We start from the raw sequence: 550696 nt of genomic DNA, 5'->3' as shown, positions 1-550696 counted from the left end.
TGAAAAAAGGTTTTCCAAGCCCATCAGCACTTGTGAACTGCAAGAGAAAATGATCAAATGACAACATATGCTCAGGAAAACAGCTGCTCTTGCTATAGCCATGAGTCAAAATAGGTTTTACTGTAAAATTTCATTGGCGTCAACTGGAATTTTGCCTGAGTAAGGTGCTCGAGATTTTTCTTCAAGTAACTTTACAGTTACTCAACATGGAGAATTGGGGATCACGTGACATTCCTGACACAATATTATGTTTCCATTCTTGCTGCATGAACATACTTATCTGAAGAGCAAGTAGATTTTGCACTTTAAAAAGTGCATGCTCATACTGAAGGCAGACAAAGACCTTGGAGCTGTTGTGCTATTGGAACTTCATCTATTTATTCAACTGTCCACCATGGCAGGAATTTTTCTGTTAAATATGTAATTCCCCACTTTTTTTTCTTAAACAAGAGAACCAGAGGGTGAAAGGGTTGAAGATTAAAATGTAAACAGCAAAATTTATTATAATTACAAGAGTGTTTCAAATTATTTCCTTAAACTGCAACATAATTTACCTCTAGTCAAGGTCTCTATTGGTGGTGAAAGAGGAAACTGCTTGACCTTGGGGTGACCTCTGGCCCCCGGGGGTCAGCGCCCGAGGAATGTGCAGATGTCACGGTTCATAAGCAAGGACAGAAACTCTCAGGTTTCCCAGGCAGAGAGGCGCCAGTTCGGGGATGGGGCCAACATGTGCACCTCCCTTTGAACCAGCCACTCATACCTGCAACCCCATGGAAAGCAAGCATGCACAGGGCTGGAGATGGGAAAGGTCCAGGGCTGCCCTGGATGGAGGCTCGTGCCAGCAATGGGCAGAAGCAGCTGAACATAATGGAGGGAAAGATAAAATTTCCCTAAAGAGGATCAGCATCTGCACCTCTCTTTAGCTGTACTCGAGGAATACTGCAGGCAAATGTGACCTACAGTGCAGATCCATGTGCACATCCTGGCAAGGAGCATTTAGAGGAGCTTTGGCTGCAACCAAATGCAGCTCATTGCTGTTGTAGAAACAAGTGTCCTAAACTCTTAAAAATACAAAGCAAGGAGAGAGAAATAGAAGGATTTACTGCCCATATAGTACATTAACAAAAACTGTATGGGCTGAATTGGTGCAGTGCAAATTGTGGCTGGGACTTTTGCAAAGCCTGCAGAGATCCTCTCAGTAACCCTGTCTGAGTCAGCCAAGTGCTGCTGGGTACCTCCTCTCTGCCCCAGAGAAAGCCATTTGTGCTGCCAACCCCTGTTCTGTGAGCAGCAGCACACACACACACACAAAAAAAGCCTAAAAGAAAAAGTTTCACAGTTAAAAAGAAAACAAACCCCCAAAACAAAACCACAACACCTTTATAAAATTATTCTTAATAAAACAAATTAACAAGGAGAGCAGATTTAAGCTAAAACAAATTGTGTGGTAAATATTAAGCTCAGGGAGAGAAAATTATACCAGCAATAATATTCAAAGAAGAAATGGGATGAGGGAGAAAACAAACATAAACTTTATTTTAATATTTAAATCATACCTTATATATCAAAATAAAATTTATATTCAAGGAAATTGTGAACCCAAGAGTTCCTTTCAACTATTTGCAGCCTACAAACCGCAAGTTGTGCTAAGCATGATCAAAGTACTTCACAATTAGTTAGGGTTTAAATCACTATAATTGTCAGCCTAGGTTGTAATCAGAGAAACATTGTTTTGAAGCAGCAGCAAGCTTGCCCTGGTTGTAATCTGGGGAAAATTCAAGAAAAACCTTAGGATCTGGTTGGTTAACTGTAGCCCAGTGCTTGGGGACAGAGCTGTGTTAAACATGTGGGACATGAGAGAGGCTGTGCTGGCATCGTGAGGAGCCACCCTGCACCCGCTGCTGCTGCAGAGCCCTCTCTGCTCTGCTCTGCTCTGCTCCGCTCTGCTCTGCTCAGCTCCCTGGGGAGCAGCGGGCAGCACATCACAGAAAATTTGTGAAAATGCAGAAATGCAGTTCGTGAGGTGCTGTAAAAATCACGTGCTGCAGGTGATGCTGGGAGGTGCTTGGCACGTTGGTTGTGGGGATGGTGGGAAGAGGCAGCCAGTGGAATGAGCGGTGCAGAATTCTTGGATGGAGGAGGCTGCAGGAGTGCCAAGAATGACTGCAATGCGAGTGCAAGCCTGTCGAGCATTGCTCTTTTAATAAAGCTGGCAGCATGTTATCTGGAAGCTGTGATGGGTTTCCTAACAGATTCCTTGGATGTTTCAGGTTGGAGAACTCTTCCCGAGGCTCTGCCAACACAACTGAATAGAGGATGAGCTCAAATGCTTTTGTAGTTAGGAAGAGAGTATTTCTTGCTATTAAAGAGGTCTTCCAGGATATAAAGGCTGTCTGAAGAAATCATGCTTTCTAGACCTTAAAAGGGTAAAGGTAGCTTTAATCTGGACTCTGCTATGGAGAAACTGGAGGAAATTTCCCCACTGGAAGCCTCGAAAAGAGAATTTGCTCAGCAGTACAAATGAATAAAACAACAAGGCTTTGTGCTTGAGGATCTCAAAGCGTTTTCTGCTCTGCACCAGGAAATGTAATACCTCCTGGGAGCTGTGCTAAATTGGAAACAGGGACTTTCTCAAAGGCTGCTCAACTCTGCTCTGGCTCAGCACAGCCATGCTTCCACCAGCGTTGGTGGAAAAGACAAGTGATGTTTTGACAACTTGAGTCTTCAGTCGTGACTTTTCTACAGGGATGCAGGAGATTAGCAGGCAGCATAGATTTAGTGAAGAAGCAGTTAAGAGAAGAGAATTAAATTTGCCACCTTACATGCAGCCAAGCCAGAGACTTTCTTTGGGCTCAGAATGACAGAAAAATCACCACCTTCTTTACAATGACTCCTATGGCTTGCAGAAAAATGGGGGTAACATTGGGGTGGCAGTGAGGGGATGGACTGGTTGAGGATGCTCTGCTGGCAGTTTGCTCTCTTTCAGAAAAAAACCCACAACTGAACCAAGTCAATCCCCCATTTAGTTTGTATGAATCATCTCCTCTGCTTCTGTTCTCTTCCAGTCACCAAAGAGGTATTAGGGAAGTGATGACTAAAAAGGAGCAACAGGCAGGCGAAAGTGAGGGCAATAATTAGTGGAAGAAATGAGGTTTGTAAGAAGCAGTCAGTACCTCAGGCATTCATCTGGGGAAGGGAAACCATTGCCCAAGAGCCCATTTGGGTTCAGATGGTGCTGGACAGAGAGAGCCCTGGACATGACTGCTGGGAAGGAGGGGATTGTAACAAAGCAGAGAAGCTCATGGAGAAAAGTGTTGTGCTCCCCTAGTTGAGTATAAATGGATTGTAGCTGTCTTTTTGGTCTACTTTCACAAAATAACTGACTGAAGAAGTCACAATTAGAGTAAGTAAAGGTCAATAACTCAGGAATCATCAGGCACTGCCAGACTCTGGGCATGGCCACATGGCTGTGGTCCCACTGAATTCCACAGAGCACCCAGCAGACACTTTGCTGGCTTTGCACACCTGGCATGGCACCAAGGAAAGGGCACAGACAGGTGATACCTGATCTGGTGTAAAGTCTCTCCACATGAGCACTGCCCTAGCAAATTGTTATCAATTAAGAATTCATAGATTAGATTTATATGCAAGCAGTATTTTTATCAGATTATGGCTTTCTGAATCAATGATTAAAACCTCCCAACTAGTTTTCTCTTTATTACTAATTTATGTGAGGACAGAGTAGCCCTTTTGGCTTGGTTTCTGTGTCCAGAGGTATCACACATCATCTCAGTTCTCTGTCACAGAGAGGGTACAAGGGTGTGCCAGCTAAGGTGGGCTATCATGGCTCATTACCTCAGAGCTTTTGTTTATTTTAGTGTGAAGAGCCTTTATGCTCTTGCCCGGTTTTGACTATGTACATCAACCAGTGCAACTGTGAACAGTCCCAGTAAGGTGTCAGTGATGCACGTGTTTGTCTTCAGCCCCTGATCATGCACTTTTTGTGACACGTGGAGTGTCTAATGCATCCCTGCAAATTTGTCCTTACATGACTCAGCCCACACTGCTCGCTAAAAGATTGTCCATGAAACTATCTTGGGTGGGAGTAAAAAAGAATGAAGTGACTAAGACTGATTCTGTGATTTTTTTTTTTTTGTTGTTGTTTTTGTTTGCTTTTTTTTCCCCTTTTCATGAGTGGGTGAGCGTCAGTCTTTGGGAATTGGTGATGGAAATATTCTCCCATTGACTGGCTTGACTCAACAAACAAAATCTGCATGGATCCATGGAAAGCAGAGGATACAGAGGGAGAGAAGCGAGAGTGAAGCTGCACCCAGACTTCTAGCAGCAGCAAAAGCCAGATGTGGAAATTGTTCCCTGAGCAGACAGGATCCAGAGTTGTTTCTTTAGATTTCCTTTGGCTCTTCTAAGATTTTCTTACTGTTGAGAGGAACTGGGTGAAAAGGGTGGGTAAAGGGGGGGGCTCTGTGCCATTCTTCCACTTGAGTGCAGAGAACAGAGAGCAGGAGGTGCGGTGAGAAGCCCTTTAAAGCACTAGTAGATGTGTGAGGTCTGAGTCTGTTTTCAAAAACGTATCTGTTAGATGTAAGTGCATGGGAGGTCATTAGAGCTCTGCTGCCTTCCAGGGGGTGAGGCAGGAGGGAGCTGGGCTGCCGGCAGCGAGAGCCACCGTGCGATCAGCGGGCTCCGGCAGCGCGGAGCGGGGGAAGAGGCTGGATTCCCTCTCCTCAGCTGAAGGCATTGCTGGCCACAGCCAGCTTGTGTTTAAATCACACCAGCTTGTGATTGTGCCAGGAGTTACTCTGGAAAGGAGCATGGCTAGCTGGCAGGGTTTGAAACAGAGCAGTGCCTGTCTTTGGGGGTCACCCAACATCTTGTTATTTACTAGATCTAAAAATAAATTCTGTTTTCTCAGAGCAGAGAATCCAGCATGCAGGAAAAGGCAGATATTTCCAAATTGCTTTCCATGTGGTAGGCACCTCTGGTTCATCTAACAACCCTTGCTATTCCTCTAATCCTTCTCAAATCCTTGCTTACCTTCCATGGTTGAGACTGGGGGCTTGCCATGTAGCTTTTTATTCAATAAGGAAAAAAGTTAGTTCTTGTATGTACAGTTATTTCTGAGGGAGAGACAGATGCAGCAGACTGTGTGATAATTTTCTGAGCTTATGGAAATACGTATCCTCTCAGAAGAAAAGGAATGGTCTGATATTCACCCTGCACAGACACAGTGTGTTTCCAATAATGATGCTACTCACTGATATTGAGATTCTTGTTGCATCTGAACTAATCCACAATATGTCTGTGATGGGTCACAAGTGGAAGACATAAAGGCACAGATATGAGAGATGTGATAGGGTCTCAGTTTAAGGTTTGCCATGGGCTGCATGTGACATTCTTGTAAGTAAACTGACAGTGTCCAGGTTTATAATAGCTAAACTCCTCAGTTTCCTTTATGTAAACATTTCACTCTAATGGAACATTATACCCAGGACCATGCCTCAGCAGATGTACATGTATATGAATTGCATAAAGATAGAGCAATAGATAAATAGATATCTGGACTTAATAAACACTCACATTCTAACACTAATAGGCTGGTGGAATCTTACAGAGAGGGAGAGAGAGACTGAAGGAAAATACAAAACACTGCCGAGAGTTTACAGACTGGCACAACTGGAAGCACTCAGCATCAAAAGAATGAGGAGAGGGAAAGGCCAAGATGGATCAGGCATATTCTATGCTTGTTAGTGTTCTCCCACCTTTTAGCAAGGGATGGTGAACAAATCAGTGGGGTACCTGCCTGCTGTTTCTTCAGAGGGGGAATCATCCTCATCCAAAACAAAGAGTTTCATTTGTGAACTATGGAAGCTTCAGACACATTTTAACAAAGCCAGAGGATCTCTAGGAGTTTGTATTCCTGGATAGTCAGGTAAGCGCCTTTCAGAATTTTACTTTGACTTCTCTTGGTAGCAAAAATGTTTTTTCTGGTAGGAACAGACTTCTTCAGATTGATTATTTTCCTTGTACACTTCTTGACACTTTCTCTGTTGTCTTTCACCAAAAAGGAAGAGGGGGGGAAAAGTGACAAAAAAATTCCTCCATTCCCTATTCCCTCCCAGGCAAATCTGTCTTCCAATTCTTGGTCTGGGAACCAAAATCCTGCAACAATGGCAGCTCTCTCCTGAACTTGTTGAAACTGTGCCACTTGACAGGACATGGTCCTGATGGCCAGCATGGAAATAGAAGAATTCTGCATCCCAGAGCCTGGGAGGGCTCAAATAATCCCCTTCAGTTATTCCCCACGACTTCAGAATTCAAGGTAACTAAGCGAGAAGAAGGAATAATTTTATGACAGTAAATGAGCAACAAATCAAACAAAAAAGAGGGGAAAATAATTTCTAAGTTCCTGATTGCCCACTTGGGTCCTTTAAACGAGCATTGTCTGTTACCCAAGTAAGGTCAATGCAACTACTGCCCCAGCCCAGACACTCTTTTTCCTTTGTTTTCAGAGTGCTTGGGTTTATTTTACTTCCCTCTATTTGGCTCTGTGCCATTTTCTTGGCTGACATTCACCTTGGCTGCTTATTCCAGGGAAGGGCTGCTCACTGCTCTCTCCATGGTGTGCCCAGTGAAGCCCACTCTTCCCAAATGGCTCGGGCTGTTGATTCCTCCTGCCACCTGCGTTTTGGGGAGCCAGCAGCTCCAGCAGCAAGCCCCCTTTTTAGCTGGCTTTAATTACCAAAGAATAAATTTGTCTCCTTTGCAAAGAGGAAGCAGTGGAGCAAGGGGGCTGCCCAGCACAGGGAGGTGGAGGGCAGCGCCAGCAGAGCCCCCACACGTGCGCGGGCACCGCGTACTCTCTCACCAGGGATCTGGCAATCTTGCATGCATGGATTGCCTTGCAATGGCCACTCGGCTGTCATTCTGTCAGGCCCATTTACAAATCGCATAACAAGTTTAATTTTGAAATCTCTCTCTTCTCCCCCCCTCCCCTCCTTACTTTTGCTGAAATGGATTTACAATGAAAAGGAATAATTATCTATATGAGCAACAGCAGCACAATGCCTGCAGCGGTGGGGTGGGCTATGATCAGAGGAAATGAGCTCTAAGTCTGAAATCTGCTTTTACACATGTGTACCTACTTACAAAGAGCCAGGTATCTACAAATAACTATAAAATATTTGATGGCTATGGATGTGACAAGATTTTTAAATTCTGTGGGTAGAGATCAGACATGCAAAGTCTGATTTCAGCTCTTGTTGTGCTAAATGCCACATTTTGAAATAAGTCTCCAACCATACCACTGTGTGCATTTTATATCTGAAGTGATGTTCATCAAGAATTTGGTTACCAAAACCTTAGAAATGCTTTCCAAAGCATTCCAGCCCAATTTATGCTTTTAAAAGGACAGCCAGCTCACACTCTCAAAGTGCGGGAGAGCCCGTTTTATGCAGTAGTGGACATGAAGCTGAAGCTTTTTCTATAGTCTCTGTCCATTTCTCTCAGTGAATTGAATCCAGTCAAAGGTCAAACTGGCCAGAGGCACTTTTATTGTCATGGTAACCATGACTTAATCAAACAATCCTGAGATTCCAGGTTTGTGGGAACAGGCAAAGATCTGAAGAGACTGGAATGAATCAATCAAAGGGGGCAGGGAAGAAAATCCTAAGATATATGACTTATCCTTCCCAATCTATTACTCTGTCCTTAAACACACAAGAATTATGCCTTGGACAAAGCCTCTTTTCAGACCAAATACCTCTGATTTTTGTTTTCTTGTCCTTTGCATCAAATTTCCTAACATACCTCTGTCCTACAGCAATCAACCTCAGCCCAGATTTAACCAACAAGAGAAAAAGAGGGGAAACAAGAATTACAAGAATTTAGGAAAGATGCAGTTTATTTTGTAAAAAACTACCAAAAAAAAAAAAAAATGGGAGGGAAGAGGAAAACCAAGGCAAAATGTGATCAACCACCTTTGGATTGAAAACCTATTTAGGTTTGTTAGCAGTGATCTCATGCAACTCTACAGGCAGTTAATGCATTTTTAAGGTTTTTCTCCTTTCTGGGCAGCTGCTCTGTCTTCTTGTCATGCCAACGCTGTGGTGCTTGCTTGTGTCTCAAGCACTGGAGCACCCAGGGGTGTGAGTTCAGGCAGCCTCTGCTCTTTGCTGAGAGCCTGGAGACTCCAGGGCTGTCTAGAGGCATCTGGGTAGTGCTGGGGGCTGGTTAACCTGGCTGGGGCCAAGGCTGCTCTGTTTGTGCCTCTTTGTTTTTATTCCAGAAACAATTTGCATATGTCTTAACTCCTGCATCTGCTTGTGAATGCTGGCTGCATTTGTTGGTTGGAGGAACAGGCAGACATGTGGTCCCTGCTCCACCGCCTTACCAATGGGGGAATGTCCTATGGGTTTTTGGAACCTGACTGCAGTCTATGTCCACATGCTATAAAGCCCCTCCTAATAATTCCTGCTTTAGTTTCTGATATAGCTAATCTCTTGCTTTGCCTTCCTCTACCCTGAGAAGTCATAAATAGTAAAACCATGGGGGTATGAGAGGAGTAGGAGACATTTTACTGAAGTGTTGGTGGCAGTATGTTTAACTTGTTATACCTGGTTAAATGGAAATATCACATGTTCTTTTCCAGTCCTGGAGAGGAATTAGCTAAGAACCTGAAATATATTTGCTCTTGGAGGCTTTCCTGAAATTGGGTGTGTGGGACTGGGGCTGGAGGTGCAGTGTGTGTGCTCACAATTTTGATACACAGTCATGGAAACATGGGGAAGCTGTTGGCTGCTGTGCCATACTGGAAAACTGGTTTGTAATGTCACAGAGATGTTCACCCAGCCTGCCCTCTTGTGCAACTGGATGACTGGGGTGTCACCTACAGAGATAGATGTTGGTAGGTAAAATATGCAGGAAAAAATTGCATGATAGAGCTCAGCAGATGGACAGAATTCCATGGGTATTGCCAGGATACTGACAGCACAGAAGATAAATTACTCAAGTCTGAGCATCAGGCAAGGAAATGAGTAGTTGAGGAGGTCTGGAAAAAAGGAACATTGACCTGTGTCCAGGAGAATGTGATTTCCAAGTATAAGAAAAAAAAGGTCCCCTTTTAGCTTGGCTGTGAAGGCCACTGCTACCTCTGATAGTGGTTGTGGAAAGGAGACATTTCAAGCCACATGGGAGGAATGGAAAAGTAATTCAATGTAGAAAAATAGCAAAGTTTAGAAAACAACAGGAAGGAAGAGGCAGAAGGCTGATTATGTCAAGAGAGCCTTTTCTGAGGTCTGTACATGTAGAGGCAAACAAAGGAAACAGAAAATAATAGCAGAGATGAAATGAGACAGAAGTACAGGGAGATCAAAAATGGGAATTAGAGGACTGGATGAACGACTACATGAGCAAAGAGAAAGTGACACATCTGATGTGGGCTTTCTTCATAGCAGCAGAAGAAGAAAGTTTAAGAGGAAGAAAGGCTGTGCAGGGCCTGAGAATGGAGAGGTGTGTGGTTAGAGATACTGGGATCAACAAAATTGAGGAGAGTTCTGATGGGTTTTGATAGGGAAAGGCTTTTTTTCATTTCTTGTCCAGTGTCTCAAATAATCTTCAAGACCAGGGCAAAGAGCAGCACAGAGAGAGATGAATTGCTACTGAACACCCTTTCTATCAGGACTGTGAGGAACAGCAGGCACTCAGCACCACTGGGAAAGAAGCCTCAAATCGTCTATGCACTTAATCTGTTGATCTCCTTGGGACAAGCCTGAGGAAATTGGTGAGATGAGGGACCATGGGCAGGTTATATACAGGGCCAGCACTGCACATGACCTGTGCTGTAATGAAATGCAAGTCTGGTAGGTGAAAGCCCCTGTAAAACTCCTTCCCCTCTGCAAAAATACCCTCCAAGTTAGCTTTAACACTTAAGTACCATGGTTCCTGAATGCTACCTTTAAAGGTTAAAGCATTTAAACTGTAGGAACAGCCAGGGGCAAAAAGAGGCCCATTTCAATTTGATATGTTGAGGTCCTGCAAAAAGCCAGACTGGGGGGTCTCTGAGCTCTTTGTCCTTTCCTTTCCTCCTGAACCTGAGATGGCCTCGAGGCCCAGGCTGGGCTGTGTTTCTCTGTCCTTCTTCCTTTCTCTCCCTGTGTTGTAGTAAATTAGCCATTTCCAAAGGGCTCAAGCAGGGGAGGAAGTTCTCCATCCTTGACTTGCCTGCTGCACAGGGCAGCTTTGCAGGAAGGAACTGAAAGTAGATCAGGAAAGACTGGTGCATGAAGAGAAGAGCTGCACTTCTCCCAAGGGCTCAAAGCTTGGTTGAGACAAACAACATCCCTCTGCCACCATGAGCACTGCCAGGGATGGGTGGAACTGGTCCCAGTCACCATCACTGGGGGGCCCATCTGCCTTTCTTGGTGGGTCACAGGACACCTGCCTTCCCTGGAGGGATCAGGATCACTCTCAGCACACTTTGATGAACAAAAAGGGATGTCTTTTTTCCCATTTCCTGTCCTTTATCTTGTCCCTGTGCTTTGAGGTAGGCACAGCCTGGCTCTTGCTGTTTTACACCAGGGCAGGGCAGTGCAGCCTGTCGGTGTCACTGCAGCACCAGCTGCAGGGTGGTTTGGCTTGCAGAGACAGGAGAACACCCTGTGGACTTTACCCCACCCTGTAATCCAGAGAGCTCCTCAGTTTACTCTAACCAAAGCCTTCCTGCAGGCTGCTGCCTTTTACTTTGTTATCTGCTGTGATAGCCGTGGTATTAATAGCAGGACCCTTCCCTGCAAGGAGCTGACTGCAGCTCCAGCACGGCTCCCACTGAGCTCCTTGCCTGCTCTGCTATCTCTGTGCAAGGAAACACTTCCAGCTTTACTCCACTGGCTACAATTAATGGAGATCTCCATCCATTTATCCTGCCTGAGCATAAACAGTCCTATCTGGAGGTGCTGTGTGCTGTCAGCTCCCACCCTTTACAACAGTGCTGGAACTTCCTTGTGCTCAGAGATGTGAGCAAAGGTCTCCAGCACTTTCTAGGCAAGAGCAGGGCTGAGGGTGACTACTGGGGAATACAAGTGTAAAATCTTCTTTCTGCTACAGATAGGTCTTCTACTGTTGTGTTTTCCTCTTTTAAAACATCTCTTGAAAAACCCCTGTGAAAATAGGGAGGGATTTGCAAGCAATCATTTAATAGATCAGAAAAGCCCCAGCTACTTGATAAAGTTCTTTTACCTCTAGTAAAGCATGTTGGTACTGGAAGGCTGCCATGTGCTCTCCAGGGTTGTCCTTACAGTGAGATATTTTAGAATAGCTGCTGTTCAGGAAAGAAGAATAGGTGTATCTGACCAGAAAAGCTTTCTGAGGGTCTCTCCCAAAGCTTGCTCTTCTCATGGGAGCAGAGAAAGGTCCAAGAGTCACTTCTCTGTTACCATGACAGAGCTCACTCCTGTTGTGTCTGTGCCCAGCTGCATGGACAGGCAGTCTCAGGTGGGGAGAACTCTGAATAATGCTGATTATTGAATGCTTAACCACAGAGATTCTGAAATACAATTTTTTGGGAGAAATGTTACCTGCACCAAGCAAAGCCTGTAAATTGTGTGTATACCATAAGAAATTTAGTGCCCAGGTCCTTTGCAGAGACCTTCTCTATCAGATATTTGTTATCTCCATCCTGCCCTCAGTGCAGTTGGGGACTGTAGCTTTGCCAGGGAACTCTGAATTCCACAAGTTTCTGCTTCTGCTAATCTCTAGTCTGACACTTCCTAATATACCATAATTCAGGACAAAATTGTACTGAGATACACTAATTTCTTTGACAATCTTTCTTTGATTTGGAAAATACTTCTAAATCATCACAAAGTCTGATCTATAGCGCTGAGCTATCTCTCCAAGAAGATCCCATGAAAATATATTATAGACTTCTCACCAGATGTATTAAAGCATAGAAGCAACATGCAAAGATGATTGGAAAACTTAGATATGGAGGCATTTTTTTCCTGATGATGGACAGCTAACTCAAAGGAAGATGTCTGATATCGAAATATAAATCAATTCCTAAAAAAAAAAAAAATTACATTCATTCATTTTTTAGAGAAGAAACCTGATTCTGTTTCCTTGCATTTTTATTTCAAAAAGCCCAACAACCCACACACACACAAAAAAAGAACAACCCACCCAACTAAACAAAACAAAAAAAATCAAACCCCAAAACAAAGAAACCCCTACAACCCTTCTAAGCACATGAAACTAGAATTGCACTTCTGTATGAAGTGTGCAGTCTTATTCTGACCTCACTTCACAGCAGTGTGTGGTTATGAAGTTCAGCAGAAGTTGATGAATTTACACCCCTTAGTGTCCACTTGCAGCGTGTGCAAGTCCTGAATCAGAGCCCCAGGAGTGAGAGCTGTGCAGGCAGGAAGCTGCACCAAGCTGCTTTTGAGGAAATCACACTTTTTGGATAAATATCAGTCAGCTGCAAACATTTTTCTCTTCAGGATGTGTGTGCTTTTCTAATGTTTAAAATAAAAATGTGGTGCTAGGAATTGGGAATATAGTTTTCATGTATTTGATTACTCCAGCATTAAAGCAGCATGATAATGTTAGTGGTAGCCTTTAACATGAACTTTGTTCTGCAACTTCCAGGCTTCAAAAACTAATGAGGAGTAAAATTGGGGGAAAAAATGTCTTCCGACAGGCTGGTCTTCAGCACCTTTTTAATGGATAACAGACCTGCCATCATCACACATCACTTGGAATATATTATGACAAGACACACAGGCTAATATAATGCATTGTCTACACAAGGCTACTATGTATTAGTGAATTGCTCTTTAACTTGATACAGGAGAGTTCAGTTCCAGTTACAGAAGCTTTCAAATAATTTTTGTGGAAGAACCTAAACCCAGTGCAGGTATTCGATGTAACCAAACAACATCAGATGCTTTGTTACAGGAGTTGCAAAAGGGTTTCTTTGCTTCCCTGAAATTCAGAAGGAAAAGCATGAAAACAGTTTTTGACTTCAGAACTTAGTAACAAGCTTTTAGGGAACCCCAGGACACAGACAGACAGGCAGTCAGAAATATCAGATTTCTCTGTACTGGGTTCTGTTCCAAGAGATCCAAGGAGCTGACTGCACCCTGAGCCAGGCTCATTTTCATTTCCAGTACTCAGATGTGAATCTTGGGGTAGGTGTTTTCGAATCCTCCAGCTGTCTGAGTGCTGGGTGCTTGCTGTTGTCTCAGGTTTGGCTACTGGGGGAATGCATAGAAAGTGTAAATGCATCGAAATTTCCTTCCCAGGGAAAGCAAGGCGATGGAAGAGATGTAGCTTAAAAGCAAATATCTTGTCTTATTAAAAGACCAGTACATGCATACCTTTATATATGTCTATATATATCTATATATATAAATTTTTGATCAATACAGCAAGATTGGCAGATGTGAGAGCACACTTATTGCAGCAGGCACAGCCATCTCCACCAGCCACAGCCAAGACCTCCTCTGTTTTTTCCCTGGCTGTAAATGGCAGATCTAGAAGTCTGTCTCTTGTCCTGGTATGGCCTTTTCAGTCAAGAAAGTATAGGACAGAATTAAAACACTTTTAGAAGTGTTCTTCAAACTTCCCCAGGCAGGTCGATGGATAGCTGGAACTGGAATGACTCAGGAGCATTGAGTCATCTGCTGGCATTTCCCCCTCTTCTCCACTTCTACAGGCAATGATTTGTTTTCTTCCTTCCTCTTGATTAGCTCTATAATATACTCAGATTATAAAGCGAACTCGATTTTGTGTCTCTTGTATTATCTGTAGTGTCTCATTAGCCTCAGTACCATCATAACCCTTCTCTGAATCATCATTTGTATATGGATGTTTGACATATCAGCTGATTGTCCCTTTTTCTCTTTCCTTCCCCATCTCTTCTGAAAGCCAATGAAGCTATTTCTGTTGATACTTAAATATCACAATTTCTCCCACTATCACTAACAGCATAATGGCATTATGAAGAACCTTTCTGCAGTGCATTTTTGTGTGACGTAATGCAAACAAGATTGAATTCAACAAAAACACCATTAAATGTTGCCCTCTTAAATCTCATTTAAGAATGAACAGGAAGTTTGGACATAGCATATACTGTTTTTCAAGGTCTAAGCATTGAAACAAAGTCTTTTCAGGACAGTTTCAGTCGGGGTAGATTTAACATGGAGAAGGCAAGAATGTTTATATGGATATGACCATAAAAAAGGCCTGAGTGCACAGAAAATAGGTGTCTACGTGCCACTGAGACCCTTGTGCCATAGAATTTGTCCTGGTTTTCCCCTTTTTGTAGGGTGAGGTGAGAATAATTTTCCTAGGGCTTATAAACATTTCTCCAGATATATGCTAAAGTGGGGTTCAGTATCTCCTGCTTCTATATATTGAACAGTCAAAGTAACACTCCCTGTGAGCATTCTGCTCTGTGTGATGTAGTGTGAGATTCTTGCACACATATCGCTTTTTTAATGTTTTCTTGGCACCCATAGTCACAAACTGTTTTTCTCTTCTTCTGGAGACCTTTGTCCAGAGAGCTACTACTTTTAAAAAATCGAGTAATTAAAGCCATTGTACCTTTTTTTTTTCTTTTTCTTTTTTTTTAAATTTAACTAAACTCAGAATAACAAATTCTGGCAGGTTTTTAGTACTTGGTATCCACAGGAACTAGCACTGCTTTGCAAACATCCTCAGATTTTCAAGATCTTGTTCCACCAAATACAACCTGCATTTTTCTAATATTTTCCTTTGTTCAGCTTCACTGTTGTCTCATTTCATGTGGTCTCACTTGAGGCTTGTTTTAACTATGATAAGTTCTTTTGTTTTCCTGTTCTATCTTATCTTCACAGCCACATTTATTTTTCCTATGTAAAGCCAGGCAAAATGTCTTGGTGTTACAGTGCTGATGTAGGGGTGCCCAGAAAGTCAGAAAATGCTCCTCAAGAAACATGGCTTAAAGACACCAGTGAGGCTGCATGCACACACAGCACAGCTGGCTTGGGGCTTTTCCTTGCTGTAATTTTGCAATGCATTTGAGCAATTATTTTGCTGAAACAACAGGACACTGAGTTGTCAGGCTTTGCTCATTCTGTGATCTCCTGAAAAGGCACAGAATTAGGAGCCATCTTAGGAGATTATAGTTCTTTGCCCTACAGCATAGGGAACAGTGAATTCAATTGGTATCCTTGATGGATTTGACTTCTGCAGGATTTCGTTCTTCCTGGCAAAAAAAACCCTATCCCTAGTATTTTGCATTAATTTAGCAGCTTAACTTGAGAGAAATAGTGCTTGGTGATGTCACCCTGCCCGGGGGTACTGCAGAAAGAGCTGCTGCTGCAGAGCTGCTGCAAAGGTGCTGTGCTGGCCCTGCCTGGGCTCTGCCTGGTGCTGGCAGGCAGTGCTGAGGCAGGAGAGCAGTGCCTGCAGTGCCAATGCTTGGGGAAGCAAGGGGCACCTCCACAGAAAAATTCCCTGCCCAGCACCTGCCGTGCTCCATTATCCTCTCTGTATGCCCTGGGAAAAGGAAAAGCTTTGGCAAGCAGGGCAGTGAAAGGTGGACACGAGCTTGTCCTTCCTTGCAGGGGGGTGCAAGCAGGTGCAGGCTGGAGGCTGTGCTTTTCCAAATGCAATAGTTTTGTTTGTGCATCCCCTGGCAAGTCACTCACTGGGAACACCTCTGTTCTTACTTTTCTAATTAAGCATTAACATGTGGGTGTTACCTTGCACAGAAATTAGAAGTCTCCCTTTCCATCACTTGCTTTATTTTAGCTTTTAGAATGGGTGAAGATTTGTTTTCCTTTCTGGAGTAGTCATGCTGTTATGATGGAGAAGCTGAAGGGTCCAATTACCTTCCCCTTGATGTTGTTTGTAAAGCAATTAGAACTGGCAGCATGTGATTAAAACCAAGAAGTTATCACTCCTTTCTTGAGGCTGGAGGGGTGACTGTTTGCAGATGAATATGCACCAAATCTACATCAGAAATAATTTCCTCACCCAGTATGTGACCCCCTCTCCTCTTTCTCTGGCTGCAGGTATACGGCTGTAGAGGCTTTTGCGCATGAATTAACACTTGTAGCTAATAGCAGTAAACTCACAAATGGACTATTACTTTTTATAGCCTTTTAGCAGAGCCAGCCTAGTGGAGCAAAACTGTTAACAAATTAAGATACGTTTGACAGGGCTTCAAGCAGGAATCATAACCCAGGAGTCACTGGTTGGGACATAATTTTAAAGTCATCTGTAGAACATAGCTGTATCTCAGCTGTTGTGTGGTGGCAAGTGCTAAACCACAAAATAAGAATTAAGACCAAGAGTTAATCTTGGAGAGATTTTCAGAGCAAGGAACTGACTTCCTGTAAAGGTTGTAAAGAGCTTGTCATGTCTGTAGTACTACAGGATATAAAATAACAACAGTCACTGAAAAAATAAGTTGTATTTGTCTACTTGTGACACTACATATTTTAGACATTGTATGATGATGAGGAAATCTGGTCTTCTGAGGGGAATGTCTTGAAACCACGGACAGAATTTATTTGACAGTTCAGATGCAGGGCTTTTGTGGGGTTTGCTACTTGAGCATAAACCAAACTGGAGTAAGAATGGCTGCAGAAACTATCAAATATGTTTTTAAAAAGTCACCTTTTCCAGCAGACACCTGCCACAGCCTAACAGGGTGTGGGTTTCTAGTATGTGGCTTCAGCTCCATTGTTTTGTTGGTTCTTCTTTTTAATTGAGGAGATGGAGGTGGCTGCACAGAGGCTGTTTTTGCAGAACATCTGGATGAGCGCTGACTCCTCTGGTGCGTGAGATTTAACAGAGAGTAGCTGCCCACCTCAGAGCTTCCTGCCTCTCCTCATGTGTGGCTTTTTATTTGAACTTTCATAGAGTATCTAATATCTTTTACCCCATCAAATTCCATCTCAAGGACAATCTTTCAGTCAGCTTCAAGTTTTCCCTTATTTTGGAGCTGCTGATGGAGCTCTTGCATCTGGCATTTTCTGCGTCGTTTCCACTACTCAACACTGCATTTTATAAGGCAGAGATGCAACATATGGCTTGAAGCCCCAGCATAAGCTGTACCCTACAGGGGGCTTTTCTCTGTGCATTTTTATTTGTGGGGTTTGTTGTCTCTGCAGCATCACATCATGCACCTGTGTATGCTCCTGTTAAGGTGTTCAGGAGAGTTGTCTGCCACTGCTCCCCAATGCCTATGCTTATTAGTAACTTAAAGCCCAAACTTAGAGACATTCAGGCTGATTTTACTCGTCTTTCTCTATCTTGAACCTTCACTCCCCACTAGGTTTGCTAAAACTTCATTCAACATAACTGAAGACTCATTCTCCTCTTAATACCTTGTGATATTCTGCTAAGAACATCCAACTTACAGTCCCAGTATAATTATATTTTCCCATAGGTGTAAAATGTGTCTGCATCAATAGCTTATTAAAAGAGTGTAATAAAAATTATGACCCCACAATTCTGCTATTAATATAACAATTCTGAGCCAAGAAAGCTCCTTGATCCTTCTTATGCGTCTGCTGTAACATGGTACAAGAGCAGAACACTGTAAGCCAGTTTAATCCCTTCTTTTCTCCCCCTAGCAATATACATTGGCCCAAGAGAGTAACACGAATTGAAAGTTTAATTTATTAATATGCAATAGTGATAATGTCAAAAGAACAATATATAAAGCCCACACAGAACAGGATTACACGGTACATAGGGGAAAGCCTAGAGCTAATATTTAATATAGCAAAACACAGCCAAAAATAACTCCTTATCCAAGGAGCAAAAGAGGGAGAGCTCTGCAGGTGCTGGAGCAGAGGAGCTGTGCAAGCAGCCTCTGCCTTTAAATGCACAGCTGGACCCAGCCATGCATCCTCTGGCTGAGCTTCCTCTCTGCTGGGAGCCACAGAGATCATGGTGCTTTCCACGAGTGCCAACTCCTGGGCAGTGACTGCAGTTCCCAGCTATCATTTTGTCTACTTTAAAGTCTCTCACTGCTCCAGTTTAACAGTGCACACCAGAATCAGAGCAGCTGACACAAGCAACACAGGTGGAGAGCAAGCCACAGCAAAAGGGAAGCCTCAGAACTCAGGGCACTTCTGCAAGAGAAGCATGTAACCAGCTGTTCATTTCAGTTGAATTGTTCACCTAAGCTTGGATGAGCAAAGTTTCACCAGTAGGCAAAGTACCCTGCAGCCTTAGCAGAGATACAGCCACATTAACATGTCACTGGCTTTGCCAGAAATGAACAATTTTCCTTAGAATCTCAAATCAGTAACTGTCGTGTGAGTGGAAAGCTTTTCAGCCTCTCAGGGACTGGCAGCTTTCACACACTTCCTAGAAAATGCTTTCCTGCCCCTTCCCTAAAATGAACAACGAAGGAAAGGAGAAATGTGAAGGGATGAAGCTCAGTACTCCTTCAGTATTACTGAGGGTTCAGTGTACAGCCATGAGAGCAGAACTCACTCTTGGAGGACAGGTTGAGAGAGGGGGTGAGGTGGGGGCTCCCTGGCTTCCCTGCAGGTTTCCCCCTCTGCCATGCATTTCTTAAGTGGTGGGATGAGGTCCAAGCTGACCATCTATCCTGCTGCTGCTGCTGCTTGGCACTGTCACCTTCCCATACACAAACCAAAGAAACTACAAAAGCAAATAAGTACCTGGTCAAATATGGGACCTAATTGTCTCTGTTGATTGAAGAGTCCAGGTCCGGCAGCCAGGGCTCTCTTAGCTGTTGTAGATTCATCCTGTCTGATTCCTCTTCCAGCCTTCCTGAGCTCTAATCTGCCTGCTGTCCTTCCCTTTGCTGGAGTTGATTGCTCCCTTCATAGCACAGTCTGATTTAGAAGAGCCAGGTCAGCTAAGCAAAGCTCTGCTGCTTGAAACTATCTCATCTCCTCTTGAATGCCACACAAGATGCTCAGCTCTCATATAGCAATAATCTCTCAAAGTCAGGAGGAGGCTGTGGAGATGAGAAATGAGGATAAACCAGGAAACCTACCTGTCAGCTGAAACCCCAGCAGCTGGGAAAGGAAAGGCTGTGTGCCCACAGCCTGGCTCTGCTGCATGTTGTACATCAGAGTCCACAAGCACAGCAGGAGAAGAAAAGCAGTTGGGGTTGCCCTGCCAGCACCTTCCTGAGGAGGGATATATAGAGGAGGATGTTTGTAGCAGTGGTTCCTCTGAGTTTGTTGTCTCTAAAGTTTTCTCACTGCTGTTTTTCAAGTGCCAGAGCCTGGGCAGGTTAACACAGGTCACAGCTGCCCTGTGCAGAGGTGTCACGTCACGCTGCCTGGTTTTTATACTTGGGGCTTCTGTGATTTATTTGCTGCTTCTTTCAAAAGCTTTATTTCTCTCTAGTTGGCTAAATTAATGTATTTGTAGTAGTTCAAAATGGGTGACTAACAGCAGGCTGGGCCCCTGGCTGAGCGGAGGAGGAGTTTTCCCCCTTCTGCCAGGAGAGAGGGGTCAGGAAGAGCCATGTGTCTGTCTGGCCTCTGCAGACTTTCAGGGCCTTGTGCTTATTCTCCTGCTTTCCTCCTGTGGTTGCCATTGCTCTGTAATTTCCTGTACTGTCTTTTTTTTTCTTTTCTTTTAGCTTCATTTTGATACTCATTAAATCTATGGCTATATTTTATTGTGCTCAAAGCTTTATGTGGTGTGTGCCAGGGTTTCGTCAGCAATAGTTAGTGCTTTGGACTGACATTTACCCAACGGAAAACTGAGGCTTGCCCAGGGATTTACATGTAATATGTGAGGAAAGGGCCAGGGAAGCTGTGGGGCAGCACAGGACCAAGTCACTTGGAAGGGGGGCTGTGAATGCTCTGTTCATAGTAACACCAGGGCAAGGGGTCAGGCAGCTGAGTTTGCCCAACTTCAGGCTTCTGTACTGGGTGTAGCTGCTGCTGAACAGAAAGTAGAGTGGTTGTACCTGCTCCAGTGACCAGAGGAACATGAGGCTGGGACAGGTGAGTCTTACAGACAGTGAGTTTTATGTCAGTGGGTCCCCAGTTGGTTTCCTTCCTCCATCATTAGGTAAGAGGAAAAAAATGGTTTGCATAGTTTCTGTGGTTTTTAAATCTCTTATAGTATTGCATCAGTCAGATGTGGGGATATGATAGATGGGGTGAAAAAGAAATGTTTGAGACAGAAAATGGAGAAAAGTGCTATCCTGTTAATACAAATGATTCTGCCCTGGGCTGAAGGAGGCAGGAGAGAATGACAGACAAGGGCCCAAACAGAGGTGAAAGGCAAATCTGAACTAGAGGAAAAAAGAGGGACTGATTCTTCAGTAAAGGAAAAAAAGATTAGGATCTGACCTAGATACAAAGATCATTCCCATCCTGCCCCCCATTTGCTAGGTCAGGGAGGTAATGAGAACAAGACATCCCTAGGACTGCTACAAAATTCCTCCAAGGTTTTGAGCCCATGTAAGGAGGCTCACCAGGAAACAGAAGATAGCTGTGCTGCACCACGTGTGAGCTGGAGTCTGCCTGGGTGCTGGGTCAGGTTCAGGGGATCTAACGCTGTTCACTATGTGTCCCCATTCCTCAGCTCCTCACAACATCAGCTAAAAGCCAACAGGCAGAGGATGGTGTGTGTGGAACCACAGGTGACTGTTCTGTCAGCCTGCAAGTGAGAGGCTTTTACTCAATGCTGGTTTAACAGCGGCACCTCAGCCCCCACCGTGCTCAGGATCTGACCTCCCCAGCTCCTTTCATGTGCTTTTCCCCTGCCCTGGGAAGGGTCAGGCTCTTGCTGTTGCCCATTTCAAATAAGGGTGTGTAGCTCAGCTGAACAATGTACCCTAATGACAGACTGCCAGTAGGTGATGAGTTTAAAAATATCGGGAGATATGATGAGAAACAGCAAAAGAATAGAACGAGGAGTAATAAAATGAGGTTGATAGAGGAAGAGTCACCTGAAAAGTCTCCTGGGAGGTCTGCTATGCTGAGGCATGGCCTCTTGGATAAATGTGAGCCTTCCTATGAAACCATTTATAAATTATGTGAACTGTTTGCTTTTAAAAGCCTCATAGCAGAAACTGCCACCCATATCAAGTCACCTGTTAACTCTTGATATTTCCAGCCTCTTTTCTTTGCTGTTGCCAGTACCCTGATTACAAGGCTTTCTTACACTCAAGAGTTATCTAGTCTTATCTGACCCAGAAAAGCTTGCTCTGTATGGAGCTTATCCAAAGAAATTGAAAAACATATTTGTTGCTCAAAATTCAAACCATTCTACTTGGCCTTTGCTATTATGTTTGTATCCTGGACTTGAGGGAAAATTTTAAATGTGCTCAAAGTGACAGCTAAATTCCAGCTTAATTTTTAAAAGTGACTTGGATGCCTCATTCATGGTGAATTCAGCCCATTTGAATTTGGGTCCATTTAAATTCTGGGCAAGGTTTGGACCATATACACTTCCAGGCTTGGGTCTCTGATTGTAATTGAATCCAAGCCTTTGTGCTTAAACTCTCTGGTGTGAACTGTGAAGGAAAAACATGCACATGGACACTGTTGATAAAACCTTTGAGTACTTGGGGGAGATCTCTTTCAGTAATGTTAGAGTTTTTTCATGGAAAAACATTTTACATTTATTTTTCACTGGTCTTTAGAGACTGACAGTGAACACATATAACAGGAAAAGAAACATTTTATCTGCTGGGGTTTTTTTCAACATGACACACAACACTCTTTACCAATCCAGAATTAGAGAAAGTATTAATTCAATCAATTTAAGTGATGAATGCCCACAAAATGAAACTTTTTTTTTCCTGGAATTATGACAGATTATGGGCAGATTAGAGCAGCTAGGTAAGAAATCCAGCAAGTATTTATCAAAGGCTTCTAAGACAGTGCAAACTCTAGTGAGTTCAAAAGCAAGAGACTTTCAGTCTTCATACAACTGACAGGGTCATAACGTTTCAAGAATGCCAGGAATCCATGTGGCTGTTCCATTAAACACCCCTGATTAGTGAACGTGCTGATAAACTCAGAGAGTCAGAGGTCAACATTTCGGAGCCCAAGGTACCCCAGGTATCTGAAAAAGCCTCCAAATTCCTGTCCCTCTTGCCCAGTTAACCCCTTCCATCACAGCACCCATGGAGGCTTAAAAATGGGAAGAGAGTGTCTCACACACAGCATTTTCCAGACAATTCTGCAGAGATGTTGAGTTATACTGAAAACTACAGAAAAATTACCTCAGACACCTCCCATGGAAGTGTTCCCCACAGCTGGCTGCTTTTTGATTTCAGCTGGAGCTCAGAGTCAGTGAATGTGTAAAACCCCACATTGCACTGGCTCATCTGGCCTCTCTCCCCTGAACTCCACGATGGCAGCAGGCTGTGCTCTGAAATGAGCACCTCAGAGCTATCACACTGCAAACACCACAGTGCTTTCAAAATACTCAGGACTAGTCACACCACCCTGTCACCATACTGAACTCTCTGATCTGCTCAGGTTTTGTTGCAAGAGCTACAGCTCTTACTCCTGCCAAGTGCCTGTGGCAGGCAATTGGGAAATCTGTGAAAATATGGGCTGTGTGCCTAAGCATTGCTTTTGCAGGGCATTGGTTTACTGTAGCACAGTCAGGAGGGTCCCAGGAAGGCTGAATTATCCCAGCAGCTCCCCTGGGTGTTAGCCCATTTTCCAGGCAATTGCCCTAACTGGCAAGGCCCCTCCATGGACATTGCTTCTGCCTCAGTCTCACAGGCAGAGATGCAGAGTTTAACTGTCCTGAGACACATGGCTTTTCGTTCCACACGCTGATTGTGAGCTGCTGGAGGCACTAAGCACTGGTATCTGCTGAGGGCCACAGCGTGACCCCATCAGTTTCTTTGAAAATCAATAGGAAAAATGCTGGAGAATGCAAAGGAAGCAGGAACAGTCAAAGTAAAGACAAGTGATATCCTGTAATGGCTGTAATGATTCTGAAACACGCAAGGTCACAGATAATCAGGAATCTAATTCTCCTTTGAAAGAATCTGTCAAGTTACTTCCCTACCTCAAAAACAACTGCTGATTGATGTTATTTATGGGCTAACAAACTCATTGCAGGCAGTCTGAATGGAGGTTGTACAGCCTTTACTATCCAGGTGGAGTTAGGTAGCCTCTGCTGTACGAAAAAAAAACAGGTAAAGAGATTTTCATTGTTGTAGTAAAAAACATGATAGGATGTGTTTCAAAAAGTGCCAGAGCCACAATGCAGCAGTTCTGTTAATCAGACTCTCAACAGTTTAGGCTTGAGTGATCTCCCCATTTAGCTGTTTCACTGTGCTGCAGTTGTTCAAAGTTGTGAAGTGGGGAGAAAAGACCCAGGAAGGATGGAGGTGCCTTGGAACTGGGCAGAAGTGTGCAGAGAGGTCAGAGCTGGGCAGGCACTGACATGAGCCTTACAGAAGGAATCAATGTTTGGGGCTCTTTCTCAGGGTCCATTGCTCAGTGTGGGTTGCAGGTAACACCTCAGGAGGAGGATGTTGAGCTCTGCAGGCTGTATCCAGAAGGATTTTGAAGCCAGATTGTACCAACACACACCCCAACGTGCTGGTTAGAGCTGCAAAGCAGGACAGTCTGTATCTAACACCAAATGTCAGATCCCTTCCTCTCTACCACAGTTCTACCCAGCTGTTTTTTGGTTTTCCTTCAAATTGTAAAGAGCAAGGGCAGAGCTTGTTCCTGTAGGAGTGAAGTAAAAGTTTTTACAACAAGCAACTGGGTTGGTCGACAAGAGGGGCTCTTTTCCCTGGACTGTGTGTGTGCTTGGAGCTGGCAGTGAGGGAGCTATGGCATGGATCCAGATCCACAGCAACCTCCAAACAGTAGAGATGCAAGGCAAATTTGGACTTCAGCACAAGTGTGGGTGTCAGCTCAAAATGTATAATGCAAAATCAACTCACAGCACAAAGGCCAGGGCCACAAGCAGGGAGGTAGCAACCCCACAACTCACAAATCTTGAGATTAGTCTAGATGGCAAAGTCAGTCAGCAGAAGGAAAAGGGCATATGAACCTCTCATGTAGGTATAATTTAAAATACATTGCAATTGTGAACTGCATTCTGGAAGGTTTCTTGTAATGAGGGGTCTTAGAGTTTGTTGGGTTGGTTTTTTTAAAGTTGGTCCTTAGGTTTTTTTCACAGACACTTCAACCTCAGCAAGGTCCTAGACCTGAGGGGAGATGGGTGGTCCTTTCCAAGGAAAGAGCAGTGTAGCTACATTAGTTTCGATTATTTAAACTTCAAAGATGTGGGGTAGAGAAAGACCATAAGAAAATGTGGTTTCAACAAGAAGGAGAGAACATATGAAAATATGTGATGAGTGAGAAGTGAAACTTGGGCAAAGATGAGATTTTGGCTGGCTCCAGCTGTGTTCAGCTGGCCCTTAGCACTGAGAATTCAATGTTATTCAAAGAAGAAATTCCAAATTCCAAGCACAATAAAAACTGTTGTTCAAAATGAAGTTATTTCTGCAAAGTGACAGGCAAGAATTTACCTCACCCCTAATTTACACAACTTGGACGTTTAGAAAGCAGAGACATGAATAGTGAGATAGACAGTAAACATTGCAATGTCTAAACCTCCCTGTATGGTTAGGAATTACAAATTATGTATTTGCTCACATCCAGATATTAGTTTTTGGCAGTGAGGTTGTTCATGGCATCTTTTTGTTATCTAGCTTTTTCTATCACTTGAACAAGAACTTTGAAACTGCAAATATGGTCAATACCCAGTGCAGGCACAGCATGGCCAGAGCATGAGAGTCTGTTCTGCCAGAGCAGTGCTGGGGTTCTGACAGGACAACTGTCAACAGCCGAGATCCAATGATGTGTTGTGTGTCACGTGTGTGCGTGTCCCAGCAAGATCCTGTTTCATCAGCACTCACCTTTTCTATCCCTCCTATTATTCAAAGGCTTTTCTTTTTTTTTTTTTAGAGTTCTTAGAAGGATACAAACATAACTTTCACTCCAGCACAAAATACTTCAAGTGCTGGTGTTGCTCTGTATGTAGTGGACTCTGTCTCCTTCCCAGCACTGAAGTATCTGGAGCCCAGATTGGTCGTCAAGATTTCAGGCACATTTTTGTGGCCTCATAGTTCTTATTTAGTTTTTTAAAAGAAGGAAAAAAAAAAGCTATTTTAATAATCTGACCTGCATTTTAATGATTTCTAATGTCTGTGGTATCCATCCAGATGTGGTTTGCCTGCCTGACCCTCCTGTCAATACTTATTAATTTCATTACAATCTTTTCGAGTGTGTTTGGAAACAAACAGGGAAAAGTTACTCTAAGGTCAAGAATGAGCCCAGGGAGGTGAAACAGGAATGATCATGCTCACTACAATAGAGAGCATGATATTTCTGCAGCTTTTTCTATCTTGCTCTTAAAGTGAGCTCAATGCATAGGTTAGTAAAGCATCCCTGAAGAGGGAAGCTGCTGCTCGAGTCCTGGAGCTGAGAGGAAGAACCAAGGCATGTTACTGAAGCAAATCAGTGACTCAGTGGCAGAAAAAGGAGGTCCAGAGCTTTAATCCTTCACAAACTCTTCTGATGGATAAGTGAAACATGAATGTCTCAGTCAGGGTGAGGGCTTTGACTGCTTAAATAACTGTGCACTGGAATAACGTGGGGGATAATTGGTGTTAAAAAACTTGGGAGTCAAAAAGGCAGCGGGACTGGTGAGGCTGAAGTGTCCACATTGTGCAAAGTGCTTAATCAGAACCATCACGTTTTTGATTCGATACCAAGTTGATGTAAACCAAAATCTTGCTAATTATTTAAACCTAGAAATGAACTTCATTTTCTATGAGAAAACCACAGGAGATGCTGCTTACTTTGGGGTTTCATTGTTCTATCCTGCTGGTCCAGCTGGAGAGACTTTAGAACTTCAAAGGAAAAGTGGAGGAACACCAGCCAGAGCTGGATGAAGCAAAGGATGGGGTGTCAGTAGTCCCAGATGAAGCCTGCCCCAGCTCTGAGGACACTGCTGTGTTGGCAAACACAGACTGTTCTCCCTGGAGTTTCTCCTGTGGAAATGAGGATGCTTTCCATGGGGTTGGTGGGGTCTTTTGAAGCTTTCTCAGTATGGTGAGAAGCACTTCTGAGGACAGGGTGGCCAAGGCTGAGCTGGCAGTAGCACACAGCGAGGAGAAGGAAACCTCTGCGAGGAGGTGGCGCTGCGAGCGGGGCTCCACGGGCTGGCACACGGAAAACACGAGAGCTCGGAGCGGAGCGGAGCAGCACTGGAGCCGGGAGCGGCGGGACGGGCGGGGAGGCGGGACGGGGGCAGAGATGGGATGGGTGGCAGAGACGGGGTGGGTGGCAGAGGTGACAGCGGTGGGATGAGAGGCAGAAGTGGAATGGATGGCGGAGGTGGCAGAGGTGGCAGCGGTGAATGGGTGGCGGAGGTGGCAGAGGTGACAGCGGTGAATGGGTGGCGGAGGTGGCAGTGGTGACAGCGGTGAATGGGTGGCGGAGGTGGCAGTGGTGACAGCGGTGAATGGGTGGCGGAGGTGGCAGAGGTGGCAGCGGTGAATGGGTGGCGGAGGTGGCAGAGGTGACAGCGGTGAATGGGTGGCGGAGGTGGCAGTGGTGACAGCGGTGAATGGGTGGCGGAGGTGGCAGAGGTGACAGCGGTGAATGGGCGGCGGAGGTGGCAGTGCCGGTCCCCGCCCGTCCCCGCCGAGCGCGGCCGCGCCCCGGGGCCCACGGGCGGCTCCTGCGGCGGCAGCGCCCCCCAGCGGCCAGCCTGGCCCGTTCCCAGTCCCGCTCTGTCCCGGTCCCGGTTTCCGCTCTGTCCCGGTCCTGGTCCCCGCTCTGTCCCGGTCCCCGGCTCTGTCCCGGTTCTCGCTCTGTCCCGATCCCAGTCTCCGCTCTGTCCCGTCCCCGGTCCCGCTCTGTCCCAGTCCTGGTCCCAGCTCTGTCCCAGTCCCGGTTCCCGCTCTGTCTCGGTCCTGGTCCCCTCTCTGTCCCGGTTGTCGCTCTGTCCCGGTCCCTTCCGCGCTGGACTGGGAATGGGGTGAGGCTTTCCGGACAATTTTCAAAGCGCTTCCATTGACTGTGTGACCTGGTGGCCCCGCAGGGTTCGTGGGTGTCCGGCAGCGGGATCCCCGGGGGCCGGGGGGGCTCCGTGCGGCCCCAGGAGCAGCCACACACAGCCTGTAGCAGCCCAGGGGCACACGGGGACTCAGAGTGGCCGGAGTGCCCCGGCCATGTGGGGGAGAGTCCCGACTGTGCTGTCCCGGGTGAACGCAAGTTGAAATTTCATGTTTCGTTGAGCATTCAAAGAGAAAAGGAAGGTTGGATTTTGTAGAGGGGTTTTACCAGAGGAAATTAAAAAATATGTATCTGACATATCTGAAGACTTGGTTTTAACTTGCATCCTGATTGTTCCAGATGTTCCCCAGATGTCAAAGGGAACCAGGCATTGAAAGAGCAGAACACATTTGTTTTAATATGTTCTAACTTCAGTATTGCCAAAGAATTGAACGGCCTGGGTTTGTTTTGATTTTTCCTTTCACTAGTAACTTCAATGTCTATTAATTTTGTACTAATCAAATTGAAGGTGAATTAGTTCCTTTTTATTTCAGGCAGCATTGATATACATCCTGATCCTGGCTGCTTCCCAATCTCTTCTCTTTGGGTTTGTATGGTACTGAGCAGCTCTGGGAAAAGTGCTATAAACATTGGCAACGATCGATGCACAACCACAGGGGTAAAAATAGAGAGCTGAGCTCTTCCACAAAGTGCTTATAAAATCCATCAACTTGGGGCTTCCCCCTTTAGCTCTTCCCCTGACAGATTTCAGGATGTGTGGAAGAGTTGAAAGCTGCAGGAAAGGTTGGAAACAGCTTCAGTCTAAATCTACTTAACAGTGTCCAGCATCCCCGGGAAGCAACAGAGGGCAAAGAGCCCCTCCACGATTTGGGGGAAGGAGCTGCAGCTCCCAGGGGCAAAACCCCTGGGGCAGCCCTTGCCTTCTCCCTGGGGAAAAGTGGGATGAGGGAAGGATGTGCTTCTGCCTGGCCCGAGTCTTCTCTTCCCACCGTCTTTTCTCTTCTTTGTAGAAGAACGTTCAGCTAAAATTTAATGTTCAAAAAATGCATTTTTTCAAGAATCATTCAATATTGATTCCATTATTTCATTGAGGTGCACGGGAACCAGGTGTTCCTAAGACTCCTAAGGCAAATTTATTTGCATTGAAGGAGATGTCGTCAGTGTCTGACACTGTTTGTAGTGTTTCAGGTCCACAGAAACTGGAACCTGAGTGACAGACTGGTCACAGGCACAGAGATCCGTGTCGCTCGAACAGAGCAGACACAATTTGTGTGCGCGTTCTCTTAGAGGAGTTGGGTGATACACGTTCTGTGCACCTGCGTAGGTGAAGGAGGGGGCATCTGTGCGCCCTAGGGCACGGGACCAGCACGGGACCAGCACGGGACCAGCACGGTACCGCTTCGCACACGGGCTCCGGCAGCAAAGGGTAGCGATGCGTGCTGCCCGTGTCCTTGTGTGTGCACCGAGTGTGACCCGGGCTGTGCCCTGTGCCGGACACCGCGTGTGACCCGAGCTGTGCCGGACACCGCGTGTGACCCGAGCCGTGCCGGACACCGCGTGTGTCCCGAGCTGCGCCGGACACCGCGTGTGTCCCGAGCTGTGCTGGATACCCCGTGTGACCCGAGCTGTGCCGGACACCGCGTGTGACCCGAGCCGTGCCGGACACCGCGTGTGTCCCGAGCTGTGCCGGACACCGCGTGTGACCCGAGCTGTGCCGGACACCGCGTGTGACCCGAGCTGTGCCGTGCCCGGCCCGGCCGCTCCGCCGGGAGCACAGCGCGGCCGCGCCGCCAGGGGGCGCTGGAGCGGGCGGGCGCCAGCCCCGACAGGGGTCTGAATGTGAGAGTGCGTGTGTAAATATATATATAAACATATAAATATATAAATGTGTGTGTGTGTGCGCGTGTGTGTGTGTAAGTATATATATGTATGTATGAATACATATACACAAAAATACACATATATGTCCGTGTATGTGTATGTGTGTATATATATGTGTGTGGGTGTATATGTGTAAATGTGTGTCCGTCAGTGTGTCTGCACACAGATGCACACACATTTATATACACGCTCACACACGTGTGTCCGCACGTCTGTGTGTCCACAAGTGTATGTATGTCCGCACACATGTCTTTGTGTATGTCCGCGTGTGTGTATGCCCGTGTGTATGTTTGTGTGTACGCCCGTGTGTGTGTGTCCGTGTGTCCGTGTGCGTGTCCGTGTGTGTGTCCACGTGTCCGTGTGTCCGTGTGTGTGTCCGTGTTGTGTGTCCGTGTGTCCGTGTGCGTGTCCGTGTGTGTGTCCACGTGTCCGTGTGTGTGTCCGTGTGTGTGTCCGTGTTGTGTGTCCGTGTGTGTGTCCGTGTGTCCGTGTGTGTCCGTGTTGTGTGTCCGTGTGTGTGTCCGTGTGTGTCCGTGTGTGTGTCCGTGTTGTGTGTCCGTGTGTGTGTCCGTGTGTCTGTGTGTCCGTGTTGTGTGTCCGTGTTGTGTGTCCGCGTTGTGTGTCCGTGTGCGTATCTGTGTCCGTGTGTCCGTGCGTGTCCGTGTGTGTGTCCGTGTTGTGTGTCCGCGTTGTGTGTCCGTGTGCGTGTCCGTGCGCCCCGCGCCCGCCCGCGCCGCCGCCGCCCTGTGGAGCCGCCCGCGCCTTCCGGCGCCGTGACCCGGCAGTGACGCGGCCATGGCCGCCCGCTGAGGCGCGGAGCGCGGCCGAGCCCGGCGGGGCGGAGCGGGGCGGAGCGGGGCGGGCGGCGGCTCCCGGCGGCCGCGCTGTGTGCTTGGCGCTCGGGTGGGAGCGGGCCCGGCCGTGCCCCTGGGCCGCGGGGCTGCGGGTGCCGCCGTGCCCCGGAGCGGGCGGGCTGAGCCGCGCTCTGTCCCCTCAGGCGTGCGAGCCGCAGCGCCCCAGCTCCGCCGGGCCGGCCCCGCGGCTCCGCGCCGCAGCGGCCGAAGATGAGGACCGTGCTGATGGTGGCGGAGAAGCCGTCCCTGGCGCAGTCCATCGCCAAGATCCTCTCCAGAGGTACGGGAGGGGAGGCGGGGCGGGTGCCGCTGCCGCCGCGGAGCCGGGAGCGCGGTGCAGGCGCGGGGATGTGCGCGGTGCCGGGGGCTCTGCCCGGGCTGCTGTCAGTGCCCGAGGCTCAGAAACGCCCTGGGCAGTGCCCTGCGTCTCTTGGCAGCCTCCTGGCAGCGGTGGCTTTGGACAGGCTCAGAAAACAACGGGATGTCCCATCTAGTTCTGATGCTTTCTATGGGCCGATGCCTGTTTAATCCAAGAATGAAGGAATCTGGTTTCGATATTTTGTGTAGCTCTTAGTGTGCCTTAGAGCATACGGTGTCTGGAAATACCAATCAAGTAGCAAGCTGATGTTCTAAGATTTTGAAGTTAAAGTTTCATAAATCTGGAAAATAAAATAAATTGATTGTAACTGTGTCTTCTAGAAAACTAGCTGTATTTTGCTAAGGTTTCATGGTGAGAGGGAAAGGCTGGTAGAGATAATGGATAGTTTAATTTGAAGATGAAATATACTTTAGGAAAGCCCTGAATTGATACTTAATGGAATAAAAGTTTGATTAATGAGTACAATTTTTTGATCAAGAAGACCCTACCTGTAAGATCTAAAGAAAGTGGGATGTAATTTCACACAAAATAAGTTGTTTCAATAGCTGGGGGTTTTTTACCTCATTAATATTTATGATCCTGTTTTCACAGGGAACATGTCCTCTCGCAAGGGACTCAACGGTGCGTGCTCCGTGCACGAGTACAGCGGCTCCTTCATGGGACAGGGCGCCCACTTCAAGATGACATCGGTGTGTGGCCACGTCATGACTTTGGATTTCATAGGTATTTGCCTGCTCCTCAGATGTTTTAGCTAATACAGCTTGTAGAGCTGCCAGGTCTTTCAGAAAAAGCTAACAAGTCCCTTGGTATACAGTAAAGCAGGATGTGTTAGCGTGGAAAATTTTCCATTCAAATTTTGAAAACCAAGTGTTTTGCGAAGTAAAGCTGTTTGTTTTATAAATATTTCTTCAGAGGTCCACTTAATATAATTTTGCTTTTCAGGAAAATATAACAGCTGGGATAAAGTGGATCCAGCAGAACTTTTTAGCAAAGCTCCCACAGAAAAGAAAGAAGCTAATCCCAAACTGACCATGGTGAAGTTTTTACAGGTATTCTTTCTTATGAATGGTGTTTAGAGTTATCATTTTCTACGTTGCTAAATAAGAATTCCTCCAGGGACTAGCTTTTTGTCACAGTTAAATCTGTTTTGTTAACATAGTAGAAACAATATTTTATTTTTGCTGGTTCTTACGCTGTCTGAAATCTTTGTTAAATTCACTTTTGTGATTGCCTTCTGAGTTTTTTGACAGTTGATATCCTGCTTCTCAGAATTGGAGCATTGGATCCAAATTTAGCTTTAACAGCGAGTGCAAGGCACAGCTTATAAATGCCTTCTTTAAAATAAGTCTGTGTCGGTTCACACTTCACACACCCTGCTGAAACCAGAAAAATGAATGTATAGGTAGGGAGGGGAGAGGTGGTTTTATGAGTTGCTGAAAAACTGTGCTCTAATTTTTCTCACAGGTGGAGGGAAGAGGCTGTGATTGTATTGTCTTGTGGTTGGATTGTGATAAGGAAGGAGAAAACATCTGTTTTGAAGTAAGATTTCTCTTTTTAAGACTCATAATACCATAATATATGTCTGACAAGACTGTCAATGCATTGTTTTATGAGTATACAGTAAAATTCAAACTAAAGTTGAATAAAGTTTTAAAAGCCTAGAGGGCCTTGGTGGAAAAATTCTCATGCTTTGAACTCTGTAAGATGTAAGTTAAAGAATATAAATAAATTTCAGAGGTGTTGCTCATCTCAGATGAATAATCAGGGCTCTTAAACGTTAGAACATTTCAATGCTTCAAGAATTGGTCTGTATTCCACAGCTGGAGTAGTTCTTTTTATGTCCTTATAAAACTTCATCTCTGTTGTCTTTTATTTATTAAGCTACCTGATGCTTTAGAGGACAGAAGCTGCTTATAAGTATAGGCTTACTGCAGAAATGTGGCCTCTGCACATAAAAAGCATAGAACTAAAATTTTGCTAAGATTTATTTTTTAATAAATAAATAGAAGTCTACATGAAGAGTATTTGTTTGGGGATTTTCTTCAGTTTAAAGAAAGATGTTTTATCAAGTGATAGTTTTAAGTTTTTTACATACCCCTGTATCATTACTTGTGTCTTAGCAATGAATAGAATAAACCCAGACAGGCACTGGTACATGTTCACCAAAAGGTGCTGCAGCTGCACTGGTGAATGTCCTTGTTCTTAGTCAGAAAGACTAATTTGCTCCCAGCAGTTGCTGTACAGTAAATAAACCCTTCAGTTTTGTTACTTCTTTATGTGCTTTTGAGTGGAATGACAAATACTGCTCTGCCTTATCAGTTCATGCATTGGCATGACATCTTGCTGAATTAAGAAAGCAATGACACAGAAACAAATATTTTGTGGAGAGTGTTTTTTTATCGTTAGAGAGAAACCCTTTCTCTTTCAAATCCTCTTTAACTACGCTTCTGATTTTGCTTAGGTTCTTGATGCAGTTCTCCCTGTCATGAACAAACCTCGTGGCACGGAGAGGACGATTTACAGAGCTAAATTCAGTTCCATCACCGACACAGACATCTGCAATGCCATGAATCACTTGGGAGAGCCCAATCGCAACGAAGCTCTGTCCGTGGATGCCCGCCAGGAGCTGGATCTCAGGATTGGCTGTGCCTTCACAAGGTGACAGCACAGCCTGCACATGATGTTGTGAAGTGTTCAGGAGTGGCTCTGTGCCCCTGTGGTTTAAACCCAGCCAAGCCCCACACAGCCACTCACTGCCTCCCTCCATCAGTACTGAGGAGTACTGGATGGGTAGAAGTGGGAAAACTCATGGCTTGAGATAAAGACAGTTTAATAGGTAAACAAAAGCTACAACCACACAAGCAAAGCAAAATAAGGAATTCATTCACCACTTCCCAGGGGCAGGCAGATGTTCAGCCATCCCCAGGAAAGCTGGGCTCCCTCACCCATTATGTTTACTTGGAAAAGCAAGTACCATCACCCCAAGTGTTCCCCCCTTCCTCCTTATTCCCCCAGCTTTATATGCTGAGCATGATGTCACATGATCTGGAATATCCCTTTGATCAGCTGGGATCAGCTGTCCTGGCTGTGTCCCCTCCCAGCTCCTTGTGAGGCAAAATGATTATGTCTTAATTAACTGTAAGAAATGGTGTTTGTCAGAGTTCTCTTTTCCTAGTGCCTAAATAATTGTATAGATTATTCATATTTTGTGTGTGTATGATAACAAAAACATCTGCTTTTCATGGGAATGAGGATATTAACATATACTTTCCTCTTTTGTTTTTTTCCCCTGCCCTTCTCTTAGGTTCCAGACTAAATATTTTCAGGGGAAATACGGGAATTTAGACAGCTCCCTCATCTCCTTTGGGCCATGTCAGACCCCAACACTTGGATTCTGTGTTGAGAGGCATGACAAAATCCAGTCATTTAAGCCTGAGACTTACTGGGTGTTGCAAGCTAAAGTAAGTTTTACAGTATTTGATTTTACAAAAGAAATGCATTTATATTTTGTTCATTCATAAATTCATAGCTGCTGACAGGAATTCACAATGCCTATAGTTTACTCATGTGTTCTCATTCTGTTCACATGTGTGTCACCACTCTCAAGAACAGATTCCAGGATGTCAGTTTTGTGTTAAAGTGCTTATTGTCTGCTCCTTATAAGAATTCTTCAGTGCTAATCGTCTAAGCTTAGATTCTGCCAAAAAGACTACTTAAAATGGTTCTCTTTTGTTCCCTGGGGTCCTTGGACTGACTGTTGTTAATTTGAACCCAGGAATTAATTAGCCTGCCAACAAACATTGGCATTGCTGAGTATTGGAATTTTAAAGCAAATAAAATGCTCATTGTGTTAATTGGCAATTGAGTCCTCAGAGTACTTTGGCAGCTTAGAGTAGTTTTACAGCCTCGCTGCTGTCCAAGCTCTGAGAACAAACCAACAGAGTTTTATGGCTTGTGATCACAAGGATATTTTAAGCAAATAAGGGATTCGTGGTGAAAAGTTACCATTTTTGTATTTTAAAAGCAAAAAAAGGTGAAATCTGGCATCTGCTGTCATCTGTTTTGATGTTCTTGTGTGTCATGCTGGAATACTTGGTGCTGTTTACAGAGGGGTTTGTGCTCTCTCGTGTTTGTCACTTTGCCTGATTTTTGTACATGGGGCTGAAAATGTGACCTAGTGACAGTTTGTTACAAATGATTGATTCTGCTAAATCAAAATGGTAAACTTGGAATTTCTACCTATTTCAGTCTTTACTGTTTCCAGCACTAAACAAGGACAGTATTTCAGTGCAGTCAGGAATAGTTCTGGTCATTCCCCAGACCCCAGAGCTCCAAGTGCTCCAGCCTTTTCAAAAGCCACCCCAAAAAAAGCACAACTGCATGTTTGACCCTGGTGTCCTTGTGTGGGTTTGTCCTAACAAATCATGTCTGTCCTAGGATTTGCTTGCTGGACTCCTTCTGGGAATATGCATTCTCACACTTCTAGGAGTAGAGTTGGTGGGAATTAATTTTTTTTTTTTTGTCCAATAGGTGAATCCTGAAAAAGAAAGTTCTCTCACTTTGGATTGGGATAGAGTGAGGGTGTTTGATCGTGAGGTTGCTCAGATGTTCCTGAATATAACAAAGATGGCAAAAGAAGCAAAGGTAAGAATATTTACTAAGTGCCAGTAGGTCCATGTTTCATATGAAGGAAATACAATTTCGTATTTCATTTGTTGCATATTGAGGCTTTTGGTTGTTTTTGTTAAAGAGTGCAGAATATCTCTGGTTTGGTTTTTACTTCATTCAGCTTTGTGTAAATGAGAATAAAAGGCAAGAGATTTTTTTATTGTAGATTGTACTCTGCTGGTGTGGTCATCTCAGCAGAGGCCTCTTAGTATTGACTTTGGAAATGCTCATCACTCATGATAGGAACTCTTCATTACTAAACCTGCTAGGAAATACTGTTCAGATGTCTCCAAGCAGACCTCTTATTTCCCATGAGACACTGAATAAATCGGAATTTAATTATGTGTAGGGCAATATTCCTGCAGCTAAATATTTAATCATGTGTATATCTTTATAGCCAATTAACTTGTAACTCTGCTCTGTTCAATACTTGTTTGACAGTTGGATTTAAGTGCTTATAGACATCAAGGTTCAAAGACTGCTTGAAGCTTTAAAACATCTGCATTCTTCTAGTTAGGAATGTTGCTTGGAATGAGCACTAAATCTTTGTAGCACTGAAAGTTGGTGCTGCTGAGGTAAGTGGGAAGTAAAGACAGCAATAAACTGCCTTGCTGTGTTCCCAGTTAGTTATAGATCTGATCTAATCCTGGCACAAAGGGACTTTCAGACTTTAATTTTAGAACTTGATAAAATTATCTCCAGTCAGATTTTCTAAAGTAAAAATATATTGGTGGTTACTGTTTTAAGAGAACAAAGCAGATATGATAAAAATAGAAATGGTAGGTATGATACATATTTATAGACATGATTAAAATTATGCATTTACCAAATGTCAGAACTTTTACTGTGAAAATGCTGTTTTCTAGGTAGAATCTGTGAGTAAAAAAGAGAAGGTGAAACAGAGACCACTGGCTCTGAACACAGTAGAAATGCTCCGAGTAGCCAGTGCTGCTTTAGGTGGGTACAAAAGTTCAAATTTTCACACTGTTTTGAAGCAAAATATTTTGACCTCTCCAACAAAACAAATAATGCATAATTTTGGGCAAAGGAAAGTTTAGAAAGCTGCTTGTCAGAAGTGAAATGTTTGGCAAGTTCAAAGTGACAAAAGTCTTATGGAAAGGACAAAACATAATTTATTTAAATACTTTCATAAGGTGTACTCCAGATGCAGCAAACCATAATCACATAATGTGTATATGATCTTTGTTTTCTCCTGTCCCCTCTCAGGAATGGGTCCCCAGCATGCCATGCAAATAGCAGAGCGTCTTTACACTCAGGGCTATATCAGCTACCCTCGAACAGAAACTACCCATTATCCAGAAAACTTTGACCTGAAAGGATGTTTGAGACAACAAGCCAATAATCCTTACTGGGCAGAAACTGTGAGTACATGAAGCAAAAGCTATGCTGTTTATTCTCTAGTCTATTTTAGGATAGATCTTGCAGGCTGTAGTATGACCTGTAGTCATTCAGAAAATTTAAATATCTGTAGTTTCTTTTATTTATGTTATGAATTTGATCTGAGTAAGCTGTTTCTTTCTTCACCCAGGTAAAAACATTGCTATCAGAAGGCATCAATCGTCCAAGGAAAGGCCATGATGCAGGAGACCATCCTCCCATCACCCCAATGAGAGCTGCAACAGAAGCAGAATTAGGTATGGGCAAGTTCAGTAGTGTTGGGACACTGTGTGAGGAAATCAGTCCCTCAAGGTGTAAGGTGCCTGTTTCACTGAGTTGCAACAGAAAATAAAATTATATAAATATAAAATCACTGAGTTGCAACCGAAAATAAAATTATTTGGGTGTCAAAGAGTGAGGAGAGAGCAAAGTTGATCCTCACTGAAACTCTGGTGGCAGTGAAGTTCAGAGCTGCTTCAGCAATTGATGCTTGGGACTATAGTACTGCCAAGAAAAAGAAAAAATGCCTACATTTCTAGGAGAAATTTGTCCCAGAATAGTATCTTCCAAGTAGTGAAATTTGATTCTGTTTTGTGGCTGAGGTGTTGTTTCTCCCCAGGGGGAGATGGGTGGCGGCTGTACGAGTACATAACCCGGCACTTCATTGCCACTGTCAGTGCTGACTGCAAGTACCTACAAACCACCATTTCCTTCAGTATTGGCCCTGAAAGATTTACCTGTGTGGGAAAGGTGGTAACTTCACCAGGTAAGACAAATTGGGAGTAAGTATTAGCTGCAGATTGATTTTTTTTCGCATTAATACACTGGATGGGTGTGAAAGTTTAGCTTTGGGGACAAGTGCAATTGTGAAGACCTTTTCGAGCTCTCAAGACCAGAGCTCTAATCTTGTCCTAATTTTCATACTTCAGTTATGATAGAAAAAGTGTTGTTTTTCATGTAGTAGTTTCAAAGATTTAATGCCACATTTACCAGTATGAAGACAAGTATTTTTAAAGCAGTAAATGCCTTTTGGGGGATAAATTGCGCAAGAACTTTTTTCTTAGGCCTCTGTAAAAAGAATGTAGCAGCACTACTGAGACTTTTATGGTAAACTGCCAAGTTGTTTGTTTCTTTACCTACAGGGTTCACAGAAATTATGCCTTGGCACAGCATCCCCTTAGAAGAGAGCCTTCCCCACTGTGAGAAAGGAGATCTTTTTCCCATTGGTGAAATAAAATTGCTGGAAAAGCAAACCAGCCCTCCTGATTACCTGACAGAAGCAGAACTGATCACTCTGATGGAAAAGCATGGCATTGGTATGAACTTACTTAACTTACATTGCTCTGCAGTACATCCACCAAGAGTGCAGAGAGTCTGAGTCACTCCTCTGCACTGTCTCTGTCAGTAATGAGCTCTCAGTATTCATTTGGATATGTACAGTGATCATCTCTTCCCCTTCAAACCACCATGCCCATAGCTCCCTTCAGCAGATGGTAGATTGTTTCTTCTCCCACATTCCTTTCCCTTTCTAACCCTTATTTTTAGTATTTAGTTTCTGGCCAAACACTTCTGGCAAAAGCAGTATCCTTTCATAACACATCCCTGTCATTTCTCTGTCAGAAAGAGCTGATGTGTGGAAGGAAGCACCTCCCCATTCTTAGGAATGATTCCTTGTCTTTGCAGCTTGCTTTAGCTTTGCTCTCTCCAGTAATCCCCTATATCTTACACAATTTACCACAATTCTACTTTCCTTATCAATCTGAGTCTGACTTGTTTCTTTTAATGTATTTTCATGAATTTGCCCTGTCAGAGCAAACACAGTCGCTTACTCTACTGTGTTTTTCCAGAGTAAATAACTGTGAGAATAGGTGTCTTCTCAATAGTAAGTCCTTGGAAGAGATGAAGGGATCAATGTTAAACCATATGCTTGAGACTTACCAGAATTCCAAAGGACCATCAGAGTTACTAGAGAGTGAGAAGTTATGCCCTGGGAAGTTGGGTAGCAGTAAGAAGGTATCTGAATTCAAGCAATCTCAGGAGCCCTGTAATTTGACATTAAATCAGAGAAGCCAGAAGGGAGACATTTGATGAAAACTCTGTTTTGTTCAGGTGGATATATTGTTTTCCTTTGTGTGACAGGAACTGATGCCAGTATTCCAGTCCACATTAACAACATTTGCCAGCGAAACTACGTCACAGTGGAGAGTGGTCGAAGACTTAAACCTACAAACCTTGGCATTGTTCTGGTTCATGGTTATTACAAAATAGGTCAGTTAAATGCTCTTCCCTTTCCATCCTTTTACCTTCCTTTCCCTTTACTATATCAAAGGCTGATGTCAATGTGTAATTAAATTTCTGTCTCAAATAATGCCTATTTTGATGTCAGTTTGTGTATGAATTGTTTCCTACCTCCATTTTTGACCTTTCATTGCTGCTGTCTCTGGTTTCCTGTTAGATGCAGAATTGGTTCTTCCTACAATCCGCAGTGCTGTAGAGAAACAACTCAACTTAATAGCTCTGGGTAAAGCAAATTATCATCAGGTCCTGGAGCACACCCTGGACATTTTCAAAAGGAAGTTTCACTATTTTGTGGATTCTATTGCAGGTAAAACTTTCTACATGTGAAGTTCCCTACAATTACTTGGTTGTTGCATAGAAAATATTTATATATTAGGCTCCTTTCAGAAGCTTAGGCTTTCTGAAAAGTTGTGCCAGGACTGAAGTTTCCAGTCAAATTAATTTGCTCTCCAGAGGGAGATGGACTGAATCATGTCTCCAAAACTCTACTTCAAGTTTATTTTGTACCTGTGCAGTGGTGAGTTTTTGAAAATTTGAGATTAGTTGAACCAGTGTGTTTGTGCATGCTCAGTGCAACATGCTGTGTGTTTGTAGACAAGGAAGAGCATTGTGAGTAAAATATTTTAATTCTCACTTCTTCACAGGTCTGTAGGTGATTTTGTGCCAAGTTTCCTCGTAAGAACATTCTAACATAAGTGTGATTATTCCTTTTGCAGGTATGGATGAACTGATGGAAGTGTCTTTTTCACCCTTGGCTGCCACAGGCAAACCCCTTTCGCGCTGTGGTAAATGCCATCGTTTCATGAAGTATATTCAGGTCAGTTTACCTCATACTTGAAATTTGAGTTTCACTTGCTTGGGGGCATTGAGTATAAACTTATTTTCTATTACTAAACTTGGGTTCAAATGTCATCATGAGTGCCTTTCTAAAGCAAAAAGGCTGATAGGGTCTTGCCTTGGGGAACAGACCAGGGAACTCCAGCTGAGTTTACCACAAGCTTTAAACTCTGTTGACCTTGCAGGTGATCAGGAGATTTGTGTTCTGTTTCCAGGCCAAGCCAAGTCGCCTGCACTGCTCTCACTGTGATGACACCTACAGCCTCCCCCAGAACGGTACCATCAAACTCTACAAGGAGTTGCGTTGTCCCCTGGATGACTTTGAGCTGGTGCTGTGGTCATCTGGATCCAGAGGAAAGAGCTATCCACTGTGTCCGTACTGTTACAACCATCCTCCCTTCAGGGACATGAAAAAAGGTAGGAGCTCTGCAAACATGCAGGTGTCATCCTCACTTAAAGTAAATTAGTCTGTACAATGGGCTTTTTAGGAGTTTTAAAATCAGTGTTGCTTAGTATAAAATGCTATTCAAATTAGACTCTAGATACCTAAAACTTCATGTTAAACTTACCAAAATTTATTAGTTAACAAATAATATTTTTTTAATAGAAGAAGTAAGAAAATAACTTACCTGCATGCACTGTAGGTGACATTCACAACACTCAGCATGCAGTGAAAGACACCAAGATACTGATGCCTTGCAAATTTGAGTAGGCTTGGATAGGAGTATAAACAAAGACCAGGTCTTGGGAATGTTTTGATAGAGATAAATAGTGTGTCAAAAGCTGTTGAAGGGCATAAGAAGAGGTAGAAGTTGCAGTTAGTTTAGTAAGTGTGGGACTGAAACTTACTTAAAGTAGTGCACTGAAGCTTTTCAGCATCTTTTTATTACCATCTTTTAATTAAAAATATCTTGGACTAACAGTGAATAGTTCAAGTATGAAATGACAGTTAGGCAGGAGCCATACATTTAATTGAGAATGTAATGAGTTTTCATCACTAATCTGTCTAAACTGCCTGTACTGTACAGTGGCAGTATATGGCAATTCTGAAAACCGTTATAGAAAAATTTTTCAGTAGGGGATTATTCTGAAACTGTGAAGAGGCAAGTTGCCATTTTGGGAGCAGTTCCATCTTTAGTGATTTAGAAAATCTGCAGTACACTCGAGTGTTTCTGGCTTCTGTGTCTCACTTCCTTCAAACTGGGTAGTGTGAGTAGTGAGATAAAGGGTGGTGTGGTTTCACTCTTCTTCCCCAGGCATGGGCTGTAATGAGTGCACCCACCCCACGTGCCAGCACTCCCTTAGCATGCTTGGAATTGGGCAGTGTGTGGAGTGTGAGAACGGGGTGCTGGTGCTGGACCCGACGTCGGGTCCCAAGTGGAAGATGGCGTGCAACAAATGCAACGTGGTCGTGCACTTCTTCGAGAACGCCCACAAGGTGCGCGTGTCGCCCGAGACCTGCGAGATGTGCGAGGCGGCGCTCGTGGACGTGGATTTTAACAAAGCCAAATCGCCCTTGCCTGGCGATGAGACCCAGCATTCAGGCTGTGTGTTCTGTGACCCCGTGTTTCAGGATCTGGTGGAGCTGAAACACGCGGCCATGAGGCACCCCATGCACCGTGGGGGACAAGGGAAGCGGCAGGGGCGGGGAAGGGGCAAAGGCCGGAGACCTGGAGGAAGACTCAACCCAAAGAAACCCAAGGACAAAATGGCAGCTCTGGCTGCTTACTTTGTATAATGGCCACACAACAGGAAAATAAACTTCTTATAAAAATGTTTCTCTTTGAGTTAATTTGTAAGTATCTTTGATGTTTCACCGCTTTCCTGTTCTCAGAACAGTTAAAACACCTTAGGTTGCTCCCAAAACAAACTCTTCTGGATGATCCATCAGCAACTGAGTAAGCCTTTAAACTTTTAATTGGGATTTATTGATACAATTAGAGGTCACAAACAGTATGGAGACTCAAGAAGTCTACTTGGACTGCTAATAGGAAGGAAATGGAATTTGTCTCTTCTGACATTTCTTTGTCAACAATGCAAGTGCCAGGAATACAAGAACTGTTTAAGATCAGTGCTATGTTGCCATAGTCTTTAAGTGTGGCATGACACTTGCTTCATCTGACTTTGAATCTTCAAAAATAAGAAATTATTAGTAGCTGTCAGATTTTTAAATTACATCTGCAATAGCAAGAGCACTGCTTGAAGTCTGTCATTCTGCTGCATAAGTCAATAATGCCAACAGACATACAAAATGGAAATTATAAATGTGAAGGGGAATTATGCCTTGAGCATGATTCCCAAATTATGGCCTGTGCAGGCAAGTTAGTGTCTCACAGTCAATGGGGCCCAGTTTAATGAGACCTCCTCCTGCTGCTGGAAGACAGATTGAGTGTCCATGCTGCTTTATTCCTCTGTGGTCACACAGCAGATCATATATGACAAAATACAGTTTGTCCTGTCTGTTCCCTAAATTGTCATTTCAGTGTTGGCTGGTTTTGCTGTCAAAAGGAGGGTGTCCTCATGCTTTTGTGTGGAGCTGTATCTAACCACTGCAGCACTGGGTGCCACATTGCAAAATCTTGTACAAATATTTAATACTCTCTCCTTTCCTTCCATGTGCTCATGGCTGAGCAGGTCTGGTCAGCTGGTCAAGTACAGTTTGTGTCATCTATAGCCCCAAAACAGTTTCTGCACTAGTTGTAGTCAGATGGGAGCTGCTGCCTTTCAGCACAGAATGTGTAGAGAGTGACCTGGCATGGGATGCACTGGCAACAGAGAGGAAAGGCAAGTCCCTACAAGGGCAATTTACACCTCTGCTGTTTTAGCTGGCACAGTGTGTGCATTTACTGAACCAGAGAACACAGCCCAAATACCACAGCGCCAAGCCTGCTCTCTGATCAAATGTTTGTTTATACATTTGAGTTACAGCTCAAACATGAACTATGTTTTAACAGTACTGCTTAGAAGATCCAGCCATAGGTAGAAGGTTTTTTTTTTCTGTAGTTCTTTCTGGTAAAGGCAGGCTGAAGCAAATAGCTTCTTTTCATGAGGAGCCATGACATCGTTTTGAAAATCAAGTTGATGTGGTGCCTTGAAGTTGTGGGTCTTGATATAAACTACGATGGCTTCAGGGTGTTTGTACTCACTCAGTTGTTCAAGTGCTCTCTTACCCACAGCCTGGTTTGTACACCAGGAGCTGCTCTGAACTGTGTGCCCAGCTGGCTGCTGCTGGCTGGGGTTTCTGTGATGCTTGGAGATGGTCCTGGAAGTGTGGGAAACCTGTCATCGGTCCATGGCTTCTGAGTTGAGTCGGAATGCTTTCCTCTTCCTCCAAGCATGGCTAAATTTGGTCATTTGCAGACAAACTTTTGCTTGTGAAATCTCTTTGCACCCTTCCCATTTGCATGTATCTCTGTGTATGATTTGTCAGTGTGTGTAATTCTTCATAAACTAATGCAGAGGAAGTATTTTTGGATGGAAAAGCCACCCACCTGGGTCAGTACTCCCTTTGAGTACTCTGTGCAGTTTTGGGCATCACAGTGTAAAAAGTACTTTAAGCTATTAGAAAACATCCAAAGGAGAGCCATGAGGATGGGGAGGAGTCTGGAGGGGAAGCCAGAGGAGGGGTGGACAATGCTGTCAGCACATGGTGAGATTTTTGGGGTGATCCTCATGGTCCCTTCCAACTGAGGTTATTCTAGGGTTCCGTGAATGCTGAGCGCGGGGAGGACTCAGTGAAGAGACATCCCTGGGAAACACCTTCCAGCTGCTTTCCGCCATTCTGTGCCGGGCAGAGGGTGAGGAAGGGGAGCAGCGGTGCTGTGCCGGACAGCGAGCGGAGCTGTGCCGGGCAGAGGGTGTGAGGGAGGGCAGAGAGCGGAGCTGTGCCGGGCAGAGGGTGAGGAAGGGGAGCAGCGGTGCTGTGCCGGGCAGCGAGCGGAGCTGTGCCGGGCAGAGGGTGTGAGGAAGGGCAGAGAGCTGCTGCTGTGCCGGGCAGAGCGGCGCGGCCGCGGGCGCTCCCCCCGCATTCCAGGCATTGCTCGCGGCCCCGCCCCGCCCGCAGGCCCCGCCCCCGAGGCCCCGCCCCCTCGGCCCTTAAAGGGGCCGGCATCGCCCCCTCGGCCGCCGGCCCCGCCCCACCCGCCCCTCCCGGCCGGGCAGCGCCGCCATGGCGCTGGAATTGGAGCCGTCCGCGGCTCCCTTGAGCTCTTTCCTGAGGGACTTCCCGGCGCCGCTGGGCCCGGGGGAGCCGCTGCCGTGGAGCTCCGCGGGGAGCGGCGCCCTGAGCAGGGCCGAGGTGCCGGGCGCGCTGGCCGAGCGAGCGAGGAGCCTCCTGGGCAGCAGGTGAGGGGGCGGCGGGGCAGCGCGGCCGGCCGGGCTCCGCGGGGGCGCCGCTGCGGCCGCAGTGAGGGAGCGGGGCCGCCCCGGCAGCGGGGCCGCGGCAGGTGCAGGCGCGGGAGGCGCTTCCTCCTGGCGGGGAGGCCGGGGCGGGGGAGAGCCCTCCGCGACTCCGGGGAGCTGGGGGTTTGCAGATTTGTTTGTTGGTAGTCCCGCTTCTAAGTTACTTCTGGTCACTGTTAATGGGATGCTTCTAATCAGGCCTTAGGCCTTCGGCCCCGTGCCTTCATGGTACTGTTTGTGTGTGCTTTTCAAAAGCGCTCCTCTCCCACTCTCGCTGCGGATTCGGTTACATGCCGCAATTAGCGGGATCGGCGATCCCTGTGGTGGAGAGCCAAGAGCGTGAATTCAGGGCCCTCAGGGCCCCTCTGTGGGTCAGCTGGGAAGTCTGACAGGGAAGGAGCCCGTGAGGAGCTGCCAGGATGCTCAGCTCCCCAGCCCTCCCCAGGGGGACAGGCTTGTGTGGGTTTCTCAAGCTGGTGTTTTAAGAAAACTTCAGGAGTGTGGTCACACCACTGCTGGAACACACAGTGCTCGTCTGGGATGCTTCTGTCACCCCCTGACTGCATCCTTCTTACAACCTTCATCCTGAATAGTTTAGACTTCCCAAGAACAGGTTATTTCCCACCAGTTTCTTTCTCCTGATACTCCACTCTCTTACTGCACTTCGGCTGTAGGGCCTGTGCACTCCAGCTGTTACAAAGTTCCTACCACAATCTGCTTCACTGGCCTGCTTTTAAGGGTCAAGAACAGGAATTGTGGATGGCCTAAAATAACAGGGGTAGTGATCAGACTGTGCTGTGGTACCGGGGTTCTGGTTTGCTGTATGCTGAATGTCAGCTGGTTACTAGAGGAATTTGGTAGATAGTAAATATGGTTTGGATTACTTCCCTTTTTAACTGCCATCTTTGTGAACACCCAATAGATTTTGTTGTTGTTGTTGAAAGTGTATAGGTGATTTTTAGATATTTAAATTGTCTGGGAAATTTGCCTTAAAAATCATGTTTCTCCTACATATTACAGAGATGATTATGGACGTAGTATCATGCACTCAAATGGTGTGCCTAAATCTGAAGATGAGAAATGCATACCAAAGAAATACAATTTCTTAGTCTGTAGTTTAAAAAGGCCCAGATAATCATTGCATTATTTAGTTGTTTTGACTAAACTGCTCTTGAACAAAACACAGCTGTTGCATTCCACAGTGAGATTGCAAATTCATCACGTGCATTGAATCTTTGAACTCTGTGGAGCAAGAGTGGTTCTGGGTGAATGCTTTAAAGAACAGAGTAATGCCAGTCTTGAACAAATACTTATCACATGGCACCCACTCTGCCACGTGGGCCAGGCTGATGTTCTCTACAAATGGTTTAGAGAGGAAGGTATGAGGCTGTAGAGTTATGGCATGTGTTACTCAAACTTCAGTGCTTTAAAAATCAATATTGCTGAGCTGCATATTTGCTGACTTTCTGTTGTTTGTATTGGGCACGGTAACAAGTGGAAACAGAAGAGGAATGGTGGTTTTGCAATGCTTTCACCTCACCTGTCACTCCTGGTGTTTACACGGAGAGGAGCCTGCCAGTGTCTGAAGCTTCATTTTTCACATACCTGCCCTGCAGCCAGTTCTGGCTCCACAGCCTCTCTTGTGGAGCTGCCCAAGTCCTGAGCTGGCAATTAAAAAAAAAAAAAAAAAGAAAGGGAAAGAGAGCTAAAGAAAGTAAAGCAGAATTGAAGTGCAGCAATCTACTTACTAATTTTTCTTTTCACAAAATGTTTGTGAAAAACAGAAATAGATAAGAAAAGTGTTTTTATGAGTTCTCATGGCTGGCTGCAAGCAGCTCTGTGTTTGGATGTAATGTAGTGTACTTGAAGTGTGAAATGTAGGGATCCCTGCAGAATTATAGCTCAGTTTTGGGCTCCTATGACAAAGAGAAACCTCATCTTGCAATTGCAAAAAAGCTGCATTTTCCTGTTGGGTAAGCTAAGTTCTTGCATGTGGGGAAAAAGACTGAGACAGCCCAAGGCCAAGACAGGAATCTTGTGTTTTGAAATTGCAGGCCTTCTTCTTATAATCCCTGTAATTAGGAACTAAAACTGAAGTCTCTGATTGTGTGAGAAATTGCCAACATTACATTTTTTTCTCCATGTTTGTTACTGTGGATCAATTAAAAATGCAGCTTTGAAGGCTAAATAAATTTTCCTGTTGATGTGAATCCTCAATAAAATAGATGAGGCAACAGTAAGGAAATAAGAGAAAGAAGGATGTTAAAGACTTTAAATGGGAAAATAAAGCTGAGGACCAACATTAGAAGACACTTAAATGTTTGTGTAAAAGTTGTTGAAGATACAGAAGGGTGCCAGATTAGTGATTGTGCAGGAGGTCACTGGAGCTGAGTTCCAGTGATCTGCAGGCTCAGTGAAAAACACACCCCCTCAAATACCACTCTGCTGTTCTACACAGGTTTAACACTATGAAGGTGTTGTTGGATGTACCTTGCTGACTTCTGGCATTGTTGCTTGATCTCTATTTCCAGAGTGTGAGTTTTCTCTAACACTCCAGCATCACAATGTGTTTTACATGGTGATAGTACTGCTGAAGGATTTCTCTGTAGATTGAAGTGTTATAGGGACTCAAGTTTGATGCTCAGTTCTGCTTTTCATTTCTGTGTTGTCAGGTACTTCATTCACACGTGCACAGATGTTTGGGTCATGCCCAGAAGGGCCCAAGCCCATCAAGGTCCATAGCAAATAAAGACCCAGCAATATCCTTGGCTCATGAGACACCATATGGTGATGTTTAGCTTGTTCTTCCAGTTGCTTGGAGGCCCAAACCTTTGTGCCTTTGCAATGAAGAACGTTCTTCCTCCACCACTGATCAGGATTTCTATTGAGAAGTGAATGGGACAAGAAATAAGTTTGGTTTGGTCCAACAAGGAGTTTTTGACTGCTGTTGTTTCTCCAAGGCTGCATACATCCTTTTACATGGAAGCAGCTGGATACATCAGGTTAATCCCTGAATGACCTAATCTACAATGAATTATTTTAATAAATTTCTGCAAATGCAGCTACTGTAAGGAAATACCAGCTAAAACAGCAAATCATTTTGCTCTCTGGCAGGCCTTGCCCCTGAATCATTAATCTGGTGAAGCTCTGCAGATATTTCTACTTTGAATAGTTCATTTAAATCAATTGAACTGCCTGCTGCTAACTGCAGCTAAATACATATATAACATTCTGAAGAATCAGAGCCGGCTTAAGTAGTCTTGTTTTGCAGAATTTTAATTAACATACACTTTTGGGTAACAGCAGTGCTCTCATAGCCTATGAAAATAGGGGAATGTGAATGAAGTGGCCATTAGTTACTTCCCAAGCTTTAAAAATTAACCTGAAATATTCCTGACTTTCACTGCAACAGAACATGGGATGAAATCAGACCCCTAAATATAGAAATTTCGTCTTCCCCTTGATAGGAGCTGAAACTTGTATGGCCATCCTGTGACATATCCAGAGAACAATGTGAAATTCCTGCAGCCTTCCTGTTGGAGGAGATTTACTACAATAACAGTTGAGAGACTTGGATTTCCTGTTTTGTCCCCCCCAAGTGATCTGCTGTTGCCTCAGCATCCTGTTTTGTGTCTTTGTGCTTTACACTGTAGTGATCACACCAAGGTGTGGCCCTGGTATCTTTATTTCCAGTATTCCCTTCTTGTAGAGTAGTTAATTCAACAACTCTCTATTTTGATGTTTTAATGTGATTTAAGTATGAGGAGAGGGAAAAGAAAATCTTACCTTACTTCAGAGTTCCCACTCTGTTCTTAAAACGTTCTTGTCTCTTCCTCTGTGTAAACTACTTTCTACTGTGACCTCTGCTTTTAATAAATTCTCTTATTCCTAATTTGAACAATTTGATGTAATGCATTGGTACTTCTCCTTGCTTGGGAACGTATTTTGCATATTTTGCTCTCATAACCTGTGTGAAACACCCTTTCTGTTGTTGTTTCAGGCTAAGTGCTCAATTTTGAAACATGTTTAGGGTTTAATTGAAAAGTGGCTTTTGTGGAATTAAGCCTCTCCTGTTCTGCTGTGGGCTTTTTCTTCCTGCTGAGAATGAAATGGAAGTAGCAGGTGACTCTTCATTGCATGTTTTGTATAGAAACTGTTCAGTAATGACTGAAGGACCTGAACAGATGGATTCTGCATTTTAAAGCTGCTGCTTCTGGTAGTTTCATAAGAAAAGCTGGAAAAAAACAGCTTCATGTAACCATAAGAAATGCAAAATCTATGTGTGGTATTGTTTATGTATTTGTTTTGATTCCCTCTTGTTCATCTCATTTAATGACCTGATGTCATTAGCACAAGGAACAGCTTCCTGTGCATTGTAGAATGTCAGATGTTCTCTCCTTAATGGATATATATTTGTACTTTGCTGGCCACCATCACCCTGGGAACTCTGGGTACTGTTCTATTAAAAGCTAATGCTTAAAGCTGCTTGAGTGGAAACATTCTGTAGTTGATTATAAGAATAAAAAGAGAAAGGGAAATAAAAGTAGCAGATTGGGGAGAAAATACTGAATACAAACAGCTTTTGTTTATGAGGAAACTTGTGACCTGCTATTATTTTGGCAGTGTGAGAGGATCTTTCACTTGCTGGAGAACTGCTGGCATTTGCAGATCTGCACTAAACCCACTGCTGATAGAGCCGTAACATGCTAGAAACACACCCTGAGCCTGCAGTGGCAGAGTGTGATCTGCTGCTGCTGCAGAGCCCATGGAGCAAAAAAGGGCACATCTTCCCTCAGACGTGAGGAAGCTGCAGCTGACTTCTCCTAGAGCTTGTGCTTTCACATGTAGCACTTCTCTCTCCCCAGCATGTGTGTATGCACAGCCTGAAAGGAAAAGAGGATTATACCCTGGTGCTCTGGCCTGCAGTACAGCTGCTGCCTTGTTGCCATGACTTTGGTAATATCTAGAAACAAAATCATGTCACTTTTTTTTTGATCTGGACAATAAGTGATCAATACTTGGCCAAGACAGTTGGTAATCTGTTGTGCTTTATTTCCTGACAGTGCTCAGGGAGAATGTGTGTATTTGGCGTGAGGAGAATATGAACTCTTTTGCTTGCAAAATAGGTAAATAAAAATGCAGAAGGCTTTGTGTTTGGCATGTCCTGGAGAGGCTGTGTACCACCCTCCAAGGTGACACAGAACTCATTCTTCTGCTCCCAGTGCTGAGCAGCAGCTTTTTGGGTCTGCTCTCTACTGTACTGCTTGGAGTCCTCAAAGCCACTGTAAGCTGGGCATGGGCCACTGCAGGAGGTCTGTCAGCTGTTTTCAGCTTTTTGTAAAAAGTGTAGTTGTAGCTCAGGCTCTGCCCAAGGTGTAGTAGTCTAACCTTTGATGCTCTGGATGCTTCCCTCTCACTCAAAAAACTGCTGGAGACTTCTGAATGTACCCTCTCAAACGGGAGGGGGAGAGATGGGAACATCTTTGAGCTGGTGACTCGTTTGCAACACTTGCTGCAAGTGTACTGGGGATTTAATGACTTAAATAATAACAAGTAAGAAGTTACCGTACTGGGTTTCTGCTTCCCAAAAGAACATGTATGTATTTTGGTTTTTTTCTTTCTGAAGTCTGGTACTAAAAGGGTCAGTAATAATCTTAGAATTGACCTGCTATATGTAATTACACTGTGGCTGTGGTGGTGTGACAGCTGGTCTTTTGAAATGAAATAAAATAGATAACTAAATTGTATTGCAGAAGAGAAACAAGGTGAACAAGAGAAGTAAGTTCTGTTCTGTAATTTATGCCAAATGTAAAGTATGCAAAATATCAGAATTGCATTCTACTTCCATGTGTAACTTTATTTTGGCCCACAGGTGTGTGTATCAGCAGGAACTTTGCATAGCTCCTTTTACCAGTACTGTGTGTGTCCAGTCGTCCAGAATCTTTCAAGGAGGAGGAGGGTGTATAAATTTAAGTGTCATCTTTATTAGCAGAAGTGTTGCTTTACTCTTTAACTTCCCTCTTTTATCTGTACTCAGGTTTTTGAAAGGAGTTTTGTATTTTACTGTGAGTGGCTGGAGGACACGAGCTCCATGCTCCAGCCACTGCTGATCTGACTTCAGCTGCTGGTGAAGCTACGATGTCTCGTCTGCACTGTTACAACATGCTTTAATTCTTTTAAAATATTTTTATTGTGGTCAAAACACACCTTTTACGTTAGCAAAGAAATAGCCTGCAGCAAAGAAATTCAAAGTCTGTTTACTACTAGCCTGTGTGTGCTGAGGCTGAGTGTTTAATGTTGCGTGTCAGAGAAATAGAGCTGATGTTTCTTCTAAGATTCCCCTAAAGTAGCATCCTGTGCGTGTGACACACCCCACCAGCGTTCCTCTTCTTCCCAATACAGTTGGTTTTCCACTTAGGAAACAGCTATAGTGTTCCTTCTGATTCATGAGATTAAATTATGCTTGGTTCAACTCATCACCAGGGTGTCTTGGGCTTCTTTGAAAGGAAGATTTTAACAATAAGTGACATTCTTCTTTGCTTACAGGGAAGGTTTGGAGTCTGCAATGGTAATTGCAGTGGGTTACTTTTGCACTGGTTGCCATAGGTACTGTGGCTGTTTCCGGATACTCTCCAGCCAAGTGAGACCTTGTAGCTCTCAACTGAAGAAGGAGTTCTTGCTCTTTTTTAATGACACTTTTTGTTAACTCTTAAAGTCTGTGATTTAGAAGGTGAACTTAGAACTAGTAAACATTGAACCTGAATGAAAGATGCCATTCCTTGGAGCTCCATTTACTTGCGCTCAAGTCTTGCCAATACAGTAATGCTATAATAAAGAGTTAATGAAGTAATCACAAATATGTTCTGTTCAGAACTGAGTTTGAACTGCATAGGTTGGGTAATTTTTTATACTTTTATCTTTTTTCAGTGTGTCAGAATCAATTGTTTGATGTTGTTGCTGTCTGCATAACAAAAAAAAATCACCCCACTTTCTTAAATTTGCAGAACTATGGAGGGGGAGGAAATACATAGGAAGCAAAGCTGAATAAAGCATATCAGTACTGAGGAATCACTGAATTTCCCTTTTAGGAACTGGGTGGCAACTGGAAAAAGTTGAAGGAGGTGACATAATTTGTAAATTTTTTTCTTTGTTGCAGGCTTCCTGTAAGTAGAGGTTTGTGTAGAACTTGTGCATTATAACAGTAGATTTCCTTATGTTTAAGCTGCTTTTTTGGTCACAGTTCAGCAATCCTGGACTCTGGAAAGCAGAAATGTGCGAAGTTTAAAATCAAAGTTTTAAGCCCTCTTCTAATGCTGTGCTGGGATCCCTGGCTAGATTTGATTTTTTTCCTCCAACATAGCAGAGAAATTCTGAAGCTGTGGCTCTCACTGTGCAGCTAAACACATTGCTGTTTTCTTAATGTTTCTTGTCTCTGTTCTTGGAGCTGAAACGTGCTTTGACTAAAGTTTCTGACTTTCGGCAGTGTCAACAACACATCTGACATTGTTTGTGGGGCTTATATTTTCATAGCCCTTTCTTTTTTCTTACGTGAGCAACAACAGGAAGAAGGGATTTTGGAGGGCAGGGGGTGCTGTATCTGTTTTGGATGTATTTCTTGCCTGACCTTTTAAAAGGTTGTCTGTCAGTGTCAGAGTCATTATAAGCAGGCATTGTTACTTTAACTGAGCTAGGAAAGGAACTGACTCCCCTAAACATATCAGCCTTAAAAAAGAAATAAAAAGCCACATTCTGTTTTCCCTTGATGTGACATGACTGCAGCTAGCACTGAAAGGGCTGCAAACACATTGCCATCTATTTGAAGTACCGAAATAACTCATTAAATTGGGCCGTCACTGCCACAGAATGTGTGGCATAAAGCAGGCCTGTGTTGGAGCCTGCTGACTGACACAATGCTTTCTGTTTGCTGCCATGGGAGGTACTCATACACGCCTGTGAGGATGTGACAAGGCCCTCTTTCAGGAGCACAATGGCAAAATGCATTTCAGCTTGTTGTCACTGGCATCTAAAACCCCGCGGTCTTCCCCTCCCTGCCCTTCTGTACACACAAACCACTCATTGCTGAGCAACATCACAGACCAGTTGTGTTCCACCATTTCATGCTCCCCAGCAAACCAGTTTTATGCAGAGCTTTCTAAATGTTTCCTGGGAAAACAAAGTCTTGTCCTTGACTTGCTGTAGGTGCCTTAATGTGGTATTTGCTTTGGCTGTGTAATTCAATACCTTGTGGGAATCAAACGCTCCATGAACAATGGATAAAGTGGCTTTTTATGGATGTTGATGCTTATTCTTCATTGTGCTCATAGAAAATGGCTGGAGCATGTGCACTGTAGCTGTTAGTGCTTGCCATGAGACTATAGTGAATATAGGAGTTATTTTATAATAGCCTGCTATTGGAATTGGATGGGACTTATTTGTTTACAATTCAGAAACATTGTAACAAGTGTGTGCTTCTTATAACTCATGTGGTTTGAATGAAGCATTACATGAGGAGACAGTGAGCAGATCATGTAGCATTGTTGTCTTCTGGATGCCTACCTAAAAGCTTCAACTAAATCACAAGTCTTGGAGTCTCTTCTCATCCTAGTCCCCAGTCTCAACTCTCTGCATCTTTTACCTGGGTGGTTTCTTTTGAAAACTTGCAGTCAGAATAAACTGAATGATAAGGCCTATAGGTTAGCATTAAGCATGACTTTTCTTGTGAAGAGAAGCAGAGTTCCAAGTAACTTTTTTAGAGATTTGCATCTACCACAATGCTGAGATCTTGGTACTGGCTGTGGTGAGATTGTTGACTGTAAGCAAGAAATACTGTGTAGTGAGTAGAAACAAAATGTGTATGTTCAGAGGCTGGAATTGAAGGTAGCAGTTCCCATCTGAGAGCTCAAGAGAAAGAGGTACCATCTGCGACTGGGGTGTGAGGCAACAGTTTGAAAATATGATTCATACGCTTCTTCCTCTTTACATTCTTGAGAAAGCAGTTGTCTAACTGAGGATCTTACTAAAGATTTGTGTGAATAAATATTGAACATATGGTTTGCTCTACTCGTTTACTAATGAAGTTTGTATTATTGTGTGTAATGGTTTCTAAGTCTGAGGTCACCAACCATACACTGAGAGGTTGTAGCTCAGTTTAAACTAATGCAGTCTGTTTTGCTTTCCCTTCCTTTTCTTACCAGCAGAGATATTTCACCACTTCTTGCAGCATCATTGATCCATGCTGCAGTTGATGAAGTTCTCCAAACAGACTTGACTGAATTTAAGCTGCAAAATGTGGAAACAGAGGGAGAAGGAGATGAGGAAAGGTTCACCTGTAAGTATACATCTTCCGTCTGTGGTTTTCCCAGAGGCTGTTTTTCAGAAGACTTCAGCATTTTGAAATGTTTCCCAGATTTATTTGGTTAGGCTGCCTGGCAAGCAGCAGTGCAAGGAACTTCATTTGCTTTTGCTGTGCATCTGTAGGATGAAAGGAAGCTGTGCTAGTTTTGTGGGCAACATGCAAACACAGTGTCTGGAGCCCTGACTGATCCTGTGGATTGCCTTTCTGAAAGGGAAGAGTGTGTCTTTTCCCTTCAGTAGAGTGACCTCAGCTAATTACTCCTGTGTTTTAACTTTGACATCACCACAGTTGTTGTACAGCCAGACCAACATCTTCATCCATATAAACCGTCTTGCTTTTGTCTTGGCAACCAGCTTCTGGCTCCTCCACATCTTGAACATCCTAAAACTCCCGATCTTTCTATTGGAGAAGTTGTTCTATGGTCGTGATCTTTATCGATGATTTTTCTTCCCATTGTCCCCTATAAAGGTGGGATGCTGAGAGAAGAACAGCCTTGCATGAGTCTTTACCTGATGCCTGTGTTTTCTCCTGAGTGAGCTGGAGAGAGAACAAACCTTGGTGACTGAGTACTGGGTTTGTGCCTTGTGTAACAGATGGTCCTGCTGCATTTACGTGCTGAAGTGTTTAACATTAGACTTCACCAAACCTTCAGTCCCAGTGCCAAGAATTTAAATGGAGCAGGATGCAGGGAGAGTAGAAGATAAAAATGAAGAACCAGTCTATGCTGTAAGAGGATGGCTTGAAAGACAGTTCAGTGTGTCCTGAACAGGGCAGTGCAATGGCCAGGATATGACACTTCCCAGAAGCCTCTTTCAGCATTCATGTCCAAGTCTGAAACAGCAGGAGGGGGAACTCAGTTAATTAAGTCATGCTGCACCCTGGTTATGTCATCCCTCTCCTTAATGCCTGTGGCCTTCACTCACTGCAGCTAACGTGGCCTAGGGCAGGATTCTGCATGGAGGGGGAGCTGGCAAATATGAGTTCAGTGTGCCCAGGTCACTGCAGCCTCTCCAGGAAAGTCAGAAGCAGCATATTGTAACTCACCTGGGATAATTACGTGGGTTTGTACAAAGCAGCTGGAAACTGTTATCAGAGCATCCTGCAGTGACTGTGCTGCAGACTCTTCATTGACTCACAAGTAATTATCTTGGAGGTGAACTATAGCAGTAATACAAGACATGAACTGCTATACATCTGTGAGCCTAGGATTTTAACCTGTAATTCTGTGTCTTATGTAAATCTTGGACCCACGAACCAAAATGAACCTTATCTGAATAATAAAGAAGTAATGTTTAGAAACAAGAAGTAATGAACAACTTGATAGGACATGGTGTTTTCTTGGTTACAAGCACCTGATGTCTCTGGTTACTGTATATTGGGGACATTTGTGGAATATTCATGCTGCTGTTTTACTCTGATAGGCCATAAAGGTAGGACTGGCATCTACTTTTAAGATAGTGCAGGAAAAGTTGGAAAATGCTTGGATGAGTTTAGTGTTGAACTAGTTCACATTGTCTCTCACTATTCCTTGTTGACAAATGCCCCAGAGCCCTCCCTTTTCTGATGGTTGAAACCCTCTTTAATTTCTGTTTTACATATTCCTGTCTGTTTTTTGTTTGTTCTTGTGCCACCATTGCTGTTTAGATCAAATCTCTGTTGGCAATTAATTCCTCTATCAAACAGCATGGAAATCTGCTCATTGTTCAGGTACTTGTGTTGCCTGACCTCAGCAAGGAACAGCTACTTTAAAGGTGTTCATTTTTCTGCACCCTTGGACTGTATTTGTTTTCCTCTATCTTGTAATTGCTCTTTCATCACTTTAACTGTACAACTAAAAGGAAAGCTGTTCCTCGTGCTTCAGCACAGCATGGACTCTCTTCCTGCACTGCAGTAATAAATCTGCCAAAAAAAGCATTCTTGGAATGAAAGAGAAGTGATTATATAAAAGCACTGGGGGGGTGCACGTGTGAGTGTCACTGTTTGTGGTACACTGCAGAAGCATTTCTGCTCTTAAGATACTAAATTCTTTGTCAGATTTCACAAGCTTAATATTTAAACAGCAATATGTGTCTTCTGGTCAGTATTAGTGTAGACATTTACAAATATGTAAATTAACAGCTGTAGGCAAGGCTGTCTGAGATACTGTCCTATTTAGTTATTTTGTGTATGGGATGATTTAATATTTAAAGGTTTTTACAGCTTACCCATTAACACCTACATATTAAGCAAATCAAAATTGGTTAGTATGTAGTGGCTCATAATCAACGATGTATGTTTAAATTTAAGCTTTCAGTTCTCCAGATACGTCTCTCCAGAGATGCATCTGAAGCTGACCATCCACTGTTGCTGAGGAAAAACAAAAACAAAACGCTTCAGGAGTTATAAAAAGGAATTCTGAGGAAGCTTTTAGTGTTAGCAGGATAAAATAGATATAGGAAAGCTAGTTCATGCACTGCAGTTCTTTAGAATATATGCTAGTGACCAGCAAATTATTTTTGCTCTATAAATGTTCCTTTCAGTGCATTTTGAAGTTAGTTGATTTATCATTGAAGCAGGTTTCTTACTCAAATAACAAAACTTTCAGTTGTTACTTGTTTGGAGGGACACTGTGTTGCAAAGCTAGACACAATGACAAGCACCAAGCCATTCAGTCTGATGAACAATTTTGGATTAATTGATCTTTGGGATCTATCCAGAAAAGGATTTGAGTGTCTGGCTGGAGCTTTTCACGCTATGCCCAATGGGTGTTTACAGTTCTGCTCTGTAATGACAAAGCTGGAGAGCAGCGGAAGTGTTCTGTCCCTACAGCTCCTACAACCACGAGTGTTTAAAAAGATAAAGATAACAGCTTAAAATTCTAATCTGTTCAGCTCAACTATGAGTTGAGCCATTGACCTCAGCAAACACTTTCAGACTTCCTTGTTATTTCAGTGGAAATGGTTCAGTAGGACATAACCTGACCCAAAGCCAGGCCACTGCCTTTTCAACCCTTGTGTCCAAAACAACAACAGTCTCATCTTGAAGGTTTTCCTGCCCACTTGATGATTCCCTTTTATTTTTCAGTATGTACAAACTCCTACCACTATATCTCACTAATTTTACTTCTATAATAATAATATTGGCTAATATACTAGACTGATTTTTTTTGGTCTTTGTTAGGATTTTTGTAATGTAATCACGTTCTTCATAAACCTCTATTTTGAAAAAGAGCTAGCAAATAAAGAAGCTCCTGTTATCCTCAATGTTACACTGTTTTCCGTTGCAACTTTCTCTCCACGTTATTCTCAGGACCTCATTTTAATTCTTGCGGAGCCTGTAAAGGCAGGTGCTGGATGTGTGTATGCAGCTGTAGGGGAAGAGACTTGAAGGAAAGACAGGCCAAAAGATGGGCTAGTAGGGAAGTGGGACACAGCAGTGACTGTTTTGTCTCTGTGCTGGCAGTGCTGGATGCAGAGTCGTTGCAGCGCTGCTTTTTTAACAAGCTGTGGGACGTGTGCTCCGAGTGGCAGAAGCAGCTGCCGCCGCTGCGGCCCCTGGCGCGTTTCCTGCTGGTGTCCATCCACGCCATCCGCAACGCGCGGCGCAAGATGGAGGATCGCCACGTGCTGCTCCCCGAGTTCAACCAGCTCTTCGGGCTCTCTGTAAGTGTGCACACAGCAGGGGAGGCTGCCTGGGCAGCTGTGCAACACTGCTGTAAGCGCAGGGCCCTGCTGATGGATAATCTGTGAATTTGTTGCCATAAGTTATTTATCATGTCTGCGCTGGAGCAAGGATGTAGTGACTCAGATTGCTGGGGGCCAGTTACTGCCCTGATGGAGTAATGCAGGGAGGATCTTGTGACTTTGGGATTCATGTCATAAGTTATTATATGGGAAGATGGGAAGTTCACCTAGTGTTATGTTGCTGGAGCTACAATTCTTTTGTGATTGACACAACTTATATACGGATTGAGAGCAGCCCTGAGGAGCAGGACTTGGGGGTGTTTGTTGATGAGAAGCTCAATGTGACCCAGTGATGTGTGCCTGAAGCCCAGAAAGCCAAACATGCCCTGGGCCGAATCAAAAGCAGTGAGGGCAGCAGGGTGAGGGAGGGGAACCTGCCCCTCTGCCCTGCTCTGGTGAGACTCCACCTGTAGAGCTGTGTCCAGCTCTGGGACTCGCTACATAAAAATGAGATGAACCTGCTGGAGCAAGTCCAGAGGAGGCCACAAAGATAATGAGAGGACTGGAGCACCTCTGTTGTGAAGACAGGCTGAGAGCTGAAGTTGTTCAGCCTGGAGAAGAGAAGGCTCTTGGGACACCTTATAGCAGCTTTCAGTGCTTAAAGGGGCCACAAGAGAGGGGCTTGGAGCAACCTGTCTAGTGGAAGGTGTCCCTTCCCATGGCAGAGGGACTGGAATTAGATGGTCTGTGAGGTCCCTTCCAACCCATTACAAACCATTCTGGGATCTGGAGAGCTGCAATTGTACAAGTGCCAGTTCATGAAACTGCCAGAGGACTCCATAACCTGCTGCTTCAATGTCCGGTTATTTTTAAAGACATTAAGTGACTAACAGCAAATAAAGAAAAGCAGTTAGCCTGCCAAGTACCCATTTTATCCATTTTGTATATGTGTAAATGGAATTAAATTGCAATTTATATGGAAGAAAGCTCAGAATAAGGAATTTTTGCTTGTTGGTACCAGTCTGGGAGTTATTTTGGTTTCAAATATGAATGTCTTCCTCTCTCTCCCTCCCTGCAAAAGGATGACGTGGACCGCGCGTACTTTGCGGTGTTCGATGGCCACGGTGGAGTGGATGCTGCCAATTACTCAGCAACCCACTTACATGTAAATGTTGGGTTACATGAAGAGATTGTTACAAATCCAGCTGAGGCCTTGAAATGCTCTTTCCAGAAGACAGATGAAATGTTTCTTTTCAAAGCCAAAAGAGAGGTGAGTGGGTAGAGATTAATTCCATTGTATTTAAATAACACTGAGAACTGTTGGACAACGTGGTATTATCCAGAAAATTCTGACAGTACAGTTTATTTGAATCACTGGCTTATTTATGAAATTATGCTACATTTAAAGGTTTTCTTTGATGAAATTATTTCTTATTTTGAGGCAAGCCAGTGCTTGGGAGTTCAAGATGAGTAATTGAAAAGAAGTGCTAAAGTGATTTAAATGATTCTGACATCTCAATTATTTGAGAGAACACTGGTGCCTCTTTGTCTAAACCAGACAGCCTCTAGATATTCTGTTGTCCTACATCTTACCTGGAAAAGAGATTTCTTTCTTTCTGATAATATGGTCACTATCTTTCTGTTTCTTGTCCTACCATTAGTGTCACTGGTGATTGTAAGTGAAAAATGTGTTCTATGATTTAAATCAGATGCCTCAGTTCATTAAACCTATTGATTATACTTTGAATTAAGTTGGTACAATGGACATTTTTTTTCAAATATACATTACACTGTTTGAGAGCTCTTATAGCAGTACTGTGGAAGTACTCACTGTCAAGGTCTTAATTTCTGTCAATGAGGTATGAAAGAAGGACCAGCATTTCATAAGGTCTGACACTCTTTACAGGGAATCTAGGACAGTTAGATGTTTTTCCTTTGTTGACATTCTCATTTAAATACCCAAGGATAAGGAGATCTGTGAGGAGCAAGATATGCTAGTGGTAGAGTGGAGAATATGAAAGGGATTGGAGGGATGTGTTTGTTTGGTAAATGTTCATTCTACTAAATTCAGATCCTCTTGCTTTTCTGCATGTCTGTTTTAAATAACAGAGCTCTTAGTCTCCTAGATCAATTTTGGAATTAATAACAAGAGAGGGAAGAACATAAGAGACAGTATTAATCATATGTATATTAGAAATGAAGTTTATAAGTAGTTTATTTCAAGTCTCTTCACTATCTTGTACCTTTTTTCAAGTACCTGAATTAGGATTAGCAGGTCTAATCTACTGCATTTAGTGTGATTAAACCTAAATTTTCAGTATTGTCAAATATCCTAGTAAGGCTTGTTGAATATTCACCTGACACACCTTTGGTTTTCCTTCTGTAGAAGCTGCGGAGTGGCACAACAGGTGTGTGTGCACTGATTGTAGGGAACAAACTACACATAGCATGGCTGGGGGACTCTCAGGTGATGCTGGTGCAGCAAGGGAAAGCTGTGACATTAATGGAACCTCACAAGCCAGAAAGAGAAGTAAGTCTGACTTGTTTTTTCCTCTTAAGTGTGTGATGTCAGATTCTCTCCTGAAACGTTTTGGAGTCAAGCCTTTGTAAGTGTTTGTAAACTTTACATAATTGCATATACTATATATTGGGATGCATGGAATTAACAATTTTTGTGGTTTGCATCCACTCCTGTGTCTTGTCAAGGTGATCCTTACACCTTACCTGGTTGGAAGTGCTAGTGAACGGTGCTGATAGTCCTGACTTCAGCTCCTGCTCAGACTATTCAAAATTTGCAGTAATTAAAGACTTTCACAGGATTTTTGTGTGTGAATTTAAATCTTCCTTTTACTAAACTATTTTGTAATTTGAGATTAATAGCAATTTAAAGTGTTAGCATAATGCAAAACTTTAATTATATGCAGTACTGTCATTGAAAAGCTAATGCTAATCTACTGGCCTAACTGGCTTAAAGTGTATTGCATTTCCTATCTATTTTAAATAGCTAGATATTTTATTCCATGAAATTGGATGGGGACTTTGCAAGTTTAGCAGGCATTGCATGACCCTTTGCCTTCACTGCATGAACATTTGTAATAACTGAGTAGTTAAAGGAGTATCAGTGCAAAAACTGTTGTTACTTAGCTTAGTTATCATGTATTTCATTCTGAACATTTATGTATTCACCCAATTGCTGTATGGAATGGGAAGAAGTGGCAGGAAAATTTACTCATCCATATAGGAAAGCATATAACAATACAAAAACTTGAGAATTCTGCTTTTTTTGGACAAGCCATGGCAGGGATGGAAAGCAGTGATTTGTTTTGAGTACTCCTATGTGCATGTTTCTGTGCTAGATTCTGATATGTGTTTGCTATATTTGTTGTAGAAATGCAGAAGCTGGAGGAGCAAACAAAATGTATTGCACTGTTTTTCAGGATGAGAGAGCAAGGATTGAGACTTTAGGTGGCTGTGTAACCTACATGGACTGCTGGAGAGTTAATGGTACCTTGGCTGTTTCCAGAGCAATTGGTGAGATAAACCATCAGAATCAGTTAACTCTGGATGGAATTTGAAACACACCACCTGAGACTCTGTATTTACTGTGAATGGTGGCTTGTTCAGCATCAAACAAATAGTAAACTACTTACTGCCTTTCCCATAAGGCAAGGACTTACATGGCTTGCAGCTTATTGGTTACATCATCTTACATCAGCTTACTGTTTTTACCATGAGCATAAAATGTTGTTTTATATTACATACTAGCCATGATAGTCCTGGTTTTTTTTCTACGACTAAGATTTTGCTTCCTATAAATACCTGAAAGTACTGTAATGTTTTACAGTAGTTGAAGAAATATGCAGCATTTAATTTGTGTAAGTGGTGGAAGCAATAAATGTTTGTCTAGCCTTTTTTATGTGCTTGAATGTCTGAATTGTGAGGGGCTTGTGTCCACTTTAATATGAATTTATCTTTCTCCTGACTGTGGATCTTTCTGCTTAAGGTCAAATCCCTACATTCTCCTTCAATATCCAGCAATTTAGGACATTTTAATTGTAGCATTCTCAGTCTTATTAAACAAGCTCACTTTGCTAACTGCCAGTTAGCAACTGGGCTAAACAGTAGGTAAATGTAATGTATGAGTGGGAGCAGATTAGTATGGAATTTTTATTATGCTATTTGGATCAGTAGTGGCCTATGTTTGGTAAGAATGTCCATACAAAACTGATAAACTATATACAATGAGCAGATTCTTAGGGGATTTTGATGTATATCTGGATAGCTGAGAGAAATCTTATTTTCATGGCATTCTGAAGGCTGTACAGGAGGCACACCTGCAAAATGAAGGCCTGACTATCTCCCTGCACAAATATGTTTCTGAGAGAAAAAACTTCAGAATAAATTCCTTATTTTCCCTGCAAATCTAGGAGAGCATAAATTAAAGCAACTCCTTAGAAGCCCACTGGATTTAGGTAGGTTCCAAGCATCATTAAAGAAACAAGTCTTTTGTGCTTATTCCGTGGCTTTTGATTACTCTCATCCTGCATCAGGAACGTGATCTGGCTGTCCTTGAGGATGGTAAAAGGAAATAGTGGGTAAAGCAATACATGCTTACATCTGAAGTAATAAAGCCTTTGCTTTGTTTGTTTGTCTCAGGTGACATCTGCCAGAAGCCCTACGTCTCTGGTGATGCAGATGGAGATTCCTTTGAGCTGACTGGCTCAGAAGATTACCTGCTCCTTGCCTGTGATGGATTCTTTGATGCCATCAAGCCCCATGAGGTTGTAGACTTGGTCCTGGATCATTTGATGCAGACCAAAGGAGTGGGGCTCAAAGCAGCAGAGAGACTGGTGGCTGCTGCCAAGGAAAATGGATCCAGTGACAACATCACTGTTCTGGTGGTGTTCTTGAGGGATCCTCAGGACATCCTGGCAGACTGCCTCAGAGACTCTAAGAACCCTAGGGCTGATGATGATGTTCAGAGCTCACCTTTTAACTTCCTCAGCTGCGAGGCAGCAGCCACACAGTGACAGAATCTGTTTAGTCCAGAATGTTCGAGTAAGTTGATGTAAGGAACTGTTTTCCACTGAAGAAGCCTCTAATACAGTGGGCAAAATGTGTCAGGAAAAAAGACAAATGGATGAGCATGGAACAGAAAGGCAAGATGCCTTTTACTGAGTTCCCATTTGTCTTTTCCTTCTCCCTTTTTTTCCCCTTCCCCTCAAAAATCCCTGAGCAGACATGGAGATTTGTACAGCTATTTTGTCTCTGGGAGCAGACACTGAAGTGTGTCCCAGGGCTGTTGGTCATTTCCCTCTGTCCTGGAAGTGGTAAGAAACCATAACAGGTATAAGCTAATGGATGACAATATGCATTTCATGAATTCTGAGTGAAAATTTAAATTAGTGCTTAAAAAGAGCACTGTATGTTGTATTAACTGTGATGTTACTTTGGAAGGTGGAGGGGAGAAGCTGTCCCCACTGCAGAAAAGCTTCCAGTGTGTGTTCTGAAGGAACAGGCTCGGAGTGCAGGGACTGGCTGACACCAGGGTGCTGTGTAAGGTGCTTTTGGTTTGTGCCTAAGATACTACAAGAATGATGTGGCCTCTTTATTCAAACAGAAACATTCAGCATTTTTGTGTATGGAGAGGAGAAAATAAAACTGGATGCTCCAGAAAAGCAGGAAAACTAGTTAGAAATATCCCAGGGAGAATGATAGAAAGTCATCTGCTTTCTGGGATGCTCTGGTTTATAAACTGGAATCTGATTTTTAACTGCACTGGATTATTTCTCCCTAACAAACATGCCTATTGGCTATTTGGCAACTTGAAAAGACCCCTCTTGTAGTATTTGAGAGAGATTTTTACAGTTTGTGTGCTTAAGCAGGTAAATGTGCTCTTCCTGCCACTATTTTGTGTACTATAACAAAGGAGAAATTTATTTTTATTGTACGTGTTTATTTGTTAATTTTCTGAACTTTACATTTGGAGGAATGTTTTGCAGTGTTACTTTATTTTGTTGTGGTTTTTATTTAAACTGGAATTTTAAAGTGGCTCTGTCTTTATTATCTGGTGTAAAAAAAAAAAAAAAAAAAACTGACTACCCTCAAGTGCCTTAAATATTTCACCCAAGGATTTCTGGCTGCCTATCACAGTCTGGTGAGCCAGTTCCTAATTTTTAAAATGTGACTTTTTATTTTCATTGATGCACTTAAATGTTTCAGTTTGTGAATTATTGTCCTGGTAACTGGGTTTCAAGAAAACATCTCTTTCATTGTTGCCAAATCTGGTGGTTTGTAGTAAAAGCTTCACTGTGACTTACTCCCCTTTGCAGAAAGCTCTAGAGATTTAATCATAAAGTAACAATCTGAGTAATTATTTCATTTAAAAAGTAACTTCTGACCTTTACCAGAAAAGTTAGTAGCACAAATTAGAAATTGTTTAGTAACAATTTTTTTCGTAATGGAAGGTTAATTTGGCCACACTTCTTGAACCTTTTGGGTCTGGAAAACTTTCTAAGAAACCGTGAAGCTCAGAGGATGAGAGAATTGTAATGTATATGTGAGGATGTTGCTCAACAGCTCCATTCATGACAAGCTAGAGCCTGTGGTTGTTTTGTCTTGCCTGGCTAGCAGGACTCAACAAGATCTGAAGGCTCAATGGTAAATTTGTTATTAATTTCAGTGTCTAAACAAAAAGTGCTTTGCATCTGGCAGCAAGATTGTATGCCACATTTAGAAACACATGTCGTTGCAATATGTCAGTGCTGTTGGTTAAAATATGGTGAGCATTAATGTTGCTTGGGGAGGAAGTTTAGGTAGAAGAGCTGGAATGGCTCAGAGGAAGAACAGAGCACTGTCTATGTCCACAATCTCTGGATCCTTCACTGATGTGGGATGGTGCAGTGGCCCAAGATTTTTGCTGGAATTACTGTGGATGATCCTGCAGTTTTTAATGTAGGAACTCCTCAGTGACCTCCTCTGTCACCACATAGCAGCTCAGACAGCAACTCCCTGGTTTTGCCACAGGAGCTTTTCTGCTGAGAAGGTTGTAAGCAGTTTCCCTCCCTACATTTTGGTGTCTTAAAATATATGGGGGAGGATTTCCCTTGAAGCAGCCTGGTGGGGTGGGCATCAATGTTTGTAGTGAACCTTCTGTTAAGGAAGCCCTTAGGCTTGTTCAGTAATCTCCTTAGATTTATCAACTCCTCTGTCTTTGATTTCTAACCAGATACTCAATTCCATGCTAAATCTTGATAACCACTAGTGCCTCTTGGTGTGTTAGAAATAGTTCTGTTATTAATATAGCAGGAATCATGCAGAATTGTTTGATTTGACTGCAATCTGAGGGTTATCAGGAGAGGGGAAAATAATTGTATTTATGAAGGGAGGTGTGAAATGTTGGTAAATTCATGGCATGGTTCGGTTTCTGAAATTTGCCAAAGTTCCTCAAAGGTGAGGGGGACTGAACAAGCCAGACTTTTGTAATGGTTTTTGTTCTCAGCCTTTTCTGGGCAGATTTGCATTACAGAGGAAAGAAAGTCTTAAGTCTTTTGATGGATGCTTGCAGCTATGTGAGAATATCCCATTTTTGTTTCAAATCTGGTAATTTCTGTTTTATGGGAGCTAAGTGAAGTGGGCCTTTAGATAGGTGTCTGTAGCAATCATAAAATCTAGTTCTCAAGCAATGCTCTAGGGAAGAAATTCTGCATTCTTAGAAGCTGTTCCCTTACATTTACATTCATTCTGACTGACACAGTGCTTCATTTCTTTGAGATGTAAATGGATAGGAACAGTCTTTGAGACCTCCTAGAGATTACAGCCTGGATTAAAAGTATTTCTGTCATTTCCAGAGACTTTTTACTAGCTTTAAAAAGTCTGGTCAGGTCAACAGAAATTGTAATGGGTCAAAAAAGGCAGCTTGTATCCCATCACTAGAATAAGTAAATTCAAATGTATCATCTACAGGAAAATCCCAAATATGGTTTGGGGAAAAGCTGTAGAAAGTAGATGAAGGATTAAAGACAAATGTTCAATAATTTTCATGTCTTACTAGACTCCCAGTGAATGTCTGCTGCTGCATTTTAGCATTCAGCAGAAGAGAAATTGCTCTTTAAAGGAGCCTGAATTTCTAAAACAGAGCACACTTCAATTCTTTTGTTGTTTGACTGGAAACTCGCTTCAGTTGTTCTGCTTAGTAGGTATCCAACATCTCTTTTGCTTATGGATACTTCATGCTTCTACCTTCCCTTCCTTTCCCTTCCAACACCTAAGACAGTGACTATTCTGGGTTTGACAGAGACAAGATTAAAATTTTACAAATAACATTTGCTGGGGGGGCTCATTTTGGCTTTTTTTTTTCTGAGAATACATACGATAGAAATGCAGGAAAAATTTTAGAATAGAGGGAAATTAAGTAAAATCCACCCTCTGAGTGATGGAGGAGTGAAAGAGAGAGACAGGAATGCATTTAAGTATTATTAATGCCTATTTTAAAAAGGAAGTGGGCTGGAAAATAGAGCTACAAATGTCAGTTCTTTAGAGTGAAATACCAGTGCCTGAAAGAATTAGAAACACACCCATTAAAAAGGCAGAGCTCAGCTGTGGTGACTCTGTCTTCAAACAGCCAAAGAAGGAATAGCACTGGAAGTGTCTAAGGTGACTTGATGTGACCCCTGAGCACTACCTTAGGATTTTTCCAAACACCCTCCCATGTAAAGCAGTGCTAAGAGGGAGCCCCCAGCCTCTGCCGTTCCTGGTCACTGTGCCAGTGCTGCCGTGAGTGAGTGTGGAGTGTGTTAATGAGTGGAGGGGATGGTGAGCCCAGGATGAGTAATTGGGCACTGAGTGGTTACAGCAGTGCTGGCAGCAGAGCACTGTTAATCACAGTGATGACTTTAATAGCATTTAATAGACACTTATCTCAATTCAAAGTCAGACATGATGCTGCTCTTTTAAAAAGCATTTCCAGTGCCATTAACCTTCTGTCATGAGAAGCCACTAAAATTTCCACTTTTTGTTGCATATTGGGAAAAGTGCTTCTCTTGCTTTCTAAATTCTGGAGATAAGTTGGCTGTCTGCACTGGAAAACCTGTGTTCAGTTGATAGTTTAAATCAGTTCTTTGGGGTTGAAGCTTCCCTCCCAGGCAAAAAAAAACCTCAAAAAACCAACACCGAAAAACTAACCTGAAGACTTTAAAAACTGACCTAAAAAAGGTGTTTCCAAAATAAGTGGCTAAGAACTTGTGCAATGCCATTTACAAATACCATTTACAAAAAAGGTAACCAGCAAATACCCTCAAATAAAGGGCTTAGGCACTAAAGTCTAAGTTAATACTCCAGCTCTACTCTTAGTGCAAGTTTGAGTCTGTCAGTTAAATTGTGTGTATTCTTGTGGATGCAGGCACTGAATGTGCAGCACCAGCCATTGTCTGTTTCTAGTCTTATAGTACTGAAGGATTGAGCAAATGCTTTAGGGAGAAGGTGGGGGGATGTTAGCCACAACAGAGCAGATTGCAGATGATTCATGTATAATTTAGCTCTGGTTAAGCCTGAATTAAATTTCCTTGCTTAGTTCTATTACTGTCCCTTTTGCAATTGGACCTGTGCCTTCAGACAGATTTATGCTAGAGAAAATGGTCTGTTCCCCCTTTTTTGGGGAACAAACCCTGCTGATGAACAAAATGCCTCCCAGGAAGAATTGGAGAAGGAGAAAAATGGGTTTTCAAATGAATGCAAAACTTCCCAATCTACATGGGGTTATGTACTCTCCCTAAACACAAATTTACAGCAGGTCTGGTTGCACTTGAGTAGTGCTGGAAGACAGGGGGGTTTCTGCCAAGCTCATCACAACCTCTCAGACAGCAGCAAAACCAAGAGGCTGGTCCTCTCTGTGTTACTAAATTGAGCCACTGAACCAGCCAGCCCTGTGGAGTATTTGTTTTGCAGCATTGACAGCTCTTCAGAGCTAAGCCAGACACTTCCTGCATGTGTTTTGGTTGGGCTTAATATATTTCTTGGATTTTATTTAATTTAAAGCTATTTTTATTTATATAAGTCATGTCAGCTGAGAGGTAAACAAATGGAGACTTGAAGGAGTGACTGCACATCTGAACATGTATCTGTCATAGATACTTGTTAAAATAATGCCTTAAAATGACAGATAACCTTATCTCTGCATGGAACAGGAAACCAAAATCTTCCAAAGAATCACTTAAACCTTTATTTTGGTGTGACCCATCAGACCTGAACACTCACAAGCTGTTCAGTGTTCCTGGTTCAATGTGTGCTCCAAGCTGTGCACCCTGCTGCTGGTGCACACAAAAATAAACAAGGGACAGCTGTGTTGGCCACAGAAAATTTAGCAAGATACAGCTTTTGTTAAACAGAAGAGGACAAAATCAATAAGAAAAGAAATGTTTTCAAGCTTCTTGGAATGCAAACAATGGAATAAAAAAAAAGGCAGCCTAGAAGAGTTGGCAGTGTTGGCTAAAAACCACTGTTTCAAGCAAATAAATTTGGCTGCTTCGTAATGTCGGTTTTATTTTGATAACAAACTCCTCTCAGTCAGAGTTTTATGTCTTATTATGTGCTTTTTAGTTGAAGAGACAAGATACATTCAGTTCCTTAGAAAGTTAAATATATCTGGGCTTTGTGACTAGCTGGGTTCTGATCATTGAATTTTCTCTCAACTATTAAGCCTAATTACTAATTTTCATGTATTATATGTATTTCCATATATTGATATATATCAAATACTGAAGTTATTACTGATTACATGATTCTGAATTTCCATGCACAGGAATGTCATTGGTCCTTCCTGATCTGGTGAATCACTCCTTGATGTTATTTATCCCTTTTGAGGCAATATATTATGCAGGTAAAAGGTTTGTTGCTTTGGCAAATGGAGCTGGAATGTGTGTGACCATCATTCCTGCCAGGAACTATTTATCCTTTTATCTAAGCAATGATGCTTCTTTTTGGATGTCCGAGGATAAAGAGATAATAGCTAGGAAACCAGAGTGATCCTATGGGGACTTTCTCAGGGCAATAAAATTACTTCCTTTTTCTTTTTTTTTTTTTTTTTGGTGCCCTTTATAACTTTGTGAAAAGGCATTCAGCTGAATATTGCATGACTAATGCTGCTTCTTGCCTGATTTTTCCACTTTTTTTCCTCTTCTGTGTGTTTAGTAATAGCAAGATACTTGATTTATTTGGGGTCAAAACTTTATACTGACAAAAAAAAAAAGCCAGTATAAAGTTTTTAACTCTAAGTTCATTTAACTTAATGACTTTGATTACTTTTAACTTCCTCTTCTGAAAGTCAGTTCTGCTGTGTCCTCCCTATTTTCTTCCCAATTTTCTTTTTCTCTCTTTTATATCTTTTTACATTGTCACCCTCCCTCTCCCTCCCCAAAATACTGCTTTTTAGGCTGTAAAATCTGTTGGCTTTTAAGTCAGTTTAGTTGCCACTTTGTAATTTTCATTTCATCTGTGTCCATAGTGAATTTGGTCCAATCTTTGGAGGCCTACAACACCAAGAGTATAAAAAGAACCATGTCAGCTAGGAAGAGACTACAATAACTGTTGCTTTGGCATGGACCAGTATTGGATATGTAAGAAGAAAATCCTGTTATTTGTATCTTACTCCATAGGAATGCTTAAGCTTATTTCAGGTAACAATAGCTTTCACCTGATTACAGGACTTCAGAAATGTTCTTGTCTCTGTCTTTCCTTATTCCTGCAGATTGTTTGTGTTTTCAAACATTTGCACTGTGGAGAGTGGGGGAAAAGCTTTCTGCCTTGCTTCCCCTCCCCAGCTCTCTGTCCTGCCCCAGCTGGCTGAGCAGTCAGGGTGGGAGCAGCAGCACAGCCCGAGGCTCAGCGACCTCTCAGTCAGTGCCATTCTTCAGGGTCTGCCCTGTATTGTAACGCCAGTCCCATGCTTGAGGAGTGCTAAGTGGGACCTCTGTAACTACTCCTGCTGACTTAAAAATATATCTTCTTATCAGTATTAAAACAGTACAGGAGCAGAGCTGTTGCTTTAGGCACGTTTCTTGCCACTGTATTGGCTGATGAACCTTGAACGAAACTAAGAGGGCCAGTGACTTTGAAATAGGAGAGTTGTTAGCCAAGTTTGTAGAATTGTAGTCCTTATTTATTTTATATGCTAATCTGCACTTGTGACCCTGAGCAGAAAAGCTGCAGTACAGCAGGTTTTATAAGCTGTGGCTTAACCAGTTATCTAGTCTCTTGAAACTCTCATTTAAGTTAACTGGTTTTAAGCACAGGTCAAAAACCTGTTGTCATTGATCATTAAATGCTATGCATATTGTACATTCATTTACATGGATTGTTCTAATAGTGCTCGTGTGTATTATGCTACATTACCATATTTTTTTATATATGTATGTATTGCATGAGGTTTAATTGTTGGAATTTTTTTGTACTGTCACTTTTGTATTCACACAGTGCCTCATGTATCTATTTGCATATTGCAAGAAGTTGTTTCAAAAAGTGATTGGAAACAGGTGAGGATAAGAACTTGCCACTGTAGGATCTGATGGTTCTGAAGTATTAATAAAGTGATTCAAAGCCCTGTTTGTTTCTTTTCTTAAAGATCTATTTCAATCTAATGTTTCAAGTACTTCATATTGCAATTTTTTCCATAGGTCATGTTGCACATCTTTGAGTGGTTACCCTGTCTCATCATGGTACCTTCTTCCATAGTGCTGTTCTGAGAGGAGAGATCAGTGGAAGCACTAAAAGGAAGCAATCCTTGGGATTACAGTGTGCTTACTTGAGGAGATGAATGTCCCTGAAACTCTTAAGGCTGTGTACCTCTAATTCATTCTTTCTTTTTCCCAGCTGACCACAGTGGCAATGCAGGTTAAGTGGGGTGTACTGCCTGTGTCCTGCAGTAACAGGATAATGATCTGCAAGACCCTGTTGCAGCCAGACATGGTGACAATTTATTTACTTGCATACTTGTTAAAGGAGTGGTGTTTGACCCCTGAAGTAGAAGGCTGGATAATGAATTCTCAGAGTATGTTAGGGCTAGTTTACTGCAGAACTATAGAGAAAGTTCTAGGAGGAATGGTAACTTGAAATACAAGTAAGGCTTGGAAGCTAAATTAACCTGTGTGATTGTTTCTGAAGTGCAGGTGTTCACATGGTCAGGAGAGGAAGACATGAGGAGATCAGGACAGACACAGGAGACCTGACAAAAGGCAAGCTTTAACAAGGAGATCTGAGAGATGCCATCTTTCAGGAAGCTTGTCTAAATGCTTCTGTATTTATCTTAGAGAATACAAGTCTGTAAGAACCCAGAATGCTGCATCATAGGAAAACAGACAAAGTATTTTTTGAAATACAAAAACAAGTATAATCATAATGAATCATCAGGTGTATTCTGGTCAAGATGTGGGCATGCTTGAACCTACTTCAGATCAAACTTTAAGTCTCTTGAAAATATCTTTCATTTCAGGGTTCTAAATGCCTTTTTTTTGGTTTGTTTTTATTTTACTTTTTTAACAGTAAAAATTGCAGGGATGAAACTTCACTTGTAATAATCTCTAAAAAAGCAGCAAATTCCCAGAAAAGTGTAGGCTGGGGATTTGCTTGATTAGGTTTAGCGGCAGTTTTCCAGCCTGTGATTCACTGGGCTCACCAGAGAGCACAAGCAACAGCTGCCTGCCACTGTTCTGTGGTTTTGTGAAGCAGTTGTGGGAATCCATCAGCCAGGTAACTCCACAGTCCAAAGGCAACTACAGCTGATCTTTGCCAATAACAACACAGCTGAACAAAGTCACTCCAGTGTCTCATGGGAATCTCTGCTGCTTCCCAACAAAGGGAAGCCTTCCTCTAGGTCTGAGCCCATTCCAGCTGCAGTTGAGAACAGGACTGGGCATCACTGTTGTTGCTCCTTGCTGATGCCCAACATTGGCTTTGCTGTCTCCTTTTGAATAGCAGGAGATGAAATCCAGGCATTGCTGATTCTTGGCTGTGCTCTCGTACTCGTGACTGTTTTCCTTCTCGTCCAACAGATCCCCACCACCCATGTGTTCAACAGGGGGCTCAGAGCCAACCTTCTGCTCCAGGATTCCAGTCACTGCAGGCTCTGTTGCTGAAGGATTTGAGCAATAAACAATCAATAAGCCTATGGAAGTGAATGTAAAGGAACAGTCCTTTGGCCAGTTTGGGTCAGCTGTTCTGTCAGTGCTGCCTCCCAGCTTCCTGTGCACCTCCTCACTGGCAGAGCCTGGGAGACTGAGATGTCCTTGGTTTAGAGTAAGCACTGCTTAGCAACAACTACAGCATCAGTGTGCTATCAACATTATTCTCACACTGAATCCAAACCATAGCACTGTACCAGCTACTAGGAAGAAAATTAACTCTATCCCAGCCAAAAGCAGGATTCTGCCAACAGCCTGGAAATGCCTGTTCTCTTCACTGGGGAAATGGAGTGAGCAGAAGTGCTTCTTCAGAGATTGGGAGAACTTTGAGAAATATGGGCTCTCCTAGTAATGCAGAGTCCACATCTCTGCCATTTGGTAAGGGATAGATAAAACATTTTCTGCATCTAGATCAAATTTGCTATTCAAGTAGTACTAATGTAGATTACTTACTGTCTCTAACATTTCTTTTTTTAAGAAATCAAGTATAACCTTTAATATGTCATGCAGAAAGTTGTTTGTAAATTATATGTAGAGACTGTAATGGGTATTTACTGTTTCACCAAACTGATACTGCAGTTTTGCTCATGTAACTGTGCAGGTCTTTTATGGTCAATATCTCTTATATTAAAAAAACCCACGAATGAATAACCTTCTTGGATTTCTTCAAAGTGTTAAGCTGTTATTGAAGTCTTCTCGTTTGGATCTCTAACAAAATCTGTTATTGGTTGCACTGCAGCAAATTCTTAATATCTTGTTAGATGCTTTTTCATGCTTGTGTTTTGGTTTTGGTGGTGTTTGGTTGTTTTTTCTTTTTTACTGGAGTCAAAATGTTTTGAAGTTTGGGTTTGCCACATTCTCGTGTTGTTATGTTGAGCTGTTTGGAAAGGATCTTAAGTTCTCATTAGAATAAGAAAATATTTAAATGTTTAAATGTTGCAGCTGTTACCTAGCCTTCAAATAGAAGTTGCTCTTGGAAAGAACTACTTTGAACAAGCCTTGACAAAGATAAACCTGCTCATTTTATACAAGGGCTCACAGAATGCTTGAGGCACATAGTAAGGCAAAACCAAGTCCTTTTTGCATAGCCTAGAAGAAAAAATTCCAGCTATGCTGTGGTGAGCCAGGCTAGCTCCAGAACTGCAGTTTGCACTTTGGTGATGTTCTGTTTTCCCTGAAAGGATTGCACCAACCACAGAAAAGAGACTTCCCACATGTTCTGGGCTGCAGAGTAAGCGCTTCCAGGAAAAAGTCTGGGACTTCCTGTACCCAGCATGATTTTGTGTGGAGACCTTCAGCTGCTGAGCCCTGTGCCAGGGGAGGGCGGGGGGCTCGGCAGGGGAAAAGCGAGTGGCTCAGCAGGTGCCCGGTGTCCCTTCGAGGTCTGGGTGTCACCTCTAGAGGGCTCCCGCCTCCCTTCGGCCCGGGCGGGTGTGCAGTGACCAACATCTGGACAGAACCCTCTGCAGGGCTGCCCTGCCCTCTGCGCTTTTAGCTTGCGGGTGGGCACTGGAAAGCCGAGGGGGGAACGTTTCTTTGCACGGTAACACCTTCCTCCCTCCCCTGTGTCTTTTAAGAAGTTGATATTTTTCTGGCATTAATTGTCTGATTTGCTGTTCGTGGATTCGATGCGAGCAGTTGGTTCGTGCTGGGGCCCAGCTGCCCAGTACCAGATCTCTGATAACAGCAGTAGTTTGGGGAGGGTGCAAAAATCTTTTTAAATGAGAGGCAATAAATAATTTTTTTCCTATAAGGAGTGGGACTAAACAAGTGTAGATTAGACTGATAGTCTTTTTTGCATCTCTTAGTCAAGATTAAAAAATTCTGATGCCTTCTTTCTCTTTATATAGGATATAAAAGGTGTTTCTCTGGGTGTTCTTCTACAAGAGATGCCTCTTTTTTAATCTTTCATTTGACAGCCCAGTTCCTTTGTGAAACCACATTCTGGTGTCAGTGTGGGGAAAGGAAAAAATAATTTTAACAATGGATGAGAAGACACTTCAGGCTTTCTGCATAATTAATTATAGTCATTTAAAATCTTGAGCAAAGTCTATGCTTGGAGAAGTTCTAAGTTATAATTAAGCCAAGCTGCTAACGATGGATCTAATTGTTGGGTTACAGACAGGCACAGGTAACACGAGTTGGGCCACTGACACCAGATATTTTACCCAATTGTTTTCTGTTGATGCAGCTAATTCCACACAACTGTTCCAGCAGCTGGAATGACCATCATGGGATGGGTGTGGATGCATGTCAAGAGTTTTCCCTGACAGACTTTACTGGCCCAAGGTCATTGGTCTTTACAGGTACCATGTCCTCCCTAGTGCTGGCTGTCAGAAAGCTCCCTGGAGCACAGCTGCTTTAACCCTGCTGCTGCTGAACCCCAGCCATGACAGACTGGAGACAGGAGAATGGATCAGCTGTTAAGATGACTCTGCCAATTCCCTCTTTCTATGCCATGTCTTTCTGAAGAATGGAAGTATTGTCATTGAGAGGAAAGTCAAATCCAACAGTGCAGGCAGGCTTTGGTATTGCACTGGTGAGTCTGCTTTTAAAACCAAACAGTAATCTTCTTCCTCTCTGTCCCCCCTCCAAAGGATTTCCATCTCTTCAGAGTGATAGAAGTATCAAATCATGCCTGGACAGACTTTCCTCTTACTATAGATCTAGCGCTGGTTGCCTGTACAGTTTTTCCTGTCCTGAGGGATTAGGACACTGAAGTGAGTATCAAATTCCAGACATTCAGTATTGAGGGTACATTTAAGGTCTAAATACCAGGTGTTTGAGAGTTACCAGCTCAACCACTGAGACAATGTTCGTGCTGCACAGTGCAGTGATAACAGAAAATTGTAAGGAAAGCATTTCAAGTGCTGGATTTTGTACTGACATTAAAACCTTTGGAAAACAGTTTTATCTTCCTCCCCTCACCAATTATGTTCTTCCCCATGGAAAAGTTTATAAGGCTGTTTTTTTCTGAATTGTAGCATTTCATTTGTCTTGGTTTTGTTTGCTTTCTAAGGTAAAGAGATTATAGATCTGTGTTCCCAGTTTTAAGCCTTTGTAATTGTTGGTTTGTACTTTATTTTCTTGGTAATGCTAGCAAGAGATTGGGAAGGGCTGTTTTCTGCAGGGCAAATTGGACATGAAGGGGATCTGAGCAATTTAGTGGTTTTTACTTTTAGGTAGTTTAAGGAAGAGCTAATGAATAAGCCCTAATACAAATACTAATGAAAACTGTTTGTTTCTTCCCCCTACTAATAATCACCATTTGTAATGGAAGACATGTTGCAGAAGCTGCCCCTGCAATTAGAAAATTGTCTTCTAATATTTTCTTGTTAATGACCTTTAAAGTCAGTGAGCTATTCCCACTAGCAGTTGGCCAGGCCAGGATGTGCATTAGCAGGCTAATGGCAGGCATCCTGCCTTGCTGAGGGCTGTGTCTCATGGCAATCCTCTGGAGCTGGCTGCATCACTCAGAGCACTTAATACTGGCTTCAGCTCTGCTAAAGCACTTTCTGTGCTCCCATCCCCTCCTTTGGGAGACTGATCCATTGACTAATAGATCTCACTGTCAGGAAGTCTTTCCTGTTCTTCAGTCTTACTAATCTCAGCTCCAAAATATATAACTGTAACTTCTTGGACTACTCGTCAATGAAAAGTTAAAAAAGGAAAAAAAATAAAGAAAAAGGTTGTCACACTTGTGATAAAGAAAAAATCAAACGGAAATTAACCTGGTTTTCAATCTTCACTTTAAAACTTGTAAAACTTGGGGTTTTAGTTAAATGCTGCCTGCATACATTTTTGGCAGATGGCAGCAGGATCTCAAAGCTGGCTAGCATTAAATCCACTCCTAAATAAAACTACTGCGCCTTTGGGTCTGTCAGGGACCGATGTGTGTGCCTGTGTCATGTACAAAAGCTGGCAGCTAATGAAAGGCACCCGGAGCTGCTCAGGGAAGCTTGTGAGGTTACACAATGCACTAGTTGAGATGTCACAGGAAAATCAAGGGCTGGGGGTGTGGAGGGAGGACCACCGGGGCTGCATTTTGCAGAAAAATGGTGTCAGCACAAGAGCAGCCTGCAAAGCTCCGGCCGGGCAGTGGGAGCTGCCTGCAGCCCTTGCCAGCCCGGGAGAGAGGCTGGTGTGCAGGAAGTAGCTGGAGAGAGGTTTTCACAAGGACCTGTTGTTTGGTTGCTCAGATTATATCAGTGTTCTGGCTATTGAGAGGGATTTGGCCTTTGGGTTTTGCTTTCAGCTTTATTTATTTTTGCCTGTTCTCAATTCTCTTTGTGAATACCAATATTCTGAGTCACCCAGAACGATTTCTGCCTTCATTAAAGATTCCTTCCAGCTCCCCTTCGACTGCCTGTAGGCTGGTGCCTGCCCCTGCCTCCTCCTTTGCACTTTGCTGCACATATTTAGCTCTCAGTATTCCATCACTTCTCAACTCCTGCAGCTCTGGTACCTGAGTGCCTTCAACTATGCTGTACCTTTGGATCTTCACCTGATCTCTTCTGTGTTGTCCCATATGTTTCCCAGTATTTGAGATATGGTATGAGGCCACAGTTTATCCCAGTGCTACAGCAGCTCTGCTTAGAGCTGGTTGAGTGAAATGCTTCAACCTGGAAACTGGGCATCCAGAGCCTTTGGACTGTTTCTGTTACACAGCTCCTTCTGTGTTCCCCCTAGATAAATCCCTTTATTTGCCTCTGTTTCTTTGATATACATTGGTGTTGAAATCATCTATGTTTAAATTAAAAGATGCACTATACAAAAGATATAATTATATAGTGCTTTAAGGGTGTTCCTACATGAATTGCTGAGCTCTGTCACACTCTAAAGCTCATGTGTAAGAAATTCTACAAATCAATAAAGAAAATAATCTGGGAAGGAGGATGGGTCACTGTGTCAATACTGTAGATGCCTTAGTGCTCATTAATGACTGTCCCTAATGGTATTCAAACAATCTACATTTGCTTTAGCTGTTTTCAAAGTCCAGATGAGCTACTCAGAGCTCTCTTAATGATGCGAATTATTTAATGCTCATTTGTATGCAGTATGTTCCTGCTTTGAAAGTACTTCACAGAATTGGAGCCAAATTCAGCCTTGCAGCTCCACTGAAGTCAGTGCTTGTCTGTGCATCTGTTGGTTGCTTCTTTTTGGTTTTGCTTGAAGAGTTAACTTCTTGTTATGCTGATAATATTTTAAGGTAATTTCTGCAAAGTATTTTTCATCACTCTTCTCTCCTCCCAAAAAAGCAGCTGTAAGTACAGAAGCAGTTCTGCTGATTCTTACATCTCCCTCTTAACCCCTGCAAAAGGAGGACAGGCTAAGCAGAATACAATTTTGGTGTTCCTTTCTTTCCTTTGCTTTGCACCTCCTAAGCACAGTTTCAGTGATATCTGGCACTTCTCCTGAAAATCATCCTGCAAAGAATCTCTGTCATCTGATGTATGCAAGATACTCTGTGGCCCATTTCTGGTTTAACACACCATAACTTTGGTGGAGGCCAAAGTCTTGTCCAATTCTGCAGGTTGGTTGTGCTCAGTATAACAATGTCAGAATGTACTTTCTTGTGGCTGAGAGCAGTAGGCACAGGAGCCTACCTGAAATTTTGATTTAAAGTAGCTGTTGAAAGGTGGGTCAGACACTCTTAGTTCAAGCACATACTTATTTTTAGTTAGACTTGATAACTGCAGTGTTCTTGTAATGTAGTTTTTCAGTCATCCCAGCTAGGTTTTTAATACATACATTGAAGAAAATAAAGAATCATTTGCAAAAATATTGTTCACTCCCTCTGGGTAATGAGTAGGGGGTGATTTTCAGATTGCAGCACAGCCATCTACTGCCTGCATGGAGAAAGTGGGAGTAACGGAAAAGCATCCTTTCTAGATGTGCATGTCACTAGAATGGGCAGAGATGTTTCTTGTCAGGTGTTAGAGATCTGTTGGCAGCACATGGATGAGTGCTGAGACGTGGGAATAATGGGTTCATTTCCAAGCTCCACAGCAGATCAATCCAGATGCCCTGTTGCCCTATTTTATATAATGGAGTGTATGACTGCTTCCCCTCTCCCTTTCCTGCAGTACTGCCCTCCAGCTCCTGCCTGGGTTTATTTGGATGTTTATTTAATATTGCTCACTTCTTCTCTGCTCCCCTCAACTTCTCCCTCCCCACTGCTTGCCCATCCCTTTTGGCCTGCATCTCTTCCCTCTCTCCTGCTGGGATGGATGTAATCCCCAGAGGAATGTGGCCCACAGGCCTCTGCAGGACTTGGGTGTGTAACTCTGGAGAGCCACTGATGCTGAATGCAAAGCAGGAAAAAACAATCTCCCATCACCTGGCAGCACAGGGAGGGAAGAGCTGGGTATTTGTGGGCTGTTCAGTGTGCCTGGATGTCCAGACAGCTTATCAGATGAAAAATAGAGGCCAGACTTTTCGGCTTCATGTGCCATTTCCCTATTCATTGTGTCTGGGTGATGTATGCTCTGCCTGTGGTTTGAATAAATATCTTTCATAGCTACTTTCTGCTTCAATCCCCCTTGGGACAGCTCTTTCCAACTCAACTGCATCAGTGTGCTGAAGATGTGAAGACTGAGTGTATGGAACAGAGGAAAGAGGAGAGAGAACTTCATGCAGAACATCTAAGAAGCTTTAGCTTCAATCATATCTCTGTGAAAGCTGCTGCACATAACACAAGCCTCAGAGTAAGTGTTGTACACAACTGTCTTAATCATGACTCTTCCTCCCTTTCCTCTTTGTATTTATATGTCCACAGAGCACACAGAAATAGTTGCAAGGAGGATGCCAAACTAGTGGTAGGACCTGAACTTGTGATGGCTTTGCATTTGGGATATTGCTGTGTTTTAGAGAGTATCCTGGATAAGTAACAGGGATGTAATGGAAAAAGGAATCACAATTCTGTGTGGGGAAATGAAATTTTTTTTAACGTAGTAAGTACCCATCTCAACCCTGCTAGAGCAGAACAAACCCTCTTCTCTCACAGCAACTCGAGTTGTTGTTAATTAACGTCTTGATGAAAACGAAGTCTTTGCCATCTGTTCCTCCACCTCACTACGAATGCTGCTCTCATGGTGATTATGTAAGTAAAAATGAAAATATATTTTGGTAGAGTGCTGCATGGCACTGTGCTGATTCTTCTCCTGTTTCTATTTACCATTCCCTGCCCCCACCCCACAAGGAAAGGAAAAGGCGACAATTGTTTGACTCCTCGCAGCTTTATCCTGGAGCTGCCGTGCTGGCTGCCAAGCCCTGTGCTGTGGGAGCAGCCACCTCACCCCTGCTGCGTTTGAGCCGTGAGCCCTTTGCAAACCCTGATTATTATTAGGTTCATGAAAAAGCCGTGGTGGGAAGATGCCCCTTAAGCTGAAGTTGCTCTAAATTCTTGTGAGGGGTTAACTTGAAATGCAGAAGAAGGAACGTGAAAAGGAAGGCCTGGTTACTCCATAAGTGATAGCCTGACCTCTGGGAGCAGCCTGCTGCTCCTGTTACAAGCGTGGCCTCTATCTGTCCAAGGGTGGAGAAGGAGAGGAGGGGTAGCTTTCCTGTAAGTGGGTTAGAGCAATTACTGAGGTCTCTTACAGCAAATGAAGTTGTCAGTGTGAGTCACATTCCCTTTTTTCTCTCACTGCCAAGTTTTAGGCACTAACCAGACAGCGGGAGAAAAAAAAAAAAAAAGGAAAAGCAACAATGGGGAAAAGTTGAACTGGAACAACCCTTCATTCGTGGTATTGTTTGATGTTTTAGCTCTGATTGTACATAGAGATAAAGGATCTATAAATATCCTGTCTGCTGAAATTCCTTATCACAACATGGCCTGTCAGCTGAACAAATAGGTTAGGCTCTCCAATAATACATAATTACATATGTAAATACAAAATTACCCATTAAATTCCTGCAATGCCACATGCAGTGGAGCCTCATCACTGGAGGACATTAACCTCTTGTGGTGCACTAGAGCTGTCAGCCTCAGGACAGCGAGTGGCACATGCAGCTGTCAGTGCTGAAACAGCAGGAGCTCAGAGACTGGGCTGGAATCAGCAAGGAGATATTTATCTGCATGACTAGACTAGATGAAAGCATCTTCTGACACTTTTTGAAAGTATCTGAGCATTTAGCTCTGTTTAGCAAATGTCTGGAAGCTTTTCTACTCTGCTTTAGAGCTTTTAATGAAGCATTGTGATTCCCATTGTGGTCAATTGTTTGACACTTTTATTATTACTGGTATGCAGAGTGTTTTTTAATGTTTGACAGCTGGAGAAAGAAGTATTTTGTGCATTGAAACTTTTAGCACAAAGCTGCTGTTTTCCATTCTGCCTTTGTCTTTTATTCTTGCTGATGCAAATCAACGAAAGACAGAACTGATTAAATTACATTTGTTTACTTCTTCCTTGATGATAATAAGACACAGCCTGCCTTTTATAAAAGGCAGAAATAGAGGATGTGACTGTTTCTACAGTATTTCTAGAAAGGCTTTTTTTCCCCCCTTACAATATAAAGGCATTTATTTGTTTCTAATGTCTTGATTTACCAGATAATGCGCACTTCCTAATGTGTGTGGAACAAGAATAGAGCTATGAAGGACAGTTAGCAATGGATTCCATTTGGAAAGCTTCTATCTTGTTATTTTTATTAATCCAACAGTATAAATTAGCAGAACACATCACAAAACAAACACAGCAAGATACTTCTGTCCTTCACAGTAGGGCTGCTGATCATTGCACAAAGCAGTGCCCTCCATTGCAGGCTTTGGGTTTATACAGCCACAGTCCTGCTACTGGGTCCTGCCTTCAGGGCACTGCTACCACTGGAGAGAGAGGAGAGGCACAAATAGGATCCCCAGGATTGTTTTGGTGAGTAATGTGCATGTCTTGGAGATTGTGTAATACCTTTTTTTGAACACTTGTCCTGAGAAAGGAAGACTGGGTTTGTCTGTCTTGCTTGTGCAATTTGCAAGGGAAAAGATCCTGCAGCAGGAGGGCATTTCTTGTGGAAAGGCCCTCCTGATCCAGGCAGTTTGTGAGATGGTAGGACAACATTACCAGCAGCACAGAGAATTGCAGCAGGGAGACTTTGGGAAGCATAAATGGCAGAAACATGAGAAGCAGAGGATGAGCAGAAAGGAGGTGGTTATGGAAGTCATTACAAAACTGCCCTCATTGCTTTTTCCTGCATTTTTCAAAAACAGAGAGAAGTGCAGCAAAGGATGGCAAAGGCAAGAGAAGTGTCTGAAGGTTTCTCAGCAGTGCAGTCAAACCTCCTGATTTTACAGCTGAAACTAGTCTTAGGGAGTGATATCACCTGGCAGCTGAGCCAAATCTAAAGGACTGCTGGTATCAAAATGATGCTTCTGCTTCCAGTCCTGCTGTTTTCTTTGTACGGGTCTGGTGCTTGTCTGACTCTTTAATGAGCTCATGCAGTTCAGTAAACTGCAAGAAAATGAATTCAGTAAAAAATACGCCAGTCCAGACAAGAAGAATTGGACACTGTAAGAATGGAGACTGCAACGAATGGGAGAAGCATGAACATCAGAATTTTGCTGCACATTTGGGGTGTTTTAGGGAGTACCTTGCTCCTCGTTGGTGCTTTACCTCCTACTTCACCTCCTAGGTGGGGCTTCCCTCAAAAGGGCACAGGATGAACACGCCTGAGTAGGGAGGCTGACTGGAGAGGTGAAGGAAGGTCCCCCAGCAGCACCAGCTCCTGGGGCAGAGGGAGGACAGAATGAGACTGCAGCAGCAGCCCAGCAGGATGTGGAGAAGAGTGTAGTGCAAGAGGAACCAAGAAGGAAAAGGGACACATACACAGAGTAACCACAGAAGGTTACTGCAGCAAGCACTGGAAAAATGCTTGGGTATAGAGCAATGGTCCCATCTTCCTAATCTAGCTCTTAAGGGGTTTATTCTCATGTATCCATGTAGCTGCCCCTGAAGGTGCTTATGTCCCTTATTTAGCCATACATTTCTCTAAAGAGGGTTTTGATAAGAGGACAGCTGCTGCATTTTTATTATCTATGATAAGCAGCACTAAAATCAGTTTAGAGTTCATGATGGAAATGTATCTATATATTGGCATTTTTCCAGCTGCACTGCACAAAGGTAAATGGGACATGAGATTGGTGCACTGCCCCCTTTTAATCCATTTTCTCTAGACAGGGGCACTTTGCCTCTCTGCAGGAAAGGCCAGCGCAGCTACTGTGCTAATAAACACTCATTCCTCACTGCAGCATCTGCACTTCCCAGACTCATAAATCCAAGCAACTTGTAGTTGAATAGCAATTAAATATCCACGTGCATTTCCATACCACGGTCTGGTGCACAAGGCATAGGCTAAGTGGCTGCACATCTGCTGTCTGCTCCCCCACACGTGCTGCTTGGCAGAGCGTGGTCACTTAACCTTATCCTGCCACCATTAATGGCATATGGAACATTGGATGCAGAGCATCATCCTACAGATATTTTGCCATATCTTTCTAAAAGAATGATGTTCCTTTTTGTGTGTTTTGTTGTTTGTTATTTTTTTAAAGCAGCCTTTATTCTCTCTCTCTCAGGATTTCCAGGCCAGGGATTCAGGTGGGCTGTTAACATCAGTTGGAAATGAGACATCATATTGAAAAGTTAGTTGAGATTCAGGACACTGATACATCCTCACAACAATTTTGTGTCACTTGTACAAAACCCAGAGACTTGGTAATGCAGTAAGATAAATGCAGTGCCTGGTTACAGTGGATGTATTGCACTTATAAAAGGCATCTCTTATCATGAGGCTCTGGTATCTGCAGTAATAACCACCATATGTCAGGTAAGACAAAGATAATGTGAGCCAGATCATTTTTCCCATTGTTAAAACTTCCAAAAACCTAAAAGCTACAAATGTCTTAATTATTAATTCAATTTTGCTACATCTAGTGCTGGTAGCTGGAGGGAACATCTTTCTGAGGTTCAATCTTTCCTCTTGTCTAACTGATATGAGTCTGTGTGGCAGAGTTTTAAATGCTATAGCCATTTACAGTACAGTAATTGCCCATCTTGCATTTCTATGCAGCAGGATTTTACCACATGAAACTGCAGTTCAGATGTTCCCATCTTGAACAAAAGGATAGCCTTGTAGTTTGCTTTGAACTTAGCAGTGAATTTACCAGTGGTGAAGCTGTATGAGGCCCCAGCCTGTCTTGTGTCTGACTGTACAGTGTTGTGGTTGTGCAGTTACCTTTCAAAATGCTTATTCTCTATGGAACTGGCAGAAACCTTGAATTCCCTCCCCAACCCCCACCCCGTGTGTCTGTCAGCTGCAGACCAAGTCCTAGCCAGATCACAAGAACATCCTGAATCAGTCACAATAATTTGCATTTCCTCGCCAAAGATTTTATCTGCTGGGGGTGCAAATTGTGCCATCAAGGTTTCTGGTGTTGAATAATCTGCACCCTTCTGCTCTCCAGCTCTTCCTTTCCCAGCTAGGTTAATTTATCCAGAGGAATTAATTGAGGGAACAAAGCTGACAAGTTAGAAAGGCCACACAGCAAGACAGCACCACTCTGAACATGAGCACAATTTGTGTATTTGATTAGGTACCTCAGCACTGGCAGATTGTTGTTAAAAGCAAATCTTACTTTTGCCATTTCCATACAAGACTCTGCTGCAATTCTGCAGCTGTTTGTTCTCTGTATCCCCACATTGTTTAAAAAAATGAGGAATGATGGTAGTAAAAATTACACTTGCTCATTCAAATATCTTGCTGTTTACATATGAGAAGGATCATGTGCTGGGGTGCAATGATCTAATGAGAGATTCAACGTAGCCTTCAACAAGAGCTGGATGGGACCCTCAAAATCTGCTGCTTTCACACAAATTGTCCTCCAATATATATAATGAAAACCTCCTTTTGTTTATAATGACAAATGCCACAGGGGTTGTATATTTTTATGTTATTTTTTCTCTAGGAGTGTTTATTAACAAATGCTTGCAAGTTTTATGATGTGGTGAAAACTATATCTCTCATGATAAACAGGAAGTGCTCAGAGGTATTGCATTACCCCATAATGCAACACAGATTCCAACAGCTTGGCTCTTTTTCTCAAAATATGGTGATACTGCTTTGTTTAGGAAATCTCTCTTCTCTTCACAGCTTTTATCTGCTATAGATATGCAAAATTGCAAAAGAAATATTTGTTTTTTAAAATGATGATTCATCAGTTTTCGACTGTAGAAACTGAGGTCTGTAATTTATATAAAATCTATGAAAAATAAGCAGTAAAGACCCTTTGGGCTGTCAGATCAGTGGATTTGAACAAAGAGCAAGGAAAGGAGACTGATACCTGCCCTCCCTCCAGCAGCACAGGTGTAGACAGCAAAGATGCAGATTTCCCTGCAGCCATAAACCTGGTGCTGCCTCTTCTGCACTTCCACGTCAGCAAGGTCAGGACCTGCCCAGCAGAGAAGAGGGAATCCTGTTTCCTTGTCACGTGCCCAGGAAGGCTCAGTGTGACAGTTTTTTTTGTGGAACCTTCATCCAGAATTGCTGTGCTACGGCCTCAGCTTGCTCCTAAAGGCTGCCCTGCACTCGTCATGGAATGTACAGCCATCAATGCTGGCTGAATGTTCAACCCTGGTGAAAATCTCAGAATGCCATTAGTATATTGTCCCCTATCACTTGTTTCTGTTCAGCCACTGCCCGTGGTTTAGATTACATCTAATAACAGCAGACAAGTGGGACGTGTACTTGTGCCATCAGTCATCAGCCACGTGCATTTGTGATGAACGTCACCCCTGCAGACGCCGACGTCAGGGAAAGCAAGTCCTGGTGAGCTCTTTTTAGAAGGCCTGGCATCAGTCCCCAAACTGGTTCTCCATGAATAGACTTGTGTGGCTGCCAGGGGCTTCACTTGCACACAGCCAGTGGGGTCTGGATATTACCCCTCCAACCAGACCCTTCTATTCCTACAGCTCAGTCCCACTACCTGTTCATTTTACTTTTAATTTACATTCCTCCCCCCATATTCTCTTTTACTCATTCTTGCACCACTCTTTTTCCTCTGTCCTCACATCAGCCAACCTCTTCATTACAGAAGTTCCCTACATTTTTAGCTATGAGCAAAAAGCCTTAAAAATGCAATATTAGGACAACAAAAAATCCTAATAATCCTGTTTCTACACGCTTTGACTTGTGCCTCTGCTGGAGGCATCACTTGTCCTGCCTACAGCTGAACCAAGAATAAGTGTGGGGGAAACACACTGCATGTTCTAGTATCTGTAAATTATTAGACTTCTGAGGTTATGTAATAATTTTATCTCATTTTTAAAATTATTTTCTTAGCAATCAATGATACCAGAAATGCAGAGATCAAGAGACTGATATTAGGTACTAGCTAAATCTTATTGTAAAAACTTAATAGCCTTCCAGTGTATAAAGCTTCAGCAGCAGAAAACAAGGGTCATACAGCAGGACCTCAGTGAACTCACAAGTCATTGTAATATGCTGAGTAAATAATGAATATATGTATGTTTTGTTTTGTCAGTCCTGTAAAATAACTTTTTATCTGGTGATTCAATTCTCTTATCACCCCCAGCTTGTTTACTGAATTTTAAGTCTTGGGCAAGATGAAGCAAGCTCATGAGGAGTAGCTGGTTTTCAAAAGATACAAGCTCCAGATAACAGAGGACAAGTAAGGCACACAACAATATTGAAATCACTCAGAGTTTTATTGCAGCTGACTGAGACAGAGTGTGCTTTGAGGCTGGGAAATTTCCATTACTGAACTGCAGGACAGTGCCTGGATACTGCTACTACTGCAGTTGAAAAATAAAAGCAACTTAATTTTATACAAACAACAACAAAATGTTAATTAAAATAGCTAGATTTATGTGATAAGCCTTTAAGGTTGCTGTAAAATGGATCTCTTTAAAATATTTAGAGTATGATTGCAAACTGCTTGTTCAAAACTAAGGAACATAAAAATTACTTGAAATTGCAACTGTGTTTTCAAGCCATATTTGTGAACAGCAAATCTAACCAGAACATGATGGATAATACAAGACATCTCCTATAACAGTGACAGGTTCTGACAGTGACAGAATGATACCCAGTGCAGGATCAAGGCTGTTACTGACAGAATCATTCTGCAATTAATAATCTTTTGTGCTCCCCTTGGCATGCACAGAACAACCACAGCAATCTGTTTACTCATCTTAACTCCATGGTGTCTAAGCCACAGTAAGCTCCACGCAAAGTCCATCAGAATGTTGAATGCAGAAAAAAGGAAACACTGGGGGGAAAAGCCAATTTGCTCTGGCACCAAGTGCCTAGCAATTTGGGTGAGAGAGTGTTTTTAACCTCCCAGCAGTGCAAGATTACAGCAAGAGCCTCATTTTCCTTGAGGGGCCTTTACGCTGCCAAAGCAGTGGTCAGCATTCACAAGAAGCTCAAGGGATTTCTGCTGTGTGTCACCCGTTCAGTCAAGCCCAGGTAGGTACTGACTAGAAGTTATCAGCAGCTGATGCTCTTTCTGAGTCTTACAATTGTTCCCTGTGGATCAGAGCTCAGATCTAAGCAATTTCAGGAACCATCACCATGGTTCCTGAGTGTCTTTGAAGTTAAAATATATCTTTATAAAACATTTTAACATGTCTTATTTCTCTCCCTCATCACCCCCGCACAAAGGCTTGAGGTCTTTTAAAATAATTCTGCTAAAATTGTATATATTTAATGCCTGTGTTTTGTTGGGATGATGGGGAGGTTCAGGTTCATGCTGACATACTCAGCATGTTACCAAGAAAGCTATGGCTGCAATGTCCCACGTAAATCACACAGCCAGTATAATTATGATGATTTTAGGAGATGTGGCTTCAGTTTTAAATTAGCACAAAGATCTGAGATGCCTCCCACCCCCACTACGGAGGGGCACTGCAGGGCAGCTCCGTGGTGTTTGTCCTTGGCCTGACCCAGCACTGCTGATCCCAGGGCTCGGGGGCCTTGTGGTACAATGTTCCCTTTTCAAGAGACCTATTTACAGAACAAGAATTAACAGTTAAAGCAGAAACGAGTAACAGTGCAGGGAATTTCTAGACCCTGGTGCAGGATGAATTCATTCATGTGACTCCTGAACTTGACTGAAGATGGAGACAATCCAAACCATGGCATTTTTACACTGAGTTAGCTTATGGCTTAGCTTTTTCTTAATATTCCTGCTTCTGCTTACACAAACTCTTCTCAGCAGTGCTTTGATTTCTGTTTGAAATAAAAAGGTTTTTTTGCTTCTGCTTCTCATTATCTGCTGTCATTTTTTAGTTAGTATCACCTCACCCAACACAGCCCTTTATTTTGATCATGGGATTCATAATTTTCTTAAAACACGTTTATGCGCATCCAGAATTGAAGCTTTAATGTCACCTTGTTAAGACAAAAGACCCAACAATAAGTGCAGGTAGTGGCAGTGTATTTAAGCAGGCTGAAAACCGATTGACACCACTCCCATCTGCTCTGCCTATCTCAGCAGCTGCAGAGCTTCACTGAAGTACTGCACCGAGTTCTGTCACAGGAGGAGTTGTTGGGAAAGCATGCCCTAGCCTCTGACCATTTATTCGGGTTTAATTGGATTAGACATATATTAGAACACAGCACTCAAAGGAGCTGACAGTCCTTCCACAATTTCCTGGCCTGCCTGGCCGGTTTCCTTTTTGATCAGACACATCCCAGTGAAGGTAGAAAATAATCTAGATACACACCAGTTTTTAATTAAATTTGGTATGACAGGCTGTGTTTAAGCTGCATTCTCCATAATAATTTGTTTTGCATTTGCTGATGACAGATTTATTTATGTATGTAATCAGAACTGTAAGCAAATTTTCAGTTTTAGAGTTAAGAGAACCTTTAAAGTAATATTTTACTTGGTTTCAGAAAATTTAAACCCTTACATTTACTGCTGTCTAAAATTTGAGAAAAATAACGCTGTGTTTCCAAAGCACAGAACACATCATGAAACAAAAAGCATTATACACACATAAATATTAATACATCAGAAGCATTATCCCACTCAAATACACAAAATCACGAGCTGTAGAGTTGAATGCCTGTTCAACAAGGAGAGGAGTTTATTAGATTTTGGTGCTCGTCCCTGACAGCTTTCCCTCCACCAGCCTGGGCTGGGTGGCACCCGCAGCCTTGGACACAGCTGGAGCCGGGCCTGCCTGCCCTGCCCTCCCAGCCCCGGGCACAGCCAGAGCCGGGCCTGCCCTCCCAGCCCCGGGCAAGGCTGGCCCGGAGCCCCGGGGAAATGAGGGGAGGCACAATGGGAGCAGCTATGGAAACTGAGATGGGGAAAAGGAGCTGGCTCGGAGCAGGACGAGCCAGGAAGAGGTGGGATGGCAGAAATGACCCCGGGGAGTTGGGAAAAGCAGGACATTGTCAGGGAGGTGGCTGGGGACAGCTTCAAGTCAGGGACAGATGAGAAGCGGCGAGATGTTGGTAGTTAAAATACCAGCAGTAACCAGGGGACACTGGGCCCTGTTGGCAGGGCCACTAAGACTAAGAAACTGCACAAAAAAAGGCAAAGAGGAGTTAAGATCCTTGTACATGAACTCCTGCAAACGAGGAAAAGCTCTTTTAGGAAAATTGCCTTGAAGGAAAACAGAAAAGGTATGACACTGTTGCAGGCAGTGATCAAACCACGACGAACCTTCAACTGAGATTTCACGAAGTTTATTTACAATTATACAGGAAGCAGCGAACAGGAAAAGTTAATTACATGTAAAAACAACATGCAGAACTGTGCTGAAGGCGGACAGTATCAGAGAGGAGCTCGCCCGTTCAGCAGCGCTGCGGGCGCTGAGGAGCGCCAGGCCCGGCTCCATTTCCCGCCCGTCACCTGACGCCTCTAATGGCGCCGCGCGGCCGCGCCCACGTGACCCGCCGCGCGCCCCACGTGACCCGCGGCCGCCGCGCCCCCTCCCCAGCGGCTGCGGTTACCGCAGTCCCCGGCCCCGCCCCCGGCCCCGCCCCCTGTCGCGCGAGGCCCCGCCCCCCGCCGCTCCCTGCGCGCGCGCCCTCGCCCCCCCCACTCTCCCCCCTCCACCTCCCGGGCCGGGCGGTGCGCGCGCGCGGCCGGCGGCGCCTCCTCAGAGCGGCCGCGGCGGGTTCGGCGCTGACGGGGCTGACGGGCCGGGAGCGGCGGAGCGGCCGGAGCGGGCGGCACCTCTTCCTCCCTCCTCCTCCTCCTCCTCCTCCTCCTCTCTCCTCCCTCCCGCATCCTCCTCCTCGCCCCCCTCCTCGCCCGCCTCCGCCCCCCCGCACGCAGGCACCGCGGTTCCCGGCACGGACAACATGGCGGCGGTGTCGGGGGCAGGGGCTGCGGGCGGCTCCGCCAGCGCCGGCGGCCCGGAGATGGTGCGGGGACAAGTGTTCGACGTGGGCCCGCGCTACACCAACCTCTCCTACATCGGCGAGGGGGCCTACGGCATGGTGTGGTGAGTGCGGCCGCCGGGGCAGCGCCCTTGCCCCGGACAACTCCCTCCTCCCTTCCCTCCCTCCCGCCCGCCGCCCTGCCCGGCCGCGGGCCCGGCCCGCCCTTGCCCTCGGGAAGGGGGAGCAGCTCTACCTCGCTCTCCTCAGCTCTGCCTCTCCCTCCGTGCTCCCGAGGTTGTCCCTCCGGCATCACCCTTCTTTCCTGTCCCTCCCTGCACCCCCCCGTCGGTGGGTGCAGCTGAGCGCCTCGTTTCGTTTCGCTCCTGCGTTTATTTTCTTTAATATCTTCTGACTCTGGAGTTGGTCGCTCTCGTTATTTCCTCCGTCTCCGTGGTGCGGTTGCAGACATTCAGGAAAGGGGGAAGGTGGTAAATCCTGCTGGCAGCCCCGCGTCCCTCCCGGTGCCCTGCGAGGGCTCACCTGGCTGCAGCAGCCCGAGGTCGTGGGGGATAAAAAAGGTGAATCTGAGCACGGAGTCGCTGCCCGTGCCTGACTTTGCTCAGGACGCGCTGTCTGTGCTGCAGAGCCGGCCGGATTAGTGCCTGCGTTAACGTGTGCAGGTGAAAGTTCTCTTCAGCTGCCCTAGCTCTAAATTATATTGCATTGTAGACTGAGCCTCACTAAAAAGCGGTCGTGTATGTTTGCTGTGGATAATATTGGTCTTAAAGAGCGAGGTGAGCGAACTACGAAAAACGTGAACTAACTGGATTAAGAGTGTGAGATGGATTTTTTTAGCAGTCTCGATGAGCTGGGGTGATGCTGTGTGATCTGTGTATCTAATGACGGGGTTATTAACCTGGCGTGCTCAGTGACCTTACTTGAGATTTCATTTTTTTGTCTTCCGTTAGTAAAACCGCTTCCATTAGTTAAAAAAAAAAAACAAAACCCGTAGTCCTGAAATAAGTTAAGGGATGCAGATGAAAAAAGATGAAAAACTCTTTTTTGTTGCTGTTTTATCAACTTTCTTGCAAAGTTGCCTCTGTTTCTTCAGTATGGTTTTTGACCAGAGGTGCTAAAAGCGACTTACAGGGTGTGATTTCATGAAAGCTTTATCAGCAATAATTTCTTTCTCTGATGAGGAATCCTTTGCAAAGCAATGCATTTCTCAGGGAGGACACCTCACAGCCTTCAGCTGTGTGTTACAGATTTTTATAGCTGTAGGTTTTTGCACATAGTCACTGAACTGTGCTGGCCTGTCAGGGTGAAGTCATTGTGTGTTTCAGGGAGGGAGCTTTCATCTAGGCCTGAGTTTAGCTGGGAGATGAGCCTCTCTCTCAGAGTTTTGTGTTGTGGCCTTCACTTTTTTTATTTTTGCTGTGGGAAGAACCTTCAAAATGTAAATCAGAAATCTCATTTACTGTGTAAAAATATCCTTGTTATTGTTTCAGTGTTAGAAATCGCAGCAATATATCCAGTCCAAGACTTGTTGATGTAGCTTCTGGTACAGGCTGTATTTTATTATGGTTATTTTATCATCTGAGCCAGGGCATGGAAATGGGTGCAGATAATCTCAGTAGTGGCTGCTCTGGTTTGCACTCAGAGTCAGGTTTTCAAAGGTCCTGGGGAACAGCATTGCCAAGGTGTGTGCTGGGGACAGTCCAGTTCACATCAGTGGGGTGTTAAAAACTTGTTTCACAAACAAAGTGAAAAGCTAAAATATTTCACCACAGATCAGGGACTGCAAGAAGCAGCACGATGGCAGTGGATGCCCTTTTTTGGCATCCCTGTGCCAGTGAGCAGATACAGGGGAAACGGGGCCACCTCTGCCCCTCCAAATGGTGTGTGCTAAACTTTACATTGAAGCTGTTTCCCCCTCCAAATCCAAAAGGTTATTTTTTATTTGAAAACTTCTTCTGGTACTTTGTGTCTGCTGTGAATGCTGTACAAAATTATTATAAAAATTTCCAAATCTCCAGTTCAGTTGAAATATGCACTTGGCTCATGTGTTTTCTAATATACAATTGTTAACATAAAATGCTATGTTATGTATTTTGTGGTCTTGATTATTGCTCTTGTGCTTGGGTGTGAAATGACAGGGACCAAAGTCTCAGTTTATAGCGTGTACTTGGACGGGAAAATGTTGGATACACTTGTAGCTGATGCCATGGCAGCCGTGCTGTGTTGTAGTGACTGCGATGAAATGCGATTACCTATCAATCCCAGCCGTGCAGGTTGTGCAGTTCAGTGCTCTGTCTTTCGTGTTTGCTCTGGTTGCTAATGCAGTGAGGATCCGCAGAAGCTTCTCCCTCGGGGGGCGGGGTAGAGGGCAAGCTGTGAGTGTGCAGATGGAGATGTTTCCTGCAACTGCAACATCCATTTAAATTTGTACACTTCAATAAAGGAAAGCAAAGCAGGCCCTGATGGTTTTGGTTTAGACCCACAGGTAATGTGGACCTTGGAGATGGTGGTTATTTACAAGTGTGCTGTGCCATAAGGCTTGTTACATGGCAAACGAGTGTCTTTTCACTCCTAAAATCCTTCACTCTCTTTCTCATTTTTATCCTAATTCTTATGTTTCTAGATTATTGCATTAGGGATTTGAAAACAATAAAATGCTTTTGATTTTATGAGTAAAAGGGCAAATGAAGTATTCTTAGGATAGTGCTGTTACGGTCAGTCTTCCATTTTGATTTTGCAGCAGAGAATAATGTTTGAGAAATAATTGATCACACCATAAAATACCAGTACAGGAAATAGAGGAAGATGTTGGCTGAAGAGACTGTACGTGAATGTTCTCTCATCAGGATTTGAAAACCCTTAAAGGCATTTAACTGTTTTCCCTAGTGCAGTCATTTTTTTACATAATCAGGTTTTGAGTAAAAATAAACTCAGCAGAGCAGTATATTTACTGCTGTGTTGTGGTTGCACTTTCTCAGCTTCATAAGCAGAAAAGAAACATTATCAGGCCAAACCCCATCCTAATGTCCTCCAGTTCAACTCTGCCAGAAACGTTCAGCCTGTGATGCAGGCTGTGCCTTGCTGCTGTTGCAGAGGGTGAGCTGTGGAGTGGTAGGGTCAGAGCCCCTTTTTAACCCGTTTTTGTTTCAGTCATTCTGCATATGAAACTAAGGGCTGAGCACAGAGCAAAGTTTGAGCCAAAATCCTCAGCACTTCCTAGGACTGCAGGACATTCTTTGAGCAATTACTTAGTCATACAGTCATGTTTGTTACTCTGACTTAGTTTATCCAAATATATGTAAATGTTGGGTTGTCTTCTTTCCCTCTGCTTTCACTTAGGAATTGTCAGTTGTTTTGAAGGGTGTTGGTGTGAAGTTTTTTTTCCCCTTTCATTTAGTGATAGAGAGTTATCAGCATCAGAGTCAGGTGGAACCCACTTTTAGACCAGATCTAAGAGTTTCAGAAATACCTTTCAGACACAACAAATTGGGAAAGGTTGTTGGGGTTGTTTCTTCTCCCCTTATGTGGCCTTGGTTTTAGTAGTAGTATTTTTTTGAAGCAGCCTGTTAACAAGCCATACTTCAAACACACTGGAACAACAATAAAACCACGACAGAGTTGAGCTTTCAGTTTGCAGCATGACTTGTTCTTCATCCAGTTGGTCAGTAGTAATTTGGCAAGGATGATAATTCGACATAAAAGACAATCATTTTGGAAAGAAATGGTGAATTGAATGTGGTAGGGATGTTCTCATTTTTATCCTAGTTTTTGGAAGCTTTTTTTGACATCAAGCTTATATGAATGTGAACTAATATCAATGCTGCAAATAATTATGAATAAGCAGTTGAATGCAGATGAATGCGGTTGGAAGAAAATAATCTGCAGGCTCAAATCTTGGATTTCTTGCTCTAAATTTGCTATGTTACAAAGAGAGCTTTGTGTTACTGATGTGCTGTGGAAGAGCAGTAGTAGAAGTTTAGGTAGTCAATAGATGAATGCTAAAGTAATATTGAAAAGAATGCTTAAAACTTTTGCCAGTAGATTCTTTAAAGGTACACTCCTCTCTACTGTCTCATGGAACAGCCCTACTTTTAGAGCACCAGTAACTTAAAATGAAGAGAAGCATATTGATAAAGAAATTAGGAATAGAAGGATCTGCAAGGCATAGATACTTATATTAAAACATGAAAACTTGAATGGGATTGATGATTGCATAATGGTTTCTTACATTAAAAGGTGGCTTTTGCATCCTCTGTGGGGGTCAGCCTGGTGGCTGGGTGGGCTGCTCGGTGGCAGTGATCACAAAGAGCCTGTCACGTTTGCTCTGTTAACTCCTGCCTTGATGCAGAGAGACAGGGAGCCCTTTAGTGCTGGAGCCAGTGCAGGGCTCCGTGCCCCTGTTTGCTTTTAGGGAGCGCAGGTTGGCTATGGGTGATACCTGGTAATTAATATGTTCTGTCTGTGTGATAAGGAGAACAGGAGCTGATACAACTTAGCCAACCCGCCCCAGTGCAAGGATCAGAGGAGGGAATTAGGGAGTGTAATTGGTGGCTAGTTATCAGCTTCTTCCCTCTGGGGAGAAGGCAGATGTAAGCACTTCCATTCAGTCACTCAAACTTCTAGCACTGCCTAACCCGGCGTGGGAACCCAAAGGAGAAATTAGAGCGTGATGGACAGGTGGCCCCTCACAAACTGTGCAGCACTCACGGGCAGCAGCCACTCGCTCTGTGTCAGAGCTGTCTGCCAGGCTTATGGAAGATGAGAGGGAGCAACTTCTGTCAGCCCAGAGCAATGGGAGACTGGCTTAGCTGAAGAGTGCAGCTCAGGGACACCTGCATTTTATAAATAAATACACAGTTTTGTAGCACAGCATGATCCATCCCATGGAAACAGGGATAATGTATGGGTTTTCTTTGAAGCATGCTTTATTAAGAAAATAAGGCTTATATGTTCATAACCTGTGTGTGTGGCTACATCTCCCATACCCCTGTGTATGTTTCTAGTACCTGTTGCCTGCCTTCCATCAAAGCTGACAGATGGTAAAAGTCTTAAAGATGGAGAGTTATTCTGCAGGTTTCACAAAAATAGATATTTTGCTCGAGTAAAGAGATCCTGCATGCTGCTCCACTGGGGAAGAGATTGTATCAGGTCACATGTGAGAAATCAGACTCCCGGAGGAGATGTGACATGCCCCAGTTTCACAGATGGATTTATTGGTACTCCTGAGACTAGAAATGTGTATTTGTAGGACACCAGGCTCTTAGTTCAGTGGCTTCTTGTTCAGGGGTGGGGATCTACAGCCCACAGAAGAGTTGGTGCTTTACCAACTGAGTAGGTGTAGAGCTCAGCTTGTGTTGAAAACTATACTTCTTCAACATAGTAGGTTTTAAAATGCTTTTTTTCTCTGATGCTTTGTTAGTTTTCAGCTGTGATCTAGAAATGAAAATAACTGATTTAGTGTTTAATGAAAATATTTTATGACATCTTGCTATGGAATATTTCACAGCATAATGTATGTTGGAAGCAACTTTCTGAGGTCATGTAGTCCAACCTCCTACTCAAAGCAGGACTGATGTCAAAATTAGATCAAGTTGCTCAACTTGTCCACTCAATATTTACAAAATCTCCAGGGATGGAGATTCTACATCTATGGGCAACTTCTGGTTTTAGTGTTAAATCAGTTGTCCAGTGATATATTTCCCCTTAAAAACATGAGAGTTTGCTGCAACTCAGGACCATCCCCTCTTGTCCTTTGTCTCTGAGAAGAATCTGGATCACTTTTCTCAGTGATTCCCCTTTATGTAACTCAAAAGAGCAGTTGGACGTTTTCCACCACCACCCCTTTTTCCCTCCTAGCCTATACAAACCCAGTTTGTTCAATTTATTTCTTTCATGTCACATCCTTCAGCTCCCTATGCATCCTAATGGTTTTCTACTGGATTTGGTCCAGTACTGGGAGGAAGGAAAACTGGATGCAGAATTCCAGATGTGCCCTCACAGCAGGAATCAGTTCCCTTGATCTGCTGGGTGTGTGCATAACACAGCCCAGCCCTTGGTCAGCCCTCATTGCTGGGAACCGGCACTGCTCGTGGATGAAGTTGGATGTTCTGATCCTTTGGGGAAGGCTTTCGCTTAAAGTGATGTATTTTAGGAACTTTAAAAATAATATCTGGGAAAAAAAAATCCCAAACCCAGAAACATTTTATTAAGTTATTTCAATTGTATTTGATTTTGATTTCCAGATCGCTCAATTGAAGGGTAGGGGCTATAAATGTATTCAAAATATAACTTCTATGTTATTGTGTTGTAAGGTAAATAAAAATAATAATGTAATAATGTGAAATTCAGCAGTGTAGTTCATTTCAGGTGATTTATCTTGTGGAATCTATGTTCTGTTAATTGACAGGATAGTTATTAAAGATGCTGGTTTGCTTGTGGATGAATCTCCATTTCAGAAGAGAGCTTGTTTTCCTTTGCTTTAGTACAACTTTTGTTGAAGAAACTTTTCTCAAACTCATCTTTTTGCAAGGTGCACAAAAAGCCAAATACAGTTCCTTGTCAGCTTTGAGCAGGTAGAGTAGTGAGATCCATCCAGTAGTTAATGTCACTGATTCAGATGGGGTTATTAGATGAGCTGCTGGCAGGTCCTTTGGCAGGGTTTCCTGTGCTCCACGGCGGAGCAGGAGTTGGTTTCTGTTTCACAAGCATTCCTGTCTCCACCCATTTCCTGAGGAGAGCCAGTGCAGGGACAGCCTCGGCTCCCCCTCAGCCCCTTCTGCACCCTCCTGGTGTCCTGGCTGCCTCCCCTGCCTGGGCTTGTGCTGTGCCCTTGCAGCCCACTGAGCTCTTGCTGTGGATTAAATACTGCTTTGTGTATTGCGTCATAGAAGGGCTGTCATAGAAATGTTTTTCTGTTAGATTTGGGCAGAATCTTCCCAACAGTCCGGTTTTAGCAGAGTTGTGCACATGCTTTTGCTGTCCATCTGTTTGCAGTACCCAAAATCACAACTGCCTAAATTGCCCTAAGAGGAAATCTCTTCTCTTGGAAGTTCTTCTTTTGAGTAAGAGAATTTTCATAAAATACTGAAATACTCTGTGGTGATCAGGATGCAAATAAAAGTTTTTGTTACACAGTGGAAAAGAATTCATCTGTATTGTGGGTATGTTTTAAGCATGAACAGCTCATATTAGGCTTACAGTGTATAATGTGCAATTACTTCATTTTGCAGTTTCTCTTAAAATTAGCAGCTGCCACTGCAGCACCTTACCTCTTGTTCAGAAGGAAGGCAGAGCAATCTGCTCCACCAAATATTGCTGATGTGTCCTGAGTAAAATTTCAGGTCATTTGAGCTCTCCAAATCAATACTCCCCAAGATGCTTCAGTCCGGAATTTGCTCAATTTTATTGGGATTTGGATGTTGCAAAATACCCCAAATGACATTCAGGTTGACTTTTATATTGGATTTTTTTTTGGTGTTTCATAATTATGAAATAGCTTCTTTTCAGCTACAGTAGCCAACATGTCTTAATACTGATACCTCCTCTGAACAAAATATGAATGTGCTGAGGGTTTACTGTTGGTTTACTGTTCTTGTTAGAAACGTGGAAAAAACATGCAGAAGATGCTTTGTAATCTGACACAAAAGGAAATAACTTCTGATAGTGGTGAGATGCACACTCAGTGCTGGTGGTTTGGCTGTTTTGTATTTTGGTTTGCAAGTGAAATACTGAACTAACTATGGCAAAGGGGACAGTAGCAATGACCTTGTTTTCACCAGTGCTTTGGGATAGTTTTCATTTTGCACTGATGTTTCTACATCAGGTTTAGGAAAATCTCTGCTTTTGAGTGTATATGGATGATTTTGTTCTATTTTCTGTTGGAATGAAATACTCTGAACTATCTTCTGAAGATTTATGTGGTGTGGAATCAATTAAATAAGCTATTTATATGGTGTGGAATCAATTAAATAAGCTGATTTTAGGAGGAGTATCTGGGATATAAGTCAAATTAGAACGTTAGCAGACAAAAGACTAAAACCACACTGGAGGATTTGTTAATCCCATCACCACTCACAGCTCTCTGGTAGTGCTCTCCCTTCTCTCTAGCGAAGGGGAAATGTTTCCTGCACACACTTATGATTCCTACTTTGCTGCCTGGGGATGTGATGGTTGTTTTCCAGGCTCTGGAATAACAGAGGTGATGTTACTAACCTGTCCTTTGCTACCTGGTGGCTTTTTGTTGCCCCTTGGGGAGCCTTAAGCCCAGAGGGAGGAGGTGGACACCTCATGGGCTGTGTGGAGGCCGAGCTCTCCTGGGAGACCCAGACAGACACCTGAGCTGAGCTTTGCAGGACTGAGCCTTCCAGGCTGAGCTGTGCTGATCCTGGGCTGTGCTACTACTGCAGGGGCAGCTTTTCCCTCCACACCTCTGCTCTGTCATTCCTTCCTCCTCTCCTGTGCTGGGGCCTGCACAGCTGCAACATTTGCTGTGTTGGAAAGCTGGTTTAGCTGAAGAGTAACTGCATAAAAAAATAAAATGGAAAGGTGAGAAGTTGAAATGATGGACACAGAGTCCTGTGGGTGCTGGTGTTGACAAAGGAAGGGAATAGGACTGTGCAGGTAAAGGCTTCTTTACTGTTCCTGCTTCATCTTGGAGCTGCTGAAGTTCTCTGAACTGACACAAAAAAGGCACTGCTCCAACCAAAAAAGTCAGAAAGGGCAGGGATGTGAGGCATAAAAGGGAGAGTGAACCACAACTGATCCTTTGAATTCACTGAGGTTGTCTCATGTTGCCAAGCTCTTAAAATTTTAGCCCAAAATTCATTCCCACAGGAATTTATATACAGAGGAGAAAGATAGTGATATTTAATATCATAGTGTTTTATCAAAAGAGATCGGTGCCTTTGGAATGAATTTATTTCACAGATGCCAAAAGGCCTTTAAACATAGTGAAGTATGTTAAATTTGGCATCAATGCTATCAAAGGAAACACTGGCAGTGGAGAACCAGTAAACCTCTAAAATAGGGAAGGGAAGTGGGAAGGGAAGAAGTAGATAAAGTGAGATGTAAGAGTTTTCTATTTTCTGAAGATTAACTTCAAGTGGCTTAAAACAGAGAAGGCATACACAGTGGTTTGAAGTCAGTGTTCTGCAGCTAAAGGTATGGAAAGAAAAATACATATCAGAAGAGGTTGAGAGAATTGTTTTGGGCTTTTTTCAAACAAATAAGATTAATCAAAGCACCATAAAATTAAATAACATCTTTTGCTAAATTGTACAGAACCGTGGGTGAAATAGGCAGTATTTTTGTAATGCCAGTATTAAGGTGTAGTTCTAGAACTGCTGCTCTTCATAGTTCTGTTTAGTTGGTGCTAACAAAACACAAATCATCTGGTCTGCCACACCCAGGATTATGAATTGACTGAGCTTCTGGCAAAAGTAATTAATTTAACAGACTCCATTTTCCATGACTAGCTATTTGTTTTCAGAATACTAGGAGTGATCGAAGGAATTATACTATTAAGTAATTATTATATGCATAGTAAGTAGCTTAAAATGAAATTTTTTGCAAGGATCCATCAAATACTACTTTTCAAATTCTGAAAAATAAAATTGTGTCTTTGTAACCAATTAGAGTCTAGAATGATTTAAGTTGGAATGGACTTTGAGGATCAAGTAGAGCCAAGCCCCTGCAGGGGCACCTTTCACTGGACCAGGTTGCTCCAAACCTCTCCAGCCTGGTCTGGAGCACCTCCAGGGATGGGGCATCCAGAGCTGCTCTGGGGAACCTGTGCCAGAGTCTCACCAGTATTCATTAGAATTATTTGAGCAGATACAACAAAATGAAATGAAAGCAAATCTCCTTAGGAAATTATTGAAGTGCCTTAAGAATTTGTGGTGTGAAGGGCAATAACCTGTAGTAGATCAGATCTGAGTAAAATCACTTCAGAGTAATTATTCACCTTTGTCATGGGCGGAAGGAGTTGGCGTAATTGTAGCAGGAAGCTTTACTATCAGGATTGGTTTGGATTGTTAAGAGGAAGATGACTGAAGCAGTAGGTGGTAGAGGTGAAGGCAGTGCTGTTCCAGTTTGACCCAGTAAGCCTCACAGGTTAACTAAAAGCACAGTGGAATCTGCAGGGGTCACATGGGCGCCTTGCTATGGACTTGTGGTAAAATAAAGGGCATTGATTTAGAAATTATATTTCTTTTCTCCCTTGTTGGTTTTTTATTTGTTTGTTGTTTTTTGAAGTCTAATAGTGAAGTAACTCTCAATTTTCACGGATTGCTGACTTTCCTGTGTGGTAGGAGTTAGTCTGTAAAGCTAAATCTCTAATGGAGAAAAGTAGTGTATTAAGGTGCCATTGTTTCTATAGTTTTGTTTTCTGAATTCTCAGTTGACAAACCTGAGAAATGCTTTGTTATTGAGAACCTCTTCTAGAGAAAGCTGAGAAATCAAAACGAAACTGCGTGTGACATGTCATTTCATAAACTGAGGTTTCTTGAAACACGGCAAATGTATCCCAATATGAGTAGGCACTTGTTCCTTCTAAAACCAGGTGTTGATTTTGTAAATTAGTGCGAATAAAAAAGTCTAATGAATAATATACTTGTCTTCAAAATATTATGAATAAATGGAGGAAAGTAACAAATATTTCTAGTAAACGTAGGTGTTTACAGTTGGCTACAAAAATACATTCAACAGTGTAAAAATGACACATTGCTCAGTGTCCTCGAATAGTCTTTGACTATTTTTATCCTTTTTCCAGTCTTTTCTATTTATTAAAAAAGTCATCTACTGTAGCTGCTCTCTGTGGTTTAATCATGTAGAAGAAGCAGCTAATTATTCTGAAGAATCTGGAAGGGTTAACGTCTGATTATTAAAAAATACCCCAAAACCCTCTGCAAATCTGTGCTTTTGCAGCCACCTTCCCTCACTCCCAAAAGTTGTAGTGAATGGTCTGTTAGGGTGGTTGTTACTGTGTCATAATATTGCATTATTTTATTTACAGCAGTCTTAAAAATAAGTTTAAGCTATTTGCATTGTAACTTGATAAATGTCAGCGTGTTGTGAAAATGTCCATGATTGAGCTAAATGTAGACTGAATGAAAAGATTAAAAATCTCCATAGATCAGCTTACTTGCTGGGAATTTTTTTTGCCTTTCCTCTTCTGAGTGTAAGCAGAATTATCCAATATTTCAGAAAGATTCTTATCTCTGGATATGCCCTTGGAATCCTGTTTCCACAGCAACTCAAAACTACTGATAAAAAATTTTCCCTTTTAAACTTGAAATCAGTCTTTTATTTCGAGTTGTAATTAGGATGTTTGCCTGTAGCATTGTGTATTTTATGTGTGTGTGCGCTGAGAGCAGCCTGTAAAACAGCCACGAGGTGAATAATGCTGGAAGTGTTGGAAGAACATCCCATGGTGGGGGAAGGCTGCAGGCAGAGGAGCAGGCAGTTGTTTTTCAGTGAGCAGGAGCAGCCCTCTGTGGGATGCAGGCACTGCCAGGAGCTGGCTCCTTTCCTGGCGGCAGCTGCAGCGTGCTCTCGCTTGTTCCAGCTCTGCCCCGAGACACATGCGAGGAATAGCAATGGCTGTGAGAGCACGCAGCCGGCGCTGTGGGCAGGAGGGGCCGAGCTTTGGCTCCCGGCCACACGTGCCTGGGGAAAGCTTCCCTTGCTGCCAGGGAGTTCGTGGGACAGGGGCCCATGGCCACTGCGCTGCCTCTCTGGCCACTGCTCTTGGAAGCAGCCCTGCCCTGGGCTTCTGTCTAAAAAGGAGTGGGTACCAGAGAGCAGGATGAAAACTGGCTTTAAAAGTTATGTGGTGCAACTTCTTGGGTTATAAATGCTCATCTGTTTATTTTGTACAGCTGTGCCTGATGTTTTACTTAGTCAAAACTTTGTTATGTATTTACAAGATACTTAAAATCAGGAGTGATAAACTCTGCTGCTGGGGCTTGTATTGATTTTCACACGATGTTGCAAAAGTATCTAAACGGTGCTATTGCAGGTAGTCACAGGTTGGTAACCACAGCTTGAAATAGGAATAATGTGGAGACACCAGTTGGGCTGTTGCAAAATCTATATTTAAATTTATCACATTACAGATAAATAGAACTCACAGCTGAATGGTGGCTTCACCTTATGAGGCTGCACATGATTGGGATGGAAATAAACCCTTCCTTCTGAATATTTAAAGTATTGGTGACCAGATTCTTCATAATGGGACAGTTCTGTGAGTTGTGATTGGTATATGTACAGTAATTTCATGATTATAAGCCGCACCATTTTGACTAAAATTTTGGTCCGAACCCGAAGTGTGGCTTATATATGGACAAAGAATGAAAAATTGCTGTTTTAGTTTGGAGGACAGGTGTCTGCTGAGAAAAGCAGGAGGTTCTCTTTGAAATGGAGAATGTAAACCCCCTCCCTCCAAATTATTATAATTTTTAAATCAAGGGGCTTTCAGGCAAAGATATGGGAATTAGGAATAACAGTTCTTTACTAGGGAAATTAAAATAGAAATACAGCACTACAAAGAAACAAACTCCAAACCCTGACAAAGTCAGAGTACAACCTGACACCCCATCAGGCAGGGTGTTGGCAGCAGTCCCATTCCATGGTGGCTGCATCCTCCTGCAGTGACAGATGTGGCTCAGTTGGAGCAGTGCTCCTGTACAAGGTGCAGTTTCCCTCCCAAGCTCCAGTGGAGATGTGGAGAAATCCGGTTTTCCTCTGGAGTCCAGTGGAGAAAGGGACTCCCTTAGTGTCCCAAAACCTCTGTTTTTATCTTAGTAAGAAATGTTGGGCTCTTCCCCCTGGCTGGAGCAACTCCCAATGGGATGCAGTAATTTTATCAGTCCCACAGTGGGACTCAATGGCCATGAGCAGAAAATGACTGGCTGGAGGAAGGATGGGGTGTGACAAGATAAAGAACAATGCCCTGCCTGGTTTCAATGGATGGTCCATTAGCAGAATATCTCCCACAGAGATAAGGATCACTGCCCCCACCCTCAACAGTTGGTGATAGAACAGATACCTTTTATCACACTCTGTATTGTAATGTGTGGCTTATAATCAGGTGAGGTTTATGTACGGACAAAGAATGAAAAGCTGCCGACACCTGGAAGTGCGGCTTATACTCAGTGCGGCTTATAATCGTGAAATTACTGTACTTAATGATAAGAGATTAAAAACTATAAACTGGCACTCTAAGAGTTGTTCATAAAGAGTCTTAATAGTAAAGTGGGAACCGTTATTCCCACTTTACAGATTTTTATCTTCTCTGGAAAAAAGTCAAGCTATTAGAAAGTTCCTGAATTCAGAATATGTCCCAGTTAACTGCTTGATTACAAATATAACCAGTTGTTGTGGGGTTTAATAGAAGCTGACAGTGCAAAGAGGTTACACTGTGCACCCCGGGACAAATACTGCAAATAATCTAAATTGAGGATGTGCTGGAAGGCGGATGGGTGTGTGTGGAGCTGATCCTGCTCGGGCTGCAGGGGGAGCACGGCTGATCAGGAGTGCTAAAGTGAGATCAGCAATTGCAGCTGTGGCCGGAACCGGCCGGGATGAGCCGGAACCCGCGGGATGAGCTGAAACCGGCCGGGATGAGCCGGAACCCGCAGGATGAACCCCGGTGCATGGACTGCAGGGGATGTGCCTGCATTCACACCTTCACGGTGTTTTTGTTTGCAAATACTGGAATGCACGCTGGGAGCAGAGCAGGGCTCTGGGCAGGAGTGTGTAAATGTGTGCTGGTGGCAGGCGGTGAAGGTTGGATGGAGGGAATGCTTCAGCGTGCCTCACAAAGGACCCCGTTCTGTGAATTCATGTGTTTGCTGCATAGTCTGTCAGTGATTTCCATAGGGATTCATAGGCAGGTAGGGCTCTGGTTGTAGCCTGACTTCAGTTCCACTGAAGTTCACTCTGATGTGTAGCTTTTACACTTTTCTATAGCACGTGTCAAATTGAGAAAGCATTTGTAAAGGGTCACAGAGTTTACTTAAAGCAATATGTGCTTTAAGGGCTGTGGCTGAGAATGTGAAAAGCTGTTAACTAGATAATACAGATTCTCAATGTACCTGCATTATGCATGACATTTAAAATATTATGCACCAGCAAGTGTACCTGACTGCTTGTATGATTAGCTTCTTGCTCATAGAAGTTGAGACAATCCCTTAGATGTTTAATCACTTACAGAAAGGCTCATCTTTCAACGAATGTGACATCAGAAATAAATCCAGTGTCCCTTTTAATGTTTCAACTAGGCAATGTTTCAGTTTTGCTCCCCTCAGCTGAGGCAATGGAAGCTTAGCTGTGTTAGTGTGGGGAAATCTGATACAAACAGAAAGATGACTGTGTGGGGAAGGTACCTGGAGAGGAAACTGATTGTATCTTTATTCCAAATATGCAGCTTTTTTCCTCAGTGAATCCATCTGTATTATACTTAAACCATCAGAAAGCAAAATTAGCCATCCTTTTCTAAATAACAGCATAAACCTTTTGCTGAGAAAATGCTTGAAGGACTGTAGGTGAAACAGCTACAAGAGAGGAAATGTTGGTATATTTAATTTATGAATTCATTTAATCTGTACAAGGAAAGATAACATTTTTCGTCAATAAGCCACCTTTGCTTGAGAAGCAATAACTGATTTATCAAACATTTTAAGAGACTGGGAGCTTTTACTTAAGCAGCATCAGTGGGTAAATACTGGCATTTTGCCTTTTTGTACTCTGCATAGCTGCTGCTGTTCAGTCTTTTGAAAGGAAGTAAGATTCTGCATTGTGGCAGAAAAACCTCTCAGGTCAGTGCAAAGGAGGAGCCAGGAGGTTTGTTTATAATGACGAAATGCCCCACAGAGTTTTTTTAATTTCTTTCCCAAATCCAGATTGTTGGTGCTCCAGAGTTATTTCTGGTTTTGTTTTCTGCTTGTGCCCAACCTCACTGGTCTATTGTAAACACCACAGGTGACGAGCTAAGAAAATTACTGGGGCCCAAGTGCTCTTGGAGGTGATGCCAGTTCCACTTATGCACTCGGTTATTATCTATTTTGGGACTGAGGAACTGCTAATGTGTTATCTATACATATGCAGTAACAACAGTTGTAATGAATGCTTGCTCAGCATGTGGCATTTCAAAGTTCCCCGTGGAGCCTTTGAGTTCAGTGTTTCCAGAGGCAAATAAATGGTGCTGTCTGTGGGTACAGACCAGGGTTGGAGATGCAGGCAGGTCAAAGGGTTTGTGTGGGAAAACCTTCAAAAAGGATGGTGTTACACATGCATGTGCTGCCTGAAGATCTTACTGATGACCCTAATTAACTGAATTATATGTCCATTTTAATAATGAAAGTGAAAAACTTTTAAACAGTTTTGCATCCAGTGGTAACAGTACCATCTCAAAAACACCTTGTTGCACCATATCTCTGCTTAGTTGTAGAGGAGCCTTGATGTGACCAGGCATTTGAATTCCTCTGAGGTCTCCTTTTCTGGCTGGGTTTTTGTATTTTATTCTGCTTTACCCTGGTCACCAGGTACCTGGACATCTCAACAGAGTAAGGCCAATTAAAAGAGTATCAAAGAAAGTTCTGGGACTCAATTATAGAAAGTTGGGGGGATGTAAAGCCTCCTTGGCTAGTATGATTATATTTTTATGTGAATTAGTTGAGGCTAACAGAAATGTATGGAATGTAGGCTTGATTATTTTTTAATTTCCTAATGATGCAGTAGTGAGCATATGAAGAATAATGTAAACACATCTGAATTCTAATTAATTAAATTACCATATATTTCTAATACGGTAGAAGTTATGATAATTAGATGTTTTGATATTCATCTAAACAAGAAATAGAAAACATACTAAAACTTGTTAGGATTCATAGTCCAGATTTTAGAAAATTAGGTATGTTTTACTGAGACTTTTAATTAGACTCAGGCTGTGATATTCTTCATGAATGCGTAGGCAGGTTGAACAGAAACAGTTTCTTGAACCGAGTTATTGGTGTAGCTGGGAGTGGAGTTCTGAGCTCCTGGAAAGTGGAGCTGTGGGAGGAGAGAGTTCCTTTCTGTGGGTCACAGTCACTGTGATCCTCATTGTGCTGCTGCCTGCTTCCACTCCTTGTGTGTACCTGGATACAGCTTTCTTTCCTCAAACTCTTGTTATCTTTGGAATTGAACTTGGAAAGATGATGTCACAAATTCTCCCTTTTGTTCCTCCGTGTCTGTTATGGAGGTGCTGACAGTGTAGACTGATGGAAGTGTGACAGGTTGTGTTACTGTGGGAGCTGGATACAGGACGTGGAATTCTGCTGCTTAAAAGATAATTTCTGAAGGTTTTTCTGCACCCCATAGTGAATGGGTTAACTGAAGATGAACTTTCTGAAACTTCTGATGGTTGGTTGCAGCATTTAGAAAAAACCTCAGACTTGGTTTGTTGCACAGGCTGATAGAGAGGACAAATACCTTTTCCTTTGTGCAGTACCCACGAATCAGAAACCCCAAGTCAGCTGGGAAAGCCCATGGTTGTAGAGACCCAAACAGGCTGGTGAAAGAACAGCAGGGTTTGTCAGTTCACCAAACTAAAATATTTGTCACTGTCACCTCTCCCCATTTGATAAAAGTAAATGTAAACAAAATGCACCACCCCTATATTGAATTGAATTGACATTCTTCATGAATTGAATGAATTTAATATTCCTTGTAATCCATGTTATTCTCTTCTAGTTCTGCTTATGATAACGTCAACAAAGTTCGAGTTGCTATAAAGAAAATCAGTCCTTTTGAGCATCAGACATACTGCCAGAGAACTCTGAGAGAGATCAAGATCCTACTGCGCTTCAGGCATGAGAATATTATTGGAATAAATGACATTATCAGAGCTCCAACTATTGAACAGATGAAAGATGTGTATCCTTTCAAAGTGTTACTTGGCATCATTAGTAATGGTTGCCTTCTTTCTTCTGATTGTTTCTTTTCCTTCATGCTCTTCCTTCCTAAATATTAATAAAAGTTGGCTTCTATTATTGTAAATCAAAAGGGAAGTTAATAGTATTTACCAGTTTATAGATTTGCTGTAGATGAGCAATAGTTTTATTCTTTCTTTTCCAGGAAAATAACATTGTAGAGAAGATTTAGAATTATGTGATTAAACTAAAACTATATTTGCTCTTAGTAGAACTACTGTTAGAACTGGTTGCTTTGAGGAGAAAGTAAAATAGCCAGACTCTGCTATAATTGTCTCAAATTTTCTTGATTTAAGGGGGAATAAAATTTTACTTAACTCATTCCTATCAAAACAAAAAAAATCCCTACTAATTTTCATTCCAATCTTATTAAAAAATCATATTAGTATATTGGGATTTAGTTTTGGTAAGAAAAGGACTGTTGTGTTCAGTATAGCATAATAAATATATATTGTACAGAAGAATAGCTGATTTTTTAAAATGGGGAGATGGTAGAGAAAAATGATCAGAAATGATGATATCATCTACATTCCTGCTTTTATGCAACTGCAAATCAGTATCTTGGAAGCTTATTACTCATTAACCAAAAAACCACCCTTTGTTTCTTGGCAAGCAGGATAGGAATCAGATTAAATTAAGATTCCAATAAAAGTCAAGCTCTACTATGAAGAAATGGAGGTTTATGATGATTAATTTGAGAGGATCACATGCTGATGCTTCTTTATTCTATAAAGGGCTGCATCATTTAATAGGATTGATTGGATTCCAAACTTCTAAAGCAAGAATCAACTACATGGTTTCATAATTGTCATCAAACAGACAAATAAGACAGAAAAAATGTTTTGACATTTCCTTGGGTACTGTGTGTTGATATCTGCCATGACACCAAGGTTTTTTGCTGCCTTACATCGACTGTCTCACAGATACATTGTGCAAGATCTTATGGAGACAGATCTTTACAAGCTCTTAAAGACTCAACACCTCAGCAACGACCACATTTGTTACTTCCTTTACCAGATTCTGAGAGGGTTAAAATATATCCACTCAGCCAATGTGCTTCACCGTGACCTCAAACCTTCAAATCTGCTGCTTAACACCACGTGTGATCTCAAGGTGAGTTGAAATTTCTTACAGATTTTCCTGCCACGGTCTTCATAAATGAACTGCTCTAGCCATGAATGTGGGGTTTTTACTGGGTATTAATGTGATTTTTGTCCTGGAAAGATTGCCAAAACATTATTTGGTTTGATAAAATAATTATCAAGATTTGAATGACTAAGAATCTGTTAGGCTGCTGTAATGAGTGCATCACTGTTTCCATCTGGAGGCTGACTTGGAAACAGCTTCTTTGAAAGCTGGGTGAAAATACTGATCTGAAGCAGCATCATGTTTACCTCAGAAGTAAACTCAGAACTGTGTATGTTTCAAGGTTTGGTTTCTCTGTTTGCACTGTGAATGTTTTGTTGTTGGAAGAGGACTTTGTGTTAGTGGGCAGCTAAAGGCGTGTGAGATGCAGTGCTGATTAAATGCACAGCAATTTACAGCAACTTACAGAGGGAGTGTTCCCAATTTGCGTTTCCAGTGATGGGCTCTGTGTTTGTTAATACTCCAGAAGGATGAGCTTAGAGCTGTTATGATTCTTGGAAAATGTCAGCTCAATGCTTAGTGGCATTCAGAAAAGCAAATCAAGTGTGAAGAATTAGAACAGAAGTACAGAATAAAACAGAAAACATGCCATTCTGTACCTTTCAGTTGGTTTTGAGTCTTCAGTGTGATCATAGTTATCACATTTCTTGTGGTATGAGGAGAACAGGATTTCAAAGTACTGCTCTCCATATCACAAAGATACTTAGCTTGCATCTCCTCTGCTGAAGATACTGCATGAGGAACAGGAATCCAATAGAATTTGATAGCACTGATAACATTGTCAGTGGCATAGGGATGGTGAATGGGGGGGAGGAAAGGAGCAGGTGAAGTTTACTTGCAGCATTGTTAAGCTGTGGAATTTGGTATCACAGAGCACTGTAGATATTGCAGTTTTTAAAAAGCCACCAAGCAAGTTAGCAGAAAGCACCCCTTATTCCCTGTGGTTTAGAGTCCTGCAGTGGCAGATCCATGGAAGATGACAGAGGCATTAAAATATGTTCCCTTTCACACTGTACATCATGTGTTTGGTGCTGGCCACTGATGGAGTGGAATTCCAGAGTTTACAATGCTTGATCTGAGGTGGCACAAGTGTGTGTGTTGAATACTGTGTTGCTCCTAATTACCCTTTGTTTTTTAGTGTAGCTCTTTCTCAACGAACTAACCACAAAACAAAAATACCCTCTTCAAATTGTGAACCAGTTGTGGGCTGTTCAGGTTTGACACAATTCCAAGTATCAAATTGTCTGACAACTCCTTGCTGTTTGTATGCTGGTCCCTTCTAAAGACTGGCTACATGATCAGTTCTGTCTGCATAATGAAAACTCAAAATTATTAAAACAACGAAGAATTGTTATCTACTGCAACAGGCATGAAAGGAAGGTGATGAGGGAGGGAAAAGGAAAACAACAAATTAGTGTTTGTTTCAGGATTTGACCAATCATTCTGGAGATGCAACTATTTGAACCACCATCTTATCAGTAACAAACTTAATGTCACTGTTTCCTTTTATACAAATGCACAGAGGCACAGGCTACAACAATGCAACTGCAGGTATTTCAGTATGTTACAGTTCTGATGGTGTCATTTCATTTGCTTAGTCAATGGTCGTGTGTACATGATCTTCCTAAATCTTCCCATCTGCTCGATAGCTTCATCCAATTTTAAGTCATCTCTGTTTAAAAAAGCCCTGATACTGATTGCAAGAACATTGTTTTCAAGAAGTGGAAGCTAAATATATAAATAGGATGCTGGTTTTATTTATTTATTTATTTATTTATTATTTTAAAATCTATTTATTTAGCTGGGGAGTAATTTCTTCTGTCTCAGTAGCATCTGTTCTGTCTCTCCAAGTCACGAAACACTGACTGACATACCTGGATCTTTCATTATGCAGTTTTTTATTCTCTGCCATGACTTAGTAAAAATGCCAAGCAAATTTGCCTGTTATTATATTGCTCTCAGATGATTTCTTTTATTTTTGTTGTTGTTTTCATTCGCATGGAAAAGCTTAAATCTAGCTCCTGGTGCTTTGCCTGCTGTGCATCATCATTTGTATGGGCACAGGGGCCCCACAGCCCCCTCCAGCTGGGCAGCTGCTCTCAGTGTGTCCTGTTGGCTCAGGGTGAGAAGTGTCTGCCCTCCCCAGCTCCAGCCAGAGCTGTGCCCGTCCCTCACCCGGGGCTGCAGGCAGAGCCCTGGCTCTCCAGTGTCCCTTTCACTCTGTGCTATCGCTCCTGTCAGCTCTGCAGCCAAAACCCTTTCCTTGCAGCTTCAACCTTGAAGTCTTTCTCACTAATGGTGTTTCTGCTTTTTTGCTTAACCTGTTTCTGCTCCTGTCAGCAGGGGCTTTTTGTCATTTTAATGAGCTCTCTTTGTCATTATTCTTCCTTTCCATCCCAGGAGCATTTTTCTACTCGAGTTGAGAAATTCAGAGACATCTTCTGTAATTCAGTTCTTGCTTTTCACTATGGACCAGAGAGTGTCTTTCTTCTTTTGTTTTAATAGTAGCAAGCCCTAGTGCTTTGCTTTTGTGTAATACTGAAATTCTGCGCAAGTCTCCTTGACTGTAATCTTATCTTGCTTTTTCCGAGGTTAGGAGGAAGAGATTACAACAGTTTTGCTTGCTGCATAATTATTTTCTGAAGTCTCTAAGCTGTCCTCCAGTTTCTTCGTTTCTGTCTTTAGAGGAGGCTCTTCTGATTATTTGTACTGAGTCTCTGTGTAAGCTGCTAATTGCACACAAGGCAGCTGCTCTGTTCCTGTAGCTTGGGAGAACCTTGCCATGCTTAAAAAAGGTTCATTTTGGGGTTGTTTTCTAAGGATTCAGGGAGCTGGGTTTATTCTTTTAATATGTAGCTAAAGTACTGGCATGCAGCTTGGCTTATGACATTCATTATTGCCTTTTCTTCAGAGCCTCTGTGTAACAGTCAGCTGCTGAATCTTGTCTTTCACATGTAGCTTTCAGTCAGCTGAAGTATTTCTTCCCTAACTGATCTATCACTTATTTCACTGACAGGCTGTCCCTACAGGAAAATGAAGAAATATCTGCCAGGGCTAAGTGAGGTTTCTGTGGTTTTGGTAGGATTTTCCATTACTGACTTTATTGACTACAGCCTGTTTTCACTTCACATTTTCAATATAATCACTGCACACAATTGACTATCTAAGAGTAAATATTATAAAACAAATGTAGCAGAGGAACCTCCCACTGTTTGTCACTCCTGTGTTTGATGCCTGGTTTTCCTGAGAGTATGTATTCTTCCATGGAAATGTGCTTTGTGTGGTAATCATAACCTGGTATTTTTGGGGGGCAGCAAAACTTGTGAATGTGTCTAATGTGCCACTCGACATCCTTCCCATTGACCTTTGGGGTGGTAAGAAAGGAGCAGCTGCTCTGCTCCACAGCAGTCTGTCTTCACATTTTCAGTTTTCCTCATTTCTCTCTAGACCCAAAATAGCTGTGAAAGGCATGAAGCCTCCTTACCAGAGCATAACTAAAACCACCTTTTCCTTTTTGCTGAACTCGCTGGTCTAAATCCGTGTTTGTTTTTCTTTTCGTAGTTAGATAAAAGCATTTTCCTTATAAGGGGTTGAGAAATGTTTTCTTGCTTGTGTTTGTTTTTGGGGGATTTTTTTTTTGTCTTTCAGGCTTATGCTTCCTTCAACAGCCCATCTCTCCAGTCTACCATTATCTCATGATTGGATAGGTTGTTTCTCATGTAAAGAAGCAGTTATGATGATAGCTTTTGTAAAAGAGGGTGTTGAACTTGATGCAAATGTGTTGGTTGCTGATTATGTTTTCTGGAAGTCTTAATTGCTTTTTTTTTTTGATTTCTGGTGAGTTTCTGAGAGGTTGGAGCAATGTATCTTTGCCTGTTAGACAAAGGTGCTGTAAGCAAGTCCATACTGGAACATAAATTGTGAACTGTTTGTCCTTCCTGGTCCCTGAATGACAGTTGGATATTCTTTGTGATTGATCCAAAGCATTTTTCTTCATCTTTGTGCAATAATTTGTTTCTAAAAACATAGGTTGCCATCACTGCATTTGTGGGTGTTACCCACACCCACAGTCATTGACTGGGGAATGGTGAGTTAGCAATGTTACAGCATTGAAAATGTGTCTAATGTGCCTTTTTTTTCTATTTACTTCTCTACAACCAGATTTGTGACTTTGGATTGGCTCGCGTTGCAGATCCCGATCATGATCACACAGGATTCCTGACAGAGTACGTGGCCACACGTTGGTACAGGGCTCCTGAAATCATGCTGAATTCTAAGGTAAGCTCACAGTGAGCTGCTGGGGTGCTGCTGGTGCTGCTCATTCCCTTGTGAGTTCCAACTGTGCTTCCCCTTCCTGTGTTTTCAGGATCAGAACGCACGCACAGTCTTGGGGAGAAGTGGGCATGGGTTTCCAGTAGAGCTACTGGCTTTCACTAAATTGTGATTCCATAATCAATTATTGGGTACTAGAACTGAGTAATCATGTGCTTAACTTGCCACATCTCCAGTTTCTTGCCAGTCATGAGACTGCTTCCATCACCTGCTGTGCCACTGAGCAGGACAGGAGCGGTAGGAATGAACATTCCACTGCTGCCTCCATCAAGGCTGCAAATATTGCCTTAATGTTATCTTGACATCTTAATTTAGGTTTAGAATGTATAATGAGGGTGAATCTGATTCTGAATGAAGGCATGTCATCTTTATGTGTCAGTCTTAATTGCATTCCCATAGTCTTCATGAAATCATTCCTTTGGTTTTTGAATATTTGGAATTACTGTTGTGTTCTGTGTCTGTTGTAAGGTGCATCCAGTCCCTTTCCTTCAGAACCCCTGTGTCCACTCCCACAGCCAGACACTTGTTAGCAAAACACCTGGGTGACAGCTGGAGCTGTATTTTATATTCTGGGATGGCTGTTGTTCCAGTTGATGGGTTTGTTTTGTTTTGGCAATAGCATGTCCAAATTTCAAAAATGTTTTAGTTTAAATTTGTTACAAAATCAGGGTATCTCAGCGATTTGCAGTTGGTAACAGATGTAGCTAAACTTAAGGAATCCTTTTGGAAAACTGTATCTTGGAGGCTTCAGTTCTTGCTACCCCTTCAAAGTAGTATTTTGATATATGGTTCTTAATTATTTCATTTGTACAGAAAAACCAAACAGCATGAACAAACATGACTCATCTAAAAAAGAAAAAGATTATTTGTGTGCACATTCACAGTTTGCTAAAGTAACATGTTCCTGCTATTATGCAAAAATTTGACAAGAATGTGTTTCTGCTTCACTTGCAGGGTTACACCAAGTCTATTGACATCTGGTCAGTGGGCTGCATTCTGGCAGAGATGCTCTCCAACAGACCCATCTTCCCAGGAAAACACTACCTTGACCAACTTAACCATATCCTTGGTAAGCTTTATGGAAAAGCAGCATTTCCACATCCATCTGTCTCTCCATCATTTCTGCCACCTGGGCTGTTCTTTCCCCAGTGGGTCACCGTCTAAGGTGTGGATCTGTAGGTGTGTCTGCTGTCCCCTCTGGTTATTTTTGCAGCAATTGCTACAGGTAATCATTGTTTGGGGACAACTAGAGAATACTTATCAATTTATTTACTACATCAGCAGATGTATTTTTAAAACACAATTTAAAAAAAATTAAAGCTTATATATTAAGTCCAGGCCAAATTTTAAAAAATTTCTGTAGGTACGCCACTGGGATCTTTGTAAGAGATTACAGATCATTAGAAAACTCAGATCCATTTATTTTAAAAGTGTTTTTTAGTAAAAGTTTCTAAAAGTATTTGCTATCCTTAAAACATTTCATCTGAAGTCTCCTTCCCAGAAGTTTTAATATTGAATTTTAGCAGATATGATACAGCTGTATTAATGTGCTTTTCACAGAATGCACTATTGTTTGTATTCATATTTTTTAGGTATACTTGGATCCCCTTCCCAAGAAGATTTGAATTGTATAATAAATTTAAAGGCCAGAAACTACTTGCTTTCCCTACCACACAAAAATAAGGTACCATGGAACAGGCTGTTTCCGAACGCTGACCCCAAAGGTATTTTATAACTCTATTACATTGTACCAAAGTAATGGCAGGATGGGAGTTTTTATAACCTAAGAATTTATGTTTATATTGGAAATATAACATGCAGGTGCCTTAAAATAGCACTGTAAATCTAATATAAAATCATAAACCAGCACAAAGCCCTCACACTAGCTTCTTTTCAATGCAATTTTTAATAATTCTACTTGTTGTGTTTAGTTTCTAACTTACATGTGAAATCCAAACTCTTGTCACTGTCCTTGGAAGCACGGTACATTATTCAAGTGCTGAACATCAGCACTGGATTTCAACACTGGCAGCAAACAAGTCTTGAACTTTGTTTCTAACATCACAGAGGTGGCAGCCGCTTGCTGCTGCCCTGGGTAGAGTTTGTGCATCAGTTGTAGATCAGTGAGTGGGATCCTTAGGTACCCTGAGAGCTTAAAATTGCATGGGCTAAAAAATTCACTTAGGATATGAGGAACAAAAGTTATAAAAGCAAGGAATATAATTGTTAACCTTTCTTAACAAGGCTTTAGTAAAGGGTAAATATGATTTTGTTTTGCTAGATAGCTTTTAATTTACCTTTTGTACTCAACTTCATACAGTCTAAGGGTGGCTGTGTTCCCATACAGTGCTCTTTTACCTGCTGTAGCACAATTCATAAGTCACTTCTTTTTGAACTGATATGATAATTTACTCTTAGTGGATATGATCAGGTACTAAATTACCATGTAAAAGCTGATTTCTGCAGATGGAACTGTATGGAGCTGATTATCCCTGTCATTGAGGGAAAACAGCAGTGATTTATTCTGCTTTTGTACCAGAGCTGATCAGTGTGAGAATCCTCCCCGTGGGCTGTGACAGCTCAGATGGCAGCAGTGCTGGTACCTCAGCTGAGGGGGAATGTGCTGTTTGGTGCTGTGCCAGGGCAGCTGTGCCAGGGCAGCTGTGCCAGGGCAGCCTTCAGGGGCTGGAGCACTCGGGGCAGGAGCAGCGCTGTGCCCCACGCGCTCTGACTGGGGCTGAGCACGGGAGCTGCCGGCACTGAGGGAGCCACAGCAGAACTGAGTGATGGTTCCAGTGCAGCTCTGGGGCTTTTGGAGCTGCCCTCGAATGCAGGTGTGTCTCCTGTACAGTGCTGGGTGCTGCAGGGAGCTCACTGCAGTGGCAGGGTGGTGGTGAGGGTGCATCCTCCCTCCCCAGGCTGTGCCATGACCTGAGCTCACAGGTCTGCTCCTCATCCTGCTGCAACTGCTGCACTGCATCAGGATGCCTCTCTTAAAGTTCTGGTTCTTAAATTATGTGGTGAGGAGAAGAAATGGGATGGAATTTAGGATACTGCAGATGTCCTAGGGCTTCTTGCTCCTATAATCAGTGTTTTCTCTTCTTGCAAAAGGGAAATGTGTTACAGGCAAAGCAGCTGACCAACTGCAGTAGCACTGATTTGTGATGTCTGTCCAGAGTTGCATCAGACTTCACTCTCTGTCTTACTTCTTTATGGATTCTTTACGAGTTGTCTTCAACAGATTTTGCCTGAATCTCATGAATATAAATGTATTTGTATCATCTCTGGAGAGTATCTTCTGTGCTGCTGAGTGTGTCAGAATATTTCACTGTGATGATCTAGAACTCCTAATGACTTCTGGATGACATTTTCATCCATAAACAGACAGGTTTTCTTTTCAGAATAAGAACATATTCATAATTATTTCAGAAAAGCTCCATCTTAGTTTGGATTTTGGCACAAAAGTCCAAAGCATTTTTCTGAGAGAAGAAAAAGTCTCAATTATTTAATTTCTGTTGTAGTTCAAACCAGATTGTACCCTAGGATTCCGTGTGTTTCTTGCCTTGCCATCCATTGTGGGGCTGAAGGGCTTTGGCAGGGTAACACCTCTGCTGCAGCAGGTGGTGCCCAGGGCAGTGGAGCCCAGGAGTGCTGAGAGGGGCCGGCACAGCCTCTGTGCCTGTTCCAGGTCCCAGCTGCAGCAGGGAGCTCCAGGGGTGCACTGCCCTTAGCACAGACCTTGCCTAGTGGGTATTGCCTGGCTAAGGTCAGGGTTTGTAACACTTTTGTGGAGTGTGTATTAAACCCTTGCTCACTTTTTTTTCCTCTTAGCACTTGATTTGTTGGATAAAATGTTGACCTTTAATCCTCATAAGCGGATTGAAGTGGAGCAAGCTTTAGCCCATCCATATCTGGAGCAGTATTATGATCCAAGTGATGAGGTAAAGACATTGTTAAAATGTAAACATTGATAAAATGATCCAGCTGATTATTTTCTACTTTAGTTTAAGAGTAATATTTCTTATACACTAAAGGAATTGAAGAACAAATTGCATCAAATTACCAAAGTTTGTATTTCTCATTTTAGTACAATGCTTAGGAGATGCCACACAATAAATAGATACTAAGGTGCCCTCCCTCTCCAGAAATGGAGATTCTCAGCTCATGTGTGGCCTGATTTCACAATGTCTGAGGTAAAGGAGAGAATGACTGAGTTTGCCATCAGGTTGTTTTAAAAACTCTGTATTGGAACTGGCTGCAGCTTATGTACAATTCTGAGGAGACTTCTGACTCCTTTTTGTGAAGAAATAGGGCAGGAGGAAATAAGCTAGTTTTCCTGAAGGAACAGATATGTTTATTCCAATAAATAAAAATGTATAAAATAATTGTTTTATTGAGGTAGATACTGAGTTATGAGCCTTGAACAAATATTTCAACTTGTGGTTTAGATTTGACTTGCTACTTGCTGTGGTTGATGTAAAATTTGGTAAATTAATACATAAAGCACACATAGGACTAATAGGGGAAGTTCTGCCTTCAAGACTGCTCAGTATTAGATATTTTTGTGAAGGACATTTTCAGATTTTTTTCCCCATCCATAAAAGGACTGCATGAAATTCAACAGCACAGTGACATTAAAGCAATCTTTTTTTTTTTGTGTTATTAAGCCTGTAGCTGAAGCACCCTTCAAGTTTGATATGGAGTTGGATGACTTGCCGAAGGAAAAGCTGAAAGAATTGATTTTTGAGGAAACTGCAAGATTCCAGCCAGGATACCGATCTTAAATCATGCATAGGTAAAGTCCCAGCAGTGGGGATGCTCGGGCAGGGGGAGGATTTGGGACTTTGGTGCTACTGCTGAAGTGTAGGACTTGCCTTTCCCAGTGCCCACTGATTGCCTGTCCAAGGACCTGACCTGTCTTGTTCTGTTTTTGGGGGAAGTTTCTGCTTGCCCACAGCACTGAAGTGTCCACACAGGCAGCTGTGTGAGGTGTTTGCCTTGTTTGTAGGTTACATTTAGGGAATAAGAATTGCATTTCAATAGTGCTGCTTTTAGAATAAAAGCAATTGTAACACTTTGAAATGCAAATTTTGTTAAAAAAAAACCACTTTAAGGGGCAATGTTCTTCATATATTAGAGATACATAATTTTTTTCATGTGGCTTCAAACACTTTTATAAAAACCTATTCCTAAATGTCATGTACAGAGGAGAAATCTCTTAAATTATTTTCAGGGAAAAAACCTGGACATGAAATTGTAGCATGAATTATCTTTAGTTTTAAGTAGCTCCCAAATAGTGTGAGTAAAGAAGAATAGGTATTTAAAAACTCATTAATTTTATGACTAATTTTTCTAGTATTTTGATGGTCTAAGAGTTTAATTTAAAATGAAATGTACTGATATTCACTGGCTGACTTTTTTTTTTTTAATCAATGAACTTAACTGATCTTCCACAAGGCTTGCAAGTCTCAGGAGTTTCATACCAAATTGGTCAAACACTGACTTGACTGGAATACCTGTGAAACTTCTGTGATACTAATAGGGGAAAGTATCAAAGTTTCATGAGTGGAAAGGAAAAACAAACCAAAGGCAGCAGGCTGCCCTGGGTTTGCTGGTTTGTGCTCTCAGTGCTCTCTCCCTCAGAGCAGCATTCTGCAGTCACTGCTTTGGGTGGGCGGGTCCAGCAGGAAGGTGAAGTTTTGAGCCAGGGCACTTCCTTGCTGCCAGAAATCCTCAGCTCTGCTGCCAGTGTGCAGGAGCTTTGTGGCTTTGCTATAAAGAATAATTTTTCTGCACTAAAAATGGGATTTCAGTTTCTGCATTGCATATACCCCCAGGTTTTCATTTAATGATGAATTAATGGGAAAGAAAAAGAAAAAAAGTGGGGGAAACTTTTAAAAATACAGTTTTTACTTTAATAGGGTAACTGCTGTTGCCACTGACTTGAATATTTAGATGTATAGAAGCTCAAAAATGAACAAATTTCAATTTTCACAAATACTGCATTTTGTTTACTTAAGCTTGCTAGGTGATATTGGATCTGTTGTAATAATTAAAAGGTTCACATACTGGTTCTTTTAGTTGGCATTGTTAATAGAGCAGACCTGGGACACAGTAACTGCCTGGTGTTAATGTCCCACCCTTGTTTTCTGTGTGAGAGCACAACTGTGCATGTACACATGGTGAAGAAAGTCACTCAGATTTGTAGGAAGATGAAACCTGTTCCTAATAGGCTGTAGTCTCAAGGAAGGACAGCGAGTGGTTACTGCTGTGGTAAATCATAGTTTGTGATCTCTTTGCTTGTCTCTTTGCCCAGACCATACTTACCTAGGTTGTATTAGGGATTAAGGGATAAAAGGATTAGGGATAAAGATATCAATGATCTGTTGCTAGCAGAAATTTCTGGTTTGATAAAAATGTTACCTTCAAATGCTACTATGCAGAGTTGATTTGGCTGCCACAATACTGAAATTGAAATACTGTACTTAGCTTGATCATATGCTGGTAATTTGTGGTTAGGATTGCCAATAGTGCCACAACACAACAGTTTAAACGTGGCTGCTTGATATCCTAGTGGGGGCCAGTCCCCAGGAGCTGGCTTCAAATGCACAGTAACAGTGTCCTGCTGTGACTCCTGTTCCCCTGCACACACCCCCTGTGCTTTATCAGGCAGCTCTTCTCACTGGGCTGTTTCTCAAGATTCAAACTGTGCCTTGGGTTTTGGAATTGAGAAGCAATATGAAAATAACAGATTTTTGATTAGTTACGTTTAATCTTCCTAATCTTTCCAAGAATTAATAGTTTAAAATGGAATGCCCTGATATCTGCTGTCTCCAGATTCTTTTTGAACATCTGTAGATCCTGCTGTCTCTGGCTCATGGTAAACACAGTGTGCACAGAAATAGAAAAGGGTTTGTTTTAAAAGGTGATGTTAAACTTCCTTCACTGAAATATGTCTCTGCTCTCTTTTTAGGACAAGGACTTAAAGGACTGGGCATGCTCAAACGTTGCTGTTCCTCTTCCCAGTTCTTTATTGTTGGTCATGTCTTGTGGCCTCTCTCAGCTTATCCACTAACTCCTTTGAGCCATTCAGGAGGGCGGTTCCTGGTAGTTTTGGCTTTTCATGCTTTCAATGAATCTTTTAAGCCTGAAGAATTGTAATTGACACTCCTATGCGTAATGCCCATTGTTGACCTGTTGCAGTACTGTACTGTACGTGCACCTACTGCTGCCCGTGTTTTAACTGCTTGCTTTCTGGTTTGAAAGATGCAGTGGTTCCTTTCACTCCTGGATCAATATCCAAGAAGAGAATTCATTAACCTGTAAGACGTTTACACCATGAACTATGTTTTTCTGACTTTACTGAAGTCGCTGGCATTTTTTTTTTTAGAAAAGCTACTATTCAGGGCACTTTAAGTCAGTGACATCCCAGATTTTTTTTGCACGTCCTTTTTAAATAGAAATGGTTGGTTAGCATCCAGCAGAGTGTACCATTATGCTATGGATTGCAGCATAAGTTGTGTTCATGTTAATCTTGCTTATGCACTTGTTTGGGTGTCCTGTGCTGTACATACAGGTATTCTATCCAGTGTAAGAGCTACATAGGAGCCCAACTTAAATGAATTCATCTAAGAAACATTTTTCCATGTATTGACAAAATTTGTACCTTTTTCTCCCTGCTTTTTCTAAGAGAGATCATTTAAAGTTTACCCACGTTGGAGGCATAGTGCTCCCAGAGTTCCTACCATGCAGTAGTGTTTGTGTGGCTGTGCAAAGGCAAGGTGGCAGCTGCAGCTGCTCTTTGCTCCCTGGCTGCTCGAAGGGTTAACGCAGACCACGATGGCACCGTGACCCCATGGCCAGTGCTTTTCCTGGGCAAGGCAGCCCTATCTGGTGGCAAGCAAGAAACCAAAATATGATGTTAATTAACTCAGTCTACATCCTGCATACCAATGAAATGCTTCAAATGAGGATTGATAGTTTTGACATTTGAATCTAATCACTGACATTCAGATTCTTGCAGAGAGGAACACTGCATCTTCAAATGAGAAAGTTTGATTTTACTTTTGCTCCTACAGCATGTCAGCATCTCAAGTTCATTTCTTGCAACCTACACTATGGTGATTTGTAATCAAGCCTCCATGAGCTCGTGACATGAAGTACTGTTCTGTTGTCAAGTACTATCAAACTTTTCTGATAATGCTGAGTTAGGACAACCAAACAAAGCTAGCACTAAATACCGTTTAAAATTGTATACCTTTTAATGATCTTTTCAAGTATTTGTTACTGAAATTGTATAATGTGGAGTTTACTAGGTGTTATGTTCCAGTGCAGTGCCTCCTTTTCTTTCCCCACTGCTCTCTGTGGTGAGAAATTTGCCTTGTTTAAAATAATTACTGTGCCCTCGCATGACTGTTAAAGCTTTCTGTGCAAAGATGATTGTCTAAGTGCCACATGCCTATGATTGAGAAAAAAAATAATCTATTGTTACCTCTGAGTTGTGTTCAACTGAAATGCTATTCAACAAATAACTTAGGAAAAATAGTTCTATTTTTAGCTTTTCATATCTCTGCTGTCTTTTTCTCATTTTATTTTGGCAGCAGTGAAGAATGGATTGTATAAAGACTGCTTGCTAATATGAACAAAATGCACTTGTAATTCCTGGAAATAAATTTAAATCTTATATCTTCACATTAACATTAAGATTTAGTTTTTGGTTTCCTCTTGGGTAATGTCTTTGAATGGAAATCAGGTTCAATTGCTACTGTAGTACATAAGGATGCTGGCTGGTTAATAACTCCAGGCTTCCTCATACCATTTAGTCTGCTCTTCAGAGAAATCTAGAAAGCCATTAACTTAGACTCCAGTAGATAAGGGTGCTTACAAGATTCCATTTCAAAATTTTCTTTTTCCTATAGTTTAAGTGTTAGTCTGCCAAAACTAATTTTTAATAAGCAAGGGTTCATCATTAAAGGGCATTTTCTATTAGGAAGTTCCTGTGGTACATAAATCTCTGTTGTGGGGAACAAATTCGGAGCATTGTCAGGACACTGCACAAGTGATCATGGAATCGTGGTATGGAACCTATGCTAAAAACATTTCTATAGAAGAAATATGCACTTGACTGTTGATACCAGTGTAGAAATTTCTCTTGACCTTTCTACACATCTTTACCAAAATGCTTTTCTCACTCAGTTTTGAAAAGTTGAAATATTTCTAGAATCTCTGCTACTTGCATGATCATCATTACAACAGGAATCATTTTTGGCATGGTTGGAAAGATGACTGTTACTGAAATTAGTTTGTAACACCTCCGTTTTAATTTATTAAGGAAGAACTTTGGCAGCTTACTTCACCCTTCTGTTTCCCAATTCTTTTTTTAATACTTTGTTTAATTTGGGATGCTTGGGGAGGTGTAGACTTACCCTTGCATCCTGTCTCTCTGAGTGAGAAGCCGAGGGTTTGCTTTACCTAATGTCTGGTGCTTTTGGGCTTTCTTCCTTAGCTACTTTTGCTGAATCCAATTGGCATCCATCAGGATCCATAACCACATTCATCAGTCTTTTACTGAACTCAGTAAACATTGTTGGGTTGAATTTGTTGATGCGTCAAATGCTGAAGAACGATTGATTTTTTTTTTTCTTTTTTTTCTTTTTTTTTTTTCTTTTTTTGGGTCAGATTTTGAAAATAGTTTAAAGAAGGTGCCTCTAACAACACTGTGTTAGGTCAGTTATTTCATCATTTTACATTGGGTTCTTTTCTTTATGCAGTTTTTATATTTTAGAGCGGAGAACAGCAACTCTTAATCGAAGTAGCATGCATATTTCATGGTAAAGATGCTTTGGGAATAAGGAATGTAAACAGTTCACTGTCAAAAACATTCCAACCTTACAGCTGAAGAAAAATATGCAAACACAAAATTCTCATGGATGCTTTGGCAAACAAGCCTCTGACTCTGCTGTCCTGCCTGTGGCCAGACTCTTCCTCAGCCCTGTGACACCAGAGCGGGGCCGCGCGTGCCGGGAGTGCCCCTGGGGACAGAACTCGGCAGTGGCCAAACAAAACCTGAGGAGCTGAGCAGGGCTTTCCTTGCAGAATGAGAGAAAGAAAATCCTGTTGTTGCTGCCCACTGTAATATGCTACAATATATTTATACCATGTCGAAGTTGTTTGCTGAGCAACTGTACTATAGATTTAAACTTTATTAATATATATTTGCTTATGTTAGTGTAGTTTATATAGTCCTTGGTTATTGATAAATTTATTGTGTTGTTACAGCACAGTGATATGGTATAAATATAGATCTATACATACACACCATATACTTATGAATTTGGTCCCTTGCATAGTACTTTTATATTTGTACAGCAATGTCTTCAAGCAATCCCAGATTTTAGGGGAAATATTTTTGTAAATGCAGTGGTTTAAACAAAAAAGTCCAAACAATCCTTTTACTAAGTTTTAAATACATTTGTGGTTCAAAATGATTTAGTTAACAATTGAAATCAAGACACTAAATTAGTGAAAAGTGCACATTAGTAAAGTGAAGCTTACAGTGGTTTTTGTAGCATGTGCTGTGATCAAACCAAGTGACACATCGGCGGAAATGTGGAAGTTGGACTACATGTGTAAATCTAGAACAAATTTCTAAAGGTTGCAGCTGGTTTACTTACTATTGTTGCCTTTTCTCGTGTTGTATCAGTGTAGAGCACTCTTAAAATACTCAAACTGCTTTGTCTTTGCTTTGTACTGTTGGTGCCTTCTTAGTCATGTACCCCACAAGTCCTGCATAGCTAATTTAGTTAATGGTAAGTTTAAAATAAAAAAGCAAAGGAAGATTTTATAAAAAATAAATAAATCATTTTCTGTATGTTCTTATTCATTGTAACAATTAAACATTTATATTGTGACAGATTTGTGATTTGGTTAATCTGTATAGATCAATTGTAAGTAGCAAAGGTTTATATTTCGTCTTATTCTTTTGATGTTGTAAACGTTTGTGATTTTCTTTTTTAAATCAGGTAACTTAATGTTCTGTTTTGTTTTTGGCATCTGAATCTTGTAAAAACAAATGCAAAGAAAATCATTAAATTGTGTCCCTGTATTACCAAACCAGCATAGTTCCGTGCATATCTAGAACGACTGGGACTTTGCTTTGCCCTGAGCTGCTCCATTGGCTGATCCTAAACTGCCCCTCCTTGGAAGTGCACGGTGAGCAGCCTGCAGCCAGAGCTCTAACTGCTCAAGGTGTGTGTCCCCCTGTGAAACTCTACCAGCTTGGAATTCAATTAGGGAAGCTATCAAAAAAAATAAACCACAGATGAGCTTTCTTTATAGACAAGCAGAAATGTTTTATCTAAGGTGTGAGAAAATTATGAAATCTTGACCTGCTGAGTGATAGAAATCAATTGCAGTGTATCTGATGGTTCATGGGCTTTTTTGGCACTCTTTATGTGGATATTCATATTGCACTGTACCCACAAAATCTTGAAAAATATTACTTGTGTAATCCTTAGAGACCAAATGTTTTCATTTCAGTACAAAAAGGTTCTACTCCGATCAGGGGTTTGAAATGTGGGATTTCTGGGAGCAGTACAAGTAAGTTCATATCACTGTCATGGACTTTTAATTCTTCTTTAAAGAACTGAACTCTTAAATGGTGTATCTGGATAATGGCAGCTAAAAACTTCTCTAATTAATATGAAAAGGCAAAAAATGTGACCTGAAACTAAAGAAAGCTTAACAATAACTGACAGGTCTGTAACAGCTCTGAGAATTGGCTTGTAAAAATTTCCCTCTCATTCCCCTCCTTGGCTTTTACTGCAGACTACAGATTTTTTTTTCCCCCAAGAATAATACAGAATTTAATTTTTGCCATGTTTCTGTGTGTTCTTACATTTTTGTTGGCTGTGGCTGTTCCCCTGGCAGGTGTGTTCACCATAGCATGTGCTTCAGGGAGGGACTTCAAGGTACAGCTGCACAGCTGCTTGGCTCCAGGAAGGTTTTGACAAGCAACTGACTGACTTAACGTTGTCATCTTTGTTTCAGTGTTTGAAATGCCACACAGATTTCCTGTGTCTCACCAGAACTGGCTGTAAGCTTTAGCTGTAGTGGGCACTCCTGAGCTGTTGGGCATGTGGGTCAGGGTGGGGCTGGTGGTTCCAGTGAGCACCCCCAGGTGCTGGGCAGATGCTGCACTCACACTCAGGAAGGCTGGCAAGGAGCTGCTTTTGAGAACAAGCTGTGTTTATTGGAAGAGATTAATGTAGGTGTGATGGCAGCAACCTTTGTCCAGCTCTGACCCAGGACTTTGCAGACCAAAGATAATTCTGTGTTGTGCATGCTTCATTGTCAGTTACTCTTTCTACTAAATTGCATGTATGTAACACTGAAAAACTTAAAAAATGTAGAACACTTGAGGCATGTAGAAGACTCAAAAACTCATTGTGTCAGTGTATGCCCTGTCTGGTGCTGGTTACCTTGCTCTGATGTGTCTTCTCACCACACGAGTCCAGGTAGCTTCAGAAGGAGCTCTAGAACTGCAACTCTGCTTCCAAAGGCAACTTCAGTGTGTCTGCAAACACCCCCTGGTGTCAGAAAGGCAGCCCTGCTCATGTGCTGTTTGTGTGCAGCCTGATCTTGGGACTTGGATGTGAGAACTGTTCTGTAACCCTTCCTGCTTTTCCTTGTAATTTATAAATTACACTGACGACTTTCCCTCACTTCAGTACATCTTGCTATTGGTGATTTACTTTTGTCTGTATTTAAAGTGAGTCTAAACAAGTTCCACTTGTTACAAAAAAATCTTTATTCTGTAGGATTTGTGAGCTTTCTGATGATACTGAAAACTTCCTGCTACTTCCCTGAAGCTGCCTCTCATTTTCCTTTCAAGATGCACACACACAGAGCCCATTTTCCCTGAAGTTCCTTCTCTTTCCAGCTGATTACTTAGCGTGGTAGAGAAATGTGTGATCCTTCTAGCTTAATACAGAGGTAGCTGTGTTTGTATGTGAAGGCTGAAGAGAGGAGACTTGAAGTCTTCCATTCCTGATTTCCCTGAAAAGAGCAAATTGTCAAGGTCTTGGGATTGCAGTGTTTTCTCACCTAAAAAGACAGTAATAAAAATACTTGCATTTCTCTTCCCAGGCTGTGAGTTTGTGTGCACTCAGCTGTTGGCTGCTGCCTGCAGCTCCTGTCTCCTTGCCTTGCTGCTTGCACTGGGCTGACCTTTGATCTCACTGAGTTCCTCTTCCACTGACTGCTTTTCCTCAGGGCTTTATACTTTCCATGCTGGGATCTTTCTCCAAAGTCCATTGTCTGCTCTGGCTCAATCACTTCACTCCTTTGTTTTACTTTTCCTTACTTTGCACTCTTGTAGATTCCTGCAGTCTCAGAGCTCTGCTTTTATTTGCTTTTTCATTTTTTGCCCCTGTATGGCTGAGCCAAGGACACAGTTGTGCTTCACAGAGCTGGGCCTGGCTACAGGCAGCTGACCCTGGAGCCCTGCTTCAGCTGCTGCCTCTGGGGAGAAAACAGAGATAGAGATAGTGCAGAGCAGCTCCAGCCCTGGGATGGCACCAGCCAGGGCATTGGCGGTGCAGGGGTCTCTTATTCCACCTTGTGAGTTTAGTTCTGGCCTTGAATACAGCTTAGAAATAATGGAAATGTTAATCTCTACCTGTGATTTGTGATCTATGTTGGAAAATTCAGGCTTTTTTAGCAAAAAAACCCAAACCAAAACAAAAACCTAAAGCTATAAGAGAATGCTGTCAATTTTAAAAAATTTGCTATTACTGAAAGAATTGATATGCATATTTTAGAGGGCTTTTTTTATTTGTTTTTGTTGGTTTGTTGTTTATGGGTTTCTTTGTAGCATCCAAAACTAAATGGCTTGCTGTGAATATATTTTTTTGTCTTAAAATTGCAAATGCAAAAATGCAGAATATTCAGAATTTTGGCTTGAGACTCATTGAACTGATGATACCACAAGAGGTAGGTTTTTTCAGTCAAGTCTTTCTCCTAGGTCACCTTTAATTTTGATAGCTAGTACTGAAAAGGAAATTTGGACTGAAAATGCTTTCTTTGTTCCTGGAAGTGTTAAAACCCACAGATATTCTAACTTACAGCTGAGGCAGCACAGACTCAAGATTTTAAACTTTTTAATGCATTCTGTGTTTTTAAAACCTTTTGTTAGTTTTTGTACACATACATACCTTTGCAGGCTTTCTGAGTTGGTTTGCACAGGTGTGGAGGGGACACAAACCTGCAGGCCCGTTTGCCCACTCAGAACCATTTCAGTGGCTGTTGAGGCTGTCACTGTAGCTCTGGTTTGGTTCTCTTTGCCTTCATGCAGTGTAAGCACAGCATTCCAGACAAAAGTGGGGATTGAAAACAAAACCATTTCTTAATCATTCTGTTGTAGCTAAAACTTAATATAAACTTGGGTTTGAGGATATGCTTGGTGTTTTGGAAAAACTGTGTTAAGCTGTTTTTACAGCTGACTTGGTGGCATTTCTGTAAGTAAAATAATGCTGTTGTTCCAGCATGGCAAAGGTCTGCATAATCCATGTGCGCAACTTAATCACTGGTTTTCTTCTTGTGACAATAAATGGCATTGTACCAAAAGCAATATATCCTGTGTGTAGTTAGTAGTGGAAATAATTACTACTGTGCAGCTTGTATTTTCATTGTCTTTGCAGCCACTAGCATGGATTGTGTGCACTGACAGTCGCTCCAGGCTGTTAAAGATGTCTGGGGGAAAACCAGGTCCTGAATAACACTTGTTTGCTTTCTGGAAGCTGCTGCTGTGCTTTGAAGCAGAAAAGGGTTGCACCTGATGCTGCATTAAGCTTATTTTCTTCTGAGTCTTGTCATCAGAATACATCTAAGTCTAGAGTGATTCTCCAGGTTTGCTCCTCCACATTGTTCCTGTTGAGAAAGGCCCAGGCTCAACACCAGCATCATTAGAGCCAAGGATGATAAGAGAGCAGAAGGGCTTTTTTCTCTGCTTGATTTTGGGATTCTGCTAAACTGTACTCAGCTTTAGAGCATGGCATTGTAAAAAGACTTGTGGAATGCTGCAACTGGCTTTGCTCACTATCTACTTAAGACCAGATAAGACCTCACAGACAATATGCAATGCTTGGGAACTCTCTAGTCATAAGCTCTGTTCCCTCCTGCCCCCCCCAGTAGCAATTCTGCACTACTGGCTCTGCAAGTAAACCAGCCCTGGGTAACTCCCTTCAGAGGGAAGCTTTGGGTTTCATTTCTAGGTGCTCAAAAGGGCAAGATATTAAGATAGGTTTCTCCCTATCACTTGCATTTGACTGCTAGTGTAGTACTCATTATACTAAATTATCACTGTTCTAAAAATTTCATGCTGTAGAAATAAGAGGGCTGAAGAGCTTGTTCTCAACATATATTCCTTCTTGCTTTCTAAGTCTGTAGAAAAATACCTACTTTCAGATATAGCTAAATATCCTTTCTGCATTCTCTGTGCACATTTTTCTCTGCTGCCTCCTACTCTTCTTAGATGTGACTTATTTTACTGCTAATGGTGTTATAAAAACTGTAGTACTACAGGTGTCATATGGTAACTTGTAAATAAAATTACTGTAAACGCACAGTCAAGTTATTTGTGGTGCTGCTCTGTACACGTGTGACACTGCTTTAGCTGTCAATCCTCACTGCACTTCCCTGGAGGATCACTTGGGGATTACAAAGGCTGGGCCTGTGCCTTGTATGAGGGACCTTTTGCTGACCAGCCTCCACAGCAATCTGGCAACTCTAGCATTGACAGCAGTTATTTCTAGGCAGGAACGTTGCCACATTATTTGCCAACTGACAGCAAATCAACCTTTCTGGCTGATTGTCAGTGGAGCAATAATGCAGTTTTGTGTAAGTACCTCTAACTGTTTGTATAGCAAGTACAGAGCACAGGATTGTTTACAGTGGGAAGCTGATGAGGAAGCTGTTGCTGGGGCGTTGTGCCCTTGGAGCCTTGGCGTTTCCTATCCAAGTGAGAGAGGAGAGGAAAAGAGTGGAAGAGGCGTGACCTGTGTGGAGAACACGAAGTGCTGTGAGTTAGAATTCGAGTTCAATGCAGATGCGCTGCTCCGCTGCGCTGTCCGCGGTGTCGGGGCCGGGAGCGGGGCTGGGAGGAGCACGAGGGCTGCGGGAGCTCCGGGGGCTGCGGGAGGCGCTCAGGAGGCGCTGCCTCCCCATGGAAATCCCTGCCGAGCAGCTGGGAGCAGCAGCCGGCTGTGAAACCCTTCAGAACAATTTCCCCTCCTGAATGCAAGTGTCCATGTGTTGTGGAAGGTGTCACCGGCAGTGCAGCAGCAGATAACATTTAAGGGATTTCATGTCTTTTCTTTGGGGGTTGAACATGAAATACTTTTAGGAAGTATTCAAATGGCTGAATTTTCTGCGGTGCTGAAGAGAGAAGCAGCTTCCAACTCCCAACTACCTGAGGCTCCAGTCAGCTGTCTTTCATGTACGCAGGGAAAAACTCACTTTTTGGAGATGACAATATTTCTGCTTCCCAATTTTTAACTGCTTCTGTAATTCTTCACCGTTTTCTTCCCTTTTAACCTCCTTCCCTGCAAATGGTACAAATGGTTTTTGGGAGCCTGAGTCTTTCAAAGGCATTTAAGGGAATTAAGAGGCAAATACCACATGGAAACATTTATCTGCAAACAATTTCACTTAACATGGATCAAACAGTTTCTCAAAGCAGGAACTTGTGGCCTTTTACCACAAGGGGTAATAGAGTTTATTTACAGTGAGCATATTAAACTAAAGACTTAGCTCAAAGAATAAATACAAATACAGTCCTTTTCAGAATAAAATGCCATGTCTGTAATAGCTATTGAATTAAATCTGGAGATAAAAGGGACTAGAAAACTAATCAATGTGCTTGAATGAATGAAATTTGTGCGTGCAACAGGGATTGTCTGAAGATGGTGATTCTAATCCAGGTGGGTTTGGTGGGTAGAGAGGGTGCCAGTAACAATGAAGCCCATGGCATTTCTTGTATAAATATTTTTATCTGCAAATTGCCACACTCCTCATCAAACAAAGGTAGCAATTAATTAAGCAGGAGAGTCTATTTCAGCTCTTAAGGTGCTCATTTCAGGATATTCAGGAATTGTCTTGGCATTCACTTGCACTGAGAATGGATTCATGATGACATGTTTGTGTTCAATTACTGAAATTTTGCATGTGTATATTTTGCTTGTACTTGAATGTATGAATCATTTGAATATCAGGTAATTTTCACTGTGACAAGAAGTGTGATTGCCTTTAAGTAATCTGTCTTGCTCCTGCTTGCCAACTGTGCTAGATGCTGGAGCAGGGGGCACAAAGCCTTCCAGGCCTTGGAATAAAATAATCTTCAGGTAAACTAGCAAAAATTACAAACTCTTTGTATGACCTGCTTAGGGGTAATGGATACATCTGTAAACCCTTTGCAGTGACTCAGGCAGTGAAGAGCGAACTAATTTCTGAAGAGCTTGAGGGAAACAGAGAATATAAACCCAGTTCATGCTCACTTCCTATGAGCACAATTCCTGTACCCTGCTGGAGACTGCACCACAGGCTGTCAGCTTCCAGGGCTTGGTAATCAGCAGCTGCTACAATACTACTGGGTGGGTTTTCCAGTGCCATGTTGGTTTTCTTAAACCAGCCCCAAAAGTGGATTCACCCCGTGCCCAGCCTCCCTCAGGAACACAGCCACAGGTGTCCTGCCTGGTATCTTCTTGCAATGATTTTGTTTCCATTTGTTGTCTTGTGCAATCATTTATTTTCTTGTTGTTTTATTCTTTAGTCCTCTTACACTTCAAAGGCTGTGCTGGGTCAGATGAATGCCTGGCCTTCCTGGATGACAGGCATTCCATCTCAGGAACTTGCTGTGACAGTGCCATTAGATGTAGCTGGTGTCAAATGTAGCGAGCTCCTGAAGGCAACCATAGAAAAATTCTGTTGGGAGGAACCTCTGGAGGTCACCTGGCCCAACACCTCTGGCAGTGCAGATGTGGTGACCTGCACACCTCTGGGCTGCTTGGGGCTGAAGAGAACCTGCTCAAGGGAGTGGAGAAGTGATCTTTAGTTCATACTTGCTAATACCTTACACTGCTGAACTTTGCAGCTTTGAAGAAATACAATGATCAGGACAGAGATTTAGGCATGGCATTTATCCTTTAATCACTTTCCCCCTACTTCAGTCCCGTTGAGTGTAGGGTATAAAGGGTGCTAGCCCTCACATCCTTTTTTGTGTTTTCACTGGAAGACATTGGCAGTGAAGGTTTGATCCCCGTTTGTCAGAGCCTGCAGCTGCCGCAGAGATGCAAGGGCTGAGCCCCTCCTTGCTGCCCTTCCTGCCTTCGCGCTGCTCCTGCTCCCGGGCTGAGCTTTCATTCTTGTGCCACCTTGCACGTTTCAGGTACTGGGTTTTGCACGAATTTTCTACAAATCAAACCCCATTTGTGTAATGATTGCTATTCATTTTGGCCACGGGTCAAAATTTTCAGCAACGGTGATCTAGTCTCCAGAAAGCAAAAATAACAAGCGATAAAACCGGCCCTAGAAATGACGTGATGACACTTTTTATTCAGCCTCCGTTAAAATGCAAATGAAAGCTTTCGAAGGAGATGAGGCAGCGTAAGCGCAGCTCAGAGCTCTGTGCTGCAAAGCTCCTGCCCAGCGCGGTGCTGCAGAGCTGCCGGGATGGGCACGGCTGTGCCATCTGCTGGGGGAAAGCTGCCAGCAACTGCCTTACACAAACCAAACCTTGCTGGCGATCATTAAAAAGCAGAAATAATAATAATAATAATAATAATAATAATAATAGTATCCAGACTGTCTATAAAACTATCATATAAGTCTTCTAGATTTAGAGCTCCAGTGTATGTCAAAGGCTAACCTACTGACAGGTACAACACAAAGATATCTCTGAAATTGTAAATGAATAATTTCTCTTTTTATGTGGTAGGTTTGGGGGTTCTTTTGTTTTGGGTTTAGTTGTTTGGTTGTGTTATTTTAAAGCACTGAGTCTCACAGTGGGTGTACAGTAGGACTGGTCAAGGCAGTAGAAATGAGGATTTAAAGACAATTTAAATGGGTGGGACTGATTTGATCTGTCTTCCTTTTTCCCCCCATTTCTGGTGTAGATCCAAGCAATTCCAATCACCTACGAAAAAAGCACACCACCGTGCTAGGGAATGAAGCACAGAAGCAAGGTGAGGCATTGGGAACTTAATATGAATATTAATGATTATGATTATGCTAATTATGATTGTCAAACTTTGTACAATCTGTTCTTCTCATCCCCGTTCCCATCCACCCGTTCCATACATGCTGGCAGAATTATCAAAAGAGCAATTCAAGACAGAGCACTGAGAGAACAGCATTATAGCTTGTAACATGAAAAATTAACTTCACCAGCCTGTGGCTGTGTTTTATACCCCCAGCTAAGATGACACATTTCTCTCTTGTTACAATATCCAAGGGGTTGCAGAATGTTGTTTGTAGCAGCAGCAAAGTGTCTTACAGGAAGTTTCTGGATACTGATGCTCAGGGGATTTTACTGGTTACAATCTTTTCTGCCAGTTCCCATGCCCTGCTTTGCACCCTGCTCACACAGTTAATGCTGTCTGCTCTGCTCTGTAATTCTTCAGCTCACACAAGAGCAAGTATCAGTTTCCTCATCAAATGTGAGTTATGTTGACTTGTGCTTGTGTGCTCCTGCCAGAGCAGCTGGTTTGGGTGTGTCCTGTGCCCCCTGAGCCATCAAGAGGTCTCAGGTGACTTTTTTTAGAACCTGAAAGTTTGAGATGCCCCAGAAAGGCACTGGAATGTGGATATTTCTGGCAGAACAGGGTCTTCTCAAGGATACCAGGCAATACCAAAACAAAACCTAGGATGCAAAATGGGTTTCAGAAAAGCACAGGACAAAGGCACCTGTGACAGTTCCTTTGCATGGTACACCAGCACTGGCACTACTTTTCTGGAATATATGTATGCAGAGAAGGATGTTGAAGACTGGAACCCTCAGCTGGTGTGGTAAGATCCACCTGAGCACTGTCCTCTCCAGAACTTAGGTACTTAGCTGAGGTGTTGCAATATTTGCATGTCACCCCTCTGTTAGCAGACAAGAACCTTCTAACCTGGCACACTGCAGAACAAGCAGCAGCATTACCTCTGCCTTCATTTGAAGGAATTGTCAGCACATTCTATGACACACACGAGGTAACTTCTATGTGTAGTGCTGGATGCTGCTGTCTCGAGCAGATGTAAGAGAGTCTTTTATAGCTTCCTCCCACCCTTGTTCCAGTCATTTCAAACACTGCTGATGCTGTGGTTGCAGCAGCCTGGCCACCCTGTTCCTCTCCTGTGCTGCCTCCCTGGGCCACAAGCTGCAGCAGTCCCTGTGCCAGGCTCAGCAAACATCCTGACATGTCAGCACCAGAGCAGAACAGAGAGCATTCAGCAGCTGGATGGCACAGCACAGAGCACAGCAGGTATGTACTGAGTGCAGAGTGCCTCCTGACCAAGTGACACACTTAATGCAAAGATCTGTTCTTGGTACAAAATCCAGCAAGGAATCCTTCACATAAAGCTAGTGCAGCTCTGAGCAGATCTGCTTTATGAAATGGGTATGATGTACAGCAGAGAGAGTGAGATTTTGACACAATTAACTCACTGTGGCAGTCTTGCAAACCTGTATTTATTTTCAGATTTCTGAGCATGTCTGCAGGGGATACAAAACGGAATTTTAGATATAGAATGTTTTCCAGCTTGGCAGCTACATTACAAGGTAAAGCTGCTTTGTCACTCACACCTGGATATCATGGATGCTCTGTATGACATAGCAAGAGGGACTGTTCCTGCCTTGCATATTTTGCTGGGGCTTGTGACTCCTTGGAAACAGGCACTTCCTTTGTTTCCACATCTTATGGATCAGGGGATATATTTTTCATATTAACACTGCCAAAATATGGGTGCAGCCAGTCTTATCCTGCCTCATACCCAGTAACCAGCCCTCTACCACTTTCTGCAATTGTAATTTGTATTCTCTTGATCTCTGCAATCTTGCAACTGTGGCAATATCTTTAGAGATGAATGCCATTTCTACCGTGCCTGTTAGAAGCTCTGTCCTGTAACACACAAGCTGATACAGAACAGAACAGAACATCCAGCAGGCCCTGGCAGCTCACTGCCTTCCTGCTGCCAACACTGAAGGTGCTAAAAGTGAGCTATTTACTTTTCTGCAGTCTGAAGAAAATACCTACTTGTGCTATACACCAAAACATGAACTTACATAACTGGGACTTGAAGCAGGCTCTAGCTGAGCCATGTGGTCAGTGAGCTGGGGTGTTGGCAGCCTTCTGTAATTCCTGCTGTGTGCTTTATCCTTTCCTATGCTGAGTTCATGGTTTGGATGGTTGAGCAGTCAAATGGAGGCACTTACTGAACACAGTTCAGGGATGGCAGGAAAAGGTTAATTGAAAGGTTATCTGCTTTTTTCTTCCATTCAAATGCCAGCATTTTGTTTAATGACAACCACTTGAAAAAATATTTGTTTTAGAAAAAAAGAATGCTGCCAAAATAAACAACATTGATCTGTGTTTGTGTTTTGGTAGAAACTCGAGGCCACTCTTGAAGGTAAATGGCAAATTGCTGTACTGGCCACAGCAAGTTAATAATGAACAGCAACATTAGTGCAAGTTGGAGGCAAAAAGTGCTGGAATTGCTTCTCCCTCTGCCTGGCTGAGGCTCCTCTGCCAGTAAGCAGGAGGATGTAACCAAATATGTGATTGACAGTGCTGCAAAGGGAAATGGGCAATGCTTGCTTGGGCTGATCTTGTCTTCCCATTCTCTATTACCAGAAACATTTGAGCCATTTGTCCTAGAAGTTATAAAGGAAATTAATATACTTATTTATCAACATTTATATAAGAATGATGGCAAGAAGGGTCAACCTGTTATAAAGAATGAGTGCAGGTTCAGCCACAAGATGGAGCCAGTACAGTACCAGGCACACCTTCCCAGTGGGACAAAGTGTTTGGCTGTTTTGTCTCGAAATCCTTCAGCAGTTTTAATAGGATTGTTCACTTCTCAGTTACTGAGATAGCCTTGGAGAAAACAAAAATCAGAAATACCTAGTGTTTAGGGTACAGAAATAATATATAGCTTGTTCCAGCCTACAAATGAAATGTACTGATAATCTGATCATGAAACATAAAAGTCAGTGATGCTTTTTCTCGAGTTTAAATAAAACTAGTCTTTAGACTCAGTTGCATTCTCCAGGGATTTATGGAATTAAATGACCCAAGGGAAAAAAAAAGAAGAAAAGATTAAGGGGAGGGAAATATTACAGGGTGACAAATAAGGCCTTTGAGTTAATCTTACAGAATCAGGTGTATCAATACAAGTAATAAATCAGCAGAGGCAGCTCTAGCAGTTGCCACATGAATTAAAAAACCCCAGTGTGAAGAGCAGGAAGACAGGGGCTGCCTTGTATTTTCTCCTTCCAGCAATGTTTGTAGACACTTTTTAGATAAGTTACTGAAAAGAATAAATGTCAAGTGTCAAGTTACAGTGTAGAGCCCTGTGCTCTGATAGTCACAGAACATCTATGTTTTCTCTTGTTATTACTGCTCTTCAGTCTCCTTCTCCTTCAGGTTCAAAGCTACCCTAGACTCACATTAATTACAATAAAAGCTCTTATTTTTGTCCTTCTCAGAAAATTTCCTTGGCCAACATTACTCTTTTCTTTGTATATTTATCTCAACATTGCAAAAAGAATCAGGTCTTTAGGATCTGTCTTCATGTAATTCCAGAGAATAATTTGATGCCCTGTTACATTTTGCCCTATAAATAGTAGGTTGTCTACCACAGGAAGTCAATCCTAATGAAAATCTGTCGTGATTTAATTTTTCCTAGAGTATTGCTTTGCTATGGAAATCTGTAATTCACCTCTGAAATGAAATTGAATTCATCTTCTGTGGAAAAATTCGAGGTGACCTGCTGGTCATTCCTGATAACAGATTAGAAATGTCATCTTCTGAATGTGGCCAAGCTTTTAATTTGTATGGTATGTCTAGCCTGATTCACAAGTTTTAATCAATTAGCTAATTTCAGGTTTGCTTGCCCCTTATAATAAGATATTCCCGGTTTTAAGTGGGAACAGCAATTCTGAAATGCCTTTGGGGATCCCAATGAAGAATCAGTTGAACTGGCAATTAATTGCACAGCTAGATATGATCATCTGTCTGAACAGGAAAAGGACAGTGCCATGCTTTAATCCACTGCTGGAATCCACAGCTCAAGAAATAATTTGATACCTTGGAAAAGGATCTGAGAAGAGATATAGAAATAACTTAGAAATTTAAAAATGTGCTTTATCAAATGCTATTTCTTAAAAGGATGTTCTCATATCTATAGTGATAGAGTGATACTGTCTCCTCCATCTCATGGAGACAGAGGAAACAGCAGCTGAAAGGTAAAATTAAACACTTCCAAGGGAGAAATAAGATACATATATCTGTCAATGAGAGTAATTAATGACTGGAAGAAGGAATTAACAATTTGTAGAGATGGGATGTTCTAAGGCATGTTTCCCTAAGGGATGTTGTGCTTTACATGGCTATATCCCCAGTCACATGGCTGCTGTCCCACGGGGAGTTGTACCACATGATTACAGTAATCCTCTGCCTCTGTTTGTCTGTGAAACAACAGAATATGCTTGTGTTGGATGCCCTAATCTGGGCAGGATAGAAAATGAAGATGGAAATGTAAGTCTGGGTTTTAAGATGAGAAACACATCTCTTAGAAGACAGGAAAAAAAAAGGAAACTGAACAATCCCAACACAGAACAAGCTTGAATCCCTGCCTCTAGCCAACTGTTTTGCATATATAGGCAAGCATATGCAGAATGTGTTTCTACAAAACACATATCAACAGAAATTTCATCTCTGCTTTTCTGTGACTCACAAAACACAGGTTAAGCTTCCCAGATAAGCAACAGCTGGCCAACACTCAGCCAAGGAGTTGATAGCTGCATGAAATAGATGACAATCTTAAATTAGGGTGGAGTTATTAACATGTATGTATACATTGAAAAGCTTATGTAGTTCTCTTTATTCTACTGCTTTTTCCTTTTCCCTCAGAAAAACACATCTTCTGCTTTCTCTTCTGCTAAATACAGACAATCCCTGCCAGCATCTGATTTTGTGATTTAAATGCTCTGGTACTCATCAAGTGCAATTAGTTTCTCCATGTTGTTGTGCTGGTTTACTGTGCTGCCACTCCTGTTTGCATGTTAAATATTCCTCTGTGCTGTGCAATTTACAGGAGTGAACAGCTGGAAAACGATGATGCCATTCCCAGTCTCCTACTGGAGTGCAGTCTGCTCCTTGTGCACAGTCTCAATGTTTCCTGCTGGAGGCACAGCCTCCAGCCCTCTCTGCACTCAGAATCACACAGCCACTGTCAGGGAGGGGTTAGAACATTCTGTCTTTTCAGTCTCTGGAGATGATCTAGACATCACCCCTTGCAAAGGAGTTTAAAGGAACTACTGCTTCTTTTTCAGAGATGAGGGGAAAGTTACAGAACTAACAGACAGGATGTGTGAATCCTGCAGTTCCAGAGGTTCTAATTGATTGTGCCAGATATAAACACAAATGGAACAAATTCTCCCATTAGACAAACAGTGTTGCAAGCTTTAGAGATACACACAGGTATTTACACACAACAACTGTCTGTTCTGCTCCTGAGTATCTTGACTTTCACAAAGCCAACAGCCAAAACCATAAAGAGGAGACACAACCAGGTTACTCCACTTACCCAGCCTGGTCACAGTCCCTGCAGTTGCCTCTGCTTTTGAGGACAGACAAAACTTCATCTTTCCACAGCTTGGTGAGTCTAAAAACCAAATGTCAACAATAAATATGATCACTGTTTTCACTACTGTGCTTACAGCACAGTGATTTTTTTGTGGGCCTTATATTTTTGTTTAAAGACCAAAAGAAATATAGAACAAAACTCTTACTGTGATAATGTAGAGAAAGGTCTAGATTTTCTGCTGAAAGTTGATGTTAAATTATAAAAAAACAAACAAATTCAGGGGGAAAAGATAATAAAATTTAATCTAGCTACTAAAGCATGCTGATGCTTGAAGGGCATACGTGCTGGCTAATTCCCTGGTGAACCTCTCTGCTCAAGGTAGGACACTTGTATATCTGTCAGACTGAATATTAGAAAAGTTTAATTAACATCTGCTTTTGCTGTTTCAAAAGTCACACATGAGATAAAGTAGATCTTCCACAGAGATAGTGGGCATAAACAGAGCAATTCAGATTGTGCAGATGACAAATTGCCCTCCAGTGGTGTGTATTTCAGCCCTCTGATAGAGAGAACATATATTCTCCTAAATTAGGTATCTGGAGCTCTGGGTGATTCTGATTTTTTTCACATCACATCCATTTATATGTATATGAGCAGATGTCTGCATCATGTAAAAATCATGATACAGATTTGTTTGATTCATAGCCTCCAAACAAATTCCTCTGCCTGTTCTCCACTTGAGGAAAGCTTGAGACATCAAAGTGTTTCAGGACAGCTGATCACATTGCTTGATACTCCCTGACCCACTGAAGATGCAGCTTCACTGCATCTTTTTGGGGTTTGCAGGTTTTATGTTGGCATAAGTGCTACAATTTAATGGTTCTACTGATTTCAGAAAGCATCCCAAAGGAAAGGATGCTAATTTATTTGTTCACCTAAAATACCTCCCTACACAGGCAGTTCCAGACAAGTAACTAAAATACACTGTGACAAATAACTCATGACCTAGCAACAAACTGCTTTACAATAAATGCATAATGTTGTATTTTCCTATTATATAATCAGAAGTTTGATGTTAATTTTGTCAGTTATTTCTACATTACACTCTTTAGACCAGTTACTTCCATGTCCTGAGAAAAAAGATGCATTTTTCTTTTCCTTGGAGAACTTTGGAGAACACAGTGTTACAAACCTGAGTAACTGAGAACACAAGGTCAGATTTTTTGGTTTTCATTATTAAGCTTGCATTTATGGCACATATATAGGAAAGCAGTTAAATTGGTTTTTTTAAATTAGTTTTTCCTTCTTACAGTGGTTTTCTTTCCGCTAACACAGAGAATCTAGAGTCTGAAATTTTAAGACCAATTGATATTTCAAAATTTGGTTAAAGTCTCCAAACTTTTGAAACTTAACATATCCTGAAGAAGCAAAGGAAGTAATGATCCAGACATTGAGATGCAAGCATTTTTCTTCCATGCTTTTAAAGTTATTTCACTGTCTCAGCCACTGACTACATGCAGTGCCCTCAAGTACATTGTGCTGTAGTGGAGGTTCATTCACACAAGCAACCTTAACCTGCTACCACTAACTACATCCTTGACATGTCTTTATCTTCCAAAAAAAAATGAAAAAAGAAAGAGGGAAGGATGAAAGGATGGTATCTAACAGTGCAGCTTGTGTATTTGTTACTAGGGAAACAAACAGTGAAGAGAAAGAAACCCTCAGTGTCCTTGTCATTTGGATCTTTCAGTAGAGAAGCGGAGCTTGTGTTAAAACAATGGAAACACTGTTCAGCTTTCAGGATCCTTTGCTGTCCTTGCTGAATGACAGACACTTCTTTCTCCCCCTTGTCCATCTTGTCATCACTGGAAAGGAGAGTAATTTCTACATTCCACACTGGATTGCTGGTTGTTTTTGTATTTGTCATGTAAACTTTTGTCCCCTGGTCGGTTCCTAACACCTAACCAAGATCACAGCAGGTCTCCTGAGGTAAACAGGAGAGAGAACCCTGATGTTGTGTTCATACCACAGAAAAGCAGACACAGCAGCACTAACAGTGCCAGGTTTGTGCTACTTTGAGTTTGAGCTGAATCAGAGCACAACCTCAATGAGGATTTCAGAGTGTGAGGGGCAGGCAGCATGGGGAGCCGTGGGATGGCCTGTGCCAGTGTGACATCACTGCCTTGGAGGGCTGGGGCTGTGTGGGAGCTTTGCCACCAGTTCCAGGGAAGCAGGGAGATGCCAGGCCCTGTAAGTCATGAGTGACACCGCTGGTTTCACTCAGGGGGTGTCAAGTCACGGCTTAGCTGGACTGACACCTCCCTGTGTGGGCTGGGAGGCAAATCCAGAGATCAACACTGTTTGTACCGTGACTTTCTGCTCATTGCTAAATATGCACTGTATCAGCTCTCCTGCCATTTCTCTATCAAACTATGCCACATCCCTGCTTCTTTTTCTGTTCCAATTATTATCTTGTTCATCTTTAGCATTTGCCTCATCTAACTCATCTTGTGGGAACTGGATTAGGAAGCTGGATTTGGTGCACTCTGAAGTGTAGCTAAGTAAATCCAAAGGATTATCACCTTTCTCCTGTGTTTACAAGACTGCAGCTACCAGCACCACAGCTAGGGAGATTATGGGAAAATTGCAATAAAAGCCTTATTGGAAATACTCTCACAGATTTTTGTGTTCTGCTGTTTCAACAAAACATATTTCTTCTTTACTGTGCAAGTGTGGCTTTTTTGTACTGTTCAAGACAGGCTGTTAATTTGCCATTAAGAATGAAGGATATGACAAAACCCCCACACAAACGGGAATTATATTATAAAATGGATAAGCAGAATAAGATCAACTAGCACATGATTTATTGATCATAGCCACCAGCTGAATTGTAATTGATTCCCTCTCTCTAGTATTCCACAAAGTACCAAAGCCCCTTGGGTAAAGAAAACAAACCGCTTGGTAAAGATTAGGGAAAAAAAAGAAAACTATGCCAGGAGTGACAAGAAAAGCGACAGAGGTGTTACTGCTGGTGAGTGTTGGTGGCCTGGCAGCAGAGCCCTGCGGTGTGACAGCTCCTCCCGGGCTGCAGAGCTCCTGTCCCCACACCGGCTCCGCGCACACAGGAGGGTACGGCCAAAACAAACCTGGGGTGGCTTTTATCGACTTTTTAAAGAAAAACACGATCGTTGCCAACGAACCTCAAATACTTGGGAAGCTACTTGTATGTGAGTTGTGTTTTGGTTCCCTAATGTTGAAATTTGTTCTTTTGCACCATAAAACTTGTGTATTTTTCTCTATAAGCAATGAGCTTTTGTCACACTCTTACTCTGGAATCATGTGCTCCAACCAAGCCCATAACTGGCCTTTTTTTCTTAATGTTGTTTCTACAGTACTTAAGTTTTGCCAGACCAGTGCCACCTCCCAAGGTTTTACTAGTTCCTGCAGAAACGCAGAGGACAAATACTTTGGTGAAAACGCACCCTGAGCAATCCGACACAGCCGATAGCGGCCCTTTCACATGGCAATCGCACCGGCGATGAAACCGAGGCTGCTTCGCCTTTATTACCTCGCCTTCGTTCCGCTCCCGTTCCCGCCCCCGCTCCGGTCCCGCCGCTCTCCCTCAGGGCCGGGCCCGCCTCAGCCCTCAGCGGGCGCGCGCCGCCCGCCCCGCGCGCGCCCGAGCCGGCGGGGCTGAGGGGAGGGGGCGCTCGCGGCACGCGCCCAGCGGCACGCGCGGGCCCCGCAGCTCCCCCCGGCCCCGCCGCGCGCACAACCGCCGCCAGGGGGCGGGGCCACGCGGGGGAGGCGGGGCCAACGCCCCCAACACAGCCCCTCGCTCGCGCCCTGGCCCCGCCCCCCGCCCCGAGCCCGTTCCCTCCTCCACAAAGCCGGGGGCGCAGGAGGGGAGGGGCGCGCGCCACTTCTGCCCGTCCCCCCAAAGGGGCGGGGCCAGGCGCGGGGGGCGCGCGCGCGCGGGCGCGAGGGCGCGCGGCGATTGGCTGGCGGCAGCGGGGGGAGCGCGTTTAACGGCCGCTGCGCCCCCGGGCCGGGGCAAAGCAAAACAAAGGTGGCGGCGGCGGGAGCGGGAGCCCGGGCGGAGCGCACGACACGGGCACGGCACGATGTCTCGGCCGCCCCTCGGCCCTCAGCGCGGCACACGCGCGCCCGGCCCCCGTCTATGACCCCCCCCGGCGGCCGCCGCCGAGACCGTACCTTCGCGGCGAGGGAAGCCGTCGTGTCCCGTCCCCCCCTCCCCTGATTCCCCCCTCTTTGTTTTTCGGTGAAGGCCCGGCGCGGAGCTCTCGCTGCCCGCCGCGCGAGGACCGGGGGTCCCGCCTCCCCTCCTACCCGTGCCCCCTAAGGCAGAGGGGCCCGGGGGCTGCTCGGAGCCCGGGCTGGGAGTGGAGTCAGCGCGGCGCAGCGGTGAGTACCGAGCGGGTGAGAAGCGGCCCCTCTTCCCTGTGCGGGAATTTAATTTTTTTTTTATGGAGGGAGGGAGGACGGGTGAAAAGCGCCTTCGAGGGGAGACCCGTGCTGCGCCCCGGCCGGGGGGGGCCCGCCGAGGCAACTTTGCTGGCGGGAGGAGGCTCGGGCGCTATTTATAGCGCCTGGAAATGACGGCAGCGCTGTCTGCCCGCAGCCTCCTCGGTGCGGGGTGGGTAAGGGCGGTTTACATAATTGAGGGGGGGCGAAGCTGAGCTCGGCGCGCCGGGGGCCAGCGGGTCCCTCCGCGCTCTGCCCCGCGCCGTGCGGGCCCGGGACCCGGGGGGCTCTGCTCGGAGCCGGGGGCAGGAGCAGCGCGGGGCCGTGCTCAGGTGGCCGCGCGGCCGTGCCGGCGGCAGGAGCGGGGAACGAGCCGCTGTCCTGCTGGAATCGCTGCGGGGGGGGGACAGAAAAGGCGACGGCGTCACCCGCCGCGGCAGCTCCGTGCTCCGCCGTGAGAGAGGAAACGGCTTTAAAGGCGCACGGGCAGCGGCTCCCTCCCGCCGGGGGAGCGGGGTGTCAGCCGCTAACTTTCTCCGCGCTTTCCTCCTGTTATTTCCTGGTATGTAAAGGTGAAAATGAGGATCCTGTGGTTAAGTCATGAACTTGGATGCTTTTCCCTGCTGGAGTAAGCTCACCGCAGGTTACTGAGAGTGCGTGCACAGGCTGCGTCCGGCTTTGTGCAGCCGCTCAAAGACTCTTTGAGCGCATTTCACGTCGCTCGTTCCTCAGAGCCCCGCGGGAAGCACGGAGGGGCCGATTCCCGCAGCCCTGCTGCGCTGCCCCGCGCGGGTCCCCACGCGCGCAGGAGCCGCTGTGTGCCGGCGCGGGGCCCGCGCGGGGCCGCCCCCCCGCCACGCTCCCGGGGTGTTTGTTTACACATCCGGGCCCCGCGCGGGCGGCCCCGCCCCGCCCCATTGGCCGCCCCGCGCCCCGCCCCGGTGACGTCACGGGCGGCGGGACGGGGCCGCTCCTGGCGCGCCCCGGGGGACCGAGGGGCTCGGGGCGGCCGCGCCCGGCTGCTGCAGCCCGGACAGCCCCTGCGCTGTGCTGGTAGGTGCCGACACCGGGAGAGCTTCAGGACACACACCTGCCTTCGCGCAGGACCAAAGCACCGGCTGTGCCGCGGCCAAAGAGCGACAGAGAAATAGCTGGTTCGGGTTTTTGCCCTGTTCTGTGCGGAATAATGAGCAGCAGCCCGAGGAGCTTCTCGTAGCAGTGCGAGGGAAGTGAGACTGGGCTTATTCACCATTGTTAGAGAGCTAGGAAATGGTTTGGTTTGAATTGTGCCTTTAACGGCACAACAAGTCTGTGGCTCCTATGGTGTGTTCCAGAGTTCTCTTTTTGAAGAGAGGCATATCAAATACAGTTTTGTTAAATGGGCCTTGGAATTATTTTAATTTCTGTAGTTGCAGAACCTGGTACATTGAACCTAGAAGAGTACAGATTGCTTGTAGAAGTGTGAATTAAAGACACTTCTAGGAATGCCTTGAAGAAAAATATTTTCCTTTTACGTTCCGGATCACAGAATTGCTAAGGTTAGAAAAGATCTCTAAGATCACTGAGTTCAGGCGTTAACCCAGGACTGCCAAAGCCATCACTGACCCACATCCTCAAGTGCCACATTTACAGCTATTGAACTCCTGTTTCAATTACTGATGGAAAGGGTTTAATTTAAGTCAAAACATCTTAGCATGTGGTGCCTCTCATTCTGAAACCCTGTTTTGTTCTGCTTTTGTCTCTTTCTGTTAACGTAGATAGGATCTGTATCTAACATAGAGTTCAAACCTTCATAGCTAGCTGTCCTACAAGAGCAAAATGTTTTCTGCAAATAATTCAATTATACTTCCCTGTGCAGTTGTAATTAAATTATCTTGGGACACTAAGTATATAATATTTCTTTAAATTGCTGTTAATAGTTAAGTTCTGCTCTTCATGCCGAACGAGTTAGTATTTCAAACATATAAATGCATCCCTTATCAAATGTTTTCCCAATCATTCTCATGTGTAGATCCGTGCTTTGGATGACAGCTTGTTCCCATTGTTGCTTTATTTTTTTGGTTTGCCTGTGGTGTGTTATGTGTCTTGTTTGTGGCTTATCTCTGCCTTTGCAATTCTTTGTGTAAGAAATTTTCTTTTAGCAAGTCCTTCAGTAGTTTGACTTTGCTCCTGCTTAGGATTAAAAAAAAATATCTAAACTGAAATCCCTTTAAGTTTTGCTGTGGTTGTCTCATGTGCTAGGCCTGCTGTACAGATTGCTTTCTCAAGGCTTCTTTTGAAGCACACTGACTGCGTCCTATAAACAGACTTTATGTGGCTTTCACTATCTGCTCTAGCTGTATTGTCTGTATCCTGCTGCTAGAAGAGTGGTTAGTGCTGCCCTGCACACAGATTACAACTGTGATAAGTCATTTGTGTGATCAGCAAACTGTAAGTTCCTTATATTGTCTCTCATTTCTGTTTGTGCTATTGAGTTACTCAGGCAGTCACCTGACAGCTGATGACATAAGTTGAGTGTGCAGTGTTTGGAGTGCTCATTAGCACAGTGCCTACATAGCCTGGGAACTGCTGGCCTCTGACAGACCAGGAGATGTTATCAGTGTTTAGCATCTGTTTCATTTTCAGACAAACTGAAGAGGTTTGCTTTGCAGCACAGCAGGAGGCTCTGGCGTGCTCTGACATGTAATGTCTCTGAAATGCACTCTGAGGATTAAGGATGCAGTTGGGTGATCTCTGCAGAATTTAGCTTCAGTATCAGATTGTGGGTTTGGTAGTTCCATTAAGGCTATTCTGGTACGGTGAGGAAGTACCTAATTAGCTTTGATCAGGACACCAGTCAAGAAGGTCTTTGCCTAAAGGCATAATTCTGCAGAGCTTGAAAGAGTAGACAGGGATCCCTGAATAGGGTGGTAGTGTCTTACTTGGTATTAGACTTAAAACCAGTGTGATCTTGCAAGATTTTTACTGAAAACTGAACTGCAAATATATAAAATATATTTACTGTTGGACAGAACAAGTGTTTTCTGAGATTGAAGTTCTAGTGCTCAGTTCCAATATAGCGAGCAACAAGGAAAGCAAAGACCATTAACCTGCTCTCATTCCCTACCTTTTCAGTGTGATTTTTCTGCATGGATATCTTAAAGAGTACACCTGGTATAATGTAGAAAGTGCTTGTGTTTTGTGGAGAACTGTTTGAGTCTCGTCCCTCATTAGAAGTGTGATGGAGTAGAAGCCATTAGTGGAACAGAACTGCTTTTTGCTGTGTTGAATGGAACTTGAACTGCGCAGCTCCTTAGAAAAAGGGGCCTGTAGTGCAGCCAGGCATTTGCTCCAAATAACACTTTGCTTTATGGCTGGACTTGTTGAATAATAAGTTAACTCTGGTCTTGTTGTAAGCTGTTAATTGTTCTGCTCTTTTCACCTACAGGCTGTGACTGTTTCTCTTCTGTCATTTGTGTGGAAAGTGCCACACACACTCCAGAACAACAACGGCTTTTGCTTGCATATTCCAGTGTTTCTTTTGTCAGCGAGTTCAGCAAAGTTGTAATTCTTCAAGTGCCAGCCCTGAGCTGAGTGAGGAGCCACCAGCAGAGATGGTAAAAATGACAAAGTCAAAAACGTTCCAGGCTTACCTGCCAAACTGTCATCGAACCTACAGCTGTATCCACTGCAGAGCCCATCTCGCCAATCATGATGAATTGATCTCCAAGGCAAGTGGTTTCTTTAGAGACCTCATGAATTATCTCTTAACCAAAATAGTTGTCACTGTGACACCACTGCCAGTAGATAAGGGATGCAAATTGATGCATATTTCAAAGTATCTTCCCTGGGTTCACTCTTGGGTCACACATGTTGTATACTAAGAACTGGATATATTCTGGAAACTTCTGAATGTGACATAAAGGTTGGTCTGATATATTCCCCATGTTAACAGCCTCTGTCTGCTGTCAGGTGGGTACTGTTTGTGAGCTGTTGTGTCTGAAAAGTCTGCTAAGGAGAACTGTCTAAGAACAGTCTGTTCCACTAAGAGGAAAGCATGGGTCTCTGGGTAGGGAAATTATTCTGGTTATGATTAGTCCAGGTAGAGATTTCTTTTGACTCTTTTGGACTGAAGGTCACAAAACTGTTTCCAGAGTGTCCCACTTGTGTTATGGAACCTGTAAGCACACTTCTGCTGTCTACCAGCTCCTAAGGAATATGATGAGCCAGAGATGTTCAAAGTAGTTGGACTGTCTGAGCTTAGAGAATAGGTGGAACCTTGAAACAGGCTAGGCCTGCCCTTCTTCCCTATTGCTAGAAGAAAACAAGACTTGTGATGTATGAAATATGTAGGAAAGCTTGAAGTTTGGGATAAATACTAGACAGACTGGTTTATTCTTTGCTTCAAACAAACTCTTGATTAAATTACTCTTTATGCTGCCATGGAGAAAACACTTGAGTTGGTTTTCAAACTTTTGAATACAAAATGTTCTCTATATAACTGTTTTGTCAAATAAAGTTAGATATAAAAGGTTTGACACTAAAAGTTCTGTCTGTTGCTCCTGCCTGTTTGTGTGTTCAGCAGCATTCAGGTGATGCTGCTTTTCAGTGCTGAAGAGATGGGAGAGCTTGAAAATGCTGCTACTTCTGAATTTAGGTTTTCTTTGGGTGAGGAGCAAGTATACTTGCTTGTTTATCCCAAGGCTATCAAGCAATAATGGGCTTTCCCCATATGATTTTTTCTTTTTACTTGAATTTAATTTTTTTAAATGTTGATTTCAGAATTTTAGACTCTTTGGCACCACTGGGTTCTAAGTTACAAGCACTCAGAGTTTTGCTATTCACTTTCTTCTGAGCCAAAAAATGCTGAGAGGGGTTAATCTTTCCTGAACTTCAGGTTGTAGATGCCTACAAGAAGAAAGAAACTTCTTTTGCTGTGTCTCTTAGGATGTATTAATGCATTGAGAAAATGCAGTCCGAGCACATACCTAATAGGAAGCTCTTCTTTTTGTGGACTTAACTGGCTCATGTAGCAAAAATTTTTCTCCAAGGGCTTGGGAGCTTTGGTCAACAGAATATTTCTAATATGTTAAGCAAATCATGTACTCATTTTACAGCTTCATAAATAATTTCAAACATTAATAATCAATTTTCAATTCAAAGAAAACATAGAGGACTCTTCAAAAAATCTGTAGTAAATACAAATTACTTCCAAGTTGTTTTTAATGGTGTTGGGAAAGGTTTTAGGAGTGAATTCTGTTTGACTTGTGGCTTCCATAATTTTTGATGAAGACACTTTACAAAAGTATTTGTACTTGCAGCTTTACCATATGTTTATTTGACAGCTGATTCATATTTTGTCAATTTAAGATTTCTTAACCATATTTTATTGTTTAAGTCTTTATGGTAAAAGAGAAATTATTTAAATGTGCAGAATGTTTTTTGTATGCTTTTAAAATAAAAAGAACATTTGTCATCTATTGTACTTGTATTTGGGACATAGCTTTGGAAAACCCATCCTCCTTAGGCTGAAGCTTTACATATTGCAACATTGGAGAAGTTCTGATGGGAACAACTGCAAAGCAATAGATAGACTTGGATCATTAAAAATAAGTATAGCTGGCTGTGGGGAGGGTGGGGGGTGCAAATAAAACTTGATTTTTTTTTTCTGAACTACTCTTAAAGTGCCTTCATTGAGGCACATTACATGCAATGAATTTAGGTTAGTGAGAGAGATGGTTTTTGACATTTATAGAATCCTGGTTACTGTAACTACTCAGATGCAGAAAAAAAAAACCTTAAACACAAACCAACCTAAAGTGTAACAAGTTGATTCTGCACCATCTAAAGTGAACAAAGAACAGTGTGGATCCTGGACTGGTTTGGATTTATTGATGGAATAGAGGCTTAGGCTGTTCAATCTGATTTTCCACCCAGTGCTTTACCTTGAAGGCCTAGTTCAAAGCTAAACTAAAGCTCTGTGTTATATTCTCTAATTACCATTTTTGGTTGCAGTCTCACTTTCTTCCAAATGTTTCCTGTACAATCTCACACCAGAACTCAGTGCTACAGGTCCTCTACAGCAGATAAAGGCCAACAGCATTTACTTAATGCCTGGCTGTAGCTGCCCCCTTTGGGGATTGTCCCTCACCCCACCTTTTCTGGGTACATGGTGGTTGTTTCTTCCTCATGTGTGGTCAGGGAAAATGAATCAAAATGCATGGTGCACTTCTAATTTAAAGCAGCTCCAACTGGCTTTCTAATGTGCTTTGAGGTGTAAGAATTTATTATACCTGACACTGTAGTGGTTTTTGACTTGAAGATGAAAAGATAAGCTATGCTGTGAACTGAGTGGTGTTTTTCTTAAATGTTGGTCTGTCATGGAAAAGCAAAAAATGCTGCATATTTCTGTCAATCATCCCTTGGATTCTGATCCTTAGAATACCCAACTTCAATACAGATTTGCAATTCTTCTGCTTTTGAGAACTGTCAATGTCAATTGTCTGACAAGGATGGCAGCATACACGAATCACCTTTTCATTTTATTTCTGTTCTGTTTGAGCAGCAGGATCTTCCTTGCCCTGGAACGAATCACAAAGCTCTTTTTCTTGTGCCTTTGCTGGTGATAAAATGGCAACCAAGAGTCTTGGCAATGGCTTAGAAATAAAAACATAGATTAATGAGGACAAAAATGTGTTACCTGCTCAAGTGAATTCAGTTATGGTTTTAATTTCTCTGCAGCTGTGAAATGACTGTGTTGCCTGGTGTTGAAATCAACATGTTAGTGGTTAGAACATACATTTCTAGAGGTTTTCACTCAGTAATAACCTGCAGCTGGGGAGGAGCTTGGGGAAGGGGACTGGTTGAGATTAGGAGCCCCAGACTGGGAGGTCACTGGCAGAGATAGTAACAAATGTTAGTCTGTACAGCTGGGCCCATGCACACATGTATGAACTGTTGCCATAATAATTTATAACTCCCAGGTTATCTTGGGGTGACAATTGATTTGAAGGATACATAGTAAGAGAATTAATCAACTGTAGGTGACAATTGAAGTAAGTGTAAGCTTGAAGGTGGTGTCAGGTACATCTTAGAGGTGACTGATTTACATTGCTAACAGGTCTGAGAGTGCTGGATTTTCTGTTTCTTGGGTGAAGATCTAGAGTCTGTCAGGATGTTAAAGTATTATTTAAAGTGCTATGAGGAGGAATAAACCAATCATCACTACACTGGGATATGTTCACAAGATGGGGAAGAACTTGCAGCTTTTTAAAATTTCTTTAAACAAGCAAATATTTTTAGAATCTTGTCCCTTGTTAGAAGGGACTGGGTAAGACAGATCTTAATGAGGAGTAAGGCAAGGAGCTGATGCCATAGGAAGCACTTAGTGGACTTAAAATTGATACCATAGCAGGCACTTTGTGGATTTAAAGCTTTCAAACAGCATGTAAAAAGTGACCAGACAGTGTATGTTAAGAATCATAATTTTAAAAATCCAAACAATTTAATTTTGAGAGATCTTTTACAAGACTCCTTGAAGTACAGGGGAGGTTGCCACTTGTGTGGCTTAAACAAAATGTTGTGTATTTGCTGCTCTTGGAGCAATTCTAGAGTAAGTTTTGTGGAAGGCCTGACTGAAAGAGCTTTCTTTTGATTTGTTATGTAATAGTAGGAAATGTGCAGTGATTATTATGAACAGTTAATTTTTTAGGAGACAAATGTTACTTGAAGAGCATAAGTTCCCAAGCACTTGAGAATGGCTTGTACCTACTGAGTTCCAATAATTGTTTAGAAGTTCAGGTATGATCCAACAGATTAAAAAAAAATACAAATACTTTATAGAATCCTGGAACCTGTTGGATGTACTGTAGAGGATAATGTTTTGTTATTCAAGGTTGACCTGCTTGAAAGGCTATTGAAGCATCTTAGTGTTCCTTAATTCTGGGAGTGGAGAGAATTTGGATTACTTTGTATAGATGTCTGTATCAATACTGTCACTTTCTTCTGTCTCATTCATTGCCAAGCATATCTGACCAGAGGGGGAAAAAGTCATGTGAAGTCACAGACAAGACTAGATGTGTCAATATTTTCAAGAATCAGTTCTGCATAAAGGTATATGCATATATATATATGTGTATATGTAACTGTCATTGACTGCACTGGGAAATCCTTGCACCTTATGGATGAAAGAATTATTTTGGTGGTTAAATTTAGTTCTCCAAGGCATTCAGTATGATTGCTCTTCTATTATTGATGAGAAGGAAGAGTCTTAAGCCTAAATAGATGCTAAAACATTTTTAGCCTTGCTTAGCAATCTGTGGTTTTGTCCTCCACTGCTTAGCTGATGAGATCAAGAGGAATTTTTTTAAAGGGTTTATTGTCTTTAAGTAAATATGCTGTGCTTAGCTTGGTTCAATTTGTAATCCTCCTTTGCTTATGATATAATGAGTATTTAGAAAGATGGGCCTGTTTTATGTATGCTTGGAGGCTGTTTTCATTCCCTCACTAATTTCATAAATATTCTAGTGATAATTTTTTTCTGCAAGAGGCTTCTAGTTTTTTGGGTTCATTTTTTTCTCCTGGAGGAAGAATCTGGTTTTTGAAACAGAAACAATCTTTGGAAAATATCCAAGAATATATTTGAAGGTTTAAAGGAGTTGGAAAATGCAAGGGAAGTGTTCTACTCTATGTATTTTGACATAATTATTTCTGAAATCCATTCAAGAAGCTGCATAGGTGAAGATAACTTGTCCTGCCTGACAAAGCCTTCACTTCAGGGGAATATCATTTGCCAGGTTGCAGGCATGCAATTTTTGGGGTAGAATTTTTTTTGAGGTTATTCTCTGCATTTTGAACTTTATAACTTGCTTTATCCAATTCAATAAATAATTGAATGGAAATGAACTTTTAAAAATATATTTATCATGGAGTCTTCTAGAACTTGACTAGGCAGCAGCTGAGCAGTAGCATCTTTGGTGGTCTGCATTATCAGGGAGTTGGATGTGAAGGAAACACAAATGTAGGGGTTTCCCCCTGATAATTTTTTTTGTCTATACCTTATGGATTCAGTTTTCTGAATTTATGTTGCAAGTCTTGAAGTGTGAGGATATCCTTACAGTCTCTGATGCATCTTGCTGAGGAGATAATTTCACACATCAGAGCACTTGTCTTTCTGGGTGACTTTAAGAATGCTGCCCCTAACAAATACAATTTTCTGTATTTCCCTAATTTGCTTATTTTTTCAGAGAACTGATTCAGCTTGATCTATCTTAGCTTGTAAAGGGAACTCCAGCAAATGAAAGAAAACTCAAGAAAATTAAACTGAATGAAAACCTATGGATTTCTTTAGTTTTCCTTCTTTAATATTTTGTTTCTGTGTTTGGAGTAGCTTGCCCTGGTAATGCCCCTGTGGCTTGCTCAGGATAATGCCTGCCTGCCCCCAGTGCATGCTAAGGTGGCAGCTTCCCTGGATATTTGCTGTGGAGTGTGTTCTCTAGCCGTGCAATCTAATCCCATCTCTGGGGAATAATTGATGGCATGAGCTATTCAGTAGCATCCCTTCCCCCCATGCCTTCAGCTGTGCCTTAGGGCAGTAAATACATGTTCTGCTTGACTGATATTTCCTTTCCTCCTGAGTAAAACAGCTAATGCTGGTGTTAGAGGTAAGGATGGGTTTAACTTGCGTAGATCATAACTAATTCTGCGTAAGTGTGCAAGGGAAACACGTATAAAGCTTCTGCACTAGATAATGTGTGGGTGACAGAGGTCTGTCAGGTGACTTGAAAAGATCCTAGTTCCAAACTATTCTTGCAGGTGAGTTTACTGTAAGTAAAGCACTTCTAAGCACAGCTGGACATTATTGCTGATACTGTTAGAAATTCTGGATACTTTCAGTTGTACTGAAACAAGAAGCCATGATAGATCTTTTACATCTTTCTGTATAAATGGGCAGCTGCTCAAAGATAGGGCTTTTCTAAGGAATAAATTAACTCATAAATCAATACAGTGCTGTTAATTGAGGACCATGGAAAAACAGCCTCCTAGCAAGTTTAAAGTTCAACTGCAGATATTAGTGGAACTGATAAATTGTTCAGATTCTAAGGAAAAATCCTGGTTGCTGTGAGTCATTATTGATGAGAGTTGGTCACACTTGCCACTCTATTTTAATGCCTCTCAACTGGGTGAGACATTAAAGGCTCAGTTTGAATAGAATGTTCTGCTTTAGTTTTGATTTATGTATAGTGCTTGTGATCTTGGGAGTGCTAAGCAAATGTTGCAAAGTTAAAGTTTGTGTTTGCCTAGGTGATGTTTATTTTATTGAAGGGTGGTTTGTCTGGAGACTGGTTTGAACAGTTGTGCCTGTTAGTCCTTGATGCTGCCATTTGAAGTACTTTCTTTCATTTTCTTTGAGGAGTTGACACACAAGGTATTCAACCTGTCAGTCTCTTAAAATTCCTATCAGTGTAACTGAGTCAGTGCAGAGTGTGAGAAGCTTAGTGCTGCTAAAAGCAATGTTCAGTATTAATTTTTTTTGGTTATGCAAAATATTCTGTTTATAGCCAAGTTACAAGCTTAGCAAGCAGCTTAAGTGCCAGAGTTATCCTCTTTTCTTTTCTAGTAGTAGGATGCATCAGAAAGTAGAACTCTGATAATTAATCTTTCTTACACCATTAAGAGAATGCATCCATGACAGGGGTATACCTTTTTGTGGTGTTTGAATACAGTTTTGGGGAAAAAAAATCTCAGCTGCTCATGTGAATAAGAAACTGGCTGGTAAGAGATTGATAATAAGACTTAAAAGGCATGGGAATTAAAAAATGGATATCTTTGCAGTGCTTTTATTCCAGTCAGTATATAAGAGTTCTGCATGGCTGGATTGCAGACCATTCAGTGCTCAGTGAAACACTGATGATGTGGTTGGGCACTGGTTTTAAAGGGAAGTCTGAGTTGCCTGGACCCAGTCCTGTGTTCCAGAATGCAGTTACACAAGTAGCTACAGGTTCCTGTTGAGTTATCTGAGTGATGTAAACATGGAGGAACTTGCTCTTTGCAGCTGGGCAAGGAAACAAGTGTTCTGTGGCATGTAAATACAATCCTCTGCCTCTAAACATGAGTGTAGGTAAGAAAAGATGGTATCAAAGGAATCAGTCATCCTCTGGGAATGGGAAGCAAAGCTAGAATGGAGGAGCTTTTCACAGTGAGATGTTTGTGAACAGACTCTTCCTCAAATCACTGTCACAGGAAAAGATTCTGTGTTACCTCTCCCTTCACTCTACCTTGATAATCCTAAAAATTAGAAGGTGTTGGCCATTTCTGAGGGAAAACAAGCCTAGGAGAGTACAGTATATCTAGGGCAACAAAGCAAAGGGTGCAAGAAAAGCCAAGTCATCTTTAAAAATATATTAGGAAAAGAGAAACAAAAGCAGTGCTTTCCAACCAGTGGTTTGTATTTCATTTGGCTCAAATTTTTTTTCAGCTTGTGAAACAAGAGAAGGGGAATAGCTGCTTTTTGTGCTATTCCTGGCATCCTGTTTCTGCCCTCTGCTTAAATTTGAAAAATGCAGGGTCAAGGGAGAGCTTTTATTAGGTGATACTAAGTCAAGACTAAACATAAACTTGGCAGAAATAATTGCATAAGATTGTTCAGAAGATCTCCTGACTTGTTTTTTTCTGGAGTCTTTTTCTTCCCCAGCCTCCTGGGGAGCTTGAGGTATGACATATAAGTAGTTAAAAAAATTATTATATAGGACCAGACAAAAAAAAGCCCTAACCCACCACATTAATTTCTATGTGATTGGCATATGTAATTACACAGAAATAGGGAAAGTAGTACATGATTAATAGTATTTCTTGATGGTGTTTGAAAAAGGATTTGTGAATTCTAATTCACAACATGGAGTTTTGAAAGCAAGGGGAAATGGCTGCAACTTTTTTAATTTTAAGGATTTTTACAGTAGCTTAACCAAATATCATGGTCATCATGGCTTTGGAAGTTCTTTTTAATAATTTCAGATATGTGAAACAAGGAAGTTCTGGTTTTACTAGTTTACTTCTTACTGAATAAGAGAATTTTTTAAGTGCTTCCTTTACCTTTTCTTAAATTTTGAAGTTGCACATCTGTAGTTTTCTCTAAATTAATGTGTTGTTTCCCCAGGCTAGTTACTCATTTGTTAATGGACAGTTTTTAAGAGTATATACCTGAAGGGTTTTTGTTTTCACTTGCAGTAAGCATTCTCTGTTTGTTACTGGCTCTAGTCTAGAGAATTCTGGTTTTTCTGTAGGAATGCAGAGTACAGGTCTGCACCACTCTGCCAGTTTTGTGATGTGTGTTTAAGTATCTCAGGAGAACTGGACTAGGTGGGGTTTTTGTTTGTTTGTTTTAAAGGCAACTGTAAGGATAAATTACTTTCTGGCAGGACTGCTCAGACTGTCCTCAACCAAGTCTCCCCATTTCAGGGTCAGTCCCACCTGAAGTTTCAGCTTTCACTGTCCTGCACAGCTGATCTGGTTTTCCTTGCCTGGTGAAAAATAAGACTTGTAGTCCTGGCTGGTGGAGACAGTGCTTTGTCTTTTGTCTTTGCTAAAGGTAGAACCTCTTTAGAATCACTGAGGTTGGAAAAGATGTGTAAGGTCATCAAGTCCAACCACAAACTCAACATAAGTCAACCACTAAACCATGTCCCCAAGTGCCACATCTGTGTCTCTGGTGACCCCACCACTGCCCTGGGTAACCTATTCCAATGCTTGACAACCCTTTTGGTGAAGAAATGTTTCCTGGTATCCAACCTAAACCTGCCCTGGTGCAACCTGAGGCCATTTCCTCTGGTCTTCACACTTGTTAGGTGGGAGAAGACATTGACCCTATCTTGCTACAACCTCCCTTCATGTATTTGTGGAGAACAGTAATGTGTTCTCTCAATAATTAGTGTGGATCAAAAAGGGTTCATTTATATGCATTTTCCTTTTACAAGGTGGGGGTTTTCTTGCAAACTGTTCTGAGTAATTAAAAACCAGCAATTATTGCTGTTGTGCTATTTGGTAGACTGGCAAAATACCTATTTTAGTGTCAAATGACTTGTAATCACTGTCTCTGGGTATGGTTTCATGCTTGATGTTACTAAAACCCTGCAAAACCATTCAGGATGATATTTTCCTTCCAAAAACCTTCCATGTTGATGTAATGCAGGCTTCTGAAAAGTTGGTGTGTGATGTTCAACACTAGGACCACAGAGATTCTTAAAAAACAATTGTACTTTCTCTGCATCATGGATAAAGTAGTAAATTTGCTTTGAAAGAAGGTTAGAGAATGGAAAGACTGGAAGAAAAAAGAAATTAAGACAGCTTACAGATTTTTTTAAAAATTGAATTTAGTATGGTGGAGAAAAACAAAAGAAACTCAGTTCCAGTGTGATCCTGTTTAGATGGGAAATAATGGCTGTGTCTAAATTACCAAGTAATTGAATGCAAAAGGAACCAGATGAAAGCAGTGATGTGTCTGACACAGGTTTGGAATGTTTTACCTGTGGCTGGCCCTGATCTGCTCACAGGTTCTCCCAGGATGCCCACAGCTCACATCCTGAGCACAGGTTCAGATCTGTGTCTGCATTAGCACTGCTGAGTGCATGGAAAAAAAACTGCTGGTTTAGTTGGTTCAGAAGGGTCAAGGGTGCAGTTCCCAGCCACTGAAACTGCTCCACAAGCCAAACCAGCCCCCAGTAAGTGTGGCTGATCAGGAGTTTTAATTCAAAACTGTGCTACTGCTCTGAAGCAAAATATTAATTTAGATCCAGCTGAGAAAGTCTAAGAGTCATAATTTATATGTCCATAATTTGTCAGGAATGTGAGAGATTTGAAAGCATATGCCTGTGGTCAGGCATTTGATGGATACAGTTGTCCTACTAAAATGAAGCTGAGCTTATTTGTGAATTATAAATTGATCAGATGCATTTCCTGAGTACAGTATGCTGGGTTTATGCTTGGTCCAGAATTTCACTGCTCTTATATCAAATGATGCAATGAAATTGAAATAAATCATCTTTTGGCTGCAGCAGGGGAAGACAGAGGAGATGGGAGTAATTCCCTTTGGGTTAAATGCAGATTATTTCAATTAGCATGAAGGATGTCTAGGAAGATGAGAATTGATGAGGGGTAGGAAAGAACTATGTTTTGCTTGTGTTATGGATGTTGAATTTTGAGCAGTAGTGCTTGACAAAGTAAAATAAAATCATTGTTAAAAATCTAATGTATATGAGAACTTATCTGACCAGGCTTTCCTATAAAGAACTGGTATAAAGTAATGAATCTGAAATAGTTTATATCTGTATTATCATTGTATGTTTACTTGCATACCCTTCCAGCACTTTTTGTGTTTGATGGGGCCTTTGTACAACATTTTAATGTGTGCAATTTCTTTTGTTTTTAATGCAGTCCTTCCAGGGAAGCCAGGGACGAGCGTACCTCTTCAATTCTGTGTAAGTATGTGGTTGTGGTTCTGCACCCCACCTGCAGAGTGGAACTTTGTTTCCCAAAGGGAAAACACCAGGAATTAACATAGCTGTACTTTGCCCTGTTCTTTTTAATACTGGCTTTACTCACCAGTAAGAGTTATTAAAGAGCTACTGGGCTGATTCTGAAGCAGTGCTTTGCACACATAGGAGTTTATCTCATGTTTTAAGTAATTCTGCTAAGAGCTGAAAGATCAGGGGGTGTGTAAATGTGAAATTCCTTTTGTGTATGTAATGGTAGCTGTCTTGAGCAGGAGCTGCCATTCTGAGATACTCCAGAAGTCACAGTATATTGAATGACTGTAAATTTTCTTTAGACAACTCTTCTGTGGTCTACAGAATTTCCCAGTCTGATAGTTGGATACATTTACAGGTTAATGTTTCAGTAAACTTGGTACATCTTAAATGACCTTGAATATTGCAAATGTGCTAGAGGCAAAAGGTCTCTGTGATCTTATCAAGCCTAATAGTTGCAATCTTAGGCACGTCCTTCCCTTGATAGGAGGCTTTTTGCATTTGTTAATGGGTGTATTTTAAATTTTTAATATGCATGATTGCAGTTTTGCCTTTATTTTTCAGCAGTTTTTGTGTTGCAGCATTTTGAAAAGGAGATACAGTTGAGTGTCCTGGTCTATTTTTGACCAGGGCAATGGGACTGCAACTGCAAAGGATTTGATTGCAGATCCTTGAAATGATTTTAATATGTAGTTGTTCAGTGGTGACTTGAGATTTCTGCTATAATTTTAATAGGAGGAACCTGGTACTACAACAGCAAAAATGGCAACATTTTGCTCTTGTTTAAAACTGTCTAAAAACTTGGTTTAGTCTTGCCTCATGTTTTCTGCAGAGACTCATTTGTGGAAAAACTGGCCTGATGCAGTACTTCATGGGATGCTTTGTTTTGAAATTGCTGTTTGTTCATCAGAGCTTAGTCTGCTGATCTGTAGCAAAGAAATATTTATGAGGCTTTTTCCTTGCTGCTATTTTGGAACTGGTTCTAAATTCAGCTGTTGGTGCTGATTCACTGGTACAGACTTCCATTAGAGAGGTCTCAAATTGTTCTTGAAGTAAAGGCTGAAACTGTAGAAGTGTCCAGTTACTGTGTAGTGTTCTGTTCTCTGAAATTTTAACTATTTAGCTTGTCTTTGTTGCTGGGCATAAGTGGGTATCACCAAAAGTGACACCACAATCACTTAAAAAAAAAAAAACAACTAGCCCCCTTTTTTCCTCCTGTTCTTCTGCTCAGTGTAACAGAGGAAGTTACTTCTGCAGCATTTAATGAGTTAGGCATTTTTAAAGTTACTTTTTTGTCTGTGGGGAAAAAGGTGGGGAACAGTAATAAAAGAAACAGACTCATCTGTTAACATAATTTCTGCCTTTTTTTAGGGTAAATGTGGGCTGTGGTCCAGCAGAGGAGAGAGTTCTTCTGACAGGTTTACATGCTGTAGCAGATATCTATTGTGAAAACTGTAAAACCACTCTTGGATGGAAATATGTAAGTAATATACTTAAATCCTCAATAAATGCATGTTGAGGCACAGATGTTTGTGGAGCTGTTGAGTAGCACCTTTGCTGGTAATTTAGGTGAGTTAGCTCTGGTGCTTCTGTGTACATCAGGCTCTAATATAGCCTTGCTTCTTTGCATCTGCAGAAATAGCACATAACTTTATTCTGGACTGCAAATCAAGCTTCAGCTATAGGTGCTATTACAGCTGTCTAATATTTCTGTATTTGGTAATCTTTTTGCAAGACTACCAAGCACAATGCAATAAACCAGGTGGGAGGAAGTATCAAAGTCAGTCTAGTGTCTTGGATTGCATAAGTTGGTTATACAGCAAAATTATTAATTACAATAAACAGTACTGAGCATATTACACTGTTTGCAAATAATGTGGACTCAATGCTCTTGTTTGAAAATTTAACTGTGCACTTGCAGCTGTGTTGCAAGTTTTAAGTTTGTAAAATGTCAGGTTCTGGGAAGGATTTTCACTGATTCAGTGTAGCTTCAGATCTTAGAAGTTTTCCTGATTCATTCCCTGTGATGAATATAGAGGAGAACTTTTGAAAAGGTTTGCATTCCCTCTTTTCATTACTTCAGGGAATAAATAAATAACATATATAACATGCTATTTCCTAACCTTCACTTTAAAAATTCCCTAAGTAGAGAGCATGGACAGTTCTACAGCAAGATCTGTGCACTAGATCTGCTGATACCATTTAGGAGAAATTTGCTTCTGTTTTCTTCTCAGTGCTTTTTGACCTCTCATTTTTCCCCTCCCTCCCCTTACTTGGTGTAACCCATAGGGGTTGTTATCTGTCATGGCTGCTGGTTTGTATTTTTAATCTAAGTTTGATGTTTAAAGTACTTAATTTCCTGAGCTTAATTCAGTGTTGCCATTTTTTTCCCCTTCCAGGAACATGCTTTTGAGAGCAGTCAGAAATACAAAGAAGGAAAATTTATCATTGAACTTGCCCACATGATAAAAGACAATGGCTGGGAGTGAACCACAACCTTTTTCCTTCTGTTTGGACTATATTCTGTGGAACAGGCTTTACAAAGACTAATGCAAAGTAAAGGAAGAGCTTGGCTAGAGTGGCCCTGAGAATATCACTGAACTCTGAAACCTCACAAATGAGTAGTGTAGTGTAAGTGGCTATTTCAGGCCATGTTTGCCTTTTCTCCTTGTGTAAGTTCCCTCTTTTTGTACGTGTATTATTGTGTGAACAGTTGTTTTGGAACATTTTGGATGACCTTTTTCTAAACTCTCTCAGACTAGAGAAACAGTTCACTAATTGAAAACAGATTTTACTGGTTAGCATCTCTCTCTGACCTATGCCTTTAATGCTACTTCTGCTGTGCATGCTTCTTGCCTAAACACCTACACTCCAGTCCTGTAGAAGTTCTGTACCTGAGCAGTCTGAAAGAATGTATGGGATGGGGTGCTTTTTTATATGTAGCAATTTCTGACGTGTTTGGCAGTGAAGAGGATGCAGTATTGTAGTTATTAATTTCTTTTTTCAATTTGAGTGTACCACAACCTATGTACATCTTGTAGGTGAATTGGTTAAAGGTACAGTGCTCACTTCAAAAAATATTTCAATTGCACTGACTGAAGTTAGCAGGTCTCAAGTTGTTAGGAAAGGTTATACCAGAGGTTTGGTATCTTAATGAAATAACATAGAAAGATTTTAAATCAATAATGCTATAGAATATGTTCCATTAAGACCAACATATTCCCGAAGGAGCTTGCTGGATAAAAAAATTTATAAAACTATAGCTTGCAAGATTAAAAAGACAAAAATATATGCATCTTCTATTTTGAAAAAAAAAATTAGTTGGTATATTAGGAAAAAACAAAGTTTTGGTACTGTACCTTTGCCAGTAACAGGGACTTGTGCATCAGTGAATTTTTATGGCTGGTTCCATTTACATGTATAGTCCTAATGCACTGGACAAAGAGGTTGTTGTCAAGGAAACTTGTTGAAGTCTTCTGCTTCTGCTACATTTGAACAAAAATATTTATTTTTGTGAGAAATGGCCAGAGCCTATGACATGAAAATTAATATAGTACCTGTAGGAAAAGGAGGAGTAATAAGAGGGAAGGGAATTTTGACTTGTTTTTTCATAAAATAAAATAGCAAGATAGTTTTTAAAATTCGGGGGTGGGGAAAAGGGTTTCCTGGTTTGCTGGCTAAATCATCCCCAAGTACCTTTTTATAATAAAAATTTCTATGAAACTCACCTTCTCCTTTGTTCTCATGCTGTTTCTTTAATGGAATCAGTTAATGAGAGAAACTTCTGGAAAGTTATATGCACAATATGAGCTGTTGGTATCTGTGTATGCAAACTGAGCAACTGTGAAAGAAACGCTCTACATAAATTTGCTAACTTAATTTTCAAATTAAACAGTCTCTACAGACTTTTTGTATGTTAATCCTTTTAATGGTTGAGGACAAACTGAAAAAAAAAAAACCCCTTTAACACTATATAAGTCCTATAACTGAACAATACAGAAGCCTTGCAATATAAAATCCCTTTCTCTCAATAACAATTCTAATATGGCACCTGTGAAATTAATCACAAGTGCTGCTGCTGCTGTTCTGTTTTTGGGAATCTCTCATAGGCTTTCTGAACTCTGCTGCACTTTAGAAATTGTCAGACATAAAAAAGTATGCCAATGGGTAGGGGCAATATGAATCTTTAAAACCAGCCTTCCAGTGTTTTTGTGGGGAGAAGAGCGTTCTCCCAGGTGTACACGTTCTCTGTGATGCAGGCTGGCTAAACTGCCTGACAGATGTTGTCACGATTGATACCCATGAATTAAAAATGGAAGAATTAGAGAAGTAGCTCAAGCTGTTGAGTTTCAGTCCAGAGGCCTGGGGTGGTACAGTTACGTTCAACCTGGATTTTGTAGCTTACACGTTGCTACTCTGTGTTCACATCAGGTCTCATTTTACCAATGTCATTGATGCAAGATGGGCTTGGGTGTTGCCTGTCTCCTGCTCTCTTTAACCTGGAATTCTTGGGATTTTTTTTCACCATTGCAATGGATGTTGCCAAGAAGGAAGGCACTAGAACTTCTATCAGCAAAAAGTCTGTGTTGGCTTCTAAGTCCTGGTGCAATGTTGATACTTGTGAACAGCTTGTGTGAGGTTTGTGTGTCTTTGGGCTTTTCTTATTTCCTGGCAACAGACTCGCTGAGGCAGTACACTGGACTGAAGGCAAAAGTAATGGCTGCTTTTCCAGAGAGTTGAAATTAAAGAAAATATGTAAAGTATTAAAGATTTTTCTCTCCAAAATTGGGGGTTTGGCTAGCTCTTGTTAGTAAGCTAATACTGTCTGTAACACAGTCTTATTCTTAGAAATTCAACCTCTTTCTTCAGTGCATTATTTATATTTCAAACTGGACATTTTCACCAAAACCTTAATTAACTTTGATGCCAAAGGTTGGGACTTCAAGTGCTTAGCACATAGAGCTTCAGACTACTGGCATAAAGAGTTAATGACCTATATGTGATGTTTATGGCTTTTAAGAGAACCAAACTAAGCAATATTCTTTTTGGTCTTTTATTAAGAGTGGATGCTTAGAAGGAGTAAAGAGTAGAACTAGTACAGAATCACTATTTTATGCTGCCATGTAACAATTCTCGAGGCTCATTCTTTTGAGGGAATATGTGAATTTTCTTCCCATGTTGTTTGGCAGCATCAATGATTATTTTCTCCCCTCATAAAGATATAGAGAATTCTTGTTACTGGTTTTGGTGAAAGTTGAATCCAGATAGCAATGACTGCTGGCTGATGTGAAGAGGTCAGTCTGGTCACTGAACCCTCCAGCAGTCATTTGAAAGAAAAATAAACTTACTTGAAAAAAATTTTACTAAAGCATTTTCCCTCTAACCAATTTTTGTAATATATTAAAGATTATATTTAAAGTTTGTATGTGTTTGCTCTGGGCAAGTTTACTTCCCCTCCAACTTGAGCACTTTTGTTACTTGTACTGGTTATTTTTGGTCTTAACATTTATTTTATATTTTGTTTTTTATAAATTGTAACAAAAAGCTTTTGTGAACCTTTGTTTCTTGCTGGCTCTTTCTTGGACCAAATGAACTGACTATGAGCTGGCTTAGAAGAAATGTTCATTGGGATGCATAGGAATTTGCTAGCAAAAATGTACATGTATTGAAAGTTTTTTTTTTTCCACTGAACCTCTAAAGCCATGCCTGTCCTGAAGTAATTAATCATAATTTGCTGTGACTTTAGTAATCTCACCATACATTCTCTAAGTCCAAAATAATGGTTATACCAATGGTTTTCCAGGACTGAGTCTGCCCCCAAACCCTAGAGTTCTTCTTTGGCTGGTTACTTTAAGTACCTTTTTGATTACTAAAAGGCAATGCTGCCATGTATAAAAATCCTGTCAAATTGCAAACTTGCTGTGAAATCAGCTGCAGAATTTGGTGAGGGATTGCTGACTGCTCAACCTAACCACTCCTGCTGTATGTTTTTAGCAACCTGGTAACCTTAAATTCATCAGCCAGTTAAAAGGGCCAGGATCTAAATTTCCCTTGTTGGTTGTAAGCTGTACAATGGCAAACTGTGAAGGAAGATTGTTACAGCTCCATCCTAATGTCCCAGCAGCAAGGCCCAGCATAATGACCAGTGTGGGTGGTGTGCCTGTGTGCTTGCAGTCCTTGGGAGAGGAGGGGAATATGGGTCATGGCATTTCTTTGAGTTAAAACCTGGCCTCAGAGGTTCTGACCCAGTCCCACTGCACCCATAACCAAGGTCATGTGTATTTCCTGCTGATGGATCAGTGCAAGAATTCCTTAAGGCTGGGTGCCAGGGTTGGTGGCCATGCACTTCCCTCCAAGTGCTGCTCCTAAGGCTCCTCCTGCCCGCTCATCTCAGCAACCAGATTGCAGCAGCAGTGACCTCCAGACTCACAGACCAAACTTCAGTCATCTCTAACCTTGGATATTGGCCATGAGAGGAAGAAGCTGTCAAATTATTGTTAAACTTCTTGGACACTTGATTGGACTTCACTGAGACTCATGTTAAGCCAACGAGCAGTATAAACACTTACTGGAAAAGGAACAGATGCTTCAGAGGTTTCTTTTAAAAGGACTGTTACAAGTGGTTTAAGGTCTAAAGCATGAGTCATAAATGGCAGTTGAGTTGTGCCTCATTGTTTCTTAAACTCTTTAAAATGCTTTCTTTTACAGGTGACATGGCTGTGTTGCTGTTTTGTCCTTGCAATACTGTACATCATTTGTTGTTTCACTATATTGTATCTATTCGAGGTATCACAATAAAAGCTTTCAATTGTTTTGTTGGGTTACCTGTTGGTTTTGTGCTATCTTTTCTTGCTAATTGAGTTCTCAGGCTTTATCCTCTAGTAGGGCCAAAGTGGGAAGACAGTGCTCTTAGTTGCTCTTAAAAACTTGTAAATGGGTTGAATCTGATTTTTATATGGTTTTAGAACTTCCACAAAACACTTGGGGTTTTTCCTTTCACAGATCTTTCCAAAATACAGAAATCTGTACTGTTGCTGTTAGGGCTTTTGCCTATTTTGAGCCAATTGTGGGACCTCTGCACAGTGAGAGTCAGTCTGCACAACCCCCAGAATGAATGCTGAGAGGTACTGAAGGATGGGTGTGCTTTTTGTTGTGTCAGTTCGAGCAGCTGTAGACCTGAGGAGCACTCTGAGCACAGCATCCCTCTGTTCATTCTGCTTTTGCTGAGAGGAACTCCTGTAGCTCCTCTGATCAGATTATTGGTCTTGTCAGTGATTTGATCCCTCTGGACTGCCTGAGGCTCAGAATGAAGTCATTCAGTGCGCAGTTATGTGGCATCTTCAGTAATCCATCATTTAATCTCACAAAGGGATAGGGTTGTTCTTCATGCAAGATCAAATATATTATTTCCATCTTGAGAAAATGGAAGATAGCCAGCTACCCTTTTTCTTATTCAAGTGTTGTCTTAAGGCCATGAAATAAGGATCTTTCCAGATCTGAAAAAAACCCCAAAGCCTGGGGATGTCATTTTATGTGAGATGCATGGTCTTCATTGCATAAAAACCTACATTTTGACAGGATATAATTGAAGTAATAAAGATCCAAATAACAAGTATCTTTTGGATTTGAGATGTTCATAGTAACATCCCATTATATTTTGGGGTATCAGAGGGACTATAAAAACACCAACTGTCAGGCAACTGGGTTACCAGAATAGTTTTGGCAATGTCAACTCCTGTGTTCTGTCTTAGCAGCTGGAAAACCCTAGGATGTCTGACTTCCACAAAGACAAGGATGGGCAGGTGCCTCATCTAAAGCTTGAGAACCTTCCATGAGATGTCTCTTTGCCCCAGTTAAATTTCAGTAACTGAGCAGTGGTGTAGTTTAGGGTTCTCCCCCATGCCCCAAGCACTGCAGTTGTGACTGGGGACAGCAGTAGGTCTGTACTGCCAGAGTCCAGGTAGCCTGAACTGGAAAAGAGCCATAATTAGAGCTGAGCTTATCCTCTGCACAGGGCTCCAGCTGGGTCACTGCCCATGTGAGGTTCTTTCCACTTTTGTCTCTTCCTCTGCTCCCTGCCCTTGGCTCTGCCCCAGATGGGTCTGAGCAGGGAGTGAGCACCTGTGCTGCCACTGGCACTCACCTCCAGCAGGCACAGCAGCTGTGGATTAACTGAGGCTGGACAAAGTAGTTTCTGGCTGTGAAGCAGCTCTGCTGAGCCATGGCATTGATGAGCATTAACTGTTTCTCCTCTAGCAGAAGCTGAGCTGTTCTCAGGGTTTGGCTCATTCATTTCTATAGTATTGCTGGGTAAGATGTAAGCTGAGGTGCTCTGTCATCCTGGTAGCTGTTTAATCTATGCTAACCTGATTGCCTGAAGATTTTACTTAGTAAAGATTACTCTAGAAAGCAGACAATACAGGTTTTTCAGTTTTAAATGAATTAAAGAGTAGATTTTTCATTATCTGATTTCTGTATTTTAATAAAAAGCATAGCTTAACTTTCTTGCCCAAAAAGACTTTAGTGATTTCTAGTTTAAGCAAAAACAATGACAGGGCTAAACCAGCCCTTTATTCAAAACAGAGTTTGCATCCAGACATTAAAACATGTACATGTATGCAAAGTCCATTCTGGCATGGCCTGTACCTGCAGGAAGGATTGTGAATGTTATTTAATTATCAGAACATCTTTTTGACATGATTAGCTATGATCATCCTCTTTCTTTTACACCTGACAGAAGTTAAATTAGATTTACAACATAAGCAAAATCTTCCAGTTTGGGACCTGGAGCCGATGACAGAGCAGCAATGCTCTATTGGGCATCTGAAATGTTTTTCTTATATTTCAAATGTTGCAGAGTTAAAACTCCAGTGGATTAAACTGCCTTATTATGATAAAAGTTTTGGGATTTTTTTTTTAGCTGCTGGTTGAGTGGCAGTAATGCTTGGCATTAGTGTTTGAATTGTGAGTTGAGGTATTTATCCATTTAAAGGTGAAATCATATAAGCTGCAAAAACTATTATTCAAAATGTTTCAGCACAGGGTCATGTAAAACCACTCCCACAGAGGTGTAACACTAAAAGGACAAAAAGAAAAACCAAACCCCAACTGCAGGAGCTCTGTGCATTGCCTGTGCAAACAAACTTTTTTCCAAAACTTTCTTTAAAAGCCCACTCGAAGTCCGGAATCTTGTGACAGGGAGCAGGGCTGCCAAGGGCCAGAACAGCTTGTTTTGCAATTGGGCCCTGGGGAAATTGCTACATCTGGGGGCTGGGTTGAAGCTGTAAAGCACGTGCTTTTGAGGACTGGGGGGGCTTTCCTAAACAAATATATTTCCTAAATGAATATTAATAGATTCTCTACCATGCGCAGGGGAAACCTGCTGATGTTATCACGGTAAACCTTTATTTTGTTAAACTGGAACTGCTAAACACTGTGAAACCACTTAGAGGGGCACGTGCTGAGTGCCATAAAGCTGGTGTGTGAGAGGTATGTGGGGCACTGGGACAGGAGAGTGAGGACTGACCGCTGCGTGCTGCGAGGGTGGCTCTGCCCAGGAAAGAGCTGGATCGGTGCAGCTCTGACAGCCTGCCCTGCACACCGAGCACAAGTGCAAATGTGTGGAAAAAGGTGACATTTTGTGACACGTCAGGCCTCTCCCAAAACTGTCCCTCTCCAGCAGAGAGCAGTTAAATGCTGTGTTAAATGGCAAATGGCACTGCTTTTTGTGTGCCCTGTGGAGAAGGACGTGCCCCTGCCCGAACAGCCTGTGCTGGGCAGCGAGCGGAGCCTCCTGTGCACTGCCCGAGGCCAGGCTGGGCCGGCAACCCACAGCTCCAGCAGCTGCTCCTTGGGGCAAGAGGCTCTTTCTGGCCATAATCTCCTTAGAGATGAATTTATCAGCTCTTTCCCACTGGTGGTCAAACAAGCACTATTGACTGGCTGGCACACTCCACTTTGTTACCAGCTATAACTGATAAGATTGAAAATCTGCTTCTGCTTGTCCACTTAAATTATCTTCCCTTCCTCTTTTACCTTCCTCCTTCCTCAATTCCCCACTTTTTTATGATACCCATAACAGACCAAAGTCTGCAGAATTTTGCTTTTTCATTGTTCCTCTTCTTTCCCCCACAGAATGTGTTGCCCAAGGGACAGCAATGATTTGGGGTCAGGCATGAGACAGATATTTCATGGTTTGATCTAGAGCCAAACCAACCCGAGGGAGCCCTGTGCTCCCACCCTGCCTGCCTGGGTGTGCTGGGAGCCAGCATGGCCAGTCCCTAAACCTCAAGGGCAGAGGACAAGGTGCTGCTCTTTGCTCCTAAACTATCGCTGCTTTACTGATTAAGCTCCTGCAGCAAGGTTTTGGCCTAAATATAATTTCTTTGGCATGATAATCAACAACAAATGAGCATGTATGAGCTGCAGACCCAAGCCTCCCAGCAATACAGTGCTTTACTGCCCCTGCTCCTCCTGCTCCCAAGCTGATTAAGATAATGGATTTTTATTTAACAGTGCTCTTTCCCTCTTCATCCCTCTCTTCTGCAATGAAAAGTTTCTCACAGCATCAAGGCTGGAAACACAAATAAATGCCCTTTAATTACCTACTCATAATATACAAAAACAAAACCTTTCTCACGTCATTCTTTCAATGTTTACTAAAACAGAGACCTTGCTCTGGCAGATCTCTCCTTTACTGGCCAAAACTCACACTGAAGGTTAACAGCTCCTGAAGTTAATGATTATCTTGCCTTGTTTGTTCAGTATTTCAGAGCTAAAACATGTAAATATGCCTCCCCCTATTAGCAGAGACAAATGTTTCTCCCTGGCCTGGCCTCCTGGGTCACCCAGAAGTGTCAGCTCCCCCAGAACACAGCCAGGATAAGGCTGTCCCTCTGGTGCTGTGATTACGCAGAGCCTGCTATGAAAACCCCCTCTCAAAATAGCAATTTCTAATCTCCCCTGAGGCCATTAATCAGGTTTCTAATCCAGCAAAGCTGTCCGTACTGTACAGGCTGTGATCCCCAGGCCTTTATTAGAAACCCCTCTTGGTCACAGCATTTACTGGGTCAGGGGACTGATTGTCACGTTTGTCTGGGCAGGAATAGCTGCCCATGTGACACAGATCTGTGATAGGGGTTAATGCCAAAACCTGGCTGCACCTTACCTGTGAGTGCTGGACTTACCAAAGGCTCATCTGCATAAAAATACATCCCAACGTCAACTCAAATTTGGTAATTCCTCAAGACTTAGAATAATCTCTGCTTTTCTGGAGACAAATGCAATACCTGGTCCTGTCTGATGTCTGATTGGTTTCAGATCAAAAAGGAGTGTCCTGAAGATGTGTGGCAGTCAAAACTTTCTGGGCAGCTTCACAAGATAAGAGATTTTGCCCAGTATTGACTAAACCCCACTGGGATAACTGCATCTGCTTCTTCTCCACCATTCCCCGGGTGATTCTGTCTCAGAGGACCTGATGTGTTGTGGAGGTGTGGCATGTGACTGATGTGTGTAGCCTCCACACAAGTACGTAACATTTGCAGCAGTAACCGAGATCCTCTGGCAAAAGGCACCGTACAAATGCAAACCCATCACTCACGAAGTGCTGCAGCTGAGTGCGGGCAGGGGGTGTTACCGAGGCAATGGGCTGCGAAACCTCCTCCTGCCACAGGAGCTCTAGAGGCTCCCTGTGCCCCACGGTGATGTTTAGACACTGAGGCCCTGGCTGGAGAGATCCAGCTCCCACAGGGGCTCGGCTGGAGGATGCTGTTGGTGCTGGCTGCCCTGGTGCTCAGCAGTATTTTGACTGCTCATGGAGGGGATGCTGTGGCTGAGCCCCACCTGAGGATTTGCCTTGGTGGTTCCTGGTCCATAGGGCAGTGCTGTGCAGCTCAGTGTCCCTGCCAAGCTAGGAGAGGATGCCAAGGGGCAGGCAGGCAGTGGGGAGCTCAGGCTGATGCTTTCTGTGTCCCAGGGCTTGTTATCCAAAGGTTAATGCAAGTCAGTAGGGAAGAGGTGAGGCTGATATCATGATTCACCCCACACCATGGGTGCTGCTGGCTGAAATCCTGAGCAGTGTAGCCAAGAGAAGAGCCCCCACCTTGCTCAGCCCCCAGTCTGTACTGAGCAGACCCACGGGGGTGTGGAGCCAGCGTGTCCCAGCGCAGGATGCTGTCAGCACAGGGCAGTGACTCATTCTGCCACTCGGGACTCTGGGTGTGGATGTCTCACTCACATCTCGTCTTGGCAGCAGCAGCTTCTCCTGCTCAAGGGCTTTTGCTCCTGCCCAGCATAGCACAGGGTGATGGCCCAACACTCATGGTCCTGGTCCGCTGCTCTGCCTCTGATCACATCAGACCACAAATCTGTATTAAAGATACCTGCCTCAGCCCTTGGTTTCCTAGAAATCCAGCAGCTGGCCTGGCAAGCAGGCACCCAGCCCACAGGGTGGGTTAAATCAGCACAGCAGTGACCATTACACAGAGGTTTGCATGACAAAGTGTTTGCATCTGTGCCAGAGGGTGGGGAGAGTGTTTTTAATCTTTGCTTTTCCCATTTGCATTATGGATGCAAAAGAACATCGAGGTGGGACACACTCTGCACACACAGGTGAGGTGTTGGAGCTGTGTGCAGCTGCTGGAGCCCAGGGGCTCCCTGGCTGCTGGGCATTGTCCAGAGCAGCAGGTGATGGAGCTGGGAGCTCCTGCTGGAAACCAGCCCCAACCCAGGGACATGAGCACTGTGCTGAGCCTGCTTGGTGTTCAGGCTCCTGGTGTTGAAAGGAAAAATTATTTCAGTGCAATGAACATAATGTGAGCTGCAGCTGCAGCAATGGGACATGAGCAGCACGCCCAGCTGTCCTTTCCAGGGGGTGGGAGCCCCCCAAGACTTTTTCCCCCAAGATCAGCCTTTTCCTGATCATGCAGCAGTGCTGCCCCTTGCAGCTTTCCTTTGCATCTTTTGGCTTTGTCCTTTTTTTCCTCCTCTTCTCTCTTTCTTCTTTTTCTCTTTTTTCCTTTTTTTCTCCTTTCCTCTCTTCTCCTTGGCTCTTCCTTTCTGCTGTGCCACAATCAGACCAAGCCTGACAGCCAGGAGTAGTTACTGGCTTTGTGAGCTGCTCATGTCCAGCAATACCACTGCCTGACTAGGCTGGCTGGGACATAATCACTTCCTGAGGGCAGGATTGGTGCCTAGGAGGGAGCTGAGCTGGTTCAAGATGGAACATCCTATCCCTCTGCTCACACAAGCTGTTGTTCTGGCGCCTGTTTGTGAGCATTAACACACCAGCATTTTGCCACTCCAAAATCCCAGGAGTTGTAACAAGAGCCAGGGCTTCACCCAACACTGCCAGTGTGAAGGGCCTCATGGAAACTTCTCTGGTTTCTGCATGTCAGCTCTGAAAACCAAGCTCACCTCTGAGCCAGGCAGCAGGTCCTACACTTGAATTCTGTCCAAGAGATGAGGGCAGCAGCTGGGCTGTGTGAGGATCTCCAGCCCTCACATCACAGATCAGGGAGATCTGCCCTGGGCAGTATCAGTAGAGCAGGTAGTTATCCCTCCTCCTCATTTTTTCCCACTTTCCTCTCTTTTTCCCATGTTTACATGAAGCTGAGCTACACCAATCTCTGATCCCTTCACACACTGGATAGAGAATTGAAAGTTGTTGCCATTCTCCCAGGGAAGTCTCCCTGTGGTCAGCACTGGATGCTGGACTTATTGGATGGGCACAGAGAGAGACCTGAGGACTGTCCCCTGCTCCTCATCCCTCAGCACTCTGCCACCACCTCCAACTGTGTCCCCCTGGTACTGACTCTGAGTGGCTTTGGTTTGCCTCTGCTGTTGCTCCGTGGTGTTGCTCCTTGTTGCTCTGTGGGATTGATTTTAAGGGAAGGTGAAAGTGTGGCAGGGGTGTGGAGGTGGCAGAGCTGGGCCCTGGGCCAAACAAAGCTGAGGTTGGCACTGATCCCTCAACAGAGCAGCCATGCTCTGCGAGTGGGGTGTGTGCAAGCCCCCTCCCTTGGAAAAAACACACGCGTGCTAAAAAACCCAAGAGACCAAGCTCTAGCAACATGTAACTTGTTTTGTTATAGATTAACTGCTCCAGTAGACTCCAGGCACTGTGCTGAGCTGGATATTTAACCTACTCTAGTGACTTATTTTTTTAAGACAGGAACATTACAAATTACATCTACACTTTGACGGAGAGGTCACAATCTGCCAAGATGTTCACCTTGCCGCTGTGCAATTCCAGGAAGGGGGTCAGGAGCAGGGGGATCTGCTTCTAAGCATTCCAACCCCAGGGCTGTGGGACGCAGCCTGGTGTGGGCCTGGGGAGCACCCTGGCCCCCAGACACGTGGGATGGCAGAAGATGAGACCCTTCATCTCAATGCTGGGCAAAAATGCCACATATTGACTGATTAATTCTCCCCTGAGCATCTGCCATCTCCTGGCAGGGCTGCTGGAGGCCCCCTGCCCCCTACCATAGGTCCTTTGCCAGGCCCAGCAGTGCTCCGGGTGGTTTCCTCTCTGGAAAGGGTTCAGGTGCCGCCCAGAGCACGGGAGGGTTTTGCTGACCCCGCAGCCTGTAATCCTACTCCTGGACTTGAGACACCTCTTGGCCCAGTTCCCCGCTCCTCTGTCCCCAGGACAGGCTGTAATCATCTCTTGGCAGGACAGCCCCGACCTGAGCAGTACGGCTCCCAGCAGATTTCCCCAGCCTCGCCAAGTGTTTGCAAAAATACCCAGTGATTTATTCTCGACAGCTCAGCTGAACGAAGAAAAAAACCACATTGCTCTTTACATCTATTCTCGATTTTGTTGTTTTTCCTTGTAACAGAGGTTGCCAATTATAATACAGCAGGAACGGCTCCTGGCCCCAAACCTGACAGTTTTCTACCCTTTTTTTGTGGCAAGTGCCAGTCTGGTTCCTTGCCAGCCCAGTGTCTGCTGTCAGTGTCCGGCAGGGACGTGGGCGGGATCAGTGATAGTACGGGCGAGCCGTGCTCCCTCAGCCCCGGCCTGCGATGGGAATGGCGGGTGACACCCAGCCCTTTGCTGCCACTCACAGTCACTGCGAGGTGACAGCTGACAGCCGCCCCCCACCTCGCCCCCCAAAATAACTGGTTATGGAAATACGGCCAGATGAAATGGAAAACCAACAGAGACAGACAAGGGAGGGAGCACCGACTACACCCCTGCAAGACCGGACCTGGGAAAAGCCGCATGGTGATGGGCAGAGGAGAAACCAGAAACATTGACTTAGCCCTGGCAAGGTGGGGTGGGTGGTGTTACTGGTTTCCTTGTCTGCACTGAGAGTGGGGCTGGCAAGGGAACCGAGCTCTGTGTCCCACCCCACAGACCCAGCAGGGATAAGCATGCTGTTTGCCTGGGAGGGGGAAATACATCAGTCTCTTAAAATGTGACCCTTCAGGTTATTCACTATGTAAATATATGCTCTTAACTAATCAAAGCTGTAAAACTCAGTTGACGTCTTCCTTGTGTCCTTGCCTGCCTTCTCCCAGAGCTCCACAAGGTCTGCAGCCACAAACACGGTGAAAAATGTGCTTATTCAGCTGAGACCCTGGGAGCACTGGGGACCGGGAGACAGCCCAGGACTGACAGATATGGAGCAGGATGGAGAAAGCAGGATCATTGCCTGGGGTGAGGCTGGCATTGCCCAGATCAGGACAGGGAAGGTCCAGCCATGCTCCCACTAGCTGGGATGCTGCAGTGTCCCAGCTGGGCAAATGGACAACACTTCCACTGCTGGACAAAGAAAAGCTGCTTCCCTGTGACTGTTGGAGACTGGGAATCCTGTTCATGGTCAGCCCCTTTCCGAAGCATACCTGCCTCCCACCTGCCCTTCCCAGGGGCGCCATGGGGCTTGACCCCCATTTCCATGTTTCCTGGGGAGAGGTAAGAGGCCTGACCCCAGCATCCCAGCACTGGCACAGCCGAGCCCTCCTCCCGCGCAGGCCCCGGGCTCCCCCTCCCTGCCGCCTCCTGCCGCGGCCTGGCACACAAACCCAGCTGCAGAGCCGGGCTGTGCAACAGCTAAATACTGGGAATCTGGGCGGCTGCCAGGGACTTTGATCCCCAGCCACAAAAACCTCCTCCACAAGCTGCCTTCTTTTGCGAAATAACCTCCTGGGGGGGCTGAGCTGGCGTGTGCTGCCCCTGGGACCTTTGCAGCCCCCAAAAGGGAGTTTGTCTGGTCAGCAGCCTCACCCTGCAGTGGTGCAGTACCAGTGCCAGCGTCTGTGCCAGTGGTGGAGCCGGGCAGACATGTGTGGCACCAAATGCATTTACCTTGGACTGCTCCCAAGCACTGCTGTGCTTCTCCCTGGTACATCTGCACATTCCAGCCTCAGCAAGGCCAGCTGAAAACTTTCCCAGCTGGGAAACCCCAGGCAGAGGGTATGTGCCTACTTTGGCACTCAGCCTCTTCTCCCAGAGGTGCCCAGTGGGGCAGGACAGGCAGTACCGTGGGGCACTGGGATCCTGATCCTGCACTGCAGGCTGAGCAGCTGCTACAGATTCATCAGTTAGATGATAGTGACTGCCTTAAAACTATTTTTTTTTTTTGCAATTTTTTTTTCTTCCCAGGGGTGGTCAGCAGCTACAGCCCACCCTGGCTCATGGTGGGCAATGCTGAGCATCTGGGTACAAGCCTTGGGCTGTGCTGGACATGCAACATCAGCCTGGCCAGGTGTGGCAGGGCCACAGGTGCCTTCTGCTAAAGGGCTCACTGAGCCACTGATAAACAACTTGTTTTTCCCATTTTTGCTGTCTTTCTTCCAATGCCAGCATCATCCAGCATGCTGGTGGAGAGGAGTCTTTTACATTGTTTAAAGGCAAGCATGGAAAATAGAGGGATTTTTAAGTAAATGACACACTGCAGCTTGATCAAATCAAGGCGAAAAAGGATCTGCAAAAACAGGGATGTTTAAAAAGATGGCAGAAGAACATCTGGGGCTTCTCATATCAGGAAGCCTACTATGCAGCAAATAAACCCTATTCCATGGTCCAAAATGCTGCCAGATGTTGATGGACTCCCTTGAGCTGTTGCTGCAAACACCCCAGACTAGCAGATGGACACTGGTTGTGGGGTCACAGCCAGCCCTGCAGTGAGCTGCTTTTATTTCACCGTTCTGCAGTTAAACCCAGATTTTCCCCATCCTCGTCTGTCACTTTTATGAGCATTTCTGCTCCTTTATTTCTAACCGCAGCCTTATCTCTCACACCCATGGACACAATGTGTCAGTGAGACACCTCTGCTTTTCATCCTGGGACTGTGCCTCAATCTGCCACCATGTCCTGACCATCCCCCGGGGCTGAGAAGGTTAGGGTATCAGCCTTTAACACCACTCCAGTGTCACCCAGCTGTGGGTCCCCAAGCCCAGTAATAGCTTGGAGTGTTTTCCTGCCCTGCCAAGTACCCTGAGTGGCTCCCAGTGCCCTCCTCCCACTCTCCCTGCAGTTGGACGCCAGCACACACACTCTTGGGTACACCTGGATTTATGATTTTGCAATCCTGAGCTGACACCCTCCACGTCAAGCGCTTCACCTGCAGCACCCTTCTGGGTCTCCCTGTTTCGGGAGCCTCTGGCAGCTGCAGCTCCTGCAGCTGGGGCCTGGGGCAATTCAGTGTGTTGGTGCTGAGCAGCGCAGATCACTGCTGGGGCTACTGCTGGCAGCCCCTGTGGTGCAGCCATGGCTCAGCAGCGTGGGAGAATTTCCTTTCTTTATGAGCCAGAGTGTTGTACTTTCCTGCCCCCCACAAGGTTCCCATGGATCTGGGTGAAATCAGGGCTTGGCTCCGTGTCAGTCCCTGGGAGTGAAACAGGCCCAGTTCTGGTCCCACGGGAGGGGATGGAGGCAGCAGCAGCAGCACCAGTTCACCCTCCTGCCAGACCAACCTGGGCCTCGGCACCCAGCAGCTCCACAGAGCTGGGCATGGACATGGCACCCAACAGTCTCCAGAGAACTGAACTTTTTTTAACCTCTCAAAATAAATAAAAAGTCCTAACCCCAAACGTTTTTTTAAGGAAACCCAAAGATTAGAAATACTGTAAGCACTGGAGACAAAACACCAAAAATAGCATCCAAAGTTTCCTCCGCGCACTCTCCCTGCAGGCAGCCTGCACTATATTTGTCTTCACTTGCCATTTCTGCTGCAATCAATTTGCAATTGCCGCTGGCAAGGAACCCATCTATTAAAAGCTCAGCTGAGATCTGTGGCGAAGATGTCTCCAATAAAAAAATCTGGCCATTCATTAAAAAAAAACCCAAACAATGTCCTTCTCTGCAGACCTTCCCGTTCCCAACAAAATCCACTAAAACCATCCCTGGTCCTGTTGTCTGGGCTTGGGAGCAGCTGTGGAAGCCCAGAGTGGGTTTCCTTCCACGCAGGGAGGGATTTGCTCTGCAGCTGCTCTGAGGCTTGGAAGCACTTGGTGTTTGCTGCCTGTTATGCCTTATCTCCTCGATTTGCTGCAGGCCACCCTGGGGAGGCGGATTCCTCCCGGGTCAATTGCTTTTATCACAAAAACAAATGTTTTCTATCATCCCTTTCATCCCAGGATGAAAGTGCAGCAAGGAATCACACGCCTTCTCGTGCTGCCTTGGTGGGCTGTGCTGCCGGGTGCTCCTCTCCCCCCACAGAAATGTGGAAGCAGGGACAGGGAAGGCAAAGAGCAGCCTGGAGTGATTCCTGCCTTTGCCTACAAAAACAACCCCATGGGGCTGCCTAAAAAAAAACCCCACAGGATTCCCTAGAGACACACAGCTCCCCCCTCAAGTTCCTGTCCCAAAAGCATCGTGGCCAGTGCTGACACCAAACTGGTTTCTCCCAGAGCCAGGCACTGGCTGGGGGCTGGTCTGACCCCCTCCACTAGTGAACAGGACACTGAGGGAGGCAGGAGGGCAGTTTGAGGAGGCCAAAGGCTCAGAGCCCATGTAGCCAAACACAACAGAGGCTGTGGGGGGATACAATTGCTATCTATAAATAGCGCTGGGAAGCAAACATTAGGGAGGCAAAAAAGCTATTCAAGCTAAAGGACAATGTTGGCACTAAAGCAAATAGATATAATTAGCCATTAATAACTAAAGGCCAAAGATTAGGGAAAGAATCTAATATCAGAAAAGTGAGAGTTGGGAAGGCTTTCCAGGGGGAAGGGCAGAGGAGACCTTGACCACTGTTTAAAACAGGCTGTGGCTATTTTTTAAAAGTCATTGAGTTATGAGCTGTCAAATCCAGCCTCCTGTGATTGCTGATGAGCCTTTTTTTTTCTGTATAAAAGGGGAAATTTGGCCTCTTTGTGATGTCAGGAATGGTAGAGGGGCCTAGGAGGCTGCCCTGATCCCCACTCTGTTTCCTCCTCCCTTGGTCAGATCTATCAATCTCAGCCCATCCTGGAGCCCTCTGTGCCTTCTCTGCCCCTCACAATTCAATGAAGTCCTACAGCTCTCCTCCAAACCAGCCTGAAGAGATGCTTTAACTGCTGAAAGCTCCACAGCAATGCTGGAGGGGGCAAGTGCTGGCCCTGTGCCATGGGCTTGCCCCAGCTTGGGGATGTGGGGCTGGGGAGGTTTTTCTCACCACAGCTGAGGCATCGTGCTGGCCCCAGTGCCACAAGTCCTGTCCCTTCACTATTCCTCCGGAAAAACCGAGACTGGACACCCCCAGGGTGCCTTTTTGGGAACTCTAGCATCCCTGGCCATTGTGGCAGGGCCAGAGATTGGATGATCGGGGGTTGCTCTGCGCTGCCCCAGCAGAAACCTCAGGAAGACTCAGTGATGAGTGACGACGCCTGTTACCTGAGACAGCCACTGCCAGCTGCTGCCACGGCTTTGCTTTCCTTTGCAACCAGGGGAACTGCAGGAGTCATTTTCCCTTGAAGCCCTTGCAGGGAATCAGGTGCCTTTTCTGGAATATACATTTTAGCCAAGGAGCCATTATTGGCTGAGTGTCTGTACGGGTATGGTAGCGACAGAGATGGTTCCTCCTCGGTTGCTATTTCCAGAGGATGAAGTCACCGGGCTGCAGCGCCTGAGCTCCCTGGAGGCTGAGTCAGTGCCGGCCGTGCCGAGGCTCTGAGCGCGGCCCCCACTTCACAGCAGCCCCTCATGGTCGGTGCCCCGGGGCCGAGCGCTTCAGGCACTGAAGCAAAATGGCGTCAGGTCCCAGCCCCACACGGCGGCACCGCAGGGGGCCCTGGCCTCGGCTCTCCCGCCTTCGTCCCGTCACCACCGGCCCTGGCCCGAACAGCTGCGTGCCCCTTATGGGGGAATGTCCCTGCCGGGCCATGGCTCTGGCCCATTCCCCACAGTCCCAGCACAGGCCGGTTACATCCTCCACAAGGCTGAGATAACAAAAGCACTTCCCAAAGAGAGGAAGCGAGGGCTCCCCGGCCGCGCCGCCGCTGTAACCCGGCCGGGCCCGGCGCTGCCGCCCCTTCCTGTGCCGTCTGAGGGCGTTTGTTTGCCTCCTCCAAAACAAACAGTGTGCAAGCTTGGGGGTGTCTCGGCAAATCCCCTTCTCTTGCTTTTAAAATATGCTTCCTGTGCCAGCTTTCCGACATCCTGTTCCCTCCAAAGGGTGCTGGCAATGGGTGGCAGGGGGATCCCAGAAGTGTTTGATACTCAGAACCCAGGTTTATCCGCCAGCTGCTCCTCCACCTGCAGGGCAGCCATGGCCTGTGACACCACCGACAGCTGAGGGCACTCACAGCGCTGCTGGGCTCAGCTGTGCCTTGGAAGGGGCTGGAGTGAAAAGCAGGATTTCCTTGAAGACCTTCAAACACAGTTTGACTTCTCACAGTTTGTGGCCCCACATGAAATGGGAACCACCATGATCAACCATGTGATGCTGAAGCAGAGCAAGTGGTGGGTCTGAACTCCCGGGCTGCAGCCATTCAAACAGGCAGGGAATGGGAAAAATTTAACCAAACAATAGTATTTTTGGCTTTTTTTCTTGGTAAATATGATAACAGAGTTGCAGCTACTTGGCTTGAAAAACTGTTCAGTCTGTGCTGTTTCCCACACAGACAATACTTCGCTCCTTGAGGGGCCAGGCTGAATTCATGCCAGAAAAGGCAGAGGTGAAGAGCTGAGTCCCCCGTGAGCCCCCTCTCTGTGTATGGAAACAATGGGCCCCGGCTGCCAGCCCCACCACACACCACTGCCTTCTCCAGGGTGTTTCGCTCTCTGCTGTGGTGCCAGATCTCAGGAAACAATGAATTTACTGGTCACCCAGTGCCTTTCAGCAGAACAACTCAGGTATGGAGCAGTGCAAAGTACAAGAGTACTGGTGTTATTCTAGTCAAGGCCAGACAAAAGCTTCTTCAGCCCCTGGTTAAAATCCTACTTTTTCTCTCTAAGCACATTTACTGGAAAAGTGACAAAGAATGTAAAAATGTGCTTACAAACAGCACAGTGGTTCCCAGGAGTGAGTTCCTGTAGTAAGGCTGCACAATTCTTGCTGATCCCTCTGGCCATAGCAGGAGCTGGCTGGGTATTCCCTTAACACACCATTTTTGCCAGAGCACAAAGTGATGAAAGCAGAAAAAGGGATTTCAATGCAGTCTCCTTCCTCCCCTTTCCTTGCTCAGGTAATGGAAACCACAACTCACCCTGCAAAGAGCCAGGTTTTGGAAAAATGAGGGATACAGCCCACTGCCTTGCTCTCTGTGTCCCTGCCATCTTTCAGAGAACAGCTTCTGTCACACTGGCCCTGTGGATTCCAATGACTGGAAGTTGAAAATAAAAAAAAAATGACTTGAATTCACACAATTAGGGGTGTGGGAGGGAGCAGAGGTGGGGCTCTGCAGGACAAAACTGCAGAGCTGTGATGGAACAGTGTTGGCCCTGCAGAGCTCTCACGATTCCCAGTCTGGCTGCTGACTCAACACTGGGCACTGGCCAAATGCTTGGGCCACTGCAGCACCCTGGGAACGAGCCAGAGCCAGTGTCCCCCAGCCTGGGAGTCAGACAGCAGCTGGGAGCACCAGCAGGCCAGAGGGTTGGATCCAGGTCCACGGCTGGAGAGCTTCACCCCAGCTTGGAGCAAAACTGAAAGGGTCACACTCAGCCTTCCTAGAAGGCAGGAAATTGCTCTTTCTTTTGTGTCCAATGTTATGGTGGGAAATGGTGAGCAAAGGGGCAGTGCAGAGGCAGTGCTTGGAAGGGCAGCAATCCCTCTACACTGCTGTGCACAGCAGTGATCCTCCAGGGACTGCACTGAGCTGGAACAGAACAGGAAAGTGAGCAGTTATCTCCACAGCCTGCTGCCCCTCAGATCAATCTGAAGCAAGGACTTGCTGAAATGGGAGCCCTTGCCACACCTCTGCTGCCTTCCCTGTAATCAAAAGCCCTTTCTTTCATATAATCTCCATTTTAATCTAGTACAAAACCAGCATTTTATACTTATGGATTAATAAAATTGCCTATCCCAGCTCTAGCAATGCTGTGAACTTGACTATTCAAAAGTGAGCTGAAGTATGAGTTAGGTAAAGGGGATCAATAACAATTTATCATGAAAGGGCAGTGTAGGAGAAACAAGAGGTTCTGATAAAACAGAAGAAATTCAGCTTTAGGAAAGTACCATCAAATCCCCTGTTCCAGTAATCAAACATGTTATTTCAAACTCAGACGTTTGCAAAACAAACCCCCCCTATTATTCTTTCAAATTAATTTGAACTTCCTATAATTTAACAAAGATGTAATCATATCCGCAGAGGTCCCAGAATTCCTTATGAACATCTTAAAAAGCAGGAATGAATCATTTCCTTGCACAACAATCAACTGTGCAATGCTGTGATCCTGGAAATAACAGTTGAACAGTCAAAGTCAAGCACTCAAAAGAAAATAAAAGCATTTAATGCAAAATATTTCCAAAAGTTTTTACAGCAATTTCCTATAAATGGAGTCTTTTCTTAAAGAATGAAACTACCAATACAAATGTATTGTTCCAAAGGTGATTACAAAACTTTCTCCTCAGCCACATGGGAGGTAGGGAGGGCATTTCTCTTATTTGAAAACACCTAAAATGAACTGAAAGTGATATTCAGTGATTGCCAGGACTAGCCTGCTGTGTCTAAGTGATGGTAACATACAGATTCTTTGGGATTAAAACTTAACAGGCTGATATATCTTTACCCCATAAGGCCTTTATTAAGATTCCTAATAATTTATGGGTATGTAATGGCAATATCTGAGATGCCTGTCAGCTACATTATGTGGTTTTTCCTAATGATGGGAAGCCTGACATCGGAGCAGACTATGGGGTGTGTTACTCTGCAAGGACCAGGCTTTAGGGACGGGTGTTAAAAAAAACAAACAAGAGAGTTGTTTCTATTCCTGCTCAGTTACTCAAGGCTGTAGTTTCTGGCACCTGAGGGCAGGTGTGAACTGGTGCATCCTGGCACCTCTGTCTGTCCAGAGGCTCAGGGAAGAGCAGCCACTGGGAGGAATAAGTGGTGCAGCTGCCCCAGGCTCCAATGCAGATTTGCAGTTTCCTGGGCTGTTGGAGGCTTTAACGGGTGCAGAGTGGGCTCATCTGCAGTGAGCAAGGCCTTCAGATGACAGGAGTCAGTCCAGACAAAATTGGTCCTTGTTGAGAACCAGCAGGAGGCAGCTGGAAGGTAAGGGCAGGACAGGCTGGAGCCCCTCCACAGAGCTCTCCAGCAGCACAGGAGCTTCCCAGCACATTAATTCATTCCCTGGCTTGGCACACTTGGCTGGTCTGGGAACGATTACCTGTAAAAGGAGTTCTTTCACCACTGAGCTGTTCACTGCAGTAGTGCCCTGCAAGGCTGGGCTCTGCCTGGTCTGCTGCCAGCCACGAAGAGAAAGGCTCCAGCTGATCCCCGGGGAGCTGGGCTGCCTGCTCCCTGCTTTGCAAAACAACAACAGAACAGCCTTCGAGGAAGATGCAGTGGGGGAATGTGCTCTCTAGAAAACAAAGCCACATTAATCAGCCTCAACAAAGCAGCAGTTTTCTCTGCTAGTGGAAGGGCAGGCTGGTGCCTTCCCTCCCCAGGACAGACTGTCTTTTGGGCTCTCTGGGGCCATGTGGGAGGCTCCTGTTTGCTCTGTGCTGCCCCAGTGCTGGGCTCCCCACGCTGCTACCAGGAGCTGAAGTCCCCAAAGCCTGTGCTCTTCTTCTCTTTCTTCACAGCTGTGCTGGTTGAGGGCCCATCATCCTCCACGCTGCGCTTCCTGCAGCCAGAAAGAAAACAGCTCTCAGAGAGTCTTTACTGCCAGTGGGACCAGGGCAGCTTGGATGCCTGTTCTCTCCCAGAACCAGCAATACTGGAGCCAGCCCATCCCTTGTCAGGGATGTACAAGCTCCATGCCAGCATGGGGACTGCTCCATGCCAAAAAGAGGGAGCATGAGTCCATGGGATGGTTTGGATCAGGCCTTCAACACTCCCAGGAATGTGTTCAAAGCACAGAAAGTTCTGCAGGCCAGAGCTGAAGATTTAACAGCTGTACCTTTTCAGCATGGTCAGGAAAACATGAGCCATGAGTTTTCCCCACAGCTCACCTGCACTTGTGGCAGCAAAAGGATTTATGGCAAATTAGGTATAAAGCAGCTGGGAGAGCTCTTCCAATATTTCCTGTTCCTTGAGCCCAGCCTGTTGCAGTTGCTGCTGCCTCTCTTGAGCAGAGCTTGCAACCCCAGGGAACGCTGTGCAGCCAGTGCACGTGCTGTGGTTTTTAGTCAGATATCAGCAGCTGATAGGGAGAACACAGAACCCTAAATCTGCCAATGACTGAAGGTCCTTTCTATACTACCTGGTCTTTTCCACAGAGTCACAACTGCTGGATTTCCTCTGTAAATAAGAGTGCAGCATGTCAGCAGTTTTAAGCTGAGCATACTATTTTAAGGGACACACAATATTCTGCAACTGAAAAAATTTACTGACACACTAAACTGACCTACCTGAGCTAACAGATTTCTGTTCTCACAGTTATGCAAATGCCTGTAAGTCACAGAGGCACACACAAGCTGATTAAATGGCTGCCTAGATCTGTGTATGCATAAATACAGGCCTTTATGTAGTAGACAGACAACAGCATTTTTGAAAATGCTTTTAGAGAAGTCTGCTAATAATCAAGTGGAAGGCATTTATATTAATTTTTCCAAAACACATGCTAAGCTGCTGCTCAGCCAGGATTTTGTGCTGTCCTTAGGAAAGAAAGCAGTGCTGCCAATCCTGACAGGGTACAAAGGGTGTCTGGGAGAGGCTGCTTTAGGATGAGCCTGTCCAACCAGCCAGGTACCCTGGAGCTACCCAGCTGTCCTGTGCTCCCACAGCAAGCCTGGGAACCTGCTCCCCTTTCCAGCCATTTCAAGTGTGCTGGTACAGCAGTTTGTGTGGCTGAACAGGGAACCAGAGCAGCAAACTGACAGGGGTCCAGGGCAGCTACTTTGTGCAGGGTAGAAGCTGCTAAAAGAGCAACATCTGTGGGATTATGGTCTTCAGAAATAGCTGTAGAAAAGGAAGAGGATAAAAGATGGTGTAGGAAGTGACACAGTACAGTTCCTCAAAGAATTCTGAGTTCTGGAAATATATCTACAGTTCTGAAGTCAGCAAATGCTTTTAAAGACCAACTTGGTCACGTTCAAGGGCTAAAAGAGAAGCTCAGTTAATATGTGACCTTGAAAAACAACATAAGTGAAGTAAACTCTTGACTGTTAGGACTACATGAGGGTGTCTTTGCTGGCCAAAACCAAACATCCGAGCAATGGCACTAGACAGGGCCAGCACCCAGCAGGAAAGGCACCTAAAATATTCAGCAAAAATCAGAAGGACAGGGAACTCACGCTGCAGCCATGTTGATGTATTTTCCAATCCCCTGCCGGTAAGTTTTAGGAGTCTGAACCTCTTTCTTTGGTGGGACCACTTCAGCCTTTATTTTGGCTGCCTCTTCTTCCTGCTGGAACTTCTCTCTTTCAGCAGCGACCTGTGGGAAGCAAAGGGTGCAATGTGTTGCAAGAGATGTGCAGAATAAGGAGAAAATGTCTACAATTCTTTGAAGCTTTAAAGCACTCTAAACCAGCAATCTGCATCACTGAGATTACAGGGCAGGCTTAGGAGACAGCCCTCAAGGGCCACTACAAACAGGCTGTCTGCAGCCATTACAGCAAGACTCCTTCTCACCTGCAGCTACCACATTTGGGGGCATTTGAAAGGAACCATCAGAAGCCTGATGGACTGGGTTACAAGAGTAACTCTCCACTGAAAGAGCGACCAGGATGATCCTGGCAAAAGGGCAATGCTGAATGGCAGCTGCTTAATCTTAGCTGGCAACCAGATGGGCCAGGGGGCTGCCCATGTGCAAAGAAAAGACATTGAGTTGCAAAGTTCTCCCCAGAAAAGCTCTGGCCTTTCAAAAAAAAACCTCAACCACCCAAACAACCTCACCTGTGCATCTGCCTCTTCATAGGGATCAACAAAAACGGTTGTTGTCTCAATTCTTATTTCCTCCTAGAAGCAGAAGAGCAGTCATTCCATTACTGATTAAGTTGTACCATCTCCCCCTGTTTTGGTTTCAAGCAGTGTCAGCAGCGTGACCAGCACTGCCATGGGAAGCCATTGCCCCCAGTGCTTCACAGATACCTTGGGACGGTCTGTTTTTGGGTCACTTTCCACATTCTCCATAGCAGTCAGAGTTTCAAAGCCACCAACCACCCTAAAAGAGGAAGGACATGTTATCCAGTTGTCACAACATACTCAAAATCTTCCTACACCCTTACCTTTAATATATCTCATTTATGCCCATTACTCTAGCAGATTTTTAAATCATCGTGTTTGGGAAGAGAGGAATCAGCAACTGTGTTTGGAAGACCTAAGATAATGCCATTCAGTGTGGAAGACAGGAATTTCTTCCTCAAATATGGGATTTGAATTTAAAATTAAACAAAACATGGAAAAGTCCAATACACAGAGGCAAAGCAAAGCCCAAAACCTGGAAGCCACACAAAGCAGCCAGAGGAAGAACAAGCCTTTTCTTCTTCTTTGTTTTCAAACTGAGACCTAAGAGATTTATCAGGAAGAGAATGATAACTACAGCAGCACAGGAGAGCAGTGGCAGAGCTGTCTGCACTAACACCACTGACACTGAAAGCACAGAATTCCTCCAGAAGAACATCATGAGCTCATGAGGGCTCTGGGAAGGCAGCAGAGCATCAAGTCACAGCCACAGGGTAAGGCCAGGACACTTCTCAAAGCAGTTCTCACACAGGAGGGCCTTAGATCCCTGGCATTTCACTTTTCAAGTCAACATATCTGAACACTTGCTTGAAAATGTTTAAGGCTGAAGGCTTTCTGGACTATTGCATGTTTATTTTTTAAAAAAGTGTGGAATGGTGGGAACATTCTAGAAAAGCATATTTAGAAAGGATAAATGGGGAAACCCAGATAATTATAAACCTGTCATCCTGTCATTTATCCCAGCAAAATAATGGAATAGCGGAGACAGGACATGATTAAGAAAGAAAGGAAATAAGTAACAGCAATCAACAAGGTTTTGTGGAAAACAGTGTCAAACAACCTTCTATCTTTGAGACAACAGATGTGGTTAACAGGGATAACAGTGTCCATGGAACAGACTTCTGGAAGGCGGCTGATATTTTGATTGAGGAACCAGAATGATATAAAGTGAATGCAGTACACATTAAATAAAAAATTGGCTGACAGGTGTCAAAATCTAATTTTAAACAGGAACCACTGAGTCAGTATGTTTTCAGAGGGGTCCTGCTGGGATCAGCTTTTGGTCCCAGGGTATTTAACACTTTTATCCACCTCATCATCCACAATTAAATTTGAAAACAGCTATTCTTAGAAGAGCAGTAAATAAAGAGGAAGACAGGCTGTTGATGCCAAGTGATCCAGATCCATTAGCAAAGCAGGCTGTTGCTGGACAACATCTGTTTTAATAGAGCCAAGCCACATGGCCAGGAACCAAAAATACAGCCCATATTAACAGCTGTGGGACAATGAGAAGCAGCTGTAATTCTCAAAAACACTGCTCCAGGAGCCAGGGGAGTTTGGGGCCAAAAGATCAGCAGCAGGGGCAGGAATTGGCCACTGAGGAGTCCAGGGCTGCCCATGGGACAGGGCAAGTCAAGAGCCAGCAATGCCCCAGCTTCCACTGAGGGAAAACTGTTTTGAAGCCTGATTGTCACTGGGACTGCAGCACCAGCACAGGGAGGCTGGCAAGGGATGGGCAGATGAAATGGGGGAATATCAAATTAAATGAAGCTGGTGGGGGAAAAGGATAGCAAACTGGTGGAGTGGAACATGTGGAGCATATTATCACCTAACTCTGCTTTCATATCAAAGAAATAAGCAATGCCTTGACCAAAACACATGATATTCACAGTCACCCTTATACACTTTATACTCTCCTACCAGGGTATTTCCCTCTCAAAGGCATCTGTTCAGTCCCAGCAGGGCAGAGTCTGCCCAGCCAGCACCAGGAGAGGCCTCTGACTCTCACCTGCCACAGTCTCAGCTGATCTAATGGAGAAATCCACTTCCTCCAGTGCCCCCAGTGCCCTCAGTGCCACCCCGTGGGCTGGGACAGGCTGTAACCACAACCAAAAGGACAGACCGCACCACAGAGAATAACTGAGACAGAGAGGGTGTTCTCACACCTGCCCCAGCACAGCTGTGCTTGCTCATGTTTCAGTGCTGCTCCAAAATATATTCCCAAGGGCCTGCTGATATTCTGTAATCAGGCTGTGACTTTTAGGTGCAATTAAAACCCATGGATGCAGGCTAGAACAGCCTCAGTCACTTGTGACTGGAGAGAGCAGACTGGGGGAGGCTGGACAGGGCATGAGGACCCTGTATGAACTTTGGAAAGTTCGTAACAAAAATTCAATTTTAAAATCTCTCTCCAGGCCAATACCAGATTCAGTTATAATACTGGTGATTAACACCCAGCTTGAGATATATTCACTGTATTTTAACTGCCCCAAAGGAAACTTCTGATTTAATATCGGAGGATTTTCTAGCCAACAGCTCACTCATTATCTGCTTGTATGTTTTCATTTAATTAGGTTTCTGATAATTTGAAATGGCCAGATCAGCTGTGCACTGGCAATCTCAGCTGAGTAATCCCTTAGCCCATAGCTAGACCTCCCACAATATTAGCCCTAATGCATTTTACTGATGCTACCAGATCTTCAGTTGCTCTGCTAATTAAACTTTATTGGTAATATTTTGTCACTTGTACATTTTGAAAGGCTGTGATAGACATGGCATTCACAGGTCATCAGTAAATGACCTAAATAGTCTATTTTGGCATGATTGTGAAGGGCTAAGGGGGAAGAAGACAAAGTTGTTATGCCTGCAGAGCATGTAATTCTCTTTTCTTCTTCACTTCTTGTCTCTCAAATGGAAAATTGCTTCCTTTTCTCTCCCTTGCATTCTCCAGCTTTCTGCACAGAGCATCTCTGTGTATTACACTGTCAGCACAGTCAGCTCTCAATGTATGTTTTTGTCTGTATAAAGACACTGCTGCAATACTGATTAAAAAAAAAAAACAACCTAATTTGAATACAAACCACCAGCTCAGAGGACAGAGGAACAGAAAATAATATTTGAGTCACTTTTGTTCAGGGAGCACTTGGGAGCTTTGTCAGGGTCAGGCCTGGCTGAGGCTGGTATCTCACCACTAAAAATTAACATCCAAAAAGGACAAGGTCTGACTGCAAACATCACCCATCCAGTAAAAACTGAACTGCACACTAACCTGGCAGAGCTGGATGCAAAAGAAATTGAATATTCCAAACTGTAAAGGCTTTTGCAAGCTTTCCTCTGATCTAAGAGAGACAAGGTACATGCAGGCCCTTGAAACATTATATGCTGTTATTGTCAAATCTCATGATGTTACATTGCAGCACTAAAATCAGTTTGATGTGTCAAAGCCCATGCACTGGCTTCCCTCACAGCAACTGCTCCTCACTGAATGAGGAAACCAACACACCAGAGAAGTTTTTGGAATTCTTTGCCTGCCCAACAACACACATTTTGGGTGAAGAAAAGAGCCCATACAAATGAAAAGACCATCAGATCAGTACATAAAAACATTTAAAAAATTCTCTAAAGAGCCACTATTTAATATTATTCTAATATTCAAGGAAATCTGTACATAATTTTCAGTAAAATAAAATACAGATTCCAAAAATTCAGACTCACATCCCTTTATACTCTACATGTGCTAAATGTGTGACACAGACAGTGACAGTTCACACTGTGTGTCTGGTCTTGTGCAATGTCACTTGTGCCAAGTTGGGAGCCAGCAGGGAAGGGAAGGGAGGGGAGAAGGGCATAAACAAGTTCAACCTTTTCCACTGCTTCTGGGTCTATTCCTTTTATAAGGTGTCACACATGCCTTTTTCCTAAACTGACTGAGGTTTAAAAAGGTGCTCAGATGACACCCTACAGTGAAAAGGGTGACACTTTCAAGACATCATTCACATCAGAACAACCAGTGAAGCTGAGAGTTTGCTGTGTGCTTCCAGTAGATGTTGAACAGAAAAATTATGATCTCAACTATATATTTAGCTCAGCAACCCTGAGACAGCTTGTATTTTTAGAGGAGCTTGATAAATGTTGCATTACATTTAAGCATGAACGACAAGGCAGGTACATTTAGGATTTTTTTTTTTTTTTCTGTTAGCAAAGGATTGAAAACAAAACGTGCCCTTACTCATGCAATTCTGTTTTCTTGAAAACTGGCTAAGTTAGCACTGGAAATCTTTGCATTTCACATTTAGATGTGTTATTAAAATCTTACTTCCAGTTAAGGCTCCTTTATGTAAACTAGTAACCTTGCTTCATAACCACTGCCAATGGCTTTGCATGATGCAGAAGTGAAACATCTGGAGCAGGCTCTGTCCATTTGCAATTTGCCAGTGAAGGTCTCACTGTACATTATTAGTGCTGCCCCAAAGAAAAATGCATCTCCCCTGCAGGCCCAGAGATATTCACACATGAACCTATCTCTCATACTTTTGTTTGGAAGAATTATAGGAATTCAGCCTTCTGCAAAGCTGGGGATGGCAGTAGGCCAACATGATAGAGTTTCCTGGTCAGAAGATGATACGAGAACAATGTCTGGACTTATTTTTTAAAAAAAAAAAAAAAAAAAAGCTTTAAACCACAAACAGAAACCAGAAATAAAAATTGCTCTTTTGTAAACACATTCTGCCCTGAAGGTTATTTTTAATAAAAGGAGAACATACACTTATATACACACACAGAGAGAACAACACACATGTGCACAAACACGTACACTCAGGACAAAATGTTTTCTATGCATACACCCAATCTGCAATGGAGTGAGCAATTCAAATGTGCAACAAGGATGCAGCCAAAACATCTCCATCTCTAGATAAGGGCTTAATCTAGCAGGCAAGACATGGTAATAAAAGGTGCTGAAAAAATAAAACAACATGGAGAACAAGCTTATTGAAACTAGACTCAACAGATGAACCTGGCACGAAAGGACTGCTCTGCCTTGGCACAGGTCCCTCTTCAGAGATCATACAACTGTTTTGGAAATGACAGCAGTGCTCATGCAGCTCCAACAGCCCAGTGCTCGTGTGCTGCAGGACCCCACAGCCATGGCTTCCACAGGGAGGCCTGGCTCGTTTCCCCACCTTGCTCTCTGTTCCTATCCTGGTGTCTGGGGAGCAGACTGCAGTGCAAAATTAGGTCAGCCTCCCTACACAGAATCAGCTCTTCTGCTGTCACACAATTTCTCTTATCTTCAGATGTACTAAAGCAGAAGAATCACAAGAACATGAGTTTTCCAGCTTAGAAGCAACTGGGATTCACTGATTCAAATCACACAGGGAATGCTGCAAGTGGAAACAGATTCCATTATATAACAGCACCTGCTAACTGAGTGATGCCTGGTAGTTGCTTTATGTAGCTAATTACTTTGGAGGACAAGAGTTACTTTCATTGTCCCAGCCTAGAGAATTGCAGCAGAAAGCATTAAACAGGTTAAGGAATACTTAACAGAGTGATACTGATCCAAGAGAAGAACTCTCTTCTAGAAAAGCATCTGGCAAGGGGAGAAGGGAAGAAAAGAGAAGAATAAGCTGAGTGCATGTCAGCTACTGACAGATGCCTCCAGTCTGACCAAGCCTGAGGTTTCCCAAACCATCTTGTCTCAGTTGCCACTTTGTTTTCTCAGCTCTTGACAAACACAAGCGATGCTCTAATAAACACACAGAACTGCTGCACAGATCATTTCCAGCTTTGCCATTTTGACCACAACACTTTTCTTTCTGCTCCCTTTATTGCCCTTCATTTTATCACATCACAAATCTGCAACATGCCCTCATTTTCAAGCCCACCATGCTCTGCTTGTCCTGAATCTCACACAAAATTCTGAAAGAATTTTTCTCCTTCTGTTGATCACTTTCCACTACTATTTTAAACATGCACTTTTTAATGTGTGCCTTTAGCTTTGGAGAAGGCTCCCAAAAATATTAATGAAACAATTTAGTTTTTTCCTGAGGCTTTCTTTTTTCTAAAGGTGGTGGAAGGTAGGCTGAAATGGGTCACTGTCACAGCTTCTCTGTATCTATATGCAATCTCTTTTCTACTTACACAGATCTCAGAAACTGAGATTATATTTCTATTTCTGCTTTTAAACAGATCAACAGGAGCTGTGAACCATTACAACAGAAAACATAACAACAACATGGATGGGATATGCTTACACCTAAATTTCACAAAGCACACCAAACAGGAACCTGAGCCTATCTGCTGTTTTAGCTGTAGTGTTCCTGTAGCTCCTGAAGGTCACAGCACAGCCAAGGCCCTGCTTAGAGCACAGGCAGGAGGGAGACCCCAGGCACAGAGCCCAAGGCAGCAGCAGGCAGGACCCTCCCCAGGCAGCAGCCCCCTGAAAATGCTTCTCATCCCCTCTGTGCAGAGCAAAGGCATGTCAGTTGGCTTACATTATCTCAGTTTCTAAATTAAACCTCTTACCAGCAAGCTAAAAGCCCACAAAAGCCACCAGTTGGTTTTCATGTTAATTACATCATTCTCTAAGTCAGAAGAAATAGTAATTACTAGAAATGGTAATTACCAATTTAATCTAGGCAGCTCTGTTGGAGCAGGAAATCCATGCAGTCTGCACAACACCTCCAAGGGAAGGCATTCTTCTCTCACTCTCTGCTTTTGCTCCCCAGCCATGCCAGTTTATCTCCTTTCTTTTCAATATCTGCATCCTCATCACTGCCATGGTGAGCAGCACAATCATGATGAGCCCTTCCCTGTCCTCCAGCCACCTCATTCTCCTGAGATGTGAACATTGCAGTGCACCAAGGCAGACACACGTCACCTCTTCACTGTCCCACTGCCCAGGGGTGGGCATTAATAGATTCTCCTACATAAAAAACTGTGTTTCAGACCAGTGGGGACATGAATAAAATGAATTTCCAGAAAAGGAACTTTTCAATGTTGCATCCCACACAGGACCAAAGAAATAAAGAAAGGAGAAGGGAATGGTTGCCCTTTCAGTCTTTTTTGTTCTCCTAAGTAAGGAAAGCCTGCTGAAAAGTTCTATACTAATTACAAACAGGTCAAACTGTACTCTCCAAGATAGCTGTGTGACACTAACATGAACCAGTGTCACACAGAAGTGGCTGAGAGTACAGTTCAGATCCAAGTATTTAGGTTTTTATATTCACTGAAATAAGTAATCCTCAAATCCATAAGAAGGATTTTGTAAGAAGGATATTTACTGGCCAACAGGCCAGTAAGCATCCAGTTAACAATACAATTAAACATTGATAGAAACAAAGAATCCTGATATCATGGGTTCATTCTGCTCTTAAACCTAGATGTTATTCCTAGATATGCTTCTCAGATATTATTGTGCTATAATCAGTTTAGATATAGTCACCAAATCCTGGAAACACCCAGGATCTAAAATAGCAAACTGAAGCTGGAGTCCTACTAGAGGTACAATCTCTGTCATCTTCTGGTTTTTATGACTTTTAAAAACAATGCAGGTAAAAACAGCTGATGGATTTTGATGACAAACTATAGATCTTAAGACCTACATACATCAACCTTTTATTATTAAATTTGTAGGTAAATTGAACTATTCAATAATTCAATTTGTAGATTAATACAGACTGATTGGGATACATATATCCCAGCATCTTGATTTTTGCTTTCTTTGAATTGATCTTCATTTACATACAAGAGAGATCACAGTAAAATTTCCCTGCTTTGTGTTCATATGAAGATGTCACTCAGTTTTTATGCAGGAAGCCAAATATGATTCTAAACCAATACTTTTTATGAACTTTGTCCATTGTATTTCAGCTAAAAATATAAGCAGCACCACTTCTTCATTCTGACACCTAAGCTCAGATTACAGTTACAGTAATGACAATTCACAAATTAAGACAGTCTTTGCTAAAACTGCAAAAATCTCTGCCATATATGCTTAACCAGATTTACCTGGACTAAGTAATTCCTCTCCGAAAGGCAACATACAGTGTGAAACACTATCTCAGCTATTTCACTTACAAGGTACTTGAGATATTCAGCACAGTGCAAAGGCTTTGGGGAGCACACTCCCTGCACCACAGAAAGCTCAGCTTCTCTCCAAATTCTTTCCTGGTGAATTCTGGTAAAACTGGAGCATACTGGGGAAGCCCAGCAAACACAGGATGGGCTGGAGGGCTACACAGGATGCTCACTGAGGCCAGGCTGCACCAGAACTGAAGATCAGGCACATTTTCAGCTGAGCTGTCTTAGCACAGACATTATTTGATGAGGTGGCAAGCTTTGGTTAACAGCATTACTGTAGGGGATTTGAAGGGGTTTTTGCAAGGTGGACTCAAATTGAAGCTTAAGTGAGATAGTCCTAAGATCCAGATAAGGTAACTCCTCCAAGAATTACTGACTCTCAGCTTTTAGTATTAGAATTTGCTTTATTTATCTGCTTTAATGAAAGGACAAGGGAACTTGGAATTTTTCTACAACAAACCTAAGAAAGAAAAAAGAAATACATTTCCAAGAGTGCAATTACTGAAGAATCAGTATTGGAACTAACAGCACTAACAGCCATTAAAAGGAAGCAGTTTCTGCCTCAAAAACTTGCAGGCAGGGGAGATGGATTAAATATATCACTTTCACTGTACAGCACAATTGCATGCCATTCAATCAAAGTAAACAGCACATGGTTCTATTTTCCATTGCTGACTTCCAAATGAATAAAACCATGAAAAGAACAAAACCCCAAATCTACAAGTAAAAAAGATTGTAAGATTCTCAGCAACTCCCAAAGGCAGCAGGTTAGCAACATTTCCACTCCTGCCATGCACAAGGGATGTCTGAGAACAGCTCTGCTTGGATAAATACCAAGTACCTGCAGCAGAGGAAGCAAAGAGCAAACCCTAACAAAGATTTTGTATCTTCTTCAATAAATCCTTAATCTTTATCATGTGAAGACTTCACTGGAAAGGCTTTCAGAAGAGACCTCCCTGTAAGGAATTAAGTTCTCTCACTGTCTGTGCATTGGTAGTATCTTTATATATGTGTACATATATATACAGACTTTATACCAGTGATAACTGTCAGGAATAAATGAGAAGAAGAATAAAATAAAAAATAATAAGATGGGCCAAAAGACCTCATCTATGCAGAAACTCTATGCCATGATGAAGATCAGTCCTGTCATGACTAATTTTTCAGTTGATGGCTCATAAGAGGATGAAGGAAGTATTGAAGAGCTAATCTCTTGTGTCCCAGCAATTAACATGCACAAATATTAACACGGTTCATTACATGATGATGATTAGTCTGCTCATGACTCCTGGAGGGCCACCCACAGAAGGGAAGTGAGGCAACTTACAGTGATGGAAGGAGGAAAAAAAGGCAGGGTCTGCTGACTGGCATTGGTGCAATGCTGCCCACCTATTCATGACCAGGAGAACTGGATTGTGAGCTGGGATTCTGTTCCAGTTCAATAACAAGAGCCACTAGATTCTTCTCTTTAGGCTTCAGACACACAAGGGAGAATGTCTGCTATGCTGCTGCCCAAAATATCCTTCACTTACCTTCCAAAAACTGTGTGCTTCTTGTCCAGATACGCACAAGAGCGGAATGTGATGAAGCTAGAAAGAATAAAGATATAATAGTTACCACATTCCTAACAAAAACTCAACAACAGCAGTAATGCTTAAAAACACAAAATGTCTGCAAAAGCTTTCAGAGAGAAACCAAGCCCCTCTCCCTCTCTGGCTCCTCTCTGGAAGGCCTGTGGACCAAACATCCTTTAACTCCTCAGTTCTGTGGGTCCATACTGGATTTCTGGAATTTTGGCTTCTCCCTTCTCATCACACTAACTTTTTTAAACAGTACTCCAAGAGTGGGGCCTTGCAGCATGTCCAAAATTAATCTGAGCATCTGCCTCCTTGGCCATGCAGGCCCTGGTTAGCTCATGCAGGGCAGGCAGACTAAGCCCTGCTTGGGAAGAACATTTCTCATGCAGGATGGGCAGCTTGTATCCACAAATAAAGTTACAGGACACAACAGTCTCTGCCAGTGTAAACTTCTGTTTTCTGGATATTTACTTTTTGCATTTCTTTTCCCTTAAACTGGCCTAGTTGGTGATCCATTTCCCTGGACAGAACACACTCATGCTCCAGTACAAACATCCTGGAAGAATACATTAAAGTGTCCTAAGTATATTAACTGGACTTTTAATTTTGGGGGCTGTACTTTTAAACTTAAACATGGGAACTAAAATGCTAATCCAAAGCAACCTTTACTACTAAAGCCTTTCTCTAAAGCTTGATGCTTCTTTGGAAATACAAATGTATGAGACAAAGGTTTCCACACTGTGGTCTGCAGACCACGGTGGCCTGTCTTGGCTGGACATGCAGTGCTGGCTCTCCTCCCTGTCTCCATCTGCTACACTACATAGGAGACAGCTAAAAATATATAAGCATTCCAAAGGCACTTTTCCATATAAGCAACTGCCTCAGGAAGTTATATGATTGGAAATAGGAGCAGCTATTAAGATGTGCCAGACAGTCTATTAAGATGTAGCTTGCCCTAAGAAAGCATTGGGATGCTGTGCAGAATGCAAACTCCTACATCAGATACCACTTTATTCCTGGATATCCAACACTTAAAATCATCACATGGTCAGTTAAGTAGCATTGTAACAAAAACCCCCTGAGAAGTAGCAAATATACAAGGAAAGCTTCTCATCTGTCACTGCAGTCAAAATAAAATTAAAGACAACAGAATTAACATAACTCAGGATGGAGTTATGTTAATAACTTCTCCTAACTCAAGGAAGTCCCGAGCATTATTCAAGCATCACCTTGAAGAGGGGACCCAGCTCCCTCTGCCCTGTCACCTATGGGGAGAGCTATTCACAGAGCTCCTAAGGCTAGAGAGATGTATCTAAGTGCTGCCTAGGAAACTTTAAATATGAGCAGCTGGACTCTCTTAAGGACTTATATAAAGGAATTTCATATTTAATTAGCAAATTTTAGGAGAATATACAATCATATTTACAGCAGCAGTTGATGTGACTCAAAATGCCTTATCACTTATGGGTCTCTGTAACTTCTGTTACCAGAATCCCCTTAAAAAAAAAAAAAAAGAGAAGCATCTACTCTCCCCTAATTTAGCACGTGAGAGCTGGCAGTAACATTCAAATCCAAAATAAGTTGTACAGCAACTTGATCCAGCAAACTGCCCCACACGTGCTTGGGCTTAAGAATGTGAGTAAGCCTAAGAATGTGAGGCCCTGAGACAAGCCCTGTGTTTAATTAAAGCAATCCACACTGCTGCAGAGTTTACAAGCCATCATAACACTCAGCATCACGAACACCAGGACCCCCTCCCTCCCTCCTCAGTGCCAAGACACAGTACTGTACACACACACTCTTACTCCTTCCTGGGGTTCCCAATAAAAGAGCAATTTTTTATATTGCAGTACTTACAGAGCAACCAATAAATACTTGGCTCAAAGTGCCACAGAACATTTTTAAAGGACTGCAGGCAAACACTCATAATTAATGTTAGACATGAACAAGGCCATTGCAACTTCAGTATCTTGAAGTTTTTCCTCATTTTAGTCCTCATTCTACTTTTGCACACTGGAAACCAAGTTATTCACAATCCCAGATTGTATACTCTGCCATGTCTACACATTTCAACAGAGCAGAACTGTTCTCATGGATTTAAAACCAGGTGACTAAAAAAAAGTAATATTCCCATAGAGTTTATGTTTCATTGAGTTCCTTCAAAAAGTTCAATGTGGAGCCAAATTTAAACAGAGTGAAGAGGTGTGGTGAATGATGATAATTATAGGGGTAACACTGGGGAGGGACACTGAAAAAAGCAAACAAAAATTTCATATCATTACAACAAAAAAAAGACAAATTACTGCTGATATAACAAACCTACAGGTCTTCTTGCCATGCTTCACTTTGCTCTTAGATTGGTTAAGAGCAGCTGTAGCCCTGATTGCAATATGCACCACTCAACAGAATATTTACCTTGACTGAACTTTAAAGAGTAGCTCATAAAATGTCATTTTTCTTCTTAACAGAGTGAGACATGATGTCCAGAGGGAAACAATAAAGCACAAAAAAGCAAATGACTACTTACAACTGTGATTTGTTTGTGTTGGGTCCTGAATTTGCCATACTAAGAACGCCACGTCCCGTGTGGGACAAATTTGGCTTGAATTCATCTTTGAAAGGTTTTCCCCAGTAAGATTCTCCTCCTTAAAAAAAAAAAAAAAATATATATATATATATAAGAATAATGTTTGTTTTCATTAGTTTCCCATTGTGTTTTGCAACAGGCACTGGCATTAAATTCAAGGTTTCCAGCACCTGCAGTCACTATGTGTTAATATACTGTTACCTCACTTCTATCACTAAGCCAGTGTTTGAGCACGACCTTGAAATCTGGTGTTTGCAACTAGCAACACATTTCTGTGCCCTCACACTATCAGCTGCAACAGACCACACTTTATCAACAGCTTTATGTATCCTGTGCTGAAGAACAGTCAAGGATTTAATTTTTTCCCCCTGGTCCACCATAATTTTTCTCTTTTGAGACATTAAATCTTTAAAATTGCCTTCATGACAAAACACAGAGCAAAGAGTTACCAGTTTAATTGTACTCTGGATATAGCACTGCTTCTGGAAATAAAATATCAGGGAGATTAAACACATTCATAGAATCAACTAAGAATAGGAGCTATAAGCTCAAATGCTTAATCCCAGACTAAACAATGAAGAATGATGATATATAGTGCTCCTATGGTGGTCCAAATTAAAAGGCAAAAATTTGATATTTGGACTAGATATCTGGATGATGTGAACACTTAAATGCAGTGAAGGTAAAAGAATCATAAAATTGCACAAACCCCAGTCCCAGTCCTCCAAAACTGATTTCTTTTCTGTGACTGTGGACAGAGGGAGGGTCCATGAGAGCTCTCCTCCTGGCTGTCATTTTTACATTATTTATGACAGATCTGACATTTTCATTTGCACTTTCCTCCAGGATCATTCTTAATAAGAAAAATGAAGGCTGAGATGAGTCATAGTTTTACAGTCAAATCCATAATCTTGTTTGACAAACCATGAAAAAATATTTCACCTTAGGACAGTATTAAAAATAAAACAAACAAAACTACCCAAACAGGAGCAAGACTTGTTCATCTGCAGAACTGGCTCAAGAGCCCTCCAGAGTAAGTGTATCACTGGAGAAGCAGCAGGTCAGGGAGGGGTCTGTGGTGCTCCACAGCCACGTGCACACACAGTACAGAAAGCAATCTGATGATATGGCTGCATGCAGAAGCAGCAAATAAAACCAAGGAATGAATCAGGCTCCTACTGAAAACCTTACCAAAAAATCACAAGAGTTCATTAAATGAGGAAAGAGTTTCAGATAACTGTGAAAACAAAGCATCACATATGGACAGCTGCAAGTGGAACTAAGTGAGAAATTCTGGAAGAAGCTGACCCTCTGAAAAACCCAATTAATCATGTTCAAAAGACCTATTAATAGAGTTGAGTGTTGCCTGCTCTGCAGTTTGACAAGAGGTGGCAAAAGGGGACAAACCCTGCAGGGATTTCTGTAATCAGGAGTACAGCAGTGGTTACTTCATCAGTCTCTGGCTATTGAATATTTTAAGGTCAGCTAAATTACATCAGCTTGATCCCATATGCCAATCTATTCTAGTAGTGGGTGACAGGCTGTGGTACAGCTGCAGGCAGCTCTAGAGGAGTTTGTGCTGTCTGAAGTTTTCAGAGGATATAGAACATGAGCAGTCTGTTGAGATAGGACACAGCAGCAAGTGGCCAAACCCATGAGCCTGCTACAGCCTTCATGTGCTTCCAGCTGATGCTGGAATTACAGTCAAGCTGCTGAAAGAGAGTGGAATCAAGCCTGAAGCCTTCACTGGTCAGAAAAATAATTCAAAAGGAAAGAGAAAAATTGTGAATGACAGAGAGACTTTCTCTTTCTGGCACAACAAACAACCAGACCCAAGAGCTTGCAGACAGGAGCAATGAGCCATGATCTTTAGGTTTTGGAATATTTATTTTTGTATGATTTCATTTCGGATCACGCACTGCAGGTCAGAATTAATCTCATGTGTATGAAAGCTAAGTTTGGTTCATTCCAGTTCTCTGGAAATAAGCACTAATATTTTAGCAGATACTTACAGCCCCTGCCCTGTCTGCCATACAGCTGTTTCCAAGGCTAATTCTGTCTGCCTGGGAGCTGCAGCAGAACAGGGAATGGCCCGTGCAGCATTTGCCTAAAAGGCCAGACGCCCTGTGAAGGACATAGCTGAAGTGTCTGTGGAGACCTGGCAGCACAGACTGGCAAAGGGAGGTGGAGATGCTGCAAAGGCACTCAGCAGAGCTTGGAGGTTTTTGTTGTTGTTTTGGTTTGGTTTTTTTTAAATAATTTAAAGGGAATAGTTTTTTTCTTTTTCAAGGAAAACCCCAAAGTATTCTCCTTAAATTAAAAATAGCCTGAATGTGCTTTTCATCAACTCCTGCTAACCTCTGGAATTGTTCCAGGCTTCAAGTATCTGCTTGAAGCAGGACTAGACAGAACAAGTCAGAAGATGGCAAGTTACATCTATACAATTTTTTAATTACTGAAACCCAGCATGACTTTCTCTGTGAAGATTAAGTGCAGACCCCTCATCAGTCCAGGGCAATGTCAGAGCAGTGCCTAATGCTCAAGTGGAACAGGGATTTTACATTCTTACCTTTTACTCTCCACAACAGAGCTCAATGTAAACTTGGGAAAAACACTCACAGGTTCCAAACCTACTAATAATGATGAGGTCTTTGTAAGTATCTAGCAGATTTTACTGTGTTTATTTCAACACAGCTGGGAGATGTGGCTGTACATTTTCTGAAAGCAGAATGGATCAGACAGAGGAGGTGGGAGCACAGCAGTGTCTGGCTCCAGCCTTTTCATGTTATGTGCCACAAAGAGAGGAGACTCCTCCTGACACTCCCCAAATCTTCCTCAGAGTGCACACAGATCTCTGCTGGCTATATTTGGAGTCATAATGATGCAAACCCCTCACCCCAGTGCTGATGTACCAGCCTACAAGCAAAGCCCACGGAAAACAAGAATTCACTCCGGGTGTTGGATTCACGGCTGGCAGCACTGCCTGTCACTTCACCTCCCTCTCACATTATCTTCTGTCCAAGTGGAGCTGTGTGCCTACTGGACTTGCAAATGTTTCTGAGATCCTATTACAAAAGTGCTGGGAAAGAACTCTGTGGGCTTCTGTGCTAAAGATCAGTTCACATGGCAGCAGCCATGGCCCCAGCACTGCCACTGCCTGGATTGGTGTTGGGAATAATTACAGCCTGCACGTGGGAATCTCCTGCTTGCACAAAGCTGGAAATGTGCTTGTGATCAGCCACAGAAATACACTGACTTTCAACAGCATTTAACCTGTACAGTGTCAATGTCTTCAGGAGCTAGAAAGAGTTTTTGTACAATTCTGTAGAATAAAAATCACATGTGCACTCAGATACACACGATTCAAAGCTGCAGAAAGCTGGGAAACAATTCCATACACTCTCCATTTAACAAAATTCGCTTAAATTAAAGATGTGTTTAACTCATTCTCACACTGAGATAAAATGAAACAGACCACACAGCTCTTAGAAAAGAACATTAATAATTTCTGTGGCTATACAGAGTGGCAAGATATATTTAGCTTGTACTGAAGCATGGTTAGTTGTTCAGTCTAGTATCTGCATCCTGTGCTGATAGTAAACAGGTGAACAGATCTAAACTGACATCTGAAGCAATCACACACTAGCAACTACACAGAAAAAAGCCACATTTTCAGATTGTCTTTTGAACTACTCTTTGGTAGTCTTTGTTCCTACTAAAAGCATATACATTTTTTTTTGAGGTACAATCACAGAATTTGTTCAACTTTCTTGCAAAGAGCTGAGAGATGCATCTCAAGCTTCAGAAATGTAGCATTCCAAAAGCCAGGTGTGGGCTGGGAATCATCATTCATGACAGTTGTGATTTTAAATAAATCCTTCCTTTTTCTGGCTTAAAAATTGCTAAGCAGTGATAAGGAAGTAGGAGGGTTCTGATTCACAAAAATGATGGCTTACTTTCTGTAATTTTCTTCTTGTCATTTGGAACAACGAGGTACATAATAACATCTGACACTTCTGTAGAGCTTTCCAAGTGAGATTCTGGAATCATTTTGCAAATATGAAAGCCTTAGCTCAGGCAATAAGTGCTTCTCAGATAAGAGGACATGGTACTCAACCCCACAAACCTCAGAGTGTATTTGCAGAGGGGTTGTAGATTAAAAGGAGTATATTCTAGATAAAAAGGTCTTGCTCTTGTCCTTTTGCTAAGCTTCAATCATGCAAGAAAAGGGGCTCTAGAACTGGTACAGTTTAGGAACTTGCCATCTTAGGAAATCACATTGCATTGATCAAGTTTGTCCAGAGTCCTTGGCTATTGACATTTCAGAGGAGCTCTTGTGCTGCCAAACAAAATGCAATTCCTGTCTACTGGTGGTATTTCATCCTGGACTTTTACAGCTATAATGTGCCTCCTTTTGTGCCCTCCTGGATTCATAAATCACAGGCTGATTCATGAGACCTTCCAACAGGTTGCAAGAAAGAGTAGCTGAAAAAAGCCTGTGCTGCTTTGAAAATGTGATGCTTTGTCTATAGTTTTCCCTTTTCATACAAAAGGGTGAGGATATTAAACCTATTTTTTCTACATGCAAATTTTCTTCTATTATTTGGAACACTGAAAATACAGAGCAGCTGCTCCACTTGCACAAGCGTGAGTTAGAATTACTCACAATGTTCAACCACTTACTTGTTATGAACAGCAGGAAAAGAGATACATCACAAATCTAAAATTCATTTTCAAATAATTAATCATTACAAAGAATGACCATGACTCAGCTTATTGCTCTGAGTACTGCCTCTATGGGTGGTTATTTTGTTACAGAAGAAATAATCTGCTGCACCACAATAAAATTTCTCCCAGTAGTCTTATGGAACATTAAGGTGAAGGCTGTAGGAAAATGAGTCTGGTCCTGCACAGCAGTGTCAGCCTTGCAGGACTGTGTGTCTGACTGTTCTGGCAGTGCAGCTCTCACAGCTATGTAAGGTAAAATTCTATTCCCCACTCTTTCCCCAGGGTGGTATCTCAACTCCCAGGTGCCATAATGCTAATTTCCACCCTTCTCCATTCCAAGGTTAACTGCTGAGTACCAGGAATTAGTTACCCTTCATGTGTCTGCTGGGTCACATTTACTTTTACAACAGTCCAGAAGAGACTCAAAAAGGACATATTGGGGAGCTGAATGACAAACAACAAAGCAAGGCTCAGGGCTGCTCTCAGAGAGAACAGCTCAGGTGGGGCAGCCATGGGAGAGGACAGTCTGTGATGGCAGCTTGGCATTTACCTCTGTGAGCTGTTTCCAAAACACAAGCACACTTAATCCAGGTGAGCCAAAGCACAGCTACAGTCTCTGTATGACAAGTAACCTTCTGTCATGTTGTACTAATTGTGCCCAAATCCACCCAGAAGATGAACACTCCTGGGCTTAGTTAGCAATGGAGTGGGTGATCATCTCAGTATCTGGGGGCTGCAACCATAAACCTGACACCCTGACACATGGGATGAATGTCAGATGACAGGAATCAAATGGTGGGAAGATATTCTAACACATCTGTTCTAGTTCCTGAACTAATGAACAGGAATAATTAAATAAATAGAGGAAGAAAATATAGAGGTATAATGCAACTTCCATGTATCAGTTTAGAAAAAGTATTTAAATTCAAAAAACAAACAAAAAGGCCAAATCTCTTAGATAGAAATCATCAGTTAAAGCAGAAGGTTCTGTGTGGATGAGAAAACAAAGTATGTTCTTTTTGTTCTGAAGTCTTCCTGCAAAAGGCTCTAATAGAAACAGTTTATAATATTGACATTTAAAGGGTAACCTCCAAATAGTCCTCCCTACTGCCAATTGAAATATCTGGGAAGAAAGCCCTGTTCTGTTCTCATATGCTTCTCTGATATTACAGAAGTCAAGTTATTTATTTCTAAAGCCCATTTAATCTTACAGACATTTTTTAGCTTTCAAAGGTGCATCTTTTTTTCCCCTTCTAAGAAGCAGTGAGTCAAAAAATACTGAAATCCATTCCAGCAGAAAAAATAAAAAAAGGTAATTTATCCTGCAAATAAACAGGCCATAGGCATTAAAGGTACAAAGTACTGAATCCCAGTGCTTTACTCCAAGCTTTCCTAAAGTGAATGCCTGCAATCACATTAATAATGCACAAACCAATGGACCAACATTTTTACAGCATGGGAGCCCAGGAGAGCATCAATCCATCTCCCTGCTCCAACAGTGCTGCTGAGCTGAACCCTCCTCTGGCTGTCAAGGGAACATCAAGCCTCAGCTCTGGCCACCTTCTCAGAGCTCCAGACACACAAGTGGAATTTCTGCCTCACAGTCAAGAGCCCTGGATCTATTCAGTAGTCAGGAACAAATCCTGACAGACTACTTGCACTCTGTGAACTGTCTAAGCAGCTTCACTGAAGTATTAAACACAAAGGCATGACAGTTCAAGAGCAATCTACAGCCCACTAGGCTCTCCATTTAGATTTTCTTGTGATATTATCATATTCAACAAGCGATTAGGTAAAGACATATAAAATTCAACTGTCTTCAAAAATAAAAGCCATTCAGGTGCAAAGAAGTAATTTGCACCATTTGGACTCTATAATAATTGCTGTCAGTCTCTCAAAATCTGCAAGACTCATGTCTATTTGAGTGCACACTGCTCATTTCATTAGAACTTTAATAGTCCTGACAGATGTTTACGAGACATCTCGCCTGCGATATACTCATATTTAATTAAGAATGACAAGGAGGAAAACAAGAAGGAAAATACTAGAGGTCATTAGACTCCTTTTTTAAAGTGATAGAATATATGTAGGAGGATTTTCATCCTGTGTGCTTATTAGCATTTCACTTCCTGCTGGTAAAGCCAGTGGAGCTGATCCTTGCCCTTCAGTGCAGCAGTGATGCCAGTCCTGTGCCTCTGTTAACTCTGCTGTCTTCCAGCACTTCTGCCATTTGCACAAATAGAAACAGCAAAGATACCAGCAAGTTAATTTTCATTCCACAGCAGGATCTGAACTCCACCCTGCAAGGGTGAGAGGTGTCTGAGTCAACCTATTAAATCTCTCCTGTTTCCTGACACCTCTTTAATTTCTCATTTCAAAAGATGTTCCTAATTACGTCTTTTGGGATTTGAACCAAAACTTTCCGGATAAAAAAAATCAAATCACTTTTGACAGTCCAAGAATAGATGGTAACAATTCTTGTTAAAGGGTTTTTGCCATCAAAACACTGAACCTTTAACTAGTCTCAAATCCTGCAACTGTTGATTATCTCATACACTACAAGAAAAATTGGGCAACTCACACTAACATAATTTACAAAGTACATAGAGCCAAAGTATTTAAGCAGGCGAGGATCTGGGGATCCTGGTGACAGCCACAAGTGGCAGATAGAAGGTGCAAGAGGAAAATGAGCAAATTTACAGCAGTGACCAGAGGTATTACATGATCCATCTCCTGTGGTGGGTGATGCTCTGACACCCTTCAGCTGCTCTGCCTCCTGACCATTCCTGCTATGACTGTTCCCAGATCTCCAACCAAGGGAGAAAGAACAGGAGGTAGAATTTTGTAGCAGTGATCCCTAGAAGTTAGAAAAAGAGCAGCTTGGGCTTTACAAGTCAACTAGCTGGGAGAACAGATGGTGTCTGGCCAATCACCAATTCCAAGGCAGGTCTCAAGTATTTCATTAACACTGAATTTGAAAGTAACTTTGCATGACTGTGTTTCTTCCTTTGTTCTTTGCCCTGGAAGACCAGCTGTAAATTCATTATAATTTTCATTTATTTATTTTCTGAAGGAAAAAGGAAACAAAAACAGTAGGAATTCTGCATGGAAGAGTGCCCAAACTTTAGACTGAGAATATATCAGATGAAATTTTGAACACAGTCAACATGGTCATAAAAATATATCAATGAAACCTCTCTTCTAAAGAAAACACAAGGTACTACATATCATCATTTAGAGAATTTTAATTTTAAATTGTCTGGAAGTAAATGTAACAACACAGTCCATTAAGTGAGAACAACTTACTTGATTCAAACTCAACCTTACCTGTTCCTGTTCCAGTTGGATCACCTCCTTGGATCTGCAGAATTAAAATTAAATCAGTGTTACATATGCATCTGTGGGAAAGACATTAAATACAAACCATAAAAGCCAATTCTGCTCAATTTTTTGCCTTCTGTATTGTGTCATGTTGACATGTCAGCAGTAAGGAAACCATTATAACTTACTTGGAGTTTATTTATCAGCTGACTGTCATCCCTGACACTGCTTATCCATAAGCAGAATGGCAGTTTTATAAAAATAACAGGTCTTTTACAGGTAAACAGGGAAAATAACCAATCTCAAATGGGTTAACCAGATCATCCTTTCTATTATGCACTGAACCAGAATCTGCTTTTTAGTTGATGATGCACTGCTTTTAGAACTGAAAAGGCTTTACAGTTTGCTACCAACCCTCCACATGATGGGATGGCAGGAAAAGGGGGAATATGGAATAATTTTTGTATTTGAATCTGTATCCCACTCATTACCTCCAGTAGGAAAAATCCTCATGTGAAACTAATCTTTCAGAAACAAAACAGTGCATTAATGACTGTACTTGCAGGATCCACAGAAATAATATTCAGAGTTTTAATGCCAGGGGAGGGAGCATGACACAATCAGTTTCAAAGTAATAGCATACAAACACAATTTTAGTTGTGAGTTTAACTATGAACTGAGATATACAGTGCTGTCAAAAGCAAAAAAGCTTTTTGTAGGATGACAGGACAGAATGTAACATCTAGTGATGTTCCTTGTGAGATGTGCTCTGCCTTCAGGATCAGGTTGTTAATTCTTCTGAAAGGAAGTTACAGGGCAGCTACAATATCCTAAGCTGTCTGGACTGTAACTCTGTAAATAAAGATCTTTGACTACCAAAGACACAGTTCTGGAACACAAGGTGCTCTGGCACACAGTGCTGGAGCACACTAGGAATGGATGATCTGATAATATCCAAGTACCACAACCTGAAACAGAAATTCAGATGCTTGCTGAAATTTCATCTGAATGGGATTTCAACAGGCCATAGTACTACTTCTTTAAATTAGCATTTCCTTCTCTCTCCTTCTGTTCATTAACCACCCACTCACATCTTGGGGAAGATAACAAGAGCCAAGGCAATGACTCTTCAAGGCTTTGTCTGGGAGCTGAATGCAGTGATGTTCTGAGTGACATTACTCAGAGACAATTGTTAGTAACACCCATAAATACACATGGCATAGGTTAGGACAACCCTCATTCTGATGGTATATGTAATATACATCTATTGCAAGTTGTCCTGCATGGAACAACCTAAAGCTAAGCTAAATATATGGGATATTTTTGTGTTTCTTAATACTCACCACAAAATTCCGAATTGATCGGTGAAAAATTGTCCCATCGTAATAGTTCTTCTTGCACAACTTGATAAAGTTTTCACATGTTCGGGGTGTCTGAAAGGCAAAGGAAGTTTTAATTAAGCACAACCTTTAAACAATCATTACAGTCCTTAAAAGAATCACTTTTTGTGCCTTACATGCAGGACTCACAGAGGATGGAGGCTCTGTCCCCAGGAAAAAGCCTGTAATACATTTTCTTTTAATGCACACTGGAGACACACTGTGTTAAATAAATTAAACCCTGACCTTCCAATTAGCACAAATTGTTGAACATTAGCTCAGATAATGGGAGTTCCCAGTTGACATCATGATAGTGAACACAGGTAAGCTCAGAGACTTGCAAGTAACTGAGATCCAGCACTGCATCACAATCCTGTTCCACAGGGGGGTTTCTAGCACTGAAAAATGTTAATTTACCAGAGTGAGAAAGAACACATTGAAGCTAACTGGGAGAGAAGCATTTGGTCCTCTTCACCACTTGGAAGTAACAATGGGACTGACCCAAGTTACTGGATCACAGGACAAATAAAAAATACCCAAACTGTTTTCAAAATTCTAAATTTAAAAAAAGATGCTAAATATATTGCCAACTTCTAATTCACTTTTACAGTGCAAATTAAAGTTATTTAGTGAATTTATGAGTCATGACATTCAAACAGTACCTTCTGAAAAACATTACTTTCCACCTAATCATCCTTCCACTATAATTGTATGGATTCTCCTCTCTGCAATACTAAAATACCTTCAGACATACAAACACAAGTACAGAAACAGCCTGTTTTCTATACTTGGACATGTTTTCCAGCCCCACTGTGGATTATGGGCATAAATCTATTTCAGTTTTACAAAAGAATACATCTAACTGAGTTCTTACAGGCCTTAAAAATACCCTTATTGCAGGATGTGCTGGCAAGTAAAGCCCCAGCAGGAGCTGCAATGGCTGCAGGTGAGCACAGCCAGGGCTTGTCCCTGTGAAAGGCACCAATTCACTTTGCACTGCTGGGACATCACTGAGCCATGCAACCTGAAGTGACTTAAAGCAAAAAAAAGAACCTAAGGCCAGCCTGATTATAATAATTTAAGGATGAAATAATCTCCACCTATTGAAAAGCCAGTCCATACAAGTATTCATCCAGAACCTCACAGAATGTAAGTTTGTTGTATTTTCTCATCTGAAACATAATCATTCTCACCCCTTCTTTATTTACACTAAAATGTCTCTTAATTTTCCAAAGAAACTTTACCTGTCATTATAAATGCTCTATATTGAGTCCTTCTTAATTATTCTACTCAGATGACAGTTGTCAGCTGGGTCACAAGTGAAAAAATTAGCAAATTCTAATCTTAGCCCAGCCATTATTTCAGATTTCCTACAGAATTCATTACTGAGTTAAATGGTGATGGTACCATAATGGCTTTATGGTAGAATGTCACCAGGACATGTACTTTGGTGGCATCCTGAGGGCAGCTCATAAGTAACTATATTCCATAAAAATTGTATCAAGCAACAGATTTTCCTACAGTTTCAATGTTTATAGCAAATGTGGATTTTTTTTTCCTTTGAATTCAACATATATGCTTTAAAATAATCTTTGTATTTAATTTTTCTAGTAAAATTCAACCCCTGAGGAATCACTTGTGCAACACATGCTTCCTTTATAAGACAATATCATAACAGCCTTGATCCTAGCGTTTTGCTATTAGTTATTTCTTGTGGAAAATGTCAGTAAGGATAAAAATAAGTTTATTTATGAATAATTTCTTTTTGAATCAGAAATGGAACCAGCAGCTTTTAGCCTAAGGCACTTTATCTCATGAGAGCCGTGCACTCTTTGGAGAGGGAGATATAGTTAATAAGTTCTCGAGGGGGAATACAGCAACCTATAATTAATTTTTTACAAAAAATGAAACCAGGCAAAAGACTGAGTCCCCTAGGAATGGACAGCAAATCATTTTAAATTTGCACAAAGTTGATAACCCAAAAGAGATTCCCTATTTATTTTTAAAACACAATTTCTTAAATATACATCAAAAAAACTGGCTCTAGTAATGTATTTTTTATGCAGGACCTGTGCTGACCCTTCTCTCTAAATGGATTTCTAGCTATTATACCCTTTCCCAGAAATAAGCTTTCCAAATGCAACTTGAGAAATATTTAGTATACATGCAATAGTCATTTCACTGCAAGGTTTTCTTTAAATAATTGCCACCAAATTGGTTCCCATGGTCACCTCATGCATCACAGAGATACATTTGGCAGGTAAACAGTTCCTTAGCAACATTACCACTACCTTTTATAGTGCTTTTTAGTAGACACAAATAAGAAGGTTTGCATTCAATCAGTAATAAACCCCAGTTTCAGTCATGCTGTAAATCTAGAATATCTGGCTCAGATTATCTGATTTATTCAAAGCAGTTAATGTTCTTGCCAAATCTCACACTGCCAAGCATATTTCAGGGATTTTTTTAAGGCAGCATCCTGTCCAAAGCAGGAGAAAAAGGCTTGAGGATTATGGGGAAGGTGCAGATCCTCATTAATGAAGTTGTGTTCTGCACTGACCATACAAACAAGGCCAGTCTTTGAAGTCTTTGTTCCAGCTACAAAGACTGATGACATATAAATACACACAAACAAACCTGACTTTGCTATTTGATGTAACAACTTGTGGCAGATGTCAGACTCCCAGACTCTGAATGCAAAGCTGTCTCCTTCTTCAGAAACTTCCTGCACACACTTGCCTCACACCATTTCTGAAGGAGGAGGGGATGGCCAAGGCACCTGGAAATGCAGGAGGTTTCTTGTTGTCTCACCACTGACTGTGTGCTCCAGGCTCTCTTTTTAGCTCTGGCTGGTTTTGCCTTAAACGGCCTCAACAGCAACAGCTAATTTTTCCCTCTTTATCCCTTTTACATTAAGCAGAAAATAACTTAAAATTATTTTATGTTGCTCACTAAGACTTATACCTATATGTAAGGAAGCCAAGGGAAAAATGCCACTGTGTTAACCTGATCTGAAATCCACATTGGTTTAAACCTACTGCAACATCTTCTCAGAATGATGCAGTGGCAGTCTGAAAAAGGAAAATATAAAAATTGTGGAAGGCTTTTCTGACTAAAGAGTGGTGTAGGAAAGCCCTGAGAAAACCTCCTTTTGTTAGGTCAGGTTGGGACCATGTAAGTGAATGCAATGTCTCTATGATGTCCTTCAACTAAAGACACTTCTCTTTCCAAATGACAAATAGTAAGAAGAAAAATTTTATTTATACCAAAAATGAGTCACCTGCTCCAACTGTGCTCCCTATTTATTTTGTAGATGCCAGATAACTGTCTTTCAACTGCTGAAAATTCACACCCAAGACAAGCAGTAAAATTTTAATAAATGCTTTGAGACAGGAATCTAGAAGTGTACTTATCTTAAAAGATGCCACAAATGCTTTGCTTGGCTCACAGATATACATATTTAATGGGGCCACAGCCCAATGGTTTTCTAAGTAGGTTTAAGTCTCCATTTAGCTAACACTCTTAGCAGCATGGAAACACCTGCACTGTACCAGTTACTACGCCCAGACAAATTTCAGAGTTAAAGAGATTGGTACAAAGAATGACCCTGCAAAAATAGCAGTGACAGGAGACTGTGAAATCATGAAACTGGGAGAACACTGAGGAAAAGAATACACAATTTAGAAAACCAAAGCAAAACAGAAAAAATACCCTGACTGCTTACTACCAACTCCAAGGATAAATGCAGATTTTATCCAAGCCAATTTCAGTTTCCATTCTGCCAGCAAGGGTGGCTCCAAGCCAGGTAAAATTCATCTCTCCTGCTGCAATTCTAGACCTGAAGGGTGGGACCAACCAAACCAGGTCCCTATCTGATTTCCCAGTCTGCAGCTGTCCTTTCTCATTAGTTACAATGGGTCATTACATTTGCAAAAGTTACCTTAACTCAGAATCTGTACTGGGCAGCAAAGAGCCAAACAGGAGGAGATGAAAAACCTGCAGCACTCCTGTTGCCAAGGTGCAGGAGATGGGAAAAGAGGGGAGAGCTCCTGAGTCGTTGCCATGACTGCAAGGAAAAAGGCTTTACTATGTGAAGAGCTAATCATTTCAAAATGCTCCATCCCTCGAGGATGTGCACGAACCTTGAAGGGAAATTTCACACTAAGCATTCAGAAGCTGTCATTCGCACATCTGTATAATTTTCTTGTGTTAATTCCACTTCCCTTTTATTTCTTTTTTTCTCTCTAAATTGGATGAAATGTAGTAGTGGCACTAAACTACAGAGCCTTGCTATATGCTCATTAACCCTATGTTTCAAAGGAAGAAATAAGGAAAAGCTCATTCCTCTCAAATTAAAATTGCATTCTACAGCCTTCATCTTATCACACAAATGCCAGAATTCTGCTACTAAGAGGCATGAACTAGTGACAGAAATTTCTAAAGCTTCAAACGAAGCCTTCCATTTTCTTAACATAGATCCCCCATAAAATGCAAGGTGGATTTTGTTTTGCTTTAATCCATTTATGTACTTTTACATAGAGCATTTTCAACCTTGTAATTGTTCATTCAGCAGCTCTTCTAATGTATGAGACCATAAAGAGGTGATTTGGTAAGGTTTAAACTCAGTTTCCCCCCAGCTTTCAATCTGTAGTACTCAGCACACCCATCACACAGAAGAGAACTCAGCAATAAAAGTGTGGCTTTTCTGGGGGCTTTAGTCAGAGCTAAATGTAATGGTACAATTTCAGGAATAACCATCTATCAGGTGCAAGTGTCTGTTCCCTCTTCCAAGCCTTGGAAAGAAACATGTAAATATTTCAGCGTCCAATACTGTTCTGGAAGGCCATTTAAACCACCCCCTTTCACTTTGCACCAATTAACTATGAGCACATTCCATTTGTTTCACAGCAAGAGGGACAAGAAAACCCCAAACTCCACAAGGCCCACTGCAAGAGCATGGGAAGAATTTCACCGTGGGAAGCTCATGACATTTTCTGCAGGAGAAACGTTTACTCCAGACCTAAACACCACTCCCTGCCAGCTCCACTTTCCTGCTAACAGCTCCCCAGTGTGAGAGAGGCACTGAGCCACTGACAGGTGACGGTGCAAACAACAGCTGCCTATGGTGGTTCAGTGCAAGAAAGCCACAGTTCATCTAAGGGACACAATTCTCAATGTGGTTATACCAAGAGCAAAGGTGTTCAGGTAATTTGTGATCTGTGATCAGAAGAGCACAGTCCCAGAGAGTGAGCACTGGGAGACATGAAAGCATTGGGGCACTGTAGGGTAAAACCCTCAGCCAGACTCCTACTGATAATAAAAAAGAATCAGAACAAGCTAACTATGCCTTGGGAAATAGATTGCTGACTTGATAGCAAACATTTGCCTATTTTGCTACCTCAAAGCTTCTAAGTTTGCTTAGAACAAAGAGCAGAATTAATGCATTTTCATTACGCAGAAACTCACTGTAATTTAATCAGCTATTTAGCAAAGACTTCAGCAGATAGCTAAATTTCACTTTTAAAAGGCATTTCTTCCACAATACTGACGTTCATGATGTTACCAAAAACTTTTTTGAAGTCTAAGCAAGATGCTCAGCTTAGACAAGATGCCAGTAAAAAGATGACACACTTCAGTTTTACTTCTCACATTTTTGCAAACACAGGGACAATCAATCAGTATAGCTGAGCACAACTCAAAAGAAACCAGGCATCTAATTCAGTCATGTAATTTGTCAATGTTAACCACTAGTTCTCCAGAGAACTAGTAGAGGCAGAGTCAGCCACAGTTACTGCTTTTCCTCTAACTTATATTTACTCCAGTGGTATAAAACAATCCCTTCCCCTCCTCACTGCCCCCTCCATAGCTGTCATCACACAAAGGTTAAGGAGTTTGTCAGACAGCACAGTGCAGGGCTGGGGGCTGATGAGGATGGACTGGTGAGCAGGACAGCACAAGTGGGTACAGTCTAAACGAGGATACAACTTTAATTGCTCAAGCAACCTCCAGCAGCTGAAAACTTGGAGTAACACAGGTCCCACGGTGGCTACCTGGCATTTCATGAATCTGCAACTGCCTGCACATAAATTCCACCTTTTCAGATAATGCAAACTGTAACAATTTCCACACTAGACAGAGAAGCTCTGGTAGCTGTCAACCTCCCAAGGTCACCCTGCTCTCATCAGAGCAGCCAAGGTACAAAGAAGAAACACGTCAGAAAGATGAAGAGCAGCAGCTGTGTAACTCCAAACCACCCACCTCATCCTCGGGTTTGGGATCACTAAGTGGCAGACACAGCTGGTAGGGGATGTCTGCACCTCATGTCTGCAAATGTCAGAAATCAAAGGGCACAATCCAATAACAATCAATTCCCTTCCCAGATCCAGCTTGCCAGGGCAGCTGGGAAGCAGAAAGGGTCCAAATGTGCAAAATGCCTTTCGACCAATTACTGAGTGCCAAAGGCTGCCAGGAAAACACACAGACAACCCAGGGCAGCAGGGACAGGTTCATGGAGACATGGCTCAGCATGTAAAGCTGTGGGAATAAGGAGGAAGGGGGGACATTCAAAAGGATGATGTTTGTCTTCCCAAGTAAACACTGTGGTGATGGAGCCCAGCTTTCCTGGGGATGGCTGAACACCTGCCTGCCCTTGGGAAGGATAAGGAAGAAGGAATTAATTCCTTATTTTGCTCTGTTTGTGTGTACAGCTCTTGCTTTACTTCTTGAACTGCTTTTCACTCAGCACACAAGTTTTCTACTTTTCTGATCCTCTCCTCCATCCCACTGCTGGGGGAGTGAGTGAGTGGCTGTGTGTGGTTTAGGTGCTGACTGGAGTTAAACCAGGACAGGGTGTTATGCCCCCAAAATTAAAACTATTAAAATATCAGCTTGCAATCACTTAGAACAACCTAGAAGAGACCTGTGCAGAGCCATCCTACTCTCAGACCCAAAGAGCAATTGATCTGTCTGTTATTGTACCACTTGAAGGAAAAAACACACCAAGAAGTAACAACATCCTCTCTAACAAACATTTTTTTAGAACATATCCAGCTATTCTGCTGGAAAAACACAGCTTTGTTTGTTCTTAGTTTCTGTTGACAAGAACTCTCAAAGTTGAGAGTTGCAGCTCTTCCTCTAATGGCCTATTTTGATGAAAAAATATGAAATAAGCCATTACAACCATTCCAAGACCACTGCATTTCATCCCTCCAATCCTACTACCAAATGAACAGATACTAGTAAAACATCAGCCAGTTATTTCCCAGACAGTGCCAATCTCATGTTGATAGAAAGCAAGTAGAATGGAGGTTTAAATCAGAAAGAAAATGAGGGATTTGGGAAGACTGGAGAACCTCATCACGCCAGGAGGTCAAAGGATTTCTTCAGCAACTCACTTCTTTGTCACTGGAAATGGATAAGAAGTTTACAGGCTTCTGATCTTCAGAACAGTCCCTCACACAAAAGGAGAGATGATTTCAAAGAATAGCAACTGGATTACACATTTATAGATCACAGGCATATTTAACAGGTCAGAGGGCCTAAAAAGATTAGAAACATCAGTGTTTGCAGAGTAACAGCTTCTTTGGAAAGCTATGCCAGGACATCACCATTAAGCAGAGTTCGCCAGGCCCTAAAACCTCAAAAAGCATTTGTGGAGTGTCAGATGGAGCTTTGAAATCCATCTCACATTCTTCTTTGTTTTGCCATCTTGTCCTTAAACTTTAAAGTACTAAACCTGAGAAAGACAAGTGAATTTATAAAACCTGCCATGGCAGCTACAGATCAGTGTTTGATTACAGATCCTGTGCTGAACCACCAGCTCATCTCCCCAGTGACCACTTGTATGCAGAGGACTACCCAGCAGACAAAGGAGCTAGAACATCAAACCACATGTTCATCATTTTGACATGGTCTTCTGGAGCATTGCATTTACAAATTTATTTATATGTAAATATATATTTTTAAACTATGTATCTACACCACTTATAAGATAAAACTCCATTACTATACAGCAGAATACAAATGGATAATATGCAGTTGATCTCAGCAGCATCCTGATTAAAAGAACTTGAGGAGACTAGAAAAACTACATATATCACATATAAAATAAAATAAAATACAAGAAATTCAGTGATATTCATTGTCTTTCATTAGTCACTCCTTCAGAATTCATGTATTTGATATGCATAGGACTAGAACTGAAAGAACAACACTTATTGGATTTTAAATCTTCTGTACTTGCCAGAATTACTTCTGGCAAGTAGAATTTTTGTAAATTTTTATCCAATTAGTGTATACAACAAATGTTGCTTATGCACAGCTGAACTCAGCTTCCTGGAAAACGTCCCTACAAATGGCCATCTGATTAGTCCCCATCAGGAGGAACATACTGTATCTGAATAGGAGGACTGGGAGAAAAACAAATGACCAAAAAAAAGCAGTAGCACACTGCTATGATCCCAAGACAGAACAGTACCTTTGCTCATGCAAGGCACAAATTCAAAAGGGTGGGAAAAAATCCAACTTATCTTCTAAAGTCTTTTTATTGCCTTTTTTCAGGTCAATGATTGAACCACACACCATCCTTCTGGAACCTGAGTGAAGTTTTCTGGTGCTCTGAAAAAGTGATTTCAAACACTGAAAATATCTGGATTCTAGTCCTATTTCATGCTCTTTCTGAATCTTGTCACAGAGTAACTGATGACTTCAATCACACTGCAACACTGATTTCCTGCCCTGGATCAATACAAAACATTTCTTGATTAGGTTTTTGGAGCTAGGAAGAATTTCATCACTATCAATCTTACTGACTGGCACCTTAAAGTACTAGTATATGAAGAACTCTATATTTATTTTTAAACAAAGGTTTCCACATGTACATATAGACTGAACTACAAACAATCCATACTGGCAAATAGCTCACAAAAAATGGGAAAGAAAGGAGGCAACAGAGCTGTGAAGGGACAGGGAGTGAGCACCCAAGGACAGTACTGAAGACAAAAAATACTGGGCAGATTTCAGAAGCAATGCTGAATACTGACAGCACAATAGCAAGAATATTTTGCTTAAATACAGACAAGAGGCATGAAAATCCAACTGGAGACTCAGTACACATACCATCGAAGAGAGCACTTGCTGCTGTCTTTTAGTGAGGAGACTTCACCTCAAAGTATGTACTGAAATCTAAACCATAAGACTATTCAAAAATGTAATTTAAATTTTGCAGTTCCTACCACCAGACACAGGTATTTATCTGTCATATTTATATAGCAACTTAATCCTCAAGCTTCCTTAAACATCTCACAATCATGTATTTGCAGTACTGTGAAATCATGGTCACTGCCAGGGTGGCTTCCAAAATGACCAGAGCACAGGGTATTCTTCTGCAATTAAAAAAACCCTGTGCAGTTTAATTTGAGTGAGCTTTATGGTACAGTCCTGTTCCCTCTGGCTGCATTCAAGGACTTTACCAACATTCTACACTTTGACAGGAAAACCAAATTCTGTACATAAACCAGCTCCAATTAGCTCCCAGGCCTGGTCCAGCCTGTGCAGTGGATAAGGCAGAAAAGCTGATAAAAATTTGGCACATGATTAATTCAGACTATTGCAATGCCTATTCACAAGCAGTGTGAACTGGAAGTGTTTAACAATGTTTAGATTTTGGCACTTTCCCATTTTCTAGGTGGATCTTTGCAGTCTCAATAGATTCATTGTAGCTGATTTGTGTATATGTTTGTGACCTATGCATGTGCTATATGTTTGTAAGATGTTTGCTCTGTCTGCACTGAGCTGACCTCAGTGTGACTCAGGAAAACCAAAGTTAGAAGCACAAACTCCTTATTTAGTAAAGGGAGAAAAACAAGTGCCTGCCGGAAAGAACTGATTTCACAGAGCTAGGGTGATGACCTAAGGTGGATGCTGCGAAAACCTCCCCACAGCAGCAAGTTTTTCCTATTTATTCTAAATATATACCTTTCTCCCCTCTGCAGTGCCAAAGGTCTGCTAAATTCACACAGATTGAACTGACATGAAGGCACAGAGAGCTGGAGGCCAGCACTGGAGCGTGTCTGGCTGTGTAAAACAGTGCACACTTCCAGGGTGTGCATGAGGAAACTTGTGTGTAAAAGGTGGATGAATAGGAATCCATGTGGAAAAAGAGGAAACACAATGGCTATCATACAGGAAGTCTATAATGAGCAATTGAGCCTGGGTCCTCAGGACTGAGTGACACTGGTCACACGTGTGGCCAACAAGCCCATGCTGATAAGAATAGCTGCAGTCAGCCTGCTTTAGCCAGGAGCCAGTTTGAGAACATATGGCAAAACAAATGATTCAATGCAATCTGCTCGTTCTGCCACTTCCCCTAAATATTGCTGTACTCACATCCTCTGCTTTTTGCCTTATTACAGTGTTACTATTTCAGAGCATGGAAAACACCTGTAGGGATGAGAGAGACCTACAGAATTACTAACACGATACACTGCTGTGGAGATTCTCATGCTGTTTGCATAGATCAGCTTGAGATGTTTACACATATTTTGCTTCTTACTCATGTGAGAGAAAGGAAGAGAAGGGAAAGCCAGAAGGCTTATGCTGTTTGCTCCTTTTTCTTCCTTGCACACAAAAATGGATGCATTCTTCCAGTACATCTGGATTTCACACCAGGCACCCCAGCTCCTACCCAGCACCACTGCCCTTGAGCTTTGTGAGGCTCACAAGAAACAGAAGTTTTACCATTTAAACCCCTATTCACACCCTTCAACTTCTTAAAATACCAACTTTCAGTCCTATAATATCCTGAGACAAAAATCCCAGCAAACCACTGAAGGTTTGAAAACTTCTTTCCTTTTATAGAAGTGGCTGTACAAATAAATAAGCAAACACACTACCCAGGCAGTGACGTCTGAGACATCATTGTCGCCACAACTCATCCATCTATCAGAAGTCTTGCCATGTTTATTATTTTAAGAGCCACTGATTTCCCCCAGAATCAGACTGTATAGACTATAAAAAACTCCAGTCTGTTGTTTTTTAACATCAACTCCTCTAAATGGCAAAGGGAAGTTGTTTGAAAATTTGAAGTTTAAGAACTGGGATAACAGGAAGTAAAAACATATTCTAAGGTTTTCATTTAGGTTTTAGAAACAAATCTAACAATTTCTGAGGATCTTAAAACTACAGGGACTCAGGCTGACAGACTGCTCTTGGTTTCAGTGAGGTTCTGTCAGTAAGCTGCTGTGTAACCTTGGATTATTCCCTCCTCAATGAGCTCTGCCTTCTCTTTGCTCTCTTCCTTCCTGGTCATTGTTTGGGTCATTAATCCTGATCCTTTGAAGCTCTCAACATGTACCTTGGCACATTGTAGGCAGACCACTAAAATGATGGGACTACTCACAGAGAACATGTACACATACAGTGTAAATATATACAGTTAATTATATACATAAACATTTCCACTGCCAGCTCCAATTCTGGTTGTTATCTACAGAAATACATCTTATGGGGCACAGTACCATGTCACAGTGCAGCTCCAAGTTCAGGTCTCCTTTATTAGTGTGAAGTCGCACATATCCCTTCTTCTTCACATATTGGTATCTCACAACATCTTCTTCAATAGCAGCTGCATCAAAGCAAAAGGCAGTAATTAATCTCTGTAAGCTTGCTCACTGATCTCACTGATCATCAGTGAACAATTCATAGAATTTACTGTCTGACCTCTTCTCCTGTGGGACTGGGTCTTGAGGGATCCTACTCTGCAATTCATCTATATAGCCTTGCATTAATCTCTGTGCAAAACACTTTCCATTGTAGTAAACCACCAACTCTTTGAGAACCAACCAAATAATGTCTATTTTATATCCCAGAAGCATTCAGTATTACAAACTATAATTTTTAAGCAATGTCTACCAACCACAAATGCTACTTTGAACCCAAATTGCTTCTTGTCAATCCTGGAAGCCAGGCAGGTAGTCATCAGTCAACCCCAAACTGCTGACATTCAGAGACCTACCCAGTTCTGAAAACAACTGAAGCTGTTACTGGAGACATTACTGCTAAGCTAAACCAAGGGATCAATCTATGATGTTTCCATTCCCATTTTCTCAAAATGTCCAGTTAGTCAGATATTTTCTGTACTCAGCCACCTTCAAATCACTGTAACTTACCAAGTAAAGGAACTGAATTTGGTAAATAAAGTTTTAGCAATGTGTTCAGTCTTTGCCTAAGTATGTGCAATCTAAATTTTAGTGTCCAACTTTCTCAACTAGAAATACTAATGACTCAGCTATTTAATCAATATCCAAACAAAATAAATCCTATACATATGTGTTTAGGTTGGAGAATAAAAGGAAAACTCTTTTGTATTAAAATGTACTTTTGTGTGAAAAGCAGTAAACCAAAAGTTACCACCACAAAATTTGCTGTTGTTCTAATACTGGGGTAGGCCAAAAAGGTGGGCAAGGTTTTGTATGGTATCTGAGGAGAGATTTCATTCCTAACCTAGAAAAAGGGATATGTCAATTTATCATCCCTGAGCATAGAAAATGTCTCATTAAGTTTGGTTCAAAAGAAGTAACTGTCATTCAAAGACAAAGCTTGTTCATAATTGCTCCAGTATTCTCAGAACAACCTCACTGGAAAGTAAGGATATATCTGGTCAGAGAATGCATTTCCATGGAATCAGCACTGACCAATTACCAGTGCATTCCTTCAGCCTTCATCAACGTATGTGTGCTGAGGAGCCCACTTTGAAACTTGGAAATAAATGAATGGTTTGTGGGTAAGTAGTTCTGGTACCTGCTTCGTGGGTAGTTTCAGGCACCATTGCAGTGGAGGTGAAGGAAGCACTTACAGCTCCAGTGGAATAGTGAGCCTGTTAGCAGAGGAAAAAGCAAGATCTTAGAATTTATCTACCAAAGATACTACATAAGCATTAGAAACACACAAATGCCATCCTTCTGAAGGCAGATTTTCTGCTCTAGCTTCTCCTGAAAGAAACAAATACCCAGTGCAGTGATAATTCTCCATCTGTTGCCCACATTTGCTCTGATGAAACTGTAGTTAAGGCTGCTCATGCGCTGAGCCAAAGGGGCTTAACGCTTCCACTCCAGTTTAACACATCACCATGCAAAGATTCTATCATCAGAATTTATTTGTATGTCCATGGGTAGAGATAGGCAATATCTTTCTGCCAAGATATCTGCAGAAGTCTCCAGTGCTGCTGAGTGGAAGGAAAACCCAGTGAATCACAGAGATACTGTAGGGGAGAGTAAACCAGCCCCAGCCACAGCTGGCCCGGCTGTGTGCAGAGGCACCATCCCATGGCTCCCAAGGTCTATTTTGAGCTCTGTAATTCTGCAGAAGGGAAATGTTAACGTCACACATGGATTTTGTAGTAAATTACAAAGATCTAATAAAACCAGAGACATGCTTAGCAGTTCCAGGGAAATGCCTGTAAAGAGTCCAGCCAGGTCATTGCTCATTCCCTAAGGTTTCACTGCATCCTAAGCAAATTTACAGCTATGCCCACCAACGTCATAAGCTGAAAATCCAACTTCCCAATATGTGTAGGGCTCATCCTTACCTCTGCCCTATTTTTTCTTCTCCTTATTTTTTATTTTAACACTACAATGTCCCAAAAAAGGAGGCATCTGTGATCCTGCTCACATACACTCCCTAATCTGTCTCTAAGCCCTCTCATTAAAAGCTGTATGCTGCACTGCTGTTAAGTTTTCATGTAAGTGTAATCAAAGTAAATAGGCACACACATCCCAGAATTATTAAAGGACAGAAGAATACTCTCTCTTTCCCATTTCAAACAGTCTTTGATGTAGGAAACCTAGATGCAGATGACTTGTTTCTCTTGCCAACCATGAACATGCACCTGGAAGAACATCCTTTAAAATATTCCACTGAACCCTGTATCCAGTGGAAAAAGAAAATGGAGGAGCAGCTGTGGATGATTTATGTGTTTGTCCACACCAGAAATGATTCACTTGCACTACCCTTAAGGTGTGCTCTCTGCCAATAATTGCAGGAAACAATGATAAACAAATTCAAAGTGAGAGATTCCAACCTGGGAAAAAAGCTTCTGCCAACACAAACATAACCACATCATAAGGATTCTTCCTTCTTATTGTGATTCAGTTCTCAAATGTTTAGGTTCATTTGCAATGATTTAACAAAAGAAACTCACTGACACATACTATGCATGTCTAAGGAATCCTGATATGATTCTCATATTTTCATCTATGACAAATTTCTGTGTGAGAGAAAACAGAAGGAGCAGTGTTTGTTTATACAGCAATACGGCCTCTAAGAAGAAAAACAACTATTACCATTTGTGAAGAAGTCAATCAGTACCAAACTACAAATTAAGTCAACTTACTGCATTCAGCTTATCCACTTTCTTCTTTTCAGGAGCCTTCATAGTAGCTGCTAAAATATCATCTCCTTTGAATTCCTTATAAAGCTCCAGTAAAGTCTCTCGGGTCTCTGTATTTGTATTTTTCAAGTAGTAAGATGGATCTAATTTTGCTTTTTCTTCATCTAGGTAAGACAAATTTAAATCACTCAGAATTAAAAGAAACATTGTATTTTGTTCTCCTTTAGTTTATTACATAACTAATTACATACATTTTTTTATTAAAGAAATATATCTATTCCTCCAGTGACAAATTGCAATGCATAACAGTAATGACAGTGTAACCCAAAATATCGCACAATAAATGCCAATATGACGTACAAGAAAAAAAAAATCAAGCCAACTATCATGAAAATTTATTTGAAACCACTAGAAATCATCTAAGTCCATTCAAGTCTTGTAAAACTTTTATAGAATAATAAAGACAAAATACAGTTGGGTATAATATAAACTTCTGTCCTTCATCTCCTCACTGAATGGCCAGGTCTAAGATACAAAATTCCCAGGATCTGATACTTAATGTTACCATAGGGGGAGGAGGTTGCTGGACTAGACTGTGGAATTTGATTTAGTTAATATTTTAATTTAACATTTAATTTTTACAAGTTTCACTTGTCCTCTGTATTGGTGTGCTTATTGCTTGCTGGACATTAGATATTCCATATCTGAGATAATACTCACTTATTCTGATTGGGTAAATAGAAAGAGATGCTTGCTTGCACAACAGTAGATTAAAAAAAACCCCAAAATCCAGATATAAGCATTGTAAGCTAACCACTGAGAGATGTCCTCCCAGAAAACAGAGTCAATTCCACAAAATCATCCTCAGATTTTGCATGTTTGGGCTGGTGTTTTCTTATCCTACCTTCAATTCATCCTTACCTGGATCAATTACTTTTATGTTGTTCTTAACATGAAAGAAGTTTGAGACATTGAACTTATCCAGGTTTGTTGGATCCTGAAAAAATAATAATTAAAAAAACTAATATCAGAGACCTTGGTAGGCACATATTCCAAGCAACAGACTAGACTGAAGGGCTGACACCATAATAAATAAACAGGGAGAGACAGAATCACTTCCATACTCCCCAAACCACACAAAGATGAAAAAAATATAAAGCAATCAACCCTAACCAACATCAGCAACGAGTCTGTTCACAGCAGACTCCTTAGGGATCTGCAATTCAGTTCCAAACATATCACACATAGATCACCCACAGAAGTCACTACCAGAACTCAGCTGAGTCTCCCCTATCCTGGAGAAGCAAGAAGAACACAATCCCCTGGTCCTTTCCTTTGTTCTGAGCTTTGGTCTAAGATCCATGCAAAAGCACATCAGCTATCTCCTGCTGTTTATAATCCTAGGCCTGATTTGCACATGCTCTGTGAACTTTTGCACTGCATTTCAAATCACAAACAAAACCTCAGAGTAAGTCTCTGCAATAAGAACTGCTTTGACAGTTGTTTTTTTTTTTTTTTCACTAGTGCTTACAGAACTAGGTTGAAAAATGAAAAGAAAAAAGCTATTATGAAAATTCAATTTAGTGACCACTGAAGGAAAACAGCAAAAGCACACAGTCCATTAACTGTGATTCTTTATGCTATCTCTAGGCAACTTTCTGCAGAACTCTGACCTTTCGTTAGAGAGAGTGAAACAAGGAATGCCTACTGGTGATCTAGGTTACTTCATACTGTTATTAAACAATCTTTAATCCTCTCTTTACAGTGACTTCAAGGTTTTCTCCTCAAGCTCCTCTGCAGCAGAGAAAGGTCAAAACATCAGCCTAGGACACCCAGTCACTAATGGAAAGTCTATCTTACAGAAAACAATTCAAACTTTAAAATACCAAACTAACTAAATAATATGCAATAGTTTTTACTTCAGGATAAAAATAATGCAACATATGCAAAAAACTATGACCTAACATGAATAGCATCAAATATATTTTCCTAAAAAAATTAACAGAGCTTCTCAGACCACCATGGTTGATAGAAAGTTTGACAATTTCATCTCTGGCAGAAGCAAGGCTTAATACAAGCAGAACTGCCAGTTCCATAATTTATAAAATGATCTAATTAGGCCTTTCATTCATCCCTGAAATGGTATGCTTACACCAGAGAGTGCATTTTTAGTTTTTTTGATGGTAGTAAAACCAAAACACATTTATGAAATCAAGCTGTGTGATTCTGTACCTTAATGTGACCTCCTGGCTTTCTGCTGTCCCCTTTCCTAATCAACAATTTTCTATTGTCTGCTGTCCCACTATACCCTTCCAATAGATCTTCAGTGAGACAAAAAAAACTGCCCCAAAAAATTACATCCTTAAGATTATGCTTTAGAAACAATCTTTAAATAAAACTACTAAAAAATAGGAAATTCTGATCTAATTTTAGCCATTTTTGTTTCCTCTGACACCAGCACTCAGCTGTATTTATTATTTATTACCTTACATACATATTTATATATGTGAATAGAGATTATTTTGAGCCTTGCCTTCTGACAGTCAACAAGATGCACAGAGAAAGTCTGGAGAAAAAACTTTGTGTGTTTTCACAAGACATTTTCACTCCCAAATACTCTGCAGCAATCATGGGCTGCAACTTTCCAAGAAGCAATCACTGCTCTGCACATAAACGTCCTACCTCAAAGGTGAAGGAAGGAAGGAAGGAAAAAAGGGAAAAAAAATCTGTGTATTAATATTAATAGAGATAAATGGATTTATAGCAATCCATGTCTGCAGCTCATGGCAAAGCTGAAAGGCAAGACTGTATCCTGAAACCAATTTTTCATGGACAGAAGGGAAGGCAGCAGGAAAAATGAAACAGGAACCACCTTCACGATGTTCCTCTAAATAAAGCTTCTTCAGTGATCGATTTATTGATTGTTTAAAAATAAATAAAGGACATCACAACTGCCAGTGCCTTACAAAACCCAGGGGCCTGTGCTCAGGGTACCACAAATCAGATTAATTCACACAGTTTAACAGCCACAGTTCATTGAAACATCTACACGGCTTAACCAGCCTAATCACAGGCATTGAGCAGCTCCAGCACAATGTTTACAGCCTCTTTCCTTGCAGGGGATTTCTCAGGGTTCTCCAAATCACCAGTCCCTGCCTTGGCAGTGCATCCATTATCATGAAGGACAGCAGAGGCCACAGGGCACCTCCCTCTACCTGCCCTCTGGGAGATCTGAACTCCAAACCCCAAAACTGTGACCCAGGTCCCCTGTACAGGGTCCTTCCATCACATCCACGTAGCCATCTGTTCCAATGGAAACCTTGACAAAGGTTTGGTTTACAGTGTTGTCCCTTGTATTCCTGATTCTGCAAAGCAAGAGTCTCACCACACTTTGAGAAGGGGGACAACCCACAACACTCTTACCCCAAAAGATATTTCCCTCTGTCAGTGGAACAGCCCCTCAAAAATGGCTCCTCATATTGAAACGTGAGTATCATCTTGGGACACATTTATTCCTCACTCTAAAACACAACATCTTGATACACTAAGAGAAGTTCGATCAGAATTAGTTTGATTAGAATTAGTGTGAATCAGAATTAGCACACTGTGAAAGCACTGCAGTGAATACTAAGTCAAACACAAGATACCATTTGCTTCTACCTGCCCCCTAGAGCAGAAACACATCTGACCAGTCCAGCCTGGGCTGCAGAAGACACAAACCATTTCCTTACTGGTGGTATTGAGTCCTACAACAGGAGATACACAATTTTTAAAGGTAAGGCTATGAAAATATGTAAGTTTGCACAGTCTTTAGACACATCACTTCAGGAAGAAAACTGTCTAAACAGTAATAATTAGCCTGCCAAGCTCCTCTCATTGCAGCCATGACAGTTACTGGGCACAGAATCAGAGCAGTCTCAACAAGATGCCCCAGGGACGGGCAGACAGACACTCACATTGTCAAAGCCTCAAGCTCTAATGAATTAATTGCCTCTCCTGGTCAGAGAAAGGCTGGACTCATGGGGATGTTCCCAGTCCTGTTAAGATTTAGGCCTGGAGCCCAAAGACCCAAAGAAATAATTTCTGTGTAAGTGCACAGAAACCAGAAAGGAAGATGAACCATGGCCTACTTTTGTTTGTCTCACCATATTTAAATTATGTATTCAAAACACCATGGCTGGCAGTCTCAGGGTTTTTCTTACTAAGGTTATGAACCATAAACTTTAGTTTAGCAAATTACTAGTACAGATACAGACTTCAAAGGGCTGCTAATTATCACCACTATTAAAAATCTCATATTTAATGTTTTCCTGAAAGCTCTGAAAACAGCTAATCTCAAGTTTTATCCAATTTGGTTTTTTCCAGTCATTTTCTGGTTTTACCTACTTAGGGAAACAGCTTGAACTCTGTTAATCTTATGCACCACATACAAGCCCTCAAAAAGCAGGTTAAAACCAGCAGGTTTAGACTGTTTCTTTGAGTCCTGATTTCTCTCTTACCATGCTGCATCCCTAATTATCCTCAGGACTGTCAGCCTCATATGCTGACCATGTCCCACTTCTTTACCTGCTTCTCTGCACATCCATTGGTGCAAGATTCTCCCTTGCAGAGACCTCACCCACAACCGTGAGGAGATCTGCTCTCACCTTCTGTCACACAAAGAGCAAATGAGGAATAGTTGAGGAGTGAAATATCAATTAACAGTGTGCAGCTCAGCTACCTACAGCTCTGCTCATTAGCTGTGTTTCCTGCCACAAATGTCAGTGGTGTTTAACAGCTTGTTGGGAGCCATGTCTTGTCCACAGCTGATTGGGCTCTATAGAAACAATAAAACTGACATAAGGAAGCACATAACAGTCTGAGGCTTTTTCTCCCTCTAACAGCAGCAAACCTGTTAGCATTTACCCAGACTTGGTGTTTTCTTCTGTCCCTCCTTCCCTCCATTTCTGCCATGCAAAGAAGATGCATTTGTTAGCCTCCATCTACCAGGGAAGGCTCTCTGCAGGCTGCCACCAGAGCACTGTGCCTGCTATCCCTGGCACAGCAAGGCAGGGGCTTTATTGCAACTCCTTAGGCAAGGAGGAACTTCCACATGTGCCTCTGCCTCACCTGCAGCACTGCCACTGAGCACAGCCACATTTCTCATTAAATCCCCTGCCAGCACACAGCTCAGCAATAGCTTTGAAGAGTTTCCAGAGCAGGAATAATTTCAGCTGTATCCTCACAAACTTAAGTTTGTCTCTTGTTTGTGAACAGAGCCATATTGGAGGATGACAAATTGACAGGGTGCTAAAGGGGAAATTTTCTTCACTCCTCTGAACACTTCCTATCAAATGGGATCTGAAAGCTGGGTATTTCAGCACTCTTACTTCTCCTCAGGACCTCTCACACTTGCTGGCATGGGAAGTCCACACTGTGTCCAGCAAAGCACTATCCGACCCTGTTCCTCCCTCCACCTTGAGCTGGGGCAGGCACTTGCTTCAGCCTGCCTGGTTTTATACGGGGGAATTCAGATGACAGGTATTTATGTGCTTGCCATTAAGTTCCACATCATTACATGAAGAAAAATTTGCATAATATAGGACTGAAATACATATAGAATTTACATTCACATTAATTAATAATATCTTCTACCAGACTCTGCCATAAAGATTTGACAGTGGACATTGAGATCTAGCAGTCAAACCCCCAAAAATTTACTTGGAAGATAATCTCAAATTAGGTTAAATATTCAGAATGAAAACTAGCTGAAAACCTGTAAAACACAGGCCTGGAGGAATTACCTCAATCTGAATTGAGGTCTACTGCACTATTATTTCAAAAGCTGTGCTCAATCCTACCTTGAAACCAACTGCAAAGTGAAATGATGAACAGCAATGTACCAGAATGGCAAACAAGTGTTAACAATATCAGCTTTTGCACGACAGACACCCTGTCCTCACAGATCTCCAAGTGTTTTAAATCCTGCCTTACCCATTATATGTAACTAATTAATCTTACAGTTCTTGAGTTGTCTGTCAGCTGGGAACACGTTCATGACATTTTCAAGGGATGCTGAGTTAGGCTGAGCTGATCATCATCAAGGTAAAGAATATAAGTGGGTTTAAAGTTATGAGAAACATGGACAACATACAACATCAAATTCCATTTAAAAGAGACATGAACCAGTACAGTTGGGAGAAAAATTATCTGAAATAATGATAAGGAGAGAGAAACCTGGAAAAATGTAAGACCTGCACTGCAGAAGATGGAAAGCTTGATGAGTTTGTACCAAGATCACAAAGCTAAACCAAGGAAATTTAAACTTTAATGTAAAGAGGTACAGTCTAAAAACCCAGCCATATTAGGAGTGCTGTATCTAGGAAAGGTATCATATGGAACAATTTCATGTGCATTTCTGTCATCATCAGCAAAATCCTAAACTAGAAGGCATGACTTCTTCTGCCTGAATAACTCCATTCCAGTACTGCTAATGTATCTTGCACACCAGGATATGGTATTAGTCTTTACCTCCTGCCCTGACTGGCTGCATAATATGGCCATATGCTGATGAAAAACTGCCATGCTCCACCCCAGGACATATGCATTTCAATGGGGATAAAAGGAATTTCTGTATATGGACTTTGTACAGGAAGTACTGCAGATTCCTTTACGAAGAGAAGCACACCACAGACCTAAGACAATATTATTAACAACCAAAGTTGTGACTCTGCTTTCTTTAGTTTCCAATAAAAAAACCAAGTTGTCCTTTTTAACAAGTAACTAGCACATAAATAACTGCTACTAAATTCAAAGCAGCCAGATGAGATGGTGCTTAGCAGAAGAGGTAACAGGGTGGATTATGACTCGTGTTTGAATAATGTTTAGCACCAAGAACAGGAAAACCATATTGTGCAATTCCAGCTCCTCTGAAAAGAGCAGATCTTTCTTATTTTGGTTTTAATTATATATATCAAGAGAGAGAAGCCAAATTTGAGGTCAATTACTATACTGGTAAAATTCAAGCAGATGTAGGATTGTCCTCTAGATATCAGTAAGGAAAAATGTGATCATACAAATAATCTGTAAACATACATAATTCATATTTTCCACTTATCACATTTGTATTTCACTACCAAACACAGGTACCCCATCTGTTTCCCAGGACATTCAAAGTCAGCCTCTGAAAATGCTGCTTTCTATTGCTAAACACAGCTATTACAGACAGCCCTATTCAGCTTTTATTTGCAAAGCAAATAACGTTTTTTATAGCAACTTCCTTTATATCTACATTTTTGCCAAAAAGCAGGGTCAGGGATACCAACTCAATCTCAATTCCAGCTCTCTTGGATACCACAGCACTCAATTTACATGGAGGAATGAGAAAACAACAAAGTGATAAATTTCAACAGAACTGAAAGGTTTTTAAGAGAAGGAGGAATTGGGGTAGAGCTCTGAAACAACAGATTGCAGTCATGAACTCTGGCTAAGAAACAGAGCCACAGGTGGTGGAGCTTGGCAGTGAGAAGCCTGAAGCCACCACGCTGCCTGCAGTGTTGTCAACAAGAGAGCTTGTAGAGGAGACATCAGTCTGTCTTTCAATAATTTATATGAAGAAAACACTGTGAGAAAATAACAACACATTTCTCTACCACATCTACTTAAGCAATTCTAATATCCAGGCTGGTCATGCCACTTCAGGTTGAGTCCTGGCCTCAACAAAGCAAGTCAGGGTAGGGCAGAATTTGAATAGGAGCAATCAGGTTCTACGTGCAAGTTTGCAGTGGGTGTTGTGCAGTGCAGTAAATGGCTCTTACTTCTCCTTCAACAGCCTGAGGCCATTTTAGACTGTTAAAAATAATTCTGAAAAAAATATTTAAAAACTTATCTGGTAAAAGGTCAAACTTTATCTGGTTACCAGCATTCAGGTGGTCAAATCTCTTGCAGTCCAATCCCAAGATGGGGGTGGTCCTTGCTATTTCTAAACTTATTTAAGAGTGTAGCACAAGACTCTGCACTGCAGAAGTTAATACCAATCCATAGTGAACTGTTTACTTAAGAGGATCAAATCTACTCACACATTATGAATGACCACCCTAAATGGAGGTGGGAGAGGTGCAGAGAATGTGTGACTGTGACCTTGGAAGGCACAACTATCAGAATCTACTTGGTTTTATATTAGACATATTCCTCCAAGCAAGACAGAAACACAGCATGTCAAGAATGAAGACGAAAAATATTGATAAAAACTCACATATAGGGAATGACCAAATTTTTAGATGTTGCACTTTGAGATTTAGAGGACTAGAGCAGCTGTGAAAAATCAAAGCAAGGCAAGTAACAGGGACACACTCTTTATACATACATTCAATTCCAACCCTATAAAACATATCAAAATATATTTTTGGCAACTGCACATTTCAGTTGTTTGTTCAAAATAACTTGGTTTTCCATAAGGCTGCACAAACACATTTTTAGACACTTGTATTTTTTTACTTTTCCAAATTCATTAGCAACCATGCAACTACACAGAAATAACATTCTGTTGGGAGCTTTCAATCACAAAAAAAATCTGTATTTTTGCATCCACTGGAATAAAAATATTTTACTTTGTTGCATTAGCATGAACACCAACAAGCCTAAAGGAGCGGAAGAAAAATATTTAAAACCAAGCTGTTAAGCACTGGGGAGTAGGCAAGAAGGGTTACACTTTATTTAGTTTTAGACATAGATGAAAAATATTTTCTATTTGAATTAGACTATATTGGTCTTGGCTAGTGGTAATTAAATGTTCATGAGGTGCATACTAACTCATGATTTCAATAATAAGGATACAGGAAATTTTTTTCCCCTGTTTTGAAATCATGCAAGCTTAAAAGTACCAACTTTTAAACATAAGTTTTAGATCTTTTGATACTAAACTTCATCTGAAAATAACTATACACTATAAAATTCACAATGCTCTTTTAATTTAGGTTTTAATTTTCTTAAAATTAGGAAAGAATCAACATTGGTATCTATTAAGAAGCAAAACATTCTGAACAAGCAATTAGAGAAAGTTTGCTGCCTCTCTACATTTACAGAAATGTTCCATGGAAAACACTTTTCTGAACCTTTGACTCTTTTATACATCTTTGGAAGAGTAGGATGGACAATCCACTTCAGTCTCAATGAGGCATGTCAAGTTCCTAAAAATTTAAATACTTGACATTCTAAATTGTTTCTTTTGATACCACAGACCATGCTTCTACTCATCCACATTGTGTCACAAGGAATCTTTGTGGCCCATCTGGGTAACAAAGAAAATACAGTGAAATTTTTCTGTTCAGTTTCCTGCTACAACAGTGGACACAGCAGCATTTCACCCTCTGCAAAATAAAAAAGACTGTATGGCAAAAGGTGCAACAGAGAGGAAAGTTCACCTGCAGCGTGACGATGTCTTGCCGAGTGAAGGGCTCATCTGTCAGGAGATCCTTGTAGCTCTTTGGTTTTATGTTCAGCTGCTCAACTGCCTAACAGCCAGGCAAAAGACACAGATAGCAAAAATCTGATTCTTGTGTGTAAATATTAAAAGTAAATATGTGATATCAATAAAATCTTGAAGACCAAATCATAAAGAAAACAATTTCATCATCTCTCTCAACTGGCAGCTGCAATATTTTCATTGTGGGCTTTAACAAATGAGCAGATTTTGTCCCTCATCCCTACAAAATTTGACAGTTTTGTGTGGTTTGTTGGGTTGTTTTTTAAAGAGGAGTTTTGCAGTCTCCATTCCACAGATATGCCTCTTTACAATAATGCATATGGATTCTTTAATTGAAGGATTTATTTGCTACTGAAAAAATAAACCTTGCTTTTATAGAAAGGACTATGGAAAGAAGTCACAATTAAAATTCCACTTGGGTTTACATAAATGCTCACAAAACATGAATAAAAATGCAGTTTAAGTGTCCATTAAGCATTCTTTCTCCTGTTCCCCCAGCTCCAGCTAAAATGCTCTTTTTTATTCACTGATATAAATAGAAATGAGGCAATTTGTGGTTTTGTGATGACACTGTATCAGAAAGGACAACAGAAAAATTTGTCTATTAATTCAACTGAGAAGCATACAAAAGCTACTAATTTTGAAACACAAGACTCAGTACATGCAGATTAACTTAAGAAAAAGATTTAGAAATCCAATTTAATTCATACTCTAAAGTTGTTCCTATTTTGAAGGCTAAAGTTGGACAACAATTTGTGAAGTCAGTTCATCTCCTGTCCTTTAATTTCCCTGGCTGCAAAACAAGAACAAAATTTATCTGTCTTTCTAAAACATCTTGTGATTTTAACTGAAATGCATCAAGTATAAAATATTAATAATGAAATGCAGCAGAGAACTTACCTCATAGGCAAACACATTTCCAGTAGTTTTGATGGCCACAATATGGGAGTTATTTGTAAATACAGTAAACAGCACTGGACAGTGGTACTTGCCTGAGAGAGGAAAAAAAGTATAAATTTCACATGGAGGTCTGTAACTGTTTTGAAATAGCTCATTTCTCTGATCTCTGTGGATGTTTACATTAGTTTTTAATATAAAGTGTAACTTCAATGTGTATTTAATGGAGTTTTAATAACATATTGATTCTCCAGTGAGATAAAAAGTGCTAGAAAAAGTAACAGTTAAGACAGCTGTAAAACAAACAAGGAAAATGTAGTTTTGAAATCTATTGCCTTCAATTCCCTAGCACAGAACTTTGTCCAACTTGCTTGATATTTATGAAATACCACAATATAATTGTTACTGTTGTGACCAAAGATCTGTTGATAACATGAGCCTGTACCTTGTAACATGTCCAGTGCTCTGTATCACTCTTTCTCCCAGGAATAAAAGTTTAGCTCATAGCCTACAGAAAAGTTCACAACAGCTGTTGTGCTTTAAGCAGAGGGGAGCATTTTGTATTCAAATGTGTCAAGCAGAATGCCATTAAATCTGAACACGTTACTCAATAAGGAACCCAGCTTCTGCTCTAATCAAGCTGTGAATTTTCCCAGGAGGGTCAGCATAAATATTAAACAAGTCAACAGCAAGCAAACTGATGGGAGGCAATGTAGGAGGAAAAAGAAAAATATCTGGATAATCTCAGCAGAAAGCAATTAGAAGGTTATTAATACTTGATCAGTTTGCTAGACATGGGGGTTTGGATGAGATTTTTGAAATAAGTTGGGCCTATTTGGTTCTTTTTTTCCTAATTACCATTAGAAAATCAAAACCAGCAGGGAGGCCAGAACAGGCTGCTCACAGCACGTGTAGGGACAGGGAGACAAACACCTGCAGAGACTGCCCCCTCACTGTGCCACCAGAGACAGCTCTGCCCCCCTGCACCAGTCAAAGCTGAGGACACTTTTGTTAATGCCACCAGGGCTGAAGGAAAGCCACTGCCACAAGGGACTGAAACTCAAGAAGTTTAGAAAGGGATTTTTGCAAGCGGCATCAGGGTATGGCACAACTGATGGATACAGAAACACTGGTAAAATGGGAGGTTCCAGCTTCATAAAAAAAGAACAAGCCACCATATTGTCAGCCCTAGGAAAAGCAAAACTGCTGAGGGCACACACATGTTGATCTGGACAGAAGGTACTCAACTCATAGGTGACTAAATGTGAGAAACTGCAATGCCCAAAGACCTTTTACATCATACTTCTGTGTGAACAGAGAAGATCCTGTATACACAGAAACCATACCATTTTATGATTTAGAGAAAAGTTAGCTGACAGACAGAAGTGCAACATTTGATTTTTGTCTTTTGTTGCATTTGCCCTTGATTGGTTAACGACACAGAATGCACCTTTTTAAGGAAAAAGCTTCTAAGACTCTATGGCTGTTGCCATTCCACTCCAGCATTATGAACTGGAGTTCTTTAGGGTAAGCACAATGTCATGGTATCTTTCAAAAGCCTTGGACTATTGATCAATTTTTAACACCCTGCTCTTGAGACAGATGGAACACAAGGCACAGAAGAAATCCATCAGCTACAGAAAAGAGCTTGTAATCCATAGATTTTGGTAAGATAAGGAGACAGACACTCCAGAATTTTATTCCCACCTAATCTTAGCCATTTTCATTTCAAAGAAATCATTATCTGCTTTGTAGAAGATGAATTCATCTCCACTCCTCTGATTTGTTCCTACCATGCTCTCTTAGGAGGTTGATTTTATATCTTGCAGAAATAAAACTCGAGACAGCTGTCTTGTGTGCTTCTATTCATAAAATCCCACGTGTTTATTTAAGTCTAATCCCTTTTATAAACAAAAAGCTGTTCAAAACCAAGTGAACAGCAAATATTGCCACAGGCAAGTTGGAAATAAGATAACATTACAGAAATTTCACTTTTTCTGATTCTTTCCTTAAAGTAAACAGTACCTTAGTGCAGTAGCAGCTATAGTAAAGTGAAATTGCTGAATAATTTACAGCTCCCCAGTGTAAAGCAAAACAGAAATGGAACTTTGAAGGTAAACATATCACTCACAAGAAGCAATTATTCTACTCAAAAAATAAAAACCATGATAGAGAACACAAACTACTTAAGTTCTACTTACTCACTACTTCTTCTACTCACAACATGAGTAAGACAAACCAGAATTTATTAAAGCACTCATTAAGGAAAAAAAACCCAACAAAACACCACCACAGAAAATTACTGCACTTACCTTCACTGTTTTTAGCAAAATTCAGCTTTATAAGTGATTTGGCATCTAGTTTCTAAAGAAAATAAACCATTAAAAAGATTAATCATAACAGAATGTAACCATGGAAATAAAAGGAAACTGCAACATAACTGTTAGGATTTCAACAGTACATAATTTATTAATAATACATTGCAAGCTATCTGAAGCATCAGAACCCTGGGAATTCAAGTCACAGCCCACAAAAGCAAAGGCTCAGGGAGCCTGAGAACTGGGATAGGTTTGTTTACAGGGCTGAATTTGACACAGTACAGCGCTAACCATGGGGAATCAGCGCGAGGAGTTGCACAACTCCTTGCACAGACTGAAAGGGGAGCTTGCATGAAAAGCTAAGAGGCAAAGATCATTGCTGCTGATCAGAAAGGGCAATTCAGCAGGGACCTCTGATCAAAGTCATAAAGCCAGCAAACCATTTTGGCAATCAAGCTAGATGCCTTCTCTGAAATAACTGCAATTTTCCTTTTACTCAGGAAACGTGCAGCACAGCTCACATGACAGCCAGCAATAACAAGGAGAAATGGAGGCACAAGTTCTCTGGAGAGGCACTTGGGGTCACAAAGGGAGTCCCAGGAGGGATTTTCAGCCACTTAACCCCCAGATAGCAATTCCACTGAACAGGGAACTGAGGTGACAGCCAAGGCTGGGATAATGTTCTCCAGCTCTAGAGAGGACACTGCAAACTCAGTCACTCCTGCTCTCCCACACCTCATCAGAAGCATGTCTATGGCAATTTCCTGATGCTCTCACTCTGGAAGGGTTTTCTGAAACGGAAAGTGAAGAGCTGTTGGGCTGCCAAACATTTCTGGACAATCAGGCTGCTCCTGTCCTGCAGCCTTCCCTAAGACATGGAAGCTGTAAACACACCCAAAATAACAGTGAGCCCTCAGTAAAATGCCAGGCCCCCAGTCATTCCATGGGGTCAGTATGTGATTTGGGTACATCACTGGCAAGACAGGACACATCATGACCTGGGTGCCCTCACCAGCACAGCCCACTGGGATGGACAGGTAATGCTTTACTGTGGCACCCAGCTGGAGATAAAAGTGCAGCCCAACAAGATGCAAGGCTGAGTCAGGATCTGACACTTCCAAAAAAACAAGTTTTTGATTGTATCAGCTGTCAGAGACAGCTTCACTGCCAAATGGATCCTTAAAAGCACACACAGCACAGGCCTTTTAAAAGAAACAATGGGTTCTCTTCTCAAAACATGCACCTGAAGAGATTAGGGAGGTTTTTATTACTCAGACAGTTCTTTATAAACAGCTACAAGTGGAGATCTGCCAGCCCCGGTGCTGACACTGCTACTTCAATCATTATGGCAAAGAGCAAGAAAGAAAAGTGTGAAACTAAGTTAGTGGGCTTTCTGTGCCTAATCAAAATTCATATTCTTGGTTTACAGAGTACATGTTATGACAGCTGGACTCACTCGTTTACAGGAAGGTGCTCCTCAAATTGCTCTCAACCAACTGGCAGGCTCATTTGCTGCCAGAAAGGTAACTACCTCTCTCATTTATTAGCAGGAAGAGCAATGAGAGCTAGTAGGAATAAGATAGGAAGGGGAAAAAAGAGGCCAGGTTTGGTTACACTTAGTAATGGGATAGAAGACCAGTACCACTAATTTTCCTTAAGTGGATTCTCAAAAAATCCCAAAACACTCCAATATCTGCCCACTGCTGGGGTACAAAGAAGGACAGTAAAGGCAATGGCACCTTCTGAAATTACTAAGTGAATGCAGAGCTTTATTTATGTATCTTCTTACAAGAACAAATTTATTAAAGTAGTAGTAGCAGAACTGCAGAGTTGCCAAAATGAACATCTGATCCCGGACAGATCTGTTCAACCTAAACAATCATTAACACAAAGCAGCATCCATCTGTGCACATTGTGTGCAACAGCCCAAAAATCATGTTTCAGAAAAAGCTTCTTTAGAAAATATAACCACTGGAAATACTGATAATTTAAAGAAAGGTCCTTAAATTATCCTCCTGGCACACCTGAGCTATGCCCAAAACATATGAGCACCTTTAAAGAGAAATGGAAACACTTCTGTAAGAAACAGTTTAGCATCTTTAAAGATTCAGATTTACACCTTGACAGAAATTTTGCAGAAAAGACAGACTAAACTGCTGTGCAGACTTTAAAGGTAGCAAAAGCTGCAGTGCACTGTTTCATCTGTCAGCCTGTGATGTATTGTTAGAAGTGCTGCCAAGTCCTCGGACTCTCACTCCGTGCCCAGGGAAATAGTATGGTATTTCAGGTCATACCTTTCCATAATATAGAAAAAGGTTATTTTTCAGCCTCAGTTACTCATGGTGCATCAGCTGCTCATGCTGGATCCGCTCCCCACAGAGACCAGCACTTACACAGTCTTATGTCAACAGTAAATAAAAAACCAGTGACTGTCATACAGGACTTGAATACTGCCTGGAGTGAGAATTCTGTAGTGAAGTGCTGTATGAAACAAACTTTGATTGCCACAGGCTGGCCTTCTATCAGGCCTCTCTTGAAGAAGTGACCTTGGCAGGTCAACTCATGCCCTTTGGAGCAGCTCTGTGCTTCAGTTGCACGGCAAGGCAAGAGGGGGATTTAGTGTTTTGTCAAAAGAAATCTTTGGCGCCTCAGAACAGCAAAACCAGATGATGATGTGCTACAAAGGATTGCTCAATGCCCAAGACCAGGCTACAAGATCTGGCAACTGCACACAGAGCAGCCACAGACAAGGGAGTCCACAACCACGACTTCCAGAAGTTCAGTTTTGAAACACCTACACATTACCCAGGACAGTGTAAAAGGACATGATACTGGCAAACTGTATAATACCATTTTTTCCCTCTCACGTTCTTCATTTCACACAAAAATAGGATTATCTTGCATGTGGGTGAATCTCCTTTTATTTATTCTCCATCAAAAGTCAAAGCTTTCCAGGCACCATCACACGGTTTGTTGCCATGGAAATGACCGTTATGCCACAAATGGGTGCTGATTTCACGGGGAGACAGCAGGAGTGAATGAATCCTAAAATGAGTTAAAGTACTTGTTTTCATGTATTTTTTATTATTAATAATGCTTAAGAGAGAACAAATACTGCGTATGTAGCTCAAGTTCAAAACTATTTTCAACCTGAGTTTCCCTGGCACACACCCATCATCCAGTTTCAGCCACGCTCCAGTTAAGAAAGCAAGAGAAAAAAAAAGTGTTTATTAAACACTTGATCTAATTAAATTCTAAATTCCTAATGACAATGAAAAGGCCACAAGCATCTGCCACTTCCCTTAAGCAGAAATAAGAGCCGCATACTCCCTTCTAAAAATATTTTATGCAGAAATACTGGAAAGCAAACGCATTTCATGGCACGTAGTGCCAGCTGCTCCACAGCAAGGAAGGGCTAAAAAAAAAAAACAAACGCAAAACCGTGCGAGCTCTTTTCTCAGCTGACTCCTCTCTCACAGGCACACTTCCACAAAGGCAGCCAAGGCTACTTTTGGCCATGACCTACTTTCCTGCGGCAGCGAGCAGCCCCACTGCTCCACACGCTCTCATCTGTCAGCTGCCAGCAGCGGCTCCTGCGGGATCCCAGGGGCAGCATCCTGCACTGATACCCGGCAGAGGTGGGGACGCCACCGAGGTTAGTGGGGCACTGTGGCAGCTCGCGGATGGAACACGCCGGTTGTTCGGAATTAAATCGTTCTCTGTCATCGCTGGGTGTCTCATGCAGATATGACCTACAATCCCCACGCATCAATTAGTTACACTCTCTGAATCGCTTTGGTCTGTGGCTGCACGTTCTTCTCGTTAATAAGGCTCTGACCCTGTTGGGTACGCACCAGCCTGAAAAGCAATCAAAAAGGGCTCCACTGATTCTCTACCCACACATGGGCAGAGTTGGTGATGTGCAGCAAGACCTGTGTTAGTAAAGACAGACTGTTCCACCCCACCAAGAGCAACTCAGTAGGTGTTCAAATATTCAGCACTTGGGGATTGGACCCCCTGATCAGACACACTGAATAGGCTCTGCCAGGAACACACAAAAATCCAGGGAAGCTGGTATGGGGCTGTGTGGCCAGGTTTTGGTACTGGGGGGGCTATAGGGGTGGCTTCTATGAGAAGCTGCTGGAAGCTTCTGCTGTCTAGCTGGCTCCAGGATGGGACCGTCAGAAATGGTGGTAAGGCATCTGGGATGACATATCTAAGAAGAAAATCTCTCCTGGTCCTTATGTCAACTCATGAACTTCCAGTGACATTTTCTCTCCCCTGTCCAGACGTGGAGGGCAGTGAGAGAGGGGCTTTGGTAGTGTCTGGGGTCCAGCCAGGACCAACGCACTACATGGGGAAAAATTAATGTGTCACATCTGAACTGGTTGCTAACAAGAGCTGGCGTGGCCATTCGATGGTTTTTCATCCCACCAAAACAAGAAACACAGTTACCTCAAGCAAAAGAGAAAGCCAGAACAAATACTAACATTGAAATACAGTGTTGCCTACCAAGTACCAAACTTAGCCTAGCAACAGCAAATGAATTTTGTGTTACATTCATTGGTTCCTTTAAAGATGAGACCTGTTACATGTAACTTTACATACAACTTCCCATTTTAAGAAGCCCTCTTACAATTTTCCTTGCAATAAAATCTTCCCCAAAAAATGGGGACATGAGTTCAATGAATAGTACTGGAATAACTCCATGTATAATGTTACTTATTTCAGATTTTGTAAATGGATTTAATGATGATAAAGGGCATTGGAAATCCTCAAGTCAACACATTAGGGTTTGCAGTTGGAAACAGCAGCACTGTTTTAACCAGATAAGCCATCTATATGTAATTTAAACTCCATGAAAAATTTGGGTTCAGCAGCCAAGAGGCCAGAACAGTCTCACAACTCAAGGTATAATTTCTGTGTTTAATTCAACAACCAAAATGCTCAATATTTATCACAGTTGCCTGCCTAATGCTAAAAAGATACCCTCAATTCACATTCTTGGATGAAGCTGCTGTTTAACTGCAGTTTTCATGTACTGCTGAGCTAGAATGGAAATGGACACAAAAGATCCTTCATTACACACTTCTAGATCACTGTATTTACATATTTAAAAGTTAATTAAACTGACACCATATGGTCACCAAAGCCTTGTCCAGAGAACCATAAAGATATGCTTGATAACACACATGGTTCACAGATACCAGCAATAATGCTGCTCTATCAAAGAGCACATTAACAGAAATTACCATGAGAAAAAGACATGTAGCTGCATTGCAAACCTGCAGTCTTAATGCAGTCAAGAGTCTACCAATCCAGAGACCCACAGCCAAATACAGCACAGTTCAAGGAAAATAAAGCTTTGCAGAAGCACCAAAAATCTAGTCTCCAATTTTAGTGAAAAACAGGCAAGTAAAGATCTCTGGGAAACCTCATGCTGCATCTCATTTAAGGCTAGAGCGCTTCACAGCTGCTAGTTTTTCAAGTGTCACAGTCACAAAATCCCGTCCAATGTGCACACTTACACCAAAACACAGAAAAGGAAAAGAAGAGACCATCTGTTCAGTCTGTAAAACCTAGATGCAACTAGTTTTTTGCTGTAAGGGACATAATGCATTAGAAATAATGGCAGACACGTTTATCTGCCTGTGCCCAGACATGGGGTACTGGATCAAACACTGCCCACCACCACCACAGTCAGCAAGGTGTGAAGGAGGAACAGCAGCTTGGCCAGTGACTCATGACACTGGAGGGTTTTAAATGTCTTTTTTTGATAAAGCACTTGAACAGTAAGTAGAAGCAAATCTCATCTTCTTTGCCCTCACTGTTTCCCAAAGATACAGGGAATTGAAAAATAAATCCCCTTTATAGGACAGATAAAGGCCAACTCTTAGTAGTGCTGGGTACACTGCTGTAAAACACACAACCAACTCTGGCAAAGAAAGAACCAACTATCCATGTTTGTCAGCAACAAAGGAGAGTGAGAAATTTTCAGAAAATCCAACAAAAGAAGGAGTTATCTATCAGGATACAACCCAGTGGGATTTTCATCCCCTTGAACACCCCTGTGTTTTATGACCATTTCATTATGACACATGATTTCCCAGCCATTCCTTGGGGCAGAAATCATGTCCTCATATGTTTCTATCCAGGGGCCTTGAAAATTTATGACCACTAGTCAAATATTAACTCATTTAGACTGTTGACTAAAAGCTAATAATTTCTGAGGCCAATGAGGTAAGACGACACGGTTCAGTTGCTGCATATTGAAGAGTTCATCTCGTTCAAAGTGGATTCTGGGCATTTGAGCAGCAGCCTGTCTGCTGCCCCAGACAAAAATGCACCTGGAGAGACCTGCTTAATGACAACAGCTGTAACCAACCCGTGTCTGAAAGGCTGCTACTGCCCACAGAAACACAGGCAGCAACATTCAACTGGAAACAACAAAAAAAAAAGAGAAAAGGAAGAACTACTGCTCATCCTGGCTAACTCTAACTCATAAATAAATACCTGCTTCTGAAATGACCCAGCCTACCAAAAGAAAATGCAACAAATTCTCATTTTCTCAAAGCACTCTTCCTGTCTCAACTCACACACTGAAATGTTTTTGGTTTTACACTATCATGTGTAATATCAAAGTATTTCAGACAGAGATTAGACAATATTCCCACCACTGTACCAGCCATTCACACAGCATTTACTGTGTATGATTAAGATTAACTCTGTTCAAAGAAGATAGATTAAAATTTAACAGATGTGCAGGAGAACTGTGACCATGTAGGGTATGGAGAACTTAAAGGAATGAAGAACATCTGAGAAGAAAATACAAGTCTCAACAACAAAATGTCAAGAAAACATTAAATTCCTCCGTGCCAAATACACAGCTGTAAACACTAACAGAGAGAAGCACAATTTTGGCTCCAATACAAACAAGACTAAGTTGGTCAAACTCAAAATTTACAAAAGATCTGTATCAAATGAAAAACCATCAGCAGAAGCTCTCAGCAGCCACAGCAGGCAGAAAGCAAACACTGGTTCGAGACAGAGCACGCAGTTTGCAAAGCAGACTGAGAGAGCCTAAGACCTCAGACAGACTTCCAGTTTTCTGTTCCTGATCATTTCACTCCTCTTTCTGCAACACACAAAAACCAAGATGGATTTGTCTGAATCATTTTTCAACAACAAAGCTTCCCTTGGTTTTATTTCTGTAAGCTTTGTTCTCTGCTCTGTAATAAGCTATTACTCACTCAGAACAAAATTGTATTTCCACCCCACACTGAAACTTTTCTTACAAATAAACAAGAAAAAACCTCTCACTGCAAATATATAGGAAAAATATGGTAAGTTTAATAAAAGGGGAATAAAGGGGACAATTGACATTTAAACTTATGAAATATCTGAAGACCTGAGTTGCATCAGACAAATTAATAGACTTTGAATTTCAAAGCTGAAGATGTGCCGACTTCTTCTGACATGTACGTGAAAGGAGTTCTCTAGAGAAAAATTAAAATTCTCGTTTAGACATCACTCATATTACATCCAAATGAGACCTGAAGTTACTGATCCACCTAAATGATCACTCATTTCCAAAGCCCCAAGGAGAAAACACAGCAGACTACTTGGATTTCAGGTGCTGTGCTCTGACGTTGAGGAAAAAAACTATGTGAGAGAGGTATGACTCACTCCTAAATTCTACATAATGAAAATCATCTCAACTGGTCAAACTATTTAGCTCTTAATTAGACAGTCTCAACACTCTAGATATGGAAAACTGATTTGGACATAGCCTGCCTGTGGATGTCTCCACAGCATTCTCCTGCTGGTATTTTGTATCCAGACAAAAGATGAAAATGCTCAAAGTAAGCACAATTTCTTTGGAAACAGTAAGTGAAGAAAACTTCTCAAGACAAAAAGATGAAAAAGCACAAGTAAAATCTGACTCCTGCTTCAATGTGGCATTTTTGAGACGCTCATCAGAATTGTGAGGTAACATTACCAGGTTACAGAAAGGTCTGAACAAACACTCTGGAAATGCATCCCACTGAACATTATCTATGCTATTGCATTTTCCTGACTCCACTGCTACACGGCCCTGAAAGAGGGCACCTTCAAACCACAGGGTTTTGTCTAATGACATCCATTATTTGCTGCTCATTATCTAGAAACACACCTGGAATAACACAATTAAAGCAGCAATCTGCAGTAAATTACCATACAGACCATATGAACTGATTTAAAAGCCACTGTCACTGTCGATTTAGCCAGTAAGGGTCACAGGAAACTGGAACTTGTTCTCCTCCCAGTTCAGGCCCAAGATTCACTCCGCTTGACTCAAGGTTGGATGAGTTTTGTCTGTGACTGTGATCCCAACACCTCTGACTCAGTAATGTGTAAAGCTCATCCAACCCACTTTCAGGAATCCATTCCTGCAACACAGGGACCCTGCACTGATTATGTGACAGAGGTGGAAAGCAACTTGTAATGAACCATAAAGTCCTGGCTGGAACTTAAACTGTACTTTAACACCTGTTCTACTCGGTATTTCCCACATTGCTCAAACACTACAGTTTCTTTATTCAGAATATTGCAAAAGTAGAAAAAAATACCTAAGCCCTGTTTCTCATTCCATTCACTCCCCAGGTGAAGAAACAATTATTAATGTTTTCTATTTCTATCTCTATGCTCTCAAAATACAAACATGGTAAAAACACTTCTATGCTTAAGGAAGTTTCACCTTTGCTCCAATTTCTGCATCCTTTTCAGACAGGATTTCCCTTACTTAAATAGCCAAAGACTTTTCTAGTGTGTTAAAAAAAAAAGCATTGTAAGGTTGTTTGTTCATTTTTTAAGTGGGATTAACAAATTAACAGTAAAAGAAGTAATCTTCTTCATATCCTCTTCATTAAACCAGGTCAGCATGCTTCACTGAAAAACCAGCAACTGATTTCTATGAGACCTATGAGACTCACTGAAATCTACTTTACCAAACCAAAAATAAATCATGATTTCAGCAGCAAAATGCAGTAACAATAGCCACCAACATTTGGAAGATATTTAAGGAATGTGTTCGAGAATGATTTTCCAAGTTTTGAAATAGCATTTAGTTCCTATTTTTTTCTTTTGTGGGTAAGAAGTTACAGGTTTTGAAAGTGCCTGTAATTATTACAGCAAGCATCATATCAGTAACCTTACTTCAAACAAATGATTGAAAAAAGGGCACTGTTTACATTCCTGGTGAGCAGTGCTGGAGGGAGGACATGTCCACTGCAGGCTGTCATTGCTGCAGGGCATTTCAGGTACAAGCTCTCTGGTGCTTCCAAACCTGGATCAGACAGGCTTAGTGCAGGAGCCAGGCACCTGTGCTGCCACAATTATTTGATCATGTTAGTCATAATTTCAGCCCAAGTCAGCTTTATTTGGTAAATACAGCATTAAAGAGTGTGGGAGAAAAATAGCAAATATTTATACTGTATACAGAGCAAAGCTTTGTGTCCAGCTCTCTCTTTTTAAAAGGGAGATGTCTCACTGGGAAAAGTCAGGAATTTTTAGCCTTCTGACTCCAAAGCTGGTTCTCATTTTCCATGTCAGTGGTTCTGCCTTCTATTACTTCATCATATGCAATCAGACTCCTCTTTATGGTTATCTTCAGAGGCAGACTAAGCAAAAGGCTTTTCTAACCTGTAAAAGACCTCAGATTTTATAAAAAATCTCCTTCTTAACATACTGAGAAGCTAAAACCTTGTGACACTTAAGAAAATGCCCTCTCTGGCCTGCAGATCTGGATCCTAACCCTGCACAAGACAGGGCACAACACAAATTCTGTTCTGCCTCATTCAGACCAGAAATGTGGCTCTCAGTCCCATAAATCCACTGCATGGCATCTTTAGGTCTCCTAACCTGACTCAGGCCAGGTTAAATCAACTGGACTGAATCAAATTAACTGGCTTTCCAGTGTCCAAAAGAATTAAATTCCCACAGAAACGGGTGAATGAGGGACAAAGACAGCAGTTACTTCTGAGACAAGGGAACAGAGCTATTTGCCCAAGGTTATAGAGCCTTGATAGGGGCTGAAAGTACAGCCACAACAATCTGGCCTGCCCACACACAGTCAGAATGTCACTGAACCAGAGTGGAAAAAATAGGTATTGACATCAGACACATTACAATGCACAGGAGGAAAAACAGCTCAGCCCACATAGAACATATCCACACGACAAAGAAAACCAATTTCCTTCAAATTCCTGTCAAAAGGCACACTGATCTATCATCTGTTCATACTGGAGATTCCAACCAAGCAGACATGCTCTGGCCAATCTCACTCCTTGAAACAGGTATCCTGAGCCCAGCTGGCTGCCTCGTGTGGGCATGCTGGTCAGGCTGTCAGAACGTCACTACATGAAACGTCCTGGCAAGCCTGCAACTCTCTGCAAGCCCAGAAAGCCAAAGTGCTGTTGTCAGTAAAAAGCAATGAGCTAACTATCACTTTCCACTTTATTTTATGCAATTTTAGCATAAGGATAAGCCAGAGCAGTGTCCTGACAAAGCTGACAAAAAGAGTATGTGAGACAATGCCAACTGACAGACTCTAGTTCAGCTGCGAGAAATTCACTGCTTCTTCCAAAATTATTGGTGTAGCAGTAAAACAAGCATTTTTTACCACAATGCATTGTTAAAAAGGGGGTGGGGAATAAATCTAAAGCTCATGGCAAATTCTAAATAAAGGTCAACAGTGATTGCAGTATTTCTTTAAAAACAAAGACTAGTCCAATAGTTTAAGATTCAGAAGGACCAGAGAAGTCCCTTGTACATCAGTTCACAGACATCCAATTAATACAAGACTAGCACAGTCCTACCCCGTGGAGCACAGCAAAGATAAATATATTAATGACTGCAAGGCTCTCTAGCTCTCCACTGAGGGGTCTACTTCAGAAATAAGACAGCTAGACAGAACTAGTGAGTGCCAAGAGTGTACCATTAACACCCATTTCCAAGTAGTCTATTGACTTCTCTAAAGCATCTGTCCTGTGGAAACCACAATCAGAGAAGTACAAGCCACAAAGGGTTTCATTACTATTTTTTACTTCAAGACAAACAAATGGAAAAATTCTCTGGGGCCTCATCACCAACCTGTGCAAAGTAAATCCCTAAGTTAGTGTACACAACATGGCATTGCAGCTGATCTGGCTCAATTCCTTTCTAAATAAACCCAGAGTCCTGAGTTTCTCTAAGTCACCAGTTCATTACAAAAGGTACTTCCTGGTTTCCATGTACAGGCTGCACAGGGAACAGAGGGTGTACAAACAGTGAGAGATTCAACAGAGGAAAGAACCATCCAGAGATGCACCAGCTCAATTCACTGACTTCCTCTGCCACCAACCCTGCCTTATCCCAGCAGTCCTATCCCATTCCTGCCCAATGCCTCCCTCCTCTTCCCAAAACCTGAGCTACCCCTCTGAAACAAAGTCTAAATTACAATCCTTTCAACCCCACTCTTCAACTTGGAGCTCCACAGAGCTGGACACAGCAGGGCTGTGTGCTATTCTGGAGAACAAGTGTCTCCTTTTTCTTCCAATTGATCTGAAAGACCTTAGAACTGTGGAACAGAGAGCTGTACAGCACTAGTCCACCACAGAAGAAGAGGGGGGAAGAAAGGGCTCCCCAGACAGTGACACAGAAGAAAAGTGAGGGGATGCACATTGAGGAGAGCTGGAAGAGCACTGCAGATCAACTACAGAAACACAAGTCTGGAAAACTAACAGTCTCAAGGCCTGAGTTCATTCAAGCACTTATGGTTCACCAAGTATATTCTGCACAGTTTCCCTCTCTCTCCTTTACACAACACAGTCAGGCATGTTACACTTCTTGCTTAGCACTTACTCAGAGCAATTTTAAACCACACCATGGTTCACAGTCTGCAATGAGCTGCTCGGAGTGAAAAAAATTGATCTGGTAACACCCCAAAACCCCTGGCCAATGCAGCGAGCAGCAAGGTGGTGAGAGGCTGGCAAAAACAAATGAAATAGTTGTAATTTCACTCCTTAACAACACACTGGCCTCTTCATGTGTGAAGAAAGACCTTCAATCACCTCACCACTGCACAAACACACCTGCAGGAAGATATTAAGTCTCTGCCAGGCTGCTGATGTGTAGAGTTTGGAATGTTGCATCAGTATTTAGCTTTCCCTCGTATCTCTCTGACAGGAGAACCTTTAATCAAACACAAGGTATTTCAGAAGGAATCTCACAGCCCAGAGCCAGGGGCAAACCTCACCAATCCCGGGCAAGGGCTGCCACCCAGTGCCTGGAGAAGTAACTGCACACACTGAAGGAAAAAAACAATCGCACTTGCTCAAGCAACAGCTTCTGCTTAAAATTTTCCTCTATGCACTTTAACACATCAGAAATAAAGATAATTCCAACAGGAAATATTTCCTGTACTTCATGTTTATTCAGTGTTTTACAACTTCATGCTGCTACAGAAAGCAATCCCATCATAATTATCATTTATGCAGAAAAGAGGGGGAGAAACCCACAAAGGTTTCTCTCACAGTGAACCATCATGACAGAAGCTTTCTGAAATAAAGTTTCAGGGAAACTCAAAAGTTGTTTGTAATGTAAGCTTACCACTCATAATATCATCTATTAATCTCCTTAATCTGCATGATGCCAAATATCCTTTGGGTTAGGAAACATTGCTGCAAATTTAATCCCAGATGGAGAGGTGCCAGCCCCTTGCCCTGCAGGGACCAGAACTGGGCTTATATGAGGAGCAGACTTTTCCATTAATGACCAGTCAGGCTTTCTGGGCAGCACCAGCATGAACAACAGTTTGTATTTCCATGTGTACAGATGTTAATTGTGCCACAGCTAGAAGGCAGGCAAGATACCCTAGGAGTTCATATAAATTAACCACTCACCTCTGCCCTATTTACAATCAGATTACAAAAAATAGAGGTAAAGCTCTCCTTTCTTCCACACATCTTCTAAACTGCACTCCCATTCAACTTCTTTTGCTTTCACTAAGGTACTTCTGTTTCTCTAACACATTAAACAAAAAACTGAGCATAAAGAAAGCAAAGACATGATGAGAATCCACCCATCATTACTTACTTCTCCTGTAATTGGATTGGTTCCATATTTCTTTATCCAAGGTACAATGCTCCTGAAAAAGAGAAGGGATAAAGTGATCCATGACAAGCACATCAGAAACCTCTACTGATGGCCATGACTGTTTTTGCCAACTTGCTAAGACCAAATGATGGTTACAGAGGTGTAAACAGTGCAACAACACAAAAATAAAGGTAAGTACAGGCAGGAACTTACAGGATGTCAAAGACTGTCCCATCTGGTGTGCAAACTGGGTATTCAAATGGCTGCAGAGACAAACTAGAAAAAAGAGAATACAATCTTGTTAGCAAAAGCAGCTGGAAATCCCAATGTAACATTCAGCATCCCCAGTTAGGGATGCTCCATAATCCTGGGAGCTGTTAGCTCATAGGTGTGGCAGGCACCTTCCTGAACCACCCAATTTACAAGGATTTCTAACCCACTTCTAGCAGCTCTCTTCCTTCACCTCCTGCACTTCAAGCAGTAAATCTAAACAGAAAAAAATAGCAGAAATATTCTTCAATCTACCTTAATCTCTATCTTAGCACGATGAGTGACTGACCAGGCACATTCTGGGCAGGGACAAGCAGATTTGAGCCCTGATGACACAGATTTGAAAGACTGGGATGTACACAGTAATTGTTCTGCATTATTTCATCACTTGTGTATCCTTTCAGCCATCAGCTCCAACCTCTGCAGACACTGCATGGGTCATGCAGACTCTGTTTCAGTTTTTATTCAACTTTTTCTTGCCACATTACAGCAGGTACAAGTCAATGAAAGTAACTGCCTCAGAAGAACATGGCTTTAGTTCACTGTCAACAGCCTGATAAACAGATGTGTCATTAAATAATGATAATGTAAAACTGTTGTCTTACCTGCAGTGATCAAATGATAAACGTCTAAAATTGGTTCGTGGAAGGTCTGTTTATGGAAAAAGAAAACCCACACAACAGATATGAATAAATTCACGTATTCTAGGTAGCAAAGAAACATTTGAAAGTTACATATTACTACATAAACGGTGGCAATTTACTGATGACAAGGATAAACACCCTAAAGCCTGCGAAACTGTAACTAAAATTTCTGAACTGAAATTACACGGCCGGAAAAAGATGAAAGCAGAGCAGTGACAGAGCGACAGCGCTGAGTTCAAATGTTCAATTAATGCTCGGGCTCTGTCCCAGCAGAGGCGGGGACGCTCATCTGACCAGAATCGCTCATCTGGCACTTCTGAGCAGTACCGCGAGCTCAGGCCCAGCCCGGGGCCCGCAGCGCAGCCCCCGCTGCCCCGGGGATTGAGGCAGGGCCCGTCGCCCCTTACCTGCTTTCTTGCCGCCGTAGAACTGCGTGTACTCGGCGCACGTGATGTACCTGCGAGACAGGAGGGTCACTGAGGCACAGCACAGACACGGCCCCGCACAGCCCGGCCCCCCCGCGCCCCTCGCTCACATCTTGTCCTTCTGGTGCTGCCGCTTGCCCATGGTGGCGGCTCGGCCCGCTCGGCCCGCGCCGCGCCTCAGGCCCGCCCGCGCCTTCCGCCGGGTGCGCCGGGAACGGCGGCCGCGCGGAAACAGCGGCGGCGGCAGCGCGTTCCGGGGCCGCGACGGGCCGGGAAACAGGCCGGGAAATCGGGGAGCTTCGGCCTCCACAAGGTTGGTGGGACCTCAGAGCGGCTTTCCAGGGCTTCCGCTTCGCTAAAACATGTTTTCGTGTCTGGAATTTAAAGTCTTTGTATTCCTGGGCTGTTAGGTAGTGACAGAACCTCTCAAGAGAAAATGGGTACAAAAGCATACTTGGTGTCTTAATATGGATACAGCTCTTCACAAAAAGTATTTCAGTGTCTCTTCAAAGATGTAACAATAAAGAATTTACTGTCCCTTAGATAATTAGCTTTAAATCACCTTAAAGAGCCTTCACTACAAGGCTGAACAGAGGATGGTCAGAGTCCAGATCCCTTGCTTTTAGCAGGAGGAAACAGCCAGTTGTCCTGGAGCTTTCACTTTACCAAACACCTCCAAATCCATTCATGCTCCTTTTTTCTTTCCTTGCTAAACCATCACCCTGGCAGCTGCCTACACAGAGCCACTGGAGTGTCATCCATGCAAGTGGACAGCCTGACTGCACCAGGCTCGGGCCAGGCTGCCCTTCTCCCCAGAAGATGGTGCTCAGCTCCTGCTTTGATTTCATCAGCTGGTCCTTGGCTCATCCCTCAGCACAAGGTGAGCACAACCTGCTCTGCTTGCAGTGGGTTATACTAAACAACTTCTAAAGTCCATGATTCTGTGTTACAGTTCTCCTCTGAGGAACACAATACTTATTCCCATGAGTGCAGTCTAATTGGCAACAGCAAATGTATTATTTACTGCATTACAACTGGTTGTCACTCTCAGACTCCTTGGCCACAGCAGCACAGCTACTCCTTGCCCTGGCTGAGGGTGAAGGACATTGTTAAGATGTTAAACCTTTTACAAGGGTTTAAATACACTTCAATTCTCATAATCAAAAACATTTCAAAGCAAGGCATTGAGGCACACCCAAACAGCAGGGCCTGCAAAGAACCAACAGCTGCACTTGCTCCATCCCCAGCACCACAGATACTCTGGGAAAACAACTTGATTTGCTTTCAGTAGAATTCCAAAAGCCCTCCACAAGGAACGTGGCCATAACTGCTCCTTCCTTGCTGCAGGGCAGGCACTGTGGTCAGTGTGAGATGAGCCTTTTTGGCTCTATCTGAGATGATGAGCATTCCCACACAGCTCCTGCTCCCTCTGCAGAGATGGGCTCCAGGGACAAACGCTGCAGCTGTCCACAGGCATCACCAGCACTTGTCTGATCACACTTTCAGAGGGAAGATCATCCAGACAGAATTATTTATTTCCAAACACTTTACCGTGATTCAGCCTGTGCTGACATTCCTGGAGATGCCTGTGCTCTTTGTAATAATTCAAGACCATGTTTTTGCTTTTTGTTTTTTTTTAAACCAATGCAATGTTCTTTTATTTTGTACTTACAAAAAGAGCCACCCCATTGTATCCCTCCCCCTCCCCCCAAAATGCCTTTTACAAACATTGAAAAATTAAAAACCTGATGATGACATGTTAATTTGGTAGAATTACTTTGAAACATAGCCTTTGTAATTAAACTCCTACAAGATGACTTTGTAGTGATAGCCTGATTATTGACCAAATAAAATTCCATATTACAAGTTAGCAAATTCTAGTACAAAAATAGTCCATGTGTTAGAACAGCCTCTTATTATTATTATATTCACAGGAAAGAGTCTATTGGCTGCATAATACCTTAATATTTATGAAATTTCTTTTTACGTGGCTCATTCATCTAATTTAATATAGTGTTGAGCCTCAATAAATCCTCAGGCAAAAAACCCTAAACAGGGTTAAATATGCTGTTCAGTGTACTCTGAAGTACTGTGCTTTTCACAGGACATCCAAGAAACCGCACAAACAGTTCTCAGCTAGTTTTAATATTAAATGAGATCCAGATCCAAAATGATCCCCTGAAGTACATATCCATGACTTTCCATAGAAACAGAGGTCACAGCTTCAATGGTCAAGTTTCACTTGGGAAACTGTCGAGCTCCTCCACTCATCATTTCCAGGAATCCACTGGGACCTCTGCGGCACAGCCCTTCTTCAGGAGTGTCCCCACTGCCCGGGCTCTCGCTCCTCTTTTGTCTCTGGTTAATGCTGTTCAGCAGTTTCTCTCAGATCAGGCCCCACAGGGAAAATCTGGGGACATGCTACTTGTCTCTCAAGATGTCCAGTTGCTCTTGATACTCTGTGAAAAGCCTCTGGAAGCGGAGGTTCTGTCCAATAACAGGAAGAAGCTCTTTCAATAGTTCTCTCTTTCGTAAACCCTGCACAGAAAACACAAAAGCATCCTGAGAATCTATTACTTGTTATCATTAATGTGTTCCATTGAGCTCTCTAAGATTCATGCCTTCTTTCCTGTCTAGAGAGAGCTGTGTATTTTATGTGCTCACTGTGCTTCCATGACTCCCAGAATAAAAACTGTGTTACATTTACACACTAATGAAGCTGGATTAACCTCTGCAGTTCCAGACTCCAGGCTGTGTTCTGAGAAGGAAGACATGTCTTTGGCATGTGCCTGTTTCAAAGCTGCTCTCTGAACAATGTGGAGAGCTGAACATGCAACTCTCCTTCACCTGTGTGATACTCAAGGCAGCACCAGAGCTGACACTGGAGCAACAAGCATTTGCCTGTGGTTACACATAGAAAAAATCTCAGTGCCATGGGAGAAAGCCTTCTTATGTGATCAGAGTATGGAAAGGATAATTCCCTGTAATTTTCACAGGAAACTCTACCTTGTTCTTCATTAAACCATTTTCAGGACTTACCATAACTGTTGATTCCCACTGACTTCCAGCTGAGTAATGAACTGGACCCAGTAAATCCTTGCATAATTCTCGCAAACGATATTCAAACCCTGGGGATAGGCAGAAATAAAATCACATTTGACAACATTTCACTACATATAACCACTCCTGAACGTAGCAGACAACACTCAGGAAAGAATTACAAGTATCTGGAATAAAATAAAGTCCAAACCATTGATTACTGAAAAGTTGTATTCTTACAGCAATTCTTTGGAAATGCAAGATGATTTTTAGAGCTCTGAAGGGTCTTATTTAAGATTCTCAAAACCAAACCCACTACAAAAGATGATCTACAGCAGGGAGAAAAACTGAAGTCTGCAGTAATTACTCCAGCTTGTTTTAAGAGCTGCCCTGATCTCAAACTCACTCTCCCCTCCCACACAAACATACCAGCTTTTAAAAAACCAAAACACCTTTAATAAAACCACACACAGCTTCTGGGCCACCTTTATTTACCCAAAAATCAGAGGGGGGAATTCCCTTGCAAGAAACAAAGTCTATTCAAGAGTAACTTGCCAATCAACATACAATAGATCAAGTATTTTAAGGGATTAAAATCCAGTAGATGTTGAAAGAATCATAAGAATAAAGAGTCAATAATAGGATGTGCAGCTTTCAAAGTTCAGCAGCTTAGAAAACTAGTGAAGCAGCAACACAAATCTGGCAAAGCACCAATTTTTGTGACATCTGCCCATCCATCCATGGCAGCAACATTTGGAGGTGCCAGAGGAACCCAGTGAATGCAGCAGAGGTTCTCAGTGAAGGTTTTTAAAAGTACAACCATCTCTTTAACACATGACCCAAGATGAATATTTTAATTTCAACTGGGGAAGGACAGAGAACCACATGCAGTTCAACAAGCTCTCTTGTTAAATAAGGTAAAGGTCAAAAGGCAAGAATTCATGAGCTTGATTTTAATTCTGCCAACACCTTTTATGTGGTGTAACACAAACCATTCCATCTCCCTCTGTGCAGAGTGATTATGCAAGGTGAGGAGTAAGGCTGAATTAATACAAAGGGAACTATAAATTATGAATGTAGACAGGGAGACATACAACACAGATCTTTAGAATCCAAAAAATATAAAGTCAGTGGGTTAACCTTATTTAACATAATAGCATAAAATGTATTCAAATATAAAATAGACACAAGGAAACTTTCTTGTGTGTTTCTTTTCTCACAGAATTTAACACGGAATTCACCAGCACAGTTGAAATTTTAGAAGGTAAAAAAAGAATAAAGTGCAAGCAACACAAGCAAATTCTCTGCAATTTTATGTGCTTGGGTACAAAGTGACTAAGCAACCCCTCCAACTCACATCAGGCAGCAATTGTCAGCTGGCTGAGGAGGATTATGCATTTTACAAGGTGCTGCTGTTTTCCCTGAAACATCTGTAGCTGCTGCCAGACAATACCAAAGATGTGCCTGACAGACCACTGGGCCTTTTTACAATGCAGCTGCCATTACTGGAGTCTGCAGATGGCACTGCTTCCCCAGACCATGGTCTCCTCCCAGTCACTGTGTCAAAATAGGACTCCTGAGGACTGAGTACTGCAGAAGCAAATGCAATTTGTTTTGGTTTTAAGCAAACCCCAAATCCAGAAGCCAAGTGCTGAAAGGAGGACGTTAAAGGCAATCATACACACACATGACATGAACAGAGAGTTTCTCAGAAGCCCATCAGAGCTGCAGAGAAGAACCAGAGCCTGGCAGCTCACCTTCATTAACTAGGTACCGTGCATAGATAAGGAGCCAGTGGTGATATTCATGACTGGATTGTAAGATAAGTGCTGCTGCTATCTGGTTCTCCAGGTATGCAAGTGTTGTTTCTTGTTGCACTAAATGAGGCATGGAGAACAATCTTGCAGCTTGCCTTCCTGAACTGCAAAACAGAAATAGATTAACATGCCATAAAATCAGATACAAGTTTAAGGAATACATCTCTATGTAGCACCAGCTATACTGCACTGATCTTTCAGAGGCACATGAGTTATAAAATTAAAGCATTTAAAGGATTTCTTGCATATAAACACATTGTCATAGGAAAGCTAATTTGAAAAAAGTAACTAGCTATTAAAATAATTTTCAAAGAAGTAATTTTTCATTCTGTTATTGTCTCTCTCTAAAAAAGAGTGTTGTTTGTTTATATTTCAGATGTTTTTCACAACAAATTCCCCTTCCCCTCAAGAGAACAGCAATAAAAGCGTACAACAAATAAGCTCTACAACAGTTTCTTTCTGTAAAAAAAATCAAACTTGGCTGTGAAGGGCAGAAATAGCAAAGAAATTGCCTGGGAAATCTAATTCAAATCCAAGTGAGGATGGGCTATTAAGCTACCTACAGGAATCTGCTCTGGCTCACACAATTCCTTGGTGATATTTTCACATGTTAAAAATACTCACTAGATGACTAATATCTCAACTTTCTCAAAGACTTCATTAAATAGATTCTTTGAAGCCAACTGAACTAACTCAAAAATTGTAGGCCTACTCTAGAAAGCTGGTAAACTAAAAATTAAAATGCAAAAAGTAATAACTGCATTTTTTAGCTAATGAAAGCATAACAGAATTGTCCAATACCTTACTCATCCAACAAAGAGGAGCCTTAAGATGGTTATATTTAGAACAAGCCTTCCTTCTCCCCAAACAATCTCATAACAACGTTAAGATACAGACTATAGACATGCAAAGGATTTAAAAAACACTGTGTGAACGACTGATCATTTCAGAGCCACTGGCATTTCAAGAAGTAACTCAATGATTCAGGGATGTGCATAAAGAGCACAACAAAACCCAGAGGTGCTGATGGCGCGACTGCGGCGCGTGCGTACTTGGATGTGCGTCCCTGTATTACAGCCAAGGGCCCAGAACACAGCATGGCTTCTTGGGATGGCAAACTAGTCCTGAAGTCTGCACATTGTGCTAGAGAGTCCTGTTTGTCAGAAACAAGATTCCTGAAAAAGAGCAAACAACAACGTCAGCAGATCCAGCTCTGTTCTGCCTCAAAACCTGATTTGTGTTTTCACAGATAACCAAAGAAATATCACTGAAGTGGCTCAGGAATTCCAGAGACCCAGATTATTCCCACTACATGTCCAAATTCTGCTTGTGCTGTGTCCCCCCTAGCCCCAAAGTTAAAAATGTTAATTACATTATATAATTTACCAGTAGTTTGGAAGGGAATTAACTTTCTCCTTGCCATTTTACAATCTAATAAGAAGCCATGACCCAGAATGTTGCCTGGAGTGAACACAGGTAATGACTTTCTCATTAAGAACTTGATTTTACCTTATGTCAGGTCTCCCCCCACCACTAGACACACACATATTGACAAACTTTTCCTTAATTACAGCTATCCCTTCATATGGAGGGAGCTGATATAACAGCTGCCATTCCCACACCTAATTAAGGATATCATCTTCCCTGGCTTAAGATGCCAGGAGAAAAAGTGGCTCAAACCAATGCTAAGTTTAGACTTCAGACAGCACAGGAGTAAAATGGTACAAATATTTAAAATACTCTTTTGATGCTTTATCATGTTTAAATTTGTATGATGACTAAGGGCATTGCTCTTTTATGTATTTCCCAAGCTGTTGCACAAACTAAGAAATGGCAGCAAATTCAGAATTATGGCTGAGAGCCTGTCCCCTGCTCCTTACTCCCTTAATAAAAAGAACAAATGAGGTATTTTTCCTTTTCCAGAGGATTTGCTTAGAGTAGTTGAATAACAACAATTATTCTAAGGAGCAGTTAAAACAATAAGTCCTTTCATCCAGCAGGCTCATTACACTAATTACAACAATTATATTAGGATTACAAGATGGTTTTTTTCTTCTTAGGAAAACAACAAAGAGCCTGTTTTGGAAAGACTCTGTAAATAATTTACCCATGGAAATTTTTCATAGGAACTTTTCCATGGGGAAACCCTATTTGATCCCCAACAAGACACAGACTCTTGTGTAGCCTTTTTCTGTGTTTAGGAATGACTCTTCCATGACTCTTACTGGGAAGAAATCATTCTACCTCAGTCAGAACACGTCAGTTCCTCTGAGTTGCAAAAGCAAGAAATAATCCATGACTTACCATGTAGAAAGAGAAGGATTAAAGCAGTATGCCTTCCCATCAGACATGCTCATGATAGGAATTCCATGCTGAGTCAGCAAGATCTGAGAGACAGTTGCATCACTTCCTACAAGTCAAATCAAACCAACGTGTTTCTTTTGGAGTCTTGCCTAAGACTCATAATGGTAAAAAATTCTATCCATCATTAATTATCAGCTACAGCAACCGACAGAAAAAGGTTCAATGTTGCTTTCAAGCACTGATAGAAGGTCAAGACACAAGCTAATGATGGCAAGCATCAGGCTCAGTGCAGTAGCATTAACATCAATTTTGCAAAATACATTATCCATCTTGATGCTGCAATTTATACAGAACATGGGCTTAATCAGGAACATTCTCCTTACCTAGGGAAAATCTTCAGCAATTCTGCCATGTCTTTTGTAACCCAAGAAGCTTCTAGCTTTCTTTTTCCCATTAAGATAAAATTATAAACCCCATCACATTTATAAAAGTGTGCTCTCTAAGAGCACAGTGTAAGTAGGATAGCTGGAGTCTCATTTCCCTGCATATTCCAAGTTCAAGGCTTGTTCATGCAACTTCTAATGACATTTGCAAACTTCTAATACAACTGCTTTCTAGCTAGTTTGGATTAGTACTGTATGGATTAAAGCTAAAACAGAAGCTACTGTACTCTTGACACACTGCTTTTTTGATTATTTGTGTTGTAACAGATATTGCAGTGATTGAAACTGAAGATTTTTAAGTAATAAATCAGAAGATAATCAATTGTTCATCACTGAGACAATAAACATGCAAATTAAACAGAGAAATTGCTGTAATAGCAGATTTACATGAAGTATTTATTTTGTGATCTTCACTGAATTTCTACATTCAGAAGCAAGGCAGACTATAAGCTACAGAATCTCACACAAGTTTGCTACTCACTGATATTGCCATCACTGTTATTTCAAGAACTTCCCTTTATCACACAATAATGAAGGGAAATTATTTGTTTAGGCTTTTCAGGTTTCATAAAATTTCAGCATATTCATAATTGGCACTAAATAGCACAGGTGGGATCAAGGTTGGTAATTAAAGGACTTTATTACCTGAAAATATTGTTTGCAAGGACTCATCTCGAACAATGGCTGTCTGCTTGTGAACATCCCTGGAAAAGACAAAAGGACAAGTCTGCAGTCAACAAACAACTGAAAACTCCAAAATCTTTTAACAGATGCACTACTTCACTATTCATGACTGAGGGGGGTTGGGGAGTTTGTTTAGGGTTTTTTTTCTTCATTGCTTTGACAAAATTATTTTGGCAAACTCAAACCCCTTGTGGCAAGACTGAAGTTAATAGCAGAGAACAATTTTTATGGCTCTTCATCAGGAAACCTCATTACAACAAAGCAAATAGTGAGGATCCAAATAACTCCTTTAGGAGCTCTGACTTGCCTGAGACATTAGATTGAATTCAACAACTGTAAACAAGTTATCAGTGTTTGTATCTTGGCATCTTGAAAATGGCTGGAGCACTTGAACTCTGAAATTCGTGTGCTTCATTGATTAAGTGTGATGGAAGCATCCATACTTCTCTTCCCCACCACACCCTATTCCATCCCACATACATCACAAGCACTTCAACTAGTGACTTCTAGGAGATCCTTTATCTTCATTCTAGAATGAAGTTCAATATTCTGGACCATCCTAGAACAGAAACAGGATTCTGCTGAAGCAGAAAGAGTCCTGCCCAGTTTACTCTGCATATTCTATTAAAAAATGGACTTGTGTTCAGACCTTGTGGTTTAAGCTGCTGTCTCAACAGCAGTGCAGTGCCACAGCTGAAGGTACCTATGCCTATGGCCTGAGCCAGCTGCTGCAGCCAACACAGCCCTTACCAAACAGAGAGCGTAGCAGCAGTGGTGAGAGCCATGATGCAAGAACCTGTGCAATGCAGGGTGGAAATGGGTGTATTCAGAATTATAGGAGGAAGAAGGCGACGACCACAAGCTGAAAATACTGACAGTGTTCGCTTCTCACAGGCCACAGTTACAATCTCACTGGAAAAAAAAAGAACAAACAAAACAAACCAAGAAACATTTGTGTGTTGTCAAATGCAAGTAGCAGAAAAACATGCTGAATTCTTAAGCTACCATACAACTTCCCCAAAAAATAACTATTGCAGCTTTAAGAAAAAATTTTCAATACCAAGAGAAGTCATAAACTAAACAGACCAAGGGGCTTAGCTGGAAATATCAGTAAAGCTTTGGCTATACAGAAGCACCCCCATCAAGCCTATACTTGTATTTAGCTTTAAAATCTGCTTCTTTTTCAGACCTAGACAGGGCTTAGGCTTCAGAAATACACTTTCAATTTAAACTCTGAAGTTGGAACTAGGCAAAATTGAGAAGAAAAAGGAGAAAAAATAGCAAAAGGCTCAGGAAAATACTTGAACGTGACCAAACATGCCATTTGAAATTTTTCATTCTTTAGTAGCTAGCACTCGAAAACCTTTCACTGATGATTTAGTTAACTTTAATGAAGAAACCTGAAGGAGAAATGTAAAAATACAGGAAAATAATTGCAACTGGTTAATGTGAACTGTGATGTTTTAAGACTGCATAGAGTTAATACTTGAAGCAGGACCTGAGACTAAAAGCAGTGTAGACTTTTATCCATAAATATTTTTTAAGAAAAATAACTGTAAACTGTATTTTTGTACACCTGAAAATGTTTTCTGGCTTTCAGAACCCCCTTCCTCCAAAAGATACTCTCTTACCAGCTTCCTGCTGCAGCCAGGATTCGACTGGTGAGGACTGTCTCCCATTCCTTTCCTTCTCGATTACACTTTAACCTGCTCAACTTTGAGCCCCCCACTGTGGTCATTTCATTCTCCACTTCAAGGTACATTGATGGATCTGAACATATCTGAAACACAAAAAATAAAATAATTTTTGGAAGAGGAAGAAAATTACTCAAGAAAGCAGCAACTATTATCAGAACCAAAACAATGCTGTCTTTAAGAACAGATTGAAGTATGACATTCTCTGTGCTGTCTTTAAGAACAGATTTAAGTATAGCATTCTGTGTTTAATGTGGCTTCAAAATATACCATGGCACTTCAAAAGAAGCAGACCTGTGAAAATCAGCCTTGCCTAAAACACAAGTAATTTCTTTGTATTTGAAGCACAAACATAAGGAAAGGCTGTGCTAGTCTGTCTCTGCTTCCTAATTATGGGCACCAGATCAAGTCTGTATGTGCCCAGTCTCCCCACAGTCTTGCAATTGGAACCAGACTACCACAGCCTCAACACACCTAAAAACTGTTTCATAAATACCTAAAACATTACTATTTGCCAGCCTGTTCAGATGCAGAGCACCTCCAGAGAGCTCTCAGAAAAGCTCTGGGTTTATTCCTCAGTGGTGTACTCCCAACATCACTGCAGGAACAGTGCAGCAGTCACTCCCCCCAGAGACTCTCATCTCCACCACACATTTTGGCCAACCAGGAGGAGGGACTGAGGTACTCACTCCTCTTTGGAGTTTAGCTGGGTCAGAAGTGTCCTATTTTTAGCTGATTTGCCATTATCTTTACTCATACAGACATATTCTTAGAAGCTAAAGTGTTACCATCTTGCTTGCTTGAACAAATACACACATTCAAACGTTAACTCGTTAAAGGATGTGAATAACCTTAGAATACTTAAAGGAAAGCAGGGGGTTTTTTGTTTGTTTTTAAAATATTAAGCTTTTTTCCTTATAGTCCACTTACTTGCAAAGTAAACGATTTCTGTGGGATTGGGGTTGGCAGTTTAAGTGCTAATGCTGGTGCAGAGATGCAAGCAGCATCCTTCTCAGAGGCCAGTGCTGGGGACTGGAAAAAAATTGCAGAAATTGTTACATTTTTCTACGAAAAAAGTGAAAACCAAATATATTCTACCAAATAGATTTATTTGAAAAATAATTTTCTTAAAATTCCAAATAATGCCAATTGCAAATATTATTCTTGTTCCAATTAGTTGTATGAATACAAGTTTTTAAATATAGCTTCTAAGAATCAAAGAAAAACAAAAACTTGAAGTGATCTTTTTTTTTTTTTTTTTTTTTTTAAAACACTCCTATTTTCCTATTTTCAGCTGCAATTAATGAATGAAAATTCTGGTATATTATATGGAAAACCTAAGCTCTAGATACTGAAAACACAGGTATCTATATGCCCTAAAATGATGGAAACTCTAATGTAATTACTTTAGGGCTCTGAGGAAATTCATAACCATTTAAGTCACCATATCCAAGCCACTTTCTTGTTCTTGGACCACTCTCCATCATACCCCACCAGAAACTGTAGGCATTTCATTTTATTCCATGCAGTCATTTGTCAGGCTAGCATTACTTAGCATGCTGGGACCTTTAGTAAGTAGCTGCATATCTATATAAAAGATATATAGATACATTTGTCACACCATGTGCACCTGTAAGCTTAAATTCTAAAACCAGGAAGTTTAAAGGTATGGAATGGGCATGGCTAAAAATTCTGAGGGATTGATACTGCTTGTGTTTCCCAGGGTCAATGGAACAAGTCAACATGGGACTGACTTCATTAGATGAACTTTGAAAGCCACAATGAATCTCATATTTCACCTGAACAGTTAAAGTTACTGGTACAAGTCTGGAGTCTTTCCGAGGCCTTCCTTTTTTCTTCTTTTCTACTGTTTCTCCCTCCAGTTCCAGTTTCCTTTTGGGTACACTGAGTGGTTTAACAGCTGGAATCTTCTCTTCACTGTCACTACTGCTCTCCAAAATATCCTTGGGCTTATTGTCTTTAATTAAATTCTGATCCTTCAGTCTGTAAAAAAAAAGTCTGTAAAAAAAAGCTGATTCCAAAAGTTGCTATGTATCCTACACATTGCCTTCTTGCAGATAAGGTCATATTTCTTAGCCCTCTTTGAGTGTATTTCAAAACACACAAAGGCAGGAGGAGGAAGCTGAAGAGGTATGGCAAGCCCTTTGCAAAAGTAGAATGTACAAATATATATGTAAACCAATCAGACACATTCTCCCCTCTAAAAAACATTAATCAAACCAGCAGTTAGCCATGGGATAAAGCTGGAAATAGCAACCTTATTTTAGCATTCAGTTCCAATTACCATCAGATCTCTTTCCCTGAGCTGATACAAATAATTCAGCACTCTAAGATGCAAGAGTAGTTCATCTTTTCCCCTTCAGTGGACATTAGACTTTCTGCTTATTCATGTAGAACTTTCAGTATTCTGTTGTCTATCCCCAGAAGTTGTTCTGTTCAGTTCTGACTACTGCAAAATGTGTATCTGCAAACCATACACAACTTCAGCTCCAGCTTCCATTTCAGGAGACAAAGCTATGGAATCACAGAATGGCTGGAGATGGAAGAGACCTTAAAGACCATCTGATTCCACCCCATGCCATGGGCAGGGACACCTCCTGATTCTAGAAATCTAGGCCAGATTGCTCCAAGTCCCATTCCACTTGGCCTTGGAACACTTCCAGGTATGAGACATCAACATTTTCTCTGGGCAACCTGTTCAAGTGTCTATCATGCTTACAGTAAGGGATTTTTTACTAATATCTAAACCTACCCTCTTTCAGTTTGAGGGTATTCTCTCTTGTCCTGTCACTACATGGCTATGTGAAAATTCCCTCTCCAGTTCTTTTGCAGCCCCTTTAGGCACTGCAAGGCTGCAATAAGGTCACCCTGGAGCCTCCTCTTGCCCAGGCTCAGCCCCAGCTCTCTCAGCCTGTCCTCACAGCAGAGGTGCTCCAGCCCTCCCATCACCTTTGTGGCCTCCTCTGGACTTTCTCCAGCAGGTCCATGTACCTATATAACTAAATATAATATAACCAATACAAAGTACAATCCCTGTGTACTCTCTTGTTAACCATTATACCCTAAAATAGGTCATTTAATCATACTCTTCCCTTTCCCTCCAATAGCTGGTTATTAACTCACAGTTTTGCCACTTATTCCTTAACTACTTTGCTTCAGAGAAATACTTTGCATAATCCTTTGTTCTCTGGCATCTGAATTATGCCAAACAATACACTTTTATCCATATTTCACTGACACATTAGAAGCAATTATGAGAGTAATTTAATACATCTTGCTTCTGCATCACATGGTTAAACTCTTTGGCATAAAAATATTGATGTACAAAAACATGTTTTACTTATAATAACTGGGGAACTACATACTTTTTTATCAAGACTGCTATTTTTTTCATCATTTGTTTTGGTGAAACATGAATACTTATCCCTTAACACTATGTCACAAAAGAAAATGCCTTTTTTTTCTTTTGATCACATGGATCCAGAGTCAAAACCCTTTAAAATCAGAGAATCTTCTCTGCGTGCCTTCAAGACATAAAACTGAAATATAACTGCTATGATGATGAGAAATCATCTGTTGACATGTAATTTATGTCATGTCAATTTATCTTGAAGTAAATCTCTCTTGTACAGAGATGTAGGCTGGCTATTTTTGGTTGTTTTTGTCTTCTAAGGAGTCCAGCTGCACTCAGTCACACAGCCCCTTACAACAATACTTGTAACTTGGAATATCTTGGAGACTCTGCTTGATACCACAATGCCAGGGACAAATGTACAAAGGGATAACACCAGCACAAAATCTACCTCCTTGTAGCTGCCCCCTTCCTTCCAATATTGGAAGAAACCCAAGACAACTTCTAGAGTGCCAGCAGTGTGACACCTACACCACAGAGAATTAGTGTTTCAACTCTGCATTATTCTCTTCCTCCTTCCCCAGGCTGTGTCTTACCTGTCCACAACAGTCTGATTCGTGTTTGTTACAACAGCAGTCCCTGAGGTGGCTTTGGATCGTTCTGTGAATCGAGAATCAAATGCTTTCATAGGCTCAATCTTGGATGGAGTTGTCAACACAGAGGAAGACGATGCAGAAGGAGTAGCTGAGGCAGAGGTAGCATTTACACTGTCAAGAAAAGACACAGTAAAAGAAGGATTGAAAAATTTAGTACTGGTAAGCTCCACTGCTCGTAACAACGAGCATTCATGATACTGGCTAGAAACCATGTTGAAAACCTTTCACTCAAGTACATCATCAATGATGATATTCTTTTTCCACTCTTTCATGCATCAGTGTTTTGCAAGCTTTGCCTACTCTCAAAAGCTGTCTATGATACACCTTCATGTGGCTGCATATCTGGATTAAAAGACCTAATTCATTTACTGTGTATTTTAAATTCAGAAAGGAAATTATACTTTCAGCTGGTACTTATTGGGAAAGGATCACTTTTTACAATGATCATAGGGGCTCCTGCTTTTACCCCTTGTTCAGGTTACCAAATATTTCCATTACAATATTATATTTCACTGTTTATCAATCAAACAATTTGGGATGAAAACAATTCATGCCAGGTTTAGATTTTGTTATTGAAAAATCCAACCTGATTATTAGGCCTTTGCAAGCATAACTCTAGGGCAAAGGAATGTGTTTTCCCCACACTAAAGCATTCCAGGGATCTATTATTTCAATAGCTGTTTACTTTAGAGATTTTTCAATGCATTCAGAGAATGAATTCAGAGAATTAATGGCTCTAAAATAACTGATGCTTGTACTAAAAAGCTGCTAGAAGTACAATTTACAAAGAAAAGGATACTTAATAGATTCATCTGTCAATCATTTCTCATAGTCCACCCGCTCATTTTTTAATCTGTGGCCAATTTCAACAGAATTTGATGGAGAAGTAGAGGTTTCAATGACACTATGCTGCTACAAATGCTATAAAAACAGACTGAGAAGTCAGTCAGTCCTACCACTGAGGGAAAAGCAAGTAAAATTCAGTTGTTCTATAATTAATTTGAAAGACACACTGGCCCATCAGCACATGTCCATTGACAAGTCAATGTCGCTGTGCTCTGATGGGGTTGTTATACAGGAAAGAAGGATCACCATGTCTGAAGAGAGCACACAGGCCAGAATTTGATGTAAAGTAGGTTTCATTACTTACACTCCTGGAATACCTTCTGCTGTTTACTATTAGCAACCCACCAACCCATAAAGCAAGTCATTTAGTTAAAGCATTAGCAGTCAGTTGTGCATTTCATTGCACTCAAGTTCACTGTCAGAACTATGCACATGGATTTATTCCTTCCTGATTTATCAATATGTAAAGTAACCCAACACTAATACAATCTCAATATTTTCAGGAAGGTTAGATTCTTGGGGTTTTGCAGTAAGGAAACCACTTTAATAATTTCTCCATTGTAGAAGAATAAACAATAATTAAAAACTAAAGAGATTCACAAGTGAAAAACAAACCAGCAAATACTGACCCATCTTTATTGGCTGCATCATCTGTTGGTTTTATACTGGCTGTTGGCTCTACAGAAGGCTTTGATGTATTAAGGGAATTTGCTGCGTTAGAATCTAGTGACATGAGCTGCTGGTTACTTTGAGAAGACATCATCGAGCCAGACAGAGTTCCAGATATTGGGATGCTATTGAAAAATGCTGTAGAAAAATCCCTAAACAAAAAGACAAACAACAAATACATTTCTTAAAACCATTTTAAAGATAATTCAAAAATAGTAATTTGAGCTAAAATATTTATTCCATTCTTCCTTTTTCCACATGTGGATACTCATTTACAACATAAATAAATAAGTAGTACCTTTCCAGAGTAATTTCTCATGTCTAAAGGATATTAAAGCAGGTATTAATATACATATGAATCACCAATACATTAGAGCATTGCTCCTCTAAAACAATAAATAATGAGAATTAGCCTGATCTATTAGAAGTGAGATCTTATGGCCAAAGAACACTGGTTGAAGCTGTATTTGATAAGAATACACACTTATTTCCAGTAAGTGCTTTACAGCAGAATGCCAAGTTTGGAACAGGAAAAAACCAACCAAACAAAAACAATAAGAAAGTAAAGAAGGATTTTGAAGATTGCTTTCAAACATACCCAGTGTCCAGTTGAGCTATGCAGAGAGGTGTGATCCTTCTCCGACCATCTGCTGTTCGCGTTTCAACTTGTTTTTTTAAGAGATTCTGTTGGGAAATACATTTTATCATAACTTCTGATAAATGAGAAATGCTATTTTAATTTTCTTTACAAACTGAAACAAAGAGATATGTTAGAAGAGGTCCCTCAATTAAAAATCTGTTAGCAGAGACTTTTTTCTCATAAACCCAAACATTTCCAATTTTCAATCTATCCATCTGTAGAAGAGGCATTTGTGGAGAATGTAACCTGCTCTCCACTTTAGAATCAAGTCTAAAACATTGTGCATATCAAATCTTTAAGTAAAAGTTGTGTTCTGTGTTTAGGACAGAATTAACGCTTTCAACCTCCGTAACTGAGAAACTGAAACACACTTCTACAGTTTCTCTGTCATTAGTTACTCTTGGTTTCTTTTCTGCACACCAAGAATTTTGCACACATCACAAAACTATCCACAAGCCTGCTTCCACATAGCCTTACTTCTGCTTAAAAGCATTTAACTTTTCAACAAGTCCCAGTAAATGAGCCACTAAGTTGATCAGCTGGGCCATACACAGATTGAAAGGTGCCATTCAACACAAATCAAGGCACAGAAACTTGTTCTTCCCTAAGAGTTTGGTATTTTGTGACTCAGTATTTAACATTGCCAAGAGCACCTACCTTTCTAATGTCCTCCAGGCTCTCCCCATTAACCATGCTTGCCACTTTGGGAGCTGTGGAATTCCCAGAGCCGTCCCGAAGTGATGAGTTCTTCTGATCCCCCTGCTGCTGTCTCTGTTGGTACTTGAGCATCTCTGGATTCTCAATAATGGTGGTGGACAACTGAGCTTCAGTCATGATAGCCAGGCTTTTGCCATAGGTGGACTGGTGAATGTTGCTCTGTGGGTGTTAAAGATGTGAGTGACTACAAGTGCTACCATGACATCACTGATTGCAATATGAGGGAATCACACAAATCTAATGGAATCCATAAAATGCCTCCTGTATCATTTATGCACCAATTTTTTTTTCTTTGTGTTTTCAACTAACACTAAACCAATATGTAAAATAAATGAAATTCAAAGCTCTAGTTGCTAATAGCAATGAGAGGAAAAACAGCCAAGAGCAATCAATTTAAAAAAACTTGCATATATGCAAGTGAAAGGGAAATTTCATAGTGTTTTGAAGCACCCACTTCTTGTTTCCTTAGCCAAATAATTACTTCGTATGTATAATGATGTGTAAGCAAGTGGATGTTCTCCAAATTCTTTCTTTCCAGAACAGAAACTAATACCACAAATTCACATCTTGACTACTCTTTTTAAATTATTTGTAGAGCAGACAAGAGCAACACGTTTGCTATAATATGGAAATCAGTTACTACATACTTCTATAAACAGGCCAGCATTTTAACTGAATCAATACATCACTGAAATATGATCAAAGGTTCTCTTCAGTGCTTACTGTACCTTTTCCTCTTCACTGAGTGGATCCCCAAGTTCATCCTGGGAAAAGTCCAAAAATGCCACTGATCCATCCATGGAACACACCAGGATGCCAAGTCCATTAAGGGTCCTGAGGGAAATAATGTCCGACTTTGGTTTTAATCTCTTTCATTCATGCAAAGTAGCAATCTGATGGATTGTTCAATAAAAATCTCAGCTTATTATCACAGCAATAACTCATAGAACCAAAGAAGTGGGACAGTGAGGAGACAGGATGACAGGCAGCAGAGTCCCTGTGCCAATGCTCCATTGCAGACTGCACAAGGATGGTGGCACTGGGACCATACACCTGCCCATGGCCTGAGCAGCACCAGGAGAACTTTCCTGAAGGGCTAAACCAGAACAGTGTTCACAATGAACAGTGAGAGAAAATTATAAAAGCATTTCCTTGAAGAGATGAACAAAATTTCTGTGCTAATGGAAGTGGGTGAAGAAAGGGGCCCTCCAGCTGAGAAGTAGGTCAAAAATCTTGTTACTAAGCAAGAACACAGGTTTGATTTTATTATTGTTCATTATTTGGGTTTTTAAGCAAACTGGAGGTCAGGTTTTCTTAGCAAAAAGAGAGAGGAGAAATTATACCTTCTTAATAGAATTATAATCTTGCATATGTAACCTATTATTGCACATTTGAAAAAATACTTGATGAATTTTGATTTCTACCCCAGACACTTTCAAGTACAGAGCTCACAGAGACAGCAACACAGTGGATTAGAGATTAATTGTTACACAGAAGGGAAGAGGAAAGGAAAGCTGGCACAACTCTGAAGTCCCAACAAAGTTACTAAAAATCTAAGTACTACAGTTATAGGCATTTGGAAACCCTTATTTTTGAGGCAGCTGGTGCCCTGATAGCATCACACCCAGAGAAATCAGTCTCAGCTCCATGAAACAAGCAAGGTACACCAACAGTACTCCAAGTTAGAAAATAGCAAAACCATTTTGAGAGTTCTCTGTTTGCTTAGCAGAGAAAATTGTTGAGCTCTTATTGACCTCTGGATCCAAGCAATTGTTCCATGAAAACAATCATTTCCAGATATGTTGATGGATCCAAGTCTAAAATTCTAAACCAGAAATTATATAATAGTATCAGGTTTCTCAGAATTTACTCAGTCTGTTTTCAGAACGAAGCACATTTCTGGGAACACTCCAGATTATTGACATTTTAGCCATCCATTTCAATTTGTAAACAGGATATAAAATATACAGCTGCCTGATGATCCTTTGTCTCTCAAATATCCCACAAAACCATTTCCTCAGAAACTGCAAAATGTTAACCAGCTATTATTCCCAGTGACTTCATGCCATGAAAAATGTGCAAATTGCAGATGGAGAAATAAAAAACACTACAGGAAAACGAAACTATTCAAAACTATTGTACTATAACAATAGCAGCACTTCTCATGAAATATTCTACTTGCTGGCTTTCTAGCCTTAATCTGTTAATGAAATAAAAATGTTTTGGATTTGAAAACTTTTTATTGTGGTGCACTAAGCTTCATGGCAAAATTTACATGGCACATAGAAACCAGGAAGTCACACAATTGTAAGTTTTAAAGTTCACAGTATAAACCCACCAAGAGATTGCTGTAACTATTAAGGGAGAATTTCAGAAGTGAGGAAGCGATAGAGAAGAATTAAGACAACCTATATAAGAGAATCATAACAAGTAGGAACTCATTCCACAGCTGTTTTACTGTGCCTTGTTCTAAATACATTACTGTTTGTTCAGTTAATAATCTCAAGTGACCACGTGCTAGTTGCTGATATTACTACCAAAGATGTTGCAGCAGAAACAAAACCTTCAGTAACCAATTACTCGTGTTCCAACAACCACAATCTGTTTTAAGGCATTTAAGGCTAGTAAGTACCCCTGAAATTGGTAACAATGCTTTGACTTCCATAACAAACAGCAGAAATCAACTTACCAGGAGATGTCCATGATTGACTTGTCAAACAGCTCATGTATGACAACTAAAGGTCGCTTCAGACACGTGAGCTTAAGGAAACAAGAAACACCACTCAGAAAGGTACAAGTTCTACACTACCACAGATAATGCACATTAACACTCTCCCAGAGCCTCACAACATGCACCAAACAAGATCTGGCCAGGAAATAGCTGCATGCCTGGTGCTGCATCTGAAGCACCAAGTCACCTGTTCCACTGCGGGGACAGAATCTGAAGAACAGCTGACATTCAATTCTCCTTTCTGAAACACAGACTGAATTTCTTAAACAACTCTGCCCTTACATTCACAGATGCAAAAGACAACTTCTATTCTAAGCTGTACTGAGATAAGAATGCTGCAAACTGCCAGTACAAGAAGACAGAAAACAGATTACATTTCCATGTCCTCACTAGGACTACTTGTCTGAGAAAGTGAAACCTATCAAGAGGAAAGGGAATTTCACTCACAATTACTCTTAAAGAGGATTCCTCTGCACTTAAGAATCAGCTTAGTAATAAAGAACTGAACATGGAAACTCCAACAATCTGCTCTAAATAAGACATTCTAAACTCTTTATATCTAACCAATGGACTTAATATCTCTAGTGTAGAGTACAACTGAAATGAAGCAGATGTTGGTATGGTCAAGGAAGTTTTAGATCACAGGTTCACAGATGCAGTGTCACTGTCATCTTCAGGTGTTATTTATGCTTCCATAGGTCTGTGCTCTATAAATGTTTATTAAGCTCCTGAGGGCAAAGACAACCTGTATCTTTGTGTCTCTGTGCTACCTTCTGTAACCTTAACACCCACTCCAAATGAAATCTTCACAATATAAATAGAAAGTAAGGTATATTGAGTGATACTTTGATATGGCTATGCACTGGTAGCCATTACCAGAAACAGATTTAGTTATGCATCCAGAGATTGAGGGATAAATATTACACTGGAATCTATAAATAGTAGATTGCAGTTAGCAATTGCTGTATTCTGGCACAAGTTCTCATCACACAGCTTTACAAATCAGTTAAATTGATTCCCTGTATTTTCCAGTTGCATTTAAAAATGTGAAAATAGCTACCCTTCTCTTAGCCAGAATAGAAATTTTAGTGTAGATTTTAAAGTAAAATTCAAACTAGATACCAAAAGCCTGAAAGAATACTTAAAAAGCTCATTCACTTTCACATCCCTTCCCTTTACAAAGGCAGAAGACAAGTAAAAGGAAGAAAATAAGGTTGCATTTATTAACTGTGGTAAAATGTTTTATCCCCTAACAGCTGCTCCCCCTTACCAGGGCACACTCTGCCACTGGCTTCTAAGTGCTCCTGCCTTCAGATAAAGGAGCTAATACCAACCCACTTCCTTCCCCCCACCTAAACCTGTAACAAGAGAGACAAAAAAAAGCCCTAAACATGAAACTAAATATAAGACCTAATACTGTATATGTGACCTTTGTGCTAAACCCCCAAGTTATCCCATGACCACATTAGTTCAAAGGCAGCAAAAAAACCACTTACCCAGACAGAGAGAGATCGATCTTTGCTACCAACAGCACAACAGCAGTAGGGACAACTTGACTTGGTGGAGCTCCCATTCTTTTGTTTCTTTTTGAAGATTTTTGGATTGAATTTCTGAACAAATGAGATGCTCAAATTTTATCACAGTAATTACATTTTAGGAGGAGATCTGCTTTCAAAGCAAATTTTCCACTTAAGAATGAAAAAACAACATTTCATAGAAATAAATCCTGAAACACTCTATAAGAGCACTGACAAAAGCTGCAGAGGCTTTCTGAATGCCTTCACAGGAAAGGCAAACAATATTAATTTTACTAGGGTCAGAAACCCACTAGAAACCTAAATCATTTTAATCAAGTCACTGAACTCCCAACAAAGCTGATGTTTGACATTCCTAACATGCTCCTGCATTCCCCCTTGTCTCTTAATCTACATCCAGTTCTCTTATCACAAGAGCAACCTGGCTGCTTCCAATATGTAAAGTTGACCTTCTTCAATCACCACCACACATTTGCTTTACTAATCTTGAGACCCATCTTCACCTCTATACATTTATACATAAAATTATCAAAAAGCACATGCAAGTTTTAACTTCAGGGATAAATTACAATCACTCACTCACCACTACTGTAACTGCCTTCCGATGCCCTACAAAATCCATGTTGGTTTTCCATCCATCCCTCTCAATGATCTGAGCAGTGGGTCCAGAATTATTCATGGCGTGAGCAGAAACAAGATAGTGACCATCAGGTGACCAGCTAAGGCGCAACACATGAGTTGTCCCTCCACACTGACAAAAAAAAAAAAAAAAAAAAAAAAAAAAAAAAAAAAGCCATACCAGAGCTTTAAAAGTGTTTGACAAACAAAGGGGCTGTAACACAAACTATTTAAATTTCAGATGTAGGGAATATGATTATGAAGTAAGTTTCCTGTGAATATAAAAGAATGACCTCACACAATTCTCAGCACTTGGCCATGTTTACACAGGTGATGTACTGTAACTTAAGAAACCCTATCAAAAGGGGGAAAAGGAACTCAGAGAACTTTTTAAAAAGAAACACAAATGTTTCCTCAGTATCGATCACAGTTACATTTAGTAACAGGGCTGCAACACAGCACCCACTAATGATGAGACTTCATCTTGCCACACCAGCTCCCACATGAACTGAAGCAGACAAGGTCTATTACAAAGAGCAATTGCACTAATCCAAATACCCTCAGATCACTGCAGAACACTCCACTCACCAAACACCAGCTTCTGTCCCCAGAAACTTGATCCCTTCATCAAAGTCATCACCTAACAGCCCTGTGATGCCAAAGATCCCTCCTAAGCGCTTACCTAACTTTTGATAGTGGCCAATGGAAGATGCACAGCAAAGAATGTCAGGCTATAGTGATCAGAGTGCCAACATTTCCCCAGAATAACCACTGCATTTCCAGAAATTTATTTAAGTGTTTACATAACCCATGTAAACCTTTGACAGCCACAATAACAAATGGCAGCAAGAATCTCTAGTCAATCATATTTTTATGAGAAAGTAATTATTTTTTCGCTCTTTTGCTGCTGCTGAGAACTTCCTTTGATTGAGCACTGTTCAATTAATTCATGTTTGTGTAGAATCAGTTATTCTTCTAGTTTTCATTCATTCTAAGGGAATTCACTCTGAACAGTCACACATTCTGAAGTACCTCATCAAAGGGTTTTGTGATGCTGGTTTCCAGCTGCCAGTCCATGGTCCGCCACACCTTTAAACTTCGATCATCAGCCTGAGAGGCAATGTACTTTCCAACAGGATCCCAGGTCAGCCCTTTCACCAAGCCAGAATGCCCTTTCAAAGTGGCAAGAATTTCTGTGCACACAAAAATTGAGAATAGAGAGTAGTCACTGCTACCTCCTTTAGGGCAGAGTGTTGAGAAAATTTACATCTTTTTGAAACCGTGTATTAAGTATAACCTGCTTTAGTGTAAAACAACATATCAACCAAATTGGAACCTGTAGTTAAGAAAAAACTGATATAAAAAGTGGTAAGGAGAGTTCTGGCCAGAATAAGAGATGCAAAACTGTTTAGAAGACAGGTCAGAGCAGAAAGAGCAGCAGAGTCCCAGTGCTTCAGAGTAGCACTTTGGAGCTGTGGAAAGCAGCACTTGAACTGGAATTTCAGTTAAACATTCACCCTTCCCTCCACACCCAAAGATTATCACAACTAATCCAGCTTTGTGCAGCAAGTGTGAACCAAGTCAAAGTTGTGACTCAACAGACACACAAGGCTGGCAGGCCTGGTAACCTACTTTCAGTCACACTCTTGCTTATCAGCCTGTGGGAGGAGAGGCTGAGAGGGTGCACAATCAGCTTCAAAGTCTAAAAACTCTGGTATCAGTATTGGAAGCCAGCTTCAAATAAACAGCATGTAAATAAACACATGCAATAATGACTTTAATGTAAAATCAGCAGCACAACCTGAATGCAGCTGTTGTCTGCAGCAGTGTGGAATGCCCTGCTCACTGCCATCCAAACCTGGAGAAGGACTGACCTGCCAGACTGCAGGTGTGTCACCTCAGGAGACAAACAACCCATTCCCTCCTGGAGAAGCTGGTGAAATACACCCAAGGAGGGAAGACTTTGTCACTAAGCTTTACATACTGGCATATCTTTAGAGCTCTCACCTGGGAATTTGACAGCATTCCAGATGACAACAGTGTTATCAACACTACAGGATGCCAGCCAGGCATCATGTGGAGACCACGCTACGTCCATCACGTCTGTTTGGGAAAAGGAAATTTCCATTTAAGAGATTGATGGTAATCAGAAAATCAAAAAGTCTTTTCACAAAGAACTTGTGTTCTTCTGTAGCAATATATTGCTATCATTGAGAAATGATTATCACCTTACTAAAATGGAAGGTAAAAAACCAACACTCATTGGGAGTGAATCTCCCCAATTTCCAATGTTCAATGGGAATCAAGAAAAAAAACCAAAAGGGAAAGAATGCAATGCTTAGTGATTATAGGAAGTACTAATTCTTGCACAAAGAACTTTGTGTTGTTTTGAATGAAAAAGTAACAGAAGCTACTGCAAGGCACTCACTTTGTTCCAACATACCTGGAGTGATCAAAGTGATTTCCATCTTGATTTTAATCACAGCTCATGTCAGCAGATGCAAAATGCATTTGAAATAATTTATCTATTCATTTTTTTTTGCATTGGTCTTTAGATATTTTTCACCGAAATAAATATTGATACTCTTTGGTTTACAAAAACATGGTCTTTTGCCAGACTATGCCAGTGTGAACACTTAATGAAAGATAAGAGTTTAGCTTCCTTTATTCAGGTTCATTTTAAAGCTAAAAAATAGCAAAATATAAGTTTCTTAGTTCTTAATTTTTCTCCTACATACCACACTTGCCAGAAGTTATTTGTACAAAAATTGCATTTCATTAAAAATTATATTTTTAAAATTTTCACTGTTTCTCTTAAAATTAATTACTGACTTGCCACTAAATATACATATTTCAAACAAGAAAGCATGATGCTGAAAAGCAATTTTTTTCCCAAATACATGCAAATTATGTTCATTCAACACCTTTAAACTTACCCCCTGAATGACTTCTGAGAATTGACACACACCTCCACTGCTCAACATTAGTAAGTTTGCTACTAGAACCAAACACAGTGCTAGGTCCAATGTACCTAATCAAAATAGAAACAATTATAAAAAGAACCACCACAAGTTCTTCATTTTTTAAAAAAGAAAACCAGCTGCAAAATACACTTCTATACTATAGTCAGGTAGTCCTACCATACAGAAGGGAAGAAAAAGTGTTTTTATAGAGAAAGAAATTCCAGTTATTAAAAAATTAGCTTCAATAAAATATAGATGCATAAAATGGTGACACTTCAGGTGACTCTTCAAATCTCACCAGGAAGCTTTCTTCAAGGACAGAAGGAAATGCCTCAGCTCCTCCAGAGGAGAGAGACTGCCCAGGCAGACACCCTCAGCCCAAAGGACAGCAGGCACATCTCCAGCACCAGCACTTTGGTGTCCCAGCTCTCTCTCCTTACACACCAGGTGGAGCCCTGAGCTTACCAAAGGGCAGCACAGGGAGGAAGCACCAAGATGTCACAGGGTAACCCTCTTGAAATGGAAGCTAAGGCTGAAGGAAGGAACATGCTTACGCAGCTCGTTTCCACACCATAATCAGCTTGTCATCGCCCCCCGAAGCCAAGTACACGCCATTGTTCGACCATCGCACACAGTTCACACAAGCTGAAACGCAGAGAAGAAAGTTTGCAAAATTACAGATGTGAATAAGTGGTTCTGGACTACAGACAGGATTCATAATAAGCAAAACTTGACAGGAGACATTTAGGATTTAAGTGGGCTTTTTGCACTCAAAGCAGTTACTCTGTCTGCTTTAGATAAATGAATTGGTACTTATCTTTCAGTAGCAGTTGAGGAATTTCTTACTTAAAAAGCCCTTTTCCTTATCTAAAAAAGCTTCGCCAAAAGAGGCTTGAAGGAAGAAAGATTAATATTCCTCTAATGAAGGAAACTTGTTCTGGTAAATAAAGTGGGATTAAGAGGGCAAAGAAGGAAGGGTATATTTTAAAGAAAAGAAAGGACAATTTGTCAGGTGACCCTAGTAATACTAAATGCAATGATTTATAATGTAATAAATGTAATAATTTATAACCAATATATTTCATATGATGTATCTTTTACACTTACTTCTTCTCCCATCCCTTCCTTCAGAGCTCCCCAGTTTCTCAGAATGTGCATTATCAAATACTTTATGGCCACAGCTGAAAAAAGCTTATGGGGAGGAGATTTCCAAAGGTATCTATAGTCCTGTGCACGTTTCCTCACATTTTAACAACACTTTCTGCTGAGTATCTTGAACAGTATACAGCCAAAGTATGAGACCACTCTGCTGGGTTTTATTGATTCTCCACCACTGGACAGGAATGATTTTTGCAATTACAGACATGTAAGTCTTAAGCTTTGGCAAATTACCAATAGTCAGTAAGGAAAAAACCCAACCAACCAACTTTGTTACCTAAGTGATTGTCCATCTGACAAAGCATCTTGGGGATATTTTCATTCTTTTCATCTTCCTCTTTCAGGACAGGAGCCATATTCCAGATCACAACTTTGCCAGAATCCTGACCTGTAAGAAACCAAAAAGCCCCCTTTCTGAATACATGCAAAAAAGCTTTTCAAATCACTCTCAGTTCCAGAACAGATGAGAAAATGTAGGCATTACTGCAGTGGGACTTTGGAAACGTCTGAATACAAACGTCGCTTTTAATTAGACCAATTCAGAAGTGCTTTATTTTTCTTGAAGTTATTAAAATAAATTCATATAGCCTTGTACAGAAGTCATACTGTACATAACTGATACCAACTATGGAACAACTACTTGGAATAAAATTGTATTTTAAAAGAGAAAAGATACGTATTCAAATACAAAATTGAAATTATTGTAGCCAACATAAATTATTCCCTATTGTAAACCAAATAATATTTTTTCATATATTTCTTAAGCTATTCTATTTATATAATTGGATTTTTCTGTCCCAATAGCTCTACTATTTAGCAACGGAAAAAGCTCAACTGCACATCCAGTTCCTCTTCAAATTAAAAGGAAATTTGGCTCATATGGCCACGACTCAATCACTGATAGCAGCTACTATCTCAATGACATCCAAGAGGATGAGGACATCAGAACATGTAACCCTGCCTTCTGCCGGAGCAGCAGCACTTCCAATACATTTTAATGGCTTATATAATTATCTGTCTCTTAGAGATAAAAGTGATGTCTTTTTAAAAGGGCCAAACCAATTCAAGTGTTGGGAAATCACAAGATTATTATTATTATCACCCAAAATTCTGCCTTCTACCAGTACACAGACTTACCCTGTCCTCCTGTCGCAAACTTGGTCCCATCTGGGTGAATGTCCACTGAAAATATTGGCTTTCCTGGAATTAGAGAACAAGCAGCAACATACTGAATTGTTTTACATTCAAGAGAATGTGGTAATGCCAGAACCACCATAACTCTTCTGCCTGGCAAGTGACTTTCTCGTCCTAAAAAATTCAAATTGTAAGAATCACAGCTGGCTACAAGAGCTAAGAGCAGCCTGCTGGCAGAAATGGCAGCCTATTAAAAAAGCCTGTATGGAAGTTATCACGCCACAAAAACCAGCAATAACCAGGGACACTTAATCCAGCAGGATAAGCCAAATAGCTCAAAGCAAAGTAATATCAGAAAGCAAGTGTCAACAAGGCAAAACCATATTTAAGTATGGAACTTCTTCCAGGTTTCTACAGCTCATTAGTTGATGACCTGAAGCAAGTCTTCTTTTGGTTTCTGTTTTTGTTTTTTTAAATCCTTCCCAGTTTCAGGCTGTATCTGCTGGTCATACAATTACCTGTCTCAAATTTCAATTCTGTTAATGTAATTTTACCCAAAGACTAGTTTTGATTTTATAGCTTCCACATAGAAAGAGGAGGATGAATCATAATAGTATTACTCTTAAATCCTTCAATTCTCCATATACCACATCTTTCAGAAGAAAGCTAATAATTTTACTAGAATGTAAACTCTGTAACAAATAACATGGCTGGGGAACAGCTTTGGAAACCAGAAAGCCCTCACTCCCAACCTGTTCTGCTCCAGCCACTGGCTCATATCCACTCTATATGATCACGGTTGTTTTAACCTTTGCAGAGGAAAAGAAGAGGGGAATAGCAAGCTTCCTGCCTTTCAATGATGCTCCAAGAGCCACCATTAAGGATTATTTGAAAGAACACGCATGCGATTTCCACATCCAAAGAATTTCTGGCTGCATTTCCAACCCTTTCACACTGGAATGCCTCTGGTAAGCAAGATAATATATATGCCACTATAAAATAAGGCCATTTATCAAACAGCCAAAAGTACCAGTATTCACACATCAAGATTACTTGATAAATTTCCCACGTGTGTCAGTCTCGCAATGTATCTTCATGATATGTTAAGACATAAATGATAAAACCTGGAGATTTTATCCAACAGCAAGTTTCATATCCAACTGTAGCAACTGAAATCCTCGACACTAAACTCCTAATAAAATCCTCATCCAAATACCCACTATTTCTTACTTTTTGAGGGATACACATTCAGCTTCCTTTTGACTTTCGCTTCCTTTATGTTGACTTGTTTTAAAGTTTGTTTTATTTGGATTTATATTGCAACTCCGCCATGTGATTTCCCTTAAAATTTTTATAGGCAGCCAAGCAAAGACCTTAAGCACAGAAAGATGGCACTCAACTTACATTCCTTCCAAGTCCTTCAGACCACATAGCACACATGAGCTGAGACACACATGAGCTGTGGTTTTTCTTCAGCTTGTTGTGCCTGACTCTTGCTTTCATTCTATTAACTCAAATGCAACATTCAGGGCTAAGATGAATAGTTAGAGAATCACAAGCAAGAAATAGTTATTTTACCTCCCAAAGGTAGGTAATATAACAAACAGTTATTTTATGGTTTCCAAAATGTGGAATTTCCCTTAAATTAAACCAGTGCATCATTTGAAACAGTTGAGCCCACTGAAACTTACTGAAAAGGCCATTCTGGAGACCTTAGAGGTGGAGGAGGTGACCTTTTCAATTTGCATCAAGTCTTGAGCAAGAAGAGCTCATATACTCTGGTATTTGCCATTAGGTGTAAAGGGGAGAGTAGGAAGCCATTTATCAAAGACCTTTGAATTCTAATAACCTGGCTCGCTTTCCCCCTGTATCATTTGCACCAAGAGAAAACTTCCCCAGCAAAACAGAAAGAACAGCAACCTGGCCACCTCTACCATTACTATTCAGACAAAGCAGATCTGCTACACATTCCAAAAAATTGACACTGCACTCATTGCTTTGCAAAAATTACTTACATTATATAATTTTCCTTTCCTTCACTACATGTTTAAAACTACCACAGCCTCTCCAATTTCTGCTTTAAGAGCACAGCTCTACAGGAGCAGCAATATCAGTTCTCTCCCTTCTCCCGGGCAAAGATTTTTCACAGATCCACAAATGAGGTTGAAGAAACTCAGCAAATTACTTGCTTAGAGAGTCAGAGGTAACTTAGCTACAAATTCTCCTTAAAAGCTTAAAATTAGCCACACCAGGGAAAATGTCCACCAAGGCCAGTACTCTGTGTTCAGAAACCAGCACCAGATAAGTCCCTAGGGATCTGTACAATGCTAAGCACACAATGCTTCTTCCTAAGATAATCTTCCAACTCCAAAGAAATAGTTCTGACTTCTTGAATCAGGAGCCCTCAATGGACTTTCTTATATAAATTCAAGCAGCCATTTCTCAGATCCATAATTACCATCAACACTCCCTGCACAGAGATCCACTGCTCAGCCATGGACTCTGTGAGGAACCTCCTACTCCATGGATCTGCACCAGCTATTTGTTACTTTAACACAATTGATTCTTGTACAGAAGGGCAGTGAAGGAAAATCACTCAACACTGATCCCTTTTCTGCCACTCACAACTGTGTTCATCATGGCCCCAGCCCCATGACCCCACTCCTTGCCCAAGGAGTCCTACTCTCCTCATTTGTTCCTTGTACAAAGGAACTTCTCACACTTCTGATCATTCTGGTCACTCCAAGCCACTTACAGCTCTCCTCTATTTTATTACATGAATGGGAACTAGCATGGAAGACCACGTGTTCAAACAAAAACTGTCCATATATTTACATAGTAGAATAACATTTTATTTTTAGGTTTTTCCTAGCATAAATTTGGGGTTCAATCAAATAAGCACTGAGCAGATTTTCATAAATGGTTATAATCCAAAAAACTCAGACCTCAGTGAAAATTGTCAGGTCACAGTGAAGTTTAAAGATGGACTTTACACCCAGGAAAGGCAGCAGAAATAAATGAAACCCTGGACAACAAAGTTTCCTACATGGCTCAACTGTGATCCAGGAAGGGATCTTATTCCACAGGTAACTAATGATACACAATGATCTGCCCAGTACCCAATGTCCAATTACTAACTTAAAAAAGATTAGAACAGATGAAATGATTGCAGGACAAAAATTCAGTATGACAAAGTCATTCCCAAGGTACCACTAACACGAGAATCCTTCTACAGTGCTGGATAACTGTAACAGGTTAAAGTTGTAAGACTTGTTCCATACTACTTGTGGTTTACAAATTGAGCACAGATACCAGGTTTTTCTCTGCTTCCTCCAGTTTCTCAAAATAATGAAGAAGGAGTCACTATTTGATAGCAATCACCTTCTTCCCTGGGTTCATGTCTTTATTAGATTATGTTGTTAGTTCCCGTTGAAACAAGCCACAAGGCACAAGGTCCCTGCTTCAAAGTGACTGAAGCTTTCCCATGCTCCTAATTGGAGATGTGTTGAGTTTCCCAACAGTAATGATACACCAAAACAAAATGTGATATTTAAGCAGCAACACTAAAATCTAACACAGTGTGTTTTAAGACTTTCTGACCTCTTGCAATAATTTCTAAAAAAAGATAAGCTTAAATTATTGAAGTTCCAGAATCATATTGCAGGAGGAGGCAAACCAGGTTCATTAAAAACAGAACACCTTATGATATACCAGATGTCCTGTGGGCTTATTTGTTTAAAGAGCCCAAATATACATTATGTACTTAAAGAAATACTGATAATGAAACAAGCTTGGAACAAAAAGATCTAAGTAAGATAACTGAAACCCAAGGAGAAGGTCCCGTCTTTAAAAAAAAAAACAAAACAGTGAAGAATAAAAGCAATTTTAATTATTGCATCATTTTTGTTTGTTGTTTAACTTTATACAATAATCAATGAAATATAAGAATAGTTTTAGGTGAATATGTACCTCAAAATGAATTAATTTCTACTCAATTTGCTTCCAATCCACCTAATATATAACATTCAACGTGACTCACAATCAATTCAAATATTTACATTCCACCATTACGGCTTGGAGAGATAAACTCCATGTCTATATTTAAACAACAGCAGGCTCCAGTTTCCACAAGCTGTCATACACGAGCAGCACCTTGGGACTTGTAAGGGTTTCTTGGAGCAGCAAGGGACTTCCTTTCCCACAGGGATCAGTGTTTGCCTGCCTGGTTTGTCTTTAAGCACCTGGGCTCTCAAAACCCTGAGTGCTGAGTGTGTACAGGCAGCTGCTGGATGCATGATGCATCTGTACAGAGGTACTGAATGCAACACTGGGAAGGAGAAGCCAATCACACCACTTGTATTCCTACAGGAATCTGTTCCCACCCCCACCATTAGACTGCACTTTTGAATATTCTTCCTTGCTCTAAGGCAAAGACACATGGAAGAGAAGAACAGAGCAATAATGAGAATTTCATGCAAAATCTAATAAACCCACATTAAGTGCATGGAAAGCTTCTAGAAAATGCATCTGAGCAAGAAATAATTCCAATAAGCACTCAGAAAAAGTGACATTAAGAACTCCAAGGTAAAAACCTGTAGAGCCAAAATGTGCTAAAGTGCTTTTACCGTAATCACATGGAATCTCGGCTGTGCAGGACACAATTCCCAGGTGTGCTGCATTTCCTGGCTACAACACTCACTTCTAGTGTCTATTAGCTCCTGGAGAATGTATGTCTGGAAGCATCATTCTAGTCCACTCAGTAAAACAAAACCCCCAAAACCGAGTGGGAAGAGGAAAAGGCTGGAATGACAGCAGCTGGATTTGGTGTGTGGAAGTGCCAGTGCTTTCAGGACTCACTCACAAACCAGAACAGTGAGCCAGCCCACGTGCCTGTGCAGAAATCAAAGGAATAAGAAGTATCACAGAGTCTCCAGCACACACAGTGAAAATTCTCTTCACCCTGCTCCTGGAGAGTTTCCAGAGCCAAGAGGGAGGCCCATTAGGAGTGATGGAGACTCCTCACAGGCGGCGATGCCTGGAGGATCCGGAACCCAGGTACGTTAGAAGAGGCTGACTAAACTCACCGGTTCTTACCCTGCACTCCCTGCCCCAAGGACAGGAATGTGTGACTGTCACAAGTCCTGCACACCTCTGCAGCCCTGACAGCACCTCACAAATGGAGCTGGTGGTGAAAGTCTGTTTTGCAGGTGGCAAAATTATGACTAAGTGCCTTGGCCAGCTCACCCCAAAAGGTCAGTGGCAGAAATGGGACTAAAATTCAGGACTATCAAGGTCCTGTGTAGTGCATTATCCACCAGGCAAAGTATCACAGGGCTCTATAAATGAAGCCCTGCTTGCCTGAAGGTTGTGTTCAAAATTGCTGCAGACGGCCGGATGTGTTCTAAACTGCTACAGATTTCAAATACATACCCAAACCAAAAGGTGCACCCATTAAAGAATGTAAGGAAAGATCAGATCACAGATCTAATCTCTGTGATCAGATCTAATCTCTGTGATCTCCAAGGGCTTAGGCTGAAAGTTTTTATTCAGCTGCTCCTGTGCTCCCACTGGAGACAAGCAGAGGCACAGGACAGTCAAACCACAGGCAGCCACAGATTAAGATGTAAATGCTACATTTGTTTAGAGTAACCAAGCAGAAATGTAAAAAACATGTCAAATAAAGCACTTCCACATTTTTCTCACTTCACTACAACCTTTGGTTACAAGGTTGAGTCCATCTGCTACCTACAGAGTCCCTGGAGAGCAGGCCAACATGTACATCAATGGTAACTGAAGGCTTAAGCTGTTATCAAAATCTGCAGCATGAACACAACACAACACAAACAGAAAGGCAGCTGTAAAGTTGTATCTGGGGTTTTTAAGTCAAAGCATGCTTTTCCAGCTTGAATAACCTGGTCTTAGTTTTAGTCTAGATACCAGTCAGCTACATGAGGCCCAGTTAATGACATTTATACATTGACAGAGTATAAAATTTGTAGTTGAAATAAACCTGTACCCATGAATCTAGGGGCAAAACTTGCATAAACAGAAGTGAGTTCTTCATATTAGATTTCTCACTGCTTCACCATGAAGAGTACAGGTATTAATCTGGAAATTCACCCTAAGCAGTGTAACTATGACATGAACACTGACGCTGTCCTGTATTTACCACACAAGGAAAAGTACAGAGCCTTCTGTCAATATCAACACTTCACTCTAGGCTGTTTCAGCTCACACATCTCTTCAACATCACCAGAGGACTGGTGGACAGGATACTATGTAAATTCAGAGAGCTGTTTTGAAAGAACTGTTCGAAGAAACTTTTCCCTCCACGGAGAACGATAGCACAGCTCAGTGCGTTAGAGGACGTTTAATACTGCACTGGTCTCAGCAATGTGAGACCCGGGTGGTCAGTGCGGTGCACTGGATACCGACTCACACCGGCTGGACACTCAACCTGAGAGGCATCTCGACCTCTACACAAAAAGTCCTCTCTTCTGCACGGGCTGTACTCGAATCAAACTATCCCTCCGCCCTTCCACCAGCACGAAGCGGCCCCACGGCCGTGCCCGGCCGGCAGAAGCAGCTCAGCGTTCCCTCGGAGCCCGCAGCTCTCCGTGTGGAGCCCGGGCGCGACTGTGCCCCCCTGTCCGCAGCGAACACCCCGTGCCAGGCGGGCCGGGTGTCCCAGGGGCTGCGCGGCACGGCCCCTCCAGCCCCTGCTCCGGGACGAGCGCTCCCCACGCCGCCCTGGGGAACCCGTCCAGCCCCAGAGACCGGGCTCCGCTCCCGCTCCCTTCGGCCGGGACAGCGGGGGTGCGGACTTGTTGCTGCCGCTGCCCCCGCCCGCACCCGCCGTTCCCGGAGCGGCGGGGCTCCGGCACCCGCGGCCGCCCGGGGAGCGCCCGGCAGCGGCCCAAGGCTCCGCCCGCCCCGCGCCCCCCGCGTGTGCCGCACGCCCGTTCCCCCGCCGCACCTGCCCGGCCGGCCCGCGGCACCTGCTGCCCCGCCGGCCCGCGGCACCTGCTGCCCGGCCGGCCCTCACCATTGTGGTTGACCCAGGTCGGCTTCAGCAGCTTCATTGTTCCCCGCCCGGGGCCCCCGCCGGCCTCCGCCCTCGGGACCCCAGGGCGGCTCCGCCCGGGCTGCCTCCGCGGCCGCGGCGCTTAGCGGCCGCCGGCCACCATGGGCCCGCGCCCGGCGCCGCAGTGCCCGCGCCCCCGGCCGGCCCGAGCCGCCTCAGCGCCGCTCCATGTCCCGGTGCCGCCGCCGCCCCGCCGCATCCCCCGCCCGGCGCCGCCGGCGATCCGGCACCGCCGGAACTCGGCGCCTGGCAACCGCCTAACCGGCCCGGCGGGAAACAGCGCCCCCGACCCCGCCGTTCCCCCGCCCGGCACCGCCTCCCTACAGCGCGGGGGGCGCCCCCTGCCGGGCAGAGCGGAGCAGTGCGGAGGGGCGGGAGCTCCGCGCAGGGTGCCCGCCGGAACGTTTGTGCCCCGGAACGGGGGACGCGGGGTCGGAGCGCGGCCGGCCGGGGCGCGGCGCGGCGCACGCGGGGCCATGTGGGCGGCGGCGGCGGTGGCGGCGCGGGGGCTCCGCGGAGCCCGGCTCAGGTAGGGCTGGGGCAGCGCTCCGGGACTGGGCCTGCGGCCGCCCTGCCCCAGGACCGCGGGAGAGAGCCCGGGAAGCGCCGTTTAGCCGTAGTGCCTGCGCAGCCCACTCCCGCCCGTTCCTCGGGCTGGGCCCCGGCCGGGCTCCCGCGGGCTAGGTCTCCGCACCTGGAGAAGTCGGTGCCTTGGCACCTGGGCCATTTCGTCCTCCCGTGACACCCGGCGAGATACGACAGTCGGCATCGCTCTCCTAATCTGAACGGCGGTGGTCTGACCTTTTCCGTACGGGCTTCTCCAAGGGGTCATTGTCAGAGCTTAAAAATAAACTCCTATAACTTATCCAAAAACTGTATCTGTTTCGCCCTTCCTTATCCTGTGGCTTACACCGACCAGTCCATATTTGGGATCAGTTACTTAGCTGAAGAGTTTGAGGCCATCTCTGGGCAAATGCTGTATCCTGCCATGAATGAAGTGGCTCAATGGTTCAAAACTCATCACTGTAATAGATGAATAACAAACAGCTCTTGTGCAGAATCAGTGACACCAGAGTCAATTTGTCCTCATGCTTTATGTTACTTTTCGTCCTGCAGCTCCTGGCTGCCCCAGAGTGTCCCGCTCCGAGGGAGTCACTGGCAGAGCTCATTGTTGGAGTTCAGAACATCCCTCCCTGTAAGGTAAGTGCAGCTTTCTTAGAGTTACACAGAACTGTTCTTATCCACTAGGGGAACACACATTTTAACCTTTAATTACACATGTTTAATTCTCTATATGCCAAAGCAGTTAGGAACTGTTGGCTTCTTGTGTGGATTTAGAGGTGATACAGTTATCACTTTGTGCTTTTGGGTAGCACAACCAAAGAACACAGCTGGAAATGTTGGGATTTATGCTCTGCTCCAGAATTCCCTGCTGGGCAACACCAGTGAAAGCCTGGCTGAACCAGAAATGCTTTGCTGTGAAGACAGAGGCAGCCCACATGTATTTCTGTGTCACATTTCAGTGTCTGGTTTTGTCTTGATCCAGCTTGATTTAAAATACCCAGGTAGCTCTCACGTACTGTTGGAGAGGGACTGTCTCACACCATAAATGTTGTTTGTTCAGTCTGCCAGGCAGGAATAAGGATCAATTTGTGTTTGTGGAGTGTGCAATGATATCTTGGATCTCCATAGAGAAGTAACATCTACAGCCTGAACTTGGCTCCAAAAGCAGAAATTTTAGAAGCATGTATAAAACCACTTGCAGTCTTTAAAGTGAAATGACAGGAAGATTTGTTCAAGGCCAGGCTGGATGGGGCTTGGAGGAGCCTGGTCTAGTGAAAGGTTTCTCTGCCCCTGGCAAGGGGCTAGAACCACATGAGGTTTAAGGTCCTTTCCAACACAAGCCACTTGTATGATAAACCTGCTCTGCTGCACTCTGAGCCAGTTAAAACAATTCTAATACAATTTTTGTGGTACTTCCTTAGGTCATTCTCATGGTCAGCACTGAATTGCTTTTCCCAGGCAGTTACAGTTCTCTCTGCAGAAAATCTCAGCAGACATGTCACTGGCTCCTGGAAATTACTTGAATAAAGCTAATGGCTGGAACTTGTGTCAGGGACCAAATAAATTAAGCAATAGAAAAGAAAGTTGCTGGTGTTGAATTAAATGACAAAATATCTTCTTTCATTTACTATTTCCCCTGTAGAGCACAACCAAAGAAGAAGAAGAAAGTGGATGTGAAGAAAGAGCAAGCACAGAGAGAGCGTATGAAGAAAAGGCTTAAAAAGTTGGAAAAAGCTGCCCCAGAACTGATTCCAATTGAGGATTTTATAACACCACTTAAGTACTCAGAGAGCAACAGGTCAGTAAGTCTGCCTTTCACCATGCACCTGTACTCACAAAGAATTTCTTAATTTCTTTCTCTGCACAACTTGCAACATGGTGCCAGCCTTGGTACAAAACCTTCCCCACTTCCATCAGGACAGAAACGTGGAAAGGAAATATTATTTGTTCTTGCTAAAAATAATGAAAAACAGTGCATTTCTTATTAGATTGACTGAAGACCTACCTCACAGACTGGCTAAATTATTAGTGAATTCAATGTATTCTCTGGGTTTGGTGGGAGTTTTTTGCCTGGTGGTGGGATTTTTGGTTTAGGCATTTTATTTTTCTCAGTTTGTCTTTGGAGTCAGGCTATTTCCATACTACAGTGTTACCCTTCTCTTCATCAGGGTGCGAAGTCTTCCCCCTCTTTCTCCTGAAGAGTCTGAAAGAAGAGTTTTACTTTTGAAGAAGTGGTGCTTGTTTAAGCAGAAACAAGATGAGGCAGAAAAGAAAGCGATTAAGGCGCTTGTAGAATCGCAGCAGGAGGCGCTGAAGGAACTGCGCCTGGAATCCGAGGAGCTGTACCAGGCAGCAGTCCGGAGGGACGAGGGGCTGTTCCCCTTCGAGAGGGACGGACCCACTTACACCCCTCCCCTTCCTGGCTATGATCCCCCCGAAGGGAAGTGCGTTGACATCACCAAGGTGTACACACAGTGATGGAGGAGCTCCTGCTTCAGCTGCCAGGCGGTGCTCAGACTGAAGGGAGAAAGATTGGAGTAAGAATAAACTGTTTTACCTGCAGGTTACAACACTGCAGGATGTGACTGTAAAAAAAAAATAAATGAAGTATCTTTGTGTTTTAATGATTGTCCAGGTAATAACACACCTTGCAAAGCTACACGACCTTACATAGCACCAATTTTTTTTTTATTATATTGCCATGTAACTGTTGTAACTAAGTTTCTGTGGGTTTGCCCTAATACAAACCAGATCTCTCTCTACATTTGTGTAAACCTTTATTTTTTAGTAGTTTTGAATACTGCCAGAACACACACCACCACTGGAGAGCAGTTAGAGCAGTTCCACAAAGGGGCACTTTCAGGGTGTGCAGTCCCCAGGCGAGAAGCTCTTCACCACCACAATCCTGATTCTGGGAAATGTCTTTTAAATGCCAGTGTTTGGGATTGCCCTGAGCTGGCAAGGAAAAGTCCTAGCCTGTTTATTTTACCCCATCTGGCAGGCCTGGAGTAGGTACCTTGTTCCAGAAGAGCTCAGTGCCAGCTGGTAAGGCAAGAGGCCCTCAGAGCTAGAGCACGTATGCATTAATTTGGAAGATGCCAGCTGAGATGAAATCCTGAAGTGTAAGACAGCAGTAAAAGACCACAAATTAAGTGCCTCAAATTATCCTTTAAAATACTCAGTGTTTAAATAAAATGTCAGTATTTTTGAATGAGTGCTAAGGTATTGCAGAGCAGAGCTACAGTTGTTAACTTCAAGATGATGTGGAAGGAAAAAAAAAAAAGCCATCATAATTTCGAATTGTGTATTATGTAACTGACCAAACACAGAAAATAGTCTTGTTAATTTGATTTGTCATGGTCAAGTGGTAGATACCAGTCAGGTGGTGGGCTCTTCCTGAGCTTCCACACTGGAGCATATTTCTGTTTTTCCATAACTCGAGCTCTTTCACTCTTGCACAAGGCTTCCTGAAATACAGGAAAAATAACATTACCATAATAGCGTTGCATGTTCCTGTCATACAGAGCTGATTTCCTGCTGTGAATATCTAAGATAAAAGAATAAATAGAAATTTATCACGCTTAAGCAGAAGTGCTAAATGTTATCTAAGTAAGCCAGAATACAAATTTTTAACTAAGTCATATTTATATTTTGCATCTGGCTCCTAAGTTACACGAAGGAAACTCTCATTGCTGTGGAACCCTCTCCACCAGAAGCTGTTTAGCTGGTTGGAGGGAGGGAGGAGTTAAAGCTGCAGCAGGGCTCGTTGTCCTCCAGTGTCCGCGGGATGTAGCCAGGGGCATTTCTAGACACCCCAGGAATGCCTTTTCCCTCTAACGTGGCGGCTTCTCCTATTAGGAAGGAAATATCAGAGTAACCGAAATCAAGAGCTTTTACAGCTGAAAACTGAAAATATTCCCTGGATCCTTCACTGGATTTTAGAACAAAGCCCGGGGTTTCCATCCCAGCAGCCCCGGCCTGCAGAGCCGCGGGCAGGCGGGGCAGGGGCGCGGAGCGGGGCCGGTGCCGGTACCTGCGCGGCGGGGGCGCGGTCCCTCTCCCAGGCGCGGCAGGCCTCGTAGTCCTCCCGCCAGCGGCCGCACTCCGGCAGCTCCCCGTGCGCGTAGTAGTGGTGGAAGGCGTGGAGCAGCCCGCGGCAATGCTTCCACTCTCCCCAGTAGTCCTCGCACGACCGCGGCGGCTGCGGACGGACATGGCCGGATTGAGCCGGGTTCCGCCGCCCTCCCGGTCCCGCTCCCGCTGCCCCCCGGCCCCGCGCCGCTCACCCGCCAGGAGCCGCCCGCGCCCGCCATGCTGCGCCGCCGCCAATGGCCGCCGCGCTTACAGCGGCACCCGCGGCCGCAGCCAATGGCGAGGGGCGGCACAAAGCGGCCCCGGGCCCGGCAGCCAATGGCTGCGCGCCGCCGGCACGTGACCAGCGCAGCCCGCAGCCGGCAGGAGGCGCTGGGGGCGCCGCAGCCCCGCCCTCGCTCTGGCCAAAATCACCACACAGGACGCAGCTGGGAACCAGAACTTTTACTTGGGCTCTCAGGAGGGCGCAGGGCACCCGGGCACGCTCGCCGGCACACCCCAGGGCGCACAGGATACACTCGCACCGTTCCGAAGTGGCACCGGGCAGTACAGCTGGATCTCTCCCTTCCCTACACGAGCCAAGAGATTGCTATGCTATAGTATCTGAACTATTAAAAGGCGTGTTATTAATTATAAATATAAAAAGCAATTACGGGGGGGTTTGCTTAGAATGATTAATAACCCAACACCTGAAGCTAAGCTCAAAGAGACTCCCTGCACTAAAATCCTAAACACCAAAGTCACCCTTCATTTGCACCACACCAAGAAGCTGATCTGAAATTGTGGCAAAATATATATAAAGGGAGGAAAATACCAAGCACAGAGCAACATGAGATCACCATCACTCAGGAGATGAGGGGAGGATGTAGTCTAAGAACCAGACCCCTAGTGAGTTAGAGCTTGTTAGTTTTGCTTCTCAGGTTTATCACAGATTTATGTTCCCCTCTTTACAACACATACAAAAAGCTTCTTCCAAATTCCCAGGACTTAAGACAATCTGACAGCTCCAGCTCTAAGCATGAAACCGAAACCAAAACACCTATTAAGTGTTGTTGCTGGTTTGCAAAACGATCTCTCAACTGCAATTACTAAGATCCAAGATGCTGCAACTGTTATTTTATTTTCCCCCTAACTAGCTGAAGGTACCACAACTTAGGGCTTTCTTCCTTTCTTGCGCAGGGACTGGCCTTCCCCTGAAAAGGCAATAAACCGGCTTCCAGATTCATCCTAGAAAAAAGAAAGAGGGAAAAAGGTTTTACCTCTCTGCTCACTGTTTGTGTGTGACAAAAGCTGAACTATTATCAGCAAGAATACTCCATCAGAGCAGCCACTGACTGCAGACATTTCACATTCTTAATCTAGATAAAAAACCACTTTCTTCCTGAAAATAAAATAGCACAATTTTGGTGACCTTCCAGCCAACTGGCGTAATAAACTGACACCAGGCCAATCTTTTTCCATCAGTAACAAGGATATCAGAGGTTGCTTCATTTAACTCAAACCATTCTAAACTACTACCACTTTTTAAAGGAAACATGCTGTAAAAAATTTAAGGGGAAAGAGAGAGGGGCCACAAATTTGGATCTTAGTTTTTATGTTCTAATTCTGTGCAAAACTGGGGAGGATTCAATTTTATTTACCTCTTCCACTTTCTTGACCAGTGGACGTGAATTCCTAATGAATGTGATTCTACCGATCTTGAAGTCATAGTTGGGAATTCCTCTGGAAAAGAAGCATAAAAATATTATGAAATAAGTTTTATACCTACCATTGAATTCACCACAGAGGAACCTATTCTGTGTCTGTCAGTGTAATACCAACCCTGACTGCACATTTTCATTTCTAAATAATTCTAGAGTTAAAGCACTGAATTATTTTTTGAAGGCAGGCACAGATTGCAGAAGTAAATAACCAAATACTGGAATTGTTGTGGAAGCTTGGCCACAGGCATGTCTCCACTAGCCTGTGAATAAAACTATGTATTTTCTAAAGGCAAACTCATGAGGAAATTAGTTTGCTTATCCTGCAGGAGCAGGGGAAAAAAACTAAAACTCTGTTTAAACACTGATCCTCCACTTGCTGATAACTGAGTGATACAGACATACCTCCGGATGTCTCCTGGTTTAATTGGTGAGGGACTGGGCTCCACACCTTTCTTCTTGCCATCCAATCTGTTTCCAGATCCAGAGAATGCCTGCAGATACATAACAAGTTTTAATTTAACTCCTGGCATTTGAAAGGAAACTGCACAAGAACATTATATTCTGTAAAACCTTACACCAATTTTTACTTAGGTATTTAATTCAGCATGCTTCTTTTTGGTAAACATAAGTTGATGAATCATGGGAGTAGGGATCTGTTTCAGCCTTCCATCTGCCCTTTGCAGAGAGCAAGTCATGCTGTTCCTGGCTGTGATCACACCAAACATTCACAGGCACTTGCCAGTTAAATAGCAAGCATCTCTAAAAACAGGTACCAATATTTTGCAGTTGTTCAGAACAACTTTCCCTCCCCATTTTACAGCATTCAGAAACCAGCAGAAATAGGGGACTTACACGAAATCCTATGTCACTCACATACCCACTGTGGTCTGCTTCCACATCCTGCAAGGGGAAAAACAATTAATTTTGTTCCTGTTCTGACATGTACATGACATGAAAACAGATCCAGGTATTTCTGACCAAACATAACTTCAGAACAATCCCTTTCCCAAAACAACAGTAGGTAAACAACAGTCTCATAAGTAATACATGCAAAAGCTTCTGGTCAGTAAAATTTACCCCTAAAAAGTTGTTTAAATAAAAAAAAATTATGTTGGCACTCCCTGCTTCCACCACAATCAATGCTAACTTCTAGGGAATGCATTCTGGAAGAACAAAAGCTTAACCTACTGTGTTCTCTTCATGTTGTGCACTTCTTTCTGGTTCTTTGTATCCCAAAGGAGCATCAAAATCCACCTATTTACACAAAAAGCATAAAAAACCCATGATTAATATTTTTCTTTAAATTGTAAGCTTTATACAACCATTCCTTAAAACTCCATGAACTGTTACCACTACATTTGATCTAAAAATAATTAAGGTTTCCTTGTTAAACATTTTAACTCAAAATTACAAAAAGACCAAGCCTCCTAGAAATTAATCTTAACATGTAATGGAAACAGAGCAGTAAAACAGCTCCACAGTATCACTGGAATATGAGCCAAGACAAGGCTAATAAATTTCAGATAAAACATACTGAAGCTAAACATTAAATTCTAGCCACTGTAGTCACCTGATGATACATAAAGTGCTAATCAGGATCACAGATGGGGTTACAAAGGCACCTGAGTACTCCCAAATGAGTTATCTTCCCTACCCCATGGATTGCCCCTTTCTTGCAGCATCAGCTGGGCTGGGTGTGCAGAGCTGTCACTGCACAAGTGCCCTCTCCTCTTGGGAGGACACAGTCAGGGCAGAATTTCCCCATCAGCTTTAACTTACATTCATATCACACTCTATGATGGACACAGCCTTATCTGGTTTGGTCTCCATTACCCGAAGCTCGTAGATCTGAAACAGTCACAGATATTTTAAGATTGTGTAAGGAAAGCATATCTAAACCTTTCCCTCCAGACAGCCTGAAGGAAACTGAAGTAAGTACTCTTTAGGTTGAAGACTACATATTGCAAGGTCTCTATAGAACTTAAAAGTTTTTAACTTTAGCCAGAGAACCCATTATGGTACCCTGATGCACTCTTGATGTACTTTAACCTGCATTTTTGAAAACAAATTCTGAATTTAGGATAAATTCTTTCCATTGACTTGCAAAACCTTCAATAACACAAACATTTATTTTCTTGGGAGTCCAAAAAAGTTTAAACAGCAGCTCAGAAAAAGATTTATCTGACTCCATTTTCCCTTCAATAGAAAACCAACTGTGAAATCTGCCACGTGGGATTACTTGTCCAAAACACTGCACAGCTCTGGGTTGATTGTTTTAGTACCAATATCCAATAACTGAATTTAGTCTATAACCCTCAACCCTAAACTGTACCTTTTCATTGTAGTTGATGGCAATAACATCCCCAGTAGTTAGACAGGCAAAGTTTCTCAATGCATTTTCCAGTCTTTGGAGTATGTTAAGATGAAATAACTGTTTTCAGTGAAATATCAAAGCCTTAAAGTTACTATACAGCAGATCTCTAATTCTTAGTTTCTCAAACATGGTTTAAAAGTCATCAGTACTGCAGTTAGGATTTTAATAAATATTAGGATATACAAGTTCTTCAAAGGGACACTCAAGAAACTCATTGAGTTTTAAGATAACACTCCCCCTTTTTCAGCCCCACTTTGTATCAACAGTTGATCACATCTCTGTACATCATTCCTCCATCCCTTTTGTTTTCAGAAGGAGCAGCAGTGACCACGCACTACTGGAAGTATATGAGCCACACCTGAAAAGCTGTTTCTGTTTGATCATTCCAATTTGGAATAATTTTTTTTCTCCTTATCCCATAATTATATAGGAAGGATACACAGCTTTGGGATTGGTGATGTCAAGAAAATCTGGACTCTGTGGTTGAAATTTTGAATAAGTAGCAACTTGCAGATTCACACTCTCCACTTGCACCAGGCCTCCTTCTTCCAGCAGCAAATTCTGCATCATCTGCAAGAATGGAAACAAACACACAAAGCCCTATCAATGTGCCTGATGTTTTCAAATCTCTCTCCTGTGTGTATCAGTTCTTGTGTATATTCAATTTCAAGAAGAACAGTCAGGTGCAGTTAAAAGCATTCTGCTCTGCTTAGTTAAACCTCTGCAGAGGGAAGCCTGAGCCAGAACTGAAGGCTGTTGTAGGAACACGACCAGCAAGGACAGGCACTGTCAGGAAATGTTCCACCTCCTGAATATTAAACTTGGCAACTCGCTAGTCCTACTTTTCAGGTTCTGACAGTCCAGCATGAGGCAACTCACCCAGTGTGGAAGGTAACAGATGCCCTCATCAGCCACAAACTCCAGCACTCCGCAGTGCGTCATTCGGTCTGAGTTTTTGTTGGTCAGCTTGAACAGCATGGGGTAAGTAATATTAAGGCGGCCTGGTGAGAAAGGAGAAACATTTTTTTTTTTCTTAAAAGCCCCTAGCATATTCATGAAGCTTTTAGAGATCAAACATCACCAACAGAATGGGCCAGACCACAGGAGAGGATTCTCCTCACACCGTAATTCCAACCGCTCAAAACTACAGAGAGAGCAGATACACAAATACCAGTGCTGGCACTGCACTCAGAACTTTAAATGCTCAGGGAGCCCAACACTTCAGGTGTCTGTACTTGAAGGCAGACAAACCATTAATTCTAACATAAATACCTTCAAAATACATTTTTGAAACTAATTACTCTCACAGTGTCTATTTAAGACGTAAACAGATGACTAAAATAACGTGGTATTTGCCTACACATTTGCTGCTGTTTCTAATGTTGTTATTCCAGAATAAAGTATTCACTTACTGAGTTGATCCAAAGCTGAAGGTGGCATAATTACTGCAGAAATGAATAAGAATGCAAAATTAGGAAAAGTACATCTATAGAGAGTACATAACACAATTTTATCCTTCCTTTCTCTAAAATATCTTTTTTAAAAGGGCAGATTCTAAAATCTGCAAATTCATTTTTAGACAGAAAGATCAGTCATGAATTAGTCATGACAAATATCCCTGCTCTGGGGAGATTTCAGAATTATACTCAGGGAACAATAAAAGAAGAGACAAGGTTTTACAATATTACTACTAAAGAAAAATTTTCCCAAAGCTTATTTTATTTGTTTGGGCTCACAGGTGCTCTTCAATCCATACCAACTCAAAACAACATAGAATTAGTCTGACAGCCTGAAAATGAAGTTGGCCAATCTATTACTTTCTTTATACAAATTAAATGAAGTTACAACACGGTGAGGGGAAGAAACTCCTTAATCATAAACTTCCATAGCTCACACTAGATACAAGATTGTAACAAGAAACTTTATAGAAGAAGACGTCCTTCCAACGTCCATAAAGCCCGACTCACTTAGTAAACATTTTTAATTACCGAATAATGCAATGGAAGATGACCCCTCCTCCTTCCTCAAAGCCCCACCCAGGGTGCTCAGCACTCCGTCACCGTGTTTTCAACGTTCCGCCTGTCTTGGCCAAAAGCTCCATTACTTGACACTATTCAGAAACACTCTTCCAACAGTTTATTAGTCAAAATAAAACATGCACATACTCTTCCCGCCTTTCTCCACATCTGACCTGTCATTAGGTCCGGCAAGCATGGATACTGAGAAGCAGCGGTACTGGGTTGAAAAACGGTTCTGGAACACCCGGGGGATAGGGTGGTCAAACATATTAAAAGAGAACTAGAGAGGAAAAAACAACAGACAGAGAAGAACGCAATCATCAGTATCCACAGCACATGAAGTATTACAGCACCCACTGAGGGCTCCTGAAATGTCGCCGCCGCGATGCGGCCCCTCCCCGACCGCCCCCCGGGCTCACCATGGCGGCGGCGGCGGCGGCGGCGGGCGCTCCCTCGGGGCCGCCGGGCCGGGCCGGGCCGGGCCAGGGCCGCTCGTTCGCCTCACGGGCTGTGCCGGGCCCACCCTCGGCCCCGCCCCTCCCAGCGTGCACGGCGCCGGCCGCCCGGGCGGCCATTGCGGCTGAGGGCGGAACTCAGCCCCTCGCGCCCCCCGAGGCGGCCATCGCCAGGAGTTTCTTCTTCCCGCTCGGCTTCTCTCCGGTCACAGGGTGTTGATGCGGCTCTGCTGCCCCTAAACCGGGCTCTTCAAATGGAAAAACAAACAATTTGCCCGTAGTAAAGATGGCACACGCGGGGACAAGACTCTGTATGCTGCTTCCGGCCGAGGCCCTGTCGGGATTGGCCAGCGCCGCGCTTCGTCACCGCCTTCTCCTCATCTCATTGGCGAAGCTCCGGAAGGGATTGGGCGGCTCGCGCCGCAGGGGTGGGGTGGGCGCGTTCCTATTGGCCGGCGCTCCGTGAGGCGCGGACCAATGGGGCACAGCGCGGCTTTGGCGCCCAGTTTGAGCGGGCGCGGCCTGCGGCTGCCGCGCGTTCCCGCCGCGCTCCCGTTCCCGCCATGTTCGTCTCCGACTGCCGCCGGGAGTTCTACGACCTGATCGTCACGCAGGTGCGGGCAGCGGGCCGTGACCGGCGGCGGGGTGGCCTCCCCTGGGGCTCTCCCCTCAATGGGCTGCCGCGGTTCCCGCCGCCTCACGGCGCAGAGCTGGTGCGGGGCGTCCCCGGCTCTGCCGGCGGCGGCTGAGGCGCTCCGGTGCTGTGGGGCGGTGCTGGCCCCGCTCCGGTGCTGTGGGGCGGTGCTGGCCCCGCTCCGGTGCTGTGGGGCCGTGCTGGCCCCGCTCCGGTGCTGTGGGGCGGTGCTGGCCCCGCTCCGGTGCTGTGGGGCCGTGCTGGCCCCGCTCCGGTGCTGTGGGGCGGTGCTGGCCCCGCTCCGGGGCTGCGGGGCGGTGCTGGCCCCGCTCCGGTGCTGTGGGGCTGCGGGGCGGGGGTCGGCCGCGGGGAGCACCGGGAAGTCCGCCGCGCTGAGGGCGGTGGGTCCGGCAGTCTCCCGGGTCATAAAATTCCTTTTCCCGGGTATTTTTCTCCTTCCCTACCCACGGGAACCCGGGACAAAGCGCCAGGGATTTCGCTTGCGATTCACCTTCCGCATAAGTGTTTTTGTGTGTTCTGGATCTCATGCTTTACCATGACTTCTCTGAATTGTTTCTAAAAATATTATTCTAACCATTTTGGTGTTACTTACCCAGGCACTAAATACTATTTTCTGTCATCTTTAATGTTTTCCTTGCGATCTTTCTTGTAGCACATCTGTGTGCTGCTTTTATTTTCAACCCAGGGTTTACTTAACTCCGTTCACTGTGGCTGTGTACTGTAAGGTGGTGAAGCTTTTGTTGGACAGTCTTTTGGCATTCCTACCAATGAAGTGATATTATGGACTGTGCAAATGAAAGTTTTATCTTAATTTCTCCAGCTGTGAGCAAAATCTCAAAACCATCTTCCCTCAAGACCAAAAACTCTGTCACAAAACCAACCAACCAACCTTTCCCTCCACCCCTTCAAAAAAAACCAAAAACCACCAGCCAACCTTGATTTAGGTGAAAAATTTTCTTTCCTGAGTTGCCTTGCACTTGCTTTTGCTGCAGATTTTCTTTAGTCAAAGCCGTTGCAGACGTGTGCTGAAAATGAAGGCCATTCTAAACACAATGAAAATTGTTGTAGGCCTTTAGTAGGTGTGAAGCTTCAAAAGTGTTTGAGGTTCAGAGGGGTAAAGGAGTCTGAGCAATTACATCTCCCTAAAGGAACTGACGTCTTTTTGGTGTGTGGAGCTGCTTATTTTTAATATTGACAGATATCCAAACTGGTTAATTTTGGTTGCAGTGTCCATTCAGAGCAATCTTGTTTTATGCTTATGATTATTTCTATCTGAATTTCTGGTCTCTCAGTGTTCTGTGCATTCCATGTACCAGCACACTCTATTTGGTGCCTATATTAATGCTATTATTTTGTTACTTTTACAGCGAGTTCTTCTTCTTGTTGCTTCAGATGTTGATGCATTATGTGCTTGTAAAATTCTCCAAGTAAGTCTTGGTTCATTATCATTGCAGGCTGACATGATGAGAAAATATAGGATTTGTGTGCAGAGCATACATAAATGGGTGTGAACTAGGGAAAGGGGGAGGTTTAATCTGCTTTTGTAACATTTGTTTTCATTATTTATGGCACTGAAAACCGGTTAATTGTAGTCTCAGAGTTCATGTAGATTTGTCATTTGGGATGTCTTTATTTTAAGGATTGTATGGAATAGGATCACAGCCTGGTGTAGCATTGCAGGAGGGGCTGTTTCCCCTCCCCTTTGCTAACAGCTGTTGCTTCCTTGCAGGCTTTGTTTCAGTGTGACCACGTGCAATACACACTCGTGCCAGTGGCTGGCTGGCAAGAACTTGAAACTGCCTTTCTGGAGCACAAAGATCAGGTGAAAAAAATTACTGGAAAAATTTTAAGCTGCAGCTCATCTTATGTAAAGATCAACTTCTTCCCCGATTTAAAGTGTCAACACTTCAGCTCATTGTTATTAGTGGTTACGTTTTAACATACCAGCAATAAGTTTCTCAGGTTTTTAACATCCCCTACCACTAATGTGCTATAATGTTGATAGAGTCAAATGAAGTTTGCATACATTTTGAAATTTGAAGTTGCTGGTATTGGATATCCAACATCCCTGAATTGTGTGCTTTGCTTTAAAAAAAAATTTCTACCTCAGAGGCATCAAATATCAGAAAGTAAACACAACTTTTGTCAGTGATGAATGCTTTGGAGGTTTTGTAAACATATTTACAGTTTTCCTGTTCCTTTTTTTTTTTTAGTAAAAAACTTCTTTTTTATTTCTTTTCTTTTTTTTTTTTTGCAGTTCAAATACTTTGTTTTTATTAATTGTGGTGCCAATGTTGACCTCCTGGAAATCTTGCAGCCTGAAGAAGACACTTTTTTTTTCATATGTGACAGTCACAGACCGATCAATGTAGTGAATGTTTACAACGACACACAGGTAAAAGCTTTTCTTTCAAAATAAACACCTCCCCACAGTGTGGTGCTGAGCAGTGTTGTGCTTTTCTGTGTTTGCAAAACTGGTTAGAACGTTAGCTTGTAGGTCAGAAAGCAGCATTAATAAATAAATATTTGCAGCAGTATTGTACATGACCAGAAAAAATCCTTTTTTCCAGTAATAAAATCTCTAATGTTAGCAATGTGGTAGCTGTCAGCTGTAAGCACCTGTTAATCCTGTTGCTATAGATCAAACTGCCATAAATCAGGATAAATGTTCACCAGAATGTAACCTGTATTATCTCTCAGCATGTAGCAGCACCGAGAATTCAAAGTATTAAGCACAAATTATTTTATTTTAATAAGCATTAATATGATATTTCTTTCAGTAATGCCCTAACAAAGGAATATGGATTTTTACCCTTATTTTCTATAAATCAAGATGGTATTTATATTAAAAACCAATATTTTGTTATGCCAGGAATTAACACAGCCTAAATGAACTTTTGTTTCTTTTACTAAATAAGAGTGCAATTTGCTCACTAAATAAGATACTTACTCTAAAATACATTTTTTTTCTTGCTAGATTAAGCTGTTAGTCAAGCAGGATGATGATCTCGATGTTCCTGCTTATGATGACATCTTCAGAGATGAGGAGGATGAAGAAGAGGACTCAGAGGATGAAAGTGATGGCTCAGAACCCTCAGAGAAGCGCAGACGTTTTGAAGAGGTTTGTTGCACAGGAAGAAAAGTAACACTGCTGTTGAATGTATTTTACATCATAATAATATTTGAGTTTAAATATTTGTTCTTTTAGAGCATAAATCCAAGTGTGAGATTTAAAAGTAATCTACTACAACAGGTAGTTTCACATAGACAAAATATTTATCTGAACTGCACAGAAATATTTTCTCCAAATTAAAAAAACTGTTTTGAACTTAAGTATAATTCTTTATATAATCAGTAAATTGGAGAGATCTATTCCCTGATATTGCTGTGGACTTAGCAGTCCAGCAATAGAACTTGTTTAGATATTAACTCCTTTTATCAAAAAAGTGTTAGAGAAGATACAAGCTCACAAATAATTTAGCAATGCATTTTGTCTGTGCTTGTAGCAGTAAACTAACAAAAGTATATTAAGTGTACGCATGAAATTAAATTTGCCATGTTACTTGTGGCATATTTTCTATTTATATTATAGAAGCAAACAAAGGCCTGAGACCAGCACATTAAGGGACAACTAAATATAAAGACATCCTTAGATTTAATCTGTTTTCATGTTATCTTTGTTTTCTTCCCATTAGCATTGTACATTTTTTCCTAGTAATATAAAAGGGCACTATCTTAGCCAAAGAAGCTACACAATTCAAAGGAAAATTACAAATACCCAAAAGCTTTTCTCAGATCTAAATATTTCACAAAGATCTTAGGTGTGTTCATTTGAAATATTTTTGATAATACTTTTCTCATTAGATGTTAATGGCAATGTTTTAAATTTTTTTAAGAAAAATACTTGAAATGAAAATTTTAATTGCACTTTCAAAATTAAGGTTTAATAATTGATGTATCTAGATGCTAATCTATTAGAATTTTTTTCCTAGCATTTTAACATCCTGGAAATTAATTTACAGGAGGTAATAGAGAGGACAATGAAGAGGCGGCAGAGGCGGGAATGGGAAGCACGCCGGTGTGTAAATGGCTTTTTCCTATGTTGCTTCTTTTTCTTTCATTCTTTGATTGAAATTGTGTTAAGAATACAGACACAAGACACCAAGCTGTGATTTAAAAGATGCTTTAGTGCTAATTTTGTTTAGAAAGTTAAGAGAGATATTTAGTATATAAAAATAAAATGTTTAAATGGATGAAATTGTAAATAGTAATTTAAAATTTGAGTTCCAATAGATGCATTGACTCACTTCAAGTAGCTGTAATATTCTTATCTTGTCTGTCTTGGGGTGAAATTTGTCCTTCTGTTTTCTACTTTTACAATCCCACTGTAGTCAATAGGAATGAGCAGGAACAAATCAAATAAAACGGGATTTAAGGAATAGTGATGTAAAAAATTTTTCTTTTTACTTTATGAGTACATTTCAGTGTGGTTTCCATGTTGTTACTAAAGTCTTATTGCCTTGCAGATAAACGATTTCTAGCCCAAGTTTAATATTTTTAATTGCTGAAACAAAATTTAAATATTAATCACCATTTCTGGCTTTTATTTTTAATTGGCTCCAACGACCACTTCACCACTTAGTCAAATGTGGCTTTTTCTTCATTTTAGACGAGAAATTCTTTTTGATTATGAACAGTATGAATACCATGGAACTTCAGTAAGTATAAACTCTGTTTGCCATAAAACTTCAAGGTGACAGTATAAAGGCAATTAGACAATATCCAATGTTATAATTATCTATTGCAATTATATAATGATCTAATAATACTATTCAACAAAATAGTATTATTGCATCTTGCTATTTTTGTATCTTATTGTTTTATATATCTATATATAAACTGCATCATATTTATTTAATATTTTATGGCTTTTTTTTAGATCTTTGCAAGGGTATTTATCTATGTATTTTACAAAATACTGTCACAAAAAGACTTGAGCATGTTGTTTGTCTTTGAAGTTATCAGGATATCCCAAACATAGCACTTAGGCCATCAAACTGTTCTTTCTGTCATTTAGCCTCTCTGATTATTTATATTTTATTAAATGTTTGCTTTATACATAATGCAGGTTTACAGAGCTCTCTAGAATATTTTTCTTTCTACTTAATGTCTTAGGAAGAAGCTGGCAGATTGTCAGACTCCAGGGTGATTTCTAGGGCTTTAGTAACATGTGCTGGTACTTGGCAGATTGAACTATTCTATTTGTTTAGTGAACTGTGGCTTGTGTTCATTTGTCTTTTTGCTTCTCCCTCTTGTAGTCTGCAATGGTGATGTTTGATCTGGCATGGATAATGTCTAAGGACTTGAATGACATGTTGTGGTAGGTTTCCATCATCATTTTTTATAGAGATTGGAAGCTTAAACCTGTCACAAAGACAGGCAAGATTTCCCAAAATTATTTGGTTTCAGTATGAGATAGCAGTTTCTTTTGGGAGTGGATGCTTGTCTTCAACTAGAGGATGCATCTGTGTTAATTAATTAAAAGCAACAATAGATTTTGCATGAGAAAATGGAGAATGGTACTATATGTGTCTGTCTGCAAAAGAGGGAATAATAGTAGGTAATTTTGTTATTAACTTCTCTGTACTGCTGATAAACAATGTTTCTGATTTGTTCTCTGACATACTTACAGCAATATAATATACTCTGTTGGAATATTTGTTGGTTTAACTTTCTTTTTCTATTTTTTTTTATTTTTTTCAAAAAAATTTTAGGTGGGCTATTGTTGGCCTAACAGATCAATGGGTCCAAGATAAAATCACTCAGTAAGCATAATTTTTATAAAAAATCTTTTTTATTATTATTCTTTCTTATTTTTTTGTCTATCTTTTAAAATTTTGATTTTGGGAGTAACTAGTAGCAATTAGTAGAGATCAGGAAACATAAGGATATTATTATAACAGATATAAGTAATTAACAGTGATATTAAATATATTAATGCCTGAATATCTGTTGCCTTCCAAAATAGGAATATATATATTAAAAAGGTTTTTTATTATTTAGAATTTTTAAGCTAACTTTGTTTTTCACAAAATTATAAATCAGTCACTTCTGATCTGGGAGGAAATCATATTTAATGGTAGCTAATCTAAACATGAACTTGATACAGTTCTATTAAACGAAGAAACTTTTGTATAATCTGTATCCTCCAGGTTCTTTCACAGTCTTAGTTAGCAAGTTTCAGATATTTTCTCCTCTTTTCTTGTTGTTTCCTACTAAACATGATCAGAATTCTAGCATTACATGCATTGATTTTAATTCTGGTGTTATATTTTTACCAATACATGGAAATTTTAAAAGAGATAAATGTAAAAAGTAACTGATTTAATTGGTCAGTCTATTTGGTTGGTTTGTTTGTTTGTTTTGGGTTTTTTGTGGAGTTTTTTTTGTTTGATTTGGTTTTTTTGTTCATTTGTTTGTTTGGTTTGTTTTGGGTTTTTTTTGTGTTTTGTTTTAATTGTCTGGGTAAAAGGATGAATATTGAAAAAACATTATTTAACGAGTTGGGAGGGTTTAAAGCTGTATCTACAGTTTTCATGCTGCTGACTTTAGGAAGCATTTTTATTTTTTTGTAATCAAAACCAGCAGGCAGATAGTGAGGTGACAGTCTTGCTCCTGTTTCAGGATGAAGTACGTGACTGACATTGGAATCCTGCAGCGCCACGTGTCTCGCCACAACCACCGCAACGAGGACGAGGAGAATTCTCTGTCCATTGACTGCATGAGAATTGCATTTGAATATGAGTATCCTTAGAGAAGGTCTGGGGAAAATGCACACTTACACCTCTGGTGAACCCCTCTGCAGTTTTTGTCTGGGGGGAAGAAAATCCCAGCACCATGTGTGCTGAGAATGGAAATAAAGGGAAATCAGAATGTTCTGTTGTGCACGAGTCTCTTCCAGCAGCTTGTGGGGACTCAGCTCAGCTTAACCTTTCAGAACTGGTTACAAGTCAGCATTGCTACTCTTGTGTTACATCCCCTGACCTTCTCACTGCGTTTTATAAAGCACAGACATGCAATATGTAAGGGCAGCTGAATCCTTTCCTGCTTGTGGAGTTTGTAGGGTCAGAGGATATTTGTGTTTGCAATTATTTGCCGTAACTCCTGCTCAGCCTGCGCCTGGCACTGTACCAGCACTGGTCTCTCTATGAAAGTCTCTGTAACACCTCCTACACCTCTGCCAGCCTCAAGCTTTGGTCTGTGCAAGGGCAGAAGAGGCTCCAGGAGTTTTTGGCTGACATGGGGTGAGTTATAAAAATCTGGATCATTTTTTCGATGACTTACAGGAAAATATTCAGAATATAGCTTGCAAGTACTCAAGCTGTTGGTTTTTAAATATGATTGTGGGGCTCTGAATAGGTGGCAGTGTCTCTGAGTTACACAACTTGTGTATTGGTTTACAGGGAACACTTGCTGTATGCCTTTATGGAATGGCAGCTCAGTAAAGTAACCTCTGCTTCCTTGCATCCTCTTTTCAATGACTGAAAAAAAGAATGCATGCAAATTTAGTCAGACTTAACCTTGTTAAATTATGTAATTATTTTAAAAGTCCAATGAGAAAAAGGCAAAATACTTGTTTCTTCTGAAGTACCTGTCATGGAATTTTTTCTTACTGTTCTTAGTTTGCCCTTGAAGCAAGTGAAACAGAAGTTTAATTCCATGGATGTGTCTTTGAAAGAAAATCTTCGGGAGATGATTGAAGAATCTGCAAACAAATTTGGGTAAATTCTTTTGAATACAAAGGTTTTATCTGAAAATACTTTTTAATTAAGTTCAAATATTTTTGTATGAAGATCTAATATGTTGTTTTTAAAAATACGATTCTTAGCTTGACAAAGTAACACTAGATTGGTTGCAAATGTTAGGATAAGGTTTTTCTTCATGTTGTTAAAATGAACATACTGGGGAGACAGCTGGTAAATGTTGATAATTTTAATAAACTTTCCTGGCTTTATTTCATTTTGCAGAATGAAAGATTTACGAGTTCAGACTTTCAGCATTCACTTTGGATTTAAGAACAAGTTCTCAGCAAGTGACATAGTTTATGCAACAACTTCTCTCATGGAGAACATAGAGAAAGAGGACTCTGAAACAACTAATTTCATTAAGGCTTTGGATAGTCTCTCCAGGTACTGAAAATATGCCTTTTCAGTATTTTGCAATTTTATTTAGGGAAATGTAGTGGGATTATGGATTTAAAATCTGAATTGTTGCTTCATAAGCTATTGAAGGAAAAAATCAAAATATCCCTGTGAATAGTATTTAGATATAATTTTTATGTGAAAACCTTTATTTTACTAAGGAAGTGTCTATTTTTATTCTTTTTGTTACAGGGGTAACCTGGACAAGCTGCACCAAGGACTGGATCTAGCCAAAAAACAGCTACGTGCCATTCAGCAGACAGTGGCCAGCTGTATTTGCACCAACCTGGTCATTTCTCAGGGGCCATTTCTCTACTGCTCCCTCATGGAGGTCAGAATTGTGTTTGGGTTCTCATTTGACTCCTTTTTTGACTGTATCATCCTTGAATAACAGTTTTCCTAGTGCTTGGGACAGCAAGAATTACTCTGTAAAAAAGAACCTGTTTGTCTGTGCTGTGCTGTCCTCTGATGGGTCAGTGCTGACATTGCTCTGAACCTCCCAAAGGCAGAATCAGCCCCCACAAAGGGGAAAGAGCTTCACTGCCAACAAAGCTGGGTGAGCTCAACCTCCTGTATTGTAATGGTTCTTGTTAGTGTTCCTTGAGCCACACTAAGCTTCTAGACCTGTCACTAGATAATAAAACAAAGTAAGTCTAAGAATCATCCTGGGTTGTAATTGAAATAATTCTTCTTTTCCTAGGGCACGCCAGATGTGAAACTGTTTTCCAAACCAGTGTCTCTGTGTCTGCTTAGTAAATACTTACTGAAATCATTTGTTTGCTCTGTAAGTAAATCAAAAGCATTTGACCCACAAACTTCTGGCTGGTGTAGTATTTATTGTTCTGTCAGATACTTGCAGTTGATTATTAAAAGCATTACAGGGTGCTATTAATAATGTTTTTCTGCTGATTGGATGATTTTAGCATATTTGTGAATGCTGCTCTAGGGAAGATACTTATTTGGAGACTACATAGCATTGAGTTTTTGTTAATAAGATAATTGCAATCTAAACATTGGTGTAATTTTGTAAGTTTTGAGGGAGTACATCACTGAAATTTTTATTAGTCTTTGAAGTGACTTTTACTGTAAAGAACAAGTGGATTAAGAGACCCTGTTAAGAAACCACCCTCCTTTGAAGTGCAGAATATCCATATCCTTACGTGGCTATTTGTAATGCTGTGTCACATGGAGAACTGATATTAAATTGCTTTCTGAGCCTTGTGTAACAGAGAGGCTTTCTGCCTTCCAGACAAAAAACAAGCGTTGCAAGCTGCTGCCCCTGGTCATGGCTGCACCCATGGATGTTGAACAGGGAACTGTGATCATGGTGGGGATTCCTCCAGAGGTAGAAAGCTCGGACAAAAAAAAGTAAGCAAAGTGATTACAAGCTCTAAACTTGCCTTTGAAGCAAATATGTCTTTCCTGTACCTATTTAACACTGATTATGTTGACTTGAATTGTATCATTCTCAAAAACACACCTGCATATAGTGTGCATGAGGTACTTTGAGAAAGAACACAGACCTTCCTTGCAAGGTTTTTTCTTTTACTTACGTCTTAAAAGAGAGAAACAGTTCACTATATGGCCCATAACTTCATTTCATAAAAGCTTCCAATGTAAAGATTTTTGCATGTGAATAAGTGAGATGTGTGCTGAATACACAGCACCTGTAAAAACATCTGGAAGCCATTTCCACTTCCCAGCCAGGAAAAAGTTCCTTGCTTCTGCCTTGGTAAACATCCTTTCCTGTGACTCTCATTGGTAATTCTGCTTCTGCCTCAGCTTCTTTGGACGAGCCTTCGAGAAGGCTGCAGAGAGCACCAACTCGCGGACGCTGCACAACCACTTCGAGATGTCGAGTGAGTAGCGGGGCCCGCAGGGGGCGGTGCTGCCCGCCGGGCCGGGTCGGTGCTGCCCAGCGGGCTCGGTCCATGCTTCGAGCACAGACAGCCCAGGGGGGCTCAGCCCGGCCTCAAAGCGCTGCCTCCCGGCGCAGAAACCACAAACCAGCCAGCTTAGCTTTCTGAGACTGTCTGCACTTTGCCTGCACTAACGGTTTGCACATGGGCACTTCACTTTACAGACCATGATGTGATGTGTGAGGGCTTTCAGTTTAGCAGCCAAACCAAGTGTGGTATTGATGAGACACTTAAGCAGTGAAGTCAGCCTGTCATGCACATGCTTAAAAAAGAGACAGGCTATTTAAATATCTATTTATCTGTATATGTTGAACATACAGAGAAATACTCTTAGATTTAAGAAGTGCCTGCTCTATTGCATAGAGAACACCCAGAAATTAGTTTGGATTTAAGCATGAAATAAACCACATCCTTTGCATTTTGTCCAAATAACTTCTCCTTAAATTTGAGTAAGAGTATAAATTGGTATACTCTGGCTTATTGTTAAAGTGGGACATCTGGTATATCTTTCAGTTATTTGCATCTTCTAATAAAATATTTCATCTTGTAGTAATTGAATTGAAAACAGAAGATCGGAGTAAATTTCTGGATGCACTCATTTCTCTCTTGTCCTAAAGGTAAGACACTGTAAGGATTAATTTAAAAATTATTACATATCAAGTAACCTGCTTACTATCTGTAGAATATTTTTTGCAAATATGGCAACTTTTAGTGAAAATATAAATTGAGGCTAAGAGTTTCTTACAGAGACAATTGTTTTCCTTTGGAGGAGGAGGCAGACAATGTGCAAACAAAATGTTTTACTCCTTAAGAGATTTATTTAAGTTTCATCATCCATGAGCATCTGTTTGTGTTGAGAGAAATGGCAATATTAGCTAATTGTAGCTCATCCTCTGTTACTGACATTTAATTCTGATACCTTGTTTGAGCTCATGATGGAGCTGCCACAGCAGTGCCACTTGCTTTGATGTTAATGCAGAATTCACATTTTTCTTTGACAGTGTCAGGGTTGTAGCCTAGGTTGGTGTGTAGATTTTACCTGGAACAGAGATGGGGATATAAGACCTAATTTTTAGTTGTGGAGTAGCTACTCACTAGTTCAAAGCTGCTTGTTAGACAGCAGAGGCTTGCATGGCTTACAGGATTTCTACATCCATTTGTTTTTTTCTTTACACTTTGACTACTGATTGTTTTGTCTTCTGCTCTTGTTATGCAGTGGTGCCTTTTGGCTCCTTGTGCTGGAAGCTGAGGATGAGACCCTCTGAGATTTTTTGGATGTTCCAAAGTTCATGGTGCTGCAGTTTTGGTGTATCTTAGGTCCACAGGCCTGGACTGGTGTTTTTATGACTTTTGGGAGGTCAAAAGGATTTTGATCTCAGCACAGAGATATTGAACACTTCTTTTACTAAGCATCCCACCCTGGTAATGGCAAAAGCTGTCACCTGGTACTTGTACATTGGATTTCTATTTATCAACCCTGCTTTTATTAGTAGCCTACTCTTGTGATGTTCAGTTGTTGACTGATAACAAAAAATAGGTTTCAAAGTTCCATATTTATATTTCTGTTCAATTGTAATTTTAAAATTGTCTTTTATGCTTTTTTTTTTTAACAAGCTATTTGAAACTCTCCTTGAAGTTCTAGAATGTTGGAAATGTTTTTTAGTATTACCAGATTGAAGTCTTGTAGTTTAATTAAAAGACTTGTTTTGTGAGAGGAGTTTTAAGATTTTAGGGTTTTTAAAATCCAGATACTGAATAACTGCCAAATACCAAATGAAGAATCCAGGGAATGCCAGTGTCAATTAAGCCTTTTTAGTCATGCATTGTGATGCTGTATTGTCACTTGTAGCTTGACTCTGGGAATAATTTTCCTGGAAAGAGGCTGAAATACTGTAATAATTCTGTGTAGACTGTAGCACTATAAATATTGACAGAGTAGCTTATCCTGTTCCATAGCAGATTTCCTTTTACTTTGGCCATATGAAATGGCTCATTGGCCTTACCCTGCTGAGCATTGGTGGCTGTGTATTTGTGTACATGTGGAATGCTCTTCTACTTGAATTGTTTGTTTGAATTCACTGTTCCTTCAATGTTTTCATGTATTATACATAGAGGTTATGTGTAATGACATCATTCTTTGTACATATTTTAATACAGATTAATTTAATATTAAATGTGATTTAAATGTAGCCAACAGAAACCTAATTAAACTATCTATTTTTATTCCAAAAAAAGTTGGTTTGGGTTTTTTAAAATTTACGTATATGTTGTCATCTTACCTGAATAAAATCCCTGTGCCAAGCTGGGATGGCCAAAAAATTGTGTTTCATAAGATAAAGCAATGCTACCTTTTGGTTTTGGTCTTTGCATTGAAGCTGCAGTAACTCTTTCAGTGTGTTTGCTTGCTGTAATAGCAGTCTCCTAATCAGTTCTTTAAATATTTCTGCTGCTGCTAATCTGAGAACAATAGCAGTATGAAACAAATCCTTTAAAATGTTTTAGTTTTTCTTAACAAAATAAAATGATGAAAATCCTTAAATACCAAAGTGCTGAAGCAGCTGAACAAGCTGATTTATGCCATTCCTGCTCAGTGATTCATGGCTGTTTTCTTTATGGGGTGATAAATCTAAACAGAATTGAAATTGCACAGTAAAGAGTAAGGACCTGATTTAATTGGAATTGAAGTGAATCCCCTTCCATGACAGAATTGTGGTGACCTAGTAGATTTGTGCTTATCAATGTCAAGGATGTATAATGCGTAAGAATTAATTCTTACCTCTTTTCCTATTTCTCTTTGAGGGCAAAAAAGAAAATTAACAAATGTTGCAGCTTCCTTGTATGACAGACCCACATGGTTTGTGCCAGTTTGACTGTGGCAATATCAGCCACAGGGGGAGGCCAGTGGGCTTTGGTCACTTCTTGGCCTCTCTAATGTCAGAAGCAGGTGCTAGGGAAGGGTAAAGACAAAGCAGTTGCATTTGATGCTTCCTTTCAGATACAAACAACTGCTGTCCCAGTCCTTGTGCTCAAGGCCACCCTGAGCCAGGCGTGGTTTCTGTGTGTTTGGTCACTGTCAGTGGTTATCTGGGAATCTGGATTCACTTCCTCCCAGAACCTTGCAAAATTCTAGCCTGTGCAATGTTTAGTGGTGAGTAGATCTGCAGCTGGACATTGTATGAAAAAACACAACCCTATGGAACAGTGTAGTAGTGCTGATTGCTCTTATTAATGGAAGTTAAAATCACTACAGTGATTTCTAAGCAAATTATTTTGCAAATATTCATTATTTTTATTTACTGTTTTAAAACCTTTTAGAACAAAGGATAGAAAATATTCCTGGGTTGAATATTTGGAGATATTAGGGGGTTTTGCCTTGATCTACAGGAGTGTATATGTTTATCATCAGACTGTCTTGTATGCTTTAGTACTTAGATGAAAATACAGTTGATACTACAACAGGAGCTCTAGTTCATGAGCATTTCAAATTTAGCTACAGTATCTGCTATTTCTTCCCACTATTCCCTGTGACTTCTCTCTTAGAGCCTACTGCTCTGCTTTTATGGCAGAAGCAATAAATCAGAGATGGTTTTTGCTGCTCTATCAGCAATTTGAGTTTATATTAGTAGGTAACAATCACTTGTAAACCTGACGGGATCTCAGAGAACCACTGGAGTTTTAAAATGCTGAATGGTTTGCAGGAGAGCTGTTTGTTTGCTTCAATCCCATGTACAGTAATTTCATGATTATAAGCCGCATGTTACAATACAGAGTGTGATAAAAGGTATCTGTTCTACCACCATCTGTTGAGGGTGGGGGCAGTGATCCTTATCCCTGTGGGAGATATTCTGCTAATGGGCCATCCATTGAAACCAGGCAGGGCATTGTTCTTTATCTTTTCACAACCCATCCTTCCTCCAGCCAGTCATTTTCTGCTCATGGCCATTGAGTCCCACTGTGGGACTGATAAAATTACTGCATCCCATTGGGAGTTGCTCCAGCCAGGGGGAAGAGCCCAACATTTCTTACTAAGATAAAATCTGAGAGTTGGGACACCAAGGGAGCCCCTTTCTCCACTGGACTCCAGAGGAAAACCGGATTCCTCCACATCACCACTGGAGCTTGGGAGGGAAACTGCACCTTGTACAGGAGCACTGCTCCAACTGAATCACATCTGTCACTGCAGGAGGATGCAGCCACCATTTAATGGGACTGCTGCCAACACCCTGCCTGACAGGGTGTCAGGTTGTACTCTGACTTTGTCAGGGTTTGCAGTTTGTTTCTTTGTAGTACTGTATTTCTATTTTAATTTCCCTATTAAAGAACTGTTATTCCTAATTCCCATATTTTTGCCTGAAAGCCCCTTGATTTCAAAATTATAATAATTTGGAGGGAGGGTGTTTACATTCTCCATTTCAAAGAGAAGCTCCTGCCTTTCTCAGCAGACACCTGTCCTCCAAACCAAAACAGCAACTTTTCAATCTTTGTCCATATATAAGCCGCACCTGATTATAAGCCGCACTTTGGGTTCGGACCAAAATTTTAGTCAAAATGGGGCGGCTTATAATCGTGAAATTACTGTACTCTAGAGAACTCAGGTTGGAAAAGTACCTTAGAATTGTCATGTTTGATCATCTTTTATGCTTCAGTTTCACTTTTTCCACTTCTGTTTTCACATTTCCAGTGCTCACCTGTCCAGAAATACAAGAGAAATAAAATTTTACATCACTTTAATCACTAGTCTGGAGTACCCCAGTTGTAAAGTCCAGAAGAGGAAGTTTTAAAATCAGTCTCTTTTGTACAGGAGTTCTTTGAAGATGGTTTTGTTGTGATGAATTGGCCTCTCAGGGTGTGCTAACTTGTAAAGAGGGGAGCAGTACAGAGCAGTACTTATTAAAAGGAAAAGGGAGTAATCACAACTGAGGGGGAATCAAAACATAAAACACCAGGACTGTTCTCATGGCAATAAACAGCATCATTTGTTGATTTTTTTGTGTACATCTATCTATCAATGGTTTTGATGATTTTGATTCTTTCATAGAAGGAATACTCTTGAAAACATTCCTCTGAAAGTTCCTTTGTGAATAAGTCCGGCTTGAGGGAAAAAAAGCAGTGAAATGTTTGTTTCTTTAAATGGAAAAACTGAAATCCCTCTTGGCACTCATGTACCATTGTTGGCTTCAAGGTGGTACTAAAAGTTCCCTTGGAGCAGATTCAAGAACTGAAAAATATGCTGCCCAGGGTGGAGCTCAAAAATGCCACCTTTATGTACAAGCATTTGGTTATAAACACACTTAGCAGGAAATATTGCAGAACATTCACTAGGGAAAGAAAATTGTGGGAGCTTTTTATTTCAGACTGGACACCATTCTTTTGAAGCATTTGAGTTTTGATTTTTGTTATTGAGAAGGTGGCAGAATTAGAGAAGAAATGCAAAGGGTCAAACATGTTGAAAATAGGCAAGAAATCCCTAACTTCATGGTACCTAAATTCACTACACCCCTGGGTCTGACAGCAGAGAATGTGGGTTTCCCAGTCACTGTTATGTGATAGAATAATTTTGACTTCCTCTGCCCCCTCGAGGCAGTTCTGGCTGCTGGGTTGTTATCCTGGCATGTGTTACCTTGACTTGCTGTCTGCTCTCATGGTTTGTATCTGGGCAATACACTAAGATCTCAACAACCAGAGATAAAGATGTGTCTGGCAATTTGGTATCACAACAAGCATTTAGCAGAGTTGCTGATGCATGCTATTCTCAATGAGCTGAAAGCTCACAAGCCATTCTTAAATCAGAATTAGAATCACATGGGAATTGATGGACAAGCCTAATCATACCTCATGAACCTAACTAAGGTAAGATGTATACACAAGCTGTATCACAACATGTTCCTTCCAGTGCTGAATCTGTGTTTATTTTGTTAAGAGATCTGGGGTTTTTTTTATTCCTTGGTTCAACAACATCCTTCTCTGAAGTCTTTGCCACTTGCTTAAGAACTGTAGATGACTTCTGGGGTATTCCTTCATGTTTATGACTAGGTTGCCTGTGTTAGATAAATACTGTGACATTCTGGGTCCTTTGTTTTCTTTCCAAAAGCAGTTTGAATTGAGATGATTCCTTTCTGGCCCTTGCAAAAGACATAATGCTCCCTTACAACAAAAGGGTGCTGTCTTTTATAGTACTTAGAGTCACCTCTTCTCATTGCTGCAGCTTGTCTGTATTTCCAGTCCCTGTGGTGTTGGTGTCTCTTTCCACTGTTTAGCTCAGTGGAATTTACTTTCATTTAATCATTCATTTGCAGCATGTCAGTGGAAAATCAGAGGTACCTGCCATTGAATTGGAAAGAATTCACAGGGACAGTCAGCTCTTAGTAGGTTTTTATTTGCTGAAAGGAGTCACTAAGGGGCTCTCAAAATAAATATTCCATTAATAATGATCTACTGTCTGATCTGAAACTCTAACTGGATCATTAGCCTAGAAGGAAGGGGCACATAACATGGTGTTTTCTTTAAACACTGGTATGGTAAGTGTAGTAATTCAGGACTCAAAGAGCAAGAATACAGCATGCTCTGAGGTCTGAGATTACCTTTTTGGGGCCCTGGCTAAGTTCCTCTTGTGAGACCATGCTCTGACCAAAATGTCCCCTCCCCATTGCACAGGATCACATTCATCTTTAAAAAAACTAGTATTATAATTTTTTTTCCTGAGGTTGCTGTGCCTCCTTCAGGGAAGTCTCTTTTAACTGGAAATGGCTTTGTTACATCATATGGAAGCTGATAAAATTAATATATTGAAATTAAAAAAAAAAAAAAAAGAGAGAGATGCTCTCCACTTCTGGGTTTTTCCAGGGGTAACTGCCAAGTTCAAAGAAACTTAAAGGAGTCTTGGCGATGTCCAGCTAACGACTCGTGCAGGATCTCAGATATGAAAAGCTGTTTCCCTACAATGGAAACAAGATCTCAGCAGCTGCAGAACTAGTGCTGTAATATAATTCTGCAACTTGATCCTTTAGCTGAGAACTGTGGTGTTTCATGGTACCATTTGGTAAGTGCCATACTGCTCAAATGATTGCCTTCTGAACAGAGCCAGGGCTTGTTTAGTGTTTAATTTACACTGTCCATGTTTGCCTCAATTATACAGCCATTGCTTACTAGGTTAAATCAGTATCCAGTTTTCAGATACATCCAGATTTTTATGAATCCAGTTTTGTCTATAACAGAGTTCAGGTAACTGTCTGCCACTGATCGTGGTATTTTCCTTGGGAAGTTTAAGATGTTGCCTGTCATCTCAAGCTTTACTTTCTCTTCATGGCTGAAAACATTTTCTACTTTAAAAATATAAAACCTGGTATGCTCTTCTTTATTTATAGCTCTTGTCAGTAAAATGTATTACCCTCCAGGGTTAATGGCTCTGCAAGTGTGTGCTATCAGAATAGCACCATTTCTGGACTGTGTAAAACTTACATTTTGAAAAATTAAGCACAATCCTTTAATGACCTGTATGCACATACTGTAAAGCACTTGTGGAATTTCCCAGACATGTCTGTTCTAGGGAGGGAAATATTGTCCCCCTAAAATATTCTGAGGAAAAGCCAAACCACTGCAGTTTTCCCCTCTCTGCCTGCCTGTTTTCTCTCCTTGTGAGATTTTTTTGCCTCTGTGTTATCTGCCTCTAACGTTAAGCAAAACTGCCTCCCATTCTTCCTACCAAAGGACTGAATCTCCCTCCAGTGTTTAGGTTTCTTTATCCTGTTATTGGGCTGCAGTTTGTTCACACCCACAAAAACAGCATACATGGGAGTTGGATTTGGTTACCTGCATTGCAAATCCAGTGTATGCTGTTTCATGAACATGAAGAAGGGGAAGAGTATTGTTGTTTCAGCTGGTTCCACTTGCTGTGTAGCCATGTAAGTAGATTAGCTGATATCAGTGTTAAGGACAGGGTAATTAAAACAATAACATAATGAACATATCCTTTTTATGAGACTTTTTCCTTGTAAAACCTACTGAATTCTGACTCGTTTTTCTGACTCACGCTGGATTGCTGGCTCCTGTTGTAGAGTGTCTGAGCATAGCACACTGTCAAAGGGACAGAGCTTTCCAATTGTTGCATACAAAACTGAGAAAGGGATGTGAAAAGGACTGAAAATGCCAGGGTGAAGTACAAAAATAGAAAATAAAGAACTAGGAGGAAAAGAGAGACTGAGTAACAATAGAGGGTAAGCAGTAAATCCAGCTTGCCTTTCTAACTCAGGAAGGTGTCTTGGAATCTGTGTTTCAGGGCACCCACTGGGTGGTCACCAGAGCTCTTTGAGTGTGTGAAATGAAATGGAAAACAATAGCTCAGCAGCAATTGCTTTTTTCCCTCTGATGAGGTGTTCCTTGAATTGCCAGCACGACTCCTGCTTGATTTAGCAGTGAATACAGCCAGGCATTTCCTGAAACGACAGCACTACATGGCGCTATTAGAAATGCTAAGTGAAAGCTTCTGCTGTGAATAACGAGGGAAAGGGAATAGGATACGGGAGTGTGTCCCACTAAACTGTCTGTGAAACAAAAGGGAGAATGAAATGTAGCACAGCTGCACAGGGGTCATCTACCCAGTCTGAAAACCCTCATCTCATTCCACAAATAGGTGATAGGAGCCAACAAGGTCTCTTTGGAACATATAGACCTTTTTGGAAAGGTTAGAAGCTAAAGCCAGCATTGTTGTCTTACTAACTTGTCTTCTTTTTATTTTAACTCATATTATCTAATAAACTCTCAATTATCTCAATTCTCATGGGGAATTTTTGCCAGTAAATGTGATATTGTTTGTACTGTGGGCCAATATCCCATTCTGACAAGTCTCCATGTCTGTATATATCTGCTTACTCATCTGTTCCATTATCTCCAAATAATCAATAAATGATTCCTTTCAGGGTATCTTCTCTGAGCCTTTCAAAGTGTGTGGCTCCAAGAGTACTGCACAGACTTGGCAGAAACTATTTAAGAATCACTGCTATCCCTCCTCCTCCCTGATTACAGCCCTTAGGAAAGAAATGTGATGACTCTTCAGTTTTTTGTTATTCAGCACATTTTTGTGGTCTTTTCTTTCATTAAACTTTGTATTTCCTTTTTGCCTCACCTTCCTTCATCAGGATGGATGTTGGAGAGCGCCTCATGCAAATGGACAGGGAAACCCAAAAGGACATTACTGTAACAGATTAATTAGTTATTAGCTGAGCAGTATCTAGTCTCATCTCATGCTTTTATATTTAGTCACTTGTGCTGGTTTTTATCCAGTGTCCTATCACTCATATTAGTTCCCTTGGTTTTTTTAGAGCAAAAAAAATTGTACATTGCTGAGATCAGTTTTAAACCCTCCCACTGTCCAGGACAATCTCCATCTCACCATTTTACCTACACAGATGTTATGTGTACTATTTTCTACTCTGCTAAAAAAATCCTTTCCTATTGTACTTTCAACTTGGGTACAATCTGAAACAAAGTTCATTGTAGTTTAAGTTAATTGAGCTCTTTAGTTTTTGCTTCTGCCCTGGATATGTTCATTCCATTTCCAGGCTCTCATTCCTGTTAACTGTTCAGCAGTGTCTGTGCTGTCACCTCAGACACTCAGCTTGGTGCCTACAGCAGTGTGGGGACTTACCCCTCTTTGCTCATTATAAAGGACTAACTTAGGTCTTTCCTTTTTCCTCCTCTGAGTCAAGACCCTTCTGTCTGATTCAAACTTCCTTGCAAGGTCACAAAGTGAAGTTTCACAGCAGTTTAAGAGCTCCTGCATCCTGCCTGCCCCTGTTATGAGGCCAGGACAGAGTTAAGACCTTTTGGTTCAGGAGAAGAATTGCAGTTTGCCCTTTCCTCCACAGTCTGAATTCCTGTGTAGCAACAGGTGCTAAAACTGAAATTCTCAATTTCTTGTTCAAGCTGACTCAAATTTCAGTAACCCTATTAAGGGGAAAAAACTTGGTCTTACAATTTAGTGCTTCCTCCCTCCCTGTCTTTGAAGTGGGCTTGTTTTCTATACACCAGTGGAGTTCAGTACTTGCACTGCAATCTGCCAGAGGCCATTTCTGCAAGGCTGTGAATACATCTTGAAGACAGAAAGCAAAAAAATCTCCAAGCTTGTGAGAGAGGCAGGAGAAAAAGGGATTGCTCTTCCCACCACCAATGACCATCCTTTAGCTCAGATGTCAGTAATGGCTTCAGAACATGAAATGAGCCCATACAGCATCCAGGTATGAAGTCAGGATTGCTGTACTGAACTAAAAGTGCAGGTTCTAAAGAATGTAATCAGCTCTGCAGGAATCTGGGCAGGATGCCATGGATAATAGCTATCCTTTTAGGAGGGACACTATAATGATGATATGGATGTCTTAAACAGTTGTGGTCATTAATAACCCCAGGTAGACAAGAAGTCTCTTTCGATATTATCCAAACAACAGCATTTTACCCCTAGAGACTCAGTATGATATTGGCTTCTGGGAATATCCACTATCTGTAGTCACAGAATAACTGCTTTAATGAAATCTTTGTCTAGTTTCTTCCTAATGGAATTCCCACCCAATGGAACTCTCTTTTTCCAAACTGCTGCCCAATCCACACTGTTACAGCAGACAAAATTGTATTTATGGGGAAACTAGTTCCATATGTCTGAAAGTGGACATTATTGTCTTGCACCTTTCTGAAAAACTGAAACTCCTCTTCCATGGCACAAGCTGTGGGATTGAGATTTTATAAAATTGACAGGTATTTGGGTGCCTAGATATTCTCAACTGGTCAGGGCAAGCAAACCAGGAGAAAACAGGACAGTCTAAAAATAAATAAGGGTTCAAGGACATAATGGATTTCAAGTAGATGTTAAGTTTTTAAAACTTGCCTTGCATGTCAACATTTTGAAATGTCAACAGTATAACAAAAATAAAGTAGATGTAAACAGTGAAATGTATTATGTTGCTTAGATCTTGGCAGTCACTTCCAATGAAATAATACCAGGAAATTATAGAGGAAAAAAATGGTGAAATCATTCTGTAGTCATTGGGTATTCATGGGAGTCTTCTGTGTCGAGATAACACTTGGGTTTATTTGTATTAAAGAATGAAAGATTGCTGTTATAATTGGAAACTGTTAAAGGTTTTGTAGCTCAGGCTAAAGGTTATCCAGGCTGCTGCAGCAGATATCCTAATTCTAACAAAAGATATACAGTAAGGACAGAACATTATAACTGGAAGAGTAATCTAAAAATATACATAGTGCAAGAATTCTGCCGTGCTAGGCACTTGTTAGAGCTGATAAGAATTGGTGATTGTTGTTTTTTGTCCCAATCCTTCAAATATGTGAAGGTATATTGAAACTGAATCATACCATTTTGAGATTTCACATATGTTCTTGTCAAGCAGTGCCTATTTTTCTTTCCTGAGTGATCTTTTGTGCCCAAGCCTAAATTCTCCCAAGGTTTAACCTTCTGAGGAAGTGCTCTGATAACAAACACAGTCAATGCTAATGAGTTCTGTGTGAGTGTAACAGAGGGGAATCGATTCAGCTCAGAATGTGTTTGAGAGTGTGAGCAGAGCCCAGAGGTACCCACATATGGTTGGATTAATTGTCAGAGTACCTGGCATGGTATCAAGAGGAATGCCACTCAGAGCTCTGTCAGCTAACCTGCTCCACTGAACCTTTGTGAACATACACAGCTGAAACCAACTTGCATTTAACATAGCAAACTATTCTTGCTACCAGATTAAAATTGTCATTGTGGGATCTAGTTTTGTGCATCTCCTAGCTTTTAGTGCATTTTTTCAACCCATAGAAATCTTCTGTTTATCTTAAAAAACCCAAAAATGTTCCTCAGCCAGCACAGCTGATGCTGAAGACCTAAAATGTGCATGTGTGTAACTCACCTCCTCGAAGGACATAGCCAGCAATGAGAGATACACAGGATGATACAGCTGGCACGGAGCTCACAGCTTGCTCACTGATCAGAGTCATTTTGAGAGGGTTATCTGTTGTTTGCCTGGAAAAATCAGCTATTTTAAACATTTGCTTTTGTTCTCCACAGTAAATAAACATGAATAGGCTGCATCTCATCTGTTTTGTTTGTGTACACCAGAGCAACTCCCTGGGCCATGCAAACTCTTTCCTGGCTGGTGCCTGAAGGATCCACCAGAAGGGAGCATCCCTGGATTTGGAGCTGGGGGGGAGTAAGGAATGGATCAGTGCTATTGCTGTACATAATAGCACTGAGGCACTTCATCAGCCCAAACTAAGGCCATTTTTTCCAAAAGAAGGAGTAACTTGTGTGGATGGCATATCAGCTGGGCTTCAGGAACACCTTGTACCTGCTATGAATACCCTGCCAGCTGCTGCCAGGGCTTTAGTCAATGTGAGTGGCTTTTGCCATTCAAGATGCTGTAAGGAGGATCAGAGAAAAAGATGGAGCTTATTTTACTTTTTGCCTGGCTTTCTAGATGGTCAAAGTCCTTCTGTACTGGGTATTGGAGGTGGTCTTGTTGTTTACTCTCCATTATTGATGTAATGAGATTTGTGTGTCTCTTTGAGAAGGCTATGGCTTGTGGAGTGGGACGTGTTTCCCTTTTTTTTCCTTTTGTAGCCTGAGACCAAAACAGCTGGATAGTAGTCTCAAGGCTCATTCTTCTTTTGCTTTAATCATCCTGTATGATTCTATTGTTCTCAAATCAAAAAGCTAAAGCCAGTAGCTCAGTTAATGCACCAGTTAATTCTTATCAGGATGGCTGACATCCAGACTCATTCATATATTCATTTTCCTGTACCACTCTTAAAACAGACTCTGATGCATATTTTCACATTTTAAGTGATAAAGTTTGTGTGGTTTGGTCCCCCATGATCCTGAGCTTACCCAAGCCATAGGTGCCAGTTTCAGAGAGGCAAAACTCTCCCTCAGGGCAATACAAATGGCCAGGGTGCAGCTGGGCTCGAGCATGATGAGAAGACTGGCACAAGCCCTAGGGAGATGCCTTCAGCCCTGTGTGAAACATTTGTGTTTCCATGCTCTGTCCTACCACTCCTCCCCTTTCTCCGTACGATTTTGGGTTGAATCCACATGGTGAGCTTTGGAAGGAGGGGGAAGTTCAGTGTTGTAAACAAAATCCCCAAATGCCACAGACAAAGCACACTGCTAAATTGATTCATGATGTCTTAATCTCAAGAAAAAGGTGAAGCAAGTCTTGTGTATCCAAGCAACTGCAAAGCCTTCCCTGTAGCAGTGGGAGGTTTCATCAGTGACGCAGTGGTTGAAGTTCTTTTCTTCTAACTAAGGGTTGTAGTAGGTAGAAGAAGGAGGTTTCTAGACAGAGAGCTGATTGCTGCAGAGAGTCAGCAAGGAGCAGTCAGGAGCAATCACACACACACAGACACAAAAAAAGATCTGATCAGAATAAAAATTATAGAAGTCAGTCACATCCAAAATATAAATAGAAGAACCTCTCGAGGCTTTGCTTTTGGAATAATTTGTCTTATTAGGCTACAAGTAAAATAAATGCAGTATTTGACCTGAAAAGAGAATTCACCTGCTCTCACCCAATTAATCTAATACAGCAGGAATATTTGTTATGTCTTACCAAGCAGACTTTTAAAAGCAAATCCTCAAACACGTGTACTTAATTAATGATTTTCTTCTTCAGTGCACACACAAAAAGGGATGCATTGTGGGTACCATCTGATGCTGAATGCTGCATTAATATATTGTTCAATAAATGCATGAATATGGCACTTACATGTGGCATATGGCTCCTGACAGGCAGGTCTATCTTTTAGCATTACAGATATCTGGATGCGTTGGAGGAGACCTGCATTTGGGGTTTGAAAGATGGCCAAGGAAAAAGAACAAATTCCTTGCATAGTATTTGATCAGAGAATAGATCTAAAAAATCTGAAGTTACACTGCTTTCTCACTTGAAGAGTAAAAAGTTTTGTGTTTCAAAGAGCAGATGCCCAACAAACATCTTTATACAGGAAAAGGAAATATTTCCTTAAACATCCTGCAGCAAACGTGACTGATTGAGCTTCCTTTTCCCTCTGCCTGGTGCATTTCCCTTCTTTGCACAGACAGGATCTAACCAGATTTGGAGGGTATGAACTGCAGGTTACTTTCAAATTCATAACTATGAAATGGTTCGTTTAGCAGGACAAAGGCCAAGCCGACAGACACCCTTTTTCCAGCTCAGCATGTGCATAGCAATGGGAGGGTGGCAAGGAGCTTTTGTTAATCTCAACTGAGCTGGCAAGTATGCTGCAAAATGAAGGCTTTGAAGATGTTTTTTTCTTCATTTTTAAAGCAACAGTTTGTTAGAACAAAGCTTCAAAATCTTGCAAAAAAAAATCTGCAAAATATTGAATGTCCTCCCTGGCAATCATGTAACTTAGGCAAAATTCTCCACTAGCAATTACTCTGTATAGTTTACTTTACCAGTCTTTATTGGTTTTGGTGGGGGTTTTTTTGGTTTTTTAAATAAGGTTCTGTTCTGCTGCATCTGTGAAAATGTTTTTCCCCAGTTTGAATGCACTTTTGAAAAAAAAAAAGAAATGGTTGGCAGAAAGAATTAGGGTATCAGGTCAGGTTGGGGCTGATCCAAGCAGCAGGATTTTTCTCCTTTTAGTTTAAATGTGCAGAAATTGAAAGCTTTAAAAGCTTCATGCTTAGAGCTATTCCCAAAATAGCTGGGACTCACACTCCACTTCCTAATGTGCTCACATCACAAGACCAACTGCTGCTACTTGCTCTCTTTTGTCTGAGGCTTCAGTGGAGAGCTGAGATGCTGCCTGCTCTGCTCTGCAAGGGAGCAGCCCTTCCTTCTTCCCCAGAGGTGACCCAGCTCTCCTCCCCAGAGGTAGCCCAGGTAATTTCCCCCTGAGCACCCCACATCCCACCTTCCTGAGCCCAAACAATCCAGTAGCTTTCACAAAACACAGTGACCTTCTTCAGGGATAGGTTTACATGTTTTTTATTTTTATGTGAAATCATAAATACAAAATAAAAATAGTAAACAAGTGCTATAGATTTATCCTCTCATTGGGATGAGGTTCAGGCCTGATCCTGAGCACTTCCAAGGTTTTAAGTTCAGGACTAGATCTTTGTTCTTACAAAAACAAATCATAGCAAAAACCAACTTACACTTTTACCCTGAAGCCAGTGACATCAGTAACAGCATTCTCTCAGGTTATCTTTTAAAGCACAGCAACAACTAAGGATACTGAAGGATGAGATTAAATATAAAAATACTTTTTAAAACGGGCCCCACTTCCTACAAGTCTTGTTGGGTGCTGCCCCACTGATCTCAGCCACGAGTTATGGTTTTGGTAGGACGATGCTGTGTTTAGTAGCACATGCACAGTTAGCACTGGCTTCTTCCAAGAGATCTTTCTGTGTAATTTTTTCAGGTTTTGGTTATAAGAGGATCCAGCCCTGCCTTGATACAAGAAATTTGGCTTGTTAAAATTCCCTTCTAAGGTGTGGGTTTCCCTCCCTCTCCCAAAGACACCAGTTGATTTGAAATGCTAGTGATGCATCGTCTAGAAAGATTTCATCTTTTGGTCAGACCCCAAATTCTGCAGCACTTCTGAAGGCTCTACTGTTCACAGACATGCAGACATTTTTGAGACAAAAGAGAGAGAGGTCCAGGATTAGGGCTAGTATCTGTGAACTCATTTGCTAGACACCAGAGAGCCGAGTGAGGATGTGGCAAATACAGTTGAATGTTACAATTTAAAGTAGTCATAAAACAAATAAAGGCACTTTCAAACCATGTAACAAGCTGACTTTGGTAGATTTCTTGCAAAATATATGCATTTAAATACATTTACAGTTTACAAGATTACACTGTTTTTAAGAAGTTGCAATGATGAAATACAGAATATTTCACTCTTGTACCAAAACTACATATCACATCATAAAAACAGTATTACAGCTTTTATTTAAATGGAGACAGTATTAGAATTGCACCTCTTTATAGAGCAGAAGGAGTTGTAGACATATTGCTCTGGTTTTGTATTCTCTGATAAGCTCAGACCCTGCTATTTTTGTGTATAAAAACCAAAAGCAGTTATCTTCAAAAGGGTAAATCATGCTCAATATTCAACACCAAAATTTCCAGGGGCAAGGTTTTAGTCTCTTATTCTGGTTTTTAAATTGCTGATACCTCCAGGGTTTTTAAGTTTCCTAAGCAAGGCAAGAACAGAGTCCTTGTAAATCTGTCAGAGCCACAGCTATGGTTTGTCAGTAAGTTTGGTGTTATCAGAGAGCTGTAAGTGTTAATGCTCAGGTCAGGTGTGCACTGTACTGCTACGTGATTGTCAGGACCCATGAGATCATAGTTTTGTTCTCTGCAGAGTATAAACAGCACATTTCCTCACTAACTCTTGGCAGAAATCTCCTTATGGCAATGCAGATGCTGCCACAGTCAGTAGCATAATCCTGTGTGGATTTACAAGTAATTAGATTGGAGGAGTATCACACCATCCCCTTAAGCCCCTCCCTTAACAAAGTTTGTCTCTGCAGTGTAAAATGACAAAGTGTAAGCTAACATTTCAGACTGTGGTAAACTTCAGGAGGTGTTAACCTCAGGAAAATTGGTTATGTTGACCAAACCATCTTCCTTCCAGTCTGCAGAGTGTTACTAGCGCAATGCAGAGGAGCTGAGAGCTGTGAGAGTCATGACTTCACAACCGATCACCTGGCATAAAAGTCCCAGTAAAGATATTTTTGGTAAAATTCATCTAGCAATTTTTTGCTTGATTTGGTAAATGAAAGAAAGCATGTGTTAACAAAACCATGGTGGGGAGCCAACCAAGCGCACGTTGAACACACATTTCAAAACTGGCAGCGAGCAGAGCTTGGCAAGAAGGCCACAAAGACATCATTCCCCCAGCCACCAGCATCTGGGGCGATTTTTATGTTTCCAGTCTCCTGTAGTGCAGATGAGAGGAGCAGAGGCCCTGCTGGAGCCAGGATATACAGTGATCTCCTAGATTTTTTAATCTAGTCCTCGAATAATTCTGGCAATGAGTTCATATTCAAGTAAAAACAGAGCATAAGCTGAAGAAGAGATGAAGAACCTCAAAATGCAACCTAGTGTTATCTGATTTGTACTCCACTAAAGGACAGCAACTACCTGAAATCTTTTTCAAGGTTACAAATCCACACAGACCAATACACTTCACTGAGGGTCTGAAACAACTGAAGAAAAACAAATAACTTTCTCCAAACAATTGCTGCTTGTGGGATTAGGGACCAAAGTTAGCATCATGTTTTGGACAGGATCCCTATTTTAATTGCTCAAATAGATCAAACCCCCCCATATCAGTCCGAGCGGGAACTGCCAGATGCAGCCTTTGGAGAGAGAGAACGAAGATGGGAAGCTGCTCCTCGGTCACAGTGCGCTCCCGACGCCCGGTCCGAGCAGCCAGGCGGTGCCCCGAGGCCCCGGCAGTGCAGTACTCACAGGTGCCACGGGAACGCCGGGGAAGGGCGGCAGGAGCCGGGCGGGCAGGCGGCGGCGAAGCCCGGACGGGGCGTCCCGGTAAACGCCGCCGTGACTCGCCCGGGCCCCTCGGTTCCCCCGGCCGGGGAGACGCTGGTTCGCCTGCTCCGGGCGGGCGCGGAGGGCTCTGCCCGGCCGGCAGTGCGGTCGGTCAGTACCGGGAGCCGGCGGCGCCGAGCGCGGCGCTGCCCGCAGCGGAGCGGCCGGAGCCGCCGGGGAGCCGGGCTGGAGGGCAGCGGGGCGCTGCCCTGCCTAGGGCCGCCGCTTCACGGGGGTCCCCGTCAAAAAAAGCCTCCAGGCAGGGGAGCGCTGGAGCTCCCCGCAGACGCTCCCGGGCCGCAGCCGTCTGTCCGTGCCCCGCGGGGCCGCGCAGCGGGCCAGCCCCGCTCAGACGTAGTTCTTCTTGTCGTACTCGCCGTTGGACGTGGGCCGCCGCGGCGCCGAGTACTTGACGGGGAAGGAGGTGTCGTCGCGCTGGGAGCAGGAGCAGCAGCAGATGAGGCAGCCCCCGAAGAGCAGCAAGGCCGTGGCCGCCCAGCCGATGTAGAGCGCGGCCCCCATCTCCCGCTTCTTGGACGACGGCACGGTGGGGTCGTAGAAGTCGCTGATGACGATGTTGGCGAACCAGCAGAGCGGGATGAGGACCAGGACCCCGCAGAGGATGTAGATGGCCCCGCCGGCGATCACGATGCGGGATTTCATCTTGCCGGGCCGGATGCAGTTGGTGCACTGCGCGCCCACCACGGTCACCATCAGCGCCACCAGCCCCAGCAGTGCCACGATGACGGTGAGAGCCCGGCCCGCCTGCACCTCGGCCGGCAGCGCCAGGATGGAGTCGTACACCTTGCACTGCATCTGCCCCGTGCTCTGCACCACGCAGTTCATCCACAGCCCTTCCCAGATGGTCTGCGCCACCACGATGTTCACGTCGATGAAGGCCGACACCTGCCACATGGGCAACCCGCAGGCCAGGATCACCCCCACCCAGCCCAGGATGCCCAGCCCCAGCCCCAAAATTTCCACCGCCGCCGAAGCCATGCTGCTGCCACCTCTGTCCCACAGGTTCCGCGGGAAGGAAGGCGCTGCAGGTCCGCTCCGCTGCCCCGGGCGGCTGCCGAGCCGGCTCTGGCGGCGCGGCCGCGGGCAGTGCTATTTGAGGAGCCGCGGGGCGCCCGCCCTCCGCCCCCGTCCCGCCTGGGCCGGCCCTGCCGGGCATAGCACCGCCCGCCGCGGGCCGGGGCCGGGGCAGGGGCTAGGGGCGGGTGTCCGAGCCTCCCTCCTACTAAGGGGGTCCCACCGGAGCCAGGAAACTTCGCTGTGCTCTCCCCATTGCCCTACTCCGGGAGCAGCTCGCAGGCAGGGTCACTGCCTGCTCCCACCTAAGCGTGGGGTGGGAGGCGTCTCGTCTCGGATTTCGGCTGCTCAAATTCCTTTTAGCGCCGTTATCTGTGTATTTCCTATTTACTGATAAAGTCCTCAGCCAGATCTTCGGAGAGGTCTTGCCAATACAGGCACCCAGCAGTGTGGAAGTCCCTATTATTGGAGTCTAATTGATAATTTTTCATAAGTCTAAGCACTGATGGACAGGCTCGGCTCTCTCCTGCACACTGTGTCGGGCAAATGTTAAAAAGCAGCCTCAAATGCTTAGGGACGAGAAAATAGAATAGCCTTGGATATGTGGTCTGCACGTCAGCTGTCAGTACCACTAGACAGATTCTTAGATTGGTCCAGGAAGAATAGCTGCTCTTGGCTTACACCAGGTATGAAACTCTGTTTGCTCTGATCCTGGAGCCAAGACCAAGGCATACAATTGAAACATGTTTCCACAAAGATTCCAAACTTGACTTTACTGTTTTAATTGTTCGAGTGCATTTTGAGTCTTTGAGGTATGTTAAGGAGTTAAATGCCCATGTCAAAAATGCTGTATTTACAAGAGGTTTTATCATCAGGCCGGCAGACATTGTACTTGCTACAGTCTCTTCATGGACCATTGGTGTCCTGGATTTTTCTTGCAAAGTAGCCTTGGTTCAGTCCCTGCAGCCAGCAGCAGATCTCATCCCCCCAGGGCTGGCAGATGCAGGAGTGTTTTTGGTGTGAATGCTGCAGTCACAGCAGCTGCAGAAAGAGAAAAGACCTCACCAACTGCCTCACAGCACTCACAAGGAGCACTGGATGTCCTGAGAAAAGCTGGTTTTGGTTGCAACAGGTTTCAAGGTTATAGACAAAATTAAAAGTTAAATGCACAGTGACTTTTGAATTGGTTTGACTAGATTTAGTTTCAGTCAGCCCTAAGTGTCCTTCCAGTGTAGAGATCACAGCGTTGAAAAGAACACATTTCCTGCCCCTATATAAGCAGTTTTCTCTGTTGTACAAAAAAGCACAGCATGTATTGTGGAATGCAGAGGTTTGTGATCCAAATCTTAAGACTGATATGAATGCAGCATGAATGGAAAAATGCACATGTGAAGCAGAAATAGCAGAAGAAAGAATAAGCAAAGGTTAAAGGAATCACATGGATTGACAGCTGAGGATGTGACTGCTGAGGTAACAAGGAGCAATGCCCTGCGCACATCCTGACAGGGGACCTCAGCAGAGGACCCCAGTGTAGTAACAGGAGGATGACAACAAGGTCACAGCGCACTGAATATGGCCTTTCACTTCCTTTTTTTAACAACCAGAAGACAAACTTTAGCCACAAAGCACCCAAAAAAAGAAATCCAAGAACATCAGGAGCTTGTGGACTGTCATGGAGTTGGACATGCTGACACAGGATGACTACAGCCTTTTGATTATCTCTGCCTGAGGATCTGTAAACAACACTAGCATGGAAAATGTCTTCCTTACCAAGACTGCCTGGTAAACAGAGTTCAGAGGATTTATCTCCTCTTCCAGTTGGATATAAAATACATACAGTTTACTTCAAATATTCAAAACTGCAAATTCCAGTGTGCAAGTCCAGCAGGAATGTGTGACTGGGGCTGTGCAGTTTGTCAAACTGAGGCTGCTTACAATCACTCAGAAGAGTCCCTGGTGTCAGGGAGAGGAGAATGTGCAAAAAAACCATCCACAGAGACAGAGATATCTCAGAGGTGGACAGGAGGAAACCCAGAACCAGGCTGAAACTGAGTAACATCTGTATTTATGATGATAATAATGATTATACAGAAAACAACACAGAAGAACAATTAAGAAAGGGGGGAGAAATGCCAGTTATCTTAACCCATAAGCACAGGAAAGCCCCACCCTTGCCACTTGCCCGGGAGCACGGAACTCTGAGTTTCCTCCATTACATGGGCTGTGTGTGCTCCTGTGCTGGCTGGGAGGCACTCATGGGGCTGGTGCAGCTGCCTGGGTCTTTGGGCTGAGAAGAAAAACCAGCCCATGGCTTGTTTTACCTCTGCAACCCTCACCCCACCTTCCCTTGCTACCTGTAACCCAGCAACAGATTCCTACAAATCACTTAATCCAAGGCAATTATTTCTCTGGAGAAATACATGCTTAATAATCTCAGGGCAACTGAACCTTTCTGCTTAGAGGCATTTCCATTCCTGGTATTTCACTTTTGTCTGTTTCTTTTCATTACCCCAGACATTATCTTTTATCCTGGTTACTGGAAACAACCTCCATTTTTAATTACTCTATTCTCTGATCCTAAGAGTTTGTTGCACAGATTACCTTTAATGAGACCACTGGTTCAAGGTGCTTAAAGGTTTGCTTACTTGACTTACTGCTACCTTGACTGACACAGCTGCTGGGGGGCCTGAGGACACCATCAGCTTCAGCAAGTTGTGGTTTCTGATGGTGTTAATGTCAAAACACTGGAAATTAAACACAGAAATGAAAAGGTTCTACTTTCTTAAAAGGAAATACAAATCAGCATGATGTTTTATTTGTAGTGTTAAGTAAAGAAAATCCCTCCTTGTAAGTTAAACCCTTGCTGGAAAAGTCTAGATTTCTTTAAACTCAAAGGCACGATGTTCTTACAGCAAAGTAGCTCTCTTACAAATGGCCATTCCTGTCATTACATCAGTTTCTGCATCAGTATGTATTAATTAAATTATTCTAAGGGGATACATCGGGGGGCTTTACAGCCTGTGAAAATGGGCGGAAGCGGTATTCAAGCTGAGAACAATTGCACAGGAGCCATACTATAGCAAGAGGGGCTCTGGGATTAGAGGTGATTGTGTTTTTGCTCCTTTCCTGACAATCAGGACAAACACCAGACGCAGAGTTACTGGGAGGGCTGCTAATGGGGGGTCCAGGCTCTCACCAGCATTGCTTGTCCTGGTGTATGAACCCTGTCCCGTGGCACAGAGCTGCTGTGCCCAGCCCTCCAGCCTTGCCAGGGCTTTGCTCAGCCCCAAGGCCTCCCACCAGCACTGTTTGGGTAGATTTGACTTTGGGGACCTCAAATGTAGCGTGCAGAGCACACTTGGTTTATAATTTGTGGAGTGTCCCTTACCTAAGTGTTTCTGCTCTTTCTAATCCCTAAAATATTAAGCATTTGTGAGGCAGAGGGGAAAATGACATTTGGGATCAATCTTAGGCACAAACCTCTTATTGTTTGTGTGAATAAGATGGAGTATGAGTCAAAAGATTAATTAAAAGCTCAATGATCTCGAGACAGCTTACCATAACTTTTGGATCAGACATAAGCAAAGGTGAAGAATTAGGAATCCTATTAGAGATAGATTTTGTGCCATAGTTTGTATTCTAATTAGTGCTGAAATAAAGGCAGGGAGATTTACAAACACAGAGGGGTTGAGCAAAGGCTGTTCTTTATTTGGAAAGCCTGAGGTTTCTCAGTCAAGATTACTTCTATCTGAATTTTCCTTTAAAATGCAGTTCTTTTCCCAGCAGAAGAGATTCCATACTAGGATGGGGCTCCAGAAAATTCTTGTCAGCAGGGTCAGTGAGTCTTCAGTGTGACACATCAGAAAATTGGCATAAAGGAAATGAGTTCTTGTCAAATGAGCAGGTTATTACAAAATGAAAGTGCTCAATTTCACCACAGGATTTATTTCAGGATCATTTATTTTGGAAGCAAGCTGAAGTGGTTAACACAAAATTGTCACTTCTTCTCTTAGATCATCTTTTGAGCAAACAAAAAACCAGACCACAATTTTGCAAGAACAAGTAGTGTTCTCAGTAACTGGTGCTAATGATGTAGAATCCAACACTTTTTTTAGTACAAGTGTTGCTGCTGCCCCTCAGGATTGAGAAATGGATGCCCTGTTCCCTCTCAGTGCTGATGTGACTAGACTCAAGTAAAAGAAAGGAAGGAAACGGATATATGTAGCTGGAAAAACACTGAGAGAAGTTATAAATGTGCTTGCAGCCTTCATATATTTGCTGCTGTGGCCACTATTTCCAGACACAGTGGCCCTAGCCCTGTATCAGACTCTGCTCTTTACACACACCTCTGCCTGGATGCAGCCAGGGCTACACATGGTGGAAATGCTGAGGCAGTGTAACAGCTGCTTTCCTCACTGAATGAGGAAAACATTAGTGGTAAACCATGATTAGAACTAAGTCCCACATCCCCCCTTTTGAATTTCTTTGCACACAAACTTCTGGAGCAGCACACGAAACTACCCAGTAGGAATTGATGTTCAAGTCTCTCTGTCAAAGCACACCCTGCTGAGAATATTGCCAGTCACCACAGTCAGGACCAGCTGGGCTGCACTGGTGAGCTGCTGTGCACCCAATCCTTCAGCACCTTGTTTTCTGGATTTAGCTTTGCTGACCACCACTGTGGTGTCACTGGACAGCCACAACTCTGTGTTAATGGTGTTCCAGGGCAGTTAATATGGGCAATAAGGCCCTTTCCCAAAGTTTAGAATGTCATGTAGGTGAGTTTGATCATCCCACTCATCAGAAGATCACACTGAATATATGCTTAGGCCATGCCACTTCTCTTTAATGCTATAGACATATCCTGAGAACATAACATATTAAAGTGTGGATAGGCAGGATGGGGGGGAAGCTATAGGAAATACACATTGTTTCATGCCTAATGGCCCATTCTACACCATGTTTCCTTCAGGACAACTATAGTTTAATTTTGTCCTCTTCTGTTAGCCTCCTTCCACAGATTGTGGTGTACCAGGATCCTGGTAGATCTCTTTCCCATGTAATTTTTGGGAAATCACATGAGGTGTCAGTTTGTAAAAGAGCAGCGTCAGCAAGGACAAATCCCATTGTTTTAAATATATATTGCAGATGTTGAAAGTAGTTAATAATGATGTGACCATGAAATTACTGAAAACTATTCAGGGTTAGTGATGGGAAATATACTACATTTATCTTGTGTGTCAAGAAATGTGCATTAAAGAGAAGATGTGGGAGGTTTGGGACACCTCTTCTTGGCAGTGCAGCCCTCAGACAAGTTCTGCTTTCGGGAATAATGCACATCTGTTCGGTCAGTCCTGATTTCCTTCTTAAAAGGGAACTTTGTTTCCAGTAAGAGGAAAGGATGGCTGTTATGGGTGAAAAGATGTAAAATGTCTCTTATACTGGAGAATATTTGTAGGCTTTTCTTGTTGCTTCTTCATTGCTATAAGTAGCATCTTGAAAAGAAGGGCTTGTATGTGCTTGTAAATGCAAAGGAAACACTGCTGTTCCTCTGAGACTACTATAAATCAAATAGAATCTTTATTTCCTGTAGAATGTCACTGAAAATGAGGCTTGGGTGTTTTTTGCAGCAAGGGAAAATACTTATCTGTTGCAGAGTTTCTTGTAAAGTAGCTTGTGTCGGTAAATCCTGGTGCCTGCACAGATAGTGGCTTCCTGTTCATACCCTGCCTGGACTCCAGCTCTGAGCTGCAGGTCCCAGAAGGGCTCATCAGTGAAACCAGCTTTCCGTGGACCTGACAGCTCTGATTCCTGATGCAGCATGTCTGCAAAAATGAGGAAATCTGAGATGTTAAAATGCTTCTTCTGTTGGTGATTCCATAGATAAAGCCCTACACAAAAAATATTTTGATCAAATCAATGGGAACGTCACCCTTAAATTTCTGTCTTTCAGAACACCCAAATCCTACAAATTAAGCCAGGGAATATCTAAATTACTTCATGTGACATTCCCCTTAGCTACATTCAAATTACTTTTTTCTCTGGTAATCCTTTAAAAGAGGATGTCACCCACAGTGTGCAGCAGATTTATTTCTAAAAGGTTTGGACCTGGAGCCATGTACTGTAACTTGAAAAAGCATACACAAGTACTTTGAATCTAACACAAACTGAAATCTTAGGGAAATGAAAAGGATTTATGGATATGATTAAGTTGTTTAATCAGCCCTTGGGCAATTTTATCTCCAGAGAGAACTGGGAGGGTTGAAGATGCTCAGTGTCTTACAGCAGTGAGTCAATATCTCCATGAATTGCTTTTAGAGTGCAGCCATTACAGGAGTCACACGGAATTTTAGGCTCAAACCCAAACATTCATCAATGTGAGGAAAAGACTGCACTGAAAGAAAATTGAGTTAAAAGGGATCTCACAACTTAAAAAAAAAAAGACAGTTTGAAGCAGCATATCTTAAGAAAAGTAATGCCAAGGAATGTGGAGTTGGTTTATCTATTAAAATTCAATTTAGGTTTCAGTTTATGGCTGTATTTATTTCATTAAAATCAGTATCACCATCTTCTCTGGTAAGAACTGGAACAAACGACACAATGTCTTTTGCTGAATGGATGAGGTATTTCTGACTTACTAAGATGTGACTCTACACAAAGCTGAGATTTGAATTCAAGGAAGGACTTTTGTGCTTTTGATATTGTAAACACTGATGTATCAGGAACTTTAAGAAAAAGCATTGGAACTTCCAAGGGGAAAATGAAACAAAATTCTTTCAAAAATAATAATTCTGGGAATGAGTGATTCATAGTCAGACTGGTGTTCACAGCATGAGTATTTATAGACTATTTAACCAATGTTCTTCAGTACAAGCACTTCTGTTTGCAACTCTACTAATATTGGTGTGAGAAATAGCAAATATGCAGCATGTGTTTGGGGGGGCTGCGTTTGCTGCAGTTATGCAGTGCAGCATTTCTCAGTCACACCCCCCAAACAGTTCCAGTTCTGCCACCTGGCATTCCTGTGAACTGCACTTTCATAACAAGTCTCATAACAGGTCTCAAAAGTAACAAAAGTACATTTTCATCAAGTGAGTAATGCACTGTAACACTCATTGTCACAGGATGCTCTTTAATGCCAGAAGTTGGGATAGGTTCAAAAAGCAAGAAGAAAAATTCATGGAAGAGAGAACTATCAAGATAAAACTTCTGGTTCAGGAAGCTGCTGAGCTCCAGATTGCCGGAAGCGGGGAGGATACACAGGCACGGTGCTACTTTTATCTTTTCCTAAGCATCTGCTCCTGGGCACTGCAGGGCAGGGCTAGGACTGACTTCTGCTCTTACCCCAAGTGCCCTTCCTTACATCACTTTCTGGTCTAATGAGATTTCTTTGGAAGGACTGTGACTTCCCTGAACATTTTATGTGACAATTGGTCAGCGATCTGATTCAGCCATGACCTGGGGAAATTATTGGTATGCCTCAATAGCAAAGGGTTTGAAATTTCTGGAGACTCTTTCACCCCTTGCACTAAATCATGCCAAAGGAAAGGAGTGACAGTCATGAGAAAGCACTAACTTCCACCTGTCTCTGTGTCCATGGCAGTCTGTAGTTCAGCATTGTCTGTGCTGATTTCTTATAATTTCTCCAAATACTAAGCAGTTGTTTGTAATAGCAGTGCATGTGTGCAAAATCTTTTGTCCATCACAGTGTTCTACTTTAGTGAAAGAACTAAATTTTTGCCACAGTTTTGTTGTTGTTCCTCTGGTGACAGTACAAAACACCTATATGGAAATCTATGGAATAATTTAAAATAAAACCTTAATTTCCAAGGAAAGCTGCAATGCCATCTTTTAACTCCTCAAGGAGGGAAGTGTGTATCAGAACTCTGAGTTATAACATCATATTTTTTCCTAGGAAATGGAACTTGCTTGTGCTTTCACTGGCTTTTATTTTGCTCTTACTCAGATCCCATCAGTGCTCAGTTGATAACATGAGCACAATGTGAATTGCAAACAATGACAGTCTGCCTTCAGCAGCACTTGCTCCAATTCCACATTTTCCTGTTCTGAGCTGCAACCCTGTTTGCGTAATGCATGGCAATACAGACACAACAGAAATTTTCTTCGTATTCTGAATTTTAAGTCTAAAGATTTGCTGCTATATCACACCTACAAGCTACTCTGGCAAAATGTGTGGATTGATGTCTTGGAATTTTCCTGAACACAGTTCTTGCAGATGGAAGGTTGGAAAAAGCCTTTCTGGTACTTCTGTTAATATGTGTTTTGGTTTTGCATTTGGACTTTGGAGTATGTAACACTGTTTCCCTATGATAAAAGTGATCTGTTTCTGTAATGTAACTGTAGGTATCGTTTACACTGCAGGTTTGCCTGCTGGAGTCCCTGACACCTCCGAGAACTTGGAGGCGAGAATCCCACTCGGCCCTTGAGCGGTGACAGCGCCCAAGGTTCTCACAGAACCAGAGAGAAAGCCGTGAGGGGAGAGAACAGTGTAAGTAAAACTTGGATTTTTTGTACAATGTTCGGGAGAGGAATTTGCTTCAGGTGTGAATGAGCATCTGCAAACCACCCAGGCTGGTGTTACACACCGCATTACCGTCAAACTGCACGGAGTTTAAGCTCGGTTTCCCCCCGGTTATCACACCAGCCAGGTGTTCCACTGAGGAGTACCGCTAAAAACCGCTGCAAGTGGAGCAATCCCAAAACTCAGCGGCATTTGGGCAGAAAGCAGAAACCAAACCATTCCGTGTAGATGTGGCGCTCCGGAACACGGTTCGGCGGCGGCGCTGGCCCTCGGGCAGCCATGGCCGCGCCCGGCGGGGCGGGCGGGGGACGCTCTGTCCCTCCTCTCGCTGCTCCCGGAGCCGCCTCCCGCCGCTGTCCCGGGCAGGGCCCGCACCATAGAGAGGCGCGGGGTAGGCGGGCGCTGTGCCGCGGTGGCTGCTGGGATGCGGGAGGGCGGAGCGGCGGATCGCGGCCTGGAGGCGGGAGCGGCCGCGGCCTCAGGTGAGCGCCGGGAAGGGGCCGCGTCCCCCGCGGCGGCGGCGCCTCCGCCCCCACAGCGCTCCAGGGGCTCCCCCGTGCAGGGCACGGCCTCGGCCCTGCCTCCCGCCGCCGCTTGCGGGGGGGTTTGTGCAGCCGGTGTGTGGGGACGGGAGAAGTGCACCGGGGCAGGAGCCGCGGGACGCCGCGCTCGGGCCGCTTCGCGCACACCTTGATTTGTTTTTAAAGCAAGGCAAGGATTAATTTGAGATGTGCACAAGGCCGCGGTGCTGGGGTAGCCGGAGATGCGAGGAGAGGATGGAGCAGGAAGTGCTGTCTCCACTAAGCATTCCTCGGATACTTTTAAAATTGCAGCACCCACCATGGGATTGCGGCTGCCGGGAGCCGGGGGTGCGGCGGGGGCAGGCACAGAGAGACCCCCTGCTTTGGCTTTTTTGTCTTTAATTATTGTTCACGTGTGGGTTACAGACTTCATGGTATCGTGAGACTTAAGCATGATTTGGAAATTATTTAAACACGAAGTGACGGGTTTGCTGTGCGTTGGCACATCTTTATACTTAGGCTCTGTGGGTGTGAGGGAGAGCTGACTATTTCCTGATGAGTGATCGTGGCTAATACGTTTATCTTTTTAATTTTAAAAAGCCCTTGTTTTTCACAATTATAGCTCTATTTAACAGTGCTTTTTGACACAGTAACTTGGCAAAATTACTGTCAAATGCTGCTTACATAGAAACAGCATAATCCCTAAAATTCATAATTTACAAGAACAGAATTTACTGCCTGTTTTGTGTGTTTCAAGTGACTGTATTCATTGAAAAAAAGAGTACACAAGAAAGTTGTTCAGAGTCATATGTTATCGTTGAAATGGAACTTTAAGTAAAATATTTAGGATTAGAGCTTTAGGTTCGTGTGTTGCTTTTTCTTGCCCTTTTAAGAATGGTGCTCATACAGGTGGTTGAACTCTTGCTTAGTCCTTGTTCCTTTTACTGTGCATATGTGCGCTGTTGAGTTACAGGCACGTTCCAAATTTTGGTGCATTCCCAGTAGTAACCCTGTACAGTTTCCTTGGTTCAAATACATTACCAGAATTGGTATTGATATTAATATTATTAATATATCTGGTATTGTACAATTACAATGTCAGAAGGAAGTCTGTAGAACTTACGAGCTCTGAACATCACTTCCAAGCCAGGGCAGTGTGGTCTGTCACAGCTGGGTTTCTGTGAATTCTGTGTTTAGTGGAAGTGATACAGTAATTATCCTGAGTAAGAGTAAAGCAGAATTGTTAGTGTATAAAAGAGCATGCCTTCAATTGGTAGTATCTATTTCTAATGAGGAAAAATGAAATCACCTGGGACTGTTGATCTAGAGGGGGTGAGGGGAGGGGGTTTCACATAGTGGAGGTGAGGGCATGCTGGGAACAAGGCATAACACACAAAACAGGCTGTGCTGGACACCCTTATTAGAACTCAGTGATTCACAGAATAGTGCAGTTTTTTCTATTATTGTTGGTGTGACTCAGTATTAGACATTTCTTCCTCAGGTATTGTAGTTCTTTTAGTGAGAAACCACAAATACTGCTGTTTTACTGATATATCTTGGTATTTCTGTCCGCTTTAATTCTGAAAAGTGGCTTCAGAATGCTGATGTTGTTGAGACCATTTCCAGCACTGGGAAACCTGTTTAAGTCTTTACTGCTGTTTATGGATATTAAGTACTGCCAAAAAAAAATCTGAGTTGCATAGCCTGTGATGGAAAGAAGGAAGTCTCATTTGAGAAATCAGGAGGGCTTGTTGAGATGGCTCTAAGGTCACTCTGAAGTGATTATTTGAAAATGTTGTTTGATATCCTTATATGGACACGCTCTTTGTACATGTTCAGTAGTGCTTTCTTTGTGCTGGTTCCTATTAAGAAGCTCCCAGTCTGCCTGTTCCCCACAGTTTACTTCTTGCATCCTGGCAGAACAAAGGAAATGACCCATTTTCCTTCCCCTCTCTTTCTCTCTCACCGGAATACTGCTCCTAGCAGAGGACTTGGGGATGGCACGTTCTAGCTGCAGCTGAACTCAGTGGCACTTTGCTCCTTTACTTTGCCAACATCATATTGTTCAGGATAAGAATTTGTTGGGATCCAAAATGAAACTGTTCAAAACCGGAGTTGGATATTCCTGTGCTGTAGCACAGTGTCTCTTTTTTCCTACTGGGTCTGCTAAGTAGGGCCCAGCATTATTTACAGATAAAGTTTCACTGCTTTTTGCAAGTTGTTGCAAATGGATCTTACCTATTCCTTTCTCCTTGAATTGTTTTGTATATGCTGTTTTGCTTATCTCATGCTGATTGAAAGAGCACTTTGAAAATCTAAAGAAAATAGATACAACTCTTTTTCTGGTTTGCCTTATTGTGGGTTTTTTTATACATTTTGTTCTGGACAATTGATAAGAAATTAGATGTTACCATTTCCAGGTGTGGGAACTATTCAGAGTGTTGTCAGAGACTCAGCTTCACATTGTTTGGATGTTTGAGTCAGCTGTGTGCAGACAGAGCTGTGGGTTTCTGTGGTCACTGATGCGCAGCGGGGACTGGTGCAGTGCCAAGCTCTCACTCGAGAGCAGTGCTGAGAGTGCTGTGGTTGTTTGGTGCTGTAAGAAGATTTAACCTGTGGCATTTTGTTAATTCTGAGGTTTTGATTTGTACTGTATGGTAGAGCTTCAGGAAAGCAGCACATGGTTTTTTTTGGTGGAATGATTTTCAAGGAAACCTCATGAGGGCAGCATTAGGAATTGCAAAATGTCAAGGCTGAGCAACTGAGCTCCCAAATGAACCCTGGTGCTTGAGTGTTGTAGAACAGCAGGTGTTTCTGTGGGGTTTTTTGTTGTTGTTGGGGTAACTTTTAGTTAGCACATTTCTAGTCTAACAAAAGACATTGGGAAATTACTAACTGTGAAGTGTGATGTGATCAGAGCAGCCAGGCTGCTGCTTTGGCTACAGCAACTTTTCGGTCAGAGACACGAGGTGATGTGGTTTGCCTTGCAGGAAACAGGTTTTGTAAAAGCTGTATTTGTGGAACAGATGATTTTATGGAAGAATGTTCTTTATGAGATGACAGACTAATTTTGAAGCTGAGCATGTCATAATCAGTTGACAACTACTTTTACTCTTCTGCTTTTTAATCAAGTAACTTGAGTAATGCTACAATGGATGAGACTATACTGTCAGGTTAAAGTAGAAGTAGGGAATTTGCCATACATGTTGAAACCTGAATCATTCCCTCATCTGTCCTTTATCTGTTGACAATGGGCCTGGGTGACTTCTCCTCTGGCATTGCTGTGAAAAATGGGTCAGATATATCTACATTGGCACTCAGTAGCTATGGGCTTTTCTAAACTCTTGAACTGTGTTACTAATTTTATTGACAAGGTGACAACAGAGGTTTCCAAACTTAGAAACAAGATGTCAACAGAGCAATGAGTTACCGCTGTGTGCGGGATTGTAAGTGTCTTTAAGGATCTGTGACAATGGTTGGCTGGAGGCTGGAATGAGCCTTTGCATACTGGTCACAGGAAAACAAGCTCTGGTTTTCAAAACCATTCTTAAGTGATGTTTTCCAGAATGTTTTGAGGAATACACAATTAGAGGCTGACAGAAGATGATTAGAATCAGGACCTCCCTATTTTCCTGGCAATGGATGCATTGGGCTTTCATTAGTAATCAAATGAGCTGGGTATGGGGGACAAGTAGTTGGAGGAGGAAAAAAACAACTTCCCTTGTTTTTAGAGTAGCTGGTACCTGCACAGCTGCCGGGATTTTAAATGCCTGCTGCAGAGCAAATTAAATACCATGGGACCTGAAGATCTGTTTTCTTCCAAGCAGCAATTACACTAACTTGGACTTTTCCTTCAGTCCAGAGCTTGGTGTATCTGTGCCAGGATTTGACTGTCAAACTGCCAGTGTTAGAATCTGGACTGTATCCTGCTAAAATGACTCGTGCTACCCAACAGGAAAGTCTGAACACACAGGTGCCTGCATAGGTCATTTCCCTGCTTTCCCAGGCCAAGAGCTGCATTGTCAACAAACCAAGCTGTGAAGTGCTCCTGCCGCTTCTGCGTTTCCTGTCCCTGCTCTGGGGCTGCTCTAAATGAAAGGGCCTTGCTATTGCCCTGATAACTAATCTATAGCACAGCTAACATCCTTGAGTGAAGAGATAAGGGCTTGCCAAAGTCCAGCTGTTCTGAGTGTCTGAAACTAAAGAACAAATCTCTTTTGATAGTCCTTCACACTGGCATGAATTTTTGTGTCCAGCACGGGTTAGCCAAGTGTAGTGTCCTAATCAGCAATAGCACTTTGAAGTCACTGAAAATAATGTTATGTTCTGACCCTTACCTGGGAATCATGTAGGTGTCCTGTTCTCATGAGAATTTTTGGATGTGGTAATAATTCTCAAATGTAATGTTTGGACAACATTTGCATTACATTCGCCTATCTGTGAATCATCCTTCTATAAAGACAGGATGGGTGAAAGTTTGTTATGATTCTAGATTTTAAGATTTTGCATTTTAAAGGAATATTTCTGTTTTGAAAATTTTAAGTATTTAAATTAAGTACTCCTGTTATTTATTTCAGAAGGAAGATATTTTGATTATGGCTTGTTTGTTCTGGTAATCCTTAAGTATGTGACATTTAATTTTACTAGAATAAAATGTGATTATTACATGTAATTAATCAGTTCAAAATTGAAAGTAATGTACTCTTCCAGTCAGCTAACATGCACTAATGGCTTTTTTTCTTCCAGTGTCTGAAACCTGAAGTGAAGAAACATGTCTCAGTCAGGTGAAAAAGTAAAGGTAAAGAGATGGCTGTGTAGCCAAAATTTTGTCTAGAACCTGTTCAACTTCTGAAAACATTTGTAGTTTTACTGAAGTGCTAAAAATTGTGAATAAATTATACCTTATTGCTTCAGATGTGCTTCTTAAAAGGAGCTGCTTAGTAGAAACAGAGATTGTATGTGATCCTAATGATAGACTTTCTGGTGTTCACCATACATTCAGTGTCTGCTTACAAAGTTAAAATGGTACCTTCACCCAGGGATATTTCATATAGCAAACCTTAATTTCTAATGGTTGTGCCCACCTGGATGGGCTTTAAAAAGATTGTTAGCAAATAAATAAATATCTAAGTGATTTCTCTTGTGTCCTCCCACACCACTGGAAGTGTATGGCATTGTTAAAAAACCTGTTCTCATCATAAACTCATCTGTGGAGAAGATATCTGGTTCCAGGTAGCCCACAGGTCCCTAAATCAGGTGGCTGGAGTTCTTATTTAGGCCCCTATTAGGTTTTCAGTCAATGGGTAACAGATGGTGGAGCAGACTGCCCTGTTTATAGCCCAAATCTCTTTGATAAGTTTTTCAGGCATGTTTCTTTTTCCTGCTTTTGTGTTAGAAGTTAGAGATTGTGAAGATAATGGAACAACTTAACAAGCAAAAGATGCATCTCTGTGTGATTGTATCTCAGTAATCCTCCCATTAGTCCAATCTTCTTGTTTTTTACCTGTAGGCATATGCATTGTTTTTATGGAAGATAGTAGCAGCAGACACCAACTTTGAACAGAACTTTTTATATTAAGCTGTATTTATTTCTTAAGATTAATCATAGTGCGTTCTTGCAAGCTTGCAGATTTTTATTTTATCCAAGGGGAGACTTGTTTGTGTAGCTCAGGGTAATTATCTGATTTCTATTTATATCAACCTGCTTGGCAAATGAGCCTTTTCAATGTCTGCCTTGCTATTGCAGCAGAAATTGTTTCATTCTCTATTCTTTCTTGTGCTTTATATACCCCTGCACTTTATTGTGTAGAATCAAAAAAGCTCTTTTTCAGCTTTTTAGGGGGAAAGGGATCTCATTTATATTCAACCTTTGTTTTCTTGTCAGTTTTCCGACTCGGCAGGCTATGTGGGATTTGCTAATCTGCCCAACCAGGTTCACAGGAAATCTGTGAAGAAGGGCTTTGAATTCACACTCATGGTGGTTGGTAAGTGAGTTCTTTAAATATTTTTGACTGTTATACAACAGCAACAACAAGATTTCTTTCACATAGATGTATGCATCCTCCTACTTAGCAATTGACTGTTACACAGTAGAAAAAGCTTTGAACCTCTATACACTTTCTAATTACATCTGTTACTATTTTGTCATGTTTAGTAGGAGGGAGTATTATAGTGATTAAAGATGATGACTTGGAGCCAGGAGGACATTTTTGCATTCTTGATTCATTGTCAGATGACAGGGGTAGTTGTTTCATCTTTCTTTTACTTGTTTCCCCACTGAAAGCATGAATGCATGGTGAGTATGTTGCTGTTGAAAGGGTGATGCTGCTGTTGTGCTTTGTGCTGTTCTGTACTGACTCACTCTGGTGTCAGAGATAAACCTGTAATTTGCCTGTTCTGTCAGTGAGCACCTCTGAGTCTCTTTGATGGAGAGTCCTTTAGGCACAAAGCTCTTCCAAGTGACTGTTGAATTGTGTTTACATTAAATCACTTTAATGGTGTGCATATGCAGAGGGAGTCCACAGTACTGTTACCCTTTTGTAGCAGTTAGTGAAAAATGAAAATGTACTCTGCAGTGCCATTTGGGATTAGTTGATGACAGTGTTCAGCAGTGTTTGTGAAATAAATAGGTAATTTGTGATAATTGAAGAGTTCTTGTGTCACGTAGTTTGTGATGAGAAATACAGATAACTTTCTCATCTCTAAGATTTGGTTAATAGCTTCTGAAATAATACAGCCAGTTGGTCTAATTGCTGACCCCCTTGATTCCTTGAGCTAGGAAACAAGTGATTTTTTGAAACCCAGATTTAGTAGTTAAATTAACACATGTAACTTCATTATTTAGATGTAGGACAAAGTTTGTATCATTTGAAGTTTCATGATTCTGTAACTTCTCAGATGAATTTTGAATAATTTGCTTTATGATATTCAGTTTCATAGGACCTATATGGGCTTAACTGTAAGGGTACAAAACTTGTCTATTAGTTTGGGATTGCTTTACTCATTTGTCTTCCCAGCAGTGTTTCAGGTTCAATTTCTAGCTTAGGAAAACCTTCAAAGTCTCAGAAATTTTCAGCAGGAGAGGTACAGCTCTTGATTTTGTAAGTCTAGATGAAAAAAACTGTAATTACCCTCAAGTGACTGAACTATCTCTAGATCTATAGTCCAAGTGCTGTATGACCTTTCAGCTTTTATTGTGACATCTCTTACAGTAAACTTAGAATTTTCATGTAACATTTAGGAAAACATTGGAGGCTTGTTTTTCCGGTGTTCTCAAAGTGCTTAGCTGGACCTTTGATGTTTTTATATCAAAAGCTAGGGCGGATCCTGATGAAGAAATTATTTTTCCTCCATAATGTGGGCTTGGAGAAAGGCAAGATGCTTTAAAAATCTTGGAGTAAAAAGTATATATGCTTAATAACCTGAATTATTTTGTTTGTAGGTGAGTCTGGCTTAGGAAAATCCACTTTAATTAACAGTCTGTTCCTGACTGATCTTTATCCAGAGCGTTATATTCCTGGAGCTGCAGGTAAATGTGGTTTTGCAGTTCCTCCAGCACACTCCACCCTATAAAATTTCATGTTCTTTCATTTAATCTTCCTTCATTCTTCACCCATTACACCACTTTGTCATGCTGTACTTAAATTTTCTAAATTATGTTTTGTTGAGCTATCATTTTCTTACTTAGATTTCCTTTCAAAGACAGCTTTTGTTTCTTTATCAGCTGCTATTAAAAAAGCACTTCTCAAACCTTTTAGGTATCAATAGACCTAAATGTGGTTTTGCTCTTATCCCCATTTCTTCTTATTGCTTTTTGTTTGTAGTACCTTAAATCCTGGTTAGAGGTGTAAATAACTTTTTGGCAAAGAATCTATTGTGCTTTTGAGTATTTTGATTTCATTTTTGCATATTGTCATAAGTAAACCCATGTGTTAGTTCATTGTTTCTTTACTTACAAAAACGTGGTGTTAAATTCTGCTTACTACTTCATGTATTTTGATAAAATATTTTATGTCATGTACATTACAACACGCTTGAGCTTGCAGTTCCTCCTCTATTTCTCTCTCCTGTGGGGGTCTCTGCAGGAATTGTTAGGCAAATAACAATCCAAATGTTCCTTTATTTTAGAGAAAATAGAGAGAACAGTTCAAATCGAAGCTTCTACAGTAGAGATAGAGGAGCGAGGGGTGAAGCTGCGTTTAACTGTAGTTGACACACCAGGATATGGAGATGCCATTAACAGCCAGGACTGGTATGTGTGTAAATACTGCTTTGTTAATAAAGTGTGTGTCTTACACAAACACTGTTCTAGTGTGTCTGGTACTTTCTACAACTTCCAGTTTCAATTTTCTAACCACTTCTGATGTTTTAAAAAGTTTTGTAGGCTGTGTCTATGATTCTGCCTCAAAATTAACAGCCTCTCCTTCAAAACATTTCTCAGAGCACTGCAGTCAGCCTTTTGCCTCTATGGCCACTCCAATAGGACAAAATTCTGGTGGGGGAAAACCTTTTGTCTTTTACTTTCTGTGTTTCTGGCCCATCCAGTTTCCATGTTTTTTAGACTGTTCTTTTCATTCTCTGTCCTCTGTATGTACTACCAGCAATCTGGGTAGAACTGGTGGTTTTTCATAATGAAGTTACCACTCAACTGTCTCTGGTCTAAATATCACCGACAATCTTTAAGAGATGAAATTTTTGTCAGCAAATACATTGAAAAATATACACAATTGCTTTAGTAAAATGATTATGAAGAAAGAAATTTATAAAGCAGCTAGAAAGTAAGAAAAGTAGAATTGCTGAGTTCATAAATGTAATTTCCAGATAATCCCCTTCAGCTGGTGAATTTTTTCAAATAAAGATGAGATATCCTTACTGGGATACTTCTAGTTTCAGTGGATTAAAACTTTGAATTTTCACATGGTTGTCTGTTAAGAAGTGCTAACAGCATTTATTTTACTTGTTAATTTTGTTGACACTTTATTTGTGGTGGTGGTGGTAATCCCAAGGCAAAGATCACTGTGCAGAGAAATGGAGCATAAAGCTAATACAGGTTAATTTGAGTCCTTTACTGTAAGTGAGAGACAAGGAAAGAGAAGAATAGCAGATAAAATAAACATATATAATGCTAAAAGAATATTTTGTAATCTTTCATTGACAGAATGATGTAATGCAGTGTTATTATCAGATGGTTTTTCTCTTCTTTCTGTGGTCTAGGTGTTGGAACACAGCAAAAGTGAAGGCACTGAAATTCTGTAATACGCTAAATCAAAGTCTGAAAGTGAAGCTCTAGTGAGATTTTTATTTTCCTCCCACTTTTCCTACTTTAGTAAGTTGAAAAAAGTTAAACTTTTGGAATAGCACAAAGGCATCTTTCTGGGCTGCATCATGGTCTTGCTTATTTTGTGCACTGTTGACTAGAGCTTCCTTCCGCTGGAGCCGAGAGCTCTGCAGCCTGTGCATTGTGTTATAGAGAGCTCTTCCTGTTGATTGTGTTCTAATGCCCTTTGTTTATTCTGCTCAGATGTTTCTTAGAGACCTACGTGTTCAGATTTTCCCCTTTCTTTTTGGAGGTTTTCTGAGTAGAATCACTCCTTGGTGATTCAGATTCGAGTAGAACAATTTATGCGTAATTTTCTGTGACAAGTCTGAAACATCAAATATGCTGCAGGAACAAATAGTACTTGCATCCTACAAAATAAAAAGATGCAGTTAATGCTATCACTTTAGTCTATTTATGTCACATGAAAAGCCTTTCAGCCATGGCAAGTGTCATTTGGACAAAGGCTGTTAATCTTTACAGGATGTCTCAGGGATGTGGATGGACAGAGTCTTTGTTTTGAACTGCAGTGAAGACTAACCCAGTGCAATCACCTTCCTTCCTTGGTAGTTCAGAGGAAAGAGCAAGTTCATGTTCTTGAACTTATGTTTGTGTTCAGGAGCATTTACTGCAGTCATGGTTCACCAGTAAATAGTACTGCTGATGATCTAAAGTAAATAAAGCCCTTTTTTTGGGAAGGATGCAATTTGTGCAGACTATTTGTTTTTCGAGGTGACAAATTTTACTGAAGCTGTTTTTGAACACAGGTAACTCAAACTGGCATGGTGTCTCTAGGAGGCAGCAATCACTGGCAGTGTTTTAAATATCTTTCTCCTGAGTAGGTTCCCTAATGGCTTTTAGTCTCTATGCATTGATGAAATGGCTTAATTTTAGTTTGACTTTCATGAATGGGAGCTGAGGTAAATTTTTAAGTATTTTGTTTCAAAGAAAAAGGATTTTGTGCTGCTAGGAGTGTGTCCAGGAGATCTACTGGATTGGAAAATCAACAGTTTTGGATTGGGAAATTATTTGTTATATATTTAGTACAACACATTTTCTGAAGTAGAGTAATTATTGATTTCTGGATGCTACTGTGCTTAAAGCAATATGAAAAGAAAGGTGGAGGCGAACCACAATTAATCATGGTGATTTTTTTAAGATTCTGTGTGAAGCTTTAGTGCTGGCTGGAGTTCTGTATTCTAGAATCAGACTCACACCTAGGATTGCTCATGCCATCAGTTTAGGGGTGTGTTTGGAGGACAGCAAAATTCTTTATGGTGGGAGGTTTGACACATTCAACATCTTTCCATGCGTAAGTACATTGGGATCATGAGAGAAGCATGTCCTTAAAATAACTTTCATGAGAAGAGAGGGAATCTGATGAGGAACAAAATTGCTTGATGCTTAGATTTGCTTTGATAGCTGGCCTCAAAAAAAGCGGTTGACAAAAACAGGTTACAGGTGAACTTGTTGGATATTGCTGATCACACTCTTTATTTCATCTTGCTTGTGGTTTCACAGGTCATTCTTTAATAGCTACTCTCTACTCTGGCTGCTGATAATTTTTTTTTTTAAACTGGCTAGGGTTATATTTTGTGGGTTTTGGCAGCTTGGTAATATTGTTCATTTTCCCCCAGTGGGTTTAAGTGCAGCATTTGTGTTGTTTGCTGTTACAATACAGGATGTGCTATCTCCTAGGTAATGACAGCACTGTGGCGTAAGGCAGGTGTTTCCCGGAAGTCAGGAGGTACAGGTCACTAACACCATATTTACAGGGAAAATTGGAGCTGTTAGACCTAGGGAACTGCACGTAAACTAATTACATTGCCAGAGAAATGTGTGACAGTTCTTTCCCATTGTTAGTGTTTGCTTTCTGTCCTAATATTTGTATGTCTTCGGTCTTGTTGCCTTTTACCAGCAAAGAGAAGTATTGAAGATGAACAGGGACAAAAACTATATGGATGTGTTTCTGCACATTTAGGTATTAAGATGCTGTTTCCTGTTGAGTAGCACTAAGGTCAAAACCCAATAAATTCCATTTTTGCTTTAATGTCTTCCATAATATGACTTAGAACAGCCAAATCTTGCAGTGATGTAAATGTGTGTATGTATATTCTACTGTGGATTTATTCCTCCTCAATCCAAAAGCTTACTTAGCTTTGGAGAATCAAATCCCCTCCAGGATCTCTTCCATCTTTCTTGTTACTTTCTTTTATTATCTCCTTTGCAACCACGCAGCCCTGGGTCAAATGTTGCTGCTTATTGCAGAGTTTGCCAGCATTCTATGTTCATTTTCCAAATTATTAATTTTCTATTATCTCCTCTGTTTCCTCCTTAAATGTATCTCATCAAGTTTGTGCTTTCTCAGCAACAGAAATATGGATATTCCTATTTCTCAAGTTAAGCTGTCTGCTTAGTTTTTTCCTCAAGTAGTTTAAGACATGTTCATGATACACAGTCATCTGTCTAACCTTATCTACGTCAGCTGCTCATGTCCCTTCCTTTGCAGTACGTAATATAAAGTGTCCTTTTATATAATGGTGTTTGCAGGTGTCTGCAGGCTCTGGAATAGCTTAAAATGATCTTAATTATGCATTGTGTTCTCTCTCTAGCCACTGCTCTCTGTGTCTGATTAACCTATGTGATCAGATTTTGTGCTTGTTTACTACTTTGTAGGGAATATTTTAAATTGCCTTGAACTAAGTAGAAATTATTTTTCTTTGCCAACAGAAAAGAATTCTGTAAGGTAACAGAAATAGCTTAATAAATCATGTGATGCTTCAGTGCATGACTTGCAAATGTATTTGTACTGAATTCAAACAGACTAGAATATACCAGAATTTTCATAACTATAGAAAACTGGCTCTAGGGTCAGGGCTGTAAATCAAGAGGATATCTGGGATATGTCATTTGTCAACCACTTTGAAAACAGATCTTAAGCCCCTACCCCCAGAAATAAAGGCAGAAAAATCCTCAATCTTTTGTTCCTGTGTTTTCTCAGCACTGAGTGCTTTTTTTCTGAGCTTGCACTTGAAGTTTTTATACAGTGAACAGAGTAACACTTGGAATTGGCTCTAGGTATAAGTTGACACTTGGTGGTTGTTATGAAAACACCCTTTTGCATTATCAAAATATTTTTCCTCAGTACTAGATAAAATACTAGGAAGTTGAATTTTTTTTTTAACAGTAGTGTTTTATTTAAAAGTTTCTCCTTCTATTCTTTTCATGATTCTTTCCTTATTATTCAAAGCTGATGTAAAGCTTATTTAAAGCTCTTTCTCCCCCTCCCATACCACAGCTTCAAAACAATTATCCACTACATTGACAACCAGTTTGAGCGATACCTACATGATGAGAGTGGTCTGAACAGGCGCCACATCATAGACAACAGAGTCCACTGCTGCTTCTACTTCATCTCTCCTTTTGGACATGGGTAAGAAAAAGCTTCAGCTTTGGTTTTTTAGGGTGTTGAACCTTCCTAACAGTTCATAAGTCTGTTCATTACTTGAACTGGTAACTTAGCAGTAATGTTAATTGAGTTGCCAACCTGTCAGTTAGCCAGTGCAATTAAAACAGTCTTTGGAGATTAGTGCTTTCCTTTACTTTGTCCCCTTTTGCATTTAATACTGTTTCAAGGCAGTCAGTACAGCATTGTTTATCACCCATAACCATAAATGCTTTTAATATCCGCTTCATTATATAGTGACAATGTTAATTATAACTTAAACTTTGCACAACCAAGTTGATAAACAAGGGCATTAAACTTAATGGCTTAATTTATTATGAAAATACTGTTTATGTGGACACTTGAGATAATTTTTAATATATTTGGTCTGTTATAAAACAAACTACACAAGACCACATGCCTATTTAAAATTTTTTTTTCCCCCTCCTTGTTGGCAGACTGAAGCCATTAGATGTGGAATTCATGAAGGCTCTTCATGGAAAAGTCAACATTGTCCCTGTGATTGCCAAGGCTGACACCTTGACGCTGAAGGAGAGGGAGAGGCTGAAGAGAAGAGTAGGTCTAACATTTGATCGTGAGAACAGAGCAACCCATACAATATTAAAACCAAATATAAAGTAATTTCAAACTGAGGAGGGGTGAATGATACTGACCAAGGACCTAATCTTCAGGAAGTGTGAGGTGGGAAATCTTCACTGAAGTCTGATGTGCTTTGCCAGTTACACTTGCTAAGGATGTGGCTGTTCTTGGCTTCATGTATCTTAGCAAAGCAGTGCAGTAGGGCAGGTTTTAAGCAGCATGGTTTGTAATGGCTTCAGACAATCCTGGAAGGAGAAGTGGAGATGTTTGATTGGCTCTCAGAGAGCAGTGGCCTGAGTGCCCCTTACTGCTGGGAGTGCATCAGGTTTGTTCTGAGGGCACATCTTCAGTTTCGTCCAGAAGGTACTTGGGTTGTGCACTCTGCTGCATGGTTTGTACAAAATGTGGCTGGAAACTTTTTAAATAAGTGCATCCATGGTACAAACTAAAACACTATTACAGAGACAGGACAATTGGGTTTATATATGAGCAAGATCCTTTTGTGACTGTGTTGTTATGGGAAAATGAATGTCATTGTGGGAACATTTTTCCTGCTGGCTCACCTGAAACACCAGGACATACTCGGGTTTCAGTGGAGACTGTCTGTCTTTCCAGACAGTGGTACTAAAATCATTCTTTACTTTGCAAGGTTTACTTGGCATCTTGAAATTTTGTTTTTTGACAAACCTTTCCAAGACAGCCCAACTATTGCCAGATATGACATTGTAGTGAATTAAATGGAATAATGTCAATATTTGTGGTTGTACAAGTCTTTTACCTTAAATGAGATTTCTATTTTATCGCATCATCTGAGCAAGGAATGTAAATATTTAATCTGTTCTGGTTTATTCTCTGATTGAGAATAACTTTGTGCGCCTTGTAAAAGGCATGGGTAGATGGTGTGATTGTATCATGTATGCTTAGAGGTGACCCAGTAAAATTTATTGAGATGACAACATTTGTCATGTTCAATTGACTCAAAACCAGTACAATAATGTGTAAAGTCTAATGGGTTTGAACCTTACAAAACCTATGAATTTTTGCAAATTTAATGACTTATCCCATGGTAGTGTAGAGATAATAAGTTATAAATTGCAGCCTGCATTTTACATTGGAATAAACTTTTTCATGGTAAGATGTCTTTTATATTGCATTTTCATGCAGGGCATAACAGTTGTTTTGATTGTGACCCTGTGCCTTCCTGTAGGCCTTTAGAATGATTATTAGATCTTTATTCCAAGGGTGTTTGTGTTGGGAGTTTTTTTCTATTTTCTTGAAGAGGGACTACATTTTTATTTAGCTGGGAAAATAGTATAGATAAAATCATGCTTGCAAAGCAGCACTTTAGCTGAACTCCACCTAAATTCAGAGGATTTGTTTGGAGCTTTTTTGAGTGAACCAGTGGCAGGTTGTGACCATGGTTTGTGTGGGCATGTAAAGAGCTACATTTTGACAAGGTGAGGTACTGCTGGTTGCTGCTGTGTTTATAAAGTTCAGTGATTGTAAGAAAACTTGTCCAAGAAATGGAATGAACCCTTTGTGGCTGAGAAAGTTAGAAGTGGGGACAGTTGTGACTGCATGAACCTTGTCTGCAATGCAGGCAAACATCCACTGAGGAGGGGAGGAGATACTTGTACAGAAATGAGCAGCTTTATGGTGAACCAGGTGAAAGGAGGAAAGAAATTTTTAAAAGTCTATTAATTGAGACAAGAAGGACATCTAGATCTTGCTGAGAGAAATTCTGTCCAGGCTCTTGAGCTGTAATTTTGTTCCTCCACAAATACTATAAGGTAATGACAGGTGCACTGCATTCAAATTGGAAGAACTCATAAGGAAGTCATAAAGCAAAAATGTGGCTGATTTTGCAGGTTTTATTGCTTTTCCTTTTCTGTTACTGATTTTGTGAAAGATTTTTATCTCATATTATTTGTGGAGCTGCTCCTTTTTGTAAAACCCCCTATATATACCCTTTCAGCAGTGTACTTCAGGCTCAGTGTTCTTAGTTGCTTACTTTTTGGTTCAGCATTTGGGAGGAGAATGATGTTGAAAGATTTGAAGGAGGCATTTAAGTGGAGCACTAGATTTCATTTAAACCAGAAAACTTTATTTTAAAACTTATATTAAACTTTATACTTTAAATATATAGTTCAATAGTAATGCACCAAACTAACTTTAAAGGTAAAGTTTTACAGTTTATATAAATATATTTATATACTTTAACTTATTAAAGCTTTATTTTAAAATAGAATTCACTGGGAATTTAACTAACTTTTGACTAATCTTTAAAGCAATCTGGACTTAGACATATGGACACCACATTTATGTACTGGCTAAGTACAACAAGATGAAGGGCATCTGTAGTCTGAGGGAGTGGTTAGGGAGCAGGTAAACAAACTTTCATTATTTTTATACTACTGGCAAAGGTCACTCTGCAAACTGAGTTTATATTAAGCCAAATGTATAATGTGCTTCCAAAGCTTTGAAAATCAAAGCTACTGTATATTGTTCTAACTCAAAGCATCTTGGCCAACAGAGTCTCTAATCAAGAGTAGGAATCAAAGTCCTGCATTGCTGACGCAGCTTGAAGTCTTAGTTTTTTTAGATGTTTCTGCCATTTGGCCGTCAATCTGAAGTAAAATGTTTTTGTTTTGCTGCTATGGACTAAGCAGCAAGATTAGCTTGTGGTGCTTGCAAAGGAAACCCAGCTTGGAGTAATTCCTGTTTGGGCTTTCTGGAATTTGAAGTTATTTTTTAAAACTCTTGAGTGGGAAGAAATGCACGACGGTTTCACAAGCTGTGCCATGCAAGGCTGCTAAGGAAACATGCTCAAAAGAATGACTTCATGTGAGGGGAACTAATATTTTGACTTTTTTTTAAATTTCCCATGGGAAGGCTAATCTTCAAGAACACAGGATCCTCTGAGGCCAATAAAATTCAGATTTGAAGAAGCAAAATGCTGCTTCATTGTTAGGAGCATAAAATACAGTTTGTTTTTATTGCAATTCTTTTTCCTTTCAGGAAAGCACTAGGTTTAACAGCTGTAATATATTATTCTAGCACCCCTTGCTGTTGGCTTTCCCGTTATTGTTCCACTTGGATTTTATCTCAAAGATCTCAGCCAGGTTAAATGTGCTTTCTTGTTTTATGCAACTACTTAAAGGAATCGAACTGCAGTGCTGCCCCACCCATCCCAGATGTGCATCTTCTATTGTCATTTGGTGACAGTTCAGGTCTCTTTCATTTTGCAAAACAGCAACAACATCCACTGATTTAAATGTCATTGTGTGAATGTCTTAATTGCTTATTGGCAACACTTACTCCCAAATTTCTTTTCTCTCTCAAATATTGCTCTCTGTGTAGGTGGAGGCTCGTAGCGCTTCACTCAGTGCGCGCGTGTGTGAGCGTGGGGGATGTTTGTGTACCTGGCAGGAAAACATCAGGGAGCAGCTGTGGCTCACACATGGTCTTTCCTCTGCTAATGATCTGGAGAATTGTTTTCTTTTAAACACCTGTTTAATAACCAAGTTCTGGATGGACAATTTTCATTTATACTGTAACTGTCAGTTGCCATCATGACAAAGGATGGAGGAACCCAACAATACTCTCTATTTGAAGTCTGCTTGTTTTCATGCTACCAAGTTAATCACCAGTTGTGTATGTAGTAATGGCATCACAAGTCCTTACATAGGCTCTTCTGAATATTTTTACCATTACTTTAAAATTCTCCCTGAATTTGCCCAAACTTTATGCTGAGAGTTCATTCAGCAGGGCAGCTGCTTGGTTCAGGTGCTGCTCTAGGAAGTTTGCACAGTTCCCCTTTTCTGCTGAAACATCCAAGATCCCTTGGGAGAGAGTCATTGTGAAATCTCAGCATTTTTCACGCTCTCCTTATAGCACCACACTTCCTTTACTGGAAGTAACTCCCGTCAGTGCATTTGATGCAGTGACAAGAGCTGACTTAAGTACATTCAGTAGTGTGGCAGCAGAAACTTTCTCTTTGGTTTTGAAAAAGGAATTGACTTGTGCCACCTTTTGAAACTGCTAAAGGCCTGGAGTTATGCTGGCTGCTCACCCCTGCAGTGATTTCATTAGGAAAAGAATGTGCCCAGGAATACAGATACTGTATTTTTTATGTTAACCTCAGACATTAATGACAAAGAAAACTGTTAAAGAATAGGGTCTTTTTCTTAGTGGATTTTTAATGATTTTCTCCAGTTTAAGTGGATAATAAGCTTTTATCTTTTTTGATTCAAGAGGCAATAGACACTGTCTTCTACATTTTTGAACATATCAAATGCACAAAAATGTACTTTGACCTGGGGTGAATGATTTTGATTCTGTAACTAATGAATTCCTTCTTGTTACTTTTACTCTTTTTTCATATTAACCTCACTTTGCTTCTATATTTGCCTTGTAAATCTTCTGGCATTTTTTAATGATTTACTTGCTATGGTTTCCAAAGGTACATTTATCTTTTGTGCCTTTTAAAAAATCTTCAAGCCTGTCATATTTTGCAGCTTGGACACTGAGTCAGGTGAATATTTGTGACAGACTAGTAAATAAATTTCATATATTTATATTAATACCTCTACAATGAGATAAGACTATTATTATTTTTGTAAACTTTCAGGTTCTGGATGAGATTTCTGAACATGGCATTAGGATTTATCAGCTCCCTGATGCAGACTCTGATGAAGATGAGGAATTTAAAGAACAAACTAGAGTTTTAAAGGCAAGTTTCACTCCTAGTTTATCATTTTATCATGCTTTATACTTCATGCTTTATCATGCTTTATGATGTTTTATCATGCTACTGTAGTTCTTCAATCTAAAACATGCCTAAAGGTACTTTATTCCTTTTAGAATGTGTTGAAAATTTCAGTTTCCTTTGTATGTTGTCTCTGAATTATAATCCCTTTTATTCCAGTGTCTGTTTCATCAGAGTCCCAAGTGTAGCGTGCCGTGACTTTTTCTTCTTTTCTCTTTTGAGTATAAACCACTGTTCACCATGAACTATTATTTGCAGTCTGTTTCTGACTCAAACGTTTTAACATGTGAGCAAGGAGAGAGATTGTGTGTTATGGTTGCTGTACTAATTAACAACTTGCCTCGTGTTAAAGCAGATAATCAAGGTTTTACTGAAGCAATTTCCTCTTTGTGCTTTCAAAGGTGTTTGAAGAATGTGTCTGAAATTCTCTTTCTAGCTACTTCACTCTGCATCTGAAGTATGTTTCTGTTGGCTGTTCTCCATGCATGATGTTATGTCAGATGACACATTATGCCCAAACTGTACTTGAACAACAGTCAAGTGTTCCTAAAGCGAAGCGTCATTTCCTTCTGGGCCTCTGTAAAACAAATCGATCCTAACAAAGCTGCAGGTGCTCACAAGGAGAGGTTGCATTGCCTAGAATGGGATTTGTTGGTTTTCTGATCTGAGAGGGCTTTAGTAGAGTGTTTGTCAACATTTCTTCTCCCCCTCTCTTGCCTGTTACTTCAGTCTTTGTGCTTTCTTTAAAAGAAAGACGAAACAAAGTACAAAAACTAACCAAAAATCAAAGCAGTAACTTGTTTTTTCTGTCTCAACTAGGCTAGCATTCCCTTTGCTGTTATTGGATCCAATCAACTTATTGAGGTGAAGGGGAAGAAAATCAGAGGCCGCCTGTATCCCTGGGGAGTTGTTGAAGTTGAAAATCCAGAGCACAATGATTTCCTCAAGCTGCGCACAATGCTGGTGTGAGTAATGGTAAAATGATCCCATCTCCTGTGGTGACGTAACTGCCACAGTGACTAAAAGCCTATAGCAACGTTAATTCCTTCATTTAAAACCAGCCCTGATGGCAGAGTAGAGTTACATTTTAGTCCCCTGCAGCTTCTTTTCCTGCTGCATCCTCTGATCTCTGAAGTCAGAAAATATTTTCTATATTTTATGTTGCCAGATACATGTGATGATTTTATGCCTTATGTGAACTGATGTGATGGCTGTACATACCAACTGAAGGTTTGTTACAGTGCAGTTGGTGGGGCAGAGAGGCTTTTAAAATACTCTTCAAAGTGAAGAATCTTCCAAAAGCAAAGTGCAATTTTTTTGGCAGTGTGGGAAATCTTTTGTTAAATGTGATACCCCACCCCGTTATGATTTTAGCCAATACGGATATTCTGCCTGCGTAAATGGTTTTAAGGTTTTTTGGGGTTTTTTTTAAATGATGTTTTGCTATTGTTGGAAATGAATTCCGTTGTGTCATTCCAAATTCAGTCTGCACTGGGCAGGGATTGCCCTCTGCTGGGCATTGGGAGCAAGCAGGTTTTCATTTTTCTTCTTGGCAATTGGAAATTGTTAAGCAATGTCAGCTATTGTGGAGCCAAGCAGCTCCACCTAGTTCCCGGTTACAAGTTATATTTGATGGCACTTAAGTGTAATAAAATCCTTTGAGAATTAAAGTATCTTTCTTAATAACTGTCTTTGCATGGTTCTTAATACTGCAAAAACTGATGTAAACAACTCATCTGAAATAATTAATGACCAAGAAGGGGACAGCATATTTTGGGTCTTTTAATAATATTGGTGGGGCACTTAGGAATGAATTAAAGATCAGTGAACCTGAAAGCAGAGTTCTGGCTGGCTTGGTCTGTAAGGATTTACTTTCTGATAAATACATCCATTAGATACAACAGAAACAGAAAAGGATGTTTTTCTTTGCTTTGCTGAGAACAAAGTGTTCAATAGCCCTTTGCATGTTCTAGGACACACATGCAGGACCTGCAGGAGGTGACCCAAGACTTGCACTACGAGAATTTCCGTTCTGAGAGGCTAAAACGCACTGGCAAGTGAGTGTGTGCTACCCCTGGGCCCTCTGCTCCTCACTGCCCACTGACAGGGGACTTGCTCTTCCTCCCAACTAATCCCACCTATAAACTGTTCTTTCTGAGGAGATTTCAATCTGTGAAATTCTGAAATTTGTATGAAATGCTCTTCCTGAAGAGGAATAATATATAGCAAAGTGCTGTGCTTATAAGCAGCTTAAATCCCCTTTTCTCTATGCTTTTAATTGGAATGCAGGAAGTGGGTGCCTGCAAGCAAGATAGGTTTTATGTAATGATGTCTGCTTGAAGACTATGAATGCTAGTGGGCAAATTTAAATAGTCTATCTGCTTAGGGAGGTATTGCTTCTCTTGCTCCTTTGCATGTAGCTAAAGACAGGAGTTTAGACCAAACAATCTTTTCTGCTAATTTGTGTGTTTTTATGGAGTTTATTGTCTGTTTTTTAATTCTTGGCAAGGTTATCCTTGGCAACTTAATGCAAAAAATCCACATCTACTTTTGCTGCATCTTTTTGGATAGCAGCTTACTCTTGTCCACGTTCCACTTGGTCTTCAAGTATTCAGCAAAGCATTTTAATGTTAAAGAAGAAAGGAAATAGCCTACATAGCTTTTTAATGGTTTATTTTTGTACCATGGATAGATAGTGGAGGAAATCTCTTCATTAAAGTAAATTACAAAAAGAAAAATCCATATAGCAGTAATCAAATTTTAAGAAATGGAGAGCAAATAGCAGGAGTTCGTGAGGTAAAGATGGCCTTTTACAAAAGGGAAATATGATTTTTTTAAATGTCCTAATTTTCCCTGTATGGAATAATGTAGACTTTGATGTTATATTAATTGGAATATGAATCTTGAATCTGTTCTTGGAGCTTTTTACTTCTCTGTTTTATGCTGTTAATGCATTATTGTCTTAAACAGGCCTGTTGAAGAGGAAGTGGTAGACAAGGATAGAATCCTCCAGCAGAAAGAGGCTGAGGTAAGATGAACTTCATAAAATTTGTTCTTTAATATAACGTGCTATGTTCCAATTTCAGTTTTCTGCATCAGCTACTGCCTGTGGCAGGTAGGATTGGAGTTGTGCAGAATGACAGCCCTAACCTGACCATACACGTTGCCCTTACAGTGCTTTGTTTATAGTCACTTGCATTGTGGATGGGAGGCACTGTGTGCACTCTTGCTTGTAGGCAGAATGTTTATCACTTCCTGTTTGGGTGCTAATTTTCCATAAGGATATTTGCTACTTTAAGTATTGAAATCAATTTATTTTGGCAGCTACCCATGCTGTGTGCTATGATGGGATAGACTGACAGTCTCATGTCATTGCAGATGTGCATGTGCTTACTGCAAGCACATTGCCAGTAAATTTATTCTTGTGTTTTGTGGCTATGGAGTAGAAGTAGGCTCTTGAGTCTTAAAAATCCCATAATGTAATTAATGCATTTTCATCTTAACCTTGACTTGAATCATAGTATTTTTGTTACACCTGTCAGTTTATGGATTTGGTGTTTTCAAACTTTGATTTCTCATTCTGGTTCCAAGTTATTGCTAGGTTTTTTCACTTAGTATTTTTATGTTCAAGTTGTAAAAATTTTTAGCCTGATATTTAAATTCCAGCAGTATGCTGCCAGTACTTACACTAGTTGCAATGTGAAAACTGAAGACTTGGTGCCAATTGAAGATAGTGGGTTTTTTTCTCGTTATCCTTCTTTTATCCAATTCAGCTTGGATCCACATCCATAACTACAGGAAAGCATGACTGGAAAGATCATTGCACATTGCAGTGATTTGGAATAAAAAATAAACTACAAACAGTTTGTGTGTCTCTGAGGTGGAAGATTGACTCCCATACATGGAAATTTTTGAAATTTACTTTTGTCTATGCGTTTCCTTTTTCTCTTATAGCATCCATATTTAAAAATAGCTAACCCTGGTTAGCTATTGGCTAACCCTGGCATGTTGATATAAATAGCAAAAAATGTTCCAAAAGGAAATGCAGAAGCAGCTGATTATCACCATAATTAGTAGTTAATAATATGAATTACTGGAGATTGAGTGAGCTGCATATTTATCACTCTATAACTGCATTTCAACAGCCTAAGCAGACTTAAAGGCTGTGCACATGCAAGAGTGGAACTTCTGCAAGTGTTCTGTACACAAATTAGCTGCCTCCCATTTACTGGAGCATGAGCAGAGCAACAGGAGCCTGTCAGCTGATAACCAGCAGTGCTGAATGCTTCAAGAAAGTCAAGAGCATTTTTTGAAAATGTTTTTTTGGTTTTTCCTTAATGATTCCAAGCAGACAAATAGGCTTAAAGAATTTAAGTCATAGCTGTTTCTCCTGTTAATTGAACTATATAAGTTGTACATGCCTAGTAGTTATGTAGAATCTTGGGTATCCTTGTAGAACTATTTGCTTTAAGACTTATGTCTGAAAAAGGTCTCCTATAAATATTTTCCCTGGAAACTGTTGATATGACAAGCACTATATATATACACATATATATATAGAGAGGGAGAGAATATATATAGAGTATATATATATATACACACACATATATATTTATATATGTATATATAGTCTATTTATGCCTTGACACAGAGTGGTCAAAATAGACCAGTATATAAATATGTAATGTGTCTTTTCTATAACATGGCTACAGGGATGAAATTTTGAATTTCTCGGGGGACAGTCTTTGGAAGTTTCCTCTGGGGCCAATCATCTCTGAATAATTGCTGCTGAAGTTGCAGGGGATTAGGTTAGAACTTGAAAAAACAAATACATTTTTAACTTCTGCATTCTATTGTTCCAAAGAGATCAAGAGGCTTTGCTGAATCTTCTGTAGATAAGCTGGTATGAAGTCCCTTCATCTCCAAATCATCCCTAAGGTTCAGACTGGGAAAAATCTGTGGAGGAAAGAGGCACAAAGGAAATGGGCTTGCATTCCATGGCCTTCACAGAGAAAACAAATATCCATTTCCCCTCCTGTTCTGCATTCCCATCAGTAACGGTGCTTGATGTTCTATTTACAGTTTTGTGAGGTTTATATAACCTTGGAAGGAATGAATGCTTGAACTAGTGCCAGGATCATCTTTATCAAGGCATCACTTTTGCTAAATGGTCTTTTATTATGCCAAAGGATGTGGTCCCCAGTTCAGCCAATTTGGAATTGCTAATCTGTCATTTTGGATTTATTGCTTAGTCTGCTTGTGCTTTTGCTCATTTGCAAGTGATGACCTGTTTTTCAGAGCTGGAAAATGAAAATAGGCATAAAGATTTTCTTGTTCCTTACTGTAAATATGATGTAGGACAGATTATTTTGATGTTGTGGTATAAGTGGGCACAAATTTAAAGTTAACAGTTTTGTCCCATATTTTTCCTATTCTGAAGATGTCTTGTTAATAAAACCCTTTCAAGGTTCTAGAAAAATGTTAGGGTTGTGCTTACATGAAAACAGCAAGGAATAAACTCCTCTGGGTTTCTCTAGTGAGCTACCCTGAGACTTTGGACAAATCTCTCCACACTTCTGTTTTCAGTGGAGCTGGTCAGCAGTGGGCTGTATATAGTAGAATGAACACAATGTCGAACTTGTTTTCTCTCTGTCCTTCCACTTTGTGAACATGTGTAACCCTTTGGCAGATGAGATAAAGAGCCCTGGGTTAGTGTGGGAGGCAGGAGGGGGAGCAGCACTGGGGCTGCCAGGCTGGGAGCAGCAGTGACCCTGTGGGGAGTGAGGATGGGACCAATGTGTGCAGCTAACTGCTGCTGCTGGGGCTTGGCAAAGCACTGTCCTGAAAGATAAGGGGCAAACTTTTATAGGAAGAGACAGCATGACTGCTGATGAAGACCTGCAGAGCTGAGGGAAATAAAAACAGGTCTGAAGTTGAATTTATTTGTGGGATGTTACTGCCCAGTGCAGAAGGCAGAATGCTTCAACCTTGCCCTCTGAAGTGTGCAGCCTTAGTCCTGGAGAACTTATAAGAAGAAAATCCCAATTAGCAATGGGAATCCCTGAGGAATTATAATCAAAAGAATTTTTTAGTTTTTTTTGGTCATTTTTAGCTGGTTTTTGAAGGAGCAGTGCATGCTGCTCATGTACTGCAATGGCTGTGGCCAGAGTGACTTCTGCTCTTTGTCAACATTATCTCAATGGTAGCCCATTTCCAGTTTATCAGGAGTATTTTTCTTGTCTTCAGTTTACAAAATTATTTGTCTTTTTTGGTATTGGAAGTCTTTTTAATGAAAAGAACTGTTACAGTAACATTCACTAGAAAAATTCACTGTCTGCAGTTTTCCATCATGCCCTATCCTTGCAGCCTCTTCATTTATACCTTTCTTATGTAAAGGCATGGGTGGGAATAATCAGACTTGGTAGAGGGGAAACATATCAGTGGGAAGTAAATACTGTGTGTTTCTTAATATCTCTGCTGTGATAGCTGCACTGAGAAACCATTCATGTTGTTTCAACTGCAGTAGTATTTGTTGGTATTGTTGTGAAATTCTGTGGGTACAACAGAGCTGTGTATCTGTGGTTTCTGTTAAGGGTGTGGAAGCTATTAATGGGATGTATGGTTCACTTTTAACTCTATAACCTTAGCTCTCATTTTAGATGTTTGTTTCCTTTCTGGTTTACTGCAGAAGTTACATGATTGTTTGAACTAAATTATAGACCTGACATAAGTAAACTAAGGGGCATTTATACCAAGGTTACCTTTATTCTTTTGCCTTTTGTTATCTGAGAATTCACAGGAATTATTTGTTTTAACAGATTTCCAAACATTGTTTCCCAGCTTCCTTTTCATGATGTGCATTGGCCCTATGCTGTCATGTTGCAGCATCCGTTCTTTAGGGGATGAACACAAATATATCAGTGCTGCTCCTGCAAGTGAGAGGACTCACTGCTGAGCAAGATCAAAGTCATTTACTGCCCTTGATACCTGCAGTCCCCAACAGCAAAGGGAACCCAGATGTTGACATGACATTAATTTCAGTCTTTGGTGTGATTCTTTTACATTCTCCTTTATTAAGAGCAGAGTTGTTTGTTCTGACTATTCAGTAGTTCAGTAAGGTGAACATGAGCTGGTTTTGGTTTGTAGTGTAATGTGGAGGAACAGCTTTTGTGTCCTGCCCTCTACTCCAAGAGGAATTGTTGAAGAGACATGGCATTTGAGCACAATACAGCTTGATTCCCTTTTTATAATTTTACAACAATGTGCCTAGGTTTTTTTCACAGGCGTTGTGCCTGAAAGGTTTTCTATTGAATTATTCTAAAATAACTTCAAAAACTTCCCATTCCTTGCCTAACAGAAAAAGACTGAGACTTCACCAGTAGGCCTCAAAAACACCATGGGGATGGAAAAGGAAAATTTTGTATAATCTAACATTAGAGCAGAGTAGGTTTCCTGGGGCTTTTGTGCTACCTTGTATTTGTCATATGCAGCATCTGATTTATTTTGTGCTATGGGCATATTTTTATCAGATAAAGTTAAGAAAATGCAATTCTCAGTGCTGTATTTAAGTCTTAAAATATGATGCTGGCTATTAGCAGAATTGTGCATTTGAGCAGTCACCATTATACGTGTGCAGCAGTATCTCCCCATGTGATTACTGAATGGTTTCTATTTTGGGAATGTTTCATGGCTCAGCTTGGAGTACTCTTGGGAAAGCTCAAGTAGGAGAGCTTCCAAAAAGCTAGTTTTATTCTGATGGTAAATCTGCAGAGAGGCAGTTCAAAAGACCAGGTGTCTTACATTTTTACAAGTTGATCTTTGAAGCTTTTCTTTTTTCTTGTAGCATGAAATCAATGCAGCACTCATTTTGGGAACTTTATGCTTCTTTTCCCTCCTTCCTGCAACGTTATGCCATCTTCTTGATCAGAAGCTTTTTGTTTTAAGTACTTAGCAGAAAGATGTAGATGGGTTTATAATAATCCTCACAGACTTAGCTGTACCTCATACTGTTCAAATCTCCTTTTGTCAGAGGGCATCTCTGCAGCAGTCACAGGAAGCTGAAGTAGCCTCTCCTGAACCCTGTGCTGCTGCAGCAAGAGGATAAGTACTTAAGCCAGTGAGTTTAGGCAAGCTCTGGTACTGCTGGCTGTGCTGCAATCTTTGTTACTCTTTAGTTTATCTTCCATTTCTTACTCTTTCCTAAATCTGTATCTGAGAGCAGGCAAGAAAAAGTGATGTAGGCACCTGCAGTTTTTCTTGCTCTGTGATGTTTCTTTCGGTTTGTTGGTTCTTTTTAAACAAAACAAAACAACAACTCAACACCACATGTATGTATTCAAGCATTTGTCTCAGGTTCTTGTGTATTGAACCTGGTGGAGTAATGAATATCACAGTAGTTAATGTGGTTGACTGGATGAAAATAGAGTATAATTGTTTAGACAGATTGTTTTCAATTAGTTTCCCCCTTGAAAATAAAGCAGTTCTCTACATAATTTTAAAAAAAAGGAGAACTGGCTATACAAGCCTCAGATTTTTACATAATCTCTGGTTTGAGGTGGACTCATAGGTTATATAATGTTCATGGAAATAGCAGCCCATTTCCTTCCCACTTTGTAAAATGGGACTCTTGTAGTTCTCTATGTGGACCTTTCCCACCTGCATTTGGAAGGAAGTACCCAATCATTTGTAAAGCAAATTAGAGGTATTTGCATATATACTTTGAAAATCTGTATTAGTGTTCTTTCTTTTGTCTTAGGAACATTTGTTTGAATTTTTTTTTTTCCTGGAAAAAACAACCAGTAGCAAAGCATTATATTTAAGTGGTCTTTTATAAGATGGAAACCAACTTTTAAGTGTTATAAGAAAATGCCTTAAGAAAACAGTTATTTCCAGGAAAAGTAATTGTTTAGATGTAAAAAACATTGGTGCTTAATATGTTTAGTCTGGCTTTCCAGATTTTATAAACATCTTTCTATTTCTCTTTTGAAATAGTTTTTAAATCTTGTTTTCATATCTGGCTGTTACTGCTGCTAAAAAATTGCAGAGTTCTCTGTCAGAGATGCCCAGGATGAGTGTTCCTACATGATCTTGTGCTTTAAGCACCTGTATCAGAACAAAGCTGCTTCAGCTCACTCGAGGTGAGCTCACTTCAGGTGTAGCTCTGTGCACACCTAAAGGACATCTCCTTATTATGGGTTAAATGTTGATTCACAGATCTGCAAGCATAGCTGACTTCAAAAGATTTGGATTCTATTGCTTAATTTTCATTATAAGTATTCTTACAAATCTTTTGTGATAGTTAGATGTGCTGAACTGAAGAATATGAGCTGGAGAAAACCCAAGTATTCAATTACGTGAATTACTGAGCATTTCCAATTTGTGAAGAGGAAAATAGGATCTGTGTTCTACCACAGAAACAAAGTTTTAAGGTTTCCTGGATTTTTGGGCTTCTCATGAAATTGTTGTGAACACTTGGGTGTCTTTCTCTTCCAGCTGCGCCGCATGCAGGAGATGATTGCCCAGATGCAAGCCCAGATGAGGATGAAGCCTGCTGATGACTAAGGTGCTTAACATCTGGATGTATCAGGTATTGCTTTTCTGACTTGTTTTCACCTCTTATAAGATTCTGGCAATGATTATTGTTAATTTTGCCCTTGGACCTGCGTTTACTCTACGTAATAGGAAAAAAAGTGATGAGTAGACTAGAAAAGATATATGCCAGTGTTACCTTCCAGCTGTTTTTAAGACCTGTAAATCCTTCTCTTCAGTGCCTTAGTTTTGGATCATCAGGCTTTGCTTCTGTTCAGCTGCTCAGAAAGTTAATTTGATATGTAAACAAAAGTTAGAGTGTTTAAGGGTATGTAGGCTACTGAGTTTTTAGCAGTTTTCTCAAAGAGCCAGACAGAATTTTGGTCAGGTGTGCTGAATACAGACTCCCTTGATGATATGTGTGATGTATCTGGGGAGATCAGAGTGAGTGAAGAAAAAAAATCCTGTAACACATACTCATTCTCTGGTAGATTTTTTCCTTTAAATGCAAGAACAAGAAATGGAAGGATATGAGGACTCTTGTTGCTTAATACTTCAGTTTAATACTCGAGTTGTGATTGCTGGTCTTGTGGAATGTAAAGCTTGAATAAAATGGATTATATTATCCCTTATGACCTTGTGTCAGCTGCCAACATTCCAAGCCTAAAATAAGGAGATTTTTTTGTTGCCTTTACTTGAACTTTCAGTCTTCCTGTTTACATAAAAAGAAAAAAATAATTAAGAAATAAACTTATTCACTGGATTCTCACTTAAGCAGAAGTTGATGGTTTTACTGGTACATGCAGTGTTGTCTTTGAGTGAAGTACTTTAGGGGAAATAACTAATTCAGTCTTAGGATTTTTACTGTCACAGTTTCAACTGTTGCAGATAGAGGAGGCTTCACATCATGTCTTCCAACTTCCATACTAAGATGTTCTCCCAGAGCTGGAAATCCAAACACTGAGGATAATTTTGTGGCTGACCACACAGTGTATGTGATAGCAGTGTCTGACAGAAAGCTCTTATTCCCCAGACAGGAGCTGGTCATTTTGCAGCCTGTTCAATATTATTAAATACTATAGTCTGAATTGTAGGTTCCAAGTTTTCACTGTGACTTTGTTGTCATGTGGCCAAATTCTTACCACTTGTGGAAATAGTTATTTGGTATAGAAAAACTTCTTTAGTGTAAATGATTTTTTTTAATGATGTGTTTTGCTAAGAAGCTCAGTTCTTTGTAGGAGCTAGAAATCATGTTTAATCACATAACACCTTCAAACTGATACACCTTCAAACTGATACCATAAATCTACCCTTGTCCAAAGTTGCTGTTGGCAGAGCAAGCATGGCAAGGGATAAAACTATATTCAGAGTTCTTTCCTCAGTTCCTAGATGCTGGCTTTACTGTGAAATCAGTATCTGAGGGCTGATGGGATGTAGTATTCCCACTAATGATTAGCCAGAAATGGCCCCAGATCCCCTGTGTTTCACAGCTTCTGGCAATAATGGTATGGTCTTTATAAAAAGAAACTGGAGCATAGTTTGTCCAGGCTGAATTTGCAGCCATGGCTACCTAAGTAAACAGATGTCTGAGCATGCTCATGTCTGTCCAAGGGAAATGTTCTTCTGTAGATACCTCACACTGCTGATGTGCAGTGCAGCTTGGACCACTCTGTACATTAAGCAGGAGACTTTGCAGAGTTGTCTGAGTGTTTCCATGATCTTGTTGTGATTTGAACTAAATCTTGAGGTCAAGTTAATTGGGCTGAAATACTTAGTGTGGTGTGATGAATTCAACCTCCACCATTCCCATCAGATTTATTTGCTGTATTTTTTTGAAATCACTATTTCTAGAGAAACCAGAAAACTTGTAATTAACACAGTGGTTAACAGAACCAAACTGCCAACAAATTTAAATGTAGTTGGTGTTAATCTTTTTGTTCCATCACAGTTTATCTTGAACATCTCTCAGGTTCTAGTTTTACAAGAACTTTAAAGGATCACCTGTGCTACTGAAAGCACAGTCTCTCCTCCCATTGCTCTTTTGCACCCTTACTTTGTGCTGAGAAAAATATGTGACTTTATAAATGGAGAGTTTATGTAAAAAAATATTATTTGCACTCTATTCTGGATGCATACCTAATTTTTGTGTTTTCTTCAAAAGTCCCATAAAATATTTTCCCCTACATAAAGCACAGATATACAGATGTTTTCAGGTATTTTTGGAAAAGCAGGGTGTGGTATGGTATGAAGACCTTCATAGGTAAGAGCTGGAGAATAAACAGCAGGGTAATGAAATGTGGTAATATCCAAATATTTGAAATACCCACTTCTGATTTCAGTTGTATTTTGGGGTGGGGAGGAGATTGCTAAATACTTTGGGATTTCTAGGAGGAGCATTGCATAATGATTAAAAAGTGCTAAACTCAAATCCTTGCCAAAAAAACTGGCAAGTCTGTGTTACCAGAAAGTGCTACACAGATGGGATGACTGGAAGTTCTGGTTTGCCTGATCCCTTTTGAACAGGGCCATCTTTAAAGGTTCTATGGCAAGAGTAAAGGGAGAATTCACTTCAAGCAGTTTCCTTTACTTTCAAGGTTGGAGTAAGAGACGAATAAGAGGAGTGACAAAAGCAAAGATTAAATGCAGGGAATGCACTCAAAGTTTCCAAAGAGGGCAGACAGATTTCTTGCTGTGGAGAAGTAGAATCCCAAAAGGGAATGAAGGTGAATGCTGGTGGAGACTGGGTTAGAGGTAGGAAAGGAAGATGATTTTGGCACACTGGTCCTTCCTGTTTCCAACTGCAGTTTCTGACAAAAGCCTCTGAGAGCAGATTGTGGTGATTAAGATCTTTTGAGTGCAGCCCTGACAAAGGTGTGTTGATCTACACTTTTGTCTCTTTCCTCTAAACATTTACTAGCTTCTGTGTGCAACTAGTGCAGGTGGAGCAATGAGAGCACAGCTAGACACCAGAATATTCTTAGAATAAGAAGTAACAATTTTTTTGCTCTGACTTTTGATACGCTCACCTTACTAATGTGACTCGGATTTTTTTTTTCTTGTAAAACACAAGACACTGCTATAAAGTGTAGGAGCTTATTGGTTCTTATATTTGACAGTTCACATGAAGGATTGAAGAGAAAAATGGAAGGGTAGAATAAGGTAACAAAACCTGGAACAGATTTTGAAATATGAAATGCTTTTGAAATAAACCTGCAGTAACTCCAGTAGCACATTTGCTGGTTTCTGAACTTGTTCATCTCAGATGAGCAGTTACTATGAAAAGCTGTAATAATTGTACCAAGTGAAATGGTTATTGATGGATGTTTCTTCCCTTTCATTCTGTTTCTCAAAGTGTATCTCTTTGCAATCTGTTTTCCTCTTGTTATTTTTACAAATATGGTTTGTCTGTCTTCACTCAGTTTCAGGATCATACTGGGACAAGTCAGTAACAGAAGCCAGGCTGTGGAACACTAATACAGCCATCTGGAAATGTAGTTATATTTAGGGAAATATGTTCAGACAAAAAAGAAACCCAAGCATCTTGCACTTAAAATATCTGTAGGATGTTGAAAATTCTTTTAGTATAGCTTGTAGTTTCCACAAGTATTTTAAAGCCTCCTGAGCACATTAACACTGTTCTGGTTCTTGATAAGAACAGTGCTAAAGACACCAAACAACTCCTTCTTCCTACCAATGAATTGACATAATTTAACAGAACAACACAAAGCACTGTCATAGCAACCAGCCTTCTAAAACGATGCTGCTGAATTGATCTGATGAGAAATGTCATTTGAGGAAGTAGAGATGATTGTAGGTTTTTGGCAGCTGAAATTGAAAGCCTAGAGAATTTCAAGCTAGGGCAAATTTATAGTATTTGGAACAACTGCCTGGCATTTCTCAAGCTAGAAACTCGACCAGGAGAGTGTTGGCAGTGTCCAGCTCTCCTCAGCTCTCCTGACTGTGGATTTGTTCAGCAAACCCTGCATTGATGTGCTGGCACAAGTTTTTTCACCCTGAGGGAGCAGACTTCTGTTAGAAAATGTATGTTAACATGGGGAACCTGCAAATGTGTCAGGGCCACTTTCTCCTAAAGAAAGAGAGGAACACTTGTGATAGTTTTGAAGCTTGGGTGCTGGTATGCAGATGTAACTCTGTGGTTATCACCCCCATTAACACATTTGACTGATGAGCTCTAATCAGTTCAAAGGGCAATTTTGTAACCTACTGTGAACTCAGCTGATGATGTTTGCTGTGGGGAAGTATGAGGTCTGGCTACACAGTAACAAAGGAAATGGAACAAACTTGAAGCAGTGAAGTCAACAGAGGGTGACTGAAACAGCAGAAAACCGAGATGGGGTGTGGTGACAAAATGAGTCAAAACCTGCAGCAGAGCACTGGTATCATCCAGTACTCCCCTGCCTTTTGGAAAGATGCATTTCTCACAGTTCTTACTGATGATGGGACACTCAAAGGGCTGTAGTTATAACATAAAATGGGTGCTATCTGAAGAAAAACAATTGAGGTGAATGAGAAAATGTAGCTGCTTGTCAAGCAAATTTCTCTCACTTGGAGTTCAGAAGTGAAGACAGAGGTGTCAGGTTGCCCTGCATTGTAGTGGTGTTCTGGGGAGAGCTGAGGGGGAGACAAACCCATTTCCTTTACAAGGTGTTCAAAATCTTCACAAATTGAGGATTCTGAGCTATGTGACCACATGATCAGGGTGCAGGTGTGTGTACTACTTGCTAGTTGTGCTACTTACTGAGAGAGTTTAGTTTTAATGGCACACTGGAGAAATGTCCTCTGTGTTCAATGGTGGTATGAACTCACATTGCAGATGGAGGCATTTGTTAACTGTGTGTTGCTGAAATGAGAATGGGGAACTATAAGGTTGATCTAGTAAAACTGGAGGTCAAACTTGTCAAGAATAGTATCAACCTAATTGTATCATAAAATATTGCCTTACAAGGACATGAGGAGGAAAGAGCAGTGAAATGAATCCATGTTAAAAGTACACAAACATACTTTGCCCAAGTGTGTTCTATGAGCTTATAAAATGTGGGTATTATGTAGCTAATGCTGCTAACATCAATGCACAGCTGTGCTTAGAACCCAAACCTTCATGTTTATTGGAAATTCCAGGCTTTTTGTGAGTCTGAAACATGAGTTACAGTTTCTTCTTGAGGTATGTTCTGTAATAGATTACAGTTGGGGAGGCAGTGGCAGAAACAGAGTTTCTCTTTCAAACCTGAAGTAGTGGTGTAACACAACAGGTTGATTTTGAATTTGAATATTGAATTTGCTTAGCAATTTATGGACTCTGGCTTTAAAGCCTTATTGCTAGCTTGCTTTATTTGTTATTAGAAGTGATGGGGTCCTTAAAATGAGAAGGAATTGTGTATTGAACAGAACTCCCACAGTGAGAATTGCAAAGAGCAAAGCATGTTGCTCCTTATCCCCACTGTAGTCTGAATGAGTGCTACAGTGTATTTTACAAGTAAGATGGCAAACCAGTGTTTTCTAGGATATTTCTATTTTTTCCATGCAGGTGAGCATTTAGATTAAGCTAACTTTTTCTGTCAGGAATGAGTATTTTTGGGACTGGACAATTTGAAGTGTTTCCCCTGAATTCCAAATCTGACACAATTTCTTAAGCAGGAACCAACTTTCTGAGAAAGCTGGGATTCTGCTTTCTTTGTAGCAGCCTTTTTGATTGACAAGTAACTGTAGAAATAGCCGAAACTGATAGTTATTTTTGAAATTACAGACCAATATCCCCTTTTTTTAGCCACGGGAACACTGCTGTATGAACACTTGAAAAAATATCTGCTTTCCTGTTTTACCTTAGCAGTGCTGGTGCATGATGTTGAGCTTGCTGCCTAGCCCTGTTTAGCTGGGTGGTTTGTTTCCCTCAGCAGCAATAATGCTTCACAGAACAGGCCAAGGTCGATGTGCTGTGTGCAGGACTGTTGAGAGGAGCTGTAATGCTCTCCTTGTGTTCTTGTAGTCTGGGGGGGGTGGCTATGGGTGCCAAGAAACTATGTGGCTAAAAATAGGTTCTCATTTATAAGCTCTTAATGGACAATTGTAATAAATATTTGGGACCAAACTGCTCAGCTGATGTAGTTGTGATGCAGGTCCCTGTGTGCAGGAACTCCCTATTCCCTGGATTGTGCTGCTTTGCTCGGAGGGACTCTGACAGTGCTGGGTTTGTCCTTTCTAATGCTCTGTTTTCACTTTTGTTCCCAGCAGCACACGGTTCTCTAAGTGGATGGGTGCTCTCTTTTCTTTGCCCGAGTGGTAACGTTCAAATGCAAAAGCTGGATGCCACAGACCAAGACCTGCGTTAAAACAAACACAAAGTCTGAAGATCGTGTTGTAAAACTGCTTGTTTTATATACTCAATGTTATTCAACTTCTAGTGTATCTTTTTGATTCTTTTGGTAACACTGTCTTCATACTTACCAATGTGGTTTTATTATCCTTCCTATACCTTTTTATTCAGAAACTGCCAAGAGTACACTGTTTGGACTAGTCATTGTGGTGGGTTTAAGGAATTAATCATTTATCTGCTCGGTTGTTCTCAACGGTTTCGTGGTTAATACTAAGACTTTGTGGCCTGTTTACAGTAAACGTGTGTGTGTTTGCACAGTATTATAACTTTCACCTGCCATTTTAGGTTATGTATCAGTTTTTCAGAACTTTCTCTGTGCTTTTGTTGCTTTTGAAGCTTCATCTCTGGTGATTTGCATTTGTGTGATGGATGAGAAAATGTACCAAACGCCGATGATTCACCAGTGATTGGAAAAAGCTGACTTTTCTAAATCGCCGTGCCTTAACACACCATGAACACTCCACACACCAACAACTTGTGTGGATGCCTCTGGAGGTTTGGCTTCAAGTCTCAAGTAATGATGGCAAAAATTTGTCACAGGCATTTCTATCTGTCAGCTGAGCGATGGCATGTACTGATTTTTTTATATATACCATAGCACTACTTTTCATTGAAGTTTTGTAATAAATTGTATGAATGTGGAAAATGTTGGTTTTCATTTTGGGGTGGTTTTTCTTGTTTTATTTTATTTTGCCTTTTCAAGGTAACATATGAAGTGCTGTAGTGGTGTTCTGTACAGTGCATATTCAAAGGAATTGTGATGTTTCCCCTGGGGTATGAACGTGTTTTCTAAAATTTGTCTGCCTGCAAACTGCTTTGATTTAATTTCAAAACAACTTTAAAAGTGTTTTACTTATAAGTTAGGTAGCAAAGCTTCACATCTGCTTTTTTCCCAAAGTTCATTAGGCACCTACTGATGTCTTTAGGTAGTTGAATATCTTGGAAAATCTGATCACACACCTTACTTTATAAGTGCATGAATATTATTTCCTTTATGTCATTGCTGAGTTACAGCTCTCTTCTGCATGCTTTTGTAGTCTTGTGTGTTTTATATATGCACAAGTGTAAATTACTTTACAAAAAAGGATTGAGATACTTTGTCTTCTGTACTAAATTGGGGTGTCTTTCATGTAATGATTGCCCCTAATTTTGCTGTCTAGAAACGAGTGTTTAATCAGGATAGGATTCACAAATGATTGGCAACACTGGGGTGCATATTTGGCTTGCTTGGAGTTGAACTGCATAAAATGGTCGTTGCATTGTTACTTCAGTGGTTGCTGTCATGAAGTTGAAAGAAGAAATGGAGTGGCAGATTTGCATTCACACAAATTTTCTGCCATTTTTATGAAGATTTGAATTTAACTATGTCTGTCCAGAGGGCCAAGGTGAGAGATTTAATGGCAAACTTTTTCTCATAATTTGTTTACTGTTATTTGCACCTTTCTTGTTTTTCTTCCAGGATTTTGCATCATATTTTGCAACCCTCTGAATTATGTGCTGTCCGTCTGTGCTTGTGAAAGTCAGGACAGCCACACCCCTTCTGAGAAACCCAGGCTTCAGTTGGAGACCTTAGTTACAAGCTAGATTAGCTCTCTGAGCAAAGGTGGCATGAAAGCTTTGCCTTTCAAAGCCATCTAGGACAATGGGGAAGCAGACTATCAAAAGCATCTAGTCTTTAATTTTATTAAGAACAGAGGAGTTTTTTCTCTCTCTTTAAAACAAGTTACCTAAAGTCACTGTCACAGTTCTTTTGTGGGAAGCCTCAGTGAAAAGATTTTTACCTGGGGATACTGAGTACCAATTGATAGTCTGTACTTTCTTTGGGTTTGTGAATTCCAGATGGAGCATTTTGGCTTAAAATTCGAGATCTATTTTAATAATTGTCCAAGAAGGGCTTGTAGAGCTGCTGATTCCATATGTGAGTACTTTCCTTTCAATGTAGGGGTTTTTTTGGTTTTTTTTGCTTTCTACCACTTCTTTGATGTTGACTGATGTTAGTTTTCAGTTACATTTGAACTTGGTTTTGTTAAAATACTTAACAGCTTACTGGGGTAATACATAGCTGTGAAGCCAAGTCTTTGTACTGTGGAGCTCTCTGGATAGAGGACATTGGCTAGAGCCTGCTTTCTGACTTTGCATTTCAACTCCCATAGGTGTTGGCAGTGCCAGGGCCTTGGAAGACAAGTGCCTTTCTCTGAATTTCATCCTGGCCTTCGCCAGACTGGTGTTTTGCAGCACTGGGACAAAGTGCCCACATGTAACTTTTTTAATGACTGTTCAGCAGGATCAAAGAACATTTTACTGCAGTCCTTTCAGTCTTCATTAGTTTTAAAACACTGTGACAGACTATAAAACAACTCATGAAAGGCTGATTGACTTGTTGGTGCCTTTAATTGTAGTGCAGAGTCTCTAATGGTCTGTGGCTTTCTAGCATTTGAAAACAAGGAAATTTGCTGACAATTACCTGATTCATTTTTTTCTGATGCTTTGAATCAATGGCTGAAAGTGAACTCAGAGTGAGCTAATGTGGTTTTAAAATGTATGTGCCTTGGATTGCCAGGCCTTGGAAGTGTCTCCTTGTTTTGTTATGAGAGATGTTTTGAATGAGAAGGTGGAAGAAATGCCAAGACAAATGCTGTGATGTCTACAAGAATTTGAAAAGTTGGTATTGTGGCATCAGTGTCAGATTTGTTCCCAGGCAAGGCAGTGCCCTTCAGTTATGCAGCCATACCCTGCCAAACTTATCCCATCCCGTATTTGGAAGAGTTTCAGGTCTGATAATTTGCCTGTCCTTGAAATGGGGAAGACATGACCCCTCCCTGTAGCCATGGAAGTCAGGGAAAGGATCTGGGTGTCCTTAGTCTTCACATCCCGTTCTCCTTCCTTCTCTATTGTTGGGTTTTCTACGAGTTGTTCTCGTGTCATGTGCAACTGCTGCTTTTCATTTAAGTTCTCTCTTGCCTAGTCTTAAAGAGTTACACTGACAGCTTTTACCTAAAATAACTTCCCATAGAACCTCTTTTAAATTTTTTAATGGAAACAGAGCGCACATTCCTACTTCACACAGCATGGTTGCAGTATGATTCAGGACTTCCCACTGTATTTTGAGATGCTAAATCTAGAAACACATTTCCTATTTATTCCATTTGTGTTTGGGTTTTGTAAATTTTTTTAATACTGTATTCCTCCTTCTCGGTGCTGTGTTTCTGTTCGAGAGCAGGGAGTGCTGCCTTTTATAGTGTTTGAACCTTCAGGGAGGTGCAGCCTGCCCGGCTCCGGGTGGCTGCGGGGGATTATTGCTGCACATGAGCCCGGCCCGGGGCTGTGCTCGCCAGCGGCCGGCACGGGGCGGGGCTGCAGTGGGACATCGCTGGGTGCTCCGGCCGGCGGCTCCCGCTGCCCTGCCCGGCTCCGGCAGCCCCCGGCCCGGCTGTCACCGGCGGGTCCCGCTGCCCTGCCCGGCCCGGCTGTCACCGGCGGGTCCCGCTGCCCGGCCCGGCTCCGGCAGCCCTGCCCGGCTGTCACCCGGCGGGTCCCGCTGCCCAGCCCCGCTCCAGCAGCCCCCGGCCCGGCTGTCACCGGCGGGGGCGGGCCCGGGGCGGGCTCAGCTCCCGGGATTGGCGGCCCCGGGCGGCCCCGGCCCCTCGGCGGCGGCGCGGGGCGGCCCCGCCGCTCGCACTCCCTTAGTCCCCCACCCACCTCGCACACACGGGCACGGCTGTCGCTCCGGGGAGGCACCATGAGTACGAGCATGCGGTACAAGAGCAAGCTGGTCAACCCAGGTGAGGCGGCGGGGACGCGCGGCCGCTCCGCCCCGCGGCCCGGCGCGTCCCTCCCGCCTCACCGTGTCTCCTTTTCTCTCCCCGCTGCCGCTCCCCGCCGCGGGCATCCCGTCCTGGCCGCGCCGCCCCGCAGAGGAGAAGCAGGTAGGTGCGCTGCCCCGGGGATGCGGCAGCTACCTGGGCTCGGGGCGGCTTGGCTGCAGTCATCCGGGAAATAGGCGCTTTGCCTGCCGCATCCACCCGGCTTTGGCTTGGGTTTCTTTTTTGTCGCTGCCTTTGGGTGTGTCGGGCGGGTTCGGATGGAGAAAGGCAGCGCGGGGCTGGCGGAGGCGTTTGGGTATTGGGAGCACGTCTCGCATCCCTCTCCCCTCCGCAGCACAGATGCGCAGACACAGCCCCGCTCTTGGTGCTGCAGCCGATCGGCACCTCGCGGGCGGCAGCATTTGGGTGTTAGGAAACATCTGGTTTGCTTTGCAAAGCTAAAAGCTGTTTGGAGACATGCCTTTGAGTCCTGGAGAGAGAGGAGGAGTGATGCAATCAGATGACATCGACAGGTTTTTTTGTTGTCTATTTGGTATTCGGAGGGATTTAGAATGTTTGAAAAGAAGAGGAATCCTCCTCTGCAGAGCTTGAATGCTTAGGTAAGGGGTTATCAGGGTGCCGTGTGTTCCTCAGCACCCATCATCATGATACAGGGAAGTCTGCTGTAAATGGAAGAGCCTTTCTGTCTCACAAGGGTGGGGATGGAGGTGATGGTTAGCACAGCAAAGCAGTGCATGGGAAGAATCCCACCCATTCCCAGCCTGGCTTACACTTGCCTTTGGGTCCAATCTTTCTCTGAGGCTCCAATTCTGTATGAAGCAAACACCTTGCTGCTAAGACCTTAATACTGCACAGCCTTTTCGGGCCACAGAAAAGCAAATTAGCTTTGTAACAGCTTGGGCATTCACCTGGCCATGGTGAGAGATGATGTTTCCCTATGTAATGCAGACTTGGCACTGTGCATTTTTGTGAGCTGCTGATCACAGTGATGAGAAGAACAAAGTAAATCTAGCAGTAATAGGATAATGGGATCACCAGATGCATTTTTCCCACAGTACTTGAAATTTTGCTAGCGTTTTGTACTTATTTGTGAATATTGCAGTTAATTTTTGTTTTATTTCTGGATGAAAGCAATCCAGAGTGTGTTCTGACACTGGAACATCTAGTGTAAGCTGTGAAGTGAGGAGAAGCTTTGTGACCACCCCCCAGAACCATGCTGTTCGTCAGTTCATGTTTTCAAATTTAGAGGGAAGCGGGTTGTGTGTGAGGCTCCTTTCTGCGCATTCCCTGGGGGAAGAAGCGAGGTAGAGATCAGAGGAGTCTGTTGTAGATTATTATCATAACTCCTGAAGGCTCTTGTCACACTGCATAGGCAAAAGTGGGCTGGAGTCTGTACCCCAAAGAGCCCGTGTGTGCAGGACAGTGCAGCTCCTGCTGGGGCAGAGGTAACCTCTCCAGTGTGGAGGGGGTGTGTGTGTGTTCGTGTGTATTATGCTGAGTGTAGAGTGGGTCTTGCATGACAGAGCACAGTTCATTATGGATTTGGGCCAGCCCTGTTACTTGTGGATGGAAAGGGGAAACCAAACTGTGAACACAAAGCAATCTGTTAAAGTGAACACGCAAAAATAGAAATGATTTTTTATTTAGCATTTTTCTAAGAACAGGATTTTTCTTTGTGTGCTACTTTTTTCCAATCTTCTTGCCTCTGACAGCAGATAACAATTTAAAGGACTTACTAAAATTATAGTTCTTGTCTGAATTAATTAAAAATTATTATAAAAGCTATTTTAATGAATATTTGGGAAAGGAAGTGAGCTTCTGAGAGGGCAGTACAATAGATTGCATGTTAGTAGGGTTATCTTTGGAAAAATCTTAATAATATTCATGACTTACTGAGTCCATAGAATGGAACATTGTGGTGTCAAAGAACGTGTGTTCATCCTCCCTCACAGCATGGTCAGGGCTGATGCATTGTCTGGGTTCAGGGTACTCTGATTTGCAGATTGGGCTCCTAATTACTACTGTTCATTAGGAAAAAATAACGGTAGATTCCCCACCTCTCTGATTTCCAAGGAATGATCTCCTAATTATTGAAGTCAGTGGAGGTTTCATACTGGTCTCTGTGTGCAGAGCACCCAGCAGTCCCAGAGGAAGGGTTGTGGTTCAAGAGCTTGGGCTGGTGTGGAGCTCTGTGGCACATTGCCTGGTGACACCAAGCTCCTCAGTTTTATTATACCTTAGTTCAGCACCTCTTGGAGAGGGATGGTTTCTCTTCCAGCAATTTATTTACCACTGGATCACTAAGAGGGACTCTCATGGTGAAGCTGGGTAGGAAATGAAGCCATGACTAATGTCCCATGTGCAGAGGAGTAGGCCCTGAGTGGGGAAACCCAGCAATTTGTCAAGAATTTGACAGGGCAAGAACAGCAAACGGACACTCTGCCAAAGCCAGAGGTGGGAGGAGTCAAGGTGAAACCTCGCAAGGACCTGGTTAAACTGGAGTCTCCTGGCACACTCTCCAGAACACGTTCCTCCAGAACATGCCTCCTAACTCGTGTTGTTGGCGTGTGTGTGTGTGTTTGGGGTGTTACCTTGCTGTGTCTCTGAAGCTGGCTCCTGCTCATTCAGGTTCATGTCTCTCACGTTCTTTGAAGTCATTGTTTCTTTTTAAATCAGGAGGATGGGAACCTCTCCTTCCCAAGTTGATCTCTCCCCACCCCATCAACTTGCAAAGTTTTTTGGGTGTGGGAGCAGAGACTATCTGGTGGATCCAGTTCTTTCAGTGGGTTTGAAATTACAGGGCTGTGCCTTTTGCATTCAACTTAGTCCTTTTTTTCTACTTGAACTTATTTTGAAGTGGTCTGCTTGTCAATAAATATATATATATAGGGGGCTGTGTGTAGAGAAGAGGCTGTGCAAAAGGTAGTTTGATTAGAGGAGTGGTTTGAGTGCAAGTCATTGAGAACTGAATTCATTGCCTCTCTGTTTCAGTTTTTGAGAATCTGGATTTTATGTGTTAAAAACTTACACTCAGACTCCTTTGTGATTTTCTTATTAAAAATGGAGCAGAGATTTCTGTCGTTCCTGGAACAGCAATATTGCAATAGCAGAGATGTCTTCTATCTAAAATAGCAACTGTGCCAACACAGAGCATCATTTTTAAGGTCAGCTTTCAACCCCAGCCTTGCTTACCAGAGAACACTGGCTGCTGGAAATCCCCCAGTTCCCTGTTAAAGTGTACTGAACTGCCTTCTCCTTTCTCTACTGTGCTTATGGAGAAATAAGCCCAGGTGGGCTCCAGACAAGTGTATCCCCTGAAAGGCTGCACTCTGCACAGAGCTGAGGCACCGGGGCAGTTGTAGATACTGCCCATCACATTGAGAACAACTCCAGTGCAGGCAGCTGCTGATGACCAAGAACAGATTAAGAGGAACGAAAAGTGGTGATTCCTTGTGCCTTGAGCTGAATGAATATGAACCTAATGTGACCCTCAATTTCTATGTAGGGAAAATTGATTAACTGAGTTTTGTGAAACATGTGATGAGAAGTATCATCAGAGTGGTAGATTGTCTTGTACAACAACCATACAACAAAAACCATAAACAGAGCTTAGTCTTTACAAAATCCCTCCAAAGTCTCTGCTGAAGTAGCTTGGAGGTTTTGTACCTGTTCCTTTCTGCCACTACCATCTTTCACCTAAATGTTTTTCTTACAATAACAGTCTTGTCTTGTGACTAGAGGAACGTTCTTGCTTGTACAGGAGTGTGAATCTGGAAGGAGAACAGACTACCACTGACTCTTTAATTTTCTCAGAATTAAACCAATTATTTTATAATTGTGATTCTTTGAGTCATTGGGAGCAGCAGTATGGAACTGTGTTCCTGCTCTGTGTCTGTTCAGGGTGGTTGTGGTGAGGTGGCTTTTTTCTTTTTTTTCCCCTTGGAGAAAGCAAAATTATGTTTGCAGCTGTCTAATGGGATATTTCACCACAGCTGGATAGTCTCTCACTGTGTCATAGCTTGCCCTGGGTGAGGCTGTTTCTCTTTGACTCCCCACATTAATGTCTCTTCCAACCTATGTGTTTTCCAACCCTGGCCATGCATCCTGGCTACCAAGATTGGCCTGCCAGAAAGGGAGTAGCAAATTAGTCACAGAATCTGGAGGTAAATACTGGAAACACTCTTAAAGCAGCACATCCCTGCTTGTTTTTCTGATGTCCCAGTGTATCTTGGCCAGACATAGCATAGGAGTGGAAGCTTTTACTTCTCTGTGAAAAGCCTTGTGTGTTTCATTCATTTTTTTTGGCCCATTTCATGAGACAGCGTTGGTCCCTTGCCCTCCGAGCCAGGCAGAGGCTCAGTGCTCAGAACAGTGGATTTGGAGTGGGTGGGACTGCAGCAGATCAGGAGGTTCAGCCCTGCCTGTCTTTCTGCTGTACATCTGTCTAAACAGCCTGGCTGCAGGAGGCCCTGTGTCACAGATGGGCTCTTCTGGGCTGGGAAGGGAAGTTCATCCTGGGCATGTGGAATTTTTTTTCCATTCTTTGTCTGCTTGGATACTTGGAAAAGGGCTGTAGAAAGAGGTCAGTTCATGGACTTTGTGGTGAAACAGAACCACTGGAGAGCTGGGCACAGATTCTGTCTCCTGCTGCTGCTCTCTCTTCAATTATTTATGCTCCAAATGGATGAAACAGTTGTGAGTACAGGGCAGGGGAGAGGTTCAACCCTCTTGGTGCAAGTACCCATCTGCAGTTTATGGAAAGGAGAAGTAAGTGCTTCCTGCACAGGGTTTTTGTCACTTCAATTTCCCTGCCCAGATACTTGTGCACAACTCCAAAATTCTGCAGCACTTGTGAGAGTTGTACAGGGCTGTTCCTGTGTTCCAGGCACATTAACCAAATGCGTAAGTTCAACAGATGTTAGAGGCTGATCCTTGCTGGTGTTGAGGAAGTAGGAACAACCTTCAGTTAACCCCAAGAGATGCTGGTGACACTTGCTCAGCTTCTGGGACTTTGCAAAAGATGGCTTGCAATTGCACAGGGGAAAATGTTGCTGCCATTTTAACAAAGGAGAAACAAGTCCCTGGGTGCTTTTAGTTTCCAAAGTCAAGGAGTCTCTTACAACCACTTATGCTCTCAAAAATGTTTCTGGCTTCACGCTGATGCTGCTCTTCATTTGATGGTTCTAGAAATAAATATAAGAGGCTTGTGTTATTGACAGTTCACTGGAAAAGTTGAGGAAAGGCAAATCAAGAGAGAGAAACAACTGGTGGAGTTCAGTGTCTTCTAGAACCCGTATTGTCCAGTTTCGGTCTAAGGTGCTGTTCATTAAATACCCAATGAAATGGACATCTTGGAAATGCAGAGGAGATTCCATCTCAGCCAGCTGGTTGGTGGCTGTGCCAGGCCAGGCTGGGTGCCTGCTGTGTGTCTCTAGAGCTTTGCCAAATTAGTTGTAAGCACGTGGTGCAAGGGGTTTCCCCAGTTGTTTTGGGACATCCCACAGTGGTGGCTCCTATAACCATGCTGCAGTTACTGCTCATGTGTGCTGAAACCAAGCCTGGGGAGCTCAGCTCCATCCTTCATACTTCAGGTACTTCTTGCTGAGAGACCTCTTGGCTAAGTCGAGAGGATTTCTCTACCATTCTCATTTGTCTTCCAGTTCGTGGCCTCTGTGTTACCTTTTTTCTTGTATAGCAGAGCATGAGCTGGAGGGCACATTGTTTGCTTACCTGTAGAGTCTTCTTTCCTGACCAACACTGTGTTTGTCCCCTTCTTGCCCAAGGCACTGTCACTTTCCCTGTGACAGTGAAACCACACAGGATAATGCTCTACTCATAAAAGAGACATGGGGCACCTCTAATATGTGTGACTTAGGGTGTTTGTGAATGTATGCAAGTTGTTTCATAGCATACTGGAATAATTCCCATAAGGGCTGGATTTTTGTGTGTGTGTGTGCATGTCTACAGTGTGGTTAGCCTTGAAGCACAGGAAAAAAATGTTTGTCTGCTGTTACACATTCCTTTTCTCCCAGAGATTTGTCCCTGGAGCTGTGAAGAGGTTTGCAGTCATCTTATTCCCACAAAAGTGTTCAGGAGCTGAATTTGTGTGTGGTGTTGGGATGAGATGCCAGAACATATGCTCCTCATCAGTATGTATGTGTGCTGCTGTTCATCCATGACTTGGCTTTCCAGAAACACGGTTCAGCATGAGCAGTGGAAGGCATCACTGCATGCTGAGAGGGAAGATTTGGATGTACAGTGCTGACCATAGGGGCTGGGCTGCAGGAAGTGGAACAGATCTGTTGCTTCTAACTTAAGTAAGAGCTGTCTTTGTTTTAGGACTGAATGGGGTTATATTCTTCATTTCTTCACTTTTGTATTTCCAGTGCATTAATTGAAATCTATTACCTGCTAACATTCAGCTCTAGACTGCTATCCCTTCCCTCAGTCCTCACTCCCTGCCCTCAAGGATTGTACCCAGCAGCATCACAGCAGCCAAGTGCTGGGGGTGGCTGAAAGGGAGAAGGTCCTGAGAAGATGCAGGGACTGTTTTGATAATGAGCACAGCTTGGCTAAGTGTTGGCCAAGAGCTGAAGAGGAAGTGAAACCCTGCACAAGCATCTGCAAGGGTATAACGCCAAGAGGGGGAGGAGAATTGTTTAGTTTCTGGCTTGACTACAACTGTCCACTCCTGAAGTCAGAAGAAGTTAGAGAAGTTGAGGCTGAAGTTGAGTTCTGGAAGAGGGCTGTAGCTGTGCTGGGCAAGGCAGGACAGTGCAGGGATGCTCAGGATGGCAGAAACCTCTCTGGATACAGCTGTGGAGCCCTCAACCTGCCCCAGCCATGGCAGCCAGGGCCAAGGGAGGCTCAGGGTTAGCGCTTGGAAATGTAACACGGGAGGATCTGGGGCTGTGGTTCATGCAAGCCTGGGGCTCTGTGGGCTGTGAGCCAGTGTAGTTGTAAGTCAGTCAGAGGTGGGAAGCCCTTACTAGAGGTTAACTCCACTTGTTCACTCAGCTCTGAAATCTGGGCTGTTTGTGTGCACGGTGGCAGTGGCTGATGGCAGTAACAGCCGTGCTCTCCCTGCCCTGACTCCTGCTGGGGAGAGAGGGGCAGTGGCTGCCTGGCCCTGCCTGTGCTGTGTGACCACTCTGTGCCAAGGACAGGGAGACCTGAGCTTTGTGCAACTCAGCCCTTTGCTCTACCGAGGATCTTTGGGAGTGCCCTGTTTGTCTTGCAGCTTGTTCTGCAGTGTGTCCGGGGTGTGTGTGTGGAGCTGGGATGGCCCGTCTCATCCTGACCCCACCCGAGGCAGTTGGTGCCGTTCTCCCAGAATGACTCCTGGCAGGGAAACTGGGAGCTGAGTGCAGGCTGAGCAAATAAACCACAGGATCATGAGTGCTAGCTCCTGGAGTTTGGCCATGAGGAGCGGGCCCGTCCCACTGACCTCTGGATGTTCTCAGTGCAGAAGCAAGGGAGGGGAAAGGGATCCACTCAGTTTGTGGGAAAAGAGGCTCCAAGGGCGTAGCATCTTCCTACTGATTTCTTGGGAGGCAAAGCCCATGGCAGTACAGATGTGGCTCCAGTGATTCTGTTCCATATTTCCTTGCAGACCCCTGGTGCATGAAGCTGTGTGAGCACACACGAGAGCACAAGCCAGGCCTTTTACTGCTATAGTTTGTATTGAAATTATTTTTAAGGTTACTTCCCAGGCAAGTCACTTTGCTTGCAGCTTTTTGTAATGTCTCCTCGCTGTTTCCTCAGTGTGGGAACTATTTTAATCCTTCCTGACGCACTGAGCTCATTCTTGCTGTGATGTGTACACACATGTAGTCTCTTTAGATCCTGCAGTCTTACATCCACTTTTATTTTCAAATAAATTGAATACTACATTAATTATATATTCAGGTGAAATGTGAGTCACAAAGGCATCTACCTGTCCTACACACAGTCCCCTTGGCTGTGCTTTCTGTTTGGTTTAAAGCTCTCTTGAGCCTCTGCAAGTGATAAGAAGTCCTGGAAATGTGGGTAGGCAGTACTGGAAATGCCCATCTGGAACAACAGTAATTTCCCTCTGCCCAAGGCCTGCTGTAAAAAATGTCAGAGAGATTTATGGCTTTTAAGATCCAATAGATTCTCAGAGATTCCTGCTGCTTAGGGAGTCTGATGCCAGCTGGGATCAGACAGTAATAGAAGCATCATCAGAGCTTTCAGAAGCTGATATTTGCCCTGTTTTGTAGGCAGTGGGCTGAATCAAGGCAGCAGGAGTTAATTTAACAGATGCAGCTGGTCTGCAGCAAAGCCTTGCCATGATTGCACAGGGCCAAGACGAGCAGGAATGTGTCATTGGGACAGTGAGAGATGCTGTCAGGGATGATCTCTTGTTTCCCAGTGGTTGTTCTTGCAGTCCTGACTCTCAGAGATGGTTTCTGTGATGCAGCTGGAGCAGTGCACTGGAGCTATAGCAAGCCAAAGAGAAACTGCTTGTGTCTTGTCCCAAGGTTTACACCTGTGCTGTTCAGGTGCTTTAAAGAGCTCCCCTTCCCCGAAAGGAGCCTTTGGCAGGGTGTGTATTTATGAGGGAAGTGGGTATTGGGGAGGACAGTTATTTAGCAGAACTTGGTGCTTTTCAGCAGTTAATGCAGGCACCTGCTTGGGAAGCACTCCAGGCTCACTGAGCAGCTGGATCCTCTGGATCAGCTCTGGTCTGCCAACAGCCCTGGGGCTGGTGCTTCAGAGGCTCAGAGCAGGCCCATGGAGGTCAGGGAGTTAGAGACCTGTTTGCTGCTAGCGCCCCAGCAGTGCCACATGGACCTGCTTGGAGCCCTGGTGACCATCACTGTGCAGCAGGAGTGTGTCCTCTTGTCACCTGGATAAGCCTCATCTGCCCTGCCCCACCATGCTTGGCTCACACCAGCTTCACAGCATTGGATCTCACAGCAATTTGGGTAAACTAGAAGCAACTGGATGGAGCCCAGTGTTCCTGTTCCTCAGTGCCTGCTCTGTTCCGCTGCCAGTCCCAAATGGACTTGCATGCAGTCTCAGAGCTGTGGGATGGCATTATTTGCATCAGCTCTCATTATGTCAGTGAAAGCCTTTCTGTTTGAGGTGATAGGGCTGGTCCTCAGCAGCTGCTCAGATGTTCCAGCCAGTGCCAGGCGTTTTGCTGCCTCCTTTGAATGCCCAGTGTCATCTGAACATCTCCCTGTTCCTCCCATGGTCGCGCTTCATGGGCAGGTGTCAGACAATAGCAGAATTGTTCTCCTGGTAAACAAGTGATGGTGTTATTGGAGCTGCCCCTCATGTGGCAGCAGTGCAGTGTGTGCATGGGGTTGCTAATGAGGGTTATCAAGGGGCTTGTTAGTCTGAAAGCTTAATGAGCCATCTTCTGGTTCTTTGTGAAGCGTGTGGATGCTTCTTCCCATCAGCTGTTCCTGTGCTGCATCTTGCACTTGGGTGTGTTTAATACTGAGGTATGTCCCTGTGGGTTAGAGCTAACAGCTCATATTGGGCATTTTGAAGGACTCAGATCCCATTTGTCATGGCATTAATGGCAGTGGACATCCAGGAAATGTCTGGATGAGACCACTGCTCTTGTTTCCTCAGACACCTTCCTCGAGGGCTGAGCTTCCTTGGGCTCCAGTGAATCCCTGTGTACTGGGTACCTAGAGTTTGTCCCTTAGCTGATTAGGGATTTTCCTTCATGACAAATGACTATTTTCTTTCACTATTTTTCAAAAAATACAATAATTAGGGCATCCACCTACCTCTTGGCTAGCATCCTGCAGTAATAGGCCAGCATGTGTTTTCTTCAGAAAAGGAAGCAGGCCTTGCTTTGTGTTTTCAATGCAATGGTTTATAAATGAGCCTGAAAAGCTTGTGAGGGGCATTGGGATGAGAACCCACGCAGAGAATAAATCTGAGAAAATAAATCCCAGAAGATACATCCCTAGAGATCACTGTTTGGCCTGGCAAGTCAGAGCCCAGGCTAGAACCCAAGAGAACCCCTCCTCATTTTGCATGTGACAGTGGTTCCAGGATTTACTTGAGGATAGTTATCTTTGGATTCCTAAAACATACAAAGGTTTGACTTCATGCTGTGCTGCATGTCCTTAGAGCTATTTGTGGGTATCTAATTTGAATTTGCACCCAGTTCTTATTAAAGGGCTGTGGGTGACAAATTACTCTTGACCTGTTGTGGCTGTCACTTGAGCTGGCATTGCATGGAGGTGCTGGGGCTCTGCTAACCCATGGACTGAGCAGAGCATTCCCCACCCTGCCTCGCTCCTCTGCCCTACCTACGTGGATGTTTCCATTTCCTTTGGGTTGCCTTGTAGGAAAACACAGTCTAGCAAATGCAATTTTTTCCACTCCATTGCTTCCAAGTTCTTTCTAACATTGTGTGTTGCTGCCCCTTGTGTGTCCAACAGCCACAGCGTTTACAGTCAAATGACTTTGTCTTCTCTAATATCTTTTTAATCTGGTTTCATTCTGAGTTCTAGAAATCCAGTGTGATCATCTCAAAGGTGACTTCTTCATGAACTCTGCTATTCCAGTGCCTATGTTAGCATCTCTCATCTTACTTCTCATGTACTTTACCATTTTTGTTATTTTCAGATGAGCCCATAAAGAAATTTATGAAATCAACAATAGCACAGAAAAATTCTCAGGAGGGAGGATTCTAAATTATCTGTTCCTTACAATCAGGACTGTATTAGTGAGCTGCTGATAACAGTTTTTCTGCAGGGCAAGCAGAGAGTATATTGATGACTCTGACTGGATGAACTTTACAGTGGAAATCAAAACTGAAATAGCAGCAAAGACCAGTGTCACAGTGATAGCATCAGCAAAGAACAGATGTTATGGAGAACCCCTGTTTATTCAATGATTGGGCTGTGGTCCTGATGCAAGGACAATAGTTATTCAGCTTGGGACACTAACCTTTTGTGATTGCTTTTACTCTCAGTTTTTCAGGGAAGAAATTGTTATCTTAAAGTGGAAATTATTTTAGGAGGCATAGAGAATGCACTTTTGAATGTCTATCTTTTAATAACCCTCTGCAAGATGCACAACTTTAGTGTCTGTCTCCTGCAGTCCAGTTGGGTGATAAGGTTTGTTCCTTAGGCTGTAATTTTTGATGAGGAGAGAGGAAAAATTGCAGTCCTGAATTCAGTAGAAAATACCATCCCTGAGACTTTGTCAGGACAGTACTCATATTCCACATCTGTCCTGGTCAAATTGGGTTACCTGGTCTGGCTGCAGTATTTTATACTGAATGTGAGTGGTGAAATTTGCCAAAATTGCAGAGCTGGGTTGTGAAGCCAGTGCTTTTTTTTGGTAAGATCATACCAGCTCTGATCTCCTTGTTCCAGTATGAATCTCAGTGGGGCCTTGTGACACGATGGCAGTTATTGAGTGTTTGCCTGGCACTGGTGTCTGTGGAGCCTCTCCTGGCCACAGCCTTGCAGTTTCCCACTGTGCCAGTGCAGGACTGTGGGCTGTTCCTGCCACAAATGAAGTGATCCTGCTTGCAGTGCCTCTGAAATTGTTGGCACATTCTGGATTAACCAAGGAGCTGACACATTCCTCTGGTCTGGGTTGGTGGTGTGGAGATGGAAGGCAATAAGCTGAAACTTGAGCTTTTCCACAAAGGCCATTGTATAATGTAGTTATTTAAAAGGCAAATATTTTTAGGCAATTTGCAATAATAGGAACTGAGGGCCAGCCTTCTTTTAATACAGATGAAAGTGCCTAACTCCTTTGAAACTGAGGAGTTAGATACCTCCTGTATTTTTATAAATTTGGCTCTGTGAGCAGCCTTGTCACTGCTCTCCCCCCACCATCCCTCTCTGATCTAAGTTGCTGTGTAGCAAGAGCTCTCCCCATTTCCCATGAGGGGGCTGCTGCTGCCTCGGCATTTACACACCTGGTGCCAGGCTTACAGTTGCCTTTCATGTGCTGTGGTCCATGGATTATGTCCAGGAAAGGAGTTGCAGAAGGAAAATAAGTGAAAATACTGCAAGAGGTATGTTCCAGGCTGCTCTGAATGGCCCTTTCATCTTTGCCTCAAAAAAATCAGTGAGAGTTGTAGCTCTGTGAAAGGATCATGGCTGCACTCAGGAGTGACAGACCCATTTAACATTTTGGTTTCTGTATTGGAACTGAAACTTTTACAGTGCTGCTTCTATTTTAGGGATCTATTCAGCAGAGATGTTCCATTGCAGATTAATCTCTTAAGTTCATCCCACCTTCTTTTGAAAATTGTCCTCTATTTTCCTTCAGATTTCTTAAACCCCTCCTGTTCTCCCTGGCAGGAGCTGGCTAGTGGATAGTCACTGTTTATCACAGTGGCTGTGCTGCTTTCTGAGTGCTCTGTGTGCCTGGCTGTTGTCTTGTGTGCTGAGCACAGACCCTCTGTGGCTGGATCACCTCTGTGCTCCAGCTCAGCACCCTGACATAGGGCTGTGCTCCCTGGGAGCGTGGAGCTGACTGCAGTCCTCTCTCTGGATGACAAATCCAGGGCTGAGGAGCTCGGCAGAGCATTGCCCTGAGGCCTTATGCTCCCATGAGCTGACTCTGCTTCACCCACACTCATCACAGCATGGAAAACTCACACAGGCTTTGCTCTTGCAGATCTTTTCTTATCTTTTGCAGCGTTGCTCTCTTTTGCAGGGGACAGAGAACACGGCTTGGGGCTCTCCAGGGTGTCTGGGTGCATGACCCTTCTTCAGTGCTCTCCAGCACTGGATCCCTAACAGCTTAGCAGACAGCACTGGCCCAGCCAGGGCAGGTGTGGGTGTTTGCAGTGAAGTTCTCTATACTCAGAGGTGGTGGAAATGAAGCCCAGGGTATGACAGCTCTGTCTAGAGGCATTTCTGTCTGGAGGCCATGATTTTTAGGGATACACAGCATACTTTGATGAAGGAGTGGCTCTGCTCCCCTGTGAGTCAATCACACCACAACTAAAGCTTCCCAGAGGCACTTGAGCCTCAGGATTCCCCTTAGCCCAGATGTTCAACTTCAGACCTGTTCCTTCCATGCCGTGGTTGGTGTTTCTCAGGGCAGTGGGTGTGAAGTGTACTGTGCTCCAATTGTTGCTGTTGGAGCTCTCCCACTGGGAGCTCCCAGGCACTGCTGTGTAGAAACTCCTTATCTCCCCAGCAAGGCAGCCTGTCTGTTGGACAGTCACTTCCCCACCAGGTCCTTACTGTGTTGATGACTTCTGCTGGCATCTTACTGAGTTACAGAGCTGGCAGAAAGAAGCTGGTGGGAATGCAGGCAGGTGGGTACAGCCTGCTGCTTCATCTGCTGAAACCTGTTTGTCCTGCAGGTATTTATTCCTAGTCTATGCTGAAGAGGAGCTACCTGATCAGCCCAGGTCTGTGCCTGGTGCCAGGGGCTGAGAGAGATTCCTTTCTCTGATGCCCACTTCTTCTAGAAGGGCTGAAGCCCACAAGGAAGAAAGGTCTCACTTTTGTTGCAGTTTTGGTTGGTTGTTGTCCAGGGCTGGCCTCCAGAAAGAGGCTGAGGAGCAAAGTGCTCTCTGGGAGAGGCAGTCATGCTGTACTTCTCCTGCTGTTCAGCCCCAAGGTTGTTGTGTGATCCAAAGAAGTTATCACAGGATTGGCAGCACACAACCCAGTCTTCCATCTGCTTGAAGGAAGTCTAAAATTATGCAGCATGCAATCCATGGCTGCACAATGAGCATGCTCTGCCCCTTGTTCCCCTATCCACTGCATTTGCAATAGCTCATATCACCCTCTGGGGTTGTGCCCAGTGGCTGCTGTGTCACCAGTGAGGCCAAGGCCACGTGCATGTGTGAGCTGGGTTGGACTGCAGACAGGGTATGGATCACAGCAGCTGTATTTGCTGACAAAATGCCCCCATCCAATGGCTGCCATTGCAGTGAGACTGGGAATTCTAGAAGAGACCCACAAAACCTTGGTGCCTTCCTGTCTTGAGCAAAGTCTGGGGTAAGGGGGAAACCCCACGAGTGTGTAGGAGTATGTGTGTATAACAGTGATGTGTGGTGGCTGTTACTGCCTGAGGCACTGCTGGCTACTGCAGTCGGGTTAGAGCTTCCAACAACAAGACACTGATTCATCTGTGGTCAATGTGTTTTTAAAAGAATGCCACTGAACTGTCAGTCTGGTTTCTCTTGGCCAAGTGTGACCACTGCAAGGCTCTTTTCCTTAGGACTCCCCCATGCTGGTGACCTTAATTTTGATTTTCCTTTCTCAGTCTGGTTCCTCAGACATTTGTGCTGTCTGATCCAGGTGGGAGAATCCTGCTGCCACCTTGGCCAGTGTGGCCACTTGTACAGTGGAGAATGGGGCTGTGCTGGAGAAGCCACAGGGTTGTGGAACTGGTGCTCAGTGCTGTGTTGCCAGTACAAACCATTTCCAACCCTGTGTGTGGGGGGTGATAGAGTTGGGCTGCTGCAGTTGGAGGTCAGCATCTGGAGCTGGCACAAGGCAGAGCAGTGTGGCTGAGCTCATCTGACAACACCAAGCTGTGATTTTTCCCCACTGCTGTGCTTGGGTTTGGATTTGGGGGTTTGGGGGCTGAGTGTAGTCCCTTGCAGCTTGTGCCATACCCTGCTGTTAATTCAAAGCAGTTTCTGCCAGGTTTGTTCTTGCAGGGGAAGGAGGGAGAGTGGAGGCTTCGGATGGCAGTCGACTGGGAGGCAGAGATAAATTAAGTGTTGAGCTCTTAATGGGGAACATGCTCCATTGGTTTGGGTTTCCCTCCCCACCCATCCCTCTCTTTTTAATCTGTGGCACAGTCTTGGGAGCAGTTTGAGAACGGAAGTGATTTCAGACTGGAGGTGACCTCATCCGTCTCCAGCTCTGAGGTGGAGCAGTTTGGAGGCCCAGCCAGAGCTTATGATACTCTGAAAAATCCAGGCAAGGGGCTGAGGCTCCAGGAGAGCCCAGTGCCTCCTGCCCAGTGAGGTACAGCTGTGCTAGAGGGTGGGAAGTGGGTGATGGCTGGGGGGTTTTTATCTTTCTGTTCTCATCTTTCTACATGCTAGAGTGGAGGGAAGTAGGAAGGAGAAGCAGAGTCCAAAAAGCCCAGCTGGACATGTCACATATCAGAGCAGTTAGGTGCTGATGAAAGGTCCAGCCCTGTCCTGCAGGGTGCTGAGCTGTGCCTGGCTGGAAAAAACACTAAGTGTGATTATGTGCTATGTGGAAAGGTGCTGAAGGTATGGATGGAAGAGTCCTGCTGGGTTCTTTGAATCTGAGGACCCTGTGGATTAGCAGAAAAGGAGATCAGAGCCCTCCTGGAGGCTTTACTTTCTAGTACCCAAGATGTCAGTGAGAAATCTGGGAGATCTGAGGATCTGGAGCATGAGGTGTCAGCTGCAGGTCCAGATAGTGATGAGGAGCACATGAGACCACAGATGCTACTTGCAGAACCTACCAGATAATTCTGCTTCCTGACATGGCAAAGGCCCCTTCCTCCTGCCTTGATGTCTGCTATTTTGAGGTGGCCAAGATTTTCTGTTGCACAGCTGGAGCCTGGAGTCCTTGGACTCTGCTGGTCTCCAGCAAGCCCAGCTCTGTCCTGGATGCTGGAGCTGCTTTGCCAGGTGCAGCTCTGGACTTCAGTAAATGTCCATGTTTTTCAGTAAGGACAGCTTCCAAGTGCTGTCTCACAAGCTGTGTGGGGGTGTCCAGCCACTTCCCCTTAAGCTTAGTTGTCTCCTGGCTCCAGCTCAAGCTGAAGAGATGTTGGGCTGTGGTAGGCTATGGCTGGGAAAATAAAAGCAGTCTTTTCTCATGTCTCTGTGGCTGTGTGGCTGCAGAAATTCCCTGCAGCTGGGTAGGCAGTATTGGAGGGGGAGAAATTGACTGGAAGAATTTGCTTTTCTCTTGGTCTTGTCCCAGGTGACATCAAGACTCTTGCTTGGATATAAATTCTCCTCCCACCGCTGCTAAATAGGGAGAGTTTAAATGTTTGTGGGATCTAGCAAGAGACTTTTTCCAGCCCTCCTGTCCCTCTTCCCTGTTGCACTGGGAGCAAGGACTGAAAATGAATCCCATTGTGACCATGTCACAGTGAGGACAAGAGTTTGCAGACTTTCCTCCTTCCTGCCTCAGAATTATCTCCATGCCTGTGCATGATGAAACAATCTGAAAGTGCCTGGACAAACAGGTATTTTGTGTCCAAAATGCCCCTTTTTTCCCCTCTGCTCAGTATCCCACAGCTGTGCCCATGACACTGAAGTGCAGTGACAGGTGACAGGTGCTGACTGGGTTACAGAGAGCTCTACCATGTCTTTGAGAAGGAGTTTGGGTCAGTGGAGCCCTAGGAGAGGTTCGTGCTGCTGTCAGGGATGGATGGATGGTGCCAGCACTGGCTGCCTGGCAGGGCTCAGGACCTTGGCAGCCCCCTGCATCTGCAGCCTCTGTGTGTGAGCCTCAGCAGCATCCCAGAAAGGGACCATTATCCCCAAGCCTTGCCTGTTGCTGAAGTCAGGAGGGCACAATAAAGATGTGTGGCAGCCTGGAGCGGGCTCGTGTGTCGGGAACAAAAGAGGCTTTGTACCAGGCACTGCCTCTGGTGGGAGGTTTGTCAGCTCTGGAGCTGGGATGGTAACTCAGGGCTCTGTGCCCAGCCCTGCTGTGCTGCTCAGGGCCTCCCCTGATTCAGGGCAGGGTCTCTGGTTCTTCCTTCACTGGGGGAGGTCTTGGCAGCAGATCCTGCTTGCCTGAGCACAGCTTTGCCCGGTGGGCTGGGAACTGCAGGAGGCAGGGCTCCCCTGGTCTCTCAGGCTCAGCAGCCCTGTGCTCTGTGCCCTGAAGCTGTGTGCTCTCTGCAGTGTATTAAGTCCCCAGGAGCAGCCTCAGGGTGACTGGGACAGGGTTGTAATGGACCAGGATGGCAATGTCACTCTATCTGGAGCTTTGAGCAGAAATGACTCCTGGGAAGAATTCAGCAGAGCAGGGCTGAGTGGGACAGCTTGACAGTAGTGATTGCAAAGCAAAAGCAGATTGGAGAAGCAAAGGAGGCTCCTGTGCTCAGGCTGTTACACCAGACACATGAGCTTGAGGAGGAGACACTTTAGAGAAAGCTCTTTTCCAGCTATTGAGAATGGACCTGAGGTCTGGCTGCTTTCCCAGCTCTGGCTGCATCATCAGTGCCATGTTGTTGTGGGGCCAAGCATGGTGGTGCCTGCCAAGTGATCCAGAATTGCCCTCTCCAGATGGGTGTGGTTGAAGGTGAGATAAAACCATAACTGGGCAGAGAAGCTGGTGATGGAATTGGGGCAGTAAGACAAGATCATGTTGGGAGGGATCCTTCCATGAAACTGTGTAGGATGCTTTAGAATTTTGGTTTTGTGCCAGTTTTGTCCAGCTGCTGCTACTGTACTACCACAGGGTTACTGTTGCTGTTTGTTCATGCTATCTCCTGATATTCCATCCTTTCTCACCTAAGAGCAATGTTCTCCAGGAACATTAAGTTCTGCTCTCTCCAGTCAAGACTAGGAAGATTTTATTGTGGAGGAAAGGAGAACTTAGTATATGTTCTGCTGCTCTCTGCTGTTGTTGTGAGTCCACCACAGGCACCAGATCTTCCAAATGGAAGGAATCTCTGAAGGGAATTGCAGGGCCCATGGCCAGGCTGAGAGGAGCCTCATGTCTCTTCTGGCTCTGAAAGAATGTGTGCTCAGAGAGGAAGCAGCAAACACAGGAAAAGGGTAGTTGCTGAACACAAACTGCCAAGAATTAAGCAATCTGGTTTATAGTATGAAGCCTCCTGTTGAGCAAGAAGACTACTTTCCCTCCCAAGCAGGTGTGACTGGTAAAGCAAGGTGGCAAAGTCCTCCCAAAGTTCAGCTGCCAGACAGGACCAATACTTCTGTAGCCCTCCTCACACAGGGTGTCCCCAGTTTTTCTCTCTTTCCTCCTGCTGCCGTTTTTGGAAGCTGCCTAGACTCTCCCCTGGTACCAGCTGCCATTTTCATCTCCATTCTGTGCTTTTGTGCTGCACAGGCATCACTGGCATGTTCTGCTCTTTTGTGGGGCAGCAGGGTACATGGTTGGCCCAAGCAGCATGTACTTAAAAATAAATGCATGGGAAAGGTGTCTGGGTAAAGATTTCTTTGCATAACGTGATTTCTGCAGGACCCTGATACAGAAAAAAAAAGGCATGGTAGCTGTTAATTTAGGAATCCTGGCTTATCAGTAGCGGATTCCTTTTGGCTTTGAGAGGGCAGGCCAAGAGATGTGGGAACAGCTTTATCAACCCCTCTTCTGCTGTGGTGCCTTGCAGAGCAGTAATTTAGTGTAGTTGCACTTGGGAACAAGTCCTCTGTGCCTTCAGGGAAGTGGCCTGTAGGTGGATTAATGATGGAGCTTGGTGACAAAATCAAAGGGGGAGGGCTGCAGTGCCTCCCAGGTGTTCGTTTTGCAGAAGGGAGGTATTAGGTCACTGAGGAGAGTCAATTCAGCCTCTGTCCCAACTGGCTGGCTGTTCACTCCCTGTGTGCTCAGGAGAGCAAACCCTCTCTAGAGTCCTTTGCTGTGTAGCTGCTCCTGTGAGCCAGCACATAAATGGAAACAGATGGCTCCGTCTCAGCGGTTAGTAGGAATCTCTCACTGCTGCAAAACTGCTAATGAAGTCTGGGGCTGGACTGAAGCAGACAGGGCTGCTGTGCTGGTGGGCTGTGCTGGGCTCCTGGCTCTGTGCTGGGGTGCCTGTTACTGCCCCTCTGTCACAAGGGCACCAAGACTGCTGAGCTGACCCCACAGCCTGGCAAACTGTGCTGTGTCCTGCAGCAGCCTCAGGCAGGGAACTGCATCTGGGTACTGCAGAGCCACTGGGACCTGTCAGGGCCCATCAGTCTTGGAAAATAATCTGTGTGGTCATCCTTACTGTGAGTTCCAGACCTTGCAATTCACACCTGTATTATGGAAGGACATGGGGACCCCTCAGTATCTGACACAATCCCTGCTGAGGCTCTGAGCCAGATATTTATTCATCTAAGGTTCTTTGCTCTGTTTCATTACAAACTCAGACTAACTAGTCTTATTTTTGTCATACTGATCAACATCTCCCTGATAAGGAGAAGCAACACTCAGCAGTTACTGACTATTACTCTTAAGCTTGGCAGAAACTTTGTTTAAATTCCCTTTGACAGCAGAGTTTGATTTAGATGTTCAGTGACTTGAAGTTTTCTCCCATCATCACGTAAAATGTGAATCTCTAGTCACGCTGCAGGGCACAGGGAAGTGGTGAGTTGTGCAGCAAAGGTGTAACCAGGCTTGGTGTTTGCTGGAGCAAGTAGGTGATGGGGAAGGGGAGAGAAAGGTGTTGGCAAGCATTTCTTGATTCTGTTTTTGATTATTCTGACAGCTGCCCCCCAGGCACAGCCTCTGTGTCTGGGACAGCAGGGTACAAGGAGCTGATGGGAATGCTGGGTGGCTGCACAGCCACAGACAAGTGGGGAACAATCCCCAGCTGCCTTGCTGCCCTTACCTTTTCTTCTTCACTCATGCAGCAAACTGCCAGGCTCTGTATCTGCCTGGGTGGTCCCACAGCTGTGCCAGTGGCCCACAACACAGCTGTGCTGGGGACCTCCTCAGGCAGCCAGGGCTGTGATGCCCTTTGGGGCCTGCACCTCACTGTTGCTGTGATCCAGCATGGGCACCAGTGTGTGCCAGGCCCTGGGAAGCCTGGCCAGGCTGCAAATGGTGCAAGAGGTACTGACTGTTCCATGGCTGCAGTGTCTCAGCCTCGTGGCCTGCCAGCCTGGCACAGCTGGCTAACGCTCCATCCAGCTCTTGGTGGGCAGCCAGCAGTGGGCTGGCATGGATCACAGGGAGAGAGTCAGCTGCAAGGCCCTGGAATCTTCTGAAAGGCATTTCAAAGCCCCTTGGATGGAGCAGGCAGCAGTTTCTTTTTTGCAGCCATGTGCAGAATAGAAGCTACCAAACCTAGGCAGGAGCTGCTGAAGTCTCGATGGTTTGCACTGCAGGGCTGTAAGCCCCGTGCTCTGCATGGATTCAGGACATTGCCCATGGAGAACACAATATGTCAGGGTACAAGAGGATAGAATCGACAGATTGTCTCTGAAAGCTTCAGTCTGTACATCTCTTGTGAGGGGGAAAGCTGTGGGAAAGTTGTGGATCCCAGCAGCATACATCCTCTTTGTGTCTGTGCATCTCTGCAGGTCCTGGGGATGCTTGTGCAACCATCCGGGCTTCAGGTATCAGGACTGCTTCCCAGAAAGCCACTTCTTAGTGGCAGGGGAGGACAATCTTGTATGCTCAGCGAGGATCTCTTTGGATACTTCATCTGAGCACACAATCCTCTCCTTCTCTGGGAGCTCTGAGATACAGCTCTGTGTTAAATTACCCCAATTTCATCATTGCTCAATCTCTTCCTCAGGTTTCCTGCAGGAGGGTGTTATGATCTTTTTCTGAGAGCATCTCACACCATGGCTGAGAATCAGGTATGCTTCTTTAGGCCCTGCCCAAAAGGAGTGTTTGGCACCACGGCTCATAAATGGAGGTGTGCTGCAACCCTAGTCCAGCTGATTGGGTATTCCTGCTGATTAGCTAGTTGCTTCCAATTGCCAACAACATCACACTCATTGAATTCACACTGTGATTTCTGTGTCACCTGGGGAAAAGGGGCAGGGTGCAGCTGTGGGAGGGAAGCCTGTGTTTGCCAGGCTGAAAAGGACAAATGTTACTGCAATGAAGCACTCAAATCATCATGCAGTTCATTCTGCTGTTCATATTGAACCAAGAACAACATCCTGGGGAGGAAGGGAGCAGAATTTCCCTCTGACTAATGCTGCTGGATTGTGCAGGGCTGTGGGGGAGCTGCCAGCCAAAGTAACGATCAGGAGGAGAAAGGAAATGGAAAGGGAATCTAATTATCCATCTGCAAAGACAGATGCTAATCTCGACACAGGGCCCAGTCCTGGGCAGACTGATGTGGGCAGTGACGTTTGCACAGACTGTTTTCATGGTGGGGCTGGGAAACGGGCTCCTGGGGGTCCCCTCTGGGACAGCAGATGGTCCAGCACACATCACAGCAAGCCAGGGGAGGGTGCCCAGCTGCCTTCCCCAGGAACATTGGCCTGTGCTTAGCTCTGAGGGATGGTGCTTCACAGCCAGGTACAGCTGTGTTATGTGGAGATGGAGGTGGAGCACAGGCAGAGTTGTGCTGGTGAAAGGGAGGAGGGTGAGTGAGCTCCCTCTCAGCAATCTCATCTCTGTCAAATGGGCTGGGGCTACAAGCCCAGGGGTGAGGGTGGGAGTGAAGGTGAAGGTCCCTGTATGCCTCTGCTGTCCCAAGGTGCACAATGACTCTGCTTCATGTTACTGAGTGTGCAGAGGCAGCTGGCAGCAGGGAGGGGGAGTGTGTGGCTGGAGCCTGGGCATCTGAGTCCTTGATGGGAGACCGGCAGGAGACCCCCTCGGAAGGAGAAGGTGCCTCTACCTCCTCGTGCTGCAGAGCTTTTCAGGGTTATTGCTCACACAAGGCCAGCTTTTCTCTCCTTGGGTGCCTTCCAGAACTGAAGGTTGCTTTAGAGAGTTGCCTTTTCCCCCCTTAATTAATGGAATTTAAAATTATTTGGTGAGCTGAGTGGGCTTATTCTCCTCTCTTGTGGGCATCAGCTACTCCTAAAGTTATGTTAATTGTAGCTGGAAGATAGAGGTTGGGAGTTCTCCCAAGACAGTTGGCTTTCCTTCTCCCAATAAGGTTTTCAGGAGCCTGCTGGGAGGTTAAGAAAGATCTTGCAGACTTGGGAGTAGCCATGAGATGGGTGAACTGGGAATGAATCAGGACAATTTCTGCTTGAGTGGAGCATCTTTGTTGTCCACTGCCATGCTCTCCATGGTCTGTGCTCAGCGTGCTGTCTGCAGGTGTGGTGCTGGACTGTCTTCCCCTGTGATGCCCTTGGATTAGCTCCTGCTGGACCAGGTGTAGGTGTCTCACAATGCTCAGAGGCCATGATGAACTCTTCAGTCAGGATTCAGCCTCTTTGGTAGACAGGCCTGATCCTGCATCCCTTACTCACGTGAGCAGTCGTCTCTATTTCAAAGGGACTACTCGGTGAGTAAGGATCGCAGGATTGGGACCACTACCTGTAACTTAAACTGCACCTTCTGTAGGATCCTGTCCCCTTTTCCTATTCATGTATGTTAACATGCATCAAGAACTTTCAAAATTGATGTTCTTGTCATTTGGATGGAGAGCCTGAGAGCTGGAAGAAGCAGTGCCTTTCCATTGCAGAGGATAAATCACCATTATTTTTTATCCTCTCCCACCAAACTGCTCTCAGCTCAGTCAGCTTCTGTGCCCCAGAGCAGTGTGTACCTGTTTGTCTCCCAAACGCTGTTCCTGGCTTCCCAGAGCTGGCAGGGCTCTCCCTGGTTTTCCCAGCTGTAGCTGTGAGATGAGAGGCCGAGCATCTATTTTAGCCTGATTTCTGCTGCAGAGCTGGAGGATGAATGGATGGGAGAGATGAGCAGCACTAGTGCCGAGACTGCCGCAGACCTCCCTGCACCACCTGGTTTCTCCTTCTGTCTTAAGAGGCTAAGTTGGGAAACCTCTGTCCTGTGCTGAGGAATATGTTCGTAATCGGAGGAAGCAGCGAGGCCGGCAGGTTTGCCCTGCACGTTGGTTTCCGTGTGGCTCTGGCCAGGGAAGCCGCTCGGGCGCCTGGGCCGGCTTCTCCCTCGCGCGGAGCGCTCCGGTACCGCACCGCGGCTCCTCCCGGGGAGATCCGGGCAGCGACCGAGCGGCTGCTGGGAGAGAGATCCGGGCATCGACCGAGCTGCTGCTGGAAGACATCCAGCCAGCTCCACGTCTGCCCGGTTTGTTATATGGTGCAGATTATCCTAAATGAGGAGCTGGGTGTGAGAAGCTCTGTGAACTCGCTCCAGAGCGAGTCACGAGTTTAAACAAGCAGGAGGCAAATTACGGTCGTCGCTTCTTTTTAAGAGCTGGAAGTGGAGGCATGGCATGAGTCACACAGTGCTTCTTGGGAAGCACGAGGCACTTCAAGTGGAATCAGAGAGCATAAATACTTTTGAAATAGAATTTGATACGTTTCTGGAGGGATTATGTGGCAAAGCAGCAGGGATCCTTGAGCGGAAATTAAGTTTGACCTGTGGGATAGGTAAAAGAAAATATGAGATCTGGCTGCTGTGCAGATGGTGCTTGTGGCACTGAACATACAGGAGATTAATCCTGTGCTTTGGAATTTCTGCACTTCTTGTCTGGTATTTTGGTTTTTCCTGAGCATCACAGGATGAAGTCTAGCTCAAGTGTCAGGGCTCTGATGTTCCCAGGAACCACTTACATGGAGCCTTGCTTGCAAGTTCGAGGTTAAATTATTCATCAGAGTTTAGATCAGCAAGGCTTTTTCCCTTGGATCAGGTCAGCAGAAGCCTCAGGCTGAGTGTGCAGCTCTGCTGGTGATGCAGCAGCAGAGTTCAGACCTTGCAATACCCGTGAGATTCATCTGTCTGAAGTCAGCACTGATGTTCCTTATAGTGGGAGAGAAGGCAGCAGGAGAAGAAGGTGGTAACTGAGCCCTGGAGGTTCCCAGGTATGCACCTACATGAAGATATTGGCTGTTCCTCAGCCTCCATTGCCCTGGTCCAAGCTGGGAATGGGTTTGCTGCCTGCTGCTGCTCCTGTTCAGCTTGAGCAAACAGCTTCTCTGGAACTGCCCTTCCCTTCATCCTAGAAAACAACCAGGAAGAAAATTTCCCTTCTGTGGGGAATTCTGCAAATAGCTTAGTTACTTCAGAGGAAGAAACATAAATGCTGTTATTACATGACTGTGCTGACCCTGCCAAGCCATGGATGTGCAGTTTCACCACTCTTCCATGCACGCCAGGCTGGCTCAGTGCATCCCTACTGGGACCCTGTTGCCTGGCTCTGTGCTGCTCACGAGCATCACTCTGCATCAGGCTGAAATTTTTTCCTTCCATGACATGCTCCTGGTTATCCACCAAGGATGGAGCTTCATTCAGCACTGCAGTCCTTAAGCCCCAGCATCTCTGGCAGAAAACAGCTCCCCTGCAGGTGGAGGACTTCTCTGCTGTAACAGATTGACAAAGAACTGGTTTGTGAGGTGGGAAGGGCTTGGTGCACCCCATGCCTGTGTTGACCTTGCTGACTGTTGGGCAGATTGGGGCTGGGCAGGTTGGGGTTATCTGCTCTGACACTCAGAAACTTGGATCCTGCAGCTCTGCCTGGAGAGTACCTTAGAGGAACCAGTTGAAGAAAACATTTTGGATTTGCTCTAGATCTTGGAAGTGCCAAGTTTTTCCCTGCTGAGTTCTGCTGCACTCTGCACGAGATGTCCTCTGTTTTTCTTCTTTTAAGGATGGTGTACATCAAATTTCTTGTTGGAGGAGCAGGCTAGGATTTTCACTGGCCATTTCTAAGGGCTGTGTAGAAAGAAGAGCGTGATCAGAAAGAACAAGGGCAAAACAAGATTGTCTTGTCTGTCTTTGGGAAGTTTGGACACAGATCAGCCTGAACCAACAGCTCTGGGTGTGTCATGCAGCACATCTCAGGGACACAGACGAGTCTGTCATTTATGGTTTGGTGACTCTGAGGATGCCACATGAGCATCTCTAGGAGGGACAGGAGAGGCTGAGACCAGTTGACTGTCCTTCAGCATTTTGGAAACCACAGCATTGGCCACTCAGTCTTAAGATGATCTCTATAGCCAAGACCTACTCTTCTGTATCTTTTCCTGATCTGCTCTCTGAGCTGTCAGGCATGGCCTTCTGACTGGAATTCCTCCCTGGCTGCCAATCCTGAGATGTGTGATGTGTGAGAGCTCAAGGCACTTGGGAGACAGTAGTTCCTTGTTCCTCTCTGCACTGTCAGCACAGCTCCTGGGCCATGAACAACACTGTGGTTTTGTCGCAACCGAATCATTGTTGACTTCATCTGTGATGGCAGCCCAAAAGAATGTTCTGATTTGGTGCAGTGGGCTCGTGGGGACACAGCATGTCTCCATGTGCCTTTGGAAGATGCTTGTGGTTGGTGGCCATGTGGCCTGTGGCCCTCAGACAAGGGTTTTCCAAGCCATGAGAATTCATGGAAGTTGGAGAGGGTTTGCTTACAGCCATTGTGGTTTATAGTGTGGAAAGACTGGTGAAACCTCCTGTTATCATAAGAGGGTTTGGGTGCACCTTGGGTGTGCTACAAGCCATTGCTCTTGCTGCCCAATGCGAGGCAGCGCAGTGCTGTCACTGCTCCTGAGTCATGTTCCAGTTGCAGACTCTGGTAGAAGAGTCCCCCCAGTCCTGGAAAGCAAGGATTAGGTGAATCTAGGAGGAAGAAGAGGTGTCATGAGCATAGCCTGACCTACCACTGAGCTGGGAGACCAATGCAGGGCTGTCAGCTCCCTAGGGAATGGAGCAGTGCTGCAGAGTAAGGGCAGAGCCACCACACAGGAACATGTTCTGAGCAGTGACATTTCCTGCCATATCTGGATCTCAGTCAAGGACTTCTGCTTGAATGCTACACATAGAAACAACTGGGAACAAAACTCAGTGAGTGTAATTAAGGATGCTACTGGTGGAGCAGGGTGATTTGGAGAAGGGTTTCATGCATGTGGTATGATAGCTGTTGTATGGCAGGAATTTTCCTGCTCTGGGAGTGTTTCCCAGTTCTCCTCCATTTATTTTTATCAACCTTTAGGACCTTGTGCCTGCAGCTTCTGGCATCACCCTCTGTCAACTTGTAGGATGGCAGCATTGGTAAAACATTGGGGTTTTTTCCCCCTCTTCTCTCCTTTTCACACTCACAGCTCCCAGACTTCGGCCACTGGACCTTACAGTGACTCAGTACCTCATAACCTGGTGTCAGCCAGGGGGGTGCATGGTGGAGGCCCAGGTTGTGGCCCAGGGTGACCAGGGCAGGCCTTGCTGGTCTGACACTCTGTGGAATCATTGCTGGAGCCATGCAGATCCCAGAGAAAGCAGCAGGAGCTCTGGCTGACAGTGAAGCAATAGTATGACTGCAGCCTGTGTCCTTCCCATTGGTGAGAAGAAAGCTGCTCAGGAACCCGTGGGGCAAAGGACAGGTTCCTCCAGCACCACCAGTGCTGTCATCTCCTGTCACTTCATTATACATGCTGTGGTATTAACCCCCTGGTTTCCAGAATGGTGTGATTATATTAAATTAGGAGGTTTTGTCTGTTTTATATAAATTCCTGTTCAGTTTCTATGGCTGCACAGAAAAGCCAGAGGACATATTTTATAGAAAGGTTCAGAACCCAGACTTGAGATTTGAATGGCTTTTCTGGTGTGCTGGGCTGTTGTTGGGTTGGGTCCATCTGCTTAATGAACACACAGATGCTTCCTTACTCTGAAACGTCTTCAGAGCTGGAATGGTTGCTGTAAGATACAGAATGCATCTGCTGCTAGTCCAACTGGATTGAGAGATGAAGCTACAATAGAGCCTGGAGTAGACAAGAGCTCAGCCTGCACCACGTGGGGGCAGATCCATGTCAACCAGGACTGGGATCTGGAGAGTTATATTTGAACCTTTAGAGCTTTGAATATTTGAACTATCTGAGCTGCTTTTCAGGGGCTTTGTGGACCCTTGGGACCTTCACCCACACAGCCAGAAGCAGCCTATTTTTGCTGAGAGCAAGTTTCCTCCGGCAAACCTTTGTCTCGGCTGTGTCAGGCAGGGTATGTAAGAAATCCTGCAGCTGAATAGGCCCATCTGTCACTCGGAGTCAGCCTGATGGCAGGGACAGCATCCGGTGCGTGCACAGCCCCTCCGCGGGACACTGGCGGGGCGAGGACATCGCCGCTGGCCGGCGGCCGCGGTGGCCTTTGTCCTGTCCTCGCTGGCAGGCTCCTCCCGCGGCACAGGCGGAGGCAGGAAATCCCGGGCAGCTGCCTGGGATCCTCCTCGCCTTTCCTCGCCTCTCCTCGGCTCTCCTCCTCGCCTCGGCACCGAGGCGAGCCGAGCCAGCCCTGCGTGTGTGTGCACGCGTAGGCGGGGGGGCTGCCGCATGGATTTAGCGAAGGCTGGCAGGGAACACATGGGTTGGGGTTTTCTCCCTCGGCCCGCGGTGGGTGTCCGTCCGTCCTGCCAGCCGCGGTTATGGATTCGATCATTATTCAGGAGCGGTTAGTGGAGCGGCTGCTGTCTCCCCGGACGCAGGCACAGCGAAGCCACCCAGGCAAGCTGAAGGTACAGGGATGTATTTATAGCACTGCGCGAGCCGGGGAGCAGCGGGGACAGGAGGGGGGAGGATGGTGCCCGAGAAGACGCGCGCAGCACAAGATGAGACCTCTGAGGAGCAGAGGAGCGGAAAGACGCCGGTAAGGGAGGGACGGCGGGCACAGAGAGGTGGGAGCAGCCCCCGGGGGCGCGGGGGGCAGCCGGGAGATGCGCGCTTTGCTGCGGCTTCGGTGCAGTGATTCCCTGTTTGAATGGCGTGTGCGTGCATGGGGGGGCTCGGGGCAGGAGTCAGTGCTGTGTGTGCCCACACGCAGCCCGATTTGTGTTAATTAACGCTGTGCTTTGCTGGCCGCGTTCCTTCTCTCCAGCAAATGCTGGTGGGCGAGTGGTTTTGCCGATACTCTGTGCTCAGCCTCTGGCCCGAGGAGCAGATGTCCGTGGCAGATGCCTCGGGGGCTGTTTGTGTTATGAATTTATGCAGCTTTCTGCAATGAAAGGAAGCAAAGAGCCTGCCTCTCCTGCAGGGCTGAGCTGTGCTGGCTCCTGCAGACGCGGATGCGGCCGTGCCTGGCCGGAGGGAAGGGCTGGAGGAAGGGGCCTGGGAGGGAGCTGGCTGCCTTCTGCTGGGGCTGTGACACCGACAGGGCCCTTCCCCCTGAAGAGACAGAGGCACCAGGCTCCTAGCACAGCTCCAACATTTCTGCGGCTTGCTCCATACCTTGATAGGAATTATTCTTCAAATTTGCTGTGGTCCCATGATGTTTAATTTTAGCCTTTTGAATATACCCAGAAAGGCCCCTTTTATCCCCAGGCTGAATGGTGAAGCCACGTGAGATCTGGGTTGGTTTGAACAGCACATCCACCAGAGTGGTGAGGAGGGAATTGGAAAGGACAGGAGTGATGGAGGCTGTACTCTGCCTTGGAGGTGCAGACAGCCCTGTGAACACCTCAGTACCAGGATAGCTTCTCCTCTGTGCAACACCTCCTGAACATTTCTACACCCCCAACAGGAACAGGGCTTGAGCCCACCCAGGGCTCTGTGCTTGGCTTGAGCTCTCAGGGAGAGCACTGGCTGCCAGGGGAGCCCTGGCCACCTCGGCCGGGTATTAGAGGATGAGAGGATGTGATATGTTGCTGTAATGTCTGGTGAACTAGCAAGCATATGCCAAAGGAGAGTACTGGTGTGTTTTGCTTGGCCTGGGGTGCTTTGGTTTGTGACAGGGTCCCAAAGATTGGCCACAGCTCATGGTGGTGTGTGGGGCACGTTCCCAGGCACGTGGTAGTGGGATGCCAGCGGGAACAAAGGCAGCAGCATGGAGCAGGCAGTGGGAGAGGGACTCCTTGTGCCAGAGTGCTTCTGGCTTGGCTGCCTGAGGGCCTGTCCTGACAGCTGGAGCTGGCAAGGGAAGCACAGTGCGGGAACCAGCTGTCCTGGCTTTTGTCAGCTTGATGGGACCTGGCTTATGAGGGTCAAGAGCACAGGGAGGGGGCTGTGATGCATTTAGGAACACCCTCCATCCAAGCCTCTCATCTGATTAATGGATTTGAGCTTTTCATAACCCAGAAAGCCTCCTGTCTCTGCCAGTAGCCCTCCCAGGCCTCTCCACCCCATGCTTAGTTGCTCTGCAGATACTACCTGGAGGTGGTGAGTGGTGTAGAGCTTTAAGCAGGGCACACACCAGGCTCAGGATGCTGCTTGGGCTCCTTAAGTGCCACAATGATGTTGCCATGGTGGCAGAGGTGGTGGTACGTGCCTGCCACAGTGCCTGAACATGACTGGGATAGGAGAACACACTGAGTATCTCAAAGTGAAGGTGAAGAACTGTGAGTCAAGGCTGGTGCCCATGCTGCTGTTCCTGAGAGAGGGCTGTTACAAGAAGGGGATCCCTTCTCACAAATCACCTTGCATCTCTTGCTTTCACCCTTGACAGGGCTCTGCAGTGTGTCCATGGCTGGTCAGAGGGAGACATGGCTGGGGACACAGTTTTTCCCCTCACAGCCTCCCATAGTGAGGAAACTGCACTCAGCACTGACCTTCCTTTCTGCAAGGGAAATGACTGCATCAGTCATGGGCAAAGGGCAGTGTCCTGCACCAGCTGGGATTTGCTCATTTTGAATATCGTGGTTCCACAGAGCTATGGGGAGGCAACCAGAGGAAAAGTAAATCCACACTCTCTTGGTTGGACTGAGCAGAAATGAGAGATCAGGTTCAGCCAGTTACACCTGGCAGAAGAAAGTGGAGTTGCACCAGAGTGCAGCTCCCCAGTGTCTCCATTGTCAGCCCTTAGTCATCTAGGTTAAAAACCAAACGAAACAAGAGAAACACACCCCAAGCCTCAGCCATGGTTTCATTAGCACATTACTAGTACTACTTCACATGTGAAGTCACTGGAGAGAGTCAGTGATCGTTGTCTTTCCAAAGTCTGGTAAAGATCAGGCCAGGAGAAGCACAAAAGGGAAGTATGTTGTGTATTTGTGGTGCTTGCTGGGAAACACTGGACCTTTTACTGTGAGGTGTTGGCTATTTTGTGTCCACTCTGGCTGTGCTCATGGATGTGTTTTACCGGGAAGTGAAGCAGCTGCAGGACAGCTCTGGTGCTGAGAGGCAGAGGCTGGAAGCAATCATTCTTCCTTGCTTTTGTGACCTTGCCATCATCACGTTTCTCACTTTGCTTTGTGCACTTCATTTGCCCTTTACTGAGCCCTTTGGGTGGCAGCTTGTGATGTCCCCTAGGCAGGCATTGCTTTGCTGCACGCAGCTCATCAGAGCTACCCTCACTCATCACCCGGGTGTCTGCTCTGCTCACTGCACTGCTGCTCGGGATGTCACTGCCTTTTAGATCAGTCATTAGAGCTGCCAGGGGAGCACTTTGGGCACTCTCTAATTCTCCCCTTTTCTCTAATTTCATTTTCTCTGTCCCTTCCTGCCTTTCTGGACTGTGGGGTGGTGAAACAGCATTGCTTCAGCTATGGGAGGTGAGGGAGATCAGAACCCACAATCACTCAGGGCAAAAATGACCAAGTTTCAGACCCAAATCAAACATCAGTTGCTGGAAGGTGGTGACAGTGCTAAAGGACAGAGTCCTTGGGCCACAATGGCCTCAACCACATCTGTTCCATCTCAGCGGGCGCTCCAGAGCAGCCATAAATTCGGAGGAGGAGACTTCTGTCTGCTTCTGTCCTGCTCAGTGTCCCCAGTGGAACTTTGCAGTGTGCCAGACTGAGGATGCCCAGAGATTCTCACCCAGGTGGACACGCAGCTGTAGAGAGCCATTGCCCACCTGCAGTGTGGAGATAAGTGCAAGTCAGCGCTGCCCTCGGTACTCTGGATGATATTTTGTATTTCTTTGAGTGTGTGGCCCAGGAATGCAGATCGTTAAACTTATGAATGGAGGTGTTCCCTGCTGTGCCTGGAGAACTGGTGAGGACAGTCATGTGCTTGAAGGTGTCCATGAAATAGGAGCTAGGGCCAATTTTGAGGAACTCCTGGCTCCGTGAATGTGTGTGATGTGAATCCCAGTAGTGTGATTATATCCAGTGATGTTGAAACGCAGAGTCTGTAATGTCTCAGGCATTTGTGAATGGCTTAGTGTGCTTGTACAGAGCATGTGCCAGGCTTGTGGGGTGTCTGTGGATTTTGTGCTGAGAGAGCACTCAGTGATAAGGGGCTGTGTCTAGGGGGTGGTTGGGTGGTAGGTAACACTCCAGTGATACTAAATGTAACACCCTCACCAAAATCATCTTAGTTCTATTATCAATATTTCCACATCCTTCCACTTCCCATGCTCCTTGAACTTTGGTCTCTTCAGAAATAACGCAAGAGATTACTCAGGATTTCCTCTTATTCAGCCAGGAGTGGCTGTGACACAGCAAGAAATAATCCCCTCTCAGGTCAAGCAGAAGCTGAGCCACTGTACCTTCCTCTAGACATGGCTCAGGACAGTGAAAGCCCTGGGTGTTAATTACAGAGCTGTCCATCATGTAGCACAGGTGCCTCTGGTGGAAAGGATGTGGAAATGACCTGGGGAGAGGTGGCATTTGGTGACTGTGCAGATGGAGCAGAGTTGAGAAGGTTGTCTGTCTGCAGCAGCTGACAGTGCTCTCTGGTGGGAGTGGTGGGATGTGACTTTTCCCTTGTGCTCTCTGTGCTGGGAAGCTGCTGGGAGAGCAGGACTGTGGCTGGGACATGTCCCTTTGTGCCCACCTGTGGGAAGGGCCAAGTCCCTAAGCCCAGAGGAGGTGTGTGCCTTGTCCTGCACTGCTGCCAGAGCAGGGACCAGCCTCTCCTCCAGCCCTTGGCTCTGCCCCAGGGGCTTTTTGAGTCACTCCCTGTCACTGTATGAGGCTCAAGCAGAAGGGGTGGCACACTCTGACCTGCTGCCATCCACCTCTGGCCCACAGGACCATGAGAAGCAGTACGTGGGCTTTGCCACCCTGCCGAACCAGGTGCACCGGAAATCCGTGAAGAAGGGTTTCGACTTCACCCTGATGGTTGCAGGTGAGACTGCCATGGCTGGAGGTGGCTGGGCCACATGGTGGGTGTGTGGGGGGAACCAGCTCTCTTCACTTCCCTAAGGTGCTCCCATAGTGCCTGCATCCTCCCCTCACTCTGTTCTGGTTCTTGTCTCAGGCCTTGCTCAGCTCCCCAGCCTGTGGCAGTTCCCCCAGGAGGAACGGGCCCCTCCTGACCCCTCATAACCCACTTGAGCAAGCTTTTCCTCCAACAGAGACTGCTCTGGGTGGTGAAGCAGGGCTGAACAGAGACCAAGGGAAAGGAAGGAGAGGGAGAATGGGGGAGCTGGGAGATCACATTTGTACAAGGATTGAATCATCTTGCAGAAAAGGTCTTTCCACTGCTGGAAAAATACAGTGCCAATAAACAGCTCCTGACAGCTCGTCTCTCTTGCTTCCTCTGGCTCAGGATTCAAAACCTTGTTCAAAGTTTCATTTGTAAGTCAATTAGTGGGTCATGTTGCTTGCTTTTTCCTCCTCCCCTTTGTGCTCTTTCAATTAGGAGAGTCTGGTCTGGGCAAATCTACGCTGGTGAATAGCCTGTTCCTGACAGACCTCTACAAAGACAGAAAGCTCCTCAATGCAGAGGGTAAGTTGGGGCAAAGCAGGGTGAATGGGACTGTCCTAAGGACTAGCACTTTGGTTCCTTGCTTCAGCAGCAGCTACAAGTTTGGCTGGATCCCAGCCCTCTTGTTTGTGGCTCTGCTGTCCTTTGTGTCTGCTAAGGCACTAGAAATGAGGAAAAAGGGTTTGGCTATAGAGCTCTTCTGTGCTTTGAAGGGAAGATGAGGCTGCAGAGCTGCACTAGTCCTTTGGGATGAGGTATTGAGATTCATCTTTTGTTCTTGGCTGCTGGAGTATGGTAGGGATTCCCCTTCCCCAGTGACTGGGCAAAATGTCCAGAACAGCTGGGCTATAGGCACTTCAGAGGTTTGTGTATCTTCTTGGGGTCTGCATGCTGCTGGCCTCCTGCAGTACCACGCCCTTGAGGCTCCTTAGAGCATGGTCTGGGGTTCTTCAAACCTGTGTTACTCCCTGTGTTCGGCAATGAGAGGGAGTTGGCTTGTCATGGGTGCAGTGGGGATCCCCAGCATTCCTGTTTGACTTTAACTCACATGCTCCTGTTCAGAGAGGATCAACCAGACAGTGGAGATCATCAAGCACACAGTGGACATTGAGGAGAAGGGTGTCAAGCTGAAGCTGACTATAGTGGACACACCAGGCTTTGGAGATGCTGTTAACAACACTGAGTGGTGAGCAGGGCACTGCTGCCTTCCTTTTTGTCTTTGACTTCAGTCATTAGAAGAGAGGAGACACTACTGATGATTTTGTTTTGATTGAATTCCCTTCCCAGCTGGAAGCCCATCACTGATTACATTGACCAGCAGTTTGAGCAGTATTTCCGTGATGAGAGTGGCCTGAACCGGAAGAACATCCAGGACAACCGAGTGCACTGCTGCCTCTACTTCATCTCTCCCTTTGGGCACGGGTGAGAGCCCACACTCCAGGCCTGGGGGTGATTCAGTCCAGAGGGAAGAGAATCCTTGTTCCCCAGGCTTGCCCTGTAGCAGCTTGTCCACTGCCAGGGCTGTTGGCACAGGAGAGGAGCTGTCTGGCTGTTCTCCCCCTGCTAAGCATCACAGCACTCCCTTCCCCTCTGGCAGGACAGACTACCCGTGAACAGGCAGAGCAGATCTCCCTCAGGCCTTACAGCCTGATTGGAAAATCAGGAGAAATAATGCCATGCAGACCTGTATGTTCCTGTCTAGCTAAGCTGGACTGATGTGTAAGAAAGGGAGTTTTAAGCTGCCTTTAGTCCCTGCTCCTTGCTGGCTCCTGTGTCAGCCCAGCCTGGAGCAGCTGAAGGAGCTGAGTTGGCTGCCTGTGGTACAGCTGAGGGAGACCCCAGGCTGTGGTCTGTGGGCAGTACTTGGCCTGCAAGGGAGCAAATACCCAGCCAGTGTCTGTATGAGACACTCCACAGCTAAAACTGGAGACAGCTCTCCTGAAGGTACAGCCCTAGCTGAGGGCTGTCCCAGTGCTGCTGCAGGCTCTTGTGACAGTGCTGTCCTTTTCCCTTTGTGCTGGGTGGGTGAGGCTGGAGGGGGAACTGCCCAGTTTGTCTTTGCTAACAGTGTCCTTCATCCTTGCTGCAGGCTGAGGCCTGTGGATGTTGAGTTCATGAAGGCTCTGCATGAGAAGGTCAACATTGTGCCCCTGATTGCCAAAGCTGACTGCCTGATCCCCTCCGAGATCCGGAAGCTAAAAGAGAGGGTAAGATGCTCTTTCTGTACACAGTTACACCTGAAATAGGGGCAGGGATGAGCTGAGGAGGATGGGGAGATAGACATAGACATGTATGTATTTATGTGTCTGTACAGTGTGTTTGTGTGTGTATATACACACACATACACAGTATCTGCACATAGAGCTGCAACTGTGAGAAGGGAAGTCAGCAGAGAGGCTGACTGTAGAAGAAACATCAAATCCTTTTGCCATCTGTAGGCTATAGCAAACCATGGTAGCACAAACAGAATAAACCCTGCATTTCCTTGTTGTTCAGTTTTGCATTCTTTTGGTTTTGTCTTGCGTGGACACAGATCCGGGAAGAGATCGACAAATTTGGCATTAAAGTGTACCAGTTTCCTGAATGTGACTCTGATGAAGATGAGGAGTTCAAGCAGCAGGACAGAGAGCTGAAGGTAAGGAATCTGCTCAGCAGGGTCTGGGAAATCAGCTCATGGGTATGTGGGTCAGTCCAGAAGGAGCCAGAGCTGCCCTGCTTGTGCTGAAGGCCTGTGCAACTGCTACCCAGGGAACAGCCTTGGCTCATGTGGTAGATGGCCTGGAGAAGGTGCTGATGTCCCTGCTGGTGCCATGAAGCCAAGTGTGGCATGAACTCATGGCCCTTCTGCTCTCCCTCCAGGCAGTGTCAGTCTTTCTTCCATCTGCCCCTTTTTTAAGATGAAAACTGGATTGTACAGCAGTTCTGAGCTGTTCACCTGTTTCTGGGTGATGCCATCAGCAAGAATGAGAGATTTGAGTGATCAGGCACCACTGTGACACATTAGCTGCATTGGGAGGTACAACATGATCGTACAGGCATATCTAGAGGCCCCAGCACCCAGTGCTCACCACCTCCCAAGCCTATGTGTACATGCAGTACAGTCTTTTTTCTCCTGCCAGAGTGGGGCAATGGGCTTTGACTCCCTTCTGAGCAGAGAGGATCACAGCCTGTATATTCCTGTTCTTGGTGTACAGTGTCCCACTTGCTTGGTGTCCCAGCCTCTTTGCTCTATCTTCCTTGTAGAGCTTCTCCTTAATGAAGGGATGCAGGCACCTGCAGAGACACAGCTTCCCTCAGGACAGCTGAGGTCAGGCTGGGAGCTAGGCTGCCTGTAGATCCCAGTGCTTTAGGCTTTTCTCTGCAGCTGGGTTGTGGTGCCCTGCTCTGTGGTATGTGTGGATGTCCCTGTGCCTTTCCTACCAGCACCTTCCTCCTGCTGTTCTCCTGAGCCTGAGCTTGGCCCCTGGAGCGGGGATCCATGTGCAGCCCGGGGCTGAGCTGGGCTCAGCAGTGCCTCTCGTTCCAGGAGAGCGCTCCCTTTGCTGTCATCGGCAGCAACACCGTGGTGGAGGCGAAGGGCCAGCGGGTCCGTGGGCGGCTCTACCCCTGGGGCATTGTGGAAGGTAAGCACGGGGCCTGGGAGCACTGGGAGGAGGGGCAGGCAGGGATGGGGCAGAGATAGACAGGCATTTCCAACAGGGATGACAGGGGAGAGCTGGGACTGTCTGTGCCACCTTTGGTGCATGGCAGGGGACAAGGGAGGGTAGAGAGAGAGGCACTGGGACTGGCTCAGGAGATCTGTGTTACTGGGAATATATCTACAACCCTCCTGTTGCAGACTGAGGAAGAGAGGTCCAGTGTGAATGGATGAATGCTTAAGCTTTAGTGTGCACTAGGATATGGCTTCTTATTAAGTGGGGGAGGCTGGACATTGCCCATTTATTTTCTGGGGAGAAGCTGTTGCCCTCAGCCAAACAATCATAAACCCTCATGCACTCCCTGCTCTGCTGCTGCTCCTGTGAGTGCTGGAATTACTGGGCTGGAGGCAGTGCTGATGCACAGTGTTTGTCTCCAACTTTCTTCCTTTCTAAAGGGAGAAATTTCATAAAACCCTTAGGCAGAATAACCCTGGAATGGCTTTTGCTGCTGTTGCTGATTTGCCCTTGCTGGCTTGTTGCTTTAAGACCTTGCAGCTTTGGATCCCAAAGCTTGTGTTTGCACTCATGGGCTGGTGCTGGCTGCTTGGGCTGCCCAGCTGTTGGCTTAGCTCTCTCAATGGCTCCAGAGAGGGCTGTGCCTGTTGGGATGCTGGCATTTGGCAGTAGGATCAACTTTGTGAACCCCTGTGCCTGATACAGCTGGTTTTCTCCTGCAGAGAGGCAAATGGAGATCATCACAGCAGCACAGTGCTTCTCACAGTGCTGTCGGGAGCCAGGCTCCCCATGGCAACAGCAGCTCTTTCAACTCTCCATTGCCTGCCCTTGGCTTTGCCCCTCAGGGGCTGATTTTGTCTACAGGGGCCTTTGATAAGTCCTAAATTCTGATGAGACAAACAATTTACCTCCAACACCAGCTGTGCTCACTGTGGTTATAACAGTGGCATCCCATGTACATGGGATCCTCTCTCAGAGCTCTGCTGTATGTACTTAATCCTTTTACAGAGAAAAACTCCTGGGAGCACAGTGACCTGAGCAGCCTGGCCTCAGTGTTGAGAGCACCACTGAGACCTGTGCCAGGGTAGTGGCAGGGGACGATGAGGAAGGAGCTCTGGGGTGGGGTTTTAGTCCAGTCTGGGTGTTCAGGACCTGAGAAGGATCTCCCTGGAGAGACCTGGTGAGGTGTAATATCCAAGCACTCTGCTGTTGTTGCTTCCACAGTGGAAAACCAGGCCCACTGTGACTTTGTGAAGCTGAGGAACATGCTGATCCGGACACACATGCACGACCTGAAGGACGTCACCTGCGATGTCCACTACGAAAACTATCGAGCTCAGTGCATCCAGCAGATGACCAGGTGGGTTCCCACCTCTGTGGGGAGGGGTCTGTCACCTTCTGTGGAGCTGGAGTTGCTCTCACAACAGCTCATTGGTCAGGAGGCTGTGGATCTGCTGGAGACTTGCTGGGCTGCAGCCTTCAGGAATGGCACTGGGAACTAAAATAGCAAATCCAAGCATGTTTCCCACAGCCTGAACCCAAGGCAGGAATGCTTCTGAGAATCCACATTCCTGTCTGAGGATTCCCCATGCAGATATAAAGAAATAGGGAGATAATTTGAAGAGCTGTTTCTAGCAGTGGATGAAATACATCCAGCCTAATAAAATGGAATAAACCATCTCTCTGTCCTCTAGTGAGTGATAGCTGTGTGCTGAACAGGAATGCACTCTGTGGCCTGCAGTTATGTCTAAATAATAGCATGGCCCTTGGGATGCTGCTGTTTCTCAGACAACAGGGCCCAGACAATTACAGTAATTTCACGACCATAAGGTGCACCGGGCTATAAGGCGCACTTCCGGGTTCCCGGGAAAATTTTAGTCAAAAGGGTGCGCCTTATAGTCCTGAAATTACTGTAGGTAGTAAGACAACACATCTCCAAAGATTTCTCTGCATTGCCTTCCCTTTGTCTTTGATGCTCTGTGGTTTTAGTCAGAATGATCAGAAGACAGAAGAGAGAGCACTCACAGGCTTCTTATTTGAGACCTCTATTTTTCCTTCTCCTTTCCATGACTGATACAGTAGTGAAAAAATTTGCATTTAAGTAGGTCTTGGCTCCTCTGTTGTGAGCCATTCCCTTCACTTCCTGCCAGCCCTGGCTGGGCAGCTCTGTGCTGCCACGTTGCAGAGCAGAATGGCTGTGCTTCAGCAAGGAACAGTCCTGCATGTGTGCTGATGTGCAGGTTGGCACAGTCTCCTGACACACAGTGTATCCCAGTACTTTTACATAGCAGACAAGCCTGTTTTTTTCAGCAACAAGTATATGGAGTCCCAAAATAACTATGTTAAATGCTAGAGCTGGGTGAGCAGTGTCACAGCTGCTATTTAGGTAGGCTGTGTGTCTATTAAAAGAAGAGTACAGTGAAAACATGGTTGCTATGCCTAGAGAAAGCTTCAGTTTGGTGCTGTTTCTCACGCCATGGTGAGTTCCTTGCCAGTGAACAAGTTTCATAAAACCAGCACAGGGCCATTTCTGCAGTTGTTTTTGGTAGGAGTTCCTAAGCTCCAAGGCTGGAATTGTCAATAATGAGCCAATGGTGACTCCAAGTGGTGAACACGTGCAAGTGGCATCTTGAAGTTCCAATTTCAGCCCAGACTTCTTTAGCTCTACCATTCCCTCCTCATATACTCAATGTTCCTGTCTTTTGAAAGAAAATCACCTCCTTCCTGTGTCCCCTACCTGCAGTCATGGGCACCCCAGCCCTGAGAGCAATGCTGCTGTGCTGTGCCTGTCTCATGCCTTCCAGCTCCTGAACAGGAGGTCTCATTCTCCATCTGAGTGCATGCCACAGCTCTGGACTGGATTGCCCTACAGCCCCTCCACTTGGTTGGGTGTGTGATGCTGCATTGCTGGGGGCTCTGCCATGGGGAGTGACAGTTGTTGTGTGGTGACACCAATGCCAGCCAGCCTGAACCATGAGTGACTGCTCTTCCCCCCTCTCTCCATCTCTCTAGCAAGCTGACTCAGGACAACAGGATAGAAAGCCCCATTCCTATCCTGCCTCTCCCAACACCAGACACTGAGACAGAGAAGCTGATTAAGATGAAGGATGAGGAGGTGAGTGCCATTTCTGCCTGTGCCTCCTGGTTTTGGAGCTGGAGTTTCTCCAGGGTTGCCCCATAGAGGTGGTCCTGAGCTTCCCACTCCTGTGTCCCTCTGTGGGCTCCTGGGGTGGAGGACAGGGTGTGAAAGCTGTGGCTCCCTCTGTCAGGGAAACATAGCTCCATTCCACCCCAGACACAGGTGCTTCTGTGCTCAGGCAGGAGTTAATACTCCCTGAGGGAGTATCCAAGGGGCTGCCACAGTGTGGATGCACTGCTCCCTTCCTGACTCTCTCTTCTGTCTCCTGCAGTTACGGCGGATGCAAGAGATGCTGCAGAAGATGCAGCAGCAGATGCAGGATCAGTGAGATGCAGGTACCCCGAGGGCAGAGGGGATTCCCCCAGTGACCATCTGAGACCTGGCAAGAGCTGTGAACGTTTAGAAAAGGTTTCCTGTTGTATAGAGACTTGTGGGCAAGAGCTGCACCCGCACCCTCTAATTTATTAGCAGCAGTGCTGGCTTTTTGACCAGCTGGATCGTGGAGGAGGCTGTTCATTTAACAGTTTACTGATGTGTATTTCTTTTTTAATAATTATTCTTTCATTTCTTTTTTTTTCTTTTTTTTCTTTTTTTTTTTTTTAAAGAAACTAGCCTGGGACGTCTCTAAGGCATCCTAAAAAATAAGAAAAAAGAAAGATCCCCCTTTCCTATGTACTAATCTCTTGTTTGGGAATGCTCTGGTGTTTAAAGTCCTGGTTTCTCTGGTGTACAAACTTAAAGAGTATCTGTGTCAATGCACGTAAGTGTTTACTCCCAACTGAGGTGCTGTGTCCCTGTCCCTGTTCCTTGTCTGGGGCCAGCACAAGCATTGTAAAGGCAGCCATACCCTCCTGTGAGTCTGACCTGTGCTGCTTGGGCCTCTCAGCCTGGGGACAGTGCTGGCCCAGGGACCTGGGGCTGGGGGTTTCTCTGTGCACTGACCTGCTCAGAAGTCCTGATGATTGCCTGGTATCCTGTCCAGGTTTTTATGGGTTTTTTTGTTTAGTTGGTTGGTTTTGTTCTTCCTATTGAGAAAACTCCAGGATGTTTGCACTGAACAGCAAGATACTGAGTGCCTCAAAGGCTGGTTAGAAGAAAACTGTTCTCACATCTTTCTGGCAGAGAGGTTGAGTTGTTGACTATTGCCTGCAAGGAGGTGATGGGAGTGAGCACCTTCTGTGCCATGGATTCCTCCCACAGCAGGCTGGAGGCATTGGTAGAGCAACCCTAAGGCCCTGCAGTAGCTGGGTAAGGGTGTTTCATTATTTAGCTCTGGTCATCAGCTGCAGTGGGTCTTCAGTGTCTGCTCTGAAAAGCACTGTGGCATCCAGAGCACTTGGCCAAGGCTGCTTTGGAGGGGGTATAAACCCTAGAGCTGAAATCCAATCCCAAATGAAGACCTGTCCCCTACCCTCAGGCTTTGCAGTCCCACGAGCACATTGCTGGCTCTGAGCTTCTCCTGGGGGAAGGGGCAGTTTTTGTAGGCTTGTATCTGAGATCTGCAGGCAGTCTGTGTGGGCAGGTTGGGTCAGCCTGGCAGGTGCAGGACTGTCATTGAGTGGGGCTGAGCACAGCCCAGCAGGCTTGGCTCTTGCTCCCTTGCCTTTCCCCTGGGTACTCAGCCCTTCTCCCCCTCCTTATTCCTTGACTCTTCCTGCCCTAGTGCTGGGAAGGCTGGTGGGTCTGCTGGGCAGAGATAAAAGCACTATTTGGGCAGCAGCTCCTGTCCTGTTCTTGCTTCCTGCAGTATTTTTAACTTGAGTCCAGCCAGAGCAGAGCCCTGGAGTGTGATGTGCCTGACAGGGCAGGGCTCACCAGCAACACTGCCATGCTCACAGGAGTCAGGGCTGTTGCAGGGAGAGACACTTGGCTCTTCCCTCTGACTCCAGGGAGTGCAGCCATGGGCTGGACCCTTCTGCTCCTTGGACGATTCCTCTGTCCCCTTTCCCCTTTTGTATTTGCTCCTCCATCTCTGGCTCTCCCCAGTAGATCTCCCTGGGTAGGAAGCACAGTGTTGGCCAGGAATAGCCAGGCTCTAGGTTCTGTTACTAGGCATTGCATTTGTCTGATTCCTCCCTGGGGCTGTAAGTCCCAGTCAGGGTTTGTCCAGGTGGTGAGTAGGTTGGCTGGTTCCAGTTATTCGCTGTACAGAGCCTCTGCTTAGCCAGAGCATGGGCTGTAGGGACAGGGGAGAGACCCTGGCACCATGTGGAAGGACAAAGTAAGGATGGAAAGCCCTTTGACAGAACTGTGCAAGCTGAGCAAAAGCAGTGTTCAACAATGTATGGGTGTTTTTTTCATGCTCCCCTATTCTGGGCTCATAAGTGACAGTGCCATCCTAGGAGAGCAGAAGGATTCAGCTTGACTTCAGTAACATGAAGGACCAAGGCACCTGAGAGGATGTATAACCTTTCTTTGCATGATGTGCTTACTTGAGCAGTGGAATAGCCTGAAACAGGAGTTTCCTCCAGGTTTTCCAAGAAGATGGACAGCTGAGTTCTTGACTTTGTGCTAGCATAAAAGGAAACATCTTGAAGTACCTGTCCCCTCTTTTCTTACACTAATCTTGGTGAGGAGTATGTTCTGTTGCAAATGAGCCCTGTCCACCTGGAGATATTCCTGTTTCAAACAGATTCATTCCTAGAAGATAAAGGAGACCTTTTCCCTTTAGCATGGACATAGAGCAGCTGACACCTTTCATGTTGGCCTGTGCACAGAGGTGCTGTGTGCTGGTGAAAGCACAGGGTACACTGGTCACAGGCAGGCAGGGTTCTGAGGGTGGATCTGCCCATCAGCTCAGTGCACATGCCTCCTACATCAAGACAAGGGTCACAAGCCTGTCCTCTACAGAGAGCTGAAGCCTTTGACTACCAGCTGGCAAAGATGGTTCAAATTGCATTTAGAAAGAAACACACAGGAGTGAGGCACCAGAGATGGCTTCTACAGAGGGGTGGTAGTACCACTGAAATCACATCTCTGTGTAGGAGGTTCCCTGCCCCGAGAGCCAGAATTTAGGGACTGCTTGGAAAGGGATTAGACTGATTTTGGGAGACATCAGGGATTCAGATTCTGGCATGGAAAGTGGAATCTGTTTATTTAAGGAGTGTGTTGTACTGTGGCATCAATTCTCACAGTAAGAAGAGACAGGAGAAGAGAGTCCTGAACACAGGGAAGCTTGGCCACGTGGCTCTGGCAGTGAGAAGTGTGGATAGGAAAGTAATTTACCACCTCCCCTCACACAACCCTCCACAGCCTCACACATGATCCTGCACCCCCTGGAACATTCCCATGCCTCTGCCAAGCTTTGCCCTGCTGAGTGAGTGGCTGCAGGGATGGTGTTCCACTCCACAGCTATCCCAGGCTGCAGCTGGGGCTGTTGGTACATCTTGGCCCCTGTGCCTGACAGGATGGATCCATGGCATGAACTCCTTGTGTGCCCTGCTGTGCTGGTCCTGCCTGTGCAGTCCTTGCTGCCTCCTTGCATGCCTCCCCTCAAAGGAGGGGCTCCCACTCCTCGTGCTCTGCAATGGCATTCCCTGCTCTTCCTCACAAACTCTGCTGTGCTTTAATGCTGGCTTGTTCCTGCCATGCATATTCCTCACCCCCTGCTCCATTCCTAGGCTCTGTGTTTCCTGTCCATCTGTTGGGTTATTATAATTATATTTTTTTGTAAATTTCTGTTTGAACATTTTGTCATTGTGAACAAAGAAAATGAAACCTTTTAAACATATCCATTTTATTAAATGATTATTGTTATTATTATTAATGTTTACTACCTGAATTGATCAGTGAAATAAATACATTCAAAAATCCAACCTTTTTCTGTTTAATTTTCAGCCCCCTTGAGCAGCATTGGTGATACATTGTGGGCATTATGAGAGAGCAAAACTGACCTGGTTTCTCATTTTATCTAATTCAGTCAGAGCAGGTTTCAGGCAGGCTTTCTGCATGGGATTTCTGGCCTGTTTATTCCAGAAGCTAGCATGATGATCTTGAAAGTTCTTCTATATTTAAGCTTTCCCTAGGAGTGGTGTCCAAATCATCAATGGTCAGTTGAGCAAGATCCAGCAGGAAATCCAGTTTGTAAGTAGCCAGGAGAGCATTGAGGAGCCACAATGAGTCTGGCTCTAGATCAGCTCCATGCCACACCTGGCCTGAACACCTGCCTGTGAATAAACAGCACCAAACACATGAGAGGAGGTAAGTTTGCTGAACAAACATACCCTGCATTAGTCAAGCTGCTCCCAAGTGTTAAGCAGGCCCTGCAGGAAAAACTGGGTAAGTTTGTTAGCCTAAGATCTCTTTCCCACTCTGCCTGTCCACCACAGTGAAACAACTGGAATTATCTGCTCCAATTTTGTAGAAATTTAAAGTTTAATTGTTTTCTTTAGAGCATAAAATTTTTCCCTTGATTAGGACCACATTCTGCCATTTTTGGCACCCTCAATTCTCTTAACATGAGCACATTCAGGGCATGCATCATTTCTGTTCCTTAGGATGTCCACAGTACAATGTAACAGAGCTGAGTTCAATGGGGCAGCAGTTTCACAATGTGAAACTAAGGAGTGTGGTGTATGCCTGGTCAGGCTGATGGTAGAGAAATGTCTGTGAAGATGAGATGGCCAGGGGAAGATGTGATTCTGCCTGAATGTGGTTTTGACTCTTGGTCTTACCTGTTGAAGTGTTTGTGTAATGCAGCTTCTGAATAAAACGTGGTCAGTCTTTCTCAGTAACTGCACTTGTCCAGGGCTGTGGGCTCACCTGGCTGCCTGAAGAGCAGTTCCTCAGAGCACTGTCTTTCCCAGTCTGTTTGCCTTCCTGTGAATCCAGCTAGTTTTATTTTGATGTAGGCAGTGAAATGCCAAGAATTGTATTTTACCCCTATAATGATCATGAGAAGATGCAAGCGTCTAAAGAATCTTCCTTTGGAAAGATGGATGGACTGAAAGACCATGTCTATGAGCAGATCTTTCACTAATAAGTGGTAGATTTGTGTCACTGCTTCAAGGGAAACCTGAGAGTCAGCACCCAGGAAGTTCTAGGTGTCACCACTCTGCCAAGTTTTCCTGATGAGATGGGAAACCAAAGGTCACAGTGCTCAGGGAGTATGGTACAAACCAGTAACATCACCTTCCAGTCTGAAGTGCATTTTGAGTCACTGTGCCATTGAGAATTTGTAACATTTCTGTTGGGCTGAGCCTGTGTGCCCAGAATCACAGTTACTGGTACTGGCAGCATCTCTCCCAGTAAATGTGTTTTTGTGAGCAATGTCAGCTCCCATTTCTTGGAAGACTTGCTCAGTGAAGCCTCAGCTTCCGCTGACATGCAGCAGACTTGCAGGAAGGCCTCATGTGGGAGTGTCCCTGGGATGAGCCTGACCCTTATCTTGGCAGCCAGCTGCAAGGGGATTATCCGGGAACACAGCTATGCACACACTCTTGCACTGGCTGGACTGCCTGGAGACCCTTCTCTTGAGTTGTTAAGCCAGCAAGAAAGTAAGGATTGACCTACTCTGGTAAGTCAATAATGCTACCTTTTACTCTTCTTTTTTTTGGTTTTAAATTGATTGACAATTACAATTTGTCAAACACAGAAAAATGCTGCCTTGTTGCAGGTATGTGTAGTTCTCCTGGAGAAGTTACAGCAGCTCCTGTTCAGCAGTGGCATGAGACTGTAACATAAAAAAAGCTCATTGACCCATGTCTACCAGCACAGGTGATTATTCACCTGCTGGAGCAGTGTTTAGCATGAAAAACTCCACTGGCTTCCATCCTCAGTGGTCAGCACCCTCTCTGCAGCCAAAGACTGTTTATCACTTCTTTTCAAGGATGGAAAGGCTATTTTTTACATGTGGTAACAGTAAATTTGTTTCTGAATCTCCTCTTGCTCTTTGCATGAACGAAGCTTTGCTTACAGATGTAGTCCAGAGTTATGATAAGGCATGAGAAATTTCATATTCTAGTTTTTGATTCCTTGACAGAAATTTTCTTGGCTGCCTGATAATGCACCCCCAGTAATGCTGAAAACACAAGCAGCTCTTGTACACTTCTGAGGAGCAGTGAAAATGCATTTGATGGCTGCAGCTAAGCCTTCCAGTAGCCATGTATTTATATCCTTCCTAAAATCCAGGGTTGGAAGACCATGAAAATTCCTTCTCCTGTAGTGAGAGACCAAGAATTTGCCCTCTTTTAACTCTGTTCTTTTCAGAGCTCTTATGTCTCCGATGGAGAACACCAAATTCACCCAACTTTAGAAACTCATCCTCAGAACAAAACAACAGAAGACCTTGGCTGTGGTGTCAGTCCTGGAGTGCATGGTGTCTGGTCTCCATCCAGTCTCATTAAGGAAGTGTTTGCAGGTGAAAATGAACAGTGGAATTCTCTTGTTCCTCCTTGGCTTCCTCCCACTCGTGACACCCACGTGCCCTGTGCCATGCAAGTGCACCACCAACATTACTGACTGCTCACTGAAAAACCTGACTGTGGAAAACCTGCCCACTGCTTTCCGTCCTTCGGCTGAGATCATCCACCTCGCTTCCAACAGGCTCACCTCTATTCCCAATGGGCTCTTTGACAACCTGAGGAGCCTCCAGGTAGTCTACCTGCAGGGCAACCCTTGGGAATGCACGTGTGACATCCTCTACTTGCGCTCCTGGCTGCAGTGGCAGCAGAACCGGAGCGTGTACAGGGATGTGCGATGCAGCTCCCCCGAGCACCTGCAGGGCCGGATCATCGCCTACCTGACAGAAGATGAGATTGTCTCCACGTGCCAGCATGAGTACTGCAGCCTGGCTCTCCTCTCTCAGATCTTTCTCTTCATCCTCCTTTTCCTCCAGGGTATCTTGGTTATCTTCATCATTGTCTACCTGCAGAAATTTCGGAGAATGACCGCTGAAGCCCGGAGCACCATCCGAGAACTAGACCAGCAGGTAGACCCCTGGGCATCTTCTTCAATAAACCCCTCCAACAATGATTAACATCACAAGACAGAAGACCCTCCTCCCTCTGTGCTAAAGTCCTGTAATTTGTGATACCCAGAGAGAACAATTCAGTACAGCATCTAACCCTGACTGCAGTCTGAAGCAGGACTTGAACTGATCAGACACTTGCTCTGTTCCTAAATAATCAATCTTGTGTGTTTTCAATGCTTTAAATTCTTTATCATTATCTTGACTGCTTGTCTGAGCTGGAAGTGGTTTGGTAGACTAAGGAAGTCATAAACTACAGCGACCAGAACTGACTCAAACATCTCATAGGGGCTCCAGTGCTCAATCCCACCCCCTACAGTATTCCATCCCTCCTACAGTATCCCAGGATGCTTCTGGTTGTGCTGGGTCAGGTGAGGACAGAGGTGGGCAGCAAACTATTTGGGTACTGAGCTAGGACAATGGAGAAATACAGTTTCCTTCTGCCACCACAGACAGCATTAAGAGCTTTGGACTATGGATTTAGTCTTCTGCCTTGGTTTCCCATGTATAAGGAAAAGGAAATATCTTTTTGCTTGATGCATCTTTTGCAATGTTCTTCTGGGGGAGGGACGGCATGTCTAGAAGCCCGCTCATTTTACCTTATCTGCATTTCTTTTAATCTACTTTAGTTTTAATACTGACTTAAGCAAGTGAGACTAGTGCCCTGAATCTTTATGAGAAATTCATGCTGAAGACAAGAATTGTTTGACTGTGCCTGTACAGCACCTGACATGAGAGATCTGGTCTTGAGAGACTCAAACTGCAAACCCCCTGATGTGCCTACTGCTGTTTATGGTGTTAGTTATTTCTGAAATAAAGCAAAAATGAAACAAAATTATGCATGATGATGTAAACAGCTTATTTTTCTATTCTGCACTGGGTATCTTGCATGCTGTTGTGCTCCCTGGAGTTCCTCACCCTCAGACTTCGTGCCAAGCAAAGCAAATCCTGAGACCAGTTGGAGAAATTACTGGAGTGCACCGTAGAGTTAAACTTTGGTAGCTGCCGACTTCTACCATGGGTGAGGAAGAGGGAGTTTCTGCTAAAACCACGGCGAGGCTGCTTGTTTTGTGATGCAGAGGGAACGGAGAGGGCATTGAGAGGGGTCAGCAGGCTCTGGGGTGACCAGCAGGTGAGCGACCTGTGCCCTTCAGCCCCCAAACCCAAATCACGGGAGGGCCATGCCCCACCAGCTCACACACGAATGCAGCTCGGACATGAGAAGAGCCCTGTGCCCGGGGGCTGTGGTGGCAGGGATGGGGCAGGAGGGGACCATGACCGAACAGGCGGGGGAAGGTGATGCCAGTGACGGGACATGGGACACGTGAGGGCAGTGACAGAACAGGCGGGGGCAGCGGTGGGACACGGGACAGGGACACAGCACCGCCAGGGGGCGCTGCGTGCGGCCGTCGAGCGCCCCCTAGCGGCCACCGGCCACTGCCCCAGGCCGTGAGGGAGCCGTGAGGGAGAAGCAGCTGAAGGAGCTGAAGCAGCTGAAGGAGCCGGTCTGGGCACTCCGGGGCAGGCTGAGGGGAACAAAGGAGTCCTGAGGCTTCTCTGGCTCAGGCTGCTTCACCTCGGCTCAGCTCAGCGCGGGGGCCGCGCTAGCCCCAAGGCGCCAGGTGTTGCAGTGGAAAGCCCCAGGTGCTCGGGGCGGCGGTGCCCGTGGCGCTGGGCGGGAAGATGGAGGCCTGTGGGTCCCCTCACGGGCAGTGCGCGGGTGGGCTCCATGGCTGAGAGGGACGTTCCCCATGCTGTGTGTGCCGGGGCCGGCCTGACTGAGGTGAGTGACATGGGGCTCTGCCTCGGGAATCTCCTCCTGCCGTTTCCTTGCCGTGCCCAGTAGAGCTGTGTCCCTCCAGCACTAGCCCCTAGGCATTGGCCTGCCTGGATGTGGCAGTGAGGAAATGACACCCAAGGAATGGGATTCCAACTCAGATTTATTTTTCCTTCTGGGGATTGCACCGTGCTGGACTTTACCCAATGCACCTCTTACACCAGTATCCCCTGCAACATCACCATGACCTCCAAGGAGGGACACAGCTCTACTGAGGAGCCTCCTCTGTGGAGAGCTTAAAATTGGTGCTCCATGAGGCCCCCAGTGGTCTCAAATCTGATTTTTAAGTACTGTTGCATTTTTAAAACTATTTTTCACCCCTAAGGAACTAGCTTTCCACAGGAATAGTAAGCCCATTTTCTGACTCGTTCCTCCCCATTGTCCTTTCTCCAGAATCAAGATGCAGCAGTGTAAGGAAGTAGCACAACTGACTGTCATCCTGTCACCCCTTCCTTCTCGTTCCTGTTGGTCAATTATACTGTTGTTTTAGTATTTTATGCCTGTTGTTGAAGTCCTTTTCCTTTACTCATACATGCAGGAGATGCAGATGACCCTTTGTTTGACCAAGACTTTGCAGAGTGTACTGGTGTGGCAGTACTGACAGGCACAGGTTCAGCTGCTGGGAGAGGCTGGACTGGGAGCAGGCACAGTCCCAGCCCTGTTTAGTCTGTTAACGCTGCCATGGGGTGCTGGAAAACCTTCAGGGCTCATTGTGTCCAGAGGGACAGAACAACTGCTGACTTTGGTTTTGCTTTCCTGAGCAGGCAGGAGGGCTCCTGACTCTGCATCATTAAGTCTTGGCACAAGGAAGTTAAAAAGCCTTTTTGGCATTATTTGCACCTGTGAAAAATGTGACCAGCCATGGCACTGTGATGATGAATTGCTCTGAGTGCAGAGTGATTTGTGTGCCATGGCAGCATGTCTAATCCATAAATCTAGAGCCTGCATATCTTGCCTTCTGCTGGCTCGGGAATCTGCATGTCACAGATGCTTTCTTGCTCTGCTACCCACTGGAGGATCTGCTGGGATATCGCTGAAAGGAGAACTGGCTTTCGTTCTGAAAGGAGACACTGTCCAAGAATGCTCAGATGCTTTGAAGGGGAAGTAGCGGTGAAATATGGCAAAGAGAAACATAAGCTATTAAACTGCTTTGCAAATAATTTTCTAGTATCAAGGCCAATCCAAATGCATGGCATGCAGGGTTGGGCTGCCAGGCCTGCTGGACAGTCTACTGCCTTGCCAAAGGTTCAGATGCTCCAAACAGCTCCTTTTTCTGAAAGTGTACAGATTAAAGAAGCCTGAGAGACCCAACCAAGGTGTTTGCAGCCTCCATGATGCACAGCTCCAAACCTGAGGTGTCTAAAATGCAGGTCAGCACTTCCTAAGTGAAAGACCAAATGGTTGGTAGGTAACACTGGGGAAGGTACAAGGTACACTGCTTTTTTCTTCTTCCAAATACTTTGTTTCTCAGTTATCTTCATGGTGACTTCTGCATGTTTTGCAGAGAAAAAGAAGACTTGAAAGCAAAGCAAGCTGATTTTGGAGCCTAGAGAATTTTAACCCATAGTCCCAGAGTCCCTCTACCATATGGTGATAGTGGTTCTGTTTCGCTTCAGGATTGCTGCAGGCCCTTGTTTACAGATTGCCTGGGTCCATGTGACCCTTGGGAACCTGTCCCTGTTCTTTCACTTACACTTTCATGGCTTCTGCACCCTCAGGCGTGCGATGCAAATATCACATCTGTACACACAGGCAACAACTCGTTATCACCCACTGCAGGGCTGGCTCACTGGGACAGGCCAATTCCATGCAGCACTTGGAAATCAGGCAGTGCTTGGAGATAGTTGGGAGGAAAGAGCTGGAGGAGAGTGGCACATCCCTGTCATGCAGTCAGAGCTGTGTGCTGTGTGTGTGCCCAAGTGAGAGCTTTCAGTGGATGCCTTGGTGGCAGCCTGAGCTGGGATTTCTTGTGTTGTTACAAATCATAAGAGGCATTTTTCTTGGTCATGAATATGAGGCTATCTGGCCTTCTCTAAACCCCTCATTTCCCTTCAGGATTGAAACATGATGGGCATCCCAGAGAGAGTGCCAAGAAATCAGTGTTGATTCTATATGGGATGTCTTATCTGTTCTAGGGTACTTGGGAAAACAAGTATTTTAGAAAGTTTAAAAGTGACTTTTCCTTTTTTAATGTGTATATTTGCATATGAAACAAAGGCTCCCTCAGGTTCATAGGCCTTATTTTGGAGGCCTTTAATAGAGAGCACAGTTTAATTTAACAGGTTTCTGCAAAATATTAATTATCTTGGGGAAATGCATTGAAAGCAGCAGGTTGCAGTGTTAAATTTTGTTCTGAAGATAGTGTGTGTGTACATACTGTACATCTAGGTAAAGTTATATCCTCCCTGGAAGGACAGGAAAGAGCACTACTGGAGGACATAAAAGATTTAAGTGGGTTTAGTCCAAAAAAGCCTCCTCAAATTACCCTACAAATTAAATCTACAAGTATTTTTTTTTTTCCTGTTTCTTTATATATCTCATGGTCTGCTTCTGGTCTGAAATGTTTGTGACTATTGAGAACAGAATATGCTGGGAGGTATTTCTTTGTATTTCCACAGAGCAATATTAACCTGAGAGTTACAAAACCAAAATGCCAGGAATGCCCTCTGTGGATACCAGATGGGTCAGGCTGTGTAGCTGCTCTGCTGTCCTTGTCTAGCACAGCTGATGATCAGTTCTAACCTGGCCTGTCCCAGCTGTTTGGTGCCACATCAACACCATTCCTTTTGCAGCTGTGCTCACTGAAGGAAAGGCTCCAGAGCCACTGCAGGACTGACAGTCACTGGGGCTCGCTCAGGAGAGGGCAGCAAATCGCTTTTAATCTGTTTGCTTTGACTAATAAAATACACATGAGATCTGGGCTTGGGAGAGGGTAAAGGGAAGTGGGATGAGTGTATGCCCAGAGGCTGACAGGGATGCTCCAGACTTAGTTGCCCAAGCAGCACACATTGCTTCTTGAACCAGTAACTACTAGGTAAAAAACTCCTTTTCTTGTTGTTGTTTCAAAGCATCAGACTGAAACAGAGAGGGGGAAGGAGGTGATCATTACAATGTTGTGGCCATGATGGAAATAGGGTTGGTTCTCTGTGAGTATTTAGTTTGATGAGCTTTGGAGGATGGAAATCCATCCTTTGGCAGGTGGTAGAAAAAGCCCTTGCCATCTTCACTGAGCAGTGGATTTTCACTGACATGCCTGTTGGAGATGGGAAGATGCCTGGAGGATGAGTGGGAGGTAAATGCTCTCAGAATACCCCAGGGCTATGTAGGACAGAGGGCTCAAAATTATTTGGCTTGGCTCTGTGCATCTGTGGGACAGAAAATGCAGAGGCTGAACAGGTAGCTGTGTAAGCACTCATGGAATTTAAATGCCCCTGCCCTGGGAGGAGCTGTGGGGAGCTGAAATCTGGATCAAAGGCCTGAGAAATACCAACAGCTCCTGTTAGGACTCCTAGCCCTTGGCTTGGTTGTCTCTCATAGGGTATGATAAGGGATGTGCCTGTGTTTGGGGAGCTTTTTTCACCAGGAGATTTTACCCCCAGCATTCTCAAGCTCACCAGAGGATTATGTGGGTGCTCACACTTGCTCTGCTTCTCCATTACCTGATCTTTCAACACAGTGTTAGCAAGCTGGTTTTTTTTTCCCAGGATGAGACTTTAATTCCCCCATTGATCATGGCCAAAGAAGAGAGCTCAAATGGAGATTTTATTCCAGAAACAATGGTCCCCTTATGTGCTGTGTCGTGATCTCTCTGAATGAACCTGCTGGTGAAATGAAGGCTTTTCCCTGGGCTGTTTTGTACCTCTCACAGGTGAATCTTCATATTAGGTCAGCTGCTTTGATTCCTGCAGGGAGAGAGAAGGGAAGTAAAACATTAAATCTTTGTTCTGTAGGGACTGAGACAAAATGACAGTCAGTGGGACTTGGGCTTTATATTTTGTTTCCATAAATCCCCATGTGCTGCAGGGAATTTGTCCTCATTAACACCTACAGAAGTGGAGGGCAATTTCCCTGTGCAGTTGTATGTGTTCTTCTGCCTTCAGACACTTCTCTCCAGGTCCAGCCCAAAGCCTCCTGCCTGGGCTGGCTGCTCAGTTCCATCCAAACTGCTGTTGTCCTTCTTGCCTTGTCCTCAGCTCTGCTGTGAGCTGCTGCCTATTCTGTCTGTACCTGCTCTTCCTCACCCCTCCCACTGCTGTTGGCATTTCCCAAGTTGTACATAAAATACAGCTTGCTGCTCTCCCATGTTTGGCCTTCTGATGGCTGAGCTGCAGCAAACCCACCAAACTTATTAATTTGATCGTCCAGTGCAGGAGGCTTTGAAAGCAAGACCTTGGTGTTCTTGATTACTTCCTCTCCTGTCATCCCCTCTTGCCACTATCCATCAAGAACGACATTTTAATGATCTCTTTGCTTCTCTTCCTTTTTTCCTGAGACTTCAAAGAGCACAAGAAGCAGGCAGCATTGTCATTTCTGTGCTGCTGAAATGAAGGGAAACTCTCTCCAAGTGCTATGTGTGAATTTCAGAGTGCAAATTCCCATGCAGTTTCCTACAGCACATCAGGCAGTGTTTTGTATTCTGTCCATTGCTGGATTTGAGGGAGGGGAAAAAAAGGACTGTATTGATTTCTATTTTTGTTTGTATTGAGAGGAATAAAGTGATATGCTTACATCAGGTAGAGATGGGGAGAGGGCATCATATTGTCTGTAATTTTAAAATACATAATGAGATGTATTTTCCTGTGTGTATATCTGAAAGGAAACTCCTCAGTAAGTGTAGAACTGTGGTGGTGCTCACACTCTGGGAGAAGTCAGCTATGGTTAAGTTGCTCTGTGTCGCAATAATCCAGTGCCCTACTTTGTGTTCCAGATGTGCAGGGAAAAAATAATTTGGAGATGCAACTGCTGAAAACATGTGAAACCTGAAGGCAGTGGAGTGAAATCCTAGCCCTGCTCTACTGTGCCATTGACTTCAGTAAAGCCAGGGTTCAGCCTTTGGAGCATGTGCTGGGCCATGCACACAAACTGCCAAGGGGAATCTCTGGGAAGATCCAATGCAGGGAGGCCCAGCTGTGGGACAAGAGCACTGGATTATGCATGTCTTGGCAGTTATGTACATAACACTAGTTATGTACAGTAAGGAAAGTATTTCTAATACCACAGAAAGCATCTGAGTCCTGTCAAAATGAAAGAAAATTGGGATGAAGGTTGGGCACTGTATTCCCTAAACTTGTTCCAATGATTAATTAGCTGTGGAAAAATTAGCATGTAATTTCAATCCCTGTTTGTCTGTGAGTTTCCGGCATTCCTACCTTGCCTTGCCTTTATCTGTAGATGTCTGTAGGGCCCCATGTACTAGGTACTCTATGTTCCCAGGGATGGCAAATTGTGAAATCCATGTGGGATGGGAAATTATCTCGGATGTTTCCCATTTCAGAGGGAAAAAAAATCTATCTTGGAAGCAATTCAGCTGAAACCCAGAGCATACAACTGGTGCATTCATCTTCATGCTCACTCGCCTGCCTACTAGCAACACACTTGACTTTCTAAGTGAAAAATAACTCTAATCCAAAAATTGGAGCTTCAGTATTTGTTAACTGGAAAACAGACATCTAAATAAGTCCACTGATTTATATATTTTTTAATCTGTGTCTCAAAAATAGATGCATATACCAACTGTTCCTTGGTCATGCCAAGCTGAGGGTTTCATATTAAAAAAACAGTTCACAGAATGGTTTCCACCAGATTTTTATCTTGCACAGCCAGGAGGCTCTGTCTGCTGAAGTGTCTTTGTTTGCATGTGGTGAGAGAGTGAACAGAAAGAGGAGAATGGGGTAAATGGTCTTTGGTAGTGAAACTGTCAGTGACCTCATGGCCTGCTGCTGAGGGGAGGTGGCTTGTGCCATGGGGCGCTGTCTTCTCCAGAGCAATTCCCCAGAATGCTTGGGCCACACGTGGATTCCCCCACGATCCTCACATGGGATGAAATGGGCAGCTCTCCACCTGGCAGTTCTCCCTTGGCTTTCCTGAGCCAGGAAGGCCTGACCTGAGCTCTACAAAGATGAAGAGGTCCCTGGCAGGTGTATGGAAACATTCCCTGCTGGCTGTTCATTTGTCATTGTGAACTGCCTGGAAAAGGTTTCCTCACTCAGCTAAGGAAGAACCTCACTGCAGAGCTGACAGCAAACAGCCCTCAGGATGAAGTCTGTGCACACGACCAGGAAAACACCAGGAGTGAGCAAAATAAAGGAGCAGACCTGCTGGGCAGTTTCCCAGCAACAAGAGCTTGATCTGGGCTGATTACTGAGTATTTACAAATGCTGAATCAGTGCCTACTGAGCTGGCCTAGTTGTCTCCTCAGCAATTCCTACAGATGGAGGATGAGTGGTAAGAATAACAGAGGAGGGAGGATCTGGTTACAGGCTCAGATAGGAATGCCAGGATTCCCTTGCCTGTCTTTGGGCTTGTTTTCTGTCCTCTTACCCTGCCCTCCTACCTTTCTGGCTAATCCAACCCTATTTCAGAGCACAGGAGAGGAAGGCTCTTCTGTTGGAGTAACCGTACCCAGGTCAGTCTATGCCAAGTTGTACATAAAATATATTTGAGCTCCTGCACTTGAAAGGGAGAGGAAAGCAGTAGGACTTGTGGGCTGCCACAAATACTTCATAGCAAAACAGCTTTTGCAGGACCTTTGTGAGCAGAAGGAAAAAGCTGAAGTCTGTTTTATTGAGTTATCAAGAGACTTAATCTAGAAAGTTAATCTCGAAGTATGCTAAGTTTGAACATCTGCAAGTGCTTTGAAATTTGTGAGTGAAAAATGCTGGGCAGAAGGAGAGGATATGTCTGGTTCAAAGCAGGGGCAACAGGAATACCTCCTGCCTACAGCTGGGCTATGCAGCGACTTCTGAAAAACTGTTTCTTTGCTTTTGAAATACATCTGACTGCACTAAGTGGCATGGTGTTCTCAAAATGTTTTCCTTGGCTTGTCCAATACCTCCTGGCCTGTGTTCCTTCTCTTTTTCTTCCCTATTCTTTCCAGCAATTCCGTTTGAACCCTGCTTCCCTTTGTTTAGGTTTAGTATTTCCCTCAAATATTTAAGGCTGTGATACTCATCTCGAGTAGCAAGCCAAGGAATCACAGAAATTCTGTGTTAATTTCTCACCCTCCTTTTGCTGTACAGTGACTTTCCCAGGCAGGTAGGTAAGCTCCCAACTTGCTCCTTGTTCTATCCTAACACAGCATAAAGGATTTGGTCTCTTATCTTTTGGATGGTGGGACACTTTAAAATAGCTCCAGGCACTGTTCCTCCTTTTCTCTACCTTGTGATGAACCTGCTGTTTTAGGAAGTGTGAGGAACATAATTGGTAAAATAATACCAGCTGTCTGATGGGTCCTTCTCATCAATGGATCTTAGAGGGCTTTGCCAAGGTGGGCACCAGTTGTTACACTTATTGCAAAGATGGAGAAACTGAAGCGGGGAAGAGAGCCTGCTCTCCCAGAACACATCAGCAGCAAAGCTGGAACTGAACACCCCTGTATTTTGCAACACCATCTTCCTCAGAAGTGAGAGGAAAGGGTGTGCAGCCCAAGGTGTATTTTTTCCACATAGCTCTTCCTTGCTTCCTTCTCAAAACTGGCATACTGAAGAAGAGGCACCACGCTCTCTTTTTCATGGTTAAGCTAATTGCCAAGCTCCCTCTAGGTTTCAGTAAGTCAGAGGATGGAAGAGTTGGTGTTACAGGCTGACATCAGGGTCTGGGAAGCAGTGTCTGTCTCCAGACCCTGGGCTTACAGCAGCAGCTGCTGCCACCTCACAGAAGTCTTGTAAAATGCTGCCAGCAGTCTTCTCAAAGGACTCAGATCCTAGGTGCTAGAGGAGTAACAGGGAACAAGGGCATTTTTTCATGTGTGATGTGGCTGGGAGCTGCTACACTGGCAAAAGATCTCTCTGACTTTGCTGTTGTTGACCATGAAATGTATCCTGCAGTCTGGCAATGTGCAAAACTAGCAATGGGAACAGAAGTCTCCTGTCTTGAACACACTTCACTCAAACATGCACAGAGATATGGGACAGTGTCCTCTTTCAGTGTGCAAGGGAAGCCAAATCCTGCTTTCATCAGGTCTGCATGGCCTTGGAGTAACTTCATTTCTTTGTTATGCCGCAGTGATGCACTTGGCTTCCCTACTTGTGAACCCCAACACCCACTGAGGAATGTGTCTCTAAGCCCCTTCAAACCCTCACCCATTTTTTCTGGAGGCTGAGGTACAAAGACACTTGTGATGCCCAGAGAAGGGAGGCCAGAGTGCACGCCTGCCTCATATGATAATGTGTCTCCACCTACGCCTGGCATGGCTGTGTTTTTCTGGCTCTTTTGTGGTTTTGTTGTTCTCCCCTTGCACCCACAAGACCCTGCACTGACTATAACAATTGGCTAAATCTTTCTTGTGTTCTTCCCGCAGGACCCAGGCACAAGCCCAGCCAAGCTTTTTGTACGTATCTGCAGATGGACCTTTGCCCCTATGGTTTGCCTGGCCCTCTCTTCACCCGTGGCCAGGCACTGCAGTGCATGAAGTGGATGTTTTCCAGCCCTGAGCTGCCAGAGTTAATTAACCCTCTGCTAAGGCCAGGCCAGTCTTTCTGGGAAACTAGATCCATTGGGCTGTGCATTCCACAAGCCTCTCTTTGCCTGGCGTCTTGTGTATCTGTACAGGAAAAATCTCTTTCTTCCTCCATATACTTGTGTTTTGGGATTGGAGGGGGCAGAAGCCTGAGGAAAAGAGAAGTGATCAAGTTCCCTAAGCTTCTTTGCTGTCATCAGCTGCCAGGAACTTGCCATGGGAGAAAACCAACCCAAAGCTTCTGGAGATGCCTTGGTTTTTCCTGGGCAGAGAATGCATTCATACAGTTTTCCCCATCTCTTCTTCCTTGTGGCAAAGTTGTCTTTGTATAAGGCAGCTGCTATAGTTTCCCACAAAGTGCTTGACGTGACTGGTCTAATGTTGCTGTCCAGCTTAGTCCTTGCCCTCTGTCTTCCAGGAGGCTTGCCCCACTTTCAGAGGAAAGCACAAGGTTTTCCTCTTGGGAACTGTTTAATTTATGTGGTTCTACTGGCTGAGCCCCTACAGAATAATGTTCTTAATGCCATCACCCTTCAGGGTCATGGAGTCCAATTCCCTTCTGTGCCTTGAGGTATCAGAGGTCCTTGAGGTACCATCCTCCAACACTTGAGGAGATAGAAGTCAAGGAAGGACTGGACTCTCACTGAGACATGCAGAGCTTCAGTGGCTGTGTTCTTGAGGCAAACTAGAGCTGAGGCTTGAATTCTTCCCTGGCTGATATCTGTCTTAAAACAAAGTACCCCTTTTGCACCGTGCCCAGTGCATCTCTGTGTTTTCAGGCTCGTACCACCTGTGTCCCTGTGCTTCGTCTCATGCTGAGTTAGTGCTGGTGCCAGAGGGAACAAACACGGGCTTGTTCGGGCTCCCAACACATACATGTCTGACTCCCGTCCGTGTTGTGCTGTTAGGGTCATTTATCTCCTCCCCAAAAGGCCCTGCAGAACGCTGGCCAGACCTGTTCCCGTTAACTGTGCCTGTCTTTCCTTGTAAGAAAAAGGAGTGCAATTGTGCGGTCTTCCAAAAATAATAATTAAAAAGTATAAGCTTGCATGAAAGTGCGTTATGCTCTGGAGAAAGAAAGATAGGGACCTTTTTGACTGGTGCTGAGGGCAGGATACAGAGAGTTGTTTGCTTAAAGTGAAAAAAGCCAGAGTTTACCTGCATGGTCCAGTCCTGTTTGGATAGAGGCTACAAATCCCCCCTTTCCCACCTAATTCTGTGAGTGAATTGCAGTAAATCAGGACAACCTGAGGGGTTTTTTTTGTTGGGTGGTTGGGTGGTTTTTTTTTTTTTGAAAGGGCCTTGATTGTCCAGCTATTTTTCTCCCTTGGTGCTGCTTCACGCCACTTCTGACTTTGATTAATAGGTCTCTGAATAAAATGTTAATCTAACTAGGGGTCCTTGGGCCAGCCCCCCCGCCCTCCATGCCTTGCTCCAGAAATATCAGAGAAAACACACAGAGGTTTTGTCTCCCTGCAGAGCACTTGTAGCTTTTGATTAATGGGTGGAAGGGCCCAGCTCCAGGTTTGTGGCATCTCTCCCGACGGCAGAAAAATAAGCAAAAAGTCACCAAACATGACACAGAGAAGGCAAGTCCCAGGAGCTGCAACACGGAGAAAGAAAGGAGAGAGACCAGCCTATAATTTGAGATGTACCCTGCTCTAAGCCCTGGTAACTGGGAGTCCATGTTCAAACTCTCATCTCCATTTTAATCTTTCTTTACAGAGAGCTCAGACCACATTGCTGAATTCAGCAGTTTCCAAGCTCTGGGATGTCTTAACTTCTGATATGTGCATCATGAACTACTCTGCACGTTGCCCTGGGCTGACACTTCATGTGCATGTGTTAAGAGTGGCTAAGATGGCTTAATAAAAAAATGAGACCTTACACTTCAAACAGGACATGTGTTTCCCTTCCTCCCCTTCGAACTCTTGCCCATTCTCTGAACCAGACTTCTTTTGGAGCTTCTGAAATGATCAGAAACATGTGTTTCATTCTTGTCTTCTGGCCAGTACTGAACTTGGAAAGGCTCTTCTTGTATCACTTTCATGTGGAAACCAGACCTGCTGGAAATTTGCTTGTCCCTCAAGGTGGATCATTGGTGGAACTACAGATGTACCAAGCTACTTGTGCAAGGGCTTGTCTACATGGGGCAGTTAGGCATGAGTGTGTTGGGAAGTCAAACGGAACTACTTTGTTAATCTGATGTAAGAGTAATCATTGAAACAGCTCATCAGATAAACTGTTCCTCAGGCAAGCCCTAAGTAATGATGTGAGATATGCATGAAGTGTGAAGGGGATGTGTACAGCACCTTACAGCTGCCTTCCCTTGCAACCCCTCTGTGGAGCCATCGGTGCTCTCCAATGTTCCTCTATGTTAGGGTGGGGTAACTGGAGCAAACTTGTATCAGAGCTGTAGGCAGGTGAGGATTCTTACATGGGTACTTAGAGACTACAGGGAAAGGTTCACACCATTCAAAAAAGAGGAAAAAAAAAAAAATCCCTGAATATTTTGAGCCTGGATTTTTTGGTCAGAAAATGTGAAGGGCCTCAATTTGTGCAATTACAGTACTCCCTGTTGCCAAGGAAAAGTGCTGCATCCTCAACTGCTGGAGAAATACTTCATTTAAGAAAAATCAAACCTGGCACCAAGAGATCTATGCTTTCTTCACCTGGAAGGAACCTGTGAAGCAGTGTGGCCTTTCCTGGCACTGCTGCAGAGTAGCAACAGTCACTGCATGGTCTTTCTTCTCCTGGCATCTCCCAGGAGGCCTCCTCAGTCCCTGACGTGCCTGTCATCCAACTCACTCCACAACTGACATGCCTGGAGGATGCAGCCGCCCCTGCTGACAACAGCTTTGTTTCCCAGGTGATGGATGGCTTTGTGGCCCAAGCCCTGCCATTGTCCCCTGCCTGTGGCCTTACTTCAGTGATTCTTATCTTGGTCCTGGGCATCCACTCCCTGCAGGGAAGGTGAGCAGTTGCCAGTGCTGCACCTTGTCCCTAGGTGCTCTCCAGGACTGGGTGAGGGGAAGGATAACGGGCATCCTATCCAGACTGAGTGAAGACAAACTCTGTTGTTTACCTGAGCCTGTGAGGCATTTGGCTCTTATCATCAGGGGAAGGCAGATACGAGGGATTCTGTTCCTTAGTCAAACACTGTCATACAGGCAGTGTGGAAGCACTCGTGTAATTGCCATTCTCTGCTCTCACACTCCTATCTTGTAAATCACTAATCCATCACAGCCCAGGCCCTCGTATTGTTCTATAATTAACTGGACAAACTACAGGAGCATTGTCATAGTGCCCCATTTATAGAGGAGGGACAAAGACTTGAATGAAGATTTCAGTCCCCTTCAGCTTTTTCTTCCTCTCTTGAACTCTTTTTTTTCTGTATCTTCTGATCCATCTCATGACTCTAAAGATGTCTCACCTGCTACTCTGAATGAGCACTTCTTTTCAAACCAACAATAACACAGAAAGAGTGGCCACAAAAGGATAGACCTAAGGATTTTAACCCTTCTCGTTCCACTGTGGTGTGTGCACATATGGTCACTCACTCCCTAATGCAAGGAGCAGTTCAGTTCTGAACAGGCCTTGGACCTTCTGCTAATGAAAATAGGCTACAGTTGCCTCATCAATTTATTAACAATAATATGCAGAGGATTTAGCTCCAAGCGAAGAGTCTCCTTATGAGTTAGACACTCCCTGGGGCTGGATTATGAGCTAAAAGGGAGATGGATGATTTCCAAAGGATGTGCTAGTGCAGAGATTTGGGCAGTTACTGTTACTTTGCTGTTTTTGACCCAGGAAGGTGGATAATGTAATTCAAGGTTCCATATGGCTTTTTAAGGCTATAAAAATGTTTGATGCAGGCTCTGGAGTATGGGGGGAACTGGCAGTGATTTGGAGTAATAAAGCTGGTTTCTTTTCTGTTGACCAGATGAGTGAGGCTGCTGTGCTGCTGGACAGCATGGAGAGTTGGTTGAAAGGCAGAACTTTCCCTAAATTGGGTCATCTTACTTTAAAATACTGTTCCCAACAGCCTTTGAAGGGGTTATCCTGCTGTATTACCCAGTGAGGGCCTTGGGTGGATCAGGAGAACCAAGCCAAAGCTCTGTTCTCCTTGCTTTACCTTCTTACCCCCTCGTGCCTGCAGGGATTCCACTATTTCAAGGCAGGGTGTTTCTCTCACTTTGGCTTATAGCACCTGGCGTGCTGGGGCCCTGTTTTCAGCTGGAAGGTTTAGACACTGGAGCACTACAAATAACAATAATTTATATATCCTCTGTTCTCTTCCTTTGCAAATTATTAGAAAAGGTCACAATTCTCATGGCTGCTGCTTTGACAGCAGAATTTAGTCCTTTGTGTTGACAGTGTCACACAGCCAACTTTACTGACCTCCTGGACATCCCTTGGAGCAGATTTTGGCACCAGGGCTGAAGATCTACTTTTCTTCCTTATTTGAGGTGTCAGGTAGGTCTGCTGGGTGAAATGTATGCTTTTATGTTCTGGTCAGCCAGGCCTTTTAATAAAACCCAACAACACTGCTTATTTAACCTCCCTCTCGAAAATATTTTCCAACTCTTGTGAGCTGTAAATTAGAACTGTCCATCCCATGGAAATTCTGAATAAGCGACCTGAGACTGACCCCCAAGCCATGGGGCACTTCCTAGCACTGCCTGCATCCCAGTGACCAGGTCACCTCTATTAATGTATGGACACATTGGATTCCCTCTTGTGAAGCCAGTGAAGTACAGGGTGTCTAAGCTCTGCCTGGAAAAAGGCTTTGCCACTTCAGTACGTTTGAATGGAAAGGGGAAGATCTGTTCATGTTTATTTTACAGCCTCTTTTATTGACTTGATTTATAGCCTGAGGCTGTGAGTTAATTGAGGTCCAGTCCAGGAGAGGGCACCTGGGAAGGGGAGGTGCTGCAGTGCCACCGAAGGGAAAACATGTGGGAAAGTGCTTTTATAAAGAAAAGTTTATTGCAAGTTCTGGCTCTTGCTGTAAGCCAAGCTTTTGCCACCAGAACGGGTTGCTGTACCTCAGGGAACACCCTTAGCTCACTGTGGGTGGCAAGGACCAGGAGGGCAGGGGTTAACCAAGAGAAGGTGCATTTCATTGGTGTGCCCTTCGTTAAAGCATCCTTCTGCCTGTCTCTTATGGGTGAAACCTAGTCACCTGTATAAGTGCAACTGTCATCGCCTTCTCTAATGGAGACCTGAGAGGGTTGTTCCCACAGCCTGAAAGCAGGTGTCTTTCAGTGCATACCTCCTGGGCCTGCAGAGCAGATGCCAGGGCCAGTGCTCTTCTTTGGCACCTAAAGTGTGGGATGCAGTGAATTGTACACACTTACATGTACTGAGGCAGGTGAGGAAGTAGGGCTCTTACTGAGGTTGGCTGGCTTCAAAACAGGTCAGGGAAAAGGCTCCTTCAGCCCAGTGACACCCTAACAAACAAATTAGATATAAAATTGCTGTGGGTGGCCAAGGGTTGAATCTGTCTGGAAGGGCTGATTCACCCTTTTCTGTGTGGCAAACTTTAATGTGGCTTTGGGGTTTTGCGCAACCCTCTAGTGCAGGTGCTCTGAGTCTGCTCCAGCTCCTGGGCTGTTGGGTACAGGGAGGGGCTGGAGCTGAAGGGTTGCCAGCAAGTGCTTGTTCATCAGAGCTGGCGGGGCATGAAACCCGTGTGCTGCCCCTCCTGAAGCTGTGCTGAGAGCAATGTTCTGTCCTGTAAAAAACCCTGACAGGCCAGGGGCAAAGTTTCAGCAGCCCCTCTTGCTTGGCTGGCTCTGCCACAAGAGGCTGGTACACTTTACAAAGAACTTCTCTTCCTCTCTCCTCAGCCCCTTCATCAGCCTTGGGAGGGAATCTGTTCTGCCAGTCACAGCAGCAGTCTCCAGGCAGCTCCAGCCTTTCCACCCCCCCTGCATCAAGCCCACAGACACCTGGGCAGGTGTGACAAGGCAGCCGTGGGGTCCCTGCAGACCTGAACCTCCCAAATTCTCAGCCTGCTGATTGCCCTATGCAAGCTCTTTGTCAGGGTTCTCTTCCTAATTCATCACCAGCCGACATGAGCAGGAAATAGAAAGACCAATTTACCCTCCATTTCTCCTGTGCAGTGAGCCCTTTCCTTCAAGCCATCAGCCCCTTTATCTTTTGCCATCAGAGTGGCTGCAGTACAGCTTGTTTTCAGCTGTCTCTGGACATTGCTTGAATCTTCAGGGCACTTGTCTAGCCCCACTCAGATAATCCCCTCTTTCACTCACAACAAACAAAGTGCTCCTGGGCCACACTGTGCTTCCCCTGCTCCATTGTGGTGCAGGACTGGAGGGGCCTGTGCACTTCAGTGTGTGCTGAGGGGGCTGTTCACTGTTTGAAGACAAACCCACAGATGCTGGTGATTTTTAAAAATACCTTCACTGGTATGTGTTCCTGCGTGGGGTACCCAGTCAAACTGCGGAGAGGGGAGGAGCTTCTTACGCCAAAGTATGCTCGGTACGTTGTGTTTGAGGCCTTTCCGAGCGCACTGGCGAAGGCCTGGGATGTTTCTCCCCTCGCTCTCCCATCAGGCTCTTCCTCCTCCCGCTGGTCGGCAGAGGGCACCAGTGACCTGGGGACGGTTCTTGGGATGCGCCAGCTCCGCCGCTTGTGCCGGCGGGCGAGAGAAGGGACGTGCTGTGCTGGGGCAGATTTCTGCGACGTTTGGGTACAAACGTCCCCAGCCGGAACATCCACACGGTTGCTCATTCCAGCCAGCCAGACTGGGGGAATGAATCAAGGGGCTGCTTCACAAAAGGATTCTCTGAATCCTGGTTCCTGCCCACGGGGCTCGTACGCACTGACAGAACTGAAACAAATGTTGGTGGCAGGGTCAGGGACTGGATCAGATATTTCTGTCTTTCCGTTACTTCATGTTACAGGTGATCTCGGAGGTGTTTCACAGGAACACATCTCTGGATCAGGGTGCAGCATTTCCCTGTGTGAATTTCTATTTGATCAAGCTATTTAGGAGTGGCTCTGTAAGTACTCCCTACGTAGCCTGCACTTGGCTTTTTCTAACTCTATCCCAAATCTGACCCAAACACAGCTCTCTGCTAGAACTGTTTACTGCTCTTTTCTACTGACACACATGAAAAAACACGTGTGGTGTTGCAAGGGCAGCTTTGAAGCCAGACGTGCTGCAGTGGCTGGCACTAAAGGCATTCCTTATAGGCTTCTTGCCCTGTTTTTGAAAGCATGGGGTATCTAAAAAGACCTTCCTTTTGTTTTTGTTAGAACTGAAATTCTTATTTCCCTCATGGCTTGTTGAACTCCTTGTAGTATGGCCTTTGTAATATAGTTTCTGGCTCCACATTGCACATAGTTGAGTTGCTTCTCCAAAGGCAATCTTATTTCCCTGTTCCCTGGTCCCTCCTTTGCACTAGATTAAGCCATGTGTAATTGCAGGAGAAACTGATAGAAAGCAAAGAAGAAATATGTTTTCTTTTTTTTCTTGGAAATTCTTTTCCCAACAGATGAACAGTGGAGAGTGAAGCCAGATTCCCTTTTCTTTTCAGACTGCTTAGCAGGCAGTGTGTAGACAAGCCTGCCATCCCTTAGTGTGCAATACATAAGAAGCAGTTCAACCTTTGGAGTCCAAACCAGTTCTGACTTTCAGGTTTTAACTGTTTATAGCATCCCCCTACCAGAGGCATGTGTTGCAGTACACCAGCTGCAGTGAAACTAGTGATGTACTGCACATCTTCTGATTTCTTGTCACAACTATCTCCTAATCTCTGTTTCATGTAAGTCTGGAAGAACAGCACTGATTTTAGCAAGTTCAAATGCTGTAACTGAGGCTGGGGTTAGGCTGACTGTCTCAGCTTTTGTTCCTTCATGGTTTTCTGTCCCATTTTAATTCCCCCTGTTGTTTTCCTAATTGTAGTTGACCAAAGATGAGTAATGAGTCATACAGGAAAGTCTCACATGTCTGCTTATACACACCACTTAAATCCTAAACCAAGTATGTCAGGTGTTCGATTTCTTTTCATGCATTTCTATGGACTGGGGCATTTTTTAAACTTGAATTAGAAAAGCAACAGAAGCTGGAAGGCTGCAGTAGAGACATACTTTGGGGTGTGTTTTTCCAAGTGGAAATGTGGGAAGGGATCTCTATTAGAAGCTATTTCTTTCCATTCTTCTGGAGTGTTTTTCCTCAGACATTACAAGCATAATGTTACTGACTTTGAGTTATGTTGCCTGTCTAAAACAAGGAAGATTTAGTTCATTGCTGGAAATTATAGATGATTTTGTGACTGTATTTAATTGCTATTGATATTGGCACACTGTTTAGTTTGTGTAAGTAAGGAATCTTTGTACCAGCCAGTACAGAAGTGTTTGTCTCAATTTTTTTGATTACATATAAATTCTAGCCAAGCTCTAGATGTCTCTTTCCAGAAATGAATTCAAGATGCTTTGTAAACTCCAGAAGACAGCAGTGCTTCTGGAAATATGTAGAGCCAGTGGGTTGAAAGTAGTGAGCTTTGTAATGTGGTCTGTGTAGATCTACTGGAAAGGATCAAACCCTGTTTGCAGGTGGAGGAATGGAGCACAGAGAACCAATGACAGGGTATTTAGGTTATGATAAGTTTATCTGGCCATGATTTAATGTTATATAAGTTCCTCAGAACAGCTTTATTTGATCAGTAGAGGAGGTCTTGGATGTTCATATCTGCAGTACATCTCCAGCAAAGTCTCTCTACATATCTCTTCAATTTCATCTTCAAAAACGTGATGCTTTTGTTTCTGGAGTTGATTGTCCCAGACAATCTTCATTAGTATAGTTCTTCATTAGTGCCCTGATTTCTCTCATCTCCCCACCATTGTTAGTGACTAGATCACCTTTACTGTGGGAAGTGAAATAATAACCTTGCTGCATGCTTTGGACTTGGCTGGTGAAGAGCATGTGAGCTCAGAGCTGGTGTTTTCTGTTGGCACCTGCTGTTCATCAACATCTGGCTATTGCTAAAACTCTGACACAGGAAAATGGTTTCAGTCTTCTGGGCTGTAGTCAGTGTTTAGATTGTACTGTTTGTTCCTCATGGAAAATCTTGGTGCAGGAAAATATTTCCAGGAAACTGTATTATTTCTAGTGCAGCATGGAAAGAAATACAAATAAATCACATTTGAAAAAGTGAAATGAAAATGCTCTTTTGATGTTCTTATGCCATTGTATTTGTACAAATGGTTGTGCCATGGGTTCAGAATGAGAGCAAAAGTTAAGATATTACAAGTTCAGCAGAAACAAGAAAGCAAATAGGATGAATTCTCATCTCCCTTGCATTTGATAGTGTTTTTATGTAGTCCATTCTTAGAGAGGTTATTGCAAAATAGGAGTCAAAACCATGTAAAGATTATGTTGTCATCTGCCATGTATCACAGACCTTGGGTTTCAGAGAGGTTTTGAATAAAATACTATGAACCCTGTGGCTTTTGGGGGAAATGCCATCTCTTGTGGCCTGGGGTTGATGGGTTTGGGGCTTGTTTAATGTCCAAGACAATTCCATGTTCAGCTTTGCCCAGTTTAAAATAAGCCATGTTTTTGTAAGATGGTGCTGCTGATATAAGAGAGGGTAGGAAATATAGAATTCTGGTACAAAGAGAAACCCTGCAATGAGGGCACTGCCCCAGAGGGACTTTGGGAAGAGAGAGCAGGAGAGGGAAGGGGCCCACACAGCGCTAATTGAAAGCGCATCTTCCCGTCAGTCATGGTGCCTGCCCATCAATCATTCTGGCACCAACAGGATCTGACATCAGTAGGGAATTAAATAAACTCCTCTCTCTTTAGGGATCTGCTGATGGAAAGCTGTAGGGGGGAAGTGAGCAGAGAAGAGCAGGAAGAGTGTTCGTGGGGGAGAAACAGTCCCAGGGGTCCCCTGGGATGGTGCAAGTCTGTGTCCTCCCTCCTCACATCAGCATGTACAGCTGAAGGGATTTTTCAGTGAGTCCCCAAAAAGGTGAATTTAAAGCTGGTAATAGGCCAAGCTCACCTCAGTTTAAATAAACAAACTGCAATAGCAGTATCCTATGTGAGTGCCCTGAAAGCTGAGTGATGCACTGTGCAGCTGAAAAGTAGTTTTCACCCTTGGGTGAACTTAGTGTTATTGGACTGCAGTAACTGAGGTGAATCTCGACCAAAGTGTCAGAGCAAAATACTGGGAAGGGAAAGTGGATTAGAGCAGAGGGTTAGAAAATAAGCCCCTGTTTCCTATCCTGCTGTGAAACTGTCTCCACAGTGAATTAGGATGTGATGTGAATTAGGGTGTGATGTGGATTAGGATTTTACAGATTGTACCTGCCTGAAATCAGGGGTTCAGTGCAGATAAAGGGACTGGTATCTCCTTTGTCAGGGCTATCAGCAGTCCCCGGGGGTGAGTGGCAGTGTGTGTGCACCGTGCTCCTGAGGAGAGCCCCAGAGCAGCTGGAAACCATTCGGTCACTGACAAGTCCCCTGATGGACCTCTACTGACATGGAGCGGCTTTGGTTTCAGGAAAGGCAAAGGGAACCTGTCACTAATTAGACACACAGCTAATTAACGAGAAGCAAACAAAGAGCAGCAGCTTGTGTTTTGGGAAAGCTCAGCTTTAGTAGCCAAGGACGTCTGCTCCTCCCTTTCAAACCATTTCAAAAACAAACAAAGCGAGGAGACTTGCATTTCAAAGCAGTACAAACACTACCAACCTCAGAAAGCCTTCCAGAAGGGATGCCCAAGAGTGGGATTTACCAGTGAAAGGAAAAAGGCTCTCCAGGTGTAATGAGACCTTCCCTGTTCCTAGATCAAGGCCCTCTGAATCCCCAGTGTGCATCTCTTACCTATTAGCTTTTAGTTTTTCTTTCTTCAAATAAACACTTCTGTTAAAATTTTGGGTGAGTGGATGGGAAAGAAAGGCAGGTATGGAAACAAGAGCTGCCATTTTGTGCTTTGTTACTCCCCAGATCTTACAGAGGTGTGTGGTATTTCAATTTTAAAACCTTTTTTGTGCATTGTTTTTATTGATGTTGTATACTGCTTTATTACTGTGGGTGTGGAAAGAGGAGTATGTCAGTAACAAGCTAAGCAGAAATTACCTAGACTGTGTAAACAGATGCTCAGGGGTGGATGAGGCTCTGTTTGAGTGCTGAAATCTTTAATAAGAGAAGTGTGCTTTCAGGACAGGAGGAATCCAAAACTGTAATCCCAGTTATGAGTCCTCTAATGACCCTGAGAAATCTTGTTTAGGGCCTGGTCCTCCAAAGAGCCTTGTCAGGGTCCCAAGTCCTGCTCAGAGCAATCATTTTGTGCTAACTCCAAATACAGCAGTGCTAGCAGGACCCATTCACTGAATTTTGCTAAGTGCTTTGAACATAAAACATGGTAAGAATGCCAAGTTTTGTGATATTTGGTGTATTTCCTAGAGCCATGCATGTAATTAATGGGGAATCTCAGCCTTCGAAAACCAAGACAGTTTCTAACCCTCTTGTCATAGGAAAAAAGTAATAGCTGGAAAACAAGGCTCAGAAATAGGAGACAATAAATATTTCCTAATATTTAGAAATGCATTATTACTCTTTTTGTGCATTCAATAGAGAAATTATTAAGTCATTATCACTGTCTAATGTGGAAATTCAACACAGCATCTGTCATCAGATCAGCCTATCAACCTAACTTTGTCTATTTTCTTCTTTCATCTGGGAGGAAGGACTGTATTCCTGGTTAGGGAAAAGGCTGGAATCTGCAGGCTTAGTCCCAGGGCTGTCAGTGGCTTCCTGGATGAGCATCGTGTGGTCCTGCTGGGATCAGAGCAGACATCAGCTCCCCAGCAGATTGCAGAGTGAAGGACACCTCCCTGTTTCCATGGCATGTTGCAGTGTTTAGCTCAGGAAAGTTCTTAGAGCACTGCAGCCTCCTTGACAGGAAGGAATTACCAGAGCACCTGGGGTTACACTGCAATAGTAGACCACCACATGCACTTACATTAGGATTTTTTTTTCAGCAGTCATCTGTTTTTCCTGCTTTATGGCCTGATTTGAAATTGTCTTATACTCTGCTATCAGCATGGGTGTTTATTGCCATCAAAGGACCCATTCAAATAATCAGCAAAGCCAGAACAGGATTTCTTCTTACATAATTTTGGCTCAGATCTTAAATATGTACCAGTAATTAAAAAAAAAAAAAAAAAAAAAGAACAAGAAAAAAAAAAAGAAAAGAAAATTAAATAAAAAGGAAAAGAAAAGGAAAAAAAGAAAAAAGAAGGCAATGGCTTCAGGTTACAACAAGTAAGGAGCATATCAACTTTTCCAGACACAGATTGGTTTCGCTGTGCCTCTCCCCATGAATATCCTTAGCTTCTATGAAAAAGCTACTGGAGGCAAATACATGAAGCACTTCATAAAGAAAACATGGGGTGGCACTTTAGTTTTTCTGACTGGGATGTTGCTCTGCTGTTTTATTATTGAGACCGCAAAAACCTAGCAAGGAACAAAGCAGGATAAGAAGATAATGAGAATTTTCTATTCAGCCAGCACACACTGGCTGAGGGGTGTTTCAGATGGCATCAAGTTTCTTTAGCCTACTCAGTGCTTGAAAATGTGCCCTTGATTTCAGCCCACAGGAACGTGGGCTTGTGCTGCTTTATTGTCTAATGGATCTTTCACTTGATCTCCTCATACAAACACGTTGAGCATGTGCTTGGGTCACTTAGAGAAAACTGAACCCCACTCATGTTCTTAGAGTGTAATCCCTTAATATTGATTACTGTGTTGCACAGGGGCAACAGGTAACAAAATCCATGTGGATTCAGACTGACAGCTGATCGTCCCACACACGCACGGTTCAGCTGGTGAGCACTTTGCAGCGTCGGGACTGCTTTCCCTAATCGCTTCCCACTGGTGTATGAAACACATAAATATCTTGGAACAGAAATACCAGATTGCAGCAGTTGTTCATGGGAAGGGAACAGATGCAATGGAGGATTTTACTCTGGACTGTGTTCCTCTCTAGATTTATCTTGTAGGCAGCATGTGTTTATCTTTTGCCAGCTCACGTTCACCTTGAAGGCAGTATGTGAGAAAAGTATTTTGTTAAATAAAAACAAGCAACTGATAATAATATGTATGGGGTGGGGGGAAGACCTAAGTATTTGTGGAAACAACTTTCCAATGACCAGAGCAACTGTGATTGGATTTTACGTATGGTTAGGGCCATGTTTTCCTGACATTTGTGGGGTTTTTGGCTCAGTGGAAGCCTCATTCTTCTCTGTGGCTTTTGGGGACTATGCAGTGCTAATTTGAAATTAAAGTGATTCATAGGGTATACATTATAAACTTGGGTCTGAAGTGAGGTAGGAATCTTAGGAACTGTTGTAGCCTGAGGCTGATTTCTAAATATAAAGTATCCTGAGATGATCTGTCATGTTTGAATGTCTCCTTGGTTCAGTTTAATGGGAGCTCAAATACTGGTGGTGTGAAACAGAGGAAAATGGGCTAATGGGAACCTTTACAAAACACTTGAGTCAAGATGAGTGACTGGTTAAAGGTATTGCCTAGTGCTTGGTGATTGCTGGGCTATAAAGGGGCATCCTGTGAGGGCAAGGAGGGGAGATGCCAACTGGCTTTCTACTCAGCTTCCAAATATAGCAAGTGCAGATTCTGCACCCAGATGGGAAGAGCTGCACATACAATACTGCTCATCAATAACCATACACTAGAGTATAAAGGTGCAGTCCAGGATACTCATGGGAAATGTGTCCATTTAAGATCACTGTATCATGTTACTCCCAACAACAACAAAAAATGGAGATAAGCTTAAATTCATCCTACTTGAAACATTTATTAGTTCTCTGCTGTTTGGTAATAAGAGTGTTTCTGTACAGTGTCCCACATACAACCCTTAAATAGGCCTGCAATTTCTAAAAGCTGTGTTCCCAGCAAAATCACTGGTTTTGGCACTCTCGTTTCCCAACAAGACACCCTGACACTGGATTTTTTCCACAGCATTTTTATTTGGGGTTGTTTTGGCATGAATTTCAAACCTGAATGCATCAGTATCCCCAGGCTATCTTGAGGATCTGATCTAAGAGGCGTCTTCACACTTACCCTAAAAGGCTGGAGACAGTATGTGCTGTTAGCTCATTTAAGACCCACAGGTTTGTAATAGACTTGCACTTATAGGTCACTAACGATCCCTTAGTAGCTGGTGAGTAAATGACCTTGGCTGGAATGTCAAATGCGGCTGAGAATCACTGTAGCCATGGGGATATTCATGGCTTGCACTTTAAAGTTGCGGTTTTCTTTGGGATAAGGTAGTTTCAGGGGCCACTGTATTTGAATATGACTATGAGAAGAAATCCAAATCTGTCATGCAGAAGGGGCTTTTGAAACCGAGGCTGCTAGCAGATGATATGTTGTTGCTTAGGGTATGACAGATTTGTTATTAATGATTACTTAATTATTAGCTTTATCTAGTTCTCACTCTGTTGTATTACACTCAGTGTGTAATAACTAGATCTTCTCCAAGACTTTAACTTCCTCCCTGTTCTCAGTCCCCTCCAGTCTGGAGGGATATTAATTGAGACCAGGTTTCCTAATTTATTATCACAGTGTCATTTAAAGGATTGGGTTGGACTGGGCCTGAAAGATCATCTGCTTGTGACCCCCCTGCCCTGGGCAGAGATACCTTTCACTGGACCAGGTTGCTCCAAGCCCCATCCCACCTAACTTCTACCACTTCAGGGATAGCACAGCCACAGCTTCCTGGGCAGCCTGTGCCAGTGCCTCATCGTGCTATTGGGGAAGAATTGCCTTCTAATATTTAATCTACACATGCACTCTCAGTTTAGAGCTATTCCCTCTTGTCCTATCACTGCACACTCTTGTAGAAAATCCCCCTCCAGTGGGACCAGAGCTGTTTAAAAACCCATTTGTCAAGATGCTTAGGTAGGGGAGAGTTAAGGTACCAGCCAGCTGGCCCTTGGCAGCACCCAACAGAAAAGAAGGCATCGGATTTCACCAAATAATTCTTCAATCAGTCCCCCATCTTTCAGCTGACCCATTGCTATCAGAAACAAGCATTTACATAGCAGGGAAACCTGCATTTCTTGGGACAAAAAACCTAATAGTCTGTATTTTATTTTTTTTGCCACTTTTTATTACGTCCTGAGTCGAGCAGACACAGGAGATTATTTCTTTTGATTTTTCTCCTGTTGGAGACACAGTCAAGATAAGTGTACACTGGCAGTATTGCAAATGGAAGTGTTTTGTAGCTCCACATATTGCCCTTCTCCCTGCTTCTTTCAAGCTCCAACACATGTGATCAGATCAGGAGATTTGGTGTCGAAGTGACCTGGTTTACATGAGCGTGGCCCAGTCTCTGAACATTTGCAAACTCCATTCTGAAGCTGCAGCCATATTTAGAGACTGCACTTTCACAGTTTGGATCTCCTGTTCCCAAATATTGTTTTTCATACTGTATGCTAATAGCCATAGTTGGGGCCATGGATTACAGGAATTTAAGCTGACACCTTATAAAATGTTAGAAGAATCCAGTGGGACATTTAGAACATGAGTGAATTGGAGCCAGCTGGAAATAAAATACAGGAGGTGGATTTTCTCCTGGAGGGGTGCTAATAATTCCTGGTAAAGATCAAAATGAAGGACAGTTGGGTTGGTTTTGGATATCACATGGCTTTGCATAAGGAGAATTTCACTTCAGTCACAGCTTATTATTAGGAGGTTTTTTGCTTTCTAGTGGAGATCCACTTTCCTGTTGTGTTTTCCACCTGGAGGAGTGTATTTGCAGGTGTGTGCTGTCCTAGGGCATTCCACTCCAAAACACTGAGAGAATTGTGTGGGGTGCCCAGAGACATGTTAGTCCCACAGGGCAAGCAGAGCTCTGGAGGGGATCCCAGGAGTGGTTGGCAGCACAGCATGAGCGATCATCTTCTGCCTCCAAGAGCCCAACACTGCCTCCAGATTGTGCTTTGTGCCACATCAGCTTGTCTGTGTGGCAGCAGGACAGCTGGACCTGAGGGTTAGAAGCAACCTGGACTGGTTGTCCCCTGCTCCACTGCAGCTTTCCTTCTGAGCTCAGGTTTCACAGACCTGAGAGAAGGTGAGCAAGCCACCAGCACTTTCTTTTCTCACTCTCTCAGAATCACAGAATTATTTGGGTTGGAAGGGACCATAGTGAATCATCTGGTCTAATTGTCTTGATACTGAGGAGGCTTTAAAACATTTTCTGTTAGCTGTGATGTCTCCTGCTATCTACATTTCATCCTGTGATTTGAATCTTTAAGTGTTTCCTTCCTAACTCTAATGCTGTTCTTTTATGCTCACCAGCACTGCTTTGCCCTAGTGCTGCTTTCTCTTTGCTGCCCATGCCCTGAGACCAGGGTGCACCAGCAAGATGCTCATTCAAAGCCTGACAGCTGAAAATCTTGATTCATTGGTACAGCCAGGTCAGCAGTGTCCTTGGGCATTTGCTTAGCTTTGGTGTTGTACTCAGAGGACCTTAATCATATATTGAAACACTTTTCTGAATTGATGCAGAAGGACAGTGCAAATAGTTATGCCACACTCCCCAGTGCATTAGACAAATGGTTTTACTAGATGGGAAGGGATGGGAGGTCTGTGAAGCTTGTTACAACTTTTAATCAGTAGCAGAATGGGGAAAGGTAGAACACTTGACTCATTTTTACATTAGAATTTATTAGTTTGTATCCTTATAACAGAACGATAGCCGAGTTTGCTGCTGTATGTCTGATGTTTGCCAAGCAATTTTTATGGCAGCAAATACAGCAGAACTGCTGTCAGGTGTGAGCATGCACACAGCCTGGGTAAGGAAATTTCAGGTATGCAGGATTTGTTACGCAAATATTCACCGTGAACAATGACAAGGAGATTGGAATGCTGAGGATTCCTCTGCTTTTCATAAAAAGTTGTAGAAACCCTTTTCTTACAGGGAGGAGAAATACCAAGTACTTAGGTATCTACTGCTGCCCACTGTGCTTTAAACATGAAAACACCTCCAGTTGTAACTCATTTATCTTCGTGGCATAGGTTGTGCTTTTTCTGATGGAATAAGTAAGCCAGGCTCTCTGGGATACTTGTGAGTAAAGGGAGGAAGAGACTTTGTTTATCCTCACATGAGGTGCAAGGACAAGGAAGCCATTCCTCAGTGACTTCATTTATTTGAGTTCAGTAAGTTTTCTTCCTTGTTACTCCTATTCCTGCACACTGTACCTGTCTCTGGGATAGCTGAACCCCCTCTTGGCATGCAGGGTGCCTCTGGGAGCCTGCAAACTATCGAGGCTTTGTCTGTGTTTGCTGTGTAGGCTTGGAGTACACATTGCAAAGGGAGTCAGTTCACTGTGCTGCTTTTTCTTTTCCTGCAGTGAGTCCTGTGTCAGGGATGCCTCAAACTGGTAATAACTGCAGGGTCTTTTGTTTGATACACTGAAATTCATTTTCTTCCTCCTCCCACTGCTGGCTAGCTCTGAGCTACCATGGCAGGCAGTGCCAAAGAGACCCACAGCAAGTCCATGTACCCTTTGCTATTCCACAGTGTCCCTGTATATTGTTCAACAGCCATTATGATCTTCTCCACAGCAAAAGAGTAATTTAAAAAAGAACTTGATGTAACTCACATTATTCCTTCTGAAGCTTGTTGAATTTCAGGCTACCACCTAGTGTTTCCACCCAAAATACTGGGACGTGGGATGCTAGGAATGTGTTTCTTCTCCCTCAGTATCTTGTGTGTGGCAGATACTGCTCTGAAGAGGTTCACAGAAGAAGTAAGTCTCTTTTCTTATACTTCAGCCAGTTTCCTATGAAGAATTAAAGCTGCAGCCAGACGTGATGCAAAGTAGCTCCTCATTTTGATCAGTTCACCTGAGTTTTATGTACATGCAGGTTTATTCGGATGACTTAGTAAGTCAGTTAATGTAAGGCAAATGTCAAACACTTGGGTGTTCATTGTGATCTCCTGGTTATTTCTAAACCTTCACAATACCTGATGATCCTTTGCATTGTACTAGCCTGTAGAAGCTCCATAATCTTGTTGTCCTGCAGCTAAACAAACATATCACAACCTACCTGTCAAATACAGCACATGCCTCATCAGTGTAAGTATTTAAAGAAATCATCTGTCTGTGTACTATGCTGAGAAGTTTCCCTTGAAGTTGTCCCTTTCTAAGATTAAAGGCAGAGTGGTCACTTGTATTTACCAGAAAAGGATCATGTTTTAAACATGAGGTTTTTAAAGTTGCCAATATCTCTGTGCACATTTTGAGGGAGTGTGATGATTTTGCAATAAAAAGAGTATTTCAATTTTTCTTGCAGAAGGCTTTTTGCCAATTTTTTAAACCCTTAAGAGAAAATTTTTTGCAGGGGCTTGGTGAGAAAATGTTCTTTATTGTTTCAACATGTCTTGGGACAAATAGAAACTGGTCCTGAGGCAAGACAGTATTCAGAATTAAAATAATTCTCTTAACTATATTAATCCAAGATACCGTTGATATTGATGTTTCCCAAAGTGTGCATGTACAGTTGTCTGTGTCCTCTTTCCTTAAAATAATATTGTCTTATTCCCTTGATTTGAAATGAGAGTAGATTAATTTTACCTTAATTTTACTCCCTTCAGACACTAACTTGAAGGTGGTTTATCCTTTATGCTTGGTACTTATTCTGCTGACTATGGCCCATAGACCAGTAACTGTTATTTATGGAGTGAGGTGCTTTAGTGCCAGGTGACATGGCATGGTGGGTGCTTGGTTTTACCAGCATGTGGCAAGAGACAGGTCATGCTCTCTGCAGCTTCTGTGATGGCAGTGAGCATTTTTGAAAAATGTTGATGTTGTCTCCTTCTGTGCCCCCTGTGGTGTCACAACACTGCATGTTTTTCCTTGCTGAAGTAGAACCCCTCCATCTTGGTTGGGACACAGTTTCACAAAGACTGTGACCTGGCCATAATATCAAAGGAAACATGAAAAGCAGAGCAGAGGCATAGCTTGGAGCTTGTGTCTTGAAGGTGCTGTTTCAGACAGGTCAATAGCTGAGGTGCAGGACAGGACCCTGAGAGATGAATGACTTGCAAGAGGTCAGCAGGAAGTGATTCCAGGCTCCCCCGTTGGTTCAGAGTGTCCTGCTCTCTGTGCTGCTCATCCTCCTGGGACACAGCACTTGTGGAACAGAAAAGCACCACGTGCCAGTTTATCTCTGCCCTGTGTGTGTGCAGCCAGGATTCCTCAAAAGCACAAAGCACTGAGGAGCCCAGGGCTCTGCCAGTGTATGGGAGAGAAAAATGCAGAAACCTGGAATGGGAGAAGAGGTGTCTGTCTGGAGAAGCAAACAGAGAGGCTGGGAAGTTTCCAGGAGGCAGTTCCAGGCTTGCTAACGTATTCTTCAGGGTGCCAAATAGTTGTGCAGAAGTCTGTGGTTGCAGCAGGAGCTGCTAACAGATATAGCTCATGGCTCTATTCACCTGTGACACACAAATGTGGTACGAGGAGCTGCTTGTAAATTGGATTACAGGTTTGGGAAGATTTTTTTTTATTGTGTGTTGCCAAGTCCTGGCTGTTCCCTCTTATCACCTACAGCAGGGAAACTGCTCCATGGGGACACTGCAGTCAACTACAAGGGTCCCCACCACCACGAAGAGCCAAGGCCCCACCCCAAGTGCAGGTGGCAATCTGCCAGCATGAAGTGGTGGGGAGGAGACAGCTGCATGAGTTTGGTAGCCTGTCCAGAGGGACTCAGCTCCCTAGATGGCCTTTTGCAAATTTATGGAGGTAGATAAGCATCAGTGAAGATGAATAATGATGCCACACAAGGTGAATGAAAACAGCTTCCAGAAAAATGAGGTGTAAGAAGAACACTGAAAATAATGTCAGAAATAGTGTCTATTCCAGCCCTGTAGGTAACTGGCAATAAAAATGTATTGATTAGCTGACATTCTTGCTAACAGATGTTAACAAATAGAGGCTGCACTAGGCTGGTTTTTATACTGAATCATGGCTTGTGCATTGGAAACTATTGAAAAGAAATTCCTAAATTCTTATTTGTGGGGGCCCTGCTCCCTTTTGTGCAGCTGAGCCTCTCAGCGGCAAACAGGGGGGTTACTTCCCTTTTCTGCCACTCATAAACACCAGTCTGCTTCTTTCTTGGCAAATCTCTGGCTCTGATGTTCATATTCTTGTACATGTCTTTTTTGTAGCCTTTGGGGGTTAGATGTGCCTTGCCTCCTAGAACCTGTGTGTTAAAGGAGTGTCCTTTCCTGTGTTTGACCTCTTCATACGCACTTGCACTCAGGGATAATTCAGAGTGACCTGATTGTGGTTGAAGCATGCAGCAGAATGGAGAGCAAACAGCTCAGGCAGAGACTGCTGGAGTGAGCACATCACTTCAGAGGGCTGATGGAGCAGCTGTAGGATCTGTGCCATCACAGTAGGTGTGATACCTGCCTTACTGCTGCAGTATTTTCCTATCTGTGTCCACTAGCTTTAGCAGAATGAACTTTTGGTTCATGACTTTTTATCAAAGCATATGTGTATCTCAGAACAATCAACATGGTTCTTGTCCAAGTTCTGAACTGTGCAGCCAAATTCTACAGTGTTTCTTCAGACTAAATCCCCATTAAAGTAAATTTTTATTCAGTGAAATAGTGGAGAAATAGTTCACTCTGATTCATGGCAGCAGAAGTCCTTAATCCCAGCTGCTCAGTTGTATTAATACCAGTCTTTCAGCTGCATTCACTAACATTTTTACTTTAATTCCTCTGAGGAATCTGTCTCTCAGATGTCTGAATTATAAGCCTGATCCCTATATAAGGTGGGCTTCTGCTGTTTTGTAGGTTTCATAAGAAAAGCAGTTCTTTATGGGGTGATAAATTAAAGCTGCCTTTTTCCAGGTGTAGATGAATTGGATGGGTAAAGAAAAGTGGCTTTTTAATGCAGAGGCGTGTGTTAGCTTAAACAAACAAACAAGAAAAAGAACAACTAAATCTGGGCATGAATTATAGCCTGCTTCAGATTTCAGTGTGTCATGTTTTGAATTGAGCTGGAGTACCTATGGCTTTTTTAAATTGCATTTGAACAAAAGTAAATACAAAGAGAAGGAAACCAGGACAGCAAAAGCCTGCAGGAAATTCCTCTACTGTAAACAAAGTCACCTTATGATTGATGTGAATGTACAGCCCCTTGTAAACATGTCTGTTTACTTGCAGGAAACCAGAAAGAGCCCACATTGGGCGCTGCTGATTTTATCTAGCTGTGCTTAAATGCTTTTGGCTTCCAGTAGTCACTCTGGAGAGAGCACAGGAATGATGGCTGCTCCCTGGAAAACTCCAGTCTACTGTACTTTAAAATCTGTGCCAAATGCTGCAGATGGGCAGAGCTTCACAGGAAAGATTGATATTAAGTTTTTGATGCTGTCCTGAACCTCAGTGAAAGCTTATTAATAGAGGATGTGAAGCATTCTTTCTTTGCAAAGGAGCTCTTGTTTTCAGTGCACCTAATGAGGGAACTTTATACCTCTAAAAAAGTAATAATAACCCTGATCCTACACCATGAGGTTCCTGTAGGCTCCCACTGAAAATTCGTTGTTCTAACAAAGATTGTCTGTGCTGCTGAGGTTGATGAGATTTGTGTTGATGAAAAATGCTGTAATTGTTTGTGGGACATGTTTTTCTTTAAGGCTGAGTCATATCTGAGAGTGGAATCCTGGCCATGGCAAAGTCCACGGGAAGCTGGTCTCAGCCTTCAGGGGATTGCAAGTCACAGCATGCAAATCTGGATTTTTCTTCTAATAGATATATCAGAGAAATGATGGGGATTATCAATTGTCTGCTTCTCACACTATTATGAAACTTTTGTAAGGGATCTCCATAAAAGGTTGATTTTTAAAAAAATATATATTTACACAATATCAGCTGGCTCACTCTTACCCATTTACACAGTGAATCCTTCAGAGAGCTTTAATGGATCAGTGCTATCATTATCACATATTTGCAATTAAATCTGTTCCTCAGCAGAGTTTCTACTAATTTCCTCAGTACAAAGCCTACATACTCAAATTGCAGGATCATCCATAATTATGTGTTTTAGTGAGCAGACATTTATGATGCCTGAAAGTTTAGTTCAACATCTTGATTAAATATGACATTTACTCACTCTTTGTGAAGACAATCAGTCTCCCCCTACAATTATGTTTTCTATTTTTGCACTTTTTGGAAGTCTCTGAGCATGTTATAATCAGAGTCATCATCTTGATGGGGCAGCTGAGAGAACAGTCCTAATGGTTCCTATGTAGAAGTACTAATGTTTCTGGACTGAGTTTAGAGAAGAACAAAGTTGGCTTTGAGGAAAGTCCAAAGCCTTAATATTGGCTCTGAGATACCTACCAGGCAAAAGAGTGACAACAGCTAATTCTGGCTCCCTTCAAGGTAATGCCAAATCTTTGCACTGCTGAAGTCAGTGAGGCCAGCAAGAGTAATTAGCTGAAAGTAAAAGGGTAATTTGGGCTAAATACAGGGAAAATTAGTCATGCAACAATTAATGCAAACAGATATATTAGCTGAATAAATAACTGTCTGGAGGCTGGTACAGATTTCAGTACTTAGGAGGGAACTGAAGATGTGTAGGTGCAGGTAGTGTGGTTTGTGTGCTGAGGCAGACCCAGGGCAGTGCTGCTCCAGGGGCAGGATGCTCTCCTGCTCTGAACTGGGCCATTTTCTCACGGCTGGCGCTGCTCATCAGCCTTGTATCTCTTGAATCATGTGCTCTTCTGGTTTGCTAAGGTGGAGAGGACAGAACAAGAAGAGAATTTATGCCAGACTGAGAACAAACATTGCCTCATGTGGGTGGTTTTATGCCTTGGAGGCCAATCCCTCAACTTTCTGACTTGTTTAGCCCCTTCTTTATTTCTGATGGGAAAACAACCCAGAAGGGTGTAAATCATGATGCAAGTCTCTCCACCCCATGGAAAAGTGAGAAACTGGAGCAAAAGGGGCTGGCCACATGCATGGAAAGAGAGAGACAGCAGAATGAATTTCTTCCTAATAAATTTGACACAGAGACTGGAAGCGTGTTTATAAAACCCTATTGGAGAGCAGAGGAGGGTTTGTATCTTTGTTTTTTTAAAGTGCAAAATCAGGGCTGGTTTATTAGACCCATGGGATTGGACAGTGTGTAGAAGGCCACCCATCTGGAAACCAGCTGATCACTGCTGAAACTTTCTTCCCAGGCTCTGTCCCTTCTCTGACAGGGTGCTGGGGTTTTATGAGAGGCTGACAGCAAGCCTTTTACAGACCGTAACTCCTTGTCTCAACAAAAATTGCTATAAATTAGCTGGAAAAAGGACCTGAGGGGATTGTCCCATTCTGGCACAGGGTGCCAAGTACACAGTCAGCAATTTTAACAGAATAATCTGAGTTTTCAAATCAATTGTGTTTGGAAACGACCTTTATGGGAAATAGGCAAGTGGAAGGTAGGGGACAGGGAGCAAGAGGAGGTTATTTCTAGATGTTGAAAGTATAGACCAAGTCTCCCCTCCCCAAAGACTCTTCAGGGTTTATAAAGGAAATCAGCTAGTCTTTCATTCCCTGGGAGTTCTTATTTCCTTCAAGCTGAATGCAGCTTCTATATAAAACTTGGGCTTGTGCTTTCAACCTGGGTATCCAAAATTTTATAGTCATTCAGAAACTAAGCTTGCATGCCACCTTCAAAGTGGATCCCATTTTCACAATAACCTAAACCTAGTGCATCTTAGAACACTCAATTTCCATCTGACACATGTGGCAAAAATGCCCCTTCCTCCAAATAACCAGTCTGATACTAGGCTTGTATCCCAGAGTGGTTCCACAATAAACAGATTGGTTTAGGATGGAAAGAGATGATCTTGAATTATACACACAGTTGAGCAGTGTGTCTGGTCCTGTCAGCTCTTGTGTAATCAATGGGGTGATGCTACATCAGAGAAAGAAACTGAGAAGGCTTTTCAAAAGAAGGAAATTAAGTACAAGCTAGAACTTCAATAAGTACTAAAAAGCTTTGTTCAGGAAATTAAGTATTTTGATGCACAAGTAGTTACCTATTAAATCCCCAAGCAGAGTGTCTATGTAAGTAGACTGAATATTTTCTGATTAATGCTATTTATGCCTACATTTGTTCTGGAGCTTTTGGAAATATAAATGAAATAGAAGAAAAAAGGATCAGAGAGCAATTTGTTTGAGCTTGACATAAGAATTGTCAGAGCAAACTTTTGTGGTATACTTTCACATCTTACAGCAAACAAGTTGTCTGTTCAGTTGCACACAAGTCTCATAATTTTGATTTTTGCTTTCCACAGTGATTGAGTGACTGAGCAAAGCAGTTGAGGAAAAGGATAGAAACCCCTTGGACATCTCATCTTGGAGGAAGGAGGACATCTCTGAGCAAATCAGGAAAATACTGGTTGTAATAGGGACATCTTGCAGGGACAGCTGCAAGAAGCACTTGTAAGCTGGAGGACAGAAGGAGAGGAGCACCTGGCATTTTCCCTGGATGTTCACAGCAGTAACTGGCCATGTTCTGTTTGAAAGAGAGGACAGTTCAGCAAAATGCTGGAAGCAAGAAACCCCTCTTGGATCCCTCTCTACAAGAAGATGGCACCAGGTAGGCTGGAGAGGGCTTTGGGTGGGGACACTGCTGACATGTCTGATGCTTTAAGCTTTAAAGATGCTCTGTGAACTGTGATTGCTTTGTCTGAACCCAGCATGGTTTATGAAGTGGTGGGATCAGGCTGTTGTGAGCTGTGGCATTTGGCATTTGGCTGTGCTGGTGCTGAGCTTTGGCATGGTGTGGACATATGGTGGGTGTGGGTTTAAGATGCCTTTTCCTCTGTCTTTTCCCAGTAATGTCCCTTCTGCCTTTAGCTGGAATGTGTTTCACTTGTGGTTTGAAATGCTGCTTGCACTGCAATAATTAATTATGACAACATTTAAAATCCATTCTGGTTTACATAGGAATGTTGACAAGGATCCATGCCCCAGCTAGAGCACAAGGCAGAAGGGCAGCATCTCCAGCTGGTGCTATCCTTGTACAGCCTTTTGGGTGTAAATAAATGTATGTGCCTTTTGTGTGTCTTAGTGCACAGGGCTGTGTGACTGCATTCTCTTCCACAGGGTACAGCTGGGGAAAAGGTGTGGATAACAACTCAGTGCAAAGGTTTGGATAGGCAGAAATTGCCACAGTTTGAATTTGAAATAAATTTGTGGGGCTATTTGCAGGAGCACTTGGAGGCTCTCAGAAATGTCAGAGAAAATACACACTTCCAGTGTGAAATGTCCTGGCAGAAAGCTTAGCACAAAATAAACCAAAACTTTCACCAACTTCCACCAGCTGGAGCTGTTACTGTAGCTGCCAGCCTGCCTTGGTTCAGAAATTGCCTGTTGCTGCTTGATCTGTAGCACTGCTGGGGTTGAAAGACAGAGTGAAAAGGGAGCTCTTTAAATTCTCAAAATGTATTATGTGTGAAAACATTCAAATATACACTTAATTTCAAACAAAACTGTTGAGAATCAGGTTTTTTGCTGTTTGCAGACATGCCAAGAACTCTGCTCTCTCCTGCAACAGCTACTTCTATAACAGTCTGACTGGGCTGTTACAACTCCTGTTAAAAGCAGTGGAAAACTGCTGGTGGAAGGTAGATTGGGCTCATTTGGTACCCTGTTGAAATTTGTAGTGATATACCAAAACAGAAGAAAGATAACAGGCTCAGACTGTAAATTCGTTGGAGCAGGGACTCCTGTTTGTATGTGTTGTGTAGTGTTGAAGACATTTGTCGACACTTCCGAAATAATGAATAATGCCAGTGTGAGGAGGAAATCTCTCCACTCAACCCTAGGTGTTTCTGCTGCTAAGTGTTGAAAGAGAAACACAGAGCCCTGAACTTTGAAGACTTGGCAGGTGAGGAGAAGGAAAAATCTTTTCACTTTCCATTTAAATTTCAGCTTAATCTGCATTTGTTGGGTCTGGTAGAAATATTTTAGCTTTTAATTTAATGTTGTTGGTTTTGGGAAAACTTCTTGTGATGCATGATGTGAAAACACCTTAGATATGAGGCAAGGTTTTGATTTAATTTCTCCTTTCATCTGTTTTCCATTACAGACCAGACTAATTGCAGTAAGATTCTCTGTGGTAAAAAATACTTGGGGCAGTGTGAATTTGGAAGTTCTCTTACTTTACAGTAACTATAAAAACAGTCAGCAAACAGGTTTCAAAATGATTTAGTACAGAAGAGAGCAAAGTCTGGTTGTCCTCATAGTAGCAGGATTTCACTGGCACTATCAAATTTTCAAAGCTCTCAAATTCAGTTTATTCATATTTATATAAAAGCTTCCCTGCACACCTGAATTGAATTTATTCCTCTTTTAGAGACTTGTAAAATTTTAGCAGGAACTGATGTGGCTCTGGTATTCGAAGTGCCCATGTTAACTGTTCACCACTCACTGTAAATGGCTGATAGATAGGTGTGTTCATGTCAGAAAACTGCTTGGTAAAACAAAAGAAAAGTTAAAAAATAAAGGAAGGGTGGGCTTTAAGCAGTGCAGGACTGAAGGAACCCTTGGCATGGCTCTTCCACTTGTGCTGTAAATCTGGTCATTGAATGCTCCTGATTTTAAAACAGTGCTCTATAAAAGCACTCTGGGAATAGGCTGAAGCAGTGAAAGGCAAGAATATCTCCCCTGCCAAAGATAGTGTGTCAGGAGCTTACTTTTCTTTGGCTACAGACTTGTCACAAATTATATTTTATTTCAGATAGTGTCTTAGGCAGCAGTCACAAGATTATAAGCTGCCATAATATGAAACTGGCATTAAATGTTTGCACCCCAGAAAAAAAAACTGTTAGGTTTCTATTTGTGCCTTATTTTGCAGTTGTTTTGTTGTGGTTTTTTGGGTTTGGTTTTGATTTTTTGTTTTGGTTTTGGTTTTTTTGGGGTTTTTTTGTTGTTGGTTTTTTTTGGGGGGGTTTGTTAGAGAAATATTTGAATCAACTTTTGCACAGAAAAAGATGAAGTAACTACAAAACAAGAAACCTCTGAAGAACACCATATGTCATGTTTTATCCTAGGATAGCTTTGTAGGGAAAGTGTAGGACTGTGATAAGCTATCATTAGGCATTAATTTGGTAGTGTATGCCTTTGAGAAACTCTGGCTTGCAGTGTAAATGTCACATAATGTGTATTTGGTGTGGGGAGCTGGGCTGGGGTCCTGCTCCTTCCTTCAGGCATAGCAGAAAGTAACAGCCCTGGTGACTGTGACAACAGTTCAGTTTACTCCCTGAGACAGTTTAGGTGCAACATCTGCATCAGTGCTTAACAGCACCTGGCACCTTCAACATGAACAGAGCAATAAATTCTCAATTCCATGAGAAATAGTGATTCTGTGCATTTTTTTAATGCATGCAGGTCTCTTTTTGGGGATCACCCTGTGGAAACAGGCTCCTGTGCACTTTGTGTTTATCAGCTCATGATTCACTATTGTTCTGTATGTGTTGACATCATTTGTGTAGCTGTTGAGAGAAGCAGGAAGGGAGCTGAAATGCCAAGTGAATTTCAAAGTCGTTATCATCATGTGGAAGAGGGACAGTTGTCACATCAAATGTGACAGAATTGACAGGACAGGATCTTGTGGCTTAGTACTTCTGAAACACCAAGTAAACAGCAAGCAAGTAGTGACAGAGGTGAGGAGTAAAGGGGTGTCACATTTTGCAGGAATCCAGGCTCCCAGAATCCCAATGGGTGCTGCTGATTTTTGTAAAAAATCTTTTCTGTATGCTGTTCCTTCTGCAGTCTCTGTGTTTGTGTGGCTGGGTGGTTTTAATATTTACATGTTAAAAAACCCCAATTACTGGTCCTTATGTAGTGGAAAATTGGGTCTGAACTGTGAAGTGTGAGTACATGTGTGGGCATTCCCAAGATGTGGGATTCTGTAATTAGGAGGTTTTGGTCTGGGCCTGTCTCTAACTGTAGCTGAGCAAAAACTTCCCCCTGTAAACATCCTTTTGCAATAGAATACAAAAACCCCAAAGTACATAAACCATAAAAAAGCCCTCCATGAGCTGTCATTAGGAGGTGATTCCCTACTCTTGGAGAATCTTGTATGGACCCTAAGCTCTGCCAGAAAAAAAGTGTTCTTTCTGGTAGTATTTCCTGTATCCTGAAGGGAGGAGCCTCTCCTTACACCCTGCCTTTTCCCAAAGAGCCAGTCCTCAAACAAAGAGGATAATGCTGGTCTGGCAGTGAGCTGCATCAGCTGAGGGAGTAAGTCCTGCCTGTAGAGAATCTGTGATGCTGCTGTACTGGAATGTGTAGAAGGAGCCAAGAAACAGTTATGGGAGAGTAAAATTGCAGTGTTTGTTCTGGAGACAGGCGAGAAGGAAAAAACACATACATAGCAATCTGTGTATGCATGTATATGACATAGCAGAACACGTTTTAGGCACATGACATATTTGATTACATTAAAAATCCTTTTGTTCCTTTTTCTTCCCTTGCTTTTTATGTTGGGTAGTATACTTGCTCTAGGGGTGAAGGATGGAGATGGGATGTTGGACCTTCAAGCCTTCTCCAGACCTGATCAAGCTATTCAGGTGCTTTTTCATCTGTTTCTAGGAGAGCAGAATTTAATTTTTTTTTCTGTATGAGGTATAGGATTGTCTTTGGGATAGGGAGCTCCTGACTGAGCCAGGCACTCTGAGAAAGAGATGAAGAGTAGGTCTGGGTAGGAGATAAATGGGGAAGGAAAGTGATACTGCCAGTTTGATTTTTTGTTCTCCAGGGTCCTCTTGCCTTGATTGTAAGGGGTAAGTTATGCATTTTATTGACAGATCTTCATCCTCTCCCCTTCAGGGCCCATCCAGAGCAGCAAAGTACCTGGTCCCATACCAGTGTTCTTTGGGCCTCCCTGAGAGCTATTTGTTACTAGTTTTGAAATCCCTTGTTGGTTGCAGGATCAGCAGAGATAGGAGCTTGTTCCCTAATGTTCTCCCTGCTCTGTGTCCCTTCTGGGGCTCCACCTGTCAGCACAGAGGATGTGGCAAATTTCCTTGTTTCCACCCTCGTGGGAAGAACTGCTTGTACTGATGCTGATTGGCAAGTGTGGTGTTTTGTGGTTAAATTATTGCTTCCACCTGTAATTTCTCATGCTCTGCCACACAGGGTGTTTAATAGCATCCTTGGGTAAACTCCATGATGACGAATTTGCTGAGACTGCACAGACCGCTCATGTGCTGTGGTAGGAAGCTGAGTGGTAAGGATTGATTATAGACCTTAGTGCAGGGTTAGGGTTGGATTTGCCATGGAGTCAGTGTGTGAGACCAGGCATCCTTCAAGGGAAAGCAGTAGAAGAGTGTGTCCATGCCAAGCAGAGGCCTTCACAGGCAGGAGCTGCCCCTGAAGTGAGTGGCTGGGATTCCCCAGCCAGCCCAGGCGGAGAGAGGAACACAGCCAGGCTCACCCCGCTCTGCCTTCGCTCTTACAGTGCAGGATGGCAACGTGCAATGAAAGGGCTGCTTCTGTCTGTGGACTTTTCTGAGCAGCTGAGAACACATGGCCCTTCAGCAGCCCAGCCAGAGTCCTTCCTCTCCCGCTGGCAGATTGATAAGGAGGGACTTTCTTCCTCCACGACTAAGTGCTGCTCTGATTTACTGCAGCTCTTCCTCAAGCACTTCCGGAGGTCAGAGGGCTGCAGACATCAGCCCATAATGGCAGACCCGAGGTCATGTGTAACCAATCCTGATGGAGCTGGGTGCCGTGCAGTGCGGCTGGGAGTAAATAAAGCTGTCCCCTGACTTGCTTTGTAAAACGTCTCACTAATGTGACACAGAGAGGAGGATGGAAGAATAATGGATGGTTCTCATCAGAAGAAATATAGTGCCCAGTGGCTTGTGAAGTGTGTTTATCTGTTATTCTTGTGGGATGCTACCCTGCAGTGCAGCTGTGCTCCCTGAGCAGGCTCTGGGGGCCGTGGAAGCTGCACTGTTCCTGCCCAGGCAGCCTTTCCTCAGCCAAGCTTGCTCCAGCCTTGCTATTTACTGTTTGTAATGGTAACTTAGAACATTTCTAATGAAATAACTACATTTTAGTTCCAAGATCACTGTACAACTCCTGTACTGCAGTAACACTAATCTGTATTTGATGACCTGAGATCATTCATAATCAGTATAAATTAACCTAAGTTAGATTGACTGTGATAAAATTCCTGATGGTCCTTGTTGCAGTAACATTTGGAAGCTGTCCAGCTGCAATGACTGCTGATAGAAGGAATTAAAATTGTGAGTGTCCTGCGAGATGAAGTTCTTTTGAAAGAACTGAAAGACTGAGCACCATGTGCAAGGAACTGGACCCAGACAGCATGCACTACTGTATGTGCAAATGAAGGGGCTAATCCTTAAGGCAACAAGATTTTCTGCATTTCAGTGCAGTAAATCCCACTAAAATCCATGTCAGGACTCTGAAAGGCTGGGTCTGAGGCTCAGCAGCTGCACACCACTACCCTGAGTGGCTGAGCAGCTGTGGACTAGGCTGCTGCAGGATTCTGAGCAGGAGGCCTGAGAACCAGCCAGCCTTGTGCTGCATGAGCAGAACAGGAAAAGCCCCTGGGACAGGAAGAAGAGCTCAAATGGTGATGGAGGTACCATTAAAGATGCTGGTTATGACTGCAGTGCTGAATGCCTCTGCTTGGTGGTGCACTGTCTCAATGTGCAATACCCTCTAGGAGATCTGGGAAATCCCATCTTTAATGCTGTGCTCAGTATTGGTTGACTCATAATCAGAAGAGGTTGATTGATACTGGAGGAGGTACAGAGAAGACCTTCTAAAAGGATCAGGAAAATGTACTGTGGATTTTATATATAAAATTTGTCTTATTTTGTCTAGCAGAATAAATACCAGGGCCTGGGAGTAAATTCAAGGGAAGCAGGTGACTCATTAACACTGAAAGTGGTACTCTGTGTTTTAGTGAGAGCGCTCTTAGGGACACATAAATGAGTTGGAGACAGACCCTCGAATGGGGCTTTTTTACCCTCTTGGGCACTGTTGTAAGAATCCAGCACATCCATCAGTTCTTACCAATTACACACCCACCCACACCCAATCTGCAGAAAATGTACAAAATTGAGTTAGGCAGGATGCTTTTCCCTGGGTGTGGGGCTTGTGTTGTGTGTATAATTCGGACAGTGGGCCAAAAATCCCATTCAAATATGATGGACTTTATTGGGCAGGAGTTTTACATCTGAAAAATGGGAGCTCTAAAGTTGGGAAGCAGTCTTTTTGAATTTTACTTGAAAACAATAACCATGCTTAGCACCTCCATTCATCCAATAATCCCACAACAGGACCTGTCATCAGGTGCTACTCAGACCTGCTCGTGTCTGCTCCAGCTTCATTACTGGACATTAGGTCTATTTATACTGCTTTGAATGTTCCACGCAATTCAAGTCCCAAGGAGAAAGACAAGCTCAATAGTCCGCACAGCGTTTGTTTGCCTGATGTTATCACCACCAGCAAAGGAAGCAATTTGCACAAGCAGCAGGAGCAGGGAGCCCCTCCCGCCGTGGCCGATGATCCCGTGCTGGCTGCACCTCCAGCGCTGGGGACCGCTCGCACCTGAGGCCCGCCCTGGCAGCACGGCGGTGATGACAATGGATCTGTAAGGTAAACAAAACAACGGAATAAAAAGTGCTGAAAGCCAGCAGCAGGTGAACTGCTCAGAACAAACCCAGATGCCCATCACCCTACCTTCAAGACAGGCTGAGCTGTGGCTGGACAAAGCTTATCAGTTAGGTTAACACATGGTCCTTCCCCCCACACCCCCCCACCCCAACACCTCCCTTCCAAGCTTTCAGCAGTTGTTTGATTATGTGTGTGGTACAGCTACAGAGAAGAAATTATTAGCTGCCCTCACTTCCTCCTGCACACAAAACAGAGGAAGCAGCTCCACTGGGGCTTTGTACAGTAGCCAGGTGCTGTTGGGTGGTTGGTCAGTGCTCTCTTCAGGAAGGTAAATATTGGCCTAGAAGCAATTACAGGTGTGTTCAGAGGAACAGCACATGGTCTGCAGCTTTCACACCCTCGTGGGGAACCCCAGCATGCATTTGCATGTCTCTCTCTCAACCAGCTCTTGTTGGCATGTCTTCAGCAGTAATCAGCTGGAGCCTCAAGTAAACATTTGGCTCTGACAGTTGGAGAGATGGTGCACACATGAAGGTGCTCTTTGCAGGGGCTGAAGTGGTGTTTATCTTTTGCTCCAACCTCGTTAATGGCAGCTGTGTTAGGAGGAAAGCAGACAATGCAGCTGAGATGAGCTGTGTCCCAAACACCACTGGTGTCACCAGGACCGTGTGCACTCCAGCAGGCTCTGGAGCATATTCCTCTCCTGTTACATGCTGCCAAGTGCTTGCTTTACTTCAGTTAGATTTTCAAGGAAGATGAATGGAATGAAACTCTGTAAGTTTTCCCTGTGGCAATATCCTGCCTCAAGCACCTCTCATCTAAAAGGGCAACAGCGCCTGGCTGCAGAGGCACTGGGTTTCAGGAGAAGGCTTTCCCTGAGGTGGATGCAGTGATTCTTAGATGACAAAAATTGTCAGGATTTGTGTGTCATTCAGTCTGTGTTTATGGCTGATGGCAGAGTCAGTACTAGCTCTTACTGTGTTTCACTGCTGTGGAAAGAAGTTCCTTGCTCCATGGTGAAGAGTTGTGCAGAATCTGGCTGGCAAGTGTTAATATTATGGTATCAGCCCCTGCCTGTGTCATCTGTATGAAGCTGCCACAGACAAACCCAGCACAGAGAGCTGACAGGGTAAACAGGGAGGCCAGATAAAGTGCTGCAAAGGGAGCAGAGGCACAAAGAAGTGGAGTAACAGGGTCAAGGTCACACAGCAGGTCAGAGCTGGGCCAGGTCCCATGGGTCCCAGGCCAATTCAGTGCCCAGTGTGGCTGGCAGCCTCACACACTCCCTTCTGCAGCACAGACACACTCTTGGAAACTGCTGTTTTAACAGCTGCAGCTTTGCACAGAATAGATTCATGTTATGTGATGTGTGCTTCCAGCTTCTTAGTAGGAAAGTCCAGGCAGCACAATGGAAACTCAGGGTCTTTTTGGACTAGCTTAGCATGATGTTGAATCACGTTTGTACTTGAGCAGCACTGTTCATGCAGTCTAGAGTTTCATTAACTGGAAAAAGCAGGGCACTTCATTGCAGCTTCTTGTAGCAGCAGGGAGAGAACAGTAAATTTGGAATTATTAGAGCTTCTGTGAATCCAGATGGTTCTTGGGGATGGCAAGGCAGGGAAACCTTTTAATATTTTGTCTCTGCCAGATATCTGGGTGGTATTGCCTGGTGTTGAAGGGAATAGAAAGGGCCTCATTTATCATCTCTTCTATTTTTTCTTTTTATTTACTTTCCTTTTAAAAACACATTAAAAAAATTAATTCAGTGCTGGGGAAAGGTGACAGATTAACAACCCCAGAGATTTCAGCCCTCTGTTTATCCTCTGAGCAGAGAGCTCTGAGCATTCCCAGTGCTGCTCTGGCACTGTGCCCCAGCCCTGACCTTAGGGAGCAGCTCCCCAGGGAACAGCTACCCCATCCCTCCAGCCCCTCTGGCCTACTGGAGCCACATCCTCTCGGGTGGAGTAAGAGGCACTGCTGGCAGTATGAGTCTGTGCCAGGGACTCCTGCAAGTGAGGAAATAGATGACAGACTTCTCAGCAACAAGTTGTGTTTGTGCAGGGCAGCTCTGCAGGGGTGTTACTCCAGGTCCTCCAAGCCACATCTTGAAATCTCAGTCCACTTCTCAATCTGTAGTCTTCTCCCTCCAAGGAGGGAAAGAAAGTTAATCCTGTGAGGTCACAAAAGAAGGCTTTTGGGATGCCCAGGTATCTGTGGGTGGTGCATTTCATCTCACTGAAGTGTGGCTTAAGTGTGGTTTTGACAGTTTGGACATTTGCAGCTCCTACCAGCTTCTGGAGACTTTTTAGATGCACTATAATCATATGGTTTTATTTAGCAAATAAACGTGCTCCATGGATCCTAGCACTAGGTCTCCAACTTTGAAAAGGTAAAACTCATTTCCCATCCCTTCAGCCTTTCTCACTGTCATACTTGGTTAGATTTTGTTTGATAATTCTCACTGTGGGTCATTTCAATTTCCCACCATAAAGGCCTTGTGTAGTTACCTTGTCATCAGCTCTGGTGTTTGGAATAACCCTTTGCAAACTAGGTATTTCCCTCTGCCATAAAGCTGGAGTGTTTGGGAAAGGAGAGCATCCTTCACAACCCAGTCACCATGGGTCAGGATGGGGGTGGCACTGGGGGGGTAATGCTTCCCAGTGCACACAAGCAATACCTCCTTGCAATTAGTAATGCTGCCAGTGCCCCTCCCCTCACTCAAGAAGTGACATTCCAAGACATGCATTTGGTGTTTGAACTACCCTGTCTCCTGGGCCCAAGGGACAGGGGCTAGGACAGCTCTGTGGGAGGCCCTGGTGTTGAATCCATTTGGCTGGTGTGCCCAAGGGGCCTTCCATCATCACCTGCCTCCATCCCAGCGAAGGCCTCCGCTGCACCAGGTGGTACTCGGGAATTTTATCCAGTGTGAGTTACTCTGGGAAGAAACTCATCCCTTGCTTTTCTGCCCATGGTATCAAACGACTGACCCCATTCCCCCTTTTTGCTGAAGGGGCAGAAACTTGATAATGGCCTTAATTATGTCTGAATGTTAAACAAATGCTCTGGATCATCACTGCTGTATCCACTTGTCCATAATTACCAGGACTGGACATGGTGGCTTCAAAGGCCACCCAGTTATCATTTATGTTTACTATAAACACAGCAGCTGTTTTGGGTTACGAGGGTGGTCATTCTCCTGGAATTTGATGAGCCAGACCCTGAAATCCTCACCTGACACCAGCTCTCTCCCTTCTCTGCTTTCCTTCATGAAGAAAATTCAGTATGGGAATGCTCTATGCCACCTAAAGAGGGAGGAATGGATGGGCTGTGTCTCATGCACCTTTGGGTTTTGCAGTTTCTCCAAGCTCCCTCTGAATTCCAGTGAACTGCTGTGAGTTTGAGGAGCTGTGCTTATTTGGCAATTCACCAACTACTCAAAAAAAAGGGATTGGATCAAACTTAACTAAAGCGTTTAAAACTTCTGCTTTTTTGATTCACTTTGCAAAATAGGTGAAAATCCACTTTGCAGTCATGCAAATTGATGTGTATTATGATGTGTAAGCTCATAAGACCTCACACTGCTCTGTGCACTGGGGAGCTCTGGGTTTCAGTGTGGCTGGTGTTGCTCTGCACTGGGCTTTCTTCAGAGAGGACATGCAATATATCTTTACCTATACCACTAGGAGTGAGAATTTGAGAGCTCAAGACAGGTTGATGTTGCCCATGGCTTTGGTGTAATCTCTACAAAATTACAAATTGGTAACTCATGATGGCAGCAGCAGAGTGTAATTTATGAACTGCCTCTTACTGCCTTTCATGTTGGTGCAATGGAACTTAGTTGCTCATAGTTCAGCCAGAAGACATGGGACTTTTCCAAGTTTTTCTCTTAGTTGAAAGTCTTCCATCTGGCACAGATTTTAAGAAATGCCATCAGGGTGGGTTTTTAAACTAGTTTGTTGCTATGTAATCCTTCCTGATTTTTGTTCTTACTGATTTTTTACCAGAGGAAACTCAAGTTCAGTGGTTACAGAATGGACTGTAAACACAGATGGACTGACAGGGAATGAAAGGACAGCAGCCTATTTTGTTGTTGTGATAGCACCACTTTATGAGAACTGAATTATAACATGGGGACATTTCACACCACTTCTGGGGAATAAAGCTGTGCCCATGCTCTGTGCTAGAGGCCAAACACAGACTCCTCCTTCAGGAGGAGAGGCACAAAGGAGCCACTGCTGTGCAAGGCTTATGCTTTCTATGAGTGGAAACAGTGCATTCAGCCTCCCCTCCCTGGGAGCAGTTCACAGAAAGGTAAACCACAGCAGCAGGGGAAGGGGCTGGAGATGTGCAGCTGCTTGGCACCTGCAACCTGACTGCAGGTAATGTGGTCTGACTCAGTTATTCATCAGTGGGAAAAGGTGCTTCATCTTATCTGTAAAGGAAAGAGCAAATTGGCTGGGTTTTGCAGCAGGTAATACATTTCAGGATGATGTATTTATAAGGGGAGGAAAGAACAACACAGCCAGTGCCTATTTATTTTTTCATGAATTACAGAGGCTAAACAGACTAAACACTCTTTCACTCCAGAAAGAAAAGCAGTGGCAGTGCATGGAATTGAGAAGTTCTGTGAAGTTCAGACCATTACATTGTCCTCCTCCCAGTCAATAACTGAGATAAATCATAGCCTCAAACAATAACGTTCATGGAAAAGCTCTGGAGACACAGCTACAAAGCCAGCCTTGTGAGAGAAAGCTCTTCTCTGAGACTCTCTAAAAGCTATGGCAAGTGTATGTGTTCTGTGATGTGTGGCATGTAGATTATCAGGAGTTTGTGTGTTGTCAGTATTTGCTAGGAAATATGTTTCATGTAAATTGAGAAAGATGTGTTATACATCTGGAACGTTGCCTCAGGTCTCTTGCAACCTCCAAGGCTTTTTGGCTGTGCACTAGAGCCAGGGGCAGTTAATGTTTTCATGTTCTCAAGGTGAGGATTTCAGTGAAGTCACAGGAGGAGTGGAGAGGGATAAATGATGCAGTGCTGTCCTGCACAGATAGAGGTTCAAGGAGAATAAGGAAGAAGGAGCTGAAAGGATTGATTTGCAAGATAAAATGTTTAAAAGGCAAAATAAAAAAAATGTCTAGCAATAATACCTTACTGCAAAATGAACTTACAGTAGGAGATAAACATCAGAAAATAGGTTGCATAGCCTTGGCAACACGACCGAATGGGTGCCCAAATATTTGATGTTTTTCATTTTCAGCCTTTGCAAAAGCCAAGAGCCAGATCAGACACATGAAATGTTACGCTTGTTCTCAGGACCTGGCCCACCTCCTCTTTAGCCCTCAGCCCTCCAGCCCTGTCAAATTGCGAAGGATCAGCTGGAGCAGGTGTCAGAGGAGATGTATCAGTGCAGGGTTTTGCTGGGGTTTCTCAGAGCAAGTGGCAGGATCTCTTTTATCACGCTGAGCCTTCTCCTGTCAGCAAAGCAGACGGATGAAATTTCCTTCTCTGGAGACCCCCTCTCTGTTGCTGTGTAGCCAAAGGATTTTGTAGGCTCCTTTACTGTCTTAATTCTCATCAGATTTGCATCATTATTCAGGCCTACAAAAAAAAACATACAGCTGACTTTAAAATAAAAATCTCTCCACAAGGCATATGAAGAACTTCTGATTTTGACAGGTTTGGAAATATTTTGGGATATTTTGCTTCTGAGCTTTTCGAAAGTACAGACTGAGCTGTTTTGTACTAACTTCTACAAATGCTGAACATCTGGCTCTGCTGACATTACTTCAGATATTCATTCTGAGTCATTTAGTCTAGAGTGTGTTTGAACACATAAAAAGCAAAGGTGTTTTTTGTATTTCAGTAAATCTGCTTAAAATTCAGTAATGGTGCTGTGGGTCAAGATTTGGAATGCTCCAGGGAAAACCTGGAAACAGAATTTAATTTCAGTCCTCTATAAAAAGCAATCTACTGGGCACTTTTGAACCATGTTCCAATTTGATTTTTTTAAAGTGTTTTAATTTTGTGGCATTTTAGTCTGGGTTGTATTTTTTTCTTACCTATTGAGATAGGTGAAAGATTGCTCAAGTGTCAAAATGCATTGAACATGAGAATTAAACTTTCCCCCATAACCCTTGTTTCCTCAAGTGGTTTGTAGTTTCAGAATTAACAAGGCAAAAAGGTCCACACAGGGGAGGAATAATGGATTACAAACAGAAATCTGGCAATCAGATGGGTGTGATTTAGAGGGTGAATGAAGGAGACACAAGAGGTGCAGCAATGGTAGTTCTCAGGTGCCTCTGTTTCCTTGGGATGGTCTTCTGTGGTTCTTGTCATAAAGCAAAGCAGAGGGGTTTTGCTTATAGTTCTTTATAGACATAGTTAAACACTAACAAAAGGCAAGAAAAAGGCCACTAAATCAGAAAGCAGAGTGCCTTGGTGCCCTGTGGTGATTAGCCAGCAGGACCTCTCTGTTTCAAGGCTATAAAAATGATGATGAGAGCAGGAGGACTGAGCTGGTGCCCTGCCATGCTTTGTTTGGGATGCTGATTTACACACTAGTGTTGCAGTCATTGCTGAAATGTGCAATAAAACACATCAGCTACTTGACAGGACATTAGGCCAGGATGAAGAGAGTCTTGAAATGAGGAGTTCCCCTTGCAGGCTGGCCAGGCCTGGCATCACAGAGGAATGTGCCCAGTGTGAGTCCAGCTGCACACTGCTCATTGCTGCCCTCAGCTAGAGGGTTCTAGAAGCACCAGCTCACAGTGTTTGTCTTGCTTGCAGAGCACTGCAGAGCAGGAATCCCACAGCTAAAGTGGATCCATGTTTTATCCAGGGTGCAGTCCTTCTGTAGCCTTTAGTTCAGGAAGGCTCAGTGGCTCCTGCAAGAACTAGGAGGAGGGCTGGGAGCTCATTTTGATAGCTCCTACCAGAGGCAAGAATTGGCTTGTATTAATTTGATTTATTGTTTTCTTCTCCATATATATAAGTTAGGAAATTCTTGCACTGATTTAAAACAAACAAACTTTCCCTACTGAGTGGGAAATTCAGAATAGCTGAATCTCTGTCCAGAGCTGTTATTCCAGGCAAAGGAATTGGTATTTGTTATATAGAGGTGTTTATTAAACACTTCTGATATTGAAAAGGAAAATGTCAACAGTTTTTTATCTGTAAAAAAGAGATGTAGCACCACAGAGTTGTCAAACATCACATACAGGAACAGTTCTATAGCCCGGCTACACATTTACAACCAAATTCCAGGACAGTCCCTTGAAATGCCAGGGTTAATAATATATGGATTTCATTTAACTTTTTTCATTGCAGCTTTTTAAAAACCCTCTTAGGTTACAATAGAGACAATAAGGTTTGGGAGAAGAAAGCAGTTAAAAAGAATAAAAGAAAAGGTTTAACAGAAACACAGGATTGAGGTGTGTTTATTGGGCTGTATGAGACCTGTCCAGCTGGAATCAGCATCAGCAGTCACCCTGACGGGTGCTGTTGCAGTGATGTCTCTATTCAGATGGGATTAGACGCCTGTCTGGCTGCTGGCTGAAAAATCATTATTTTTAGTGCTCCGTCCCTCTGGTCGGTTTTCATTCCCCTCCTGATAATGTGCAGTTGGGATACATTTTATCTTCCCCCTCCCCTTGTACCAGGTTTTGAACAAATAGAATTCTCTCTGGTTGTTAAGTGGTTCTCCCTGGCCCTTTTTTCTCATTTCCTACCAGAGGGTGATGGATTTGGTCATTTCTAAGGACCTTCCCAGCTGTTTTGGACATGAAGACAAAAACAAGCTTGGAGAGATTCATTGATATTATGGAAGATTAGCCTGGGAGTTTAAGGATTTCTTTCAAAAAGAATTGGTTTTTTTCCAGTTTGACTCTTTCCTGGTGTGCATGACTAAAACACCCATGATATGGGATCAGTGCAAAGACAGAGGGATCTAACCCTCAGCTGCTGTAAACAGCATTGCCCAGTAAAGTTCACTGCAAGCTCCCCACGTTTACACCTGCCGGCAAACCACCCGTGACAGAGGCTGTGTGTCCTGTCTGGGGCCAGGGAACACACACAGCATGGCATTCCCTGGCTGCTTTTTCATCCAGAGCAAACAACAGAGAAGGTGGCAATCTCTTCTCTTTGAGCCAGGACTCCAAGTGTGGCAGCTAATTGGTGGCATTTGGTTTTCCTCCATCCTCCCCCTCCCCTGCTCCTCGTGGAGCCGGGCAAGCTCTCCCAGCAGCGCTCGGTCTATGGTTGGAGGGCATAGCTGTCATTCCATTAGGCTTGGCTAGGCCTGCGTTAAAGCATGTCATACAAATTGAGGGGATCCAGCATATTGACAGACAGATATTTAGCATGTAATTGCACTGAAAGTGCAGCACAAAAGCTCTGGGAGGTGGGAGAGTGGAGGATTTGAATTGCATGAGATCTAGCTGAAGTGAGGTTTGGACTTTTTCTCCAAAGTGCATTTGAGCTCTTAACAGGTGTGATGGCAAGGCACAAATACATCATCCCACAGCCTGTGAGGCACTGTGTTAGTCCTCTTCCAGCCTGCTTTGTCCTGTAGAAGAAATCCTGTTTGAGGCAGTATCTGTTACAGACCAAGCAAAACCATTCCATGAACAACTCCCACATGCTCATACTCAGATCCATTTCTCAAAGGAAGCTGACCTGCACAGCTCTGGCCCTGCCCCTGCCTGACACAGCCTCCTGTCCCTCAGCCATGCAGGAATGAATCCCAAAAACCTCATGCACTGCTTTCTTATCATAAAGATAGAACATAAATTGAACATTTATGTATTTAGCAGTATAGGAAAAGGATCATTTTAATTTCTGGCTTTAGCATTGGTCATTTAGGACCAGTTCCAGTTCTGCTGGAACTCTTGTCTCCAAATGCAATCAGGTTTGTTTCTTGATGCTCCTGGTGCCAGTCTGCACCCATATGCCCTACCAGGGCTTTTAGGAGCCAAGGCTTTTAGAAAAGGCATTGAGTCTTAGAGTTCAAAATTCATGAGTGACTTTTACCAAGACAGCTCCCAAGTAATGTTGTTTGTAAAAGTTTGGCACTGAGTGGCTGTCAGCTGGTGGCACACCTGGGACACGGGCCCCAGGTCTATGGGCCAAGGTGCTTCTGTCACCTGCACCTGCCATTCCCCTTCTACAGGTGTTCCTAAGGACCGAGCATCGGTGTCTGCACTGACTTATCTCGGGCTGCAGCAGAACTACTCAAGTAAAACTCACAGACTGACTTCAGAAAAAGCATCTGAACTGGAACATGCCCAAATAATCCCTTCAAGTGGCCTGAGGTGGGAGAGCTGTTCAAACAGCCTTTTTGGACATGGTCACATGATGTGACTGAAAAGGGAAGGAATCACTGGCTTTTAAGTCTGTGTGGTAGGGCAGGTTGCAGATTAAACTGCTTGTGTCAGCTAATGGGGAGATAGATGTAAAGCAGTCACTGGTTCTGTACTGGAGTCAAGACCAGTGGTGAGAGAACTAAATAGTGCTTTTGGGCTGCTTCTTTGTACCATACTTCTGCTTATATTGCTTTGGTGAACTGTACCCAGTCACCTCTCAGCTGGAGGTTGTTAAAGCTAAACTTATAAGAAGAAGCTGTTAAAATAGGCTACTGAGATCTGATTCTGAGTTTTCTTTGAGCTTTACTGATATCTAGAATTTTTAAATCTATGGTTTTGAACTTAGAAAGCTGCAACAGAGGGGTGCAACAAAAGGGTGGGAACACTTTAGTTAGGAGATTTCATGAACAATGATGAGGCCATGGAAATCTTAATTGAGTTTATTAATTTACAAAGAGGTCCTCTCTTAGCTCCTACCAGCAGCTGAGCAGAGCCAGCATTCTTCAGTGGTCAGAGCCCAGACTGGGTCTGGAGGTGTGTGTTAGGTGCTGTACACACAGGTAAGAGGGGAATGTTCCTGTCACTGCACAGCCTATGTGGATGATATAATATTGTTAGGAGCTGGGTGGAATGTAACAACAAGCAGTGTGATTGATCATTGATGATAAGCTCTTGTCATGTTCACTTGATTTAGATTGTTTTAAATGTATCATTTACCAATGTACCATTTACTGTCTCTGTGAGAGAGAGAGGAGATTCCACAATCAAGGGGATTTTTTTGTGAAAAATGGTATTATTTAGTGCATTCATTTTTTAATGCCTAAACTGAGCGTTTAGAGGGATCTAAATTCTACATGTGCCATGTTGTCCAAAATAGGAGGTGATGCTTAAGGATCTGGATCCACAGATCTCTTCCTTATTAAAGCATAGCTTTTCTAAAAATTGTGGAAGAACTGTAAGTGAGTGGGCAGTGCAGATAGCACTTAACCAGATGGGCACATCCCAGGGATGTAAGCAATGATGGGACATACTTCAGCTTATGCCAGGTGACTTTGCATTGACTTGGGTGTCAGGACTCAGTTTATTCCAGTTTAACTGAGGTCAGAGGGGCACTGGAGGATTTCTCTGGTGCTTCAAGATCACCCACAAGGAACAGTGCCAAGCTTTTATAACATGGCCATTACTAGACCTGGGCTGTTGCTCTGCTGTTCACAGCCACGCCTTCTGTGTGCTTCCTCTTTGTACAGCCTGGGTCCAGGTTGCTGTCAGGGAACATGATAAAGGAATAAAGCTGCAAGTGGGATCACGTTTCCCTTCACTCCTTGTGTGTATGTGTGTGTGTCTTTGTTTTTTCTGTGCTGTAGCTCAGGGGGGCTCGTAAATCTTGGAGACGACTGTGGATTTTTTTTTCTCCCCCTTGTGTGACTGATTGTGCGAATTTATGTGTGGTATTTCTCTCCCCCAACCTCACTCTGTTAAAACGAGACAGGAGGCCAGTAAATTTGCAGTGGGAGCTGTGCAGGGTTATGGGTCCCTCACCCCCTCCTCTTTGCAGCCTGAGGGCTGGCTGTTCCTTAAAAGATAATGATTTTGGTGTTTCTGCTGGGGGTGGGATGCTGTTTGCAGCATTCTAGTTAGCTGAATGAGCATGCTTTGACCCTCAGCTTCAGCTCATGTTGGTGTTAAAGACAAAGGTGCTGTTGGGGAAAAGTTACACTCTCTCAGGTTAGTATCCAGTGTGGGGAAGGGGAAGATCTTGAGGTGTGGGTTAGAACAAGCTATTCCAAAGAACACCCTTCTCTTGATGCTGAGACATGTCCAAGAGCACGGTCTGTTATCTCTTGCCCAAACTGCAGTGACTGGGCTAAGAAGAACAGTGTCAGTGTTTCAGAAGTCTGTTGTGTTACAGGAGGAAGCAGGGAGTTTAGAAACTCTTCTAGAATCATGTCATAAAACTATTTGTGTCTACTTCTATTCCTGAAATATTCCCAAGAGTGGCCCTACCTGTGTCCCTTTTCCTGAGGTGGAAGGATGCTCTGCATCCAAGCAGTGTTTCTTTCCTTTCCTTTGACTGATTTCAGCTCTATTAATCCCACATGGCTCAAGCTGTGACTGGGAAATTCAGCTTCAAGTCTGAATGCCACCTTGAATTTGAACTCCAATAGGAGTATTTCCCTTGAAGAATAAGTTGTTGTTTTTAAAGCATTTCCAGGTTTATTCCAGATTTATTCCAGTAATACTTGCTCTAGTGTCAGCAGCAAAACGTGGAAATTTTGGTCCCTTGTTAGAGTTAAGAGGCAAAATAATTGTTTAAGATCTCATCTCCATGCAAAGCCATAGCAATGTCACATGGCCCAGCTTAATCAGTTTAAAATGTCCTAAAACCAATCTGGTTTTAGCTAAGCTTATTAAATGCATTCAGTGAACTACATCTGTATCCCTGGGTGATAACACATCTCATGCGCTTCAGAGTTAGAGCTGTTCCAATAATTTGAGCTGGTTCCAGCCTATGCAGGAGCACAAACAGAATTTTGTGCTGCTGTCCAAAGCTCCAAGTGGACAGTCAGGACTGGGCTCCAGCTGGAACAGTGAGGATCTGGCTACACTGGGTGGGACAGGGGAGCAAGTGAGTGCCTCTGAAGGCTGGGCTGGGACACTGGTAGCTGTCAGGATTTATAGGGAGGTCAGATAGCACTGAACTGGCTTGTTCGTTTTGGTTTTATCCTTCTGATTTGGAAATAACAAGGCTTCAGGGTCAAAAGCTGGGACTTCTATCGTGCAGGTTGGTGCCTTGTTCCTTCCCTTAGGACACACATCAAAACTGACTGATCAAAAGTGATGTTTTATATTAGAACCCCAGTGTGAGTCAAAGTGTGGGCAGTAGCCTCTCACAGCTGTGTCTCTGTGTGAGCCCAGTGTGCTGGGTCTCTACAGTCCTTAGGTCAGATTCTTGTCTTGGCTCTGCCCTGGGTCTGTTATCAGACTGGTGTGTCTGTTAGCCCTCTGGGTGACACTTTAAAGTCACTTAATGGCACTTAATGGACAGCTGCAGCTAAACATTCAGGGAGAAGTGTCTCCCCCAGGACACCTTGGAGCTCCAAGGCCTTAGCTGCTGCCTTGGAAGTGTGCAGGCAGCAGTGCTCTCCAGCCAGGCCAGACTGAGTGAACACTTCTGAGCTCTGTTTTCCTTCCAGAGCATGAGGCTCACCTACCCTGAGCAGGATTTGGTTGCTAGAAGGACCATGCAGACACTCATAAATCTTCAGTGTAACTCTGAAGCAGCTTTGTTGACAAATTGGCACCCACCTCTCCCCCCTACCTCGCAACATGACTCTCACACTCAGGGCTGCTAAGAGCTATTTCAGGCCCCGTAACAAATGAAATATTCATCTCCCCTTTGCCCTGGCAGTTGCCTCCACACCACCCTTTCTCCTTCTTGCTGAGCTGAGTTCTTTGCACAAAACCCCTAAGCCAGCAGTGGCAGCTGCAGAGGACAGGAGCAGGCTGGGTGGCTGCCACTCTGCAGCCCCTCAGTGCCACTGAGCCCTGACCAGGCATCCGTTCTCTTCATGTCCCCCTGTGACTTCTGAGCCCACCCACTGCTGCTTCAACCTGGCCGAGAACTTGGCTCCAGATTTTCCCCTTGTCATCCCTCCCCATCAACAAACCATTCCTTTTGTATGGCACATGATCCAGAAGTCTCAGCTGCTCTTTGTGGCTCTTCCCATTCCCATTTACCAAGAGCTGGGGCACCCAGGGTCTATCCTGTGACTTAGGCAAAGGGGACTAAAGAGCTGTTGGGTGTGAGGTGTGTGTTTAGCAGATGTACAGAGAAAGAAAAGAGTATATGTGGTCATTGTGCTCCATGCCATTGCAAAACTGCAATAGCATGCAGAATAAAGGCAGCAGACTGACTTTCTTTGAAGTCTTTGCTTTGACTATATTTTTTTTCCTTCTACAGTGCCAAAATGCTCTTAGACACACATCTGCCTTAAAAACAACAATCTTCTCTTCCATTAGCTCGGTTAAAGCTTTTCTACAAGCTTTTCATTTTGAAAAGACAAGGAAAACCAGAAAAGGAGAATGAGCCCAGGACAATCATACATGTGGTTCTTGTGACAAAAAAAAAGGTAAATTGAATTTTAGTCAAGAAATGTGAGAGATTTAGAACAATACAGTTAGTACTTAGTGGAATAGCTGCCTGACAAGCAGGTAAAACCAGGGTAATCCTCCATCAGTATGTAAAGCAGACATAAAATAAGAGCAAAGAAAATAGAGAGCAGGCTCTTTGCTTGACAATTTAAATCCTCAGGTACAATGGCTGTGTAGAGCAGCATCAAGCACACAGCAATAGCCATGAGTGAGTGTATAATAACTTTCACTGTGGGACATGGGTATAACTAACACTCGTCAGTGCCACTGTGGATGCAACCATAAAACAGATTTCTGTTGCCAGTGCAGCTGTGCATGTGTTCTCACCATGTGGCATCAGCTAAAGCTTGGGGGACTTGGGAGAGATAAAACTTTGCAGAGAGGAGCAGAGGCAGGCAGCCTTGCAATGATCTAGGAATGTTATGATATTCACCATTTCTTCCTTTATTATGGAAGCAAGTGATGACTGGAAAAACTAAGCAGGCCCCCATACCTCTACATGTGCTGGTGCAAAACTCCTCTGAAGTTTCATTTTCAGAAGTTACCTGGCAGGAACATAATATTCTTGCAAGAAGCTGTGTGTCAGATGAGACAGCAGTTTAATTGCAACCCTATGTAAAAAATATTAGCTCTGTAAAGCCAGAGAGTATTTAAGAATTTCAGTCTCAAATAATTGATGATACAGGCAGCACAAATTTATGTAGCAAAATATGTTTGTTTTTGCAAAATAAATGCTGCATGTCTGCAATGCTTCTGAAGACCATGTTGTCAGAGGGGCAACCACTAGCTCACTCACAGAATGGCACCTAATTCTCTCAGGTAGGACAATTTTCTGCACTTGCCAGTCATTTTAAGCCTCACATATGGGTGGCTGCCTTTGTCTTCCAAGTGCCTGCTTGTACAATGAGATTTACCTGTTGTGTTATGACAGACAAGTGATTAACATGAGGAAGACAAGTTGGATCTGGTGTTGAGCTTCCTGCATATCTCCCCTGCATACCCACACAGACAGGAGCAAAAGGAACTGTCTGTGCTCCCGATTGCTCAGAGAAAAACTTCTGTGCTGGAGCTGGACTCTTCCTGTGGTGCTCCAGCTTTCTTGCCAAAGGACTGACATCCATGAGGGTCCCTGTAGCACAAACACTGACAGGGCATTGATCGACTGCTGCTTCCACTCTGTGGCATGTTTGCAACTGGGAAAAAGAGCCTGGATTTGTGTCTCATGCAAAGGATGTGTTTGGATACTGTTCCTTTTTCAATGGAGTTTCCATTCCTGAAGGCCTTGCAGTATCCCATTGGGTGTAGTAGTAGCTCTCAGTAGTTCTCAGTTCAGGCCCAAAAGAAAACTCAAGACAACAACAAACCTGTGACCAAAGGCGCTCTTTGTCCCCTGCCCTGCAGTGACATGCAAGTGGAAATACTTTTATGCTAGGAATGAAGTATAATTTGCAAGTCAGAAAATCAGGTACAAAGCAAAAGAGTCCTGAGGTGAGTCTCATGAGGCTGATGTCTCATCCCTCCCCAGCCCTCACTGCCTGTTGCAGCACTGTCTGAACCCCTGCAGAGTCCCAGCTGTGGTGGCACCTGTGCAGCTCCTGAGCCCACGGTCCCTGCACAGCCCTCCCTGGGACCTGTGGGATGCAGTGATGGAGCTGCCATTTACCATTAAAAACAAACACCAGGCTGTGGGAATAGGAGCAGCTTCCTTTTCCCTCCAGCCCTGTCAGGCCATTTTGGTGCCGGGCTGCACTGCGAGGAAGCCGGAGCAGCCCAGGGCTCCCAGGGCTCCCAGGCAGGCGCTGGCAGCCGGGGAGGATCAGGAAGTTGGGCAGGGGCAAGGTCACCTCTTGACCTCCCATTCGGCAAAGAATGCAACTTGCTGTCAGGCACTAGGGAAGGGATTTTTTTTCTTTCTGCAGTTAAAGATCCCTGAGGTTTCTGATGGGAAGAAGCTTACAGAATGATTTTTATTTTATTTTCTCAAGTTTTTTTTAAAAGGGGAGATGCCAATGACATGGTGTAATCATCAGAGAGCTTTGGAGAATGGCTGTTCATTCAGTGGGTACACAAGGACAAAATACTGGGATTAGTATTTCATTATGCCTTTGGAAATATCAAGGTTCATATCTGATCTTGGCATATCATGACCATAATCTTGTAACAAAGAGGGAAATGTAATCTCTCAAAAATAAAATTTGTGCTTTGTTTTTTCCTTAAAATGATGTGATTCCATGTTGGTTTTGTAGCCATGTAAGTGAGAGCAAAGTTAGGTCCTGGTGGACTGTGATCCAGCTCCTGTGGTTTGTTTGTGCCATCTTGTCTCTTGTTCTTTGAGTTGTCAAATCTGGGTCCAGTTTTGCTGCTATCGTAGGATGAAAACTGGGCTCTGTGCTTTGGAAATTTTGCTTTTCCTTAGTGAATCCACTGCCAGTCTTAGCTGGGGGAAAGCTTTTTGGTGAAGCCATTCTTCCTCAGTGTTCCTCTATACCCCATTTCTTCATCTTCACTGTCAAGAAGCTGTGACATAGGCAAAAGGATCTATTTCTATCTCATTTTTCAGCCAAAAAACGTTCCCTCTGGGTCAGTATCTGATAATGTGTCACAGCCACAGAACAGCATGGTCAGACTTGTCCCTTCGAGCACTTTGGAAATGTCATCCCATCTGAAAGTCATTCTTTGCAGAAATATCTATGGCCAAGAGGCAAACAACCTGATTTGAATGGAAACCTGCTGAAGAGTAAAGAGAAAGACAGAGCAAGAGTCCCAGCCTGGAAAGTATCTTGCTAATACTTAGCAGGCAGCTCCTTGAAAAGAAAGCTATCTGACTGTTTTAGGTACGGTCTGTTTTCCTGTAAGAAAGTCAAAATCTAAATATCAGGGTTCTTAAGTATATTGTTCCTTATGCTGGTGTAAGCCAGTGCATATTGAACAGGTTCATGGATTTGCTCTGGATTAAATTCAGTGTAACTCTAAAAAAAGTTTGGCCCTGGTTTAATGTAACTGGAGAGACTTTAAGGGCAGAAGAGACCTGCTGCATAACTGCAGACCAAAAATCTTCAGCACTGGCAAGATATCCAGCAATATCTGTGGGCAGATAACAGCTCCCCTGCTCTACTGCAGAAAGATCTCCTTCTATATTTTAGCAGTGTGACTGATGAATAAGCCCCCTCAGTTCCAGTTGTGAATACCACTCACATTTAGAAGTGAAAGTCTTATTTCTTGTATTAACTGAATTACTCAGAGCTTAAATAACGTGAATTTCAGGGTACCTTCTCCTGCAAGAATGAAAAGCTAATCCAACTCTCTGCCACTGTTTTCTGGATTTTTTTCCAATGCTGGTATTATATCTTCTTCCATGCTATTGAAAAAGAATAGTGAAAAGGTTGTTGAAGTAAAAGCGCAAGAATACATCTGTCCAGAATACTTCCAAAAACTCCCCAAATTCCTCCCTCTTAAAAATTCTTTTCATATTCTGTCTTTGAAGTGGTTTCAGGCTATTTAATGCATCCTGCACATGTTTTTGTTAGTATTTTCTCTCACAATATCATGAAGAACTGGCTGTAATGCCTCACAGAAATAGAGGTGCTGGTGAGGGGTACACTGCTAGAGCAGTTTGTTGCTCTGCTGTGTCTGCTCTGTGACAGAAAGTTTTGTGTGACATCTGCTAAGAATGTGAATCTCCCTTTACCTGGCACTGCCTGACACCAGTGCTCACATCATTCCTAGCTCAGCTGCAGAAGGGGCATGTCAGCAATTCTGATTTATTTAGGTTTTCTCCCTTCATAAAAGAGGAGGGGTTCCACATTAAACACTGAGCTAGCCTAAAATTATAACATATATAATTTGCATCAAAAGGAGTTCAGTTGCCTGATTACAAAGTTGAAAGCAAGTTAGTTACAAAAGAAAAACTTAATAAGAAAATCAGTTCTTAAAGCATACCTGAACCCTAGCCAAGGCACAGTGAGCTATTGTGTAGCAATCACAGGTGAGGAGCCCTGAGTTCTGCCTCCAAAATTCTGTCCTAGAGCAGACCAAGACTTTGGACTCTGTTTTTTCATTCCAAGGGATTGATACTAGTGTTGTGTCTAATTGACCTTTCACAACAGTCATCCCCACCCAGTCATTCCTCTTACTGCTCAGTTTGATGACAAATTGCTAAACTAGCAGCTTTGGTGAGTGCTGCCTGTCTGGGAGGATGCACAAGAAGCTTTGTTCATGTTTGCCAGTCAGCTGTAGCTGAGCTGACTCTAAGCTTGCTTTTGGTATCTAGGACATTAGTTTTAGATTCTCCCCAGCAGCATGATGAAATAGGAACCATGGCACAAGGTTTTCCACTTTAGTTTTATTAAAGGTTTAAAGTAGATGGGAGCAGCTGCAGACATCTCTTTGGTGAAGTTCTGGAAGAAGGCTGAGGCATGGTTTTCCAGGATGACCGGGGCTGGTGGGAGACTTGCTGGATGTAAAGGTGTCTGTAATGCTGTGGGGGTTGTGCTGTGCTAGTTAAAGATAATTTAGAACACTTAGACACAAATCTTCAAACTCATGTAGGAATGCACATTTCCACTCAGCTGGTACATGAAGATCTACATCAGCTCTGAAACAACATCTTGTGCCAAGCAGAGCAGCTCCCACAGGAAATAGGACACCTTCATGTCGGGTCAGAACCGCGGGTCTTTTAAGAGGTGGGGTGGGGGGAAGAGGTGTGACACTCACAGCAGGCATTTACTGTTTGCCCTGCTGACTGCTGGGGAGAGCTCAGGGTCCCAAGCAGCAGGAGACACCTGCATCTTCCTCTTTGATGACTAAGCCCTGTCTGTTGCCTCCTCATTTCATGAGTGCTTGTCCAGGCTCTAAATGCACTGGGGCTTTACAGCTGTTGGATGTGGCTGGGGACCAATTCGAGGTCCCAGTGTTGCTATAGTGTGTCCCCTTTGGCTTCTCATATGTCCAGGCTCTGTTCTGTCTTCAGCCTGCAGCAGCCATGACTGTATTTCTGTGCTAATTTTTAATATTATAAATGAAAATTGCTTTTAGATAGCTCTGAAACCAAACAGTCTCACAGTGCCCTGCACCTTGCTCTGGGCAGTCACTGAGAACAGGATATTCCTTGCCCCCAGGGAGGGAGACCTTGAAGATCTGCCCCATCTTTATACAGGAAACAGAGATAGCTGAGTCAGGTACTCCCATGAAAAGAGAAAGCTCCCTTAGATGCAATCTCCTGGAGTCCTCAGTTACCCTTTGAATGTCTCAATTTCCCTCTCTGGACTAGTAGGAATGAAGGGAATTGTTGGGCTGGGTGGATCTGTAGCTTTGATCCTCAACTGGAGATTAGGAAGCGTTGTCCCTCCACCGAGCTGGGTGAGACATACAGGTAGGCACAGCCCTGAACTTTGAGGAAGTTCATACCTGAACTTTGCATCCATAACCAACCTGACCTGTCCAGACAGGAGAGAGTTTGGTCAGTGCCTGTAGGGCTTGGGTGGGGGTAGGGGTGAGGAGCTCTTGAATAAAATGATGATGATTAATTATTATTTCATAATGAGGGATTATCACAGGCTTTACAGCTAAATAACCCAGTACTTAGTGTTTCTGTGCTGTGGCATCATGCACGTTCAAAGCGTTGTACAAACAGCAACTAAATTACTAAAATGAAAAGATTATTTAATAGCCTATGTCTCTGTGTTTCTCAGGGAAGGGTGGGGAGTGTTTAGAAATTTGCCCTCGACATTACCATGCAGTCACATTCCAAGATTGTGGCTCATGTTGCCAGGCCAGTGATGTGCTTGTTTAGCATTAACATTTGGGAAGACTGTAGTTATGAAAATAAAACTAACAAGCTTACCAGGTGTAAGTGCTTTAGTCTTCCCCCTAACACCCTGCCAGAGACAGCTGGGTGGACAGCTCATAGGATGAGCTCTTTGGCCCAAGTGACATAAGATGTCAGCCTGGTCAAGAGGTCTCTGACCCTTCAAATATATTTTTACCTAGCACACTCTGTCTTGCAGAACACCTCATGCTGCCAAATGGTATCACTTGATCTCCAGTGATAACATTTGGATCCCAGCTCAGTGTTCCACTTCCTATTCTCCACAACTTGCAGGGTGTTAATTTTTATAGAGTACATCCATTTATTACTCACCCCGTGCATGATCAGCCATCCTCCACGGGGGCTTTCAGAGGGCTTGGTTTTCTCCTCAGTGCTTCACCTCAGTGAACACTGATTATAACAAAGGTTTTAGTGTCTGCCAGAGGGATAAGACTGTGATAGCTGCAGACTGGATGAGTAGGAGAAGATACTGTGGGGTTGAGAAAGTTGCTGCATGTAAACCAGCTTGGATTCAGCTGCAATCTGCTTGCATTAGTCTGATAAATCTCAGGCTTTACTAGATTGTATACAGTGCTTAGCTCATCCAGGAAACATATCAGGGCATTGGACTTGGTGGTCTGTTCTGAATCTCTGCTTAGAGTTTGTGTCTCTGTGCCCTCCAGTGTCTGTACCACACTCCATTTCACAGGGCAAACTCACCAGAGGATCCTAGCCACAGTTTGGCTCCGTGCTGTTTCTCTCTGTAAATCTCCAGTGCTTTGAATAATTTTTTGTTAACTGTATTGCTGCACGTGGACTCCTTTGACTTGTGCGGGGAGTGAGGTTCATCCTTGCACAGCACCTGCAGCAGCTGCTCACACCGAGGTGTGTCTGGCTGGGCTTGCACCTCCTTGCATTGCATCACTTAGCAGTCAGGACTTTGTCTGACACTAGCATAGCTAATGTATTGACTCAAAAGTTCAGGTATTAAGATAAAAGCATTGCCATAATTTCCTTCTTAATCTTAACAGTAAGAGCTCATAAAAAATAATTATTTCAATGCCCCTTCTCAGTGGATTTGGCTAGGAATTGCATGTGAGTTTTTATTGTTTAGCTTTTACACAGGAAAAGGTGCAGTTAAGTTCCAGGAATGCTGAAATCCAGCAAATGGTATTTTTTTCCTGTGGGCAAATGTATTTACAAACTAATTTAAAAATACTTCTGAACTTTGCTGATAAGTAATACTGTTAATTGCTCTCTAATGAGCCTAATTGCTGTTGTAAAGAGCACACAGAGGCACAAGTCCTGATGCCTGCTGGAGTGGGAATAAGCTGACAGGTGCTGACACAAAGGCTGGATAGCTGTCTGAGCTCCCATGAGATGTTAGAAAAAGTCCCATGGACGTTTATTTTGGTGGGGCTTCATACACTAATTCCATCTGCTCTTGGGCTTTATGAAGGGTTTGGCTCTGTTCAAGCTCCAAGGCTGCTGGGGAAGGAAAGATGAGGTTACACCTTAGCTCTGGGTCCTGATTGCCACAGCTCCACATTGTTTCAGGGTCTGGAGCCTTTAGTACTTTGCCAAGCTGGGAAAAACAGTGGAGTGTTTTGCTTTTCCTTCTCTTTTCTAGACTGAACCAAATTGATTCTTTCAACATTTCTTTAGTGAACATTTCCTTCTAAGCCTGTCCAGTCTGTCCTTTTGGTCCGTGTCACACTGAAGCCCAACGTCCAAAACCTGGGCAGCAGGGAGGAGAGTTGGTCTCACTGGCCCTTCCCATTTTCATACAGCCCAACCCTCTCTGCAGGAGTGGGAAGCTCCTGTCTCAGCCCCACTTGCGTTCCTCTCAGCATGGCTGAGAACATCCCCGAGCTGTTCCTGCATGGGTGGGTGCTCCTGTGCTCAGTGGTCCCAGGGGGAAATGCCCCTGAGCCTGATCTGGACTTGCTGTGCCAGTGGAAGCTGGATCTGCTGGGTGAGATCAGGCAGCTGCCTCCACCCAGCCATGCTGTGAATTTGGGCAAGTCCCTTGTGCCTCAGTTTGCCCATCTACAGAGTATGTGTCCCTGTCAATGCCTTTGAGATCCTTAGGGAAAAAAAATGACTGTGTAATTTATTAAATTCAAGTCAGGAGTAGCACAGGGACCGTGGAAGATTTATGTAACCATAGGAAAAAACAAGGCACCTTGTTTCCAGGACAGAAATGTACCATTTATAATTCTAAGAGAAAATTTTAAACCTTTTTGTAAATAGCATAGGGAATTCTCTTGTAGACAAGGTGAGCTTCAGTTTTGGAGATGGGGATTACTGGTGTATCAGTATCTTTAAGAAAATCTGGCTCTTGCTCTTGTGTAGACTTGATAATCTACAAAAAGTAAGAGGAAAATATGAGAAACATAAATGTGGTCCTGTGGCTGGTGATAATTATTATTTTGTTTTGATTTATCGTTCACAGGAATTTTTTTATGAGAGCCTCACAGGCATAATTCTTTCTCGTGCATAGTTTATTTTTTGCCAAAACGACAAGAGGACAGGATATTTAGCAGAATATGTATGATGGGTGGGTGAAAAACAGAGAGGATTTGGACTTGTGCCAAACATCGGGAAGGCGAAAGAATGAGAAGAACCCAGCATATTGCAATAGTGTGTTGCTCTTTATCTTGGAAAGGGGTATTTGCCTGGAGTGGCACTCCTAAGTCATCATGGGATTTTATTACAGGTATGCCTCTGAACTCCAGCTCAGCCCCAGCTTCAGAGGGTTCTTCAGCCAGTTGCATAATTGCAAAACCCTCAGTGATCAAAACGTATGCAGCAGGCCAAAAAATCAAGTTTAAAAATATAATCTTCCTTTTAGCATCTGAGCCTTTAGGATATGTTTGTTTTGCATTTTTAGGTGTTTCCCAGTAACCATGAAGAGCAGCTAAGTGCTCTGCTGTTCAGGGTCTTCAATCCAGCAGCTGAGCCTTGGGATTGAAATGAGCAGATAATATAATAGCTGCCAAAAAGTCACCAAGCTTGTTACCCAGCAGTGGGGCATGACAGAAAGCTGTCAGATGTTATAAAATAAGCACAGACATGACTGGTGATTTTCAGAGGGGCAGTGCCAAGTGTTTTGGAAGGGCTGTTTCTTATTTTGAATATTAAAATGGAAGATTTAATTTTCGGGAGTGCTTTTGAAAATATTCCACTTGGATTTTAGCAGAGTGCCAGCTGTCAAGAAGAGGAATTTGTGAATAAGTTGTCTCAATGCCAGGTGAAGACTCAGCTTTCCAACCATATCATTGTGGCTACAACTTCTCACCTTGAAAAGGTCTTAATCCCATGTACAAGGTGCACAGGCATTTATAGGATTTATGTATGCAAGAGAATTGTGAGTCCTGCCCTTACTTGCAGAATAGGATGATAAAACTTGTATTCAGCTCATCTGTTCCACAATCTCACAGTGACCTCAAATCACTGGAAAATTGGCATGTTTGTTAGAATTACTGATCCAGCCTTTCTCCTGAAGTTTGTGAATAGGTTTAGGGGAAAATCAAGTAGTTCAGAAAAAAACAAGGCAACAAAGCATTAACTGAGTGGTTTTATTCGTCTTTATTTTTTTTTTCTGGTTATTTTATTATCCTTATAGCTTTGGTACAAAGAATTTTTGTACCAGGGACTACTTGATGTAATCCTGAAAACAAATCTGAAAGACAGCAAAGAAATAATCTCTCTTATTATGTGAAATTTTATCAGCAATTAATAGTAAAGTCCTGTCACTGGTATGCCAGCAAACGCTTTCCAGGGTTTCCATCTCAAAGCCTGAAATTGCTGCATTTAGGGAGGCTTCATGGGGAGCATGCAGTGCCCAGAAAGTGAAGCTGTTCAGGACCCTCCAGACTGAGCCCTGGGGCTCGCCTTCAGAGGTCTCCAGTGCTGAGCATCTGTGGTACTGCACATTTCTGAGAATGTGGCTGTTTAAGGAGTGTTAATAAAATGCTCTGCAGGAAATTACATTTTGAGGCTGTTATTAGCTTCTGTAGAATTTCCTCTGTTGGAGACCAAGCCCAGAGTCTTCACAGCTCTTGTGTACCTGAGCTCAAAGAGAGCTTTTGCCTTCACAAGAATAGTTCTGGAGTGGGAACAGTGTCGTTGGATGGTCTTAGGGTTCCCCCCAGGCTCTGAAAAGGGATCAGGATGGAACAGTAAGTAGGGGATTCTGACACTGGGCTACACTGATGAGATTGATGCCAGGACTTCCTCTATAGCCCATATTAGGGTTTAGCTCCACACTAGTAAAAATGGAAGAGCAGAGGACAAGGAGCATCACAAACAATTTCAAGCTAAACAGTGTAAAATATTTAAACAGCTCAGCTCTTTTGACTTTCCAAAATGAAGTCTGAGAGGTGACTTGGCTACAGGAGATGAACAACTTTTCAGAAAAGAAAATACCAAGAACTAAACACTGATTAATCTGAGAGGAAAGGCAGAATGAGAAATTGGCTGAAAGGTGAAGCCAAATAATTATAAAATTAGCCACTTCCCCCCAATCCCCCCCCCCCCCTTTTCATAGTGAGAATAATTAATTATTAGAACAAGGTTATATGTACATTTTTGTGTTCCTTGCTTCTTCAAAGCAAGAGGAGGTGCTTTTGTGGAAGACAAATAATGAGTGGCCAAACACACACTACTGAACACTGTGTAGAAATACTGTGGTGAAATGCTGGGATAGGCAAGAGTACTTACAAGAGTCTTTGATTCTTTCATTTGGTCTTCTCTTGACTTGTTGCCATCTTCTGAAATATCTCAGTGCTCCATAGCTGTATTTCAGACACAGTGAATGGATTTAAGATGGAAAGAAATGCTGCTCAGCACCACGAGAGCCTGGAGCACTGAAATGAGAGTGGGCATGACTGTGCCTTGCAGAGATGGGAAGGCACTTGCACAGCTGTACCGCCTCAGAAATTCCTGGTGATACTGCAGAGGTCAGTCCTTCACTCAAAAATGTGTTTCTGATTAGATTCTGCCCCCTTGCAGATAACAATGCAGTCAGTGACAAATCTAGGGGCAGAGAGGCTTTTGGAGCAGCTACCATGCATTTGCCTTCCACTGGGCTGACACAGCTCATCTGGTTTAACTTCTGCATGGCAGCTGGGCGCCAATCAAGGCTGCGGCTTTCCTTGGAGACTGCAGTTTTCCTCAAAAACAGCATGGCTCCTCCACCAGTGAAATGATCTGCTGTTCTCTCAGTGTATAACTATTGTGTGATAGTTACTTATAATGACTGATGTCTAGGTCAGGCAAAGAGGAGAACTCTCTTCTGAACAGCAACACTTTTCCTCTGCAGCCAAATCATGCACTGCATTGAGCATTACAAAAAGAAAAGGCTTTATCTCAAAGCTCTCCATCTGATATTTTATAAACCATGCCTGAGCCCTCTTAAATGGGGCAGAAAAGCTTGGCAAAGAAAGGCAGCTGGGCCCAAAGAGTGTTTTACCTAGTTTTCTGGGAAAAAAGTCTTGTCTTGGACAGCTGTGGATGGAGGAATTGATGATCTTGCAATTAAGACCCTGGTTGAAGAACTGCGTGACCTAGATTCGATAGGTCAGATCTTCTGTCTGGCCCCGGGCCAACTACTGTGATTTGTTATGTCCCTGTTTTCCTGTTGAAAAATGGGAATGGCAGGATTAATTTGTCTGGCAGGGGTACAGGGGGATAGGTGATGCTGAGTGCTGAGGTTATAAAGTAGAAAAACTGAAGAATTCTCAGAAAAGCAGAGCTGCAGCCTCTGCTCTGGAAGGCTTTGAGAGTCCAAAATCCAGCTGAGAGCATGAAGCAGCTCCACAGCAAGGGAGGCTGGAAGGCCCAGGCAGGGATCTGTGCAGAGCCCTGACATGAACCCACCTGTTCCTTGCTAGCATACCTGTGGGACAGTACCAAACTGAGGGCTGGGCACAACTCTGGTGCTGGGTCTGCACCTACTCTGCTGGCCTTGCTGTCAGCAGGTCTAGGACAGGCTCAGAGCCTGAGGAGTCCTGTGGCTCTGGGACAGTTTGGCAGGCAGATGGCTGCCAAGATCCAGAGCCGTGCTCCCTTCCTGCCTGCATTTCAAAATGTTTTGGTTTTGCACTCAGTCCAAAACATAATCTCCAAATCCTCCACGGAGGAGCATTAGCATTCCTGAATCGCTCTTCTAGATCCTGATCAGCTCTCAGATATATAATTTCCACTTTATAACACTCATTCTTTTTTATTTTTTCATTCACAACCAATTTTATCTGAAGTTAAACATCAGAAAGTTGCCAGTTTTGTTCTAATTACAGGTGACTCTGAGCCAAAACCTCAGATATTATCATGTGTGAGTGAGTGGGAAAGGCAGCAGGGAGAGCAGCACACAGGTTCCTGGCCTCAGCATGTCAGCCTGGGCAGGCGTGGGGCCGGGAGCCAGGGCTGGGCTCTGACCCTTGCTCTCCACTGCCCTAAATACAATGCTGCAGAGCCAAGCTCTCTGCTTGTTTTGGGCTGTGGTATGACAACTGTATTTTTATGCCTTTCTTGCACCACAGAAACAAAGTTCTTTGAACACAAGCCCTTGGATAACCCAGGATCAGGTGCAGGGTGGTACGGGAGAGACCGCTGAGGAAGAGAGATGGGAAGACTAAACTGGGAGCTGCAGAATCAGGTCACACAACTTTCTGTATTGATCAGCCTGAATTCCCTATGGGTATTCTTTGTCCATTCCCAGGTGTCTCATTTCCTGGTGGATTTTAGTTGACATTTTAAAATCTTATTTTATTTGCTGTATTTTTGTGCTTGAGGATCCTTCCCTGTCTGTGGCTGGGGATGCTGACAAAGCTCTCTGAGCCATCAGTTCCCCTCTCTTTCCCTGCAAGGTGACAAAAGTTTGTTGAAAGCATCAGGATCGTTGATGCTGTTTTACTTTCAGCCTTCATCATGGAAAAAAAAAAAGAGCATGGAGAAGTGCATGGAGCGTGTCTGCAGTGGTGACTAATGACTATTAGGCCCTTATTGCTGTCAGGTGAACTAGTAGCTGAGCCTCAGACATGTGGTCATTGTCAAGAGGAATTTTTGACTCCCCTCTTAGGAGCACCTCCTCCTCCACTCCGCAGCCATTAATTACTTCCACCATCCTTCCAAACTGCCAAGGAGTGAGGAGCAGCAGAGCTGGAGATGAAAGGAAGCAGCGGCTGCCCCGGTTTCCAGGTCTTTCAAATAACCAGTCTGTAATAACTTCCACAGCCAAGGGAAATGGGCGAGCTGTGGGAGGAAGGTCAGCGCTGAGGGGAGGAAGGCTCTCGCGTAGCAATGATGTAGTGGCTCCTAATGGAAGAAACCTGTGGAATTAATCAAGTGCTGTGCCTCATTTGTTAATGACAGCATGCCTAAAACGTGCACCAGCCTTTCTTGGTGGGTAGCTGAGACCCTGGAAGCTCAGGCTGTCTCAGTGCAGTGGCCAAGCTCTGTGGCAGTGGATGCTGAGAGTGACGGGGCGCTGGGATGTGCCTGTCCCTGTGCCTCATCTTTCCAAGCCGACTGCAAGGGAGCTCTGAGTGAGGCTGGTGCTGACCTCCCATGCTTGGCTTCCAGGCTGTCATGCGTGAAGTTGGTCACGCTCAGTTTCCCCCAGATTAGCACGGGGTATTGAGATGACATTGTTCTGGCTTGCTTGCTGCGGAAAGCAGCAGCTCTGTGGAACCAGTTAAGGCAGTTTGGGCCCAGCTTCCATCTCCTCACCCCCCACACACACTCCAAAGTTTGGCCTTGATTTCATGGGCCAGAGATGAGCAAGAATCAAAGTAGAATAATTACTGCTAGTGCATGGGGCAAGTCCCCAGCCCCTCACCCCCAAGCTGCCTCAGGCTGAATGCGCAGACTCAGCAAGCGAGGGTGTGCTAGGAGAGTGGTTCTCCTCACATCCTGGGGAGGATTGCAAGCAGGCAGAACACAGTACATCTTCTTGATTTATGGCAGAAATGGCTAATGTGGTTTGGGGAGTATTTTACATTTGTACCCCCCTAACACTGTCTCTACTTTGCACATGGATATGCACATCCTGGGAGATGTCACCCAGAGCTCCTGACAGTTCCTGTATGTTGGTATCCCTGTAGCAAACCAGCCCAAGGGATGTGTCTGGGCTACTACGTGCACCCTCACACCCTGTCCCATTGCTCCCAGCTGTGCTCCCACCTCTGGCAGTGAATAACTGCCCTAAGTATTGCTGAGGTTCCTGGGGGACTGCTCTGCTCCTGATGAAGGCAGGTAGAGAAACAGAGAGGGGTCTCTGCATTCTGACCCGCCAGTCCTGCTGCGCCGTGCGCTCTGCTCCTTGGACAGAGATGGAGCTTTGGCCCTCTGTGTGTCTGATGTAGTTAATGTATTAGGCCTATGTGACTCCACAGAGAATTGCAGATATGAATGGTTAACACGTAATGAGTCTTCTCAGATACTACAGTCTTCCTATGCATATAAAAATAACGTACAGTCTTGTTATAGGAAACATATGTGTCCTTTCTCCAGAGGCTGGGCAGATTTCTGTTTGAAGAAATGACAGTCTGACCAAAATGCCAAGCCCCACATAGTATCACATTACACCCAGGAGAAGGGCTGAGTTTTCTGAACCTAAGGTTCTATTTAAGCTCCAATTCCCTTCAAAGCAGTGCAGCTGTACACTGCCTGATGGGGAAGTGTCTTCAAAATATCTTTGAGGTCACTGTCTGATGTTGGATTGGTCATTTACTGCCCCATCTATACCTCAACTTCTCTGCTGGTAAAATCACAATGATACCTTCTGATCTTTTAGAAGATTTTCAAGATCAGTTGCAGAAAATGTTACAGGGCAAAACCACAATGCAAAGAAATGTAAAAGGGTGGATTTCCTGTGCTTGTCATTAGTCCTGATTCCTCTCTAGGTAACTGTATTAATTGGTGTACTGGATTATGAGCTTGAGAAGTCATATGGTTGGAAATTATTCCTTTGAAAGACCAATGCATGTGGGGAATATTTCAGAGGCTATAATCAGAAGCACCTTAAACCCCACTTATTTGTGAGGTACAGGTGTCACAGTGTAAGGACATCACACTTGAAAAGCTGAAAGTGAGATGCAGTGCCTTGGATTTGTATTTCCCAGGCACACGAAATATTGACAAACATCCCACCTAAGGAGAATGGGAGGTGCTGAGCCCTGAGCTCCTTGAAAACTCAGCCTTTAAAAGCTAGCCAAATGCCTTGCAGCATTCCTGTCACTGCAATAATGCTGGGCAGGACTGTCCAGTCCTCAGAGCTGTGGGCCATGTGTCAGTGATGGGACGTCTTCAAATCACACTGCCCTGAAGCAGCAACTCATGGGCTCAGCCTGGGCATTTGCAGGTGCACCAGGACCCCTCCAGCCTCATCCCTGAGCTGCTGCAGCAGCATGAATTGGACAGCCCAGAGGAAAGGGCTTCATCAGCTCAGACAAGAGTCTTTAGAAAGAGACAAAGGTACCATGTACCTTTTAATACAATGATCTCAAGTTATGCTTATGCTTTAGGCAGGTAATACGGAAATATGAACAGCCACAGATTTGCCCTTGTGCACAGCATGCTCTGATGGATGAACCTGACACCCCAGGATTCTTTCATAATTGGCTGGTGTGTGTATGTGCATCTCAGAGTGAGCCCTAATGCTTTTTTCTTTTCCAGCTTGGTGATGAATTAAAGTCTTTAGTCCCATTAAAGTATTAAATTTTAGCTAAGTCCTTAATTAAGCCCTCCTTGCTTTAATTAAGGCATTAAGATTTAATTAAAAGTTAACACATTCGCAAAATCTCCTTTCTCTTCTGCCTTAACTCCACTGGAACAGGTTTGGCCCCAGATGTGATCTGATGCTATAAAATCAGGAGACCTTCCTGATGCTTTCCCCCACACATGTGAGCAGGCTGAAGTGCGTGCCAGCACTTGCCAGCACAGCCCTGAGACCAGCTGGTGCATCCGGCGTAGCTTTCACAGCACATCAGGAGGGGTGAGGTGCATTCAGTCCCTCCCAGCTCCTCTCCCCTGATCTGGGGGCAAAGCCCACCTGAGCCCCCAGTCCAGGCAGCATTCCCTAAAGTACTGCCAGGAAAATCTGCACATGCAGCTTTGGCCTTTCAGCTGGCCCTGGCAGCTTTCTGCAGCCCCCAAGGAGGTGTGAGTGGCAGTCACCCTTGGAGGAAAATCCCACTCTCATTTTAAAATTAAAATAAAATCAGAAGAATTTTTATCAGGAAAAATAATGAGTTCTGGAAAGTGGCGGGTAGGTGTGACAATATGCCTTGTAATAAGTTCACTACCTGACAACTGCAGTGAGTTACAAGAACAGAGATTATCAGGCAGGACATGGCTGGCTCAGTTCCAGGCTGTCCAGCGAGAAGCCCAGTGGGAGAATACTCTGAAGAGCTTGTCTGAACAATTGTGTATTTCTGAGCTTGCTGGTACCCTGCTGAAATCAAGTATAGATTCTTGATACTTCAGTGCCCACTGTCTTGATTGTTTGTAGGAAAGGTGAAGCACTTGGGCACGGAAGGCAAAAGTATTGTAAACCGTGTAGTCTTTTAATCATGTTTCACTTAAAACTTCCATCAATGCCTGCATACTCTAACTTGTCAAAACCAGCTCATCCCAGCTGTCATTGCAAAAGCCCCTTTCCTTGAAGCGGAATAGAATTGGCAAGGAGAAAACTGCATTTTAAATAGGTTGCATTTCTCCAGCACTTCTCTTCCAAGGACCTCCAAGATCTCTGCTATAATGACAACCTTGCAGGTCATATATTACTACTTTGTTTTCAAGTCAGGGAAACCAAAGCCCCCAAGTAGAGCAAGCTTCCAGCAGTGTCTCAGCATCAGAAGTGTAGGCTGCCAGCCTCTCATTTTTACATGAAAACTCTGCTCTGCCGCAGGCATGCACAGTAGGCAGCAAGTAGGCTCTATCTCCAACCACAGAGTGGGTGATCACCTCAGCCCTTTTGTGAAAAAAATTGCAGGTCCCAGGGTTTTGGCCAGATGTAGAGTGATGAAGTACAAATCTGTGTGTCCTGTTGTCCACAGGAGAGCTCCTCATCTGTGATACAGCATGATCTCTTTGTCAGCGTTAAGAAAGAAAACTGCTTTCACACCCTATCTGTGCAGAACGGAAGGCTGTCCCAGAGTTACCTGTGTTCTGCTCTTCGGCATTGGCCAGGGGCTCTTGGGTCAGTGGGGCTGGACAGGGAGGGGGACTCTGGCACCCTGTGCAGTCACAGGGCTCGCCGCGAGGTGTCTCCGTGCGCTGCGCTGCAGGGCCGAGGGCTCCGGGCACCGACCGAGGGGACAGCGCTGGAGCGGGACAGGGCTGGAGCGGGGAGGGGCTGGAACGGGATAGGGCTGGAACAGGGACAGGGCTAGAGCGGAACAGGGCTGGAGCGGGACAGGGCTGGAACGGGACAGCGCTGGAGCGGGACAGGGCTGGAGCGGGGACAGGGCTGGAGCGGGACAGCGCTGGAACAGGGACAGGGCTGGAGCGGGACAGGGCTGGAGCGGGACAGGGCTGGAACGGGACAGGGCTGGAACGGGGACAGGGCTGGAACGGGACGGGGCTGGAGCAGGGACAGGGCTGGAGCGGGGACAGGGCTGGAGCAGGGAAAGGGAAGGAGCGGGGACAGGGACAGGGCTAGAGCGGGACAGGGCTGGAGCGGGACAGAGCTGGAGCAGGGAAAGGGAAGGAGCGGGGACAGGGCTGGAGCGCGGCTCTGCTGTCGTCTGCTGGGCTGTACCTGCGGCTCCACTGCTTAAACATGCACAGTCACCTCGTGTGGAACAGGCAGAAATTACACATCACATTAACACCGGGCCTCTCAGTAATGGAATGGAGTTTATTTCTTTATTAAATAACTAGAATTCATACCAAAATATATTTAAATGCTGGCAGTACCCCTGGGAGCCCAGTGATGGACAGCAAATGAGAAAACAAGTTGCTAACTGTATTTGGAGGCAGAAATTAAACTATGCAGCCTGCCAGCTGGTGACCTGCTATAACCAGCCCAATAACTTGTGTTGAACTTGTGTGCAGCTCTGTGCATCTGTGTTGGAAAACAGGCCTGAAAAAAATCCTGTTCCTTGCAAGCTCCTTTGGCTCACACAGTAGTGGCTAGAGCTCCAGTGAGAGGGTATTTCACAGCTCTCTGGGGAGAGGAGAGGGGCTGTGTGAGTGAGCAGGTGCACAACACCATTCTGGGCAGTCAGGGAGAGGCCAGGGAAGATGATGAAATGCAAAGTGCTGCTGTGCTGGGCTGCACATGCAGGCACCAAGGTGGGAGGCAATACAACACAGAGATTGGTGAATTCAGCCCAGATACCCTTTGGTGGCTGTTCCTGGAGTAAAGCTTAATATTCAGACACTCTCACCTGAGCTTGAGGTAGAAGGATTCTTAGAAATTGTGATATCCTCACATAGCAGCAGAGCTCTCGTGCATCAACTTCATCCGTGCTGGTACTGCTGGGAGCTGGTATCTGCCACAAACCTGGGAGCACCTCTCAGCAGTCCTCTGAGTTTAATGTGTCACATCTGAAAGGCTCATCTCTGTGCTTTGTCATAGCTCAGGCAGAGTTTTCCCCAGGATCCTTAGCAACCCTCCAGCAGTGTCCCAGCTTGGAGCAAGGGACCACACACTCTGCAAGCACCTGCTTGTCATCCTGAGGTGTCTGGGCACTCAAAACAACCGAGAAGAAACCTGCACTTCTCTGCTCCCTCTTTGCACAGGATACATGTGATGATAGGAAGTGGGAAACTTGCCAGGGTATGAAAACCTCTCATCCTTAAGGAAATAAGTCCCTGCAGGGAGCCATTCCTGAAGAGTGGGCAACACAGCTTGGGAATCGAGTCCAGGAATGTGGGATGCTTGCTTGCCAAGGAAGCGCCTCGGCTGCCTGCTCGAAAGGGAGGTATTACTGGAATGTTTGGGGGATCCAAGCTATGTCATTGTGAGATAGGAACCAACAGGATTAGGAATAAACTCTAAATGCAGAAAGGTTCCAAACTACTCCTGTTCCTTCAGGGATCATGGGAACTTGGCAGGTTCTGGAGGAGAAGAGCCAAGATTTACAAGAGATCTGGGGCAGTTCAGTACGTTGGGACTCAGCAGCAAAGTTGTTTTAAAGGCCTGAGTTGTGTGATGCATGGCACTCATTAAATCACACATTTTTATAGTGTCTGATGTCAGTCCCTCTGCCCTGGCTCACTGGAGCAGCTCTCCCAGGTAGACAGTCTGTCATGCCTGGGCCAAGGCGCTGGATGATGGACAGCACAGACCCTGGTTTTGATGGTTTAGTTACATTGAAAAGTCTTTTGCCAGCATGTTATATAACTTGAATTTTTTTTCACATCCAAAACCAGCTCCTTGGAGGTAGTGCAATGTCCCATGGTAGGCAACGCCTGGGACACCACATCACAGCACCTTTGGGGAAACATTTCTCCATAGACAAAAGAAAGACACAGTGTCTGTGTTAATGTCCCTCCTGCCTGACACAGGTTCAGCACTGGCTGTTCAGCAGTTCCTGGCCTTGAGACTGGCACCACAGGATTCAGAAAAGAATCAGAGACATGCATGACTCCTCCAGATAGTTGGAATCCTAGTATTAACTTTAAAAACTGGTTTCCATACCCTTCTGCTCCAAATCCTATATGCAGCTTTCTGTGAACAGGGAAAAAGAGATTCTATTCCCCAGCTGTCTGCTGAGAGTGTGTGGGTAGGCTGTTGGGCAGTAACAAGTTAATTTGCACAGGTCATTTCTTGATTCCAGAACTTCAAATCCTGCAAGGTGCCCTGTAGCTGGACACTGAACCTAAGATCCATTCAGCTTTGCTTTGTCCTACCAGCCCCTCTGACTGCCAGGAAAATATGATGTAAAAGCACATTGGCAGCATAATGCCACTTTTGGGGAGATCTGACTCCTGAAGATTCATTCCCATGAGCTCTGTAGATCTCTTTGGCTGGCTGGGAGAGGGACATGCTGGGAGAAACATGCATGGCTGCAAATATCTGTGGCGGAAAGCAATCATAGAAAATTAAGTTCCAGTGGCCAGGTTTGTACTATAAATTCTTTGCCACCAAGTCTGTAATTGCCTTGGTTCCATAACACACCTAATTTCTCTACTACTTGACATCATCCCAGAGCACTTTACAAAGAGACAGCAAAATTCCCAGACCTAAAGCAAACAGAGAAATAAAGTGACTCATTAATGTTTCGTCAGTGATTCTCTGGCGGATGATGTGGGATGTGAATTCACAAATACATAATTTTATTACTTATATTAATTCTACATGCACTGATGTGCAGTGATTCAATGCACTGATGACTGTAAAGATATGCCCAAAATTATTTATTTTCTTGAGGTTTTCAAAGAAGATTGTCTAACAAAGCTAAAGTCTAGGCAGAAGGATGTGACCTCTACTTAGGAAAGGTTCACTCAAAGACTGAAATTCTTCAAGTCATGGCCATCTTGAAGCTTGTAGGGAAGGGATAAGAGAATGGAGTTTGAAAGAAAAAAAAAAAGTTCCTGTTTGTTAGTTTTATTAGGAAGGCATTTTAATGATAATTTTCCCCTCTGTTCTTTCACAGAGTGATAAGAATCTCTTTTCTTCTTGTTTTTTGGAGGGCACTGGAAGGCATCATGGGTCAGCTAGACTGCCCTTTATCCTCTCCCATCCATCACGGTTCTGGCTGGTGATGGGTTCAAGGTGTTGCAGGTTTGAGATCCTAAGCAGTTCCTAATGCCTCCTCCACACTCTGAAGCCTGCCTTGTTTTTTCAGTAATCCAACCTTTCCCCTTCACCCACGAGAGAGTTTAAGGCATCTGCTACCACAGATTTCTGAAGAGAAGGGGAAAACTGATAAAGAGTTTTTGTTGTGCTTTGATTTCTCGAGGAAAGTTTCGTCCTAGTAGTAGTGACACACTGATACATTTTTCTTTAAGGGTAAAAAAGAAGCATGAAAAATTTCAAGAGAATAACCTATAGCTGGCTTCAGAGCTGTTATATTGTTATAAAGGACAAAAAGGGCACAATCATTAATGTGCCCAAAGATTTTATTTTTCAGGATCATAAATAGAAATTAAATTCTACCTTGTGCAGCCCAACAATGTTAATAACTTGTGAATTGTGATGTCTTGATATAAACCAGGACTGCCTACATATTTAGCTCAAGATATTTAGCTTAGTCTAAAGGGACTGAGAAGCATCTGAGAATGACATTGTCAGCATGTTAGCACCGAGTTTGTGAAGCAAACCCCAAGGCTTTCAAATCTGCATAGAGACAATTTTTTACTTCGCAACCAGGCATTGCTGTAACAGCACACACAATCTGATGTAGTACAAGGTGAGGGAGAGCTACCACAGGGGCACCTGGGAACCTTAAGGAGAGAATATCATCCCTAATTTGTTCAATGTTAAGTATCACACCCTTGCCATTATTTAACTTTACCTGATCTTTAGTGGGATAATTGGTGTTTAACATCTGTATTATACATCCTTCTTGAGGATGGTGTTGACAGTGCAGCCTCAACACAGCCTGAATGGCAAATACTCTGTGGGGTGCCCTGCCCAAGATAGAAATCTCTGATCTTTCCTCCAGCCAGACTTGCCTGTTTCCTCTCTGACTGAGGTGTAACTTCTGAGTGAGTTGTGAAACTATAGAGTTGTTGTCGTAAATGTGATCAGACAGAAACATGTAGATGTTAAGCAGGGAGGGCTTGCCAAATACATCCTTATGCCACTGCCTTGAACTCAATGACAGTGAGATTAGAAACCCAAGCACTCCAGACTGCAGGTGATTGTTTTGGGACCAAGCATCCTACATCTGGATCAACGTGGTTCCAGGTCTCAGTGGATTTTTGTGCGTGGTTGAAGATTTTAAATAAAAACCTTCATAAGGACAGTCAAAACATAGGGATGTCTAAACTCCTCCCTGTTCCTTGAAACAATCCCTAGACACCAGGCTGACGACAGTCAGATCTGACAGGGTCTGAGCCATGTGCTTGGAAAGACTTCATAAATCTTGCTCGCACCTTTGGAGCACTCCTGGTCTCAGGCTGCAAAGGGAGCTTTCTGCAGGATCCCTTTGTACAGAGTGTGCAGACAATGACATTTTTGTCTTGGTTTTCATTTCATATTATTGCACCAGTTGTCCTGGATAAGATCATAAACTTGTCCTCACTGGTAATGCGCTTTCACAATGTCTGGAGGAGGCGGGAGGAGGTTAAAATTAATGCACCTCCTAGCGTGAAATTATTCATGGCTCAACACTTGTAATTACCAGGGCCAGTTTTAGGAAGCCCATAGTTATGAGGAATTTGATATTTTAAGACTTAAAACAAATGTTTTACAAGCTTTATCCTTTGCCCACTGCAGAACACATTATAGTCTGGTAAAATGGCAGTGTATGTGTACCATCCCCAGCCATTCCCATCAGCTGATCACACCTGTCAGTCATTCATCACCAACCATTGCCCGTTAGATAATAAAATTCAATTGGTGTGGGGGGAGGTCAGCACAGCCATTGTGCTAATTCCCCACCAGAGCAGCGCTCCTGCAGGCAGGCCCAAGGCATCCTGTGCAAAGTTCAAAGCTTTTGGAAAAAGTAATCAGATCAGACCAATTAGGGCCTGTCTGCCTACACTGACAACTGTGTCAGGAGCTCCGTCCACCCCATCCCCTTCTGGGCAAGCCCTGACCGCATTGCTGCCCTGGCTTCAGGCTCCTCTCACCATCTCAGGCTTGTTCTGACATAACTCCATAGCAATTCCTCCTCATTCCCATTAAAGCAGAAGCAGAATTTGGCCCTCAGTGCCATTGTATAGCAAAGAGACTGGCTGTAGGCTGAATGGGGAGTAGGGCTTAATTCAATATTTAATCCATGTTCTTAAATCGTGTATCATGTTACTACCTTTTAATTCCCTTTGTTACTCCATGATTTGTTATGTGTTCTGGGGGACTCCCACACAACTCCTAAGTGCTTCTGCAGCTGAGTCAAAGCGATTCAGCTTTCACTGGAGACCAAAATACCATGGACTCACAGGGATTGTGTGGGTGTGTTTTCAAGACCCTCAGCTCCTTTGCCCCATAGAGAAGGCAGCTGGCCTGGCCCTGAGCACCCACTGCTGCTGGCTTCTTCCACCAAGTAGTGCCACTCTGCTTCCCTCTCCTACCGTTTTGTTCCATGAAAAGACATCTGTAGTTCAGATTATTGTATTAAGAAACTTTGATGTTGCATCACTAGCAGGTAAATAAATACTTTTGACAGTTAAAGGATTTGCATTGTACTTCAGATGTCTTCTTCAGTTGTCACTTCACAGTCTACTTACACTTTCAAACCAGGAAATGTATGATTGTCTCAGACCTGTCTGTTTAGTAATTCAGTTTTGACCTATGTGTTCCAGGTTAGCTGGATTTCTATCTGTGTCTAGAATAGGTCCCATATTGCTTTGTGTTTCAGACTTATTTTGCTGCAGGGTTGTGATTTGGGCTGTGAAAACAGAAACAGGTCAGAGTTGTTGTTCCTATTTATGTGTCCTAGGGTCTCTGAGGGGATCCAGCAAGTTAGAATAGAGGACTGCTCAAACTGCAGGGTTATCACCAAAAAGAAAATCCAGTTGTATTTTGAATTTTCCACTTCCACATGCAAAGTAAGTTGTTACTAAATGACAGATAGGACAGTTGATGGTTAGTGATTGCAGTGGTGTTGAAGAGGCCCTCCAAAACATTTGATACCAAGAGGAGCACTTTGTTTATGCTTATGGCCTGAAGTTTGAAGAAACTGTTCTTGAGTCCCCAGCTGGAATAGGACTGTTTCATCGTCATCACCCGGGCACTATGGAAAAACACACCCAAGCAGAACAGAAAATCTTAAAACTTTAAGCATCACATTCTGTGACAACTTCCTCTTATCTGGTCATACCCATTCAAAACATACCATATTTATAGGTATAAAAGGCATGACTTTAAGCATTTACATGCTCTTTAGCAATTATTCATAAATGAACCCTTCATGTGTAACACAGACAAAATGATCCAGTATTATACCATCAGAAACCAAGCCAGCATTTATGGAGAAACCACATCCACTGACAAAATCAAGCTTCTAAGGGCTGCGTGGTTTGCTAGAATGAAAAATGAAGCAGGCTGGATTGTAAAGTGCATGGTTGGGCACTACAGCCAGTGCAACAGAATAGCCCTGGGCAGGGTCTGGTCCTTTCCTGATTTATAAATGAGAAACTCAGTTGACATAGAAAATAATCTTGCTCTGTGTTTTTCAGTTAATGTTAAGTTTGCCACAAGTATAGAACTCACACATGCTTTTAAATATATCTGGATATCACAGAAAAAAAAAACAATGCAGTGATACTGATGAAGATGCAGAAAACACAACAATGTGCCAAGCTGTTGATCCCCTAAGGAGCACAATAATGCAGCCTCTTGCCAGGCTCCAAGGCCAGAGGTCCATTGCTAGAGCAGCACACTCAAGGCTTTATAACACCACAGAAAGGAAGGAATTAGAAATTATTTAAGACAACATGCCCTATTCCACTGAGGTGCTCTTAGGACAGCCAAGCAGAATCATTCAGAGATTTATGTTATTCTAGGAAGGATAACTCCTGGAAACGATGCATATGAGAACCACACGGGCAGACAAACGTCGTCCCATCCAGACAGTCTGAATTAATGCCTGGCCAAGTGTTTGGATTTTAAAATGCCTGTCCCAGTTTCAGGCTGCCAGATGCCAACTCCCATCTTTCCAGGAGCAGGACTTGACCCTTTGTAGGAGGACCTGTCAAGATCTCTGCTTTAATCACCGCAAATGGCCAAAAGAAAAATCAATCTATCATACTGAGAAAAATCTTTTGAGATCACCCCTCAAGGAGGATTGCAAGTAATCCCTGTGCAAAGGCCCTGTAAAGTGATCTCTTTCAAAATCATATGTATGAAATTAGTTATAATCTGCATGGTAACGACCCAAATTTTCAGCTTGATTGTGCAGGACACAATAAGGGGCATACAGATGGTTCTGAGGAGGGGGATTCTACATTTGGCCATGTTGAGATCTTCACTGCATCTCAAAGGCTGTCCCATGAAAATGTGCACAATAAATCAGGGTGACTGTGTTTTTCTGGTAGAGCCTGACCCTGTGCCCTTTGAAACTTGTGACTAATCTCTCACTAATTTTAGAGGTATAGGATCAGCACTTCATAATTTAGAGCCTAATTTTTGTCTGCATGAAGCTTCTTTTACAGTCTCAAAGTTGTGAACCTAAATGTCAAAAAAATGAGCCTACAGCAGGGGCTGTTCAAGGAGCTTGCCTTTACAAGCCAGTCACCAGAGAGCTCTTTGATGATCACTGATTCTTTCATTTTTGTTAAATTTAATGAAAGCAAACCTTTACAAAACAGGATACTGCAGAGGGACAAAGTGATGGAGGATCCCATGGAAATGCACAGCTAAATCATGAAATTGCTCTTTCACAAGTACACAAAAGGACTCTATAATCCATGATAAATAAATGTTCATCAGATAAAGAAGTGGAGTTTTGGATGAAATGAAAATCATCCCATTTACTGTTGTCACTGTCAAAAACCTATCCCCTGGAGCAGCATCTCAGTTGAAAGAGAGGCAACAGAAGACAAAGGACTGTAAAAGAAGTGCAATTGAAGCAATCTGAAACTGGGATAAAGTGGATCTGAAAAGGCAAAGCAGAGCAGCCAAGCTTAGGACTTCAGGGGGAAAGTTTCGCTTACTTGAGGAGGAAAAAAGACAACCTGTTAAGAAAAGGGCAAGTGAAAAGAACCTGTCTGGGGAAAATATAATGCTATCAATTTTGTATATAATATTATCAGAAAATTATAATAACAGTGAGGGAGACTTCATAAAGGAGCTGATAAGATAAGTGGTCTATCTCCTCTGCTATCTGACTGGAGCACCAGGGCTATGTTTTTGCTAATAACCTTATCTCTTGTGGCCTAACGTCTCTGATAAGAGGCAAAGCAAGGGCTGTGTTTTCTCCTGTTATGTTTGTAGTTGGCAAGCAGCTTGCTGAGCTTGTTCCCTTTTTTTCCATAGCTCTCAAAAGTGGGCATCTCCCCAGGTGGAATGGGGAGAGGCAAATGGCCAGCTCAGGATGGTCAGGTCACAGGAACAGATTTAGGAACATCTGGGGGCTTTGTGCTGGTTCTGTCCCAGACTTGCTGGGAGACTTCAGCCAGTTCTGGCTATCTTCTTGCTCCTGTACTTCCCTTCAGTCCATAGCAGACACAATTTCTTCAGTACCTGACAGCAGGACTGAGGTCTTGCAAACAGTACATGAGAGGAACAGTTGGGTATCCAACTGTTGAGGAGAACTTGTCCTACCAATTTGAGAGCCATGGGATAGTCAGGAAAGATTGCTACAATTCTGTCTGTTGTGCCCAGTTCAGCAACTGGAAAGAGGGCCCAGGAGTCCTCCCCCGAGTTCCTCACTCTTGCATCACTGAAAATATTTTGTGTACATCTCTGTTAATTAAAACTTTGCTAGTAGACACTTGAAGTAATGAAAACCAATACACACCTGCCAGGTCTAAAGACATTTTCTTCAGCGAAACTATTAGATCAACATACACTAAAACCTGGCCTGTAAATGTTTTGGCCCCAGGGCTTTTCTCATAGAACATTAAAAAAAATGTCAACCCAAGTTAATCCTCCTTCTAACAGTTGGTAGATATGGTTTATCTGATCAAAACAACAGGACAAAGGGATTTTACTGACTTTATTTTCATTATCATTAAAGTAAATGTTTTTGCATCACTGAAAAAAAAGTTATTGCAGAGTTATCATGTGCTGTGGCATAGAAATTGTCCCATGCAAATCTTGATTCAATATTATTATACACTACTGTAAACAGCATGGTGTTGATTTAGAGAGAGATCAGGGGGAAGGTATATTTCAGTTAGTCTGTTCATTTGTTTTCAGTTCCTGCTGGGGCAGTTGAATTCCAGCTGCTGACTCTGCTGGTTACACTCCTCTATCCCTAAGCCTGCAGATTCTAAGGTCAAGCAGCACTGCTAAGGACATTCCACGTTCCATGGCTGTTCTCTCCTGTTCCTTGGTTTGTAATCCCACCTCCTCTCACAGGAAAATACAGATAATGAGACAGTGAAACTTATGTACCTTATGTGTAGTGGACTGATCATTGAGTTGGTCCTGAGCATTAATTTAAACAGGTACATTCAGCCCTGGGCAGGAAAGAAAATATTGCAGGCATATGAAGTAAACCACACAAATAAACCTGTCCTCAAGAGCTGTATTAGGCAAGGAAAATCCTGTACAGCACAGAGCTTGCTAAGAAATTACCACTCCACACTTGCCCTCATTAGGATAAAAGTATGTTACTGATGAATGAGGCAAAATCCCACTCATTCCCAAAATAGGAAGGCAAAGATATGGGCAGTTCTCTCAGGAGAAAGGGAGCCTTTTCAAACCAGTCTTGAATTTCATTCCACCTTGAGGTAGTTGCCCACTGCCTTGGCTTTGCTGGTGGCACAGCTACACTAGGGATTAAGGTGTTAATCCTCACTTCCCTTTAGCACTGGCCAGTGCTGAACATACCTTCCAAGACCTGGCACAGGCCTGTGCCATACATCCCAGGGCAAGACCCTAGCTGCTTTCCCAGCAAACACAGCACAGCTAGGTAAAGCACAAAAACTGTTTGCATAAATCTCTGCAAAGCACAGGCACAGAGGGGAGAAATGGCCCCAGACCTCCTTTTCATAGCAGTGCTTCTTGGCCCCATAAAAAGGGATCATTAACTAAAATCCCCTGGCCTCCCAGGCTTATCTCTCTCTATAGGGCTGTATTTAGGAATAGAAATGGGATCTGGCAATTTTTAAAGATTCAGATTCCTTAATCATTCATGGTGGGAGAATGTCACTGAATGGGGATCCATACATAAGCCCCCAAGATGGGAAAATACAGGGAGCTTTTGGTTGCTAAGGAATAAATGAGGTTGAACAGAGCACATATCCTTTCCTCATGCAGTGCCTGTCTGGTGGGAATGAGAAGCCCTGAGTTTGGTATGCAGTGGTTTGGTGTCTCTGGAAACATCTGGATGGCAAGACAGGACTGTGACTTCGAATATTGTTCTGCATGTTTCTGGTTGCAAAGCCCTATTGCCTCCCATCCTCTCCCCATGAAAATACCTCTCCCCATGTCACAATGGGGGAATCCACCTTCCAGTGGGTTAAGAGATTTATTTCACAGCAGCTGTGGCAGGAGTGTAGGTAGAACATACATGTGCCATTACAGGCCCAAAGAACAGCTGCTCTGTACACACCTGCTGTGGGATATGAGAGAGCAGTGATTTATCTGCCAGCATCAGTGGAAAAAAGCATGTACCAACCAGGCACAGTCAGCCTCTCTTATTTTCCAGCTCTTCTGTGAAAGCTGTTCCCTTCTCCCAGGCTGTCCCTTGCTTTTAGCCCATTGCAGTTGGGTTGTCCAGGATGTGAAGCCGCAGTCAGTTCTTCATGAAAGTGGACAAGATGTTTAAACCAACAAGAGGTGTTCAGATCTCCTGCTGTGGAAGGCAGCCTCCATCCCATGCTGATTTGGTACTAACCACAAGCAATGCTACAGCAGGAACTTGGCCTGTTTTGAACCGAAAGGGGCAGATCAGATTTCTGCTTTAAAATACTTAGGCACAGAGAAGCAAGCGAAAAATGATGGTGTGGAAACAGGAGAAGCAATACTGCAACGCAGCCATTGCTTGGGGACTTCTCTTCAGTTCTCTCTTGTAGGTTTGTCTTTCTTTTTGTTCTCTGTGTAGTCTCCAGCTGAGTGCAATGAGCTGGCAGTGTGTGAGCCTCAGCTGAGTGCCTGTTGGCTCAGCAGCCACAGCTGCACACAGGGGAGCAGTGACACATCCTGGGATGGCTGGGCTGAGTGTAAGGGGTGGCACCAGCTGCAGCTCTCCAACTGTGGGAAAGATGTGGGGAGGCTGGGGCTGCTCAGGCTTGTGGCAGTGGACTCCCAGCTATGTGTTGTTAGTCTTCTTGAGAGCTTTCATATCCCCCTATGCACAGTTCAATGGGGTTTAGACATCCTTTGATATAGCATTAGTTGATATCAAGCTGCTGAGGGAATTCGAGCTTTGCCAGGCTGAGGAGCAGGCAGGGTGAAGTGAATGTGGAATTCAAATGCAGGGTGAATTGAAAGGAAGTTTCTGGGAAAAGCTTCATGTTATGGCAAATAATGTCTCTCACAAACTAGGATTTACTCTTCAGTAGAGAAATGTGTTTTGCATTGTTGTATATATCTCTCTGCATACAGAACATTCTGTACACAGACTGATGATGAGGAAATCACCAAAAGTCAGCACAACCTAGTACACATAGGGGCCTTAAACAGCTGAAGGAGTCATATGGGGAAATGGAAAATAAGTTTTATTACAGATCAAATTAAATGAGCTAGAACTAAGCTTTGCAGGGAGAGCAGGATCTGGCCTCCTGTCTTACCAGGCATGGGTGCACAGAAGAACAGGAGGAAAAAGCAAATTGGCACATGCCTGCAGATTGGTAGAAACATTAGATATAAAATACATCAGTGCTCAAAATATGTGAAACAAAAAAATCAAATCACGATAGTCTCTTTGTCATTGCAGAAGGGTTACATCAGGTTCCATCATTTAAAGTGCTACAAAAAGTAATTAGAGAGGAGCAAAAAGGCTCATTAAAAACCTGATTCTGTTTCTACATGCTTTAAATGTCTGTTCTTATTGGCAAAACCGGAATAAGAGCATTTTCAAATGTTTATGAGAATGGGATTTATATCAATACCAAAGGGCTTTGCTGATGTGCCAACCATTTACAGAATCTTGAAAATAACTGGAACTGAAGAGATCCTAATATTCCAGATAAGTTTTCATATCAACGTTCCTTCTGCCTTAGTGAGGGTACATTTGTATGAATATGTAGGATTATTTTGTAACCTAAGAATACAGTGTATATGGAAAAGTTGCAGTTGGAGGTTTTTATTCCTGCCTTCCCACTGCTGCAGTTCATCTGACAAATGCTCAGGCAGCTGATTAAGAAGAACAGTACTGACTGCTCAGAACATGTTCCAGAGTATGAACTACAACAAAAGACTGAAGGCTGGATGTTGCAGTGTTTATTTCAGTGATTTTAAGGCTTTAGGCATTATGTATAACCATTGGTACACATGTAATGGTGCATGTCGATGAGGATCCATATCAAAGTTTAGTCTGTGATTATGATTTTCAGATTGGGATCTTCCCCAGGAATCAGGAAAGGTAGCTAGGAAAATGTGATGACAAGCTCCCTGGCTTCAGTTCACTGTGCTATGAGGTGTACAGTCCCACATAGTGAACTGGGGTGCTGCCAAGCAAAAATGTGTGAAAAGCACTGAGTAGGATGGATACGAATAAATACATCAGCTGCATCAAATGAAACTTGCCTCTTGTGGGGTAGTGTGTGTTCAGCAGCATCAGTAACAGCAGTTTAAGAACAGATACAGAGAAGCAAATTATCCACTGTAAACTCCAGTGGGAGGCAGAGTTACACTAGGTTTGAGCAGATGGGTGAAGCTGGTCTTTCACCAGGAAGAAAGGAACCATGGTGAGTGACCCAAATGGCAGTGCTCATCTAGAGTTAGAAAAAGCAAGTGAATGTCATTCCTAAGAAAAGTTATAAGCAGCAGAAAAGCCAGCTAATCCTCACAAAATCTTTACTACTTAACTGTATGAAAGTTTAACATTAGCTACCTCCCAACTGGGAACAGGAGATGCTTCGATATGCTTAGTGAATGGAAGTTTTGATGGCAGAAATTGTCCCATCTGTTCTTGAACATAGGTGAAGCCAATTCAGAACTCCACCCAGACACGGCTCTTCCATGAGCACAAGCTCCAAAGAGGCCAGATCCTGAGTTATTTCATGGGAAGCATTTTGGATGCTGAGTGAGGATTATCACTTCTGGTAGCTTTGAGTTTTCCATGGATGGTTCCTGTGGGCTGTACAGGACTTGTTTATCTGCTACAGCCTAGCCCAGTATGGCAGGATTGCAGGCAACATGAAAAATAAACAGGGGATTCTGGCAGCATTATGTCACTCAGGCCTGCCCAAATGCTGTAGAGTTGCTGCCAAGTTAGGTCACTTAAGCAAATAGTTTGAATGGGTTTAAGAGACAGCTAGACATTTTTATGAGGAGAAAGGAGATTTGCAGATGCAAAGACAAAGCAAGGAGGTGCGTTTGAGATAAACTTAAAGGGCCAGGCTCATTGGACCAAGTGGCCATTTCCTGCCTGGCAATTCTTTGCTTCCTCACATCTATTTTCAGAGGAGAGTGTGCGATGGTCCAGTGCACAGCCACTGCCTTGGGAGATGCCTGTGGCAGAGCACAGAGGGATCATGATCAAACAACCCCCACTTTTCATGGAGGAGATGGTTGAAAATGGTCAGTAGGAACTCCAGAAGGTTGAAATTAGATTTTACTGTCTCATGAGTCATTTAAAAATTCCACACTTTCTGCCCTAGAGCGAATAAGGACGAGAAGGTGGGTAGGAGCAGGTCGCCAAACTAGCGAGCCCCTGGAGGAATCATTCCTCCTGGGATGTACCCAGCTGGCACTAGAGACTGCATTTCCTGGCATGGTGGAGAAAAATTATGGCACTACCTGCCTGGGACTGTTTAGTTCCATTAGGGCCAGCATGGAGCATCTGGTAAGGGCATTTTCTGTATTTGATGAAGTATTCTTAACTTTATGAAATTAAATACGCAATCAACCATCTTCTAAATACCTTCTCTATGAAATTTGGTAGAATGTTAAGTCACAGCTGGAAGGACGTTGCTATATGCAGTTGATAAAAGAAGGGGAAAAATTACCTGCAGAACTCAATTTCTTGGGACAGGTTCTGGATCTCCACTGCATTTAGCCTTGCTCATCTCACTAGAAGTCTGAAATAGAAGACTGTGTGGTGTGTTAGATTGTCAAGACCCCAGTGCCAAGTCTTGCTTGCGTGCTGAGCAGCATCTCTCACTGCTACAGAAGTGCAGTGCAGGTGTTTGGATGTAAAGTAGGAAGGATTTTGTATGTTATTACCATTAAAATAGGATTATGCTGTAAAGCTGGGATGTGACTGCAGTCATCTTTCTCTTTTCCATAAAGAGAAAGGCACTTAAAAGAAGGGAAAAGCTTCATCTAGTCACAGTGAATATAAATTTTATGTACTGTAACTAGCTACTTAACCTCTGCAACCTCATCTATCTGGAGACCAGTTCACATAGTACCCATGAAATGAAGGCCTCAGGCAAACGGTTTGTTGGGTGTCTGTGCAGACTCTCACACTCTTTGTACACAAAACATCATTAGGCATGCAGAGTCACAGAAAGCAGAAATGGATTTTTAGAGAAATGGACAGATCTGCCAAACCTCCCTCTTGGGACCTCCAGTGAGCATCATTTTCTTTTGTAAGAACAGTAACCTTTTTTATTACATTCACCCACAAGTGATCCATAATGGCCAAGTCCAGAAGAGTTTTATGGAGGGTTAAGGGGGACATTTCATCACTTTTCATTCTTCGATATGTTCTTACTTGGGCTTTTCCAATCTTTGTAGATCTGAAGAAGCCAAGGCACTCATTAGCTGAAATCCAAAGAGGATTTTTGATCACAGAGTCTGGGTTTTGTTCCTTGCAGAAGAAAAGCGATCTGCATCTCCTGTTCACATTTCAGAAACGTGAAGGACTGAAACAATATCCCCTCCTTCACCTGACTTTGCAAGCCACTGTATGCTCATGGTGCTGATTTCACAGAGTAACAATGAGAAAATTACTGGTATTATTGAGAAAGATGTCAGAAGGGGAATGTGGGTGGGATGAAGTTCAGTGGTAATGTGCAACCACTTCTGCTGCCAGGCTGGGTGCAGAGGCACCCTTACAGAAGGAACTGCAGTATCAGGGCCTTTTGCTGCTGGTTGAAGCCACATAGTCTCAATGGGAAGCTGTAGCCTGATGTATTTGTGGGAATTGCATCCCTCAGTAGTCCCTGTTGTTTGTGTACTCAGATGTTAAAGTGGTGAGCGGAGTTGCTGGCCTGGCTGCCCTCTGAGCCACAGAGGGGCATTTGCTCAGAGAAGTCTCTTCATCTCTCCCACATGCACTGCCAGGGACAAGCCAGCAGTCTGAACTTTTGGTACATGCTGGCAGTGTGCTCATTTCTGCTCTTTGCTTTCCTTCAGGCTGATATTTGCTAAAGGATCTGTATTCAGCCCAGATTAGCCCTACAGACTGAGGGCTGGAATGCAGGAGGGTGATCCCTTCCAGTCCTCAGCAAGCCTCTCTCAGGGAGTAACATTTCATGGGCTACCATTGTTGGTGGCCACTTGCCCCATCAGTGATAGAGAGCTACCAGCAGCAGCTTTTGCAGCAGTGAGAACATCAGCACTGTCCACAGAGGAGCATGGCAGGAACCCCATCAGCTGAGCATGACAAGTGTTTATACCAGATCCCTTTACAAATGGGAAGAAGCCAAAAACTGCTGTGAGACCTTAGTCCTGGCTTCAGCTGCTAATGATTTTAATGACAAAAGTGTCTTCATTATAGGAACCTTTTACTCCATTGTATAATTCCCTAAGGGGCTGGAAGCAGATTGATCCCACAGTAGCACTTCAACTAGTAGAAGAGCAATAAAAAGGGGGAAGGAAGAAGTAAAAATCCCATGTACTAAACAGCAGTCATTCTGCTGCTAGGTGCTTATGGAGTTTTCATACCCTCTTTATGGGAGCACTGCAGTAAAGCTCTTCTTGGGATGTGCAGAGCCCTCAGCAAAAGGAGGACCTGCCTGTACCTGTAGAGAGGAAAATAATTCCTACTCCTCAGTGACAAGCCAAAATTCTTCACAAGTATGTGCTAGGAATTAAAGGCCCAGCCCTATTAAGAGCAATAAATTTGTACCAGGGATGTTCTTGGCCAAATAGAGAGAGTAAATTGACACTTTCTGGTGCTGCAGCCTCCTGCCAAAGAGGGGGAAGAAGTAACCCAGGTATCAGTAAAATTATCTCAAGGGGGGTTTTCTGTAGCCTGGCTTTTGGAATGAAAGCCAAATTGTAGCCTTGCGTGAGCCTCTCCTAAGTTTATTGAAGCTAAAGTACTGTGCTTCCTTTACTACAAGCTATTCAGAAGTGTTTGTGTTTCTTGATCCAACCATCTCAAAAAGGAAAGACAGAAGGAGAGAGCAAAGAGCTGGAAGGTGGGAGAAAGAGGCTGGCAAGCAGCACAGGGGAGTGTGCATCAGCATCCTCCTTTTGTGTAGGGGCTGAGGAAGAGACACTTCTCCAGCCTGTGCCTTCTCCAAATAAGCAGCATTTAGACTCCTTTTTCCAGAGGGCTGAAGACTCCTGGAGCCTCAGCAGCTGACAGCCAGGCCCAGGCTCTGGCCCCAAGAGCTTTGCAGCTCCAGGGCACTGCAAAGCAGCCTTTGGCTCTGCAGTGGAATGGCTGAAAGGGGTGGAGAGAGGCTTTGAGTCTGGAGCAGCTCCCGCTCTCTGCCCCAGGTTGTGTCCAACACTGCCAGCCCAAGGGGACATGCAGGGGGCTCAGAGCCAGGTGCACCTCAAGGAGAAGACAGGCTCTCACTCTGCTGAGGCAGCTGGGTGTGCTCCCTCATTGGGGAGGGCTCACCCAAAAATGCTGGTAAAGGGCGAGGCAAGGGAGGGGCTTCTGTTGTGGGAAACGAGCTGCAGCTGCTCTCTGGACTGTGTCAGCCAGAGCAGGATAAGTGATGCCTGCCTGGTGATCCCAAATCCTGACACTGAGGTTGGTTTTTTCAGCATCTCCCTTCAGGGTACCACAGAGTTGATGGCTTTGATCTTGCTCCCATTTTTCTGTTTGGGGCCAGGTGTAATGTCAACTTCTCCAAGCCATCCATCCTCAGTGTGTTCCTTTGCTCAGAGCTTCAAGCATTACGAACCTTTTCCATGCATGGAAAATCATTTCATGGCCCATGAAAAAACGATTTTAATGAGATAGAAGTAGTCTGTGAAAATCCCATGGACAGGAGCCAGCAGTTCCTGAGGGGTAGAGGTGCCTCTTCTACATCTCTGTCTGCCCATGTGCTTTTAAAATTATTTATAAACAAGTTCCTGAATTGATGGAACCAATTGTATCAGGGATCAGTTACGCATTGTGTATCTGCCAAATCACACCACTTTCCCTTTACACCTCTTTTCTCATCAGCATTCACCCAACTTGTGACCCACTCTGGGGTTTACAGCACCTTGGAAGTTTCTCTGTGAATTGAATATCTTCAATTTATCCTATACTGTCTGTGGACTGAAGGGGAGAATCCACAACTCACTTCCCAGTGGCAGAAGAATCTCTGTGACGGGAGCAGCAGGAATGGAAAGCAGTCCTGATCTGCAGAGCCTCGCTAGCCTTTGGTCAGCTCCCCTGTGCAGATGCAGAAGCTGCCACCTTTCCCAGGAGATCAGCACCATCCATCCCCCTCTGAAAGCTCTTCAGGACACTGGAGGGGCTCCCAGCTCTGGTGTGCTGTGCATAGATTTGCAGGCCATAGCCTCTTCCAGGGTGGACAAGACACGTCCTAACCTCCTTGCTCCACAAGAGAATCCTGTGTGGCCAAGAGATCAGCACACTGCAGGCTGAGACCAGGCTTCCTTGGGAGGCTCTTTGTTAAAATGGTCCCTTTCCTCAGCCACAAATAACTTGATGTATGAAGAGAGGGATTGAGGTGACGTGACCATATCCAACAGCCTCCATTTGCCAGTGCAGATTGGGACCTTAATCTTCACTGCTTTGTGTGACTTCCTTCTCCTTTCTTATTTGTTTCACTGGTGTGACTTTACCTTTGGTCTGAGCAAATATCACAGAGAAATCTCTTGTAAACAGGGGGACATGACATTTTTACAAGATGCATGCTTAGCTATTTGTTTTGGAGTCTGTAGACAATCTAGACAAGTTGAACAAATGGTCTGTTTGCCTTTGCCCCTGGAGAGAGCCATGCTCTGTACAGCCTGGCCAGGGTGTGTTACACTGGCCCAGACCCTTTCAGTAACGGGAGAGCAGAGGGGATCACCTGGAGTTCTAGATGCCACACAGCTCCGTGTCTGTGTGCAGGCTCCCTTCTGTGGTGTTTCCACCCAGTCAGAGTCCTCATTCTGGTTGCAAGCCCACTGTGTGGATAGGCCTCTGATACCACACAGCACTAGATGGGCTTCTTGTTATTTGGTCAGGGTTGGAAGGTAATTCAAGTAGAAATCGTGCCTGGCAACCTGGAGTCCTAGGTCCTTTCCCTGCCCAGTCAATGGATGACAAGTCACTGCTGTTACAGTACTTCCTTCTTGGGAGTACATGGGGCTGTAGTGAAAAAGGATGTTTGTTGGATGTGGTTGCTCAAAGTGTATTAGAAGTTCAGATGTTTCCCAGCCAGCACCAGGCTTGTACCTCCTCTGGGAACACATTAGCAAGAGGAGCTGTTCTACTAGGTGTAGCTTTTCATGACACAAGTCCTGGCTTCCCTGTGTTTCACTGATCCTGCCTTTGCTCCATCATGTGATTTAATGGTCAAATAGTATTTAAGAGGCTTCAAAGATACTTTCATAGTGTGAATAGTGATAGAGGGACTAGTGAGGAGCAGCAAATAGCACACTGAACCTGTGAACCAACAACCTGCTGTATGACCTTGGACATCTTTGCACCATTCTCTGCCCTGGCTGCCTCCATTTCTCTTCATTGATCTTCCCTGTTTAGGAGTGAACCAGTTCCTCTTAGAAACCTATATATTCCTAGTGTAGTGACATACAAACTTTCTGTAGGGCCTCAAATTGTTATCAAAGTAATTAATTTTTCACTGTTATTGGTGTTATTTGTTAGGTTTGTATGTAAACCATCCAGAGGAGCACTGGTTGTTTTTAGAGTCCTTATAATAGGACAAATAAACACCATGTGCTCCACTGTGGGGCCTGCCAGCCCAGCCCCTACAGTGCCTTCAAAGACCAAGGACCTTCAGCAGGGCTTGCAGGAGATGAAACCATTCTTTTGTCACCGATGTCATAACTGAGCACAGTTGATTTATTGCTTCCTGAGTCCCTCTCTCCAGTTCCAGAGTTATCGTGGGCCAGTTGTGGTGCACTCTCTGGCTGGATGACTTAAACCAGGACCAGTTCCTGTCATCTGCATCAAGAGGAAGGAGATCAGGTTTTATTGGAAACAGCATGTGGGCATTCTGAGCAAAACCAGTATTGTGAGTGCCTCTGCCACTGCTGGCAGGGAGGATGAGGTGTGCAGCCATGGCAGGCACACTGTCATGGGCTCTGCAGAGCCAGGCCAGGTCAGGGCACAGACTGGGCTTACAAGGTACTCAGCATCCTGAGTGAGTGGAGAGGGAGAGGCAACCAAACAAGGAATGGATCAAACATTTTACCTTTTAGTGGAAAAGAGACTTTTTTGCATCTAGGCTCCTGGAAATCCCCAGAAACCGCATCTTTTTATTTTAACCTTTCCCTTGAATAGTATCTGCTCCTCCCCCATCACTAAAAATAAATTAATTAGATTTTTTTAAAAGCTAAAACAGAAAAGTATTTTTTCTTGGGCAGCAAATCAAATTCCCAACAACTTCTAAACCAAATGCTTTATAAAGGCATATTTTTCCTTGAAGTGTAGAATACATAAAACATACTTGTGCAACAACACCAGTGTCTTTTGTGTGTGTGGGTGACATTCAGTGCAAATGCAAGTAGAAAGCTCATTTCCAGCAGAAGAGCTGACAGCTCTGATACTTACTGATCTCAACCTCACTAGGGTTTGTCTTTCTTTTCTCGGGGCAGATGGGCTTTCCCAATTGAGTGTGGAATGTGTATTTATTGGTCCCACTGCCCTAGGGACTTTTATTTTAGCAAGGAAAGCAAAGACAACGCCAGTAGACAAGAGAGGGTCTGAAAACACTGCTGGTAGGTTTGAAGGGATGAGCAGCATAGTTAGCAAAGTTAAATGGTTTTATATGACACGGTTGTCTGCGATTGCAGAGGGCTAGACTCGACATGCAGACGATCTTTCCAGGTCTGGTTGCCAACTTGGGCATGTCATTCGAGTTCGGCTCGAATGCAGCCTGGAGAGCCCCTCTCCACGTTAGTGTCTGCCACCAACCTGCTTGGGCAAGTCATTTCCTTGCTCAGAGATGCTTCAAGAGGAAGTTATATTGGCTTCAGCTGTACTTTATTTTTATAAGCGTGTGTGAGCTGCTGTGTTGACAGCTCTGTTTCAGCCTATTTCAGTGTGACCTGTCTCCCAGGGACATCCACACAAGGGGTTGAGCCACTTGGACCTCAGGTGTAAAGTGGTATTTTGGGTGAAAGTGGTCATGGTGGAGACAAACTCTTCAAAGGCAAAGCTTCCCCCCAGATGCCAGCTGCTGAACGTAGCAATTGTGTACGGGGCAACTCCCAGTGAGGCTTTGCCAGGCTTAGGCTTTCTCTTAACAACTATTTTTAGGGTTGATACTATAAATCCCAGTCTCTCCCTCTTGCTGCTGCTTCTTATCTCCTTAAATCATGCATAGTAGCAGCTGTTTGGCTCTACCTCTGACTTCTCCCTCCAAAGGGAAGGGAAACTATTTTGAAATGTAATCCTTTTCCTCTTTTTTTGGCTGGGAAAGACCTGACCTGCAAAATGTAGGCCACTGGGTAACACCACCTTTTTGGTACCTCCAAACTCCAGCCCTGCTGTGGGGTCAGGGGAAGGATGGTGCATTGTGCTGCTCCTGGTAGGTCCTGCAGAGCTCACTTGGTGCAGAGCTCATCTGGACAGGCACTCAGGCTGCCAGCCCTGAGCATGCTGCGCCAGAACAATGGCAGGAGGCTGCTGCCCACCAGCTCTTCACATTTGCTGGAGGCAGGCAGGTTCCTTAGCTGGGATGTGCTGTCCCAGCACCTTGCAGACTAACTAGCTGACAGCACCGCAAGAGTGCTCTGTGCTCTCCAGCCTTGGTTTCCTCCTCTCTGCCCTGGGACCTTCCAGGCACTGGGACTCTCACACTGGGAAGGTCTGGTTTTGGTTGTTGGGGTTTGGAGGAGTTCTGGGGTTTGAGCGTTCCCAGCACGCGTCAGAGCTTGGCCTGTTGCGTCAAGCCCACTGTGTCACTCCGGATGTAGGGCGGGTGCTCAGGTGTTGGGCCACCGTGGCTTATTCCTCTTGGTGTCAAACTGTTTATGATTCATGTGTTACCATAACATCACTTCCCGTTAAAAACATGGGATAGTGACCCAGTTTGTCTTCTGCCAAAGCACCTGGCAAACGGCCCAGCTCCTGTCTCCCCTTCACCAGCAACCCGCATGTTCATAGTGCAGGTTGCCACCAGCCCTTTCCTCACAGTCTCAGGTCCTTACTCAGGGCTAGAGGCTGATTAAGGGTGGCTCACATGGCTTAAAGTGGGAGAAGAGACCAATCCTGGGTGGCTCTCTCAGCTTGTTTGGGAAGGGGTGTGTGTGCCTTACGTGAACGCATGGGCAGGTTGGCCCAGGGCTCACCAGGGTACGGCTGTGCTGGGAGTGGAGCTGCGTTTTGCAGCCACCTCTGCTACTGTTTGTTCAGCTAACACAGTTGCTTTCATTCAAGAGCTAAATCACAAGGGGATAATTTGCAAATAGCAACTGTATGTTAAATACTAATTTGTATGTACATGTTTGGGTTGCTTTCCAAAGTCCATTTATCATCTCAGGTCCCCTGCATCTGCTGCCATGAGGCTTTCTGCCAATTCAGCAGAATGGGAACTCCAGCTAACCCTGCTCGCACTTGTCTTGCTCCCAGCACCTCCGGATGAGAACTAAACATTGCTGGGTCTGCCATGAGATGAGCCATACCAGTGCTTGCAGCTAAACCTGGGCTTGCTGGAGTCTGGATCCATCTTGTGTTGTCACTCTTCTAAACTTGGAAAAACAGTCTAGAAAGAGTAGCTAGAAGAAACAATTAATTTCTCAGGACCTGTAAACTTGGTACAAATTCTAGATGTATAGAGAAGGGTGATATGAGACACCCAATCTGTGCATCAGCCTGTGATTTTGCAGTTCTGCTTCTTTCTGCTGGACCTCTCACCAAAAAAACCAGTTCCATGTGGTGCTCAGCACAAGCCTAGAGCCAGCTGCTTGCCCACAGATCTTAGGCGGTAAGTAATATCTGGACCAGTACCTAATCTGGGCAGGCCTAAAACTAACCATGAGAAACAACAGCCCTACTATAAAACAGATGGAGGCAAATTTACTGTTATTTCCTAAAAAACCATTTAGAATCAAATCAAAACAGTCTCTGCTGCCTGTGAGTGTGCATGTGGTATTAATTGCCAGCACAACCAGTTGCACAAAGCAGATCAATACAGCTGAGCCCAGAGCCCATTTTCTGGGGAGACTGGCATTGTATGTGAGCTGGAATTTCCTGTGAACCAAGCGCCTCTGCAATAGAAAGAAATGTCCAGGAAACAGCTGCACACATGCAAAGCACTTTTACTACTTGCCTGATGTTTTCCTCAGCATCACTTTTTCATAAATTTTTTTTAAATGCTTAAATCCTGTGCAAACAACCTTTTTCTCACCAGCTTCCTGTATGACAGTAGCCAAGAGAAACAGCTTCATTTGGGGTGATCCATTTAAGCCACACACCATATTGTCTGGGAATATGGGGACCAGGGATTATTCAGTGGAGGTTGAAAAATGTTAATATTTTATCAGCCACAGAGTAAACAGATAAAGCGGAAACCACTTTATATTTTTCTGAAATGTTAATAATGGGCTGATAATCTCCAAAGCCTGCATACTTCCTGTGATTCAAAAGAGACTGCATGTACTCAACATTCATGGTGTGGACCTGGCACAAGATACACACCCTCTTCAAGAAAGGATACTGTTGGACTGGTTGGGAACCTGGCAAAGCAACCAAAAGTTGCCTTCTGCAGTTTCTTCATGAAAATCAGAAAGCCACAGGGAAAACCAGACAAGGGGACCAGCAAACATACGTATATCATCTTAGACCTGGAACCCAGCAATGCTAGTTTTAAACCTAGAAGGGCCTATAAGTTGCTTAGCACCTGTGTGAAGATTATCTTTAATTATTTTTGCGTGTTGAATTGTGGAAGGACATAAAGGCTTAGACCAACCCTTATTAGAATGAGATTCACAATGAGGTCTGTAAAAAGGGTATCCCACCACACATCCGCTGCAGGGCAGTTTTGTGTCTTTCTCTTTGGCACTAGGCCACTCCAGGACCTGGCATCAAAGGCCCTGTGTACTGCAGGGCTGGAGCCAAGAGCTGGGGGGCTCTTCCTCGCTTGGCCCAAACAGGGAGACCAGTCCCTGCCCATGTGAGAAGGCAGAAAATGCACAAATACCATCGTATGAATCTGGAGAGCACTGTACTTAATGACACTTAGTCTGCAATTCCAACATTCTAGCTCCTGAGAGGTCAAATTAGACATTTGTTATAAGTTAATGTAGCTTTTAGATGTATCTCCTAAAGAGGCACATGTTGGTGCTTACATGCTTCAGGCTGGTCTTACTGCAGAAATGGGAGATGTGACTCTCCATACCAAGAACTATTTCCATTTTAGGTTATATCAAGCCTCTGCAAACCTATTCAGCTCTTATATCAGAGTGACTGTATTGAAATCAAAATAAATTTATTGTATTTGGTATAGATATATCATTTCTCTGGCGTTGTATGTGGGAACCCTGATGCTTTTCTGGCAGAAGTTGAAAGTTTCTGCCATTTGCAAACCCGCGCAAAAACTGACAGGTATAAAATTCCCTGTTGGTGCCAACTTAATGCCATTTTTCTTTTGCAATCAAGGATCTAAACACACACACATTTTCTATAACTATTGCCAAAGCCTGGGGGGTGTTCCAGTCTCCCCCTCTCCAGGGTTTCACTGAGACTTGCCATTTTTTGACAACAGGCAGTGTCGTACTGAAAGACTAGAGCCTGAGCAGAACAAACCCTGCAGCCCTAACTGGCAGCACCAGATGACCTCCCTTTCAGGTTAGACTTTTCCTCAGGTTTCTGCATGCACATCCCTGTATCTTTATTCAGGATGTTCCCATTGCCAAGTGCAACATAAAATAACTACTTTTCACTGTATTGATGGCACTTCCTCCAAATCACAACTAAATATCCTTCTTCCACTTCCAACAACAGAAACAAAGAAGGCTTCCCTTAATTTGTGGGTAAATATGAAGAAAATATTGTCTGGAGATCACAGTCACCACATTTTCCTTTTTTTGTTTTCAAATTGAATGTATGTAACTGAAATGTATAACCTAAGGACTTTTCCCTTGTCCTTCCTTGCAATTAAAATCCAGTATTTCCCCATGTCATTTCGGTTTTAATACACAGCAGATACATATTATCAGCAGCAATTTAAACAAAGTTTTCAAATTGCTGGACAATTTGTAAATTATTTGGTAAAACTTCATTTGTAATCAGTGTTTCATAAGTCTTATCAACAAAAGTCTTTTGAGTATTATCTTTTTGTTGTTGCTGCTTTTTCAATGCGAGTTGCACATGAACAGGAGGGAAGGAGCCCCAGAGCTCCAATGCCTCTTTGCTGCTGTGGGATGGATGGCTGGATGCTCTGTCTCTGATCCTTCTTGCCCACTTTCAGCTCCCATTCAGCCTGTCCAATGCCCCAGGATCAGAAGGTAAACTCCACCAAGAGGAGCTCAGGGTACTCCCATAAAGTTTGGTGGTTGAAAACACAACAGCTCTGTTACATCATTGGCCCCAGGCAGCAATTCCAGGGAGCTGTGCATGCACAGAGGATGCCTGATGGGATTCCCAGACGTTCTGGCTCCCACTCTTGCCCATAGTTTCAAGTAAACAGTTTGATACACTTCCCTTTTCAATTCCTGTTTCCCTTTGCAGGCAAATGGGCAACACGAACTCACATTCCTGAGACAAGAGGGCAAAACCAGCCAAATTGGTTGTGCCTTAAAACAGTTTTCTACTCTTTCTTTCCTTTTTTCCTTCTCCCTTTTCATGTGTGTTGCTACTTCCACAGCAGTGACTAAATATTGACATGCAATATTCACCAAACAAGAAAAACGAGCACATGAATAAATATGCACTGAAACTGAGGGCTTCCCGGGGCAGGGTTCACTGGCCTCCTCCAAACCATGGGAGCAGGAAAATGCCTACAGCCCACCACCTCTGCTTGGGGCAGGGAGGCTTTCCAGGCTGCCAATCCATAAAATTCAAAGCTGCTGGCACCACTGCATGTGCTACCACTGTGAATTTGAGGCTGGAAGTGCTACTTCTATAAACTGATCATCAAGGAAAGGCCTCTTCCCATGTACTCCTAAGTGTCCATATGAATAGTGTGAATTTACAGTATTTGCAACAGTCTCCATGCATCCACTTGCATGTGTTCCTTAACAGGTCTTTCCACTGAGTTACTTTTTGGAGATAAATCTTAGCTGAGATGCACCATCTGGTTTTCAGCTAGATCTTGATTTTTTCCCAGTTCTACAGCTGGACTAGAGGCTGAGGGGCTTGCTCAGGTTCAAAATATTAGGCAGGGTCTTAGGTGGGATTAGAGCCCAGGATGCATACATTTTAGTCCTTGCCTTCACTAAGCATTTCTCAGCCACATGGTCTCACTGGGTGCAAGAAAAGCTTATTCATGCCATCAGGGTGCACAATTCTGGAGCTGCACACATCAGCAAATGATTTGTCTAGAAAGAAATGTAACCAATCTCCAGATTCAGCTCTGTGTTACCCTTGGCATAAGATTTGTTCGAGTTTAGGATCATTGGAATGAGAATAGCTCAGAGACCAGGAGATTCATTTCACAAAAGATGTCAGGTTTTAAAATTTGGTTTCACTCCAAGCAAAAATGAACACAGAAAAAGTTGCAGCTTTCCTCAAAGTCTCTTCTAGGTTTCTCCTCAACAAATTTCATAGATTACGTTCTACAAGCCCTTTGTTTTCTGGCATAGTTTCCAAACCTTATCTCATTTAGACATGAATTTTTGAGTGTATCCCAAGTTTTTCCCCATCCTTCTGAAGAGTAGATCCAAGACAGGACAGAATAATCTAGAAGTGGTCTCAGTAATTCCTCAGGCAAAGATAATACAATTTTCATCCCCTGATAGTCTGTTCTTTTGGAGTTTTTCAAATGCTCTTAGCCACAGTTTTGTACTGATTGTTTTGTGCTCCCCAGTTCCCTTCTAATGTTTTTAGAACTTCACATCTTGGAAATGGGACCACCAGCGTTCCCACTGGCCATTTGGTTTTTATTTGGTCATGTTTGCGTGCACATTGATGAAGCAAGCCAGAGCTTCATCCCTTGTTGAGCCACTTCCAATGCTATCCCTGTTTGGTCAAGGGTAGGATGCTATCAGAAACAGCTCCATTTCATCACAGTTTCTCATTTACAAATATTTGGTGTTCTGTCAGTTCCCTGATTGTATTCAACTTAAGAAATGCTACACTGCTTTGTAGAGTGCTCAGTTTTTTTGTCAGTGTCGTGCAAATAAACCTTATGCCCTATAGGAAACTCTCTATATTATATCAGAAGCATTTTTATTAATGAAGCTTGTAATTTCATAAAAAATGTTAGTTTGGCAAAACTTATTTTCCATACAATTATACTGACTGGAATAAAATATGCTGCCTTTAAGCTCTTCAGTGCTCATATCCAGTATCAGTCTTTTCACAACTGAACCCAGAATCAACATCTGATTAACTGAGTTAATACCACCTGGGATTTTCCATCTACCACTGTTCAAATGTTGGCACTTTTTGCAATTCTCCTCAGTCTTGTGGAATTTCCCTCATGTTCCAAAGTTTCCTTAAATCTAACAGCAGCAGGTCATATAGTTCCACTTGCACTGATTTTAAAACATCTGACTGCTTCCTATTGAAAGTTTTCCCTGTTTTCTGATGGACCAGAGAGGATGCCATTATCACTGAAAGATAGAAATACGCCTTCTTTCTTTTAAAAAGCAGAACAGAAAATAGGTATTTAGGAGTGTTCCTGACTGAGGGACTCATCCTTCTTGGCTTTAGTGGTGTTTATTACTTCTGGATATGTTTCTTAGTTTTCCATTGCTATTCTTACTTGAAAGGCCGTTCTTAGCTTCCCTTTCACCCAGGTAAGAGTGGTTATAGTAATAATCCCAGTTAACTTCACTCTTAAGCACCATTATACTGGGGGGGCTTGGTTTCCACTGCTCTTTGTCCATGAATAGGTTTGATTAACCTAAGTACTTAATTAAATCTGAACAGTCTCCTAACTCCAAAGTGGGACAAGTGGTGAATTTTCACAGCAGAACAAGTCCTTTCTGCAGAACTTCATATTCAGTGTCTGTACACAGCATGATGTTGTATTACCCGATCTCCCCTGGACTGCATGCTTCAATTACCTTTATTGAAACAGATCTTACTTTATAAATTAAGTACTTGATATATGCCACTTTGCACTCTTCATTTCAGGTACAGACGCTTGTGCATAAACAACTTGTCCCACTGCCAGATTTGTGGGTTTAGACAAGTATGGGTAGGTGTGAGTAGGATGTGTCTGACTCACTGGAACATGTATTTTCATCCAATAACCAACATGGAAGCCCAGTATTCAAAAGTTGTTTCTGTTGAGTGCAGAGAGTAGTTTTCTGTAACAGGAAGTTTTAGTTTTGCCAAGCCAAGAAAGCTGTCTGAAGCTTATCTCATCTGTCTGATCATATTTTTCACTGAAAAAGGCGTGTCTCCTTTATCAGCTCATGTTATGGCACAGATATCCACAGACACTCTGATTGATGCCCATCAAATTTAATGGAGAGAGGTATGACTTCCTATGTCCTGAACATTGCTACAGGTGGTGCCCTGTTGGAAACTTACCCAGGCTTTGCAGAAGTGGGTAAACTCTTTTTTCTTGATCTCTTCCTAAGCAGAGCCTTTTCCTGTAGCTGATGTCACACAGACAAATCTCTGACTGTGGGTTATTTGCAGATGATGGTGTGTGATTTACCACCTTAGGCCTACATAGGTGTTTTGCTCTGCTTGGCCACTGGCTTTGTTGCAAAAGGGAGGATATCCAGAATTGTTTGCTAATACAAGTCATCGATAATCATGTGTGTAAAGTTCATGAATTCCCTGACACTTGCCAGTGTTTTCACGTTAAGCCAGGGGCTGTCCAAATTCTTGTAAGTAATAAATCACATGCCTCACCCTCCACACAACAGCAGAGCCAAGTTTATTGAATAAAATATTCACACGGTGCCTATTCATCTCCATGTTGTTCAGACCCATTCAGGTGAGCACAGGAATCCAGTCAGGAGCTGGCTGCTGCTTGCTGGCTCAGGTGAGGCAGGCTAGCGTTCCCGCTTGGCTTTCCCTCTGATGCCCAAGTGGCAATCGGCTCCTTGATGGCTTGGAAAGTGGCTTTTGCACAGGGCATAAAGGAGCCAACAACCAACCTAAAGCTGCTTTCTGTGTGTGATGAAAGTGGAATTAGCTCATTTCTCTGCTTGCTAAGATGTTGTCACCAGAGTGTTCATCTCAGGAGCTAAGTACTCGAGTCCTTTGTGCAACTCTGTAGTCAGAGCAAACTGCCTGCTGCATCCCGTAAAGCAGACTGTCACAATAAAGATTTAACAAGAATATTATTGTCATTGGCTAGAAATAAAGATGCTGTCTAAATTATTGTTTTCCTTGAGTATTTTAACAGAAGTTTTTAGTTCAGCATGAAGAGCAGCTTTGCCTCCTTTTATAAGAATTGGCAGGAAGAGGTAATATTTTAGCTGACGCGTAATCTATCTTGACTCTATTGCTTTTTTATTGTTTGTCAGAAAGGCCCTGGGGGTAAACATTATTTCTTTGTCTGTTTTGGCTCTGGCTTTATGCCACGGACACATTTCTCACACCATGCATATTTCTGCACACTGGAATAGACTGGGTGAGGACAAATTACCAGCTCTGCACACAGGCCTCTCAGGTGCCATTTTCACATCTGTGGAGAGGTCATGGGAGTCAGAGAGTGTAAGAGGGAACAGGCTGCAGGGAGCTTCCCAAGCTCCCCTGGAAGTTGTCAGCTGGTGATTTCAGTTCAGCACCTCACACCTTGCTCCCAGCACTTGTGGCTGAAGAGCTGCAAAGCACTCAGCCAGCACCTAGGGAGGCCAGCCAGCCAGATGCTCTAGCTGTGTGTGTACATGAGCCCAATGAGTTAGCAATGATTTGCAGATTCAGGTGAAACAAATTCTCTCACTTGATCTCTTGCAGTATTTGATAAAGAAAGAGCTGACATACGTTTTCAGCAAAGCTCTTGAGCTTTACAGTTTGGAGAGCTCATTTCCCTAGGTGCCAGCTCTGGAGTCAGTGTTCCTGGGATGCCAAACACACAGGGGTTGCTTAGCACGTTTGTTATCATCCGCACCTAATAAAAGCTTCCAATTTTATACCTTCCTCTGTTGCACCATCTCTCTATCACCTCCTCTGTGAGTTGTTGAGATGTTAAGTCTGTGCTTTCCTGGCTTTTTTGGTCCTTGGGGCTTGTACGAACAAACCTCTCTCTTAAACCAAATGTGAACATCCCCAAGGCTAAACAAGGTTTCCCATTCATCCGTGGGATGGTGTTTTGAATGGTTTTGTCTCCCATCACCTAGAGCACCACAGCCCAGACAGCTGCCCCTTCTCTCTCAGCTGCTTTAGAAAGGCTTTATCTCTTGTCTGGCACCTTTTTGTAATTTCTCTCACCAGAAGAACTGGAGGTCTCCTCTGCATATATAAAACTTTCCAGCCCTGCTCCCAAAGTTCACCTCGGCTGACAGGATGGAGGGATCTTAGTTAGGACACTGCTTCTGCTCAGCAGCCCCAGCTGAGTCCAGCTGGCTGGATAGGTGAGAGGAAGATGCTTTCCATCCCTGCTGTCCTTACTCTGAGGTGAGCAAGATCTGTGTGTCCAAACAGCTGAAAGACTATTTCCTAAGAAAACCAGAGGAGGAAAAAATCCATCTGTCTGTGGGATTGGTATTTCTTCACCAAAAACCCAGTTCAAAACTGGCTGCTGATTGTGGATTACTGGAAGCACTGGACACCTAACCTGGGATACTCTGCCAGCAGCTACTGGGAAATATGTTGGTCCTAAGGGTGGGATAGTGTTAGCTGACTTGCTTGGATGTAGAATTAAATTGCTTTTTCACTTCATATATCTTTTCAAATCCCACTACTTAAGATTGTAGAGGGGCAAGGGGTAGACAAGAACATTAAGCACCTTTGGCAATGACTCGATTCTTTTATCCAGCTGAAGAGTTGGTGGATTCTGTGGGTGGCATATAAGCAGAACCTTCTCTCCAAACACAAGGACAGAGGTCTCTGGGATATATTCCATAAAGCATCATCATCTAAAAACTCTACATAAATTCACAAGCATCTCAGTCGAATAAGACATTCCCAGCATCCTTCTGAGTATGTATTTAGTACCAAGAAGTGTCAGGGGATAAAAAATTGTACAGTTATTATGAAGTTCATACCTCAGCCATGAATATTCTTCATTATTTCTATTCACTAAGATTTTTTTCAAGCAAAGTAATTTAGGGAAGACCCTCTCTTCACAATAGAGACACCAACAGACATTTTATTAAAATGTAGCTGGAGAAACAGGCAAGTCTGCCATGCAGGATATAAACACTCATCCTTCAGACCTGTGTGCAGTTCCTGGCAGTGCCACAGAGACTTCCTGGGTGAGTCACAAACTAACCCTGCCCTGTCCTTGTGTGTGTGTGTGGTGGCTATTGAGTCCAACGTGTCTCTGAGGAATGGAGCTTGCAGAGCCAGCATCTATGTAACATCTGCTTAGATCCATCTGTAATCTGCTTAGAGATCTCTCTCATGGGTACCCTGTGCTTTGCTACACCTGCAGTGGTAAGGCAGCCTCAGAGCAGTCCCACTTCACAAGCTGGCAGTGCTCTGTTGAACAGGAGATTACTCACTCCCCATTGAAAGCAGGCAGTGATGAGAGTGAGCAGGAAATGGGCCTTTAGATCAGGGGGTTTCCTTACATTTCTTTTACTACATCCACTAAGCCTGCTTCCCTCACATCTGGCACGTTGGGGCCTTCTAATCCTTAAATCAGCTATAATAACAGGAATGGAAAAGAAATTGAAATTACAAAGGAGAATATGCTCAGAGGTTCTCCTTTTGTGGGGGCAAAAGCAAGGAGAGTGCAGTAGGACCTGGCTTTAATATGTTTGCTCTTTCAGGGATGGGTGCAAGTACTGGCTGTTGTTTTTGTTGAAAGCTCTGGGGGCAAAGGGGTTTTTGTCAATGTTTTACAAGTCTCTGGATGACGGTTTGAAACTGCAGCAAGAAATGTGATTCCTGGCTTAGCAGACAGGTTCTGCAAGTCAAGCTTTCTGTTTATTTTAATATTTCAGGGATCCTTCAATGTGTGTCACATGGACAAAAAGAAAGGGGGAAACTCCTCCTCCGGCATGAACACAGCCACAGAATTGTCCTAAAGGAGCTGAGTTCCTGTGAGCCACATGCCAACATACACTGTCCACTCCCTGCTCAGACCATCCCAGCAGGGAATTCCTGCTGAGCCAGCTCAGATCCATGTATACATCTGACTGTGGACTTGTATTGATACCAAATGAGTATGCTCAAGCTAAATGATAACCTAAAACTAAAGGACATTCAGCTGATGAGTTCTAATCATCTTCCAACAGAAGGGAGAGAAAGAAATCCATTGTCCAAGACATTAAAAACTCTGCTGGCACAGTGGCCCACAGGATTGTAAGGAAGGGTTCTGTACTGGAGACTTGGAGTACACAGTGAATCTTCTGCATCTCTAATGCAGGTGTTTTCCTGAATCAACTACTTCAAGTCTCCAGAGCCAGCTGTAAAAATGTAAACATTATAACCTCTAGCTCTATCTGTTGTGCCTCTGCCTGTTTCTAATGGCTTTAAATCACAATTGCTGCGAGGAGCATGGAGAGTTTTCTCCAGTGGCTGAGGCTGCATTGTGGAGGAGTGTGTTCTCCCAAGACATGGGACATACTGTGGTTGGCCCATCCTTGCAGTTGCTGCTCTCACATCCAGGTTTTCTAGAGACACTCGTGAAGGCTGTAACCAGAAGGACACTACATGGTCAGCTACACAAGCTAAACTGGTGAAGTTTTTGCATCCAGATCCTTAAAGTGTTTTAGCAGCTAGGAAGGCTTTGCTAGGGATTCCACCATTGTGGCTATGATTTCTCTATCTTTATAGTTAGGGGATTAAAATATTAGACAGGTGAGTGGCTTCTGAAATGCCTCTGGCTTTAAAATTGTTTTCAGAAGGGTAAATGCCAGCTGGGCATTTGAGAGTGTATTGCTTTCAGAAGTGGGAGTGTCTATTTTCTGAGGAATCAGTTGATTTTTGTAAAGAAACTTCTCCCCGGATCTACACTAAAGTGGCTTCTTGACTTCATGCAGTTTCCTGAAGAACTATGTCTGTTTTTCATCTCTTCCTTCCACATCATGCTATCCATTACACTTTAGCTTCATCACTGAATTTTGAGCATATTCCTGCCAAAGTGTAGCTATCTGCTGGGACAGATTATACACTCTTTTCAAACAAAAGGAAAGGATGTGATGGCAAACTACGAGGCATAGTTGATGCCACATGAAATATAAAGGAAAGATAACAGAGTCATGTAATCATTCTCAGAGAAAAAACAAAAAACGAAGCAAGACCTCTTAAACAGGAAAGATGACCCAGTGAAATTATAATCTAGACTTCTTCACCTCGGCAAGTGCATTTGCTCAGACCATCTCATTGCATCCCTCTGGAGCTGTTTTACTTTTGGGCTCCAAGCAATAGAAGGTGCTACAGTGACTCTGAAGGGAAGGAAGGTAGATCTGAGTCAAAGGAAGCACATGCATTGTCCCTGTCCCCCAGCCAATCCCATTCCTCTGTGGCAGTGAGTGATTGAACAGCTTCATGATAAGGACAAAGGGGAGTTGCAATGTTTTGAATAGCGAGCGGAAATGCCTTTCGCCTTGATTAATCTGATTGAGTTCCCAGTTTGGAAGGGAACTGGAGGGCAGACCTGGGAATTCTGGTTAAATGAGGGAGAAAGGAATCCTTGTTCCCAACAGGTAATTAATTTAATTTTACAGAAATGTTGATATTTTGCACCTATAAGTACTCTTTCGTAGGCCATAAAAACTTTCCCAGTGCACAGATGGTTTGCTCTTAGAAAAACAAGTAAAAGTGTGATCCATTTGTTTAAAATAAGTCTTCCTGTTGGAGGGACTTAGAGAACAGTAGAGTAGAAATCAGTTAAACACATCATCCATATTTACTGCAAAGCAATAAGATAACAGAGTTCTTTGTCCAGTAATCTTTTTCATTGTGTGTCACACTTTCATTTCTTAACACCTTCCTAGAGGGAATCTGTGTCTCATTGGGTTTCCAGGTTTGGGGACAGTGTTTCTGGCCTGGCTTTCAGAGGGAATTTGGATGGATTGACACAACACTGAACAAAAGGGATTCAGCCCTAATTTTTGAACATAGACATGTCTGAGTGGGCTGTGGGTTCCCCATGAGTGAGGAGTGTGCAGCTCATCTAAAGCCTGGTGCAGGCAGTGAGACTGTCCTTTGCTGACTATGTTTCCTTGCAGATTTATGAAGGGAAAAATGAGAAGTTAACAGAAATTACTGCTGTAAGCTCCCCTCCACAGGTAAAATGGCAGAGTGGCAGCCAGGAAATCGCCAGGAGAGCTGGCACAAAGCAGTGCCACTCCATGCCCAGACCATTAGAATTATGACAGACACAAAGTAAGTCCTGAGAGAGCTTTGAGGTATTTCCAAGCTTTAACCATGGTCTTGCTCAGTCATAAATGGACTTAAAATTTCGGAAAAGTCCCAATAGACACAGCAGCTTGTGAAAGTGAAAATATGGGCCTCTAACATGGGAAGGATGTATTTGGGATATGGCTGTGGTGCTCAGAGCTGGTGTGTGAGCTGATAGGACAAACACCTCCCAGAAAACAGCTGGGTGGAAAAAGGACAGATGAGATGATCCTCTCTCACACCAACTTGGCAACAATTCAAGTTCCCAGCATGATCTCAACCCAGGCACCTGCCAGAGTTGGGTGAGCCTCCAGCAGCAGTCATAACACAGCATCCCCTCTTCTCTGTGTGAAAACAAACCCAATCACCCGCCCATGGTCATGGGGTCTCTGGCTCTGGAAATTTAAATGTCTTTGCAAGGCAAGAAACAAATCCTCAAATACTTGATGTCACTTCAGGACATGGACACTCAGCCAACAAAAACCCAGGCACCTGCAGATAGGTCACAAATCAGGGAATGTTTTTAGGAGAAAAATAGGGCCCAGTTGGGAAACAGGAGTGTTTTTAAGCACTGGAGCAAGTGCCAAGTAACTATTCAAACATCTCTTCAGTCCCTTTTACCTGCTGAAAGGGGCACCCCTTCCCCCCCTTATTTTCTGCATCAGAAAAATATTCAGCAGTGCCAAGTCAGTAGCTAGGAAATTGCAAAAATAATTCCCAAACCGGTTACCAAAGACATGAGACCTTTTAAGGACATGAGAGGTTATTAACATGAGTTATTTCGAAAAGGAAGAAGGACATAGTAAGAAGAAATCTTATTTCATTGTGGCAAGATCACAGGAATAATTTCTGAAAGATATTAAAAACCAGACTTCCATAGGATAATAAATGATCATTTTTTATCAAGAACACAAACATTTTTGTCTATGAGAAGGGTAGTCACTGAGTTAGGGCAGAGACCACTAGACAGGATATGCTATGTATGGATTGATGCTAGAAACACTGTTACCTCAAGGTTTACTACTAATTGCCAGTGTTAGGAAAGACATCTTCCTTTCTATGTGAACTATTCAGTTGTTCATTCTTTAGACCCAGGAAAGGAGTCTTGCTTCTCCCTTGATGGGAGATCCTAGTATGCACCAGAAATAAAATTAGAAAGTAAAAATTTTAAATTAGAAAGTAAATGGTCTAATTCATCCTGTCTAAATAAGTGCTGGCTTTGTAAGTATATTCAGATTCTGAGTCTTTTTCTTGCTAATGCACTGGGCATTAGTAACCTAAATGTAAAGTATTTCTGTGTTTGTAAAAGGGAAAAGTCCAAATTCACTTAGGACTCTAGAGTTTAAGACCATTCTCTCATCCCTCAAAGCTATATATCCCCTCTCATTTTGCTTCTCTGAGCAAGTAAAATCAGAAGACAACAGCAAAACAAAATGAGGGAATATTAGAAAAATCATGGTGAAAACTCTTCAAAAAAGCATGACAACCAGGTCACTGGACTCTTATCTGCAGCTATTTTGGAAACATCAGGGTGATGGGAACAAGCCAGAAAATTGCATTCATGTGGAACAAGGAAGGAGAAAGATCTGACAGCTCCCCAAAACAAGAGGCAGGTGAGCCTGGTGTTGTCCATCTCTTTCACACAGAGTCCCCACAAGTTCATATGGAAAGTGTGAGACCCAGCAAATCATTTTCAATCTTCAAGTTTTTCATGAGTTTTGCACATCAGCTTGTGGAAGAGGCTGCCAAATACAGCACTCTGGCTCTGGGATTTACATACGTCTCAAATAATTTATAACACACTCCTGCACAGATTAATAGTCTGTGTATAAGTGAATGGGTGCCAGGAGAGCAAGTGCCACATCTGGTTCTCATGCCAAGGTGGTTCTGATGGCACTAGGAAGAATGGAAAGTATTTTGAGCACAACTTGAGTATCCAGATAAGATCAAGAGAGGATATTTAAGGTCAGGAGAGAGTGTGAGCCCACCTATGATACCAGATCAAGCTCAGGGGCTTTGCAGACAGCCTGGGTTAGATCAGCCAGTCTGTGTGAGAACCTGATCAGTCTCTGCACCCCTCTAGGGCCAGGAATACACAAAAACGGTACAACCACTTTGTGCTCCAGCTGCCCTGGCTTTGCCAGCCCAGGGGCTCTGAGCTCAGGACTGACACGCAGGCTGTCTAGACTGCACGTGCAGGATCACAGGCTCTGATCTGGGATGGATGACAACATTTCATAGAGGCAGTATTATATTTTCTCTGTTGTTCAATGGCACAGCTCTGTGTCGGGAGGACCCTTGTGGGGACAGCTGAATTCCTGCAGGAAAGCTGCTGAGCTGCTCTGGGGGATTTCCCGCGCTGTGTGGGAGCTCAGCAGGCTGCCCAGAGCCCGGGATCCTGAAGCACAGCCCGTCCATCAGCACGTCCCCCCATGTGTGATTACAGTGGCTTTCACCACCCTCACCCCTCTCCATCATGTGTTTATAATCACCACTATTATTCTAGAGTTAGAGACCAGAAGCATCCTATGCAAATCAGGATGCCAGGGTCAGCTAATGAATTGGTTACACCCTTTCCTTCCAAGAAAACCCAAGCCCTTAGAGTGATGCTGACAGTGCACCATAGGAAATGCAAGTGCACTGGAACCATAAAGAGCTGAGTCACTGGTTTTTTCATAACTTTGTTCTAAGCAGGTGGGTTTTAAATGTAAGAACATCCTGGGTTGCAATGAAATGTTTCAGGAAGTCTTCATTGGCCTCACACTTCTGCCCCAGGAGTCTCACTCCAGAGATACAGGCTGGTCTGCTGCTGCTGCACACACTGGCAGCACACCCACTGTGTCACCTCACTTTGCCTTAGTTTCCCTCATCTATAAACTACAGTTGAAGTAAAAACCCCTTCCAACAGGGATAGGCAGGCTCCAAATGCAGTGTAGGCAGAAGTCACCCCCAGAGTAGCACAAGAGTGTTTGTGGTCCTGCTGCTGATGCAGATAGAGGAAGTTCCTGGGTGACACACTCACTTACCAGGAAAGGTAAGAGACACTGCTCAGGACACATTAAACACATGCTCCAGTTAATTTATGTGACCTGGCACTCCAAAAACTAATAAAACCAGTTTATACTTTCACTTGCACATGATTAATGGCAAAGCTCTCCATCATATATCACAGACCATGCCCTAGCTGGGACAAAAATATACAGATTATGGGAGAAATTAGGAGTTAACAAAACAGCTGTTAACTGAACTAGAAATACTCTACCACAGTCCCATTGTAAATCAGAAAATCACCCTGTGACATGTCACCCTGGCTGTTTTTTGGGCAGTTCAGAGCAGGAAAAGCAGACAAGGGTAAGAGTATTCCTCCTAATTATCAGGCTGGTGCCTGCTCAGTGCCAGATGCTGGTCAGACCCATGATATCCATATTGCTGTCCTCAAAGAGCTTGTGATGACAGCAGGGAAAGACAGTAGCACTAAGCTGGTGAATGTCTTCCCTGTATTCACCAGCTCTCCCCTGGTTAGCAGTTCAGTGTATAACTCTCAGAAGGCAATTCACTGGCAGTACTATTTAATGTATTTCCAAGGATGGAAAGCTTTCTTTGGAAAAGGAGCTTCCCCTCTCTGCATAGGCAGGATGCAGAGCACAAAAGTTAAATTTAAAATGTTGCCATAAAGGTCACTCCAGACAGATGCAGGTTTGCAAGAGGGAAGGGGTCAGTGACCTGGAGTCACTGTGGATCCAAACAGCCAGAGCAGTGTGAACTCATTTCACAGCGCTTGCCCCGGCTGACGCACGGTGGCCATCTCACTGAGGATGCTCAGCACAGGCAGCTTAATCAAAGCCTGCCTTCCTGCCCCTTCCCAAAAGATTTATTTCCTGACCTAGGCAACATCACTGGGCCAGCAAGAAAAAACACTGACAAACAGACACATCCTTTGCCCAATTCTCAGAGGGACAGGCACAGACCTTGCCCAGCAGGATGTGGGGAGCCAGGGCACTGCGATTGGTCACCTACTGCCAGCTGAAACAAAACAAAAAAGATGCTTCCCAATGATGAAAAGTAAAATAGAGAGTAATGACGGTATTTATGTCATTTCCTGATAGGCCATCATAGAGCATGATAACAGGATGGGGTCCACTGTCAGTTCCTGGATGGTTCAGGCTATTTCCCATAACCCCAGTGACTAAATAGTGCCGTGAGGAGAGCCTGAAGCTATGGTGCATCCTGCTTCCCCATGCAGACACCTGGTTTGCAGGAAGTGAGGAACCATCCCAGGGGGCTCAGATGTGCCCTGGGAACCACAAGTGTTTCACTGGCTTTGAAAGAGTAAAAACATCCACTTATGGGAGTATTTGCCTTTCAAAATGGCCTGGAGACGCTGGTTCCCACCAACTGCTCTTGCTAGTCAGGGCCTTGGCATGGTGCAGGGAGATAGCACTGAGTCCAACCACAGCTCTGCCAAAACCTGTCTTCTGCCTCCAGCAGTGCTGCTGCACCTTCCATTCTTAGACAAACCTGTTGATTTGCTCAATTGAGATCCCACAGTTTCCTTCTCCAAGAGCCTATATCAAGCCTTTCACCCGCTCCTGGCAGGCCTTAGCTTGCTCAGAGAGCTATTGCTAAGCTGTCCTGGGTCCTGGTCACTGCCCAAGACATGCCAGTTCTCAGCAGAGGAACTTTTTTTTTAAAATTCATTTCAGTTGAAGGTAGCAGACGTTGGTAGCATTTTTGCAGGGACTTTGTGGTCTCCAAAACTGGAATTTTTGTTAAGACTCATGAACTAAATTTTAAAAGGTCTGAATTTATAATCTGTTGCTTTAATCATACTCTAATACTTCCCTTCAGTTTTGACATGGAAATTGTTTTTTTGTATGAACTGAAGGGGAATTCGGTGCTATTTCAGTCGCACAAAAATTATCTGCTTCAGAAATGAACACGTAACTCTTTTGCTTCCACATTACATAGTTCAGTACATTCATAAAGGTTCATAACCAGCTGTACAGCCTCCCACCAGTAATAGAGGCCCTTTACTAGCAGCTTTGACATGTTAATAGCTGCAGAGATAGTAGTAAAAGAGTTAGAGAGTTGTTTTTTATTCTCCTCACTGTTGTCCTGGGGGGCAGGTACTAGAGGACTAATGAGGCGGTGCTAGTCATGCCATTAGTATTATTCAACGCTGTAAGATTGATCTCTTTATGAATTAGCACTTACATCTGTAAGGCAAAAGAAACTGCTGACTGCAGACTAAATTTCCCCACTTGTAGAGGAGTGTCAGAAAGGGCCCTGGGCTGGGCTGCCCTGGGGACCCATCACTTGGCCTGCCCTCTGCTCTGAGGCCATTTCTTTCCAAGCCCGTTTAAAACAGATGGGCAGGTCCTTCCAGCAGCTCAGAAGGATGTGGAAGGATGTGATGTGCACTTCATCCTACAAGTGCAGCAAACACAACATGATTGTCCCAGATGGGAATTATGACTCTTACTGGTGATGATGAAGGGAGAGATGAGTCCTTCCTCACTAGCTTGTGGTACTTATGTACTTATAGACAAAAACAACTGGACCAAACCAGCCTGGTTCTTGGTCAAAAATAGCAAAGAAGTTTGTAAACTGTTTTTCAGAAGATAAGAGAGAAAGAATACAAGTTTATTTTTCCCCCAAACTGAAGTCAGACTATCAGATACTGATTTTTTTCCATGCTGTATGCTGTGGACCAGCCACTGTGAGACAAGCCACAGAGAAGATTCTCCATTTGCCTGACCAGCAGCCCTGAGCTTGGCTCTGTTGGCAGTTCTGGCCCTGCAAAAGGATTTCCATTCCTTTGAGAGAAAGACATTTTTTGCCTCATATATGATGTAAAATCAGTTTCATAATACAAGTAAAATCTATCATAATCTCTTCATGCTTGGTGCTTATTTCAGAGCCAGCTGCAGCTGTCACAGCCTAATACTCTCTGCTTAGGGTCCGTGTGTGCACAGCTGGCTCCAGCCTGAGCACCTGCCCTCGGCCCTCAGAAGCAAGCCAGCATTCCCCTGTAGGCTCTGGGCTCTGGTACTTGCCTGCTGGTTTTCTTTTGAAACCCCCCATGAAAAACGTGCCGAGGGGAGGGTGCCCTGTTCAGGGACAGCCTGGTTGGATTATTTGGGCTTAGAGAGCAAAGTGTCAGGTTTGTGTTTAATGAATATCTCCATCAATCATCCTGGCTGCCCATGGAATAATTGCCTTGCAGAGAGCCACAGTGGCAGGTAAAGCCCTTGGCTCAGGACACAGAACAGGCTTTATTAGAAGCCCTGCTGTTATACTCACTCTTATTATAATTTGCCTTCAATTACATCCATGCTTGGTGCTTTGCAATAGATGGCTGTTTATTCCATCTTGGGGCTGTTTCAGTAGGTACCTTATACTCCTGTGGTATCACAGGCCAGGGATGCTCACCCCAGCCTTTGAGGCAGACAAACCAATTTTGCCAGAGGTGTAAGTTGTCTCCCCAGATGCTGCTATATTTGGGGAAATGCAAACCAAAAGCACTTCTTTTGGGTTCTGACTCAGCTGCACTGACTTGGAGTCTTTTGTACTCACATATTCACACAAGGCTGTAACTAGCTCAGAGAGACTCCCAAGAGCTGCAAGGGAGACAGTCTAAGCTAATTTTGTAAAGCTAGTGGTTAAACTACACCCAACTCCTTCTCTCTGTAAGCTCCAATGCCTGCAGCCATCTCAGCAATGAATCTGGCCCCTTTCACCTCTGCCCTTGCTGGCCTTTATCCCTGAACATCGGTAGGATGAAATGTCCAAGCTATGGGCTTTAAAGGACTTTACAAGTTCAATTTACAAGCACCATAAAATTACAAATTCTCCCTTCCCACTGCAGAAGTACCTTGTAAAACATGTCCTGTATTGTTTCAGTTTGACGGGTCAGGCTGCAAAAGCAAGGCAGCATCAAGTGGAGAGAGTGCATCTGGTACCAAGCAGAGTCTGTGGCTGGGAGAGGAGAAAACAAGAGCTGGACATGGTCAATTGCAAGTAAAAATAATTCCCTGCCTCCTCCTTGTGCTGTGGGAAAACCCAAGGGCTCATCCCACCCTCTGCTTCTCCTCTCTTATTGAGCAATTATTTGCAATGTACATTTTGTTCAGTTTGCTTTAGGGTGTGACGTCTATAAGCATCTCTGTGCATGCTGATATCCTAACCTAGCCCCAGCATCCAGGGCTGTACCTGGGACCATGTGGCTTGTTCCTTAGCTAAGCATCTAGCGCTCGAAAAAACTGCATGACCCTCCACAGCAAATGCCTGGCACTAACCTGACACCAGGCCAGTAATCCACAAAGCCTCTTGCCCATCTCAGGTAGCTCCTGCTGCTGGTTGTATGCCAGAGGTCTGCAGAGGTCATAGACGTCATCTTTCTGTTTCAGTTCAGGTTGCCTTCAATAGCATAAGAAAATAGGCAGAAGCCTCAGTAGCTGCATGCAAAAAACACTTTCATATCCTACACACATCTACACCCAGAATTGTTTGGTGTCAGACTGAGCACAATGAGTCATAACTCACCTTTCACTGGAGCTGGAAAAATACTCTGGAATTGTTGCCAGTGTCAGCTCCATTGCTGATATTTTTAATGCCAAGGGAAAGTGTTAGTTGAAGAAGAAAGCAAATAAGGTCCTCCCAACATCAGCTGAAAGACTGCCAGTAAAGGATGGAAAGAAAAATTCTGGGTTCTGCTGATGGGCTGTGCCAATCCATCCCATCCAGAAAAACACTCAAGGACCTGTCAGGACGGCTGGGGTGTGCCAGCACACAGTACCAGTCAGTCAGGGCTGGCAGTATAAACATGGAGGCATTCTGCCACCTGCAACAATGGCAGAAGTCAGGCAGCTGAGGCATCTCTGGAGAGAAAAGCCTGAGGGGGCAAACACAGCCCCTGGAAAAAGCTGTGCTTCGATTAATTCAGATGCGCTCTGAGCGATGTGCGAATGGGAGCCTGTCGCTGGGCAGTTTCAAAGATGTCTCTTAAAATACACTTGTTCCCAGAAATGATGACAGGTAACACAATCTGAGAAGAAAAAGAGAGAGAAGAAGCTTTGCCAACACAGATGGCCAGCAGATGCCCCTCAGCCCCCTTGTGCCCAGCCCCTGTGGGCTCTTCCTGAGGGTGACAATCTCAGCTGCCCTAAATCTGAAGTCTTGCATCAGGGCTACTGAGACTTGCACAGCCCCCATTTACCAGCTGAGATCTCCAGGGACCACTGTGGTAATATCCTATATGCAGAAATGACAGGATTTTGTCCTTCCCTCATTGTGGTGCAGGGTGTTTATGGTTTGTTTTGTTGTTGTTTTTTTGAGTGTGGTGGTTTGTGGGGGTTTTGTTTTGTTTTGTTTTTTGGGGTTTTTTTAAGTTTTCTCTTTTCGGTACAAAACTCAACTGGCTCAGAGCAGGGACTCATGGTGGAAATGAGAACAGGGAAGGACTATCTTGTTTCCAAGGCTGGATACTGTGAAGAGTTTGGAAATGTGGGGAACAGTGTCAGGGCTTAGGTTCAATCCCAGCTTTATGCCATCCCACAGCCACCTCAGCATTTTGCAGAGGAACACCAGGTTTTCTGAAGTGCTCAACACTCATCACATACTTGCCCTGCAGCTTCTTCACTCCAACAGTTATTATCAGCCTCTGCCTCCTTCGTTCCCCAGAAAACCTCCTTCTCCTAGATTCTAGCTGATCGCAGGCTCTGAGATAAATTTCATCCCAAGCAGAAGCAGCATGTCCCTCCAGCAGGCAGGGACCTTCAGGGCTGCACCCCACAGTCCTGAATCCCACAGTCCTGCATCCCACAGGGCTGCATCCCACAGTCCTGAATCCCACAGGGCTGAATCCCACAGTCCTGCACCCCACAGGGCTGAATCCCACAGTCCTGAATCCCACAGTCCTGCATCCCACAGGGCTGAATCCCACAGTCCTGAATCCCACAGTCCTGCACCCCACAGGGCTGAATCCCACAGTCCTGAATCCCACAGTCCTGCATCCCACAGGGCTGAATCCCACAGTCCTGAATCCCACAGTCCTGCTCCAGCCTGGTTGTGTGTGGGCAGGCATGGGTGGTTCCCTGATGGCTACTGGCCTTTTCTTAAATCTGCCGTGGCACTGCCAATGTAGCTGCAACAGCTTTTAGATGTTCAAGAGAACAAAGTTGATACATGATTCCCCTATTCACCCTTCTGCTGACTTTGGATGCAAACTGTTTACAAACAGCTGTTGTAACATCCCTGAGGTGCAAAGGAAAATACTCAGCTACAGAGAAAAAGATCTTAGCATGGACTATGTCCAGGAATTTCACGAACAGAGCCAGGAGCTTATTCAGATGTTTCCCTTCTAAGGCTCTGGGTTAGCCGGGTCTGTGGAGATGAGAGGGTTTATCATTTGTAACAGCTGTGACTGGGGTGGGGCTGCAGGATGGCCGGGAAGGGAGGGCTGCCCTGAGGGAAGGTGTCCATCAGAGGGGACAGCCGTGGCCATCAGGGAGGACAGCCGTGGCCATCAGGGGGGACAGCCGTGGCCATCAGGGAGGACAGCCGTGGCCATCGGGCTCCATGGCAGCACAGCCGCACTGTCCAAGCCTCACAGGCTGCAGAACCGTCTCTGCTCCCACCACCAAACCCTGGGGAAGGACCAAGTGTGGCTCACAGTCCCCAGGGTGTCACCAGTTCTGTGACCAGGTTTGCTGGCAGCAGAACTGGGCTGGCCTCACTGTGCTGCCCCAAGGCTGTGCTGCAAAGACATGGACTGAGCCTGCCCATGTGCTGCCCACACCGAGACTCTGGGGAAGGCTTTCTCTTCCCGAGAAGAATAGAGCAGTGCAAAGACAATGTAATCTGTGGCCATCAGCACCACCTCTGCCCAGCTGATCCCTCACTACCTCCAGTGCCAGGGCTGGAGGGGCTGTGCATTGATCCTGCCCACAGGCTGGGTGCTGGTACCCAGTCTGCTGCTTCCCTCCTGCAGTGTACATCACACTCACTCCTCAGACTGCTGCACCAGAAGGGTGTCATTCCTGTTGTATTTAAAAAGTAAACCCTCTTGTTTTCCTGTCCCTTTATTTGATACATTTTTCCCTTCTCCTTTCCTCACTGCCTTCCTTTTCCATCAGCAGTATTGGCACGTGGAGCTGGTTTGTCTCGCTGGAGAAAATTTGTTCACCCACACAACAGGGGGAAAAAATAGCTTGTGAAAAAAAGGCAATCAGATCGCTCAAGCTAAAGTTAATTTCTTTTAGAGTCCCCCCATTCTGGAAGCAGTTTGCTGGTCGTCTAATTGGTATTTCTGAAGGGGAGAGAAAGAGATCCCTGTTCCAAGGGTATTAAACCCTTTAAAGATGCTTTAGCTAACAAAGCAAAGATTAGAGAACATGGATCAGATGTTTTTCCTATCAAAGCCTTTTCTTTCTTTCCTTTTTTTTCCCCTACAGTGGATGTTTTGAGTCTCCTCTGGGCCGGGCTTCATTAAGGCTGTTAACTTCGTAGTGCTGATGTCTCTTTGCCCAGCTCACAGTTTGGGTGGCCTGAACTAAAATCTCCCAAAGGGCTTATTACAGGTGGTAGGCAGACAGGGCTGGAGCCTGGGCCACACCACATATTCCTGAGAGAAATGTGTTTCCCTGACCAAAAAAGCACAATATTATATTCTTAAAACATTCCAGCCCCGTCTGGGTGTTCTCTGCATGCATTCCTGTATGTGGGATTATTATTGTAGAGAATTTATAAAGTCATTCATTTCTCTGGAAGTGTATGACATGGGTTTTGGTTGAATGGGCCCAGTGCAAACTTAGAGCCATGTGGTGCTATAAAAACACAACAGTAAATAAATCAGCAGGGAGAATTTACACTTCAGCCTTCTGATTGTTTTTACATTCAGAGGCTCAGACTCAGAGCCAGAGTGTAAAATAAATACCTGTAGCAGTGAAAATGCAGCGTCACACTGGCCTGCTAGCAATCACATCAGCATAGCCAAGATACATGCAAAGCAAGGGTGTTTACAGCAAGCTTATGGTGACCCTTTTTTTCCTTTGGCTGCTTCCTATTTTTCTTGGTGATACCTCAGATCTTTATTATGTATTGTCAGTCCTAGTGCTCCTGTGGGTGAAGGTTGCGTCAGGCCTTCAAGGTTGGTTTTTTTTTTCCTGGGAGTTATTTTTATCACTGCTCATAAGAGAAAAAAAAGAAGGCTGAAACGTGCCAGCTCCTGGGTGTTACCAGGATGAAACCATGCTTTTCATCTATGGAAAACAGGAATGAAAGGAACTGGAAGATGGACATCTGGGTTCTGTACTTTCACGGTCCTGCCATTCACAGGGAGCTCGGAGGGAAGAGCCAAGTCCCAGGAGGGAACTATGTGAGTTGAGACCTCTCTCAAACCTGCCTTTGGTGGGAGCCAAAAGGGGATCTCCTCACCACACTGACAAGGTGACCCTGCAATTTCGTGTTCCTCAGTTGGAAGAATTTCTGCTGCACTTGTCCCTGCATAATGTGAGAATGTCACTCAGCTGCAATTTCACCCATGAAGAGATAAAGGGTGAAATCATCTTTGATGACATCAAATTGTGTTTGGAAAAACAAAGCTATTCTGAGAGGGGTGGAACTTTCCTATCTGAAGTAGACCTTTTCCAGGCACAAAAATGGATCACAATCCTGTGAATCTGTAAACCAGCCCCTGCATTAACCTCCTCCCTGGGAGTCCCTCTGCTTACCCCAGGTTGCTCCGGTTGAGTTCTCCTCTACTGACCATTGCACAAAAGCAGATTTTTGCTTTCCTGCCAGAAAAGCACTGGGGTTATTTAGCACCTCAGAGCTGAGGCATTTGCCAGTTCTGGTGGACCATTTCTCATCAGCAATTAGCATCTATCTTGCCACTGATGTCTTCTCCAGGACTGATCTGTAAGAATGCCTGATTTTACCTGTCAGGCTGAGATCACTTCTTCCCACACAAAACAGATGCAAAGGATATGTGCCAGCTTGGAGGGGACTCTAGGTGACTTGTGGCAGAATCAGTGTTTTTGTAACCCTCTGGCTGCCTCTGTCCCACAACAAGGGGCTCCAGGGCAGCCCCCCGGGAAACAGCAGCACTTGCTTTGCTGAGCTTTCCTTCTCCAAGAGCCCACTGTGCTTTTTGCACACTAGACGTAATACTGCTGCTGGTGAAGGTATCTGAGAACATAAGAGAATGTAGAATTTGGCTCAGTTAAAGGAATATATTACTGGCATTTGCATTTTCCATGTTTTCTTAGTAAAACAAATCTCTGGTCTAATAAAAGGATGAGAATTCAGATAGGTGGCTCCATGTCCTGGGTAAAAAGAGGTGGTTACACGTATGCACCCCTTGGCTGCAATGCAAGGCTGAATGGGTTACCTGTTCAGACAGGTTAAGACCTTGACAACTCTGTTTTGATGGCTGAGATCAAATTTAAGTCTGAAATTCAAAAGCACTCACAAAATCATAAGTCCAAACTGTGTCTGCAAAAGAGCTTGTCCCCACCATCATGCTGATATTAGCATGTGGCTTTTAGTCTTTCTGAAGGTATAGAAACTCTGAAAACTGGAAGCACATCAATCTCAATGAATGCATTATACAAGCCAGATTCCTGTTATCTTTAATAAGGGATTATTTTTGTTAGCTAGGCAGTGGAGTTATCGGATAGAAAAATGGAAGTATTTTCCTCTGGTGAGTCCCAGAACGCCGCCCTCCAGGAACAGCTCCCCCCTCTTCCAAGCCCCATCCCCAAGATCGTCCTCCGCTGTGCATACACTTTTCATGGGTGAGGAAGATTTTGTTGAGTTTTTGCGTAATGGATCCTCTATGCTCACTTGCTCTCTGTTTGGATTGTGAAGGAGCCTTTCTAGCAAAGCAGTATTCAGTGGTGGTCTCCAGGAAAAGGCATTTCTTGCATTAAAAACAATAAAAGGCCCAATGTTTTACAGACAGATGTCCATCAACAGCTGGCTCTGGAGTGGGAAGAGAACACCGGATCTTCTCCATCGTCACAGCGCTGGGGCTCTGCATATCCACTTGTTTATTTAACAAGCTACATTATTAAACTGGACCTTGGGTTGTGAGTGGAAGCTCAACCCCCTGAAAAGCCACACAGGCGCTTTGATCGGCTATAAAGACCTACTTGAGAGACTGTGCATTTCACCAGTGCAGCAGGCAAGGAAAAGGGCCAAGTCTGTATTTCACCAGCTTTCCTAAGCTGGGCCATTGACTCAGCTTGTCTTTGGCTCAGATGTCTTGGGACTTGGTCTCATTTGCAGACTTGGTCATGTCAGAATCACATCGTGGGTGCAGCATGCTCTGAATAGCGTGGGCACCCAGACTGGTGTCACTGTCCCAAAGCAGGCAGTGCTTCAGGTAGTGACAGCCCCTTCTCCAGCCTCACAAATCCCACTTACACTTGGCTCTGAGCTTTTCTCTATCCCTCCACTCCCTCACCAGCCAGGCACTGGTTCAGGCTGTTCAGTCAAAACCCAGAGAGGCTCTTGGGGCTCCCAGAGTGCAGAGCCCTCGGCAGCAGTGGCTCCTGCCATCGCACAGGTACCTGGGCTTGAGCGGCCGTGTGCCACGGATACGTCAGTCCTGGCCACACAGCAGCTGCCCCCTAACTTTGTCACAGCAGCTGTTTCCCAGGACATGGCAACAGTTCCAGCTAGGAAGGGAACATTTTATCCAGCTGAGACTGGCCAGCAGTTTAAATGGGGAAATGTAATTACCCGCACTTCAACTTGGCCTTCAGATGGAATCTGATGTCTCTGTAGTGAGCACCCACCGTGCCTGTTGGAGGCAGTGCAAACACTTGAGATGAAGAGTCACATGTCCAAAGATGCCCTGACAATTCCAGGCAGAAGAAGTTAATCCGAGACTTTTAGAAATACACTGAAAATCTGTCATTATCCCACATTGTACCTATTCTCCCATCATCTGCAGGGAGGGTCTTATGGAGAAAGCACTGTGGGAGCTGTGGTGGAATCTGTCCTGGGACAGTTACACCCCACATAAGACCAGCATGAGACCCCTTATTTGGGCCTCAAATTACTCCCACAAAGTCTTGTTCTCTTCAATCACAGCCAGCATTGCTTTTATTTGGGCATTGTCCCCCGGGATTTCATTTAATTAAAAATCTCTCTAAGTAAAGCTGGGGTCATCTGGTCTTTGCCTTGCCCTCCCTGCCAAACTCCTGCTCAGAGGGACACAGTGCATCACTCCCAAAACGACTAAGCTTTTCCTGCGGGATATGACAGTAAAACCAGAACACTTCCCTGATGCTCTCTACATACTGGAGGTCAAATTTGTCAGGGTCAGCCCCCCACAGACTCTGTGAATACCTGCCAGATGCCTGCTGAACTCGCTAAGCCAAAAACCTGCTCAGTGACAGCAGCACCCAGCCCAGCCTGCTGCCCTTGCCAGGGCAGGCTGTTCCCCCTGGAATCTGACACTTAGATTTGATAGCATCAATTTGGCCACCTGCTAAAGCTCCGCTCTCTCCACAAACTGGACAAGTCAGGCTGATGCCCAGGCTGCCACAGGGACCCAGAGGTGCTTTGTGGCAACCTTGGGCCTTGGGCAAAAGATTTTGCAAGGACTCAGATTTTCAGTTTTTTGACTCAGGTGCCATGCCAAAGGCGAGGTTTGGACAAGCCTTTGGGCTCAGAGTAACCATAGAGAAAACTTGTAACGTGCCAAGATCTCCTCTCTTTGCAACGAGAGCTGCGCTAAGAGCTGAGCATGTTTTCCTGCCTCTACTCATCTGTAGAGCTCTTGCCTCTTCTGCCACAGCACAGTGCTTCACCTCAGAGCAGACAAAACTCTTGTAGGTTCATCAGAGCATGAAATATGGTGGAAATTTCTAAACCTGGCATTGAAGAAGAAGTGCTCTCAGCAAAGGAACACCAAGAAAAGATGTTTCTGTGGATTCTTTTGCAACCGCTGTATACTCAGATTCTTTTAAAGAGATTTTACATTTAATTTTTTTTTTACTTTGCCAATTAATTATTTGCCCATATTTTCAAGAAGCCTAAAATCACTGCAGCAAAACCCAGCCATTGGGCTGAAAATGTGATATTCCCAAAGCTGTTATGTAGTCCTAGGTACTTTGGATTCTAGTCCTGACACAAGTAACAAAAACAAACACTTGAAACACATGTGTAGTTTTAACTAGAAGCCAATCTAAGTTTTAGGGTTGTAAACAGCATACACATTATTTATACTTGACTAACTTGTGTTTCAGTGGAACCTAAAACTTTCTGTTGTGTGTTCACTAAAGTTGTCATTTCAGGCTGGCCACAAAATGCTCTGCTAAAGAAAGCAAATGGAAAATAGGAAATTCAGACTCTGATAGTGCACCAAGGCAGAATAATTCAGCATTGCGTACAGTGGTTGAGCCCAAAGCTAATCCTATTGCTGAAGGAAAGGCTGCTGTACTGGAAAGGTTGCACAGGACAATTCACTTTATTGGATTAACTGTGTGTGTGAAGCCACCAGCAGGCCCCATTCTCGGGAATTTCCATTATTCAGCTCTAGACCTGCACTGCACTTCCTTACAGTCCAGTATTTCTCTTTCTGTAGTTTTATTCTTGATGAATAACCCTCAGAATATATTTTCTCTGTAGAGCAGCAAGCACTTGGCACTGTTTTACCCCTCCCAGGTCCTTTCTGCTGGCAGCAGGGACTTGGAGAGCTGCTCAGAGTGACAGCACTGTTCCCAGGACATGCTGAGCACCGAGCAGGACAGCCCTGAGGGCAAAGGAGCTTCCCCATAGCAAAGGGCTGAGAATGGACACGGGATCTAGCACCTTCCCTCCCATCACTGGGCTGCTTTTCACACTTCTGCCTGCACCTGGAGTTAATGCACTTCAGCTGGACACTAGACAAATGCAGCTTCTTGGCTGGTGTTAACAGACAACAGCATAAATCCCAACAAGATTCAGAGAGAGATGCACTCTTGGTGCATTTTCAAGGGAGTGCAAGCATTTTGGCAGCCTCTATCACATCTGCAGAAGTGTGTAAGGGTTCCTATTAAATGCAGATAGTGCATGGTGAAACTAGTAAACCAGTCAGCAGGTCAGGATCAGTGTTGCCCTGATTTACTAATTTTCACCTCTCTTTATTGCCTCTCTCCATCACCAGCCAGTGTCTGGATACCTTCAGATGGCAAACCTGTGGGTACTCAGCAAACATGCACTTAAATACTTTCTCACCTTGGAAAATGGAGCTCTACCTCCTAAATCACCGTGGTCATGTTGGGAACTAACCCATTATGTCTCATAAACAGAGCCCCTGAGTGTGCATGAAAATCAGTGCAGCTTCACTGAATCCTGACAGCATCAGCACATCCATCAGCTGTCCCACATCATAAGCAAATTAATTATCATCACTCCTGCTGTAAAGCATTTAATGCCACAGCCAGACATATGGATCTATGTGAGTTTATCACTACATGCTCTCTACACACATGCTCTCTTTCCTGTTTCTGTACCTCTAAACTCCACCTGAGAGAGCCCTGTGGTGCCCATCCCTGCTGGGAGATGGGTTTGTGGCTTTCCCCAGAGGCTGAACTGGTAATTGGGAAATGGCTTGGGCTTGGCCTGCTGACAGAGTCACATTTCCATCAGCAAACCCAGGCTGCTGTGGACTCCTGGAAGCTTCAGGCAGAATTTCCCTGTGCTGCTCAGCTCTCACATAGCAGAGTGATACCACACAGGGGTGCTAAAACTTCTCCTATGAAACATCTTCCAAATCCCATTGTTGAGCTGTGGGAACCTGCCCTTTTGTCTGGAGGGCAGATCCAGCAAAGCTCTTCTGGGGAGGCTCTCTCTGACCACCCAGGGGCCTGCCTTAGCTTCTGATCTGCAAAATTATCCGATACCTCTTAGACCACAAAAGTAGAAATAAGATGATTAGTGAAGGGGAGTGGGGTGAAGCAGGCTTAAAAGAGATGGAAAGAAATTTTCTGTTTAAAGAGAGATAGGATTTTTTTTTAAGAAATGCACACTGTCTCCAACTTGCTTTTCTCATGAAGCCATGGTTACTCGATGGGTTAGAGATCTGTTTGGATAAAAGAAAACTTAAGTCAGTCAAGCCACTTGTGAATAAAGCAGATCTTATGCAGTTGTTTCAGAGGACAAGCTCAAGCCAGACAGAGGATTTCCCTATCTTAGAGCACTAATAATCAAACAGCAAGTGCTGTCTGGTTGTGAATAAGCCAGTTTACAAGACTGAATATACAATATATAGAATTATTTTCACTACATAAAAAGTTCAGGGGCTTTTTACCTGGATCCCTTACTGTGTAAGGCTGTATACTGCATTACCTTAAAGGGTGACTTCACCTCCTCATGGCTGTCACCAGCTGGGGGACTGTGTCACCTACTGCAATACTTGTGCTTGTACTTGCTGCCACAAAAGGACCAATATGTTTTCCAATAGTTGTGGCACCTTACCCACTGCAGCCCCAGGGTCCCAGCTTCTGCCTTTGCTGGGAGACAGGCTGGCAGCTGACCACTGCCCAAGCACTAACTCCAGCCCTGGCAATGGCTACAGTCACAGACAAATAGTAATAAATAAGCAGCAAAGCACTGTGGCTTGACAAGCCTTCGGCATCCCCAGCGATTTGTAATGGGATAGGGAGGTTTTCACCTCTTGGTCTCTGGTTCACATTTCAAATCCAGCCCTGCTTCGAAGTGACCAAAGGTCATTGCCAGGCTCAGTCGCCCATGTGAAGACATAAATGGCCTCATTTCTCTAATTCCTCAAGTGAGGCTGGGGGGAGGACTGGATTTGTTTGGTTTTATGATCCTGATGGAACAGCCCAACAACAAGGCTATCTGCATTCCTGTCAGTCCAGTCCCCATCCTGGCTGTGTATGGAGCCCCTGTGTGGTGCCAGTGAGTGGCTCTGCACACACCCCAGCCCATGATGCACAGAGGGTCTGGCCTTGTTCTGACTGAATCCTGCACCTCATTTTGATTTTTCCATCTATAAAGCTAAGCAAAAGTGTGTGTTCTCCTGTACAGGACCTGGTAGGTTTGCACAGGTTTCTGGAAGTGTGAAACTCTACTGTTTAAGCACAAATCCTCAGCCCTGTCACCAGAGTTTGGTCTTGGTCTCTGCAGCCCAAATGTCAGGAAGGGCAGCAAATAGGTCCTTCTAATCAAATTCAGCATAAAAGGTGATTACACCAGTGCAGCCCCCTCACCAGCTGCACCCTCACCCCCTGCATAGTCCTGGGGAGCTTGGGCATGGGCTGTATCTGCTTTAATTTCTTTAGTCACATCTCTCTTGCCCACAAGCTGGGACCAGAGAAAGAGCACCTATAACTCCTGCTTTGCTCTGCTGGCAGGGAGGTGGCTGGGCCTGAGCTGTCCCCTGCACCCTTGCAGGACCACAGTGCTGGTGCTCACATCTTACACCAGACCTTTGCAGTGGCCCCTCCAGCCCATGCATTTCTCATACCATTCAGTGGGGTCTAGGGTTTGTTTTCTCTTTGTAACAATCACCAGAGGGGCTCAGGGCTGACACACAGACCTGCACAGGTTTGCAGATTGTTCTGGATTCCCAGGCACAGAGGTGTTTTATAAATATCCCCTATTATTACAGTGCTCTATTAATAACTGCCTTGGGGAACAATGGGAGCACGCAACAGCTTTGGTCATCTGATGCCAACCAGCCGAGCCTCCTCGAGGCCATGGGACATTCCCAGAAAAGTGTCTATTTGGGGAAGCATAGCATTTGCACACAAGCCCAGGGGATGCATGAGGCCCTGGAGGAGGCCAGGCCATGGTGTCTTCTCCTAGGAATGTGCTCTCTGGAAGCACAGATGCTCCTCAGTATCCTGGGCTCTCCCCACACCCAGCATGGGGATGTGTTGGGCTGTAGACCTCTCCCTCACCCCATTGTTAGGGATGTACAAGAGCTGCTACCCTGGGCATCCAGCTCTGCCTGTGCTCTCCCCAAGCTGTGCCAGATGGGCAGGGCAGGAAGGGAGGGAACGTGGCTTGTGGTAAATTTGGTTCTACCCAGACGCTCTTGTGGTTGCAGCTCTTGCAAAATTTGATGAATGTTCCCAGGGACGTGCCCTGGCCATTGTCACAGTCTGCATCTACACTAGTGGTTCAGGATAAGAAAACTTTTGGGCAGCCTTGATGCTCAATTAAAAGACATTCTGGGGAAGAGTTGGAAATTAAAGAGGCTGATGGAGAGACCAGCGTGTATCCTTCAGCAAGCCACAGCTTCTTGCTCAGGCCAGAGGCAGGGAGCTCATTGGGGAACCCCTGTCAGCTCTTGCTGCTGCACCTGCACTCAAAATATCCAGGCAGAAGGAGACATCCCTGTTTGTCATTGCTGGGGACATGGCAGCAGGGCTCCACAAAGGGTGAGGAGGAAAGTGAAATGAAGGGGAGCCCAACACTTGTTTCTCCAGGAGAGGCATGAGGGAGCCTCACTCCTGCTGGCCGTTATGGTCCCTGCTTGGGATCCTGCCAGGTTCACCAGGGAAAATGGTACCGGGTTTTTTTCACATTGTTCCTGATGGCTGGGTACTTCCTGAGTCTTTCCAGTGAGGTGGGGAAGGGGAATGAGAGGAAAACGGAACCTTTTTTATTTTCCTTCCTTTTGCAATATCTCTGTGATCACAAAAAGCCATATTGCAGCTAATTTTCCTGCCTTCGTTCACACAGGCATTTTGCAAGGGCACAGGAATTCCTCTGTGAAGAACATGGGCTCTTCTGATGCCTCCTCATGGTCTCTGAGCTGCCACTTTCCCAGTTTCCTGCGCTCCAGAGCTCGGGATGCAGCACTGGCCCCCACATCCTACTTGCTGCCCTGGCCTGTGGTGGCAGAGGCAGGGAGAGGAAGCAGAAGCCAGTGCAGAGCCTGCAGCCCTGGGACCTTTGCAGAGGCAGGGGTGGGAATGCAAAGAGGCAGCAGAGAGGCTGCACAATAGGGCTGTGACTCGCCAGGCCCAGAGCATCAGGAAGGGCTGCCATCCCTGCAGGGCTGGGGAACAGGATGGTGCTGAGAACTAACATAACTCACCAGACACCACTTGCAGCTGCTGTAGCTCTAGATCTCCTGTTTTCATAAACTCTGCACTAATCTACCCAGCTAAGGACAGACACCTAAAATTGAGAAGTAAAGGTTTTAGAGTTCTATGCTCTCTATTCATGACTGAGTCACTCAGCAGCTGTATAAAGAAGTTGCAGAGCTCAGCAGGTACCCAAGGGGACTTTCAGTGTGATATAAAGATGAAAAGTCTCTCAGTTCATCACTTCTGAAAAAACAGACATTTTGTTTAACCTGAATATTTTCAGGGCCTCAGTGGGAGTGCAGCCCTACCCTTGGTGCAGGCAGGATGCAGAATGGATGCTCTTGCTCCCAGGACAGTGTCACCATGCTAGTTCCCTCTTGCCATGTTGTAGTTTGCCAGTGAGGCAAAGCCAGTGACCCCTAGGCTGTTCCTACAGGTCTGGGGTGGGAACAGACATTCCTGCACCAGGCATGATCAGTGCCCTGAGCTGAGCAAGGGGATCCAGCTCCAAGCATCTACCACCCTCTAATTCCCCTCTGGTTCAGCTTTCACTTGCTTTTCCTTAGTAAGGACATTCTTTTTCTCTTTACCAACTGCAAAGCTGGGGAAACCTAATGCTAGTATTAAGAAAAATACTTTTCAAATTATCCTTTAGTTCCAACAGCTTAATGTCCTTACATATGCTTAGTGTGGAGTTTCAGCCTCATCTGTCTGCAGTGGGACAGCCCGCCCTGGTCGGGAGCAGCAGGACCCCTTTCATGTCAATGTGTCAGTCCCCCAGCCCACTGCAGGGGGAAGAGACCACATGGAGCATCAGCCCCCACCCCCCTTCCCCAGGAGGAGCCTCCTGAGAAGGGCTAGTGAGGTTTTTAGGTTTTTAAGGTTGTATCTCCCTATTCTGGAGTGATCCTCCTTTCACCATGGGTGGTGCTGAGAGTCTGAGAGCAGGACCTGTTGGCCATGACTTCAGAGTGGTCTGGCTGTGCTTTGTGCTCTGTGTGTGTACAGAACAGAGTGCAGGAAAGGGCTGACCTGTGGCACAAGCCTGCCAATTCCATGCTTGCCTGAGCAGAGGCTCTGCCATTGTGGTGGGAATGTGAGAATGTGCCAGATGAGCCCACTGAGAGCAGAGTGGACAAGCAATGACACGCAGGGGGTCTGTGTGGGGACAGAAGGTCCTTTCAGAGAGGCAGGAACAAGGCTGTAAAGGAAATCTGCTAAGCCCTTCCTACCTACCCATGCCACTGGAGCCCAGAGGAAGGCAGCCATAAGCCCATGGGGATGGCAGGCAGCTTGTCAGGTGCTTTTCCAGTTGCAGTGGATAGAATGCTCCCCACACCACCCCACCTGTGCAGCTCCTCTGCATCACTCGCTTCTTCTGCCTGTCTTACCCAGAGTTTTCTGGGTGAAGGAATGTGTCACCCCAAAGAGGGGCTGCCCTCCACCCCTTCCCCACTCCTCCTCCTGCCCCTTCCTGCTCCACAAATAAACAGGGAGGTGCTGACAGCTGCCAGGTTTGACCAGAAGACTTTTGACAGAAAATTGAAGCCCCTGCTGTGAGGAGGGCAAGCTGGGGGGCTGTGTGCTTGCAGAGCAGCCAGGAGTGTGGCCAGGCTGAGGAGGCTACATTTTTAAAGAAAAGTCAAATACCAGTCTGATGCTCACCTGAGCACAGGGAGCTGGGAAAAAAGCCCAGCCCAACATTTCCTTTTCTCTCCTTTTTTTTTTCCCCTGAAGTAACTCATACGTAACATCTGGCATTCATCTTTTCTTTCCTTCACATGCACAGCAGAAACCCTGGTGTGAGTCATGTCCATTTAAATATGGAAGCACATCATAAAACCTAATGGAGAGTCCAAGAGGTGAGCTTTTATGTGGCTAAGACTCATAGAGAGGTCAAGATTGTTTGGTTTAAACATGGGGGGTCATTTTGCTCATGAAGGTGGTCCTCTAAACCTTTAGAAAGCCTTGTTTGCTCAGCGCGAGAGCTCAGCACAGCATCCCGTGGTTTTAGTGCCTGGCTCCCTTCAGCACCACAGCACTCCCTGCCTCGGTGGAGGGGAAACACGGGCTGTGGGCAGTGTCCCATGGCCATGGGCAGCCCACAGCCTTGTGCAGGGGTCCCCAGCCAGCAGCAGAGGAAGGAATTGGGGCTGTAGTGGTGCTGGGGTTTCGGGGTTGTCACCTTGCTCACAGCAAAATGCAGCAGTGATCATGGTGCCTCATAAGGCCAGGGAAGCTTGGCATTCACCACCCATCACCTGTAAAACCTGACATGTTTTATGGGACAGGGAAGAGGAGGAGTGTTAACAATTCATTTGTCCTTGTTAAACACTGTTTTTGTTTTATGGACTCTGAAATAATTTTTGGTGACCATTAATTATTACTTTATTGCTTGGTTTATTGTGACTAAGCATGCAATAAAACAACCCTTCTGCTCAGGACCAGCATAAAGATGGTGTTTGATCTCTGAATTATTTTGCCTGATGTACATTTGCCAAAACCAGACATCTGCACCCCGTCTGGGGTCAGACAGTCTCTGCCTGTCCCTGGGTCTTGTCCCAGTGACTATACCAAGCCATAGGCATGAGTGAGTCCCTGCCTAGGGGAACAGACAGGATCTGCTCCTCTGACACTGGAATAGACCAACTCAGAGCTTCAGTCTCTTCTGCTCATCCCCTGGATAGGGATGATTTTTGGTTGTAAGCAAACAAGTCGTTCAGGGTTACTAACCCTGGATTATATAAATGTGGATGCTTGGTGTAACAAATATCATATCCATCTCTCTTCAGCTTGGTCTTGACTGTGGCAGGCACCAGAGTAGATCTATCTCCCATCCTCAGACACCTGCTCTGAGCAGTGGCTGCAGATTTAGGATGCAATTAAAATAATGAGAGCCAGGGGCAAAGTCCCTGACCTCATAGAGGCATTTAGCACTTAGGGTCTGCTCTGTGGTCGTCCTGCCCTCCATCTTCTTTCCATTACCATAACAATATCTCTATTTACTGCTGGTGAACCTGGTCAGATAAAGCTAGCATGCCCAAGTGTCTTGACTAATATAAGCCCTATCCTCAGCTGTCTTTTGAATTTTCCACTATTTAATCCCCAGTTGTCAAGTTGGCACTGGATGGGATGATGGTAGCCTACATAGTCACCTCTAAGAGTGAAGAGGAGGGGATGGTCCCTGCTCAAGGCTCTCCCTCTGCCCCTGGGTTCTGCCTTAGTACTGGGTGGCCACAGGAGTCACTGCAGTCAGGGTTTGGTGTGGGACCAACCTTTTAACAGAATCAAGGAGCAGTGGCTGGTACCCAGGAACCAATCCTCATATCCTACTCCTGACCCCAAAGTATGGGATCAGCAGAAGCTGGACACCTCCCTTTGCACTAGGGATCTTGGGAATGCCTCCTGCTCCCTTCTTGCAGACCTAAGAGACAAACAGAACCCACATCTCACATCAACCTGCTCTGTATTTGCTGTGTTTATCCATCACCTGCCAGGCTGCTCCTGAGGAGAGCAAAACGAAGCTGGGTATCTGTACTCTGGCTAATCTGTGGTTTCACCTCTGCTGAAAACATTAAAGTGCTGGGGAAAAGGTGCAATTTCATTTAACGTTGCTCTGTCCTGTCTTTTGCTGCTTCCTGCCAAGAAACTGTCAGTTCCAGCCGAGCTTCCCGTTTGCTTGTTCTTTGCCATACCATGAAGTCTGGGCTCAGTTTGTAGCTGCTATAACTGCAGGAAAACAAATCCATCCTGCCCTTGCTGCCAGGGCTGTGCCTGAACTTTCCAAGGCCCTGAGTTTGCTCCTCCACTATTCCTTCTCTGCCATCCTTGCCCTTACTTGCTTCCAAAAGACAAAGAAAATGGGATCTAATGCTAATAAGCAGGTCAAGGCCTTGTTTGAACACAATCAAAAATGGCTCCTGTCCAGCTTTTTGCTTTGCCAAACCTGAGAGAAGTGGGAAAGAATTTGTCAGACCAGGCTGCTTTTAAACCTGGACTTGTCCAGCAAAGAGATGGGCTGCAGGACACTGACCTCAAACCTGCATTGCTCTTCTGGGGAGGGCATAATGACAGAATTGATGTGGTTCCCTCAGCCCTGTTCCCCTGTCACTGTGTCTTCTGCTCTTTTTTCGTTTACAGGTACAAGCTCTGCTGGTCCTTCCAAGGGGTTTCCGTGCAGGTCTGGCAGAGACTCTGCCATATGTTTTTCATTTTGATAACTCCCCTATGGTGTCTGTTATCACCCAAGTCTCTATTAAGATTTATTCCTGTTATTGTAGCAGTCATTTTCCCCAGTACATGTGCATTGTATTTGGAGAGAGTCATAACCACTCTCCACATCCAACAGATGCTGTAGTCAGAGCGACTCCTGCTTCCATTTACCAGACCTTTCTGCTAATATGGGATTTCACCAATAACCACAAGTGCTGTTCACTCCCCAAGATTTCCACACTGTCATTTCTTGACTGTGTTAGAGGCGAAACACCACTCAGAGCTCCAGTCCCTCTGAAAGCAAAGGATTGCCTTGGCTTTGCTTTAGCACTTTCTCTTTCAGAGCAGTGAGATACTCCTGCTCCCAATGCCTGGAAGGCTGAGCAAGAATGTGCAAGACTGTCCTGAAGTGGGCAATGGTCATTGTGAGAGGGGAGAAAAGCTGGTTCCTCTCATTTATAGGATTTGATGAGGACATGTTGGATTTGTTGGACCTGGTATATGGATTTAAGAAGAGGCCAAATCTTGGATGGGGCTGGATGCAGTTAGGAGGGGTCAGGCTTTACTGCCATCAGTTTGGTGGCCCCACTACAGCTCTGCCTTTTGGCAGGGAGTGTGAAAGAGGTGTCCCCCCTCTCCATGGGCTGGCAGCAGCCCTGGTCCCAAGGCTGCTTTGTCCCTATCACAGACAGCAGCACAACATGGGCTCCCTCAGCGAGGCAGCCTGCCTGCAGCATCCACAGACCGTTCCAATTTGCCCCTCTTTCATCCCCTAGCAGTTTGTTCAGCTCGTACGGAAGAAAGGAGCTCCAAATGCTTTCCGGGCCTAATAATATCCATCAAAGCATTTCCAGGGCTGAGGCGAGGATATACACTGCAGCACGCAGAGCAGGAAATGGGCTTGGGTTTTCCAAAGCTGCTTCTTCCAACCAGAGCAAACCACAAGATCACGGGAGGACAAGAGCGCTGTGCTCGTGGCTTTGTTTGCCCCAGAAGGAATTGATTTGATGAGAAAGGAAATTGGCTTTCTTTAATCTGTCCTTGTGCTAATTCCGCAGAGGAAGGCGTGAGCATTGGCAGTTCCTGACACTGAGCCTCCCCTCAGTGCCAGTCTGTGCTATTTGCAGGGACAGTGGTGTTTCCCAGGCCTTGGCCCACGGGAAGTGTCTGTGGACTACAGTGAGCCATGAGTGGGGGAGGTGGGGAGTCCTCACCTCCAGGGCCAGTGGTCCCACAGGGACAGCTGCCAGCACAGCTCAGGCTCTGAGTGTGTTGTGGCTCCCCTTACACCTGTGCCTTTCACTGCTGGCTTCACCAGGGCCAGGTTTTCCCCAGCAAAAGCCATGAGTAAGGAAACAACCATGCTGATTCTCACCTCTGGGGAGGCTGACTGTGCACCTTCAAATGTCTTTTCCAAAGCTTGTTTCTGAGCCCAGTAGGACAAGAAGGAGGATGTTCCTTATGCAGCAGCCACTTGTGCAAGAACAGGTTAGATCTGAACTGCCTTTTTACATTAAAAATTTTATATGAAGAAATGTAAAAGATCCTCATCAGTGTGCACTCCTGAATGGTTCCATGCTGGAATTTCAACTAAAAAGGGAGAAATGGAATTAATGAGTAGGAAGAACAAGAGCTGACTTAGATGTCATCAGAGAAGAGCTAGAAATTGTGCAGTGTTGCTTTGTACAACAAAACCTAAAAATACAATAAATAAATTATACAAAACCTAAGCCAAAATTATCCTGGATCCCTTTCAATGCCAAATAGCTCTCTGAAGGTGACTAAACATCATCACTGCTGTTTGCACAGGACACTGAGATGGAAACAGAAGGATTTAGATGTGCCAAGCAGTCCTGGGTACCCCATGTTGAACTTGTTTGAGGCACCACAGAGGCAGGACTGGGATATCTGAGGTTTGCTCTGCTCTGTTTCACCGTGCTTATTTAGTAACTCACCATGGCCCTTCACAAGGCTTGTGCAGGGATTACAGAGTGTATTGTAAGGGTTTTCCTTAAGGGCTGCTGAAGTGCCTGCCCCTCTTTTCCCCTGTTAAGGGATGCCAGGTCTCTGGCCAGCACTCTGCAGGCAGGAGCGCAGAGGGTGCAGGGCACATCATGTTTTGGGCAGGGCTGATCTCTATGCCTGGCAGGCTCTGACTGCAGTGCCTGCCGGTTGCAGCAGCCTTGGGCTCCAGCAGAGACAACCTGCCTGTCCTCAGCACCCTCAGCAGGGCATCTGCCTGGGTGATGGGGTGGTGAAAGCAGGAGTCAGAGCAATGGTCTGAAATCCTCAAAATTCTTCTGCCTGGGAAGAGAATGTGCTGCCAGTAATACTGGTGTGGCTTTGCAGGCAGGTAGAAGGGACCAGCACCCCTGCCTCACTGGCCCCACCACAGCCCTCTCAAAAGGGACAAAGTCTCCCACAGGGCAGAGGAAATAGCAAGTGGAGCTGAGAACCGTGGTCAGGTCACAAAATCCCTTAGGAGCAGGCACATCCATAAATGGGTAAAGTGGCAAGGAGGTGAAAGGACCAGGCTGGTAGAAGCACCTCTGCTTTTTTGCAGACAATGTGGGCTCCAGGAAGGGTCCTGGGCTCATCTTCAAGTCTGGTCTCTGCTCTCAGAGACTGTGCTCTCCCATATGACTTTAACATGTGTGATCTGCCCTCAGTGGCAGTGCAGAGCCTGCTGCCTCTCAGCTGGACAAGATCCAGAGGGTTCAGCTCCAGCACTGACGCAAGAAGAAAAATCTCCATGATGTAGCCAGTTTTTATGCTGGATTGGATTTGAAGAAGCAGCTGACATTGGCTGAAGCATCCATTCCTTATGGCCTTTCAGTTAAGTTTGCAACAGGTCTGATCAAACACCCAGCAATTCAGGAAGAGGGTTTATCCCAGTGGGATCTCCTGTGGATTGTGCAGCCTCCCATTAGCAAGCTGAGCCCTGTGGTTTTGTTGTTTGTGTTCATTTGTTTATGCTAACATACTGTGTTATGTTAGTGATTAATATATATCATCATCTGCCACACCAAACCCCATGAAAACATCTGATCTCCAGAGCAAATTATGTCAATCTGTTCTTTGCTGTGACAGGAGACAAGGTAGAACAACAAGGAATGTCTGGGCTGTTTTACAGGCTTAACAGTAAAATGAGAAAATGAGAAAAGTTCTTGCAAGGAAAAAAATTCCTTACAGAACAGTTTACAGCAACTGCAAAGAGGGAGCTTTGGGGGACATCACATCTCCTGACAGCGACTGAGTTCTGCAATGACCCCCCCTCATGCAAGGACAGTGCTTATCTAACTGCAGCCTCCTGTGGGATGGAGCCATCTGGGCCCCCTTGTGTGGAAATGAACCCCCTCACAGACAACCCATAGGGCCACAGCAGCTCTGCTGGTGCACAGTGTCTGTGTGGGTCAGGCTCAGTGACTGCATCCAAAGGAGAAACAGGCTGCATTTAGCCAAAGTAAATGTCTGCACAGGAGGCTGCAGCAGCACTGAGTGAATATCAACCTTTGGTGCAGCCACCACAACCGAGCCGTGGATAAATGCCTGCCCTTCCCTCTAGCGACACGGCTGCAAGTGGATGGCTTGAAATGGACTCTGGCTCCACAGAAAGGATCTAGGAAGGAGCAGTGAGGCAGCTGCTTTCCCTTTGGATGCAGATAGCAGCACTGTCCTCCTGTGCTCTGTGGGACTTCTCACCCCCTCTTCCCCCAGTTTATGCTGTGATAACAAATACATTTCAGCTAAGCCATTTTTGGCACCTCAGTACTCTGGGGAGGGAGGGAAATCTTTCAAACTACTAGCAGCTCACTACCCTGCATCTGCAGCCCCATTTCCCTGCACCCAGGGAGCACAGGCAGTTGGGCAAGAGCTTCCCCAGGCAGGAGGGGATGGGCACTAATTCTCTCACACCTATTAGCGGCAGATATGTGTGTCAGCCCCAGGCAGCAGAGTAGGATCCCCGTACAGAGCTTTTTGACAGCATTAATGAACAATAATGAGGACAGGAGAGACAGAGAGTGACTGGTTTTAGAGGTTGCTCCTGGTGCACTCAAAATCAGACAAGCAAGGGTTGTTCCTGGCATAGCTCCAGGCAATGACCCCAACTGTCAGGTCCCCTGGCCCAGGCCACCCCGGGAGCTCTCAAGGGAACTCTGCATTCTGGGGCTGGACGAGGGTCCCAAAAACTTTATAGCCCCAAACCGGGACCACACAGGGCAGCTGCACTGCAGGAGAGCACGGATATCTCACTGAAGAAGCACGAGCAGTTGTCAGGGTGGGGACCTGGGGGTGGGGCGGGGGAAGTTAAAAAAAAAAAAAAAAAAAAAAAAAAAGAAGGGAAAGGGAGAAACTCCACCGGCTGTGTGCTGGGAGAGAGTGGCTGACAGTTTTATTTCTGAGAATTTCCCCGTGCGTGATCTCTACATTGGGATCTGCAGGCAAGTGACCCTGTAAAAGCAGCCTGAAATCCCCATGGCAAATAACACGGAGCCAAGGCTAGCAAACAGGAGCCAGTGGGAGGTGTGGGGACTGTGAGGGCTATGGGAGCCCAGTCCCATTCCCCTGGACCCTATGGAGCCCCAATGACTCCCTGCCATGCCCATAAGTCAGGCAGCACACGGAGTCTCGCAAGTGCCAGTTCCCACTGACACATCAGTGTCACTGAGACAAACCACTGCTCATGAGCATTGAGCTGGTTGTAAAACAATTATTTCATTTGGATGCTTTCTTCATTAAGCTTTTCTCTTTTCTTTTCTTTTCTTTTCTTTTCTTTTCTTTTCTTTTCTTTTCTCTTTTCTTTTTTCTTTTCTCTTCTTTTTTCTTTTCTTTCTCTTTTGCTCTTTCTTATTGTTCTCTTCTTTCTTCTCTCTTCTCCCTTCTCTCTTCTCCCTTCTCCCTTCTCCCTTCTCCCTCCTCTCTCACACTCCCACCGGCGGATCCCGTGCAGCAGCCGCTGCCGTGCGGTCTCAGGTGCCCGGTGCCGCCGGGGCCGAGCCGCGCACCTGCCGCGCTGCCGCCGCACGGGCCGGGCCGGTGGAATCCCCGCTCGGCACCCGGCGGCCGGAGAAACCAGCGAGTTGCGGAGGGGCAGTGAACCCCGGCGGATCCCGCGGGGCCCCGCGCAGGGGCGGCGATTGGCACCGAGCCGTGGGTGCCAATGCCCCCAGCCCAAAGTGCTGCGGTGGGCAAAGCGGCTGCAGAGGAGCTCGGGCTCTCCCTGCCTGCCTTTTCGTTCGTTCGTCTTTATCGGTTTGGCTGCCTTTCCTTTCTCCTTTCCTTTCCTCTCTCCTTTTTCCTTTCCTTTCTCCTTTTTCCTTTCCTTTCCTTTCCTTTCCTTTCCTTTCCTTTCCTTTCCTTTCCTTTCCTTTCCTTTCCTTTCCTTTCCTTTCCTTTCCTTTCCTTTCCTTTCCTTTCCTTTCCTTTCCTTTCCTTTCCTTTCCTTTCCTTTCCTTTCCTTTCCTTTCCTTTCCTTTCCCTCTTTTAATTTTTTTTCTTTCTTTCTTTCCTTTCTTTCCTCTCTTTCCTCTCTTTCCTTTCTCTTTCCATCTTCTTCTATTTTTTCCTTAATGTTTATTCTTTCTTTCTTTCTGTCCTTCATTTGTTTTGCCCTATTTTCTGTTTTACTATCTGTCTTTTTTGGTGAGACGTGGTTCACACGTTTAATTTTATTTTTTTTTTAAAGAGATTCGTTTATTTTGGTACAAACGTCAGTTGCAAAATCATGTTAATAGTCGCCGTAGTCGGAATAATAACGAGGATGGCTGTAAATATAAGAAAAGTACTCATCGATAACGGTTTCAAATTAAACGCCAGAAAATCCCCGTTTTTTCCCAGGACCCGCGGGAACTTCAGGATTTTTTCACCTGCCGAGATGTCCCCGGTGTCCTCTTTATTTCCACCCTTACAACGAATCCATAGAAATCCGCGGTTCCCGTTAGTTGAACCCCCTACGAAACATCATTTTTTTCTCCAGCAGAATCGCCACCAGCGAGGCACCGTCAGCCTTTCCCGTTCTGCACGATTGGTGCTGCAGGGGCAGCGGGGCCGCGGGCTTCACCCTCCCGGGCCGGCCCGGAGGCGTCCGGGGCTCCGCCGCTGGGCTGTTCATGCGAGCAGCGTGCGGAGCCGCGGGTGTGCGCTCGTGTGTGCTTGTGTGCGCTTATGTGCGCTGGTGTGCGCTTGTGTGTGCTTGTCTTCGTTCGTGTGCGCTTATGTGCGCTTGTGTGCGCCGAGTGCGGGGCCACCTCCCGGCCCTGCGGGGTCCCAGCCCCGGCTCGTTACCGCTGTCCTCCTGCTAGTTATTTGCTGCCCCCCGGCTCAGCGAGGAACCGGGGCTGCCGTGCCAAGCCCGAGCCGAGCCGGGCCGGGCCGTGCGGGGCCGCCCCCAGCTCCCCTACGGAGTCTGCGGCCCCCCCCGCGAACGCTCGGGTTCGCCGGGGGCCAGCCGGGGTGCAGAGGTTGGGGGCGGGAGGGACGGTGGGGCCGGGCAGGGGCTGGGGGAGCGGGCAGAAAGGAGGGATCGCGGGAGGGACGAGCGGAGAGATGCTGGCGGAGGGGTGAGTGCGGAGGGCGGACGGAGGGAAGGCGGCACAGTGGGGCTTGTGTCCCAGGGACACGGGGAGAGCCATCGGGGCCGCGACGCACCTGTGTCACAGCCTGGGCTCGAGGTGCGCGGAGGAAGCCGGGTTGGGGGACCCAGACACCTCCGCAGCAACAGGGCCATGGCTCTGTGTGAGTGTCCTGTGGCCAGGGGCATCCAGCCCTGCCCGTGGGGAGCGGTGCCGGCAGGGAGACCCCCGCGAGGGGAGGACGAAGGCAGCAGCCACTGGTGTCCGCCTCCGCCTGAAAGGTCTGGGGATGATGAGGTGCAGGGCCCAAACAGGGGAGGGGGTTCCAGCGGGTGTTTATTGTGGGGGGGTCGGGGAAGGTGGTGGAGCGAAAGGAACACAGCGATGCTCGGCTTCGGGGGCCGCCCCGTGTCTTAGGGGTTGCCGTCGTGGGGAATGCGCGGGTGTTCGCCACGCGTTGCATTCCTCGGTGCCACCACAGGCTTTTGAGCCGTCGAGCTACATTTTTACGGGGCGAAGGAGATGTGTGTCCACAGAGAATGAGGGAAAAGGGGGAGAGGTGTCCCAGCCCTTCTTCCGCGTGGAGCTCTTGGAGTTTTCGCACAGCGGAGCTGTTCCGGCGGAGAGGCGGCGGGACAACCTCGACATCTCCTCCCACCTGCTCGGGCGAGGTGTGAGCTGCGGGGAGCAGAACCTCTGGGCTCGATCCTAACAAACACATCCGTCCTTTGGACGAATGCAGAGCCAGGGGCACAGCAGTAATGGCTAACGGCGGGGTTAGCAACCCCGCGTCGCCTTTGCAGCGCTCCGCCGATGCGGAGCGGTCGAGGAACGGGACGTGCATCCTCGGGGCTTCTGTCAAACGCGGCCTCTGGGTATAGGCCCTTTTGGGGGTGTAGGAAAGAGGTCGACCCCGTTTGCTACACAGCGCCGTGCCACCCTCTCCCTCGGG

The 550696-nt window shown here is 43.6% G+C and overlaps 14 protein-coding genes and 1 long non-coding RNA gene across 26 annotated transcripts; 10 read left to right on the top strand and 5 right to left on the bottom strand.

Annotated features, from left to right (window-relative positions):
* The first annotated feature begins 29987 nt into the window (after window positions 1-29987).
* Window positions 29988-41185, top strand: TOP3B (DNA topoisomerase III beta). The gene is made up of 17 exons (XM_033076075.2): window positions 29988-30107; window positions 30798-30929; window positions 31149-31255; window positions 31671-31745; window positions 32668-32864; window positions 33511-33667; window positions 34737-34850; window positions 35741-35831; window positions 36102-36256; window positions 36424-36529; window positions 36892-37038; window positions 37415-37588; window positions 38412-38540; window positions 38728-38877; window positions 39287-39387; window positions 39623-39824; window positions 40664-41185. Exons 1-17 carry the CDS (start codon window positions 30038-30040, stop codon window positions 41143-41145), a joined length of 2589 nt encoding a protein of 862 aa, XP_032931966.1. The 5' UTR covers window positions 29988-30037; the 3' UTR covers window positions 41146-41185.
* A 2369-nt stretch (window positions 41186-43554) lies between these two features.
* On the top strand, window positions 43555-69420 carry PPM1F (protein phosphatase, Mg2+/Mn2+ dependent 1F). 2 transcript variants are annotated; one of them, XM_033076078.1, is made up of 7 exons: window positions 43555-43751; window positions 53006-53136; window positions 56605-56804; window positions 57907-58095; window positions 59212-59355; window positions 60263-60356; window positions 61482-69420. In XM_033076078.1, the coding sequence occupies exons 1-7, from the start codon at window positions 43576-43578 to the stop codon at window positions 61853-61855; spliced, it is 1308 nt and encodes a 435-aa protein (XP_032931969.1). In that variant the 5' UTR covers window positions 43555-43575; the 3' UTR covers window positions 61856-69420. The 2 variants fall into 2 exon arrangements, with proteins under 2 accessions (XP_032931969.1, XP_032931968.1); XM_033076077.2 differs by having other exon boundaries at window positions 53003-53136.
* Window positions 69421-72552: 3132 nt separating this feature from the next.
* On the top strand, window positions 72553-86219 carry LOC122149442. The gene is made up of 3 exons (XR_006163093.1): window positions 72553-73716; window positions 77548-77703; window positions 78003-86219. It is a non-coding gene; the product is annotated as an uncharacterized LOC122149442 (long non-coding RNA).
* A 1926-nt stretch (window positions 86220-88145) lies between these two features.
* Window positions 88146-121929, top strand: MAPK1 (mitogen-activated protein kinase 1). The gene is made up of 9 exons (XM_033075501.2): window positions 88146-88473; window positions 105101-105283; window positions 106263-106452; window positions 110647-110763; window positions 111772-111886; window positions 112410-112541; window positions 114649-114758; window positions 115485-115612; window positions 117791-121929. The coding sequence occupies exons 1-8, from the start codon at window positions 88331-88333 to the stop codon at window positions 115599-115601; spliced, it is 1107 nt and encodes a 368-aa protein (XP_032931392.1). The 5' UTR covers window positions 88146-88330; the 3' UTR covers window positions 115602-115612; window positions 117791-121929.
* Window positions 121930-139736: 17807 nt separating this feature from the next.
* On the top strand, window positions 139737-161470 carry YPEL1 (yippee like 1). Of its 2 annotated transcripts, none has more exons than XM_033075685.1 (5): window positions 139737-140088; window positions 143576-143858; window positions 154555-154598; window positions 156018-156126; window positions 157046-161470. In XM_033075685.1, the coding sequence occupies exons 2-5, from the start codon at window positions 143742-143744 to the stop codon at window positions 157133-157135; spliced, it is 360 nt and encodes a 119-aa protein (XP_032931576.1). In that variant the 5' UTR covers window positions 139737-140088; window positions 143576-143741; the 3' UTR covers window positions 157136-161470. The 2 variants fall into 2 exon arrangements, with proteins under 2 accessions (XP_032931576.1, XP_032931577.1); XM_033075686.2 differs by lacking the exon at window positions 139737-140088 and adding an exon at window positions 141179-141201.
* A 16025-nt stretch (window positions 161471-177495) lies between these two features.
* On the bottom strand, window positions 177496-244524 carry PPIL2 (peptidylprolyl isomerase like 2). The gene is made up of 20 exons (XM_033075941.1): window positions 244449-244524; window positions 244321-244370; window positions 243875-243920; window positions 243213-243275; window positions 243000-243051; window positions 229881-229932; window positions 227572-227663; window positions 226610-226699; window positions 218130-218205; window positions 217212-217372; window positions 215621-215696; window positions 214339-214445; window positions 202787-202876; window positions 201450-201483; window positions 193335-193452; window positions 190763-190819; window positions 181275-181347; window positions 181080-181142; window positions 180479-180618; window positions 177496-178866 (listed from the first exon to the last, which is right to left on the bottom strand). The coding sequence occupies exons 1-20, from the start codon at window positions 244478-244480 to the stop codon at window positions 178773-178775; spliced, it is 1566 nt and encodes a 521-aa protein (XP_032931832.1). The 5' UTR covers window positions 244481-244524; the 3' UTR covers window positions 177496-178772.
* A 1938-nt stretch (window positions 244525-246462) lies between these two features.
* Window positions 246463-278535, bottom strand: LOC117004709 (protein HIRA). 2 transcript variants are annotated; one of them, XM_033075745.1, is made up of 25 exons: window positions 278405-278535; window positions 271363-271425; window positions 270503-270613; window positions 269622-269712; window positions 269041-269135; window positions 268112-268207; window positions 267137-267297; window positions 266070-266237; window positions 265448-265561; window positions 263910-263980; window positions 261949-262054; window positions 261161-261379; window positions 260462-260547; window positions 259824-260015; window positions 258289-258459; window positions 256119-256323; window positions 255250-255351; window positions 254257-254405; window positions 253376-253537; window positions 252587-252645; window positions 251499-251604; window positions 250247-250369; window positions 249135-249298; window positions 247378-247466; window positions 246463-246876 (listed from the first exon to the last, which is right to left on the bottom strand). In XM_033075745.1, exons 1-25 carry the CDS (start codon window positions 278439-278441, stop codon window positions 246760-246762), a joined length of 3057 nt encoding a protein of 1018 aa, XP_032931636.1. In that variant the 5' UTR covers window positions 278442-278535; the 3' UTR covers window positions 246463-246759. The 2 variants fall into 2 exon arrangements, with proteins under 2 accessions (XP_032931636.1, XP_032931635.1); XM_033075744.1 differs by having other exon boundaries at window positions 278336-278489.
* Window positions 278536-278874: 339 nt separating this feature from the next.
* On the top strand, window positions 278875-281769 carry MRPL40 (mitochondrial ribosomal protein L40). Its single transcript, XM_033076185.2, has 4 exons — window positions 278875-278972; window positions 279560-279643; window positions 280650-280805; window positions 281176-281769. Exons 1-4 carry the CDS (start codon window positions 278920-278922, stop codon window positions 281483-281485), a joined length of 603 nt encoding a protein of 200 aa, XP_032932076.1. The 5' UTR covers window positions 278875-278919; the 3' UTR covers window positions 281486-281769.
* A 528-nt stretch (window positions 281770-282297) lies between these two features.
* On the bottom strand, window positions 282298-283336 carry C18H22orf39 (chromosome 18 C22orf39 homolog). The gene is made up of 3 exons (XM_033076187.1): window positions 283294-283336; window positions 283041-283208; window positions 282298-282474 (listed from the first exon to the last, which is right to left on the bottom strand). The coding sequence occupies exons 1-3, from the start codon at window positions 283318-283320 to the stop codon at window positions 282349-282351; spliced, it is 321 nt and encodes a 106-aa protein (XP_032932078.1). The 5' UTR covers window positions 283321-283336; the 3' UTR covers window positions 282298-282348.
* A 192-nt stretch (window positions 283337-283528) lies between these two features.
* On the bottom strand, window positions 283529-289651 carry UFD1 (ubiquitin recognition factor in ER associated degradation 1). 3 transcript variants are annotated; one of them, XM_033076148.2, is made up of 12 exons: window positions 289614-289651; window positions 289342-289474; window positions 288589-288621; window positions 288056-288177; window positions 287616-287746; window positions 287135-287207; window positions 286582-286650; window positions 285991-286056; window positions 285655-285702; window positions 285205-285293; window positions 284740-284821; window positions 283529-284326 (listed from the first exon to the last, which is right to left on the bottom strand). In XM_033076148.2, the coding sequence occupies exons 1-12, from the start codon at window positions 289614-289616 to the stop codon at window positions 284252-284254; spliced, it is 924 nt and encodes a 307-aa protein (XP_032932039.1). In that variant the 5' UTR covers window positions 289617-289651; the 3' UTR covers window positions 283529-284251. The 3 variants fall into 3 exon arrangements, with proteins under 3 accessions (XP_032932039.1, XP_032932041.1, XP_032932040.1); XM_033076150.2 differs by lacking the exon at window positions 289614-289651 and adding an exon at window positions 289165-289255 and having other exon boundaries at window positions 289368-289438; XM_033076149.2 differs by lacking the exon at window positions 289614-289651 and having other exon boundaries at window positions 289368-289454.
* A 493-nt stretch (window positions 289652-290144) lies between these two features.
* CDC45 (cell division cycle 45) lies at window positions 290145-327511 on the top strand. 2 transcript variants are annotated; one of them, XM_033075563.1, is made up of 19 exons: window positions 290145-290263; window positions 291672-291731; window positions 292034-292126; window positions 292562-292699; window positions 293282-293425; window positions 294327-294382; window positions 294974-295022; window positions 295623-295684; window positions 296079-296129; window positions 296989-297108; window positions 297477-297608; window positions 297987-298085; window positions 298332-298493; window positions 298698-298836; window positions 299206-299289; window positions 299755-299873; window positions 300288-300364; window positions 300975-301041; window positions 327391-327511. In XM_033075563.1, exons 1-18 carry the CDS (start codon window positions 290213-290215, stop codon window positions 301037-301039), a joined length of 1701 nt encoding a protein of 566 aa, XP_032931454.1. In that variant the 5' UTR covers window positions 290145-290212; the 3' UTR covers window positions 301040-301041; window positions 327391-327511. The 2 variants fall into 2 exon arrangements, with proteins under 2 accessions (XP_032931454.1, XP_032931453.1); XM_033075562.1 differs by lacking the exon at window positions 327391-327511 and adding an exon at window positions 301641-302613.
* Window positions 315384-319055, bottom strand: CLDN5 (claudin 5). The gene has a single exon (XM_033075572.2). The coding sequence runs from the start codon at window positions 318970-318972 to the stop codon at window positions 318322-318324; it is 651 nt and encodes a 216-aa protein (XP_032931463.1). The 5' UTR covers window positions 318973-319055; the 3' UTR covers window positions 315384-318321.
* Window positions 327512-327947: 436 nt separating the features above from the next.
* Window positions 327948-362765, top strand: LOC117004636 (septin-2). Of its 3 annotated transcripts, none has more exons than XM_033075568.2 (13): window positions 327948-328032; window positions 332818-332869; window positions 333956-334055; window positions 335513-335599; window positions 336199-336322; window positions 340686-340820; window positions 341291-341408; window positions 346063-346164; window positions 347020-347165; window positions 348174-348257; window positions 349171-349228; window positions 355693-355786; window positions 361978-362765. In XM_033075568.2, the coding sequence occupies exons 2-12, from the start codon at window positions 332843-332845 to the stop codon at window positions 355759-355761; spliced, it is 1050 nt and encodes a 349-aa protein (XP_032931459.1). In that variant the 5' UTR covers window positions 327948-328032; window positions 332818-332842; the 3' UTR covers window positions 355762-355786; window positions 361978-362765. The 3 variants fall into 3 exon arrangements, with proteins under 3 accessions (XP_032931459.1, XP_032931460.1, XP_032931461.1); XM_033075569.2 differs by having other exon boundaries at window positions 361975-362765; XM_033075570.2 differs by lacking the exon at window positions 327948-328032 and adding an exon at window positions 328240-328261.
* A 3014-nt stretch (window positions 362766-365779) lies between these two features.
* Window positions 365780-408327, top strand: SEPTIN5 (septin 5). Of its 4 annotated transcripts, XM_033075567.2 has the most exons (13): window positions 365781-365901; window positions 366035-366045; window positions 386344-386407; window positions 397543-397639; window positions 398156-398242; window positions 398783-398906; window positions 399008-399142; window positions 399810-399927; window positions 400254-400355; window positions 401247-401343; window positions 402598-402733; window positions 404386-404488; window positions 404784-408327. In XM_033075567.2, the coding sequence occupies exons 3-13, from the start codon at window positions 386393-386395 to the stop codon at window positions 404838-404840; spliced, it is 1071 nt and encodes a 356-aa protein (XP_032931458.1). In that variant the 5' UTR covers window positions 365781-365901; window positions 366035-366045; window positions 386344-386392; the 3' UTR covers window positions 404841-408327. The 4 variants fall into 4 exon arrangements, with proteins under 4 accessions (XP_032931457.1, XP_032931458.1, XP_032931455.1 ...); XM_033075566.2 differs by lacking the exon at window positions 386344-386407 and having other exon boundaries at window positions 365780-365901; XM_033075564.1 differs by lacking the exons at window positions 365781-365901; window positions 366035-366045; window positions 386344-386407 and adding an exon at window positions 392839-393150.
* Window positions 408328-408425: 98 nt separating this feature from the next.
* Window positions 408426-412333, top strand: GP1BB (glycoprotein Ib platelet subunit beta). Its single transcript, XM_033075571.2, has one exon. It carries the CDS (start codon window positions 410826-410828, stop codon window positions 411486-411488), a length of 663 nt encoding a protein of 220 aa, XP_032931462.1. The 5' UTR covers window positions 408426-410825; the 3' UTR covers window positions 411489-412333.
* The last annotated feature ends 138363 nt before the right edge of the window (window positions 412334-550696 follow it).

Source organism: Catharus ustulatus, chromosome 18, assembly GCF_009819885.2.
Source record: "Catharus ustulatus isolate bCatUst1 chromosome 18, bCatUst1.pri.v2, whole genome shotgun sequence".
In the NCBI taxonomy this organism is placed as follows: Eukaryota; Metazoa; Chordata; class Aves; order Passeriformes; family Turdidae; genus Catharus; species Catharus ustulatus.
This window is presented reverse-complemented; position numbering and strand designations above follow the sequence as displayed.

What these genes read in the sequence shown, in the direction of transcription:
- TOP3B (XM_033076075.2), top strand. Translation starts at nt 30,038, where the DNA reads ATGAGGACCGTGCTGATGGTGGCGGAGAAGCCGTCCCTGGCGCAGTCC. An exon ending in ATCCTTACTGGGCAGAAACT is followed by an intron (nt 36,257 to 36,423) that starts GTGAGTACATGA and finishes TTCTTCACCCAG; the next exon opens with GTAAAAACATTGCTATCAGA. An exon ending in TCATGGTTATTACAAAATAG is followed by an intron (nt 38,541 to 38,727) that starts GTCAGTTAAATG and finishes GTTTCCTGTTAG; the next exon opens with ATGCAGAATTGGTTCTTCCT.
- PPM1F (XM_033076077.2), top strand. Translation starts at nt 43,576, where the DNA reads ATGGCGCTGGAATTGGAGCCGTCCGCGGCTCCCTTGAGCTCTTTCCTG. An exon ending in CTCACAAGCCAGAAAGAGAA is followed by an intron (nt 59,356 to 60,262) that starts GTAAGTCTGACT and finishes ACTGTTTTTCAG; the next exon opens with GATGAGAGAGCAAGGATTGA. An exon ending in GGCTGTTTCCAGAGCAATTG is followed by an intron (nt 60,357 to 61,481) that starts GTGAGATAAACC and finishes TGTTTGTCTCAG; the next exon opens with GTGACATCTGCCAGAAGCCC.
- MAPK1 (XM_033075501.2), top strand. Translation starts at nt 88,331, where the DNA reads ATGGCGGCGGTGTCGGGGGCAGGGGCTGCGGGCGGCTCCGCCAGCGCC. An exon ending in CCAACTTAACCATATCCTTG is followed by an intron (nt 111,887 to 112,409) that starts GTAAGCTTTATG and finishes CATATTTTTTAG; the next exon opens with GTATACTTGGATCCCCTTCC. An exon ending in TCCGAACGCTGACCCCAAAG is followed by an intron (nt 112,542 to 114,648) that starts GTATTTTATAAC and finishes TTTTCCTCTTAG; the next exon opens with CACTTGATTTGTTGGATAAA.
- YPEL1 (XM_033075685.1), top strand. Translation starts at nt 143,742, where the DNA reads ATGGTAAAAATGACAAAGTCAAAAACGTTCCAGGCTTACCTGCCAAAC. An exon ending in ATGATGAATTGATCTCCAAG is followed by an intron (nt 143,859 to 154,554) that starts GCAAGTGGTTTC and finishes TTTTTAATGCAG; the next exon opens with TCCTTCCAGGGAAGCCAGGG. An exon ending in CCACTCTTGGATGGAAATAT is followed by an intron (nt 156,127 to 157,045) that starts GTAAGTAATATA and finishes TTCCCCTTCCAG; the next exon opens with GAACATGCTTTTGAGAGCAG.
- PPIL2 (XM_033075941.1), bottom strand. Translation starts at nt 244,480, where the DNA reads ATGGGCAAGCGGCAGCACCAGAAGGACAAGAT. An exon ending in TTTTGCTAAAAACAGTGAAG is followed by an intron (nt 227,664 to 229,880) that starts GTAAGTGCAGTA and finishes TTCCTCTCTCAG; the next exon opens with GCAAGTACCACTGTCCAGTG. An exon ending in AAGTGGATAAGCTGAATGCA is followed by an intron (nt 215,697 to 217,211) that starts GTAAGTTGACTT and finishes CTCTGCTAACAG; the next exon opens with GCTCACTATTCCACTGGAGC.
- LOC117004709 (XM_033075744.1), bottom strand. Translation starts at nt 278,441, where the DNA reads ATGAAGCTGCTGAAGCCGACCTGGGTCAACCACAATGGTGAGGGCCGG. An exon ending in TCAGATGGACAATCACTTAG is followed by an intron (nt 269,713 to 270,502) that starts GTAACAAAGTTG and finishes TCTGCGTTTCAG; the next exon opens with CTTGTGTGAACTGTGTGCGA. An exon ending in GCTGCTACGCTCTCTGTTTG is followed by an intron (nt 252,646 to 253,375) that starts GTAAGGGCTGTG and finishes TGTCTTTTCCAG; the next exon opens with GGATGTTCACAAGCAGACAG.
- MRPL40 (XM_033076185.2), top strand. Translation starts at nt 278,920, where the DNA reads ATGTGGGCGGCGGCGGCGGTGGCGGCGCGGGGGCTCCGCGGAGCCCGG. An exon ending in AGAACATCCCTCCCTGTAAG is followed by an intron (nt 279,644 to 280,649) that starts GTAAGTGCAGCT and finishes TTTCCCCTGTAG; the next exon opens with AGCACAACCAAAGAAGAAGA. An exon ending in AAGTACTCAGAGAGCAACAG is followed by an intron (nt 280,806 to 281,175) that starts GTCAGTAAGTCT and finishes TCTCTTCATCAG; the next exon opens with GGTGCGAAGTCTTCCCCCTC.
- C18H22orf39 (XM_033076187.1), bottom strand. Translation starts at nt 283,320, where the DNA reads ATGGCGGGCGCGGGCGGCTCCTGGCGG. An exon ending in GCGCGGGCGGCTCCTGGCGG is followed by an intron (nt 283,209 to 283,293) that starts GTGAGCGGCGCG and finishes GTCCGTCCGCAG; the next exon opens with CCGCCGCGGTCGTGCGAGGA. An exon ending in ACCGCGCCCCCGCCGCGCAG is followed by an intron (nt 282,475 to 283,040) that starts GTACCGGCACCG and finishes CCTGTATTTCAG; the next exon opens with GAAGCCTTGTGCAAGAGTGA.
- UFD1 (XM_033076148.2), bottom strand. An exon ending in TCTGTTACCTTCCACACTGG is followed by an intron (nt 287,747 to 288,055) that starts GTGAGTTGCCTC and finishes CCATTCTTGCAG; the next exon opens with ATGATGCAGAATTTGCTGCT. An exon ending in TCATAGAGTGTGATATGAAT is followed by an intron (nt 286,057 to 286,581) that starts GTAAGTTAAAGC and finishes TTGTGTAAATAG; the next exon opens with GTGGATTTTGATGCTCCTTT.
- CDC45 (XM_033075563.1), top strand. Translation starts at nt 290,213, where the DNA reads ATGTTCGTCTCCGACTGCCGCCGGGAGTTCTACGACCTGATCGTCACG. An exon ending in TTCTGGAGCACAAAGATCAG is followed by an intron (nt 292,127 to 292,561) that starts GTGAAAAAAATT and finishes TTTTTTTTGCAG; the next exon opens with TTCAAATACTTTGTTTTTAT. An exon ending in AGAATTGCATTTGAATATGA is followed by an intron (nt 297,109 to 297,476) that starts GTATCCTTAGAG and finishes ACTCCTGCTCAG; the next exon opens with CCTGCGCCTGGCACTGTACC.
- CLDN5 (XM_033075572.2), bottom strand. Translation starts at nt 318,972, where the DNA reads ATGGCTTCGGCGGCGGTGGAAATTTTGGGGCTGGGGCTGGGCATCCTG.
- LOC117004636 (XM_033075568.2), top strand. Translation starts at nt 332,843, where the DNA reads ATGTCTCAGTCAGGTGAAAAAGTAAAG. An exon ending in AACAAACTAGAGTTTTAAAG is followed by an intron (nt 346,165 to 347,019) that starts GCAAGTTTCACT and finishes TGTCTCAACTAG; the next exon opens with GCTAGCATTCCCTTTGCTGT. An exon ending in AAGCTGCGCACAATGCTGGT is followed by an intron (nt 347,166 to 348,173) that starts GTGAGTAATGGT and finishes TGCATGTTCTAG; the next exon opens with GACACACATGCAGGACCTGC.
- SEPTIN5 (XM_033075564.1), top strand. Translation starts at nt 393,061, where the DNA reads ATGGATTCGATCATTATTCAGGAGCGGTTAGTGGAGCGGCTGCTGTCT. An exon ending in ATCTCTCCCTTTGGGCACGG is followed by an intron (nt 399,143 to 399,809) that starts GTGAGAGCCCAC and finishes TCCTTGCTGCAG; the next exon opens with GCTGAGGCCTGTGGATGTTG. An exon ending in AGCAGGACAGAGAGCTGAAG is followed by an intron (nt 400,356 to 401,246) that starts GTAAGGAATCTG and finishes CTCTCGTTCCAG; the next exon opens with GAGAGCGCTCCCTTTGCTGT.
- GP1BB (XM_033075571.2), top strand. Translation starts at nt 410,826, where the DNA reads ATGGTGTCTGGTCTCCATCCAGTCTCATTAAGGAAGTGTTTGCAGGTG.